General features: G+C 49.1%; 9 protein-coding genes and 2 pseudogenes across 25 annotated transcripts; 3 read left to right on the top strand and 8 right to left on the bottom strand.

The window, feature by feature from the left end:
- Positions 1 to 16,902: 16,902 nt before the first annotated feature.
- Positions 16,903 to 27,003, bottom strand: RFLNB (refilin B). Its single transcript, XM_033185239.1, has 3 exons — positions 26,637 to 27,003; positions 22,724 to 22,827; positions 16,903 to 20,392 (listed from the first exon to the last, which is right to left on the bottom strand). Exons 1-3 carry the CDS (start codon positions 26,850 to 26,852, stop codon positions 20,062 to 20,064), a joined length of 651 nt encoding a protein of 216 aa, XP_033041130.1. The 5' UTR covers positions 26,853 to 27,003; the 3' UTR covers positions 16,903 to 20,061.
- An 18,764-nt stretch (positions 27,004 to 45,767) lies between these two features.
- Positions 45,768 to 50,189, bottom strand: LOC117067974 (annotated as a pseudogene). Its single transcript, XR_004430911.1, has 4 exons — positions 48,152 to 50,189; positions 46,863 to 47,130; positions 46,750 to 46,794; positions 45,768 to 46,493 (listed from the first exon to the last, which is right to left on the bottom strand). The product of XR_004430911.1 is annotated as an uncharacterized LOC117067974 (transcript).
- A 2,323-nt stretch (positions 50,190 to 52,512) lies between these two features.
- On the bottom strand, positions 52,513 to 217,024 carry VPS53 (VPS53 subunit of GARP complex). 7 transcript variants are annotated; one of them, XM_033185231.1, is made up of 22 exons: positions 216,773 to 217,024; positions 214,151 to 214,231; positions 203,547 to 203,596; positions 201,627 to 201,693; positions 165,954 to 166,040; positions 160,457 to 160,572; positions 157,951 to 158,070; positions 147,131 to 147,209; positions 143,185 to 143,328; positions 141,974 to 142,116; positions 138,342 to 138,483; positions 121,478 to 121,579; positions 113,351 to 113,445; positions 97,144 to 97,386; positions 94,521 to 94,668; positions 87,539 to 87,621; positions 86,353 to 86,431; positions 72,418 to 72,566; positions 68,277 to 68,346; positions 56,819 to 56,956; positions 55,002 to 55,106; positions 52,513 to 54,446 (listed from the first exon to the last, which is right to left on the bottom strand). In XM_033185231.1, the coding sequence occupies exons 1-22, from the start codon at positions 216,857 to 216,859 to the stop codon at positions 54,276 to 54,278; spliced, it is 2,499 nt and encodes an 832-aa protein (XP_033041122.1). In that variant the 5' UTR covers positions 216,860 to 217,024; the 3' UTR covers positions 52,513 to 54,275. The 7 variants fall into 7 exon arrangements, with proteins under 7 accessions (XP_033041122.1, XP_033041123.1, XP_033041128.1 ...); XM_033185232.1 differs by lacking the exon at positions 165,954 to 166,040 and having other exon boundaries at positions 54,276 to 54,446; XM_033185234.1 differs by lacking the exons at positions 52,513 to 54,446; positions 55,002 to 55,106 and adding an exon at positions 55,113 to 55,485.
- On the bottom strand, positions 161,365 to 162,709 carry LOC117066568 (annotated as a pseudogene).
- A 6,771-nt stretch (positions 217,025 to 223,795) lies between the features above and the next one.
- On the bottom strand, positions 223,796 to 236,158 carry LOC117067971 (translation initiation factor IF-2-like). Of its 3 annotated transcripts, XM_033185227.1 has the most exons (3): positions 235,702 to 236,158; positions 224,369 to 224,513; positions 223,796 to 224,123 (listed from the first exon to the last, which is right to left on the bottom strand). In XM_033185227.1, the coding sequence occupies exons 1-3, from the start codon at positions 236,126 to 236,128 to the stop codon at positions 224,117 to 224,119; spliced, it is 579 nt and encodes a 192-aa protein (XP_033041118.1). In that variant the 5' UTR covers positions 236,129 to 236,158; the 3' UTR covers positions 223,796 to 224,116. The 3 variants fall into 3 exon arrangements, with proteins under 3 accessions (XP_033041118.1, XP_033041117.1, XP_033041120.1); XM_033185226.1 differs by having other exon boundaries at positions 223,796 to 224,513; XM_033185229.1 differs by lacking the exons at positions 223,796 to 224,123; positions 224,369 to 224,513 and adding an exon at positions 233,478 to 233,872.
- On the top strand, positions 236,079 to 246,683 carry TLCD3A (TLC domain containing 3A). Of its 2 annotated transcripts, XM_033185224.1 has the most exons (5): positions 236,079 to 236,295; positions 236,627 to 236,710; positions 241,530 to 241,731; positions 244,489 to 244,584; positions 245,089 to 246,676. In XM_033185224.1, the coding sequence occupies exons 1-5, from the start codon at positions 236,174 to 236,176 to the stop codon at positions 245,356 to 245,358; spliced, it is 774 nt and encodes a 257-aa protein (XP_033041115.1). In that variant the 5' UTR covers positions 236,079 to 236,173; the 3' UTR covers positions 245,359 to 246,676. The 2 variants fall into 2 exon arrangements, with proteins under 2 accessions (XP_033041115.1, XP_033041116.1); XM_033185225.1 differs by lacking the exon at positions 241,530 to 241,731 and having other exon boundaries at positions 245,089 to 246,683.
- A 2,003-nt stretch (positions 246,684 to 248,686) lies between these two features.
- Positions 248,687 to 255,815, bottom strand: GEMIN4 (gem nuclear organelle associated protein 4). Its single transcript, XM_033185223.1, has 2 exons — positions 255,671 to 255,815; positions 248,687 to 252,103 (listed from the first exon to the last, which is right to left on the bottom strand). Exons 1-2 carry the CDS (start codon positions 255,678 to 255,680, stop codon positions 248,937 to 248,939), a joined length of 3,177 nt encoding a protein of 1,058 aa, XP_033041114.1. The 5' UTR covers positions 255,681 to 255,815; the 3' UTR covers positions 248,687 to 248,936.
- A 5-nt stretch (positions 255,816 to 255,820) lies between these two features.
- Positions 255,821 to 258,486, top strand: LOC117067972 (diazepam-binding inhibitor-like 5). The gene is made up of 2 exons (XM_033185230.1): positions 255,821 to 255,907; positions 256,449 to 258,486. Exon 2 carries the CDS (start codon positions 256,487 to 256,489, stop codon positions 256,922 to 256,924), a length of 438 nt encoding a protein of 145 aa, XP_033041121.1. The 5' UTR covers positions 255,821 to 255,907; positions 256,449 to 256,486; the 3' UTR covers positions 256,925 to 258,486.
- A 4,443-nt stretch (positions 258,487 to 262,929) lies between these two features.
- GLOD4 (glyoxalase domain containing 4) lies at positions 262,930 to 284,779 on the bottom strand. Of its 4 annotated transcripts, none has more exons than XM_033185221.1 (9): positions 284,611 to 284,735; positions 280,833 to 280,958; positions 279,010 to 279,130; positions 277,906 to 278,050; positions 273,155 to 273,291; positions 271,631 to 271,717; positions 271,253 to 271,366; positions 271,078 to 271,164; positions 262,930 to 263,934 (listed from the first exon to the last, which is right to left on the bottom strand). In XM_033185221.1, exons 2-9 carry the CDS (start codon positions 280,910 to 280,912, stop codon positions 263,869 to 263,871), a joined length of 837 nt encoding a protein of 278 aa, XP_033041112.1. In that variant the 5' UTR covers positions 280,913 to 280,958; positions 284,611 to 284,735; the 3' UTR covers positions 262,930 to 263,868. The 4 variants fall into 4 exon arrangements, with proteins under 4 accessions (XP_033041112.1, XP_033041113.1, XP_033041109.1 ...); XM_033185218.1 differs by having other exon boundaries at positions 263,011 to 263,934; positions 280,909 to 280,958; positions 284,611 to 284,779; XM_033185220.1 differs by lacking the exon at positions 262,930 to 263,934 and adding an exon at positions 268,228 to 268,369 and having other exon boundaries at positions 280,909 to 280,958; positions 284,611 to 284,779.
- MRM3 (mitochondrial rRNA methyltransferase 3) lies at positions 284,615 to 294,734 on the top strand. Of its 2 annotated transcripts, XM_033185216.1 has the most exons (4): positions 284,615 to 285,136; positions 285,524 to 285,768; positions 290,463 to 290,630; positions 293,751 to 294,734. In XM_033185216.1, exons 1-4 carry the CDS (start codon positions 284,823 to 284,825, stop codon positions 294,311 to 294,313), a joined length of 1,290 nt encoding a protein of 429 aa, XP_033041107.1. In that variant the 5' UTR covers positions 284,615 to 284,822; the 3' UTR covers positions 294,314 to 294,734. The 2 variants fall into 2 exon arrangements, with proteins under 2 accessions (XP_033041107.1, XP_033041108.1); XM_033185217.1 differs by lacking the exons at positions 284,615 to 285,136; positions 285,524 to 285,768 and adding an exon at positions 289,195 to 289,390.
- A 6,794-nt stretch (positions 294,735 to 301,528) lies between these two features.
- NXN (nucleoredoxin) lies at positions 301,529 to 481,981 on the bottom strand. 3 transcript variants are annotated; one of them, XM_033185212.1, is made up of 8 exons: positions 481,501 to 481,978; positions 325,784 to 325,901; positions 323,834 to 323,967; positions 322,547 to 322,647; positions 319,886 to 319,992; positions 307,382 to 307,561; positions 305,957 to 306,081; positions 301,529 to 303,435 (listed from the first exon to the last, which is right to left on the bottom strand). In XM_033185212.1, the coding sequence occupies exons 1-8, from the start codon at positions 481,858 to 481,860 to the stop codon at positions 303,253 to 303,255; spliced, it is 1,308 nt and encodes a 435-aa protein (XP_033041103.1). In that variant the 5' UTR covers positions 481,861 to 481,978; the 3' UTR covers positions 301,529 to 303,252. The 3 variants fall into 3 exon arrangements, with proteins under 3 accessions (XP_033041103.1, XP_033041105.1, XP_033041104.1); XM_033185214.1 differs by lacking the exon at positions 481,501 to 481,978 and adding an exon at positions 350,313 to 350,366; XM_033185213.1 differs by lacking the exon at positions 307,382 to 307,561 and having other exon boundaries at positions 481,501 to 481,981.
- Between the last annotated feature and the right edge of the window lie 16,614 nt (positions 481,982 to 498,595).

Below are 498,595 nucleotides of genomic sequence, written 5' to 3'. Positions count from 1 at the left end.
GAGGCAGGGGTGGGGGCCATAGTCATCTCCCAACCATGAGGTAACATTCTAGGGAAGTAGCTAAGATGGTGAGCTTTGACATCAGAGCTGAATTAATCTCTTTCCCAGCACATGCAGCGTTGTGTCCCCTGGCAGACTCTTCACCGCTCTGAGCCTTAGTGTCCTCATCTGAAGACCAGACTGCAAATTCCTACCTTAGTGCTGTGAGAATCAAGTGCACTGAAGCATCGAGATGATGCCTGGCACCCGGGAAACCAACTCCTGTAAGAGTTTTAATCAGTGGTATTTCAGGGTGGTGTGGCCACGGGTCTGCTAGACAGACTCCCGAGTGACGGTGTAGACCTTACCTCCTGGAAGGGTGAGCTTCACAAAAGAAACCTGGCTTCAGTGGCTGGCCAAGAGACAGAATTCACACACCGCAGAACAAATGACGGGGCCAGAGCAGGAGCGAGTGGAGCAGGAAGGAAACCAGGGCCCGGAAGACTGGAGCTTCACGTAGAATGATAGAAAGCAGGTGGGGTGAAGGCTTCTGAAGCACACGAGTGGCTTCAGCTCAGAACACCTTGGGTTTGAAGTTTTAATATCTTTCCCATGCCCAGGCTGTAGCAGTGAGGACTCCTTCAGGGCAAGAAACAAACCGCAGTGAAAACCGCCTTACAGACCAAGGGGAAAGGTTGGCCTTTTTTTTTTTTTTTTTTTTTTTTTTTTTTTTTGAGACAGAGTTTCCCTCTTGTCGCCCAGGCTGGAGTGCAGTAGCACCATCTCGGCTCACCACAACCTCTGCCTTCCGGGTTCAAGGGATTCTCCTGCCTCAGCCTCCCGAGTAGCTGGGACTACAGGCGCCCACTACTACACCCAGCTAATTTTTGTATTTTTAGTAGAGACGGGGTTTCACCACGTTGGCCAGGCTGGTCTCGAACTCCTGACCTCAGGTGATCCACCCGCCTTGGCTTCCCAAAGTGCTGGGATTACAGGCATGAGCCACCGTGCCCGGCAAGAATGGTCGACTTTTAAAGGCAACAGTCCAGGGTTGCCTGTGGCTTCAGTCATGGCCAGATCCAGGACGTCACACTGTGTCACCAACACGTCCTTCTCTCTCCATATTTCACCTCTGCCTCCTCCAAATCAGCTTATGTTCAGGCAGGTTCTCATCACAGGATGGCAAAGCCACTGACATCCTTACAGTTTTGTAAGGAAAAGAGAGTTACTCCACTGTCCCTATCCAGTGTCCGCATCAATCCCAAGAAGGTCTCTGGCCTGGCAGGGGTCATACGTTCATCACTGGACTCATCCCAGCAGCCAGGTGAATGCAGTGTTTGATGGCTACAGAGACCTAGGGCAGGGCAGCCCAGCAGGACGCATGAGCTAAACAGATTGTTACAGAATCTATCCAGAATCTGGCCGGGCGCAGTGACTCACACCTGTAATCCCAGCACTTTGGGAGGCTGAGGCAGGAGGATCACTTAAGGTCAGGAGTTCGAAACCAGCCTGGCCAACGTGGTGAAACCCCGTCTCTACTGAAGAAACAAAAATTAACCAGTGTGGTAGCACTCACCTGTAGTCCCAGCTATTTGGGAGGCTAAGGTGGGAGAATTGCTTGAACCCGGGAGGCGGAGGCTGCAGTGAGCTGAGATCATGCCATTGCACTCCAGCCTGGGCAGCTAAGCGAGATTCTATTTCAAAAAAAAAAAAAAGAAAATAAAAAAGAAAAAATGTATCCAGATTGTCTCTGTCTCTCTCTCTCTCCTCTGTTGGAGACAGGGTCGCTGCAGTGCAGTGGCATGATCTAGGCTTACTGCAACCTCCACCTCCTAAGCTCAAGCGCTCCTCCCGGCTCACCCTCCTGAGTAGCTGGGACTACAGGCGCACACCACTATGCCTGGCTAATTTTTGTATTTTTTGGTAGAGATGGGATTTTCCCATGTTTCCCAGGCTAGTCTCAAACTCCTGAGTTCAAGTGATCAGCCCACCTCAGCCTTCCAAAGTGCTGGGATTACAGGCGTGAGCCACTGTGCCCGGCCAATCCAGAGTCTGCACAGAATTGAGTGATTCCCTGAAGAGACAAGTAGAACAGATTCGTCCATTGCCTTCCAAATGAAGAATGATTCTAATTTTCACTTTTTAAATTTTTTATAACCCACCCAATGACCTATCAAGAATGATTCATTTTTATTTATTTTTGTTTTTTCATACCCCATCCAGTGACCTAGCAAGCATGATTCATTTTTGGTGAGGTGGGGGGGCTCATGCCTGTAATCCCAGCACTTTGGGAGGCCGAGGCAGGTGGATTGCTCAAGTCCAGGAGGTAAGAGACCAGCCTGGGTAACACAGCAAAGCCTCATCTCTACAAAATATACAAAAATTAGCAGGGCATGGTGGTACACACCTGCAGTCCCAGCCACTTGGAAGCCTGAGGTAGAAGGATCACTTGAGCCTGGGAGGCAGAGGCTGCAGGGAGCCGAGATCATGCCATACAATGAGCCTGGGTGACAGAGTAAGACCCTGTCTCAAAAAATATATATATATTTAAAAGCCTCTGGCCAGGCCGGGCGCGGTGGCTCAAGCCTGTAATCCCAGCACTTTGGGAGGCCGAGATGGGCGGATCACGAGGTCAGGAGATCAAGACCATCCTGGCTAACACAGTGAAACTCTGTCTCTATTAAAAATACAAAAAAAACCCCGTCTCTACTAAAAAAATACAAAAAACTAGCCGGGCGAGGTGGCGGGCTCCTGTAGTCCCAGCTACTCGGAAGGCTAAAGCAGGAGAATGGTGTAAACCCGGGAGGCGGAGCTTGCAGTGAGCTGAGATCCGGCCACTGCACTCCAGCCTGGGCAACAGAGCAAGACTCCGTCACAAAAAAAAAAAAAAAAAAAAAAAAAGCCTCTGACCACGGGTCATGGGAGTGGCCTGCATGGCATGAGTCCATCTCAATCGACCTGGATGAACTACATGCTTATCTCCAACACTACGGACCCTTGGCCATTGCTATGGAATCTTACAAAGACGAACAGCGCTCTGTAATCATGGGTCTGTGAGTTGGTTTGGAGTACAGTGTGCCAGCCCATCAGCCCTGTTCAGTGATAACATTTGGGGTGATGATTTGCACCTGGTTTTGGTGGCGCCTGAGTTTCCATCTTTCAAGCTAGTCACGTGGCTAGAATGTGCCCACACGACCAGCTCAGAATAGGAGAGCCCCAGCACGAGAGACTCTGGGTTTCCTGGCACCGAGATGCTTCGTACACACACAGGCGGTGGTGTGAGATTCAGGAACAAGGCGCTCCTGTGTAAGCCTCGTGGACATCCACCGTGGACCACACAGGAAGACATGCTCAGGGATGTGGCCGCCTTTGTGCAGCTGGCGTGGTCAGTGGCCCCCAAGGGTCTCTGTCTCCTGGTATTCATGCTGGTCTCTTGAATGTGGGTTGAACCTATCGGCTCTCTCTAGTGAACAGAATATGGCAAAAGTGATAGAATATCACTTTCCAAGAGGAAGTTACAAAAAGAGATTGTGTTCAGGAGGAAGACGAGGAGCAATGGGTAGGTGGACCCCGGGACTTTTAGGGCAACGAGACTATTCCATATGATGCCGAGATGGGAGTTACATGTTGTTACACCGTTGTCCAGACCCTTAAAATGTACACCAAAAGTGAACCCTCGTGTAAACTACAGACTTGAGTTCATCATAAGGTACCAAGGCCACGTGTGGTCGCTCACACCTGTAATCCCAACACTTCAGGAGGCTGAGGCAGGAGAACCACCTGAGTCCAGGAGTTCAAGACCAGCCTGGGCAACACAGTGAGACCCTGTCTCTACAAAAAAATTTTTTAAAAATTAGCTGTGCATGCCAGCATGTGCCTGGAATCCCAATTACTTGGGAGGCTGAGGTGGGGGACCATGAGCCTGTAGGTTGAGGCTGCAGTGAGCTGTGATCCCACCACTGCACTCCAGCATGGGCGATAGAGTGAAACTCTGTCTCAAAAATACAAAAATAAAGTCTATTTATTAGCAAGAGACAGAAAGAGAAAGAGAGAAAGAGGGAATGGGGGAGGCTCTGGTTTCCATGTGACACACTTTTTACTTTTTTTCTTTTTTGGGACATGGTCTCGCCCTGTTGCCCAGACTGGAGCTCAGTGGCGTGGCCACAGCTCACTGTAGCCTCAGCCACCCCAGGCTCAGGTGATCCTCCCACCTCAGCCCGCTGAATAGCCGGAAGCACAGACACACCCCAGCACACCTGGCTAAGTTTTGTATTTCTTGTAGAGACACGGTCTCACCACGCTGCCCAAGCTGGTCTCAAACTCCTGGGCTCAGGTGATCCTCCTGCCTCAGCCTCCCAAAGTGCTGGGATGACAGGCGTGAGCCACCGTGCCTGGCCTGACACACTCTACATGTTTCCTTCTCTCCGTGAACTTGCTCTGGGGAAAGCCAGCTGCAATGTCATGGGCTGCCCTGAGGAAAGAGGCCCCCCTGGAAAGAAATGATGTCTCCGTCCACCAGCATGGTGGGCCTGAGGCCTGCTACCAGCCACGTGAGTGCACTTGGAAGCAGGTGGAGCCCAGTCGAGCCTCGAGGTGCCTCCCTCTGTGAGAGACCCCACCTTTAATTGTAGCTATAGTATGTTATGGCATTTTATAGTTTATAGCTTCTTCTATCTCATTCTCTCCCTCTGCAGTAGAAATTATTTCCATTTTATGACTTAGGCTTAAAGAGGAGGTGATTGCTGGAATTACACAATCCCTAAGAGAATTGCTGAGGTCTCCAATTGTCTTTTAGGAAATATGTATCAAGCAACTGCTAAATAGGCAGTTCTCTGCGTGTTGCTGCCAGAATGATACTAACAGTCCCTTTGTATGTGGTACCTCCTCTGCCCAGGCACGGTGTTGGTCATCGAACTGCACGACTTTATTTCAGCTCCACGACAATGTGTGAGGTGCAAGATGCTATAATTCCCATCCACCAAGGAAATGGACACAGACTGGGAAAGTGACTTGCCCAGGGTCACACCAGGAGTTAGAGGAGAAGCTGGGATGTCACACCCGGGCTGGCGGGTTCCAAAGATCCTGCTCTTAATTACTGCCCTGCAGTATCTAAGACCTCAGCAGGTGGGAGCCAAGCCTCACCCCCACAGGGGTCAACAGCAATGGGAGGAGATAGATCAAGGCAGCAATGGGAGGAAGTAGTCCAGTGGGGCTTGTCAGTGGGGTCAGTGGAATGGAAGAAGTGGTGGTGCTGGAAGAAAGAAGGGTTCCTGGGAATTGTGGCCAGAAGGGGAAGAGGGGTCTGGGGAGGTAGAAACCTCCACCAACCCAGGCTCCCGAGGGCCCCCATTGTCTCAGACCTCCTGGCCACACTATGTGGTTTTCCATGGTCTAAGCTGGCCTCTGACACCACTGACATCCCCTCTGACCGTCACTGGACAGGCTTGTACGTCATTCCACCATCCCACAGCCGTACTTCCAGGCTGTGCTCGGCAGCCTCTGCCTGCAGCTCCTGCCCACGCCTTACCGCTGAGGACTGCACTGCACAAAATGTGGTCCTGGGACCAGAAGAACCAACAGGACGGGGGCTTGTTAGAAACTCTCTCGTTAGTGGGGCACGGCGGCTCATGCCTGTAGTCCCAGCACATTGGAAGGCTGAAGTGGGAGGATAACTTGAGGCCGTGAGTTAGAGAACAGCATGGGCAACATAGCCAGAACCCACCTCTACAAAAAGAAAAAAAAAAAAAAAAAATTAGTTGGCTCTCCCAGCTCCTCGGGAGGCTGAGGCAGGAGGATCAACTGGGCCCAGGAGCTCAAGGTTACAGTGAGCTATGGTTACACCACTGCACTCCAGCCCGGGTGACAGAGCAAGACCCTGTTTCTAAAAATTCATAAACTTTTTTTTGTTTTTTGTTTTTTGTTTTGAGACGAACTTCTCTCTGTCACCCAGGCTGGAGTGCAGTGGTGCGATCTCGGCTCACTGCAACCTCCACCTCCTGGGTTCGAGTGATTCTCCTGCCTCAGCCTCCCAAATAGCTGGGATTACAGGTGCACGCCGCCACACCCTGCTAATTTTTGTATTTTCAGTAGAGACGGGGTTTCACCATGTTGGCCAGGCTGGTCTTGAACTCCTGACCTCAGGTGATCCACCCACCTCGACCTCCCAAAGGGCCGGGATGACAGGCGTGAGCCATCATGCCTGGACAATAAATATTTTTTTAAAAGCAGCCGGGCGCGGTGGCTCACACCTGTAATCCCGGCACATTGGGCAGCCGAAGTGGGAGGATCCCTTGAGTCCAGGGGCTCAAGACCAGCCTGGGCATCATGGTGAGATCCTGCCTCTCAAATAAAGAAAATTAACCAGGTGCGGTGGCGCTTGCCTATTGGCTTAGCTACGTGGGAGGCTGAAGTGGGAGGAGAGCTTGAACCTGGGAAGTTGAGGCTACAGTGAGCCAAGATCATGCCACTGCACTCCCGCCTGGGCAACAGAGCAAGGCTCTCTCAAGAAAATAAGTAAAATTAACAAAATGTTTTCAAAAGAAACTCCCTTGTTAGTGGATTCTCAAGTCCCCGCTGCAAACCAGACCTACTGTATCAGAACCCGTAGTTTAACCAAGTCCCCAGATGAGTCTAGGCTAACCCACTGTGACAGGCTGTGGTTGTTGGGACACAATTCCCCATACGGAATTCTCACTGTGCTTACATCTCTCCACGTCCCCACTGACTACCTTTGATTCAGACCCTCTTTCATAGGATGAATAGCCTTGGAAGATAGAGATCGTGTCTCCCTCCAGAGCAAAGGGCCCATTAGTTTCAATGATTACAGAAGATCCTGGTTCCCGGGCTCAGAGCTCCTCTGCTGTGACCTAAACCCTTCTGTTCTCACGTCACCCAGAGACTCTTCCTGTCACCCTGTAGGAAATGATTCTGAGGAAACCAGCAAAACTGCAAACACTCTGGCTAGTGCTGTTGCTGCGACTAATAAACATCCTTTGTCTCTGGCCCCAGAGTCTCCTGTCTTTAGCTAACATCCACGAAATTGTGGCGGGCGGCCAGGTACGGTGACTCACACCTATAATCCTAGCACTTTGAGGCCAAGGTGGGGGGATCAAGAGGTCAGGAGTTCCAGACCAGCCTGACCAATATGGTGAAACCCCATTTCTACTAAAAATACAAAAACTATCCTGGCATGGTGGTGGGTGCCCGTAATCCCAGCTACTCAGGAGGGTGAGGCAGGACAATCGCTTGAACCCAGGAGACAGAGGCTGCAGTGAGCCGAGATCGCACCATGGCACTCCAGCCTGCGCAACAGAGCAAGAGTCCATCTCAAAAAAAAAAAAAGAAAAGAAAAGAAAAGAAATTGTAGCAGGCTAACTTGTTAGCTTGCTAAAAGCATAAAATCTCATTCTTCCCAGTTCCTGACCCTGGTCTAAGTGACAGACACACTAACCATTTAATTATCTGGTTTTATCACCAGAAACAATGTGATATTCACTCAGATCTTACTTTTGAAGAAATGCATAGGGAGTGAGGCAAACTAGAAAATACAGAGAAGCAAAAAAAAAAAAAAAAGTTTTAGGAGGCCAGGCATGATGGCACATGCCTGTAATCTCAGCACTTTGGGAGGCCAAGGCGGGCGGATCGCTCGAGGTCAGGAGTTCGAGACCAGCCTGGCCGACATGGTGAAGCCCCATCTCTACGAAAAATACAAAAATTAGCAGGGCGTAGTGGCACATGAGAATCACTTGAACCCAGGAGGTGGAGATTGCAGTGAGCTGAGATCGTGCCACCGCACTCCAGCCTGGGTGACAGAGTGAGACTTTGTCTCAAAAAAAAGTTTTAAAAACACCGACTAGTCCCACCATCAGGAGAGAGATAGCCTCATCTGTTTGGATTCATCCTTCCAGCCTTTTTCTATTAATATATCTAAGTATAGGAAAACAAAATTGCCAGGTGTGTTGGCTCAGGTCCATAACCCCAGCACTTTGGGAGGCTGCTGTGGGAGGATCACTTGAGGCCAGGAGTTCAAGTTTGCAGCAAGCTATAGCTGCACCACTGCACCACTGCACTCCAGCGTGGATAACAGAACAAGACCCTAGCTCTAAAAAATAAAATAAAATAAATAAATATGGCCAGGCGTGGTGGCTCAATCCCTGCCCTTGGAGGATGACTTGAGGCCAGGAGTTCAAGACCAGCCTGGACAACAAAAACGAGACCCTGTCTCTACAAAACATTTGAAAAATTAACGCCGGACACGGTGGCTCACACCTGTAATCCCGGCACTTTGGGAGGTCAAGGCAGGTGGATCACCTGAGGTCGGGAGTTCGAGACCAGCCTGACCAACATAGAGAAACCCTGTCTCTACTGAAAATACAAAATTACCCAGGCGTGGTGGCGGGCGCCTGTAATCCCAGCTACTTGGGAGGCTGAGGCAGCCGAATCGCTTGAACCCGGGAGGCAGAGATTGCAGTGAGCGAAGATCGCACCACCGCACTCCAGCCTGGGCAACAAGAGCAAAACTCCATCTCAAAAAAAAAAAAAAAGAAAGAAAAAGAAAATTAATGGGATAACAATATATAAATTGTTTTAAAATAATTTTCTTAAAAATATGACTTGGTGTCCAGGCATGGGGGCTCACACCTGCAATCCCAGCACTTCAGGAGGTTGAGATGGGCAGATCACTTGAGGTCAGGAGTTCGAGATCAGCCTGGCCAACATGGTAAAAACCTGTCTCTACTAAAAATACAAAAAAATTAGCCACTTGTGGTGGTGCACGGCTGTAGTCCCAGCTACAGCCCAGCTGAGGCAGGATAATTGCTTGAACCCGGGAGGCAGAGGCTGCAGCAAGCTGAGATTATGGCACTGCACCCCAGCCTGGGCAACACAGTGCGACTCCATCTCAGAGGAAAAAAAAAAAACTATATATATATATATATATGAGCTCTGCCTCCCGGGTTCACACCATTCTCCTGCCTCAGCCTCCGGAGCAGCTGGGATTACAGGTGCCCGCCACCTCTCTGGGCTAATTTTTTTTGTATTTTTAGTAGAAATGGGGTTTCACCATGTTAGCCAGGATGGTCTCGATCTCCCGACCTCGTGATCCGCCCGTCTTGGCCTCCCAAAGTGCTGGGATTACAGGCTTGAGCCACCGCGCCATATATATATATATATAATATATATATATATATATGGCATGGATATCTTTCTAAATCACTAAACTGACATCCACATCATAATTTGTGATGTTTGCCTAGTACTCCATTGTAGGAACTGTTTATTCAGTTTCCTATCTGCAGAAATCTAGTTTCCTTTTTTTTTCTTTTCTTCTCTTTTTTGAGATGGAGTCTTGCTCTGTTGCCCAGGCTGGAGTGCAGTGGTGCAATCTCGGCTCACTGCAACCTCTGCCTCCCAGGTCCAAGTGATTCTCCTGCCTCAGCCTCCCGAGTAGCTGGGATTACAGGCACGTGCCACTGCGCCCAGCTAATTTTTGTATTTTTCATAGAGATGGGGTTTCGCCATGTTGGTCAGGCTGGTCTCGAACTCCTGACCTTATGATCCACCTGCCTTGGCCTCCCAAAGTGCTGGGACTACAGGCATGAGCCACTGTGCCCGGCCCTTTTTTTTTTTTTTTTTTTAACTATTCTAAACAACTTTGCAATGAAAATCCTTATAGGCACATTTAGTGTAATTTTCTAGTGTTTTGAGTATGTTTTTGGAGTGAAATTATAAACCAAAATATAATTAAAACAATAAACACTCATATAGCTTTTAACTCACACCAGGTACTGTTCTAAGCACTTTGTGTATATCAGCTCATTTAATCCTCACCACATCTCTAGGAGAAAAGTGCTCTTGCCATCCCTCTTCTATAGGGAGTTTAAGGGGCTTGCCCAAAGTCACACAGCTAATAAGTGGTGAAGCCGGGATTTGAACCCAGGCATTCTGGCTCAAAGTCTGTGTGCACTCATTCTGCTATGGGTTACTCCCAGTTTTAAATGCCCTATTTTGGCCGGGCGCGGTGGCTCACGCCTGTCATCCCAGCACTTTGGGAGGCCGAGACGGGCGGGTCACAAGGTCAGGAGATCGAGACCATCCTGGCTAATACGGTGAAACCCCGTCTCTACTAAAAATACAAAAAACTAGCCGGGCGAGGTGGCGGGCGCCTGTAGTCCCAGCTACTCGGGAGGCTGAGGCAGGAGAATGGCATGAACCCGGGAGGTGGAGCTTGCAGTGAGCTGAGATCCGGCCACAGCACTCCAGCCTGGGCGACAGAGCGAGACTCCGTCTCAAAAAAGAAAAAGAAAAAAAGAAATGGCATTGGGTCAATGTGAGGATCTTCGACTTTGTGTGCCCTGTGTAGGTACAGGTGGTAGTAACGTCCCCTTCGAGTTTAGTCCCGAGAAAAATCCTGTCTTTTAGGTGCTCAATTCCTTATACTAGGGTAAAAAAATTTACAGGAGGCCATTGTTTTGGACTAAGCTCCTGCACTAGGCCCAACAGGCCAGAGCGAGCAAAACGAAGTCACTCATGGCAGGTGCCCGGTGATCACCCTGAATTCTAAAATGGGTCAGTTTTACCAAAAACCAGGAGGTTCACAGCAACCAACAGGCAGGGTTTTAGTGCCTCTGTCAGGTCGTCTTGTAGCTGCCCCCATCTCCTTTTGAAAGTGACTGGATACGATTAACACCTGAATCAAATGAAGCACTTCACTCAAGCTTTTTGGACCCTGGATGCAGCTGGAAACCATCATTCTTAGCAAACTATCACAAGAAGAGAAAACCAAACACCGCATGTTCTCACTCATAGGTGGGAACTGAACAATGAGATCACTTGGACTTGGGAAGGGGAACATCACACACTGGGGCCTATCATGGGGAGGGGGCAGGGGGGAGGGATTGCATTGGGAGTTATACATGATATAAAGGATGAATTGATGGGTGCTGATGAGTTGATGGGTGCAGCACACCAACATGGCACAAGTATACATATGTAACAAACCTGCACGTTATGCACATGTACCCTACAACTTAAAGTATAAAAAAAAAAAAAAAAAGAATTCTTGGGGTCGGGAAGGTGGTGTGCCGGCATTGGGAACATCCTGTTAATTGTACTTCCCAGCTTAATTACCTAAACAAAGCCCAAAGCCTTCTAGAGAAAAGGAGTAATTTGTAATTACCAGCAACTGGTTTGACATGCCCAAGGCCCCTGTTCTCATTCTGAAAAGGAAGCAGCAAACACAAAGAACAACAACAACAAGAAGCCCCTTCACGCTCCGTCTTGGTTCAACGACTGCACCATTATGAGCCTGAGAATAGTACTTAGTCTAACAGCAACATATTCCCTTAGACTGTTCCATTCTGACCACCACGAAAAGCTGCAGTTCTCCAAATATTTAGCAACGGTTGGGGAGAATGTGAATGATTTTTATTTTTAATAATATGAATTTTTTTGCTTTTTAGAATGAGCACTTTAAGAACGGGCGCGGTGGCTCACGCCTGTAATCCCAATACTTTGGGCTGCCGAGGCAGGTGAATCACCTAAGCCCAAGAGTTCGAGAGCCGCCTGGGCAACATGGTGAAACTCCGCCTCTACAAAAAATACAGAAATTACCCAGGTGTGGTGGCAAGCGCTGTAGGCCCAGCTACTCAGGAGGCAGAGGTTGCAGTGAGCTGAGATCGTGCCACTGTGCTCTAGCCTGGGACACAGCACAAGACCCTGTCTCAAAAACAAACAAACAATGAAACAAAGATGGTAACAACTCCTACCCCAAACAGACCCCCTCCTGGCGTGGGGACCACACTGCCTTTGTGAAACTAACAAATTAGCTGCAGATTGTAAATTATGACTCAGAACCAGGTGTAGTGACTCACGCCTGTCATCCCAGCACTTTGGGAGGCTGAGGCAGGTGGATTACCTGAGGTCAGGAGTTAGAGACCAGCCTGGACAACCCATCTCTACTAAAAATAACAAAAATTAACCAGACATGGTGGTGGGTGACTGTAATCCCAGCTACTCAGGAGACTGAGGCAGGAGAATCATTTGAACCTGGGAGGCAGAGGTTGCAGTGAGCCGAGATTGCACCATTACACTCCAGCCTGGGCAACACAGCGAGACTCTGTCTAAAAACAAACAAACAAACAAAACTCTAGCCTCTGAATTTTCAGAGGTGGATTTGAGTAATAATAAACTCCTGTTCTTCTGCTTAGCTGGCTCTGTTTATTAAACTACTTCCCTATTGGAATACTGCTATCTTGGTAAATTGGCTCTATCTGTGCAGCGGACAAGATAAACCCTTTGGATGACTCTCCATGTTCTTTGAGACAAAAATTACATCAAAATGCACAAATCTTTTTTTTTTTTTTGAGACAGGGTCTTGCCCTGTTGCCAAGGCTGGAGTGCAGTGGTGTGATCTCGGCTCACTGCAACCCCCACCTTCCAGGTTCAATTGATCCCCCCACCTCAGCCTCCCAAGTAGCTACGACTACAGGTGCACGCCACTGCGTTCAACTAATTTTTGTATTTTTTGTAGAAACAAGGTTTTTTTCATCTTGACCAGGCTGGTCTCAAACTCCTGGGCTCAAGCAATCCACCTCCCTCAGCCTCCCAGAGTGCTGGGAGTACAGGCATGCACTACAGCACATCGCCCACAGATCTCAGCTGGACAATTCTGACAAAGTATATACTTTGAGAAGAAAGGATTTTTTGTCTGTTTGTTGTTTGTTTTTGAGATGGAGTCTCACTCTGTTGCCCAGGCTGGAGCGTAGTGCTGTGATCTCGGCTCACTGCAGCCTCCGCCTCCCTGGTTCAAGTGATTCTCCTGCTTTAGCCTCTGGAGTTGCTGGGATTACAGGTGCTCGCCACCATGCCCAGTTAATTTTTGTATTTTTTAGTAGAGATGGGGTTTCACCATATTGGCCAGGCTGGTCTTGAACTCCTGGCCTCCAGTGATCCATCCACTTCGGCCTCCCAAAGTGCTGGGATTGCAGGTGTGAGCCAGTGCACCAGGCTGTTTTTTTTTTTTTTTTTTTTGATTCTTAATTATTTTTTGATTCTTAATTCCTGTTTTTATTATACCAGTAACACTAACTCATTGCAGAAGAACAGATGAGCCAAAAGATCAATTATTAAAGTCTGTATACATATTACCAGGGGAGACTTTCTACAAAGTCAACGAAACGACAGATGTTGGCGAGGACGTAGAGAAGAGGGAAGGCCTGCACTCTACTGGTGGGAAGGTAAATCAGCACAACCCTCAAGAAAAACGGCATGGAGAGTTCTCAGAGAACCAAAAGGAGAACTACCTTTCTACCCCGCAATCCCACCATGGGTGTCCACCCAAAGGAAAAGAAATTGTTCTATCCAAAAGACACCCACATTCGCAATTCTATCCAAAAGACACCCACACTCGCAATTCTATCCAAAAGACACCCACACTCGTAAGTCCAACGCAGCATAACTCACAATAGCAAAGACACGGATTCAATCCAAGCGCTCACCCACAGGCAACTGAATAAAGAAAATATGGCAAATGTATACCATGGGATACCCCTCAGCCATCAAAAAAAAAAAAAAAAAAGAATAAAACCATGTCTTTTGCAGCAACATGTTGGAGCTGGAGGCCATCACCACAAGTGGAACAACTCAGAAACAAAGTCAAACACCACATGTTCTCATGTAAAAGTCAGAGCTAAACCCTGTGTACACAGGGTCGTGGAGTAAGAGAGACTGGAGACTTGGAAAGGTGGGGAGGTGGGAGGAGGGCGAGAGATGAGAAATTACCTTTTGGGTACAATGTACACTATTTGAGGGATAGGTACACCAAAAGCCCAGACTTGGCCACTATATAATATATCCATGTAACAAACCTGCATCCATACCCCCATATCTATAAAAATAAATACTTTTCTAAAAGAACTTTTAAAGACACCTGCTTTAAGCAAGTACAATTTAGTTAACTATGGAGCTTCAGCATACTCCTAATTATTACAATTCATACTAATAGCAAAAATATACCTGATACATAGAGTGAACCTGCATCCCTCCCTCTAAATGTTAGGTCATGATACCATTTCCTTCAAAAGGAAAAATTTGGGCCAGGAGCAGCGGCTCACGCCGGCAATCCCAGCACTTTGGGAGGCCGAGGTGGGCGGATCACTTGAGGTCAGGAGTTTGAGACCAGCCTGGCCAACATGGTGAAACCCCGTCTCTACTAAAAATACAAAAATTAGCTGGGCGTGGCGGCAGGTGCCTGTAGTCCCAGCTACTCAGGAGGCTGAGGCACAAGAAACACCTGAACCCAAGAGGCGGAGCTTGCAGTGAGCCAAGATCACACCACCATACGGGCGACACAGCGAGACTCAGTCTCAAAAAAAAAAAAAAAAAAAAAAGAAAGAAAGAACAAAAATTTCTCATATGCTTTAGTCTAAATTCCATATTTTTCTATCAGCCCCTTTGCTTTAGAAATATAGGCACTCATCGCATTTTCTGTCAAAACCAAAAGGGGTTTGTTTGGGAAAGGGGTTGTGTATTAGTCTGTTTTCACACTGCTGTGAAGAACTGCCTGCGACTGGGTAATTGAGAAAGGAAAGAGGTTTAATTGACTCACAGTTCAGCATGGCTGGGGAGGCCGCAGGAAACTTACAATCGTGGCAGAATGTGGAGGGACAGCAAGGCACCTTCCTCACACGGCAGCCGGAAGGAGAAATGCTGAGCCCACGGGGAAGAGCCCCTTAAGAAACCATCGGATCTCGTGAGAACTCACTCACTGTCACGAGAGCAGCATGGGGGGAGCTGCCCCACAACCCAACCACCTCTACCAGGTCTCTCCCTTGACTTGTGGGGCTTATGGGGATGACAACTCAAGATGAGATTTGGGTGGGGACACAGAGCCAAACCGTATCAGATTGTTATCATCTTTGCTTCAAAATTAAACTATGAACTAAATTCCTCCTGTATTTAGCTTAACAGATTCCCATGTACCCTCCCCCATCAGGATCCGAAACATCTCATTTCCATCGAAAGCATCCTCATGTTCCTTCCCAGTAAGTCACCAACCACCACACACACAGCCAGGCAGCCATTAGTCTACTTCTTTCCAACCAACAATCCTTTTGCCTGTTTTAGAATCTCGTAAGTGGAATCATCATACTATATGCATCCTTTGGTGCCTGTCAGCATTGTGTCTGTGAGAGTCACCCCCAATATTACATGTATCGGCAATTTATTCCTTTGTCTTGTTAAATAGTATTCTATTTTGTATATATGTGTGCATATATATATATATATATTTTTTTTTTTTTTTTGAGACAGTTTCCCTCTTGTTGCCCAGGCTGGAGTGCAATGGCACAATCTCGGCTCACTGCAACCTCCACCTCCTGGGTTCAAGTGATTCTCCTGCCTCAGCCTCCTGAGTAGCTGGGATTACAGGTGCCCGCCACCACGCCCAGCTAATTCTTGTATTTTTACTAGAGATGGGGTTTCACCATGTTGGTCGGGCTGGTCTCAAACTCCTGACCTCAGGTGATCCACCCACCTGGGCCTCCCAAAGTGCTGGAATTCCAGGCGTGAGCCACTGTGCCTGGTCTGAACAGTATTCTGTTATATATATTAATATACACTATAGCGTTATCAGTTATTCTGTTGATGGATGGACATTTTGGTTCCTTCAGCATATGGCTATCAACGGAATGACCGGTCACTTCATTGTGTGCAAGCATTTTGGTGGACCTACGTTTTCCTTTCTCATAGATAAGTATCAAATTATATTTAACCATAGCTTTAATCTGCATTTCCCTGATATCTAATGGTTTTGAATACCTTTTCATGGGCTTATTTTCCATCCATATATCTTCCATTTTTAATAGGGTTGTTCTCACGGCTGTAACCAGGACTCTGAGAGGCTGAGGTGGGAGGATCATTTGAACCCAGGAGTTCAAGACCAGCCTGGGCAACACAGAGAAACTCCATCTCTACAAAAATACGACAGAATTAGCCAGGCATGGTGGCACGTGCCTGTAGTCCCAGCTACTCAGGAGGCTGAGGATGGCGTGGGGCCAGGAAGTTGAAGTTGATCCATAATTGCACCACTGTCTGGGTGACAGACGAGACCTTGTCTCAAAAAAAGAAAAAATGTTGGCCAGGCGCGGTGGCTCACGCCTGTAATACCCACACTTCGGGAGGCCGAGGCAGGCGGATCACGAGGTCAGGAGATCGAGACCACCCTGGCTAACACGGTGAAACCCCGTCTCTACTAAAAATACAAAAAATTAGCCAGGCGCGGTGGCAGCGCCTGCAGTCCCAGCTACTCGGGAGGCTGAGGCAGGAGAATGGCGTGAACCCGGGAGGTGGAGGTTGCAGTGAGCGGAGATTGCGCCACTGCACTCCAGCCTGGGGGGCAGAGCAAGACTCCAAATCAAAAAAAAAGAAAAAGAAAAAAAAATGTTGATTTCAAGGGCTCGCTACACATTCTGGATACAAGTCCTTTGTCAGATGTGAGTATTTTCTCCCACTCTCTGACTTAGGTTTTCTTAACGGAGTCTTTAAAGAACAGAGGTTTTTAAGAAAGAAACATCTAATAAAGCCTCAGGAGCAGCAGCCAGGAGGTCCCAGGCAGCAGCGAGGGGAGATGGTGGATCCCTGTGCTGTTACCTCTAGACCCAGGACTCATCCACCACAGGGAAGGACTGTGTGGGACGCCTGCAGGGAAAGGCAGGAATGCTATGTGAATCTGCCTCAGGGCAGGGTCTGTGCTGAGTACATGTTCCTATATAAGGAACGGTAGCTAAAATAGAGGCATTCGCTGAACTGGGGTGAATCTGAAGTCAACAGGGCAGATCAGCATTCAAGACCGAGCTGCATCCCTGGGACATAATTACTTCCCAGTCATCACTACTTTAAAAACAGAAGCATCTCTCTAAGTTTTGCTTTTTCAGATAATTTATTGTTAAATGAAGATGTCACAAAGCGAAATGGAGAGGGGGCAGGTGTCAAAGGTAAACTGAAAATGTCTTGTCTGCCAGATGCTATTCTGCTTTCCTAAGGTTAGAAACAGTAAAAGTGTCAAATGAAAAGGTACTCGCTCAAATTAAGTTTTTTTAAAAAGGTCTGTAATTTGCAAGGAAAATAACTTTTCACTAAAAATATCCTTATTACATGAAAGCCATAATTTAAGAGACGGAGAAAAAAGCTTTTTCATTAACAAATAAACAGCATCTCTCAGATACACTGAGGAATGTTTGTTTTTAATCAGTGGTCTTAAAAACCACTGCTTCCACCCTGCAAACGAACATGAATCCACCATTTCCTCTGACCCACCTGAAACGCTCCCTTTCTCTCCACACACTTCCTTTTCTGCAACTTTCAGCAAAGCAGGTTTGGAGAGAAAGAGGATTAGAAAGAACTACAGTTGGTTCCCTGTTGAATAACTTAAACCAATAAAACCTGGCTTCCCATTTGCATTACACATTCACAATCGCTCACTCCTACTTACTTTACTGACGTATTTCAGACTCTCTCCACACCTAGCATGATTTGCCTGAACTTAACACAGTTCCCATAAGACCCAAAAAAATCTCCTAAGGACGTCTCTGAGAACACAGCGGTGTTCAAAGGCCACGTCCTCCCACGCAACGCCCACACCTGCCACGCAGCCAGTACTGTTTCCGAGCTCATCCAAGCAAGTGTTTCCACGGGGCAGAGCAAGGCCTTGAGGATCCTGCTAACATAACTTAAAAGTTATTGGGAGGCCGAGGCGGGTGGATCACAAGGTCAGGCATTCGAGACCAGCCTGACCAACATGGTGAAACCCCGTCTCTACTAAAAACACAAAACTTACCCAGGTGTGGTGGTGGGCACCTGTAGTCCCACCAACTCAGGAGGCTGAGGCGGGAGAATCCCTTGAACCCGGGAGGCAGAGGTTGCAGTGCGCCGAGATCGTGCCACTGCACTCCAGCCTGGGCAAGAGGGTAAGACTCCGTCTCAAAAAAAAAAAAAAAAAAAAAAGACATTGACCACTTAAATGACCACAGCATGAAATCAGACAGAAAAATCCATTTTTATCAATAAATGCTGCGTCACTTGCTCTTCCAAACACAGGAAGCATTTTTGGCTCTGCATGTGACTGAGGATACTACGGGTGCCAGGGTGGCCCCTCACTGGGTCCCAGCCGAGCTTCAGTCCGGCAAGCTCAGACCACGGGTGGACCGCAGGCTGTGTCCACAGGGTGCTTGCATTGGTTAGGGGCACCGCGAACTGACGCTGTTGTCTGCACAGGACGTGGCTCTCCAGGCCTCCAGCGACTGCACACGACAGCAATTATCACCGCACCTGCTGCTGTGGCCCCGGGGCACCACGGAGCTCTCAGTTCTGCTTTCGGGACAGATGGAAGCCGTCCACAGAAACCGGAGCCGCAGCGGAGCTCACGGTGCTCGGTGACCCTCGGGCACTTGACATCATTTGGATGTATTCAAAGGAAATATCTAGTTTGTTCTTTCCAATACTGGAAGAAAAAAGTAAAACCATCTGCCACTTTCTTTACTCACACACCACAGGGATTGGCAGGAGGTCCCAAGAAGAAGGGGCGGGGGGAGGATGGGGTGGTGGGAGGCAGAGCGGAAGCCACCAGGCCCTGGTCCACCCCCACTGCCGGGCCGGGTCAGCCGAATTCTCACGGTCCTCGGGAACATGGCAGTCGAATGCCACTTGCACCCGTGCGGTGGGTAAGAGGAATGCGCCAGCACAGCGGCCAGGTTTTGACATCGCTCCCTACTGTGAATGCACCTTGTCTGCTGTTGGCCGGTGGGGGACACAGATTTCCTCGCCTTTTTTTCTGCCATATTTTTTAGAATGGAGGCTCACTATGTTGCCAGACTGGTCTCGAATTCTTGGGCTCAAGAGATTCTCCTGCCTCAGTTTCCAAGTAGCTGGGACTACAGGCTCCAGCCACCGTGCCCAGCCTTCCTGGCTTTTCGAATTATGCTTAAGGCACTGGCAAAATCCCTCTGCAATTCTGACGCCATCGAAATCCTAAGAATGAGTCAACCCCGGCCCCTCTCATGATGAACCAGGTCATCATCGGCGTCTGCCTCCTCCGGGCGGCCGCAGGTCTTAGCCAGGGCCACCGGTTCATGTCCTGAGTGTCCACTCCCCTTGCGGACTCCCAAAAAGTGTTTTCCAGGCATACACTTAGAAAGCCGTTTCTCTCAGAAAAGGCCCTCCGGCTCCGTTTTGCCTTATGAAAATATGGGAAAGAAAGTATTCTGAAAATATTCCAAAAGCCCAAAACACCTGTCGGAGACTCACGGAAGCCTGCGGAGACGGTCACCACATGCCAAGGGTTCGAGGCGTTTTCTCAGAGCCTGTGCTTGGAACTGACGGTGAGGAAGCAACCGGAGCCAAAGCCACACCCGGCGGCCCATGGGCCTGGCCTTCCCAGAGCAGGAGGCAACACAGAGAACCTTTTTTTTTTTAAGGCATCTTACATTGTGGTTTAGGAATTTTTTTTTTTTTTTTGATATCATGAAAAAAGATTTAGAGAACTACAAGAGTTTAGGTTAACAGGAAACACAAACGGAGATGGAAATTTAAAAACAAAGGAACGGAACTCAACCCTTGAACCCACGCAGGTGTCACCGTGTACTGAATTAGCACCACTTTTGCGTGGTGAAGACACCCGTGGCTGAAATTTCTAAAATCTCACTTTTTCCACCCTCTTCTTCGGACAAACTGGCCGTGGAGGAAGAGCTCTCCTCCTCCCTCCCGACCCCAGATTGCTGCTGCTTTCCTGTGGTTCTGGTGGTCTTTTTGTTGCCTCACCTGATTGAGACTTTGGGGAACCAACACAGCAGCAAACCAGGACATATACTCCCTCTAAAAACAGCTTAAACATTACAACACAAAGATCTCAATAATTATGAGAGGCAGTGAATTTTTTTTTTCTTTCTCTTCCCCTGGCCGGGCTTGGAGGTGTCTCTAGGTTAGACTCCTCTGGGGCTGGAATGACATGAAGGGTAAGGTCGCCCGGCTTGGCCAGGGCAGTAGGGGGCAGGACAGCGGAGCAGCCGGTCCGACCCCAGCCCAGCCGAGTCAGCGTTCGTCGGAGAGGTCGTCGCCGCCCAGCAGCTCCGTGGCTTCGAGCTCCACGCTGGACAGAAACCTCCGCATCGTCTTGCGACAGTTGTAGTCCAGGGTGGTGGTGTAGACGGTCTTGGGGTACTTGGGGTAGACGATGGTGGTGCTGAGGAAGCGCGTGGGCCTGTGGCGTGGCTCGAAGCGCACCTCGGCCTTGTAGCTGCGCCAGGTGCCGTTGGGGATGCAGGTGACCGTCTGGCTGCAGGAGGCCACGGCCAGGCCCAGGGGCAGCTGCACGTCGTCGATGAAGTGCCGCTCGGACTCGTACTTGACAGAGGAGGTGTACCTGCGCGGGAGACACAAGGCCACGTGAAGCCGCTCCTCTGAGCCAGGGGCTTGGGGTCCCCACCGTGACTGAGTCATCTGTGGGGTGCACATGTAGAAACACGGTTGCTCCCATGAGAAGCTACACATAGGGTCACAGAGTCTACAGAGGACTCACTATGTGCCAGGTACCCTTCTAAGTACTTTACTTACAGGATCCAATTTAATCTCCCCAACAACCCTGAGAGGACCCCGAGGTGCAGAGGTGAAGGTCACAGTGCCACTGAATAGGAGAGCTGGGATTTAAACACAGGGTGCAGGATTCCCAAGCTTATCCCGCATCACTGTTAGCCACTGCAGGCAGCAGCCCCTGGATCCCGCTCCCACTCGCCTAAGCTTAAGACCTTAGCCAAGTTACTTCGCTCTTCCGAGCCTCCATTTCCTCTTTTTTTTTTTTTTTTTTTTTGAGACGGAGTGTCTCTCTGTCACCCAGGCTGGAGTGCAGTGGTGCAATCTCGGCTCACTGCAGCCTCCGCCTCCTGGGTTCAAGCGATTCTCCTGCCTCAGCCTCCCGAGTAGCTGGGACTACAGGCACCCGCCACCACGCCCTGATAATGTTTGTATTTTTAGTAGAGACGGGGGTTTCACCATGTAGACCAGGCTGGTCTCGAACTCCCAACCTCAGGTGATCTGCCTGCCTCAGCCTCCCAAAACCCTGGGATTATAGACATGAACCACTGCACCCGGCCTCTTTTTTTTTTTTTTTTTTTTAACATATCTTTTATTCTTTGTAGAGATGAGGACTTCTTGTGTTGCCCAGGCTGGTCCTAACCTCCTGGGCTCGAGCAATCCTCCTGCCTTGGCCTCCCAGAGTGCTGGGATTACAGGCATGAGCCACCGCGCCCACCCTGTCAGCTAGTTAATGAGAGGATAAAGGAACCCAGAAACCTTGAATGCTGGTTCTGAAAGTTTGGCTCTACCAAATATTAACACTCTGTTCACCCTGGCATTTGGTTTGGGGCCCTCCCCAAACCCAGGTATCTGACCTTACCAATGAAAGCCAATTATCATCTTGATTACCATAAGATAAATTAGCATCTATGTTCCTCAGGCACTTAATTTTTTCAAGTCTTTCTTTTAATTTTGGAAGTGATTTTCTTCTCTTTTCTTTTTCTTTTTTTTTTTTTTGGAGGTGGAGTCTCGCTTTTTCGCTCCGTCTGGAGTGGTGCAGGGGTGTGATCTCAGCTCACTGCAGCCTCCACCTCCCAGGTCCAAGCGATCCTCCCACCTCAGCCTCCTGAGTCGCTGGGACCACAGGCATGCACCACCATTCCCAGGTAAGTTTTGTATTTTTTGTAGAGACGGGGTTTCGCTGTTGTTTCCTGGGCTGGTCTCGAACTCCTGGGCTCCAGCCCATCCTCCTGCTTCAGTCCCCCAGAATGCCGGATTCTAGGCGTGAGCCACTGTGCCTGGCCCAGAAGTTAGTTTTCTTATAGAAGCAAAAGCTTTAATGCATTTACTGAATTCTTATAGCTTTGTAGATACTGAAAAGTGTATGAGCGTCTCATACAGACACATCTAACAGCACTGCCTCCAACCAGCCCTACCCACTGGTCAGGTGAGTAAGAATCAGTATTCTTCTCTGCCAGTGGAATGGAAATCTCCTCTCTCCTCCTTAGGCAAGCAGTTAAGAGGCTGGTGGGAGTCATGGCCCCATTTTGCTCAAAATACAAGCTCCACAGGAACAAAAGGCTGAACTGCTCACCTCCCAACTGATGAACTCGCCTTTGTTCCATGTCAAAGGGGCCTTTGTGTTGATGCAGCGGAAACTCCAGCTATCAAACCACCAGGTACCAAAAGTAAAACTCCTTTCTCTAAAAAGACCTATCTTTACCTGAGTCTGTCAGTGCATCTTTGCCCCCAGATAATGCTGGATGAGATAGTCCCCAGAGGAAGCCCAGTGCTTGCCTAGTGAAATTACACTATGAGACAAGGTGAAAAGACCTCAGAGAGGGGTTGGCAGGTAAGGGAGTAGGGGACAGCAGCTGCTGGAAAGAAGAATTTATATCTGACAAAACTGTAACCCTCTGACGGTCATGATTCATGAAGTGCAAAAAGAAAAGGCAGAACTTTATACAAAACACGATCTCATTTTCATTTTAACGTTAAAAGCATGCCTATATATTTAATGGGTTAGAATGCAGAAACAGAAAGAGGACTCACCAAACTATTAATCATCTTTGTCACATTTTTGCAATTAACTAATTTTTTATAACAACAAGCATTCATATCTGGAATAAAAAATAAAAATTGTTAAAAACAAAAGAATAAAATTGGGGCCTGCTGCATTTACCTTACTTCCTTTGGTGGTAAGGGGTCAAATTCCACTCCTTCGCCAAAGGACAGGGGACACAGCCTCAGCACACAGCCGGGAGTCAGGGGCAGAGACGCTGGACTCTTCAAGGACAGAGAACAATGCCGTCAGAGCTCTTACGGGCCATTTCTTTTTTTTTTTTTTTTTTTTTTGAGACGGAGTCTCGCTCTGTCGCCCAGGCTGGAGTGCAGTGGCACCATCTCAGCTCAATGCAACCTCTGCCTCCCAGGGTCAAGCAATTCTCCTGCCTCAGCCTCCTGAGTAGCTGGAATTACAGCTATGTGCCACCATGCTTGGCCAACTGTTTTGTATTTTTAATAGAGACGGGGTTTCATCATGTTGGCCAGGCTGGTCTTGAACTCCTGAGCTCAGATGATCCGCCCGCCTCAGCCTCCCAAAATGCTGGGATGACAGGAAGGAGCCACCACGCCCGGCCCCCACAGGACATTTCTAAGCATCACCCACAGAAGGCCGTGGCTCGGCCCAAATGGGATCTGTGTCCCCGGTGCTGGGCACCCCAGAGAAACGCTGGGCAGGGAGCCGAGAGGTCTGGGTTCAAATCCCAGGTTGACCACGACTGTGCCGTGTGCCCTCAGAGGAGTCACATCACATGCCCTGTGACCTTATCAGCACAGCAAGGTGGACACCCCCTTTCACTGCTAAGGTTGTGTGAACAGTTGCAAAGAGGAAACAAACGTGAGCCAGACCGCTACCCCTTGCCTTGCGGTGAGAAACCTTGGTGAGCGGAGGCTCACCTCACCCAAATCCTCCATTCTGTAGCACTCCCTCTGTCACTGTCTCAGCAAGACTCTAGGAAAGGTAAAAGATATATATATATATAATATATATATATATATATATACTGCCAGGAAATTTTCTGTTTTTTAACTAAAGATTCAATCTGGCCAAGCACCGTGGCTCACACCTGTAATCCCAGCATTTTGGGAGGTGGAGGTAGGAGGATCCCTTGAGCCCAGGAGTTTGAGACCAGCCTTGACAACATGGCAAGACCTCATCTCCACAAAAAATACGACAATTAGTTGGGCGTGGTGGTACACGCCTATAGTCTCAGCTACTCAGGAGGCTTAGGTGGGAGGATGGTTTGAGCCCAGAAGGTCAAGGCTGCAGTGAGCTGAGATCACCACTACACTCCAGTTTGGACAACAGAGCGGGCAGAGCAGGAGACTCTGTCTTTAAATAAAAAACTTTCATTGGTAAGATGGACACCAGGCCGGACACAGTGGCTCACACCTGTAATCCCAGCACTTTGGGGGGCCATGGCAGGTGGATCACCCAAGGTCAGGAGTTCGACACCAGCCTGGCCCAATGTGGTGAAACCCCATCTCTACTAAAAATACAAAAATGAGCCAGGCGTGGTGCTGTGTGCCTGAAGTCCCAGCTACTGGGGAGACCGAGGCAAGGGAATCGCTTGAACCCAGGAGACAGAGGTTGCAGTGAGCCGAGATCGTGCCACTGCACTCCAGCCTGGGAGACAGAGTAGGACTCCATGTGAAAAAAAAAAAAAAAAGAGACAGGTGGACATCAGATGTTCTCCGTCACCCTCCGCTATCCAGAGTACTCAGTGAACCAGAGCACAGCAGTTCTTCCAGCCCCGCCAATGCATGGGATGTTCTGATTAACCAAGAAGGCTCACTAGAAGGCAGTTGCATACTAGACACGGTGCTAGTTTTCATCCAGTTTGCAGGATCAGGGCTTCCGTGTTAAGCGTGCAAAGATAAACACAGTGTGGAGTCTGAACACAGAAGCCCTTTATGTTCCCTGGTTTACTTGGGATCTATCATTTTCTCTGCCTAATTTGAGAGAAGGATGTACATTTGCGCCAGGGCGTGGAGTTAGCGGCCCCACCCCACATCTCCCAGGACCGAGAAGGAGGCAAACGTTTCTACAAGGTTGGCTCTAAGACCTTTATCATGAGACCAGGACAAGGTGTGTCAAGTGGGGGCATGGGTGGAAATGCAAAAGCCAAAGGGGACCAGGACAGAGACACAGAGGGCCCTGAGGGTCCAGGTCCTGGACCTGGGTGGAGGTTTAGCAAGGCCAGGCTAGAGGAGCAGGGGTGGATGGGAGCCAAGGTCAGTGAACTGTGTGTGTGTGTGTGTGTGTGTTGGTGGAGGGCAGGGGGGGTAGGGTACATAAGGTGTGGGCACTGACTTCTGCAAACAGCCCCCAAATAGTGACAGTGGGCCCAGCTCTGCCCCCAGTTCTCTGGCTGCCAGACCCTGCCCAACAGAAGGGGGCACCTCCCAGGTGTCCCCATGAGAAGGCTGGTGATCTCTGAACCCCCCACTGCCTTCTTCCAGGCACTCGGTTCTGTGCCTTCTCTGCTCTTCCATCCCCGCCCACCCGACAGACCCTCCCTGAGCACGGCCCTTGCTCCAGGCTGAGGCTGGGGTGATGTGGGGCAGCAGAGGTTATAACAGACACATGAATGAAGGGCCGCTGGAATGGGGATGTAGCTGTGGGCTCTGGCCCCTGGGAAGCATCAAGAAGGCCTCCCAGAGGAGGTGACCTGAGCTGGGCGTTGAGGGGCCAGCAGGACACCTCCTGGGAGAGGTAAGAGGCCCTGGGCATGCGGGTGGAGGGTGGCAGCAGAAACGCTGGTGTGGTGTGTGTGTCCGGCCTGCGGCCAGGGCAGGTGGACGACAAGGCCAGATGGGGCCAGAGGGGAGGACACTGAAGGCCAAGTTGAAGCCAGCCCAGCCTTGGGATGGCAGTGAGGAAACTGCCCTGATGCCCACCGGGAGACAAGGTGGGAGGGGCGAGACCACCCTAGGGACAGCAGCGGCCGCCGCCGACTTCACCCGGGGGAGGGGCTGGATGTCTCCATCCCCGGGGGGCAGGGCCGGGTTGCAGCCCCACTTCCAGCTTTTCTTTTTTTTTTTTTTTTTTTTTTTTTGAGGCGGAGTCTCGCTCTGTCTCCCGGACTGGAGTGCAGTGGCCGGATCTCAGCTCACTGCAAGCTCCGCCTCCCGGGTTCACGCCATTCTCCTGCCTCAGCCTCCCAAGTAGCTGGGACTACAGGCGCCCGCCACCTCGCCTGGCTAGTTTTTTGTATTTTTTAGTAGAGACGGGGTTTCACCGTGTTAGCCAGGATGGTCTCGATCTCCTGACCTCGTGATCCACCCGTCTCGGCCTCCCAAAGTGCTGGGACCAGCTTTTCTGAGACTGCGGGCAGGATGTGGCTTCCGCAGACTTCTAAGTAAAGGCAGCAAACACCAACATCTGAACGACTCCCAAGGCAAAAGATTAGGTGGAGTTTTTTTTCTTTAAATGAACATTTTAAAGTAAAGTAAACGGATTACTCTGTAAAAGTTTCCACCCACCTAAAGGCCTCCCACCCGTTATGTGCCCGACCCGGGTTCTCGGTGTTCGGGCCAAGAGGCGGCCGCGGGAGGCCGCAGGCTGGGCAGGGACCTTCCCTAAAGGTCGGGAAGGCTCTGGCCCCTTTGCTCTGGGATGCGGAGCGCGGGGCACACCCGCTCCCGGCCCGGCTGGGAGGAGGCGAGCAGCCCCGTGGGAACCCAAAGCCGCGGTGTGTCGGGCCGGAGTCCCGGGGGGCCGGGGTTCCCTCCAGGCGCCCCCCGCCCGGCGAAGGCAGGAATGTGGCCGAGCCGCAGCCTGGCAGCCCCGGGGACCGCCACCCCGAAGGGAGGAGACGGCGGCTCGCCGCTCCCGGGGCTCCCGCGCCTCCCAGGCGATGACAATTTTCCAGCCACCGGCTCCAGCTGGCCAGGCTCGCGGCGCTCCCGCCCCAGGCTCCCGGCGATGGCCGCCCCGTCCAGACACCGCGCGCCCGGGGGCCGGAGCCGCTGGGGGTCCCGGGCGGGAATCGCTGCGCTCGGAGGGAAGGAGCCCGCGCGGGGCCACTCACCTGAGCCGCGGGGGTCGCCGCCGCGTCCGGCTCCAGCGCCCCCGGTGCCGGGGCGCGCTCCCCGCCGCCTCCGCCGCCCCCGGCCGCCGCGAGCCCCCAGTGGCTGGGGCTGGGGCTGGGGGGCAGCCCCGAGTCCGGGCTGTCCAGGGCGCCGTCGCCCTTCTTCTTCGCGTCCACGAGCTCGGGCACATCCTGCAGGCTCAGCCGGCCCACCATGGCGGCACGCAAGGGGGGCCCCAGGCACCAGCGCCGGGGTCGCGGGACAGCGAGGGGCGCAGACGCGGGCCGGGGCCGCTGCCCTCCCGGCCGCCCTCCCTGCCCCGCCGCCCGCGCGCCTCCGGGATCTCGCGGCTGCCGGCCCCGGCCTAGGCCCCGCCCCGCCTCCGGCCCCGCCCCCTTCCCCGCCCCCGCCCGGCAGGCCCCGCCCCTCCCGCCCCCGCCAGACAGGCCCCGCCCCCTGGCTCCCGGCCCCGCCCCCAGAGGCCGATCCCCGCGCGCTGGGGATGCCGAGCACGAAACGCCCCAGCCCGGTCTAGCCCCGGGCGCGCTACAGGTGGACGCGGGGACCCGCTCGCGCCGGGGCTCTGGGGGCGCGTTGACCCCTCGCCCTGTCCCAGCGGGACCCGGGAGGCGCTAACAGCTTCCGACCTGGCGGTCGGGGGAGCCAGACGGAGCAGGATCCCATCCCGCAGAGGCCTGGGGAACCGGGCGAAGCCAGCGAGCAAACAACTGGAAATTATGAATAGTTAATGCGCTTCGTAAGGCCGCAGCCGCCTGTTGGCCCAGGAAGGCGGGCTCTGGCGCTCCTGCCGGTCCCAGAGGAAAGGCTTGTCCTCAGGGGCTCCGCAGGCGCGGGTCGCCCCGGTGCTCGGCTGCACAGGCTGTGGCCACACAGGACACGCAGCGCAGAGACCTGCGGCTGGCGCAGACTCGTGGACAAGCGCAGCAGGGTGACCGCGAGCTGCCTCCAGGGCCGCCGGCCGCCCAGGGGGGACCAGAGCTTTTCCCTCACGGGGGCTAACCGCGCTGCCCGCCCCACCCCCGGGAGAATCCCTTCTGAAAAACAGACGGCACTTCTCCCCAGCCCTTCGGTTTGACAACGAAGCCTTATCCTGAGCGGGAACCCGTCTCCGTAGCTGCGGGGTGTAGGACTGGGCTGTTCCCAAATCCAGTACCTTTTCTCACGGGCCTCCGAGGTCAGCAGAAAGTGCGGGGAGTCCCCGCTCCACCAGCAGCCCTCCCCTGGGGGTTCTGATGGGTGGGTGTTCAGCCGAGGGCCTGGAGCTGGAACCTCACCCAGACCTACAGGACAGCTCAGAAGAGGAGTCACACCCTGCACGTCCCTGGCCGAGACAGTGGCAGCCCAGTCCACATCCCTGCAAAGATGAAGGGTATTTGTCCTGCTTGGGACAGACCTGTTAAACTCAGAAACTCAGAGCAGGTAGATCTTAGAGACCCACTGGCCAAGTTCCCGCCACTTACGTCCCTTCCCTGTCACTTTCATGTAAGGAAACAGAGAGGGATTTCACTTGCCCTAAGTCACACAGCTGATCCCAGACAGCTTGCAGCGAACAGAAAGCCAGCATCATCCCTCCACAGAAGGTAAATCCTGGCACACACCTGTGTGCTGGGAGGTGGTTCATTCATTCAGTGTCTGTGGGAATAAATTACAAAATCCACAGTGCACAGTCCTGGCCAAATGGGCAGTGCGAGTGTTACCAGGAAGGGGTCGTGATCCAGACCCCCAGAGAACATTCTTGGATCCCCCCAAGAAAGAATTCAGGGCCGGGCGCGGTGGCTCGAGCTTGTAATCCCAGCACTTTGGGAGGCCGAGGCGGGTGGATCACGAGGTCAGGAGATCGAAACCATCCTGGCTAACCCGGTGAAACCCCGTCTCTACTAAAAAATATGAAAAACTAGCCGGGCGTGGTGGCGGGCGCCTGTAGTCCCAGCTACTCGGGAGGCTGAGGCAGGAGAATGGCGTGAACCCGGGAGGCGGAGCTTGCAGTGAGCTGAGATAGCGCCACTGGTCTCCAGCCTGGGCGACAGAGGGAGACTCTGTCTCAAAAAAAAAAAAAAAGAAAGAAAAGAAAGAATTCAGGGCGAGTCCATACAGTGAAAGCAAGTTTATTAGGAAAGTAAAGGAACAAAAGAATGGCTACTCCTTAGAGTAACCCCGAGGGCTACTGGTTGCTCATTTTTATGGTTATTTCTTGAGGATATGCTAAATAAGGGGTGGGCTATTCATGCCTCCCGTTTTTAGACCATATAGGGTAACTTCCTGATGTTGCCATGGCATTTGTAAACTCTGGTGGAGCTGGTAGGAGTGTAGCAGTGAGGACGACCAGACTCCACTCTCGTGGCCATCTTGGTTTTGGTGGGTTTCGGCCGGTTTCTTCACTGCGGACTGTTTTATCAGCAAGGTCTTTATGATCTGTATCTTGTGCCGACCTCCTGTCTCAACCTGTGACTTAGAATGCCTGAACCGTCTGGTAGGCAGCCCAGTAGGTCTCAGCCTCATTTTACCCAGCTCCTTTTCAAGATGGAGTCACTCCGGTTCACAGGCCTCTGACGCAAGGACGCACCTGTACCTCCTACCCCTTTGGATCCCACCATCTGCACAGCCACGTGGCATCGGAGGAGGAATCTCAGTGCTTTCTGGGGTTGTAGAAAGACGGTTTGTTGGTAGTGGGAAGCCTGGACTCATTGGAGGGAATTTGCTGGCCAAGCATGAAAAGCTGGTAAGATTGGGAAACGTGTCCGGGAAGACGGCGGTCCTGAGGTTGTCCTCTGGGTTCAGGAAGCCAGATCTACTAAAAGGACTTGCCAAGGTGCCATCCTGGCACTGAGGAGAGGTTCCTGTCACCCAGCGTGGCCTCCTTTTTTTTTTTTGAGACGTACTCTTGCTCTGTCGCCCAGGCTGGAGTGCAGTGGCACGATCTCAGCTCACTGCAAGCCCCGCCTCCCGGGTTCACACCATTCTCCTGCCTCAGCCTCCCGAGTAGCTGGGACTACAGGCGCCCGCCACCTCGCCCGGCTAAGTTTTTTTTTTTTTTTTTTTTTGTATTTTTAGTAGAGACGGGGTTTCACTGTCTTAGCCAGGATAGTCTTGATCTCCTGACCTCGTGATCCACCCGCCGCCTCGGCCTCCCAAAGTGCTGGGATTACAAGTGTGAGCCACTGCACCCGGACTTTTTTTTTTTTTTTTTAAGACACAGTCACACTCTGTCACCCAGACTGGAGTGCAGTGGTGCAATCTCGGCTCACTGCAACCTCCGCCTCCTTAAATCTGGGTTGAACTCCTGGGTTCAAGCGATTTTTCTGCCTCAACCTCCCCAGTAGCTGGGACTACAGGCGTGTACCACCACACCTGGCTATTTTGTATTTTTTGTAGAGACGAGGTTTTGCCATGTTTGTCAGGCTGGTCTCGAACTCCTGACCTCAAGCGATCTACCCCTCTCCCCCCTTGGCCTCCCAAAGTGTTGGGATTACAGGAGTGAGCCACCGCACCCAGCCTTCCTTCTTTACAGATATGCTCAGCACTGACACACACAAGAAATCAGAGGGCCTTGGAGAGAATCCAGCCCCAGGACTGACACTGATGGAGAAGCTGAGGTGGAGACCGGGGTCCCATATGCAGATTCTCCCAAACCGTTCAGCCGCCACCCCACCAATAAGCTGCACCAAACACTGACACCCCCCATGGCTCCCAGAGTTCTGTTCAACCAATCAAAATACGCTAAGGAGGGGACCGGGCCCGGTGGCTCACGCCTGTCATCTCAGCACTTTGGGAGGCTGAGGCAGGCGTATCACCTGAGGTCCAGAGTTCGAGACCAGCCTGGCCAACATGATGAAACCCTGTCTGTACTAAAAATACAAAAATTAGCTGGGCATGGTGGTGGGCACTTGTAATCCCAGCTACTCAGGAGGATGAGGCAGGAGAGTTGCTTGAACCTGGGAGGTGGAGGTTGCAGTGAGCCAAGGTCGTGCCCCTGTCTTTAAAGAACTCGAAGAGAAGCCTAAGCCAACTAGAAGTGACATGAGGGGAACCCAGAGAGCACCTGTGGCCTGGCCGAGGCATCTTCTTGAACTCTTCGTATTCCAACCTGCCTGAGAGTCCTTCCGGGTGGGAGAGAAGGCGATTTTCTTTGTCCTTACATAAGGGCCATGTGGCTCAGCACCTGGAAGTAAGGCATGTTTCCATAGTCCTGAGCAGTGAGTCCACACCGCTAATCTGCTTTGGATTTTCGGAAGGGCCTCACTACTGGGCCCATCATCATCCTGCGTCTTATCTAGATGTTTTCCAAAGGACACTGCTTAAAGAAACTCAAATCAAATCCTAGGAAAGGCAGCGCATTCTACCTTTACCAGCTCTGAAGACAGGCCTGCTTTTGAATAACAGCTGGGCTATACCTAGAAATCAGACGCAAGTCAGACAAAACGAACAGGCCCCAGGAGACCAGGGGCTTGCGCAAGACAGGTCTCTTCTCAAAGCTGTCCCTCCAGAGCGGGGCCCTCAGCCCTCCGCCTGGGTCACGGAGATGCAGTGTCCTCAGAGGACTTGGCTTCTGGCCCGAGGCCTCTCCCGGCAGGGTCTGAGAAACAAAAGCTGCCTCACCATGAATGCCAGTCCTGCACTAAATTAAGCCACTGCCCGAATGGGAGTTAAGTCAAACAGGAAGAGGGCAGAACCCCCACACCGCTGCTGTGTACTGTTTTGGAACAGCTTGTCGTCAGTAAGCCCCGCCAGACAGTGAATTAAACACACCCTGGGCCCTGTATGCTGGCTGCTGCCCTCTGCCCGACACCTTCCCGCTCCCAGTCCCCAGGTCTTGGGTTGTTCTGTGGCTCATGATGTGTGGATTTGCCTGCTGTTGAACCAGGTCTTCTCTGTCCTTCATATGCACCCGTCAACACAAATGCTTTTTGAACAATAGCACTTTACGGCCGGGCATGGTGGCTTAGACCTGTCATCTCAGCACTTTGGGAAGTCAAGGGGCGGAGATTGTTTCATCCCAGGAGTTTGAGACCAGCCTGGGCAACACAGTGAGTCCCCATCTCTACAATTTTTTTTTTTTAATAGAGACAGGGTCTCTCTGTGTCACACAGGCTGGAGTGCAGTGGCACAATCATAGCTCATTGCAGCCTTGAACGCCTGGGCTCAAGCAAGCCTCGGACTTCTGCCTCCTGAGTTGCTGGGACCACTGCAGTTCACCCCCCACCCACCCAGCTGTAAAGCTCTACTTTTATAATTTATGTTTATATTTTATTGCTCTATTTTCATAATTTATAATTTTTTTTTTTTTTGAGGCGGAGTCTTGCTCTATCGCCCAGGCTGGAGTGCAGTGGCCAGATCTCGGCTCACTGCAAGCTCCGCCTCCCAGGTTTTACGCCATTCTCCTGCCTCAGCCTCCCAAGTAGCTGGGACTACAGGCGCCCGCCACCTCGCCCGGCTAGTTTTTTGTATTTTTTAGTAGAGACGGGGTTTCACTGTGTTAGCCAGGATGGTCTCGATCTCCTGACCTCGTGATCCGCCCGTCTCGGCCTCCCAAAGTGCTGGGATTACAGGCTTGAGCCACCGCGCCCGGCCAATTTATAATTTTTTTAACATTTATTTCTATCTTTGTAGAGACAAGGTCTTACCATCTTGCCCAGGCTGGTCTTGAACTCCTGGGCTCAAGGCATCCTCCCGCCTCGGCCTCCCAAAGTGCCAGGATTACAGGTGTGAGCCCCGCGTCCGGCCATCTACAAAATTTTTGTTAAAATTAGCCTGGCATGGTGGCATGTATCTGTAGAGGCTCAGATTCTCAGGAGGGTGAGCTCAGATTCTCAGGCAGGTGAGGTGGTAGGGGAATCACTTGAGCCCAGGTCAAGGCTGCAATGAGCTATGATCACGCCATTGCACTTCTGGGTGGTGGAGCAAGACCCTGTCCCAAAAATGTTTTTAACAAAAAGTTATTTTGCTCCTTATTTTAGATTAAGGTGATAGTTTTCAAAGAACATTGAAAGGGGTCTGTCATATTCAGTAAAGAAGCAAATTGAATTAAAAACACAAACCTGACACAACACAGCCCATATGAGTGTACGCACACATGTTGATGAGGTCGATTAATAACCCTGAGCCCCTGGGACTTGCAAAGATGGCCTGAACCAGATAGAGGCAAAGGGCTACCAAACTTTTCGCTTTCAGGACTATCAGGTCTGAAGGAACAGGCTGGCTTGTTTTGTTTTTTGTTTGTTTGGGGGTTTTGTTGTTGTTGTTGAGACAGCGTTTTGCTCTTGTTGCTTAGGCTGCAGTGCAGTGGTGCGATCTTGGCTCACTGCAACATCCACCTCCTGGGTTCAAGTGATTCTCCTGCCTCAACCTCCTGAGTAGCTGGGATTACAGGAGCGTGCCACCATGCCCGGTTAATTTTTGTATTTTTAGTAGAGACAGGGTTTCACCATGTTGAGATCAGCCAGGCTGGTCTTGAACTCCTGACCTCAGGTGAGCTAGCTGCCTTGGCCTCCTAAAGTGCTGGGATTATAGGTGTGAGCCACCGTGACTGGTTGGCTTTTTTTTTTTCTAATCTCTCAGTTGGGAGACCATCAGTTTGGTTGGAGACGTGGGGTCTGGCCAGGCCCAAATGATGACACAAACCCAGACAGCAAGTGCAGCTGGCATCTGTCAGTCCAGTGTGCCCAGTGTGAGGAGTCCCCTGATGCCCGTCAAACACGGCTCCACTCTGGAGGCCTCTTTGTAAGCTAAGAGTTGATTCTCCCTAATGCTCCCTAGTTACACAGAAAAGGACCTTCCTTGTCTTCTGCAAAATAAATCCAGATGGGATTTTGCAAAGAGCTGGGGCACATGGCCTCCTTGGAGCTGCATCAATACACTTGCACTTCTGGCTCTGTTCTGCATATTCGCACTGGACGAGGACTTGCAGGCCAGAAAAATAGCCCTTGGTTGAGCAATTGAAGACCCTTGGCTCTTGGGCTGAATTGCTAGAAGGGTGTGCTGTCATTATCTCTGGGGATCAAATGTCTGGTCTGTGTGGCCACACGCCAAAGGCAGGCTCAAAGGTCTCCACAGTACTCTAGGACCCCTTGAGGATTTGAGTATGCGGGGGCTGCTGGGAAGGGACGGAGAGCGAGGGCCCTTGGAGGCAGCCTGTTTGCTCCACACAATGACAGGTGACCAGCTGTGTCATTCCCAGGAGCTGCAGTGGCTTCATGCATCCCTCTCCTACCCCAGTTCAGAGCAGAATACGTGCAGGCTGGAGGCAGCTGTGGTTCGCAGCATGATACTTGCTGGAGACATTTACATGCTTTGAAGAAATGTGTTTCAGTTTCACGTCTTTACTGAGAATGAGCCAGAGGGGGAGGAACTTGGGGTGAGGGAGGGTCTTATCTCTTCCCAGGCCACATCTGCCTGGCGCCAACTGGGGCTGTGTGGTTGCCCCTCTCCCCCCTCCCTTGTAGGACTTCCACCCCCATCTCCAACCACTGACAAGTACGTCTGGGAATCCCCGAAGGCATCTTTCATAAGAATCCCCAAAGGTGTCTTTCATAAGCTCATAAATAAACCTGGTCACACACATGGAATGCCTGCTATTAATTTTCTTTTTCTAGCCCTCACTGTCCTGGCCTCTGATTCTTCTAAGGTGTGTGACAGTGAACCACCACGGTCCTCCGATAGGGTGCCCCTGCTGCGAGCACCATCAGGCCCTGCAGCCGCCTGAGAGAGGTGGCAGCAGTGGCACACGGGTACGGTCCCCTTGCCCTTTGCTCCTTGCCCCTTGCCAGGAACCGCCCAAAGCCCTGGGCACTGCTGCCAATGCTGGTGGTAGCAAAGGGCCCCTGTAGCTCGCAGGCACTAGGCTGTGGTTGTTCTGCTGCAAAGTGCCTCTCAGTCTTCCTGGTTACGTGGGTAGGGTGGTCCTGATGCCCCGTGGCTTCCTTTATGTCTGCCTTCCCATAGGGTTCAAACTTGAACCCTAGGACCAGGCGCAGTGGCTCACACCTGTAATCCCAGCGCTTTGGGAGGCTGAGACGGGCAGATCACGAGGTCAGGAGATTGAGACCATCCTGGCTAACAGGTGAAACCCCGTCTCTACTAAAAAAAAATACAAAAAACTAGCCGGGCGAGGTGGTGGGTGCCTGTAGTCCCAGCTACTCGGGAGGCTGAGGCAGGAGAATGGCATGAACCCGGGAGGCGGAGCCTGCAGTGAGCCGAGATCACACCACTGCACACCAGCCTGGGTGACTGAGCAAGACTCCGTCTCAAAAAAAAAACAAAAACAAAAACAAAACTTGAATCCTGCAGGGCTAGACCAAGACACAAACATCAAGTTTTAAAAACACCCCTTTGGGGGTCGGGTGTGGTGGCTCACGCCTGTAATCGCAGCGCTTTGGGAGGCCGAGGCAGATGGGTCACTTGAAGTCAGGAGTTCAAGACCAGCCTAGCCAAAATGGTGAAACACCGTCTCTACTAAAAATACAAAACTTAGCTGGGCATGGTGGTGCATGCCTGTAATCCCAGCTACTCAGGAGGCTGAGGCAGGAGGACTGCTTGAGCTCAGGAGAGATCAGTCTGCACAACACGGTGAAATGCCATCTCTACAAAAAATACAAAAACTAGCCCAGTGTGGTGGTGTGTGCCTGTAGTCCCAGCTGCTTGGGAGGCTGAGGTGGGAGAATGGCTAGAGACTGGGAGGCAGAGGCTGCAGTGAGCCAATATCGCACCACTGCACTCCAGCCTGGGTGACAGAGTGAGACTCTGTTGAAAGAAAGAGAGAGAGAGAGAGAGAGAGGAAGGAAGGAAGGGAAGAAGGGAGGAATGGAGGGAGGGAAAGGGAGAGGAGAGGAGAGCAGAGGAGAGGAGAGGAGAGGCAAGGCAAGGCAGAGAAGGGAGGGGTGCTTGGCCAAGGTGGTGGCACCTGGGAGGCTTATCTGGCATCCTGACAGCAAGGCTGGGACGCTGGTGGTGAGCACCTGGCCCGTGCTCATCTTCCCACCTCCCTGGCCTCTACTGATGTGTAACTTGTTCTGCTCGGCCATTGAGTGCCACTCTCTGTTTTTTTCTTTAAGACAGAGTATCTGTGGCCCAGGCTGCAGTGCAGAGGTGCGATCTCAGCTCACTGCAACCTCCGCCTCCCAGGTCCAAGTGATTCTACTACCTCAGCCTCCAGAGTAGCTGGGACCACAGGCACCTGCCACCACACCCATCTAATTTTTGTATTTTTAGCAGAGACGTGGTTTCACCATGTTGACCAGGCTGGTCTCCAACTGCTGACCTCAAGTGATCCACTCACCTCAGCCTCCCAAAGTTCTGGGATTACAGCCATGAGCCACCTTGCCCGGCCATTATCAGTAATCTAATTTAATTTAATTTAATTTTGAGTCTTGCTCTCTCACCCAGGCTGGAGTGCAGTGGTGCGATCTCAGCTCACTGTAATCTCTGCCTCCCAGGTTCAAGTGATTCTCCTGCCTCAACCTCCCAAGTACTGGGACTACAGGTGTGCACCACCACACCCAGCTAATTTTTGTATTTTTAGTAGAGATGGGGTTTGGCCAGGCTGCCTGGGCTGGTCTTGAACTCCTGACCTCAGGTGATCTGCCCACCTCAGCCTCCCACAGTGCTGGGATTACAGGTGAGAGCCACCACACCCAGTGCTACTCTCTGCTTTGGTGTCCATGAGCTGCCTGTTTTGCATTCTGTTTGTCCCAAATCCAGGTCTCAGCCAATGTGCTGGTCCTTTCACTACTGGGAGCTTGGGAGCGCTTAGCAGCCATTACCTGCCCATGATGGGGTAGGAGGGACTCTGCGGTACACAGAGGCCTCCCCCTTAGGCCTCTCTGGCTGAACAGCACCCTCAGGTCCTCACTCTGTCTCCTGGCGCTTTATTGAACATAGAACTTCTTTATGGGGGCTTCAGCCTCGCAGGGGAATTGCTGGAACCCAGGCAGTGGCTTCTAGATTAGGATCCTCTCAAGCTGATGGGGGTTTCTCTCCTACTAGGGTCGGCCCAGAGTGCTGGGGCTCCGGCTTTCTTCTCAGGGACCTACAAGCCTTTAAGCCTCTCTGGCTTTTCTTGTCTCACCTGCTGGGCAAAATCCACTTTCTGTCTTTTTAGGTGGAAACAAATGTTTATGTCCAGATGTCCTGTCCTTGTGGTGACAGTGTGGACTGGTGCAAAATCCTTCAGAATTTGGTGCTTAACATTTAAAGGCAGACTTTTAGAATAAGAAAACAAACCAAAACAGCATTCCAACATTCTTACACTGATGGCATGGATTCCAAGATTTTTGTCTCTACTGAAGAATTACAAAAGTCTACACAAGAATTCAAGCAATTATCTCGATACCGTCTGCACCTGAGTGCGCTGCATAGAAGACGTCCCACCTGCTGCTGCAGAAAGGGGCAAAGAATAGAAAAACCACTTAACAGCAAAATGTGACCTCACTACCTATACAAAGGATGATCATTGATCTCCTGAGCGAACCAAGAAATCACGCACTGGAGGACCCCTGACTGGGAGGAAAGGCACAAACCATGCACTGGAGGACCCCTGACCAGGAGGAAAGGCACGGGTGTTTACTCAATAGACCTTGAATAAGAACACTCTCTTGTAAGACACAGTTGGGTCACAGCTGGTCTTGTGCAATGAAAACCAAAGGGGAACTTGTGCTTACTGGGTTTCTACAGATAGAGATGAAACTACATCCTCTATCTCAATAAGCAGGAAAAACCACCCAGGGTGAGTGAGGATGTGCGGTGGGTGACCACACACCCACCATGGGGGTGTGCAGCAAAACAAACTGCAGCAGGTGTTTTGGCAAGAGCTGGCGACATTTTAAATGCACACGTCCTTTAATCTGATTTTTTTTCCTTTTTGAAACAGGGTCTGTCACCCTGGCTGGAGTGCAGCGGTACAAGCACAGCTCACTGCAGCCTTGACATCCGGGGGTTCAAGTGATCCTCCCGCCTCAGCCTCCCGAGTAGCTGGGACTGCAGGAGTGCACCACCACACCCCAATAATTTTTTGTAGAGATGGGGTTTCACAGGGTTGCCCAGGTCACTCTCAAACTCCTGGGCTCAAGTCATCTGCCTGCCTTGGTCTTCCAAAGTGCTGGGATTATAGGTGTGAGCCACCATGCCCGGCCTTAATCATTTTAAGTGGAAATGTAACCATTTTAGGATAATGTCCTACAAAAATGTGAGTACACGCAAGCAAAGACACTTGCAGAAAGATTTTCAGAGATGATGCTATCCTAATACCAAAAAACTAAACACAGCCTGTTGGCTATGTTGCTAGAAGACTGGCTGTCTCAGTCTGTTCACGCTGCTATAATAAAGTGCCACAGACTAATTGATAAATAGTAGATCCTTGTTCCTTACAGCTCTGGAGGCCGGGACGTCCAAGATCAGGTGCTGACGGACTCCGTGCCCAGTGAGGGCTGCTCCGCTTCCAAGATGGTGCCATGTTGCTTGTTACGTGTCAGAGGGCAGAAAGTCACAGGGCATCACACAGGTCCCCTGCACCTCTTTGTAAGGTCATAATCCTGTTCTTGAGGTCCCTCCTTCATGATTTAACCATTTCCTAAGGGCCCTGCGTCTTAATACTATCACGTCGAGGATTCAGTCTCAACATAAGAATTTTGGAGGGACCTATACATTCAAACCATTGCACTGGTGACATAAATGATGGAGCTGGGCGCGGTGGCTCACGCCTGTCATCCCAACACTGGGAGGCCAAGATGGGCAGACCACCTGAGGTCGGGAGTTTGAGACCAGCCTGGCTGGCGTGGTGAAACCCCGTCTCTACTAAAAAATACAAAAATTAGCCAGGTATGGTGGCGGGCACATGTAATACTGGCTACTCAAGAGGCTGAGGCAGGAGAATCCCTTGAACCTGGGAGGCAGAGGTTGCAGTGAGCCGAAATTGCACCACTGAGATCATTCCACTGCACTCCAGCAGCCTGGGCGACAGAGCGAGGCTCCTTCAAAAAAAAGAAAAAAACAAGGAAGGAAGGAAGGAAGGAAGGAAGGAAGGGAGGGAGGGAGGGAGGGAGGGAGGGAAGGAGGAAAAAAAATGATGGCATAGCTGAGCTATAAAACACCACACAGCCATTAAAAAGAATGAGTAGATTTATACACAGCAAGGGAAAAGTCCAAGGTGTACAGCCTTCTGCATCCACCAGTTCTGCAGCTACAGATTCAACCAACTCTGGAATAAAAATACAGAATTCTCAGGATGCTGAGAAGTCAAGACCCAAATTTTGGTATCCACGGGTTCCACAGGGCTGACTTGGGGCCTGGGACCTGAGCATCCAGGATTTTGTTATCTGGCAGGTGGGGGGCCCTGGAACCAATGCCCCATGGATACTGAGGGGCAACTGTATTGTTAAGCTGCAGAAACATATGCTTCATATTATTATTATTATTACTATTATTATTTTAGCAAAGTGTCCCCTTCTTTTTTCCCACATAAAGACACAGAGAAGTCTTCAAAGGAGAGTAGGACTTCTGATATATTTCCATGTAGATTTATTTATTTATTTATTTAGAGACAGAGTCTCATTCTGTCGTCCAGGCTGTGCACAGGCTGAGTGCAGTGGCACGATCTCAGCTCACTGAAACCTCCACCTCCTGGGTTCAAGTGATTCTTCTGCCTCAGCCTCCCGAGTAGCTGGGATTACAGGCACCTGCCACCACAACTGGCTAATTTTTTTTTTTTCCTGAGATGGAGTCTCACCCTATTGCCCAGGCTGGAGTGCAATGACGCGATCTCGGCTCACTGCAATCTCCCCCTCCCGGGCTCAAACAATTCTCCTGCCTCAGCCTCCCAAGCAGCTGGGATTACAGGTGTGTACCACAATGCTTGGCTAATTTTTTGTTATCTTTAGGAGAGATGGGCGTTCACCATGTTGGCCAGGCTGGTTTCGAACTCCCGACCTCGTGATTCTCCCACCTCGGCCTCCCAAAGTGCTGGGATTAGAGGTGTGAGCCACCACGCCCGGCCCATTGTACTCTAAAAATGAGTGTTGCTATTGCAATATTATAGGGTAAATAGTGGCACAGACCACTGAGCCATCAGTGTCATCGGTTTTGAGAAGTCACCCACTGGAGCCAGGCTCCTTAGCACCTTCTGAGAAACCTAAGGAAAGAGGCGTGCAGCAGGCCCAGCCCAGAGCCCAGGGAGAGTGGCTTCCGCACACCGAGACCCGCCTGTGTGGGCTTCCTGGGACTTCCATTCTTGATTCGTTGGGGCAAGATTTTCTTTTGATTTCTGTGACTGTTGTCTGTGTAATCATTAAGAAAAAAAGTTTATGATAAACTAACCATATTGGCTGACAATGAGAGTTGTTAGGGGTGACTAAGGTGTTGAGACTGAGGCCCTAGGAAAGGAAGGTGGAGCCATTTAGAAATGGGGAATTCAGCCGGGGGCAGTGGGAGGCTGAGGTGGGAGGATCACTTGAGCCCAAGAGTTCAAGACAAGACTGGGCAACAGAATAAGACTCTGTCTCAAAAACAAGAGAAAGAAAAGAAAAGAAAAGAAAAGAAAAGAAAGAGAAAAATGGGGGATTCAGGAATTGGGCGGAACTTACCTCGAGATGGTGCATATAAGCTAATGATGGGAGTGGGCTAGAGGACAGGAACTGAAAATCGCGGGGAGCTGAGGTGTAGCTGGTGTTTGCACCTGGGATGGCAGGTAAGTCCTCAGGAGCCTGGCATGAAAACAGGGGGCCTAAGACCTCAAGGCCTGGCCGCTGTCAAGGCTCAGAAGGAGAGGAGAGCTGGGGAACAAGACTAACAAGTCCCGGAGCCAGTAAAGCAACAAAGTGTCAAAGGAGTTCAGGGATGATTCCGGGGAGAGGGGGACTCACGCAGTTAAGGGAGAATCCTGGGGGGAGGGGGATTCACCCGGTTAAGGGAGGATTCCGGGGAGAGGGGGACTCACCCAGTTAAGGGAGGATTCCGGGGAGAGGGGGACTCACCCAGTTAGGGAGGATTCCGGGGAGAGGGGGACTCACGCAGTAAGGGAGGATTCCGGGGAGAGGGGGACTCATACAGTTAAGAGAGAATTCCAGGGACAAGGGGACTCACACAGTTAAGGGAGAATCCTGGGGGAAGGGGGACTCACACACAGATGCCCCTCCACTGATGAATGTTACATCCCAATAAACCCACTGTAAGTTAGACATGTTAAGTCAAAAATGCATTTAATACACCTAACCTGCCCAATGTCATAGCTTAGCCTATCTTACACATGCTCAGAACAGTCACAGTATCCCGCAGTTCGGCAACATCCTGTAACACGAGGCCTATTTTATAATAGTGTTGACTGTCTCATGTGATTCATCTTATGCATCTGTTTCCACTGAAGGTGAAAACAGTGGCTGTACAGGTGCTCTGGGTAGGGTTTGTACTGGTCACAAATCACTTTCGCACCATCGTAAAGTCGAAAACTCGTTAAGCAGGGCCATCGTAAGTCGGGAACCATCTGCAGGTGAAGAATGTGAGCCGGGCTGGAAGAGCACCGGTGACCTTCAATATGAGGGTCAGGACAGAGGTTGAGATGGAAGCTGACTTTCTAGAAGGGCACCAGTGACCTTCGAGAGCAGGGTCAGGACAGGTGAGCGGAGCTGGAAGACCACCGGCGACCTTCAACATAAGGGTCAGGACGGATGTGAGCCGGGCTAGAATGGCACCAGTGACCTTTGAAAGAGGGGTCAGGACAGAGGTTGAGATGGAAGCTGGCTTGCTCGGCGGGAATGCATGTGTGGATGGGGGCTGTGGACTCCCTTGACGCACTAAGAAAACCGACGGGCTGTGGGGGGAGTGGGATCAGGAAAAGCAGGGGGACCCGTGCTCACTTCTGCAAGCAGAGGGTGAAAGGGGACAGTCTCTGAGGAACTGGGTGGGGCAAAGGACACACCCCAGGACCGGACAGCTAGGAGAGCGGGGTGGTATGGAGAGCGGCTTGTACACCAGTGGTTTAGTTTTTGCCACTTCTCTTTTTTTTTTTTTTTCTGAGACGGAGTCTCGCTCTGTCGCCCAGGCTGGAGTGCAGTGGCCGGATCTCAGCTCACTGCAAGCTCCGCCTCCCGGGTTTACGCCATTCTCCTGCCTCAGCCTCCCGAGTAGCTGGGACTACAGGCGCCCGCCACCTCGCCCAGCTAGTTTTTGTATTTTTAGTAGAGACGGGGTTTCACCGTGTTAGCCAGGATGGTCTCGATCTCCTGACCTCGTGATCCGCCCGTCTCGGCCTCCCAAAGTGCTGGGATTACAGGCTTGAGCCACCGCGCCCGGCCTTTGCCACTTCTCTTCTATGGCGGGGAGTGAGCCAGTGATCGAAACTCTTGCGATCTCAGCATCCCATGTACAAACGGAGGGACTCTGACAGAGTTCCCGACACGGAACCAAACACGCCCCCCAACCCGGACGCTCTAATTCCAACCTTCATGCCCCAATTCCGAGTTTCCCAACCGGAGAGTTGGGGCCACTGCAAAGGTATCCAGCAAATGACCAGATACTCATCCCCTTAGCCTTGGGGCTGTGGACGGAGGGAGGTGTCCCCAGGCCCGTCACTTCCCGCCCCAGCAGCCTCTTCTGTTGAGGCAACAGGAGTTACTCCTGTCGTCACTTCTGGCTGCAAAGGTCGGGAAGCGTTGCAAACGCGGTCATGCCATGTCTCTAGCACAAGATTTGGGGCTTCTGGAAGGATCAGGTTCTTCTGATCGCCCACCTCACTCTGACCAAGCCCCTTCTCCATCCCGGTGACACCGCTTTGTTCTTAGAGCGTGTCTGCCTTGCACCAGGGGTTACTCAGAGGGTTCTCAGGTGTTATTTCCAAAGGCCACAACGCCTCAGCTCAACTGTGCCCCCCCCAGCCTTAGGGGTCGAGCGTCCGAAATTCAAAATGCTCCAAAATCCGAAACACTTCGCGTGCCGACACGACACCCAGAGGAAGTGCTCATCGAAGCCATCTGGGTTGGGGATTTTCCGATTAGGGATGCCGAACTGGTGCGTCTATAACACACACATTCCCAAATCCAAAAACAGCTGAACTCCAAGACACTCCCGGGCCGAGCATCTCGGGTTAGGGATGCTCAACCTGAATTTGCACAGAATCTGGAAGAGAGTTTGGGTGCTATTGTTGAATGGGCGGCTACCTCAAGTCAAACCGTGCCCTTTCCCGTGCTAGTGACGGTGCCAAGCCTCCCCTCCCATCTCATCCAGAAAAACAAGAGTGACATGTGTCAAGGAGGGCAGCAGCTTCCAAACCCACACCTGGGGAAACCTGGAAATCTTCAGTGATGTTTTGGTGGCGTGAGAACCTCTACAGAGGTTTTATTCTAACTTCCCTTTTTGTTTGTTTGTTTTTTGAGACGGAGTCTCGCTCTGTCGCCCAGGCTGGAGTGCAGTGGCCGGATCTCAGCTCACTGCAAGCTCCGCCTCCCGGGTTTACGCCATTCTCCTGCCTCCGCCTCCCGAGTAGCTGGGACTACAGGCGCCCGCCACCTCGCCCGGCTAGTTTTTGTATTTTTAGTAGAGACGGGGTTTCACTGTGTTAGCCAGGATGGTCTCGATCTCCTGACCCACCTGTCTCGGCCTCCCAAAGCGCTGGGATTACAGGCGTGAGCCACCGCGCCCGGCCCTAACTTCACTTTTAAAATGCATTTAGTTTTAGTTCTAAAAACTAAACATTAAAAATGGTAATAACGCGGCCGGGCGCGGTGGCTCAAGCCTGTAATCCCAGCACTTTGGGAGGCCGAGACGGGCGGATCACGAGGTCAGGAGATCGAGACCGTCCTGGCTAACACGGTGAAACCCCGTCTCTACTAAAAAAAAAAAAAAGAAAAAAAACTAGCCGGGCGAGGTGGCGGCGCCTGTAGTCCCAGCTACTCAGGGGGCTGAGGCAGGAGAATGGCGGGAACCCGGGAAATGGAGCTTGCAGTGAGCCGAGATCCGGCCACTGCACTCCAGCCTGGGCGACAGAGCGAGACTCCGTCTCAAAAAAAAAAAAAAAAAAAAAAAAATGGTAATAACGCAACACATCCTCAAATGTCTTCTGGGGGCAAATGTAAGATGTCGGAGGCCCTTGCTTGTGTTAACCTCTTACTCCAAGGGCCGCTCACCGCCATGAAGACTCAGGAGACAAAGAGTCTCTTGCCACTTCTGTTTAACTGAAGAGCCTCTACCACTCGAAGAAGAGCTGTTTAAAACAAAACAAAATGGATACTATTTGCAAATTCTTAGCTGGATTAAATCAAGATTTCTCCATTCTGTGCAACCAAAGCAAAACCCAGAAGTAAACTGGGTTGATACATACACATTTTCATCCATAACCTTGGTTTAAAATGCTTCCTATTTACTGCAATAATTTTAATGCTTTTACTGATTTCCTGTGAAAAATATTTAAACTCATATATTCATAGAATACTTTCATCTGTTTTGTATAGTGGCAATCCACTGTAAAATTTTGTCCGATAAATTTGAAAACTGCTGGTGTAGTACAAAGGGCACGGATGTTGGAATGAAGACTTGAACCAAATCCTGGCTCATCGCTCACTAGTCACATATCAAATCCTGGCTCACCCCTCACTAGTCACATATCAAATCCTGGCTCACTCCTCACTAGTCACATATCAAATCCTGGCTCACTCCTCACTAGTCACATATCAAATCCTGGCTCACCCCTCACTAGTCACACATCCAATCCTGGCTCATCCTTCACTAGTCACACATCAAATCCTGGCTCATCCTTCACTAGTCACACATCAAATCCTGGCTCATCCCTCACTAGTCACACATCAAATCCTGGCTCATCCCTCGCTAGTCACATATCAAATCCTGGCTCATCCCTCGCTACTCACATATCAAATCCTGGCTCATCCCTCGCTACTCACATATCGAATCCCAGCTCGCTCCTCACTAGCCACATATCAAATCCTGGCCTACCCCTCACTAGTCACATATCAAATCCTGGCTCACCCCTCACACATCAAATCGTGGCTCACCCCCTTACTAGTCACATATCAAACCCTGGCTCACCCCTCACTAGCCACATATCAAATCCTGGCTCACCCCTCACTAGTCACATATCAAATCCTGGCTCACCCCTCACTAGCCACATATCAAATCCTGGCTCACCCCTCACTAGCCACATATCAAATCCTGGCTCACCCCTCACTAGCCACATATCAAATCCTGGCTCATCCCTCACTAGCCACATATCAAATCCTGGCTCACCCCTCACTAGTCACACATCAAATCGTGGCTCACCCCTCACTAGCCACATATCAAATCCTGGCTCACCCCTCACTAGTCACACATCAAACCCTGGCTCACCCCTCACTAGTCACATATCAAATCCTGGCTCACCCGTCACTAGTCACATATCAAATCCTGGCTCATCCCTCACTAGCCACACATCAAATCCTGGCTCACCCTCACTAGTCACACATCAAATCCTGGCTCACCCCTCACTAGTCACACATCAAATCCTGGCTCACCCCTCACTAGTCACACATCAAATCCTGGCTCACCCCTCACTAGCCACACATCAAATCCTGGCTCACCCCTCACTAGCCACACATCGAATCCTGGCTCACCCCTCACTAGCCACACATCGAATCCTGGCTCACCCCTCACTAGCCACACATCGAATCCTGGCTCACCCCTCACTAGTCACACATCAAACCCTGGCTCACCCCTCACTAGCCACACATCAAATCCTGGCTCACCCCTCACTAGCCACACATCAAATCCTGGCTCACCCCGACAGTCACGTATCAATCCTGGCTCACCCTCACTAGTCACACATCATCCTGGCTCACCCTCACTAGTCACACATCAACCCTGGCTCACCCCTCACTAGTCACATATCAAATCCTGGCTCACCCGTCACTAGTCACACATCAAATCCTGGCTCATCCCTCACTCCACCATCAAATCCTGGCTCACCCCTCACTAGTCACACATCAAATCCTGGCTCACCCTCACTAGTCCACATCAAATCCTGGCTCACCCCTCACTAGTCACACATAATCCTGGCTCACCCCTCACTAGTCCACATCGAATCCTGGCTCACCCCTCACTAGTCCACACATCGAATCCTGGCTCACCCTCACTAGTCACACATCACCCTGGCCACCCTCACAGCACACATCAAATCCTGGCTCACCCCTCACTAGCCACATATCAAATCCTGGCTCACCCCTCACTAGCCACACATCAAATCCTGGCTCACCCCTCACTAGTCACACATCAAATCCTGGCTCACCCCCGACTAGTCACACATCGAATCCTGGCTCACCCCTCACTAGTCACACATCAAATCCTGGCTCACCCCCGACTAGTCACACATCGAATCCTGGCACGCCCCCTTACTAGCCACATATCCTTGGGCCTGTCACTTACCCTCTCTGAGACTCCAAGTCCCATCCGGTAAACGGAGTTAAACTTAGCAGGAATTTGATCCAATGAGATGTGATAACGCATCCAGAACACAGTAAATACGCAGTTACCTTTTCCTTCCCACCCCACCAACATGTACAGATAGCCCTGAATCACCCAGACCCTCTCATGACCAAAGGTAATACAGGCAGGCCACACGGCAGCTGGACTGTGCAGCCAGGGCCCAGGGCTACCCCAACTGACCTCCACTCCCCTCAGCACCCTCCTCTGACCTCTGAGCTAGCCAGCTGCTGAGCCAATGCTCTGGATCCTTTAGGGCAGTGCAAGCATGTGAGAGGCATGGGTATGAGGCTGTGAGGGGCTGTGTGTGTGTAAACTGATGTTTATATAGTATTTGATGTTGGGTGTGGCTATGAGGCTGTGAGGGGCTGTGTGTGTAAACTGATGTTTATACAGTATTTCATATTGGCTGTGCATATGAGGCTGTGAGGGGCTGTGTGTAAACTGATGTTTATATAGTATTTGATATTGGGTGTGGGTATGAGGCTGTGAGGGGCTGTGTGTAAACTGATGTTTATATAGTATTTGATATTGGCTGCGCATATGAGGCTGTGAGGGGCTGTGTGTGTGTAAACTGATGTTTATACAGTATTTGATGTTGGGTGTGGGTATGAGGCTGTGAGGGGCTGTGTGTGTGTAAACTGATGTTTATACAGTATTTGATGTTGGGTGTGGGTATGAGGCTGTGAGGGGCTGTGTGTGTGTAAACTGATGTTTATACAGTATTTGATATTGGGTGTGGGTATGAGGCTGTGGGGGGCTGTGTGTGTGTAAACTGATGTTTTCTTTATACAGCATTTGATATGTTTTCCATTTGTCTTCTAAAGCCCTCCAATGGCTGCTCCCATCGGTCCGTCACAGTGCTTGATTTTGTGAAGAACCCTGTGGAATGGAGTCTCTTTGGCAGCAGAGAAACACCTTCCTTTTCCATCAGCACAGAGCAAACACATGAAGGGAGCTGGGGTTTCTTGCCACCAGACCTGAGACCCCTGAAAGCTGCAGCCCACTCTGCAAATACTTTTCTTGGCCCTGGAAGTAGAGGGAAGTTTGTTGAGAAGCTGTTCTTAATTTCTCACTTGTTGAAAAATTACCCCAAACAGGAGGAATACAATTGTGCAAATTCCATTTGATGACTGAGCAGAAGCTCCCGGAGCCCTGGGATGAAGTGAGCAGCACTCCCGGGGGCGAGACGTTGGACATTATTTTTATTTTAACATCTCATATCGCCCCAGGTTCTCTGAGCCAACACCCTCAAAGGGGACAGACAGAGCCAGAGAGGAACTTTTGGGCTGATTACAAGGATTAGGCTGGCCTTGGGAAAAGTCTAAACATCTTTGAAACACAATTGGAAACTAATCCAAACTGGGAAGCCTGCAAGCTCAGGGTTCCCAGTTAGAACTGCCTGTCCCAAGTTAATCTTGCTTCGTTTTTTGGGCATCATAGCAAAAAAAAAAAAAAGAAAGAAAGAAAAAAAAATCAAGAATAAGTAAAAGGACAAAAAAGAAAAAGAAACAAAGGCAGGCAAGAATTTTTGTCCCTGTCGGGAGAAGAGTCTGCTCTGTAGTCCCCAGACACCTAAGGAAGATTTTTGGAAGGGAGCCTCTGGCAACCCTTGCAGTTCGCATTCACAGGAGATGTGCCCTATTTTCCACAACAGGCAGCCTCGCCACCAGCCCCAGGAGGGAGGAAGCTCTCTTCTCAGTGTCTGCAGGTTTATTCCTAAATGCTACGGAAGCAGCAGATGCCAGGGGAAGGGGATACTGCTCAGCCTTTTAAAACTCTCGTGTAGGCTGGAAATCACAGCCATGACCTAAAAAGGCAAAGACCAGATATGCTGAGCTCGCCGCGGATGCAGTCTGCACGTGGCCGCAGGATTTGTCACCACTCAGCCATGTTTTAAAAAACCAGTCCAGGCAAGACAGCCACAGGCTCCTGCCCGCAGGTGATCACGAACACACTTCACACTGCCTTATGGCTTTTGCAGAGCAAGTGCATATAGCCCGGTCTTGTGTGACCTTCACAGCCAACATTCATTATAATCCCCTCTCACCAATATTGAAAACAGATGCTCAGGGGATCGGTGACTTGCCCAGTGTCAAAGTGCCAGGTCCAGATCAAGGCCCTGCAGATCAGGTCTTCTGTGGACGCTTTCAATCCCAGGCTCCTTTCATTTCAAGTGGACACGTCCTTCATGTCCCACGGATTGCCACCTCTTCCCTCCTGTTCACGCAGGTGAGAAGGAAGGAGCTGGCAGGCAATGCCCTTCCAGGTGGGCTACAGGGAAGGTTCTTTTCTCATTAGGTTGATCCCTTGGCTTCCCTAGTAAAATGGGGAGCTGTTGAAAAGGAAGAATGGAAACGAGGTAATGATCCTGGAGCCTAATGGAAGGGCCGCAGCCAGCTTTCCACTGTTGAAAGGACACAGGACTTCCCAAATAGTTTTCATGGCAAAACGTCCATCCAGCTACTAAGGAAACAGGATGGACTCACGCGTGCAGGAGAGAAATCACTTGGCAGTCACTGGAAGAGCAGGCTGTGAGGGGAACGGCAAGGACAGAGAAGGGAATGTTCACAGGATAGAAATTCACAGGGCAAGAAGGGTTCCAAGTCAGAAGCGAAACACTTTACACAGGACAGAGACTCTACTGCAACTGGACATGCCAGGACTGGGCTCGGGCGGCCACATTCTGCTCCCACACGTCGCTTCCTTAGACTGTCAGGGAAGGGAGGGCAGCCACTGGGAGGGGCCAAGGTCACGTGCCTGCTAACTCTTTCCTAGAGTCTGTTCTGTTTTCTGTTAGCAGTAAGGAAATACATTCTAGCAAATGACATCCAGTAATGCTCTAATTAATGGCAGTATTTTGTGCTCCGACATGCAGGGAGAAATCACTTCCAGATGGAGAAAATGAAAGCTATTTACACACACACACAAAATCCCTTTATTTTAAGGAAATTTGTATCTTCCAAAGGTGTAGAACTTCGAGGGTCCAAGAGGCTATTCTGATGAATCCTAAACTGGGAATTTTTATTTAATATATAAAATGTAATCGAACCCGTCATGTAGGCCACCATTTCACGAGTCCATGTTTCTAAGGCTTTTGCTTCAATGGCCCAGTGCAGCTCTATTTTATTTTTAGGGATCTGACTTGGAGTTGGCAAAAAGTGTGAGACACTTGCTGTCACCCTCAAGCAGGCAGGTTGTGGCAGGTTGTTCCGAGTGCTCTTCCTGGGGAAGGAATCCCATTTCCAGCTGTGCACTTGCGGCATTTCTCCTGGCATTGTCAACAGGGAACCGGGTCTCCTTATCCAAAGGCAATTCAGGAAGGGTTGGTACCGTACCCTGCATCAGGCAGCAGCCTCGGACCTGCCCTGCGTGCCCTGTGTTGGTCATGCTGGTCTCGGCTTGTCTGCTCTCAGTCCTGTCTCATCTGCATGGAGGAGCCACCCTAGACATAAGAAATCAGGCACCCCTTCTTGGGGATAGGCAGAGTCCTGGGTACTGGCTCTTTGTTCTTTGAGAGAGGAAGGAGTGGCGGTTAAGTTAAGCTTCAATCCCTGAGCTGGGTTTGGAGATCAGAACATCTTGTCCACTACGCCTCCTGTTTCACTGTTAGAGTCCACACAGGATGTTCTCTGGCCGAGGCACCGCTAAGCCAGCTTTCAGAGAAGTCCCCATAGTAAGAGCAGATTGAACTCTTTATTGATTATACCAATTATCACTATTTATTTTAAACCCAAAGTGACTTCAAAGTTGCTTGTTTTTTGGTTTTTAAAGGGGCTAGAGAAAATGGACTGAAGGGAAGGAATGGGCACAATATCTAGGTTTGGCTGAATCACAGAGCTGTTAGCTGCTGCTTTCATCCATGGGTGCTCCTTTTACTTTATTATTATTTTTTTAGAGAGTCTTGCTCCGCTGCCCAGGCTGGAGTGCAATGGCATGATCTTGGCTCACTGCAGCCTCTGCGTCCTGGGTTCAGGCGATTCTCCTGCCTCAGCCTCCCAAGTAGCTGGGGTTACAGGTGCCCACCACCACGCCTGGCTTATTTTGTGTTTTCAGTAGAGACAGGATTTCACCACGTTGGCCAGGCTGGTCTCGAACTCCTGACCTCACATGATCCACCTGCCTTGGCCTCCCAAAGTGCTGGGATTACAGGCAGGAGCCACCGTGCCCGGCCTATTTTTTTTTAACAGAGATGGGGTCTCACTCTGTTGCCCAGGCTTGTCTTGAAGTCCTGGGCTCAAGCAATCTTCCCACCTCAGCCTCCCAAAGCGTGTGAGCCACCGCACCTGGCCTAGGGTGCTCCTTTGATACGTTATTTTTGAAGTGATGTTAATAAATAAAGCTTCTGCTTGGGGTTTGGTCATCAAAAGAAGAATCCTAATTAGTATGTTCAGAGCCCAATTCCTGGCATGGTCCCCACCAACAAAAGTTGAGTCTCTCTGTCTTCCAGGCTGGGGTGCCGTGGTGGGACCTCGGCTCACTGCAACCTCCACCTCCCGGATTTGAGTGATTCTCCTGCCTCAGCCTCCCAAGTAGCTGGGACTACAGGCGCCCACCACCTTTTTTTAATTTTTATTTTTAGCAGAGACAGGGTTTCACCATGTTGGCCAGGCTGGTCCCGATCTCCTGACCTAAGGTGATCCGCCCACCTCGGCCTCCCAAAGTGCTGGGATTACAGGCGTGAGCCACCGCACCTGGCCCAACCCAAGTTTAAAATGAAAGCTGTTATCGGTAAAGAATCTACCACGCTGGTACCAGCTCAAGTGCAATGTCGGCACACTTTGAGCTTACAGTCAGAAACACAGGCACGCATGAAAACGTGCGGCAGGAGCCCTTTCACAAAGCAAACCTCTCTCTGCTGCAATGGCTCTTAACAAGGTGCAAACATTATAATTACCTACGGGACTTCTAACCTGTATGCCAGGCCCCATCCAAACTGACGGACTCAACATCTCCAGGCATGTTTTTTGTTTTTGTTTTTTTTTTTTGAGATGGAGTCTCGCTCTGCCGCCAGGCTGGAGTGCAGTGTTGCGATCTTGGCTCACTGCAGCCTCCACCTCCCAGGTTCAAGTGATTCTCCTACCTCAGCCTCCCAAGTAGCTGGGATTATAGGCACCCGCCACCACACCCAACTAATTTTTGTATTTTTAGTAGACAGGGTTTCACCATGTTGGCCAGGCTGGTCTGGATCTCCTGAGCTGGTGGTCCGCCCGCCTCGGCCTCCCACAGTGCTGGGATTCCAGACATAGCCCCCGCGCCAGGCTGGCATCTGTAGCTTTTAAAAGGCCCCAGGTGGTTCTGATGCACACCCCCAGAAGAGAAACACAGCACCTTTACATAGTACTCAGTCCCCATCAAGGAGACACTGAACAGAACTCATACTGACATCCACTGGCTCCTTGGGGATTACTGACAATGTAACAAATCAAGGCAGCAACTTCCCTGGCTGTGACCACCAACTGTGGAAAACAGGAGCTTGACAGCTCAATGCTGTGATGGAACCGTCCAGAAAACGACTCCTCACCAACGAACCAAAAAGAGAAGCGGGGATCTGTACACAAAATGCTGGGAGTGACAAGAACCAGGTGCGGGAGTCCACTGGCTTTCCCAGCTCTCCCGGGTCGAGGACAGACGGCTGAACTGGCCGTGCTATTTGGAGATGGGCCCCATCGCCCCTTCTCAACTGTACAGCTCAGGCTGCATAACCACAGAAACCCCGTGGACTGGGGGACCTTCTACAGGGCTTCCCGGGGGCTCTCCCGACCCCCTCCCTGCCCTTGTCTTACTTGGAATCTTTTCCTCACAGACCTCAACTAAAGGCTGCACACCCTTCTCACACCACTTATTTTCCTCCACAGTCTCGAATTTGAGATGCTCGATGCATGAGAGTCATACCGGCTAGCAAGGACATTCTGGAAGCCGATGAAGAAATGAGGCTCAGGATCAGAGCTGGACGGCGTCGGGGAGAAAGGTTGGCAGAGAGGGCAGGGGCACAGAGCAGTGGTTATGCTGGGAAACAAGGTGGGGACGAGGAAATCAGGTTTCCAGGCAGATTTTCAAACCTTATTCCTACTATATGGCTGTTACGAGTTTTACAGATTTTCAGGAAATTTCCTCTGTCCTGAAAACTTTTTGAGACAGGGTCTTGCTCCCTCACCCAGGCTGAAGTGCAGTGGCGTGATCTCTGCTCAGTGCAGCCTCCGCTTCCCGGATTCAAGTGATTCTCCTGCCTCAGCTTCCCCAGTAGCTGGGATTACAGGCGCCGCCACCACACGTGGCTAATTTTTGTATTTTTAGGTGAGACAGGGTTTTGCCATGTTGGCCAGGGTGGTCTCGAATTCCTGACCTCAGGTGATCCACCCACCTCAGCCTCCCAAAGTGCTGTGATTAGAGCAACCACGCCCGGTCAAGTTTTTCTATTTTTGGTTTCACCAGGTTGCCCAAGCTGGTCTCAAACTACTGAGCTCAAGCAATCTGCCCACCTCAGCCTCCCTAGCAGCTGGGACCACAGGTGCACGCCACTACACCTTGCAAATTTTTATTTTTGTAGAGGTCTCTATGTTGCCCGGGCTGGTCTCGAACTCCTGGGCTCAAACGATCCTCCTGCCTTGGCCTCCCAAAGTGTTGGGACTACAGGCATGAGCCACTGTGCCTGTCAAGATATCATTCTTGAGCAAAAGCAGGCAGCAACAACACAACAACAGTGGTTGGCTGTAGCTGTGGTCACGGTTAACTGAGGCTTGGTTTCAAGGGAACGGAGTCAATCAGGGTAACGGCTCGATATGCTGCCTGTTCTCTGGATGCAGGATGATGCGAGAGGCCGGGAGCAGTCTCTTTGGCAAGCCCTGCTGCAGAGAGCCCGGGGTGGACAGGAAGGGCAGGCGGGGCAGGCTGCGTGCCAGGCCAGGCTCTCAGCCTGGTGTTTAAGGTCCATATTCTGTTCCTGAGGCATCCAGAACCCCAGGCTCCTTGTCATGACACAGGAACATACAAATGGGACACTGCACATCACCTTTGCTATTTCAGATGACACTGGCAAGTGCTGTGGACCTGAAGATGAGTGGGCAGAAAGGGATTCGAGGGGATGGACATCCTGAGTGTTCCCATGGCTTCATCGGATGAGAAAGCCTAGGAAACGTTTTCCAAGTGAACTTCCTGGTTTCCCTTCCCCAGAAGCCAGGAGCAGAGTGGGAGTAAAGAAATGGAGGAAGGGGCCGGGCGCGGTGGCTCACGCCTGTAATCTCAGATACTCAGGAGGCTGAGGCAGGAGAACTGCTTGAACCCAGGAGGCAGAGGTTGCAGTGAGCCTAGATCATGCCACTGCACTCCGGCCTGGGTGACAGAGAGAGACCCCGTCTCTAAAAGAAAAAATAAAGGAGGAAAGAATCTGCTCACACAGCCCAGTGAGTGTGCCAGGCAGAGCCACTGTCAGATCTGGGTCTGCCCTTACCCAAGTCAGGAGCCCCAGGGCAGACAGGACACCTGCTTGAAGGCCTGGCACATACGCCCTTGCTGGGTGACAGACACAGAGGACATCTCTCCTTTGGAGACAACTCAGAAACAGCAGGAACACAGGGATAACTGGTCATGTAAGGTCATGACAAGTATCAGAAACAAAATATGGGCCAGGAAACTGGGATTTCCATGGGAATACGCCTGGTTCCACTACCTCCATGAAGAACCTGTAATCTGCCACTTCATTAACTCAGGCCCTAGGGCCAAACCCAGAGATGTGAGAGGAAACTCAGCTCTTGCAGAAGGTGAAACCTCAGTCAGCCACAGAGGGAGGGAGGGGGGAGGGAGGAGGAGTGAGATCCAGGCATCCTTGTTCAAGTTGCCTGGACGGGTGGGAGCACAGTGGGGCCTGTGTGTCAGAGGGTGCGACTGCCATGGGGAGGCTACATGAGTCAAGGGCAGCTTAGGGCCCTTCCCCCGACTGCTGCCTCTGCTTCGGGAACCAGAGATCATCGAAATCGCCCTCTCAGAGCCCAGCCCTTGCTCAGCATCTCCGATTAGGGCAGGAAGTGAGACAGGGCCTGGGAGAGACTCTAACAACCCACATGTCCCCGAAAGCTTGAAGACCAACGATGTGAGAGTGCTGGGGAGCACAGGAGGGGTCGGGGGCTTCTGAGGAACGGGGGTCGCCGGCCAGGAGCAAGGGTCCCTGGCTGCTGCTATAGTCTCTTTTTAATGAGCTTCTCCAGCTTGCGGATGCGGGACGACTCTTGCTCTGGTGTTGGTGCCGTCAGGGACAGCGAGCCAGAGCTTTCTGCCCCTGAGGGCGGTGCGGGGAGCCGCTGGCGCAGGAGTTCCAGCATGCTGCTCTGCTCACTCCTCTTCAGCCCCTGAGGTTGAGAGAGGAGAACCGTCAGGAAGTCTGGGCCAGAATGGCCCACAGGGGAGAGCGCAGTACCTGGGTACGGGGTCAGCAGAGGCTCTGCAGACAGCATAGTTACTCCAGGCTGAGGGCGAACCCTTTCCTCAGGGGACTCACCAGGCCTGGGTAGTAGTGTGGGAGAAAAAAGAGAGGGGAAGAAAAGGTAAAGGAAGAGAAAGAAGGGGCTGAGAGAGGAGAAGGGGCAGGTCAAGAAGGGGCTGAGAGAGGAGAAGGGGCAGGTCCAGACGGTAGGAAGGACAACACTCCTGTGCTCATCCCCCTGCCCCTTCCTCCCTGTGCAGGGGGTCTCAGCAGGGCATGCAGGGCCTGTCGGAATCCCGAGGTGCAGAGGCCTGGGGCTATCCCTCCTCCAGAGGCTTCTCGGAATCTGGTTTGCTGTGTGGAATCAGGCACATGCATTTTGAGAAAGCACCCCAGGAAGCTATATCCCAACCCCCCAGTGAAGAACCGCTGAGTGTGAGGTGGATGAGCAAGTGTGGACGAAACAGGATCCTGCACTGACCTTCATGTCCAGTATCTTCTGGAAGGTTTCTGTGTTGCAGTCTGTGAGGAGTTTGATGTAGTTGTCAACAAACACCACCAACGGTTCATGAGGGGCCATCACTACCTACGGCGGAGGAGACAGGAGCAGGCCCCTCAGGAAACTCACTCCTCACTTGCCAGTCGAGCGCAAAATGGATTCTGCGAGGTTTCCTTAAGCAGCAGAAACCCAACCTACAAACGCCCCAATGGCCCATCTCATCTTCACACGCCACTACAGCAATGTCCTAAATTTGCTGAATCCTAAATACACCTGCGCTGCTTTGTGAAGTACAGGTTCCTGGACCCCTCCTCTAAAGACTGTAATTCAGTAGGCCTGGGTGGGGTCCCTGGTGATTTTTAAACTATCAGAACCATTTGGGAAACTCTGCGTGAGAGAGTCTCCTGCTGGAGGCATTTCATGAGTATATGGTACTTGATTCTTCTGCCTTGATGTACTGTGATTCCTGAGAAATGGGTGGCAAAAAGAGGTGGTATAAGTAAGTGGATTTCTGCAAAAACAAAAATGCCAAAGCTGCCTCACCTTTTTGAAGATTTAAAATCTGGAACTTCACGTAACAACTCAGTTAAACTGTCAATTAACACGCAAACAAAGGAACTGCACTGCACCCCTCGTTCATTTCCATTTGGTTCTGGAATGCAGTATCTGATTTTCTTTCCCCAGCAGACTGATTTGTTTTGAATTGCTGAGGCTGAACCAAAGAGTGGCGAGGAGGAGTTCACTCAGGCATCCTCTGCAGATAATTCCCAGACCGCATGCTCTCCTCCCCAGCAATAAGCAGCAGGGGAAGAACATGAGGAGGCAGCTTCATCCTCACCCACACGAGCTGCTCCGTCCTCACCACACGAGCTGCTCCGTCCTCACCCACACGAGCTGCTCCGTCCTCACCCACACGAGCTGCTCCGTCCTCACCCACACGAGCTGCTCCGTCCTCACCCACACGAGCTGCTCCACCCTCACCCACACGGGCTGCTCCATCCTCACCCACACGGGCTGCTCCATCCTCACCCACACGGGCTGCTCCATCCTCACCCACACGGGCTGCTCCATCCTCACCCACATGGGCTGCTCCATCCTCACCCACATCCCACCGGTGTCTGATGCCTTGCTGCCACATCCTACTCCTGCTGTCCCTGAGTCATCTGGTTTAGGAAGTGTCCTGAAGAGCCTACAGGTCCTGGGCTTTTAAGACCACATCGCCACAGGACCATCTGTTCTCCAGGCCTCATCCCCGCTCTTCCAAATAGCTGGAAACTAGAGGCAGATGCTCAGGGCTTCAGACGTTCCTCACCCAAAGTACAGTCTTTTGTTAAATGGAGCTTTTAAAAATCCATTTGACGATTAGATTCAGTTACTACAACATCTGTTCAGAGTTCATTTAAAGTGGCAGAGTACAGAAAGCCAGAAAGGCTGATGTGGAAGGGAGGAACTGAGGGCTGTGCCTGACATTCCTGCTGAGAAGCAGAGCCCTGACATACACTGATTCACAGTGGCGACCACCTACACTCCAAGCTTGACTGCATCTGATTACAAGAGAATCCCACAACAACAAGAAATTCATTTGTCAGAAGGAATTCCTGAGCCCCAGTAACTATCCACAGACTTTCAACAATATCTGATGAGGCCAAAATCTAGTCCAGCCCAAGAAGGTGGACCGTGCTTTGAGGCCGGTGAGGACGGGACCTACCCTGTGCTTTCAAAACCAAAGCTTCTCGGAAAAACAGATTGAATAACCAGCCCCTTTTAACAGAATCCCTGGGAAAGACACAAGGCATCACCTTGAGGATCATCTCAGCCCGCGTCATGCCTTTGACAACAATCTTGGTGTAGCTGGCGGGTGCCTTCCTCACCACCTGCGAGCCAATGGAGGGGAGATCGAGCAGGACCATCTTCAGCGAGTGGGTGTCCAGCAGCAGCTGTGGAGCAAAGCAGAGCATTACCGGCCCCTTCCAGTGACCCAGTGCCGAGTGGACCCAGGCCAATGAGTCATGTTTTTCTCATTACTCACGTAACACATTCTCGTTGCAAAAAATTTGGGAAATAAACAGAAATATACAAGAAAAAAATTATGTATAATTCCCATTACCTAGGAAAAACGACATCAAGGAGCCGGCCTACGTGTACGTCTATAAAAAACTACATCGGGGGCCAGGAGTCGTGGCTCCCACCTGTAATCCCGGCACTTCAGGAGGCCCAGGCAGCAGGATCACTGGAGCTCAGGAGTTGGAGACCAAGCCTGGACAAGACAGCAAAACCCCGCCTCCACAAAAAATGCAAAAATTAGCCAGGCGTGGTAGTGTACACCTATACTGGGGAAGGCTGAGGTGGGTAGATCGCTTAAGCCTGGGAGGTTGAGGCTGCAGGGAGTCAAGATTGAGCCACTGTAACTCTCCCAGCCTGGGTGACAGAGGGAGACCCTGTCTCAAAAACAAATCACAACCCCTCCATAAAACTAAATCAGAATTATACTGTATGTATATACTATTTTATAACCTGTTTTTCTCACTTAATATATACAATTTTTATATTCTATTTTCCCATCTTTGTAGTCTTTAAAAAACAAATCATGGTTTTTAACTGCACTCTAGCCTGGGCCACACAGCAAGACCCTATCTCTAAAGAAGAATCGTGATTTTTAATGGTTCTGCAGTACTCTGTGATGTGTGCGGCTGTGTAAACTTTATGATCTTTCCAATGGAATGGACCCATTTACACCTCTGCCAGCAGTGTAGACTGCACCCTTATCAGCACTGAAAACTCATCAAATCCTGATTATTCATTAGGCAAAAAAGAGTAACTCATTATCATTGTACTTTGAATTTCTCTGGATGTTATTGAAGATGTAGGAGATTTACCCAAATGTAAACAATGTATCCTGGCAACAATCTACCTTTTCCTCTGTTTGTTCTGGTTCTCTGGGATGCCAATTATCTAGAAGGACACCCATAGTCCTGAAGGCCTACTGACTGCTGGGAATGACATGAGGAACATTTTGTCACATTTAATCTGCGTAAGGCCTTACCCACCCTGGAGGTTACTTATCGCTCCCATTTTACAGATGAGAAGAAGTTCCAGAGGATTAACAACTCGCCAGACTCATCTCATGAGACAGACAGGGATAGACAAAAGGTGGACGGGAAGCTGGAATTCCATTTCCTGTTGCCAGGTAAATGTCTCTGGGTGGTTTTGGCGTCGAGCTCACACTGACTCCTGCTGACTGCCCTGCTCTGCTGCCACCATTGCTTTTGGCAAACAGGGAGCAGAGAAATGGCTGAAGCCAGAAGGTTGTACTCTGGCCTGTTGAGATGGCTTAGGAGAATGGAACCACATGGTCACCAAGCAGACAACGGCAGCAGTGGGGTAACAGCTCCCAATGCCACCACTAAACTCCAGTGATAATGGCCAAACTTATGTTCAGGGCAAGGCCTGTACTCTGCCACTGCCTGCTTCTTTGGGAAAGCCTTCTGTCATCCTATCAGGCAGGTGAGAAATGGGACTCTTCAGGCCCCGCGACACTTTGGATCCTCCAATTTTCCATTTACTTTGCTTTGGACAGAAGAACGAATGACTAAAGAGAAACTAAGTAATGAGAGATACTGTGAACTTAAGGGTTAAGGCAATTATAATTTTGACAGTGGTAGAAACGTGGGGAAGGCGTCAGTGTTTCATGTGGAATAATTTAGATGTGGTAAGGAATTACACCAAGGTCAGAGCAATTTCATGTGGTTCTGCGGCTAGTCAAAGGCCTGCACCACACAGGTCATTCAACTGCAGCCAGCAAAGTGCAGGGCATTTTGGACCTTTCTGGATTTCCAGAGATGGAAATTCTTACTATCCCAGTGTCTGCTTTGTTGAAAAGGCCAAGGGCTCAGAGAAAATGGTATGTAAACCTCCAGGAGGGGGAACGGCACAGATTGCCCAAGCCCACATGAAGAGCCTGGCGTGAGCACACTTTCCAGAACTACAGTGGAAATGACTGCTGCTCTTCCTCCGAGGAGCCCAGTACAAGCCTCTAAAGCATTCCAGGTGGATTAAATTCTTAGATATACAAAGAAAAACTTTAAGAAGAAAATACAGGGCGCGGTGGCTCACACCTGTAATCCCAGCACTTTAGGAGGCTGAGGCAGGTGGATCACCTGAGGTCAGGAGTTTGAGACCACCCTGGCCAACATGGAGAAACCTCGTCTCTACTAAAAATACAAAAATTAGCCGAGTGTGGTGGTGCATGCCTGTAATCCCAGCTACTGAGGAAGCTGAGGCAGGAGAATCGCTTGAACCTGGGAGGTTTGCACTACAGCCTGGGTGACAGAGCAAGACACTGTCTCAAAAAAAAAAAAAAAAGAAGAAGAAGAAGAAGAAAAACATACAGAGATTATTTTCCTTGCTTATGGGTGGCGAAGAATGTCAAACACGAGAAAAAATGAACCACCTACCCTAAAATGAAAGGAGTATCAGAAGAAACAAAGTAAAAGACAAGACACAAATCAGGAGAAGATACGTGCAACATTGACAAGGGAACGGGGTTCAGAACATGAAGATTCCTACACATCAACAGGAGAAGGACAAACTATCCCAACAGTAACACAACAGGCAAACAAATACCAACACTGGATTCACAAAAGAGGAAACTCAAATGCCCAAAAGGCATATGAACTGACACGCCACCTGATCAGTAATTGGGAAACGCAAATTAAAGCCACAGATGTCCACAATACACCCGTCAGAGTCAGAGGGAAACAGGTGATAAATCTAGCATGGGCACGGCCACACTGAAATGCAGACTCATGGTGAGAACAGAAGTTAGTTCAAGCACATTAGGGGAAATTTAGCAACATTTCCTTAGTTGGAGATGTATATAACCCGTAACACAGCATTTATACTTATATCCATCAGAGAAATTCTTGCCCACGTAAAAACGTTCCCTGCATCTGCTATTTATAAAAGTAAAAGTTGGCCGGGCGCGGTGGCTCAAGCCTGTAATCCCAGCACTTTGGGAGGCCCAGATGGGCGGATCACAAGGTCAGAAGATCGAGACCATCCTGGCTAACACGGTGAAACCCCGTCTCTACTAAAAATACAAAAAACTAGCCGGGCGAGGTGGCGGGCGCCTGTAGTCCCAGCTACTCGGGAGGCTGAGGCAGGAGAATGGCGTAAACCCGGGAGGCGGAGCTTGCAGTGAGCTGAGATCCGGCCACTGCACTCCAGCCCGGGCGACAGAGCGAGACTCCGTCTCAAAAAAAAAAAAAAAAAGTAAAAGTTTGGAAACAACCTACACGTCCATCAACAGTGGAATGAATGAACAAATGACAGCGCATTTGTCCAATGGAATATGATGCTGAGGTTAAAATGAATGGATGCACACAGCATGCATCAACATGCATAAATCTCAGAAAATAGTAAGTTGGGCAAAAAAAGCAAGTGGGGAAATTATATGTCTAATGCCATTTATATAGTTTTAAAACATGCAAAACAAAATCATATATCATTTGTGAATATATACACATATAACATATCAAAACACATATGAGAATAAAATCAAAATCTGGACAGTGTTTACTTTGGGGCATGGAGGAGGGGATGGGCAGGGTGGGGTTCATGAGGGCGGTCTTCAGCAATAACTGTAACGATTTACTTTACATAAAAATGATCTAAAGTAGGCTGGGTGTGGCGGCTCATGCCTATAATCCCAGCATTTTGGGAAGCTGAGGCAGAGGGATCGCCTGAGGCCAGGAATTCAAGATTACCCTGGGCAACACAGTGAAACCTTGTCTACAAAAACAAAAATAAAAAAATTAGCCAGGTGCAGTGACACACACTTGTAGTCTCAGCTACTCAGGAAACTGAGGTGGGAAGATGGCGTAAGCCCAGGAATTCCAGGTTGCAGTGAGCTATGATGGCACCACTGCACTCAAGCCTGGGAGACAGAGTGGGACCCTGTCTCTTAAGAAAAGAAAGAAAAAAAAAAAAGGGCCAGGCGCAGTGTCTCACGCCTGTAATCCCAGAACTTAGGGAGGCTGAGGTGGGCGGATCACTTAAGGTCAGGAGTTTGAGACCAGCCTGGCCAACATGGTGAGACCCCATCTCTACTAAAAATACAAAAATTAGCTGGACATGGTGGTGCACACCTGTAATCCCAGCTACTCGGGAGGCTGAGGCAGAAGAATTGCTTGAATTCGGGAGATGAAGGTTGCAGTGAGCTGAGATCCTGCCACTGCACTCCAGACTGGGTAACACAGTGAGACACTGTCTCAAAAAAAAAAACAAAAAAAAAAAGATGGAAAGCAAATGTGGAAACATGTTACACATTTTGCTGAGCCAGGTGGTTAGCTACTATTTTTTACATTATTTTCTGTACATTAATTAACTGGAATTTTTGTTTAAAGAATACCATTCAGGACTCAACTCTGTCTTCCATGTAGCAAATTCTGAGAGCCTTGTCAAAATCAAAGCCATGTCTTAGCATTCATTTGTTGGTAGGAAAAAAAACCAGTCATTATATTTTAAAGCATATGGAGATATTTCCTACTTTTTCTACTTCCCAGAGATATATTATATGCATAAATAATTGTATAGTCTTAAGTGACAAGAAGGGTTTGAATGCACCAGAGATAATTCTCTAGTGTCCCTCATATACAGGGAGATATGACACTTTCATTCCCTGGCCAGTCACCATAAAATTCTGTCTTTACCAGACAGCTGAGAGGTGAAAACCCTGGTCTCAGGTTTTATGTAAAGCAAGGCAGTCAGAAAAGGCGGGAATGAGCCTGACAGATTTGGCGGCTCTCCGTGGGAAGTAAAGACAGAAAGGTCCCATTTATCATGAAAATCTGCTAGTTTTCATCTTTGAAATAGTTGATAATTCATCTTTTTAGGCATGAGACACTGGGTAAGAGGTGGCTATTGCCAAATTCGTTTCTGCCTCAGCGATAATTTCTGGGGTGGTGGGGCTGGCTAATGTTGCTGACAGGCTGCCGGGCTGCGAGGGTGGCCAGTATGCCATGCCCATGAACGCCGATCACACAGCAATGGAAATCTTTGAGAGGCGCTCTTTGCTTCTTAAGGAGCCTCCTACAATTCTTGGGGACATGGTGACTATCAACAGTGATGAAAATTTGAGTAAATAAGAAACAGGCCCACACTCCTAGAAGACAAAGAACCATGTGAACAAAACCACATATGTGAACCATATTGGTCCCACCAGAGAAAGTTCTTCAGGGAGGTGGCACAGGGGAGAGAGCTCAGGCTATCAGGAGGGATGGACCAAGGTGGACACATGTTCTACTTCTTTTTCTTTTTTAAAAAATTAGGTATAGTTTTCACAGAGTACACAAACACCACGTATGCCGTTCGATCAACATTCAGACGCATGCACACCCTGCTGCCTAACAGAAGACAGAGCATACTTCTGGCATCTCTGAAGCCTCCCTCATGCTCTCGTCCAGTCAATGCTGTCCTTTCCCTCCCAACAAACTCTCCTGCCCTCTATCACTGTAGCTTATTTCCTGCTCATGAACCTGCTGTGAACATTCGTGCACATGTATTTGGTGGTCATAAAGTCCTCATTTCTCTAGGGTGGAAGCTACTCAAGAGTGGAACTGCTGGATCACTGGGTAGGCATATGTTTGGCTAATGCCTAGGAGCTTTCCAACGTGGCCATGCTCACTTCCATTTCTACCAGCACGTAGGAAAGTTCTAGCTGCTCCACATCCTTCCCAACACTTGGTATCATCAATCTTTTAAATTATTATTATTATAGACAGGGTCTTTCTCTGTCACCTGGGCTGGAGTGCAGTGGTGCAATCACAGCTCACTGCAACCTCAAACTCGTTGGCTCAACTGATCCTCCTGTCTCAGCTTCCCGAGTAGCTAGGACTACAGGCACGTGCCACCACACGTGGCTAATTTTTAAATTGTTTTGTAGAGATGGGGTCTTGCTGTGTTGCCCAGGCTGATGTCAAACTGTTCAGCTCAAGCAATCTTCCTGCCACAGCCTCCCAAAGTGTTGGGATTATAGGCAAAAGCCACCACACCTGGCCAAGGCCTTAAGTACTCAAAATAACCAATCCTTTCTTTTACGGTTAGTGCTTTTAATGTTTTGTTTAAGGGATCTTTGCCTAACCCAAGGTCATAAAGATATTCTCTTACATTGTATCTTCCAGAAGCTTAATTGCCTTATTTTTTACAGCCATAATCCATCTGGAATTAATTTTCTAAAAATGGAGATATAATTCAAAAACCACAAAATGTACCTTTTGGAAGTGTACAATTCAGTGGTTTTTAAGGTCTATTCACGAGGTTGTGCAGTTGTCAGCATGAGCTGGTTTCAGAACACGTTATCACCCCAGAAAGAAACCCTTACCCATTAGCAGCCATTCTCATCTCCCCCTCCCTCAGCCTTTGCCAACCATTCATCTACTTTCTGTTTCACGGATGTGCCTGTTCTGGACATTCCATAAAAGCAGACTCACACAATAGGTGGCTTTTCCTGTCTGGCTTCTTTTGCTTAACATGGTTTCAAGACTCTTCATGCTGTAGCATGAATGGGTACTTTATTCCTTTTAATGGCTGAGTAATATTCCCTTGTATGGATAGACCACATTTTGTTTATCATCAGCTGATGGATATTTGAGTTATTTCTACTTTTTGGCTATTATAAATGGTGCTGCTATGAATATTTATGTACAAGTTTTTGTGTGAACACTTTTTTTTTTTTTTTGAGACGGAGTCTCGCTCTGTCGCCCGGGCTGGAGTGCAGTGGCCGGATCTCAGCTCACTGCAAGCTCCGCCTCCCGGGTTTATGCCATTCTCCTGCCTCAGCCTCCCAAGCAGCTGGGACTACAGGTGCCCGCCACCTCGCCCAGCTAGTTTTTTGTATTTTTTAGTAGAGACGGGGTTTCACCATGTTAGCTAGGATGGTCTCGATCTCCTGACCTGGTGATCCGCCCGTCTTGGCCTCCCAAAGTGCTGGGATTACAGGCTTGAGCCACCGTGCCCGGCCGAACATATTTTTTTCAATTCTTTTTTTTTGAGACAGTCTCACTCTGTCACCCAGCCTGGAGGTACAGTGGCACAATCTCGGCTCACTGCCACCTCTGCCTCCCAGGTTCAAGCTATTCTCCTGCCTCAGCCTCCCGAGTAGCTGGGTTTACAAGTGGAAGCCACCGTGTCCGGCTAATTTTTATATTTTTAGTAGAGACGGGGTTTCACCATGTTGGCCAAGTTGGTCTCGAACTCCTGACCTCAGTTGATCTGCCTGCCTCGGCCTCCCAAAGTGCTGAGATTACAGGTGTTGAGCCACCATGCCCTGCCTTTTTCAATTCGTTTGGGTATATATCTAGGAGTATAATTGCTGGGCCCTGTGGTAACTCTATGTAAATGCCAAACTGTTTTCCAAAATGGCTGTACCGTTTTGCATTCCCACCAGTAATGTATGAATGTTCTAATTTCCCCAAATCCTCTTTGGATTGATTTTTTATATATGGTATGTGGCAAAGGTCAAGATAAATTTTTCCAATATGGATATCCAATTACCCAGCACTATTTCCTGAAAAGACTCTCTTTCCTAAACTGAATGATGCCACTTTGGTCATAAATCAAGTGTCTACATATGTGTGGGTCTATTCCGCAGCTCAGATCTGCTCTGTTGGCCTATTTGTCCCTGGGGCCAGTGCCACACTATTCTAATTACAATACTATTACAATAAGTCTGGATACCCTGAGCTTTAACTCCTCTAATTCTGTTCTAAGATTATTTTAGCTGTTGTCTTCTGTATTTTCATCTAACTTTTAAAATCATCGTATCAATTCATACACACACACACACACACACACACCCCTCTGCTGGCATTCTACTGTATCTATAGGTAAACTGATACAGTAATTAGGATTGAATTGTATCTACAGATTAATTTTGGAATAATCTACCGCTTCTTAAATTGTTATTTATTTTTTATTGGGCAGCCTCCTCAGCCACAGCAGGCTCAGAAAGACTCCACATTTCTCTCTTTCTGAGTCTTTCTTATCAATGAACATCAGCTATCCTGTCATTTTAAAGGTCTTTGTGGATTCTGTGTCTTAATATTATACAGTTTTCTGTGTAGAAGACTTGTATATTTTTGATAGATTTACCCCTAGGTATTTAACGTTTCCTGATGTTATTGTAAATGATTTCATTTAAGGCTGGGAGCCATGCCTCAGGCCTGGAATCACAGCACTTCGGGAGGCTGAGGAGGGTGGAGTTTGAGACCAGCCTGGGCGACACAGGGAGGCAGACTCTGTATCTACCAAAAAAAAAAAGAAAAGAGCCAGGCGTGGTAGCACATTTCCTGTAGTCCCAGCTACTTGAGAAGTTGAGGCAGGAGGACGGCTTGAGTCCAGGATTTGAGACTGCAGTGAGCTATGATTGTGCCACTGTACTCACTCCAGCCTGGGCAACAGAACAAAAAAAGAAAAAAGTATTTCACTAAAAAATTTTCATTTTTACATTGTTTGCTGCTGGTATATAGAAATATATTTTAAAACATTTTCCTTACAGCCAGCAACATTGCTAAATTTATATTCTTTTTTTTTTTTGAGATGGAGTCTCTGTCACCCAGGCTGGAGTGCAGTGGCGCAATTTCAGCTCATTGCAACCGCCCAGGTTCAAGCAATTCTCCTGCCTCAGCCTCTCAAGTAGCTGGGATTACAGGCACGCGACACCTCACCTGGCTAATTTTTGTATTTTTAGTTGAGACGGGGTTTCACTGTGTTGGTCAGGCTGGTCTTGAACTCCTGAACTCGTGATCCACCTGCGTCGGCCTCCCAAAGTGTTGGGATTAAGGGTGTGAGTCACTGTGCCCGGCCTGCTAAATTTATATTCTAACAGTTTATCTGTAGATCCTTTTAGATTTATCACTCATAATCACATATTCCATGAAAAATGACAGCTTAGTCTCCTCCTTTCTAATCTGTATATATTTTGTTTCTTTTAAAAATACTTTATTTTTTGCCTTGTTGTCCTAGCCAGGACTTCAACGACAACATGGGACAGAAATGGTGACGGCGGACATTCTTGTCTTATCCTTAATCTCAAGGGAGCAAAAAGCTTTCATAGGTGAACACAGCCATAAGACTAACTAATGACCCTGCAAATCAGGGATGAGCCCGCAAATCAGGATGCTCTGAAGATCACAAACTAGCAAGAAGCATGATCCACATTGGTGTGGGTCAGTTCCACGTGCCCTTGCAACCGCTCGAGGACTCTGGGGCCTCCAGATAAGTAACTCACTTCATACAGTACTCAGAGAACAGAGGGCAGGAAAATGTCTCCCGTCCCAGTTTCAGCATAAGTATTAAAGCAAAACCTCCATTCAGGATCTGGCATCCTTGTGGCAAGGCAGACACAGCTGAGGTGGGGCTAAATCTTAGCTTCCAACGCCACAGCTTTTGTTGAAGTTTGGATGGTAGCTGCTCCATGACCGGAGGCAGCGTCTCTCAGTCTGTGAACACGGCTGAGCTGACTTGATTCTGATGGTCCTGCTGCCTGAGTCAACATGCCTACAGCTACATGGCTGCTTGCATTTCAAGACCCAGACATCAGGGCAAATACAGGCCCAGCTAAACCTCAACTCAGGTGAGAATCCTTCAGGGGCCACGTTGCCCTGTAGTTCCCACCCACACCCTCCCCAGTCAGGGCCTGTCAAGACCCACACTCCCTACCGCCCATCTGCACTGGCCCGCGGTCTGAGGAAGTAAAACTCCAGTTCCAGCAGGTGGTTTTCTCATCCACACCTCAAAACGGAAGTAAACAGAGGATGTTGATTGTGGGTTTGTTAAAAAAATAACAATGGACATAAGCACTGGATGAACTGGCATTTTTCTGAAGATATTGGCTTTGGGTCTGAACTTACGATAATTATTAAAATACCTTTTTTTTTTTTTTTTTTTTTGCAGGGAAAATGGCGTCTTACTCTGTTGTCCAGGCTTCAGTGCAGTGGCACGATCACAGCTCACTTCGGCCTGGGTTCAAAGAATCCTCCCACTTCAGCCTCCTGAGCAGCTGGGACTGTAGGTGTGGACCATTGTGCCTAGCTAATATTTTATTTTTTTGAGAGATGGGGTTGCACTATGTTGCCCAGGCTGGTCTTGAACTCCTGGCCTCAAGTGATCCTCCCATCTCAGCCTCCTGTCACTGTCACTGGGTTTTTATTCTTTTTTTTTTTTTTTGAGATGGAATCTTACTCTGTTGCCCAGGCTGGAGTAAAATGGTGTGATCTCGGCTCACCGCAAGCTCCACCTCCACCTTCAAGTGATTCTCCTGTCTCAGCCTCCCGAATAGCTGGGATTACAGGTATGCATCACCACACCTGGCTAATTTTTTTTTTTTTTGAGATGTTTGTTCTTGTTGCCCAGACTAGAGTGCAGTGGTGTGATCTCGGCTCACTGCAACCTCCGCCTCCCGGGTTGAAGCGATTCTCCTGCCTCAGCCTCCCGAGTAGCTGGGATTACAGGCACCCACCACCACGCCCAGCTAATTTTTTGTATTATTAGTAGAGATAGTGTTCACCATGTTGGCTAGGCTGGTCTCAAACTCCTGACCTCAGATGATCTGCCCGCCTCGGCCTCCCAAAGTGCTGGGATGACAGGCGTGACCCACCACGCCCGGCCGGTATCCCAAGTTTTTCGTTAGTTTTTTTTTTTTTTTTTGAGATGGAGTCTCACTTTGTCACCCAGGCTGTAGTGCAGTGGTGTGATATCGGCTCACTGCAACCTCCGCCTCCCAGGTTCAAGTGATTCTCCTGCCTCAGCCACCCGAGTAGCTGAGATTACAGGTGCCCGCCACCATGCCCAGCTAATTTTTGTATTTTTAGTAGAGATGGGGTTTCACCATGTTGGCCAGGTTTGTCTCAAACTCCTGACCCCAGGTGATCCGCCCGCCCAGGCCTCCTGAAGTGCTGGGGTTACAGCATGAGCCGCCATGCCCAGCTACCTCTTCTTATTGGAGTGTGAGCACTAGGAGCAGGCCCTTTCTGTGGTGCTTGCTGTGGTATACCCCGCACCCAGAACGTAGTAGGCATTCAAACAAAATTTTTAAAAATAAATGGAAGAATGAATTAAGAAACCTTCCGGGTAAGTCATCGTACTGTCCCCAAACAGGGGACATCATCAATTTTATTCCTGCCACGTAGATCTGGACTATAAGAATATGTGCTTGATCTACAACAAAAGCTGCCAACGCCTGAGTTTGAGTCCACTCACCTGCTCTGCCCCCACCATGCTGATGGGCTTGCACTTGAAGAGGTGGGTGATGAATTTGGGAATGAAGGAGCTGTGGATAAAAAAGAAGTGACAAATTAGGCTTATTCTTTCTTGAGGAAAGAAATGCAAAAACTTTTTTTAAGGTTCCACGTATCTCCATGAAAAAACCTTTTTTAATGAAGAATGGAAGGAGCCTCCACTGTCGCCCACCAGCACCCATGACCTTATTTTTCTTCTGAGCGAAGCCCTGGTTTTTGAGTTTGTTTCGTGACATGAGGCCCTGGCAGGCCTGGGGAAACCGGATCCATCCCAGACCCCCAGTGAACTCTAACTATTCTCAGCCGGTCAGAGCACAGCATTCCTTTGGTGACTATTGTGTGTCCTGAGAGGGGATATGATCGAAGCTGGCCCAATCAGACTGGATGAAAGGACTATGGGCACCGCACCTGGCTAATTTTTAATTCTTTTGTAGAGACAGCATTTCGTTACGTTGCCAGGCTGGGCTCAAACTCCTGGCTTCAAGTAGTCCTCCTCCCTCGGGCTCCAGAAGTGCTGGGATTACAGGCGTGAGTCACTGAGCCTGGCCAGGCTTCCTTGTTCTTCATTCTCCAGCCTCATCCTGCTAAGCCCTGACCTCCCTAAGCTTCAACCCAACCGAGCTGCTTGTAGATCCCAGGATTCTGGGGGCTATTTAATGCCTACACTGCTCCCTCGCCTGGACTGCCTTTCCTAGAAGGGGCTTGTGGGTCAGTGCACACGCACCTCTCATATCCTGTTCAACGGCGTCTCTAGAAAGCCTTTCTTCCATTGCCTTCGCCGTACTCCCCATGGAGTCCGCAGGCCTCTACCCCCACATCTAACCTACTTCATTATGCTCATTTGCTTACGGGTCCATTCTGCCTCACCTGACTGTTAAGGCAAATGAAGACGGGGACCATGTTTATTAGGCCAAAGCATTTAACGCTGGGTCTGAGGCATAGGAGACGCTCAAGTCAACGCACATTGAATAAATCATACATTTTTTTTTTTTTGGAGACAGAGTCTTGCTCTGTCACCCAGGCTGGAGTGCCGGTGGCTCAATCTTGGCTCACTGCAAGCTCCGCCTCCTGGGTTCAAGCTGTTCTCGTGCCTCAGCCTCCTGAGTCGCTGGAATTACAGGCACCCACCACACCTGGCTAATTTTTGTATTTTTAGTAGAGAAGGGGTTTCACCATGTTGGCCAGGCTGGTCTCGAACTTCTGGCCTCAAGTGATCCGCTCGCCTCGGCCCCGCAAAGCGCTGGGATGACAGGCGTGAGCCGCCGCACCCGGCCACCTACCACGTTCTGAATGTCAGCTTGGTATCAGCACTTTACTGGGAAGTTACTATGTGGTTTCTCATTTTACCCTCCTAACCACTATTGTGAGATTTGTCTCATCATCTCCTTGATGAATGGAGGAGGATCAGCTCCGTGGATGAGGGAAGCTGCTTGTGGTTCAACTGCAGTTTCCACCAGGCTGTGGATTCTGATGTCTCAGTAGGAAAGGCTGCTATTGCTTAGACAGCAAACAGAGGTAAAAGGAAACATCTATGGTTGTGCATGGGTGGGGCAGAAAGGAAGCTAAGGGAGAGGAAACTGGAGTCTGGAGATCGGATCTGGAGGTGACTTGTGATCAGGAAGGAGAATAAACAAGGGGCTATTTGGAAGGAATTCCTCAGTGTTGGAAACCAGAGCCAGACAAGTAATGTGAGACTGAACTCATGACCAATGGCAACTGTGCACACAATGGTTTGTAACCTAAATTGCTTCACATTAGAACATGCTCTGGGCTGGGTACAGCAGCTCATGCCTATAATCCCAGCACTCTGAGAGGCCGAGGCAGGCGGACTGCTTGAGCCCAGGAGTTTGAGACCAGCCTGGGCAACATGGCAAAATCTCATCTCTACAAAAAATAGAAAAATTAGCTAGGTGGGGTGGCAAGCACCTGTAATCCCAGCTATTCAGGAGGCTGACGTGGGAGAATCACCTAAGCCCAGGAGATGGGGGCTGCAGTGAGCTGTGATCACGCCACTGCACTCCAACCTGGGTAACAGAGTGAGACCCTGTATTGAAAAGAAAAAAAAAAAGCTTTGACTGTGCCCCTGAACTGGCTGTCTGTACTACTCTACAGGTGGGGTGGGGGGAATATGAGGACCTGACACACGTCCTGTGGGAAGAAGACCAAGCAGTGTGCTGGGTAACTGCCAAGGGCTTCTCTGGCCCATCAGGGCGGTGGTGGCTGCTGCCCTTGGCCAGGGAAGGGTCTCCTCACAAGCCCACCTCTGTTAAGCGGGATTTTACCAAGATGAGAAGGCACCATGGATGAAAACAGAAAACCACTTCCTAGATCCCAGGCTGAACGATTCCAGATGTGAGGATGGGCATCCAATTCCCCGTGCACTCAACCTGGGCTTAGCAATGAAACTCAAGGGCTCTGAGAGAATGTGAGGCTGGTGCTGGGAGACGCTGAGACTGGCTAAGTCAACAGGCTCCTCCTTCACTTAACGTATCAGCTCAATGATATGACTGAGATGGGAGACGCTGGGACTGGCTAAGTCAACTGACTCCTCCTTCACTTAACAGAAACTCAATCAGACCCCGGAGCAGCCACCCTGGAGATTTTCAGTCACAGTAAATTTTTACAGAGTTGCTGCTTCCTCCAGCAGTTGTGGGGAGTGTCACAATGTGATTTATCAGCAGTGCTTCTTACACACTAATGGGCACCCAGGGAGTGAGGGAATTCCACCTCCTGGTCCATCTGCCATCTGCAAACAGTAATGCCTCCCTGGAGAGTCCACTCTATACTTTCTTGACAAACTAGAAAGTAAAGCTGACACCACAAGCTGCTCCATAATTGTTAGTCCTGAGGGGTTCATTTGTGAGGCAGAGGGAAACCAGGAGAGATTTGGGGAAGACAGAAACTTGGAGTCCTGAATCGCTAGCTGGGGCCTGGATGGGAACAACCCAGATACAGTAGCTTGGCCTGGGCTGACCCTCCCGAAGCCCTTCCCTGAGAAGTCTGCCAAAATGCTTGCTTGATAACTGGTCGGAGGAGACACTGACCCTCAACACTGCCTGGTAGCACGGGAAAGGGTGCTAAGCCAGATGGTGACTGGCAAAGGACCAAACTATTTCCTCGCTTCAAAACTCAGGGCAGAAATGGCCACACCCGAGGACACGGCAGGAAGACGCCGGCTCAGGGCGCACTCACCTGCCTCGGCCATGGAGCTCCCTGACTTGTGCATCCCAATTTCTAGTGCCTGCCTCAGAACAAGAGTGTGTCCAAGTATTAACGGATAAATTCTAGCAGCCATGGTAAAAAATACCAGGGGGAGGGAGGGGAAGAAGGCTCAAAAGAAACAGAACTGATGGCTCCTACCCTTAAGAGGCATTTATAAGCCACTCAGAGAAACAGAATGCATACAGGGAATCCCTGAAAAAGAATTTTAATCATCCAATCCTAGGCAAGGGGTGCACATGCCTGCACAGTTCAAAACAACAGTAGGCCCCATTCATTTCTGTTTGCCTTGACGTGGCTGGGGGCTGTACTGCTGTTACTGTTGCCTATGACTTTAAGTAGTAGATTTAGTTTTATTAGTAAGCTGCTTTTGTGTACAAATTAAAATTAGTACTACAGGCACCAGAACGAACCCCAGCTGGATAGTGGGGACACCCAAACTGTGAGGATGCTGGTGGGAAGTATGGTATTAAAATTAGTACTGCTGGCACCAGAAAGAACCCCAGCTGGATGGTGCAGACACTCAAATTGTGAGGATGCTGGTGGGAAGTATGGTTTTAAAAACAACCCAGTTGAGTGTGACACTGAAATGGCGGCCACACGTCACTGTCCATTTGTCCAGACCCAGGGAAGGTCCAGCGCGACGTCACGGAGTCCGGGTGACAATGCCGTGTCGATGCAGGTTCACCTACTGTAACGAATGTGCCACTCTGTGTGTGGGGTGTCGGTGACAGGAAGACTGTGCATGTGTGGGGGTCACGTACACGGGAAAGCTCTGAACTTTCTGCTCAATTTGGCTGTGAACCTAAAACTGTTCTAAAACATACAGTCTATTAAAAAAAAAAAAAAAAAAGCGCCCAGAGATGAGAATGCCCAGGACTCACTTTGCAAATTTAATGCAGAACTGAGTGAAGTACTTGCGTGTGGAGGCCAGGTTGTCACGGATGATGGGGACGTTCTGCTTGATGTGCAGGATGACAGAGGTGACGTAGGGGCTCTGGTCCCCAACGTGCTCCACGTTCTGCCACTGCATCTGCAAGGGAGAAAGGACGAGGTGCTGAATCCCTCGCGGGAGAACGGTGTCGCCTGTTGCTGGGGAAGGGAGGGGCTGGAGTGGAAATCAGGTCACAGCTTTGGTATCACAGGAATCAGGAGCTTTTGTCCTGGGGAATTTCTTATTTGTTCGTAGGGACTGACACTCAGGACAAAAACAAGTGTGTCCAGTGGACCCGACAGTGAGGTGGACCCAGGCCCTTTCCTTTTCCTGCCTTGTCCCCGCCATGCCTGAAACAGCCTTCCCTTCCCAGCTAAGCTACCCACTCGTAAAGGGTCCTGTTCTCCTGCCGAGTGCCCCACGGTAGGGGACTGCAGCAGGACAGGGAGGAACACCCACTCCCAAGCTGACTGGCAGCCTGGGAGATGAGAGCGGCGGCTGGGCTAAATGACACGGAACCTGGAGGGGATTCACAGACCCCTTTCTCTCCAGTCAGCTGGGAGGAGTTTGGGATTCTTTAACACAGAAAACTAGAAATGACGTGACGTGTGGGGATGAAGTTACTGGGAAGAGGTGCAGATGAGATAAGATCGTGAAACTGAGTGGCAGGTACATGAGGCTGACCACATTGTTTCCTCTACTTTTGAATATATTCCAAAATTTCCATAATAAAACACTTGAAGAGGTATGCGTGTAGAATCTTACACTCCTAAAACCTCTGGGATCATGTCAGGATTTCAGTAATGGGAAGGGAAAAAGAATCTCTGGCAAACACTCGGGTGGACCAGAGGGTAAGATAGAGACATGGGGAACAGGGCAGGAGTCAGGCGCAGGGGGAGAACACTGCTGAGAGCACCAAGGTGGTCCCTGAACAGGCTGTGAACAAAAGTGACAGACCTGCTTCAACCTGAGCCCTAACGACAGGCTCTGGAAGACACCTACAGCAAACTGGCTGGATTCCTGGACTACGTGGCACTTGGCAGCACTGAGACCTGGGAACAGAAGGAGGCAGTGCTGCAGTGTGCCATCCCCCGAGGCGGCGTGAAGGAGACGGGCGCAGCACCAGCTCCCAGTCTGTCCCAGGCTGGCAGGGAAGGGCATGCTAATCCCGAAGAGTGGGAATGGACTGCAGGGTTCTGCTGAGTCAGCCTCTCACAGTGGAGCTGGACGGTCTGTTAAAGAGATCCTAAGCCAAACACAAACCATATAATATGTTCATAGAAGGAGGTCAGTAGTTCTGAGGCCCCAGTGTCTCTGGCAAGAAAACACTATTTTAATAGAGCTCCTAGGGAAAGGAAAAATTCAATACTGAGAGAGCTTGTTTAAAAGAATCACAACGCACGTGGATGAGTCCCCAGCCGTGGGAAGCTCAAATGACTCTTAATGCTTTTTCAAATCAGTGGATATTTGTATTCTAAAAGCTTTAGGGATGTGTACACACAGAATCACAGGAAAGCAGGAAGGGACCTCCACCTTCATTTCACAGATAAGAAAACCAAGGCCAGGAGACATGAAGAGTCCTATGCAAGGCTTCATAACCAGGCTCCACACAGGAAAAAGAACTCTAATTTATTACTGGGAAAAAACAGAAACCAACAATGAAGAAACAGTAGAAAGGTCTAATATGAACCGACTTAATATTCTAATGTTTTGGTTACGTGAAATGTTTTCCTCATTATCTTTTATCTTACGCAAGAGGCTTCTTTTTCCATTTGATTCTAAAGATTTGACCCATCCAAACAACGAGCATCCTAGGTGATTTTAAATGAGCTCATAGGGTGAGGCCAAAATCCAGGTGCTGTCAGCGTTTCCTGGGCTCTGCAGCAGGACTCGGAGCAGAATGCTCTGGGGAGACACAGCGACCTGGGAGGGTTTGACGCCCCAAAGCCCATTGACGCAACGCTCTTCCACAGAAATGACTATTACTTTCCAGGCTGGCAGCTTTGTGTATTTCAAAATCTCAAAACAGTTTATCAGCGATGATCGAAACATGACAGTCCTCCATGAAAGGAGGTGGTGACGTGCTCTGTCACCAGTTACAAAGTGACTCTGAAGCAAGACAGAGCAGGGGCCGGGATTTCTTCAACTTCCACGGGTTATTCCGCACGCTCCTCACCTAGCTCCTCGATAATCACTGGCCAGGTCGGTGTGTGCCCACATTTGGAAACACGTGGAAAGAGCTGATTTGCTTTAATACTCTGGCCAGTCACGACTCCATCGGTCAAGTTAAAAGAAGTATTAGCAAAGGCCAAATGGATTCATGATTTTAAACTTAAGTCAGCTCAGCGAAGTAAGAAAGGGATTTAAAGTACTAGAAAACAATAAAAGGTGACCTTATTTTTAAAATATGTGGCACACGCCTACAGTCTCAGCTACCAGGGAGGCTGAGGCCAGAGGGTCACTGGAGCCCAGAAGGTTGAGGCTACAGGGAGCTGCGATTCTACCGCTGCACTCCAGCCTCAGATGGCTGATGCTCGCCGTCATCCACCATGGATAACTGAAGGTTTGGGTCACAACCTGAACTGTCTGAGACGGCTACATTGAGACCGAACTTTGCAGGCCACTGTGCCCGGCCCTAAACATACAACATCTCATTTACTATTCATACATGATCTCACTTCGTTCTCACAGCAACCTTGTAGAGGAAGAAATTAAAAAGGCTCAAAGAGATTTGGTATCTTGCACAAAATTTTACAGCGGGGACAACCAGGTCTATCCAAAGCCCAAACCCCACACCAAGGTGCTTGCTAGACAACTTCCCCCCGGACCCACCCCCACCCCCCGCCCCACCACCTTTGCCTGCAAAAAAGAATAAAAGCACTTAACTAGGCCTTCGTTCAAGGTAAGGCCTGTTTCTCAAGGAGAAGCTAATGAAACACAGTGATCCAGCAAAGGACTCTTTCTTTCTTTCTTTCTTTATTTTGAGACAGAGTCTCTGTTGCCCAGGCTGGACTGCAGTGGTACAATCATAGTTCATGGCAGCCTTGACTTCCTGGGCTCCAGCAATCCTCCCAGCTCTGCCTCCCAAGTAGCTGGGACCACAGGTGTACACTACCATGCCCAGCTAATTACAAAAAACCTTTTTTTTTTTTACTTTCTGTAGAGACGGGGGTCTCACCGTGTTGCCCAGATTTGTCTTGAACTCCCTGGTTCAAGCAATCCTCCTGCCTCAGCCTCCCAAAGTCTTAGGATTACAGGCGTGAGCTACCACGCCCGGCCTAAAGAACTCTTTCAAAAAAGGAAACAAACCGTGCCTTGCGTTGGAAGAACAAACATCATGAAAAGCCATCAATAGAAATAAGACCTCAACTTTTCCAGGTAAACTTTTCATTGGACATTTATAAGTCACCCCTCTACACTTAAAATTGTTTCTTGTTGTGCTTTTTGTTTAGGGGGCTTGGGTAGAACTGAATACAAATAGCATTCAACTGCTACTATCTAAACAAGACAGTATGAAGACATAAAAATGATGAGCGCCTCCGGGACTCAGTCTCACCACCACAGGAAGAGACTGCGGGGCCCAGAGTGTCCCCAGAGCCCGGCTTCCGCTGCCTGGGCAGGAAGTGTGTGCTCTGTGGGACACTCCACGACGGGGCTGGGGGGCCAGCACTCTTTCTAGAGAGAGCCTACTGTAGCAGGAACTTTGATCAGAGAACAGCACTCCACAACTAGCTTCAATGGATCTCATTTTTTCCTATTGCCATACGAAGCTTGGAAAGAGGTTTCTTGAAAATCTGAATACTTAAATTCCTACTTCTTCACTGGATTAGAGAGACACAGAGCATAGACTCAGTCAGTTGGGCTCTGGGAGCATTTCAGGCAACTGAAGTCTCATATTATAATTGAGGCTGCAGGGGTGCTGGCCTCAAGCAGTAGACTTTACTCAGGCACACACCTACACGCTCACTCTCACTCTGACGCCTGGTGGGCTCCTTTCACTCCTGCAGCATCAGATATATTTATAGGTACCTCTGGCAAGCACAGCACGGCACCGAGCACTGGGTGGGGACCAAAGAGGTGAAGGAACCTTTATCAAGCACCTATTACGCACGGGGCACTGAAGGAACATTTATCCAGCACCTACTACGCACCGGGCGCTGAGGGAACGTTTATCAAGCACCTACTATGCACCCGGCGCTGAGGGAACGTTTATCAAGCACCTACTACGCACCGGGCACTTAAGGAATGTTTATCGAGCATCTACTACGCACCAGGCGCTGAAGGAACGTTTATCAAGCAGCTACTATGCACCAGGCACTGAGCGAACGTTTATCAAGCACCTACTATACACCGGGCACTGAGGGAACATTTATCAAGCATCTACCACGCACCCAGCACCGAGGGAATGTTTATCAAGCACCTACTACGCACCGGGCGCTTAAGGAACGTCAATCAAGCACCTAATACACACCCGGCATTGAAGGAACGTTTATCAAGCATCTACTACGCACTCAGCACTGAAGAAACGTTAATCAAGCACCTACTACGTACCGAGTGCTTAAGGAATGTTTATCAAGCACCTACCACACACCGGGCACTGAAGGAACCTTTATCAAGCACCTATTACGCACCAGGCACTGAAGGAACGTTTATCAAGCACCTACTATGCACCCGGCGCTGAAGGAACGTTTATCAAGCATCTACTACGTACCAGGCGCTGTGCCTGACATTTCCACATGAACTTGCTGCCTGATGAATGAATGATGTAGTGAAGAGGTATTATTACTCCTCTTTGTGAGTAATAATAAATGAGGATGAGACAGGCTTGAGGACAGCGAGTGATCTGCCTAAGGAAGCACAACTGCTAAGTTAGCAGGAAAGGTCATTAAGATGGTACTCAACATGCTGAAATTGAGTCAGCCAGTCTGAGTTCTGACACTGTGCAACCTTCTAAAGGGGTGACCCGGACAAGTCACCTAATTTCTCTGAGCCTCAGTTTTCTCATCTGTAAAACTGGGATGATGGTAACATCTATAATCTATTATTGAAAGATAATGCACGGAATGCTCTTAACACTGTGTCTCACAACACGTATTAATTCCACAGTAAATTTTAGCTACTCTTATAATTTTAAGAATAAATACTTGCACTATCACTAAAAATCACTAAATTTAGATAACCGATAATTATCAATTAATTCAGAAATGTACCAGTTAACTGAAATTATGGGGATTTAAATTTTATTCTTTTTTTCAAAAAAATCTGGCCGGACATGATGGCAACATGCCTGTAATCCCAACAGTTTGGGAGGCCGAGGCGGGCAGATCATTTGAGGCCAGGAATTCGAGATCAGCCTGGCCAACACCATGAAACCCGTCTCTACCAAAAATACAAAAATTAGCCGCATGTGGTGGCAGGTGCCTGTAATCCCAGCTACTCGGGAGGCTGAGGCAGGAGAATTGCTTGAACCCATGAGGGAGAGGTTGCCATGAGCACAAATCGCGCCACTGCACTCCAGCCTGGGGGACAGAGCGAGACTGTCAAACAAACAAAAAAACTGCATTTTTCTAAAATGGAAGTGATTTAGTTTTATCATAATGGGAAAAATCTTTTTTATGAAAAAGAAAGTTGTATCTTGATTCTAGGTAGAACTTGAGGGTTTCTTAGCTGTGGCTTTCTACGGGTCTTCTGAAGCAGATGTGCATTTTAATGACTGAGGAAAATGGAAATGAGAACAGACTTGTCTTGATTCTACGTACCAGTGAACTTGAGGATTTCTTAGCCATGGCTTTCCCTGGGACTTCTGAACAGATCTGCATTGTAATGACTGAGGAAAATGAGAACAGACTTGAGAACTCTTCTAACTGTTTCAAAATGTCTTTGGGGGATCGTAATGCAGCCTCCTAAATGGATACATGTTCACAATCCAGAAACCTAATATAAATTATGTGCCAGACTGTAAGAAAATTTAATTTATTCAGTTTCTGTTTTTTCCTAAAACTACCATTAATGGGCAAAACACTAAGTGTGTTTGCTTCTGAACAGAGACTTGGATTACTTAACTGAGTGATGTGAGCAGCCCTAGGAAACGGCCTGGAGAGAGGAGGGGACCGTGGGACCAGCAGCCCCTGCTCGAAGCCCACAGCTCTCTATCCTACGTACAGGGGCATAACCAGACATACTCATTTCTAAGGATTTGTAGGATTTAAATCTAAAAGAATCCTTCTTATTTCCACCAGAACACTCCAAATAACTACTTTTTCCAGAATCAGGAGAACTAGTTTTACTTGTAGCTTCACTGTTATAAGCTATATGGCTTTGGGCATAATGGGAAGGGAAGGGAGGGGAGGGGAGGGGAGGGGGAAGGGATGGAGGGAGGGGAAGGGAGGGGAGGGGGAAGGAGGGAGGGAGGGGAGGGGAGGGGGGAATGAGGGAGGGGAAGGGAGGGAGGGAGGGAGGGGAGGGGGGAATGAGGGAGGGAGGGGAGGGGGGAATGAGGGAGGGAGGGGAGGGGGGAATGAGGGGGGGAATGAGGGAGGGAGGGGAGGGGGGAATGAGGGAGGGAGGGGAGGGGGAGGAGGGAGGGAGGGAGGGGAGGGGGGATAAGGAGGGGGGAGTGAAGGGAGGAAGGAAAGAAGATACCAGAAGGAAAGTTCATTAGTTTTCAGGGAAAAATATTCACCGCAGATTGGAATATGTGGGGCGGCTGCTCAACACATTTTCTCCTCTGTAGAAAAGTCCTGGTGTCAGATCAAGAAAAGCTGGAGACCGATGTACACCATGATGATGGTGAATGCTTGAAGAACTCATACGCATATCAGCACGAACACTCATGTGCACCCACCAGGACTGGGCACACACTGACAGAAATGTATCAACTAATTGAAATTATGGTGATTTAAATTTTATTCTTTTTTTCAAAAATATCAGGCCGGGTGCAACGGCAACATGCCTGTAATCACAGCAGTTTGGGAGGCCGAGGCTCTTCCACGTTTAGGCAGGTTACTTAAGCTGATTTTGCCTCAGTTGCCACATTTGCCAAAAAGACTTACTCTCTCTCTGTGTATGGCGTGACACAATCCTACATAGAGAGACAGTGTGGTGGCGTGATCACGGCTCACTGCAACCTCTGCCTCTCTGGCTCAAGTGATCCTCCCACCGTAGCCTCCCGAGTAGCTAAAAGATCTGGAGCAGGTGATTTAATGTCTCTGTGTTTCAGCTTCTTTATCTGTGAAAAGCAGAAATACCATAGCCATCTTATGAATTTATTGTTAGAATGAAATTAATTGGGTTCTAATTCCTGGTAAGTGCTCAGCAAATAGTAACTTATTATCAACTCATAGAGGTTATCTAAGAAAATACGCAATAAGGCCAGGCACAGTGGCTCATGCCCTGTAATCCCAGCATTTTGGGAGGCCGAGGTGGGAAGATCAATAGAGCTCAGGAGTTTGAGACTGGCCTGGGCAACACAGCAAGACCTCATCTTTACTAAAAATCAAGAAAATTAGTCCTTCATTCCGACATCTCTTCAATTGGCTCCAGGATGCCACCTGCTGAAGTCAGAAGCCCTTCTGCTATTAGGTGCCATCGAGGAGCACCACTCCATCCTCAACAGCACTAGCTATGGACCTGAAGGTTTCCAGGATTCCATGACCCCACCGTCTCCCACAAAGATGTCCAAGTTTCCCACTCTACATCTACCAGCTCCACCTGGCTACGTCTGCTCAGCAGAGTTCTATTTATGTCTTACTTGTTTACCCATCTTTGGTCAAAAGGGTGTTTGTGGTCCTTCAGTTCCTTCTCTTCCGTCCCCCACCCCACCGCCTCTTTACCTTCAAAGTCATTCAGGGAATACCACAGTTAAGCAAGTACCGTGCTATGCCACGGGTTTCCAAAATGAATAAGACACAGCCCTCAAGTTGCTCAAAGTTTAACAGGGAAGACAAAGACATAAAAATGATCATATAACAAAGCAGAAAGGTAGTCTAGGTACTGTGGTGTCTTGAAGCAGAAAGAGGAAAGCTTTGGCTGAGGCAAGAAATGCTGACATCGTAAGGGACCTTGAAGAGCCAAAACAGTGTTGACAAAGAACAAAGTTGGAAGACTCATACTTCTTGATTTCAAAGATTACTACAAAGCTATTATAGCCGAACAGTGTGGTACTGGCCTGAAGATGGACATACAGATGCTGAGGACAGACATACAGATGGATGGAATAGAACTGAGACCCCAGAAATAATCCCACACATCTATGGTTAACTGATTTTTTATGAGGGTGTCAAGACCATCCAACGTGAAAAGAATAGTCTTTTCAACAAATGGTGCTGGGAAAGCTGAGTATCTTTCAGCAAAAGAATGCTGCTGAATCTTTGCCTTACACCATATACAAACATTAACTCAAAATGGATTGAAGATCTGCATTTTTTTCTTTTGTTTTCTTTTTTCTTTTTTGTGAAGACCTAAATTTAAGAACTAAAACTAAAATTCTTAGAAGAAACCACAGAGTAAATCTTTATGATTTTGGATCAGGCAATGGTATCTTAAGATATCTCTCTCACACACACACACACACACACACACACAGACATACCAGACTTCAGAAAATCAAAGCCATTATCAAGAAAGTGAAAAGACAACCCAGCCACAGAATGCGAGAGAATATTTACAACTTTCATATCTGATAAAGAGTCTAGTATCCAGATATAAAAATAACTTTTACAATTCAACAACAGAAAGACAACCCAATTTTAAAATAGGCAAAACATTTAATTGTCATTTGTTCGAAGAGAACTTACAAATCACCAGTAAGCACCTGAGAAGGTGACCAGCATGTTAGTCATGGGAGAAATGCAAACTGAAATCACAATGAGATACCACTTCACACCCACGAAAATGGCTATAATAAAAAAGGAAAACAAGTGTGGGGGAAGATGGGGAGAAACTGAGTCCCTTACACTTTGCTGGTGGAAATATACAATGGCACAGTCACTTTAGAAAAGAGTTTGGCAGTTTCTCAAAACGTTAAACATAAATTGACCACGCGGCTCTTTCGGTTCCATTCCTTAGGTACTTTATTTATTTATTTATTTATTTATTTATTTTTTTGAGACAGAGTCTCCCTCTGTCACTCAGGCTGGAGTGCAGTGGTGAGATCTTGGCTCACTGCAACCTCTGCCTCCCAGGTTCAAACCATTCTCCTGTCTCAGCCTCCCGAGTAGCTGGGGTTACAGGTGCGCGCTACCACACCCGGATAATTTTTGTATTTTTCGTAGAGACAGGGTTTCCCCGTGTTGGCCAGGCTGCTCTTGAACTCCTGACCTCGGATGATCCGGCCGTCTCGGCCTCCCAACGTGCTGGGATTACAGGCTTGAGTCACCACGCCCGGCCTTTGGGTACATATTGAAGAGAACTGAAAACATGTTTATACGAAAACCTGTACATGAATGTTCACAGCAATATTCAAAATTAGAAAGCAGAAATAACTCAAACATCCAACAGATGAATGAATAAACACAATGTGGTCTATCCACACAATGGAATATCACTCAGCCACAAAAAGGAATGGAGTGCTGACACATGCCCCACCATGAACGTGCCCTGAAAACACGACGCTAAGTGAAGAGAGCCAGGCGCAAGATGTGCCACACGCCATGTGATTCTATGTATGCGAAATGTCAGGAGGGGCAAATCCACAGAGACAGAAAGTAGGCTAATGGTTGTCAGCGGAATGGAGAATGACTGCTGAGAGGTACGGGGTTTCTTTTGGGGGTGATGAAGATGTTCTGGAATTAGATGGTGGTAGTGGTTTCATGACACTGTGAATATACTAAAAACAACTAAATTGTACACTTTATTTATTTATTTGTAAGATAGAGTCTCGCTCTGTTGCCCAGGCTGGAGAGCAGTGGTGCAATCTGAGCTCACTGCAACCTCCACCTGCCAGGTTCAAGTGATTCTCCTACCTCAGCCTCCTGAGTAGCTGGGACTATAGGTGTGAATCATCACATTCAGCAAGTTTTTTGTATTTTTAGTAGAGACGGGGTCTCACCATGCTGGCCAGGCTGGTCTCCAACTCCTGACCTCAAATGATTTGCCCTCCTCAGCCTCCCAAGATGCTGGGATTACAGGCATGAGCTACTGCACCTGGCCAACTGTACACTTTAAAAGGGTGAATTCTATGGTATGTGAATTATACCTCAGGTTTTTAAACGAGGACAGACATTCGAACTCGATCTTAAAGGATGTGCTCCTTGGGCAGACGACAGCAGGAAGAAAATTCTGGGCAGAAAGAATAAAATGAGAAAAGGCATGGAAGCCACACAAGAGCAATGTGCATTCTGGGAAGTAAACATGGCTATGGCTGGAGAACAGGGCACCTGGTCTGGAGGGAGCGGCAGAAACCGATCTAGCAGTGGAGTGAAGACACAGATAATGAAAGCTCTATATGACAACCACGGAGGAGGCCACGAGGTGCCTTCCATGAGAATGAAGTCTCCCAGGAGAATGACTTAACCAAGTTGCCTGGCTCAATCCATCTTGTCAAGGAAAGCTCCTTCCGTCAACTCAGAATCATCCAGCGACTACACTCCATTTTGGCAAGTCAACAGTCCTTCTGACATTTTTAAGATACATTTATTTACAGTACTGGTTCTTCTCAGTTTTCTTCCCAGCGGGGTACAGACTCCTTGAGGGCAGTCTCGTTTCTAATCTTAACTCTGTCAGTCCAAGTACGGGAGTAGCCTGAGGAGACCCTGGGATGCTGAATGAGAGTGGCAGTTTTAACCAAACTCTTCAGCTTCCTCACCTCACAAAACTTTATATACGTTTTCACCCTGTTTGAACTGCCCTCCTAATCACAAATTCATTCAGACCTTCACCCTGATCTGTTTCAAACACCACTTCCTTACGAGGGCCTTCCTTGCCTCCCCACCTGGATATGAACTCCTCCCTCTTTAAAGAGGCTGTATTTTGTACTTTTCTTCTGGCACTGATTTCCTCATCTCTTTTATTAAAGTTACTGGGTGTTGCTGTCATCTTACACATCTCTTGCCCTCAGCTCCTGGAACCTAAACACCTTAACCAAAGGTTTACACCTTTCTGAGCCTCGCAGCTCCCAGCACTGTGCTGGGCAGGGTCTGAACTGAACTGTCCAACCAGCGGCAAAAATGATAGAATCAGAGACAGAAACAACCATTATCACAGAAGTTTTTTAAAATCCTAGAAGAAACTACACAACACAGGATGCAGGCATAAAGAGCACAGAATGTGTGTTGAATCAATTTGTGACCACTTGGCTTGTTTACTTCTATCACATGGATTTTATTTTGCTACAACTCCAGAAGACTCAGACAAAAAGTAATGGCCTTCCAGCTGCTGCATTCCCAAGTCTGTGGTTTTCCTATGATATAAACAAAGGACTCTGGAGGCACGGTCTCTGTGAATATTTGCTGGTGTGGGCACGGGGAGAAGTAGAGGGTAGGACGGGGCAGGGTTTGAGGGAAATCCGCAGAACCAACCGACAGTTGGTATAAGCAACACCTGCAGTGTTAAACCCCTTCCAACTGTGATTTTATTGAAAAAAAAAAAAAAATCCACTCTTCCTTTGGTAGATGTGAAAATGCTTTCACCAGCTGCATTCCGACCTAAAGTGTGTGCAGTTCAGGAGAGACGGCAGCTGGGACAGATCACACTCAGGACGTGGGGAACGCTCACCAGCAGGAGGGGATAAGCAGAGCCTGCAAAACGAACTCCTCTAAGCCTCCGGACCGGCCCCCGTCCGCCTGCCCCGAGCGTCCCCCGGACCGGCCCCCGTCCGCCTGCCCAGAGCGTCCTCCTGTGAACGCCCAGGATGCCGAACGTGCCTGTTAGCACCGGACTCGTGAAAAAGATGCGCTTTCTGAATAAAACTGTGACGTCAGCTATTCTAGGACTTGCCACTTCAGTTCATAAAACCCCAAAGCCTACATTTTGGTTTTAATCTTATTTTTGTTAAATATTTACAATCTGCTGCAAAACCAATTCAGACCAAATGTCTGCTTACACAACCTTGTGACATGGTCACTCCTCCTGACAAGAGGGAGAGGGAACTCACATTTCATGAGTATTTACTATGTGCCCAGCACTAGACCCATGTGTTCCGTGTTTCATCCTCACAGCAATGCTGGGATTCAGAGATCCACAGTTCCCTTGGGGTAGGTGGGCCCAGATGACGTCACGTTGGCCCAGACAGGTGAATCCTCTGCTCAAGTCTGCTCAAGACCCCCAAAGGAAACCCTGGAGGAGTTAGGCCTGTCTGACTCCAAAGTTAGTGCTCCTCTCACTGCCCTCTGGTACTGGCCAGTATAACCCAGAGAAATCACTTCTCCAGAATTTGCTACAAGAGCCTAGGACTCTAGAGCAGACACTGACAAACTTTTTCTATAAAGGGTCAGAGAGTAAATATTAAATTTTTTTAGCTTTGTGGGCTAGTCTCTGTTGCAATGACTCAATTCTACCACCATATTGCAAAAAGGCAGCTATAGAGGACACGTAAATAAAGGAACGTGGCTGTGTTCCAATAAAACTTTATTTTCAAAAACAAGCAGTGGGCCAGATTTGGTTCCCAAGCTCTAGTTTACCAATCCCTGCTCAGCAAAGTTCTAGAGTTGCAGCTTCCTGTTCCTTGGTTTAGCATAACAAAGGCCCATTTCCAACTTAATTAACACAAATGAATCTCCCATATTCAAGGCTACATAAGAGACAAAAGAGGGGTGAAAGACATGGTCTGTGCACTTACGGAACTGACTTCATTTGGGAAAAAAGGCATAGGCACATAAAAGCCAAAAATAGGAACATGAGGTAGTGCTCGGTAAGTGCCAAAGGAGGGACTTGAGGGCCAAGGGCTGACTGATGGGCCACCACGATATGAGAAAACCAGAGTTCACAGCCTCATCAAGGACTCTTGCATTGGCACCAGAGCTCAGAACGAGTCGGAAAAACCGCTCAGTGGGCAAGAATGAAGAGTGAGTCAGAAGTTACTGCTTCAAGCACGAACGAGAACACCCGTTCTGGTGAGACCACACCAAGGTTTTTAGCATGTGTCAGATACTAATCAAAGACAATACGTAAATAAAGGAACATGGCTGATTCAGTTTTAATTAACAAAAATGAATCTCCCATATTCAAGACTACATGAGAGATAAAAGAGGGGTGAAAGACATGGTCTGTGCACTTACGGAACCGACATTCATTTGGGGAAAAAAAGGCATAGGCACATAAAAGCCAAAAATAGGAACATGAGGGAGCGCTCGGTAATTAAAAATGATCCATCTCAGCTGGGCGCAATAGCTAATGCCTATAATCCCAGCACTTTGGGAGGCCTCAGTGGGAAGACTGCTTGACGCAAGGAGTTCAAGACCAGTCTGGGCAACACAGCAAGACTCTTAGCTTTACAAAACATTTAAAAAGTAGTTGGATGCAGTGGCAAGCGCCTGTGGTCTCAGCTACTTGGGAGGCTGAGGCAGGAGGACAGATGAGCCCAGAGGGTCGAGGCTGCAGGGAGCCATGATGGCACCACTGCACTCCAGCCTGAGTGACAGAGAGAGACTTTCTCTCTAAAAAATATAAACCACAGACAACATCTCCTTTAGACTCATCAAACACATTTACTTCGTCTTTTTTTTTTTTTTTGCCATCCTTCCAATACTGTGTGATGCTCTCTCTCTAAAAGGACAAGCAACTGACCCGACCCGGGTGCAACACACACTGAGTGCTCTCACAAACTCCGGGGCCGTTCTCCTCTCCGCTGGTCCTTTAAGCTCCAATGAGCCTGGAGAAGCCACAGACAGTCGACGCCACCTGGGGCTGCTCTCGCTAGTTTGTAAGACACCATTTCCCACGACCTTACCTTGCTCATGGCCGTCAGGGCAGGATCACAGGCGGCATCCAGATCTTGAACCAGCAGCTGAATACTGCTGGAGATGACGCTGCAAATCAAAGAAATCACTGTGGTCACTCCTTCAAACAACGGCCTTCTGAATGACTGACACTCAGGCCTCTGTGTCAAACTCAGATTCATCATTTCATCGGCGAAGTTTGAGCTTCAATCAATGACAGCGGAAGAGCAGCTTGGCTCTTTCTTCACGTCCTGGTTTTACCCGGCTATATCCTCACCCAGTCAGGACACAGAACCCCACGGCCCATCTCCCTAATCACCACCCCAGTATCCCTGTTCCCATCTTCCTACAAAAGAACCTGCTTCCCAAAAATGTTTAAGTCAGAACTGAAGAAAATAAAGTTAAGAGAAGTGGAAGAAATAAACTAAGAAGAGAATTTCGATTTTTCCTCAATAAGCGGCTGACGTGAAAGCTGCGGTCTGGCCATGCCTGTCTCATTTAATGGCAGTGGAGCAGAAATGGACCAAAACTAAAGTGCCACAAGGTCCTAACAGGGAAAGAAGGTGGACCTCCCCTGCCACCCCACACTCTTATTCCCTCAGTGGCTAAATTCAAGCCATTTATACTTTACACTTTAAAACACTGAAGGTAGGCCTGGCCTTCTGTGGGTTTAGGTGGGGGCGGATCAGAGATGGCCAAGGGAGAATGTCTTCTCTGTGGTTATTCTTCACAGTGAGACAATAAAGACCCCATAAGCTAAAAGAGCAACTGCATTTGAGGAGGTAAAATGGCAGCCCAGTTCTGAAGCTGCTTCTTAGTGGCCAGTAGGGACTCATTCTGACCCAACAGAAACCTTAGGTTCTGCAGTGACTAAAGCCAACAGCCTGAGGCACGCTGCTGTGTAACAGAGAAAGGACAGGCAGCAAGCAAGTGTGTGCGAGGTACATACGTGCTAAACGCTGCTGTGTAACAGAGAGAGGACAGGCAGTGAGCAAGTGTGCGAGGTATATACGTGCTGAACGCTGCTGTGTAACAGAGAGAGGACAGGCAGTGAGCAAGTGTGCGAGGTATATACATGCTGAACGCTGCTGTGTAACAGAGAGAGGACAGGCAGCAAGCATGTGCGAGGTATATATATGCTGAACGCTGCTGTGTAACAGAGAGAGGACAGGCAGCAAGCATGTGCGAGGTACGTACGTGCTGAATGTGTCCATCTCTCCAGTCAGATTGATTCGTTCAATCAGACTTACATCCACTTTTTCTTTCAGTTTTTCTTCTAGCTGTTGCAAAATAGGGGAAACAGATGCGTGGTCAATGATTATCCAAAGAAGTAGCATCATCATAATAGTTAACATTTACTGAGTTTGATGATTCAGGCATAATTCCAGACGCTCTTGTTTTTCTTTTGAGACGGAGTCTCACTCTTGTGGAGCCAGGCTGGAGTGCAGTGGTGTGACCTTGACTCCCCGCAGCCTCCGCCTCCCGGGTTCAAGCGATTCTCCTGCCTCAGCCTCCTGAGTAGCTGGGAGTACAGGCGAGCGCCACCACGCCCGGCTAATTTTGTATTTTTAGTAGACACGGATTTCTCCATGTTGGTCAGGATGGTCTCAAACTCCCAACCTCAGGTGATCCGCCCGTCTTGGCCTCCCAAAGTACTGGGATTACAGGTGTGAGCCACCGCGCCTGGCCAATCTTATAACCTTATGAGGAAGATTCTACTGTTATCATCCTCATTTTACAGATCAGAAAAATAGCGTGGGGGCCCACCCAAGATAGAAGTGGTGGGGCCAGGAATCAAACTCCCTCCAGAGCCTGTGCCCTTTAGCACTGTGCTGTGCTTCTTTCTTATGACACATCGACAATTCCCATCAATTCATTCTGAAAAGAACCTGATTTTAAGATACTCCCTGCCCCATGAACTTGCCCACCCAGACTGGAAACCTTTGGTGGTGAGTAGCAGTAAAACCAGCTAAAATAGGCAGTGAATGCTACGATGGGCCAATCGCCTCATTAAGGCATTGGGGATACAGCGGTAAACAAAAGAAATGCGGTCCCTGCTGTCATCAGCCAACAGCCAGGAACAGAAACAATCAACATGTTCCTGGAGCTCAAAGAAAAATAACGGGACCAGGACTTGTAAATACTTGGAAATATCCCTGGGAGGTGGTTAATCTAGCACTGTAAACCTATTATGCAAACTCTAAGAATAGCTAATGTTTTAGCCTTCTTTTTTTTTTGAGACATAGTTTCACTCTTGTTGCCCAGGCTGGAGTACAATGGCGCGATCTCAGGTCACTGCAACCTCCGCCTCCAGCGTTCAAGCGATTCTCTTGCCTCAGCCTCCTGAGTAGCTGTGACTACAGGTGTGTGTCACCAAACCCAGCTAATTTTGTATTTTTAGTAGAGATGGGGTTTCACCATATCAGCCAGGCTGGTCTTGAACTCCTGACCTCAGGTGATCCACCCATCTCCGAGTCCCAAGGTGCTCAGTAGCTGGGACTACAGCTGGGATTACAGGCGTGAGCCACCGCGCCCAGCCAGAATAACCAATGTTTTGTCTTAAATTTGAAAATGCTATTGGGGTGCATAAATTAGTATAACCTTTTTGGAAGGCAATTTATTCAAAAAGCAAAAATTTAAATACACATATTGCCTAAACCAGCAATTTCACAGCTAGAAATGCATTTCAATGAAATAAGGAGAATAACGGATAAAGATACACAAGTATTTTTTGCAGCATTCATTAATTCAACCAATATTTACTGAAAGCCTTCTTTGTTCAGGCTGTGTAACAGAATAAGAGAGTTATTCAGTGAACAAAACAGATCAATACTGTCCTCATAAAGCTGGAAACAATCTACATGTGCATTTACAAGGGATAAAACAAATTATGGCACAGGCTTATCATGCTTAAACTCTTCAGCAGGCTCTTCCTATGACACTGAAAATAAAATCCAAATTCCTAACCATGAACTGGGTCCTGCCCAGCTTTCTGGCCCTGTCTTGATCCTTTCCACCTTGCCTGCTAGGCTTCAGTTACACTGGCCTTTTGCATTTCTGGGAGACACCAGGGTCCTTCGCCCTCAGGACCTTCATACTTCACACTTCCTTCTTCCTCTCCCTGAACGTGCCCTGCTCAGCCCTGCTGACCCATTCCCTTGCTTTGCTGCACCCCCACCTTCTAAGCTCTCCATGCTCCTCACTTTTTGGCCACATGTTGGCCATGCTGGTCTTGAACTTCTGACCTCATGATCCACCTGCCTCTGGCCTCCCAAAGTGCTGGGATTATAGGCATGAGTCACCGCACCCAGCCCTAAGTTTTGTATTTTTAGTAGAGATGGGGTTTCACTATGTTGGCCAGCCTGGTCTCGAACTCCTGACCTCAGGTGATCTGCTCACCTCAGCCTCCCAGAGTGCTGGGATTACAGGCCTGAGCCCCCGCGCCCAGCCAGAGCATCATTCTTTCTACCTCCCAATGGAGTAAAGAATCTGGGCTTTGAGCATCAGTGGCTGCTGACATCACACAAAGAGCACCCAAGCACTGTGTATCTTGACGGCAGACACACAAAACATCACTATGACGTAGTTTTCTGTAAAAAAGAACCTGAATCAGTTCAGGCTTCTACATCTAACTACCAATTTATGGGAAATACAAGAGACAAAGTAAAATGGTCATTAATACTTGTGGGTGCAATCAGCCAAATCCAAACCTTGGAAAAATCGACAGGGCAAACAACCCAGTTTCTCAAAGAGGAGATTGCAGGAGGCAAAGAGAAAGGGAAGAAGAAACCAGACTCAATAATCTGAGCAGGCCGGGCCCAGTGGTACAGCCGGTAATCCCAACACTGTGGGGGCTGAGGCAGGAGGATCACTTGAGCCCAGGAGTTCAAGACCAGACTGAGCAACATAGTGAGATCCTATCTCCACAAAAATAAAAACTATTGGCCGGCATGATGGCAGGTGCCTGAAGTCCCCATGTAGCCCCAGCCACTTGGGAGGCTGAGGGGAGGATCGCTTTCATTCCAGGCTGCCGTGAGCTGTGATCACACCACCGCACTCCAGCCTGGGCAACAGATTGAGGCCCCATATTAAACAAAAAGAACCTGAGCAACAAGGAATTGGAAAATAAAATTTAAAAGCAATGCCAAAAATATATCATTATTGATTCATTAATTGTAACAAATTTTTCATATTAATGTTAATAATATGGGAAACTGGGTAAGTGGTATATGGGAACCATGCAAATGATCTCTGCAATTTTTCTATAAATCTAAAAATATCCTGAAAAGTGTAGTTTAAAAAAAAAAAAAACTTATTTACAATAGCAATTTATAACATCGTTCTATGGTTTGTGTTCTCCAACGTGTATGTGTTAGAAACTTAACCCCCAATGCCACAATGTTGAGAGGTATTAGGTCATGAGGGCTCCGGTCTCATCGTGGATTAATGCCATTATCTCAGGAGTGGGTTATTTCTTCCTCCAAGAGATCTTCATTAAGCACTTATTACGTACCAGGCATGGTATTTGGTGCTAATGAACAGAGTAGACTCTTTCTGGCACGGAACTTAAAACTAATGGGGGAGCCAGATAATAAGGAAGTAAGCCAGCCAAGATGTAACTTCAGTTTTGTGGTGTTAGGAAAGAAACAAATTGGGCAATGCTGGAATAAGGGAGTTGCCTGCTGAAGAGGGGTGGTCAAGGAGGGGCTCTCTGAGGAGGCGATACTGAAGTGGGGACTTGAGGTTGGGGAAGGAGACTGCCAAGTGAGGCGCCACCACACCCGGCTAATCGTTGTATTCTTTTAGCAGAGACGGGGTTTTGCCATGTTGGCCAGGCTGGTCCTAAACTCCTGACCTCAAGTGATCCACCCTCCTCGGCCTCCCAAAGTGCTGGGATTATAGGTGTGAGCCGCTGCGCCCCCCTCTTCTGGAGGCTCTGAGAAGAAACTGCTCCCATCCCTCTTCTAGCTTTGGTGGTTTGATGACAATCCTTGATGCTCCTTGGCTTGTAGAGTCTGACTCCAGCCTCTGCCTCCTTCCCACGGCCTTCTTCCCTGTATCCCTGTGTGTTCAATCTCCCTCTCTCCTTTCTAAGGACAAGTCATTAGGTAAGGGCCCCCCCAACCCTAAATCCAGGACCAGCTCATCTTGAGATACCTAATTACATTTACCACGATAAGGTCACATTTCCTGGTTCCAAGGCCTAGGACTTGGACATGTTCTGGGGTTGGGGGGACACTTCAACCCACTATATCTCCCTGGGTTCTCTTGAGATGACACAAATAGTCTTTGATTTTTTCTTGCTTTTTGTATAACATGATGTTCTAGGTTCATCTTGTACATTTCGTGCCCTTGACCTGGAATTTTTCTCCAGGAATCCCTGGTTTCTTTTAGTGAAAAACTGTATTTAGAGATCACAATAAAGGTGCTACGAATATATTACTTTTATAATCAATAAAAACAATTTTCACTAAATAAAAAATAATTGGCTACTTGTATCATCAGTCATCAAAATGGTCTTCAACTTATTTCTAGAACTTCTAAGAGTCTGTTCTAGAAAACTAATGCAAAATATTTAAGATGCTATATTCAGAAAAACATTCTTTGTAAGGATTATCGCGTTTTGTTTTTTGACAGGGTCTCACTCTGTCACCCAGGCTGGAGTGCAGGGGTGTGATCATGGCTCACTGCAGCTTTGACCTCACAGGCTCAAGCAATCCTCCCGCCTCAGCTTCCCAAGTAGCTGAGACCACAGGCATGTGCCACCACACTCAACTAATTTTTAAATTTTTTGTGAAGACCAGGTCTCACTGTGTTGCCCAGGCTGGTCTTGGACTCTTGGCCTCAAGCGATCCTTCCGCCTTGGCCTCCCAAAACGCTAGGATTACAGGCGTGAGCCACTATATATACCCTGCCAGGATTATCTATAAAAGCAAAATTTTGGCCAGGCATGGTGGGTGGCTCACACCTGTAATCACAGCACTTTGGAAGGCCGAGGCGGGTGGATCACGAGGTCAGGAGATGGAGACCATCCTGGCTAACATGATGAAACCCCATCTCTACTAAAAATACAAAAAATTAGCTGGGCGTGGTAGTGGGCGCCTGTGTCCCAGCTACTCGCGGTGGCTCACGCCTGTAATCCCAGCACTTTGGGAGGCCGAGGTGGGTGGATCACAAGGTCAGGAGATCGAGACCAACCTGGCTAACATTGTGAAACCCCCGACTCTACTAAAAATACAAAAAAACTAGCCCGACGTGGTGACGGGCACCTGTAGTCCCAGCTACTCATGAGAATGGCGTGAACCCAGGAGGCGGAGCTTGCAGTGAGCCAAGATCGCGCCACCGCACTCCAGCCTCGGCAACAGAGAAAGACTCCGTCTCAAAAAAGAAAAAAAAAAAAAAGGCAAATTCGCAGCAGCATAAACAATGATCATGAATACTGCTAAATAATTTATGGTATAAGGCCAGGCGCAGTGGCTAACGCCTATAATCCCAGAACTTTGGGAGGCCGAGGCGGGTGGATCACAAGGTCAGGAGTTCGAGACCAGCCTGGACAAGATGGTAAAACCCACCTCTACTTAAAAAAATAAAAAAAAAAACACAAAAATTAGCCAGGGGTGGCGGCGGGCGCCTGTAATCCCAGCTACTCAGGAGGCTGAGGCAGAAGAATTGTTTGAACCTGGGAGGCAGAGGTTGCAGTGAGCCAAGATCGCAGCCACTGCACTCCAGCCTGGGCAACAGAGCAAGACTCCGTCTCAAAAAATAAATAAATAATTTATGGTATAGTCCCTTAAAGAGAAATATTATGTGGCCATAAACAATGATAGTAATAATGACACTGTAATGATAGTTATAATGATTATTACTATCATTATAATGACAGGAAAAATGCTAATGCTACATATGACACTAACAATAAAAGGATGTAACAGTGAATTAAGATTAAAACATACAAAACTATGTCTATAAATAACAACTGAAAAAATACCCCAAATTGCTAATATGATTATTTGAGGATGATGGGATTAAGAGGGATCATTTTTGTTCTTTTATACTATAGTTATTCTACCTTTAAAATAGCATATTTACACGTATGTATTTCTTTCTGCACACACAAAATAGTTCAACAGTGCTTCTTCCCAAAAGAACTCTGGAACCCCTGCCTTGGAGGTCCTTACAGATAGTGCCATCTCACCCTGGGAGTGGCCTGGGGCTAAACGGACTGCTCTGTGGCTCCAAGGCCAAACCCTGGCAGGTCATGACCTTCGCAACTCAACACGCCCAGGTCCCCAGGCAGAGTGTGCTGCTGCCTGTGCCTCTGGCTGGCTTACGTGCCACTGAGGGGCCTTTGTGGACACACTTCCTGTTTGACCTGCTGTATTGCTGCCCTGGCTCACAGGAGCTCCAAGCTCTGCTGTCTGAAAAATCACTTATGACTGTCTTCCTGTGGTCTAGGCATCTGTAAATTATAAATACAAAGTGGGTAGAAGAGCAGAACCTTTCCAAATTAGGTTCTTTCTCTTGGCCTCAGGGAATCCCAGCCCCAGTGCGAAAAGGAATTTCTAACCCCATGTTTACGGCTGAGTCAGAGGTTATTTTGGGTCTTCCTTCTGCCCCATCAGCTGCTGAACTACGGCCATTTGGGGGCCTCCAGCAGAGACATCACCCTTTCCTGCCCCCCAGTTCCTGAACGTCAGCATCCCAAACAATGGCTGTTTGTTTAGGCAGATTGAAAATGCCATGTAAATTTCAGAAGACATAAAAGCCCAGAGCATTCTGCCTAACTTTGTAACTCTTCTGAGCGTGGAGTAACTGGCTGTGACTCGCCATCACCAAAGGCTGGGTCCTAGTACAGACAAGTCTGTTCCTGCTTTTCTCATAGGGCAGGAGTGCTACTGACCTACTTTTACCGGGTCATGCCCTTTGAGGAGCTTACACAACGCCAGGGAGGTGACCAGTCCTACTTTCTTGCCCAGTCTCCTTTTAACAAGGCCTTCCTGTAAGACAGCTGCCTGGGCAGCCTTATGGCTGGACAGTGAGCTTTCCTCTGTGGCAGGCCAACTGCTCTGACTCAGGGTTGTCTGTGGCCGTGTTAGGACGTATATTCTTACTCGCTGAGCGACGCAGCCCAGAGAGCTCAGGAAAAGGAGGTGGTGAGTGGGCAGCCAGGACAGCTCACCTGCTGGGTGGTGGCCAGGCAGTACTCTGCTGTGCTCAGGATGCTGCAGATGAGGCAGAGCTCCTCCAGAGTGAACTTGGCTACTTCTGAGCCCTCCTTTTCCTTAAGGAGGCTGCTGATGGTCAGCCCTCCACTGCTGGTTGTGGTTCTGAGGAAAAGGAACAGGAACGAGTCAGCCTGGAATTTCTAATTTGCTTCCTGAACTGGAAACTGCATATTTTAAGAAAAGAAAGGGGGGAAGTAAATCAGTGGCCCAAATCAGTCCACATACAATGAGTACTCTTCCTACTGACCTTACCTTGACTGTCGTCTGTTTAGATTCTCTCACCATCAGAAATAGAAAGAGATGATTCCCATTTTAGTTAACCTGAATCGTCAGCCAGTCATTAGCCACATTAACTAGGACGGTCTAATATCCAAAGGGAAGGCTGTTGAGCTGCCCTCTCTTTAGCTTGGAACCTCCTGATACGCAGAACTCATTGGGGACCATCTGGAGCACGAAAGGTGGTTACCTGCCCTGTTTCTTTCACTTAAGAAAAGTCTGCACTTGCACTTCTGTGTGCTTGTGGAGGAGGACATACGCGAATGTGAAGACACGCTTCCTGCCCAAGGCCCTAAGTGTCCCAAGAGGCCAAAACCCATCTCACATCCTCCTGCGACTACAGGTTTTGGGGTAGCTCCAGCTCCTGAGTGAGTTCTACGGTAGTAACCGCTCCCCACTCGTATCTGGAGGCTTCGGAATCCTCTGTTGGCTCCTTTCACCTTGCCCCCACTTCTGTGAACTGTCTCTTTACTGACAAAACCCCAGCTGAATGTGCCATTTTTTTCCTGTTGAGACGCTGACTAATACACGTGGGAAAATGCTCCCAGGATGAAGTTAAACGGTGGCTGCAGGGAATAAAAGCTATCAGCAGTACAGCCCCAATTCTGCAACACAAACAAACAAAAGCACGCAGATCACACACATTATGTATCTATCAAGAACGGAAAAATATATACCAAAAAGTTAAGTTTTCTTTGGGTAGTGAGATTATACATAATTTTTTTTTTAAGGCGGAGTCTCCCCACAATGCCCAGACTGGAGTGCAGTGGCGTAATCTCGGCTCACTGCAACCTCCGCCTCCCGGGTTCAAGTGATTCTCCTGCCTCAGCCTCCCGAGTAGCTGGGATTACAGGCACCTGCCACCATGCCTGGATAATTTTTGTATTTTTAGTAGAGATGGGGTTTCACCATATTGGCCAGGCTGGTCTCAAACTCCTGACCTCAAGTGATCCGCCCGCCTCAGCCTCCCAAGGTGCTGGGATTACAGGCGTAAGCCACTGCATTTGGCCAATTTTTGTTTTTTTCTTTATGTGTTCCTATGTTTTCTAAGCTATGATGAACCTGTGCTATCTTGATAATCAGAACAAAAGTTATTAAAATTTTAAGACCGGGCGCGGTGGCTCATGCCTGTAATCCCAGCACTTTGGGAGGCGGAGGCAAGCAGATCACCTGAGGTCAGGAGTTCAAGACCAGCCTGACCAACATGGAGAAACCTCGTCTCTACTAAAAATACAAAATTAGCCTGGTGTGGTGGCGGGTGCCTGTAATCCCAGCTACTCGGGAGGCTGAGGCAGGAGAATTGCTTGAACCCGGGAGGCAGAGGTTGCAGTGAGCCAAAATCACACCATTGCACTCCAGCCTGGGCAACAAGAGTGTAACTCCGTCTCAAAAAAAAATAAATAAAATAAAAAATTTCAGTAATTTTTATCATGGTCAAAGAAGTTCTCATTAGTGAAATACCCATCACTTCTATCTCCTGTGAGCACAGGATTTTATTCTCTTTCTTCCAAATAACGTGAAACTCCCATATGTGATACATTTTAGTGATAATGACAGAAACAAATTCCGGAATTCTTTTAGCCATGGGGGTGATTTGAAAATACTAAATTCACAAGCATTACTTTGGGTCATATTCTATTACAATCAAACCTATCATATAATCAAAACATCTCTAAAATCCTAGTTGAATGATCCACCTATTTGAATAGTAAGCAATATAACAATCTTCTAATACCTCAGGATAATACAATAGTCACCATAATTGGGGGTTACGCAGTAGCTGCCCCCAGTCCTACCGCATCTTCAAACATTAGGCTCTGTCCGGCATGGCGGGAAGTGCGCACCACAAGAGGGACTTGGAACCTACTCAGAATGAGGAAAAAGCAGATTCATTCCTCCCACCCATCACTCCGGGGCATAATCTCACCGAATGAGGCTTGGATGAAACTGCTTAAGCTATTTATCAGTTATTTCCACCACAACCTCACTTTTTGTGTGTGTGCCAAGTATCTATCGTTGAATCCATGGATATTAAATAGGTATACAATGGGACAGGTTCCCTTGAGTCCACTGTGGTAAGATTTGCCATGTGGGCAGCCAGTGTGGACATTTCCTTTGATGGTCTTGATCAGCTGTGGAATGTCAGAGAGGAAATAGCTTCAGGCCCTCAGGAACTCAGGAAGCCTGCTTTCTTCCTTGATACTCTTGGTGGTTCAGTAAACAACTTCAGAGTGGATTTCCTTAAGATTCCCATATTTAGGTCTATTTGCCACCACTCAGACTATGAAGAACAGGACTCACTTGGGCAGGTTGCCAGAGAGGATTTTCCAGGCGTATTCTCGGAGGTACTTCTGGAAAATGGTGGTCAGGGCGATCATGGGCTCCCCCGTACTGAGCTGAGAACACTGCACCATGCACTTCTTGTAGTAGACGAAGAGGTCGGCGCAGCTGGGGAGCACGGCACCCCCTTCATCAGTGTTGGGCTTAGGTGGCCCCTGGGCTTTGAAATCAGCCACAAACCGATCTATCAGCTCTCCAAGGTTCCTAGGAGGAAAAAAAAACCCAAAAATGTTATTTTACTTCAAGAAAAGTAAAGCAAATGTGCTTGTTTGCAATGTACATAAACTACTGCCACAAGTAATCATTCCTACTGCATTTAAAACTTAAAATCGGATCAATTTCAATCAATATCACCATTCGCTACCACCACCACTCCTATAACAACAGCAGTAATAAAATTTAACGTATGAGATTCTAATCTCTAAATCGATTGATACTTGCGCTTTATACTTTTCAAGGCATTTCATTATCACACTGGACTCCAAACCCCTGTAAGCAAGATAGGGTATTATTGGTCCCACTAAAAGATGAGAAAATTAAGTCCTAGAAAGTTTATCACACAAGTTCATGGCAGAGCTGAGCCTAGACTCCAATACTAAAGTAAGAAACTGATCCTTCTATCATATTAGTACTGTTTACCCCTCCACCAAGGAAAACCCTAAATAATGATAGTGATCATTTTCTGAACACTTAGGATGCACCAGGTATCATGTCCATGCTTTACACGCATCATCTCATTGAACTTCATTTCCTTTTTTTTTTTTTTGAGATAGAGTCTTGCTCTGTTGACCCAGGCTGGAGTGCAGTGGCACGATCTTGGACCACTGCAACCTCTGCCTTCAGGGTTCAAGTAATTCTCCTGCCTCAGCCTCCCATGTAGCTAGGACTACAGGTGCACGCCACTATGCCCAGCTAACTTTTATTTTCAGTAGAGACAGGGTTTCACCATGTTGCCCAGGCTGGTCTCGAACTCCTGACCTCAGGTGATCCACTCACCTTGGCCTCCCAAAGTGCTGGAATTACAGGCGTGAGCCACCGTGCCCAGTTCATTTACTTTTTACAATAAACTTACATAGTACATAGTATGTATTATCACTATCCTCATTTTCAAAGAGTTAAGTACAGAAAAGCTGAGTACTTTGTCCGGAGTAATACAACAAGAAAACAGGAGAGCCAGGATTAAAAACTAAGCAGCCTGGCTCTAAGCTTCAAGCCTGAAAGCACGCTACTTCCTAAAAACAAAAAGGTTATGATGTCAGCAAATATTGAGACATCGCGAACCTAAATGTGTCCAAGAGATAGATGCCTAAACAAAGAGAAACTGGGAAATGTAATGGTTTCTTTCTCCTTCAAATGTAGTTTTTTCTTAAAATTTCCAGAATCAAAGGTGTAAAAAAATCTTAGGAAAAGAGAGGGTATGGGCAGAGCATGGTGGCTCATGCCTGTAACACCAGCACTTTGGGAGACCGAGGCGGGTGGATCACTTGAGGCCAGGAGTTCGACACCAGCCTGGCCAACATGGCAAAACGCTGTCTCTACTAACAATACAAAAATTAGCCAGGTGTGGGCCGGGCATGGTGGCTCATGCCTGTAATACCAACTACTTTGGGAGGCCTAGGTGAACGGATCACGAGGTCAGGAGATCAAGAACATCCTGGCTAATGCGGTAAAACCCTGTCACTACTAAAAATACAAAAAAAAAAAAAAAAAATAGCCAGGCGTGGTTGTGGGCGCCTATAGTCTCACCTACTTGGGAGGCAGAGGCAGAAGAATGGTGTGAACCCAGGAGGCGGCGCTTGCAGAGAGCCAAGATTGCACCACTGCCCTCCAGCCTGGGCGACAGAACAAGATTCCGTCCCAAAAAATAAAAAAATAAAAAAAAAATTAGCCGGGTGTGATGGCGCATGCCTGTAATCCCAGCTACTTGGAAGGCTGAAGCAGAGAATCACTTGAACTTGAGAGGCAGAGGTTGCAGTGAGCCGAGATCACACCACTGCATTCCAGCCTGGGCGACAGAGCAGACTTGATGACTGAAAAAAAAATCAAAAACAGGGTATGAGCAGCTCCAGACTTGCCTCAGGCCACAGTGGGGATGACAGTTGCAATTTTTGTCCCATTTCCCATTCAAACATCCCTGTAATTGTTCCACTGAACTGCGTCATCACCTGTGAGGATCCAGCAGCACTGCAGTAACTGCTTCTGCACAGCTGTGCTGGGTGAAGAATGGGAAGGGTTCCTACCACTCCTGACACGTTGCATCTTTTTAGGTTGCTGTTTAAGGCTATAGGAATCCAGCTGTGTTTTAAAAATGTATTTATATAATGGTAAGGAAGAAAAAGACAAGAACCACACATACCATCAGTTAGCAGGAATGGGAGAAAACTGACGTTTTACTCAAGGGCTTTTGTTATTGAAAGTCTATTACAGGCCAGGTGCCAGGGCTCACACCTGTAATCCCAGCACCTTGGGAAGCCGGGGTGGGCGAATCACCTGAGGTCAAGAGTTCGAGACCAGCCTGACCAACATGGAGAAACCCTGTCTTCACTAAAAATAAAAAAATTAGCCGGGCATGGTGGCGGGCGCCTATAATCCCAGCTACTCGGGAGGCTGAGGAAGGAGAATCGCTTGAACCTGGGAGGCGGAGGTTGTGGTAAGCCAAGATTGCGCCACTGCACTCCAGCCTGGGCAACAAGAGCAAAACTCCGTCTCAAAAAAAAAGAAAAAGTAAAAGAAAGAAAGTCTATTATACACAACCACTCTGCCCTCAAAGAACTTCGGGCCTAGGCTAGGTCTCCATCTGTGGTGATAGTGAGAAAGCAGGGAAGGATCTCATTAGCTGACCTTGTAAAGCTTCATGGCCACCACCCTCGCTCCTCATAACCTCTCTTGCCTCACTTTTCCAATGAATCTCCCACCTCTCCTCCACAGCTGACCCAACACTCCAGCCAGAGGTTCCTCATCATGGCTCCCCTGCTCACACACTTCCGGTCACAGGGCCTGTGCCTATGTGATGTCCTGGCCAACACGCTCTCCCGCCACCTGTCCACTCCCCTTTCAAGTTCATCCAGGTCTCACCCGCACCAGCTGCAACTTCTATCATCTGTCACACTTTACTAGACAGTGTGAGGATGCCATATATTCAGGAAATAACCTATTTTCTCCCATCCTGGGCCACGGCAGGCAACGCTAATCAACAAGGAGCCCCTTTTTTCACTGATCTCTCTTGTGATTCCAGAATCCTTCTTGAGACAGCACTCCAGCCAGTCACCTCTATAAACTGAAGCTGGTACAAAAGGCGAAGGAGATGGACTCATCCGTTTCGTGCATGTTAACACAAGTTCCCTGAGAGGAGGGATGACGTTTATGCTGGTTCTGCTGCCCCCAGCCCAGCCGTCATGCTAATAAGTGGAGCAAAGCTTCATGCTAGTGCTCAATACATACTTAGCTGATCAGCCTCCACACTCTGTTCCTAGGGGACGGGAATGGAGGGTGGGAAGGTGGAAATGGGATGGAGGCCAGTGCAGTGGAGATCATGGAACAGAAGGCAAAAGATTCCCCTGGGGTCTTCTTATGAGATTCTAACCTCTAAATCAATAGTGCAACCAAATCAAGGACCAGATCTCTGACATGCGTGGTTTTTTGTTTTGTTTTGTTTTGTTTTGTTTTTGGAGATGGATCCTCACTCTGTTGTCCAGGCTGGAGTGCAGTGGCATGATCTCAGCTCACTGCAACCTCCGCCTCCCGGGTTCAAGTGATTCTACTGCCTCAGCTTCCTGAGTAGCTGGGACTACAGGCACACGCCATCACAACCAGCTAATTTTTGTATTTTTTTAAGTAGAGATGGGGTTTCACCATCTTGGCCAGGCTGGTCTTGAACTTCTGACCTCGTGATCTGCCCATCTCAGCCTCCCAAAATGCTGGGATTACAGGCGTGAGCCACTGCACCCGGCTGACTCTGATGTGCTTCTACTTTCATCACTCACCTATTCCCCTAGAAAATGGATATTTACTTACTTGCTTCCTATTTCATAGCCAACCCAATGAGTAAGATTATAAATTAATTATGATCATACAGCATAAAGAAAATTTTCATTTCAAAAAACTCTACAGATCTATACTTTGTAGAATGTCTACAGGATGTCTACTCAGTTACTTTTGACATTGTTCTTTGGAGTGAATGCGAAATAAACCAGTTGGGGAAACCTTCCCCTCCCTTCCATCTTTCACTCTGCATCAGCATGCTTTGATGCCACATGAGACATTAGAAAATCAGTAGCTGGTATTTCACAGATCAGAATAATATAAGTCACCCCAATGGGAATGCGTAAGGCTCATTAGCTTTGAATACATGATCCAATCTGATCACATTTCTTTTTTTGTTTGTTTGTTTTGAGACAGAGTATTGCTTTGTCACCCAGGACAAAGTGCAGTGGCATGATCATGGCTCACTGCAGGCTCAACCCCCCAGGCTCAAGCAATTCTCTTGCCTCAGCCTCCCAAGCAGCTGGGACTACAGGCGTGCATCACCATGCATGGCTAGGAGGAGGCCAGGAGTTTGAGAATAGTATAGGCAGCAAAGTTAGATCTCTATCTCTAAAAAAATAAACAAATTAGCTAGGCATGGTGGTGTGTGCTTGTAGTCCCAGCTACTTGGGAGGCTGAGGGAGGAGGATCACTGGAGCCCAGGAGTTTGAGGTTACAGTGAGCTATAATGCCACCACTGCACTCCAGCCTGGACAACAGAGCAAGACACTGTTGGAAGGAACTCCAGCCTGGACAACACAGCAAGACACTGTTGAAGGGGAGGGGAGGGGAGGGGAGGGGAGGGGAGGGGAGAAGGAAGGAAATACCTCTCTCTCCTAATACTGCTGGGAGTTCCACTGATAAATTACGTGCCCTAGGAATGAAGAATGTTGCAGAATGGTATCAACAGAGGGAAAAACTAAAGTGAGGAGAAAAAATACGCCATTGCAGACTGGGTTTATCCATGGATGGCAAAGGCCGTTTTTCTGGTGGGCCTGTAGTCAGCATTCACAGAAACAATATTCTAATTGGAATGTTAAGCAGTGAGGCACAGGGAAAAAAAGACAGTAGCCAGAAAATGGCAAGGCAGGTGAGCAAGGTCAAGGGAGCTGAAGATCCCCAGAAAGTTAGATAACTTTTTTTTGTTTGTTTTTTTGAGATAGGGTCACCCAGGCTGGAGTGCAGTGGCATGACCGCAGCTTACTGCAACTTCTGCCTCCCAGGCTCCAGTGATCCTCCCGCCCCAGCCACCTGAGTAGTTGGGACTACAGGTGCGCACCACCACACCTGGCTAATTTTTGTGGGTTTTTTTTTTTTTTCTTTTGTAGAGACAGGGTTTTGTTGTGTCACCCAGGCTGGTCTCCAACTCCTGAGCTCAAGTCATCCACCTGCCTCAGCCTCCCAGAGTGCTGGGATTACAGGAATGAGCAACCACACTCAGCCCTGGAACTTCTTAATTCAAGGGTACTCACACTAATTTGCACCCCTTCCTCTTCCCTTTTTCTGGGGCTGAGGATATTGCTCTGGTGTGGCCAGTGGGGCTGGGGAGCCAAGGTGTGGCTTGAGCACAGCCGGCAGATGGGTTACATACAGGCAAATTGAGCAAATAAGTAAACACACTGAGCATGCTAGGACCCAGATTTCTCACTGTCGTAGAAGGCAGTTGCCAATGTTGAAAGGGAGAGGCAAAAATAAACCCTGTGGGTTGAGATTAGAATTGGAGGCATCAGCATAAAATGCAGTTTCTAAAATAGAAGCAGGTGCACACACAGCTATAGATGCATATATGTAGAAGCAGGTGCACGCACAGCCATAGGTGCATATATGTAGAAGCAGGTGCACACAGAGTCATAGATGCATATATGTAGAAGCAGGTGCACACACAGCCATAGGTGCATATATGTAGAAGCAGGTGCACACAGAGTCATAGATGCATATATGTAGAAGCAGGTGCACACACAGCCATAGGTGCATATATGTAGAAGCAGGTGCACACAGAGTCATAGATGCATACACACATATGTTTACACACATACATTTCTTAGCTCTCTCAGCCAAGGCAATCTGGAAGCAATGACACCGAACAGCAAGGAGCACACTTGGTTTCTAAATGTCATTCTCCACCAAAGGAACAAGAAATGCCTGGGGAAATGGATGACTCCAGGGCTGGGATAAGCCTCTGGTATATTTCGCTGTGCCAGAGAGGAAGGAGGTGCTCAAAAAATGATCGTGGCATGTAAAGAGGATGAAGAGCCAGCTTAAAGAGGCTCCCACTGGCCAAGTTAGGGACAATTTGAGAACTAAAACAACAACAACGAATCCTGGAAGGAAAAACAGACGAATGGAAAAACTGGTGCAGTTGAAACACAGTGTGCAGGTTATTAAACAGCATCGCGCCAATGTTGACTTGCCAGTTTTCACAGCTCTGCTGAGGTTATATAAGATGTCAACATCAAGGGAAGGTGGATGAAGGGGAACATAAGAAATCTGTACTATTCGTCAAATTTTCCTGTAGGTATACATTTATTCCAAAATAAAGTAAAAATAAAAGAGATAGTGATGCCTACAACCTACTAAATGAAATATAAAAATCTGTGAGTCCATGCTGACATGGATGGACGGGGGAGAAGTGAAAGCTTTTCTTAAAGTAGAATGCCAACTGATAAACGCAGAAGAAATGATGTAGCTAGAAAAATCACCATTTGATCGGGCGCGGTGGCTCACGCCTGTAATCTCAGCATCTAGGGAGGCCGAGGTGGGCAGATGACTTGAGGTCAGGAGTTCCAAAACAGCCTGGCCAACATGGTGAAACCCCATCTCTACTAAAAATACAAAAAAATTAGCTGGGCGTGGTGGCACGCACCTGTAATCCCAGCTACTTGGGAGGCTGAGGCAGGAGAATCACTTGAACCCAGGAGGCGAAGGTTGCAGTGAGCCGAGATTGTGTCACTGCACTCCAGCCTGGGCAACAGAGGAAGACTCTGTCTCAAAAAAAAGAAAGAAAGAAAGAAAAATCATCATTTGTCAGTCCTCTTACTAATAAACGACTCGATAAGTGAAAGACGAGGAAAAGGATATTGATAAAGTTTCAAGGTTTCTCCCAACACTTATTCATAAACAGAGATACCTGGTAGAGACGACATCTACACCAAGTAATAAAAGCAAACATCATAGGCTGGGCGCGGTGGCTCACGCCTGTCATCCCAGCACTTTGGGAAGCCAAGGTTGGCAGATCACCTGAGGTCAGGAGTTCGAGACCATCCTGACCAACATGGTGAAACCCTGTCTCTGCTTAAAAAAAAAAAAAAAAAAAAATTAGCCGGGCACAGTGGTGGGTACCTGTAATCCCAGCTACTCAGGAGGCTGAGGCAGGAGAATTCTTGAGCCCAGGAGGCAGAAGCTGCAGTGAGTGGAGATCACACCAGTGTACTCCAGCCTGGGGAATAGAGTGAGACTCTGTCTCAAAAAAAAAAAAAAAAAAGCATCACAAGTTTTGGGATAAACTGGCATTCTGTGCCTCCTGATATGAATTCCTGGGAACACAGGACCACTTCTGTATGAATCATAAATCATGAAGAAACCTCAGACAAACCCAAACTGAGGGAAATTCCAGAATGTAATTGGCCAATACTCTTCAAAAATGTCAAGGTCGGCCGGGCACGGTGGCTCACGCCTGTAATCCCAACACTTTGGGAGGCCGAGGCGGGCGGATCACAAGGTCAGGAGATCGAGACCATCCTGGCTAACACGGTGAAGCCCCGTCTCTACTAAAAATACAAAAAATTAGCCGGGCGAGGTGGCGGACGCCTGTAGTCCCAGCTACTCAGGAGGCTGAGGCAGGAGAATGGTGTGAACCCGGGAGGTGGAGGTTGCAGTGAGCCAAGATCGCGCCACCGCACTCCAGCCTGGGCAACAGAGTGAGACTCCGTCTCAAAAAAAAAAAAAAGTCAAGGTCATGAAAGACTCAATTAGTCTTCTGGGTTGAAGGAGACCAAAGAGACATGACAACTAAATGCAACCGGTGATCCTAGAGCTATTCAAACAGTCAAACAAACAAACGAGCAAGACTGGGACAACTGCTGAAATGTGAGGAGGAGACCATGGATGAAGCAGTAACGTTGTGTCAACGTGAATGCCCTGATGTGGATAGTTGTACTGTGGTTATGTAGAAACCTTGTTTCTAAGAAATATATATTGAAGTATTAAGGAGTAGTGGGGCATCTTGTCTGCAACTTGAGAATTCAAAGGTTCAGGAAAAAAGCACAGGTTGGGCACAGTGGTTCACGTCTCTAATCCCAACACTTTGGGAGCCTGAGGCCGGCAGATGGCTTGAGCCCAGGAGTCTGAGACCAGCCCGAGCACCATGGTAAGACCCTGTCTCTACAAAAAAAAAAAAAAAAAAAAAAAAAAAAACCCACAAAATTTAGCCTGATGTGGTGGTGTGTGCCTGTAGTCTCAGTTACTCCACAGGCTGAAGTAGGAGGATCACCTGAGCCCAGGAGGTGGAGGCTGCAGTGAGCTGAGCTCATGCCATCGTACTCCACCCTAGGTGACACAGTGAGACCCTGTCTCAAAGAAGAGAGAAGGTGAAGGGAAGGGAGGGGAGGGGAGCGGGAAGGGAGGGGAGGGGAGGGGAGGGGAGGGGGAAGAGAAAGGTAAAGAGAAAAAGAAAAAAAGAAAGAGAGAGAGAGAGAAAGAAAAAGAGAAAAAAGAAAAGGAAAAAGCATGCAGTGTCTGTGCATTATGTTGGGGGAGGAGATAACTATTAATGAGGAATCTGGATGAAGGCTATACAAGGGCTCTATGTATAATTCTCATAATTCTTCTGTAAGCTTGAAATGAGTTCAAAATAAACAACAATGGTAACTAGTTTACAGACAGATGCTAGGCTCTAGAAAAGCACGGGTTCTATTCTAACAAAAGTTATTAGAGGGAGCTCAGGAGAATGGGCAGATACGGAGTCATCAGTAACTTCTCTGAAGGAGAGTGCCACAGAATGGGGTGAAGAAAGTGCCTATGTAGAAACCTCTTTTGCAAGAGTCAGCCAGAGGAAATCACTATATCCCAAGAGTAGAAGACAGACGAACCTCCTCTTTGAAGATAAATCAAAATTGAGAAAACCATTTACAGCATGTAGGGACGGCTTAGCCCAACCTGCTAGTGGCCACTCTACTTCCTGCCTCCTCCCCGAGTACTGGCTCTACAGTCCTCCTACTGCTACTTGGCTTTTGGCTGGGGCAGGTGCTGCCGGAACTTTCCCTGGGCAGGTGGGAGGCTGGGGAGATGAGAGGGTGGACCCCATGCCAGGCTTAAGAGAAATCTGGTCACACTGACAAGGCCACCCATCCACATGGGAGTCCTGAAAAAGATGAGAGGGATGGCAGGGCAGGCACAGTTCCTGAGCACCATTTACTGTGTGCATGCTGAAGGTGAAAATGCCACCTCTTCTCCTCCTCACCACAAAGTCCGTGAGGTCAGCCTTACGACCCTCATGGTGTCGAGGGGCTAGGAGCATGCTCAAGGTCCCAGTCTAACAAGCGCAAAGCCTCACATCCAGGTCTGTCTGGGATCAGGCCCACGCTCTTTCCACCACACTGTGCTGCATCTCTGTCACCTGGGAAGTTATGAATGGTCTCGGACTTTCTGAGTCAGAGCTACAGCAAAAGTAGTCATGTGCACAAAACCAGTCCCTGCCTGAGTTCCTTCCCCAGCCTCAGGGTTCTTTGACTGAAGGGAAGAAGCAGTTCCTAGAACTCCTTGAAATTACACTCAACATAGTGTGTGCATGAAACGGATTTTTTTGACAAGAGGGTCTATGGTTTCCATTGGGTTCTTAAAAGGATCTATGACTTTAAAATGGTTAATAACGAGTGTGTTAGGCATTCTTTTGTCTGATTATCTCTTCTGACAGATGAGGAAATCGAGTTCTTTAAACTCTGTTTTCTACTTCGAGTTACGGTGTTTATTCTGGAGCAACAGCAGCACAGCCTGCGCGGTTTCCGCTCCTTCCTTAGGGCTGCGGAAACTTCCTAGTGAGGCCAAACAGCAGGGTAAGTGGCCAGCACCTCATTTTTCATAGGAAAATGGAGAGTCCCCGAGGAAGGCAGGCCTGGTTCCTTGCCCAAAGTATCATGAACAATGAGTATACTTTGCATAAATCAAGGCCATGTGAAAACAGTGGATGCCAGAATTACAGTAACTCAGAAAAATGACCCTTTAGACCAGGTGGGTTTTGGGAAAGGATGTGGCTACCTCAGACATGTGCTTTAAACCCTGGGCCTTGGCTGGGCGCGGTGGCTTGTGCCTGGAATCCCAGCACTTTGGGAGGTAGAAGTGGCAGATCTCTTAAGCCCAGGAGTTCGAGACCAGCCTGGGCAACATGGCAAAACTACATCTCTATAAAAGATACAAAAATTAGCCAGGTGTGGTGGTGTGTGCCTGTAGTCTCAGCTACTTGAGAGGCTGAGGAGGAAGGATTGCTGAAACCCAGGAGGCTGAGGCTACAGTGAGTCCTGATCATGCCTCTGTATTCCATCCTAGGTGACAGTGAGACCCCATCTCAAAAATAAATAAATAAAAATAAAACCTGGACCCAGTAACTTTTAAGCCTTTTAAAACTAAAAATGTAGGTTAAGAGAAGATGGGGCTTTGGCTGAAAACAGTCATCCAGGGGGTTGCTCAAAGACCTGTGACTCTAATAGGCAAATAACCAATCCTTTTTCCCACCCCTCAGGGGTATCTTAGTAACTTCTTGGAGGCAAATTGAATGCAGAAGACAGGGTGCTCTCAGGGACAAAGTGGCGGAATTCCCCCACTGTCCCTCTGTGTGCCTGCTGGACACGAGCCCACTGGGCGGAGAGCAAGGGCACCACTGGGCCTTTGCAAGGCAAATGACGGCAAGGCAACTTTTTTGTGGGGGGCTGGTGGGGAGACTTCCATTTGATGATGGAGAAGCTATTGGGTAAGTTCACTTTCTGAGATTTTAACATGAAGTACTGTGTAATCAGGCATGAAAAGTATAGAAGCAGTCCATAAAATCAAGTAGGTGAATAATATTGTTCCATGTGGCATTTCTAATTGAAACATTCTCTTCATCTTACGGTTTAAAATGTTTGAAACTAAGAACATGCTCACCCATGATAGAAGCATTAAAAGGGGGGGAAGGAGGGGTGGACTGCAATCAGACCAAAATGCGTAAATGCAATCCCAAAAGCCCTCCCTAAAAACCTATACATTCCCAGAGAACTTCCCCCAGAACCTCAATGTGTTCCCACAGAACGTCCCTCAGAACCTAACACGTTGCCAGAGAACCTCCCTCAGAACCTAATGCGTTCCCAGAGAACTTCCCTCAGAATGTAATGTGTTCCCAGAGAACTTCCCTCAGAATCTAATGTGTTCCAAGGACCCTCCCTCAGAACCTCAATGCGTTCCCAGAGAACCTCCCTCAGAACCAAATTCCTTCCCAGAGATCCTCCCTCAGAACCTCAGTGCATTACCACAGAATCTCCCTCAGGACCTAATGCGTTCCCAGAGAACTTCCCTCAGAAACTAATGCATTCCCAGAGAACCTCCCTCAGAACATAATGCATTCGTAGAACCTCTCTCAGGACCTAATGCGTTCCCAGAGATCCTGCCTTAGAACCTAAGCATTCCCAGAGAACCTCCCTCAGAACCTCAGTGCATTTCCCGAGAACCTCCCTCAGAATCTCAGTGCATTCCCAGAGAACTTCCCTCAGGACCTCAATGCGTTCCCAGAGATCCTCCCTCAGGACCTAATGCGTTCCCAGAGAACCTCCCTCAGAATGGAATGTGTTCCCAAAGAACCTCCCTCAGAACCTAATATATTCCCAGAGATCCTCCCTCAGAATTTAATGCATTCCCAGAGAAATTCCCTCAGAACCTAATGTGTTAACAGAGAACTTCCCTTAGGACCTCACTGCGTTCCCAGAGAACCTCCCTCAGAACCTAAGTGTGTTCCCAGAGAACCTCCCTCAGAACCTAATGCATTCGCAGAGAACCCCCTCAGAACCTCAATGCGTTCGCAGAGATTTTCAAGACCTCAACGCATTCCCAGAGAAACTCCCTCAGGACCTAATGAGTACCCAGAGAACCTCCCACAGAACCTAATGTGTTCCCAGAGAAATTCCCTCAGAACCTAATGCATTACCAGAAAACTTCCCTTAGGACCTCAATGTGTTAACAGAGAACTTCCCTTAAGACCTCAATGCATTCCCAGAGAACGTCCCTCAGAACCTAATGCGTTCCCAGAGAAATTCTCTCAGAACCTAATGCTTTACCAGAGAATTTCCCTTAGGACCTCAATGCGTTCCCAGAGAACCTCCCTCAGGACCTAATGCGTTCCCAGAGAACTTCCCTCAGAACCTCAACATGTTCCCAGAGAACCTCCCTCAGAACCCAATGTGTTCCCAGAGAACCTCTCTCAGAACCCAATGCATTCCCAGAGAACCTCTCTCAGAACCCAACGCATTCCGAGATTACCTCCCTCAGAATCTCAATGCGTTCTCAGAGAACTTCCCTCAGAACCTAATGAGTTCCCAGAGAACTTCTTTCAGGACCTAATGCATTCCCAGAGAACTTCCCTCCCTTAGAACCTAGTGCGTTCCCAGAGAAACTCCCTTAGGACCTAATGCGTTCCCACAGAACCTCCCTCAGAACCTCAATACATTCCCAGAGAACCTCCTTCAGAACCTAATGCATTCTGAGATAACCCCCCTCAGAATCTCAATGCATTCCCAGAGAACTTCCCTCAGAACCTAATGTATTCCCAGAGAACCTCCCTCAGAATCTCAATGCATTCCCAGAGAACTTCTCTCAGGACCTAATGTGTTCCCAGAGAACCTGCCTCAGGACCTAATGTGTTGCCACAGAACGTCCCTCAGAACCTAATGCGTTCCTAGAGAACTTCCCTCACAACCTAATGCGTTCCCAGAGAAATTCCCTCAGAATCTAATGCGTTCCCAGAGAAATTCCCTCACAACCTAATGCGTTCCCAGTGAACTTCCCTCAGGACCTCAATGCATTCCCAGAGAACCTCCCTCAGAACCTAATGTGTTCCCAGAGAACCTCCCTCAGAACCTCAACGTGTTCCCAGAGAACCTCCCTCAGAACCTAATGTGTTCCCAGAGAACCTCCCTCAGAACCTCAGTGCATTCCCAGAGAATCTCCTTCAGAACCTCAGTGTGTTCCCAGATAACCTCCTTCAGAACCTCAATGCGTACCCAAAGAACTTCACTTAGAACCTCAATGCGTTCCCAAAGGACTTCCCTCAGAACCTAATGCATTACCAGAGACCTTCCCTCAAGACCTAATGCGTTCCCAGAGAACTTCCCTCAGAATCTAATGTGTTCCCAGAGAACTTCCCCCAGGACCTAATGAGTTCCCAGAGAACCTCCCTCAGAACTTCAATGTGTTCCCAGAGAACCTTCCTCACAACCTAATATGTTCCAAGAGAACCTCCCTCAGAACTTCAATGCATTCCCAGAGAACTTTCCTCTGAACCTAATATGTTCCCAGAGAACCTCCCTCAGAACTTGAATGTGTTCCCAGAGAACTTCCCTCTGAACCTAATGTGTTCCCAGAGAACCTCCCTCAGAACCTAATGCGTTGCCAGAGAACTTCCCTCAGGACCTCAGTGCGTTCCCCAAGAACCTCCTTCAGAACCTCAGTGCATTCCCAGAGAACCTCCCTCAGAACCTAATGCGTTCCCAGAGAACTTCCCTAAGAACCTCAACGCGTTCCCAGAGACCCTCTGTCAGGACCTAATGCGTTCCCAGAGAACTTCCCTCAGTACCTAATGCGTTCCCAGGGAACCTCCCTCAGGACCTAATGCGTTCCCAGATAACTTCCTTCAGTACCTAATGCATTGCCAGAGAACCTCCCTCAGAACCCAATGTGTTTCCAGAGAACTTCCCTCAGAACCTCAATGTGTTCCTGAAGAACCTCCCTCAGGACTTTCCCACAGCCGCTGTTGCTCTCCCCATGGGAGCCACCTTCTGGTCCCTTCCAAGTGCGTTCTTTAGATTATGAGGCTTCCTCTGGGAGCCCAGGCCAGTCTGTCTCCAGTCATCTTGTCACAAGTCATCTTGACCTTTCCAAAACCTGCCTTCCAACGTGGAAGGGCTTTCTACAGTTACTTTGGCTGTGGACAAGGACTCAGGGGTTAGGAGTCTTCCTCCTTTTCTAATGCCCCCTCACGCACACAACAGACACTGGAGCACGAACAGTCTTCGGCAGTTAGTTTGGAAGTCTTTGGGATTTTTTTTAAAACAGGTTGGGAGGGAAGGAACCTGGCCGCAGTGAGATGCTTTATAAAAATCTTTGGAGGCTACAAGTTTGTGAAAAGCATATACTATATTTTGTTTGCTTTTTTTTTTTTTTTTTTTGAGACAAAGTCTCTGTCATCCAGCTGGGTGGCATAGTAACGGCTCATTGCAGCCTCCACCTCCTGGGCTCCAGTGATTTTCCCACCTCAGCCGTTCAAGTAGCTGGGACTACAGGTGTGCACCACCACACCTGACTAATTGAAAAAAAATTATTTATAAAGATGAGGTTTCACCATGTTGTCCAGGCTGGTCTCAAATCCTGGGCTCAAGAACTCCTCCTACCTTGGCCTCCCAAAGTGCTGGGATTACAGGTGCAACCCACTGTACCTGGCCATATGAAAAGCATACACTCTATTATATAGATGATCCATAAAATAAAATCAGAGTCCATGAGTTCATACTGATATATAAACAAATGGGGGAGAGGAAAAATTCTTCCATATAGTAGAACTCCAATTAGTAACTGTAGAAGAAATGATGAAAATAGACAATCAACATTAGGCAAATGCCACAGAAACAATGCTTCAGTCAGGAATCAATCATGAAGGGATGCAAAAATGAGTGGGCAAAAGTTTGATGAGAGCACGATGTTTACACAGTATCATCCCATGAGATTCTTATTAATTACCAGGAGAAAAATAGTAACTTCACAGTGAAGACAGTTGGCAGGTACCACCTAAAGCAAGTAATCAAAGTATCAGCAATAATGGGACAAATCAATGTGATGTGCCTCTTGACACAATGCACTGGGGATACAATGCCACTTTTATGGTATTCTTGCCCAAAATGGATTTAATCAAGAAAAAAAAAAACAAAAACTGAGGACATTGTACAAAATACCTGGCCAGTACGCATTGAGGCTGTGAAAGACAAAGAAAACATGAGGAATAGCTGGGCGAGGTGGCTCATGCCTGTAATCTCAGCACTTTGGGAGGCTGAAGTGGGTGGATCATTTGAGCCCAGGAGTTCGAGACCAGCCTGGGCAACACAGGGAGACCGCATCTCTACCAAAAATAGAAAAATTAACCAGGCGGAGTGGCGTGCACCTGTGGTCCCAGCTACTTGGGAGACTGAGGTGGGAGGATTGCTTGAGCCCAGGAGATGGAGGATGCAGTAAGTCATAATCTTACCACTGTACTCCAGTCTGGGGGACAGCACGAGACCCTGTCTCAAAAAAGGAGAGGAGGGGAGGGGAGGGAAAAAGATGAGGAACTACTCAAGATTAAAGGAGACCAAGACCAAAGAGATCTGACAACGAAATGCACGATTATTGGGTCCTGGACCAGAAAAAGGGAAATTAATGGGACAGTATTACCTTCTTGATTTTGTTAACTGTGGTTGTTATGTAAGATGTTAACACTCTCTGAGGAGGGCATGTGAGAAGTTTTTGTCCTATTTTTGTAACTTTTTTGTAGTCTAAATTATTTCAAAATGAAAGGTTGAATTATACTTGAAAACATACACATTAGAGATTAGGCTTTCTTCCAATACCCAGTGCCTGACACTGTAAAGCTTTGTGGGCTGACATATGTCAGGGCTCAATACACCCACACGGGAAGGGATCCCAATGTAGGGATCCACTGGGGACCTTATTAGGGGCAAACTCAGGCCCTGAGATTTATAGACACAATTAATGATAACATTCAAAAGATGTAAAAATATCCCTGATGGGTTTCTAGGGAGGGTCACAGGCATGCCACATCCATCTTTCAGCCCCGGAAGGAGCTGCGTGCTTCTGAGACCCAGTCATGACCAGAAGGGCAAGAAATGCAGGCAGAAAACAGCGAACGTTCCTCACTCACTTGTCTTGGGATTCGATATACACATAGAGATGAGGCTCAAAACACTTGGAAACGATGCCATGAAATGGATTGTCTGGGGCTTTAGGCTTCTTTGGCTGTAAAAACAAAGAAAAATAAATCCTATACCTGAGTGATCTTTGCAAATGTTCAAGAACTTTTTTAAAAACATAACTTCAAAGTTCACTCCTAAGTCACAGATAAGAGAGTACTCAATGTAACCCAATAGGACAGCTTCACGATTCACTCTGGCAGGTGAACAAAACACCAGCTTTGTTAGCATCACTCACTTGCTCTGGCCAGTGAAAGACATACTGTTACCTGGATAACATATGTATGTTGAACCTGGAAGCTAGTCATCATCTATCTGACTCGTGTTTTCCAGAATTTAAATCCTGGCTAATAACAGCACCTTGTATTTGTACAATGCTTCAGAATTTAAAAAGTGCTTTCACACAATCCGATTTTTGATAGCACTTTGATACCTATGAATATGTCACCTGCTCCTCACAATAATCCTTCATGTAGGTATCATTACTACTATTTCATACCTCAAGAAACGAGGCCTCAGAGGTTCTCTAACCCGCCCCAAGACATATGTACAAGTCTGCTTTTCTTAAACCAGAACTCTATTATACCATTATTTTCCTGCAATGGTTCCCAGAATTCTTTTAATTCCATCAGTAAGAAAATGTAAGAAAAAGAAGGATGGAAAACCAGTAGAGGGTTGCTAACTTTATTTTGCTACTTTCTATTCTTACCACAAGTTCCTAAAAACATAAATAAATAAAGGGGTTTTTTTGGTTTGTTTGCTTTTTAAGACAGAGTCTCCCTCTGTCAACCAGGCTAAAGTGCAGTGGCGCCCTCTCAGCTCACTGCAATCTGCGCCTCCTGGACGCCAGGGATTCTTGTGCCTCAGCCTCCTAAGTAGCTGGGACTACAGGCACGCGCCACCACGCCAAGATCATTCTTGTATTTTAAGCAGAGGTGGGGTTTGGCCAGGCTGGTCACGAACTCCTGGCCTCAAGTGATCCACCCACCTCCACCTCCCAAAGTGCTGGGCTTATAGGCATGAGGCACAGCGCCCAGCCAGAAAATCGTATTTTATACCCTCAAATTTTATAAGAATAAAATGGCAGCATATAGGCAGGTGCGTTCTAAGAAAGGGCACTTGGTAACCTTACATCAGATAGACAGACACACACACAGGCAGGCAGAGAGACTATACTGTCTTTATTTTGTTTGCTTTAGGCCACTGCAACACTATACCAGCACTGGTTTCCAGGCTGTTACTCGGAAGCCACTGATAAAGAAGTCATATGACAGGCAAGTATTTTAAAACTACAATTGCTACTTAATTCCTTTCCAAATATCTAAAAAAAAAAAAAAAAAAAAAAAGCCAAATACACCTTGCTGGGGTTGATACTAGAATATAATTTGTATGTAAATTGGCACCCACAACATACTTGTTAAATTGAACTACTCATATGTTATTTTTTTTAAAACTCACTTATTGAGGTATGATTGACATTTTAAAAGCCCTACATATTTAATGTATACATCTTGATGCATTTGAGGTAAAGTATACACCCATGAAGCCCTCACCACCATCAAGGCAGTAAGCGTATCCACCACCTCCCCAAGCTTCCTCCCACCCCTGTTGTTATTATCACTTGTGATAATAACACTTGCCGGGCGTGGGGGCTCATGCCTGTAATCCCAGCACTTTGGGAGGCTAAGGCAGGCAAATCACAAGGTCAGGAGTTCAAGACCAGCATGGCCAATATGGTGAAACCCAGTCTCTACTAAAAAAAATACAAAAATTAGCTGGGCGTGGTGGCGGGTGCCTATAGTACCAGCTACTTGGGAGGCTGAGGCAAAGGAATCGCTTGAACCTGGGAGGCAGAGGTGGCAGTGAGTCGAGATTGCACCACTGCACTCCAGCCTGGCAACAGAGTGAGCCTCCATCTCAAAAAAAAAAAAAAAAAGAATACTTAACATAAGATCTACCCTCTTGAACTGCTTATATATTTTAATAAATACTGGAAGAGATAAGCCCCAATGACAGGCAGAAATGATAACTACTTATTTCTGGTCTTTTTTATTATTTTTTTTAAATAACACATTGCAATGGTTAAAAACATCTGTAAAAACTGATTTGTAAAAAATGATCACCAAAAATTAAATGTCAACTTTAGATAGACCCACTCAATCTTGTACTTAACCCTCTTCCCTTTTTACCTTCCAGGAGTTCCATATCTTTCATTTTTTGGCAAGGTTTCTAGAAACTCTGGTCCTTCCTAAGAATAAATACAATCTGCACTGTTTACTCTCATCATCTGGAAACCACTGCCATAGCCAGGCCTTGGACTGAGCCCACAGTAGGGCCTCGGGGACCACACAAGCCTGGCTGAGTGAGCTTGAATCTGCCGGATCTAGAATTCCACTTGAGTGCACAGATGTCCTGGGAGTTTTTCTGCACTTCCATTAGTTCAAGATGAAGGATCTACGATGGAGGGTGAGGATTGTGAGGGGTGTCCTCACTCGCCCTGTTTTTTCCAAGTCAGTATCTATCTTTTATTACTGATTCAATAAGATGATTTAAGTGAACAGAAAAATGTGATTTAATTTGTCTAACTCTATAGGACTAGATACCATGGATTTAGATTTGGAAAACATGGCTTCTACAAACAGATATCTTTTTATTAATTAAATAATAATGATAAGCATTACAGCTGTTCTTTTCATTGAATTTTTTTCTTCTTTTGAAGAAAATATTCACATTCTGCAGGATGACTTCTGGTAATTATATATGTGAATTTACATAATACAGAATGTTACCATTTAAAAAAATCAACATGTATATTTTGCTTTTTTATTTTGAACATGTATATTTTGTATTCAGCTTTACTGACTTGCTAATTTATGTGTACTTTCCCAACTGCTGACAATATTTTATCGCTTTAAAATGGCTACATTATGAAATTCTTAAAAAGCCTATAGATTATATAATATTACTGTATTGATGTTAAATTTTCCAATTTTGATCTACGGTAATATAAGTGAATGTCTTTCTTCTGAAGAAATACCTACTAAAGTTCCTGTCCTTTGTAGGGACATGGATGCAGCTGGAAACCATCATTCTCAGCAAACTATTGCAAGAACAGAAAACCAAATACCGCATGTTCTCACTCATAGGTGGGAACTGAACAATAAGATCACCTGGACAGAGGAAGGGGATCATCACACACCGGGTCCTATTGTGGGGAGTGGGGGGAGGGATAGCATTACGAGATATACCTAATGTAAATGATGAGTTAATGGAGGCAGCACACCAACATGGCACATGTATACATATGTAACAAACTTGCATGTTGTGCACATACACCCTAGAACTTAAAGTATAATAATAAAATAATTTTTTAAAATACCTACTAAAATATTTAGGGGTAAAGTACATTATGTCTACAACTTACAAATTGTTCTAAAGGTCAGGGGAGAGCGGGGGAAAAATGATAAAGTTATATAGGAAAATGTTAACAATTGCTGAATCCAGAAGAAAGATATTTAGGAGCTCCTTGTAACTTTTCTCTTAGTTTGACGTTATTTAAAAAAGAAAAAAGTAAAGGATAACAATAAAAAACTTGGAAAATGGGTACCAACGGCCTGATGGAAAATTCCAGAGACCGCAATGGAGCCATCTTAAGAATGGCACATCGTCAACACCGCACGGGCTGGGGGGCAACACTGTGTGGGAGACAAACGCACTCCTGCCTTGGCAAAAAAGGGGTTTGGATCAATCTCCTGGTTTGATGATGCACTCTGGTGTCCCCCTGAAGGAAGATGAGAGATGGGAAGGGATCTGGATCAATTTCCTGGCTTCATGATGCACTCTAGCGCCCCCCTGCCAGAGGAAGCTGGAAGATGGGAAGGGGTGTGGATCAATTTTCTGGTTTCATGATGCACTCTGTGCCCCCCGGAGGAAGCTGGAAGATGGGAAGGGATGTGGATCAATTTTCTGGTTTCATGATGCACTCTGTGCCCCCTTACCAGAGGAAGCTGGGAGATGGGAAGGGATCTGGATCAATTTCCTGGCTTCATGATGTACTATAGCGCCCCCCTGCCAGAGGAAGCTGGAAGATGGGAAGGGGTGTGGATCAATTTTCTGGTTTCATGATGCACTCTAGTGCCCCCCAGAGGAAGCTGGGAGATGGGAAGGGATCTGGATCAATTTCCTGGTTTGATGATGGACTCTAGTATGTTAGTTATGCCCTGGAGGAAGCTGGGAGATCAGTACACTGTACCTCACTGGACTAGGTTTATAATTTATGAGCCCATAATTATTTCAAAATATAAAGTTTTTTAAAAAGTGGTTCAGAAGATGTGGGCCTGCATGTGAAGAAGTTTTAGAAATATCTTAATCAATTTATTTTGCTTATAGTTTCCTTTTTATGTATACACAAAAGTGATATATAATTGGAGATAAACTATGTTGGAATAAGTTTGAAGAACTCATCTGGTAAGTATAAAATACAGATTCTAACTGGGAAAAGAAACTGGCTATATAATTCCAACAAACTCATCTTGATCAGTCTGCCATAGGCCCTGCCCTTGATGAGGCCCCACAGGACACTCAGAAAGCTGCACGACCAGGCAGCGCCAGGGTTCCACCTCTATCAGTAGATGACGCTGCTCTGCTTGCCCTCCCCACCAACAGCACTCTTCGGCAGTGAGGAGGGACCCCTGACCTTGCCACCACAGCACCTAGGTCGTCCTCTTGCAGCATTTCTAGAGTGAGCTGAAGCAAGAGAGGAGTAACAGGAAAGAATGCCTACAGTTTCCTTTTTTCTTACTTTTTTCTTGCAGGGCTGCCTCCTGCCTATGGCTGTGTGATGAACGTGCTCAGTTTAGATAATAGGTGCTGGAATTTTGGCTATCTGGCGTCTCCCTTTGCACCACGCAGCTCCCTAGAGGATTGATTCTCAGCTTAAACACTACACAAAGTCATTTAGCAGCAGCGTTTGGGCCAGGTTCTGAGTGTGTGAATTCTGCCCAAAAGCTGCACATGTTTAAGCTATTTCCTCCTGGAGTTTGGTGGAATAATAAAAGGTTACTGTTGCCACAGTGAGGAGGTCTGCAGCTGGTCCCATTTCCTTTTATTACTACGCAATGTAAACAGATTAAATCAAACTGCTTGGGTCACCAGAAGGGGCATTCCTTATTTCTTCTCCTTTCTGTTATACCTTCAGTGTCCCTCAGGCCCCTTTCAGATGTCAATCTTTATCATTGGGAATATCTTGGCAACTGATGGCTCGGGCCCTCTTGTAAACTAAGTACCTTTTTTCATGTTCCCTCTCTCTTCTCAGCAGCCAGGCGTAAACTGCAGTAGTGAGCAGGGTGTGACCCTTACCTTGAGAGCCACATGGCTACTGACTGCAGCCATGGAATAAGTTAGGTCACCCACGGAGCCAGCAGGGACCTTCCCTCCAACCACCTCGGGCTGATTTCACCACTAACACCTGGTGGGGTCCTTCCCCGACCCCAAGGGCTCTGCTCTTGTTGTGTACCCCACTCTGGGAAGAGGGAGACCCTGGGTCACCCACCTAATCAGCCACCAGCAAGGCCAGGGCCGGTGAGGCAGCAGGAGGTCAGGGATGGCATAGGTGGAGGCATTAGTCACTGGCACTGGCATGTAAGTTTTATGACTAATGAGTACTAGCCCCTGAAATGGCAGGTAGATCAGCTAGATCAGAGGGTTTAGTTGTTTGAGATGGAGTCTCGCTCTGTCGCCCAGGCTGGAGTGTAGTGGTGTGATCTCGGCTCACTGCAACCTCCGCCTCCCGGGTTCAAACGATTCTCCTGCCTCAGCCTCCCGAGTAGCTGGGATGACAGGCGCCCGCCACCTCGCCCGGCTAACTTTGTATTTTTAGTAGAGACGGGGTTTCACCATGTTGGTCAGGCTGGTCTTGAACTCTTGGCCTCAGGTGACTGGCCTGCCTAGGCCTCCCAAAGTTCTGGGATTACAGGTGTGAGCCACCATGCCCGGCCATTTTTTTTTTTTTTTAAATGACATAAAATCCCTGGTTCAAAAAAATGGTTTATCTGAAAGCCCACGATACAAAATGACTCGCAATAAAACTGCTCTGATCGCAGGATCTAGGTCCCTGGCCGCCTCCTAACTTCCACAGTGACATCTGACGGGGCACCAGGGAACACAGTTTGAAAACCATTAGCTCTCACTGAAGACAAACTGGGGAAGTCTAAAGAGAGAGAATAACCTACCTAAGGTCACATGGTCGGTCAGCTAATGGCTGACAAGAGTCCGACATTTTCCCAGCACATGACTCTGCTTTACCCCACGAATTAGTCAGGAGTCAATGTTCTGTGTTCTTAGAATGAGCAGCTCTTGCTCCTTACAACAGTCACTTCAAGCTTCCATATGAGGAAAAAGTTCCAAGAAAAAGGAAAATTATATTTTACCTGGCAAAACTGATTGTGTAGGAAATGAGGCCTCTCTATCTTAATCCAATTTAATGACATCCAGAGACGACTAGCGAAAGGAATAACTTTTCCTGGCAACACTAGAAGCATCGGAGAGTTTAACTGCACAATTTTGGACATGACCATGGCAGCCACTAGCACTGGTGAGGCAACAGGGCTCTGCAAACGGCTCTCCCGCACAAAGCATGCTCACAGGGCACAAGTGGCCCTGTGCGGATGGAGGACACACCAGAAGAACGGACTCTACACCCAGAGCCTTCTTTCCACCCTAGTCCCTGCTCCCAAAATGCAATTGAGAACTGCATCTAATTAGTTACAAGAAACTGTTTGTTTTCTCCCATGCCAGTCAATACTATGATGGCTTTAAATCAACTGCATCTAATCCTATATATACATCTCCGGGATGGAGCCTCCTCAAGATGTCCCATCAGTTTTGTTCATTTACTTCTATTCCTGAGATCAGTTCTATGTCCTCTACTCCAACGAGACATGAGTCTATCAACTAAATGGCACTGGGAAAAAGGAATTCTAGTTTCTGACATTGAGACCTGGCTTCCAGTTTAAGCTCCTCCACTTCCACGCTATGCAACCCTGGGCCAACCACTTAACCTCTCTGAGCTGCAGTTTCGTCATCTATAAAGCGAGAGGCAGGAATTGTGAAGATGACATAAAGCATGTGAAAGAATTTAAAAGTGCAAAGGACTATAAAAGTGTGAGTATCCATTCTATTACATCATTTAATCAAGGGACCAGACACATTTGATTGTGTCATTTCAGAACTGCTCCTGGGAGCTCTGCTCTCTGGGCTCCCGCCCTCACGGTGCTGGGAATGAATGAAAGCAGGGCTAGCTGCAAAGTGCATGGCTGCAGGTTTCCCAGAGCTGGTCCTCCCAGCCAGCCTCTTTTTTGGTGGTGTCTGGAGCAAAACAATACCATACAATAATCCTCCAGCAGTCAAGTGTAGAAAATTAAAAAGAGGGATCACTAATCTAGAAGGGAAAAGTTCTGATTTATTGCTCTAACCTCCCTTGTCATAACATGGCAGTTAACCAAAAACACCATTCTGTAGGATGAAAGGAGAGGAAATTTAGACTTGGACAGAAAAATCCAAAGGAAATTAAAGTGTTAGTGTGCTCTGAAAAGCAATTCTCCAAATATGCCACTGGCCACCATGATATTTCCAGGCCTCCCCAGTGGCTTGCAGACCTAAAGTGATCAGCTCACTGCGTGGAGGCCTCTCCTAGCCGAGGGTGCTGTGGGCTTCCCGGGGCTTGTTCAGCCTCTCACATCATCACTGTGCCAGACGACAGTCAAACCGAAAACTGAGCTGACAAGTTCAGGAGATGCTGAATGAGACAGAGGAGAACTCTTCTGGCCCCACCAGTGGCTAATGAAGCCTGTGTGTGTCCTGGCGGCGGGGCTCTGCAGGAGTAGAGATGTGGGGCAGGGAAGTCTGCCCTTTCGTGGAATTTTCTAAATGCACTTTCAGATGAAGGCCTTCTGTAAAGACCACAACAGCTGTCAACTCTGAATGTGGCCAATACTCAAAGGATCGTACCTGGAGCAAGCGGACCCATTTTCAGAAACGCACATTAGGTGGTTACCTGTGGTGACGCAAACCAGACTTACTTGATCTAAATCTCCTTTCTCCATTGCCAGTTCCTCCATCTCTGCTGTTGGCTCATCTTCCAGGAAGGGATTGGTAGATGGGGGTGGAGACTCAAGCTTTTTCTGTTAGGTAGATACGAGAAAGAGAGGTGTTTTCTGAGCATGTTCAATAGCTTTCCCCATTGATCTGCTTTTTCCAGGTGTCTCCAACAGCTAAGTCATGCACTCTGATCTAATAAAGAGCTGAGGTAACCCAGACCACATTCTTACCTCCAGGCTTTCACACTGCTTTCCCGTCTTCCTGGAACCTCCCTGACCACCCTGCCCCAACTCGAATCTGGCTAAAACGCTCACACATCCTCAGTCCTCACACTGGAACGCCATTCTGCTGGGAAGTCTTTCCCATCTGTCAGGTTTGGGTCAGGTGTCCCTGACACGTGTTCCCAAACCATGCTACATGTCCCCTACCCAGGCATTTATTAAAATACGGCAATTGCTCATTATTTGTCTTTTCCCTTCTGGCCTCCATGATGCCAGAGATTATATCTGTCTTGTTCCCCATCCTATCTCAGTGCCTGGCACGTAGCAGGTCCTCAGTAAATAGAAATGAATCAAAGTGCCAGATGGATTTCAATGCAAGAACAAACTACAAAGCTAATCTCATGTGTTCCACATTAACAGACGTCTCTTCCCAAATAAGCCCCATTACAACAACCACAACAGAAATCTCCTTGAGAAAATCGACTTCTCAGCTTCCAAATATGACCACTATTTCAAAATACATCACTGAGTAGGAACCATGGGCCAGCGGGAAGGCTGCAGGCAGGAGGCATGGTAGCTTAGCTCCAACCGTGCGGCACTAGCCCTATCACCCAGCTTCCCTGAGCCTCAGTAACTTCGTCTGCAGAATGAGGGTGCAACCACAGGACTATCTGGAGGATCAAATGGGAAACCCAGAAGCGGTACAGGGTACATACAAGGGTCGCTGACGACGTTAATTCCTGTACAACGACAGAATAAAGGCAGCTCTCTGGAATTCCTTTACAGTTTTCACCTTGAGATGTTGTTTATGCCTGGGAGTTGAAGGCTTTAGCAGAAAGGAGGCCAAATGGACAAACAGAAAAGAGGGACTGCTTGGTGCTGGGGATGAGGGAATGGGGCAAGGCATGGCTCTCTGGAGACGAGAAGTTAATGGAGAGGGAGTTTCGAAATGTACTTGATATTTTAGCCAACACCAGTGGGTCGACCTGAATTAATCCCTAAGCCAAAAGGGACAGCAGATGAACTAGAGCGTGAATAACTTTGCCAAGTGCCATGACACCATCTGAAGATATTACAAACAAAAAGTAAAACCAAAACTTACACAAAGGCTGGGCGCGATGGCTCATGCCGGTAATCCCAGCACTTTGGGAGGCCGAGGCGGGCGGATCACTTGAGGTCAGGAGATCGAGACTAGCCTGGCCAACACGGTGAAAGCCTGTCTCTACTAAAAATACCAAAATTAGCAGTGTGGTGGCGGGTGCCTTAATCCCAACTACTCAGGAGGCTGAGGCACAAGAATCGCTTGAACCCAGGCCAAGTGGAGGTTGCAGTGAGCTGAGATGGCACCATTGCACTCCAGCCTGGGTGACAGAGCAAGACTCTGTCTCAAAAATAAATAAATAAAATAAAATAAAATAAATACCTTGCACAAAAACACTGCACCTGCATCTGGTTTTCGGTTGAAGACAACTCTGCTTACAGCCATTTAAACTGCTTATTTGTTGGCCAAAACACTTGGATGCAATTGAGGTGGACAGATACAGCCTCGGTGCATGACAAAGCCTTGTGGTGACGGCATTAGCTCGAGGTAATCAGTAGTAAGATGATGATTTTTGTGGTATCTTGGTGAGAAACAATATGGTCTAACACCCAAGCAAGTATTTCACATCTGCACACTCCAAACTTTGGCTTCTTTACCTAACATGAGAGAAAAAAAATCCTTACAAACTTACAGCTCTTTTTAGAATGCAATATTTTCAAGCTTAAATTGTCTTCTTAAGGGCTGCTGATATTTTAGAGACAGACAGGAATAGTAAGAAAGGGAATCTACCAAGCTTAATCTTCAACAACCGTAAAAAAATTAAATTAGGTAACAGCATTAGATTCCTGATTCCACTGGCTTAACAGTGGGCTCCAGCCCGGGCGCGGTGGCTCAAGCCTGTAATCCCAGCACTTTGGGAGGCCGAAACGGGTGGAACACGAGGTCAGGAGATCGAGACCATCCTGGCTAACATGGTGAAACCCTGTCTCTACTAAAAAAATACAAAAAACTAGCCAGGCGTGGTGGCGGGCGCCTGTAGTCCCAGCTACTCGGGAGGCTGAGGCAGGAGAATGGCGTGAACCCGGGAGGCGGAGCTTGCAGTGAGCTGAGATCCGGCCACTGCACTCCAGCCTGGGCGACAGACAGAGCCAGACTCCATCTCAAAAAAAAAAAAAAAAAAACAACAGTGGGCTCTGGGATGATGCTGTTGAGCTGAGTCACTATGATTCCAAGTCTTTTGGTCCTTTGTAGATGTGAAAAGCTAGTCAGCTAACTGAAGTTAAAAGTTTTGCTCAAAATCATTCAGTGACAGACACAGAATCTGAGTTTTTTAACTAAATGCCCCTCATCTATTGCTAAGTCTATTGGGTTGATAACAGCACCTCACAATTACATAAAGGTGGGCCTTATTTTTAAAATGTAAGGCGTGACTGGAAATCATGGCAAACAGCAGATGTCAGTGAGGTGGACGGAGGATGTTCCTGGGCTCTACTCTCGCTGGCATAAAGCATCAAGAAAAGGTAGGAAGAAGTCACGGGCAGCACTGAAGAAGCAGGCACCATCTGAGGCAGGGTGAGCACGCGCCACTCGCTCAGTGTCACCATCTGGGGTAGGGTGAGTGTGGGCCAACCTCAGCCTCCCAAATAGCTGGGACTACAGGTGCGCATCACCACACCCAACTAATTTTTGTATTTTTTGTAGAGATGGGGTTTTGCCCTGTCGCCCAGGCTGGTCTCAAACTCCTGACCTGAAGCAATCCATCTGTCTCAGCCTCCCAAAGTGCTGGAATTACAGACGTGAGCCACCGTGCCTGGCTTCTATTAACATTCTGATGAAATGAGGGGAGTTGTGGACACCAAGGAGCTCCTAGCTCACTCATATGTGGCACATACATTCCACATGTGGACCACGTTAGTACAGGAAAAGTGATTCATTCCTCCCCTCATCCACTCAACAAAGGGATATGCTGGGCCCTAGGAGTAGAGCAGTGAGAAAGACAGGCCAGCCTCAGCCCTCACGGAGATTAGAGTCTGCTGGGGGAGACAGCCTTCAATCCAACAGTCACACAAACAGTGAGAAGGGCCATGAAGGAAAAGCGGTCATCATGGAAACGTGCAACAGAGGGCCACAGGAGACTTCCCTAAAGAAAGGATGTCTGAGCCAGAGCTGAAGGATGCCTCAGAGTTAAATATGTGAGGGGTGGAGGGCGGAGGGAACAGCATGTGTCTGCCACTCACTCAACAGCGATGTACTGGGCATCTGCTCTGCTCCAGGCACTCTCGGGCGCACCAGGGATGCAAGTGAGGAAGACAGATTAGAGAGGTGGCGCTGCAGTGGTGAGAAGAAAACTCAGGGAGTGGGATGAGCTGGGGATGAGGGTGGGAAAGTGCTTCTACACAGGGTTGTCAGAAAAGGTCTCTGAGGAGATGATGGCTGAGCTGAGTAAGAAGGAACTGCTCAGGCAAAACCCAAGGAAGGGTGTTCTCAGCAGGGAGACCTGGTGGAGATGCTGGAAAGCACTTGGTGAGTCTGAGGGACAGTAAGGAAGATGGGGGCCTGGGGTAAGAGGGGTGGCAGGAGCCCTGTCACGCAGCCTTTTGTGGGCCATGGTAAGGGTCGGTTTTCTTCTCACTGCAATTGGGCAGTCGCTGGTGGTTTTCAAGAGGGAAGTGATGTGATCTAATTTGGATTTTAAAAATAGTCCACTGCTGTGGGGGAATGGATTATAATGACAGCAGGAAACCCAATTTAAGAGGCTGCTACAGTGTTCCGGGAAGGGCTGATGGGGAACCGGACTAAGGTGGTGATGGAGGAGAGAAAAAAGCGTCCGTCGGATTTGGGGCATAGTTAGGAGGCAGAGCCAGGAAGCTTTGCTGAGAGTGAGAATGAGGGTGAAGGAACGGAAGGAGTGAAGGGACACCCACTTTCTGGTCTGAACAACTGCACAGCTGATAGTGCCTTAACTGAGATGGGGCACCCTCGTGTAGTGGCAAGGCACAGGTTCCACCACCATGGGGTATGCTATTTAACTTCTAGCCTCAGTTCTCCTACCTGCAATGTGAAGGGACAGGAATACCCACCTCGTATGGCTGCCATGAGGATGGGATGAGGCATGCGCGGCAGGAGTGAGCGCCACAGTCACGTGCCACACCATCATGTTTCCACCCATGACGGGCCACGGTACGACGTCGGTTCCACTAGATTATACTGGAGTCAGATGATGGGGTAGGCCGGGGTCCGCAAACCCTGGGCCACCAGTCCATGGCCCATAAGGAAACCGAGCCACACATCACGAGGTGAGCAGTAGTGAGCGAGCATGACCGCCTGAGCTCCGCCTCCTGTCAGGTCTCAGGCAAACCCTGTTCTGAGCCGCTCATTTGAGGGGTCTAGGTTGTGCACTCCTTATGAGAATCCAATGCCTGATGATCTGAGGTAGAACAGTTTCATCTAGAAACCATCCCCCGACCCCCCTCCCCTGAACGCCCACCCCCAGCCCCACCTGTGGAAAAACTGTCTTCCACAAAACCAGTGCCTGGTGCCAAAAAGGTTGCGGGCAGCTGGAGTAGGTTAGAGCAGGCACACTCTATGAGGTTTGCACAGTGATGAAACTAACGATGCATTTCTCAGAACATATTCCTGCCGTTAAGCAATGCGTGACTGAATATACATGGCAGCTTAACGTGCTGTTGGCACGCAGGGCGAGGCTCAGCAAGGGGGAGCTTTCAGCAGTGGTTAACAGGGTGAGCTAGGACATGAGGCACAACCGTTGTGCTTCTGTCAATACAGCAGCTCACAGAAGGGACAGACGAGGGCATGCAGGGTTAAAAGTCTTGTCAAAAGAATTTCTATTAACTGTAAGTAGAACCTTGTCCCAACTATTTTGTCCCTTTGGGATCTCTCTAAGAAATGAAAGCAAAGGGCCCATCAACTTGGCACTTTCTAAGTGCAAAGGCACACTGAGCTGCTCCTTTCTTCCCCCGTCTACAACCACGCACGTACCGCCCACCTCCCTGTTGATGAAAGCCCCAAAACCCTAAGGTGTGGACATGCATTCCCGCGGTTCCAGGGCCACATGACTGCTCGGATTAACTTGCTAAGAGGAAAGACAAGTCCTTGCAGGGAGCGATCACTGCGTAACGCAGCCGTCTGTGCTGAGAGCCATACAGATCACGCTTCTCAGGCTCGCTCTGCAGCGGTCACAGGCCACAGAGAATTACAACTTGGGGTTTCGATTGTCAGTAACTCAATGACATATTTCACGAACTCTGAGGCTGCTAAATAAAGCCAAAAATTTTCCAAGACGTGAATGACTTCCCAATTTTGAAAGAATTCATTCTTTTTGCTATGATGACAGTTGATTTCAAGCCGATACAGGAAAGCAAAATTCTTCATATAGCAAGTTAATTCCTACTGATTAAATCACAGGGGATTCCCAGCACCTTCAAAACAGTTCAGGCCACAGGACAGTCAGGCCATCTAATTCACTGTCAGGAAGGGAAAGTCTGGCTTCAGTCAGCTGTACACCCGTATCTCATCTGCCTACACAAATCCCTGTGTGAGGCCCTAGCTGGACACGTCAAATTATCAAACAAGGAACTCTGAAATTTAAGACTCTCTTCCTTTCCCTAGAGCAGAAAGCTTTCACTTGTGAGATGAAAGTTCCTCAGTTTCTGCATTTCTCATTCCATAAATGCTTTACTCCAGCCCAATTCCTAATTTGTCCTTAAAGAGACAACTGGCGGGCTTCAGTTGACAGTCAAGATTGCAAGCCCAGGGGTACACACACCTGGTGTCCACCATTTCTGGGGCCACGCTCTTGCTACTGCCATGTTCACTTCTTACACGGTGACAGTTATGTGCAGATTTCTTTCTCCTACTAGATCCTAAGTGCTTTCCCGATTCAATTTCTCATCTTTTCCAAAGCCCTGTACAAAGAGGGAGCTTGAAAAATATCTGTGGGCAAACGCTGATAAGATGAAAGGCCCTCAGCCGGGGGCAGTGGCTCACGCCTGTAATCCCAGCACTTTGGGAGGCCGAGGTGGGTGGATCACCTGAGGTCGGGAGTTCGAGACCAGCCTGACCAACATGGAGAAACCCCATCTCTACTAAAAATACAAAATCAGCCGGGCGTGGTGGCACATGCCTATAATCCCAGCTATTACGGAGGCTGAGGCAGGAGAATTGTTTGAACCTGGGAGGCAGAGGTTGCGGTGAGCCGAGATCATGCCATTCACTCCAGCCTGGGCAACAAGAGTGAAACTCCGTCTCAAAAAAAAAAAAAAGATGAAAGGCCCTCAATACAATCCTCTTCAGATCTTCAGAAACATGGGCAACACTTTCTATTTTCTGTAAACAAAACAAAAAGCCTGTGTATATGTGTGCAAGCATGCTTGCAGAAGAGTCAAAAATACACCCCAAAGTATTAAACAGTGTGGATACCTCTAGAGGGAGGGAAATACAGTAGTTAAGAAGATATGTTTATTTAAAATATTTTTTTCTATTTGAGTTTTTAATAGGCATGTATAGCTCCTTTTTCTTTTTCTTTTTTTGAGACACAGCCTCACTCTTCCACCCAGGATGAAGTGCAGTGGTGCAGTCACAGTTCACTGCAGTCTGGAACTCCTGGACTGAGGTGACTCTTGCACCTCAGCCTCCCGATAGCTGACAATGCAGGTGCACACCACCATGCCCTGCTCATTAAAAAATTTTTTTGTAGAGACAGGGTCTTCGTGGCCCAGGCTGGTCTCAAACTCCTGGCCGTAAGAGATCCGCCCGCCTCAGCCTCCCAAAGCGCTGGGATTTTAGGCATGAACCGTTAGGCCTGGCCCACTGCTCAATTTTTTTTTTTTTTGTAGACAGAATATTTATCTGAAGAGAAAAGATGATTTATAACTAAACTCATACACTATTTTCCAAAGCCCTTACTTCTAAATTGTGATAAAATTCAACATTTTAAAGTGATTTACTATTCAGTGGTTTTTCGACATTCAAGAGGTTGTTGCAACCATCACCACCAATTCCAGAACATTTTTCACCCCCAAAAGCAGCCCCTACCTGTTCCTGGGAAGCTGTTACTTCCCAGCCTTCCCTTCCCAGCCCCACCTGCCTCTATGGATTTGCCTCTTTGGATATTTCATGTGGATGGAATCATATAATGTGTGACGTCTGTGTCTGGTTTCTTTCACTCAGCACGGTATGTTCAAGGTTCACCCAGCTTAGGGCACACATCAGCACTTCATTCCTTTTATGACTGAATAATATTCCACTGTACGGAGAGACCACGTTTTGGTGATTCCTTGTCTGTTGATGTTTCTATCTTTTGGCTATTGGGAATAGTGCTGCTATGAACATTTGTGTAGGACGTACGAACATATGTTTTTAATTCCCTTGGGCATATACTTAGAAGCAGAAATATGTAATTAAAAATAAAAGAATTCGGATTGCTTTGCTTTTTCTATTTGGCAGAGCTACCCCTTCATATTAGGCATGGCACATTAACACTGTGAGATGCACTGAAACAAGGAAGGACTACTGCTTCTCGATCTTAATTACATTTGGAAGAACAGAAAGGAAGATGAACAGAAAGAAGTTTATTTTATTTTTTATTTTTTGAGACGGAGTCTCGCTGTGTCGCCCAGGCTGGAGTGCAGGGGCCGGATCTCAGCTCACTGCAAGCTCCGCCTCCCGGGTTTACACCATTCTCCTGCCTCAGCCTCCCGAGTAGCTGGGACTACAGGCGCCCGCCACCTCGCCCGGCTAGTTTTTTTGTATTTTTTAGTAGAGACGGGGTTTCACCGTGTTAGCCAGGATGGTCTCGATCTCCTGACCTCGTGATCCGCCCGTCTCAGCCTCCCAAAGTGCTGGGATTACAGGCGTGAGCCACTGCGCCCGGCCCAGAAAGAAGTTTAAAGCAGAGACTGAAACTTGAAAATGCTCACAACTTGACCGGACAATTCCACTAGTGTCGTAAGAAAATAATCTCACTCCTTTTGGTAAGAGACAGCGAAGAGGAGAGAAGAGAGAAGAGAAAAGATGAAAAAAAAATCTCAAAAGTATATAAAATTAGTAGACAAAAATATTCATATAGCCCTATTTGTAAAAGTAAGAAAAAACGAAGGGTCCTTTGAGAAAAGAATAATTAGGGGAAATCACTGAGTATCTACAGAATACACTCTTTCTGTAGTTGAGAAAGAACTTAAGCTGTGACATATGAAGCATATTTTCATATGTATGTGTGAATTAACACAGAAATTAACTCAAAATAGATCAAAGACATAACTCAAAATGGATGGAAGATATAAATGTAGCAGCTGAAACTATAAAACTCTTAGGAGGAAACCTAGGTAAGTCTTTGTAGTCTTGGATTACGTAATAGTTTCTTGGATATGACACTAAAACACAAGCAAGAACAAAAAGATAATTAGCCTTCATCAAAACTGAAATCCTGTGAAATGACTATCTGGAGAGTGAAAACAACCCACAGATGGGAGAAAGCATTTGTAAATCATATGTCTGATATATGACAGAATATATAAAGAAGTTAGAAAGGCAGGGTACGGTGGTTCACGCCTGTAATCCCAGCACTATGGAAGCGGTATTCACACAGTGAAAACCTGCGCAGATACTCACAGCGGTATTTACGCAGTGAAAAGGCGGAAACCACCCGAATGTCCACCGGCTGATGAAGAGACAACATTATGTGCATCACCAACACAATGGTGCACTATTCGGCCATCAAAATGCAGCGCTGACACATGCCACAACATGGGTAAGGCTTGCAGACACAAAAACCAGGCATTGTAGCATGACTGCTAGCATTGCAGCATTTACGCGAAGTGTCCAGAACAGGCATCCATAAAGACAAAAGTCGATTCATAATTGCCCAGGGCTGGGGAAAGAGAACTTGAAGGTCCTGCCTGCTAAGGAGGGATTTCCTCTGGGGTAACAGAAATGTTCTGGACTTGCACAGCTGGGATCGTGGCATCATCTTGTGAATATATGAAAACCAACTGAACTGTATACTTTAAACGATAAATTTCATGTGACATTTTGTGACATGAGTTATATCTCAATTTTAAAAACAAAATAAGCAGAGAAAAATGTATTTAAAGAATACAATTTCAACTGTGTAAAATGCATAGAAAGAATATACCCAAATCCTCATCTCTGATTTGGATGACTTTTTTTTCCTGCTTCTCTATTCTCGTCTATACTTTCCAAATTTTCTATCCTGACCCTGTATTATTCTCTTCTCAGAAACAAAAGTTAATCGTCCCTCAGGATATTATTCAAATGGAAGAATACATTTCTTTAGCACCAGCAAAGTATCCATAAAATATTTTCCAACGCTGAAGGGAGTGCATCAGGTGGGGGAAGCTGCCGCTGTCAGAGACAGACATCCTCAAGCTGTGGCAGAGCTGGGAAACCTGCCCCCTTCCTTATACAGTCTCCCTCATGCAGGTATTAAGCTGCCAGAAGACCAAGGTGTAGAGTGAGACATGCCAGGTGGGCTTTCATGAGTCATGAGCCTTTTACATATGCTCTTATGCTCAAATTGTATGGCTGACAATTATACCCATCTAGCTTCTGTCTTTACAATGTAGGTATACATGTATATTAAAATGACCCCTATAAGCCAAAGGACAAGTCTATTTCTTTTCTTTTTTTTTTTTTTTTTTTGAGAGACAGAGTCTTGCTCTGTCACCCAGGCTGGAGTGCTGTGGCCGGATCTCAGCTCACTGCAAGCTCCGCCTCCCAGGTTCACACCATTCTTCTGCCTCAGCCTCCCGAGTAGCTGGGACTACAGGCGCCGCCACCTCGCCCGGCTAGTTTTTTGTAGTTTTTAGTAGAGATGGGGTTTCACCGTGTTAGCCAGGATGGTCTCGATCTCCTGACCTCGTGATCCGCCCGTCTCGGCCTCCCAAAGTGCTGGGATTACAGGCTTGAGCCACCGCGCCCGGCCAGGACAAGTCTATTTCAAAAGGCAACGTATGCAATGGTCAAGAGGAAGGGAAATCCAGCTGCATAAAATGGGAAAATTTTTATTTTATTAAAAAAAAAAAAAAAACCTCCAGTGAAGCAGTTATAAAAACCTAATCCAATCTACTCTGCTTTCAGCAGAAGGCTGAATGTAATTTGTTCACCTTGAATCTAATCATCAAGTCACTAATAATGCATATGGATACAGTTACATCATAGCCAGACATTCTCTTTTAATTTCAAGGCATTTTAATTTACAGACTATCTTGAATTCCTCCTAAAGGGTCAGAAGTTGAGGCAACTGGGAAAAGCATAGGCAGCTCACCTCCTCAAGTCATAGTTACAGCACAGGACATCGTAAAACTGGTTAAGTATGGTAAAAGCAACAAACCCTGTCCCCGAGGCTCTTTCAGTCTAAAGTTCTATCAGATGTTGAAGTCACAGCTCTTGAAAAAGAGCAAAGGATGATGCATCCCAAGGATGGGTCAGGAGGAGCTGAGCTGTGGTGGGTCTTCCTGGCAAGCTGGCCACACCCTCAAGCTCATCCTCACAGTTTCACTGTCGCCAAGGACTGGAGAGGTCCTGAATGATACAGTGAGGGTGGCAGTGGGGGCAGCAAGGGGATGAGGTATGGCCTAGGGAGGGGCAGCAAGGGAGAGTCTCTGGACGTTTTGGCTCCTTAGCTGACATCACCTGTTTCGTGGCACCTTTCTGAGGAATTCAGCAACTTTCTATAAAATCTGGCATATATCAAAAAGTATCAAGATATACCTTGGTTCATTTCATAATTTATTCTGGTATTTTGAAACAAAATGGTAGCCAAAAAGGAGTTTCCAAAGAGTGTATCCTGAAAGCGAGGTAGCATGGGGAAGGGATCAGGGGCCAGGGAGCAGCAAATCTCCAGGCAGGGCACCCAGCAGCTAGACCGGGGGTCAGGACAGCTGGAACTCCCGGTCTTGCCCAGGCAGCCCCTTCCTGCTGCTTTGTGTTGGGAGCATGGTCGGTAGCCACGACTAATTCACCAGGGTCCCTGCCACTGAGGGTCGCAGAATTAAAGGTGAAGAAGGTTGTGCAAGGCCCACAATGAGATGATGGTGGGGACCAGGCCCAGTGTGAACATCACCTAGAGCGACAGCCTTCACGTCTCCTCACAGCAGAGCTGCAGTGAACCGATTCCTCAAGGCCCGGCCCACCTGGTTGAAGTGGCCACAGGGCTTCTGTTGCCTCCTAGAAACTTATCTTTAAGGGAAAATCCTTGAAGGATATCAGACAGCCCTTGTCAGGATTTGGAATGCAGAGTAACCGCCACGTCATGATACCTAGCACAAAGAATAGGGTCTGGAGGACGAGGTTGAATTAAAGAGGTTGAAGGGTTTAGAGGAGTCTGTGGCGAGGAGAGCTGAGAGCTGACTCAATAGAGAGGGAAAGAAAGAACTCATGGTACTCCTCAGGCTTTCCCGGCTACGGATTTATAACCTGACACTCTGCAAACTTGAAAGGAGATGAGAGCAACTGAACAATGAAGAGGGGATGACTTACAGACCAGTTCTGCCAAAACATTTCAAATATGAACACCAAAAAGGAAGGAGCTGGGGAAAAAGGCTCAAGTGTTCCTAGCTGACCCCTGACTACCAACCCAGAGCACCGCCTCGGCCAGGAGACACCGACCGGGCTCCAGTCCAGGAGCTTGGCTCTGGCTAAGTGAGTTCAGGCCTAAGCCACCAGTACCCCCAGCCCTGTCCTCCCAGGACAGAAGGTGGCTGACAGTTGGCCAACTGCCGCTCTGACAGGCTTGTACCTGTGTTTTTCAATAAAGCATTGTCTCTGCAAACTTGAGTAAGCTCCTTCAGTTTTTCATGGTCTCTACGTGGTTACCGTGTTCAGCAGCCTCAGCCTGTCCAGGAGAGCCTTCCCCGCCCTCGTTCCCTGCCCTCGTTCCCTTAGCAGTTTTGGCCTTTAGGGGATTTTTCCTCAGACAGGTCCTGGGACAGACCCAAGTTCACAGGCTACCCTGGTCCTCAGATGCAACAGGGCCATTTGTTCCTCTGTGGTCCTATAGCTCCCTAAATGTAAAAGAAAAATCACCAGGACGTAGGGTCCAGCCAGAGAGGGTGAAGAATGGCTCAAAACAAGGGCTTGACAAGAATGTCATTCAAGCATCCTTCACTGGGACCTGTTTCCCATCCGGTTATCTGGATTACCAGCTCACAGAGCCTGTCCTGATGCTCTCCGGACCCTGCCCAGCCAGAGGCCACGGGAGCTCAGGGGGCTACTCCCAGGTGGGGCCTGTGCTCAATGCTGAAACCTCATGCTTGTCCCCTGGCAGACCTCTGTAAGGCTGAATCTGTGCCGCACATATCTGTGCTTGAAACCAGGCAGAAGCATGGCTTGGGAAGGTCCGAGAGGAGAGCCAGCAAGAGGAAATCAGGAGGTTGCTAAAGCCAACCTCATACTTCTCAGGAGAAACACACGATTCCTTCAATGGGATCTCTGTTCCCTACTTCCTTTTCTTTTTCTTTTTTTTTTGAGATGGTCTCACTTTGTCACCCAGGTTGGAGTGCAGTAGTGCAATCTCAATTCATTGCAACCTCTGCCTCCTGGGCTAAAGCGATCCTCCTGGGCTAAAGCGATCCTCCTGTCTCAGCCTTTCGGGTAGCTGGGACTACAGAGGTACACCATCATGCCCTGCTAAAATTTCCCAGGCAGCTGGGACTACAGGTGTGCACCACCACACCCCGCTAGTATTTCCTGGGTAGCTGGGACTACGGGCATGCACCACCATGCCCTGCTAATACTTCCTTTTCTGACCTGCGCTTTCTTTAAGTCTATTTTCATCTGGTTTCTGACCGTTTTTCCCCTTGTTACTAAAAAGAAATCAATATTGAACATTAGTCAGCAAGCAGAGAAGTATACATATTTTTGATGTGCCAACTAGGAAGAGTGTTTTGTGGTTTCAGTTGCATTTTATTTTTATTTTTATTTTATTTATTTATTTATTTATTTTGAGACAGGGTCGCTCTGTGGCCCAGGCTGGAGTGCAGTGGCCGGATCTCAGCTCACTGCAAGCTCCGCCTCCCGGGTTCACACCATTCTCTTGCCTCAGCCTCCTGAGTAGCTGGGACTACAGGCGCCCGCCACCTCTCCCGGCTAGTTTTTTGTATTTTTTTAGTAGAGACGGGGTTTCACCGTGTTAGCCAGGATGGTCTCGATCTCCTGACCTCGTGATCCGCCCATCTCGGCCTCCCAAAGTGCTGGGATTACAGGCTTAAGCCACCGCACCCGGCCCAGTTGCATTGCATTTGATTTCAACAGTCATGAGTGAGCCCACGCAGGCAGGACCTTGTGGTCTGGCCTCAAAATTGGGTTGCTGCCACCACCACTCTGCAACAGTCCATTGCCTGAAAGACCAGCCCGATTCACCTGCTCCACCTACTCTGAGGCTGGGCTCGTGGGACAAAGAGAGAATCCCACTGAAGTCTCAGGGTTTTAGGACCAGAAGGGTAGGAGCTAGAGAAGGTGGCACAGGTGAAGGGTGAACAAGTGAGTGGGACTCCAGGTCCAAGTCCCAGCCTGGCCCCTGCTTCAATCACAGTAGCTCAGTTTCATGTTTTTACACATTAGCTCCGTGGCCTAGGGTAAGTTTCAAACGAGTATAGCACCTACTTCCTCTGGCTGATGAAACAGAGCGACTGACTGTAGGTAAACACACCTAGCATAGTGTGGGTCACCAAGCGGATGTTCAAAGCACGGTAGCTATTGTGTTCAGATTCTCCATTCAATTTTTTTTTTTTTTTGAGATGGAGTCTTGCCCCGTCGCCCAGGCTGGAATGCAGTGGTGCAATCTTGGCAGGCACCCACCACCAAGCCTGGCTAATTTTTTGTAGTTTTAGTCGTGATAGCCACGCTGCTCTCAAACTCCTGACCATAAGTGATCTTACCACCTCAGCCTCTCAAAGTGCTGGGATTATAGGCATGAGCTACCGCACCCGGCCTCTACATTAGATTTTGTTACAAGAAAGGATTTGGAAATCACTGATTTGGCCCATCTCTCTCATTTTAAAACAACTGAAAAATAACGTTGTTAAAGTACACATAAAGTATGTAAATGCATTTGTATAAGAAAATTTCCAAAAAAACTATACCAGAGTAAATGGAAAAAAATATTTCCTTGCTTCTCTACCTACTCTCACTCCAACTTCCTTCCTGAGAGACATCCACTGTTACCATTTCCAGACCTCTTTCTTACACATTTACGCACATAAACATGCTTTTTACTTTTTCCGTAAAACACATCGTACCTCCTAAAGTGCTGGGATGACAGGCGTGAGCTGCCACATCCGGCCCCCATTCCATCACTTTTAAACTGTGTGTAGCATCTCACGGTATGGATGCACCGTAATTTATTTAACCATTCTTCAATAATAAACATTATAGACATATCCAAGTCTTTTGCTTTTAAGGCTGAGTTCACCTCTTTCTTTGTGCATCTTCCTCTACATGTACGGATTTTTTTAGACTTCTGGTTTAGATGTAACATTGTTGCTTGATAGGACACGCATATTTACATTTCTGAAAGTTCTGATAATGACAATTTATGCACCAAAAAGGTATCAAGCTGCATACTAGCACTAAAATTCTGTACTGTTAGTCTTGTAATTTTTTCTTTTTGTAAACCTGATGTAGGAAAAATACCCTGTTTTCTTTTTTTTCATGTTTATTAGTCAACTGAATTTCTTCAGTGAATCGTCTGTTTGACTCTGTATTCATTTTTCAAATGGGTTACTTGTCTTTTCCTTACTGATTTTCAGGAGTTCTTTATATGTGCTAGATATTAACCGTTTGTGTCATACAAGCTTAAGCTGTTTTTAATCCCTTGATTATGTTTCTGGTCTTTTTCCAAAAGAATTTTGTTCTCTTTATGTTGTCAACCTTTCAGTACTTTTCTTCATGGCTTTCGGGTTTTATGTAGTCTCCCTAATATTCTGTTATTAAATGACAGGCGGGCATGGTAGCTCACGCCTGGAATCCCAGCACTTTGGGAGGCCAAGGTGGTGGGCAGATCACCCGAGGTCAGGAGTTTGAGACCAGCCTGACCAACATGGTGAAACCCCGTCTCTACTGAAAATACAAAAATTAGCCGGGCCTGGTGGCGGCACCTGTAATCCCAGCTACCCGGGAGGCTGAGGCAGGAGAATCGCTTGAACCCGGGAAGCGGGGAATGCAGTGAGCCGAGATCACCCCACTGCACTCCAGCCTGGGTGACAGAGCGAGACTCTGTCTAAAAAACAAAATGAAAAATAAATAAATAAATAAAGGATAGTCTTTTCTTCTCATTTAACAGGGAAGGCAGTTCACTGCATTACAGTGGAATTGGGATTAGGCCATGTGTCTTCTCTCTCGACTGCAGGTCCAAGGACTTTTCTACTAAATCACATTGCTTCTCTATTGTTGCCAGCAGTTAAAAACAACCCAAAATCTAACTTTAAAGAAAATTCAAAAGTATGATTCTCTCAACGTGGATTTCTTCTTCCTTCCCTCCTTTCTTCTTTCCCTTTCCATTCCTGCCTGCATGGGTTCTGTGTATACTCTGCACAACTGGAGGAGACAGATGAGCCAGCTACAATTCCTGCATTCAAGGAGCTCAATGTCTACGCATATGTAATGATGCAAACAGAAATGACCATAGAACATAGTCACTTGGTTTCCCAGTGGATAGGAAATCTGAAGAAAGCATATTGATGTGTTAGCAGGGAGTCTGGACCTCCAAAAAGAAGAGGTTTACTCCTTTCTCTCTCTTTTTTTTAGAGATAGGGTGTCACTCTGTCACCCACCGTAGCTCACTACAGCCTCAACTCCTGGGCTGAAGTGATCCTCCCACCTCAGCCTCCCAAGTCACTGGGACTAAGGGGTGCACCCGACTAATTATTTTTTTTTTAATTTTTTGTAGGGATGAGGTCTCGCTATGTTGCCCAGGCTGGTCTCGAACTCCTGGTCTCAAGCAATTCCGCCTCGGCCTGCCAAAGTGCTGGGATTACAGGTGTGAGCCACTGCATCGAGCCAAAAAGAAGAGGTTCCCAGAGGGAAAATTTGGACTTCGTCTTTGACTACACAGAGACAAACGTTTAACCAGCAGTACTATATTCTACCTTTCCAATGGAGGCATGTAGTCCCCAGGCCTGTATACCTGGCTTTGGGGTTTACAGAGACTCATTGACCTAGTTTGCTCACCAGAGATGTTAAAAGGTAAACCCTAAAGTAAAAACATATCCTAATTGTAACCAAATCTGACAGCTGATAAAGTAATAAGGTATTTGTGACCAAGTAAGGCCTCTGACTCACAAAATTACTAGTCGGTAAAACGGCATCAATACTTAGGAAAAATGATGACAGGGCATTCTAGAAACATGACATACTGCATCACAGACAAATGATAAATCCACACGGAGTGTTCTCTATCATCACTTTTCCCAGCAGCTCAGTGAAATCACTGCAGTGAGAGAGTAAGCACTGAAGCCAATGGACAGAGTCACCACACAGTGAACACTGAATCCCAACCACCCAACCCACTGATTTCACGTGGCAGCTCCCTAGGGAAGGTCTTACCAGGGTCCCATCGGTCAGGGTGCAGCCAGAGAAGCGTTTTGCGAGAAACCCCTCAAAGTTAGTCGTTCTTTGAATAGCAAAAAGAAGCAATTTCACTTCAATTTCCTTCGCTCTGGTACGCATAATCTTGGCAAGTTCTGTCCTTCAAAACAAAGAGATAAGAATACTATCAAACAAACTGCTCATTCATTCAAGAGAAGACAAAGTAAATGGCCTTAACTTATATTCAGGAAAAAAAAAATGTATGTAGTCATTTCAAACCCTGAGGTCTGTTACCAGCTAAGTCTAAAATCTGGGGAGCAGAAATACATGTTCTAAACAAGAATTTTAAGGTGAAACTATCCACCAGGCAAAAAAAAATCAGGGGTTATGGATTTTATATACATATATATATATTTTTTGTTTGTTTGTTTGTTTTTGAGATGGAGTCTCCCTCTAGTCGCCCAGGCTGGAGTGCAGAGGCGCGATCACTGCAACCTCCACCTCCTGGGTTCAAATGATTCTTTTTTTTTGTATTTTTAGTAGAGATGGGGTTTCACCATGTTGGCCAGGCTGGTCTCAAACTTCTGACCTCAGGTGATCCACCCGCCTCGGCCTCCCAAAGTGCTGGGATGACAGGCGGGAGCCACCAGTAGTTTGTTTTCACGGTTACTACATTGCCTGTATCTTTGAACTGTTGAAGAATTGGATAATAATACATATGGAGCACCTAGTTTTTTATTAGTATATATATCCTATATAATTTCACAAGTCATTAATTACTGAATTATAAAGCCTTGCCTCTTCCTAAGGGCCCAGTAATCATCTCTTCAACTGGATGGCGTAACTCCTGGAAACAGGCCAGGGCCAGGATCGCCGTGGGAAAAGTGACAAGCATGCTTAGCTGGCCCCTGCCCAAGAAGCGCCAGTGCAGCTCACTCAGACGCTCCATCTCAGACGCCCAGGTGCTGGTGAACAGGGACGTGCGAGTTCTTAGTAAGGACTAAGCAAGCTATCATCTTCCCACACAAATCAATGATGAAATCAAACAAAGAGTCTCTGAGTTTATTTAAGAATGATGTATCTGTAGGATTTTAGCCAAAATTCTAACAACAGAAGCTTGGCAGCAACACTGCCATGAGCCAAGACAACAATGGCAGGTACTGGCACTCACAGAGACGTGCTGGCTCTAGCACACATCCCGTCTCTCCCAGGCTCCATTTCTCACTGAGCCGGTGTGCAAGTCTGCTGAACTGTAGGCTAAAAAGAATGAGCTAACAGTTTCTCAAGGAACTCACTCTTTATTTTGTTAACTGGGATTTAGAAGGTGACAATCTCAACTGATCTTAAACCAAGGCTAAAAGGTTCTCCAAATCTATAGGAGTCAATGTATTTCTTTTTCTTTCTTTCTTTTCTTTCCCTTTTTCCCTTCCACTCTCCCTCCCTCCCTTCCTTCCTCACTTCCTTCTTTCTCTCTCTCTCTCTCTTTTTTTTGAGACAGGGTCTCCCTCTGTCACCCAGGGCTGGAGTGCAATGGCACGATCATGGCCTACTGCAGCCTCGACCTCCTGGACTCAAGCAATCCTCCCACCTCAGCCTCTTCAGTAGCTGGGATTACAGGTGCTTGCCACCATGACCAGCTAATTTTTGCATTTTTTGTAGAGATGGGGTTTTGCCATGTTGCCCAGGCTTGTCTCAAACTCCTAGGGTCACACGATCCATCTGCCTTGGCTTCCCGAAGTGCTAGGATTATAGCCATAAACTACTAAGCTTGGCCCAATGTGTTTCTTAGAACAACAGCCACATAGAATGGAGCTGAGTACACCTGCAGTTGCAGCTACTTGGGTGGCTGAAGCAGGAGGGCTGCCTGGGCCCAGGAGTTCAAGGCTGGGGTGTGCTATTCCCATGCCTGTGAATAGCCACTGTACTCCAGCCTGGGCGATACCACAAGACCCCCATCTCTTAAAACAACAGTAACAAAAAAGTCACACAGAACGAACACCAAGCGTGAACACTCCCATGAACTATGGACTATCACCCTGGGTGACGATGATGTGTCCGTGTAGCCTCATCAGCTGTGACAAATATACCCCTCTGGTGGAAGGTGCTGACCATGGGGAGACTATGCACGCGGGGCAGGGAGCACCTGGGAACTCTCTGTATCTTCCGCTCAATTCTGCTGGGAACCTCAAAGTGCTCTAAAAAATGAAATCTATTGTAATAAAAGCCAATATCCCTTAAAACACTTTTCCCCCACGATGTGTTTAAAACACGCAATTTGACTATACCTTCCATGATTTTAACAAAAAGACCACCATGAATTCTGGGAAGGTGGCTGAGTTACGCTTAGATGTGGGCCTTTTTTTCTCTTTTTCACCTGGCATTAGCTATAACTGTGTACCACTGGGGGGAAATATATAACTAATACGAACCAGTTACCAACACTGCTGTAGTGTGGCTGCAAATGAAGAGTTAAAAGGAGTTCAAGACCAGCCTGACCAACAGAGCAAAACTTCATCTCTACAAAAATACACACACACAAATTAGCCGGTGTGGTGGCACACACCTGCAGTCTCAGCTACTCGGGAGGCTGAGATGGGAGAATCACTTGAGCCGGGGAGGTCAAGGCTGCTGTGAGCTGTGATCACACCACTACACTCCAGTCTGGGTGACAGGGTGAGACCCTGTCTCAAAAAAAAAAAAAAAAGTCCAACTCTGGCTTTAGCTTTGTCATAGATATACTGATTTAACCTTCCTGGGCTTTAGTTTTTTAATATAAAGAGACAATCTGTCCTTGGGCTACACTCACGGATACTGTAGAGAGGATGAATGGAAGGTCTTTAAAATGCTTGGAAAGCTCAGATACAGGCCTGGTGCAGTGGCTCAGGCCTGTAATTCCAGCACTTTGGGAGATCGAGATGGGCGGTCAGATCACCTGAAGTCAGGACTTCAAGACCAGCCTGGCCAACATAGTGAAACCCCATCTCTACTAAAAATACAAGAATTAGCCAGGTGTGGTTACACATACCTGTAATCCTTGCTACCTGGGAGACTGAGGCATGAGAATCACTTGAACCCAGTAAACGGAGGTTGCAGTGAGCTGGGATTGTACCACTGCAGCACTCCAGCCTAGGTGACAGAGTGAGACTCTGTCTCAAAATAAAAGCTCTAACTATCCAGAGGCTATACACACTGTACTGGGAGTGGGAAATTCACTCAACACAAGTTTCCTCAGTGTCTGCTATATCATTAAAGTAGATACTACCCTGTCTCTATGGAACTATCTATCTAGCAAGTCAGAAAATAAAAATGATGATGGGATACACACACATCACGCTGACATACGCAATATCAATTGGGGAAAACATGGGGTAGAGGAATCGCCGTAAGTCAAGCTGGTTGACAAGCCTTGAGGTGGTGGAGAAGGGAAAGACTGCCTGAGGCAAGAACTACACCAAGGAAAGTCCCAGAACAAAGACGGGGGCAGAGGGAGCAGCCGGTGGGGCCACTGTTAGGTATAAGGATGGCACCAATCATCTGGTGAGGTCTGGAGGTGGCACCAAAACCACAGGACAACATGGAACCGCTAGAGACTGGGGAACTGATGGTGAAACTTCGATGAACAACAAAACCAATAGAGAACTGGCATCTACCTTGTCACGTGGCAAAATTCCACCGCAATCCTCTCAGCCATGCACCACTCACGTGGAAACATGCGGCCATATTTCTCCTCATAGTCCACAAGCTGGCGTTTTATCCAGGCGTAGCGTCTGTCGATTTTGTCCAGCCAGGCAACCTGGTGAAGGTGAAGATCAAAAACCACCCAGTGGTTAGAAGTAGAACTGGCAGTTTAAGGAAACAAGCAAAAACACAGAGCCAAGCAAAAGGGAACCAACCTCTGTATTTCTCATGGTTTTAAAGAATCTAGGCTACCTTTTTTACTTGATTTTTTACTTAAAAATCCAGAGGTTTGGCCGGGCGTGGTGGCTCACGTCTGTAATCCCAGCACTTTGGGAGGCTGAGGTGGGCGGATCACGAGGTCAGGAGATCGAGACCATCCTGGCTAACACGGTGAAACCCCAGCTCTACTAAAAATACCAAAAATTAGCCGGGCATGGTGGTGCGCACCTGTAGTCCCAGCTACTCGGGAGGCTGAGGCAGGAGAATGGTGTGAACCCGGGAGGCGGAGCTGGCAGTGAGCCGAGATGCACCACTGCACTCCAGCCTGGGAGACACAGCGAGACTCCGTCTCAAAAAAAAAAAAATCCAGAAGTTTTTGGCCAGGCGCAGTGACGCAGGCCTATAATCCCAGCATTTCGGGAGGCAGGTGGATCACCCGAGGTCGGGAGTTCGAGACCAGCCTGACCAACATGGAGAAACCCCGTCCCTACTAAAAAATACAGAAATTAGCCAGGTGTGACGGGTGCCTCTAATCCCAGCTACTTGGGAGAGGGAGGCAGGAGAATCGCTTGAACCCAGGAGGTGGAGGTTGCAGTGAGCTGAGATCGCACCACTGCATTCCAGCCTGGGCAACAAGAGCGAAACTTTGTCTCACAAGAAAAAAAAAAAAAAAAAAATCCAGAGGTTTTTAACCTGGGGTCTATGATTGGCCTTCAGGGGTCTATACATTTCCAGAAACTATAAGCAGAATTTTATGCACAGGTGCATGTTCCTGAATTTCTCCAAAGGGTCAGTGACCTCAAAAGACTTAAGAACTATAAAGTCAGCCCCTAGGACTCACAGCTCAACAATCAACACTGGAAGACAGTCATACTAAAAGGAAGTCTGAATTAGCAGGCTTGACAGCGTTCATTTTTCAATAAAATTCAAAGGTTACATCTGATCTTATTTGGTCAATACTTACATCTTGGTTTTCTTGAAAAAGTACTAGATACTCTGACAGATGCTGTTTAATGAACTTTTTGATGATTTCCTGTTTGATCCTGGGGTCTAGAATATTAGCAACCAGACATGCATCTCGTAGAACATTGCTGGGTCCTCCGGGTCTCTAGTAAAACAAACATGTACCAGATTAAAAGCCAGAAACCACCTTTAAACCTCATGGATTCTCACAGCCGCTGCTTCTTGTCTCTACACGTGGTAAGTCTTACTCCTGCTCCTTTACATTCATTCTTTCCACTGTGGATGGATCCATCAGTTACCTGTTGTTCCTCAAGGACGCAATCCTTATACTCATTTCACAGCAGGAGACACGAAAAGTACCTTGTGAATCTGCAATGAGATCTTTTGGGAAACAGGCAGAAATGATCATGGGAAATTTGACTTTCTGCAAACCATAACTAAAAGAGACCTAAAAGTTCCAATGCCACTGGTCTCTGACGTCGGAAGACACTGCTGAAGAGGCCGAAGAGTCGGAATGCCACCAGCCTCTCTCCCAAGAGTCGGAATGCCACCAGCCTCTCTCCCAAGAGTCGGAATGCCACCAGCCTCTCTCCCAAGAGTGGGAATGCCACCAGCCTCTCTCCCAAGAGTGGGAATGCCACCAGCCTCTCTCCCAAGAGTGAGAATGCCACCAGCCTCTCTCTCAAGAGTGGGAATGTCACCGGCCTCTCTCCCAAGAGTGAGAATGCCACCAGCCTCTCTCTCAAGAGTGGGAATGCCACCGGCCTCTCTCCTAAGAGTGGGAATGTCACCAGCCTCACTCCACATGTGCCACTCTTCCCTGACTCCAATCTCTGGGATTCCTGTTCTTAAAGTGCTATGTTTTTGCCAAATAGTGTGGTCGCCTTTAACACATAAAACCAGGTTCCAGGCTGGATGCAGTGGCTCACGCCTGTAATCCCAGCACTTTGGGAGGCTGAGGTGGGCGGATCACGAGGTCAGGAGATCGAGACCATCCTGGCTAACACGGCGAAACCCCATCTCTACTAAAAATGCAAAAAATTAGCCGGGCATGGTGGCAGGCGCCTGTAGTCCCAGCTACTCGGGAGGCTGAGGCAGGAGAATGGCGTGAACCTGGGAGGTGGAGCTTGCAGTGAGCCGAGATTGCGCCACTGCACTCCAGCCTGGGCAACAAAGCAAGACTCCGTCTCAAAAAAAAAAAAAAAAAAACCAGGTTCCAAGCCACGACGCGTGCTCCACGACAGTGAACCACCCAGACAGGCAGCTGAAGAGAAAACCCTGTGATAGTGGCCTCCTGACCTGGATGAATGCTGGGAAGGTAACGGGGCTGGACTGACACGTCACGATGGGAAGTTCTTTGTGACCAAAGTTTTGCTGAGACTTTCTTTACAGTATGTCACTGAGTGAACGTGTCTGCTAAGTAGACTACAGTGAAAAGAACACTTGGAATCTACTCCTGGCTTGGCTAAAAAGCTGTGCATGCAGCTTTGACGCACTTACTCGGCCTCACCTGAAAAACAATCAACTCTAGGTGATGAGTAAGGTTCTTTTCTAAATCTTTATTTTATTTTTTGTCAACTCTTTCCAATTCCATCCATCTCAACTGAAGTTCCACTGCTTCTAAAGTGTGATATAAGCTGCCTGAGACCTAAATTGTTAAAATGTTGACTTACTCCATGCTGAGTGGCTTTTATGTCATGTGCTGAACACCCTGACTTCTCAATTCTCGCTTCAGAATGAAAAGAAGCAAGAAGTCACAAAGGCCAAAACCTATGGGTTCACATGTTCAGATTTTTTCGTTTACAAAGACTTTACTAGGTTGTGTTGGAAAAATTTTTTTAAATCTTGATTCCCATTTATTTTTTAAAATCTTCATTCCCACTTATTTTTGAAGATCTTAATTCCCATTTGTGAAATAGAAATAGTAACACAAGGCCTTTAAATAAAGCTCATAGTTTTTAAAAAGGAAGAAAGAAAACTAGGTTGGGTGCGGTGGCTCACGCCTGTAATCCCAGCACTTTGGGAGGCCGAGGTGGGCGGATCACGAGGTCAGGAGATCGAGACCCATCCTGGCTAACACGGTAAAACCCTGTCTCTACTAAAAAGAAATACAAAAATTAGCCGGGCACGGTGGCGGGCGCCTGTAATCCCAGCTACTCAGGAGTCTGAGGCAAGTAATGGCGTGAACCTGGGAGGCGGAGCTTGCAGTGAGCCGAGATCGCACCACTGCACTCCAGCCTGGGCGACAGAGAGAGACTCCGAGACTCTATCTCAAAAAGAAAAAAAAAGAAAACGAAAACAAAACCACACACACAAACAAGAAGTCACTATGCAAGAGAAAAGGGAGGCATGCTGTTAGAACCATTTTAATTTCATCTGCCCAGTGGTATCTGGGAAAAAAGATATAAAGTAGGTCTCTTCTAAATAATAAAGATGGGCTTCATCCACATCTTCCTGAAATTTCTAGAAACTGAAATGGGTTGGCCGGGCACGGTGGCTCACGCCTGTAATCCCAGCACTCTGGGAGGCCGAGGCAGGCGGATTACCTGAGGTTGGGAGTTCAAGACCAGCCTAGCCAACACGGAGAAACCCCGTCTCTACTAAAAATACAAAAATTAGCCAGGCATGGTGGCAGATGCCTGTAATCCCAGCTACTTGGGAGGCTGAGTCAGGAGAACTGCTTGAACCCAGGGGACGGAGGCTGCAGTGGGCTGAGATGCCACCATTGCACTCCAGCCTGAGCCAAAGAGTGAAACTCCGTATTAAAAAAAAACAAAAAAAAAAACCTGAAATGGGCAGCTGAGTACACGTGAAGCTAACCTTGTCCTAAGAAGCGCCCAGAGCTTCTCATGAGCGAATATCCCTACAATCCTTTTCTACTTCTTTGATCTTCATTTTCCTCATGTAATAAATAGGACTAATGGCTTTCTAATATCTACTCCCTCCCTGCAGTTATATCAGATGACTAAGGAATATGAGGTTCTCCAAGAAAAGTACTTTACAAATAAGCATCTGATTACTAGCAGACAGCCACAAAATGTGAAGACATTAAAATCAGGAGTGGAATTCCTACAGAAAGTGATGGGCAAAAGCTGGGGCCACTACGCCCAATTACTTCCTACGTTTATTTTATGGAACACAAAGAAAAAATAATTAAGATATTTCCAGTTACTGAATTACAGAGCAGACGCTGGAAATGTTCCTTGGATCAGTAAATGAATGTATGTCCCCATCTCCAACCACCGAGTAGGGTCAGGCTCCTTGCCCCTGAATGCTTCAGTATATTTCTGCCTTGAACAATTCTTTCTCTTGAAATAGCTCAAATAATAGAGAAAAGGGCTTGTATGGGTTCTTTCCTGTCCGACACATGCTGGGTATAAAGATGGCATCCGCTACAGTTGGAAGGGTGACCGCCGAGCGGGAGAAAGCTGGTTACATGAGAAGTGCAACCAGCAGCTCCCACGTGAAATGCTGTGGGCTTTGCAGACACAACACAAGCAGCTCTGCTACCAGGGAGCTCAAGGGCGTTAATTCCGAGGAGCAGGCTTACGGCGGGTGGCAGTGAGGCCCGCACTGTGTCACTCCGGGAGTTACATACGCCGGTGTAGGTCATGGAGCAACCCTAAAAACACTGCGGCATGAGGGTGTTTAACAAATAGCCATGAGAAAAAAGGAACTGACAGGGCAGACAAGATAGAAGGTTTGACCCACATTAAATGAAGCCCAAACAAATCCTCCCTTTCTGAGGCTGGAAGGAAACAGGAGGAACTGCCACCACCTGGGGACATTTAAAATCCAGGATGGTCTCGTTACCCTGAGCCTGCAGCAGACGGATCTGCAGCTGCCAGCGGGCACGACGGGAATGACAACTGCGTGGCGACCGGGGTGGGCATGAGCTCGGCAAGGATGCCGGTCATCTCTAAAGACGGGGAAATGCAGAGCAGTACCTTGGTGCCCTGGGAAGGAAACGCTTCTTCAAAATCGGCCAGGATTTGCTGTCCTAACTCAGTCTGCGCAGCCTTCACTCTGTGAGGAAGAGAGAACATATCATCACCTGGCATAATATCCTTATGTCACTACACACCGATCCACAGGGTCGGAGGGGCTGGAGTCTTTCCAGAAAGGCCAGGAAGGGTCCAGAGACGTCCACGAGGTGAGAGGTCACACACTAGTTAAGTGGCAGGTTGATGAGCAGGACCCAGGCACCCAAGGTATTCTCAGGGTGAATCTTCTATATCCCCAAAATTCTTCTAGGCCAACCCTTTCCCTGAGGTCGCATGTGTTCATCTTTACACAGTTCCACTGGGGGTAGTCGTGCTGTGGGAAAGTGTTACAGAATCACATCCACATCAAATATAAATCTAGTCAGGCACAGTGGCTCACGTCTGGAATCCCAGCATGTGGGAGGCTGACGTGAGACAGTCGCTTGAGGCCAGGATTTCAAGACCAGCCTGGGCAACATTAGAGAGATCCAGTCTCTACAAAAAAAAACTAAAATAAAAATTACCCAGGTGTGGTGGCACACACCTGTACTCAGGAGGCTGTGGCGCGAGGATCTCTTGAGCCCAGGACTTTGAGGATACACAGAGCTATGATCACACCACAGCACTCCAGCCTGGGTGACAGAGCGAGACCTTGGCTCTCAAACAAAACACTAACAAAACAACAACAAATAAATCCATTTTGGATTACTGGTATAACTGCTGTCCTACTCCCTGGAGTACAGAATGGGAAGAGGGCTCCATAGTGTTTTAGGGTGTTTTGTAAAAAATTATTATGGGTATATAACCATTATATATATTTTTATAGAGTACCTGTGAAGTTTTGATACAGGCATATGATGTATAATGATCAAATCAGGGTAACTGGGGTATCCACCACCCCAAGTTGTTACTTCTCTGTGTCAGGAACATTCCAATTCCAATCTTTTAGTTATTTTTAAATACACAATAAATTATTAACTGTAGTCGCCCTACTGTTCTACCAAATACTAGATCTTATCATTCTAACTGTATTTTTGAACCGATTAGCCGTCCCACTTTCTCCCCACCTCCCTGCTACACTTCCTAGCCTCTGGGACCCATCGTTCTACTCTCTATCTCCATGAGTTCAGTTCTGAAAATGTTCAGCTCCCACATATGAGTGAGGACATGAGGAATTTGTCTTCCTGGGTCTGGCTGATTTCATCTCACATCACATCCATTTCCATCCATGTAGTTGTAGTGTTTTGGATTTCTTGTTAATCCAGAAACCAACAAGCTCATAAGTTTTTAAACAAATGAATGAAGAGAATGTCTTCCATAGTAAAAACAAAAAGATACAAGTGACAAAATGAACTGCTAAAGGAAAGTGAGGGCCACTGAATGATGATTTAAGTTCAGAAGTTTGTGAATATGTAAATGGAACAGCAAGGAAAACCAGTTAGAAAGGGGAGGCCGGTACTCAACAGTGGATGCAAGTGTACTAGGAGCTCAAGAACCACGTGTGGACTTGAATGCAAGGGCAGAAAGGAGAAGCGGATAGGATGGAAAGCAGCTGTGGATCACGCCCCGTGATCAATCACGCCCCCGCCATAGATCACGCCCCCGCCATCGATCACGCCCCGCCATCGATCACACCCCCACAATCACGCCCCCACAATCGATCATGCCCCCGGCATCGATCACGCACACCAATCGATCACGCCCCCGCCATCGATCACGCCCCAATCGATCACGCCCCCACAATCAATTGTGCCCCTGCCATCGATCACACCCCCGCCATCGATCACGAAATCGATCACGCCCCCACCATCGACCATGCCCCACAATCAATCACACCCCACAATCGATCACGCCCTGCATTCGATCACGCCCCCATAATCGATCGCACTCTCTGCATCCCCCATCAGCTGCCTGATGTTGGTGGCCACCTTGCACCAGCCAGCCTAGCAGAGCTAGAGTGGAGCAAGACTCTCGGGCCCTGCTGGACTTCCTGAGCCTGAGGCAAATACTGTCTGGTTGCCAAAAATGCCTTAAAAGAGCACACTTCCATTCTTGGTCTCCGCCCTGCTCCTTCAGAATCAACTTTATGAAGTTTCTAGAAATAGCCAACAGCTCAAAACCACAATTTCTTTGGCTGCTAAGGAGTGTCTGGCAACCTGCTGAGATCTTCTTTTCAAATGAGGGGATAGGCATGACCCAAAAGTCTGTTTTTTCTGTGGCATGGTTATAATTACACCTTATTCCAAATACCTTCCAAGGTTTTTCCAGTATCTTCAAAACTTTGAAAATCACTCTTACAGGTGGCTTTGTAGCCTTTTGAGTCAGTTTTCAAGGGGGCCAGAAATGATCCAGATGAGGCTATTACTGGAACAGCCCCCACCTCCAGATCAGAGTTAGGGCCATACATCTAGAGCTGTCCAATAGACAATGGGAGACATTCCTTGCGTGTGAACTCTGACATGAGAGAAAAGAGTAAAATTGTACTTCGGAGCTTCTCGTGATTCTCACGTCATGAGGCAGCACACAGCCTCCTGTGGTGCCAGGTCACAAGACAGCTTCCAGAGGCGCAGGCCCCGTGTTCCCACCTCCTTCTTGGAAGCACACAGACAGCACCAGTTCCCTCCTAAGCCACAGGGAACTTACAGCAGGCACTTTTCATGGTTAGAAGAGGAAGGAGTTCTCTTCACAGGGGAAGTGCCACCACTGGCCAGAGCACCCACAGTCACATTCTCAGGACCACTGACCATCTCAGTGACACTGGTGGGCCCGGCTCTACCTCTGGCCCAAACTATTCGCTACTCCATATTCTTGGTGACTCTGAAACTGAGGTGGCAGAAAGGAGAACCACAGCCTATGATGGCACTTGGTATCACCAGAGACAAAAAAGAGGAAAAATGACCAGCCTCTGATTTGTAGACCTCCTTGCCATGTTCTTCATTTTCAAAGTCACCTCCTGAGATGGGCTAGACCTGGCTATGTGACTAGTGAGCCGCGTAATCATGTCACTTCCTCTCCGTGGGTTACAACTTCGAATAGCTGTGAAATAAGAGGGTGGGGTGAGCGGCCTGTACTAGATGATTCTACGTCCTCTCCAGTGCCGATTATTCCACAACACCCATCTTACGGTGCTGACTGGCTTCACAGGTGGCTACAGGTTAGATGTGTGCTTAATCCTGGAGCAGAAGGATATGCTTCTGCATATAAATGTCAATGTTTCCAAAAGCAGGTTTCTTTCTTTTCTCTCTCTCTCATTTTTTTTTTTTTTTTTGAGACGAAGTCTTGCTCTTGTCCCCCAGGCTGGAGTGCAATGGCGTAATCTCGGCTTACTGCAACCTCCACCTCCCGGGTTCAAGTGATTCTCCTGCCTCAGCCTCCCGAGTAGCTGGGATTACAGGTGTCTGCCACCACGCCTGGCTGGTTTTTTGTATTTTTAGTAGAGACGAGGTTTCACTATGTTGGCCAGGCTGGTCTTGAACTCCTGACCTCAGGTGATCTGCCAGCCTCGACCTCCCAAAGTGCTGGGATTACAGGCACAAGCCACTGTGCCCGGCCTCTACCAACAGCAGTTTTTGAAGTGGCTATCAAAGATTCAGATGAAAGAGCACCCATTCCCTCACAGACATCACTGATGGTATCCACAGACCCAGACCTCAATCCCATGCACTTTCAGGGTGAGATGTAAATTGCAGTCTTCATAATCAACTGCTTAAATAGGATTCTAGAAAGAAGTCAACAGGCTTGAAAGAATGTACCTTTGACCTCATTCCTTTAAACTCCTTCCTCTTCCAACCATGAAAAGTTCCTACTATAAAGAGGTAGCTCTACTGATAACCGTCAGCAAAGCAGATATATGTGCTGAACTATCAAGATTTCCTAGTCATTCCTTTCTCTTCAGACTGGAGTACAGTGGTGCATTCGTGGCTCACTGCAGCCTCAACCTCCTGGGGTCAAGTGATCCTTCTCTCAGCCTCCTGAGTAGCTGGGACTACAGGTGTGCACCTCCATGCACAGCTAATTCTTGTATTTCTTGTAGAGATGGAGTTTTGCCATGTTGCCCAGGCTGGTCTCAAACTCCTGGGCTCAAGCGATCTGCCCACTTCAGCCTCCCAAAGTGCTAGGATTACAGGCGTGAGCCACCACGCCAACTAATTTCCTAGTCATTCAGAAACCATGAGCTGGGCAGCCCTGTCCGTTTCCAGGTTGAGTTCTTTTTTTACTCCACCATGAGACCTGCTAAGCCTTTCTCACAGTTACAAGAAGTTAGAAATGGCTGTGAAAAATATATTTTAGTTCAAGAGTTTCATGGTTTTCAAGAGAATGTAAGAATCTTCCATTCTTTGTTGGGAAATACTGACTGACGACTAGAAACATTCACTTTCATGGGCATGCTTAGGCCAGGAGGATCTGAAATGTAAAGACACTAAAGAAAAAACTCTTTCCTTCAACACTACAGCAAGCATGGAAGCATTTGCCAGAAGGGTAGTTGGAAGAATCAGCTATGCTTGAATCAAGGCTCATGAACTTCCATTTCAAATATGCAGGCAAAGATTTCAGAACACAACTTTTCACATGACTTCCACAATTTACAGACAGCAAGACAGTAAATTCGAGACACGGAAGCAATGCAGAGGGTAGTAACCTGCCTGCCATCTCCCGCCCCTCACAACCAACAGCTATTTCTATCATTTCCAGATGGTTCTACCACCACCACGTAAACATAAGGGAAGAAAATTCACCAGAAAGGAAGCTAAAAATAAGAAGTCTGGACTTTTCTCAAACTTTTAGTACCTCCTTAAAAAACATCTAGTCAAGCACTGAAAATAAGAAGCTGTCTCCTCTTGGCTCTTTTTAGTGTTACTTTTTTTTTTTTTTTTCTGAGACGAGTCTGCTCTCTTGCCCAGGCTGGAGTGCAGTGGCACAGTCTCAGCTCACTGCAGCCTCCACTTCCGGAGATTAAGTGATTCTCCCACTGCAGCCTCCCGAGTAACTGGAACCACAGGCACACAACACCACACTGGCTCACTTTTTGTATTTTTGGTAGAAACAGGGTTTCACCATGTTGCCTAGGCTGGTCTCGAACTCCAGAGCTCAAGCGATCTACCTGTCTCAGCCTCCCAAAGTGCTGGGATTACAGGTGTTAGCCACCAGGTCCAGCCTTTTTAGTGTTACTTAATAGCACATATTCTGTATTAACCTACACAAAATTATTGCAAACAGAGACTGTGAAATGAACTAAAAGTAAATCCTCCTGGGTTTGCAGCAACCCTATGTGATAATGAACGTTTGGAGCACTGAAATATATTCATAGAATGTTGGATTTTCTATTTTTAAGGGAATGTGATTATAACAGTCATTACAAAGTTCCTTCAAATTTTTAAAGCTATCTCTTTGGAAAAATGTTGAAAAGCAAAGAGCCCACCAAAAGCACAGGCAACAAAAGCAAAAAGAAACAAGTGTGACTCCATCAAACTAAAAAGCCCATCAGAGAAATGCAAGTCAAAACCACGATGCAGTATCACCTCACAACCCAGTGGGGCGCCTTTTCATGCTTATTGGCCATTTACATATCTTCTTTGGAGAAACGCTTATTCAAACCCTTTGCTTGCTTTTTAATCGAGTTGTTCGGCTTTTTGTTGCTGGTTTTTAGGAATTCTTTGTATATTCTAGATACTAATCCATTATCAGATAAATGATTTGGAAATATTCTTCCCATTCTGTGTGTTGCCATTTTACCCTGCTGATAGTGTCTTTTCATGCACAAGTCTTAAAATTTTTCATAAAGTCCAATTGATCTGTTTTTCTTTTGCTGCCTAGGACTTTGGTGTCATATCCAAGAAGCTGCTGCCAAGTTCAGTGCTGTGAAGATCTGCTCTTTGTTTTCTTCTCGGAGTTTTAGAATTAGGTTTTACATCTAGCTATAGATCCGTTTTGAGTTATTAATGAATCCCTACACTCGTTTCTGCCAAATAAAAGTTAGTTCTCTCATGTTCCTGCCATGCACAACCCCCTCCTTTACACCGACTGGAGATCAGCTCCCAAACACATCTCCATGAGTGCGTGGCCACTGCCTGATAAGGGTCTTATCTTCTCTAATCCAGAACATACTCCTACTATCCAGACTCCTGGACCTCTGTAATCCACTAGACTTTTACAAAATACAAGTGAGATCATGCCCCCCACGCTGAAAATCTTTCACTGTCCACAAAATAAAAAATAAAGTATTTAGCCAGGCATATAAAATCTGGCCCCATCTACCTACACAGCCTTATCTCTCTCTGCTGCCTCCAAACTCCTTGAGACTCCCTCTTCCTTCTCGCCCCGCTTACTGTCACGTTGGTAAGATGCCACCCATTCTTTTAAGATTCCGATTTTTTTTTTTTTTTTTTTTGAGACGGAGTCTCGCTCTGTCGCCCGGGCTGGAGTGCAGTGGCCGGATCTCAGCTCACTGCAAGCTCCACCCCCGGGGTTTATGCCATTCTCCTGCCTCAGCCTCCCGAGTAGCTGGGACTACAGGCGCCCGCCACCTCACCCGGCTAGTTTTTTGTATTCTTTAGTAGAGACGGGGTTTCACCGTGTTAGCCAGGATGGTCTCAATCTCCTGACCTCGTGATCCGCCCGTCTCGGCCTCCCAAAGTGCTGGGATTACAGGCTTGAGCCACCACGCCCGGCCTAAGATTCCAATTAAAATGGAATTTGTCTATGCCCCCCGCCCTCAGCCCCTGCTTCATCCTATCAGTTCCTCTTCTGAGATCCTGCTATGCCTTGTGCAGCATATACCATGGTTTTGTTACATCTGTTACGCTGGAATCTTCTATTAATGTCTTTCTTCTCCATACAAAAATGGCGAACTCTTTGAAGGCAGAGAGTGTGTATTTCTTATTTTTGTGCCTTCAGTCCCCTAGCACAGGGCCTAGGATGTAGAAAATGCAGGGTAAATATCTGTCACATAAATGAAGAAAAGAACAAATGAATGTGAAAGAGATCAACTCTGAATCATCCTCAGAGCAGGAGTAGGAGGGACTGCCTTCCTCCTCCTCCCTCATCTGCTGACAGCAAATCTGCCTGCTTCATCCAAGCTCCTTCCTTCTCGCAGCTCATAAAGTCCTGTTCGCCTGCTTTCTTGGCTGCCTCACAGTCCAGTCTGATAAGGCGATCAGCCGGCTCTAGGTGTGAGGGGTAGGAAGGAGGAGGGAAAAGGTTGCGGTTTTCCTAGTGTTCTGCCAAGCTCTGCTCCAACATTCCCTAATAGTTCTTTGGCATTTCAATGACAAGATGCACACTGATGCCCCGAAGCCTTAGAAATAAGAAAAAGATTTTCATAAAAATCCAAATCTAGGCAAGAAAAGTGGTAGACTAGAAGCCTGAGGACTTCCTGGTAGGAAGGATGACAGAAAATCACTGCCCAAAAATGCTTCTCGAAAATGAAAGACATGAAGGTGGTGATACTAGAAGCAGGATGGGGCCCTGGGTCTGCTGCCAGCAGGGCATGCTGTGCCCCGTAATAGGAGGAATCAGCCGCTGTCCACGTCTGTACCCACACCGTGAAGGCTCACGCCAGGTGGCAGGGGTGGGCCTCCGGGTCTGAGAACTTTAGCAGTAGCCAGAGGGGCTGCCAACACCCAGGAAGACCAGGGAGCCTCCAAGCCTAGGAGATCAGCCGCTGGGACACCCACCTGACAGGTTTCTCCAGGTCTGGCCCCCTCACTTTGGAAGAGCTGTCTGTGATAACACTTGGCCAAGCAGCAATTCCCACTTCTCGCCCACGAGCAGGTAGCAGCTAAAGAGCATTCTTGATCAGACTAACAGAGAATGTCAAAAATAAAAACGAGGCCGGGCGCGGTGGCTCACGCCTGTCATCCCAGAACTTTGGGAGACTGAGGCGGGTGGATCACCTGAGGTGTCAGGAGTTTGAAACCAGCCTGGCCAACATGGCGAAACCCCGTTTCTACTAAAAATATAAAAATTAGCTGTGCATGGGTGGTGGGCACCTGTAGTTCCAGCTACTCGGGAGGCTGAGGCAGGAAAATTTCTTGAACCCAGGAGGCGGAGATTGCAGTGAGCTGAGATTGTGCCACTGCACACTACAGTCTGGGTGATGGAGTGAGACTTAGTTTCAAAAAATCAATGAATACAATAAAAATGAGCTTTCAGCTAAGAATCACCAAACATTTGAGAAATGTTACAGAGAGAGAACTGCCACGCTGAACAAACTGAAGATCTTACACTAGGGGACAGAGAAATGGAAGAGGCAGCTCAGCACTTTAACATACAGATAATTTCTATTCCGTGGGAGATATATGAGAATATTATGCCCATGAGAAAAGAATCAGCTAGATATGCTGAAAATTAAAAAGCTGGATTGTTAAAATAAAAATTCAACAGCTGGGCCAAATAGCAGACTAGATGCAAGTGAAGAATAAATTAAAACAGGAAGACTGGGTTGAGGAACTCTTTCAGAAAGCAGTTCAGAAGGACAGAGAGACGGAAAGCATGAAAGGGAAATTAAGAGACATGGCAGCAGATCTAGAAGCTCCAATGTTCACGTAGCAAGAATTCCACAAGGAGAGAATGCAGAGACCAAGTTGTAGAGACTACCCAAAGAAAGGAATAAAGGAGAATAATTTCTTAAGAGTATGAGAAACTCAGGAGTCTTCAGACGAAGAATACAACTGGGGCTAGGTACAGTGGCTCACGCCTGCAATCCCAGCACTTTGGGAGGATGAGGAAGGAGGATCACTTGAGCTCAGGAGTTCAAGACCAGCCTGGGCAACACAGGAAGATCCCACCTCTACAGAAAAATGTTAAAAATCAGCCAGGCATGGTGGTATTTGCCTGCACTCCGGGCTACTCAGGAGGTGGAGGCAGGAGGATGTCTTCAGCCCAGGAGTTCCAGGTCGCAGCGAGCTATGACCACGCCACTGCACTCCAGCCTGGGCAACAGAGCAAGACTCTGTCTCAAAAAAACAAAGCAAGACACTCATCTTACTAGCTACAAGGGAAATGAAAATTAAAGGAACTGGATACCGTTTTCAACCACCAGAGAGAGGAAAATGAAGAACAACAACATCACATGTGGCTGAGGGTGCGGGGAAAGGTGCTCTCAGCTGAGGGTGCAGGGAAAGGCGCTCTCACAATTCACAGACTGCACTACAAGTATACAAAGCTCGCTGCAGGGCAAATGGGCAGTAGTTACTAAAATTTTAAATGTATGTAAACCTATAACCCAGAATCTGTCCTAGAGAAATACTTGCATATGTGCAAATGGGGGCATATTTTAAGATTTAGAAACAAACGATCTAATGCCATACCTGTGGCGTGTTATACTACGGGAGTCTGTGCATCAATTCCAGAGAATGAAGCAGGTCTATACACACTGACGTGAAAAAAAAATCTAAAAAATTCCAGAGAATGAAGCAGGTCTATACATACTGATGTGAAAAACAAATATCTAAAATACACGTGGTTGAAAACAAAAAGCAGTTTTTAGAATAAAGCGTAAGGTATGAAACCATTTAGTTAAAACAAAGCAAAACCAAAACCATTAACTGAAACTATAGATTTATGTAAATACACACATAAAAATCCAGAGCGATATCCATTAAACTGATAACAGTTACCACCTCTGGAGAGAACAGTGGGATTCTGAGGTCTAGGCAAAGGGAACTCAGGCTTCATCTGTATATATATTTGACGCCTCCCAGGTTCAAGTGACTCTTCTGCCTCAGCTTTCCAAGTAGCTGCGATTACAGGCAACCACCACCATGTCCAGATAATTTTTGCATTTTTACTAGAGACGGGGTTTCAAAATGTTGGTCAGGCTGGTCTCGAACTCCTGACCTCAGGTGATCCACCCGCCTCGGCCTCCCAAAGTGCTGGGATTCCAGGTGTGAGCCACAGGGCCTGGCCGTGGCTCATTGTATTTTCTAAAGACCATCACAGCAATCTATCCCATCCCACGTGCTTTTTGTAACGATGTGACTTTGACATTCCTCCCGTTAGCGTTAGTGGGTGGGAGAAGACTATGTTCCTTCCTCTTGAATCTTAGCAGCCTTGTGACTATGGCAGAAGTGATGCTATGAAATTTCCAAGGCTTGTTTCTCTTGGGACGCTCATTCTTGGAACCAGCCACCTTAACATGAGGAAGTTCAAGAAGCCCATGGAAGACAACACAGAATCCCAGCCCAGGCCTGGCTGAGCTCCCAGCTGAGAGCAAGTACCAAGGTGCCAGCCATAAGAGGGAGCCAATGCATCCTCCAGTCCCTCTTGAGCTGCCTCGGCTAATGCTGCACGGAGCAGGGATGAGCCGGTCCCCCTGAGCCAGGCCAAATTATACATGCAAAACAATTATTGTTTTAAGCTACTAAGTTTTGTGCTGGTTTGTTACAAAGAAATAGATACCTAGAACAGTTTCCCTCACAAATGGGGACAGCTGAGAGTTGTCCATATACACAACTGCAAACTATCTACCATAGGCAGCTTTAGAAGACACGGTAAGGAGTATCATGGGGGATGCCTGCACCAGACAGAGTCAGATCATGTACCATCTGAGGTTTCTTCACACAATAAGATTCTGCAGTGAACATGCTGAGTTAAGTGCTTAAGCACCTCCTAGTGCCAGGTCCTTTTCTGAAAGCAAGATCACTTCCTCCGGGGATGGTTTACCTTTCAGAAAGCTGCCAGATCTGTGGAATCCCCATAGACTTTTCCTCTGGGGACAGTTTACCTTTCAGAAAGCTGCCGGATCTGTGGAATCCCCATAGACTTTTCCTCTGGTGACAGTTTACCTTTCGGAAAGCTGCCGGATCTGTGGAATCCCCATATACTTGTGGAAGTGTTCCAGGACATTCATCACACCCTGAAGGAGATTAGCAACTTCTCCGTACTGTCTTCGCCTGGTCATGGCTCTGCAAGGAAAGAGCAAGTTTAAAAGTCTAGAAAAACACTAAGGACACAAGATACAGACACAGAACAACCTACTCCAGCTCTCAAACAGACATCAACTCAGCTGAATCGACGTTCACTGAGTGCTGAGTATATAAGCTGCTGTGCGCTGTGGGAGGCAAAAAACAGGATCTGGTCCAAATCCTCAAGGTGACATCATATAGTAAGGCAGAGAGTCAAGTACACATCTAACTAGTATAAAATAGGATGAACTAGGTTCTAAACAGAAGTGCACGTTACGTGCTATGGTGGGAAGAATGTGTGAGTGATTAATTCTCATTCGGTGTGGGGACGGGAATCTGGGAAGACGATGGATTTAGAATTTGGGTTGGATATTTTGGGATTAGCAAGCTTGGGACAGAGAACAGGGGTAGGGATGTTACTATCTGAGGATTACAGCCTATGAGCAAACCAAACACATCTTTCCAGGACAAAACAAAGGGCATGGCCAGGCGCGGGGGCTCACGCCTCTAATCCCAGCACTTTGGGAGGAAGAGGCGGGCAGATCACGAAGTCAGGAGATGGAGACCATCCTGGCCAACATAGTGAAACCCCATTTCTACTAAAAATACAAAAAATTAGCTGGGCGTGGTAGCAGGTGCCTGTAATCCCAGCTACTCGGGAGGCTGAGGCAAGAGACTCGCTTGAACCGGGGAAGTGGAGGTTTCAGTGAGCCCAGATCGTGCCACTGCACTCCAGCCAGGAAGACAGTGTGAGACTCCCATCTCAAAACCAAAAACAAAAATACAGAAAGGGCACGGCTTTAAATATTAACTGAAATCTGCAGGTTCTGAGGCATCTGTGTCAGAGACCTCTACTTTCCCTACTGCTAAGGTTAATGTCGCTTCAATAAAAGGATGCTGATAAAATCAAGTTACATACAGGGAGGAAATATAAACTATTAGATCTAAATTTTTCATTAGGGTTGGGCTATTTCATTACATTTATAATTTATGATTTGCCATAAGAGGCATAGAAAAAGACAGGATCAAGTTCAAGTCAAGGTGTTACACTGCTACCAACATTGCTATCACTGCCTGTTCTCACCACCGCCTGTTCCCACCAGCGCCTGTTCTCACCACCGCCTGTTCCCACCAGCACCTGTTCTCACCACTGACTGTTCCCACCAGCACCTATTCTCACCACCACCTGGTCTTAACCACTGCCTGGTCTCACCAGCACCTGGTCTCACCACCGCCTGTTGTTCTCACCACTGCCTGGTCTCACCAGCACCTGTTCTCACCACTGCCTGTTCTCACCACTGCCTGGTCTCACTAACGCCTGATCTTAACCACCGCCTGGTCTCACCAGTGCCTGTTCTCACCACTGCCTGGTCTCACCAGTGCCTGTTCTCACCAGCACCTGTTCTCACCAGTGCCTGGTCTCACCACCGCCTGGTCTTAACCACCGCCTGGTCACACCAGCACCTGGTCTCACCAGCACCTGGTCTCACCACTGCCTGATCTGATGGTTTGTTGGACACCCACCACCCAAGAAGGAACAAATGTGACTGCCCTCTGGTCTCCCTCTGGCCCCTGCTCTCATTGCTCACAGGGGAGTGGACCAGGGGTCCCTGGAGCTCATCCAATACCTAGAGAGGTCAGGAAGGGGCCCCGCCCCTCCTCCTCTTTCCCTCAAGGCACTCTCCCACTTCCCCTACCCAGGACTTCGAATGCTGTATCTCAGTTTCTGTGAAGATGAGCTTTCCCTGTCCACACACAGAATCACACTGAGGCTGGAGCAGGGGGAGTCCCCAGTCTGAGATGGGCCACAGAGGTGAGCTGGAGTGTCAGAATCTTGCTAGTAAAGGAGGCTTTAGACTGCTTCTTGGTAGTAAATAACCAGCTCTTCCTTCTAATACTATTTCTAATGTTCTGATGTATCATTCCCTCTACAAACCAAATGGAAAGCTAATAAAAAGTAGATTGAAAAAAAGTGGTTTGAATGATTGAGTTCTGTCTCCTATATAGGGTCTCTTTGATGACAGCACAACTCAGCCCAACGCAAGTAGGAAACTCGCCGAGGCAGAAGCAGCCAGGAGTGAATGTGGGCCCGTGCCCCTCTGTCTGCCGTGACGGTACAGAGCTGCAGCCTGAAGACGGGTCATATTCTCGGAGTCATTCTGAGAGGCTTCCTGGGTCCCCTTCTGACCGGCTGCCAGTGTTCGTCAGGTTTTGAACACCAGAGGGCACAAAGCAAAAATGGTGACTGGACACTTGAAGCCAATTTGCAGAAGGTGGGACGGGATGGTGAGACTTTCCCGGCTGAGAAGTAAACAGGCTGACAACACCATTTTCTCTATGTGACACATCTCCTGTGGCCCCAGAAGAAAAAGTTGCCATTGCTTACTCGAGGGAGTCGACACCTCCTGCCAGCATGTGTAGGTGGTTCAGTGTGGTGATTGAGGTGGTCAGGTGGCGTTTGGCGTGATCTAATTGCTTAATATCACGGGTGATTTCTTTCACCTAAACATTGAAAAACCAAAGAGAGAAAGGAAGACGGTTAAGAAGGATGTAAAACGCTGCTGCAAGTAGCTCCCTAAGAAACGAATGCAGATGAAGCAGGGAAAAATCTCAGGTTAGCAAACATTCTCACAATACAAAATCACAATAATTTCCAGCATTTAAATTTAATGTGGCATCTCTTTGGACTTTACTTGGGGTTATAAAACCTTCAGCTGCGAGCATGAAAGGAACTTTATTTTTTACCCCAAATGAAATGATCCAAATGGCAATTCAGTATTGAGCATACAGGACAGAGCAGGCACGCACGGCACCGTTCCTCCTGAACAAGGTGAGGAAAGTGTGCCTTCTGGTGCTGACGCCGCTGGGCCGTACAAAATGCCTCAGTCAGCACATGGTACTCAGACGGTCTTTCCTAACGGAACGAGGGCCTGAGCTTTCAGCAAAGACTTTCAAATCTCAAGAAGGCTGAAATAGAAGCCGTGTAACACACGCTTAACATGTAAGTTACCAGGAGGGCAGGAGCAGTCTTCGGGGAGTGAGAAGGCAGTTGGGGGAGTAAGAGCCTGACAGTGTTGTTTCAGCAGGTCCAAGGGAAGAGACGCTGTCTCTGGGAATGCAAGTATATTTCAGTCACCAGAAAAGCATATTCAATAGAGAAGCTGGAAAAACTCCCCAACTTTACCAACACCCAGGTGAAATCATCCACTGTGTTTCTTCATCCACGCTAAGAAACTTTCTGTGTGTGTGTGTGTGTTTTATCACGCCACATTATTTTTAATTACGTACAAAGATCTAACACGTCACGCACGGACCATTCCACCCGCTGCTCTGCTTGGCTGCCAGTCTCGTCTCTCTCTTCCGCAATGGTGAGGCGGGTACCCTTTCCTCGGGGAAGAGAAATCCATGGTCTGTTGCCAATAGTGAAAATGTTGGAAAGCCGAGAGGCAAAGCTGTTGCCACTGGCGTCTTTCACATGAACCACGTCAAAAGATCCAGGGTGCCTCTCTCTGTTGGGGTCACACCAATTCTTCCCAGGTTGGCACCTCCAGTCACCATACACAGCTTACCAGTGTCGAACTTGATGAAATCAATAATCTTGCCAGTCTCCACATCAATCTGAATGGTGTCATTCACCTTGATGAGGGGTCAGGGTAGCGGACGGTGCAAGCATCATGGTCACCAGATGAGGGACTCCTTTTGTGTCCACAAAGATTTTTCTCACTTTGCACAACTTGTACTTGGCCTCCTCAGGTGTAATACGATGTACAGCAAAGCGACCTTTGGTGTCACAGATGAAATGGAAATTCTCGCCTGTCTTGTCAATGCTGATGACATCCATGAACCCAGCAGGGCAGGTTACATCAGTTTGGACCTTGCCATCGATCTTAATGAACCGCTGCATGCAAGTCTTCTTTCCTTAAGTCTGTTCCTTAGGAAAATGATGAGGGGGAGACACTCTCAACGTGGGGGACCGTGGACGGACGAGGAGCCAACACAGCAGTCCACTTATCCAGCACCCAATGCTTTGGAGCTGCCATGCGCTTCAGACGCTCCTTGGCACCAGGAGCCATGGCTGCGTTAGGCAAGGAACGGGGCCTCCGTCTTCCGGTGCACGCAGCGAAACTTTCTCAACAGCAATTTGGTTGCCCAGGTTCTGTGATACCTGGAAGGAAGGGACTGCCCTGGATACCAAGCACAAACACTGCAGTCACGGGATAGATGCATCCCACTAAAGGGAGAAACTCGGCAGTGAGTTCGTGTGCCCCGTGAACTCACAAAGGTTACGACCTGCCCAGCTCGAGTCCACACCCACAATCCTGCAAGCCTCACCTGGATCTCAGCTGGAAGAAGCCTCTTTCATGGGGACTTCCCAATCTAGCCTGCCTTCCTTCTACAACCCCCAAATAACCTCTGTTTCCACTGAATTTAAAAAAAAAAAGTTTAGGACCCACCACTACTTTACCAAACACTTGAATTTGGGGCAAAAAAAAAAAAACAAACCAACCCTGGAGTGGTGTCACAAGCTAGATATAGAAGGCTAAAAACTGGCCCTGTAATCTGATCACCCACTTGCTGCTCTGAAATCAGCATCCTTTTTCCTACAAGAAAATCTCTGTATCTCCTCCAGGGTTTTTAGCTTCGGTCTAACATAGGGAGTCTTTATTTTTTATTTTTATTTATTTATTTATTTAATTTATTTATTTATTGAGACGGAGTCTCGCTCTGTCGCCCAGGCTGGAGTGCAGTGGTGCGATCTCGGCTCACTGCAGCCTCCACCTCCCAGGCAAGCGATTCTCTGCCTCAGCCTCTAGAGCACCTGGGATCATAGGTGTGCACCATGACGCCTGGTTAATTTTTGTATTTTTAGTAGAGACACAGTTTTGCCGTGTTGGCCAGGCTGGTCCTGAACTCCTGGCCCAAGTGATCGGCCCTCCTTGGCCTCCCCAAGTGCTGGGATTACAGGCGTGAGCCACGGTGCCCGGCCGCATCAGGGGTCTTTAACCACTGTGTTCAAAGTCACAGTCATCTACGACTCTTCCTGGTCCCTGCATCATTAAGTCATTAAGTCCTAAATATTATTCCTCTGCTTCATCTCAAGAATCTATCCCTTCTCTCTATTCCTTGTTCAGGCCCTCAATGCTCTGCACTGGAGCTGACTAGTCTCTTTATTCCCAGGATCTCCCATCACTCCCCATCCCACAGCCTGTGTTTCTCTAGATAAACTGAACCACAAATTTTTCCCTAAACAAAGCCTTCAATGGCAGGGCATGCCAGGGGTACTCAGATAAAACCTACATGAGACCTCCCGCGAGACAGAATGCCCATGGTTGATTCGCCTCAACAGTTGCCCATGGGCAGCGAAAACGGGCAGAGCTGAAGTGGGAGGTTTTAGAGTCAGACAGATCGAGGGCTGAACCCCAGCTCTACCACTCACCAACACTGCATCCTAGAACACGTTTCTCAGCCTTGCGGAGTCTCAGTTTTCTCATCCATAAGATGGGTAATCACAAAGATAATAATGATCCTAAAACCTAGTTCAGAAGGACGTTGTGAGGGCTACATTAGAGTGCTGGCACAGAGCAGCCAGCACAGTGCTGACACTGAAAGAGCTCAAGAAAGATCACTTCTCCGATGCAGGGAGGCCCCTGAAACTACTGCCACGGAATGAAAGATGAAATGCTCCTGATTACTGTAAATACAAATCGCATGCAGGACTGTATAAAGACAATGCCAGGATGGGCTGCCAGAATGAGCCAACAGCACATGATGTGCTTCCCCTGCAGAGAGCCTATGAACAGACATGCAGTCAGGGAGGTTTCACATCACCAGGATTCCTATCCCAGAAAAGCAGATGTTCATAGCTCTGGGAATGGAATGCGACCCTCGTGGAGAGCCTATAAACGGATGCATGGGGGGCGCCTGTCCACATGGATAAGATAGGGCTATAAACACCCTCATCTTGCCATGGCTCTTCTAGGCCTCTTTACGGTTAAGGCGTACCACCTTCTGAGAATTTCTGGTCTAACCGGTTGTCTAGCTTCACGTCCTGTTTCTCTGGATTGTTTGTAACCAGCTTTTGCTGCAACTGTCCCTGCTGATTAATATCTTGCTAATCATAGGTTATGGAAAGACTGTGTTCCTCCTGTTTTAAGGCTCTGTTAGAAATTACTGATGCACACACTATATTGTAAATTCTTATCTCTGTATACTGTACTTCTGCATACAGATGTTATGTTAAAGAATTACTTCATCCCCATGTGACCATCTCACCTCATAATCAAATGACCCTAAATCCTTCACTAACCTACCCCCGGCCTCACTAAACTTAATAATAAATGCTGGCATATCCAGTGCATTGTTGGCACCGTGGGACCAGAAGGCAGTGACCCCCCTGGACCCAGCTTTCACTATCTTGTGTGTGTCTATTATTTCTCGACTTGCCAATCCGCCCGGCAACAAAGAGAGAGCCCAGCTGCATTGCGGGCTGCTGGCCAGATCCCGCAATAACCCCCTCACTCCCACCACTTCCTCCCTTCAGCACAGCAGCACTGTGCAGGAAAGCAAACTGCTTTAAAATAAGACATCTCATAACTTGGGAGCAAACTGTCAGTGCAAACCCCCTCGGTTGGAAGAGGAAGCATACTCCAGAACTCGGATTAGCATCATAAGGATATCAATAAATGCAATCAGCTCCAGCAAAAGCAGCGTGGGACGCTCTCACTGATCACCATGCTTTGAGACTCCTGGGTGCTGCTGGGTGTGGTGCCTCCTTGGGGAAGGACCACAGAAAATCCAGGTCCCTAGAATATGCTCAGTGCTCTTCATATGTTTAATTTTCACAACAACCCTGTGAGGCAAATGCCATTATTCTTATTTTACGGTTGAAGAAACTGGAATCCTGAGACAATTGAGAGACAGGACATTACTGAGTCCGAATCTGAACCCAGGATCCAGCACTTCCCAGCGCGTCCCACGGGGGAGGAAAGGGTGAATGAATGCTGGGTTCTCGGTCTTCAGAGCAAGCTTCTGAGCACATCACTGGGGGACATAGATTTGTCAAGGGGGAACTCAACCAAAACCACACACGTGGATCATGGGTAGGGGATATCCCCCCTCCCTGCATCCCTCCCTCCTCCCAGCTCCAGGACCATTCTCAGTGTGCACCAAGCTACACACCACACATCTCGATGGAGAAATGCATGCTACCAATACCAAGAGATGTTAGAGAAAGGAACATCCAAAATGACTAGGAAACTATTTTCAGAAAGGAGAAAAAAAATTGCAGCTGGGCACGAGGGCGCACACCTGTAATCCCAGCACTTTGACTGTGTAAAGGCCGGGCGCGGTGGCTCACGCCTGTCATCCCAGCACTTTGGGAGGCCGAGGCAAGCGGATCATGAGGTCAGGAGATTAAGACCATCCTGGCCAACGTGGTGAAACCTCCTCTCTACTAAAAATACAAAAATTAGCCGGGTGTGGTAGCAGGTGCCTGTAATCCCAGCTGCTCAGGCGGCTCAGGCAGAGGAATCACTTGAACCTGGGAGGCGGAGGTTGTGGTGAGCCGAGATCACACCAATGCGCTCCAGCCTGACAACAGGGTAAGACTCCGTCAAAAAAGACAAAAAAAACCCAAAAAACAAAAAAGCTGCCTATTTAAACCCAGGGCTGCAAACGCAGTGCAGCAGAGATGGTGAGTCACTGCTGACCAGCAGCTCCCCCTGAATTGATCTGAACGCTTTCCTAGGGGCTTGCTTTAAGATGCAGATGACCGTGATTGGCAGGAGGTGACATTATTAGAAAAAGCTCCTTATTAGAATGCCTAGATGAGAGGCTCACTTCCTCTTTTGGTGCAAAAAAGTTAGGAAGAAATCAGAACTCACCATTTGCTCTGATTTTTCAGCTTTGTCTTTGATGTCTTTGATTTTGCCAAAGAGCTGCTGGATAGCTTTCTGAGCCTCTTCAAGTGCCTAGAGTAAGAGAAACACATGAAAAACAAGAGGCAGCTCGAGACAGCACCAGTCACTACGCTGTAATCCATGCTAGGCACAAAAGACATTTCCATAAAGCTTTCCTGACTCGTTGTGCTTATGCCAACGATTTTTCTGTACCAAAATAGTAGAGACCTATAGCGTCCGGTATCTGCGTACAGGCAAACACTCGGGACTCTTACCAACGTGCCTCACAAAGTTTTAACTTAAAACTAAATGATTCCCCCCATCTCAGTGATTACTGTACACGTTACTGATAACAGCAAATAGGACAAGTATATCTCTGTGTGTGGGTGTATGCAAGCAACCATGCAGAGTGACCTTCAAAGCCTCCTACAGAGGGACGGGGTAGCTCTAAATTGGGGCGAGGGAAAGCTCTGGACTTGGAAGTTCCAGACTGTGCCTTCAAAAAAGTCTGAACCGTGAATGGGGACTCCAGAACTGCAACAAATCTTAAAGACTTTCATAGTAAGTCGTTTGAAAACCAATGAAATGCACTTAGAAAGGAAGGCTGGACGGGGCACAGTGGCTCATGCCTGTAATCTGAGCACTTTGGGAGGCCGAGGCAGGCGGATCACGAGGTCAGGAGGTCGAGACCATCCTGGCTAACACAGTGAAACCCGTCTCTACTAAAAATACAAAAAATTAGCCGGGCGTGGTGGCGGTGCCTGTAGTCCCAGTTACTCGGGAGGCCGAGGCAGGACAACGGCGTCAACCCGGGAGGCGGAGCTTGCAGTGAGCCGAGATCGTGCCACTGCACTCCAGCCTGGCAGACAGACAGAGCGAGAATCCATCTCAAAAAAAAAAAAGGGGGGGGGGCACTGAATGCTAACGGTGGCTCACACCTGTAATCCCAGCACTTCAGAGGCTGAGGCAGGAGGACTGCTTGAGCCCAGGAGTTCAAGACTAGCCTGGGGAACATGGCGAGACTCAGTCTCTGAGAAAAAAAAAAAAAGTTAGCTAGCCAGACATGGTGGCACACGCCTGTAGTCTCAACTACCTGGGAGGCTGAGGTGGGAAGATTACTTGAGCCTGGGAGGTCAAGGCTGCAGTGAACTGTGATCATGCCACTGCACTCCAGCCTGGTGACTGAGCAAGACCTTGTCTCAAAAAGCAAGCAAAAAGCTAATGGTGAGCCCAGTATTTCCACTGACATAAAAACCTGCAAAGACTGATGCTATACAATAAAAGTATCACAACACGGCTGCAGCTTCTGCCGGGAGGGGAAGCAACATGAGAGCAGCTGTGAGACGTGGAGCCCAGAAAGTGTCTGTGAGCGCCAGCAGCCTGTGGACGGGCACAGACCGTACGCACTGTAATCAAGACGATGAATTCCTGCGGCAGTTATAGCACTAGGCACGAGTCAGCATCTCCTTAACTCACTCCTTCAGTCATTCAATGAGTATTTACTGAATGCCTCCCATACACCAGGCTTGATTCTGAGCATGGGGAATCCAATGGGAAACAAGACAGTATGGTCCCTCTCTCTGTCCTCAAGGAACAAACTTACTTTGAGAAGTAAGTAAGGGGGAGGAGATCCTGGAAAAACAACAAAATAAAGAAACAAGTGTGTCTTTATTTTGGACACACAGGTGTTCCTAAGTGTGACAGGTGTGGTGAAGTTATGCGGAGTGATGAGAATAAGGCAGATGGTGGTCACGGAAGGTCTCCTGAGAAAGAGCACGCGAATCAGGGCTGCGGGAGGAGGAGGTGTCAGAATTTGTAGATTTGGAGTAACAGGATTTTTTTTTTTTTTTTTTTTTGACATGGAGTCTCGCTCTGTCGCCCAGGCTGGAGTGCTGTGGCGCCATCTCAGCTCACTGCAACCTCCGCCTCCCAGGTTCAAGCAATTCTCCTGCCTCAGCCTCCTAAGTAGCTGGGACTACAGGCGCTCACCACCACACCCAGCTGATTTTTTGTATTTTTAGTAGAGACAGGGTTTCACCATGTTAGCCAGGATGGTCTTGATCTCCTGACCTCGTGATCCACCTGCCTAGGCCTCCCAAAGTGCTGGCATTACAGACATAAGCCACCGCACCCGGCCTGGAGTAAGAGGATTTTAAGCAGAGAGAACAGCAAATGCCAAGACCCTGACAGAGAAAAGACCTCAATGTTTTAGAGGTCCAAAAAGAAAGACAGTAGGTGGTAGTGTAATATCGCAGTGGGAAGTGTCTAGAAATAATCTGGAGGGGTAGGCAGGAGCCAGGGCATGGAGGGGCTCAAAGCATGAGCATTCTGGTCTAAGTGAAAATGAGAAGCCACTGAAGGGTTTTAAACGAGGGAGAGATGTACAGTTTACTTGTATAAAAGACTGTCCTGGCTGTTATGTGGCAAGAGAGTTGTGCAGGGGCAGGAGGGAAAGCAGGAGTGAAAGGCCTGTGAAAAGTTGCTACAGCTGTCTACACGAGACGGTGGAGGTCTAGACAAGGCAGCCGGTGCTGACGGGAAGACGCGGAGTGATTCAGGGTTTCTAGGAAGCTCTAATGCATAGGACTCACTGACGGACTCTGTGTGGGGAATGAGGGTGAGGGAAGAACCAAGGATGACTCCCGGGTTTTGGTTCACTGACTGAACTAGGGAATGCAGGAGGAGGACGGGTTCGACAGGCAGGTGTGTTGTGGTGGCTGGGAGGGAAGAGTCCCATCTGCAATACGTTAAGGGCACCTGAGCTGTGGCGGAATGTGTCCCCAAAGTCATGTGTTGGAAACATAATCCCCAGTGCAACGGTATTGACACGCAGGGCCTTTTTTACGAGGTGACCAGGTCATGAGGGGTTTACCCTCATGAATGAACGAATGGCATCATCCCGAGAGTGGGTTCTTGATAAAGGATCTGTTCAGCCACTTTCTCAGGCATGTGCATACTTTCTTGCCTTCCACCTCTGCCATGGGACGACGGGGTGAGAAGCCTTCTCCATAAGAAGCCCTTGCCAGATGTGGGCCCGTTGGCCTTGAACTTCCCAGCCTCCAGAATTGCAAGAAAGAAATCTCTTTTCTTTATAAATGATTGTCTATACTATTCTGTTACAGTAACATAAAACAGACTAAGAAAACTGGTATCAAGAAGTGGGCTATTGCTATAGTAAACACCTGAAAACATGGCTTTGGAACTGGGTAATGGACAGATGTGGAACAGTTTTGAAGTGAATGCTGGAAAAAGCCTGTATTGCTGTGAACAGAGTGCTAACGGGGATTCGGCTAATGGGGATTCGGCTGAGGGGATTCGGCTGAGGGGGATTTGGCTAAGGGGGATTCAGCTATGGGCTCAGAAGAAAAACAGAAATGCAGAGAAAGTCTAGAACTTCTTAGAAATGACTTAGTGGTTGTGACAGAGTGTTGGCAGAAATACAGACAGGAACCTGGGCACGGTGGCTCACGCCTGTCATCCCAGTACTTTGGGAGGCCAAGGCGGGCGGATCACCTGAAGTCTGGAGTTCAAGACCAGCCTGACCAACATGGTGAAACCCCATCTCTACTCAAAATACAAAAATTAGCTGGTGTGGTGGCGGGCACCTGTAATCCCAGCTACTCGGGAGGCTGAGGCAGAAGAATCACTTAAACCCAGGAGGCTGCAGTGAGCTGAGATAGCACCATTGCATTCCAACCTGGGTGACAAGAGCAAGACTCTGTCTCCACCAAAAAAAAGATAGCTTACTTGAGATCAAGTAGAGACATTAAGGTGGACATAAGATTCTGGAGCTGGAAAGAGAGGTGATAGGCTGGGATTTAAATTCAGAAGTCATTACTTTAGAGATGATATTTAAGTCTGTAAGATTAGAAGAAGTCACCTAGGAAGAGAGAATAGACAAAGAAGAGAAGACGGCACAGGGCTGACCCTTTGGTATGCCAGTATTCCAACGTCTAACATAAAAAAAGCAGAGATGCAGAGAAAAACCACCAGTGACATGAGAAAAAATCAGGGACAATGGGTGTTACAGAAGCCAAACAAAAGTGTCTGAAGGAGGAGGAAAGAGTGATTGTGCCTTCTGTTGTTAAAAGCTCACGTAAGATGCCAGGTGCGGTGGTTCATGCCTGTTACCCCAGCACTTTGGGAGGCCAAGGTGGGTGGATCACCTGAGGACAGGAGTACAAGACCAGCCTGACCAATATGATGAAACCCTATCTCTACTCAAAATACGAAAATTAGCCGGGCGTGGTGGCGGGCGCCTGTAGTCCCAGCTACTCAGGAGGCTCAGACAGGAGAATTGCTTGAACCCGGGAGGCAGAGGTTGCAGTGAGCCAAGATCATGCCATTGCACTCCAGCCTGGGTGACAAGAGCAAAACTCCGTCAAAAAAAAAAAAAAAAAAAAACTTCATGTGGATCACGAAGTCAAGAGTTCGAGACCAGCCTGACCAACATGGTGAAACCCCATCTCTACTAAAAATACAAAAATTAGCCAGGCATGGTGGCACGTGCCTGTAATCCCAGCTACTCAGGAGGCTGAGGCACGAGAATCGCTTGAACCCAGGAAACAGAAGCTACAGTGAGCCAAGATCATGCCATTGCACTCTAGCCTGGGCGACAGAGCGAGACTCCATTTCAAAAAAAAAATGAAGACACCTGCTACTGATTTTGACAACAGGGAAGTTGTTGGTGACCTCGACAAGAGCAGTCTCAGTGCAGTTAAGGGAATGGACAGCGATGAAAGGATGAAGCAGAGGCTGTGGTCACAGAGCAGGCCAGCAAAGGATGGCTGTGGGCTGAAGCCAGTCTGCCACATCCTCCACCTATTTTTGTAAACAATGTGTTTTTGGAACACAACCAAACCCATTTGTTTAAGCATTGTTTATAGGGATTTTGCCACAATGGCAGAGATAAAGAGTTACAACAGAGACCATATGGTCAGTAAAGGCTAAAATATTTACTATCTAGCCCTTAACAGAAAGTTTGCTGACCCTGGTATAGACTTTTCTTTTTCCCCAAGAAGTTTTTGCTATGAGAAGGGAAGAAAAATCGGGCAATAGATGGGGTAAAAGGAGTAATTTTTAAAGATGAGAAATGCTTGCATACGTCTGCTTGGGAATAGTTTAGCAGGAGAGAAATTTATTTGGGAGGGTAACGGGTTAATTACAGAAAAGGACTTTTTGAAACATAATGTTCTTGAATTGTTTAGTGCAGGGGACCCCAAGCCCTGGGCCGTGGGCCAGTACCAGTCCGTGGCCTCATAGGAACTGGGTTGCACAGCAGGAGGCGAGCGGCGGGCAAGTGAACAACCATGACCTTCTGAGCTCCCCGTCCTCAGATCAGCGGAGGCATTAGATTCTCAGAGGAGCGTGAACCACAGCAGGAGGTGAGTGGCAGGCAAGTGAGCGAGCACGACCCCCTGAGCTCCCCGTCCTCCGATCAGCGGGGCATTAGATTCTCAGAGGCGCGCGAATCCTATTGTGAACAGTGCACGCGAGGGATCTAGGTTGTGTGCTTCTTAACGGAATCAATCTAATGCGTGGTTATCCGAGGTAGAACAGTTCCATCCTGAAACCATGTCCCCCTCCCCGGTCCATGGGAAAACTGTCTTCCAAAAAACTGCTCCCTGGTGCCAAAAAGGCTGGGGACCACTGGTTTAGTGTATGAGTATTAGCCCTCTAGCAGGATTGTAAGTATCCTTTAGAACGGGGACCAAGGATATGAACAGTATTCCTGTAAAGCCTAGAGCTAAGCCAATCATCCATCTACTTTACCAGGGACACGCTGAGTTTATGACTCAGTATTAGTAGCTCCCTTTCCTTCTCAAAGTGACTCTGGTGATAAATCACACGGTCACCTCACCTACAGCATCTAACCAAGGCTACAGCACAGCGGGACCTTGGCAAATATCACCCGCTGATTAAAAGCACCACGGTGCACCTGTCAGAGTGCCGGTGCTGAGGCTGCTGCTCTGAGTAAGTGTGCTCGTAACCATTCCTCTAACTTCAGGCACCACCATGAGCGGTGGCTCAAAATCACAGCTTCAGGCTTTCTGTAAGTGTTCTCTATTTGGCTTATACAGAGTCTAATGTCCAAGAGGCTACATGGGATCAGTAAATACTAAACCCATTGAAACCTTCTAAAAAAGGCTGGATCGTGGAGTTAAAAGTACAACAGAGGCCCCTGTAGGCAACTGACCACCAGAAAGGACTGATCTTCTTGGACACAGCTCGCATGGAATTCTGTGACACTGCACGTCATGTCATGTTACGGGGACATGCCAATGGGATCACAGCCACTGTATTCTAGCCAAACACCCCAAAACATGACATTCAGCTAAGAAAGGCAAAAAAGGGGCTAAGTTATACGCTGAGGTCTCACATCTGAAGATGTCTGCACGATCCCATCTCAGAGAAAGGGTTTCTATTCCTTTCTCTCGTATGTTAAAACTGGCATCCTACCAGAACTGTCTCTGCTGAAGGTATCGCCTTTTTCTTCCAGCAAACACAATCTTACATGTCACAGTCTCCAAGACAGATAAACTATCTGCCAGACTTTTTTCTGGACGGAATGCTTTTGCTTGTTATAATAATGTACTGAAGTTGGGGAAATTTAATATAATTCATTTTGCAGAGTTTAAAAAGCTCGTCTGAAGTAGTCATGCTATCAAGCAAGTCCATTCTCAACACATACCCTAATACTTGACATCTAACCTCTGATCATCAGTCATAGAGAAAGAACATTGTTTTGCAACTGGAAGAATCATATGACCTACAAGCAGTTAAGGGTTTTTAAGAAATACCAAAATACCTTTACTACCAGGCTAATCAGAAAAGGTGCTGAAAGAATGATTCTGGCACTGTCCCTAGACACTTTTTAAAATAAAAATGTGGTTGGCCAGGCTGGGGGGCAGCGGCTCACGCCTATAATCCCAGCACGCTGGGAGGCTGAGGGTGGATTACTTGAGGCCAGGAGTTCGAGACCAGTCTGACTAACATGGCGAAATCCCATCTCTACTAAAAATACCAAAAAAATTAGCTGAGTGCGCTAGTGCACGCCTATAGTTCCAGCTACTCAGGAGGCTGAGGCACGAGAATCACTTAAGCCCAGGAGGCAGAGTGAGCTTAAGTGAGCCAAGATCGTGCCACTGCACTCCAGCCTGAGTGACAGAAAAAGACTCTGTTTCAAAAAAAAAAAAAAAAGTAGGCCGGGCACAATGGCACACACCTGTAATCCCAGCACTTTGGGAGGCTGAGGCAGGTGGATCATGAGGTCAACAGATCAAGACCATCCTGACCAACATGGTGAAACCCCATCTCTACTAAAAATACAAAAATTAGCCAGGCGTGGTGGCACGTAATCCCAGCTACTTGGGAGGTTGAGGCAGAGGAATCGCTTGAACCAGGGAGTCAGAAGTTGCAGTACGCTGAGATTGCGCCATTGCATTCCAGCCTCGTGACAGAGTGAGACTTCCTCTAAAAAAAGAAAAAAAAAAGTAATAATAAAATTAAAAGGTGGCTACTTTCCATTGCAAGCTGTATGTGGATTAAAAACAGAACTAATCACTCCAAAAAATGTCTGCATTTAATCTACCCCACTAGAGTTTCTGAACAGAACATAGGAGCTACAGCCTATATCTAAAGGTGTTCTAAAGCGGCGACTGTCGTGGCCCTCTTTAGGACTCAAATTCTAAACACACAGCCTGCATCCGAAAGCGTCATAAAGCAGCAACTGCGTTTAATCTGCCCCTACTGGAGTTTCTAAACTGAGCACCGGAGTCACAGCCTGTATCTGACAGTGTTTATAAAGCGGCCCTCTTTTAAGACTCAAATTTTGTAAACAGGAGATCAAAAGCAACCCACTGAATGAGCCCAGAAGGTTCAGCAAAGCCTGTTTCAGTATCTCTCTGTTTCTGTGCACCCTAGCTGTAGTCGCTACTCTGAATCTTCCTTGCCTCCTGGGGGAGACACTGAGCAGGCTCTTAAAGCCACAGGAGGTGGTGTGTGCAGAAGATAAGGAGTGCGGAACCTGGCACCGACTCTACTGCTTTCTTCTTTCTCTTTTTTCTTTTTGCAGAACTGTTGTTTGCCACCTTCGTAGATAGAGGGGCTCTGATTCACTGGAAATGCGTTAAGAAATAAGCGTCCTCTCTGGCTCTGAGGTGCATCTAATTTTGCAGTTTGCGCTATCAGAGAATTATGTTACCTTTATCCTGTGAGTCCACAGGCAGACTTTCAGAGATTTTAAGCTGATTTAAAGCCTTTTGTTGGCTTTAGACTGTTCTGTGAAAAATATAAGGTGCTATTATTCAAGGTTACTGGGAAGAAAATTAGATTTTTCCACTATTTTGCTACCATTTCTGTTTTCCAACTTAACACCTATCTGCTGGTTCCCTTTTCTTTTCTATTATATGGAAAAGCAACATGCTGGGCCAGGTGCAGTGGCTCATGCCTGTAATCCCAGCACTTTGGGAGGCCAAGGTGGGCAAATCACCCAAGGTCAGGAGTTCGAGACCAACCTGGCCAACACAGTGAAACCTCGTCTTTTCTAAAAATACAGAAAGTAGCCAGCCATCATGGTACACACCTGTAATCCCAGCTACTGGGGAGGCTGAGGCAGGATAATCGCTTAAACCTAGGAGATGGAGGATGCAGTGAGCCAAGATTGTGCCACTGCACTCCAGTCTGGGCAACAGAGTGAGACTCTGAGAAGAAAAGAAAAAGAAAAAGAGAAGGAAAAAGGAAAGAAAAGAAAAAAGGAGAGAGAGAGAGAAAGGGAAGGGAAGGGAAGGGGAGGGGGAAGGAAGGAAAACAGAGAGAGAGAAAAAAGGAAAGGAAGGAGAAAGAAAGAAAGAAAGAAAGAAAGAAAGAAAGAAAGAAAGAAAGAAAGAAAGAAAGAGAGAGAGAAAGAGAGAGAAAGAAAGAGAAAGAAAGGCAGAGAGAGAAAAGAGAAAAGAAAAGGAAAAGGAGAGGAGGAAGGAGGAAAGAAAGAGAAAAAGAAAGGAGGGAAGGAGGGAAAAGAAAGAAGAGGAAGGGAGGAAAGGAGGAACGGAGGCGGGGGAGGGAGCAAGCAACATGCTGTATGAGTTAAAAGCAAGGGATTTTGAACTAGCAGACTGGGATTCAAATCTTGGCTCTGCCAATTACTGTGTGATTTCTGTCAAGCCTCTTATCCTCAAGCAGTTTCATAATTTCCAGAATGAAAATTCTATCAGCTACCTGAAAGGTAGTAAGGAATATGAGAGTAGCAAATATCTTTGGAATCGTTTACCCAACACTCTTCCCCTCCGCATGCGAAATCTTCCTTTCACCGTGTTTCTACAGTCTGCTGTCCAAGAGCTGATCGGGCCCTCATTGGACCAGTTTTCCCACGATTTTTTTTTTTTTTAGGCGGAGTCACACTCCGTCGTGGCACAATCTTGGCTCGCTGCAACTTCCGCCTCCTGGGTTCAAGTAATTCTCTTGCCTTAGCCTCCCGAGCAGCTGGGATGACAGGCATCCACCACCACACTCAGCTAATTTTTGTATTTTCAGTAGAGACAGGGTTTCACCGTGTTGGCCAGGCTGGTCTCAAACACCTGACCTCAGGTGATCGACCTGCCTCAGCCTCCCACAGTGCTGGGATCCCAGGCGTGAGCCCCCAGAATTAGAATTGGGAAAAAGCATTTGTCTCTCGCGAGTGGTAGGAGTCCCAAGATGTGAAACTGAGTTAGAGAGCAGCGAAGTTCCCCAGGAAGGGGAGGAGGCCGGACTACAGGTAGAGATGATGAAGCCGACACACACACACACACACACAGACACACACACACACACACACAGAGACACTGAGCGTTACTCCAGTCTTTGGCTTCAGGTGTTTGACAAGCCCAGCGGAGACGCTGTTCTTCTGATGGTCAGACTTGTTCAACTTCTTCCAACGAGACGTAACAGGATCCTTCCTAATAATCCCCCTTTTTGCCTAAACCTGTTTGAATTGGGATTTTTGTCATCTGCAACCAAGACAGTCTTGAATGACTTTATAAAGCACTCGGCTCACAGAAAGTCCTCACTTAATGGCAACTATGAGTATTCCCACCTCTCTCAGATGGAGTAGGGTATTTCAGATGAGACTACCCTCTAAGAATCAAAGGTTGTTACTCACCTTTCAGAGCTTTGTAAATAAGATAGCTAAGTTCAGTATTTGCAGGCAGACTCAGAAGAACGGCTCATGGATTAAGAGGATGGAATTTTCGAACCATGCTGAAAATGAGGCATTCTCCAGAAAAAACTGGTCTTTTGTTCATTCATTCAATTAAAGAGTGAGTGCCTATTACATGTACTGTGCTAGATACTGAGAGAAAAAGATCACTGGACAGGGGATGTGTCTTTAAAGGGACTGTAAGGAATACACGTCTGAATTATAAACAGCTGTCAGATGACAGTGCTACAAAGAGCCATGAATAAAGAATGGAAGCTGCTGGACGCAGTGGCTCACGCCTATAATCCCAGCACTTTGGGAGGCTGAGGTGGGCGGATCACAAGGTCAGGAGAAAAGGTCAGGAGATCGAGACCATCCTCACTAACACAGTGAAACCCCCGTCTCTGCTAAAAATACAAACAATTAGCCGGACATAGTGGCGGGTGCCTGTAGTCCCAGCTACTCGGGAGGCTGAGTCAGGAGAACGGCGTGAACCCGGAAGGCGGAGCTTGCAGTGAGCCGAGATCGTGCCATTGCACTCCAGTCTGGGCGACAGAGTGAGACTCTGCCTTAAAAAAAAAAAAAAAAAAAAAAGAGGCAGCATCATTTGGAAAGCCAGGCGGTCCTCCAGAGAGCAGACACACAGATGAGTGCTACCACCTCTGATAAGCCCTTACCACATCCACTGAGGGTGGACACCGAGGGTTAAGTAGCCTCTATTTAGAGAAAGTCTCTTGTTTTGTTACTGCTGACCATCCTGGCACCACTGAGAGCTGTTGCTATGGAAACAAGGCATCCCCAGCTGAAACAGAGGTGCTTCAGCCAGCCTCAGCAATGGTAACAATGCAGCCGACTCCCCACGATGGTGCTCAACAGCAGCAGAGGCTGCAGGATTCTCACAGCCACAGATGGCTGCACATCTACAACTCTGTGCGTCCTTACGCGTCAAGAACTCAACCAGGACCATCCTGGTCAAATGCCAGATGGCGCCCATCAGATGAGAATCATTGATGTTCACACAAATTCCTCCACAGTCCATGCAGGAACCTTGAGTATAAAAAGGCTTTATTTAAAGCACAGATTTCTTTCCAAGTTTGTGAACCAAAAACCAAAGGCCTGTAAAGAGCAAAGGGAGTCATTCTCACCTTATTTGTTAAAATGTTCTCTTCCCTGTAAGTTACTTTTATTTACGATTTCTGCAAACCAGATCCACTGAAAATGTGAACCAAAGAGCTCATTTTTATTGTTTTTAGGAGACAAGCCAGAAATTAAAATCACAAGATGAGGCTAGGAAACAAGTTCAGCAGTGCCCAAATAAGACTAAGTATTTACGTTCTAAAGTTCTGCCTATGTCTGTTGTCACCCCTAACTTACAACAAGTTAGCCCCGAAATAGCTAAGAGTGATGGATACGTTCCTGCAGCTTCCTCTGATGAAAGGTAACCCCTGAGGATGAGAGCATGTCAAGCAACACCTCCAAGTGGCAAAAGAGAAGGAAATGTTTAAGCAAAAGTTTCTGCTGCTTTTGCTGAATGAAAGGTAAAGAAATTCAATATTTTTGGAAATGGGGCACACTAAAAGGAACAACTTGTCCAAGTTCAACAAACTACGACGCTTTCCAAACAGCCAGGACTCTTACAAAGGACGACGTTTCCCAAATAGCCAGGACTTCCAGTTGCCAAGTTCGAGGCTACCAACTTCATTCTAATTCCCCATATCTTACTATTACTTCTCATTTTAGTCACTTAATAACTTTGACCTATATTGTAAGTCTTAATTCAGGAGAAAACATCCTTTTGCAGTGACAACTGGATGTTCCCTCAGCTGACTTTTTGAGATACTTTCTGTACCAAATGCCCTTCAGGCTGTGAGGATTCATCTACGTGCTTTTTCTCTCTTCCTGGTTCACTTACTCTCTTTAGGGCCTCACTGGTGCCTGTATTTTCAGCAGCACAGGTGTGCAGAATACAGAGTTCTCTTTTCAACCTGGGTTCTTCTCTCAGTCCGGTTTCTTCATTGTACTGAGAGGGACAAACCTGGCTAATGAGGCCATGGTCATCACCATTATTTGGACAGTTAGCCTTCCAGGCTCCACAGCAAAACAAGTGGCTTTATTTATTTATTTATTTATTTATTTATTTTTGAGACGGAGTCTCGCTCTGCCGCCCAGGCTGGAGTGCAGTGGCCGGATCTCAGCTCACTGCAAGCTCCGCCTCCTGGGTTTACGCCATTCTCCTGCCTCAGCCTCCCGAGTAGCTGGGACTACAGGCACCCGCCACCTCGCCCGGCTAGTTTTTTGTATTTTTTAGTAGAGACGGGGTTTCACCGTGTTAGCCAGAATGGTCTCGATCTCCTGACCTCGTGATCCGCCCGTCTCGGCCTCCCAAAGTGCTGGGATTACAGGCTTGAGCTACCGCGCCCGGCCCCAAATCTGCTTTTAAATGTTTGTCACCGTTTAAAGAGAATTTAGTATGGAAAAGTATGCAGCATACTGGGAATGAGAAAATCTGCATCTGTGATTAACTCACATAGTGTGATTTTGGGGACGTCACAGAACCGATGCGGGCCCATCTCTTCATCTATAAAATGGGGAGAAGAGCATCTACATGGCCTAATTCACACATCTTTGTAAAGATGTGAATCGAATAAATCAAGTAAAATAATATATGCAACAAGGTAAACATTTATAGTGTAATAAAACATTAGCATTACAGATCAAGACAAATGACTCAAAATGTTATGTTCTGCAAAAGCGACTCAAAATGTGTCTTTGCTTAGAGTGAATGAATCAAGGACAGACCAGCCTTGCAACAGTACACCCTTAATTACAGAGATCTGGAAAATTCCAGGGCGGACAAACCATCTTAGAACCTGCCCATAAGACACCAGTGACCAGAAATCTCTAAAGACTAGAATCTCTACGTCTTCAAAGAAAAAAAAGTTTATTTCTGACTTATCAGGAGTAGCACTTTGCCTAGCCTATAATTCTACTGTTATCACAGGAGTAGGAGTGGGCTGTGTGTGTCTCGACCATTCCCTTGTAACTAGGAACAAGAAAAGCTCAAGTACAACAAGGAGATGGAAGTTAAGAATTCGGTCTGAGATGGGGTAAAGACCCCTCAAAAACACCTTTTCTCCTGCTTTAAAGACAGTATTTCAATCATCAAACTTACTTGGGACCAGGCACAGTGGTTCACACCTGTAATCACAACACTTTGGGAGGCAGAGGCAGGCGGATGGCAGGCGGATCACCTCAGGTTGGGTGTTTGAGACCAGCCTGGCCAACCTGGTGAAACCCCATCTCTACCAAAAATACAAAAATTAGCCAGGTGTGGTGGTGGGCACCTGTAATCCCAGCTACGCAGGAGTCTGAGGCAGGAGAATCATTTGAACCCAGGAGGCAGAGGTTGCAGTGAGCTGAGATCACTCCTCCATCCTGGGCGACAGAGTGAGACTCCATCTCAAAAAAAAAAAAAAATCTGCTTGGTAGTAAGTATATCTCCAGAAGAAATGCCCCCCTCCAAATTGGGGGTCATTATGAAAGTGGTGCTAATAGATTTTTGCCTAACATCCATATTCCTTGTATCACATACAATACCTAGAAATTACCACAGCATCCGTTCTGTCTACAATACAATACGGAAACAGAAATTAGAAACCCTGGCATGGGATCCAATAATATATGGAGGATGACAAGTTTCTGATGTATTTTAGAGCTTTAATCTAGACGACTACAAAACACCAGGCCGAAACAGATGTATTATCTTTGGTTTTGCAGAACTAATCTCCTTCCAGAGGAGACTTTGGAGTCCAAATTGGAGCAAAGGAAATGTTATAGTTATAGACTCTTGAAAATGGAGATTGACAGATGGAGATGCTGACGGCACCACCACAACACCGAACTTGGGCTCTTCCCAATACTGTTTCTGCGGATGAAAGAGGGAAAAGGAAAAAGGAGGCCAAGTTCTTCCATGAAGACAGAATTCCAAATTCCCATCCATTGTACAAACGTATCTCAGTGACTTCTTGTATCAAGGACCTGAAAGCCAGAAGGCTTTGCTCTGTTGGCAGTAACACTGCAATGTTTCTAACGCACAACCTCAAACCGAGAATGGAATTTTCCTCACACAATTTCTAACTACTGGCAATCAAAAGCGAGAGTGACCTGAGTACCAGCCAAAGCAGTTACAGTAGTGATGAATGGCATTTTCCTCTTGAGATGCACAGTCTAGTTTGAACTTGTGACTGCCTCTAACACGGAAATAAGCAGATGGCGAGTCATGCTTGACCTTCTTTCTTGGCTCCTGAAGACTGCCAGTTTATATGGAGATGGCTCAGAAGAACAATAAACTTCAGTATTCCTTCTTGGCACATTATTTTCCTAAAACTATTTTCAATAATCGTGTTGCAGAAAAGTGGGACTTGAAGTTTCTAAGGTCAGGAAGGAAACAGTCCAACTGTTGGACTAGTTAACTAAATAAAAGAAAAACTCGGGTGGTTTTATTTTTGCGGGAGAGAACATCTCCATGATGAGGCACTGCATACAAAAGCTTCAGATTCTTGCTAATCAGAAACATGTTGTCTATATTAATTAAATGAAGACAAAACAGACACTTGTGTTAATGCCCCTGAGTCTGTGGAGAGAGTGAATCTGTGAAAGTTCACAACAACATGGAACAATGTTTCTAAAGAGATGAAATATTGCAATGATTAAAAATGACCATGTGACCCAGCAATTCCACTCCAAGGTACACAGCAAAAGGAAACGAAGCAGAAACTCCAACAGGTATTTGTAGGCCAATACTCACAGCAGCACTGTTCACAAAAGCCAAACGGTGGAAACAATCCAAGTGTCCACAGACAGACAAATGGATACACACCACGTGGTCGGCCTATACCACGGAATACTATTCAGCCATCGGCCTACACCACGGAATATTATTCAGCCGTAAAAAAGAAAGTGCTGATACAGGCTAATCATGGATGAATCCTGAAGACAACAGAAGTGAAATACACCAGATACAAAGGGTTGAATATTGTAGAATTCCATTCATATTAATATAAAGTACCCAGAATAGGCAAATTCATAGAGACAGAAAGTAAAATTGAGGTCGCAAGAGGTTGAGGAAAGTGGGCAGGGGAAGGAATGACTTAATTAGTGGTTTTAATGGTTACAGAGTTTCTATTTGGGGTGATGAATAAATTTCAGAAATAGTGGTAGTGGTGGTTGTACATTATGAATGTAATTAATACCACTAATTATACACTTAAAATGTTAAAATGATAAATTATGTATATATATATATTTTTTTACACGGTTTAAAAAATGTAATATTAAAAACCACTGAACGGTATACTTCAAATAGATGAATTATATGTGAATTATAACTCACAAATGCTGTTAAAATATAGCTATATAAAAAATCAAAAAAGGTGATATTTACTAAAATGAAATTTAATAAAATTTTTTAAAGCATCACCAATTACACCAAGTGACATGCCAAGAAAAAAAACCAGGCCAGGTGTGGTGGCTCACACCTGCAATCCCAACATTTAAAAGGCTGAGGCAGGAGGGTCGCTTGAACCCAGGAGTTCAAGACCAGTCTGGGCAACACAGCAAAACCTCGTTTCTACAAGAAATACAAAAAAAATTAGCCAGGCATGGTGGCATGTGCCTGTAGTACCAACAACTCAGGAGGCAGAGGTGGGAGGATTACTTGAGCCTGGGAGGTCGAGGCTGCAGTGAGTCGTGATTTTACCACTGCACTGAAGCCTGGGTGACAAGAGCGAGACCTTGTCTCAAGAGAGGAAAAAAGCCAGGCCCGGCGGCTCAACGCCTGCAATCCCAGCACTTGGAGAGGTCGAATGAGGCAGGTGGATTGCCTGAAGTCAGAAGTTTCAGACTAGCCTGGCCAACAGAGCAAAACCCCATCTCTACTAAAAATACAAAAATTAGCTGGGTGTGGTGGTGCGTGCCTGTAGTCCCAGCTACTTGGGAGGCTGAGGCAGAAGAATCCCTTGAACCTGGGAGGCGGAGGTTGCAGTAACCCGAGATCACGCCACTGCACTCCAGCCTGGGTGACAGAGTGAGACTGTCTCAAAAAAACAAAAACAAAAAAAACCATAAAAATAAAAACAAAAATTCTTTTTGTTTTTGATACAGAGTCTCGCTCTGTCACCCAGGCTGGAGTGCAGGGGCGCAATCTTGGTTCACTGCAACCTCTGCCTCCCAGGCTCAAGTGATTCTCCTGTCTCAGCTTCTTGGGTAGCTGGGATTACAGGCATGTGCCACGATGCCCGGCTAAATTTTTTTTTTTTTTTTTTTTTTGAGACAGAGTCTCACTCTGTCGCCCAGGCTGGAATGCAATGGTGCAATCTCGGCTCACTGCAAGCTCAACCTCCCAGATTCATGCCATTCTCCTGCCTCAGCCTCCCAAGTAGCTGGGACTACAAGCACCTGCCACCACGCCCGGCAAATTTTTTTGTATTTTTAGTAGAGACGGGGTTTCATCGTGTTAGCCAGGATGGTCTCCATCTCCTGACCTGGTGATCTGCCTGCCTCGGCCTCCCAAAGTGCTGGGATTACAGGCGTGAGCCACTGCACCCCGCCATTAAAAATTCATTTTTTTTTTTTTTTGAGACGGAGTTTCGCTGTGTCGCCCAGGCTGGAGTGCAGTGGCGTGATCTCGGCTCACTGCAAGCTCCGCCTCCCGGGTTCCCGCCATTCTCCAGCCTCAGCCTCCAAGTAGCTGGGACTACAGGCGCCCGCCACCTCGCCCGGCTAGTTTTTTGTATTTTTAGTAGAGACGGGGTTTCACCGGGTTAGCCAGGAGGGTCTCGATCTCCTGACCTCATGATCCACCCGCCTTGGCCTCCCAAAGTGCTGGGATTACAGGCTTGAGCCACCGCGCCCGGCTAAAAATTCATTTTTAAAACTCAGGACATGCGGCCAAAGTGGCATTCAGGGAAAAGCCATACTTTTAAGTGCTCTTCTTACACAACAAGAAGGAAAAGGAACATAAAGACAACAGAGATGAAAGTAGTAAAATATAAACGTACAGAGTAATGAACTGAAACAGGAAAAGAGTAGAACTGGCAAATCTAAGTGCAAGTCCTCTGAGAAGGCCTAAAGAAATTCTGGCTGGTTTAATCCGGGATTGGGGGTGGGGCAAAGAGAAAACACAACATTAAGAATGGAAAGAGAGGCTGGGTGGGCGCGGTGGCTCACGCCTGTAATCCCAGCACTTTGGGAGGCTGAGGTGGGAGGATCAAAAAGTCAAGAGATTGAGACCATCTGGCCAACATAGTGAAACCTTGTCTCTACTAAAAATACAAAAATCAGCCAGGTATGGTGGCGCATGCCTGTAGTTCCAGCTACTCAGGAGGCTGAGGCAGGAGAATCGCTTGAACCCAGGAGGCGGAGCTTGCAGTAAACCGAGATTGCGCCATTGCACTCCAGCCTGGGCGACAAGAGCGAGACTACGTCTCCAAAAACCAAAACAAAACAAAAAGAATGGAAAGAGAATATAAACAGAGAACTGGAAAGGATGAATAAACTTAAACATCTGAGTAAAATTATTTTCAAGAACAAGGACTTACCAAATCAACTCAAGAAGAAGTAGAAGACATACACATAACCACAGAAATCACAGAAAAGGCTGCAAAGGAACCAATCTCCCAAAAGGCACTTGACCTTGCTAAAGGGCCAATCAAGGTATACTATTTATACTCTGATGTCTCTGAAACAATTTACTATTTAAAGGGTCTCTGTGGGTTGCAAAAAATGGGAAGCATCCCAGTTTGTTTTACAAAGCTGACAAAGGCCAAGCATGGTGGATCACGCCTATAATCCCAGCACTTTGGGAGGCCAAGGTGGGTGGATCATTTGAGGTCAGGAGTTCGAGACCAGCCTGGCCAACATGGTGAAACCCTGTCTCTACTAAAAGTACAAAAATTAGCTGGGCGTGGTGGCGGGTGCCTGTAGTCCCAGCTACTCGGGAGGCTGAGGCAGGAGGATCGCTTGAACCCGGGAGGCAGAGGTTGCAGTGAGCTGAGATTGCACCACTGCACTCCAGCCTGGGAGACAGAGTGAGATTCCGTCTCAAAATAACGACAACAAAAACTGACATAAACCTGATACAAAATCTAACAATGATAACCAAAAAGAAGAAAATTTCAAACTAATTTCATTTTTTAACATGAATCAAAATCCCAGATAAAAATACTAAAATTCTGGCCGGGCGCGGTGGCTCAAGCCTGTAATCCCAGTACTTTGGGAGGCTGAGACGGGCGGATCACGAGGTCAGGAGATCGAGACCATCCTGGCGAACACGGTGAAACCCCGTCTCTACTAAAAAATACAAAAAACTAGCCGGGCGAGGTGGCGGCGCCTGTAGTCCCAGCTACTCGGGAGGCTGAGGCAGGAGAATGGCGGGAACCCGGGAGGCGGAGCTTGCAGTGAGCCGAGATTGAGCCACTGCACTCCAGTCCCGGCGACAGAGCGAGACTCCGCCTCAAAAAAAAAAAAAATAAATAAATAAATAAAAATACTAAAATTCAACAATATATTAAAAAGACAATACACGATAGCCCAGTAGGCATTTAAGAAAGGTTAACTATTTTAAAAAGAAGGAAAACAAAAACTTAAGCCAATCAACAAAATGAAAAAGCCCTGTGACTATATTCAGTAGATGCTGAGAGGACATATGATACAATCCAATGTTTATTTTCTGGCAAAAGTGCTTAGTGACCAAGATCGTGATGATCGCTCCTTAACAGTCAAAGAATTGGAAAATAAGACAACATTACACTTGGTGTCAGCTCCAGGAGAGAAGGGTCTTTTGCTCTGTTCACTGTGTTATTCCCAATGATTAAAATAGTGCCAACCACAAAGAAGGTGCTCACTAAGTATGTACTGAGTGAGCAAATGAACAAATGCACTGCGCCAAGTGCCTGTCATTAAAATCAAGAACGAATGGCCTGCCATCCCCACTCCTACCTGAGACTAAAGAGCACATCTAAAACCTCTTCATCTCAGAAACTCTTTATACCCTTGGAAATTTATTGAAAGGGTTTATGTAGGTTATATCTACTGACATATACCAATGTTGGAGATTAAAACTGAGAAGTTTAAATAAAAAATATGTATCTATTAACCCATTTAAACATAACAATGATAAATACATGTTAGCATAAATAACATTTTTTTGAAAAATAACTATATTTCCCCCAGACAAAACAAATTTGATTTTTTGTTTGAGAGGGAATATTGCTGTGTCGCCCAGGCTGGAGTGCAGTGGCATAATTTCAGCTCACTGCAACCTCCGCCTCCCGGGTTCAAGCGATTCTCCTGCCTCGGCCTCCCAAGTAGCTGGGACTACAGGCGTGCGCCACTACACTCGGCTAATTTTTGTATTTGTAGTAGAGACACGGTTTCACCATATTGGCCAGGCTGGTCTCGAACTCCTGACCTCATGATCTGCCTGCCTCGGCCTCCCAAAGTGCTAGGATTCCAGGCGTGAGCCACTGTGCCCAGTCTACAAAACAAAGTTCTTGAGAAGAGTGGCACTGCTGGTGTGTCTCTGCAAAAATCTTTAGTGTCTGCTCTGACAAACACCAGCTAGGCTCCCATGCATGCTTCTGTATTGAATCTGTTGTGACATGTTGTTTTGGTTGAAAATATGAAGAAAATCTGGCTTCACATAGATATCTGGAGTTAGAAAAGGAAGAAATACTTTGATACCCATCTCTTTGTCTATTTAGGCTGCTGTTAATATAACCAAATACTTTGAACTGGGTAATTTCTAAACAGAAATTGTTAACAGTTCTGGAAGCTGGAAAGTCCAAGATGCAGGCACCAGGAGATCTGGTGCCTGGTGAGGGCCCTGTCCTCATAGATGGAATCTTCTGTGTGTCCTCACATGAGGGAAGGGGCAAACTGCCATCCTTCAAAAGTCTTTTATGAGGATACTGATCTCACAGATGAGGGCAGACCCCCTGTGACTCAATCACCTCCCAAAGGCCCTGTTTCTAAATCCTGTCACAATAGGGATTAAGTTCCAACACAGGAATTGTGGGGGGACACCAACATTCCTGTGTTGTGATATGTTGTTTGTTTTGGTTGAAAATATGAAGAAAATCTGGCTTCACATAGATATATGTAATTAGAAAAGGAAGAAATATCTTAATACCCATTTCTTAGTCTACTCAGGCTGCTATGAATAGAACAAAACACTTTAAACACAATAGCCCTTTTCAGGCACTTGCTGATAATCCTTTTTTAAACTACACTAAAACTCAAAAAGTGGTAGATTCTTGAGGATTAGTTACAAGGTGGAATTTGAAGTTTCATTGATGAACTTGCCATACTATGCTGCATTAAAAGCCACTGATCAGCGGTGCGTCTGCCTAGGATGCAGAACGCCAGAAAGAGTGTTGCTCTTACACTAACAATGAGGAAAAAGGAAACTAAAAACCACACGTTTTCTTGAACCTGCAGAGAGCTAAAGGCAACCAAGTATCCTGAAATCCAAGAAGGAAGGCGTTCCCCAAGGAAAGACCAGACAGGAGACCGTCTCCCATGTAGCAGGGCATCTGAGGAAGACAGGGGTGTGCCACACAAGCAGACGAGAGGGCCGAACTAAAAGTTTTAACAAGTTACTGAAGGCCAAGTGTGGGCTGGCGCAATGGTCGGGAGGCCTGGAAACTGGGAGCACAGGTGGGTTTGCAGCCACTCTCAGGCTCTTTTCCAAGACCTTCACTGGATGTTCACGAGGAAAAATGGGGGCACTCTCTCCTCCTCTACACAAAATGCCTGGCATTCAATACAAAATGTGAAGACACATATATGCCAAAAAGGAAAAAAAAGAAGAAAGGGAAGAAAGGAAAAGCAACCCATTGTTAAGAGACAAAGCAACCTACAGAAGCTATCTCAAAGAAGAGCCATCTGCTATAACTATTAGATACATCACAGAGCAGGGGGTTTTTACATGACAGTGAATAATGTGAAAGAATCTGGTAGAAAAGGTGTTTTACATGAATGAGCAGATGAGGAATTGCAGCAGAGAGCAGGAAATTGTAAGAAACAGTCAAAGGGAAAGGCTAGAAAAAAGGACACAGTGTCAGAGCTGAAGAATTCCTTCAAGAGCCTCATCACACCCGACACAGCAAAAAAAGATCAGTGAACTTTAAGGTGGCTCAATAGAAAGTACTCAAACTGAAAAATAAAGAGGAAAAAAGAAAAGAAAAGTCAACACATGCAGGACAGTATTAAATGTTCTAAAAGATACGTAAGCTGAATTCCAGGAGGAAGAGAGGACAGAACAGAAACATTTGAAGAGATAACGGCGGATAATTTTTTTTTAAGCGAAAGGCGTTAAACCACTGATCAAAGTGCTGAGATCCCAAGCAGAACAAGGCTTGACTTCTCAGCAACAATGAAAGCTAGAAGACGAAGACTGACATTTTTAAAGTACTAAAAAAAAAACAACAAAACTGCCAACCTACAGTCCTAAACCAAGCAAAACTCTTTAAAAAAAAAAAAGCAAAATTAAAACTTTTCAAGCAAAGAAAAGCTGAGAGCATTTATGCCAGCAGACTGTGTTATAAGAAATACTAAAGGAAGTTCATGAGGCAGAGGAAATATGGTACAGAAAAAACTTAGATGTAAGGACATAAAAATGAGAATTCCGTGAGGTGACAAGTATGTTAATTTGCTTCTCTCTAGGCTATTTTACTGTCTATATGTATCCTATGTTATACACCTTAAATATATACAATTTGCTTCTTAAAACATAAAATAAAATAGCTGGGTGTGGTGGCACACGCTAACAGCCTCCGGCTACTCAGGAGGCTGAGGCAGGAAGATCGCTTGAGCCAAAGAGTTTGAGGCCAGCTTCGGCAACATGGCAAGACCCCATCTCTTAAAAATATAAAATAGTGAAACCCCGTCTCTACTAAAAAATACAAAAACTAGCTGGCGAGGTGGCGGGCGCCTGTAGTCCTGCTACTCGGGAGGCTGAGGCAGGGGAATGGCGTAAACCCGGGAGGCGGAGCTTGCAGTGAGCTGAGATCCGGCCACTGCGCTCCAGTCGGGCGACAGAGCAAGACTCCGCCTCAAAAAAAAACAAAAAAAAAAAAAAAAAAAATATATAAAATAAATGTAGAAACTTGAAAACTGAACAACAATAAAAATATTTTAAAATTTATTTTTAATTACTCTAAAAAGCAAAAATAGCCACAGAGATGGCGTTCATAATATACAAAAACAAGACGCGGGACACAGTGGAATGCAGAGAAGATGTGAGGAAGGAGTCGGAAGTCTACTGTTATAAGATTCTCACACTACATGGGAAGTGATGCAATGTCATCATTGTGGTATCAGTGACAATATTACTGTGATAAAGACACATATTGTGAGCCTAGGACTAGGAAGTACAAGAACAAACAGAAAACAAGCAAGATGTAGATTTAAATCCAACTATACCATGGGAACAAAGCAAAATACTCACTTTCACCAATTTTATTCCATATCACACTGTAGGTCCTACCAGAGTAATAAGGCAAAAAGTAAAATTGCCTTTATTCATAGGTAAGATGATTATCTACTTTTTAAAAATCCCAAAAGCCTACCAAAAAAAATTCCTGAAACTAATAGATAAGTTCAGCAAAGCTGCACAGTATAAGGTCAATAAATAAAAATCAATTACATTTCCACAACTAGCAAGAGACAACTGGAAATTTAAATTTTTAAGAGATACTATTTATAACAAAAACCATAAAATATTTAGTGTAAATCTAGCAAAATATGAGCAAGATCTATATACTAAAAACTAAAACACACTGTTGAGAGAAACTAAAGACCTAAATATATGACGAAATATTCCATGTTCATACATTGGAAGATTTAATTTTGTAAAGATGTCAATTCTCCCTCAATTGATCTACAGATTCAATGCAATCCCAATCAAAGTCCCAGAGATTTCTTTTCTTTCTTTTTTTAAATCAACAAGTTGGCCAGATGCAATGGCTCACACCTGTAATCCCAGCATTTTGGAAGGCCGAGGCGAGTGGATCACCTGAGGTTGGGAGTTTGAAACCAGCCTGGCCAACATGGAGAAACCCCTTCTCTACTAAAAATAAAAAAAAGCCGGGCGTGGTGGCAGGCGCCTGTAATCCCAGCTACTCAGGAGGCTGAGGCAGGAGAATCACTTGAACCCAGGAGGCGGAGTCTGCAGCGAGCCGACTGCACTCCAGCCTGCGCAACAAGAACGAAACTCCGTCTCAAAAAAAAAAGAATATGGAATCCCAAAATACTTTTCTTTTAAAATAATATACCAACGGCCCCCAACTTGGTATGGTTCAACACAGGATTTTCTTATTATACGATGGTGCAAAGGCGAGAAGCGTTCTAGAGAAACCGTACTTCGGGTATCCACACAACCATTCTGCTTTTCACTGTCTGTTTTCCACAGATCACACGAGCTATGCAACACTGTAGTATAAAATAGGCTCGGTGTCAGACAATTTGCCTCACTGTAGTCTAATGTAAGTGTTCTGAGCACGTCAATTTAAGGCACGGTAGGCTAAGCTACACTATTCAGTAAATCACACGTATTAATACATTTTCAACTTAGGATGTTTTCAACTTACAATGGGTTTATCAGAATAAGAACTTATTCTTAATTGTAAGTTAAGAAGCATGTGTATGATTGAGAAAATTTGGAAACAGGTGTGGTGGCTTGCACCTGTAATTCTAGCCACTCAGGAAGCTGAGGCAGGAGGATCACTTGAGGCAAGGAGTCCAAGACCAGCTGGAGCAATAAAGGAACACCCCATCACTACAAAAAAATTTTTTTTAATTAAAAAATTAACCAGACATGGTGACATGCACTTTAGTCCTAGCTACTTGGAAGTCTGAGGTGGGAGAATTGCTTGAGGCCAGGAGTTTGAGACACTGAGCTATGCACTCCACACTCCAGCCTGGATGACGCTGGAGTGAAACCTTGTCTCCAAAAAAAAGAAAAAAAAAAAAAAAAGAGAGACAGAGAGAGAGAAGAGAAAAAAAGAGAATTGCAGTGGCTCATGCCTGTAATTCCAGCACTCCGGGATACGGAGGTGGGAGGATCACTTGAGGCCAGGAGTTCCAAACCAGCCTGGACAACATAGTGAGATTCCATCGCCACAAAAAGTGTTTTAAACCAGCCAGGCATAGTGGTGTGCACCTGCAGTCCTAGCTACTTGGGAGGCTGAGGTGGAAGGATCACATGAGCCCAGGAGTTCAAGGCTAGAGTGAGCTAGCCTGGATGACAGAGTGAGACCCCATCTCTAAGAAGAAACAAAGGAATTTGGAAGTTATAAAAACTGGAAATGAAAAAATATGTATCCGCAGTCTCAAATTTCAAAAACAATACAACAATAAATTCTGCTGTCAAGTGGAATGTTTATTTTAACTATAGGGTGATATTGCACGTCACGCCAGGCAAACCTCTAATGGAGGTCTAAAGGACAGGACAAAAGAAATGAAGCTTTGGCCACCACTGTTGCCACGGCAGATGTTCTGGACTGTAGGTAAGCTGTGCTGCCATTTTTATTCACAGAGAACAGCACACTGAAGGCAGTAAGGGGTCTGGGATAATTCAGAGCCAGTAAACCTGGAGTTGCTTTAGAGCAGAGCAGTGGGGATGCAAAGGAGCTGATGGAGCTGATGGAAAAGCCACAGGAACTTGACAAATACCTAGATGCCCAGAACTAGGAACACTGAAATTCCAGTGGATCCTGTATCAGCAGCACTGGTGTTCCTGCCATTTACTAAACATGAGTGAGCCCAATATTGTGCAAGGTGTCTTAAAATACATTTATTCTAGGCCAGGTGCGGGGGCTCACGCCTGTCATCCCAGCACTTTGGGAGACTGAGGCGGGCGGATCACCCGAGGTCAGGAGTTCAAGACCAACCTGGCCAACATGGTGAAACCCCATCTCTACTAAAAATATAAAAATTAGCCGGGCATGGTAGTGGGCGCCTATAAACTCAGCTACTCGGGAGGATGAGGCAGGAAGAATCACTTGAACCCAGGAGATGGAGCTTGCAGTGAGCTGAGATCGTAACACTGCACTCCAGCCCGGATGACAGAGCGAGACTCCATCTCAAAAAAAAAAAAAAAAAAGGCCAGGTGCAGTGGCTCACGCCTGTAATCCCAGCACTTTGGGAGGCCGAGGCAGGTGGATCACGAGGTCAGGAGATCGAGACCATCCTGGCCAACATGGTGAAACGCCATCTCTACTAAAATACAAAAAATTAGCCTGGTATGTTGGCGCACGCCTATAGTCCCAGCTACTTGGGAGGCTGAGGCAGGGGAATCACTTGAACCTGGGAGGCAGAGGTTGCAGCGAGCCGAGATCGCACCATTGCACTCCAGCTTAGAGAGAGAGCAAACTCCGTCTCAAAAAAAAAAAAAAAAAAAAAAAAAAGATGAGCATGGTGGCAAGTGCCTGTGGTTCCAGCTACTCGGGAGACTGAAGTGAGAGGATCACTTGAGCCCAGGAGGTTGAGGCTGCAGCGAGCTGTGATTGCACCACTGCACTCTAGCCTGGGCAACAAAATTAAGACCCTGTCTCAAAAATAAATACATAAAGAAATAATTAAGTAAGTAGAAAAATAAAATAAAGTATATTAATTCTAATCCCCCCTAACCCTGAGGCAGGTATTATTATCTCCATGTCACAGATGAAAAGTTCAGTGTCTTGTCCAAGGTCACACAGACAACAGCAGACACAAAATTTAAATTCAAAGCTCAAACTTTTTTCACTTTACCAGGATGCCATCCAATGTTACATGACTGAAAATATCTAATTACTCCAATCCTTAAAGAATTCAAATAAAATGCCCAATCCTCCATTGTACATAGAGGAGAGGAAATATAGCTATTTGAATTCCTTACAGCTTTTCTAAAAATGAGGGATTTTAGAGGACACATGACAAAATGTTCCAAATATGCCGCAGACATGTCTCCCTGCCAAAACAGCACTATCAGGGTGACACGGTTTGGCTGTGTCCCCACCCAAATCCCATCTTGAACTATAGTTCCCCAAAGCCCTCCACGTCGTAGGAGGGACCTGGTGGGAAGTCACTGAATCATAGGGTGGTTTCTCCCATTCCATTCACGTGACAGCAACTTCTCACAAGATCTGATGGTTTTATAAGAGGCTTCCCCCTTCGCTCAGCTCTCATTCTTCCTCTCCCCTGCCACCTTGTGAGGAAGGATGGGTTTGCTTCCCTTTCCACCATGATTGTAAGTTGCCTGAGGCATCCCCAGTCAAGCAGAACTGTGAGCCAACTAAACCTTTTTCCTTTATAAATTACCCCGTCTAAGGTACTTCTTCATAGCAGTGTGAGAACAGACTAATACACAAGGCTCGTGTGCAATAAACAGGATGAAGAATGGTAGTGAGACCAAACCCAGTTGCACTACATTGTTAAACAATTAATGGACATTTTATGAGTCCCCGCCTCAACTACAATCAACAGCACTCTAGAAGCAGGCAAAATGAACAGTCGCTGGCCTCACCTCAACTATAATCAACAGCACTCTACAAGCAGGCAAAATGAACAGTCGCCGGCCCCGCCCCAACTACAATCAGCAGCACTCTGGAAGAAGGCGAAATGAACAGTCGCCGGCCCCGCCCCAACTACAACCAGCAGCACTCTGGAAGAAGGCGAAATGAACAGTCGCCGGCCCCGCCTCAACTACAACCAGCAGCACTCTGGAAGAAGGCGAAATGAACAGTCGCCGGCCCCGCCTCAACTACAATAAGCAGCACTCTGGAAGCAGGCGAAATGAACAGTCGCCGGCCCCGCCTCAACTACAATCAGCAGCACTCTGGAAGCAGGCGAAATGAACAGTCGCCGGCCCCGCCTCAACTACAATCAGCAGCACTCTGGAAGCAGGTGAAATGAACAGTCGCCGGCCCCGCCTCAACTACAATCAGCAGCACTCTGGAAGCAGGTGAAATGAACAGTCGCCGGCCCCGCCTCAACTACAATCAGCAGCACTCTGGAAGCAGGTGAAATGAACAGTCGCCGGCCCCGCCTCAACTACAATCAGCAGCACTCTGGAAGCAGGTGAAATGAACAGTCGCCGGCCCCGCCTCAACTACAGTCAGCAGCACTCTGGAAGCAGGCGAAATGAACAGTCGCCGGCCCTGCCTCAACTACAATCAGCAGCACTCTGGAAGCAGGCGAAATGAACAGTCACCGGATTCAACTTGACAAAGGCAAGCCAACCTTGACCTCTGCACTAGAAGTAAGAAATCCTGGTTGGGAAGTGACTGAGCCCGAATCAAAACTCGACCCCTACAAAAGGCTTTTCTAACAACCCGACTCCAGGGCTGCCACGCAGATCATGATGTTGATGGCACTCCCAGGTCATGCCCAAACCACAGCAATTCCTGAAGTTTAGTGTTATTTGAAGACACGCTGAAAAGTACAACGCAAAAAACAGTAACTGAAAAGAAACAAAAACCGTTCAGCCATTCTTGGCCACTAGCGGGAAACTTTGAGGCCACGCTTTAAAAGCTCAGTCGTTTCAGCTGTGGCATGTTCTAGCCGGAGGAAGCAAGGAGCAACTGCCATTTTTTTCCAAACTCTTTGTGGTCCCTTTAATACTAATGGCATTCATTTTCTTCCATTTCTGTCCATCGATGGGCTTCGTTTTCCTCCCGAGAGAATGAGAGAAAGGACCGATTGAAAGTGATGGAGGATAAGAACATAAAGTCTCCTTCTAGTGAGCTGACAATGACAAATTCAAAATCCCACATAATGAAGATCAATGCCATGCTGGGAAGTCCGTCCTGGAGAGCAGTTATTTCTGTTCTTTGCACTTGAGGCAGGGTCCCCAGGCTGCAGTGCAGTGGAGCCACCACAGACTGCTGTAGCCTCAAGCCCCTGGGCTCACACAATCCCCCACCTCAAACTCCTGAGTAGCCAGGACTCAAGTTTGTGTCACCATGCTGGACCTTTTTTTTTTTTTGAGATGGAGTCTCACTCTGTCACCCAGGCTGCATTGCAGCGGCGCCATCTCAGCTCACTGCAACCTCCACCTCCCGGGTTCAAGTGATTCTCCAGCCTCAGCCTCCTGAGTAGCTGGGACTAAGGGCACGCACCACTGCATCCGGCTAATTTTTGTATTTTGAGTAAAGCCTAAGTTTCACCATGTTGGCCAGGCTGGTCTTGAACTCCTGATCCCAGGTGATTCGTCCACCTCCACCTCCCAAAGTGTTGGGATTACAGGTGTAAGCTACCAAGCTCAGCCCATTTTTGTTCTAATGCTTGAATTGCATAATATGTTAATTTTGAGGAAGAAAAGCAAGGAACACTTTCTCCTTGGAAGGCAATGTACTTTGCTGCTTTAGTTCATAAATCTTTATGATATCTCTATGTAACAGTGAAGAAGGCAAGTATTAATAGCCTCCTTTTTTGGTGAAAATCAAAACATGGAAAGATGAAGAAACACAGCCCCGGACGACATGCATGGACAGGCAGAAATCCTGTGTTGTGGGTCTGGCACTTTGAGCTGAAGTGAGGAGGAAGAAAAGAACAGGAAGCCTCCGACCGCACGTCACATGGCTCCGAATCCACCCCATTCTGCCTTTGCATCTATAGCTTGAATGAAGACACAGCAGGCATGTCTGGCAAATCTGCTAATGATGAAGTGGGAGGTCATCAAGGTTCCCAAAGGTCTTGACGGGATAAACAATCAAGCAGAACTAGTGGGATGAACGAAAGCTGAGACACACACACCACAGACAATTTCAAAGAACCTCTTGCACAAACAGAGGTGGAGAAAGTTTAGATGAAAGTCACATGAAGAAAGGCTGGGACAGCAGTGCCCACAGGTGTGTTCTGTTTGGCCTTCGCAGTGTTTGTGTTTGTGGAAAACACTAAGCCAATGGTTAAAAACTGTGAGAGTCACATGAAAATCCGGATTTCCGGCTTCTCTTAAAAAACTGACAGATCTGGCAATTCCAGGTCTGCATTCAGACGTGACAACAGCTGGTTAGAATTCACCTGTGACCATCCCCTCAGGACAAGGCATTCACTCCCCTGCATGTATCTGGACACACACTAGCCTGCTTACACCATTTAGGTTACTTTCCTAGCTCTGTGGACATCTGTTTGCAACCCTTGACCTGGGGGTTTCAGGTAACTGCCAACTCAGTAGAAGCCAACCATGTAATACGGCTGCCAAAAATCTCAGCAAATCCTAGGTAATGGAAGAACACTGTCTAAAATCAAAAATCTCACCAAATCCAAGGTAATGGAAGAACAGTGTCTACAACTGGTGGCCCTTAAGTTTTGAAGAGTCATAGACTCCTTAGGAAATCTAGAAAAATCAGTAAGTTTTCCTCCCATAAATATGTCTAGACGTACAAAAATTTACAGTTAATTTCAGGGAGTTGACAGACACTCTGAACCCCCAGTCCCTAAGTTAATGAGCTCAGCCCAGAACAAGGAGGTCAACTGTCTCACTGTATGTTGACACAGCATGTTCACTCCTGGGAGTCACATTTTATGAGGGATGCTGACAAACAGCTATCAAGAGCAAGGATGATAAAGGGTCTGGAAATTACATTATAAAGAAACTAAGAATGGTTAGCCTAGAAAAGGGAACACGTAGGAACATAATATCCATTTTCAATTTCAGAAGCTGTAATAAGGAAAAGGGATTAGGCTTATACCCTTCCAGCTGGCAGAACTAAGACCAACAAGCAGTTACAGTGAAGTCTATTTTCACTATTTCATTTCAGTCTAAGAAAGGAGTTTCTCACAACTAAAGCTGGAAGACTGAATTAGTCTGTCCTGTGGACCCACAAAGTAGCAACCTCCCCATCATTGAAAGTATCCAAGCTTCTGCAGGGTAAGGAAATGTCAGAGATGTAACACAAAGGACTCCTGACCTGGGTGGAAGATTGTACTATAATTACCTAATCCTTCTTCCAAAGCGAAGGAGTGAGCAATACAGCACCCCCTCCTTATCAGCAGTTCACTTTCTGAGGTTTTAGCTACCTGTAGTTGACTATGGTCCAAAAATATTAAATGGAAAACTCCAGATACAGACAATTAGTAAATTTTTAATTATATGCCATTCTGAGTAACGTGATAAAATCTTGCACAACCCAATTCTGTCCTGACCAGGTCACAAATCATTCCTCCGCCCAGAATATCCACGCTGAATACAGAACCTGTCTATTAGTCACTCAGCAGCTATCTCGGCTATTACATACAGCTCCAAATCACAAGAGGACTGATGCTGGAATACTGTCATAATTGTGCTATTTTATTTTTAGTTATTGTGGTTAATCTCTTACTGTGCCTAATTTGCATACTAAAATTTATCACAGGTGTGTATACATAGGAAAAAATACGGTATATATAGAGTTTGCTACTCTCTGGGTTTCAGGCATCCACTAGGGGTCTTGGAATGTATCCCCCACAGATAAGTGGGGACGACTTGTAATAATTCTCTTCTCCTCCCAAACCTTACTCTTGTTCTGATGAAAGAAACAGCTACATTGCAGCCAGGCTCCACTGAAGAGACAGAAACTCAGTGGCTGACCCTCTCCTGTGAGTCTGAGAGCTTACTGACAACTGGTCAACGTTTGGCCACTCTTGAAACTTCCCACTGCCGGCTTTTTTCTCCTCTAACCCGCCCCTCTATTCACCGCTCTTTCACCCACATTCAGGCCATCCATTTTAATTCTTGGGAAGCTGCCTAAATTTCATACCATATCACATCACGTACTTGTTGAACTGACTCATCCACAAAGTTTCAAACATGTGGGCATTTAATTAAAGCTTTTGACTGATGATTTCAACAGATAAAAATGGGGAAGATTCAGTGCCACATAAACCTTGTAAGAGCATCATCATCCGGTTAGAAGAGGTTACAGACTAGACCAGTTCCAGCCAGCCCACATAGGAGGCGGTCAAAAACCAAAGACTCTTCAAATGTTTAGCAGAATTTATACAAGCGGCTGGTATTTCAGAAACTTCAAGCAGCTCAAGAAATGACCTAATTATGTCTTCAATATTTAAATCATTCCTTACCCCCAAATAATTTCTGAGTCAAAAACATTGCTTTTCAAAAAGAACTTTTCTGCTAAAAATGTCATTTAAGACACCATGAACGTGAAGTAAACACTTTCCCCTTATTACAGATTAAGAAGCACATCTAGGCCGGGCGCGGTGGCTCAAGCCTGTAATCCCAGCACTTTGGGAGGCCGAGACGGGCGGATCACGAGGTCAGGAGATCGAGACCATCCTGGCTAACACGGTGAAACCCCGTCTCTACTAAAAATACAAAAAACTAGCCGGGCGAGGTGGCGGGCGCCTGTAGTCCCAGCTACTCTGGAGGCTGAGGCAGGAGAATGGCGTGAACCTGGGAGGCGGAGTTTGCAGTGAGCTGAGATCCGGCCACTGCACTCCAGCCTGGGCGACAGAGCAAGACTCCGTCTCAAAAAAAAAAAAAAAAAAGAAGCACATCTAGCTGGGTGCGGTGGCTCACGCCTGTACCCAGCACTTTGGGAGGCTGAGGCAGGTGGACCATGAAGTCAGGAGTTTGAGACCAGCCTGACCAATATGGCGAAACCCTGTCTCTACTAAAAATGCAAAAATTAGCCGGGCATGGTGGCGTGCACCTGTAATCCCAGCACTTTGGGAGGTCAAGGTGGGCAGACCATGAGGTCAGGAGTTTGAGACCAGCCTGACCAACATGGTGAAACCCAGACTCTACTAAAAATACAAAAATGAGCCAGGTGTGGTGGTGGTCGCCTGTAATCCCAGCTACTCAGGAGGGTGAGGCAGGAGAATCGCTTGAACCTGGGAGGCGGAGGTTGCAGTAAGCTGAGATCACACCACTGCACTATAGCTTGGGTGGCAGAGCAAGACTCTGTCTCAAAAATAAGTAAATAAATAAAGAAGCAGAAAGCACATCTAGGCTGAGCACAGTGGCTCATGCCTATAATCTCAGCATTTTGGGAGGCTGAGGCAGGAGGATCACTTTAGGCCAGGAGTTCAAGACCAGCCTGGGCAACAAAGCAAGAACCCATCTCTACCAAAACTAAAAAATAAAAAATAGCTGTGTGTTGTGGCGCATGCCTGTAGTCCCAGCTACTCCGGAGGCTGAGGTGGGAGAATCACTTGGGCCCAGGAGTTCAAGGTTACCGTGAACAATGATTGCACTCCAGCCTGAGCAACAGGGCAGGACCCTGCCCCTAAAATAATAATAATAAATATAAATTAAAAAGCAGCACATCAGTTCTGGTTAAACACAATCAAGATTAAATTTATAAAAGGAAAACCTCCTTTTGTCCATGTTGCCACTCCCTTCTGAGTGTTCTTCAGAAGATTAGGAAGCAAATGCTGAAAGCAAACTTCTCTTTTGTTCCAGGGAAGAGGGGAACGCGGGGCCTCTTGACCTATAAAACTCAGTATGTTGGAACATCCATAATTCCACCAAGTCTGCGCCAGTCAAACAGACTCCTTTTAGCAAACCAGCCAGCCAGGGCTGGAGAGCAAGGCTTTCATCCCTAGGAGTTGACAAGGACAGGACCCAAGAGCTCCTTGGAAAAAAAAAAAGCTTCTACTTCAGTATGCATTACAAACTGCTGGAAAAGACAGATGGGGGCATGACAGGAAAAGCAATTATTTCTTCTGGGCTTCCTTTCTGTCTGGATTCTAAGGAGACGAATACAAAATTCCATCACAGATTGAAATGCTATCTAAACATTCTTGGAAATGTGGTCCTGTTCTCTGAAATACGACCTGCTCTGCTGCGGCAGCCTGCAACCTATCAACACGGGACGGGGGAGAAGGCGACATTCCGCCGACTGTCTAATTCGGGTCTGACTCTGCAATACTGCTAGCCTGCAAGAGTCCAGAAACACAGGATGAAATGTAAATAACTCAACTAGCCAGGCGAGGTGGCGGCGCCTGTAGTCCCAGCTACTCTGGAGGCTGAGGCAGGAGAATGGCGTAAACCCGGGGGCGGAGCTTGCAGTGAGCTGAGATCCGGCCACTGGACTCCAGCCTGGATGACAGAGCGAGACTCCGTCTCAAAAAAAAAAAAAAAAAAAAAAAAAAGAAATGTAAATAACTAAAAGATATACATCTATTATACACAGCATGACCCAACAAAAAATGCTGATGAATCACTCACTATTTTCACATTCTTGAAATTTTAAACATCTATGACTCCCATATTTTAAGACTTCTAGTGAGCCATTCTAAATGTAAGCTGAACCACACTGAACAAGTAGTGTGACTATTCCCAACAGTAGCAAGTGGGGACTCTTTACGCACAAAGCCAGTTTTAAATCACTTTTAAAGAACACCCACTTGCTCATCAAAATGATGTTTTTATGATAAAACGGTTTCGTTTATTTATAATTAATAAACAATCTAAGACAAAATATTCAATACGCTTGCATAAAATGTTGGGGGGGGGGTTGCTGTTGCTTTTGGAGATGGGGTCTCACTCTGCCACCCGGGCTGGAGTGCAGCAGCACCATTACAGCTCACTGAAGCTTGTACCACCATATCCAGCTAATTCTTTTACCTTTCTGTAGAGATGAGTATTGCTATGTTGCCCAGGCTGGTCTCAAACTCCTGGCCTCAAGTCATCCTCCTGCCTAGACATCCTGAAGTATTGGGATTACAAGCAAGAGCCACTGTGCCCAGCTCAGCTGAATAAAATGCTATTGCATGTGGCCTATGTGTAATGAAATACAAAGATGACAAAGACACAGTTCTTACCTTCCAGGAGCTCATAGACATCAAAGGGATGAGACTTGTTCTCTAGTAAGTCAAGGGAGACCCCAAAAGCCAAATGAAAAGTACAAGAATAGGGCTGTGGGATTTATGGAGAAAGGATATCAAGTGATACTAGAATCCATTTTCTCCTCTGTAAAATGAGGGGAATGGCCCAGATGAGTTTTAAATCCTTTCTTTTTTTTTTTGAGACGGAGTCTCGCTCTGTCGCCCAGGCTGGAGTGCAGTGGCCGGATCTCAGCTCACTGCAAGCTCCGCCCCCCGGGTTTACGCCATTCTCCTGCCTCAGCCTCCAGAGTAGCTGGGACTACAGGCACCTGCCACCTCGCCCGGCTACTTTTTTTTTTTTTTTTTTTGTATTTTTTAGTAGAGATGGGGTTTCACCGTATTAGCCAGGATGGTCTCGATCTCCTGACCTCGTGATCCGCCCGTCTCGGCCTCCCAAAGTGCTGGGATGACAGGCTTGAGCCACCGCACCCAGCTTAAATCCTTTCTAATTCAAAATTCTGATTCCTTGATGTATTCAGATGAAGTCGACAGAAAACATCGTCAAGAAACTAGTATCTGAGCTGGCCCTTGGATGGGTAAGACTGGGAAATGCAGCTGCTGAAAGAAATAGGAGGAAAAGCATTTCAAGCACAAAAGAGTCTATAAGCACAGGCCTAGAAAGCACAGGCATGCTCGTGGAGCACAAAGTCTTCGGTGTAGACAGAATACAACAGGAGGCAAAACTGGAAATAGAGACCAGAATTTTGAAAGCCAAGCAAAGGAATTTGGATTTCTTTCTTTCTTTTTTATTATTATTATTTTTTTAAACAGGGTCTCACTCTGTTTCCCAGGCTGGAGTGCCGTGGTGCGATCATGGCTCATTGCAGCCTCGAACTCCCTGGCTCAGCTGATCTTCCTGTCTCGGCCTCCTCAGTAGCTGGCTACAGGCACAGGCCACCAGGCTGGAGTGCAGTGGTGTGATCTCGGCTCACTGCAACCTCTGGCTCCCGGGTTCAAGTGACTCATGCCTCAGCCTCCTGAGTAGCCCGGATTAGAGCAGTGCACCACCACACCCAGCTAATTTTTGTATTTTTAGTAGAGACAGGTTTCGCCATGTTGGCCAGGCTGATCTCAAATTCCTGGCCTCAAGCGATCCACCCACCTCAGCCTCCCAAAGTGCTGGGATTACAGGAGTGAGCCACTGTGCCCAGCCAACTTGTAAAATTTTTAAATGAATCTTGAGTTACCTGCCTGCTGGCAAAGTGAGGTACGAGGAAATCATAACTATGTCAGGTTACTATCTTTTGCAGCCACAAAAGTAATATCAAAACCCCAACAACTTAGCTGACCAATGCAGCAACCTCCTTTAGTCACAGCCCACAAAATAAAAGAGGGCACAAGAGATACCCAACACTAAGGAGAAAGACAAGGAAGCTCCCGTGTTCTCGTCTGGCCTCGAGTGAGCGGTGCCACAGTACACAGTCCTGGTCCCAGGGACACTGAGTGACAGCACGTGGCTGCTCTGGGCGCCTGCCCTGCCCTGTCCTGTCCTGCCACGTATGAAACGGCTCGATCAGAAAGTGCTCTGCAAGAAGGCACATCGATGTTTTGGTCATCTGGCTGTCGGGAGAAACTACGGGAGCATAGGTAACATGAAGGAATAAGTTACTTACTTGCCGTCCATCCTGCCCCACGTTCGTCTGACCTCTTACAACAGTTCGAATATTGTCATCCAGTCTCCTAGCAAAACAGTTCAAGGATACAGTCATTCAAATACTCTTTATTCTAGGTTGACCAAAGAAAAAAATAAAAGAGTAATTTATCCATCAACTTCTGCAGACTGCACCTAAATGTCCAGAAAACCAAACATGTGTGAGTGACATCAGGAAGGAGGAGGGCAGCCACAGCCGTGTGGGAGGCCAAGCCCAGCGCAGACTGACGCATCACCTTGTTGTTAAAAATGGCTATTTTCACTTCATAGTCAGAGCTGTCTGAAAAGACTAATAAAACTTGCAGGATTTTTCATGGCGTAAATCAGGAATGACAAAGTTCCTAAACCTTTATGTGAACACGCCAGAGAACTCAAATTACCTCACACACAATCCCTTTCTCAGTCCCCTTATGAGGCAGAAAGAGCCAGGGCGATAGACAGAATCAGTGCTTCCCACTCCAGGCCCTGATCATGCAATCTATGTCTGAGGCAGATGGACGGCTTCCAGCTCCTCTGGCCCCACAGTTCACAATGTTTAATCACGGGTCACCACCGAACCCACCAGCAGATCTGTTAGCTGTTATGTGACCAAGGGATACACATGTAAACCCATCTTCATGTCTAAGCCTTGGGAATACAAAAACAGGTAAATCCATAAACACAGGGAAATAAAGCCATTAAAAAGCCAGTAGAAGGACAGACAGAATGGCTTACACCTGTAATTCCAGCACTTTGGGAGGTGGAGGCGGATGGATCACTTGAGGCCAGGTGTTCAAGACCAGCCTGGCCAACACAGTGAAACACTGTCTCTACCACAAATACAAAAACTAGCTGGGGCATAATGGTGCATGCCTGTAATTCCAGCTACTTGGGTGGCTGAGGCTTACGAATTGCTTGAACCTGGGAGGCAGAGATTACAGTGAGCTGAAATCACACCACTGCACTCTAGCCTGGGTGACACAGCCAGACTCCATCTCAAAAAAAAAAAAATCTAGTAGATGTGGGAGACAGAGGCAGGCAGATCGCTTGAGCTCAGGAGTTCGAGAACAGCCTAGCCAGCAAGGCGAAACCCCATCTCTACAAAAAATACAAAAAATAGTGAAGTATGGTGGTGTGCACCTGTAGTCCCAGCTACTTGGGAGGCTGAGGTGGGAGGATCACTTGAGCCCAGGAGTTCAAGGCTGCAGTGAGCTGTAACTGCACCACTACACTCCAGCCTACGGCACAGAGTAAGACCTTGTTTCAAAAAAAAAAAAAAAAAACTGAAAAAAAAGAAAAAAAAGTCTATCAGAAAAGCTTTTGCCTCCTTCTAAAATTACAAAAGCTGTTTTGAATAGACTCTGTCACAGCTTCCTTCCTTTTGTATGAATAATCGAAGACTGGCCAAAGAATTGAGTTCCTTGCCACAAAGTTCATACGGATAAAATAATTATATGACCAGGTGCGGTGGCTCCAGCCTGTAATCCCAGCACTTTGGGAGGCCAAGGCCAGTGGATCACTTGAGGTCAGGAGTTCAAGACCAGCCTGACCAACATGGTTAAACCTCGTGTCTACTAAAAATACAAAATTTGCCAGGCGTGGTGGCTCACACCTGTAATCCCAGCTACTTGGGAGGCTGAGGTAGAACAATGACTTGAATCCGGGAGGTGGAAGTTGCAGTGAGCCAAGATCGCACCACTGCACTCCAGCCTGGGCAATGAGCGAAAATCCATCTCAAAAATAAATAAACAAATAAATAAATGAAAATAAAAAAAGGAACTATATTACCATCTATGGCAAACTTGAGATTCCAGTGCTCTCACAGAAAAATGTGATCCAGAATGTGATTAACTAAATTAACATACTTTTCATTAACGATGAACAATCACACAATGTTACTTACCTTATTTTCAGCCTAATTTTGTTCACGACTTCGTCTATGTTCGCCAGAGACTACAATAAAGAAGAAAGAGTGCCCAGCTGTTAGTCCACTTCCTGGAATTCCTCTTTCCCAGGGAAATGATGTGCTCTAACAGCTACTTACGAAAGCTCAAAAACTTTAATCACGTGGTACGAGCTTTGCTTTAAAAAAGTAAAGCAGTAGTTGGAAGGTACTGGCAAATCTAGCCCAGCCCGTTTTTTGTCAATAAAGTTTTATTGGAACACAGCCATGCCCATTCACTTGCGTCCTGCCTCCGGCTGCTCTTGAGCGACAGTGGCGTTAGGCAGTCGTGAAAGACACTGTAGAGCCACAAAGCCTAGAATATTCACTACCTGGACCTTTGTAAAAAAGTTTGCTGACCGTGGTATATGTGATTGTGACAAATTCATGTAACAAAATACAGCAACGAAAATGAATGAACACACACCACCATGGACACAAAAAAAGCCGGACACAAGAGGACATAGGATACGATTTCACTAACACGATTCTCCTGTGTTAGAAGCGAGGACTGTGGTTGTCTCTGGGGGAAGGTAGTGACAGTGAAGAGGCAAGGAAAGGCCTTCTGAAGTTTTTTTAAATGGTTTATTTCTTGATCTGGGTGGCGGTGACATGGCTAAGTTTATTTTGCGAAAATTCATCAAGTTGTACCCTTAAGATTTGTGTACTCTTCTGTATTATGTTATACTTCAATAAATACACAAATTTATTTTTTAGTATATAGATTCATTAGAAAAAAGTCTGGAAAGATAAATAGGAGTAGTTGTAATCTATTAGTAGTTACAGCATTAGTAGCTATAATCTATCAACTACATATTACAATACGAAAAGAAGGGATTTCAAATTTTGCTTCTTGGGCCGGGTGCAGTGGCTCATGCCTGTAATCCCAGCACTTTGAGAGGGCAGGTGGGCGGATCACCTGAGGTCAGGAGTTTGAAACCAGCCTGACCGTCATTGGCGAAACCCCATCTCTACTGAAAATACAAAAAAAGGCCGGGCGCGGTGGCTCACACCTGTAATCCCAGCACTTTGGGAGGCCGAGATGGGCGGATCACAAGGTCAGTAGATCGAGACCACAGTGAAACCCCATCTCTACTAAAAAAAAAAACAAAAAAAAACTAGCCGGGCGAGGTGGCAGGCGCCTGTAGTCCCAGCTACTCGGGAGGCTGAGGCAGGAGAATGGCGTGAACCCGGGAGGCGGAGCTTGCAGTGAGCTGAGATCCGGCCACTGCACTCCAGCCTGGGCGACAGAGCGAGACTCTGTCTCAAAAAAAAAAAAAAAGAAATACAAAACATATATATATATATATTAGCCGGGCGTGGTGGAGGGCGCCTGTTTTCCCAACTACTCAAGACGCTGAAGCAGGAGAATCGCTTGAACCCAAGAGGCGGAGGTTGCAATGAGCTGAGATCAGGCCGTTGCACTCCCGCCTGGGCAACAAGAGCAAAACTCCTTCTCAAAAAAAAAAAAAAAAAGTCTTTTTGTCTGTGTTTTATAATTATTGACTATGCACTAGTACTGTGACTATAATAAAGCTTCTAATAATGACAAAACAAAGGGATCACGTCTGACCTGAGATGAGAAAATGGGAGGAAATGGTGCCCCCTAATGGACGAGATGAGGTACAATGTACTATTTTAATTCTAGTTTTCAAAATACAATTTAATAAATCCTCTTTCTCTCTCAACAAATATTTTATCTCAGAAGGAATTAGGGATATTGCAGGAAATATGCTTATAAATTGCTCCTGGCTACCTCTGAGGGGAGGAGGAGGCCAGGTGCCTTCCAGGAGCAGGTCTGGTAAGAGAAACGGGCCCTGAGTGTTTGAGATGTCAGACTGGGTCGTCATAGCTCATCTTACTGTGCTGACTAAGCCAAGTTACTCAGAATTTTCAGAAATCCAGCCCAGACAGACCCCATCTCTCCAAAAAATAAAAAAGTTAGCCAGGCGTAGTGGCGGGTGCCTGTAGTCCCAGGTACTCAGGAGGCTGAGGTGGGAGGATCACTTGAGCCCAGGTCGAGGCTGCAGTGAGCCATGTTTGCACCACTGCACTCCAGCCTGGGTTAAACAGCCCTGTCTCAAAAAACAAAAAAAAAGAATCTTAAACAAGAGAAATTAATTTATATATAATTCATATATACCTATATTTTTGTGTGTGATGGAGACTAGCTCTGTCACAAGGCTGGAGTGCAATGGCACGATCTCAGCTCACTGCCAGACTCCCTGGTTCAAGTGATTCTCCTGCCTCAGCCTCCCGAGTAGCTGGGATTACAAGCACGTGCCACCAGGCCCAGTTAATTTTTGTATTTTTAGTAGAGATGGGGTTTCACCATGTTAGCCAGGATGGTCTCGATCTGCTGACCTTGTGATCTGCCCGCCTTGGCCTCCCAAAGTGCTGGGATTACAGGCATCAGCCACTGTGCCTGGCCAAGAGGAAAATATTTCTAATATCATTTTATGATGGCAAGTATTTTTATAATATCAAATAAGCTACCTTTAAGATGGCAGCTCCCTCTGTCACCTAGGCTGGAGTGCAGTGGTGCTTACTGTAACCTCAAACTCCTGAGCTCAAGCAATCCTCCCACCCCAGCCTCCTGAGTGGCTGGGAACACAGGTATGTGCACGAAGCCTGGCTAATTTTCCTATTTTGTTATAGACACAGGGTCTTGCTGTGTTGCCCAAGCTGATCTTGAATTCCTGGCTTCAAGCAACGCTCCTGCTTTGGCCTCCCATCGCACTGGGATTACAGGCATGAGGCAGCACACCTGGCCCTATAATATCATTTTTATCATATAATGAATGTAGCTATTAAAAAGAACAGAGGCGGGTGTGGAGGCTTATGTCTGTCCTTTGGGAGGCTGAGGTGGGTGGACTGCTTGAGCCCAAGAGTTAGAGACCAAACTGGACAACGCGGTGAAACTCCGTCTCCACAAAAAAATAGAAAAATTAGCTGGTGTGGTGGCTCACGCCTGTAGTACAAGCTACTTATGAGGCTGAGGAGAGAAGACTGATTGAGCCTGGGAGTTGCAGGGCACAGTGAGCTGTGATGGAGTCACTGCACTGTAGCCTGGAAGATGAGTGAGAATCTCAAAAAGAAAAAATAAATAAAAATAAAAATAGGCTGGGCACGGTGGCTCGCACCTGTAATCCCAGCACTTTGCAAGGCCGAAATGGGCAGATCACAAGGTCAGGAGTTCGAGACCAGCCAGGTCAATATGGTGAAACACCGTCTCTACTAAAAATACAAAAAAAAATTAGCCAGCCGTGGTGGCAGTTGCCTGTAATCCCAGCTACTCGGGAGGTTGAGGCAGGAGAATTGCTTGAACCTGGGAGGCGGAGGTTGCAGTGAGCCGAGATCACGCCACTACACTCCAGCCTGGGCAAGAGTGAGACTCCGTCTCAATAAATAAATAAATAAATAAATAAGAAGAGAAAGAAATATCCTAAAATTATAATATTTGATTATTAGGTGGCCCTTGGGTGACTGTTTTTCCTTCATTACCAGGCTTTCTGTTGCGGGGGCAAAAGGGAAAGGCTGCTAGCATTTAGTGTGGGTCTCTTAGGCAACAATTGTAGGCACTTCCCAGGAATGATCTCCCTCGACCCCCCTCTGCCATGCCAGGCACACTCTTCTCCTCTTCAATGTTAAGACTGGGAAATACCAAGGCCGGCGTGGTGGCTCACGCCTGTAATCCCAACACTTTGGGAGGCCGAGGTGGGTGGGTTGCCTGAGCTCAGGAGTTCAAGACCAGCCTGGACAACCTGGCAAAACCCTGTCTCTACCAACAATACAAAAAATTACCTGGGCGTGCTGGTGCACACCTGTGGTCCCAGCTACTCAGGAGGCTGAGGTGGGAGGATGGCTTGAGCCCGGGAGGCAGAGGTTGTAGTGAGCCGAGATCACACCACTACATTCCAACCTGGGTAACAGAGGGGGAATCCGCCTCAAATAAAAAAACACATCAGAAATGTGCTCTGAAAGGACAGTTGCTTTGCCTGAAGCTGCAGAGATCCTCTTTCTTACTCTATGATCTACCTCTAACGCAATGGTTCTTGACCTAATTTTCCTGCGCCCCAAGACACCTGACAGCTATGACATACTCACTCCCATCAGTTCAGTGTCTGGCTATGACAGTGATCCTCACCAGGGCTGAGGGCCTCTCCTGGAGTTGGGGAAAAGCCCTGTGGGAACGCACACTGGCTGGGCAGAGGGGTTTATCCTAGCTTTGAGAATCACACATCTCGTTTAGTTACAATGTGGCTGTACAGTTTTAATTAATTTTTTAATGTTTTAGTTATTGAAAAATATTTCCTGATTCTAAAGGTAATTCTTGACAATTAGAGAAAATAAGTCATCTGCACACCCAGGACAGTATGACCACAATCAGAATTTTTGCATATTGCCTTCTACTATGAAACTATCTAGCTATACAATAATAAACTGGGATAAGCAATTTGGCATCTTTTTTATTATTTTCATTTTTTTAAAGGCATGATCTCATTCTGTTGCCCAGGTTGGAGTGCAATGGCACGATCTCAGCTGACTGCAACTTCCACCTCCCAGGCTCAAGCGATCTTCCTGCCTCAGCGATCCACCCGCCTTGGCCACCCAAAGTGCTGGGATTGGAGAATAGAGCCGTGAGCCGGACCTTGGGTTTTTTCTCTTAACAACACAGATCCAGAGCATTTCTGGGGTCACCAAAAACTCTTTAGAAACCTCCCCGTTTCACTCTTTTCTCAAACTTCCTAAGTATGTTAGCTTTATATTAGTTTTCCATAAATTTCATTTAGTTTCCTCTAATCAAACTTTCAAATGATGATTTTCAGTTGAATTAATTAATCAGGAAATTTAAAAGGTTTTCTCGACCACTGTCACCAAACTTGGCTACTATTTAAAGCCCAACAGGCACTCTGCTGCATGGAAAATCCAGGCTCCTCTCAGACCTGGCCCAGTAAAACAGAAAGAGGCATCCATTCCAGGCCACCCGACAGGCTCCAGACAGCCAGACACACAAGTACGTCCACTCCTCGACAGGCTCCAGACAGCCACAGGCACACAAGTACGTCCACTCAACAGCAATGTATTCTCACCCTCCTCCTCACAGTAACACTAATAAATTCACTCTTGATACACTGAACTCTACTTTAAACCATGTACACTCATAATTTACAAGTGTTTACTGTAGGTCCATGAGGTATACACATGGTTTTTGCCTTGCAAGATCTAACAATAGTTAAAGTATAAGCTATTCCACTACTTTCTACTACCTTTTCATTAAGATCCACGGGAATCTGGCTTGGTAGATGACCTGCTAAGTGAAACTCTTGAGACTACAGAAGTAAAGACAACCCTATTTCACAAATTTTCTGAGTTACTCTAAGAAACGTGACTATACATTATCATATACATGGGGCACACATAGACAAGACAGAGAACTGATATCTGTGGAACGACAAATATCTTGAGTTTTCAGTAGTTTTAAAAAAATATAGCACATACACAAACACCACAAGAGGTGAGAACCTGGTGGTTTCCTACATAATTTTCAAATCTAACACATCTTTTTGTTTTGGTGAATCAGCAACTACTATCTTTATCGTAGCTATTCCCAAATGTCTATCTCCAGCTAATTCCTAAAATTCCCCTTTCATACAAAATGATGAGCTATAAAGGCTTTCTGTGAAATCTCAAAAAAGACAATCACACAGTATATCATCTTTTAAACTTTGTTTTAAAAATCAGTATGTCCATTAAAAAAAGTTTGCAAGGATCTGCCAAGATAGTCACAATAACGGGGATCATGAGCTCCACAAGCAAATACCCAACTACTTATTTCCACCTGGATGACCTGAGTATGCTCAAACTCGGGCTCACCCTTACACCCCACTCCAGCCCTACTTGCCACTGAAACCTGCTTTTTCTCCTCACACTCAGAAACTGGGTAAAGCGTAAAGCTGCCAACGCCCACCCAGTCAGCCAAATCTGGCTACCTAGAAACCAAAGTTCAAAATCCTTAACTTACGGTCACGCACAGTGGCTCAAATCTATAATCCTAGCACTCTGAGAGGCTGAGGCAGGAGGGTGGCTTGAGGCCAGGAGTTCAAGACCAGTCTGGGCAACACAGCAAAGCCCAGTCCATAAAAAAAAAATTAAAAATCAGCTGGGGCTGGGCGTGGTGGCTCACGCCTGTAATCCCAACACTTTGGGAGGCCGGGGTGGATGGATCATGAGGTCAGGAGATCAAGACCATCCTGGCCAACATGGTGAAACCCCATCTCTATTAAAAATACAGAAATTAGCTGGGTGTGGTGGTGCGTGCCCGTAATCCTAGTTACTCAGGAGGCTGAGGCAGGGGAATTGCTTGAACCAGGGTGTCGGAGGTTGTGGTGAGCCGAGATGGTGCCACCCCACCCCAACCTAGTGACAGAGCAAGACTCAGTCTCAAAATAATAATAATGATCAGCTGGGTGTGGTGGCACACACCTGTAGTGCCAGCTACTGAGGAGGCTGAAGTGCGAGGATTGCCTGAGACCAGGAATTTGAGGTTGCAGTGAGCTATGACTGTACCACTGCACTCCAGCCTGGGCAAGAGGGCGAAACCCCATGTCAAAAAAAAAAAAAAAAAATCACTAACTTGGCCTGTAGTACTCAGCGAAAACACCATTTCCTCAAGGGAGTAAGCCTTTCCAATCCATCACGACCAAGTAAGGCCCTGGGTTCTGCTGTCACTGTATTTGGCATGCTTCCTTCATGGCAATGCTATCACATTGAAGTTGAGCATTCTTTATCTTTCTGTGCCTCATTATTCTCACTGTTAAATAAGAAGGATAACAAAGTGGAGAGTTCATTATTGTTTAGTGCCTAGAATGGTGTTGGGTACACAGGAAATATCCAGTAAAGATTACTATTACAGTTGCAGTAAAGGTTATGTAAGAGCAAGTAACAAATAATATTTAAAAATTACACAAGCAAGTCAGGCCGGGTGCGGTGGCTCACACCTGTAATCCCAGCGCTTTGGGAGGCTGAAGTGGGCAGATCCCAACGTCAAGAGATCGAGACCATCCTGGCCAACACGGTGAAACCCCGTCTCTACTAAAACTACAAAAATTAGCCAGGTGTGGTGGCGGGTGCCTGCAATCCCAGCTGCTCAGGAGGCTGAGGCAAGAGAATCACTTGAACCCGGGAGGCAGAGGTTGCAGTGAGCCAAGATCATGCCACTGCATTCCAGCCTGGGGGACAATAACGAGACTTTGTCTCAAAAAAAAAAAAAAAAGAAAAAGAAAATCAATTGTGTGAAAAATATTTGGGCCAGGTGCAGTGGCTCATGCCTGTAATCCCAGCATTTTGGGAGGCCGAGGTAGGAGGATCACATTAGCTCAGGAGTTCAAGACCAGCCTGGGCTTCGTAGTGAGATCTTGTTTCTACTAAACAATTTTAAAAATCAGCTGTGTGTGGTGGCATGCGCCTGTAGTACCAGCTACTCAGAAGGCCAATGTGTGGGGAGCGCTAGAGCTTGGGAGTTCAAGGCTGCTATGATTGTGCCACTGCGCTCCGGCCTGGGCAACAGAGTAACACTCTGTTTCAAAAAAAAAGGAAGAAAGAAAAAAAGCATTTCACTGAGAGGCATGTGGTCTCCAAAAAACTGGCGACCATAAGCCCAGAGGACACAGATCTTCCAGGATCCTCGCTCTCCCTCCTCAGCCTCATCTCCTGCGAGTCTCTGTTCACGGTGCACATCTTGTGTCTCCTGTTTCTGCGCCTTGGTCCTATGTTTAGAAGGGCCTTGCCTTGGTCCTATGTTTAGAAGGGCCTTCTGTAGCATCCAGCCCTACAGGGTCTTGTGGGTTTTCTCTTTGTGTGCGGAGATGAGAGACTGTAGAAAGAAAGACACAGAACTAAGAAGTAGCAGGAAAGACAGCTGGGCCCAGGGGACCACCACCACCAGTGCGCGGAGTCCAACAGTGGCCTCGAATGCCTGGACGCACTGCTACGGATTGCATACAATGCAAAGGGGCAGGGAAAGGAGTGTGAGTCATCTCAAATGATGGTTAAGGTCAAGCAAGTCACATGTCCACGTGACAGGGGGCCCTTCCCTTTGTGGTAGCTGAAGCAGAGAGAGAGGACAGCATACGTCAGCATTTTTTCTACCCACTTATCAGAAAGATCAAAGACTTTAATGCTTTCACTAATTCTGCTCCTGCTATCTTCTCAGAACTTGAAAGGAGGAGCCAGGTGTACAGACGGGACAGGAAAGTGGACCAGGAGCATGATCATTGAAGCACAGCACCACAGGGGGGCATTTAAGCTCTGGATGACTGCGGGCAGGCCTGGCTAACGTCAGGCCTCCCACAAGAGCGGGTGGAGCAGACTGTTCTCTAACTCCCCCAGGGAAAGGGAGACTCCCCTTCACAGTCCGCTGAGTAACGGGTGCCTTCCCAGGCACTGGCGTTACCGCTCGACCAAAGTGCCTTCAAGTGGCCCCTACCCAGGCATGACAGAGGGCTCTCACTCTTGTCTTCTGGTCACTTCTCACAATGTTCCTTCAGCTCCTAACTCTGTATGGCCTGGTTTTTCCTTGGTTATAATAATTAACCAAAGATTAATACTAAAGACTAACGATTGATAATATCCATATATAATCATCTCTATATCCTATTTCTACTATAACTTTTTTTATTCTTACTATTTTCTTTATCATACTGGGACAGGTTGTACCTTCAGTCTCTTCCCTCAGCACCTGTGTTGCTTTCCGCCCATACCTTCCTTCCCTCATCATCCTGGAAGAGACACCTGGCTGCTGGCTCTGTCTAGAATACTGTCCTGCCAGACTGCTGCAAGCTTGACTCCTCTCTGTCCCTCAGGTCTCAGTGTAGAAGGAACCACTTCACAGAGAGCTTCCCATTAAGCTCCTTTATCTAAACGACCTCCCGCCCATGCATCATGCTCTGTCACTGAACCTGCTTGGTATCACAGCCACCATGTCCAATCATCTATAGTGTATCTGTTGATTTATTTCTTGTCTTCCTCCCTACACTAGACTCCATGAGACCAAGACCAGATCTGTCATGTTTACATTTCTCCCTCGTTTCTAAAAATAGTACCTGACACTTAGTAGACATTTAATAAACGGCGGCTACGTTTTACTAAATACATGAATGAATCTCTTAAGCTCGGCAGACAGGCTACCTCCTCTCTGAAGTTGTCATCTTCCTTGGAAGAACCGGTCTTTGTTTCCTTACCGCACTGTCCCATCGTCACTTACGGCATTCACCAGGGTCTCCCACCACTTGACCCTGCACACCTCAAGGGCATGGACTGGATCTTATTCATCTCTGTACCCCCAGCACCTGGCACAGTGACTGACAACACATGACAGGCACCTACTGAACAAATGCTGACTGAAGAAATGAAAACTAAGCGGAACTCTCACTGCTCTTCTCCCAACTCTGCTGCTTCCAATTCTGGTCTACTCCTCACCCAAACACCCAAAAACCAATTTGGAAAGAAAATCCATCTCTATAGGCAAATCACCGGACAAAAAAATAATAAAACATAAAGCCTAAAAATTTGTCTCTTGAGGCTGGGCACAGTGGCTCACACCTGTAATCCCAGCACTTTGGGAGGCTGAGGCGGGCAGATCACAAGGTCAGGAGTCTGAGACAAGCCTGGCCAACATGGTGAAACCCCGTCTCTACTAAAAACACAAAAATTAGCCAGGCGTGGTGGTGAGTGCCTATAGTCCCAGCTACTCAGGAGGCTGAGGCATAAGGATCGCTTGAACCTGGGAGGCAGAGACTGCAGTGAACCGAGACCTTGCCATTGCACTCCAGCCTGAGTGACAAGAGCAAAACTCCATCTCAAAAAAACTAATAAATAAAAATAAAAATTTACATCTTGAAATAGAGGTGAAGCCAGGCGCGGTTGCTCAAGCCTGTAATCCCAGCACTTTGGGAGGCCGAGACAGGCGGATCACGAGGTCAGAAGATCGAGACCATCCTGGCTAACACGGTGAAACCCCGTCTCTACTAAAAAATACAAAAAACTAGCCGGGCGAGGTGGCGGGTGCCTGTAGTCTCACCTACTCGGGAGGCTGAGGCAGGAGAATGGCGTAAACCCGGGAGGCGGAGCTTGCAGTGAGCTGAGATCCAGCCACTGCACTCCAGCCTGGGTGACAGAGCGAGACTCCGTCTCAAAAAAAAAAAAAAAAAAGAAAGAAATAGAGGTGAAAGTGGCTTCATGATTCTGGGCTTCTCCTGCCTGCCTCACCCCCACCTTTCTCCACTACATTATAAAAATCCCTTCCACTTTCCATTACAACAGAAAATTTGGGAGGACTCTCACAACCTAAGGGTACAATTATTATTAATATGTTCACTACACAATGAATTCCATTCCAACACAGTGTAGCTCACTGCCCCAGGTGGTGACGATGGCGTTTGATTTGAATTTGACTCTCCCTTGTTTATCAAGGGCCCGTAGATGATCTAGTGTAGCACGCGAAGCATGACACCCAGGATGTGCCAGAAGCCGCTGAAAGGAGGGAAACCTGAAACTCTACTTACTTGCTCTGTTGGGAACAGGGTATTGATATACTCGACAGCATTGAAATCTGCTCGATCTAGAGGGTCTTGGCTTGGAAACACCTATATAGAAAGAGAGAATTATACATAAAAACAGGTAGTATATCGTAAATATATATATATAATTTTAATTTGTCAATTAAAAGGAAAATAAAGGGCCGGGCATGGTAACTCAAACCCGTAATCACAGCACTTTGGGAGGCCAGGGCGGGTGGATCACCTGAGGTCAGTCTCTACTAAAAATACAGAAATTAGCTGGGTGTCGTGGTGCACACCTGTAATCCCAGCTACTCAGGAGGCTGAGGCAGGAGAATCACTTGAACCCAGGAGGTGGGGGTTGCGTGAGCCAAGATCACACCACTATACTCCAGTCTGGGCGACAGAGCAAGACTCTGTCTCAAAATAAAATAAAATAAAATAAATAAATAAATAAATAAAAGGCTGGGTGGATCGCTTGAGCTCAGGAGTTGGAGACTGGCCCAGGCAACATGGCGAAACCACATCTCTACAAAAAAAAATTAGCTGGGCACCATGGCACATGCCTGTCGTAGTCCCAGCTACCTGGGAGGCTGGGGTGGGAGGATCACCGGAGCCCAGAAGGTAAAGTTGCAGTGAGCCGAGACTGTACCACTGAACTTTAACCTGGGTGACAGGGTGAGATCCTGTCTCAAAAACAGTCCACCTCTGAGAAATATAGCTAACTCCCTAACAACCTGAAGAACATGCAACAAGGAGGATGATACAAGCGGCCAAATTATCTGCTGGACACTGGGTCTCACCAGCTTGATAGAGTTATAACTGTGGGAAGCCACTTCATCTCTGAAGAAGTCTTCCAAAGACATACAGAGCCAAAGAATCAAAATGTCTTCTAAGACAACTGTTAGAAAAGTTGAAGCCTTCTACCATATCAAGGGGAGGTGGATGAGAAGCAAGACCCTGTCTCACACACACACACGTACACACATACACACCTCTATAAATGGGACAATACATTACTTAGTACAGTGGCAGGCCCACGGTAAGTATTCAGAGTCAACATATGTCAACTACTGGTATAGTGGAAGTCATGTTTAACTTAAGACACGAACCCGGGAGGCAGAGCTTGCAGGGAGGCGAGACTGCGCCACTGCACTCCAGCCTGGGCGACAGAGCGAGACTCCGTCTCAAAAAAAAAAAAAAAAAGAAAAGAAAAGGGCTTCTCAGGGTTCATTAAATAAGACATAATGGAATTGTCCATTTCCTCAATCATAAATCCCTTTCTTAAATCATATAACTTCATGACAATTCCTTTAAGGGAGATTTTCTCCCTTTATCAGGAGCAATACCCTACAGTATTAGAAATCACTATTTCTGACGGGGTGCAGTGGCTCACACCTGTAATCCCAGCACTTTGGGAGGCCGAGGCGGGCAGATCGCCTGAGATCAGGAGTCCGTGACCAGCCTGGCCAACATGGTGAAATCCCGTCTCTACTAAAAATACAAACATTAGCCAGGCGCGATGGCAGGTGCCTGTAGTCCCAGCTACTCGGGAGGCTGAGGCAGGAGAATCGCTTGAACCTGGTAGGCGGAGCTTGCAGTGAGCCGAGATGGTACCCCCGCACTCCAGCCTGGGCGACAGAGCGAGACTCCGTCTCAAAAAAATAAAATAAAATAAAATAAAAAATCCCTAGTTCTAATATCATTAGCCTTAAAAATTCAATAAACTTGCAAAGGGAAGAGTTCCTGCAGGCAGGGCGGCGCGTGGTGGCTCACGTCTATAATCCCAGTACTTTGGGAGGCCGAGGCGGGCAGGTCACTTGAGCTCAGGAGTTAGAGACCATCCTGGCCAACGCGGTGAAACTCCCCTCTTTACCAAAAATACAAAACTTAGCCAGGCGTGGTGGCGGGCGCCTGTCATCACAGCTACGCAGGAGGCTGAGACAGGAGAATCGCTTGAACCCGGGAGGCGGAGGCTGCAGTGAGCCGAGATCGCGCCACTGCACTGCAGCCTGGGCGACACAGCGAGACTCCATCTCAAAAAAAAAAAAAAAGGTCCTGCAGGGAAAAGAGACCCTTGGGAGTATTCTCCAACCTCAGCTAAACTATTCAACGGTAGGAATTCTCAACCTTTTAAGAATGGTCAATATGTCATTTTTCAACTTTCTCTCTGCTGTGCCATCTGCTTCAGAAATTAAAGTCATACCCTTCCCCCAGTTCCAAGCCGCTCACGAGGGGCCAGCTTGCGAAACCGCGGCGCTGGCACGAGCCTGGTACATGCATGAAGCCCCCTGGTACATGCATGAAGCCGCGGCGTTGGCACGAGCCTGGTACAGTCCCCAGAATCTGAAGATGCCACCCAAGGCCTGCATTCTCCTAGCGTCGTCCCCTCTCAGCGCACAATTCCTTTTCCCCAAAACCACCAGGACCCCCAGCCCCCGCCAAAGACAGTCGAAGCCTAGAAAGGGTTCCCCTTCCTTTCCTTCTGATTCAGACACCCCTTCTCACCCGGGCCACCTCCCCACTTCACTCTCCCTGCGGCCCCGGGCCCCCGGCCCTCCGTCCCCCCGCCGCGGCCTCCCCAGCGCCCGCACTCGCGTCTCCCCTCCTGAGGGGCGGAACGCTCACCTGCTCGATGGCCAGCTGCACCTCGGGCGTGAGCTGCAGCACGGCTTCCAGCTCCTCCACGAACTCCAGTTCCTCCTCCTCCATCATTCCGCCTCCCGGCCCCCTGCCAACCCCCGCCGCGAGCCCCACTCAGGCCTCCAGCCGCCACCCAGGCCCCAGCACAGCAACCCTCTCGCCGTAGCGACCTGGCGAGCCCGGCTCCGTCAGCCGCTCTGTCAGCCGCTCCGGCACTTCCGGGAGGCCAGGGCACTTCCGGGACCGGGGAACTGTGGGATCGCGGCGGACTGCGAGGGGCTGCGTTCCTGTCAGGTCCTGGGTCTCCCCGGCAACGCTTTACCCCGGCGGCCGCGCGTGCCCTCAGCGCGTCCTCAGGAAGGCGCGGCCTCTTCGCTCCCCAAGGCGCGCCCCCCACTGAGGACCGCGAGGTTGGGGCCGGGCGGGGACCCCAGCAGGACGCCCGGATGAAAGTCGGCCCGGCGGCGTCGCGACCCACAGTCCACAGCCTCCGCGGGCAGCGCAGCGGCGACCCCTCAGCTCCCGGGGCCCCTCGGTCAGTGGCAGCGGGTGTCCCGGCCCTGGGGACGACGTGATCCCAGCTGACACGTGGCGGTGTCGCCAAGGACCTTCGCAGGACGGGACAGCGTCCACTCGATAGAGAGGAATTCCCCGTGTGCCGGGCTCTGCGCAGTATGGGGAGAAACGTTTTTTTTTTTTTTTTTTTTGTCGTTGTTGTTTTTCTTTCTTTCTTTTTTTTTTTTGAGACGGAGTCTCACTGTCGCCCAGGCTGGAGTGCAGTGGCGCGATCTCGGCTCACTACAAGCTCCGCCTCCCGGGTTCAAGCGATTCTCCTGCCCCAGCCTCCTGAATAGCTGGGACTACAGGCGCCCACCACCACGCCCGGATCATTTATGTATTTTTAGTAGAGAGGAGGTTTCACCATGTTGGCCAGGCTGGTCTCGAACTCCTGACCTCGTGATCCGCCCGCCTCGGCCTCCCAAAGTCTGGGATGACAGGCGTGAGCCACCGTGCCCGGCCAGAAACGTCTTTTTTAAAGCCAGATGATGCAGCCTCCTGGAGCTGGGGAGACGTTTACTGAGGTTGAATTATCAGGGGTCTAAGTCCCGAATATTCCACCACTGATAAGCTGTGTGATCTAGAACAAATTACTACCCGGCATGGATGTGGAGAGGATTAAATATTAACAGCGCGATACAAATTCAAGCTGGTAATACAAGAAATAGTGAGGTGTCCAGCCCTTACCCCCACAAAGGAACAAAGAAGCCAGATCACCCATCGCCCTGTGGAACCACCTTTCCTGCAGACGCTGAAAACAACGAGGGAATTGCAGCTCAAGAAGACTCGCTCCACCAGGTGAACCGGAAAACTCCAGGAGGGAAACGCGTTGGCGCCACTGAACTTTTTTTGTTGTTGTTATCAGAGTTGCTCAAAGTAAAAAATTGGAGCAGTATGATTTTTTCTTTTATTTTTAATTGACAATAATTATATAAACAATGTAATTTCTAACACCAAAGGAATGCTAAAAAACATACATTGAAAAAAAAGAAAAAAAAGACAAAATATAAATTGAACCTGGCGCGGTGGCACAGGCCTGCAGCCCCAGCTGCTCCGGAGGCTGAGGCAGGGAATTACTGACTCTGAGACTGAAGATCAGGGGTATAGATCTCTTCCCACCACTGAGGATTGTATGAGCCCAGAGTTCGAGGCTGCAGTGAGCTATGCTTGCTTTGCATCACTGCACTTCAGCCTGGGCCACAGAGTGAGATTCTGTCTCTTAAGTAAACATAAAATATTACTGATTCATAAAATCATGATTTTGAAAATTAATGACATGAAAAATGTGCACAATATATTTCAGAAAGCAAAATGTATAATTTCATTTAAAACATGCACAGCATGGTCCCAGCTTTGTGTGTATTCTGTACCAATAAAACTGACAGCAAGGAAATATTACTTTTCTGCACGTGGTGAATGTACATCCTTTGTACACCTTCCCAAATGTCTACAATGAGCCTGTAGTTCTTTCATGCTCAGAAAATATGAATGCCTTTTTCTAAAAGGAAAAGGTAATTGTAGCTACTTATTTTGGACTTTTTTTTCCTTTAAAAAATTAAGATATTTACATACAGTAAAATTTGCTCTTGCAATTTATGATGCGATGAGTTTTGATAAATGTATATAAATGACTGGGTGTGGTGGTTCACGCCTATAATCCTAGCACTTGGGGAGGCCGAGGCTGCCAGATCACTTGAGGTCAGGGATTTGAGACCAGCCTGGCCAACACAGTAAAACCCGTCTCTATCTACTAAACATACAAAAATTAGCCTGCCATGCTGGTGCACAGAATCACTTGAACCCGAGAGGCGGAGGTTGCAGTGAGCCAAGATTGCACCATTGCACTCCAGCCTGGGTGACAGAGCAAGATTCCATCTCAAAAAACAAACAAAATAAATAAATAAATAAATGCATATAACCATGTAACTACTACCACAATCTAGTTATAGGACAATTTCATTATTCTCCCAAATTCCCTTTTGCCTCACCCCGTCCACTGGAAACCACTGACTTGATTTCTGTCCCTATAGTTTTTTGTTTGTTTTTTGTTTTGTTTTTTTTTTGTTTTTTGAGATGGAGTCTTGCTCTATCACCCAGGCTGGAGGGCAGTGGTGCAATCTCAGCTCATTGCAACCTCCGCCTTCAAGTGATTCTCCTGCCTCAGCCTCCTGAGTAGCTGGGATTACAGGCGCCTGCCACCACGTCTGGCTACTTTTTGTATTTTTAGTAGAGATGGGGTTTCGCCATGTTGGCCAGTCTGGTCTCAAACTCCTGAGCTCAGGTGATCCGCCTGCCTCAGGCTCCCAAAGTGCTGGGGGTACAGGCATGAGCCACCGCGACCGGCCTGTCCCTATCGTTTTGATATTTCCAGAATATCATCTAGATGGAATCATCCAGTATGACACCTTTTTAGTCTGGCTCCTTTCATTTGTCATAAAGTATTTAAAACTCATCCGTGTTGTTGCATGGATCTGTAGCTCACGTCTTCTTGCTGAGTGGTATTCCACTGTATGAATGCACCACAATTTGTTTATCTAGTCCCCTGGTTGAAGGACATATGGGTTTTTCTAGTTTTTGGCAATTATGAATAAAGCTGCTATAAACATTCATGTACAGATTTTTGTGTGAACATAAGTTTTCATGTCACTCGGGTAAATATGCAGACGTGAGACTGCCATGTTATATGATATGTCTGTGTTTAACTTTCTAAGAAACTGGTAAACTGTTTTCCAAACTGGCTGTATCACTTTCACATTGCTACCAGCAATGTACGAGAGTTCCATTTGCGCAGAGAGCTGATTTTTAATGATGATAAGAAGAAGGAACATTTCCTAGCCCTCATCATGTGACAGGCACCATGCGAAGCATGCTACATGCATTGTCTCTTTTAATTCACACAGCAATTCTGAGGTTGTTAGTTTTTCTTAGTATCCCCATCTAACAGATAGGAGATGAAAATCTAGTTAAAATAAACAAACAACAAAATAAAAACTCGCCCAAGGCCTTATACCTAAATCTTCCTGCCATTCATTAACCTATTCAATACATTTATTGCACACCTGTTCCTGTTGGTGACAGGTACTCAAGCTAGGTGCTGGGAATTCAGCAGTGAACAAAATAGACCACATGCCGGCCTCTACAGAGCTATTTCTATGTATGAAAAGGGGATTTGTACAAATAAACGTATAATTGTGATAGATCCGATAAAAGAGAAGTAAAGCACATATTGAGAGACTATATGGATAGAGTTCTGATTGGATTAGGGGTCAGGAAAGCCTTTTCTTTTTTTTTTTTTTTTTTTGGAGACGGAGTTTCACTCTTGTCACTCTTGTCACCCAGGCTGGAGTGCAGTGGTGTGATTTTGGCTCAGCTAACCGCAACTCCGCCTCCAGGTTCAAGCGATTCTCCTGCCTCAGCCTCCTGAGTAGCTGGGATTACAGGCGTGCACAACCACACCCAGCTAATTTTTGTATTTTTAGTAGAAACGGGGTTTCTCCATGTTGGCCAGGGTGGTCTTGAGCTCCTGACCTCAGGTGATCCACCCACCTTAACCTCCCAAAGTGCTGAGATTAGGCATGAGCCACTGCGCCCGGCCAGGAAAGGCTTTTCTGAGGAAGTGATTTTTAAGCTGAAGCAAAGGGTGGAAAGTGAGGATAACACATGGCTAAAAGGAACAGAATGTGCAAAAGCCATGAGTATGAGAACAGTCGGCCAGAGTGATGGAAGTTTGAAAGCCAAGGGGAGAGTGATACACAAGGAAGCTGAAGAAATGGGCATTGCCAGATGGTGAAGGATCTGAAAGGTCTTCTTGAAGAAACAGGAAGCCTCTGGAGGACTGCAAGCAGAGGAGTGGCATGACCAGGTTTACCATGCCTGCCATCAGCCCTGGTCTCTCTGTTTTTTTTTTCCCTTTGCCTCTGAGCTTCCACATTGTTGTGGAGAGGCATGAAACCACATGACCATGTTCAGCACAAATTCCTGTTGTCTTATTTCCACTGATTCTGATTGTCCTTCTCAGCATCCATTGTCAATTCTCAAGGGCATTCCCCCATGACCAAAACCTTTCCCTCCTCTGGAGCTCCCAACTCCATGATACCCCTTCTCCCTCTTTGCAGATAAGCTACTAATAGTATAAGTTTGAGTTTAAGAGAGTTACGCTGTACAAAAAAGTATAGGAAGTTAAAAGAGCAGAGAGATAGGTTGACACACTGGGTTTTAAAAAACTTTGTTAAGTAATAATAGACTAGATTTATTCATTTATGTTAAACAAAAGAAGAAAATACCTTTGACAGGAAGAGGAAATCTAGAAAGAGACTGTATGCTTCTGAGAGAAATAAAATGTGGAAGTTTATGGATATGAGAAATTTGGGTATGAAAATAAGGAGCATGTGATATTTTCACAAATAAGCTGGGCTTAAATAAACAACTTCCAGGCCGGGTGCAGTGGCTCACTTCTGTAATCCCAGTACTTTGGGAGGCTGAGGCAGGCGAATCACCTAATGTCAGGAGTTCAAGAGCAGCCTGACCAACATGGACAAAGCCTGTCTCTACTAAAAATACAAAATTAGTCTGGCATGGTGGCTCACACCTGTAATCCCAGCTACTTGGGAGGCTGAGGCAGGAGAATCACTTGAACCCGGGAGGCAGAGGTTGCAGTGAGTCAAGATTGTGTCACTGCACTACAGCCTGGGCAACAAAGCAAGACTCCATCTCAATAAACAAATAAATAAATACAAAAAATTAGCTGGGCATGGTGGCTTGTAATCCCAGCTACTCAGGAGGGAGACGGGACAATCTCTTGAACCCAGGAGGCGGAGGTATGGGAGAAGATGGATTGGAAGAGACTATACAGTAGGCTGTGAGGGAGACAGGGAAGGATGGATTGGAAGGGAGTATACAGTAGGCTGTGAGGGAGCTGGGGGAGGATGGATTGGAAGGGAGTATACAGTAGGCTGTGAGGGAGCTGGGGGAGGATGGATTGGAAGGGAGTATACAGTAGGCTTGAGGGAGTTGAGGGAGGATGGATTGGAAGGGAGTATACAGTAGGCTGTGAGGGAGCTGGGGGAGGATAGATTGGAAGGGAGTATACAGTAGGCTGTGAGGGACATGGGGGAGGATGGATTGGGAGTATACAGTAGGCTTGAGGGAGATGGGGGAGGATGGATTGGAAGGGAGTATACAGTAGGCTGTGAGGGAGATGGGGGAGGATGGATTGGGAGTATACAGTAGGCTGTGAGGGACATGGGGGAGGATGGATTGGAAGGGAGTATACAGTAGGCTTGAGGGAGTTGAGGGAGGATGGATTGGAAGGGAGTATACAGTAGGCTGTGAGGGAGCTGGGGGAGGATAGATTGGAAGGGAGTATACAGTAGGCTGTGAGGGACATGGGGGAGGATGGATTGGGAGTATACAGTAGGCTTGAGGGAGATGGAGGAGGATGGATTGGAGGGAGTATACAGTAGGCTGTGAGGGAGATGGGGGAGGATGGATTGGGAGTATACAGTAGGCTGTGAGGGAGATGGGGGAGGATGGATTGGAAGGGAGTATACAGTAGGCTGTGAGGGACATGGGGGAGGATGGATTGGAAGGGAGTATACAGTAGGCTGTGAGGGAAATGGGGGAGGATGGATTGGAAGGGAGTATACAGTAGGTTGTGTAGGAGATCGGGGAGGATGGATTGGAAGGGAGTATACAATAGGCTGTGAGGGAGACGGGGAGGACAGATTGGAAGGGAGTATCCAGTAGGCTGTGAGGGAGTTGGGGGAGGACGGACTGGAAGGGAGTATACAGTAGGCTGAGAGAGATGGAGGATGGACTGGAAGGGAGTATCCAGTAGGCCGTGAGGCAGCTGTGTGGTACCCCCTTAGGAAACGTCAGAGTAAGATGGAAACATAACATAACCTCACATGAGGAGTTTTCATAACGCGTCTCACCTTGCCCAAAGTGCTTTATGTATACCGTCTGGAAATAGTGAGGAATTTTAAAACAGCCTTTGTGAATGACATTCAGGGAGATCTCTAAATTTCATGTGTCTGCCAATGTAGTGTTAATAACTCTGTTAAAAGGAATCTCAAATATCCTGTTAGATTTGCAACCAGTTTTGTTGTCAGAGTGCAGAGGGAGCTGCACTGTCATTTGTTGAGTAGACATTGTGCAAAGTATGTTCTTTCACGAGATCAAGACAGTGTCCTTCCACAGAAGCTTCCCCCTGTGCAAGGACCTTCCCCAAAATAGCTGAGCCTTTTGTGAAACTGCTTGTGAAAAAAGAATTGCAGGATGTCTGAATCACCTGGCCCATGCCCACTAAATGCCAGTCACGTAGCAGCTTTCCTCAACGTCGACAGAAGCAACAATACCTCCCACATTTCCAAAATGCCCCCTAGGCTTCCCAAGCAATCACCTTTAGATCCTATCATCACTCTGGGTGGTACAAAGCCCCAGAACAATTCGTAGTGGAGGAATAGGGTTTAATTTCCACTTGAAATCGGCTCAAAATGTTCTCTTGGTGCTGCTTTATAGATTGTTCTAGTACATGGCTTTTCATGATGACTGGTTCTTTTGCTGTCCTTTATTCCTGGATTTTCTGAATCTTCTGGAGCCTGGCATTTGTTCTTGATTGATATTCAGATGGTTCTGAACCCTCCCTGTATCCTGGACACCAGTTTTGTTTGGGTTGGTACTCTGGTTCTCTGCATGCCCATTCTTGCTAAGCCGGTCATGATTTCCAGCTAGTTTCAGCAGCTCCCCGGTTCCCACGGGCATTTACATATGCTATCTCCTAAAAGCTTTTAAAATGAACACCTTTTCCATTGGCTACGTTGGGTTCATATTAAAGTAATCCTTTCCCTTACTCAAGGAAGTAATAATTATATAGGCCAAATTAATAAACCCTCTTATGCAAGTTTTATATATGCCAACAACTATAAAAACACTTTTTACAAAACTGACATTAACTACTACAATCATTATAATGTAGCTAACATTAATTTATCGTATCTAAAACCCTTAAGCATCTTCCATAACCTGTTTTTTTGACTCCACTTCTTCCTGCATTCCCAGAGCTGGATCTTCAGCTGCCATGCTCCTTCCTCATGTACAACAGCAGTTCTTAATCTGTTTTGAGTCTGGACCCCTGGGAGGAGCTGAAGGACTCTACACAGATCTTTCCCTGGAAAAATACAAATTCACTTAGCATTTTGCATGCAGTTTTAATGAACAGTGTTTCATGGAATACACACACACACACATATATATATATATATATTTTTTTTTGAGACGGAGTCTCGCTCTGTCACCCAGGCTGGAGTGCAGTGGCACCATCTCGGCTCACTGCAAGCTCTGCCTCCCGGGTTCACGACATTCTCCTGCCTCAGCCACCTGCGTAGCTGGGACTACAGGCACCTGCCACCACGCCCGGCTAAATTTTTGAATTCTTTTTTTTTAATTTTTGAATTTTTAGTAGAGATGGGGTTTCACGGTGTTAGCCAGGATGGTCTCGTGATCTGCCTGCCTCTGCCTCCCAAAGTGCTGGGATTATAGGTGTGAGCCACTGTGCCTGGCCGTTTCATATTTTTTTTTTTTTTTTTTTTTTTTTTTTTTTTTTTGAGGCGGAGTCTCGCTCTGTCACCCAGGCTGGAGTGCAGTGGCACCATCTCGGCTCACTGCAAGCTCTGCCTCCCGGGTTCACGACATTCTCCTGCCTCAGCCACCTGCGTAGCTGGGACTACAGGCACCTGCCACCACGCCCGGCTAAATTTTTGAATTTTTAGTAGAGATGGGGTTTCACGGTGTTAGCCAGGATGGTCTCGATCTCCTGACCTCGTGATCCGCCCGTCTGGGCCTCCCAAAGTGCTGGGATTATAGGTGTGAGCCACTGTGCCTGGCCGTTTCATATTTTTTATCCTTTTTTTTTTTTAGCCCATGCTTCTCTCTGCTAAACCTAAGAATGTTGTGAACAAACCTCCCACACGCAGTATTTTGACAAGAGGTCAAAATCTTCATCACTGTAATTTGATAATCACTGATATGTAAATTAAATTCTCCCTTCACCAGCCCAGAATATTTTGCTCAGCTAACATTATTTTAGCTTTCCTTCAGGAAATCAGTAGAAAGTTTATATTTCCTGGGGCCGGGCGCAGTGGCTTACACCTCTAATCCCAACACTTTGGAAGGCTGAGGCAGGCAGATCATGAGGTCAGGAGTTCGAGGCCATCCTGGCCAACATGGTGAAACTCTGTCTCTACTAAAAAAAAAAAAAAAGAAAGAAAGAAAGAAAAATACAAAAATTAGCCAGGAGTGGTGCCGGGCGCTTGTAGTCCCAGCTACCCGGGAGGCTGAGGCAGGACAATCGCTTGAACCTGGAAGGCGGAGGTTGTGGTGAGTCGAGATCGCGCCACTGCACTCCAGCCTAGGCAACAAGAGCGAAACTGAGTCTCAAAAAAAAAAAAGAAGTAAGTTTGCATTTCCTAAACATAATGTTGTTCAAGGCCAGATGTGATGGCTTATTGGGAGGCCGAGGTGAGAGGAGCACTTGAACCCAGAAGTTTGAGACTAGCCTGGGAAACAGAGGGAAACCTCCTCTCTACCAAAACAAACAAACAAACAAACACACACACACACCCAGATGTGGTGGACATATCTGTAGTCCTAGCTGCTTGGGAAGCTGAGATGAGGATCCCTTGAGCCCAGGAATTCGAGGCTGCAGTGGCCCATGATCATGTCAGTGCACTCCAGCCTGGGTGACAAAGCAAGATCTTGTCTCTAAAATATATTTAAGCTTCCGGTTGGACACAGTGGCTCATGCCTGTCATCCCAGCACTTTGGGAGGCCGAGGCAGGTGGATCACCTGAGGTCAGGAGTTCGAGACCATCCTGGCCAACACAGTGAAACCCCATCTCTACTAAAACTACGAAAAAATCAGCCGGCCATGGTGGTGGGCGCCTGTAATCCCAGCACCTTGGGAGGCTGAGGCAGTTGGATCACCTGAGGTCAGGAGTTTGAGACCAGCCTGACCAATCTGGTGAAACTCCGTCTCCTAAAACTACAAAAAAGTAGCTGGGTGTGGTGGCACATGCTACTCAGGAGGCTTTTCCATATGTTGGTTTGTTTCTCCTCTTTTTTTTTTTTTTAATACAGGGTCTCACTTAGTCATCAAGACTGGAGTGCAGTGGTACAATCATAGTTCACTGCAGCCTTGACCCCTTGGGCTCCTAAGTAGCTGGGACTACAGGTGCACACCACCATGTCCGGCTATATTTCTCCTTTTAATGGCTACAGAGTGTTCCATAGTTGGAATATACTGTAAATTACTTATTCTATTCCTTTTTTTAAATTTCTATTTTTTGGGACAGAGTCTCACTCTGTCACCCAGACTGGAGTGCAATGGCGCCATCTCAGCTCACCGCAACCTCCACCTCCCAGGTTCAAGCAATTCTCCTGCCTCAGCCTCCTGAGTAGCTGGGATTACAGGCATGCACCATCACACCTGGCTAATTTTTGTATTTTTAGTAGAGTTGCAGTTTCGCCATGTTGGCCAGGCTGGTCTCGAACTCCTGACCTCAGGTGATCCGCCCGCCTCGGCCTCCCAAAGTGCTGGGATTACAGGTGTGAGCCACCGCACCTGGCCTTATTTATTCTATTCCTAAATATTTGGGCTGTTTCTAATTTTTTGCTATTATAAACAATACTATGTATATATACACATATAATACTATGTATATATATATGTATATACACATATAATACTATGTGTATATATATGTATATACACATATAATACTATGTGTATATATATGTGTATATATATATAAATAATATATATTTTATATATATTAGTTTTTTTGAGACAGAGTCTCGTTCTGTTGCCCAGTCTCGAGTGCAGTGGCACAGTCTCAGCTCACTGTAACCTCCACCTCTGATTTCAAGCGATTCTCCTGCCTCAGCCTCCCAAGTAGCTGGGATTACAAGCACCCATCACCACGCTGCTAATTTTTGTATCCCAAAGTGCTAGGATTACAGGCGTGAGCCACTGCGCCTGGCCTAATACTATATTATTTTAATTCTACCAGCACTGTAAAAAAGTGCTTATGTCCTTGTATACTTAGGCACACTGGACATTTTCAGTCTTTTCAGTATTCACTTATAAAGTTGTGTGCGTGTGTTATTTTGAGAAACAGTGTGTGTGTTACTTTGAGAGACAGGGTCTCGCTCTGTCACCCAGGCTGGACTGCAGGGGCAGGGTCATGGCTCACTGAAGTTTCAGACTCCTGGGCTCAAGGGATCCTCCCACCTCTGCTTCCCATGTAACTGGGATGCCGGCACACGCTACCACACCTGGGTAATTTTTAAATGTTTTTGTAGAGGGTCTTGTTATGCTGCCCAGGCTGGTCTCGAATTCCTGGTCTCAAGTGATCCTCGTACCTCACCTCCCAAAGCACTGGGATTACAGGCACTGTGCCCAGCCTACTGATGAAGTTTTCAATTGGCCTTTTTATATTTCTTCTGTGTGTTTCTAGTTTGTATCATTTAAAAAATTTAAAAATCCTTTTGGATCATTTATTTTTCTTAATAATTTGTAGGATCTCTGACTATTCTGGATACTAACCCTTACTCTGCTATATGCTACAAACACGTTCTGTTACTTGTCTTCAACGTTTTCGTTGTGGTACTGTCACCCAGACTAGAGTGCAGCGGAGCCTCACTGCAGCCTTGAGCTCCTGGGCTCCAGCAATCCGCCCAAGTAGCTGTGCCTACAGGCATGCCGCCATGCCCGGCTTGTCTTTTAGTAGTGCTTTTTGATGTATAATCTTGTTTTGTTTGAGACCAGGTCTCACTCTGTGGGATGATCATGGCTCATTGCAACCTCCACCTCCCGGCTCAAGTGATCCTTCCACCTCAGCCTCCCAAGTAGCTGGGACCACAAGCATGGGCCACCATGCTCGGTTTTTTTTTTTTTTTTTTTTTTTGCAGAGATGGGGTTTTGCCGTGTTGCCCAGGTTGGTTTCGAACCCTTGGGCTCAAGCGATCCACCCACCTCGGCCTCTCAAAGTGCTGGAAATACAGGCATGAGACACTGTGCCTGGCCAATAGTGGTTTCTGATGTACTGGTGTGTGTGTGTGTATGTGTGTGTGTGTGTGTGTGTGTATGTGTGTTTTAATGTTTACAAATCAGTCAGTCCTTCTCTATATGACATCTGCGTTTTATGCCTTGTTTGGGAAAACTTTCTCTAGCCTATGATTTATAAAATATTTTTCAAAATTTTCTTTAAGTACGTTTGTAGTGGTTAGCCCTTGATATACCTGAATTTACTTTTGTGTATCGGTTTCCCAGGGCCGTCTTAACAAGTGGCCACAGGCTGGGTTGCTTATGACAACAGACTTTTCCTCAGGGTTCTGTAGGCAGAGGTCTGAAATCAACAAGCTCAAGGACCGGTTTCTCATCGGAGGCTCTGAGGGAAAAACCCTCCTATGCCTGTGTCTCAGCTTGGGGGGCTGACAGCAGTCCTTGGCACTCCTTGGCTTGTGGACTCACTGTTCCAGTCTCTCACTCCACCCTCAAGTCACTTTCTGCTCTGTGTCTCTGTACGTCTCCTTCTGTCTAATTGGATTTAGGGGCCACTCTAATCCAACATGGTCCCATCGCAATCCTTACCTTAATCATATCTTCAAAGAGCCCTTTTCCAAATAAGGTCACATTCTGAGGTTCTAGGTAGGCATGCATTGTGGGGAACGCGACTTCACTTCTAACTTTATTTTTTACAGATAGAAAGCTAATCGTTTCTGTGGTTTTCCTCGTCCTTCTTTTCCTCACAGGTATGACATGCCTGCCACAGACAAAATTTCGTAGGTCTGAAGCCCAGCGTGGTAGCTCATGCCTGCAATCTCAGCACTTGAGGAGGCAAGGTGGGAGGATCACTTGAGGCCAGGAGTTTGAGACCAGCCTGGGCCACAGAGTGAGGCACACACCCCCGCCTTTGTGTTTTGAGAGTGTCTCAGTCAGCTGCTCAGGCTGGAGTGCACTGGCACAGTCACAGCTCACTGCAGGCTCAACCTGAGGTGATTTCCCACCTCAGCCTCCCAAGTGCCTGGGGCTACCAGCACGAACCATCACACCCAGTTCTCTCTCTTTTTTTTTTTTTTTGTAGAGATGGGATTTCACCATTTTGCCCAGGCTGGTCTGGAACTCCTGGCCTCAAGCAATCTGCCCACCTTGGCCTCCCAAGGCGCTGGATTTACAGGAGTGAGCCACTGTGCCAGGCCCTTAAATAGTTTTTAAACCTGAGTTTAGAAATGTTTGCTTTTAGATAGGTGTGACTATCTGCAAACAAGCCATATTTTGCATTTTATAGCAAAAGAAACGTGTATGTGAAAGTAGTTTGAAAAATACAAAGCAATAGATAAAAGCAGCACTCCATCATCAGTTCCTTGTGTAAATTATAGTTTTTACTGACAGGAATCAGAGCAGTTTCTCCTGTAGCATGCAGCTGCAGTCGCTGTTTGTAGAAACCACATGTCTGGGGTGCGGCTGTGCTTCTTGGCCTCATAGTTTGCTCTTGCAAAGAATCTAAGATAAAACCAAGGAAGGTGCTGTCTGGAGTCTGGCTAAGGCCAGCCTAGGGAATCTGTAATCCAGTAGGTGCTTGTTGAGAAGTTTAACAGCAGGGAGCTATGCCTTGGGGATGCAGTACAAAGAACAAGAATCCCTTGCCTGTGCCGAGCACACAGTGTAACATTTTGAAAATGTGATCTCATTTAATTCTCGCAGCCATCCTGGAGGGTAGGGGGAGGAACCCCCATTTTACTGGGGAAGGAGGCAAAGTGTCTTACCCGGGTCCCACAGCTTCTGGGTGGTGGAGCGTGGACTGGAACTCAGGTTCTCTGATCCCAACTCCAGCGCACAATGCCATGGCTGCCTCCCAGGCAGACAGCCCCTACCATCGGGGGCATGTGGTCTGCTAGAGAAACGCACACACACACATATCAGTGCGGGGCTAAACTGATCAGGCAAACAAAGTGAAGGAGAAATTAAGAGCAGGGTGATTGACTTCTTTCCGGCCACACTCCAAGTCCTAAGAGCAAGTCACCTCATTCTTTGTACCGTATTTCTTCAGATGCGTGTGGCTTTTGTTGCCGCGTTTGTGGCTACAGGGAATGAAGTCCCGCAGAAGGCTGCTGCTCTCCTCTTCGGACGGCTCCTTCCTTCCTTCCTTTCCACGTCTGATCTTTTCCTCGTGTTCCGTTGTTGTGCCAATCTTTGGATCTTCATCTCTATGTCTATCTTCCTGTATCGAAGAGTATACACTGGCGTTGTGTGTGTGTGTGGTGAGACAGGATCTCACTCTGTGGCCCAGGCTGGAGTATAGTGCTATGATTATGGCTCACTGCAGCCTCAACCTCCCGAGCTCAAGCAGTCTTCCCACTTCAGCCTCCCGAGTAGCTGGGACTACAGCCATGCGCCACCACACCTGGCTAATCTGTGTATTTTTTTGTTTTGCCACGTTGCCCATGCTGGTGTTTAACTCCTGGGCTCAAGTGATCCTCCTGCCTCAGCCTCCTAAAGTGCTGGAATCACCGCGCCCACCCCGTGTGCTGTATCTTTCTATGTCTCTTCCTATTTCTTCATTTCTCCTTCTGTCCCTCCTGCTCTGTCTCTGCTTCAATGGTCCCTAATGCAGAAATGAAGTATGGTTCTAAACAAAATAACTTTTATTTCAGAAGAGATGTCCATTTTCTCTGTGAGGGTATTTATTTATTATTTATTTATTTGAGACAGGTTCTTGTTCTGTCGCCCAGACTGCAGTGCAGTGGCACAATCTGGGATCACGAAAACCTCTGCCCCCCAGGCTCAAGCAATCCTCCCATCTCGGCCTCCTGCGTAACTGGGACTACAGTTACTGGTTACTGGGGTGGGTTCCACCCCATCCGGCTTTTTTTTTTTTTTTTTTTTGGAGAGACAGGGTTTTGCCATGTTGTCCAGGCTGGTCTCCAACTCCTGAGCTCAAGTGCTCCTCCCGCCTTGGACGGATCCCAGGGTGCTGGGATTACCGCTGTGAACCACTGTGCCCAGCCTGTGTTCGGATTTTTGAAGTGGATGAGTGGACAGAGACCCCTAAGTTCCCTTTGGGTTCTGGTACTATGTGGAGGTATTTCACATGTGATTTCTCTTCTTTTTCATGTCCATGATTTTCCGAGATAGGAGGAAAAGGTCCTTGATCAAGGGTAGTTGCCCATACATCATATATCTTAATGGCATTCACTTCAGAACTCGCAAAGTATTTTACAAGTAAATAAGGTATTTTCCAAGTAAATACGGTATTTTCCATTTAAGGCGGAAGAAACCAAGAAGCAGATACGGAGAGAGTCCCTGTGTCCTATTCCCTAATGATAGTGACTGGAGGCCGGGCGCGGTGGCTCAAGCCTGTAATCCCAGCACTTTGGGAGGCCGAGACGGGTGGATCACGAGGTCAGGAGATCGAGACCATCCTGGCTAACACAGTGAAACCCCGTCTCTACTAAAAAATACAAAAAACTAGCCGGGTGAGGTGGCGGGCGCCTGTAATCCCAGCTCCTCGGGAGGCTGAGGCAGGAGAATGGCGTAAACCCGGGAGGCGGAGCTTGCAGTGAGCTGAGATCCGGCCACTGCACTCCAGCCTGGGCGACAGAGCGAGACTCCGTCTCAAAAAAAAAAAAAAAAAAATGATAGTGAGTGGAGTCCAGAGGAATGGGGGAGAGGAGACGGAAAGGCAGGCCCACATGCTTTCGAGACGGAAAAAATCCCCCTGTAGCTCTTCAGAATGGGGAGCTTTATCAATTCTCTGTTCAAGAGGGTGACAGTCTAAATTTGGTAAGTGAGTTTTATGTTGCCATTAAGTAGCCCAAACTTCACTCTGGAAACCCACACAAGCAGCGGAATGAGAAACGTGTAAAACCCCAGGGCCACAGCATGGAGCAGTGGAAACCACCCTGGAACACGAATCCAGCCCCAGGTTCCAACCTGAATCTTGTCACTTCACAGGTTGGTGAGTCAGCGGTCCATCCTGCACGTCGCTTTCTTCACGGGTAACATGAAAATCAGTTTGGCCAGCCTCACTGGGTTATTTTGAGACCCGGGTGAGATAATACACGTGAAAGTGCTTTGAACATTTGTAAAGTTACATAGAAACATAGAACAGTGTTCATGGCCGCATCAGAGCCCAAAATTCACCATACACATTTATATCTATGAGTAAATAATTAGGAACCGTATTCATCAGAAACTACATTGTGAGAAATTATTATTCCCCCCTCGCTTATCAGGTTCGAAGGCAGTATAGTCATTCGGCACATGGAACTAAAGGCAGAAACTACCAAGTTCAAATCCCAGCTCGCCACCAGCAGTGTGACCTGGGGCAATTTTTAAATTGCTCTGGTCTGAGTCTCATTTTGCTGATACACACACACACACACACACACACACACACACACGCACACTGAATAACATTTGTTGTGAGGATTTAATGAGACAAGGTATACAGAACGTCTGATACAGGACCTAGAAACAGTAAGTACTCAACAGGCATGAGGTTCGCAAAGTACAAAACACCTACTGCACCCTCAGAATGTGACAGCCTCACTGGGGGTACAAAATGGCAAGACAGTCCTTTTTTCTAGGACCTGACAGTCTGGTGGAGAAACATCCCAATGAGGAAACCACAGGCCCGGGACCCAAAGGCAAAGGCAGACCTGGAAACCTCCTGAGAGAAGGAAACAGCTGATTCCAGACTTTTGAAGGATGAGCAGAAGTTTGTGTAAAAACCAGACTTGTGGTTTGCATTTGGCTTTATCATTTGCCCGCAGGGGTCTGATCGCTGGAAAAGCTAAGGTTCACGTTGACGCTTGTTAGCTTTATGGTGATTCAGCGTAAACATTCTGGTGACTTCACTGAGCATAGTGTTGAAACTGATTTTACTTGCCATTTTCTTTTTTTTTTTTTTTTTGGAGATGGAGTCTCGCTCTGTCACCCAGGCTGGAGTGCAGTGGCACGGTCTCGGATCACTGCCACCTTTGCCTCCCGGGTTCAGTGATTCTCCTGCCTCAGCCTCCCGTGTAGCTGGGATTACAGGTGCCTGCCACCACACCCGGCTAATTTTCTGTATTTTAGTAGAGATGGGGTTTCACTGTGTTAGCCAGGATGGTCTCGATCTCCTGACCTCGTGATCCGACTGCCTTGGCCTCCCAAAGTGCTGGATTACAGGCATCAGCCACCGCGCCCAGCCTTTACTTGCTATTTTCTATACACGAAACACATGTTGTTTTGTTTTCAATTCATAAAGATGCCTTACAAGCTGTACAAACAACTTCTTGTGTAGGGGGAGACTGGTTCCCACCACTTCAAAGTGTGAGCATACTCAATGCCAAGTAGCTGCTCCCTTTAAGGAGGGAAGGCAGAGAGGACTTGCAACCACCTGTCACTCTCTGGAAACGCTGGCGCTGGAGGTCACTGTGATAAATGCTTACGAAAGAGACAGTGGACTTCATAGGGTCGTTTTCCTGGAGAGAATGGAGTTCACAGGTAGCTGGTTTTGTCCACAAGCAAATGTGAAAATATGGAGAGCGTTGCATTTGTCAGATACCTTGGGACCAAACTGAAGTGGCTTTTCTCCTTTCTCTGAGTATGTTAGCAGTGAATCTGGGAGTCAGAGATGCTGTCCTAAGTGGATGAAGTTTGAGGCTTTTCTTGAGGCTGTCTGCCACCTTCCTGTTGGCTAAATCCCTTTTCTTAACCACATATAGGAAGATATTAGAGGCTACATTCATTCCAAAAGGTCACAACCTAATAACCGATACTACCACTAAAGGAAAACTGTCTTTTAAAACTGGGAAACATGGGTCCGGCGCGGTGGCTCAAGCCTGTAATCCCAGCACTTTGGGAGGCCGAGGCGGGCGGATCACAAGATCAGGAGATCGAGACCATCCTGGCTAACACGGTGAAACCCCGTCTCTACTAAAAACACAAAAAATTAGCCAGGCGTGGTGGCGGGCGCCTGTAGTCCCAGCTACTCGGAGGCTGAGGAGGGAGAATGGCATGAACCCGGGAGGCGGAGCTTGCAGTGAGCCGAGATCGCGCCACTGCACTCCAGCCTGGGCGACACAGTGAGACTCTGTCTCAAAAAAAAAAAAAAAAAAAAAAAAAAAAAAATCTGGGAAACATCTTCAGATTCCATAACGAATGAACCCAAATCGAAAAAAGCAAGTGCGCACTCTACACCAGTTCCTGCATCACTAACTGCTATGTTAAGAGTAATTTAACTGGCATCTAACAGAAATCATCTGCCACTTTGTAAAAGTCCTAGACTCGTAAGAATTTAGAGCTCTAAAGAGCTAGTAATCCAGCCTCCCTGTCATTTCACAGACCAGCAAATCGTGGCCCAGAGAGCCGAGCCCAGCTGTTCCGAAGTCCTCGTATGGGATTTTGGTCAGCATTTTGCATGACGGTGATCTGAGGAGACCCGTCACACCTTTTCATTTGTAGTAACATAAATGAACTGTATTTCCCACCCCCTACATTTGTTAGCTGAGGAAGATACAGACCAAAGCAAAATAAAGCTGGAAGTTCCTAAAGGAGAGAAGCCAATGATACTGAAATGACTGTCCTCATCCATGTGATTGGTGCTTGGCACGAATGAAAGATATCACAATTCATTCAAGTTTAGACGCCTGTCCCGATAACTTATTTTTATTTTTTTGAGACAGAGTCCTGCTCTGTCGCCCAGGCTGGAGTGCAGTGGCCTGATCTCGACTCACTGCAAGCTCCGCCTCCCGGGTTGAAGCGATTCTCCTGCCTCGGCCTCCTGCATAGCTGGGACTACAGACGCCCGCCACCTCGCCCGGCTAATTTTATACTTTTAGTAGAGACGGGGTTTCACCTGGTTGGTCAGGCTGGTCTCGAACTCCTGACGTCAAGTTATCCGCCCGCCTCGGCCTCTTCAAGTGCTGGGGTTACAGGCGTGAGCCACCGCGCCCGGCCCCGATCCTTTTAAATAATGATACGTTGAGAACAACAGCACAGCCACTGAGTCTCTGGACGGTGACTCCGGATAGATCCACAGCCGAGAGGCAGTAGAAACCGGCAGCCTCCACAGGCCGCCTCCTGGTGCAGATGGAGAGGGGGCTGCAGGAGGCCCTGGGCCTCAGGCTTTCTGAGACCCCCCGGAGCAGCTGCGGCCGCTGCAGGGCCCGGGAAAGGAATCGTGGCGGGACGGGAAGAGGCCACATCCTGAAGACTCCCACCGAGAAGCACCAGGGCTTGGCGGACGAGGCCGCCTGCCTCCCTCCCTCCTTTCCCGCAGGGCTCGCCCCACCCCGGCGGGGGCTCCTACCTGGCTTCCTCGGCCGCGCGCCCACCCCGCCCCTCCGCCCGGGGCCGGCGAGAAGAGCAGATCGGGGAGGGGCGCGTCGGATGACGGAACAGAAGCCGAGGAGCCGCGGCCCTTCCCGCCTCCGCCTCGGCCCCGCGGCCGCTCGGGAGGGAGCGGAGGACTCGGAACTCGCGCGCGCCGCGGCCCGGGCCGGAGCCACAGCCTCGGTCCCGCCCCCGCCCCCGCCTCCGCCTCCGCCCGCCGGGGACGCCGGGGAACCCTCGGGGCCCAGGGACAGCGAGAGACCCCGCCCCGCCCTATCGCGGCCGCCAGGCCTGGTCACGCGCAGAGCCGCGCCGCGGGATCGGGGCCAGCGCCGGGCGGAGGCGGGACGGGGACGGGGCGGAGGGTAGAAACCGCGCGGCCGGGCCGGGGCGCGCCGAGCCATACCCAGCCACGCGGCGCCAGCGAGGCGGCCGGACCCGCAGCCCCGATGCTGCTGACGCTGGCCTCGGGCGCGCTCTTCTTCCCGGGGCTCTTCGCGCTCTGCACCTGGGCGCTGCGCCGCTCCCGGCCCGGATGGAGCCGCACCGACTGCGTGATGATCAGCACCAGGTACCGGCGCCGCCGAGACGCCCCCCAGGCCCGGGCCGCTGCCCACCCCGCCCCACCCGGCTGCGGGGCCCAGGGAGGAAAAGGGGGGCGGCAGGAAGCCGGGGGGCTGCTCCCTCCGGGGCGCGGTGGCCCCAGCATTCCGAAGCCCCTCCGCGTCCCCCGCTGGCGGGAGCGGGGCCGGGGCGGGCGGGAGTGGCCGGTGAGTCTCCGGAGCCCGCTCCCCACGTCTGCCGGCGGCGGGGGAGAGTCAGGCCGAAGGGCTGGGCTGGGCTCTCTGCGGTCCTCGGACGGGACTGAGCGCGCGCGCTGTTTTCCTCTCCGCCCGCGCTAGGCTGGTTTCCTCGGTGCACGCCGTGCTGGCCACCGGCTCGGGGATCGTCATCGTTCGCTCCTGCGACGACGTGATCACCGGCAGGTAAGAGCCGGGACAGGGGCTTGTTGCAGATGTCAGCTTTCCGTGGCTCTTGCTCACACACGCGCTGGGATAGCTGACCAAAGGGAAAAGCGGGCTGCACAATGGGCTCCTTCTTCCTCTCCGGAGCCTTCGAGCACCCCCAGCTTAGGAGAAAGTCCACGGAAATGAGAGAGGACGACAGAGGCGGAGACCGATTTCAGGTGGTGTGAGCGGACAGTGTGGGCCAGGGATCCAGGTGTTTCACGAAAGAGAGAAGCGTGGAAGCATTTACGACTTGGGAGTATAGCTTCTGATTCTTGTAGCTGGTTTCACTGGGTTCCCACTCTGAAGCATCATTGGCTAATACACCTCCAGTGTGGTTAGCAGAGCCCCCCCATGGAAGGGAACAAACCCACCTCCCCTTTCCACCCAAACGCCGCTCTTGTTTGTCCTGCAGATTTGCTAAAGGGTATGGAGAGGTTCCCAGCGCTTAGAACACGGGTATGTCTGTTAGAGCTCAGTCCACAGGCAGGTCAGGAAATGTGCACCTATTTGCAGTTCCAGTGAAACAAATCATAAATTAAGACCAGAATAGTCTGCTTTGTACAATATTTAGACCTGGGCAATGGTGGTGCTTTTATTTTTTTATGTTAATTCTTTTTTCCCCGACCGGTCTTGCTAGAATCACACTCACTTTCTCCCAAAGTTAAAGGACCACAGTCGGACGTGCAGGAAAGTTGAACGGCCTTTCCAGGCCCTGCTCTCCTGTGGGCTTTGCCAAGTCCTGCTTCTCATCTGCTGAGACTGGACTGCGACGGGCCTGGGCAGGCCGTCTGTCCCATTCTAGCCTGCAGTCTTACTTGGGATCAATCCTGCTGTCATGATTTTTGTGCTTTTCTTCTGCCTTTTTCTTTTTTTTTTTTTTTTTTTTTTGAGACGGAGTCTTACTCTTGTCGCCCACGCTGGAGTGCAGTGGTGCAATCTGGGCTCACTGCAAGCTCTGCCTCCCAGGTTCACCCCATTCTCCTGCCTCAGCCTCCCCAGTAGCTGGGACTACAGGCACCTGCCACCACACCTGGCTAATTTTTTTGTATTTTTAGTACAGACGGGGTTTCACCGTGTTAGCCAGGATGGTCTCGATCTCCTGACCTCGTGATCCACCCGTCTCGGCCTCCCAAAGTGCTGGGATTACAGGCTTGAGCCACCGCGCCCGGCCTCTTCTGCCTTTTTAAAAACAAAACTGGCTATTGGTGATGAATAGTAGATGCTAAGAGAAGATAGACCAAGTGAGGTTGATTGTAGACACCAGAGGTTAATATTTGAGTGGCTGGGTTCAACTTTTTTTTTTTTTTTAAAGACAGCGTCTCACTATGTTGCCCAGGCTGGTCTTGAACTCCTGGGCTCAAGTCATTTTTCTGCCTCACCCTCACAAACTGCTGGGATTACAGGTGTGAGCCACCACACCCAGCACATTTTTACTTTATTTTTTTCCCCGTGGAGACAGGGTGTCTGTCGCCCAGGCTGAGGTGCAGTGGCATGATCATAGCTGACTGTAGTCTTGAACTCCTGGGTTCAAGCCACCCTTCTTCCTTAGCCTCCCAAGCTTGGACTACGGGTACACACTACTATGCCTGGCTTTTTTTTTTTTTGGTAGAGACAGGGGTCTCCCTATGTTGCCCAGGCTGGTCTTGAACTCCTGGCCTCCAACGATCCTCCTGCCTTGGCCTCCCAAAGTGTTGGGATTACAGGCGTGAGCCCACTGCGCCCGGCCAGAAAAGGCTTTTCAGGGTTCATATACTATACACTAAGTATTTTTCTATTATGTGCCTTCTGATTTTATGTCTTCATATAGAATGTGATTAGATAGGAGTTATCATCTATAAATTCCCCCAAATTATAGGCAGAATGTGGTATGGGGCCAAGGATTTGGTCAGATTCTTAAAGGGGTTCAGACCCCCTAAAATGGCTAGGTCACAGCTCCAGGCTGTGTTCTCAATTTAAGTACTTAATTCAGATAGTACTTTGTTGTTTTTAGATGGGGTCTCGCTGTGTCACCCAGGCTGGTCTGGAACTCCTAGGCTCAAGCCCTTCTCCCACTTAGGCCTCCCAAAGTGCAGGAATCATAGGTGTGAGCCACCATGCCCAGCCTGTATAGTACCTTTTAACATTTAAAAGGACTCCCCTTCTCCCGCTTTTTTTTTTTTTAATCGAGATGGAGTCTCTGTCACTCAGGCTGGAGTGCAGGGGCACGACCTTGGCTCACTGCAAACTCCACCTCCCGGGTTCAAGCGATTCTCCTGCCTCAGCCTCCTGAGTAGCTAGGATTACAGGCATGTGCCACCATGTCTGGTTAATTTTTGTATATTTAGTAAAGCCATGTTGGCCAGGCTGGTCTCGAACTCCTGATCTCAGATGATCCGCCCGCCTCGGCCTCCCAAAATGCTGGGATTACTGGCATAAGCCACGGTGCCTGGCCGACTTTCCCACCTGTAATCATGTAATCTTCACTGCAACTTTGACAGGTAAGTAAGACAAGGATTATCATCTTCATTTTACAAAGAAAGTTAAATCACAGGCTGGTGGTGGTGAAGATTATAATCCAGATCTCTTGCTCATAAATCTTCAGAGGAGTCTACCCATGAGTCACAATTCTAGATCTCGTATCTGAATTGGTGAAAATATGAAAACCTTAGGTTCCCTTCAAGGGGAGAGGCCAGTTATATTTCAGCTAAAATTTTAGTAGCTGTTTGTAGGTATTTTACTTGAAACAGCTTCAAGAAAGCACCTGAGACCCCAGATGGGCACTGGAATAAGTACTGCATCTTTTTAGTCACATGGAACCTGGCTAGGTCAGGTGTGGTGGTTCATGCCTGTAATCCCAACAATTTGGGAGGCTGAGGTGGGTGGATCACTTGAGGTCAGGAGCTTGAGACCAGCCCAGCCAACATGGTGAAACCCCCATCTCTACTTAAAAATAAAAAAAAAAAGAAAACAGCCGGACGTGGTGGCAGGTGCCTGTAATCCCAACTACTCGTTTGAACCCGCAAGTCGGAGGTTGCAGTGAGCTGAGATTGCGCCACTACATCCAGCCTGGGCGACAGAGCGAGATTTTGTCTCAAAAAAACAAACAAAAAGGAGGCTGGCTAATGAATTCACCTACAAGTGTGTTATACTTGCCATTACTTGCTTGCCTGATTTGTTTATGTATTATTTACGCCGTGGTAAGTGCGGAGTTGCTAGAGCAGAAATTCAGATGGCGCCTCTGTGGACTGTATTTCCAGTGTTGCAGTTCAGTGGACAGGCTCCGTCCGAAATCAGAGACAAAGTTAATAAAGATTTGAGGGCCCTCGGCTTACAATTTAGTAGCTTGAGAACCATACAACTAAATGATCTTCTACCTAACCCGTGGATATGCATCAAACATTTGCTGACCAAGTGAATGGAATCCTTGGATAGCAGGTGATTTCGTTTAGATGTTTCTTCACAGAAAACATCTGTGGAATGCTTCTTTATCATTGGGAACCACATGGTATGAATTGCTAAGACTTCCCTTCTAATCTGCTCTAGGACAGTGATCAACTATTATTTCCATTCAGCAAATATTGATTCAGCCCCTTTGGACAAGTAAATGGGAAAACTGTCTTTTGACCTAGCCTCTCTCCTGGTACCTAACTGCCGTAATGTGGCCCTTGAGCTCCAGGCTCACTTCCAGACCTGCTTTGTTTTGTTTTGTTTTGTTTTTTGAGACAGCGTCTCACTGTTACCCAGGCTGGAGTGCAGTGGTGCGATCTCAGCTCACTGCAACCTCTGCCTCCCAGGTTCAAGCGATTTTCCTGCATCAGCCTCCTGAGTAGCTGGGATTACAGGTGTGTGTCACCACACCCAGCTAATTTTTGTATTTTTAGTAGAGACAGGGTTTCACCAGGTTGGTCAGGTGAGTCTTGAACTGCTGACCTCGTGATCCACCCGCCTCAGCCTCCCAAAGTGCTGGGATTACAGGTGTGAGCCACCGCGCCCGGCCAGCTCTAGAATTGTAAAGAAAATGGCCAGGGTTGCCTCCCAGAAACTCTGTAGAGTGGGGTTGCATGCGGACGCAAAACTCACAGGTTCCAGGATTTAAGTCAGTAAACCCCCAACTGTTGAGCAACTGAGGAATTAAACCAGAAATATTGGATTTGTGATTTGGGACACTTTCCAAACCAGCTTCTTGCGGGGGCTGTTGAATTATCTGTATATCTATCTATATCAAAATCAGTGGGTTTTTTTGTTTTTTTTTTTTTTGAGACGGAGTCTCGCTTTGTCGCCCAGGCTGGAGTGCAGTGGCCGGGTCTTGGCTCACTGCAAGCTCCGCCTCCCGGGTTTACGCCATTCTCCTGCCTCAGCCTCCCGAGTAGCTGGGACTACAGGCGTCCGCCACCTCGCCCGGCTAGTTTTTTTGCATTTTTTAGTAGAGTGGGGTTTCACCGTGTTAGCCAGGATGGTCTCGATCTCCTGACCTCGTGATCCGCCCGTCTCGACCTCCCAAAGTGCTGGGATTACAGGCTTGAGCCACCGCGCCCGGCCCAAAATCAGTTTTATCACAAAATGCCAGAATATGTATAAGTAGTGACAGCAAGCTGCTTAAACAGGCGGGCTGAGTGAATGCCTTTTTGCCTTTGACACTCATGAATCAGCCCTGAAATGGAGAGAAAGTGGTCTGCTCTCCGTACTTATCAGTTTCAACATCTTCATTGTAAAGTATTTGGAGTAATAACAGCTGATGAAGCACCAAGCTTGGCTGTGAGCCTTGGTAATGGATATCCACAATGATTTCACGGGCCATTCATATGCTTTCTTTCAGGCACTGGCTTGCCCGGGAGTATGTGTGGTTTCTGATTCCATACATGATCTATGACTCATACGCCATGTACCTCTGTGATTGGTGCCGAACCAGAGACCAGAACCGTGGGCCCTCCCTCACGCTTCGAAGCTTCCTAAGTCGAAACCGCCTCATGATCACACATCATGCGGTCATTCTCTTTGTCCTTGTGCCAATCGCACAGGTATGGCCTTCCAGGACAGCAGACCAGCAGCTGGGTTGAGCTGGATGTCTTTATTTATTTATTTTTGAGACGGAGTCTCACTCTGTTGCCCAGGCTGGAGTGCAGTGGCACTATCTCGGCTCATTGCAACCTCCACTTCCCAGGTTCAAGTGATTCTCCTGCCTCAGCCTCCCGAGTAGCTGGGATTACAGGTGCCCACCACCATGCCCGGCTTTTTGTATTTTTAGTAGAGATGGGGTTTTGCCATATTGGCCAGGCTGGTTTCAAAGTCCTAACTTCAAATGATCCACTCTCCTCAGCCTCCCAAAGTTCTGGTATTACAGGCATGAGCCACCACGCCCGGCCTGAGGTGGACGTCTTGACCATTACTTATGAGTCGGGATTGCCCCTCTTTTCTTTCCCACTCGTAGGCACCCATTCTCCTTGTGCCTGCTGCTTCAGCAGCCACCTCCCCCAGGTGAACAGTGGAGGAACACCACTACGTGTGAAACGCTCGTGATCCTCCTCACCAATAGTATCAACATCAACATCCTTTTTGTTTTTCTTTTTTGAGACAGGGTTTCACTCTGTCACCCAGGGTGGGGTGCAGTTGTGCGATCACAGCTCACTATAGCCTCAAACTACTGGCCTCAAGTGATCCTCCTACCTCTGCTTCCCAGGTAGCTGGGAACACAGGCACACGCCACCACGTCCAGCTAATTCCTGTAATTTCTGTAGGGGTTTCTCCATGTTGCCCAGGCTGGTCTCACACTCTTGGACTCAACTGATCCTCCTGCCTCGGCCTCCCAAAGTGCTGGGATTACAGGCGTGAGCCACTGCGCCCGGCCCCAGCATTCTTTTTAACAAACCCCCAGCCCTCTGTGATGCCCTCGTGTTTGTCAAAAGTTCTATCCTTAGTTCAATACAAGATAAAAATGACATAAAATACAAAGATAATACAAAGCAACACAACAGTGCCAGAGAGCACTGTGTGGATTATTCTGATGTCACAAAACACAGATTCTCAAAGCAAATATGCTACTAATTTCTCCCCAGATCCATTTCCCCACAGAAGCCCACCCAACAAGGAAAAGCAATGGGAAAGCTGAGGGGAAAGGCATGCGTTTTATTTATTTTTATTATGTATTCATTTATTTATCTATTCATTTTTTGAGATGGCATTTTGCTCTTGTTGCCCAGGCTGGAGTGCAATGGCGCAATCTTGGCTCACTGAAACCTCTGCCTCCCGGGTTCAAGTGATTCTCCCGCCTCAGCCTTACAATTAGCTGGGTTTACAGGTGCACGCCACCATGCTGGCTAATTTTTTTATTTTTAGTAGAGACGGTTTCACCATGTTGGTCAGGCTGGTCTCGAACTCCTGACCTCAAGTGATCCACCCGCCTCAGCCTCCCAAAGTGGCTGGGATTACAGGTGTGAGCAACTACTCCTGGCCGGCATGTTTTATTTATTTATTATTTTTTAAATAAAGAGATGGGGTCGCCTTATGATGCCCGGGCTGATCTGGAACTCCTGGGCTCAAGGGATCCTCCCATCTCGGTCTCCCAAAGTGCTGGGATCATAGGCATGAGCCACTGCGCCCTGCCAGGCATGTGATTTAAAAGTTCTTAGCTTGCTAAATATTACAAACTATTAGAAACTATTAGCTGTATATGAAGAAACGGGGGTTCTAAGAGCATTCTTACATCACTCAGTGGTACTAAGTGGCAGAGCTGATATTTTACTATGTTTATTGCTTTCTTTTTTTTTTTTTTGTTCTTTTTTTTTTGAGACGGAGTCTCGCTCTGTCGCCCAGGCTGGAGTGCAGTGGCCGGATCTCAGCTCACTGCAAGCTCCATCTCCCGGGTTTACGCCATTCTCCTGCCTCAGCCTCCCGAGTAGCTGGGACTACAGGCGCCCGCCACGTCGCCCGGCTAGTTTTTTGTATTTTTTAGTAGAGACGGGGTTTCACCAGGTTAGCCGGGATGGTCTCGATCTCCTGACCTCGTGATCCGCCCGTCTCGGCCTCCCAAAGTGCTGGGATTACAGGCTTGAGCCACCGCGCCCGGCCTATTGCTTTCTTGAAAAAGGAGGCTGGACGAGGTGGCTTACGCCTGTAACCCCAGTCAGAAGTTCGAGACCAGCCTGACCAACATGGTGAAGCCCCATCTCTACTAAAAATCCAAAAATTAGCCAGGCATGATGATGTGCATCTGTAGTTCCAAGTACTCAGGAGGCTGAGGTGGGAGAATCATTTGAACCCAGGAGGCAGAGGTTGCAGTGAGCTGAGATCATACCATTGCACTCCAGCCTGGGCAACAAGAGCAAAACTCTGTCTCTAAATAAATAAATAAATAAATAGAAAGAGGTAACGTGCACTAAATTCTTCAAGAAGTCTCTGGGACCTACCATCTAGGAACCAGAACATCTAGGGTGCTTTCAGACCCTAACATCTAGCCCAGGACCTGGCACATTTTGTTGAACCGAACAGGCTATGTCTTGGCATGACTCAGTTCAATACACAAAAGTAGGCTGCAGCGTTCCTTCCGGCTGTCATCAAAATTCAGAGCTTGGTGGGTGATGCCATCATCCTGTCTTGAATTTGCCTCTGGATCCTAGGGCTTGGACCATCAAAGTGCTGTTGCCACGGAAGCAGCGGGACAGTAACTGGGTCTGCCCTTGCCCTTCACAGTTACCCTTTTCAATAGCCCCCGCTGGAATTTTCCTTCTGGTGGTTTCTTAACCTCCACTTACTTCCCCTTTTCGTTTTGTCATCTGCAGAGCCTTCGGGGAGACCTCGGGGATTTCTTCGTCGGCTGCATCTTCATGGCAGAACTGAGCACTCCATTTGTGTCACTGGGCAGGGTTCTGATTCAGGCATGTATGAATGAAATGGCAGGAGTGTGGGAGGGAGTGGATTCTGCTTTTCCTTCAGAGATGGTGGGTGTGGAGAAATCCCTAATGCCAGTAAGAGTGGGATGGGAGATCCTTCAACAGCCTTACAGGTCGGCTGGTCATCTCAGCCAATGGGGATGAAATTGTAGGTTTGATCTAAGTTTGATACAGTTCATTCTATCTTTTTCCTGGTCACATACTTCAATCCATGGTTTCTATACTCCTGGAATATAGCTGGGTGGCCTGGGTCAAATTCAACATCACTATTGGAGAAAATGAGGTTATCTGTACATATCAATATGATAGTGTTCAAGAATATCTTCTCCAAGTGTCAGAAAACCAGACAAACGTCTGGGCGCCAGGGAATGACGGCCGAGGTCTTGATGAGCACCTGCATGGCTTTCACTGTGGTGGGACTTGGGCCAGTCGCTCCCTGATGCCCAGCTTCTTAGCGACCTTACCTTTTTCCTTCCTCTCCTTTTGCAGCTAAAGCAGCAGCACACCCTTCTGTACAAGGTGAATGGAATCCTCACACTGGCCACCTTCTTTTGCTGTCGGATCCTTCTCTTCCCCTTCATGTACTGGTCCTATGGCCGCCAGCAGGGACTAAGCCTGCTCCAAGTACCCTTCAGCATCCCCTTCTACTGCAACATAGCCAATGCCTTCCTCGTAGCTCCTCAGCTCTACTGGTTCTGTCTGCTGTGCAGGAAGGCAGTCCGGCTCTTTGACACTCCCCAAGCCAAAAAGGATGGCTAAATACTTCTGGGAGTCAGGCGCAGCCTCACACCAGCTGCCTCCTCCACTCAGCATTCCATGGACTGAATTGTGCCCTGGATGGCCTCAGACTTTTGGGTATTGATAAGCAGATGGATTTGAGTTTTTCTAAAGAATATTCGTATTACCTCCTTCTTCTAACTTGCCCTATTTGAAAAAGCACTTTTATAGTAACAACTATTGGGTCCTGTCAGACCTCCACGGACAGCAAAGTGGTTTTAATGCAAGCCCTAGGATCCTTTGGGTCTTATCTCAAGAGTTCTGGGAGGTAGAAGCATGGGGTGTGATCGGTGGACCAGGGTGATAAGTGTCTGCGCATCTGCCTGTCCCTATATCGGCAGCTACCTACCTTTCCAACCACTCAGGGCAGTACCCACGGCACTGGGCCCGCAGAAGCAAGGGATGACTTGGTTCTTGGAAGTAATGTCTTCTTGTGATATTGGCCTGGGACAATCACTGTGGGTAGGTAGTTTTTGATCATTTACTAGATAACCCATTGCTTCTTTGCGTCATCCTGTCATCCATTGGTCAGAGTTGAATTCTTATGTCTACCGACTTCCAATCAGAAGTCTCACTGGTGGGGCTGGGGGTGGGGGCAGGCAGGAGGCAAGAATGGGAACCTGAGTAGGTAGTGTGGCCAAGAGGCCAGCACAACCTTTGCAGGCTGACTTGGTAAGTCTGACAGTGTCAAACCTGTGAGCTTACTGCTGTCAGTCACAGATACTATTCTTTTTAACACACCCCTTCATGCCCAGTTTTCCCCATATCCACATGCAGAGTACGTGCTCATAAAAACTACAGTGACAACATGAAATGAAGGCTTTGGTAGATGTTTACTGGGTAACCCCACTCTATGACACTGTCCTTTTCATGTGATGTGGAAACCAACTTCTGTACTCCAAACCACAAAATGTGTCATCCAGACTGCAGAGTACTGGAGTACTCAGCCTCCTGATACGCCAGAGCTTGTGGTCCAAGGCCCATTCCTGTGTGAGTGTTCTGCCATTTAGCCACAGAAGGCTGCAGAGCGAGGGGGCAGCCAGCCTGGCCAGAGGCTGTCCTGTGGACTGACACCTGCGCCCCCTTCTGCAAGCAGGATTTTCTGGTGCCAACATTCATCATTCCCTATCAACTAGGATGTGTTTAAGACTGTGCTACCATGTGTTCTCAAGTGGTAGTTTAAAAAGTGGATTTTTAAAGTGCCTTTTAATTAATTGTGAACGTCTAAAGGACTGAATGATCTGTCTCATTCTGACTGTTTAGTCTTTAATGGGTGCCATTTAAACAACAAAATGCTTAATTTTTAATTGTCTTTTTCTGTTTTTTAAACTATCAGTATATCTTTAAAAGTCACCCTTATGGTGATTAAATTGCACTAACATTCCCAACTTATTCTCATTTGTGAAATACATCGATATCAGTTTCCTGTAAGAATCATCCTGTGACCCAACCTGACCGGCTGCTGTGTGCTGTAGCTCCACGTCTATGTCCATGTAACTAGCAGAGGGGTGTGTTGTGAATGCTGTCAGCCTCCAGAAAGGTCTAGCTCACACCTTACTCAAACCTATTTGTGTGGTTCATGGTCCCAATAATACACTGAAGGTTCCCAGAGTTCAAGCGTATAGTGGTCACATTTAACTTGAGACCCTTTCTTCCTAAGTGAATCTTACTAGGAATTGGGAGAGTGGAAGCCCGATTATTGGTCAAGGATCCAAGCCTACTTTACCTGAGGAGAGAACCTGAGTAATGCCCCACTGGGAAGGAGGGTGTGGATGTGGAGGTAGTGATGGGACATACTCTTTTCCCCCTATTCATCTCACACAATAAACATGTCCCCAGCCAATTCTGTTTCCTCATACCTCAAACACCTTAAACTCATTTTTTTTTTTTGAGACAGAGTCTCGCTCTGTAGCCCAGGCTGGAGTGCAGTGGCCGGATCTCAGCTCACTGCAAGCTCCGCCTCCCGGGTTTAGGCCATTCTCCTGCCTCAGCCTCCCGAGTAGCTGGGACTACAGGCGTCCGCCATCTCGCCTGGCTAGTTTTTTTGGTATTTTTTTAGTAGAGACGGGGTTTCACCGTGTTAGCCAGGATGGTCTCGGTCTCCTGACCTCGTGATCCGCCCGCCTCGGCCTCCCAAAGTGCTGGGATTACAGGCTTGAGCCACCGCGCCCGGCCTTTTTTTTTCTTTTTGTAGAGACAGGTTATCTCGGTTGCCCAGGCTGGTCTCAAGCTCCTGGCCTCAAGTGATTCTCCTGCCTCAGCCTCCCAAAGCACTGGGATTATTATAGGTGTGAGCGACCATGTCTAGCTCACTCTCAATTTTTTTTTTTTTTTTGAGACAGGGTCTCACTCTGTCACCAAGGCTGGCATGCAGTGGTGTGATCTCAGCTTACTGCAGCCTCTACCTCCCAGGATCAAGTGATCCTCCTGCTTTAGCCTCCTGAGTAGCTGGGACTACAGTTGTGTGTCACCATACCCAGCTAATTTTTTATTTTTTATTTTTTGAAGAGACAGGGCCTTCATATGTTGGCTGGTCTCAAGTGATCCTCCCACCTCAGCCTCCCAAAGTGTTGGGATTACAGGTGTGAGCCACCGCACCCGGCCCAAACTCATTTTTTACATTCCTGCACACATCATTCCCTTATCCAAACCATTCATTCATCCAAACCTCGACAGCCCCTCCTAAGGCAGAAGTTAATGTGGCCCATCCATTCAGCACATCGGTCTCGTCTTCACAGTAGTCCCTTTGTGGGTGACTGAATAGATGGAGTTAAGACTATATGGGAGGTAAGTGGGAGTGCTTATTGTCCCAGCTACTCAGGAGGCTGAGGTGGGAGATCTCTTGAGTCCAAGGGTTCAAAGCCAGCCTGAGCAACAGACTGTACACATTCAATTCAGAGGGGACCCATTTTCTTGAGGTCATTAACCTAGCCCCTCACTGCAGAGTTTATCTTGGTCCTCCAATCCTCTCACTTTAGAATTGTGCAGGCCTCTCGGGCACAGCAATCTCATGGCCAGAGGCAGAACCAGGGCTGGACTGGATTATTTTCCAAGCTGCTGTCCTTTCCAAGATACCTCAAGAAAAAACATTAAAAGATGAAATAACTCTTGAAGGGGGTTATACGTACCCTGCAGTGCTTTTTCCACTCACATGGTTTCAACTTTGGGCTTATTTGCCAAAATCTAGGATGGAAAAGTCCAGTTATGAACATGTTCCTCCTGGCTGCATTTGATCTTGAAGACACTAAACCCAATTTCAGAGCATACTTAATCCTGGGCTATTGCTGAGGCCGACTTAGAAGAGACAAAGTGAGATGCAAAAGAGGAGAATTTTTATGATAGTTTGTACGTTACAAACACCCAACAAACTATTTTCTGTGCACCATTATTGCCATGACTTTGTGGGGACAGTTTCATGTAACTGTCAAGTCCAGGCTGCTCGGGTCTGGCCCCTGCAGACCCGCCATGCTGAGGCCCAGCTTTTCTGCTCCCCCTGTGCAGGTGAGAAGCTATTGATCTTCTGCAGACCCGCCATGTTGGGGCCCAGCTCCCCGCGCAGGTCAGAAGCTGTTCATCTTCTGCAACAGGGTTTGGCGCCGTTCTTCGGGGCTGATGCCCTCAGCAATGGACTTTAAGAAGCGCTGCTCGTGCGCCCTCTGGAGCAAGGAGCTGACAGAAGGGTTGGTCTTGCTCAGAGTCTCATAGCAGGTGAGGGTTTCCAAGGCTAAAACGTAGAGTGGCTCACAGACCTCCGGGTGGAGCATGGCCATGATGTGCAGAGCATGGCAGAACACCTGGGTGTAGACGAACAGGGCTTCCTGGGTCAGGTCCTGCTCTGGTCCTTGGGCCCAAGGGCCAGCTGACTGTATCAGCCTGACTGAGTCCAGCAGGCGGGTCAGACTGCCACAGAGGAGTTTGACCACGTGGTTCCAGCCCTCCAGAGGAAGCCAATTATGACAGCTCTGGCTGCAGAGAAACTGGAAAGTCCTCAGGAAGAGTACGGAGAGTTGCAGCTCCTGGGCAAACGGCTTCAGGTTGAGCAGGGGAACAAACTGAATATATTCCAGGCTATACGGGACATGGAGAAGCTGCTTCTCCAGCAGTCTCCTGGTCAGCTGGTGAAGGCGCTGCCACTCCTGAGGGCTGCACCAAGGCATGACTTGTACCAGGGCCACCAGAAAGCCTTTGCTGAACAGCCTGACCTCCTCAGGATTGCCCACGTCCACCACCAAGAGAGATAGCATCCTCTCTGAGATGCCACTGGAGACACAGCAGCACTCCATCCAGGCCAGGAGCCCCGTGCCGGCTCCGTAGCCTGGGTGGGCCTGGGAGGTCCACTCATCTTCCGAAAGCTTACAGATCTCAAAAAGTGTGGCTGGCACTTCACACTTGAAGTGCCCCTCAAAGTAGTTCTTCAGCCTCAGGCCCACAGTCCAGTCCAGCTGTTCTAACTTGCGGTGGAGCCAGGACAGGGACTTGACCCAGGCGTCCGGGGAGAAGGTCTCGGCATTGGCTGATACGATGTCACACAGGAGCTCCAGGATATGGATCGCCAGATCCTTCCTATCCAAAGAGAGGCACCGCTTCTCCTTGGGGAGCTGCCAGTATTTGCTGAAGCCGTCCAAGAGCTGGCACAAGCTGAAGAGGAGTGGAAACGGGGAGCAGGTCTGGAGCCAGTGCTCCTCTCGGCACGTGTCTGCTTCTAGAGTCTGGATGAAGATCTTCAGACTGAGGTCTACCTCTTCAACATCTAACCTCAAGAAAGGCAGGACAAACTCCCTCAGCACCTCCTCTGGCTCAAGAAGAGCAGCCACTGGAATCCCCTGGGGCTTCATGGGATGCATCAGGCAGTTCAGGAGCTCTAAAAATTGCTTTTCTTCCTTGGGTGTAGAGAACTTCGTCCAGACGGTTTCTTTGAGGCATGACACCATGAACATGGCAGATGAATTGGGACTCTGCTCTTCCACGAACCGAAGGGCAGGGAAGGCAGTGAGAATCTGGGCCAGGAACTTGTGGGCACCGAGATTGACCACAGCCAGGCTGCACATTTTCTTCACGGTGACTTCCGGGTTCACTATGATCAGGCGGGCCACGGAGGCCACAGCTTTCGCCAAGCCCTGTTCAGAGGCACTCTGAGTGAGCTGGTTAAAAGTCGTATTGAGGTCTTCCTGAAAACCCTCCACATAAGCCAGCAACTTTTCAGAGAGGCCCTTTCGCCCCCAGGAATGCAGGATACCTGCAAGGACTTTATTTTTATCTGGCAGGGAGAGGTCTGCGTAACATTCCAGGACCAGGTGGATCACCTGCCGGATCTGAGACTCAGGGACGGCCCTGTCAGTTGTGCTGACGTCTATCACTGTTTCCAGCAGCCTCAACACCAAGTCTGGCTCTCGGAAGAGGGCCCTGTTACTCCCCAGGCAGGCTACCCACTCCTCCGAGAAGGCCCACTTCTTCTCAGAAGCAAAAATGTAGCACACTTCCATATGGCGGTCCATCTTCTGCTGGATGACGGCCATGGCAATGGAAGCTGTGATGTCCTCCAAGGCCCTGTTCTTCAGCACCGTGCTCGTTTTCCTCAGGAAGTCCCTGACACACTCCGCCAGCTCAGAGACCATCTGCCTCTCCTCTTTGGACAGGCTGGTGCGGTTCAGGTAGAGCGTTGCGTTCTGGCTGAAGGAAGTCAGACTGTCGCATAGCCGGTAGCTGTCATAACTTGTCCCCTGGCTGCTGAGGAGCACGGCCTGCAGCTCCTCCCCCCACTCCCGCAGCAGGCGGTGCAGGAACTCGCAGCCCACGAAAATGGTCTCACTGGGGAGTTTGGCCAGTGAGGTCAGGCTGACATCCCGTTCTGCCTCCTTCACCTTCTCTGCCAGCGCCTGCTGATGGTAGGGGTTCTGGGTGTCCGAGTTCCACACGGAGATCACGGTGGCCAGTTTGTCCAGATACATGGTTGCAGACACCTCCTGGGGGTCGTCCTCCATCAGTGCAAACACGGTCAGCATGTCGGCCAGGTTGGCCAGCGCACAGCACCTCCTCCCCGGGCCCAGGATCTGACTTTGGATCTGCGTCAGCCCGCGGAGCAGCATGGCCAACAGGGGCATGGTGGGGCACACGTCTGGGTCTGACCTAAGCCTCTTTGGGGGATGGGGGAACTCATCTAAGGCAGCCAGGTACTTATGGGCCATGGCACTGAACTGGGAGAGCAGGGGGTCCTGCGGGTGACCCTTGTGCTTCATCATCTCCCACCAGACGTCCAGGAAGAAGGCCACGTCTTCAGAAGAAGTGTCAACGGTCACGTGCTCCAGGAAGCGCTCTAGTTCTGCATGGCGGATGGTGGTGGGCAGGGCCATCAGGAGCTGGATAAAGAGTCCAGAAGCTTCCAGGGATTTGAGCAGCTCAAAGAGGACAGTGTGGTTGATGGTGGGGATCATGTTGCCCACCGAGAAGAACAGGTCTTCCTGCCACCGCGTCTCTGTGTCGGACGGGGTCACGGGGTGTGGCTGCAGAACCTTGGCCCAGATGATAATCAGGGCTTTCTTCTTCCAGGCAAAGGGCTGGGAGTGTGCTGCGGCTGAGGAGATCTCCCTTAAGGCCTCCACGATGGGGCATCCAACACGTTCCCAGTCAGACTTTGTCAATTCTGCCAGTTCCTTGGGGCGGAACAGCTGCTCGGCCAGCAAGAAGCCTCCGTGCAGAATAGTCATTTCTTCACAGATGTTCAAGGGCCCTGCACGTAGACAAGCCAAATAAGACAGTATAGTGAAAATGTTTCCAGATGGCCACTGCTGTTAGTAGGCGATCATGGTTAGAGATGACAAGGGTTTTCAATGACATCAGCGGAAGGGGAGAAGGGATGGCTACAAGAGCCACTGCAGAGCTGGAGTCAGAAGGACCTGGCCGAGGAATCCAGAATGGCTTCCGAGCTCTCCAGCCTGGGAACCGGGTGGCGTCACATATAGGGAATGGTGGAGAATCAGAATAGGTGGGAGGACAGATGAGTTCAGCTTTGGTTATCGAGGTACAGACGTCCTCCAGCAATGGAAACGCCGGGTGGAAGTTCAGGAAGGAAGTCAGCTGGGAAATGTGATTCTGAGAGTTATCTGCCCAGAGGGATCACCGGAACCATGACAGTGAATGAGATCCTTCAGGAAAAGTGTGTGAAAAGAAAAAGCTGGGCTGCTGAGGCCAGACCCTCCAGCAAAGGGTGGGCCTGCAAAGGATGTGGGGAGAGCGGTTTAGAAATAGCAGGAAGGCAAACTACAGTGGCCACTGAGAATGTACCACAGGACATGACAGCTGAGCTTCTCATGACAGGTGAAGGGTGCATAGCCACAGGGTAACGGGCACAGAAGCAATCACACAGCCACAGGGTAATGGGCACAGAGCAATCACACAGCCACAGGGTAATGGGCACAGAGCAATCACACAGCCACAGGGTAATGGGCACAGAGCAATCACACAGCCACAGGGTAATGGGCACAGAGCAATCACACAGCCACAGGTAATGGGCACAGAGCAATCACACAGCCACAGGGTAATGGGCACAGAGCAATCACACAGCCACAGGGTAATGGGCACAGAGCAATCACACAGCCACAGGGTAATGGGCACAGAGCAATCACACAGCCACAGGGTAATGGGCACAGAGCAATCACACAGCCACAGGGTAATGGGCACAGAGCAATCACACAGCCACAGGGTAATGGGCACAGAGCAATCACACAGCCACAGGGTAATGGGCACAGGGGAAATCACACAGCCACAGGGTAATGGGCACAGAGCAATCACACAGCCACAGGGTAATGGGCACAGAGCAATCACACAGCCACAGGGTAATGGGCACACAGCAATCACACAGCCACAGGGTAATGGGCACAGAGTAATCACACAGCCACAGGGTAATGGGCACAGAGCAATCACACAGCCATGGAGTAACGGGCACAGAAGGAATCAGACAAGCCCTGCCTTCACCCTTTACAACCTGCCTTGGGAACAGGCCTCAAACATTCTTCTACCTTTCAGGGAAACAGTCTACCCACAGCTCCTTCCGGTCAAAAACAAGCTACTCATGGCCCTGCTCTGTGGGAGAAACCAGGGAGCAGATACAGAAAATACTGTGCTAAATTAAGCCTTCCTTCAGGGAACTAACGATTGACACAGACTTACCATGGAAAGCATCTTGGGATGTTTAATCAGACATGGGTTTAAATCCTACCTCAGCCATTTAAAAATAATGTGATTCTGGTCAGGTGCAGTGGCTAGCACTTGTAATCCCAGCTACTTGGGGGGTCTGAGGCAGGTGGATCCCTGAGGCCAGGAGTTCAAGACTAGCTGGGGTAACATAATGAGACCCCCCCAATCTCAAAAAAAAAAAAAAAAGGATGTGATCTTGGTCAAGTTGCTTCTCCAAGCCTCCCTTCTGCATATGTGGGGATAATACAGACTTCATGTTATAACTTTGAGGATCATGTGATATATACCAGTCAAGCCCTTTCTAGTGGGTTGGTATTGCTATCTCCTGACCCCATCTCCCCGGGACGCTATGATAGATAAATACAGCTACAATAAGAATCAGGTTACAGAGTCTAGTTAGGTGATCAGTAAATGTTGGTTTCCCCAAACCTTTTCATAGTTGGCAGGTCCAGAATCTTGTCACTATTCTTTGCCTCCCCCAGCTCAGAAACATCAAAGGATGTAGGCCTTTATCAGCCATGTTTCCTTTGGCCTAGAAACTAAAACGAGGGTACAAATACTGCTTCCTATTCCTCATTCCTGAGTCCTCTCCCCTTTCCTAGGATTGAGAGATGCTACTCCTTCCTCAGTCTCTCATGCCCACGAGAGCTCATATTCCCCATTTTCACAGGCCAGACACCAGCAGAGAAAACATTGACTGCAGGAAACTAAGGACCATCTTACCCTTCCCACCATTTATGAGAGCAGCAACAGGACAAGGGTTCAGCACTACGTAACCCACTTGTGGAGGCAATCCATCTCAGCTCACAGCGGCTGAGGCTGACTCCCAGGGAGGGTTAGGCTGCAGAGGGGACCTCTCTGGGGGTTACGGCCCTTCTTTCTGGCTCAGGAGGCTCTCCCAGGGTCCCAAAATATGGTCCCTCCTGACGCTGTAAATTTAATTTTATTGCATTACTGGATTAGTTGAGCAGATGTCTGGCCCTCAACACCTGCCTTCCACGCGCAGTAAGTACCCACAGTTTGAAGTAGTAAGTCCCAGGGCAGTTACTAGCTGGAAGATACTCCGGGTGCTTCATCACGGATGGTTAACTAGTGCTTGCTAGCCCACTTCTTAGGTTTATTATGCGCCTACTCCATGCCAGGCACGGTGCTAGGTGGTGCACATGTAAGATCTCTTCGATTCACAACCACCTTTTGAGGACTATTATTCCCGTTTTAGAGAAGAGGACACTGAGGCGCAGAAACGATTTGCCGAGGGTGCCCCCGCCTGTGTGGTGGGGCTGGGAAGCAATTATGGCTGAGGGGCTCCAAGTCCTAAGAGCTCTAACATTCCGCTCCTGAAGAGCTCTCTGGGGGGGGGCGGGGAGGGGGGAAACAGACCATTTCCCCCCAGCCTACTACTGCTGACACATCGCGGGGTGCCTCACCCCCAGCTCTCCCAGAACAGCCTCCTGGTCTTAGCAGCCTGTGTCGAGGCTTAGCAGGGAGCTTCTAGTTCCAGGGTTCCCCTCTCCCAGACCTTGCAAGATTCTGAATCAGGACGCACGCAGGTTCAGAAAGTGACGCCTCAGGAACGCAGCCGCCCCAACCGCGGTGTGACCCGCGCAGCCCCGCACCGGACACTGTACCTCGGCGACCTCCATGAAAAGTCGCCCAACACTCAGTGGGGGAGACACACTGCCATTCTCCCAGCTCTGTCGATGAGGAAACCTGATGCGCGTAAGACACTTGGAGCGTAAGACGCTTGCTCAAGAACGCAGTTGCCATTCAGGAAACGAGGCCGCCGGGGGACCCGGGGGTGCTCGGAGAGAGCCCGTTTCTCAAAGCACGTGCGCGAGCCCCGGGCGCTTCCAGGGGCTCTCACTTCACGTCTGCTCGGTGTTTTCCCGCGGAGGGGGCCGGAGGCGGCAAGACACGGCCCAACGCACGGCCGGACCCCGACCACCCCCGTCAAGGCCACCCGGGGACCCCCAGACCCGCCCCGACGCGGGGAACGCTTCAGGCCCGCGCGAGCGTGCGCGGCAGGAGGCGCGACCGGGCAGCACCGCCCCGGCGGCGCATCGCGGGACGCAACCCGGGGCTGAAGAGACGCGGCACCCACCTAGGTCCATGGTGGCGACGCCGGCGGCTGCGCGGAGCTAACGCCCCCTCCACTCCGAGAACGCGAATGCGGCGCGGGACGCACAGCACAATGGACGGCGCAGGCGCCACGGCGGCCGCGCTCAGGCCCCGCCCACAACCCCGCCCACAGTCTCCACTGCGCACGCGCAGTTCTCACGAACGCGCGCGCCAAGCGCACAGCACCGCCTTCCGGCAGAGGCCTCCCAGCCCCGCTCAGGTACCGGGCGTCGCTCCCCAGAACCCTCCGCACCGTCCCCTGCCCGGCCCCACTTCCGGGGTCTCAGCGGGTCCGGCTCACGAGTCCCCGGCCCCGCATTCACCCTCACCCGGTAACCCCGGGCGTGCCCCGCACACAGCTCACCCCCACGGAGCGCCTCCCGCGGGCCGCCCACTACCCAGCGCAGCAGCACCACGAGAAGCTTCCACTCCCACGCGTCCATCCCGCCCCACACACAGTCGCACAACGCGCTCCTGCCGCGTCGCGCCGCGCCCTTCAGACAGCAGCGGCTCGGATCCTACACGCTTTTTTTTTTTTCCTTTGAAAGACAGGTCCTTGTCTTCTGGAAGAGGTGCTGTGGCACCTACACGCTTTTGACGGCTGGTCCTCCCCAGAAAATGCACCGTGTGAGCCCAAACATGGTGGGGTGGCTCCAGTACGCTGGACCCCGAGCTTGCAGCCTGTGCTTGAGAAAACACAAACATCGTGTGCCTGTCTCCTCCCCTGAGATTGAGTAGTAACCGCCATTCCAACTCTCCAGCTCCAGCTTCTAGCACCAGGGACCGCCTCCACCCCTTCATGTGCCAAGTGGAGTTCGAGCTGGCGCGCGCGGCCCTCAAGCAGCTGAAGGGTCCTGTGAGCGATCCGGAGAAGCTGCTCATCTACGGCTTCTACAAACAGGCCACCCAGGGCGACTGCGACATCCCCGCCCCTCCTGCCTCAGACGTGAAAGCCAGGGCCAAGTGGGAGGCCTGGAGCGCGAACAAAGGGGTGTCCAAGATGGACGCCATGAGGAGCTACGCGGCCAAGGTGGAGGAGCTGAAGAAGGAAGTGGGGGGCATGGAACGCGAACAAAGGGGTGTCCAAGATGGACGCCGTGAGGGGCTACGTGGCCAGAGTGAGGAGCTGAAGAAGGAAGTGGGGGGCATGGAACGCGAACAAAGGGGTGTCCAAGATGGACGCCATGAGGGGCTGCGCGGCCAGAGTGAGGAGCTGAAGGAGGAGGAGGCTGGCTGAGGGCTCCTCGGGAATGGAAAGGGCTTCTTAGACCTTGATGGCTGAAACGTCCTGAAACTGTCGCAAGCTTAGCCCAGACATCAATAAATCACTTAAACTGCGTGAGAGTGACCGACTGCTGTTGGAACAGAGGAACTGGAGGAACTCGGTGACTGAGTGCTGGGGAGGCGTCCAAATACACAGACTGGCTTTTTGTATGGTTTTGGGTGGAGTTCCCAGCCCTCCTATTACAAGAGCATATGTAGGTATTTGGCAGGAGATGGGGGACAGTGTGCTGTGGAAATGCCCAAGATCTGAGGGTAGGAGACCATTCTCCAGTGACGGCCTCTTGGGAGGCTGAGGCCCCAGCCCCTTCTCTTTTCAAGGCTGATTCATTAATACCCCAACACCACAGAGGGGAGCGGGACTCTGTCCTAAACACTAAAGTCCAAAAGCCCCCACTGGAACACAGGGCCTACCAAGTTCATGTTTTGAGGGAGACCAAGCTTTCCGTGATGATAATGCGGTGAAACAATTGATGGGTCAGAACACAGCAGCTGAGTAACAATGGAGCAGATGGTGTCAAAATCGCAGCCCCAAAAAGGCTCACCTAAGGCCGGGCAACCCAAATGTTCTCGGGACTGTTGTGTACTTAACACTGGTTTCTGCTTAGGGGATGTTGGTGGGACAATATGCATATGGATGTCTATGTGGGATATGCTGCAAGAGCACAACACAACCCTTGACCTATGCAAGTGCCAGAGTGTCTGAACCCAGCTTCTACTTCTGTTAATGATTACAGGGGCCTCAATGCACAACCATTGTGCATAGCAGCTGGAGTATGGAATAGTAAATGGTATCCAGAGAGGCAGGTCTACAGTGGCATATGGGATTTCCTGGTACTTCTTCCTTAATAGAAACTATTTTCACAGATCATGACATCAGGTCAGCTCCAGTTCTCATTGGGACCAATAAAACAATAGAAGCAACAACCATAAAGACTTAAGAGGACAAAGGAAACAGACCTCACTGTGTGTCTTCAAGATCTGTTCACATAGTTGCAGGAAGTTGCTATAGACAAACTACATTAATAAAAAATGAAGCCCATCCAGGACATCACAGCGACAAAAGAACTATTTCTGGTAACTGGACCAGGCGAGAGCCACACTGGAGAAGAGCAGTGCTGCCCTCTCTTCTTTGGTGAATGTTATGAAGACATTCTGATGCACTTAGGATTATGATTCATGTTAAATGTAAATAGTAAAAATAATACATCTTGTTCTAAAATGTGACAATTTAGAAGCTGTCTATATAGCCAGAACACTCCATAAATCACAGAACCTAGAAAGTAAAAATGTGCCATAATTAGGACAGCAGAAAGTAACAGTAAGATAAAGTTTTTAAAAAGAGAGAAAATTAGGATTTATCTAGTTGTATTTGCTTACGAAGGGGTTACCTATAGGATGCAGGGGAAATGGGATTGATGGGCATGGGGTATACTGTGAAAGGAAAATAAAATCTTGGGACCAAGTTCACTTAGCCAAAGGGAAAAGTTAAGCTTGGAAATTGAGTCATGGAACATGCGAAATACTTTTCTTTTTGTTCCTAAACAGATAAGCTATAAGACAGAAGGCCACATACCTCCCCAGGTGGTCTCCCTCACCCGACAATATAAATTAACAGCTTATCTTCATAGGTAAGGGACAAAGACAACACCAGAAACCATCCCTCACCAGCCCTGAGACAAAACGTAGATGTACTGAGCTGAATGCCTAACTGTTCGTCTGCCGCTGCTTTCACTGTAACATGTAGATTTGGTGAGTGCTAAATATAGATTTACTGAGCTGAATGCATAACTGACTGTTCCTCTGCCTGCTCCTTTCACTGTAACACACAGATTTGGTGAGCACTAAATGTAGATTCACTGAGCTGAATGCATAAATGACTGTTCCTCTGCCCGCTCCTTTCACTGTAACACAGATTTCGTGAGTGCTAAATGTAGATTCACTGAGCTGAAGGCATAAATGACTGTTCCTCTGCCCGCTCCTTTCACTGTAACACATAGATTTGGTGAGCACTAAATGTAGATTTACTGAGCTGAATGCATAACTGTTCCTCTGCCTGCTCCTTTCACTGTAACATGTAGATTTGGTGAGTGCTAAATGTAGATTCACTGAGCTGAATGCATAACTGTTCCTCTGCCCACTCCTTTCACTGTAACATGTAGATTTAGTGAGTGCTAAATGTAGATTCACTGAGCTGAATGCATAACTGTTCCTCTACCCCCTCCTTTCACTATGACATGTAGATTTGGTGAGCGCTAATCAAAGCCTCACAAGAATGTAACCACTTATCTCCCTACCTACCCTCCTTTATTTTTCCTTTCCCTCTTCCCTCCCTTCCTGCTCTTTCCCTTTTAAATACTTGTTAGGAATAATGCTTAAAATCCTAAGGAAATTGAACACTCAAAGGATTCTTAGCAAAGCAATTTTACTTCTGCACAGAGGGGTGCCTCGTTGGCCCCTCGCCATGAGAGCACACCTGAACCAAGGGGCACGAGAGCCTTTATTCCTGACACAAGTCCTGCCCCTGTACCTTTTTCCATTGGCCGGGGTCGGGTCGTACAATCTAAACTAATCCCACTTGGCTAAACACTTGATTTTTTTAGATAGAGTGGGCACGTAAAAGAAAGTGGAGAGGAAGGGGAAGGGGTATCTGTAATGAGCTAGAAAGTTAGTCCTCTTTCCAAATAAGGAAAGGAATGTGAGCTGGCACTGATAACACTTGGTACTGTGGCGTGCCTGGGCATCTAACAAAGGAATAAAGGATAAAAAAGGGGGGGTACTAAGAATTAAAGAATAAAATATTGATCAGATTATTTGAAGAAAAACCTCATCATATCCCACAAAGTAAAGCCCTAAAAATCTTCTTTGGAAAGACTGAGGGCCACAGATCTGTGGCTGTGTCTCCTTCTCAGGCACATCCTCAACCTTGGCAAAATAAACCTCTAAATGGGCAAGACTTGTCTCAGACACTTATCTGGACATATTTCATATTGTTTTGATTTTTGAACCATATGACTCTATTGCTTTATATAAAGAGGATGAAGCAAGGGCACTTCTTTATTGATCATTAAAGTCAGAGTACATTTACTATTGATTTCGCCTAAGATAAGGGTAAGAACGCTTAAGAACAAACGGAAACTTCTCAACTCTTACCCTGAATTTCAACAGACACATTGGAGGTCTCCGGAAAACTCTGGCTGCTAAATCACAGCAGCACTGAGTGGCAGGTGAGATAGCCAGACAGTCACATGAAGGAGCACTGAACGTCCCTAGGTTTGTTAATTCCGGTAATATGTCAGACGGACATGGACTTCAGACACTCCTGCAGGCTAACTAGGAGAGCTCTGGCAACACGGCCATTCTAAATCTTTCTGGAGATTTAACTCAAGGCACACGTATTTACATGTAGGCTCCATAACCCCTCAATTCAAAAAAACAACTCTGGAGAAGCTGGAGAACTTTCCAGCTTCATCTGTTTAAAACACCAGCTTGCAGCCTGAGCAACACAGTGAGAGTGTCTCCACAAAAAATCAAACAGTTAGCTGGGTGTGGTGGCACGTGGCTGTGGACCCAGCTATTCAGGAGGCTGAGGTGGGAGGATCTCTTGAGCCTGAGAGGTCAAGGCTGCAGACAGCCATGATGAAGCCACTGCACTCCACCCTGGGTGACAGAGCAATGTCTCAAAACCAAAAACAAAACACCAGCTTGGGCAAAGCTATCTTTTTTTTTTTTTTTTTTTTTTGAGACGGAGTCTCGCTCTGTCGCCCAGGCTGGAGTGCAGTGGCCGGATCTCAGCTCACTGCAAGCTCCGCCTCCTGGGTTTACGCCATTCTCCTGCCTCAGCCTCCCGAGTAGCTGGGACTACATTAGCTGGGACTACAGGCGCCTGCACCTTGCCAGGCTAGTTTTTTGTATTTTTTTTAGTAGAGACGGGGTTTCACCATGTTAGCCAGGATGGTCTTGATCACCTGACCTCGTGATCCGCCCGTCTCGGCCTCCCAAAGTGCTGGGATTACAGGCTTGAGCCACCGCGCCCAGCCAAAGCTATCTTTCTTATATCCTCATTTTCTAATTGATCATATCCCCCAGATGTGGGAAAGTAATAACTTTAGTTTAAAATTAGTTTTTGCACATCTAATGAATATCTAAATAATATACATATATTTTTGAAACGGAGTCTTGCTCTTGTTCCCCAGGCTGGAGTGCAATGGTGTGATCTCGGCTCACCACAACCTCCGCCTCCCGGGTTCAAGGGATTCTCCTGCCTTGGCCTCCTGAGTAGCTGGGATTACAGGCCTGCACCACCACACCTAATTTTGTATTTTTAGTAGAGATGGGGTTTCTCCACATTGGTCAGGCTGGTCTCGAGCTCCCATCTAATTTTGTACTTTTAGTAGAGATGGGGTTTCTCCACGTTGGTGAGGCTGGTCTTCAGCTCCCAACCTCAGGTGATCCACCTGCCTCAGCCTCCCAAAGTGCTGGGATTACAGGCATGAGCCATTGCACCCGGCCTAAATAATAATTTTTTTAAATTACTGTTTTTTGGTTTAGAATTACTTAGCTGAACTGTGCAGAAGCAAGCTTCTGGATTCCCTGATAAAAAGCCAAAGTTGTACACTCGAGGGCTTTAGGATGAATAAAATGTTTAAAAAAAACACAACAGGATGAGGCAGGCTGATCACCTGAGGTCAGAAGTTCAAGACCAGCCTGACCAACATGGAGAAACCCCGTCTCTACTAAAAATACAAAAATTAGCCGGGCGTGGTGGCACGTGCCTGTAATCCCAGCTACTCGGGAGGCTGAGACAGGAGAATCGCTTGAACCCGGGAGGCGGAGGTTGCAGTGAGCCGAGGTTGTGCCATTGCACTCCAGCCTGAGTGACGAGTGAAACTGTCTCAAAAATAAAAACAAAAAATGCAACAACGCAAAAGACATGACAAGCAATGAAATAAATAAAAGGAGGTAGATCTCCTAAAGCGAAAGCGTCCCGTGCAGACACACGGCGTTATCTTGCACCCTGCATGGTGCCCACTAGCATGCACAGTTGTATATTTAGGAGAAAAACGTTTTGGTACGCAAAATACAAGATAAGCAGATAAAAGGGAAACCAGTGTATGTTATTCAGTCATTCAGTACTTATATAAACCACTTATTTTACTATAACAAACTTCGAGGGCCACATTATAGCGGTCCCAATACACTGGGAAAAGGCGTTTCTTTTCACGAGGACAATATTACTAGAGATGAACATTAAAAATTACTTAATCTAATAGGAAATAGGAAAATTAACATACATTCTAAAGAGAAGCAGAAGTTTATCTGGTTATTCAAAGTTCATATAATAATTTCCACATGTATTAAAAAAAAGCTGGGCACGGTGGCTCACGCCTGTAATCCCAGCACTTTAGGGGAGGCTGAGGTGGGTGGATCACCTGAGGTCGGGAGTTCGAGACCAGCCTAACCAACGTGGAGAAACCCCATCTCTACTAAAAATACAAAATTAACCAAACGTGGTGGCGCATGCCTGTAGTCCCAGCTACTTGGGAGGCTGAGGCAGGAGAATCGCTTGAACTCGGGAGGCGGAGGTTGCAGTGAGCCAAGATCGCACCATTGCACTGCAGCCTGGGCAACAAGAATGAAACTCTGTCTCAAAAAAAAAAAGAACCAATTACCTAGAGGAGGGCCATATATAACTTGGTTTGCTTTGAAACTCAAGATTGCTTCCCCAGGATACAGAATTTAAGCTGAATGAAAAGCTGTAGAGCTGGATGATAATTTCTTTCTCTCAGTGAAGGTATAATAATAGTATCACACCTATAAGAAGATAAGCTGAAATGCAAACAAAATTTCCATGCCCCGCACCCTGGCAGTAAGGGAGGACAGCAGAGGTTATGATTTACAAGTAATTCTATGTATGTTCTTTTGGAACCAGGATCTTCTGAGTCAATTCTTTCCAATCTCCTAAGTTTATTTTTAAAAATCCCAACCTGGCCACCACTTTAAATGATGAGACTTAGAGACTGGTGTAACAGCTTGATTTTGGAAGCTTACTTTAGAAAAAAAAAATTCATTATTCAATGAATACACAATATAATGCCATTTCGAGTGATTAAAACCTATTTGTTATATAGAACCAAACAAAACTACAAGAAAACATTTTTAAAACCTTTTCTTCAGGCTGAAGAAATTGTTTAATCCATTTTAAAGAAATCTCACATGATGTTCTGTCGGGATTAAAAATATACACAGAAAAAAATAAAACAAAATATATATACAGAAAGAAACGTGCACAGAGCCAGGTGTGCAGCAACGTCACACACTCATTCCTTTCTGTTTCCTCTGGATGCTCAAAATGTAAAAGCAAGTAAGATGGGGATGGTTAACCAAACCTTTTGGTCCAAGGAATAAAATTTCTTTAAAAAATTTAAAATGTCAAAACCTGCCAGAAGATAGCAGAACAGCCTATCATTATCAGGTGCTGGGAATGGCACCATGACAAGCCATTAATTTGGACTGACTTGAACAGCTGCTGTCATAAAATCTGCATGATTCAAAGTTAACCCTAACCATCTGCAATCCCAACCAAAGTCATGTTTCATGCCGCTGTCCTAGTCTGGACAATCATCTGTCACTAAATCGAACACAGTTATATACAGAATGTGCAGTCCCAGCAACACTGTAGATTATAGCAGGCGTTCTCTACCTGCACTCATGGTTGGATTTCATTTCTAAAATACATCAGAGCTTTCAAAGATTGAAATACACAGATCTGCACTACCCAAGCCGCCTTCTTGCCTGTAGGGGAAACAAATCAGAAGAACATTTATCAGGAACTGATACGTCACGCCTCACAGGTGCTGGGCAGGAATCACAGAAGCTTGCTCTGCACCACGTCTTCCATTAACCTGAAGCTTTGGGTTTATTGTGTTTAGCAAACCACTCGTCACTTTTATCTGCTGCCATTGCCTGTAAAATAGAAAGAGAATAAACATTTACTCCAAGTCTGAAAAACAAAAGATATAGCCCACTTCATACCTCACTGTACTGACCACAATAAAAAAATTAACATTAAAAAAAAAAGACCCAACTCCCCGCTCCAAAAAAAAAGAGAAATAAAATTTTTTGTTAACATTTAAAGAGTATTAATCCAGTACAGAGTATTATGTTCAATGAGGCAAGAGATACTGGTGAGTAATGAGCCACTATGGACCCTCACTCTGCAAAGTCAAGGGCAAACAAAGCCTGTAGCCAGGAAGTGTGGCTGGCAGACCAGCTAGACCAGGGACCCGCATGCCAGGCAGCAGGTAAAAGAGAAAGTCCTGCCACTCCACTCACAGCATCTGGGCAGACACTCAAGAATCTTTAGTATCACGAAACTCAGTCTGATAATGAGGTCAAATATGAAACTCTATGTGATGTTTTAGTAATGAAGCCTGGAGTGATTCCTTTTTCATAAGTCTCCTCCCAGCCTACTCTTCTGATGTTGGTTCTGTTTAGTTTGGGCATCTTAATTAAAAAGGAAGCCTTGAGCCGTGCCCAGTGGTCACACCTATAGTCATAGCCACTTGGAGGATGAAGCCAGAGGATCACTTGAGTTCAGGAATTCGAGTTCAGCCTGGGTAACAGAGTGAGACCCTGTCTCATATATATACATAAAGACACAAATAAAAATACATAAATAAGTAGAAAGCCTTAACAATAATGTTTTGGTTCCATAAACATCCCTTTAGTTGTTTAGCAAGAACAAACATTCATTTACTTAGTCAAAAAGAGCTAGGTACCATGCTGGGTTCAGGGGTGTCAGCAGAGACAGCTGGAAGCTTTGAGGAGTGTACAGAACAGCTGAGAACTCAGATATGGAAACAAGTATTTTGCATGACAGAGTGTGTGCGCGCATGTGTGTGTCTTGAAGCATTTGCTATAATATCTACCTCAGCAGGAAGTCACAAGATGAGTGGGCAATTGAAAATGAAGAAACAAATATATTTATTATTTAGAAACAGTGAAGGTGAAAGTGGCTGTCCTAGGAAGTGTAACTCAGAGATGGACCGTTTCATTTCTAAAATATCTTAGTACTATCTGATTTATTATCTTGATGAAAGTAAGTATTTAAAAATCAAAGATACGCTTTAAAAAACCACAGCTCACAAATATGCACGTTTCTGTCTTTTAGGAGCCATAAAAAGTAGGAGGAAAGAACAACTAAATGATTTGGAGAACCTAAGAAAGCTTTTTTTTTTTTTTTGAGACGGAGTTTCGGTCTTATCACCTAGGCTGGAGTGCAATGGTGCAATCTTGGCTCACTGCAACCTCCGCCTTCTGGGTTCAAGCGATTCTCCTGCCTCAGCCTCCCAAGTAGCTGGGATTACAGGCATACGCCACCATGCCCGGCTAATTTTTTGTATTTAGTAGAGACAGGATTTTACCATGTTGGTCAGGCTGGTCTGGGACCCCTGACCTCAGGTGAGCCACCCACCTTGGTCCCCCAAAGTGCTGGGATTGCAGGCGTGAGTCACCACACCTGGCCAAACCTAAGAAAGCTTTTAAATGTTGAAGGACAATTAAAAGAGGAGGGGAGGGCCGGGCGCGGTGGCTCAAGCCTGTAATCCCCGCACTTTGGGAGGCCGAGACGGGCGGATCACGAGGTCAGGAGATCGAGACCATCCTGGCTAACACGGTGAAACCCCGTCTCTACTTAAAAATACAAAAAACTAGCCGGGCAACGAGGCGGGCGCCTGTAGTCCCAGCTACTCGGGAGGCTGAGGCAGGAGAATGGCGTAAACCCGGGAGGCGGAGCTTGCAGTGAGCTGAGATCCGGCCACTGCACTCCAGCCTGGGTGGCAGAGCGAGACTCCGTCTCAAAAAAAAAAAAAAGAGGAGGGGAAAAAAACCCGTTGGGTTGGATGCAAGAAGATGTATCTTAGCTAATGTAACAGTTCAGTGGGACTGGAATGGGGATGGGTTAGGGGACTTAGGGAGGGAGGCAGGACAGAAGGTCAGAGGGTAGAGAATGTCCAAATATGTCATATGCTCTGTCAGAGAGTTTGAAATTTATCTCAGAGGCAAGAGAGAGCTATCAGATTAAACAGTTTTAAAAATGACTGGATGTTTGCTTTGGGACAGACCGTAAGGTGACAATGAGGCTTTTCAAAGGGAAAGCTGAAAGGCAGAAGAAATTTCAGAGGTAGAACTCACAGCTCTTGGTGACTAATAGCTAAAATAATTTAAGGATGAGGAGAAATAATGTTCAAAAGTGACTGTCTGTAAATCTAAAACGTCTATTAAATATTAAAAAACAAAACACAACAAAATAACACCAAAACCGGCTCTGAGGATTCCAGTGGGAACAACCAGGATCACAGATACGCTGTCCTGTCCAGGGAGGGAGCAGGGCACAGAGGAAGAAAAAGGACTGACGGTAAAGCCTGAAAGGCATCCGTCCAGGCCCTGCCTGCTCCTACTCAGTGTGTGGTCCTCAGGGGTGAGGGGGAAGGACTTCATCACCATCCAAGCCCTTACCTGCCACTTAGTGTATGGTATTCAAGGGTGAGGGCCAATGACTTAATCATCCTTAGTCTCGGCTTCCTCATTTGCAAAGGCTGATGCTATCAACCTACAGGTTATGGTAAGAATCAGAGAATGTATATAAAGCACTTAAGGCTGGGTGTAATCCCAGCACTTTGGGAGGCCAAGGCGGGCAGATCACCTGAGGTCAAGAGTTCGAGACCAGCCTGGCCAACATGGTGAAACGCTCTCTCTACTAAAAATACAAAAACTAGCTGGACATGGTGGTGCACGCCTGTAATCCCAGCTACTTGGGAATCCCAGCTACTCTCCTGAGGCAGGAGAATCACTTGAACCTGGGAGGCGGAGGCTGCAGTGAGCTGAGATCATGCCACTGCACTCTAGCCTGGGCAACAGAGCGAGACTCTGTCTCAAAAAAATAAATAAATAAAAATAAGGCACTTAAGAATGTATTGACATAGTAGCATTTATTTCTTTTTATTTTTATTTATTTACATATTTTTAGTATAAATAGAGAGTTTATCTGGGCCAACCTTGAAGACGGCAACCCAGGAACATAGATTGAGGTTTCCAGAATCTACACTCCCAAGTAGCCTTTATTTAATATTACTGGAAGAGGAATGGATTTGAGGTAAGATAGGTCATAGACACGCTGAGTTTGATACATGGTGGGTTTCCTAAGTGAAGAGGTTCTCGGGATATAACGTTGGTCTGGACAGAAAAAGTACTACACATAAGATAAAAGGTTCATAAGCTGGACTTCACCAAAATAAAAAATTCCTGGTCTTCAAAAACTCAATTAATGGCTGGGAAAAATACTTGCATTTGCAAGTGATGAAGGAACGATGAGAAACTATGGTACAGAGTGGAGGTAAGAGTCACATAAGGGTCGGTCATACTCTCTTCGGTTGTGCATATTTGGAATTTTTCAGAGGAATGACTCTTCTTCATCGAGGTAAGAGTCACATAAGGATCTGTTGTACTCTCTTCGGTTCCGCATATTTGGAACTTTTCATCGTGAAATATTAAAAGTTATTAAAAAATGGACAAAAGACTTGAACATAAAATTCACAAAAAGACGTCAATGCCTAATAAGCACATGAAAAGCTGCTCAACATCATTGAAATATCCCTGCAGTCATCAGGGAAATAAAAATTAAACCTTTGTGGGGCTGAGCTGGAAGGATCACTGGAGTCCAGCCTGGGCAACACAGTAAGACTCTGTCTCTACAAACATAAAAAAGATTAGCTGGGCATAGTGGTGCACCTGTAGCCCTAGCTACATGGGTGGCTGAGGCGGAAGGATCACTTGATTGCACCAATTAAACCATTTCACATGTGCTAGAACAGGTAAAAAAAAAACCCACAAAAAGCAAAATAAGTGTTGGCGAGAATGAAGAACAACTGGACCTATCATAGACAAACGATGGTCCTATTACTTTCAATGACTGTCTGACACTTTCTTATAAGGTAAAAGCAATTCTACTCCCAGATATTTACTCAAGAGAAATGAAACATTTATCTATCTACAACAAGATTTACACAAGAATGTTCACGGCAGTCTTCCTTAGATAAAAAATCTAGAAATAAATCAAATGTCCACCACTGGGAAGAATGAATTAGCAAATTGTTATATTCATAAAATTGAGTATCCGTCAGCAATAAAAAAAAACCCCATCAAGCTGTGATATGCAGTTACACAGCGGCAGAATCTCAAAACCACGTTGAGCAAAAGAAGCCAGGCACAAGAGAATACCGAATGATCCCATTTGTATGACGTCCAAGAATGAGCTCACCTACAGTGACAGAAGTCAGAATAGCGGCTGATCTGGGAGATGAGGGAGCCAACTCATTGGAAGTGGGCATGAGGGAACTTCCTGGGAAAATGGTGTGTATTTTCAGTAACGGTTGTATGAGTAAACACAACTGTCAAAACACATTTAAATTCTACCTAAATTATGCCTCATCGACAACAACCACTTGTCTGAGCTAAGGAAGGAGTTAAAAACTAGAAGTGAGGAAGCTGGAGCAAGGATGATGGAAGTTCAGAGCAGGGGTAAGCAGAGTCACAGGTAAGCTCTCACCAGAGTAGAGGAAGAATGCAGAATGGGAAAAACGGCAAAGCAGGGCTATGGGTAAAAAACACTTTGGGATGAGACACAGAAAGAGGTGCCCGTGTCTGAGGAGAAACTGTCAGGGAGATGAAAACGGCAGGATGGCTGGGCGCAGTGGCTCACGCCTGTAATCTCAGCCCTTTGGGAGGCAGAGGCAGGCGGATCACCTGAGGTCAGGAGTTCAAGACCAGCCTGACCAACATTGTGAAACCCCATCTCTACTAAAAATACAAAAATTAGCCAGGCGTGGTGGTGCGTGCCTGTAATCCCAGCTACCAGTTACTCAGGAGGCTGAGGCAGGAGAATTGCTTGAATCTGGGAGGCAGAGGTTGCAGTGAGCTGAGATTGCGTCACTGCACTCCACCCTGGGCGACAGAGCAAGACTCCGTCTCAAAAAAAAAAAAAGAAAAAGAAAATGTCAGGATCGCCAGGGAGCAGGAGTTCATCAGTGCTGTGGAAGAGTGAGCACAGGCTGGGTGTGCTGGCTCACATCTATAATCCCAGCACTTTGGGAGGCCAAGATGGATCAATCAATTGAGCCCAAGAAGTTCGAAACTAGCCTGGGCAACATGGTGAAACCCCATCTCTACAAAAAATACAAAAATTAGCCAGGCGTGGTGGCACACGCCTGTGGTTCCAGCTACTCGGGAGGCTGAGGTGGGAGGATCACTTCAGTGTAGGAGGCGTAGGCTGCAGTGAGCTGAGATCGTGCCACTGCACTACAGCCTGGCTGACAGAGACCCCATCTTAAAAAAATAAAATGGGCCCAGGTGCGGTGGCTCACGCCTGTAATCCCAGCACTTTGGGAGGCCAAGGCAGGCGGATCACCTGAGGTTAGGAGTTCGAGACCATCCTGGCCAACACGTTGAAGCGCCGTCTCTACTAAAAATACAAAAATTAGCCAGGTATGGTGGCATGTGCCTGTAATCCCAGCTACTCAGGAGGCTGAGACAGGAGAATCGCTTGAGCCCAGGAGGTGGAGGTTGCAGTGAGCCAAGATTGCACCACTGCACTCCAGCCTAGGTGACAGAGCAAGAATCCATCTCAAAAAATAAAATAAAATGGGCCAGGCGCAGTGGCTCACACCTGTAATCCCAGCACTTTAGGAGGCTGAGGTGGGTGGATCACTTGAGGCTACAAGTTTGAGACCAGCCTGGCCAACCTGGCAAAACCCCGTCTCTACCAATACAAAAATTAGCCAGCATGGTGGCAGGTGCCTATAGTTCCAGCTCCTCGGGAGGCCGAGGCAGGACAATCGCTTGACCCTGGGAGGTGGAGGTTGCAGTGAGCTGAGACTGCACCACTGCATTCCAGCCTGGGTGACAGAGCTAGACTCCATCTCAAAAAATTTAATTAATTAATTAAATAAATAAAGAGCGAGGAGAAAGAGTCTGGCAAATTTGTCAGCTGAGAGGATGACTGAGATTCTATCTTCCTTCAGAATAAAATGTATAAAGACTGTATTTTCTATACATTTCCTGCTTTAACGTTAATTGTGCATCTACTATTATGCAATTTGCCAAGCTCTATAAACTATAACAAGCTGATGAAATAGACACTCTTCTTTTCTGAAATTTTTGGATAAGGAGACTAAAGTTCAAAGAATTTAAGTAAACTGTTTAAGGTCAGTCACATAGTTATGTGACCGAACCAAGAAAGACAGATCTGTTCCTTTAATCACTCAACAAAGTATTCGCAGAACGTCTAGTACACGCCAGGTACATGCTAGGAGCCAGGATCCAAAAACTACTTTGAATGCTTCTGAATTACTGAGTTTGACGAGAATCTAAAAGTAGTTGCTATATTTGGCAAGAAACAAAAGCACTTCACTGAGCAACGAGAGCCAGTGCACAACAGACCGAAGTGAAAACAGGAGGCGAGAAAGAGAAACAGTGCACACTCAGAGTTTCAGAAGAAGAAATCTGGAGAGGACGTAAGAAAGAGAAACAGTGCGCACTCAGGGTTTCAGAAGAAGAAATCTGGAGAGGACGTAAGAAAGGGAAACAGTGCGCACTCAGATTTTCAGAAGAAGAATCTGGAGAGGAGATATTGGGTCAGTAAAAGGTTTTTAAAGGATGGGAGCTTTCAGCACCTGTTTGCATGCTGGCGAGAATAACTCACTAGAAAAAAGAGACTGATGCTGCAGAATGGAGAAGAGATGATCAAAGGAGCTGCAGAGCTGAGGGGGATGGGACGGAGGCATCTCCATGCAGAGAGCAGAATAAGGACGGATCCAGCAGCAGTGCTTCCAGGGCAGCCTGAGGTTGTGGCAAGGCACAAATGCTGAGTCTAGACAAGCGGTCTACACAGATGGCAGTGAAGACATCGGTCCTTGGCTCTGGTCAACCCAACAGCGAAAGGACGTGGTTCTGATAGTAAGAACCTGGACCCTGTTGTGTGGGCCCTCCCACATACACTTAATGCCACCCCCCTCAGGCCCATGGTGACACAAATGTAGAAATGACACTCACATCATCCAACAATTTGCTTCCCTCTGGATCCACCTTAGAAAGTTCTCGAAATGCTTCATCCCCAACAAAGCAAATTTCATGTCCGTCCTACACCAATAAAGAGAAAAGACACCTGCCAAAGACATCCTTGAAGAAACCCCTGGTCCAGCCTGCCCCCTGCCTGAGGAGTACTTACAGGGTCGGCCAGAATGACCACCTGCACTGTTGCTTTCCCTGGGGTGTCCAGGCTCACCAGGGGAGTCAGAATCTTCTGGTTCTCCCTTTTCATCAAGTCTTCTAAGTCTGGCAACTTGAGGAAAACAAAGGGGCAACGTGAGCCAGGGGTCACACACGACTCAGGACACGGCCCTCGTCGGCCCTAGAGGAGTATCAGACACCAGAAAGAACCCAGGCACCGTGTGTTTGAATTTACTATCTCAACTGCTCTTCAAACAACTGCTGACCTTGATACTGAAGCCACAGTCAAAAGGACCTAGAGAAGGGAAGGGCAAGGTTCTTAGATGGCTTGAACGAGCCAGTCACAGAGCTCAAACACTCTGGTATCAAGCATTACCTCTTTCTGGGGGCAAGAGAAAGCAATTCTTCCAAAAGCTGCTGCGTGGTCCACTGCACCCTTGACACCCTGGAGCTCCAGCTTACACTGAAATAGGAAAGGGGGTTATTTTTTGGAACAGGTTCTACATTACATGTACGTGGTAGAAAAATTCAAACAGTATATACAAAAGGAATAAAGTAAAAACTAAGGCTCGGCCGGGCGCGGTGGCTCAAGCCTGTAATCCCAGCACTTTGGGAGGCCGAGACGGGCGGATCACGAGGTCAGGAGATCGAGACCATCCTGGCTAACACGGTGAAACCCCGTCTCTACTAAAAAATACAAAAAACTAGCCAGGCGAGGTGGCGGCGCCAGTAGTCCCAGCTACTCGGGAGGCTGAGGCAGGAGAATGGCGTAAACCCGGGAGGCGGAGCTTGCAGTGAGCTGAGATCCGGCCACAGCACTCCAGCCTGGGTGACAGAGCGAGACTCCGTCTCAAAAAAAAAAAAAAAAAAAAACTAAGGCTCTAGCCTACTCTCACCCCGGAGACTAGTAAGCAGTTTCCTGTGTATCCTTCTAGAAGCACTGCACGTGCACGCATCTATGTTTTTTTGACACAAATGGTAGCATAATTTACAAATTATTCTGTTCCTTGTTTTTCTCCACTTAATGTCACCATATCAATACATAAAAATTTGCCTCAATCTTTTTGCTAGCTACGTAGTAATCCATTCCATGAATGAACCGTAAATTACTGAAGTATGTCTCTAATCTATAGGACACTGAAATTCTTACATGTTGTGATTACAAACAATGCTGCAACAGACAACCTTGCACACACTTCTGTGTGCCTCTGTGTGCTGAGCACATCTGTAAATAATTCCTAGGAGTAGAATTGCAGGGTCAAAGGGCAAGGACTTCATCGTGCTCAAATGATGGGTTATTAGCAAAAGAAGACGAAAAAGATCTTGCATTAAATCCATTCAAGGCGCTGGGCGCAGTGGCTCACACCTGTAATCCCAGCACTTTGGGAGGCTGAGGAGGGCGGATCACGAGGTCAGGAGATCGAGAACATCCTGGCTAACACGGTGAAACCCTGTCTCTACCAAAAATACAAAAAATTAGCAGGGCGTGGTGGCAGGCGCCTGTAGTCCCAGCTACTCGGGAGGCTGAGGCAGGAGAATGGCGTGAACCTAGGAGGCAGAGCTTGCAGTGAGCCGAGATCGCGCCACTGCACTCCAGCCTGGGCGACAGAGCAAGACTCCATCTCAAAAAAAAAAAAAAATCCATTCAATCTCTTTGATTAAGCAATTCCACTTCTGAAGAGATATATCCGCAAATATAAACAAGGTAATATCTGGGTGGTGAGGTTATCACTTATTTTCATTTTCTGTTTATCTATATAAATATTGAATCACTGTGAAGAAACTATGGGAACAACCTTCATGTTAACCTCATTCATATAGGTTATAAGCCATTTAAAAGCTTCATTTATAAGCCAAATTCAAAGTAACAGGTTAGTTATTCTTCTCCAAGATTGCTCACCTGGTTATCGGCATAGCCCAGCAAAGCCCTTTGCTTTTCTTCATCTTTTTCATAAATTTTCATTCCCAGTAGATCACACCAGTAGTTCAAGGACTTGTGAAGATCAGACACTGCAAGAGTTACTTTTAATACAGGATCTGTTGGGTGATAAAGCAGGAACAGACAGATCAATTTAATGGAATAAAACAGAAAGACCGAAACATGCTCATGAATACTTACAGATTCAGTTTATGTTAAGAAAGGGATTTTAAGCCAGTATGAAGTCAGGTGCAGTGGCCCATGCCTGTAATCCCAGCACTTTGGAAGACTGAGGCAGGAGGACTGCATGAGCCTAGGAATTCAAGACCAGCCCAGGCAACACAGTGAGACCTTACTTGTACAAAAAATTTTTAAAAATTGGCTGGGTGCAGTGGCTCAGCTCACGCCTGTAATCCCAGCACTTTGGGAGGCCAAGGCAGGCGGATCACCTGAGGTCAGGAGTTCGAGACCAGCCTGGCCAACATGGCGAAACCCTGTCTCTACTGAAAATACAAAAAAAAATTAGCTGGGTGTGGTGGCGGGTACCTGTAATCCCACCTACTTGGGAGGCTGAGACAGGAGAATCACTCAAACCTGGGAGGCAGAGGTTGCAGTGAGCTGAGATGGCGCCACTGCACTCTAGTCTGGGAGACAAGAGCAAAATTCCGTCTCAAAAAAAAAGAAAAAAAATTAGGCTTGTTGGCTCATGTCTGTATTCCCAGCCCACTTGAGAGGCTGAAGCAGGAGGATCACTTGAGCCCAGGAGGTCAAGGCTGCAGTGAGCCAAGAATGCACTACTGCACTCCAGCCTGGGCGATAGAGTGAGATCCTGTTCCCCCCCCCGCCCCAAAAAAAAAGACAGTATGAAAAGCCTAATTATTCAGTGGATGGCACTAAGAAGACTGGCTAATCATTTGGTAAGAAAAACATCTTTGAAATAAATGACAAAATACATTCCTGATGGGTTAAAAAAAAAAGTTTAAAAAACGAAATCATGAAAATACTAGATCTAGATGATTATTTATAAAATTTTGAGTAGAGGAAGATTTTTCTTTAAACCTGACACCAAAGACAGAAAAACTATGAAGAAAAAAATTCTGCTACGCAAATTACACAAAATGGAAAACTAGACAACAAACAGAAAAAGGAATTACAATCAAAACCAGAGGATACAACACAGTCGGGGGAAAAACTGCAATCTATTGGACAAAAAGTCCTTAATATGTAAATCACCTGTAAATATTAACAGGAAAAGAATGAACATGCTAGAAAAATAGGCAAAAGGCACAAAGCAATAATCCACAGAAGAAGGAATTAGAATGGTCAATTAACATATGAAAAAATATTCAACCTGACCCCCCCCTAAAAAACAAAGAAATTAGAATTCACATAAAATCTTTTGTTACCTAATGTGCAAATAATGTTAAAAGTTGGCAGTGTTAACTCTATTAGTGTAGAGGGGAAAATCACAATCTAACACTACTACTAAAGTGTAAATTAGTACATTTCTGGGCAATAATTTGAGAGACTGTACCAAAAGCTTTAAAAAATGTTCATTGCTTTTGAAAGAACAAGTCAATTTTCAGCCACTCAAAAGGTGATTGTGGATGTATGACGGGCTTTTACCACAAAGACATTCATCAGTGTTGCTTAGAACGACAAAACACTAGGAATGACATAAATATCCAACAACAGAGAATTGTTTATCTTCCTACAATGTGATAATACAATGGAATTCCTATAAAAGGATACGAAGAAATGTATATACTTAATTATATATATGTATTTTTGACAAAAGATTGGAAAGATATACTCGAAAACGTCAGCAGTGGTTCTCTCTGGATATATGGGTGTGTGCGTTTTGTTCGGCTTATCTGCTTGTCGAAGGAAAAAACTTGATTATTTTGTAAAAAGAATAAAAGTCATATTGAAACACCTACTGTTGTTGGAAACTTTTCACATTTAAAGTGACTTTCTAAAGAGCTGTTCCACGTCTCCATCTGACTACGATACATTCATTACATTTTTCTTTCGTTTTTCACTTCCTTAGTCCTGTGTGTTAGAACAGCAATACTGTGACTAAGACGCTGTTTCTCACAAGAGCCTCCGCCTGGCAGGCTCCATTTCTGTCCTTTCCATTTACTTCAAAATCAACAGATCCCAGTTGACTTGGAGCCTGAAGGGACGCAGGACAGGAAGTTAACAAGTGGAAGAAGCTGCACAGAAGTAATTCAAAGGAAAGATGAATGCCAGCCGGACAGAAGGTCTGACCACACTCAACCAGAAACGCCCAGAGGGATTTCCATTCCAAAGGACAAAAGCATCTCAGCACCGTGGAGCTCTCTCTTATTTTAAGTACTGAACTGTCACTAAGGCTGGAGGAAAAAATGGATGGTGGAGCTAGTTGCAAGAGTTAAGTTTTAAAGTTAGCAAAGGATCAATCACCTATCAACAAAAAAACACCATCAACACCCTTTAAATCACCAGTGAAGTAGAGAAACACCATCTCTCCACGAGTCCCACACAGCCAAGTCTAGCCTCCCACACTGGGACGCACTGATCTTTCTCTTGCTGAGCACCAGATGATAAACAAGGAGCCTTCAACATCCTACGCAGACTCAGCACGGGGGCCCTGGGGACAGGAGGCCGACCCGTGGAAGCAGCATTTCCAGGACTCCTTTCTAAGGCCCACTTGCGGTCATACGTTCACCAAGTGAGACAGTGGGCACAAGTGCCTTTGCCATGCGCCAGCATTTTCCCTGTTTTTGCTTTTGTTTTGGCAGGGCAGGTAGGTGAATTTGCAGGCATTAAATACAAAATGAAACACTGATGAGGCTGTGTCTGCAGCCCACAAAACAAACCCTGCCACGTTTCCTTCTTGTTCTGTGTGGCAGCCAGCGAGGGGGCCCCTCACTTCCACGCCATCCCTCACTGAGTACCGACCCTACAGTTTGGGACCTCGGCTCCAGAGGCTAAATGGTTTGTGGATGATCCTATTTCTCTTGCCAGTGATTGGTTTCGGAGCAGGCACAGTATATCAGATCTGACCAGGAAGTTTGCTGGAAGATTCTAGGAAGGTTTTTCTTCTGCTCTTAAAAAGAAAGCAGGCCAGGCACGGTGGCTCACGCCTGTCATCCCAGCACTTTGGGAGGCCGAGATGGGCGGATCACGAGGTCAGGAGATCAAGACCATCCTGGCTAACACGGTGAAACCCTGTCTCTACTAAAAAATACAAAAAAACTAGCCGGGCGAGGTGGCGGGCGCCTGTAGTCCCAGCTACTCGGGAGGCTGAGGCAGGAGAATGGCGTGAACCCGGGAGGCGGAGCTTGCAGTGAGCAGAGATCCGGCCACTGCACTCCAGCCTGGGCGGCAGAGCAAGACTCCGTCTCAAAAAAAAAAAAAAAAAAAAAAAAAGAAAGCAAGCCAGGCACGGTGGCTCACGCCTGTCATCCCAGCACTTTGGGAGGCCGAGGCGGGTGGATCACAAGGTCAGGAGATTGAGAGCATCCTGGCCAACACGGTGAAACCCTGTCTCTACTAAAAATACAAAAAATTAGCCGGGCATGGTGGCGGCCGCCTGTAGTCCCAGCTACTCGGGAGGCTGAGGCAGGAGAATCATTTGAACCTGGGAGGCCGAGGTTGCAGTGAGCCGAGATTGCGCCACTGCACTCCAGCCCGGGCGACAGAGCAAGACTCCATCTCAAAAAAAAAAAAAAAAAAAAGAAAGCAAAAAGGGCCAGGCATGGTGGCTCACGCCTGTCACCCCAACACTTTGGGAAGCCAAGGCGGACAGATCAAGTGAGGTCAGAAGTTCAAGACCAGCCTGGTCAACATGGTGAAACCTTGTCTCTACTAAAAATACAAGTTAGCTGGGCATGGTGGCGTTTGCCTGTAATCTCAGCTACTGGAAAGGCTGAGGCAGGAGAATCGCTTGAATCTGGGAGGTGGAGGTTGCAGTGAGCCGAGATTGTGCCACTGCACCCTCGCCTGGGCGCTGGGCGACAGAGCAAGATTCTGTCTCAAAAAATAAATAATTCTTAAAAAGTAATAAAAATACAAAAGAAAAAAAAATAAAAGCTGGGCATAGTGGCAGGCACCTGTAATCCCAGCTACTTGGGAGGCTGAGGAAGGAGAATTGCTTGAACCCAGAGGGCAGAGGTTGCAGTGAACAGAGATCATGCCACTGCACTCCCGCCAGAGCGACAGAGTCTCAAAAAAAACAAAAGCAAACAGAAGTCAGCATTGTCTCTCCTACCAGATGGGCATGTGGGAGCATGTGGCCCTGCCTGCTCCTGGCAGCCCTCCTGCAAGCTTGAGGGGACTAGCTCTAGGAGAGGCACCTGCAGAGAACAACACAACGTAAAAAGAGAAAAAAGTGGCGAGCTGGCGAATCATCTAACCTTGAAATCTTCCCCACCTATAGAACACCTGCTCTGTGAGCTAAAACATTCCGTAACTGTTCAATGTAGCTGGGTTTTCTGTTATTTACAGATGAAAGACTCACAAATCAATAAATTACCAGTAGAACAGAACCAGTCTAGATCCCCTATTGCTATGTATTAAAGTTCTGATATGAGAATATAATTTCTCCGATAACAGGTAAAAGCACTGGCTGGGGAAGACACGTCACGGGAACACAGAAAGACTCGACAGAAGAAAGACAGGCGGCCCTCACTCTCCTTTCCTCAAACATGCCTTTACACAGAGGCTTGTACTGGTTCTGGTATAATTACCTGACTGAGGCAGACTGCAATTCTGCAAATAGAACTTATATCCTCCTGGGGCCTCGGTTTCAAAAACACCTTCTGCGACTTCCGTCAGGGGCCACTCCAGCTTCCTGGCGTTGCTGACAGCCTGGCTAGAAGCGAGCGTGATTCCCTAAAACAAACCACAGTGCGTCCAAGTACATGGTCACAACCGATATTTTACAGAACAAGACAATGAGCCCAACCCCTACTGCCTACTGCCTTTAGGTAAAATCACCTAAGATTAACTGGCATCCCACATTTTCTTCTAGTGATTTAAAAACAGGTTTTCCATGTTTTATCCCACAAACATTCAGATCTTCATGAATAATAGAACAGAAATTGAAATGCCAGTGAAGTCTGATTCATTTAATACCAAAGATAACCTCTTCTAATTCTGAAGATCTAGCCAGAGAAATCTTGATGCTACCTAGGTCTGCCAGCTAGCTACCTATTTAAGGTGAACTGTTCTTGCTTTTTTAACAAACAAACAAACAAAACAAAAATAAGCAAACTATCAAGGTTTCCTTACATTTAATCCAAGTGTCCAGAAATGTACACCTATGCTTTCTGATAAGACCAGCCTTGTTTCTAGCTTGGATTATTATAATGGCCTCTCTGCCTCCAGTCTTGTAAATCCATTATCCACTCCGCAGCCAAAGTAAACTTTCCAAAACGCATCCTACACTCCACCCCCAGACAGCAGCCAGCCTTGTTTTCCCTTTGCTCAAAGTCCTCCAATGGCTCATTTCTCTCGGATGACTTATGGTCTAGGAGGCCCCCTGCAGTCTTACCCCATGGCACTGCTGACCCCATCTCTTACCACGTTCCCCTCTCGTTCTCTATTCCAGCCACACTGGCTTCCTTACACCTCCTTGAACACTCCAGATGTTACCTGAGGGCTCTTGCACAGGCTATTCTCTGCCTGGAATGCTCGTCCCCCAGATACCCACATGGCTAACTCCTTCACCTCTTTTGAGCCTCTGCTCAAGTGTTATCTCTTCACTCACACACACCCTCAACACCCTACTCAAATTTACAACCAGCCACCTACCCCCAGCCAAAAATCCACTAGAAAAAAACAGTATTTACCATAAAGTCATTGCCAAGCTTGTAGTCTCCGATGCCGTAATTGTAAGTCAGTTCTGCAACAAAATGATCATCCTCAGGCCCAAATCCCACCATTGTTTTACTCCATTTGCCATCATAAGGCCTAGAAAATAAAAGTAAATGAACTCAGTGACCACAGACAAATCGGCCTCAGGCCACCCCCAGAGAACTACTGGGCACAGAGAAATGAGCAGTCCTGTCTGGTCCTAAAAGTTCTCTTAAGGATGAGATGACTTCAGATGGTGCAGAAAGCAGCTGTGGGCAGTGCTCATGGGACCCTACGACAAGCTCCTAAGACTATCTATTCAGCATCTACGTGAAGGAAAGATTTGTTCACCTTTTCTGTAAAGCAAGGAACAGAATCCTAAAGACAGTTCTCCATCTGACCTGTTATTTCCTTGACTATCAATCAATAAGCATGGACTTGGACTGTTCCAACTTGTCATGGTACTAAGCTTAAGAGATGGCCGGGCACGGTGGCTCAGGCCTGTAATCCCAGCACTTTGGGAGGCCGAGGTGGGAGGATCACCTGAGGTCAGGAGTTCAAGACCAGCCTGGCCAACATGGTGAAACCCCATCTCTACTAAAAATACAAAAATTAGCCAGGCATAGTGGCACATGCCTGCAGTCCCACGTACTAGGGAGGCTGAGGGAGGAGAACTGCTTGAACCCGGGAGACAGAGGTTGCAGTGAGCCAGCATAATGACCATGTACTCTCAGCTGGGTGACAGAGTGAGACTCTCTCTGGATACTGGACAAACAAAGATACTGGAAGCCGCTGTTTCATCCAGAGCATGTATTTATTTGCATTTGTGGCATAGTATGAAACATATCTGGTCACTGTCCCGGGTTCCTCTGGAATTTCCTGATGGGGACATCTTTTGCTATTATTTATTTGCATTTGTGGCATAACATGAAACATATCTGGTCACTGTCCCCAGTTCCTCTGGAATTTCCTGACGGGAACATATTTCGTTATTATTTATTTGCATTTGTGGCATAATATGCAACATATCTGGTCACTGTCCCCGGTTCCTCTGGAATTTCCTGATGGGAACGTCTGTTGTTATTCACAATGAGCCCCTTTCAGTCACACCTGAGTTTATGCTAATGAGGAGACTTAGAGTGGGGCCTCTATATAGACTCAGGATGGGGCTGGTCACCAGAAAGACAAATGATTAGAGGACTGGAACTTTCAGTCCCACCCACCAACCTCTGGGAAGGAAAGGGGTGGAGACTGTGCTCTATTAGGCTTGAACAACGAGACCTGATGAGCTTCTGGGATGTTGAACGCACGCAGGTGCTGGATTGGAGCCTGTCCCGGAACAGCATGGAAGTTCTACTGCCCTGCCCATGCCCTGCCCTATGTATCTCATCTGTGCAGCCGTTTCTAACTCGTATCCTTTATAATAAGCCAGTAAATGCAAGTAAGTGTTTCCAGCGTTTCCCTTCGTTCCATGAGCCACTGTGCTAGATTATCAAACCTGAGGAAGCAGGAGCGGAAAGCCCTGACGTGTAGCTGGTCATCAGAAACCCTGGAGGTCCAGACTGTGACCAGCACTTGACATGGTGGAAATCTTCCGGGACTGAGCCCTTAACTTGTGGGATCTGACATGAACTCCAGGTAGAGTCCGAATCGGATTCAATAACAGGACAGCCGGCTGGTATTAGAGAGCTGGAGAATTGCTTCGTGTGCCACAAGTGTTGTATGAGAGTGCAGAGAAAAGAGTATGTGTTCCCCATGTTCCTGAAGTTGCCTCCACAATTTACCGCCTCCTGAATTACTTCCACTGCTTTATACTCACTTTGAGAAACTGTCTATCTCTGTTATCCGGGTGTAGTCAGAGCCTAAAGGAGATTTTAAGAAACGAGGTAGCATACCCATTACAGGCGGCTTTGCAGCCTTCTTCAAATTCCTCGTGCCGCAGAACCTGGTGTGAGATTCAGAATAAATTGTCAAGTGTTACTAGTACTGTTCACAGCATCTTTAGCACAAACTAAAATGTCAAAACACAGATATTACCATTTGTCAGCTTTACTTGTAAAAGAACAAAAGCAAATGAGCTTTATACTTCCGCCAGGATAGAAGTAGTAGAAGCAAGAACAGTTTGACACCAAGGGTCGCGCTACCCAATCAGCTGTGAAATCTATTGAGATTGGTAAGCAGTGCTATGCAGTGGGAAAAAGTGCAGCCTTCAGCATTAAAGAAGTCTGATTTGGACCGGGCACGGTGGCTCACGTCTGTAATACCAGCACTTTGGGAGATCAAGGCAGGTGGATTGCCTGAAGTCAGGAGCTCAAGATCAACCTGGCAAACATGGTGAAACCCCATCTCAACTGAAAATACAAAAATGAGCCAGGCGAGGTGGCACGTGCCTGTGATCCCAGGTATTCAGGAGGCTGAGGCAGGAGAATCACTTGGACCCATGAGATGGAGGTTGCAGTGAGCAGAGATCACGCCACTGCACTCCAGCCTGGGTCATGAGCAAAACTCCATTTCAAAATGAATTTAAAAAAGGACGGGCACTGTGGCTCATGCCTGTCATCCCAGCACTTTGGGAGGCTGAGGTGGGCGGATCACCTGAGGTCGGGAGTTCGAGACCAGCCTGGCCAACACAGTGAAACCCCGTCTCTATTAAAAATACAAAATTAGCCAGGCGCGGTCGTGGGCGCTTGTAATCCCACCTACTCAGGAGGCTCAGGCAGAAGAATTGTTTGAACACGAGAGGCAGAGGTTGCAGTGAGCTGAGATTGCACCATTACACTCCAGCCTGGGTGACAAGAGCAAACCTCAATCTCAAAAAAAAAAAAAAAGCAAAAAGTCTGAGTTGGAATTCCATCATTTAGTAGTTGTGTAACTCTGAGCAAGTTAGAATCTGAGTCTCAGTCTCCTAACATGTGATGGGAATGGAAGTTATTAAAGCATTTCACAGAACCCTGTACACAGCAGGCTCTCCATGTGTTAGCTTTAGTCTTCCTTTTTGATTCCCACAGCTCCTGCCAGTTCAAGTTCCCAATGCTCTGCTAAGACTATTAAAAATCATCCTTATTGATATCCTTCCTTAATACCACCATAAAAGTACATGCCTAAAGCACACAGCTCTGACCCCATCACTGCCCTGTTTAAGAACGTTTAAGTGAGTTCCCTTCTTACTGCAGCATAAAATCCAAATTCTTGACAGGCGTGGTGGCTCAAGCCTGTAATCCCAGCACTTTGGGAGGCCGAGACGGGCGGATCACGAGGTCAGAAGATCGAGACCATCCTGGCTAACACAGTGAAACCCCGTCTCTACTAAAAAAAAAAATACAAAAAAACTAGCCAGGCGCGGTGGTGGGCGCCTGTAGTCCCAGCTACTCGGGAGGCTGAGACAGGAGAATGGCATAAACCCGGGAGGCAGAGCTTGCAGTGAGCTGAGATCCAGCCACTGCACTGCAGCCTGGGCGGCAGAGCGAGACTCCGTCTCAAAATCCAAATTCTTTAGCATAGCATTCAAGATACTATTAGAAGCAATGCCGACCTGTCCGTCCTGATATCCCATCTCCTCAACTTCAACTAAGCAACCTCAACTAAAGGCACATAAAACCAGTGGCTTCACAAACATATGCCATCACTGCACTGGCTCTTCAGTGTTACTATGTAGCTCCTCCTCTATCTGTGGATATCCCAACTTTAGAAGTCAACTCGAATCCTGGCTAACAAGGTGAAACCCTGTCTCTACTAAAAATACAAAAAAAAAAAAAAAAATGAGCCAGGAGTGGTGGCGGCCGCCTGTGGTCCCACCTACTGGGGAGGCTGAGGCAGGAGAATGGCGTGAACTTGGGAGGCGGAGACCGCGCCACTACACTCCAGCCTGGGCGGCAGAGCGAGACTCTGTCTCAAAAAAAAAAAAGTCAACTGAAATACAAGGTCTACATGAATTATTTCCTCATCACCCAGGTTGCAAAAACCTCTCCTTTTGTATTTTCATAATAGTTGCTAATACTTATATAATGTACTCTCATCTATATGTTAAATACTATACATATAATAAGGTGTTTAATCTTTTTTTTTGAGACAGAGTTTTGCTTTTGTCGCCCAGGCTGGAATACAATGGCGCGATCTCAGCTCACTGCAACCTCTGCCTCCCAGGTACAAGCAATTCTCCTGCCTCAGCCTCCTGAGTAGCTGGGATTACAGGTGTGCGCCACCACGCCCGGGGAATTTTTGTATTTTTAGTAGAGACGAGGTTTCACCATGTTGGCCAGGCTGGTGTCCAACTCCTGACCTCCAGTGATCCGCGCCTGGGCCTCCCAAAGTGCTGGGATTACAGGTGTGAGGCCCCGCGCCCTGCACATGTTTAGTCTTTATAGCAACCTTTTGATCAACGAAGAAATACTAACAAGGGACAGCTCTGTGGTTTCTGCTATCGAAAGTTTTGTGGTTTTTCACTATCAAATTCTGACTTCCATTACCATCACCTACGTACAAATTCAGTTCCATCTCCCACCCCAACCCAGGCCATGACCTCTAATGGAGGATATCCATCAGGGTCATTTGAACCTTTGTTCCTTTGTTGCCAAAACTCAATGTAGTACCCTAAAAATAGCAGACTTTTTTTTTTTTTTTTTTGAGACGGAGTCTCGCTCTGTCGCCCAGGCTGGAGTGCAGTGGCGCGATCTCGGCTCACTGCAAGCTCCGTTTCCCGGGTTCACGCCATTCTCCTGCCTCAGCCTCCCGAGTAGCTGGGACTACAGGCGCCCACCACCGCGCCTGGCTAATGTTTTGTATTTTTAGTAGAGACGTGGTTTCACTGTGTTAACCAGGATGGTCTCAATCCCCTGACCTCGTGATCCACCCGCCTCAGCCTCCCAAAGTGCTGGGATTACAGGCGCGAGCCACTGCGCCCGGCAAAATAGCAGATATTTTAAAAATGATCTGACGAATTCAGACTCCCGTCTACCGCACCTTCTCTACACTAAACCGCGCTCTTGCACCTTTCAAGTCTTCCTTACTGGTGTGCTCCCAACTCCCCGGCTTATCGAAGGAGGTCCCCCAAACCCAGTTCCCCAACCGAGTCCTGCAGTAACAGTTTCTCCGGACCGGAGAGAGACTGCTTCTGGGTGCTGCCGAAAAGCAGACGGGTTGAGAGTTGGAGCACATATTCAGAGACTGAGTACCCGAGCGGAGCCATTCCGACCAGCCCTGACAGAAGCAGAACTCTGAATATGCTGGTTTTACCTACATCAAAGGCTCCAAACCGGAAAAGACAAATATTAACTGGAAAGCATTATATAACATTTTGTTTATTTACCGTCTTTTCCAGTAGACAGTAAGCTCCACCAGGGCGGAGCTCAATAAACATCTACGAGTGACTTAAACGAAAGGACGTGCTGGGCACACCTAACACGATTAGTCCCCTCTCCAAGGCCTATGATCCCCACAGGCAACTCGCCGCTCCTGAAGCTGAACTCCGCGCAGGGCCTAAGGTCGGGCACCCTCAGGCTGAGGTTGACGACACAGCCATCTTCCCCCCTCTCCGCCAGGGCCGGCTCGGGCGCCCGTTCTCGCCTCGCGCGCCACCCCCGGTCGAACCCGGCCTGCACCTTCATCCCCAGGACGTCCCGATAGAAACGCGCCGTCTGGAAGCGGTTTCCCACTTTGAATACAAAGTGCAGAGCCCTGCGAGCAGCCATGACTCCCGCGCACGCAGCCGTCACGCGCACTGTACGGCCCAGGCCACGACGGGCGCCCCGGGCCGTGACGTCACTGGCCGCCGACGGCGCGCTTTCGTGACGCAGCCCGGGTCTCAGGGAAGATGGCGGCGCTGGTGAGAACCGCGAGGATTGTCGTGCGGCCGTTGCTGCAGGTGGTGCAGCCTTGGGACCTTGACTCGAGGCGCTGGGTCCGGGCGCTGCGGCGGAGCCCAGTGAAAGTGGTGTTTCCTTCCGGAGAGGTGGTGGAACGGAAACGCGCTCCCGGGAAGCAGCCCCGCAAGGCAGCCTCTGAGGCCAGTGCCCGGGAGCAACGAGAGAAACCACCGCTTGAGGAGTCCCCACCCCACGCTCCCAGCACCTGGGAAGAGTCTGGGCTTCGCTACGATAAAGCTTATCCCGGGGACAGGAGGCTGAGGTGATGTGGGTCTTGAGACCTGTCGAATGTTCTCGTTTCCCTTCCCGCCTCACAGCGGAACCTTAACCTCCTTCTCCCGATGGAGGACTTCTTCCAGTACAGCCCGCTGGTTTTTGTATTATGCACAGAGGGCCGAATACGTGTCTTTGGAATTAGCTTCTGTTTCCCCTCAGCTCTTTGTTGTTTTTGTTTCACCATGTTGGTCAGCCTGGTCTCGAACTCCTGACCTCAGGTGATCCGCCCGCCTCGGCCTCCCAAAGTGCTGGGATGACAGGCGGGAGCCGCCGCGCCCGGCCCCCTCCTTAGCTCTTTATTTGTGTTACAACTAAGCGTGTCTCAGTAACAAGGATGTTGATAGTTACCTGTTTTTTTTATTTCCATCTACAGCAGTGTAATGACAATAGTAAAGTCCAGGCCGTTTCGGGAAAAACAAGGGAAGATCCTGCTGGAAGGTCGCAGGCTCATTACAGACGCTCTCAAGGCTGGAGCTGTGCCAAAAATGTTCTTCTTTAGCCGTCTAGAATACCTAAAGGAGCTGCCAGTCGATAAGCTAAAAGGTGTCAGCCTCATTAAGGTGAAATTTGAGGATATCAAGGATTGGTCCGACCTCGTTACGCCACAAGGAATCGTGGGTCAGTGATTATTACACAGTGTATCTTTTTTTTGTTGTTTTTTTTGTCTTGCTCTGTCGCCCAGGCTGGAGTGCAATGGCGCCATCTCAGCCCACTGCAACCTCCGCCTCTCAGGTTCAAGGGATTCTCCTGCCTCAGCCTCCAGAGTAGCTGAGACTACGGGCATGCACCACCAAGCCTGGCTAATTTTTGTATTTTTAGTAGAGATGGGGCTTCATCATGTTGGCCAGGCTGGTGTTGAACTCCTGACCCCAGGTGATCCTCCCGCCTCAGCCTCCTAAAGTGCTGGCATTACAGGCATGAGCCACTGTGCCCAGCCTTATGCAGTGTATCTTAAGGTGTGGAGACCTAGGATTAATTTCTCATACTTGTCTTAGGACAGCAGATTTCATTGAAATGAAATTCAAAATGTTACAATTAGAAAAATATAATTCTCAAACCTGTGTATCTTAGAATATTTTCAATGGAAATTGAAACTCGTTTTTCACTATCATTCGTGTTGTGGCTCTTTATGATCTCTAGGAAGAACCACTATTCCTCAAACCTTGTATTTTTTAGATTACGTCTTCAACTTTTTATGTCAGATTAAAACTTAAGAAAATGTTTACTAAAAGAGTTAGCCCTTCATTTCTGCAAAAACTCTGCTGATGTGACAACTGTTAATAAACTCCTTATTCTAGAAGAAGATCTAAGAAGTGAGGGATAAGCCGTAATGTACTGCCCTGTTTAGCCCAATAAACAGAGAACCTTGTCTTCCAGTCTGTTTCTTCATTTGGCTGAATCTAACTTAACCTTATTTTTTTTTTTTTTTGAGGCGGAGTCTCGCTCTGTCGCTGGGACTGGAGTGCAGTGGCTGGATCTCAGCTCACTGCAAGCTCCACCTCCCGGGTTTATGCCATTCTCCTGCCTCAGCCTCCCGAGTAGCTGGGACTACAGGCGCCCGCCACCTCGCCCGGCTAGTTTTTTTTTTTGTATTTTTTTTTTTTTTTTTTTGAGACGGAGTCTTGCTCTGTCGCCCGGGCTGGAGTGCAGTGGCCGGATCTCAGCTCACTGCAAGCTCCGCCTCCCGGGTTCACGCCATTCTCCTGCCTCAGCCTCCCGAGTAGCTGGGACTACAGACGCCCGCCACCTCGCCCGGCTAGTTTTTTTGTATTTTTTAGTAGAGACGGGGTTTCACAGTGTTCGCCAGGATGGTCTCGATCTTCTGACCTCGTGATCCGCCCGTCTCGGCCTCCCAAAGTGCTGGGATTACAGGCTTGAGCCACCGCGCCCGGCCTTTTTTTTGTATTTTTAGTAGAGACGGGGTTTCACCGTATTAGCCAGGATGGTCTCGATCTCCTGACCTCGTGATCCGCCTGTCTCGGCCTCCCAAAGTGCTGGGATTACAGGCTTGAGCCACTGCGCCCGGCCCTAACTTAACCTTATTTAACTCTGATGTTGATTAGCAATTACAAAGTCTTTGGTCTAAATATGAGAAGTTTTTCATACATTTTTGACATTGGAGTTTTATTTAAGATATGAAAACTGAACCCTTGAACTGTTGGGAGAGGAGATTCTGGGGGGCCGTCTCTTGTTTCTGTAATCCAGTGAGTCACAGGGATCTGTGCCTCTACAATCAGAACTCTTAGATCCTAGGATGGGGACTTGGATTACTAAAGTACCTGGAATTACTCGTGCTAAGTAACCATATTCTCACTAGATACTGCCCTCTAATCCACACTCGATGCTTCAGTGAATGTGTCATTCATTTTTACTGAGCTTGTCACTTTGGGCACGTGTGCTAACAGTGGCCATCCCATCTTGAACTTCATCATTATACCTGCTTTCATCATTTCCTGGCTTTATAATTTTTCTATTATTTAGCTTATCCTTATGTTACTATATTTTAGATTTAAGGGCAAGGAATAAGGGAGAAATGGATAGGAACTGGCAGCACCTGTCAGGCTTTAGACAGACACTCCCCAGAATCCAGTGACGTACGTAGGGTCTCTGTGGGGTGGGTTCTTATTACCACAGACATTCAAGTAGAAGTAAAGGACTTCTAAGATCCCCTGCCCTACTGAATGGCTTGTGGCCATCTGTGACTCGGAAGTGGAGGCTCTCTCACAGCACACAGACGCCTAATACCCTTCCATTGCCTTCAGTGGTGGGTAGGCTTTTTACCTGCACAGTCTTTAGAAAGAATCCTAAATCTTTGATTGTATCATGTTTCAGTACAAGTACTACTTCATTCATCTCCTGACTTCAGTCAGTAGCCCATTTATTGGAGCAATTAGATATGACAAAATACTAGTAAGATTCAAAAAAACTGTACAGTCCCTTCGGAGCAGACTACAGAGGGTTTGAATATTTGATAATCATCCATAAAGAGTTTAAGGTAGTGCTTGGCCTAAAAAAAAATGTTTACTAAAAGATTTATCTTTTACTAAATGTTTACTAAAAGGTTATCATTATCACCTCTACCAGGAAACATGGTGATTCAAAAAGAAACTTGTAGATATATGATACCTCCATGTGAATAACTTCGTCTGTACCACAGAAATTTCATGTGCTCTAAAGCCATTTTTAATATTGTTATTAGCCTTTTTCCAGTTTTTCTCTTTTCCCATAAATTATTTCCATAAAACTTTAGAGATTATTATAATGTAGAGATTATTATAATGCAGATTAGATAATGTAGATCATTATATAATGTATATATAATTTTATAATGTAGAGATTATTAAATAGGGAGAGAATGTTCCACTAAGAAGGCCACTTGGGGTTTTCATTTTCCCAGATAGTCCCAGACTCCATTTTACTCTTTTGTATCAGACTGAGGACAGAGAGGTCACGGGTAAGTGGCTGTACCCATTCTAAAGCTCCCAGGCTTCTGCACCTCCAGTGTGAGGCCTTAGAAGTGACTCAAGCGTTCAATGCACCCACAGCCCCTTTGTTTTGCAGAGTATGTACCTAAGACAGTGCTTCCAAGCCAGTGTATTTGAAAAAGGGGTCGTTACTTTGATGTGTTCAAGTTTTGAAATTCAGATTCTTTTTCCTAGGAATGTACTTTTAATTTTAAAATGTGTGATAAAGGTCAGATAAATCAGAGTATAGCAGGCTAATAATTGTTTTTTAAATATTTAAGTTAAACCTACACACTGTTTCTTAAAAGCCTACCTGGTAGGAAGATGGGCACAGGTTATAGAAACAAGACAGTTAAGGGAGCACAGGAACTCACTGAAGAAGGTCGCAATCGGTCAGTAAGGTGTTTAGCTTCTCTAGTAATCAGGGAAAAGGCAAGTTAAAATAATGGCATGCCATTTTTTCTGTCACACTGGGAAAAATGGAAACAAATGATAGACCCTCTGTTGAGAAGGGTTTGAGCTGGAAAACAGGTTTGGTTTTGTTTTTTGTTTTTGTATTTTTATTAGAGACGGGGTTTCACCATGTTGTTCAGGCTGGTCTCAAACTCCTGACCTTGTGATCCGCCCACCTCAGCTTCCCAAAGTGCTGGGATTTTAAGCGTGAGCCACCGTGCCTGGCCAAAAGCAGATATGTACGAGTTCCTGATGTGAATAAATGGAAAGAGCCCGTGTGAACGTTCAGAGTGCACACTCATCATTTGTCCATTTCACTCAAGGTATTTATGCTAGAGAAATATTTAGACACATGGACAGACATTACTGCGGGGATACCCATTGCAGCATTATTTGTAACAGAGAAAAATTCAAATAATTTAACAGTCCATAGGGGAAGAGCAAAACGAACTGAGGTACATTCATACTACACAACAAGCCGGGCGCGGTGGCTCACCCTGTCATCCCAGCAGTTCGGGAGGCTGAGGCGGGCAGATCACCTGAGGTCAGGAGTTTGAGACCAGCTTGGCCAACATGGCGAAACCCCGTCTCTATTAAAAATACAAGAAATCAGCCGGGTGTGGTTGCGGGTCCCTGTAATCCAGCTACTTGGGAGGCTGAGAGGCAGGAGAATTGCTTAAACCCGGGAGGCACAGGTTGCAGTGAGCCAACATTACACCATTGTACTCCAGCCGGGGCGACAGAGTGAGAGAATGAGACTGTCTCAAAAAAAAAAAAAATAGCCTACAGCAGTTAAAGGCAAAAAGTAGCATCAAACATACTGACATGGTAAGTTCAAGATACGTTGTTATGTAAAATAAGTAGATTACAGAATAATACAGAGTATGACACCTAATGTAAAAGAAATACATTTATATATGGACAGGTGTGTGTATATATAGGTAGATGCATAGAACAAGTTCTAAAAGGATACAGTCCAGAACAGTTGAGGGGAGGAGAGTGGTAATGGTAGAATTTTATGTTGTTTGAATTTTGCCAATCAGAATGTATCGGTGTTTTTTTTTTCTTTTAGAGGGAGTCTCACTGTGTTGCCCTCAGCCTCCCAAGTAGCTGGGACTAGAGGCACGCGCCACCATGCTCGGCTAATCTTCGTATTTTTATCAGAGATGAGGTTTTGCCATGTTGGCCAGGCTGGTCTCGAACTCCTGACCTCAGGTGATCCACCTGCCTTGGCCTTCCAAAGTGTTGGGATTACAGGCGTGAGCCACTGCACCTGGCCCGTATTCATGTATTTTTATGTAACTAAGACCATATAAAGATTGATAAGTAAATGAAAAGTCAGACTATTCCCCATGCCCACACCAGGCAAGTAAACCATCTATTTTGTCTCCTCAGGGATTTTTGCCAAGCCGGACCATGTTAAGATGGCATATCCAAAGACTCAGCTTCAGCATTCACTGCCTTTATTACTGATTTGTGACAATCTCCGTGACCCTGGGAACCTGGGAACAATTCTGAGATCTGCAGCTGGGGCAGGCTGCAGCAAAGTGTTACTCACCAAAGGTAAGAGCATCCAAGGCCAGGCATGGTGGCTCACACCTGTAATCCAACCCTTTGGGAGGCCGAGGCAGGAGGGTCACTTGAGCCCAGGAGTTCAGGACCATCCTGGGCAACATAGTGAGACCTCGTCTCTACAAAAAAAATTAAAATCGGCTGGGTGTGGTGGGGTGTGCCTGTAGTCCCAGCAACTTGGGAGGCTGAGGTGGGAGGATTGCTTGAGCCTGGGATGTTGAGGCTGCAGCGAGCTCACCACTGCACTCCAGCCTGGACGACACAGTGAGACTCCCTCTCAAAAAAAAAAAAAAAAGGCCGGGCGCGGTGGCTCAAGCCTGTAATCCCAGCACTTTGGGAGGCCGAGACGGGCGGATCACGAGGTCAGGAGATGGAGACCATCCTGGCTAACACGGTGAAACCCCGTCTCTACTAAAAAATACAAAAAACTAGCCGGGCGACATGGCGGGCACCTGTAGTCCCAGCTACTCGGGAGGCTGAGGCAGGAGAATGGCGTAAACCCAGGAGGCGGAGCTTGCAGTGAGCTGAGATCCGGCCACTGCACTCCAGCCTGGGCGGCAGAGCGAGACTCCGTCTCAAAAAAAAAAAAAAAAAAAAACCAGGTGGATTAGTAGGTCTTTTTTTTAAAAAAATAGGGTCTCACTATGTTGCCTAGACTGGTGTTGAACTGGCTCTTGCTCAAGCAGTCCTCCTGCCTCAGTCTCCCAAAGCACTGGAATTACAGGCATGAGCAACCACGCCCAGCCAGGTGCGGCCATTGTTAGGTGAGCTAGGGCTCTGGGCAGGCAGACACAGGTTGGATCTTGGTCTGCCTTCACTAGCTCTGGTCCCTGAGCAGTAGTCCCTGAAGTGTCAGCTTCCTTGTTGGTGAAGTGGGAGGAATAACAATCTCCCTGGTCATTGTGAGGATTAAGTGAGATGATGCACATAAGGTACTTCACATCTTACCTGGCACACAAGTAATTCAGTAAATGCTGATTCTCTTTTTAAAAAATTATGTTTTTTTGTAGAGACAGGGTCTTGTTGTGTTGCCCAGGCTGATCTCAAACTCCTAAGCTCAAGGGATCCTCCTGCCTCAGCCTCGCAAAGTGCTGAGATTATAGGCGTGAGCCGCCATACCCAGCTGATGTTTATTATCTTTTAAAATTATCATGAAACCTGCTAGGAATGACGTCCGTCAGAAGCTCTGAATCCTAATGTCATCGTGATCTGTTTCCCTTAGTTTCCCTTAGCCTCAGCGTGGGTCACATGCCCTGCACGCACATCCGCCTCATTACATTTCTGTCTCTCATTGTCAGAAATGGGGGCTAATCGGCTTGGCTCTAAACAGACTTGTCTAACAGCTGGGGCATGCCCAAAATGTCCATTACACCTTGGGGGCGAGGGGACAGAGAGTTCCATTCATCAGCAACACGCCAGCCACCATTAAAAGTCAACTAATAGTGGCACCCGTTGTTGAGACTTGCCTGAATTGCTGCTTGCACCTCTTTCTCATCACGCCTTGCTAGAGTACGTTTCTGTGCCATGTGAGAGCTGCGTGCTGGGGTTCCGCGATCAGTACCCCGCTTACTCGCCCCGTTATTTAGTGCTCTGATAGCTATTATGGGCATTGGAAATAAATCTAAATAATCCAAGCAGTGTGGTTTTCACATTGACACTGATGGCTGGTGTGTAAGAAATGGGGAAAGAAAGGAAATACTTGGTGTGGTGCCCAGTATCCAGGACATGAGGATGACGGGAGGAGTCTCGCCTTTCTCCCCTCCAGGTAGAGGGGTCAGCCTGGGCCGGTCCTCTCACACATCTGGGCCCATCTCTGGTTTCCTGCAGGGAGAGGGAAAGGAAAGCCCGTGGTGGGGGTGCAGGCGCTGTTACATCCTCTGTGTCTTATTCTCCTTTTAAAATCTGGTTTGCCTGGTTCGTCTATCCTGAGGTTTGACAAATTAACTTTTAAAAGAACTCGTCAGGAGAAGACTTGCGCTAACAAATTGTGCGGGGGAGGGTGGGAGGTGACACAGTCCCTGTGGGGCCCCACCCTGGGCCGCTCTCCAGCCCGCCTGTGGTGAGGAGCAGGCCCTGGCAAAGGCCAGGCTGAGGCTGCTGCTGGGGTGGCCTCTTGCCTCATTTCCTCTCTAGCGCCTTCCCTGCTCCAGTGCAGACTGAATGTTGAAGCCCAGTGGGTCTTGATGAAACACAGATCTGATTCTGTCATTGCTTTGCTTAAGATACCTCAATGGCATGATACTGTCTTCAGATAAAATGCCAAACTCCTCAGCTTCCCATAGGCGGCCTCCTCCGTGTTGGCCAGCCCACCTCCCACCTCCTGTGCTGCCACAGCCCCACCGCTGATTGGCCGGCTCACTTCCTGTGCCGCCACACCCCCACCCGCTGATTGGCGGGTTCACCTCCTGGGCTGCCACAGCCCCACCGCTGATTGGCCGGCTCACCTCCTGTGCCACCACACCCCTACCCGCTGATTGGCCAGCTCACCTGTGACACCATACCCCGACCCATTCATTGGCCAGCTCACCACCTGTGCTGCCACAGCCCCAGCGCTGATTGGCCGGCTCACCTCCTGTACCGCCAAAGCCCCACCGCTGATTGGCAGACTCACCTCGCTTTGCGCCACTCGCCCACTTCTTCTAGCCCTGTCCTCTGCCTGGGCCTTTCTCTCGGTGTCCTAGTCTTTTGGATGGTTTTTCTCATTGCCCTGCTTTGCCCATGGGTTTTCTATGACTGTGTTGGTGCTTCTTTTACATCAGTTACTGATACTGTAGTCATCTATTTAAATACCCAGGGCCACCACCCACTACACTGTGCGTTCCTTGGGGTTGGGGACTTTAATTCTCTCTGCATCTTCTGTGCAGTGTCTGGCACGTGTGTATGGGAGATGTTGAAAGGATGGATAAAATATTGTCAGCACTAGCAGGAATGACTCCTGCTTTGCTGGATGCTGTCACAGTCAGAGGCAGAAGTTCCCAGCTCTCAAGAAAGCTATCATAGAATAACTTCTGCTTTATCTCCTGATCCAAAATTAATCTGACTTACTCCACAGTCCCCTGGTCTGGGAAGATTTGTAACATCTTGATTGTATCCTGTCTGTTTATTTTCTAGGCTGTGTGGATCCCTGGGAGCCCAAAGTGCTCCGGGCGGGTATGGGCGCACATTTCCAGGTGCCCATTATCAATAATCTGGAGTGGGAAGCCGTGCCCAATTACCTGCCCCCTGACACCCGGGTCTATGTGGCTGACAACTGTGGTCTTTATGCCCAGGCTCAGATGTCTAATAAAGCTAGTGACCATGGCTGGCTGTCTAATCAACGGTTGCTGAAGTTTCACAAGTATGAAGAAGAGGAAGATGTAGAAACCGGAGCCAGTCAAGATTGGCTGCCTGATGTTGAGGTTCAGAGTTACGACTCAGACTGGACGGAGGCTCCGGCAGCTGTGGTGATTGGCGGGGAGACCTACGGCGTGAGCCTGGAGTCCCTGCAGCTGGCCGAGAGCACTGGTGGCAAGAGGCTGCTGATCCCCGTGGTGCCCGGTGTGGACAGCCTCAACTCGGCCATGGCGGCAAGCATCCTGCTTTTCGAAGGGAAAAGACAGCTGCGGGGGAGGGCGGAGCACTTGAGCAGGGACAGGAGTTACACTGAGAAGGATGCAGAAGTGACTTGTGCTTGACGACGCCTCCAGCTCCTCCTACACCAGCACACGAGTTGAAGGCTGGCAGCGTCAGTGACTACGGCCCCCATCTTCAGGGGGCAGGTGTGATGCGTCACACGGTTACAGGAAAAATACGAACTTCCTCTGAAAGAACAGGTCCAAATTCTTCCCAAGGCCTCCCATCGTGTCACTGATTTCAAGGTTCTATCTTTTTTCTCTTGGTGACCCACGTGGCTCCATGTGTTTTTAAAAATTGTCCACCAGGAAGCACTTTGTGCCCAGAAAGTTCCTGAAGCATCAACCTGGGCAGGGAGGCGTCCACTCCACCAGCTGGTGGGTGCTTGTAATCGTCAAGCACCAGTTACAGGTCACAGCCACGTCACTCACAGATGATTGTTGGTCGGTGGAAAATAAACGATGAGCAGTGGATTACGTTAAACAGTTGTTTTGTGTGGTTGGTATGTCACAGTACCTGTCACCTTTGGCCTGGTAACAAGGACGTGGCTAAGGGAATACCAGGAAGCTGAGGGCTAAACTCTTGGCATCCAGTAGCTCTGCTCTGGGCTCAGATGACCTGTCTTTGAGATTGTTCATGCCTTCACTGAGCCACTCTTTATGTATCCGTAGAAATGGCTTAATTTAACAGGCCGTGTCAGACCTTGGCACCTCTGCAGATATCTTTTTGAGGATTTTTGCAGAGACGGAAGTCTATGCAGAAAACTGAATTTCAAAATCTGCAGCCTTACCCTGCATTTGTCAGGAAAGTGTCACTGTTTCCTGGTTCCCTGTGTTAGCCGTACTTAAGTCTCACCCCCGATGTTTAGAGGCCAAGGTTCTGAGGATGAACGCCCACAACACTGCAGCAGGACCCTTCTGTTCTCTCCGCCCCTCCAGGGCCCAGGGCAAGCTGCCTCTTTACCTACCAGCGACCAAACCAGGATGAAGTCAGGGCAGGTGCTTCAGGGCAAGTGCTGATGCTGATCACTGTATCTATACGGAACTGTGGGGACGGGCTGGGTGGGGGGAGTATGGGACTCACTTTAAGCACTGCTTTTGCGGCCACACACAACATGGTTGGAGTTGAGGACGACACCAGACGTGCTTCCCCACACCCTTCTGCTCAGCGGCTCCCGTAATGGTTTGGATTCTTTGGGAGCCCCTCAGCTGCTCACTTCAGGGAGGTCAAGTGTGTCGCTGGTGTGCCCAGGAAAAACCATGCCCCCCACCCCTTCTTTCTCTTCTACTCCCCCAACTTCCTAGTAAAACTTCCTCTTGGGAGAACCCAATGACTAAGCATAATTCACGTGCCAAGGGGGCAGGTTTGGATGCTCTGGCATGTTCCAGGGGAGGCTGTTTGTAGGGACGGCGTCCTCCCAGGCTGACATTTGAATATTTGAGCATCTGCTCCGGGGCCCTGCTGTGGTCTGAGCCTGCCCAGAGCTGCACATGCAAGTGGCCGCCCGCAACACTGCTCACAAAGGCTAGAGCAGAGGACAGGCGGACAGGCGACCTGAAGAACGCAAATTCATCCCGTTCCAGTCTCCCCAGACACTTCAGGAAAGTGCTCAAGAAGCAGGAGTCAGGAAAAGGAAGCTCACATCTTTCCAGCCTAAAACCAATCTCCCGGGATTTGTTCCCTGGGTTATACTCCGGCTGACTCTTGTTACAAAATAACAGTGAAAGAATAAACCATGTATTTACCTTGTCCTTGTTTAGAAAAAGCAAAGTAAACACTGGAAAGTAATTTTTTTTTTTTTTTTTTTTTTTGAGACGGAGTCTCGCTCTGTCGCCCAGGCTGGAGTGCAGTGGCGCGATCTCGGCTCACTGCAAGCTCCGCCCCTGGGGTTCACGCCATTCTCCTGCCTCAGCCTCCCGAGTAGCTGGGACTACAGGCACCCGCCAGCATGCCCGGCTAATTTTTTGTATTTTTAGTAGCGAAAGCGTTTCACCATGTTGGTCAGGATGGTCTCAATCTCCTGACCTCGTGATCCGCCCACCTCAGCCTTCCAAAGTGCTGGGATTACACGCGTTAGCCACCGCACCCGGCCTACACTGACAAGTAATTCTAAGCCCATTTTATCCTGGGTGTAAGAGGGAAAGAAATTTACATGCCATTGCTTTCGAGTCTGTGGCTTATATGCAGTGCCTTAAGTTCACTTCATATACTCAAGGGTATAATTTAGTAGGGACGAGGGAGGGTGCGGGAGGGAGGCAAATGGTCCTTTCTTCAGTGAATCCAAGGGAGCAGATGGTTGTTATTTGCTGAGTGATTTTGGAAAATCACTACCTTGAATCCTCAGTTTTGAGGCCGACATTTGTTCTGTCACCATTTCCCCAGTAAACAGGAATAAAAAACGAGCAACATTTGACAAGAAAAACACTGCTTGGCCGAGAGACAAACATCGTCAGGATGTTGGCCGCGCTCCCGCGCCATTGTGTGGCCGCGAAGCTGCCACAGTGGCGTCTGCCAGGAGGTGGCAGGCAACGCCTCCAAAACCACCCCAGTGCTGACGGGCGGGACTGCGATTTTTTCCTGGATTTCAGTGGTTGAAAAGGGAGGAGAAGAGGATGGAGTGAAGTCTCCCCCCACCAGAGAGCATTTGGCTGTGCGTGCTCCAGGGTGTTAAAGGTGGAGACCCATCCGGATTGTCCCACATGATCTCAGAAGCAAGAACCTGGAGTACAGGAAGACATGGAACGAAAACGGAGGCCAAAGAGGACCAACGGGAAACAGCAGGAAAAACCAGCACAACTTTTCTCTGACTGGAGCCTCTGAGAAAGCAACTCTGGGCAAAGCGCAGATGTCCAGATGTGCCTGGCGCTCACGCTGGGCGCCCCCCGGCCGGCCCTGCAGTTCCTGCTTCGGGGCAGGGGGGTGCTGAAATCACTCCCCTCGCCCCAGCCGCTGGCTCCTGGCTGGGAGCCTGGTCATTAAGGTCCAGAGGAGAAACAGACCTCGGGGGACCCGCCGTTCACCTGGGACCTCCCACCGCTTGCCCCGGGGTTGGCAGCAACCCCAGATGTCCGCAGCAGCCACGCCGGGCTGTACTTAGCCCCACTTTTGCCATTCTGCCGCACACAGCCCAGACACACACCCCATCCAAGGTTCCAGAGCTTTGCCTGAAAATCACCAGCTGCACTGCAGGGCCTGGGGCCGCCCTCTTGACCAAGCCACCTCTCCCTCAGGAGCAGACCTGACAGGCTCACCTGCTTTTAAGAAAACACGTTACCACCTTAAAAATTCCATGATTGTACTTCCTCTCTTTTCTTTCTTTCCTTTTTTTTTTTTTTAGATGGGGTTTTGCCATGTTGCCTAGGCTAGTCTTGAACTCCCGGCCTCAAGCTGTCTTTCTGCTTCAGCCTCCAAAGTGCTGGGAGGACAGGCGTGAGCCACTGCCATGCTTCCTGTTTTCATCAGTGCAGTGAGTGCACACACGTACTAAGCTAGGGGCCAAGTTAACGGATGAGCTGGTTTATTGCTCAGGATGACTGAACTCTCTGAACGACCGAACCACGTTACATTCGAGCAGCTGAGACAGAAGCTGAAGCCAAGTCCTCCCGAAGCTCAGGAAGCCTGGCTGATGCTCTGCGGCTAAGAGTGACGGAGAATCCGGAATAGCTGATGGATGGGTCAGTTCTGTTCTCACCACACTCCCAGCATCTGGCTTCCTGGACTGCTGTGTAGGGAAGAGCCACTTCTTTCAGTTGAAGCCTGAGTTGTTATGGGCCATGACCAAGGCTGCTGCTTCCTCAAAATGCAAGGAGGAGGCCGGGCGCGGTGGCTCAAGCCTATAATCCCAGCACTTTGGGAGACCAAGGCGGCGGATCACGAGGTCAGGAGTTCGAGACCATCCTGGCTAACAGGGTGAAACCCCGTCTCTACTAAAAATACAAAAAAATTAGCCGGGCATGGTGGCGGGCACCTGTAGTCCCAGCTACTCAGGAGGCTGAGGCAGGAGAATCGCTTGAACACGGGAGGCAGAGGTTGCAGAGAGCCAGATCACACCACTGCACTCCAGCCTGGGTGACAAGAGTGAAACTCTTGTCTCAAAAAAAAAAAAAAAAATTGCAGGAAGGGAACAGGGAACACGGTTGGGGAGGGAGGAGCTGATGGCTGCAGCAAGCTCTGGCCTCAGCCTCCCTTCCCTGCTCCTCTGAGATGCCGAGGGCGGGGTGTGCTGACTGCAAGCTGAGTGGCTCTTCCCTGACCGGGACAGGATTTCCACGTCCTCTGACATTCAAGAGAGATTGATTTTTTTGGCCCCGAGATCGCATCTCCTACTGTATCCTAGTTCTAGCACACGTGTGAGGCCTGAGCACCCAGGAATCCAGACTGCAGGCTGTCTCAGCCTCTGGATTGCACACTGGCCTACAGACAGAGGCTTTCACGAGTTGTGTGTTATTTAACAGAAACCCAACAGTTCCACCCAAACCTCCAAACACATTCTCAGGCTTGGGAAGTATCTCAAAGCACCAAGGGGGTGAGACACACACCTTGAAAAATGACAGTAAGCACACTTACCTGTCTTCATGCGCTCACATGCAAGGTGCACCCAGAATACCCTTGTTATGTGCCCAGCACTAATGAAGCTAATGATCAACAGCTATTTGTTCCCAAAGAATTTTCCCTTGAGCAGTCGCAGCCTGGAGGAAGCAGGGTGCGTGCTCTCATCCGTCGGCGGCAGCAGTGAGGGGTGAAGCTAAGTGCCCACCTCTCTCATTCAGCTGCTTCGGGGCAAACTGGAACGATCATTTGGGCTCATGGCCTTCTGCTCAGTCCTTGGCTCCCAAAGCTGCCCCCAGAGAGAAGCTGCAGGAGGCACTCCTGAACCTACGGGCCTGTGTGCCCAGCCACCCACAGCGTGTACAACAGCGGCCTTCTAGTCCTGGCGGGCACCATACATGGGCCTGCCCGGGGCAAGGGCACCGTGAACAGTGTGTGCCCTCAGGGCTCTCCCGGCACCACGCTTCCCGGCGTGCAAGGTTCCTACACGTGTGCCCTCAAGGTCCTCCCAGCACCACGCTTCCCGGTGTGCAGGGTTCCGACGCGTGTGCCCTCTCACACATTGCGTTTTCTCCCTAAGCTGCACCGTGCAGCACCGTGTTAGGTCCCGCAGATCTGCTCCTGGGCCACATCTGGCTCCGTCTGTATTGTTGCTGAATTCAGTTTGCTGTCCTAGAACAAGGCAGCAGGAGGGGAGAACAGCTTTTCAGTGTCTTTAATTAGGCAATAGGAAAAAACAAAGTCTGGCTGAAAATTACTATTTGAAGCTTGGCCGACGCCAACACAGTACTGGCTCCCTGCGTTCTGATAAGTGATGGCCAATGATTTCAAGGACGTGCCAAGGGGTGAAAAGCAAGAGCGGGAAGTCACCTCTCTCTGGAAAAGACGCTGGTTTTCATCTGCTGTGCCTGCCCGTCCCAAATATGCCCTTTTCCCTTTTTTAAATTTTGTTTTTCCCAATCAAGAATTCAATGTGGAAAACATACCCTTCTTCTTAAACAGATCTTTAATGCTGGGAGACAGGTTAAAAAAACCAGGCCACGTGCAGTGGCTCACGCCTGTAATCCCAGCACTTTGGGAGGCCGAGGCGGGCGGATCACGCGGGCAGGAGATCGAGACCATCCTGGCTAATACGGTGAAACCCCATCTCTACTAAAAATACAAAAAATTAGCCAGGCACGGTGGCGGGCGCCTGTAGTCCCAGCTACTCGGGAGACTGAGGCAGGAGAATGGCGTGAACCCGGGAGGCGGAGCTTGCACTGAGCAGAGATCCGGCCACTGCACTCCAGCGTCGGCGACAGAGCGAGACGCCGTCTCAATTAAAAAAAAACAACACCCCTCATCTCTGTTGTGAGAACCGGCAGATGGGATCTGGAAGTCACTGTGGTAAACACACACTCGGGAACCCCAGGGTGGCGATTTCACAGCCCCCGGCTCCACCTGCAGGGCCTGGTTTTCCTGGCTGCTGGAGGAAGCCCTTGAATACGCCACAGCTGGTGCTGAACCTGCTTCCAATTAGCAAGAGTCTGGAGGGATTGTGGAGCCGCTTGGTGGGGAGTATCATGCCCCGCTTCGCCGGGATCAGTGACCTTTACGATCTCTCCCTGTTGACCCCTGACACTCAGAAGCGATTCTTCCCGAATGTTTCCTGCAGAGTCGTCACTGTATAAACCTGAACCTTTGGAGTAAAACTTCCTCGTGGATCTTAAGGAAGCTACAAATCCATTCTAAAAGGAGAATGGCCGGGCGCGGTGGCTCAAGCCTGTCATCCCAGCACTTTGGGAGGCCGAGACGGGCGGATCACGAGGTCAGGAGATCGAGACCATCCTGGCTAATACGGTGAAACCCCGTCTCTACTAAAAAATACAAAAAACTAGCCGGGCGACGAGGCGGGCGCCTGTAGTCCCAGCTACTCGGGAGGCTGAGACAGGAGAATGGCGTGAACCCGGGAGGCGGAGCTTGCAGTGAGCTGAGAGCCGGCCACTGCACTCCAGCCTGGGTGGCAGAGCAAGACTCCGTCTCAAAAAATAAATAAATAAAAATAAAAATAAAATAAAAGGAGAATTCTGGTGTCGAGAATCCAGTTGCAATGACTAAGGGCAACCCCCCTCGCTGGACTTTGTTCCTTCTGCCCTAAAGGTAGAAGGAACTAAGAGAACCCACCTTTCCTCCGAGGCCATCACGATACAGGGCATGGACAGAAATCCTGCCATCTCCCACATTCAGGTCAGCCACATTCATCCCACCCACCCCGACCTCTAAGGGAGACACCGGCAGGGTTCCCAGAGAAGCCCTGAGCCCTGGGACGAGCTGGGGTTAAGGGGCTCCCACACTGGCCCCATTCTTCACAAGGAGACCCCCGCGCGATTCCTCCTGTTTTCCCAACCAGCTTTCTCAGACTTCAGAGGACTCGGCTCCCCTGGAGGGAGGAAATGGGCAAAAATGTCCACAACAAGGTACGTGATCTGAGGATTCGCCCTCCGTCCAGGGCCGTCGAACCAGGAGAGACAGTGACCAGGGCTCCAGGAGGGACCTGCCTCTGCCACTGTCACCCAGATGAGCTTCCTGGCTGCTGGAAACCAGGAAGATGCGACGGATGCTACATCCTGGGGGTCTCAGAACTCCTGGGACACAGCTCCCAGCTACCAGGTGTCCTCCGCTGCCCACCCCGATAGACCACAGCACAAAAGACTTTTGTTATTAAGGACAGCAAAGGCCCAGCGGTGGGTAAGGTCCAGAGATACCTGCTTTATTTCCTACTGGGTGATCGCATTTCAGGCGGTAACGTCACATGACGTCTAATCGCCAACTCGCGGTACGCCTCTGAACTAGAAATCGACAATCCAATTCAGCAAGGAACAACAGTGTCAACAGCTCATGACGGGGTGGGGACTGGGTTTTCCACGTCAGTGGTCTTGGTTGGCAGAGTGCTGAGTGGGGCCAAGGGTAAGGCCCAGGGTGGTTTAAAGTCCCTGACACCTGAGTGAGCGAGGCTGAAAGGCTCGGCCGAAGCCGTCCGTCCCCAGTCCTGAGAACAGAGTTGTTTGTTTCTCTTCCGGTGGTCAAGTCAGCCCAAGTAAGAGGCCAACAACCTACCTGGGCCTAGCAAAGGCGATACAAGGTCCACTCGTGGCTGACACGCCCTCCACCCTTGGGCACAGCTCCTTCTGCTGGTGCTTAGGAAAAGGCAAGGCTTCTGGTAATTTCTCATCTTTGTAGTTCTGCTTTGAAAAGGGGCCCGGGTGCGGTGGCTCACACCTGTAATCCCAGCACGTTGGGAGGCCGAGGCGGGTGGATCACCTGAGGTCAGGAGTTCGAGACCAGCCTGGCCAACATGGTGAAACCCTGTCTCTACTAAAAATACAAAAATTAGCCAGGTCCCGTGGTGCTCGCCTGTGAACCCAGGTACTCCAGAGGCTGAGGCAGGAGAATCACTTGAACCTTGGGGGCGAAGGCTGCAGTGAGCCGAGATCCTGCCACTGCACTCCAGCCTGGGCAAGAGAGCAAGACTCCATCTCCAAAAAAAAAAAAGAAAAAAGGCAATGGCAGGGGTGATCAAATATGGGCGTGGGCACCTCAGCAGAGATCGGGGCCTCAGGCACAGAGCTGGGTGGAGTCAGAGGTCTCTGCTGGTTCAGAGGTGCTCCTCCTAGGACTCAGGGCTAAGTTTCTTGGGAAGATGCCCAAAGAGAAGGATTCGTTATCAGAATTTCAAGATGGTGGGAGCTCTTTGTATGAGCAGGCAGAGACTTCAAGGTCAAGGAAGAAAAGAATGAGGAGCTCTCATCAGGAGGCGGGCACTCCATAAAAACCAGCCGTTACTATACGAACCATTACCTTAGCTACATTTTTTTTCTCACCCAAAAAACCTCCACAAGCTTCCTTTTGCATTTGGAGATCCCCTGCCCGAGAATACACAAGTCGGCTGCTTTTCTCTCAGACTGAGAAAGACTGTGTCGCTTAGAAAAGGATGTTCTCACCGCAGCTCTAAGCTGAGGCCCACTGAGGCTCAGGCCCTTTCTCAGCTCTGCCTCCACACAGGTGTCCCCCGGCGGTTCCCCTCTGGCCGTCCGGGGCTCTGTGTGTGCCGATGCCCGAGTCCCAGCCCAAGCGGGAGCCACTGGCCCTCCACGCGCACTCTGCCCTGGAACATCCTGGCAAATCCTTCACCAAAAGCAAGTGACTTTGCAAGAGTGATGCAGCCCCTACTCTGGCCGGGCCATGCCCCCAGCCATCCCACGCCCCCAAACACGGTGGATTCTGCCGCTGCTGGATTCCGCACCCCAGGGTGCTGGCTGAGGAGTTTAATGCAGAAACAAGGCACCACAGAGAGTTTGGACACTTGGGTGGTGTGGTTCGGGGCACGCTGGGTAAGTCCGAGGGCGGAGGGAAGGAGGGGGAGGAGGAGGAGAAGGCTGAGTTTTAAATAACGTCTCAGGAGGCCGGAGCCACGCTAGATGGGCTCCGGTTTGAGCTTCTCTGCTAGGAAGTCATTCACAAAGGCCTCCACGATGGCGGGGGTGATCTCCTCCACGTCCATCACGTACTTGGCCCGGGCTGACATGTCCAGGATGGTGAGCAAAGGGGCCGCCTCAGGCAGGTTGGTGTAATCTCGCAGGGAGTCAGTCATGTCATCCTGAAGTCGTCAGGAGGGAGAGAAAACCAAGACGGTTTAAAGAAAGGAGCGGGAGAGTCCCCTGGGCCCAGTCTCCCCAGGTGTGGTAGCTCCGGGGGCTCCCAGCACGGGAATGGGAAGCAGGGAACCCTGCCCTGCCTTCAGGAGGAACGGGCTTCTTTGTAAAATTCTCTCTTGGCACTCGCCCCCCGAAACCACTAGGTAAGTAATCTATATTTAATCATTTATGTATTTATTAGCATAAACACCATTTTCACACGTCCTCAGCATTTTAGAAATGTCACGTCCTTTTTGTGTTTTCAAGATGAAGTCTTCCTCTGTCACCCAGGCTGGAGTGCAATGGCACGATCTCAGCTCACTGCAACCTCCGCTTCCTGGGTTTAAGCGATTCTCCTGTCTCGGCCTCCTGAGTAGCGGGGACTACAGGTGCCCATCACCACACCCAGCTAATTTTTTACATTTTTAGTAGAGACGGGGTTTCACCATGTTGGCCGGGCTGGTCTCGAACTCCTAACCTCAGGTGATCCGCCCACCTCGGCCTCCCAAAGTGCTGGGATTACAGGCGTGAGCCACCGCGCCCGGCCTGGAAATGTCATAGCCTCCAACTGTTTATTCTTGTAACCAACTGTCAATGATTTGCGGCCCCATTGTGGGTTATCTGAGGCCAATCTGGACTTCAGCTCTGGAATGTTTTTAAACAGAGACAGCTCACTCTGCTCCCACCGCCTGCCCCCGCCCCGTGGTTTCAGGCAGGACAGGATGCACAGCCAGCCAGTTCAGAAGACAGGGCTACTTAAGCCCTGTGGCAGCTGACACTGCCTTACTACTTATCTGAGAAGGAAGCTGGTACTTGATCCTACATTCCCAGCAGCTGTCCTGGTGAAGTTCCCTAATAGCAGATACAGCCTCACGCAGATACCAAGGGAAACACAGAAAACCAAAGACAAGGAGGAACGATTTGTAAGGGAGCTACTTTTTTTTTGGGGTGGGGGAGAGCTAGAGTCTCTTTCTGTCGCCCCAGCTGGAGTGCAGTGAGGCAATCATAGCTTACTGCAGCCTCCATCTCCTGGGCTCAAGCGATCCTCCCTCCTCAGCCTCCTGAGTAGCTGGGACTCCAAGCAGGCAGCGCCATGCCGGGCTAATTTGTATATATTTTTGGAGACACAAAGCCCAGCCCAGCCAGGCGGGAGCCAACAAACAGCCTCGGAGGAACCCCTGGTCCACTCGGAACCTCGCCTCCCTCCCCTGGGACGGCGACTGTGTCCCAGCCAGAGAGCCAGGAGCCAAGGTGACAGCCCAGGTGAAATACGCGGCCCCAGGCCTGGTGTACAGAAAACCTGCAGATGCTCCTTCCTGGCCTGACACCTCTCAAGGCCGCCCCCGCCGCTGCCCGGCCCTGGCAGTGCTGCAGCCATCTTTTCTCAGAGTCATTCTGCAGGGCTCAGAGCTCCCGCGTGTGGTGCAGCCTCCGGGGCTGGGCTTGGTGTGCAGTGGCTGCGGCCGCCGCGAGGCAGGGCCTACGAGCCTCTTTGTTCCCCTCCACCCCCGGGGCTGAGCAGGTGACTGGAGCTGCCTGGGAGGGACCCAGGGACTGGGCAGGGCCAGCTGCTGAGGAGGTGATGAATGGGTGGTGCAGGGTGTCTGGCTGCCGCTGCCTCCTCCGTGCCTCTCCTGGGATCCGAACACAGCGTGGAATCAGCACAGGGCTCTGACCAACCGGAGGTACAGATGGGTGGGCAGAGGGCAGGGGGTGAGGGCGGCCTCCAAAAGTGTCTGTCGGTCGGTGGGTGCGGTGGGGAGGGGAGGGGTGGGGTGGGGTGGGGAGGGGAGGGGTGGGGAGGGGGGAGGCAGCAGCGCAGGCGTGGAAGAGACTCCCGGCTGGAGGAACTCAAGACCGAGAGCCTGCACCTGCGCTGAGTCGCGGAGACGCCCCTGTCTGCAGCGTGCAGGGCACAGGGTCCCACGCCCCGGATAACGGGGCACCTGCGGGAGGGTGCTCTGCTAAGAGCCCCACTTTCTCCCACCCTGTGAAGTCTCCTGCTTGGTCCAGCCCTGCTGGAGACCTCGAAGGGACAGTCTGGGTGAAACAGACGGGGAGCGGCAGCAATTTCCAACCTCAGCCCTCACCGGGCCGGCTGGGTGACCGCGGGTACACGTGGTAGCCCCAGCCAGGATCCCGCGGGTGAGATCGGCCCACTGCAGCCAGCGCGGAGGCACGAACCCAGCGTTTTGTAAAGCGTCAAGGGCCTGGTCGTGGTCCAGCCCCGAGGGAGTAGGTGTGGATCGCTCCCCGGCAGCTCGGGTGGGAAGCGGCCCCGGCTCTTCCCCTGCGGACCTGAGGCTGCCGAGCGGGGACGGCCAGAGGAAGCAGCAGGGGAGGAAATGGTTTCCCACGGCGAATGGCCACCTCTTCTTGCCACGTTTGTCTCCGGGGCACAGGCGGCCCTGGGGCCAGGACCCCTCAGGTGCCCGAAGTCCCCGCTGATCCAGGCCTGGGGGCCCAGCCTCTCCCCGTACTCACCTCCCCCGCTACGAAGAACAGAAGCGGCGCCTCCTCCTCTTTGGCTTTGTACTTGGCAATGATTTTCTCAGCTATCGGCTGAATCAGCTGCTTGGCTGCCTCGGACTCTCCGTCATCCTCAGAATCTGTGATTGGCATCGGGGGGAGAAACACTGGCTTGTCACACAGAGCGGCACCCGCGGAGGGGGCCTGAGCTGCAGAAACGCCCGCCTGAGCAGCCCCTGAATGGACGCGAACTTCCTTCCTGCACACACGGGTGTGAAGCTCCCAGAGCTCGCCTGCACCAGGCTCGCCAGGAGGAACCCACCTCACTGAGCAGCTCTGGGGCCCCAGGTAGAGAGTCTCTCCACTGCATTCCTCACAAACCCGCCCGCCAGGCTGAGCGTCCCCTAAGCCAGGACCTGAGGCACCTGCTAGTTTCTCTCAGCCACAGAATGAGAAGCCACAACCTCCGACCTCCGACTTTTAGTGAAACTGGTGGTGACAGGGAGGGGTGAGGACTGTGGTCTGGTCAGTGGCTTTATTTTTTGTTTTTTTGAGACAGAGTCTCGCTCTGTTGCCCAGGCTGGAGTGCAGCGGTGCCATATGGGCTCACTGCAACCTCCGCCTCCCGGGTTCAAGTGATTCTCCTGCCTCAGCCTCCCAAGTAGCTGGGATGACAGACATGCGCCACTGCACCTGGCTAATTGTTTTGTATTTTTAGTAGAGACAGCGTTTCACTATTTTGGTCAGCCTGGTCTCAAACTCCTGACCCCAGGTGATCCACCCGCCTTGACCTCCCAAAATGCTGGGATTACAGACATGAGCCACCGCGCCCAGCCTCGCACAGTAATTCTGAGTTGTTGGAGGGGAGCCGTTAAGTCCAAGGCAGAGGGCCAGGTTTTGCAAAAGGAACCAGGGTCACCCCACCAAACTGCAGGGAGCCTGGCGTGGATGTGCCTGTGTCCTCCTGGCCCAGCTGGGCAGTCACCCTTGGAGCACAGAGTGGGTGAGACGGGAGACGGGGAGGTGCAGGTGAGGGCTAAGGAGCCAGGGCAGCCACGGGGCGGAAGCAGCTCATCCGAGCACAGAGGACCTGCAGAAGCAGCCTTAGTGAGCCTTGGCCAGAGGCGCCCAGCCCCTGGCAGCTGCTGTGTGTGCAACCCGCCCCTTTCCAACAGTGGGTCTGCGCATGGGGTCCCGAGGGCATCCTCGGCCTGACCTGTTCTGCCCAGCTGGCAGCTGGGGAGCAGCTAGGAGGGAAAATGCAGCTGCAGCTCCCACAGGGCCATGAATAAATCATCAGGGTCAAAAGCAAGGCTCCAGGGAGAGACAAAGGCCCAGGCTTGTACTGCTAGTGACAGAGAGAAGCTGCAGGGACAGGCTCCTCCCAAGTGAGGCCTCTCCTGTCCCGCCCCCACCCGGGCCCCCCGGTGAGCTTCATACCTACAAAAAGGACGAGGCAGGGGCCCTCGTTGAGCTGCGTGGCGTTGGAGTCGGAGAGCTCCAGCACAGGTTTGGGGTGCCAGGGGAACTCCCGGCAGTCCTCGTCGCTCAGCACCTCCACCCGCCCCTGCCGCGTGATCACCTCGCCCTGCGGGTCCAGCACGATGAGCGTGGGGATGCCTGAGGGGAAGAGGGGGTGCTTGTGGGGGTGCCCGAGGGGAAGAGGAGGTGCTTGGCCACTGGCCTGGGAGATGCAGGGCCTGCCTGGCAGGAGGCTTGCAGAGTCCAGCCGGGGTCCCACTCGCCACGGAGGAGCCCACCGAGGACTTGGTCCAGGCTCACAATGAGGAGTCCAGGTCTGAAGTCACAAAACCTGGGGAGAATCCAGGCCTGGCCAGGGGGAGCCATGGAACCCGCTCCGGTGGGCCTGTAACCTGTCACCTTCACATTTCAGGGCCTCAGCGTCCTCAGCTGCAACCTGATGAGGGTGGTGTTTTTCCTACCTTATTCTGCTATGGAAAGATCAATGAGTTCACGCGGTTAAAGAACTTACACAGTTTGGGAGGCTGAGGTGGACGGATCACTTGAGGTCAGGGGTTCGAGACCAGCCTGGCCAACATGGTGAAACCCTGTCTCTACTAAAAATACAAAAACTAGCTGGGCGTGGTGGTACACGCCTGTAATCCCAGCCACTCGGGGAATGAGGCAGGAGAATTGCTTGAACTTGGGAGGCAGAGGTTGCAGTGAGCCAAGATTGCAACACTGCCCTCCAGCCTGGGTGACAGAGCAAGACTCCGTCTCTAAATAAATAAATAAATAAATAAGAACTTAGCACAGGGTCTTGGCACATCGGAGTCATCGCTCACTGCTGGCCTCCTAAAGAGATCCGAAAGACACAGAAATCCCTCCCCAGCTGCAGGGGGTCAAACACGGAACAGGCAGTGCAGTAACCACACGGTGGACGTGCTGTGGCCACCGATGCGAGAGGAGGGGCCCTCGCCCAGCCACAGTAAGCGCAGGGCCAGTGCGGGAAGGAACCTGAGGCTGGCTGCACAGAGAGGAGGACAGCTGACTGCAGCCTCCGCTGTCTGCACCCCAGCCCCCCTCCCTCCCCAGGGCTGGGGAAGAAAAGTAACAGAAAGCTTTCCTGCAAACCACAGGCAACCCCAACCAAAAAGCCTTCAGTGAAAACTCAGAGAAATCCCCACGGTGGTCACAGCTGCACGCGGGTTTTCCGCGTCTCTGTTCTTCTAGCCCACGCCCCGCAGCCTGTCCTCCAGCCAGGGCTACGCACCCCTACCCACGGCCCACAGAGTCGGCCTGGGCCCCACCCTTCGGGGACCTTTGTCTCTCCATTGGCAGCCGCTCCCCCCACACACCCTGCACGTTCCAGACGCCTCCCCTCCTGGGCTGTCCAGAGCCTGAATTTTATGTGAAAGCCAGAACAATTTAATATTTATAGATTCCCAAGTATTCGGTCAGTAATTTGCTCCGCTGACATTTTCCTTCCCTGTCGGGGGGATGCCGAGGAACCATACACACGGCCCTCGTGTTTTGTACCCTGCTGCGGCCACCGGCACAGTGGGCGTGCCTGCCTCCGAAAAGAATCAATGAGTCCATTATGTTCACACCTGTGAGACGAAGTGGCTGTTTCAGGGAGCAGGTCCACAGAGAACGGGCTCTCGAGGACGGCCACTCCGACATCTCACACACACACAAGCACAAGCACACAGATGCACACACACACACGCACACACACACACGGACGCGCACCCACACGCGCACACACACACGCACACGCACACACACACACACGCAGTCGGCTCTCGCTGGGGCTCCTCAGACGTGCTCAGCGTGGACAGCGCCCCTGAGGAGCTGCGTGTGCTGCCACACAAGAGACCCGGGCACTTCCAGCCACGTCCTCACAGCTGCATTTTATCCCCCGAGGCTGGGGTCCACGCCAGGTGTGTCCATCCACGAGGCTCGGGGGCTGGTCTTGAGACAGCAGCCCAAAGGAAACTGGGTCCGGGGGCCGCCACAGGGATAGCTGGCCGCACAGGAGCCCCTCCCGTCACCACACGCCCTTCTCAAAATCCCCCTGGCAAGGTCCTTCCCCAGAGTTGGTGTGTTTCTGAGATCGGGCAGTGATGAGCACGGGGATAAACCAGAGCCTCTGCTGCGTGTGCCCCGGCGTGGGACCCCTGCTGCCGCGATAACCCCGCAGCCGGCCCGCGTGTGCCCCAGCGTGGGACCCCTGCTGCCGCGGTAAGCCCCGCGGCCAGCCTGCGTGTGCCTCAGCGTGGGATGTTGAGTGGGTCTGTGGAAGAGAAGCAGGCATGGGGGACGGAGAGGGAGGAGAAGCCAGTCTGAAGGCAAAGCTGCGCACTTCCCGCCTCAGCGCCTGGGGCTCTCCGAAGGCCTCCTCCAAGGGGCGTTCTTTGTGACCCTGGCTGCAGCCTTTTCTGAGTCCACGCCTGTGGGGCCCAGGACAGCAGGGCGAGGACACGGAGCCCCCACCTGGCTGCTGAGGAGCACTCAGCGGCTTCCCCCGAGGAACAGTTCCACCGGGATCACGCCTAAGAGCCTAAGACGAAGTGTGCAGGGATGGGCCGTGTTGGCCCATGTGACTGTCTGTATAAACAGAAACCAGCTTGGGCCCCAGGAAGCCACTCGTTCTTGGCACCTGCACGGGGGAACCATCCGTGTCTGCTGTGCCAGGCCGCCTCCCCCTCGACTGGTCCTGATGAGCTTGGCCTACAGCTTCGACGAGTATGTACCCTCCAAAGATGAACTGGGGCGGGAAACGGAACTGGCTTCTGCGGCGCGTCTGCCCGGTGCTGGCACGGCACAGATAGCTAACCCTCATCACAGGCAGGGCGGGCAGTACCGGGATCCCCCTTACAGATGGTCAAGTGCCCCCCAAGGTCACCGAGCCAGGCAGTGGTTACACTGGGGACAGGAACTCCGATCTACCTGTTGCAGAAGCTGCTGCTCTTTCTGTCAGGCCATGGACACTGCTGGGGTTCTCACAGCACCTGGGATGGGGACTGTCTTAACCAGGGCAGGGGAAGTCCTGTACCTGCAGCTTTCTGCACCACCCACCTCCCTCTGCTCCTGGGGGAGAAGGCTGAGACCACAGTCACCTCTTCCCTTTCTCCCCCTTCAAACACTCCCGGTTCCACCAGCCCTTGAAGCAGGTTCTCCGAAATACAGGTTTTTTGTTTGTTTGTTTGTTTGTTTGTTAGACGGAGTCTCGCTCTGTTGCCCAGGCTGGAGTGCAGTGGTGCAATCTCAGCTCACTGCAACCTCCGCCTCCCGCGTTCAAGCAATTCTCCTGCCTCAGCCTCCCAAGTAGCTGGGACTACAGGCGCCCGCCACCAAGTCCGGCTAATTTTTTCTATTTTTAGTAGAGATGGGGTTTCACTATATTGTCCAAGCTGGTCTCAAACTCCTGACCTCAGGTGATCCGCCCGCCTCAGCCTAACTGCTGGGATAACAGGCATGAAACACCGTGTCCAGCCACTGTAAAATACTTTTTAGCAGAGTACCTGGTGTACTGATATTGTAAGTATTCCATAAGTATTGGCTATCAGTTTTTTTTTATTTTTTTTTTTATTTTTGAGACAGAGTCTCACTCTGTCACCAGACTGGAGTGCAATGGTGTGATCTCGGCTCACTGCAAGCTCCACCTCTCGGGTTCAAGAGATTATCTTGCTTCAGCCTCCCCAGTCGCTGGGATTACAGGTACCACCACCACACCTGGCTAATTTTTTTATTTTTTGGTAGAGACAGGGTTTCGCCATGTTGGCCAGGCTAGTCTCAAACTCCTGACCTCACGTGATCCGCCCGCCTTGGCCTCCCAAAGTGCTGGGATTACAGGTGTGAGACACCACGCCCGGCCATTATATTCTTTTAATCATCCCTAAACTGATTATTTGGCTCGTGAGAAGGCAGAGGTATGGAAAACTGGGAGCTTGCTCTAGTGAGATCAGCAGAGTCCTCTGTGCTGGGCTGGAAGAAGTTAGCTAAAGCGGCAGAAAGCTGAGACGCCATCAAGACCGCAGCGAGGGCTGCGGCAACAGTGTGGTGTCTGCCAAGGGTGGGGCTGGCGCACTTTTGCATCTCCCACCCCAAGCTACACTCCTGGGCTTGGAACACGGACTCTAAGTTCCTAGAGAGGGCTCGGCCCCGAGTCCCCAGCTCTGCGACATGAGCAGAGCCCACAGGCCCCTTTCACCATCTCCCCCAAACACACAGAAGAGCCAACTGCAGACTCTCCTCTCCGAGGAGGAGCCGACGTGCAAGGATTTAAAACTATCTCAAAGCCAGGTGCACTGAGATTGTTCCATGTTTTAGCCTGGTGCCTTTTCCACTGCCAACGAGACAGGGAGTTTGGAAGGAGGTGGGGGCTGGGGCAAGGAAGCTGAAGGGGTCCAGGTCCCTGGGAGGTAGAGAGGAGCGGGCAGGGCTGTGACACAGCCTTGTCTGCATCTGGATGGCAACGTGACCTGAGGCAGCCAGGACGAATTCCCCAAAGATTGCCAGGAGCTGGGAGGAGCAATGGAAGGAAAAGCAGGTCCTAGAACAGAAAGAGCTGGTGAGGACGCACCAGCAGGCAAACTATGACGTGATCATGCAAACAGTCCTTATGAAGACCGCAGTGACGTGGCAAATGTTTGCGCCACACTGTTTAGTAAAAACTGCGGAGTGCACAGCGCCGTGTGTACCTTACGAGTCTGTGAGTGCATACGCAGGTGGGCAGGAACCAAAGTGGACTCAGAAAAGTGAGAACGGTTGTGCTGCTGAGGCAGGAATACAGGTGGGATGACAGCGAGATATCTATGTCTAATTAGGTTTTCTTTAACAGCATCCTATTTAGTGCATTAATATCAAATGAAAATCAGAACTGAAGGGCCGTGGGGGTGAGACAGGATGACAAATACCAACCAATGCCTGGGATCTATTGCTCGGACCCTTCCGTTCCTCCCTCCTCCCAGCTCCCCAAAAACATTCCCCTGCTTAGAGAGTTAAGGAAAGGAGCCGGGTGCGGTGGCTCCCCCCTGTAATCCCAGCACTTTGGGAGGCCGAGGCAGGAGGATCACCTGAGGTCAGGAGTTCGAGACCAGCCTGACCAACATGGTGAAACCCCATCTCTACTAAAAATACAAAAATTAGCTGGGCGTGGTGGTGTGCTCCTGTAATCCCAGCTACTTGGCAGGCGGAGACAGGGGAATTGCTTGAACCTGGGAGGCAGAGGTTGCAGTGAGCCGAGATCGCGCCATTGCACTCCAGCCTGGGCGACACAGCGAGACTCTGTCTCAAAAAAAAACAAAAAAAATTAAACAAAACACATAAGAAAGAACAGCAAAGCCACTCCGCAGGTCACGAGGTAGCCCCTGCTCTGGTTGAAACATACAATCTCCAAATGTTTCATTTTTATACAAACAGATTCTGCCTCAAATCCATTTTTTTGAAAGGGACAAAGGAAGAGAGTCAAGAAGGGAACGGGACGAAGAAGGAGGGAAGCAGAAGAGGAAGAAAGCTAAGGACGGGGAGAAGTCAGAACGGGAGGAGGAGGCACAGGAGGAAGGAGGAAAACAGAGAAGAGGATTCGAGGCTGGAGGAGAAAAGGGCCCTCACCCCGCCGCCCAGCACCAGGCTGATGCTGCCCACCAGCCACCTCTGGCTGCTCCTGTGTCTGCTCTAGGCCCTGCACAGCCCTCAGGCCGTCTGCCCTCCCCGAAGGTCGGGGCAAGGGAGCCAACCAGCCAGGGCCCCTGACCTAAGAGAGAAGGGCTGCAAGTCTCCCTACAAAGAGTGCCGTGCTCTCTGGCGGCCAAGGATTCCTCAGACAACTGCTAACAGGGTCTGTCTTTTGCCAGGTGTGTCGACAACAGTCTCCTTAGAAAAGGAATTTTCAGCAGCGCCCACGGCTGCACATTCCCCAGGCCACATAAAGCTCTGGGAGGGGAGGGGCCCAGCACTCTGGAAGTCAGTTATTCCCACGAGACCAGGAGGTAGGGGACGCCGAATGCCAGGTCCTTGGTGAGCTCGGTGGTCCTGTGGAGAGGGTCACACAGCCCGGCTCAGCCCGGGGCACCAAAGGCAGCCAGCGGCCAGCCTGTCGGCAGCAGGGGGACTTTTGGCCAGGCCGGCCTGGGGGGCAAACTCATCATCAAGGCTATGGCAGAGGCTGCCACCCTGTCAGACGGGCAGCTCAAGGGCATACAGCCTCGAGGCCCCAATTCCCCCACCCGTACCGCCCCCCAGATGCCTCAAAACACTGGCAGCATTTGGCAGGCCTCCTTCACTCAGCAGGTGATTCTTAAAACCCCAAGATGCTTGCAGGACCTCGGGTTGCTGGGTTACCCATTTCTGCTTTTTTTATTTTGGAGACAGAGTCTCGCTCTGTCGCCTAGGCGATCTCGGCTCACTGCAAGCTCCGCCTCCCGGGTTCAAGCGTTTCTCCTGCCTCAGCCTCTCGAGTAGCTGGAATTACAGGTGCCTGCCACTGTGCCCGGCTAATATTTTATTTTTAGTAGAGATGGGGTCTTCACCATGTTTGCCAGACTGGTCTTGAACTCCTGACTTCGTGATCCACCCGCCTTGGCCTCTCGAAGTGCTGGGATTACAGGCGTGAACCACCACGCGTGGCCTCGGTTACCCATTTTCACCCGAGCCTGTCAGGAGAACACTCTGCCCTTATGTGACTCAATCCACAAAATGACCAGCAGCTCAAGCCACTGCCCCAGTGTGAGTCCAAAGACGGGCCAGATGGAGGCAGCGCCCTTGGTGATGGCAGGGGAGGTACCTGGCACTGGTCTGTGGAAGAACCTTCATCCAAACTCTTCAGCGGGAGAGAAACAAGTGAGATAGGACTCAGACCCCAGGGCACACAGTCAAAGAGGGGGCAGGACATCCCCAGAGATGGCTCCACAGGACGTGCAGACCAGACACTCCAACAGCCAGGACCCTGCAGAGCGAGTGTGAGTGTGTGTGAGTCTGTGTCTGCGAGCGTGTGTGAGGGTGCAAGTGTGCATGTGTGTGAGCGTGGGGGAGTGTGTGAGTGTAGGTGTGTGTGTAGGTGTGTGTGTGCGAGTGTAGGTGTGCGTGTGTGTAGGTGTGTGAGTGCGAGTGTAGGTGTGCGTGTGTGTGTAGGTGTGAGTGTAGGTGTGTGTGCGAGTGTAGGTGTGTGGGTGAGTGTAGATGTGTGTGAGTGTAGGTGTGTGTGTAGGTGTGTGTGAGTGTAGGTATCTGTGCGTGTAGGTGTGCGTGCAGGTGTGTGTAGGTGTGTGTGTATGTGTGAGTGTAGGTGCGTGTGCAAGTGTAGGTGTGCGTGTGAGTAGGTGTGTGTGTAGGTGTGCGTATGTAGGTGTGTGCGAGTGTGGGTGTGCGTGTGTGTAGGTGTGTGTAGGTGTGCGAGGGTAGGTGTGTGTGCGTGTAGGTGTGCATGTGTAGGTGTGTGAGTGTAGGTGTGTGTAGGTGTGCGAGTGTAGGTGTGCGTGTGTAGGTGAGTGTAGGTGTGTGTGAGTGTAGGTGTGTGTGTAGGTGTGCGTGTGTGTAGGTGTGTGTAGGTGTGCGATGGTAGGTGTGTGTGCGTGTAGGTGTGCATGTGTAGGTGAGTGTAGGTGTGTGTAGGTGTGCGAGTGTAGGTGTGTGCGAGTGTAGGTGTGCGTGTGTAGGTGAGTGTAGGTGTGAGTGTAGGTGTGTGTGTAGGTGTGCGAGTATAGGTGTGCGTGTGTAGGGGTGTGAGTGTAGGTGTGCGAGTGTAGGTGTGTGTGCAAGTGTAGGTGTGTGTGCAAGTGTAGGTGTGCGTGTACGTGTAGGTGTGTGAGTGTAGGTGTATGAGTGTAGATGTGTGAGTAGGTGTGCGTGTGTGTGTAGGTGTGGGTGTAGGTGTGTGTAGGTGTGCAAGTGTAGGTGTGCGTGTGTGGGTGTAGGTGTGCGTGTGTATGTGTGAGTGTAGGTGTGTGTGTGAGTGTAGGTGTGTGTAGGTGTGCGAGTGCAGGTGTGTGTGTGTAGGTGTGTGTGCGAGTGTAGGTGTGCGTGTGTGTAGGTGTGAGTGTAGGGGTGTGTGTGGTGTGTGTGTGTAGGTGTCTGTGAATGTAGGGGTGTGTGTAGGTGTGTGTGTGAGTGTAGGTGTGAGTGTAGGTGTGCATGTGTGTGTGTAGGTGTGTGAGTGTAGGTGTGTGTGAGTGTAGGTGTGCGTGTGTGTGTAGGTGTGAGTGTAGGTGTGCGTGTGTGTGTAGGTGTGCGTGTGTGTAGGTGTGTGTAGGTGTGCGATGGTAGGTGTGTGTGCGTGTAGGTGTGCATGTGTAGGTGAGTGTAGGTGTGTGTAGGTGTGCGAGTGTAGGTGTGTGCGAGTGTAGGTGTGCGTGTGTAGGTGAGTGTAGGTGTGAGTGTAGGTGTGTGTAGGTGTGCGAGTGTAGGTGTGCGTGTGTAGGGGTGTGAGTGTAGGTGTGCGAGTGTAGGTGTGTGTGCAAGTGTAGGTGTGTGTGCAAGTGTAGGTGTGCGTGTACGTGTAGGTGTGTGAGTGTAGGTGTATGAGTGTAGATGTGTGAGTAGGTGTGCGTGTGTGTGTAGGTGTGGGTGTAGGTGTGTGTAGGTGTGCAAGTGTAGGTGTGCGTGTGTGGGTGTAGGTGTGCGTGTGTATGTGTGAGTGTAGGTGTGTGTGTGAGTGTAGGTGTGTGTAGGTGTGCGAGTGTAGGTGTGTGTGTGTAGGTGTGTGTGCGAGTGTAGGTGTGCGTGTGTGTAGGTGTGAGTGTAGGGGGGTGTGTGCTGTGTGTGTGTAGGTGTCTGTGAATGTAGGGGTGTGTGTAGGTGTGTGTGTGAGTGTAGGTGTGAGTGTAGGTGTGCATGTGTGTGTGTAGGTGTGTGAGTGTAGGTGTGTGTGAGTGTAGGTGTGCGTGTGTGTGTAGGTGTGAGTGTAGGTGTGCGTGTGTGTGTAGGTGTGTGTGTAGGTGTGCGTGTGTGCCCGTGAGTGTAGGTATGTGTGTGAGAGTATGTGTGTGAATGAGCATGTGTGTGTGCATGTTCGTGTGTTCACATACCTAGAACACGTCCGTTGAATGAGACTGGAAGCTGTAACCACGGAATCATATAAAAGCTTAGAAGTACTCAAAATTCAATAAAAAATACTGGTCAGAGTTTTGTGATGCTACAAAGCTTATGAACGAACGCACAGTTCCTTCAAGTTCAAAGGTGTTTTGGCCCAGCCTGGCCACATTTAAATATCCTCAGAGACAAAGAAAGGCAAACTCCCATTGAGGGATGGTGCGGTTTTGGGAGGGCTGCCGGCTGCTGAGACCAGAGAGAAGCCAGAACTGATTTACCAGTGAAACCAGGGCTGAGCGAGAGGCTCTGAAGGAGAAACAGCCCCTGGCTTGGAGGGCAAGGACACAGGGCACCACAAACAGGCCATTGACGCAGACTGAATGCCGGACGTGGGGCTCAGCCTAACCTCGAGGCACTGAGAAGACGCTTCCAAAATGATATCCCTGGAATGATACAATGATTTCCTTCATACGTGAGCATCTTTCAAACCTAGGAAGATCTGGAATTAAGTTTAGAAATATGAATCAAACTCGTGCCACTGACGTTTTGTGTGTCAATAAGTGCAATTTGAATAAAAACAAATTCAGTATTTGTTTTTGTTTAAGAGACTATGGCCGGCCGGGCGCGGTGGCTCATGCCTGTAATCCCAGCACTTTGGGAGGCTGTGGTGGGCAGATCACCTGAGGTCAGGAGTTTGAGACCAGCCTGCCCAACATGGTGAAACCCCGTCTCTACTAAAAATACAAAAATTAGCCAGGTGTGGTGGCAGGTGCCTGTAATCCCAGCTACTCGGGAAGCTGAGGCAGGAGGATCGCTTGAACCCGGAAGGCAGAGGTTACAGTGAGCAGAGATTGTGCCAATGTACTCCAGCCTCCAGGTGACAGAGCAAGACTATCTCAAAAAAAAAAAAAAAAAAAAAAAGAGCTGAGCACAGTGGCTCACGCCTGTAATCGCAGCACTTTGGGAGGCTGGGAGGCTCAGATGGGTGGATCACCTGAGGTCAGGAGTTCGAGACCAGCCTGGACAACATGGTGAAACCCCATCTCTACTAAAAATACAAAAATCAGCCCGACGTGGTAGCGTGCACCTGTAATCCCAGCTACTCAGGAGGCTGCGGCAGGAGAATCGCTAAAACCTGGGAGGCAGAGGTTGCAGTGAGCCGAGATCGTGCCACTGCACTCCAGCCTGGGCAACAGAGCAAGACTCCGTCTCAAAAAAAAAAGGACAGAACCTTAGAAATTAGAAAGTAGAGATCTTGGGGCCAGGCGCTGTGGCTCATACCTGTAATCCCACCACTTTGGGAGGCCGAGGCAGGCGGATCACGAGGTCAGGAGATCAAGACCATCCTGGCTAACTCAGTGAAACCCCGTCTCTACTAAAAATACACACACAAAAAACTAGCCAGGCGTGGTGGCGGCGCCTGTAGTCCCAGCTACTCGGGAGGCTGAGGCAGGAGAATGGCGTGAACCCGGGAGGCGGAGCTTGCAGTGAGCCAAGATCGTGCCACTGCACTCCAGCCTGGGCGACAGAGCGAGACTCCATCTCAAAAACAAAAAAAGAAAAAGAAAGTAGGGATCTTGGAAGGCCAAGGCAGGAGGACGGCTTAGGCCAGGAGTGCGAGATCAGCCTATGTAACACAGTGAGACCCTGTCACTACAAAGTCTTTAAAAATCAGCTGGAGTGGTAGAAGGCTGAGGTGGGAGGATGGCTTGAGCCCAGGAGTTGGAGGCCGCAGTAAGCTGTGATTGCGCATTGCACTCCATCCTGGGTGACGACTGAGACCAAAAGGGAAAAAATGTAGGGATGATACTGCTAACAAGGACTTCCTGAGTCATGGAACCCAAGGATGAAAGAGGGATGCTTCAGGGCAGAAGAGCGGCACTGAGGGAATTCGGGGCAGCCGTCGTGTTCCCTCTAACGCAGGCCTGCTGAGGAGAGAGGCTGGAAGAGGAGCAGGGAAAAAGGATGAGAAGCCAATAGTGAGGGGTGTGATGGTCATGGGACCTCTGCCAGCCCCACCACCACATCCCCCACCAGCTCTGCCCCCTGGGGGGCCACAAAGGCCTATTCTTAGCGATTCTGCCCCCAGAACAGGCTGTGGATTTTCTTCTATTTTGGTGGTTGGAGGCAGTGGGATGCAGTGACTCTGCCTGAACTTGTACTTGTGAGAACAGTGCTGCTGACCGGTGAGATCAACATGAAATGCTGCCCAGGAAGTAACACCACCAGAAACCAGACTCCTCCGGCACGCGGGCTGCACACTCCCCGCCACCCCAAAATGACAGTGAGCAGGAGACAGTCAGGGACAGGGACAGTGCGGGGGTGGGAGGGGGCAGAAGCTGCCCAGACCACGTCCTCTCCCCACAGGCAGGGCCATCTGAGACCTGACATCGGGCAGGGCAGCCCCAAGCCCGTCTGCGGCCCTGACACCGCGTGTGCTCAATGTGTACATCAGAAGTATCAGTGAACAGGCTGAGCGCGGCGGCTCATGCCTGTAATCCCAGCACTTTGGGAGGCTGAGGCGGGAGGATCACCTGAGGTCAGGAGTTCAAGACCAGCCTGACCAATTTGGTGAAACTTCATCTCTACTAAAAATACAAAAATTAGCCAGGTGTGGTGGCGGATGCCTGTAATCCCAGTTACTGGGGAGGTCGAGGCAGGGAATCACTTGAACCTGGGAAGGCGGAGGCTGCAGTGAGCTGAGATCACGCCATTGCACTGCAGCCTGGGCAACAGAGCAAGACTCTGTCTCAAAAAAAAAAAAAAATTTAAAGAAGTATCAGTGAATGACCTGCCTCTGGGATTTCTCTTCCAGTCTAGCTTACCTGTCACAACCGCATTGATCTCCCCTTAATCAAATGCCCACGTCATTTGGGAGGCTGTGCTCCATGTCCCAGTCATATCAGAATCCACACGCTGGGCAGTGAGAAGCAGCTGTCTTACTAAGACAATATTTAGTATGATTATTATTTTTTGAGACAGAGTCTCCCTCTGTCACTCAGGCAGGAGTGCAATGGTGTGATCTCGGCTCACTGGAACCTCCGCCTCCTGGGTTCAAGCGATTCTCCTGCCTCAGCCTCCTGAGTAGCTGGGACTACAGGTGCCCGCCACCACGCCCGGCTAATTTTTGTATTTTTAGTAGAGACGGGGTTTCTCCATGTTGTCCAGACTGGTCTCGAATTCCTGACCTCAGGTGATCCGCCTGCCTCAGCCTCCCAAAGTCTTGGGATTACAGGTGTGAGCTGCCGCACCCAGACTGACAATACTTATTTTTAAAAAATGGATTAGAATTCACACCAGGAAAATTCTACACTGCGGAGAAACATGAGAGGAACATGAACATTCATGGAAATAATGATGCCTTTCTTCTTAGAGGAAAGCCAAAGACACGGTGGGCCCAGGCGAGCAGGTTCTCAGGAGCTGCACGGAGCCGGGGCCTGGAGCACCTACCTTGGATTCCGTACAGCCGGTTGAGGCGTGACCGCCGGGCCTCGTCAGTGTAGGGGACGGCGAGCCAGGGCATCTCACTGAAGTACTGTTTGAAGGACTCCTCCGACCTGCAGAGAGACACACGCAGTGAGCACGGCTCAGCGTCCCCACTGCACCACCGCCAAATCCGCCCGCCTTTACCGAGTTCTGCCCAGGGAGTCGGCGGAAGCTGCGGTTTCCAGGACTGTGCTTCTCAGGCCGCCGGCTGTGGGAGTGTGTTATTCTACCCAGGCTGGGGTCCACGAAGAAGTAAACGCCTCCACACAGCAGGCAGGTCCCAGCTCAGACGCCAGCCCACTACAGCTGCTCCCATCCAAGCAACATAACTCAAGTCCAGCTTTCCACTTCTCAGCACAGACAGGTCTTTCCTGCTTCAGGAGCTTAGATGTGCACAGTCACTGCATACCCGCGGGAGTTCTGATTTGTGCATGGAACAGTGACTTATATGGGGCCACAAATTTAAACCAACCATAGACCTTTGATTCCACATGTAAAAAACCCTAGGAAAGGCACATCTACTCAAGCGGCAGAAGCGGATCAGGGGTTTCCTGGGGCTGGGTTTATGGGAGGAGACGGACCCAAGGAACCTACAGTGTGATGAAAATGTTCCGGGTCTTGTCTGTGGTGATGGTGGTTACATGGTACGTACATTGGTCAGCTGAACTGTGTACCTTAAATGCATGCATTTTATCATGTATACATGATGATTCAATAAAGTTGATGCTTAAAAATTTAAAAAAGTAATTGTGGCCAGGCACAGTGGCTCGCACCTGCAATCCCAGCACTTTGGGAGGCCGAGGCAGGCGGATCACGAGGTCAGGAGATCGAGACCATCCTGACTGACATGGTGAAACCCCGTCTGTACTAAAAATATAAAAAAATTAGCCGGGCATGGTGGCGGGCGCCTATAGTCCCAGCTGCTCGGGAGGCTGAGGCAGGAGAATGGTGTGAACCCAGGAGGCAGAGGCTGCAGTGAGCTGAGATCCGGCCACTGCACTCCAGCCTGGGCGACAGAGCGAGACTCCATCTCAAAAGAAAAAAAGTGACTGTGGCCAGGCACAGTGGCTCACATCTGTAATCCCAGCACTTTGGGAGGCCGAGGCAGGCGGATTACTTAAGCCCTAGAGTTCATGACCAGCCTGGGCAACATGGCAAAAGCCCATCTCTACTAAAAATACAAAAAGTAGCCAGGTGTGGTGGCGGGTGCCTGTAATCCCAGCTGCTCGGGGGTTGAGGTGGGAGGATCACTTGAACCCAGGAGACGGACCTTGCAGTGAGCTGAGATCGCACCACTACACTCCAGCCTGGGAGACAGAGCGAGACTCCGTCTCAAAAAAAACCAAAAAAACCCTGGTTGCTGCCCCTGGAACGGCTTCATGCTGAGACGGGGAACTGTGACATGGCAGATACAACAATGTGCAAAGCGCCCTCCGTGTGCCGGCATCTCGGATCCTTTTGCGGACACGAACGTAAGCAGTAGAGGCCCCTGGTGACTCAGTCTAAACTGGGGCGGGAGTTTTGAGGTGAAGGAGGTTCACTGATAAGTGAGGTCTTAGAGAGGGCAAGAAGCAGAGGAATCTGAGGCTCAGAGGAGCTGACTGACTCCGGGAAGAATGTCTGTTTTGTGTTTCCTTATCCATGTGTATCTGTGTGCATTCAAATAGCACCAGACACAGCACATGGCCAGAGCTGAGAAAACAGCCATCCGGCCCGGCGCGGTGGCTCACGCCTGTAATCCCAGCGCTTTGGGAGGCCGAGGCAGGTGGATCACAAGGTCAGGAGATCAAGACCATCCTGGCTAACATGGTGAAACCCTGTCTCTACTAAAAAAAAAAAATACAAAAAATTAGCCAGGCATCATGGCACGTACCTGTAGTCCCAGCTACTCGGAAGGCTGAGGCCGGAGAATGGCGTGAACCCAGGAGGCGGAGCTTGCAGTAAGCTGAGATTGCACCACTGCACCCCACCCTGGGTGACAGAGCAAGACTCCGTCTCAAAAAAAAAGCCAAAAAACAAAAAACGGCCATCATGTCAAGACAGGTGTCTGATTACATTTGTCTCTGGCTCATTTCCATCCTCCTCCCCCTTCCCTCTCTCTTCACCACAATCTGAAAAGCTGAGCAAATCAGAAAATACGTCCTAATCTCAAACAATCCTGACTTGGGACATCCCCCAGTATTTACAGCAAGAAGAGGTTTTCTTCAGCTCCCCTTCAGACAAAGGAGTAAACGTGGCTGGGTGTGGTGGCTCACGCCTGTCATCCCAGCACTTTGGGAGGCCGAGGTGAGCAGATCATGAGGTCAAGAGTTTGAGACCATCCTGGCCAACATGGTGAAATCCCATCTCCACTAAAAATACAAAAATTAGCCGGGCGTGGTGGCGGGCGCCTATAGTCCCAGCTACTTGAAAGGCTGAGGCCGGAGAACCACTCAATTCTACTTGGGAGGATGAGGCAGGAGAATCGCTTGAACCCAGGAGGTGGAGGTTGCAGGAAGTCGAGATCCAGCCACTGCACTCCGGCCTGGGTGGCAGAGTGAGACTCCATCTCCGAAAAAAAAAAAAAAAAAAAAGGATGTCAGCTACCTACAGAAAAGGGGCCCAGCACTTCACGGCACGACTGACCTGTCTGCACTAACGAAGATGATCTCGAAGCTCTGGCCGGCCTCCTTGATCTTCCGGTAGGACTCCACCAGGACCCGGGTGAGGCTCCGGCAGGGCGGACACTGAAAGACAGGACAGCAAGAGCTGCTGGGTGACGCTGCTTCTCCACTTCCCAGTCACTCACCCTCCGAGGCCGGGTTAGCAGGACTCAAGCAGGATTGGGACAGCAAAATCCCGTTCATGAAAGGGGTGGAAATGAGATGGGTGTGGTGGCTATCGGGGAGGCTGAGGCCAGAAGATCGCATGAGCCCAGGAATTTGAGGCCAGCCTGGGCAACACAGCAAGACCTAGTCCACTGAACGAATGAGGCAAAAATAAACTTGCCTTTCTTAAGGGTGGGCATCCGGCACAAGCACCCGCATTGTCCCTACGCAGTGCGCGAGCAGGTAGCATGAACTCATCCGCGTGGATTGAGAGAAATATCCAGGCCGGGCGCTGTGGCTCACGCCTGTAACCCCAGCACTTTGGGAGGCCAAGGTGGGCAGATCACCTGAGGTTAGGAGTTCGAGACCAGCCTGATCAACATGGAGAAACTCCGTCTCTACTAAAAAAAAAAAATTAGCCGGGCGTGGTGGCCTGTAATCCCAGCTACTTGAAAGGCCGAGGCCGGAGAATCACTTAAACCCGAGAGGTGGAGGGTGCAGTGAGCTGAGATCACACCACTGCACTCCAGCCTGGGCGACAGAGCAAGACACTGTCTCCAAAAAAAAAAAACAAAAAAAAAAACAGAGGGCAGAGGGCCAGGCACGATGGTTCATGCCTGTAATCCCAGCACTTTGGGAGGCCGAGGTGGGAAGATCACCTGAGGTCAGCAGTTCGAGACCAGCCTGACCAACATGGCAAAACCCTGTCTCTATTAAAAATACAAAAATTAGCCAGGTGTGGTGGCGGGCACCTGTAATCCCAGTGACTTGGGAGGCTGAGGCAGGAGAATCGTTTGAACCCAGGAGGCAGGAGGTTGCAGTGAACCAAGATTGCGCCACTGCACTCCAGCCTGGGCAACAGAGCAAAACTCTGTCTCAGAATTAAAAAAAGAGGACTATCGTTATAGATCAAAGAAGTCATTTCTTGCTGCTTTTTCCATTCATAATCACAAGCACTATTCAAGCAGGACTTGGGCACAGGAAAAGATCACAGGGCCGGGAAATTCCTGCCTGTGCATCTCACCCCCAGACGCCAACCACAGCTGGGCTTGCTGGGCACATCCCTGCTTCCTTCGGTCTGAGCCACAGGCGGCCAAACACTCACCCAGTGTGCGGAGAAGTAGACGCCCACGTGAGACCCCTCCAGGCTGCTGCTCTCCAGGGACTGCCCATTATTTCGAAGCAAGGGCCCTGCGATGACTTCCCGGAAGGGTTTAGGCCCCCAGGGGAACTCCAGACCTGAAAGAGAAAACAGATGGTCAAAGAGGGTTAAGACTCTTCTTGATGGCCTGGGACCCAGGAGGCCTCAGAGCGGCAGGCGTGACACCTTCATCATCAAACAGTGCTTGTGAACACACCCACAGCATCTGCAGCTAACACAGGAATCAAGTACAGCCAGTACCTGCCCTCCAGGCAGTGGTTCCCAAACCTGGATGGTCACAAGGTCTGTCTTCCGGAGGCTTTTGAAAAGTACCAATGCCCAGGCCACATCCTGAGGCTGGAGACCGAGGAGCAACGCAAGGATGTACATGCAAAACGAAAGAGGTTCCCCAGGCAACTGACGAGGGGCTCATTGCCTCAGGGCCTCAGGAATCAATACCCAGGGTTGTGGATTATCCTGGGAATGATACCCAGGATTGTGGATTCAATCCCAGCCGCCACATCCCAGTGGCTGTCAGGTCTGATTGTATTTGGAATCAGCTCGGGAACTTAAAAATATCATGCTCCTGGGCCCCACGCCCAGAGATTCTGATTCGATTGCTCTTGATGGGCTCAGGGAACCAAGTGAGAATTTAAGTCTAATAAAAGAGTAAAACCCACCCAGCCCAGATGTTCCACGTTCTGAAAACACCTAAGCTCCAGGTAGGGGGAGTTGATAATATGCTTCCTGCTCAACTCAAGTGTTTTCTCACAGGGCGGTCCATGGACCCGCTGCCTCAAAGTCACCTGGCGGCCAGGGGCTGGGAAGGAGGAGCACAGGCTGGTTGAAAACGCAGGTGGTCGGGCCTCCCCAGAAACAAGAGGGATCTACAATGCTCTGGAGGTCGGGCTCAGGAATCTGCACGGGGACCAGGCTCCGCAGCTCAGCCCCGCGATCCCTGCACTTTGGGAGGCTGAGGTGAGCAGACTGCTTGAGCTCAAAAGTTTGAGACCAGCCTGGGCTGCCTCTACAAATAATAGAACATTAGCTGGGTGTGCGGGTGCATGCCCGCAGTCCCAGCTACGTGGGAGGGTGAGTTGAACTCAGGAGGTCGAGGCTGCAGTGAACCAGGATCATGCCACAGCACTCGGCCTGGGCGAGACAACAAGATACTGTCTCAAAAAAAAACAAGAAAAAAAAAAGGAAAAGCTTCGCACTTGGTTCCACCATGCCCTGGTTTTTTACTGAGGGCGATTCTTTGAGGGAGGTGGCATGTTCACTGGGAAAACGTGTGAGCGGGGCTGAAGCGTCTCACTGGATGGATGAAGTGAGGGGAGGAGATCTCACAGCCTGTTCTCACTGCCAGAGGGAAGGAGGCCATGACGACGGCCCTGAGAGGGGGCCTGGAGGAGCACGGCCCACACGTGGCCGGCGAGACCAAGGCCTGCAGGGCGCGGCAGCTCTAAGCAACTAGGTGCACTCGCCGCCAAGGCCAGGAGAGTGACGCGGGGCGTTGGCACTTCGCTATGTCATATTTTAAGAGAAAACTCAGCCTGCCTCTAACTGTGAAGCGGCAGCTGCCACGGACGCAGCACTAGAAGCCGGGGTCTGAGCTCTCCCTGCTTTCCCGCAGCCTCCGCGGCCCTCCGAGCAGGGCTTCTTTTGGCAGACTCCACCTCTTCTGGCCCATGAATGAAAGCTCCTAGGAGGGACATTCAGATCCCTGTAAAAATCTTAAAACCATGTCCTAGGAAATACTATGATTTCACCGAGACGACCTTCTCTAGCCACGTAAACCCACATATATCTATTTCACGAGTACTCTGTCTACCGGTGGGGCGGCGATGAGGGGAGGGGCATGGAGGAGGAGCGGCTGGGTAATAAGAGGACCACACGCACGTGCTGAGGTTTTACCTTCTGGGTCATCTCGGATCACCAGCAGCCCGTTCCTGCACACAACCTTCCCGGTGGTGGCGTCAAGGAATATTAGCGATGGAATGTTGGAAATTCGGTATTTGTTCCAAAGTTTGAGCTGTATGAAGAAAAGTAAAAGAAGGTGGTGAAGTCCAGACCAGATTCATTGCAGAGTTCTTCTTGCAGAGTTCTTTTGAGCCCCTGAGACCTGGAGGCTGGATGAACGGGCAAGCATTCAAGACACAGAAAAGAATAATGGATTCCAAGCAGGGCTGCTGGGCAAAGGGGCACGTTAACTACAATCCCACTGGCCCTTGGGGTCTGCACAGTTGCAGGGGACTCTGAGGTGGAGGCTGATGGAGGACCACACTCATCCTGGAGAGTACTACCCTTTTACGTCTCTAAAAGTCACGAAGATGAAGACGGATTTCGCATCTTCACAACACGATCAGACCACCAGGTGGTTAAGGAAGGAAGGGAAGCTTTTCATGAGAGCCTCGCCACCTTGGCAGCAGGCAACAGCAGCCGCTCTCCAGGGCCCCTTCCCACCAAGGGAGAAGACACGGGTTTTCCAATAGAAGGCCACGTAGTTAAAATCTGCGCCCTCAGCCCTTCACCAGGTCCCTGCACTTGAAATATCACAGTTGTCGTTATGTTCAGCCTGCAAAGCACGAGGCAAGCAATGCCAGGGCCAACCCCAGCCAGCCCTCGGCTCTCGGAGCCGCATAAAACCTGCTTCAGTCTACGGCAGATTCTTGAGGTTGGCTGTGCACACGGTCGGACATCCAGGGTCTAGGACGAATGAAGCTGAGAACATGGGATGCAACGCGCAGGACTGGAAGCCGAGCATGGGCGGCCTCCTCTGTTCGCTCACTGCCGTCGGGGTGAACGTCATATGGGCAGGGGACTGGGTGCTCTAGACCTTCCCCGCCAAGCCCAAAAACCCACATAATTAAATGCGATGTTGGGGCCGGGCGCGGTGGCTCACACCTTTAATCCCAGCACTTTGGGAGGCCAAGGCAGGAGGATCACCTGAGGTCAGGAGTTCAAGACCAGCCTGGGCAATATGGTGAAACCCTGTCTCTACTTAAAATACAAAAATTAGCTGGGCGTGGTGGTGGGCGCCTGTCATCCCAGCTACTCAGGAAGATGAGGCGGGAGAATCGTTTGAACCTCGGAGGTGGAGGTTGCAGTGAGTTGAGATCATGCCACTGCACTCCAGCCTGGCTGACAGAGCGAGACTCGTCTCAAAAATAAATAAATAAATGCATTGTTGGGCTAGCAATGTACCTCCAGAAAAGACAGAAACAGGGAAGCTGCAGGGTGCCCCACCGTTGAGGCCACTCAGCCGTGAGCTTCCCTGCTTAGGGCCTTGAGGGTCTCTGGAGGAAGGCTGGGCCTTCGGGCAGAACAGGGCAAGCATGTGACGCAGGAAAGCAGGCGTGCGAAGGCGGCAGCAGAGAGAAGAACAGAGAGAAGAGGGCAGTGCGTGTTGAGACAAGGATTGTCCGGAGTCCCATCCCAGGCAGTGAGGGGGAGGGCAGGGGATCTGCCACGCAATGCTGAGCTTCCCTGTCTGTGGAGACCTGTATCTTGGCAGGAAGGGCTGCGGGACCCCACCCACCTCAAACTGCCCTCAGTCTGCGTGTTTTTCCCAGCCCCACCTTTCTGGGGGGCTCACAGAACCAGCCCGGGACCTCACAACAGGAACAATTCTGCACGTTTTTTTTTTTTTTTAAATGGAGTCTCGCTCTGTCGCCCAGGCTGGAGTGCAGTGGTTCTATCTCGGCTCACTGTAACCTCCGCCTCCCGGGTTCAAGCGATTCTCCTGCCTCAGCCTCCCGAGTAGCTCAGATTACAGGCATCCACCACCACGTCTGACTACTTTTTGTATTTTTAGTAGAGACGGGTTTCGCCACGTTGGCCAGGCTGGTCTGGAACTCCTGACCTCAGGTGATCCTCCCGCCTCGGCCTCCCAAAGTGCTGGGATTACAGGTGTGAGCCACCGTGCCCAGACCCAGTTTTTAATGACCACGATTGCATCATTCCAGAGAAACTTGGTACAGAATTCAGATTAAACATCCTTAAGAGGTTCAACAACAGAACAAGACCATCCTGCCGCCGGGATCTGCTTCATAAGTTTGCTGTGCAAGGATTGAGCCAGGTTAATTTTTTTAAAAAGGAAGATTAAAATGATGAGTTTTTCTGGTTTAAAAAGTAATTCTTGGAGGAAAAAAATCATTGGAAAAAAGTTGAGAAACATAGCAAACCGCAAAAATTGAGATTAAAAATTACCCATGACTCACTACTCAGGAAAGCTTAGACCGTTTTATATTTCCACCAGTGGCAAATGAAAGAGCCCGTGTCCTAGTGCCTTCACCAACATTATCACTGTCGTCACTTTTTCCAGTGTGCCAGGGGGAAAAATTATGCCTCATTTTTGTTGCTTATCCGTTTTTTTCTTTTTGTGGCGGCGGGGGCGGGGGGCAGACAGAGTCTCACTCTGTGGCCCAGGCTAGAGTGCAGTGGTGAGATCTCAGCTCACTGTAACCTCCGCCTCCTGGGTTCAACCAATTCTCTGCCTCAGCCTCCCGAGTAGCTGGGATTACAGGCACCCGCCACCAGCCTGGCTAACTTTTCTGTTTTTAGTAGAGACGGGGTTTCACCACATTGGCCAGGCTGGTCTTGAATTCCTCACCTCAGGTGATCCACCTGCCTCGGCCTCCCAAAGTGCTGGGATTACAGGCATGAGCCACGACACTCAAGACTTTTTTTTTTTTAAGTTCTGGGATACATGTGCAGAATGTGCAGGTTTGTTACATAGGAAAACATGTGCCATGGCGGTTTTCTGCACCCATCAACCTGTCATCTACATTAGGTATTTTTCCTAATGCTCTCCCTCCCCTTGCCCCCCACCTGCCAACAGGCCCCAGTGTGTGATGTTCCCCTCCCGGTGTCCATGTGTTCTCATTGTTCAACTCCCACTTATGAGTGAGAACACCCACTGTTTGATTTTCTGTTACTGTGTTAGTTTGCTGAGGATGATGGTTTCCAGCTTCATCCATGTCCCTTCAAAGGACATGAACTCATTCTTTCTTATGGCTGCATAACATTCCACGGTGTCTATATTCTTTCTTATGATTGCATAGTATTCCATGCTGTCTATATTCTTTTTTATGGCTGCGTAGTATTCCATGGTGTATATGTGCCACATTTTCTTTATCCAGTCTATCATTAATGGGCATTTGGGTTGGTTCCAAGTCTTTGCTATTGTATATTTACCGCAATAAACATACGTGTGCACGTGTCTTTACAGAAGAGTGATTTATGAACCTTTGGGTATACACCCAGTAATGGAATTGTTGGCTCCAATGGCAGTTCTGGTTCTAGATCCCTGGGGAATCACCACACCGTGTTCCGCAATGGTTGAACTAATTTACACTCCCATCGACAGTGTAAATGTTGCTTATCTTTGACTTACTGATGTGCAGGAGATATGCTGTTGTCAGCACGCTGTGTTTTACCCCGCTATGTTTTATAACTGGTAAGAGCTGAAAGTCATTCAACAGAAAACAGCTGAGTACCTACTGTGTGCCAGGCTTGTTCTAAGCACAAGAGATTCAGGAAAGAGATGAGGCTGCCGCCCTGGTGGACTTCCTCCTCCAGTGGGAGAGACAGACAGTAAACGAGAATATAAACAGGAACCTAATTTCAGACACTGACAAGTAACAGAAAGACAACGGGGCGGGTAAGATCACGGCTGCGACTGGGAAGCTGGGACGGCGGCGTGGATTCTAGAGACGGGCGTCTGGGAGGAATGACATTTGGGCACAGACCTCAGCAAGGAAACGGAACGAGCCATGGGCACGCTGCGGGAGGCCACCTGAGGCCCAGGAACCCGTGTGGAGGCCAGGGGCTGACTGCGAAGGCCGGAGTAGAAGGAGCCAGAGAGAACCAGGGGCAGCGGCTGTGATGAGGTCAGAGATCATCTTAAGATGTGTGAACCAGATCATCAAGGCCCCATGGACAATGGCAAAAATAACAGGTCACAGGGAGTGAGGTGACCTGATTTATAGTTTAAAAGGCCATTTGGGGCTGGGTGCCGTGGCTCACGCCAGTAATCCCAGCACTTTGGGAGGCTGAGGTGGGCAGGTCATTTGAGGTCAGGAGTTCGAGACCAGCCTGGTCAACATGGTGAAACCCTGTCTTTACTAAAAATATAAAATTAGCCAGGCGTGGTGGCAGGCACCTGTAATCCCAGCTACTCAGGAGCTGAGGCAGGAGAATCACTTGATCCCCGGAGGCAGAGGTTGCTGTGAGCCAAGATCGCACCATTGCACTCCAGCCTGGCCGACAAGAGCAAAACTCCGTCTCAAAAAAAAAAAAAGATGCTCTAACCTATGCTGATTGGGTTAATCCAGAAAAGAAACCTGAGAGAGAAACAGGAAAAAGGGTGAGACCTAGATCACAAACGGAAAAGGGCTGGGTTATAAAAACGGCCGACTTTTCAATGTAGTTGCCCCTTGGCTGGGCACAGTGGGTCACACCTGTAATCCCAGCACTTAGGGAGGCAGATGGGGGTGGATCACCTGAGCCGAGGACTTCAAGACCAGCCTGGGCAACACAGTGAGACCCAGTTCTCCATTAAAAATAACTCCACAAGTCTACAGTATGCACGAGGATGTACATAGGTGATATGCAAAAACTATGCCATTTTACATCAGGGACTTGAGTATCAGTGTTAGGGGGAGGGTCCTGGAACCAGTCCTCCGCAGACACTGAGGGACGACTTATTAATTATTATTATTATTGAGATGGAGTCTCGCTGTGTCACACAGGTTGGAGCGCACTGGCACGATCTCGGCTCACTGCAACCTCCGCCTTCCAGGTTCAAGCGATTCTCATGCTTCAGCCTCCTGAGTAGCTGGGATTACAGGCATGTGCCACCATGTCTGGCTAATTTTTGTATTTTTATTAGATAACAGGTTTCACCCTGTTGGCCAGGCTGGTCTCGACTCCTGACCTCAGGTGATTCACCCACCTCGGCCTCCCAAACTGCTGACCCACTGCGCCTGGCCTTCTATAATTTTTTGACCAAGATTTTATCAGGAATGGATGGCTACTGATTATTCTTTGAACCTGTTACTTTTCATGAGTGTCTAGTCTAAGATTAAACTATGCTTGCCTTCTTAGAAGAAATCGTCCTTACATGTATTATTAAGGGATCAGTAGGATCTTATGTTCCGTGGGGCTTGGGGCTCCCACAAGCAAATGCCACCTTGTAGCAGGAATCTCTCTGTGGGTAGCTGGACTGCTGCCTGAAGTAAATTTCAGCCTGTGACCCTCAAATGTAAAGCTAGCAGATGAAACATGATTAGAAGACTGTTTTGCATTTAGGCACCTCTGTTACCCTTCAAATATAAGCATGTGCTTTGCTCTTAGCCAGGAATTTTTTTTTTGAGACGGAGTCTCGCTCTGTTGCCCAGGCTGGAGTGCAGTGGTGCAATCTCGACTCACTGCAAGCTCCACCTCCAGGGTTCACACCATTCTCCTGCCTCAGGCTCCCAAGTAGCTGGGACTATGGGCGCCCACCACCGCACCCAGCTACTTTTTTGTATTTTTTGTATTTTTTTTTTTTTAGTAGAGACGGGGTTTCTCCGTGTTAACCAAGATGACCACAATCTCCTGACCTCGTGATCCGCCCACCTCGGCCTCCCAAAGTGCTGGGATTACAGGCGTGAGCCACCGCGCCTGGCCTCAGCCAGGAATTTTTAAGGAAATGGTGGTGGGGTTTTGGCACCTGAACAGCCTTGACCCTCTAAATGCTCAGTGGAAATGATGCCATCTCCCAAACCCTGCCAGCTAAGGAAGAACCAGTTTCTTCTGAAACCCTTACATGAGCTGAAGAGTTGTAACACCTCTTCCCGCCGCCCCGGTCTCCACAGACGTCTTTTCTCTCGGAATTCTCTCTGGATGGTAAGAAACCGTAACCCGTATCTTCCCCACCTCCCTAAGGATCCCCGTTCCTTTCTCACTGCAGCTCAGGAGCACAGGGGTCTCGGCTCGTGTTGGATCCTCTCATTGTTGGATCTTTGTTTCCACGGAAAGACCCACACTGGGTTAGTGGGAAAAAAAATTTTTTTTTCTAGACTCACATCTGACACCAAAAAGTTATTTCTTTTCCTGTTTTTTTTTTTTTTTTTTTTGAGACGGAGTCTCGCTCTGTGGCCCAGGCTGGAGTGCACTGGCACGATCTCGGCTCACTGCAAGCTCCGCCTCCCGGGTTCACGCCATTCTCCTGCCTCAGGCTCCTGAGTAGCTGGGACTACAGGCGCCCGCCACTTCGCCCGGCTAGTTTTTTGTATTTTTAGTAGTGATGGGATTTCACCATGTTCGCTAGGATGGTCTCAATCTCCTGACCTTGTGATCCAGCTGCCTCGGCCTCCCAAAGTGCTGGGATTACAGGCATGAGTCACTGCGCCCGGCCGAAAAGTTATTTCTTTTACAGACTAAGCCATCATGGTCTAATTCTGTGGTGGTGATTTATTTAGGAACCCATGTCATTCATCAGTGAACTGCATCTGTGGACGCTTCAGGCCACCGAAAGCACGAAGGTTACTCGGCTCTGAAATAGTGCGGTCAGCACGGGAGTCATCGTTCCGAAAACACGCGGATCAGAACGCGACCCTTCTGTCAGAGGCGTCGTCTAGGAGTGATTTATGGATTCTCTGACACGGCCCAGAAACCAAAAAAAGCTTCAGCTGAAAGAAATGATCACCAAGATGCAGCTCTGCACCCTTTCAAGTGTGAGGCTCGGCTCAAGGCCACCAAAGGTTTTCAAACAGGCCTCTGAAAACACTGGTTTCATAGTCATTTCTGGGTCACAGGTAGTTTTGAGGACAAAAGCTACAGATCTTTCAGCAGAGAAAAATACACATCCACCAAAAAGTCAGTGCGTAATTTCAGGCTCCACGAATCCCCCGAAGCCTGTGAGTGGAACCTGCCTGATCACAGGAGGTCTACAGACCCCAATAGAGACTTCCCTGTCTTAAGAGTTCATGTCAGCGCACGTCTTGACCTTGATTCAACTGAGAGAGATATAATCCTGCTCCATCCGTATCCTGCTGCAAACATTTCCTCCAATGCAGTCAGCATCTGCCGAAAACCTAAGATGACGTAACAGTGAAGAGTGGGTGATTAAAAACAAAAAAAATCTCACTCTCCCACTGCCACTGTGTTCCTAAACTCAGGCAGAGCTCACGCCTTCAGGATAGTGAACATCAGAGCCACCCAGGACTGAGAGAGTGCACTGTCCTTTCTAAAAAAGCATTTCCCAGGGCCGGGCGCAGTGGCTCACGCCTAGAATCCCAGCACTTTGGCAGGCCGAGGTGGGCGGATCCCCTGAGATCAGGAGCTCGAGACCAGCCTGGCCAACATGGTGAAACCCCGTCTCTACGAAAAATACAAAAAATTAGCCAGGCGTGGTAGCGGGCGCCTGTAGTCCCAGATACTCGGGAGGCTGAGGCAGGAGAATGGCGTGAACCCGGGAAGCGGAGCTTGCAGTGAGCCGAGATCGCACCACTGCACTCCAGCCTGGGCAACAGAGTGAGACTCCGTCTCAAAAAAAAAAAAAAAAACAACAATTAGCTGGGCGTGGTGGCAGGCGTCGTAATCCCATCTACTCCGGAGGCTAAGGCAGGAGAATCACTTGAATCCAGGAGGTGGAGGTTGCAGTGAGCCGACAGCCTGGGCGACAGAGTGAGACTCTGTCTCAAAATATAAAAATAAAAAAATACAAAAGCATTTCCCAGGGCCGGGAGTGGTAGCAGACGCCTGTAATCCCAGCACTTTGGGAGGCCAAGGCAGGTGGATCACTTGAGGTCAGGAATTCAAGACCAGCCTGACCAACACGGTAAAACCCCTGTCTCTACTAAAAATACAAAACTTAGCCAGGCGTGGTGGTGGCAGGCGCCTGTAATCCCAGCTACTCTACTTGGGAGTCTGAGGCAGGAGAATTGCTTGAACCCGGGAGGTTCCAGTGAGTCGAGATAATGCCACTGCACTCCAGCCTGGGCGACAGACTCTGTCTCAACTAAAAAAAAAAAAAAAAGAAGCAGGCTTCTAGCAGCTAGGCTTCCATCCTTGGCCCTGACGCCTGCTTAGATGTCAGTGGGTGACAGTCTCAGACTCTGGGCGGTTCATGCCCCTTCTCCAAGCCCAGTAACGCTCATCTCATAGGATGACTCCAAGGCTCACATGAGGTGGAGTCTGTGGGGGGCTCTAACCTCTAAAGCGCTGCACGCATGGACGCATGGAATATTTAGGTTCAATCTATTCTTATTTTTCCCCCTGTGTCTCCTGAGTATCCACTTTGAAAATCACTTTCCTGGCCAGGCACGGTGGCTCAAGCCTGTAATTCCAGCCCTTTGGGAGGTCAAGGCAGGCGGATCATGAAGTCAGGAGATGGAGACCATCCTGGCCAACATGGTGAAACTCCATCTCTACTTAAAAAACAAAACAAAACAACAAAACAAAAAAAAGGTAGCTGGGTGCCTGTAGTCCCAGCTACTCGGGAGGCTGAGGCAGGAGAATGGCATGAACCTGGGAGGTGGAGCTTGCAGGGAGCCGAGATCACGCCGCTGTGCTCCAGCCTGGGCGACAGAGTGAGACTCCGTCTTAAAAAAAAAGAAAAAGAGAGGCCGGGCGCGGTGGCTCAAGCCTGTAATCCCAGCACTTTGGGAGGCCGAGACGGGCGGATCACGAGGTCAGGAGATCGAGACCATCCTGGCTAACACGGTGAAACCCCGTCTCTACTAAAAATACAAAAACTAGCCGGGCGAGGTGGCTGGCGCCTGTAGTCCCAGCTACTCAGGAGGCTGAGGCAGGAGAATGGCGTAAACCTGGGAGACGGAGCTTGCAGTGAGCTGAGATCCGGCCACTGCACTCCAGTCCGGGCGACAGAGCGAGACTCCGCCTCAAAAAAAAAAAAAAAAAAAAAGAAAAAGAGAAAAGAAAATCATTTTCCTGTCAACTTCATTTTAAAGTTAATCAATCAGCTGTATATTTAGTTAGCAGGCTGTGTCGGAAACTACTTGGAGAAAGGAGGTTTTCCTTTCCATGGCACGTGGTGTTCTTGCCATAAGCACCTGCTGCAAAACAGACAAGTTTTCTGGCCTGTTTCTATGTGATCTGTTTGCCTCCTCACCTCTGTTTTCCCAGATTTTAAAGGGGCCTCTGAATTTTTTTTAACAGACTCTGTGGATTTTGCTTTTGGTCTCTAAGACAATTCTGACACCACATCTGATTCCGAAAGGAATTTCTACTTCCTTTCACCTCCGGGCTTGGAAGGCTGAAGTGTGAAATACAGCAGAGCCTAGTATGAAAGACTGTGGAAGGGAAAAGGGGCTGAGTCGGGCAGGTCCCAGCAGCCTTTGAATCAGGAGGCAGGAGTGAAGGCAAGAGCTCACATTCCACTGGACATGGGAGAAAAAAAGGCCAGTGGGGACTTATGCCCTTCAAAAAGGGTTGTGCTGGGTCGGGCGCAGTGGCTCACGCCTGTAATCCCAGCACTTTGGGGGGCCGAGGCGTGTAGATCGCTTGAGCCCAGGAGTTCAAGGCCAGTCTGGGCAACACAGCGAAACCCTGTCACTCCACAAAAAAATACAAAAATTAGCTGGGCGTGGTGGCCACTCCTGTAGCTCCAGCTACTTGACAGGCTGAGGTAAGAGGATGCCTTGAGCACAGGAGGTTGAGGCTACTGTGAGCTGTGATCATGTCACTGCTCCCCAGGATGAGTGATGGGGCGAGACCCTGTCTCAAAAGGGCTGCGCCGTCCAGCATTGCAGCAGCTGGGAAAGAACAGATGACTTTACACCCAGTGTTTGTTCTGTCTAGAGATCATCCTGGCAACATATCCACCCAGGGTGCATTTTGTTAGTCCTGTTCTGTCGCCCAGGCTGGAGTGCAGTGCTGCGATCTCGGCTCACGGCAACCTCCACCTCCCGGGTTCAAACGATTCTCCTGCCTCAGCCTCCTGAGTAGCTGGGATTACAGGCACCCACCACCATGTCCGGCTAATTTTTGTATTTTTTAGTAGAGACTCGAACCTCCTGACCTTGTGATCCACCCGCCTCGGCCTCCCAAAGTGCTGGGATTACAGGCGTTACAGGTGCCCGCCACTGCACAGGGCCTAATTTTGTATTTTTAGTAGAGATGGGGTTTCACCATGTTGGCCAGGCTGGTCTTGAACTCCTGACCTCAGCCTCCCAAAGATCTGGGATGACAGGCGTGAGCACCACACCCGGCCCCGGGGTGCATTCTGATGGCCCCTGCTGAATGGTCTTCTACCACAGCCACCCAAAGGCCACGCAGCGCCAGTAGAAAACATCACAACAGGCCGGGCGCGGTGGCTCACGCCTGTAATCCCAGCACTTTGGGAGGCCGAGGCTGGCAGATCACGAGGTCAGGAGATCGAGACCATCCTGGCTAACACGGTGAAACCCCGTCTCTACTAAAAAATACAAAAAACTAGCCGGGCGTGGTGGCAGGTGCCTGTAGTCCCAGCTACTTGGGAGGCTGAGGCAGGAGAATGGTGTAAACCCAGGAGGCGGAGCTTGCAGGGAGCTGAGATCACACCACTGCACTCCAGCCTGGGAGACAGAGCCAGACTCCGTCTCAAAAAAAAAAAAAAGAAAACGTCACAACAAACCCCCAACGCCTACGACTCTACTGTTTATGATGAGTTCATCAAATTCAGAAGCCAGGCCACAGAGAACAAAGAAAAAAAAGAAAGAGGAGACAACATTAGCTCAACTTGGCAAAAATGGAAACGGATGACAAAGTGGGTTATCCAGTTACTTGAAAGTTCCCGCTGCTCCGCCTGGCAGTGGGTTCTGATGAAAACCTCCAAGGCTGTGGTTGGAACTATCCCAGGAATGCAGAGGCCAGCAACGCTTTTACAGTGACCCACAGAGCGACGAAGCACATATCAAAAGGGAATCGGGAAACGGTAAAAATGCCAACGAGAAAGCCCAGCAAGTCTGAAACACCCGTGGGATTCGTCAGCACCCACAGAGGCCGCAGGGAAGGGCAGCCTCGTGATTTCCGAGAAGTCCTGGTTCCTGAGAGCAGCGCGGAATCTGCCCCCGCGTGCTAAGGACTGGGTCTTGCTCTTGACCGGCGTCTCAGCTTTTCTTTCCAACAGCTGCTGCAAATCTGTGGGATCGAGGCAAAGGCAACGCAGATGTAGGCTCCATCAGCAAACTCCTTGGCCAGGTCAGCCAAGCCTTCTCGGCAGACGTCACCCCTGCCCTCCAGCCAAATGCCGACCAAAATCAAAACCACCCTTTCTGTGGAGCTGCATTTGAAAACAGAGTCTGGGCCGGGCGCGGTGGCTCAAGCCTGTAATCCCAGCACTTTGGGAGGCCGAGACGGGCAGATCACGAGGTCAGGAGATCGAGACCATCCCGGCTAACACGGTGAAACCCCGTCTCTACTAAAAAATACAAAAAAATTAGCCGGGCGAGGTGGCAGGCGCTTGTAGTCCCAGCCACTTGGGAGGCTGAGGCAGGAGAATGGCATGAACCCGGGAGGCGGAGCTTGCAGTGAGCTGAGATCTGGCCACAGCACTCCAGCCTGGGTGGCAGAGCGAGACTCCGTCTCAAAAAAAAAAAAAAAAAAAAAAAAAAAAGAAAACAGAGTGTGAGGTGTGCTCCCACCCTTTCTAACCCCAAACGACCAAAGACCGGGATATATGCTGAGAGCAGGAATCCCCCTTATCCCAGCCTCTGATGTCACACCAGGACAAACACTAGCGGTTACTTAGCACAGGCTCTGGCTCCAGAGCCCGGGTCTTCCGTCTGTTCCAGCCACTCATCAGTGGGTGACCCTGGTCAGGAATCTCACCTTCTCTTGGTTTCCTCAGTTGCAAAATGCAGATAACAGAACCTACCCCTCACTGAACTGTTGTGAAGATGAGTTACAGAGAGTGCTTAGCCTGGCCAAGGTTAGGTATGAAATAAATGTTCATTGTTTTCTGCGAAGGAACTGACACAGAGAATGGGTCTCATTCTGGTGCCCAGGCTGGAGTGCAGTGGCGCAATCATGGCTCACTACGGCCTCCACCTCCTGGGCTCAAGCGATCCTCCCACCTCAGCCTCCCAGACTATTGGGATTACAAGCGTGAGCCACTACACCGAGCTTAGCTGCTATTATTATTTTCTTGAGACAGAGTCTTGCTCTGTCGCCCAGGCTGGAGTGAGGCGGCACAATCATGGCTCACTGCAGCCTCCACCTCCCGAGCTCACGTGATCCTCCCACCTCAGCCTCCGAGTAGCTGGGACTACGGTCGCACACCACTGTGCCTCACTAATTTTTTGATGTTTTGTTGCAACAGGGTCTCGCTATGTGTCCCAGGCTGGTCTCAAACTCCTGAGCTCAAGCATTCCTCCCGTCTCAGCCTCCCAAAGTGCTGGGGTTACAGGTGGAAGCCGCCTCACTCAGCCCCCACGCCATCTTCTAAATGCTCCAGCAGGACCTTGTCCTCATCCCCAGAGTTAAGGCCCAATCTTGGATCCTCTTGCTCCTGAGGCATGATTCCCAGTGTGTGATCTGGCCCATGACTGCAATTCTCGGAGCCGAGTATACCTGCTGGCCAAGAGCAGTGCTTGGGCACATTACGTGTCCAATAAATGACAGAGGAACAACAAACCAACAGAAGGAAGGAAGAGAGGAACCACCGTCCTACGGCAGCCAGACCAGATGCCCTCTAAGCAGTCAGACTCAGCTACTTAAATGGCTTTTTCATGACCAAGGCTCCCCCTCATTCCTGGGAGGCCCAGAATGCTCCTGAAATGGCAGAGAAATGATTCAAATCCAGGGCTGGTGGGATGAGAGCTTCTCTCGCTTTGCCCGATGGTGCCTTAGATCCTGCACCCTCCCCACCTCCTCATCCCACCGTCGCCTGGAGCTGAGGCAGAGAACAGACCAGCCCGTGCCACTGAGGGAAAGGGGCGGGGGGGTCCAGGCCAGGCTGATCCGAACCGTCACCAACCTATGAGAATTCCAAACCCTCCTGGTGGATCTGCCATTTTGATGCTACATGTGTTCAGCTGGTTCGCAGAGAGGACCCACATATACCCCATGGGTTGCAAGAGCGTGAGGTTCACAAAATAACGTATCCAGTCTGCTTCCTGCAGACAAAGCCACCAAGCACGGTATTTGCCGCACACCTTCTTTCTGGACCTTCTCTGCCAAGCCAGGCTGTATTAAAATAAAAAGACTGGGTAGAAGGGGATTTAAAATTTATTCATTTCTCTGAATCTCAGAACAGTGAATTTTCTTTTTTTTTTTTTTTTTTTGAGATGGATTCTCGCTCTATCACCCAGGCTGGAGTGCAATGGCGCCATCTCAGCTCACTGCAACCTCCGCCTCTCGGGTTCAAGTGATTCTCCTGCCTCAGTTTCCCGAGCAGCTGGGATTACAGGCACCCGCCACCACACCCAACTAATTTTTGTATTTTCAGTACAGATGGGGTTTCACCATGTTGGCCAGGTTGGTCTCGAACTCCTGATCTCAGGTGATCCACCCAACTCGGCCTCCCCAAGTGCTGGGATTACAGGCGTGAGCCACCGCGCCCGGCCGTATCAGTGAGTTTTCTAACCAATTTGCAGACGACCTAGCTGGGTTTTGCAACCCAACAGAGCTGAATCAGCCGCGACTTACAACCCTCTAATCGAAGTGCCGCAGGGAAATGAAGGTGGTGAGACGCCGAGCGTGCTTCCGAAAACCTTACAGTTTAGAAGTGGAAAACGGTGAAAATGGTAAACACTGTGTGACGTATATTTGGTCACAATATAAAAATAAGAACCTACAACTACACATGGCAGATCAGGCCAACTGCCAGGAGAAATGAGCAAAAAAAGGCCCAGGAGGAAGACTGGCTGCATGCGAGTTTACTAGAGCTGCCGGGAGGACCCTGGCCGCTCCAAGAACTGACCGTTCAGCGTTGAGTTTGGTCCTCACTGGTCAGTGAAATCTTCAGTCCATACCTGTGTTTGCTGGAGGCCGCATGGGATAGAACAAATGGTGGAGAATGTGGTTCTGCAGCCAGACTGCCTGGGTTCAAATCCCCGCTCTGCTGTGACCCACGGGGGAACTCTGGCATGCCACACCACCTCTCAGAGTGCCAGTCTCCTGCTGAGTGAAACGAGGACATTAACAACACTGCTTCGTCCTGGTGCCGTGAGAACTAACTGGATTAAATCACGTGCAGCGCAGACAACACTGCTTGGTTCATAGTGAGTGTCGGGCCGGGCGCGGGGGCTCACGCCTGGAATCTCAGAACTTTGGGAGGCCGAGGAGGGTGGATCACCTAAGGTCAGGAGTTCAAGACCAGCCTGGCCAACATGGTGAAACCCCATTTCTACTAATAATACAAAAATTAGCCGGGCGTGGTGGCGGGCACCTGTAATCCCAGCTGCTTGGGGGCTGAGGCAGGAGAATTGCTTGAACCAGGGAAGCAGAGGTTGCAATGAGCCGAGATCATGCCACTGCACCCGAGACTGGGCAACAAGAGTGAAACTCTGTCTCAAAAACTAAAAACAAAATAAAACACAGGAAGTGTTCAAATACATGCTAAAAATAATGAGGAGGAGGTGTCTGAAAAGAATACTGCCAGCTGTACACAGTGGCTTACGCCTGTAACTTCCGCAGTTTGGGAGGCCAAGGTGGGTGGGTCACTTAAGCTCAGGAGTTCGAGACCCCTGGGCAACACAGTGAAACCCCATCTCTAAAAAATATTAGCCTGGCATGGTGGCACACGTCTGTAGTCCCAGCTACTCGGGAGGCTGAGGGAGGAGGATCACCTGAACCTGGTGTGGTTGAGGCTGCAGTGAACCATGATGGTGGCACCACACTCCAGCCTGGCGACAGAGAGACCTTGTTTTTTTAATTTAAAAAAAAAAAAGGCCGAGCATGGTGGCTCACGCCTATAATCCCAGCACTTTGGGAAGCCAAGGCTGGCAGATCACCTGAGGTCAGGAGTTTGAGACCAGCCCGGCCAACATGGTGAAACCCTGTCTCTACTAAAAATACAACAATTAGCTAGGCAAGGAGGCCGGTGCCTGGAATCCCAGCTACTTGGGAGGCTGAGGCAGGAGAATCACTTGAACCCAGGAGGCAGAGGTTGCAGTGAGCTGAGATCACGCCATTGGACTCCAGCCTGGGTTATAGAGCGAGACTCCGTCTCAAAATAAAAAGAAAAAAGAGACAGAGAGAATACTACCATTTCTACTGGACCATAAATGGAAAAGTATGATGTCCCCTGTAACCGCCATTTAGCATCCATGCCAGCAGCAGGCTCCCATTCTGGTGGAGGGAGAATGGGGAAGTGACTTATTGGGCCTCCTATCAATTTGGGATCCCTCCAGATAGAGGGACCAGGGCACAACCGTTCACAGGAAACGCCAGTTACTCTCTGCCTGGTGTGTAGACTTCTCAAGTCTTAAAAGCCTCACTTCCCATCCTGGCTAACACTGTGAAACCCCGTCTCTACTAAAAAATAGAAAAAAATAGCCGGGCGAGGTGGCGGGCGCCTGTAGTCCCAGCTACTCGGGAGGTTGAGGCAGGAGAATGGCGTAAACCCGGGAGGCGGAGCTTGCAGTGAGCTGAGATCCGGCCACTGCACTCCAGGCCGGGCGACAGAGCGAGACTCCGTCTCAAAAAAAAAAAAAAAAAAAAAAAAAAAGCCTCACTTCACCGGCAAGATATTCTTTTATGACAGAAATCATTTGCTGCCAGTGTGACAGGCAGAGGATCCCATCACCTGCGTCCTCCTTTTCTCTTTATCTAAGAGATGTGTATCCATGGCAAGCCTGCTTCCATCTTAACCTGTTGCTCCAAAGTCCTGTCAAATACACAGACGACTCCCAGGATAAATGACGGCACACTAGGCTTCTCTTAGGGTGAATACAAAACAGCCACTGCCCCCCAACAAGGCTTTCTCCAAGGGGACTGCTGTGTTCTGGCGGCCCCTACTCCTCCATGGCACGGCGGCGAGAGGCACAGTGTGGGGTGAGACCACGGGCACAGGAGCAGATGGCTTGGGTTTGAATCCCGGCTCTGCCACTTTGGGCAAATGACTTAGTCTCCCCACAGCTCACTCTCTTCAGCTGCAAAATGGTCTGGGGGGCGCCTCCCTGCTAGTTACTGTGTGGATAGATGGTATGTGCGAAGGGTGTGGAAACATCCCTGGCTCACAGCGCTCACACGTGAATGCTTCTCACATGTGCCCTTCCAGATGCCATTTCAGAAAGTCCATGCCAGGGCAACGGGCCCCACGCGCACCCCTCACACTGCAGGAGCATCAAAGAGGCAGCACTGGACTAGACGGTGATGATATCACCCTGGCGCCGCCAACCCTGCCAGGGCCGGGACCCAGAGCAGCCCAAGTACACACAGCACATCTCACACGGGCGAGCAGGTCCACCCTGACACAGGAAAGGAAAAGCCCACGAGTGTCCACGTCCCAGCAGTGGCTCTGAGGGGGCAAAGACAAACTGGATAAAAGCAGCAATCCTTCTGATTAAATCTGTTCTACGTCCTTCCAATTACACCTGCTCTAGGCCACGCACAGCGGCTCACGTCTGTAATCCCAGCACTCCGGGGGCCCGAGGTGGGCGGATCACCTGAGGTAGGGAGTTTGAGGCCAGCCTGGCCAATGTGGTGAAACCCCGTCTCTACCAAAAAGGCGAAAATGAGCCAGGCATGACGGCACACACCTGCAATCCCAGCTACTCAGGAGGCTGCGACAGGAGAACGGCTTAAACCTGGGAGGCACAGGTTGCGGTGAGCCGAGACCCGCCATTGCACTCCAGCCTGGGCAACAGAGTGAGGCTCCCTCTCAAATACAAAACAAAAAACCTGCTCGACATCCTTCCAGTTAAACCCACCACTTCATCAAGGAGAGAAAGACATTTTCCAGGCTAGCACTGGTCTTTTTCAAAATGGGAGATGGCAGAATTTTATACAGAAACAGTCCCTAGTTCCAACCAGAAAGCCCAGAGACACAGGGGAGCCGCTGGTGTCCATGCAGGTGGAGCATGAGAGGCTAAGAAATGGAAACACAGTGCTGCGCGTGGCCGGGAACCAGGTCCGGCTGTGGGCTGCAGTTCCGTGGTCCGTGGGGGGGCAGGGGGTGGCGGGGGAAGGTCATGTGGGTTACTGGGGAGGATGAAGGATGAACACAGGAAACAAGCCGCGTTTCACATGCAACCCACCTTCGAAGACGCCAACCAGAGGCACCTACGGCACATCCCAAGTCGCAGGGGTGGGGAAGGGGACCCATCTCCTCCTCCTTTCCAGGAGTCACTACTCCTCAGACAACTTGGCTACTAAACTTCCATTCAGAAAGCTGCACTTTCAGGCAGGGTGCACTGGCTCATGCCGGTAATCCAGCACTTTGGGAGGCCAAGGAGGGTGGATCATTTGAGGTCAGGAGTTCGAGACCAGCCTAACACAGAGAAACCCCGTCTCTACTAAAAATACAAAAATTAGCCAAGCTTGGTTACGCGCACCTGTAATCCCAGATATCTGGGAGGCTGGGGAAGGAAAACTGCTTGAACCTGGGAGGCGGAGGTTGCAGTGAGCCGAGATCGCGCCATTGCACTCCAGCCTGGTCAACAAGAGCAAAACTCCGTCTCAAAAAAAAAAAAGGAGAAAGAAAGCTGCACCTTCAGACTGAATTCAATGAACAACAACAAATGAGTGAGGTAAAAATAACAGCCACAAACGCAGAGACAAACACAGCGATGTTTACTTCCCACCCTTTCAAACGTGCCCAACGCAAAATATTTAATTACGGGAGTCGGCTGCCGGCATGGGGAGTCCAGCTCCCCGACACAGGGAATGCGATCTCATTTGTAACACCAATTAAGGAGGTTCATTTACTGTGCCCTTCGACTTCCTGCCCTCGTGGCTCCGCGAGCCAGGAGATGAGCAGTTAGCTGGGAGCACAAACGGCATATGGCTGCCAGGCTTTCTGGCGGCACCACCGACGAGGGAAGGCTGTTTCCCCACGCTGCAGCTCCCGCAAGCCGACAGAAGGGATTTCCTGAAGCCCCATCTGGTATAAAAGCCTCCACTGGGCAGAGTGGTTTGGAACAGCAAGCGGGTGGCTGGTAATAGCAGGCGAGGGCCATATGCTCTCAGGAGAGGAGATCTTAGGAAGCGGCTGGGAGTTTGCACAGGAGGGGGACGAGAAGCCAGCATGAGTATGGAGTCAGGGTGACCCCTGTCCCAGCGGCAGTCACTTCTAGTGGGGGATAGCGTTTCTTGGGCCTCTGCTGACATTACCAGGAAAGAGCTCAGATGTGCCACGCTCACTCTGAGTGGCGCCTTTCGACGCGAATGTCGGGACCCTGACCTGCAGCCGTGTCCTTGGGAGATGCACCAACACACGGGTGTCAACCCAGAATGTTAAGTTCATTCACAAAGAGAAACAAATCTGAACGTTTTCACTCCAGATCTTTCCAGAACCCGTGAGGAATGCGGACTCTGTGGAGGGAAAAGTGTCATTCCTCTCGCTTTGGGAATCCGCTGCAAAACACCCCTGTCCAGGCCGTTGTGCGTCCCGTCCTGCCCCTCCTTAGCTGGAAGGTGGGAGACGTCACCAGTTCACCCCAACCCCAGCCCATCCACTCCTGTGGCTCAGTACAAGCTATGAGGCGATCGTGTGTGAAGGCCAATGAAAGGACTTTGCAATAAATACAAAAATATGGTAGGTTTCTACATACAAGGCTTCTTTTTTCTTTTTCTTTTCTTTTTTTCTTTTTCTTTTTCTTTTTTTGAGATGGAGTCGTCTTCTGTCACCCAGGCTGGAGTGCAGTGGTGCGATCTTGGCTCACTGCAACCTCCGACTCCCGGGTTCAAGCGATTCTCCTGCCTCAGCCTCCTGAGAAGCTGGGATTACAGGCACCTGCCACCACGCACGGCTAATTTTGGTATTTTTAGTAGAGATGAGGTTTCACCATGTTGCCCAGGCTGGTGTCAAACTCTTGACATTGTGATCCGCCTGCCTCGGGCTCCGAAAGTGCTGGGATTACAGGCGTGAGCCACCGTGCCCGGCCTGGTTTTTCTAATTAAAAAATCCATGCCAAGATGCCGTCTTTTAAATTAAAACAAAAATCCATGCCAAGACGCCTGAAAACAGACCTACCCCCAGGAGACAGGGTCAGTGCAGGTGCCCGAGGGTAGGACACCGGGGCTCACCCCAGGACCCTAGAGCTCCAGGCTCTGATTTTCTAGTAATTTCCAACATAGCACTTGACTGACATGTCCAGGATGGACTCACTGCACGTGAGAGAACTCCTAGGACCAGCTGCTACAGTGAGAAGCTCCAGTGAGAAAGGTCGATTCCATAAACTGTGGGAATACGGGAGGTGATCCACCAAATTGAGAGAGAGAGAGAATTCCACCGTTCTAGAATCCTACCATCATCACCCTTACAGACTCAACATCTGAGAGAGAATTCCCCCCTTCCAGAATCCCACCGTCATCATCCTTAGGGACTCGGCATCCAAACACCATCTCACCTCTCCCTCATCAGACGAGGCCCTGCAGGGCCTCCATCTTAGGCCATGTTGTACCTTCAGGGCCTCACACGCGGCAGATACTCAGTAACTGGGGATGCTGATGACACTTAGCACTCAGGCCCATCAGCTGGATGCCAACATGTGCTACCAGCTCCTCACATGTGACCTGGAGACGCAGCATGAGCCACAGGCAGGCCGATATTCCATTTTCACACATTCGTCATGGCTCCTCAGCAGAAAAGAAACCAGGAAAATAGGCTGGGTTTGGTGTCTCACACCTGTCATCCCAGCACTTTGGGAGGCCGAGGAGGGCGGATCACCTGAGGTCAGGAGTTCGAGACCAGCCTGGTCAACACGGCAAAACCCCATCTCTACTAAAAACACAAAAGTTAGCCGGTTGTGGTGGCGCCTGCCAGTCGTCCCAGCCACTTGGGAGGCTGAAGCAAGAGAATGGCTTGGAGGAGGGAGAATCGCTTGAACCCGGGGGCGGAGCTTGCAGTGAGCCGAGACCATAGCACTGCACTCCAGCCTGGGCGACAGAGCGAGACTCCGTCTCAAAAATAAATAAATGTAGTTTTAAAAATTAGGTGTTAGGAATAATGTTCAAAATTTCAAGGAAATTGCCGGGCACAGTGGCTTATGCCTGCAATCCCAGCACTTTGGGAGGCCGAGGCAGATGGATCACAAGGTCAGGAGCTCAAGACCAGCCTGGCCAAGACAGTGAAACTTCGTCTCTACTAAAATTACTAAAATTAGCCGGGTGTGGTGGCAGGCACCTATAATCCCAGCTACTTGGGAGGCTGAGGTAGGGAACTGCTGAACCCGGGACGCAGAGGTTGCAGTGAGCCAAGATCGCACCTTTGCCTGGCGACGGAGACTCTGTCTCAAAACAATAAAAATAAAAAATAAGGAAATTGAACACACGAACAAAGGATTTTTAGCAAAGCAATTGTATTTCTGCACAGAGGGGTGCCTCCCTGGCCAGTCACCGCGAGAGTGCACCTGAACACCTGAACAAAGGGGCACGAGAGCCTTTATTGTTGACGCAAGTCCTGCCTCTGTGCCCTGGTTTTACTGGCCAGCGTCGGGTCGTATAATATAAACTAATCCCAGTTGGCTAAACATGTGACTCTTTTTAGATAGGGTGGGCACATAAAAGAAAGTGGAGGGAAAGGGGAAGGGTGTCTGTAATGAGCCAGAAAGTTAGTCTTTTTTTAACATAAGGAAAGGAATGTGAGCTGGTATTAACAGCGCCTGGTACTGTGGCGTGCCTGGGTGTTTAATAAAGGTGAGAAGGGAAAAGGAGAAAAATGGGGGAGGGGGAGGAGGTACTGTGAATTAAAGAATAAAAGATTGATCCGATTATGTGAAGAGAAACCTCATCATATCCCACATAGGCAAATCGTCTCGAAACTTTCCGTGGCTTCTGGTAGACGAGGAATGTGACTGCGCAGCGCCTACCACCCAAAATGCGGTCATAAATTACAAGTCAGCAGGGTGAGCTTTTCCACGTCCGCTCTGCACAATGAACAGAAGAGCAGGAAGTGTGGTTGGTGAGAACCATGGAGATGTTAATCATTTCGGCAGCGTCCGTACCTGTCCCCCCCGCGGAGCCATTAGCACTCGGCACAGCTCCCTTCTCGATTTCCTGTTTGATTGTTATTTCACCACGGCTTTCTTTTCCCCTTCTCGGCTACATGGAAACCTCTGTTTCTTGGCAGAACTTTCTGAGTGCCCAGTTACAAACCCCTTGTTGACCACGTTCCTGCTTCGGGAAATCCCCACTGAGCCCTGGCCAAATGACAAGGAGAGGAAACATTTACAATGATGTGAACAACTCCCAGCCTGGAAACAGAGATCAAAGGGAGCAGTCAGAAGGGACGGTTCTGCAGGAGCCTAGCGCGGGGAGGCTCCCTCTAAATTAGCCTGGACTGGTCCACAGCCGTCACATCACCTCACCGGGAATCCAGCAAGCCAGGCACGTCCGCAGCTCGGCAAACAGCCTCAGCCCCACTGCCGCAGACCAGCCGCGTCCACAGCAAAAGGAATCGTGTCCGACACTAAGAAACTGTGACCACCGGATACCAAGATGCCTTTACATAGAAACAGACTGTGGCTCGCATTCATTCCCTCCACCAGCTCCTGAAATGAAAGGGTTCCGTCGCACAGGGAAATAAGTAACAGCAGGGAGAGAGGGGGGGGAGGCAAATTGTTTGGAAAGTAGAAGACAGGGTGGAAAAGATGAAATTCAAGACAGATGTGTGAGACCCACAGACATATGTCTTTGAATTTATGCATCCAAGTGATTCATGTAGAATAAGAAAAAACAGCTACAAGCCCAATACAGAAATAGGAGTAAATACAGAACAAAGTATCACCTTCCCGTCCTCTTCCAGATCACTGTCAATTCCCATCTCTCTTTCTGCTACATAAAGTTGTTACAAAACCAGCGAGTGAAGGATCGAAGATGAAACACTATTAATTAAGCAGAGTTTCTCTGTGGTCCCTGTCACCCTCAGGAGGACTTCAACCCCTGATAATTCATTTCCAGTTACTGAACGTTGATTTCCTTTTTTTTTTTTTTGAGATGGAATCCTGCCGTGTCGCCCAGGCTGGATTGCAACGGCACGATCTCCGCTCACTGCAACCTCTGCCTCCCTGCTTCACGCAGTTCTCCTGCCTCAGCCTCCTAAGTATCTGGGATCATAGGCACCCATCACCACGCCCGGCTAATTTTTTTTGTACTTTTAGTAGAGACGGGGTTTCACCATGTTGGCCAGGCTGGTCTCGAACTCCTGACCTCAGGTGATCCGCCCACCTCAGCCTCCCAAAGTGTTGGGATTACGGGCGTGAGCCACCGCGCCTGGCTGATTTCTTGCCAATAAAAGTTATTGCTGTGGCTCAACACGAGCAGGATTTAAAAAACAGTAGCATTTGCCAGGTTAATGCCTGGCCATTCAGAAAAAATAAACCAGGAAATTTAGATGGGTGTTTCCATCAAAACACAAAAGTCCAAGGCTCTGGCCGGAAAGCCATTTTTACAATGCAGTATTCGTGCGTGTTGTTTTACTTCCAAACAGCGAACTCAAAGGAGCCACGACAGGACTGGTTCCAAATGCCTCCTACTGAGAAAAACACAGGCGGCTCGGCTCCCTGGTTACTTTCTCTGTTTGAGGCTTCAGAAGCTAATAAGAAAGTGGAGAACGGCAAGAATGGCCCTAGATGCTAGACGCGGCAGACAGGGAGGCTGAAGCATGGTCTGAGGACGATGGCCGGGGATGGTGGAGATGACGGAGGTTTTCTGGAAAGGCCAAGTGCCCGGTTTCAGCAGGAGGTCGGCTCTATACCACTCATGTGCCTGGTCATTTTTCATCAGTAAACATTTATCGAGCATCTCAAACCTACCAGGTATTTGTGCCAGACAGTATGGGGTCAGATCAAGACAAAGGTCTTCGCCTTTGAGAAAGGAAAGGAGCCTGTCTGGGTATGTAACAGGCTCCAGCTTCCTCTCTAGACCCTCCCCTGGGATGGCAGTCCCCGGCCCGCCCACACCCTTTGTTCCACGGGCTTCTGCCTTGGGCCACAGGTAATCGGGGTGGGTGTACACCCTTGATCTAACACCAATCACGCTCTCTCCTGGGAATTCAGAAACTGGACACAAAGATGGATTTACTGAGATCGGAGCTTCCCAGCTGGGTGCAGTGGCTCACACCTGTAATCCCAGCACTTTGGGAGGCTGAGACAGGTGGGTCACCTGAGGTCAGGAGTTCGAGACCAGCCTGGCCAACATGGTGAAATCCAATCTCTACTAAAAACACACAATTAGCTGGGCGTGGTGGCACATGCCTGTAATCCCAGCTACTCAGAAGGCTGAGGCAGGAGAATCCCTTGAACCTGGGAGGCAGAGGATGCAGTGAGCTGGGATCACACCACTGCACTCCAGCCTGGGGGACAGAGTGAGACTCCGTCTCAAAAAAAAAAAAAAAGGAGATGTGAGCTTCCCAACCAGTGTGCTACGAGCAGGCTCCAGGAGGGCACCGCACTGACCCTCTCAGCCTCAGGGGCCGCTGGACTCCCTCCTCCCTCCCTCCACATCCTTGTCCTCTGGCAGACAGCTGCCTCATCCCTTTATCTCCACAGACAAGCAATCCTCATTTCCTAAACGTGGCAGAATGCAGAGAAGGTAGAGGAGTGTTGAAGAGTTGACAGTGGAGGTGAGAACCATAAACTCACATAAAAGGCAGGCAGGGGTCGCCTTGCTGGGCCAGGGACAGCAGACAGAAATGGAGCTGAGGCCGGGCACGGTGGCTCAAGCCTGTAATCCCAGCAATTTGGGAGGCCGAGACGGGCGGATCACGAGGTCAGGAGATCGAGACCATCCTGGCTAACATGGTGAAACCCCGTCTCTACTAAAAATACAAAAAACTAGCCGGGCGAGGTGGCGGTCGCCTGTAGTCCCAGCTACTCGGGAGGCTGAGGCAGGAGAATGGCGTGAACCCGGGAGGCGGAGTTTGCAGTGAGCTGAGATCCGGCCACAGCACTCCAGCCTGGGCGGCAGAGCGAGACTCCGTCTCAAAAAAAAAAAAAAAGAAATGGAGCTGATACACAGGAGGACAGACGAGGGGCAGGAAAGACACCAGAGTCAGAGAGGAGGGAATGAGAGAAGCTGCAGAGCCCCCAAGGAGCCCAAAAACGACTGCTCCTGAACCCAGGCTGGACCCCCACATCCCAACTGGGTGCCGTTCCTGCATCCGGACACCCCTGCAATGAACGACCGTGTTTGGAGAGTCTTACCCAAACGACGTAAGGCAGCTGGAGTCCATTTCTGCTCCTCGTAAACAACAACTAAGACAGGTACATAGGTCTGTGTGTGTGGAGAGTCTGAGCACATCACTAAATCCTCACTGCTTAGAATGCCAGAAAAAGAAAAGCAGAATCACCTGACAGAGGCTCTCAGCCCTTTCAAATCCCTTTCTCATGGCTCATTCTTCTATCCTCCCCCAGGAGCCCCGGGGCCCGGGGAGGAGACACCTGCTCCTGCTCCCACGAGATACGCAGAGGAAGGAGCAAGACGACCGCTTCAGACAAGGGAGCAAATGAGTTTCCCGGATCTCTTGCTCCATGCAGCCAGCAGCCCATTTCTGAAGTGGGAGCCTAAGATACACAAAGGTGTCACATGTGTGCGGACACCAGGAAAGTCAGTCCACTGCTCTGACCTGTGGGTCCAAGGAAAGTGGCCATGAGCAAACTCACAAACTTGCCAAGAAATGCCATTCTGTGAGTTCCCAAAGTAGGGCTCTTCCTCCAGGAAGGTTGTGCGAGCTGGCTGTCTCCAGTGGGCTCTGGAGAGGGGGACCCGGGAGCTGAGTCAGGAGGAACGAAGGCGGGAGGTTTCCTCTGCAGACAAGATGAACGGCCACACGTCCCTTAGAGCACACTTCCGACACAGAATCACACACATGATATTCATAAGCAGGCACAGTACGTCCCCCAACTTTAGTTTTCAAAGGCAGTTCAGTGAGGGCCGTCGGCGGGCACTCCCCGGCCAGGTGTGTGGGCACCTTCCCGTGAGCTGGTTGCAGACACCGCTGGTGCCACAGAACCAAGATGGGCAGAGGGTGGAGTTCCTGAGGCTGCAACGAGACTTGACTTTCTCCTCCAGAACAGAAACATCCCAGTGAGTCAGACCCGGATGATGCCATGAAAATCACTTGCTTAGGAAACTTAAAACTGCTGAGGCCTTCGGAACAGAAACCACACACAAACGGCTTCTCCATCAGGAGCACGGCTTCCTGGGACAGGCTGACCGATTTATAGAGCACAATAATCCTGTCAACTTTCAGCAGAACCGAACTGCTAAACATCAACAAGTTCCAACCTGGTCTCCAGACCACCCAGAGAAAGGTCTGTGTCCAAACGCCGGGGGATGCGGTGGGAGGCCCGGGTCCAGCAAGCCTGAGCTCCACTTTTCACTTGGCTACGGCTCCACCCAAAGTTCCCCGGTTGAAATGAAGGCGCCAGGACAAAGAGCAGCACAAGCCTGCCTGCTCCTGGGGCAGCCCTGGGCTGCCGAAGGGAGAGAAGATGCTTAGATAGCATGGGGGTGGGGGGGATGCGGAGGGGCTGAGGGGCTACAGAATGGATCTGAGGTCACCCTGTACCCCGGTCACACGAAAGGGCAGGTGGAAAGAGCAGGGTGGCAAAGTCAGCCAGGCTGGGAATGTCCCTTCACCTCTCCGAGAAGCTACTTCCGCTGTACACTGGGAGAAATCCTTGTGCTTGCCTCATGGGCTTGCTATGAAGATGAAGCCAGATGTGAAACCCAGATGGCTGCTCCCAGCACCCAGTTTCCAAGCTCCAGCATCCACATGTATCATTTACAACGTGTGCTCTCCTCACTCAGACGCTTATTCACTTATTTTGCTTTGAGTAGACTCCTTTAAAAAAGAATCTATTTTGAAAGGAAACTTTATATTGCTATTGTAAGTGGAGAACCAGTACCACTCACCATAAATAGAGGCTAAGTGTCATAAATGAAAAGAACAAAGAACAAGCCATCATTACACGTGATCTGACTCATGCTGCCTGCGGAAAGCTGAGGTCGGCTTTCTCTACTGGAGGGAGATTAGCAGGTTTGCCAGTGGTTTAAAGATGGCGCCACAGCCAGACTTTCTCCTGATCTAACCAGAGACTTGAAATGGAGAGTGGAAAAAGTTGGAAAACGCTGTAGCTCAATTAGGGGCGCCAGTCTCAGGAACGGCCCTGCCACCCTAAGCCCTTAGGTCCTATGCCAATGGAGGCAGCGACGAGAAAAGGGATCAGGAATCCTGTGGCCCTGGCTTATCCCTGCATGCTGGCCAAGGCCCCGCAGCCTCTAGAAGGCTCTTGGCCAAGCAGCAATGCCTGCTGGCTTAGTCCCAGCTCTTCTGCCATCCGGAGGCATCCCGATGACACCTCCTCACAAGTCCCATCAACGAGAACCTGCCTTAGCCACAGCCTCAGTCTCAGCCACAGTCAGGGGCGTCTCCAGCAGGGAACTTCATCAAACCCCCCATTGACCGGGACGTGGGCCACAGACTCCCTGGGACCCCTCGTGCCCACAGCTGGCGTCTTGCTCCCCAAACTCAACCCTGTTTTCTCTCTCCTTTCTACCGCCAGAAAAAGTCAGGACAGATTATGTAGACAGACTTGCCTCTGAATGTCCATACTGACGTCTAGAAAATTTCAGGGGAGGGGAAAAAAGAAACCCCAACACTTCCTTTCCTTTCCAGCTCCCAGAGCTCCGAGTTGTTGTGGGATTTGGATACGGGGCTCCTGGAAGCAGATGTCAAGCAGAAAGTAGGCTTGGGTGGGTGGAGGAGGGAGGCAGGACCCCTGTCTGCTCTCTGAGTGGGTCCACGTCTCCCTGCACGGTTGGGGTTATGCGTATGCCAAGTCTAACCGTTCCTGTCCTTACAAAGGAGGCCTGGAATTCCTTCCAGCACACGCTGCAAACTGGGAGGAAAGAGCTTCACCAGAAGTGTTGAATGCAGCATTTCCCCAGGACGCCCGTTTCCCCAGGACGCCCGTTTCCCCAGGACGCCCGTTTCCCCAGGACACCCATTTCCCCAGGACGCCCGTTTCCCCAGGATGCCCGTTTCCCCAGGACACCCGTTTGCCCAGGACGCCCGTTTCCCCAGGACACCCGTTTCCCCAGGATGCCTCAGAGTCTCAGGGAGTCATGCAGATTTCCAGGCCCCACCTCTGACCCACTGGATCTGACTCCCAGGGGGTAAGACCTAAAGTGGAAATTTTTTCTTTTTTTTTTTTTTGAGACGGACTTTCGCTCTGTCACCCAGGCTGGGGTGCAGTGACGCCATCTCGGCTCACTGCAAGCTCCGCCTCCCGGGTACAAGCGATTCTCCTGCCTCAGCCTCCTGAGTAGCTGGGACTATAGAAGACCGCCACCTCGCCGGGCTAAAAATGTAAATGTTAAGAAAGTTCCCAGCCAGGCGCGGTGGCTCACACCTGTAATCCCAGCACTTTCGGAGTCCGTGGATCATCTGAGGTCAGGAGTTTGAGACCAGCCTGGCCAACATGGCAAAACTCCATCTCTACTAACAATACACAAATTAGCCGGGTGTAGTGGTGCACACCTGTAATCCCAGCTACTCAGGACGCTGAGGCAGGACAATCGCTTGAACCCGGGGGGCGGAGGTTGCAGTGAGCCGCGATCACGCCACTGCCCTACAGCCTGGGTGACGGAGCGAGACTCTGTCTAAAAAAAAAAAGAAAAGGGAAAAAGAGAAAGCTCCAGGTAACTCAGGCCCACTGAAGTCTCCTTCCCACGTGGTGTCCCTCTGTCTTTACTGTCCCTCGCCCTGAAGATATCAGCTCAAACACCAGCTCTTCGGGAGCCTTCTCTGCCCACTACCTCCCTCCCAAGTTCAGACCAGGTGCTCTGTTACATGTCCAAGCCCTAGTACTTTCTCTTCCTTTACAGTACTTCTCACTATTTCTATTACATATTTTTAAATTTTTTTTTTTTCAAGACGGAGTCTTGCTCTCTCACCAGGCTGGAGTGCAGTGGCACGATCTCGGCTCACTGCAACCTCCGCCTCCCGGGTTCAAGCAATTCTCCTGCCTCAGCCTCCCGAGTAGCTGGGATTACAGGCGTGCACCACCACACCCGGCTAATTTGTGTATTTTTAGCAGACACGGGGTTTCACAGTGTTGGCCAGGATGGTCTCGAACTCCTGACTTCGTGATCCGCCCACCTCAGCCTCCCAAAATGCTGGAATGACAGGCGTGGGCCCCAGCGCCCGGCCCATTTCCGTTCTATATTTGTGTGACTTGTTGAATCAGATGTGCCCCCCCACTGGACTCCAGAGCTTCATGAGGCCAGGGAGATACTTAGCTCACTCTGCTTCTGGCATCATGCATGGCACAAAGTAGGCTTGCAGTAAAAATATCTGTGGATTAAATGAATGAATCTGGAATAGCTGTTTCTGATTCTCCCTTCCCACTGTACTCGCTCTTCTCAAGTTTTTTGGACACTTGAAAGCAGGTACTTCGGAGGAAAGATCCTACCGCTAGAATATTTTTTAGTTAGATGGATTTAAAATGATCCCACCTGCTCACTTGAGTGGAGTTTTAACAGTTTAAAATTTAGGCCGGGTGCGGCAGCTCACGCCTATAATCCCAGCACTTTGGGAGGCCGAGGCGGGTGGATCACGAGGTCAGGAGATCACAGACCACCCTGGCTAACACGGGGAAACCCCGTCTCTACTAAAAGATACAAAAAAAATTAGCCAAGCATGGCGGCGGGTGCATGTAGTCCCTGCTACTTGGGAGATCGCACCATCGCACTCCAGCCTGGGCGACAGAGCGAGACTCGTCCCCAAAAAAAATCTGCGGCCAGGCGCGGTGGCTCACGCCTGTAATCCCACCACTTTGGGAGGCCAAGGAGGACGGATTACCTGAGGTCAGGAGTTCGACACTATTCTGGTCAACATGGTGAAACCCCATCTCTACTAAAAATACAAAAATTAGCCAGGTGTGGTGGCTCATGCCTGTAATCCCAGCTACTTGGGAGGCTCACGCAGGAGAATTGCTTGAACCCAGGAGGCGGAGGTTGCAGTGAGCCAAGATTGTACCTCCAGCCTGGGTGACAGAGCGAGACTCCATCTCAGAAAGAGTTTAAAATTTTGCATATGGAAGCTGAGTGCAGAGGCTCACACCTATCACACCTATGATCACACCTATCACACCTATAACCACAAGTGCTTTGGGAGGCCAAGGTGGGAGGGTCAACTGAGCACAAGAGTTTGAGACCAGCCTGGGCAATATAGCAAGACCCCATCTCTACAAAAAGGAAAACATTCGCTTGGTGTGGTGGAGCAAACCGGTGGTCCCAGATAACTGAGAGGCTGAGATGGGAGGATCACCTGAGCCCAGGAGTTTTTGAGGCTGCAGTGAGCTCTGATCATGCCACTGCATTCCAGCTTGAGTAACAGAGCAAGACATGATCTCAAATACATAAATAATTTTCATAGACTAACAAAGAAGAAGAAGCAAGGTGGCCTTTGAACCCCCCGGGTCTGAGAGAGCCCTAAGGGGTTCCAGGACAGCTTTGCTCAGGGTTACAATCAGAGGGAAGTAAACGGTTTCCACCCAATCCAAGATATCTTCTTTGCGGCTGGGAAAAACTTGACTGCTCCCCAGGATCCAGATGTGGGTAAAACTTCCCCCAGATTTATCTCTTACATTCTATTCATGAATAGGTTTGTTGAAAAGTTTTGTTTGAAATTAGTAGAACTCTCTCTGAAAACACGCCCCAGAAGGAAGCAGTCCTCCCATTCTCCAGCAAGGACAGGCAAGGCCCCATCTGATCCCCCAGTTCTGGCAGCCAAATACCCACACGTGTTTAGCTGTGCCATGGGATATGTAGAATAAATTAAGTTTAGGGGAAAAAATCATAAAACAAGCCTCTGAGTCTAAAGACTCTGTGTACCTTGGCAAGAGGAATGTGTGCGTTACAACAAGCCCTATCCAGCGTGCCAGAGAACTCAATCAAAACCAGCAGAAAATGATTCCTGTCGTATGAGATGGGCAAGTCCACAGCCGGCCCCTCTGGGAGATGAAGATAAGAGGGTCCAATCTAGGCCGGGCGCAGTGGCTCACACCTGTAATCCCAGCACTTTGGGAGGCCTAGGCAGGCAGACCACGAGGTCAAGAGATCAAGACCATCCTGGCCAACATGGTGAAACCCCGTCTCTACTAAAAATACAAAAATTAGCAGGGCGTGATGACGGCTCCTGTAATCCCAGCTACTCGGGAGGCTGAGGCAGGAGAATCGCTGGAACCCGGGAGGTGGAGGTTACAGTGAGCTGAGGTCGTGCCATTGCACTCCGGCCTGGCAACAAAGTGAGACTCTGTCTCAAAAAAGAAAGGGTCCAATCTCTCCTTGCATTTGCCAAAATTCTTTTGCATCATGGCTGAGGACTAAAACCCTAAGTAAGAGGAGACGGACATTCTAAAGTCAAAGCCTCTGCAAACACAAAACAAACTCCACGGGAAAACCTGCCTACTGAAGTCTTTACCTCTGGGACTCCGGCTGGATGTCTTCTGCTAGGAGATGAGTCTTAAGTCACCGCAGGGCATGCTTTAGAACGGGAGTCTGTGGATAAAGTAGGGCTCCACTGGTCTTGCTAAGTACTTGTCTTTTTTTCTTTTTTTTTTTCTTGAGACAAGAGTCTCCCTCTGTCACCCAGGCTGGAGTGAGTGCAGTGGCACGATCTCGGCTCACTGCAACCTCCGCCTCCCGGGTTCAAGTGAGTCTCCTGCCTCCGTCTCCTGAGTAGCTGGGATTACAGGTGCGCGCCACCCCGCCCAGCTAATTTCCTATTTTTAGTAGAGACGGGGTTTCTCCATGTTGGCCAGGCTGGTCTCGAACTCCTGACCTCAGGTGATCCTCCCGCCACAGCCTCTCAAAGTGCTGGGATTACAGGCATGAGCCACCACGTCTAGCCTAAATCTGAATTTTTAAAATGAGTATATCTAAAGAAAAATGTAAGTGAATGGTAGTATAGCTGGTATTCTGACATGAAAGAACCACAGAGGTGATACTGAATGGCTGAGTTAGAGAAAACAGCCCTATGGTGAAAACCTCAGGCTTCTCTTTCTATCCCATAGCTAGCCAAGGGCAGGCAGGGGCCAACTTTCTGGGTTTCTTGACTCTACTTTGAAGGCTCTCTGGCCGGATAAAAATGGCTTCCATCCACCAAGGAGGAACTGACGGAATGGTTTACTATTGGAAGGATCTGGTTCAAAGGCCATGGCACCTCCAGTGTCTGGGAGAGTATCTTTACCAAAAAAAAACTTGCCACTCAAGAAACAGAGCAAGTTATTCCAGGAAATACTTTCAGATCCAGTTTCCCGTCCAGCTATGGTTTGAAAACGAGGCCTCCTCAGTTGGGGCCCACAACCGCGTTTCACAGGCCCCGGAGATGTGTTTATCCACGCTGACCAAGAGTTCAAAGCGCTCGTTTGGAAGTGGAATGAAGAGTCACTCTAAATTCACCAAAGGAGTTACGACCAGAAACGCTGGAGAGGTTCCGACGGAGGTCATCCAGAGTTTAGGGAAATTTTTGGTTTGGGTTTTCTCCTAGTTTTCATTGCTTATAAAAGCTCCTTAATGTCAAGTAAAGAACAACAACAACAAATGTGAAAAGTTAACTTCCCCAAGATGTTTACTCAAAAGAAAAAAAAAATGGTTTCCAGCAACCCTTATGCAGGAGGAAGGGGATTAAGACTAGATGATCTTGTATGAAAAGGAAAGGGAAATGCAAACTACTCAAATACAAAACAGCAGCTGCACGGACGGGCGGGCCTGCCAGAGAACCAACTCCTCTGCTCCATTACGTCCCTTTCACGGATCCCAGGTCTGCGCCGGGGACACCACTGTCAGCTCCACTCCCCTCAAACGCCATTCAATGGCCCATCCAAACCTAACTCAGGCTGCTTCCTCCTCTCTGAAAGGCCTGGCCCTCAGGTTGTTCCAGACACCCCTTCCCTTTCCTCCTCTCTGAAAGGCCTGGCCCTCAGGTCGTTCCAGACACCCCTTCCCTTTCCTCCACAGGGTACTTTGCCTTTTCACAGATGACTAAACAACACACAAAACTGAGCAAATTAACAGAGTGAAGGACAAGCAGGACTTCAATCTGTTCTAACATGTTTCCTCTGGTCACAGCTGATCCTGAGAACCAAAACCTCAGACCCTTCCTGTGTAAGCATCAAGAGAAGGGCCCAAGACAGAAAGGTGTGGATCACTTTTGCAGTAAGGAAGTTAGAAAGGGTGAGTCAGAAACCAAGGAAAACACTAACTTCTGGCAATGAAAGTGAGCCTTCTCTTTGTATATTATTTTACGTGGTTTTAAGTTTTTAAAAAATTTTATTATTATGATTCTTTAAGACAGAGTCTTGCTCTGTTGCCTAAGCTGGAGGGCAGTGGCTTGATCTCAGCTCACTGCAACCTCCGCCTCCCAGGTTCAAGCAATTCTCCTGCCTCAGCCTCCTGAGCAGCTGGGATTACAGGCGTGTGCCACCACGCCCGGCTAATTTTTGTATTTTTCATAGAGACAGGGTTTCGCCATCTTGGCCAGGCTGGTCTCAAACTCCCGACCTCAGGTGATCCGCCCACCTTGGCCTCCCAAAGTGCTGGGAACACAGGCATGAGCCACTGCACCGGGCCTATATATTTTTGACTTTTGAACCTCGTAAACATTTACTTACTAAAAGAATAAAATCAAGTAAAAAGTAGGGGCAAACAGCAAATCCTCAAGTTTAATAGGAATGGAAACATGTGACCCTAACTTTAATAATAATTACTAGTTACCTAGAGAAAAAGGCAAATAATTCAAGTGGCCTTTGGATCTAGCTCTCTGACTACTCCTCCTTACTTACTTGGATGTGGTCTAAGGACAAAAAGAACTGAAAAGAAAGTTTGAGCCTGACTTGCTGGGATGACTGCTGGCCATGATTATGGAGGCTGCAAATCTGTAAGCCAATCACAATGTGACAAAAGGAACACAGACACAGACTGGGGAAGTAAGGAAGGGCCCTGGGCGGCTGCCTCTGAGTGCAACATATCAGTATCAACTCAAGATTTTAAAACATATTTAAATTTCTCAGTTTTTTGTTTTGTTTTGTTTTTGTTTTTGTTTTTGAGGCACAGTTTCACTCTGTCGCCTAGGCTGGAATGCAGTGGCACCATCTCGGCGCACTGCAACTTCCACAGCCTGGGTTCAAGTGATTTGTGTGGCTTGGCCTCCTGAGTAGCTGGGGTTACAAACAAGTGTTACTATGCTCAGCTAATTTTTGTATTTTTAGTAGAGACGGGGTTTCACCATGTTGGCCAGGCTGGTCTTGAACTCCTGTACTCAGGTGATCTGCCCACCTCAGCCTCCCAAATTGCTGGGATTGCAGGCGTGAGCCTCCGTGCCTGACTGTTCTTTGCCCTTTAGCAGTGAGAGGCCCAGCAAGGAACGTACTTCATGCCCGGTTGTTGGTGTCTAAGGACCATCCCTCCACCAAAGGGAAGGAGGGTTTCTCAGAGGAAGAGCTGATTCCAAGACTAGGGGAGGGAGAGGCCAAGCGAAGCCTGAACATCTCACTGAGTGCCAGAAAAGCAAGCAAATGCTTACAGGATGCTGGGAACATGCTGAAAGACTCAAGAACCATCTTGGAAAAACTCCCATTCACCAAATTTGGGATACAGTAAAAAATAGTGAAATTAATAAGCTACAGTTATAGAATGTTTTTTTTTTTAAATCCATGAGTCTAAAATAATACTAAAAAATAGAGTGGGAGAACATGAGAGTCTCTTTTCCATTTGTTTGTTTTAAATTGAGATGGAGTCTTGCTCTGTTGCCCAGGCTGGAGTGCAGTGGCACAATCTCAGCTCACTGCAACCTCTGCCTCTTGGGCTCAAGCAGTTCTCTCACCTCAGCCTCCCGAGTAGCTGGGATTACAGGTGTGAACCACCACGCTTGGCTAGTTTTTTGTATTTTTGGTGGAGACGGGGTTTCACCATGTTTCCCAGGCTGGTCTCGAACTCCTGAGCTCAAGCGATCCACCAGCCTCCCAAAGTGCTGGAATTACAGGTGTGAGCCACGGTGCTCATGCAATGAGGGGCTCTTCATAAAGGAATGTGAGGTAATAAATGTAGAAGAAGTGACAATTTAAAGCCCAGGATTCTGCAATAATCAATGTAAAAACAGATTCAGGAGGCCAGGCACGGTGGCTCACACTTGTAATCCTACTGCTTTGGGAGGCCGGGGTGGGAGTCTCCCTTGAGACCAGGAATTCAGGATCAGCTTCAGCAATATAGTAAGACTCTATCTCAAAAACACAAAAATAAAAATAAAACTTAGCTGGGTGTGGTGGCACATGCCTGTAGTCCCAGCTACTCAGGAGGCTGAAGAAGGAGGATCGCTTGAATCCAGGAGTTAAAGGCTACAGTGAGCTATGATTGTGCCACTACAACCCAGTTGGGGTGATGGGGTGAGACCCTGTCTCTTAAAACAAATAAAACAGCCGGGAGCGGTGGCTCACACCTGTAATCCCAGCACTTTGGGAGGCCGAGACGGGTGGATCAACATGGAGAAACCCCGTCTCTACTAAAAATACAAAATTAGTCGAGCGTGGTGTCGGGCGCCTGTAATCCCAGCTACTCGGCAGGCTGAGGCAGGGGAATCACTTGAACCCAGGAGGTGGAGGTCGCAGTGAGCCAAGACCGTACCACTGTACTCAAGCCTGGGCAACAGAGAAAAACTCCATCTCAAAAAATAAAATAAAATAAAATAAACCGATTCATGAAAGAATCATCAACTATCAGTGGACATAAAGCCACTGGGTGACAAGTTACTGGGAAAAGAACATTCCTATGGTCCTAAAGTCTCACGCACTTACTGCTCGTTAGTTACAAAGGAGAAAAATACCTGTACAAAGTTGAGTGATCTGGCAGACATCAGCTCCACCTAATGCTTAACCTCAGCATCATCAACAACAGGACGGAACTATTATGTGGCTCCTGCTGAGATGCAATAGGAGCTCTGCAGCACTCCTGCCAGAAAAGTTTGGCCTGGATCTAATCACGAGGGAACCATTTGACAAATTCAGACTCTGGAAAATTCTGCAAGACAACGGACCTATGCTCCTCACGTATCAATGCTGCATTTCTTGGGTATGATAAGGGTATTGCTGCTATGAAGGGAACACCCTTGTTTTTAGGAGATAATGAAGGTTTAGGAATGAAATATCATGATAAATACAATTTATTTTCAAATACAGTTACCCCATGTATACTCGGGGGATTGGTTCCGGGACCCACACGTATTCCAAAATCTGCACGTACTGAAGTCCCACAGTCAGCCCTGCAGAACCTGAGTGTAGGAAAAACCAGCCTCTGCATACATAGGTTTCACATCCTACAAATACTGTTGTTTTGCTTTGTTTTTCTTGAGACAGAGTCTCGCTCTGTCGCCCAGGCTGGAGTGCAGTGGTGGAATCTCGGCTCACTGCAAGCTCCGCCTCCCAGGTTCAAGCGATTCTCCTGCCTCAGCCTCCGGAGTAGCTGGGACTACAGGCACCTGCTGCCACGCCCAGACAATTTTTTGTATTTTTAGTAGAGATGGGGTTTCACCCTATGAGCCAGGGTGGTCTCCATCTCCTGACTTCGTGATCCGCCCGCCTCAGCCTCCCAAAGTGCTGGGATTCCAGCACTGTGCTCGGCCATGTTTTGTTTTGAGACAGGGTCTGGCTCTGTCCCCCCGGCTGGAGAGCAGTGGTACAATCACATCTCACTGCCGCCTCGACCTCCCTGGCTCCAGCGATCCTCCCGACTCAGCCTCCCGAGTAGCTGGGACCACAGGTGCATGCCTCCATGTCCAGCTAATTTTTAGTATTATTTGTAGAGATGGGGGTCTCTGTATGTTGCCCACACAGGTCTTAAACTCCGGGGCTGACGCAATTCTGCCTCAGCCTCCCAAAGTGCTGGGATTACAGGCGTGAACCTCTGCACCTGGCTGACACTGTAGTTTTCATTCACATTTGCTTGAAAAACGCCCATATACAAGCGGACCCGTGCAGTTCACACCCATGTCAAGCAAGGGTCAACGGTCCTTCAGGGAAAAACGACACCTGCTGTTTACACAGGTTACGTCAGGCTCGTACCGTGTGTTCCCCAGTCAGCCGCGGCAATGCCTGGGAACCGAGGGAGGCGGCGTGGTTACCGTCGCTCGGTTCCGGGTAAGGGACGCGTCCACCGTTGCTTGGTTCCGGTTACCGTCGCTCGGTTCCGGTGAAGGGACGCGTCCACTGTTGCTTGGTTCCGGTTACCGTCGCTCGGTTCCGGTGAAGGGACGCGGTTATCGTCGCTGGGTTCCTGAGAACAGACATGTTTACTGTCGCTCGGTTCCGGTTGCTCGGTTCCGGTGAACGGACATGTTTACCGTCGCTCGGTTCCGGTTCCGGTTGCTCGGTTCCGGTGAAGGGCACAGGATGGCGGTTCACGATGCTTGTCCTCCACTTTTCTGTAGGTCTGAACTTCCCCACGGTAAAAAGCGGGAGTGGGGAGAGTAAGTCTGAATCTAGCTCCTTCTCAGGGAGTCAAAACCACGGCGCTTCCAAGTGTTGACTCTTAGATTTGCCAACGCGCGGGGAGCGCCAGCTTAGATCCGTCTGTGTTCCCGAGGCCCGTGTCCCACGGGACAAGACATCGGCCCTAATGGTATCAGGCCAGGAGGGCGGACTGTATGGAAAGAAACAGAATCCAGGAACAAAGTGGGCTCTGCCCATGACTGGCTGTTTCTCCCCATCAACGTCGGTGAGACCAACATGAGTGTGAGGCTTTGCAGGAACTTGCCCTGCATTCCTTCCCTCTCCAGATAATTCTCTGGTCTAACATCCCAGAAGGCTTTTGACCAGACTTCCACCCTGAGATCCTTTCCAACCTGATTATAACAGAAACCATCATGACCCCTTCGCGCACGCTGAGGCTCCTCTAATTAACAGACCTCTAAGGCATGTGTTCGGCATTAAAGGGGCAGAGGATGGTCAAGTTAAGGAAGCTGCTTCAGATCTGAAAACAGAGGCGATCCAGGCGGTGTTCCGTCAGTCTGCTGCCCAGGGAAGGGCCAGATGCCCCGAACCCTTCTCTCTCATTCAACATGGATGAAAAGAGAAAGAATCCAGAAACTAAAGGGTGCATTCTGGAATTGACCGCCTCCTGAAGCTGTCCTGGAGGTTGGGCTCCTAGATCTCGAAACTAGAACCACGCCTGGTTTTATCTAAAATTAGGAGATGGGACTAAACAGATCATCTCCACACTGATTGAATAGAGGAGAAAAGCACAGCTCCCGGAAGTCATCTTTCTTGCTGGACACCGTCCCTCTCCCTGTACTCCCTCAGGGGAAATGCACTGGCTGATATCCTCTTTATTAGGCAGCAGTGTTTTCTGGGCAAGGGAAACTATTGGTATTTCAGGCTGTCTGTCAAAAGCTGGAGTTACACTTTTTCCTTTTTTTTTTTTTTTTTTTTTTTTTTTGAGACAGAGTCTCCCTCTGTCACCCAGGCTGGAGTGCAATGGCATGATCCTGGCTCACTGCAACCTCCGCCTTCAGGCGATTCAAGCGATTCTCCTGCCTCAAGCCTCCTGAGTAGCTGGGATTACAGGCATGTACCACCACTCCCAGCTAATTTTGTCTTTTTAGTAGAGATGGAATTTCTCCATGTTGGTCAGGCTGCTCTCAAACTCCTCACCTCAGGTGATCTGCCCGCCTCAGCCTCCCAAAAGTGCTGGGATTACAGGCATGAGTCACCACGCCCAGCTGAGTTACACATTTTCTATAAAGCAATGACGCTGTCTTCCCTACAAGAAGGACCTTGGCAATGTCTACAGAAGTTAATAATGTCTGTTATTCTTTGGCTTAGCAATTCCAATTCACAGATATGCATGTGTGAAGTGTGCAAAGACAGATGTGCAGCAATGTTGCTGGGCACGGTGGCTCACACCTGTAATCCCAACACTTAGGGAGGCCAAGGTGGGCAGATCACGAGGTCGCGAGTTCGAGACCAGCCTGACTAACATGGAGAAACCCCATCTCTACTAATACTATGAAATTGGCCAGACGTGGTGGCACACGCCTGTAATCCCAGCTACTCGGGAGGCTGAGGCAGGAGAATCGCTTGAACCCGTGAGGCGGAGCTTGCAGTGAGCCAAGATCGTGCCACTGTACTCCAGCCTGGGCGACAGAGCAAGACTCTAGCTCAAAAAAAAAGATGTATGTGCAACAATGTTTATCGTAGTATTATTATTTGCAACAGCAAAAGGAGAAGGAAGGAGTGAAATATCCATTTATCAGGCAGTGGGCAAGTAAATTACCCTCTATATATTCAGTAGAATACAATGCTGTTACTGCAACAATTAAAGCAGGTCGGCCTATGCCGATAGGAAAAGACTGGCAAGATATTAGATTTTTTTTTTTAAATCAAAGGTTTCTTTTGTAAATAGGACAGACAATACCCGTCACATACTTGTATAAATGCATAGAGGATATTTCAGAGGGATGTATATAAGAAACTTAAAGCTGGGCACAGTGGCTCACGCCTATAATCCCAGTACTTTGAGAGGCCAAGGCAGGAGGATCACCTACACTTAGGAGTTCAAGATCAGCCTGGGCAACATGGTGAAACGCCATCTCTACAAAAAATACAAAAGTTGGTGGTGGGCGCCTGTAGTCCCAGCTACTCGGGAGGCTGAGGCAGGAGAACCCTTGTACCCAGGAGACAGAGTATGCAGTGGGTGACAGAGACCCTGTCTCAATAGATAAATGAAACTTAAGACAGATTACAGCTGAGTTGTCCCTCAGTCATATCCTTCAGTACCACATAACTTTTTTAAGTCCTTGCGCGGAATTCTGCTTTTATAATGAAAGAAAAAGTCCTGGCAGCCTCTGACATTGTTCAATTTTAGCCCAGACCCTATCAAGCAAAGACTTTTTAACTGAATCAGCAATTAAACTGCTAGATGTGAACTAATCTGGTTTGCGATCTGAAAATACATATTCTTAGTGAAACAAATGATTTGAGTATGGGTCAGGGCAAGGCCAATATTCAAATACTGCAAACCCTCTGCTGGTGCCAGCCTCAGACTGGAGTCAGAATGTGTGAGTGGAAACAGTTCCCAGGAAAGAAAACCGATGCCAGCGTGGTCAGCAAGTTCTCAGGGTTCTCCAGGGAATTCTTGCCAGTCCCTTAAGGTTATGCTCTGAGTAGGGCTTCCCCAGCTACCAAAATATGCTTGCCTGTTGTTGAAGAAGTTCAGCAAAACTGTCTAGCTAAATGACACGAAAAGATTTTTCTCAAAGCCTGGGAGAACAGCAGTTTGGCCCTCTGAAGAATCCCAAACTTGTGGTTAATAAAATAGTTTAACACGTGGAGGATTGAAAAGTCTAAACAGGCCGGGCCCGGTGGCTCACACCTGTAATCCCAGCACTTTTGGGGTCCAAGGTAGGTGGACACCTGAGGTCAGGAGTTTAAGACCAGCCTGGCCAACATGGCAAGACCCCATCTCTACTAAAAGATACAAAAATTAGCCAGGTGTGCTGGCAGGAGCCTGTAATCGCAGCTACTCGGGAGGCTGAGGCACAAGAATTGCTTGAAGCCAGGAGGTGGAGGCTGCAGTGAGCCCACAGAGTGAGACTCCGTCTCAAAAAAATAAAGTCTAAACAAATGTCTTAGCAGGCAGTTACCTCGCAAAGTACGCACAAGCTGTTCAGATGTAAGTGGGGGTCCTGTGTGTTGATTTGCCTTTTTTTTTTTTTTTTTTTTTTTGAGACGGAGTCTCGCTCTGTCGCCCAGGCTGGAGTGCAGTGGCCGGATCTCAGCTCACTGCAAGCTCCGCCTCCCAGGTTCACGCCATTCTCCTGCCTCAGCCTCCCGAGTAGCTGGGACTACAGGCGCCCGCCACTTCGCCCGGCTAATTTTTTGTATTTTTTAGTAGAGACGGGGTTTCACCATGTTAGCCAGGATGGTCTCGATCTCCTGACCTCGTGATCCGCCCGTCTCGGCCTCCCAAAGTGCTGGGATTACAGGCTTGAGCCACCGCGCCCGGCCGATTTGCCTTGTTATTAATGACCTTCAGAGTGACAGGAGTACAACCTGTTCTGGGGACACAGTGGGGATGTGTGTTGTGCTCTGGCAGAGCTTGTGCGGCATCCCATGCGTCATCTCCTGGCTGGACACCGGCAAGAGCTCCAGAGTCATCTCCCTCCCTCCATTCTTGAGGCCGCTTCCCTGGGAACCACTCCCCGGAATTTACCTCTCCTCCGGCCTTCACACGTGGGATTCCCTCTATCCGATCCGTCCTTCCCAGCAATGTTTATCTGACGCCAGCTCCTTGATGAGACTTGATGAGAATCACTGGGAAACTCCCTGACCGTATCTCCCTCAAACTCTCATCCAGCCAGCAGGGTGAGGGAGCTCCTCCTCAGCTCTCACCCGCGGACGTAACGCCTTGCCAGGCGTAGAAACTACCTTCTCTACATCATGATCACCCCAGTGCCAGCACTGACCCCGGGCTGGGCCCGCCATCCCGCCTGTGTCTGTACGACGAGGAAATGAGCAAAGAAAGGAAAATGTCCAGATGCACAAAAAGGAAACGTCGGAAGTCACTGCAGCCAGAGAAAGGTAGGAAAACACGGAGGCCGAGTGCTGGAGCTTCCCAGGGCCCCGGGGTGGAAGGTCTCCCAGGATTTCTATCACTGCAGACGCCAGGCAGTGGCTGGGGAGGATTCCGCCCGAGCCTCCTGCCTTTATTAAGTCCCACCCTCCACACTGACGAATCTCTCTAGACCTGGGTGAACCCCATCGACCAGACAGTTCCTTCTCTCTCATCTCATATCCTGCCTCCTGTTTGTTACTTCCCAGCACAGATCTGTTTCTCTGTAACGGGCAGGCAGCCTTACACACCCTAGGTTACATCAAAGGCCAGAACGGCTTAAGAGGGCCATCCAGAACAGGCTGCTGACACCGACCCGAGAGTGATCCAGCTTCTGACTCACCAGGCCCCAGCTCATGCTCTCTGATCCAGGCGCTCGGGCAAGCGACTTTAGGTCCCAGGAGCTGCCTGACACATCGCTGCTCCGACCAACAGGGGCAGGAACCTACACAGATTCCGAGGTGGAAGAAGGAAGGTCTCTAAGTTTCCTGAGCTGCAAACGGGACCATTTTGGCAAAAGCTCCTGCGTCCCTGTTTACATCCACATACTTTAAACTCTAAGTATTATTTCTGCAGCATTTAGACTTAATACTTGAGAAAGACACTGTAAGACTCGTTGGCATGTGTAGCTTTCGATGAAATCACTCAGGGAGCCCTCCCCACCAAAGAAAGACTTCTCATTACAGAGCCCAGCTCAGTGAGTTCCCTGGAGAAGTGAGTGAAGAGGGGAGGGGGATGTGGTCAGTCGTAAAATCCTGACGCTCTTTTTCACGTCCTCTACTCTTCCATGTTCCATGGACAGTTAATGGCTACGTCCTGCCAATTCTCCTCCAGGCCTCTCTGGGAATCAGTTCTTCGCCTCTGATCTCGGTTAAGAACCGCCGACCTGGCTGGGCGCGGTGGCTCACGCCTGTAATCCCAGCACTTTGGGAGGCCGAGGCAGGCGGATCACAAGGTCAGGAGATCGAGACCATCCTGGCGAACATGGTGAAACCCTGTCTCTACTAAAAATACAAAAAAATTAGCCGGGCATGGTGGCAGGTGCCTGTAGTCCCAGCTACTCGGGAGGCTGAGGCAGGAGAATGGCGTGAATCCGGGAGGCGGAGCTTGCAGTGAGCGGAGATCGCACCACTGCACTCCAGCCTGGGTGACGGAGCGAGACTCCGTCTCAAAAAAAGAAAGAACAGCCGACCTGCTGCCCAGAGTGAAAGGTGGCCTGTGGGAGCTCTCCTGTTTAGGAAGGAAGGGACGGTGCCGGGGGCTTGCTTTTGCCTTAAGCCAGTAGTTTTCAACTAGGGAGTGGTTGTGCTTCCCAGGGGCCATTTAGCAATGCCTGGGGATGCCCTTGGCTGTCACACTGGGGAGTGGAGTGTTACGGAAGCCAGGATGCTGTTCACATTCTACCATGCACAGGATAGCTCCTCCTGCAGCAAAGAATTACCTGGCTCAGAATGTCAACAGGGCCAAGAAAGCCCACACTAAGCCGCTCCTGGAATTATTCCAGTCTCCATTTGGCCCCCAGTCACTTTCTGACTCCAGTTCTCCAATCGAGGAATGGAGGTAGTGGATTAGAGAAGCAAAGGAAAAGTTAATCCAGCAAGATTCTGATTCTGTGTGTGTTACTAATGGGGAAAGCACCTTGAATGTACCGTGTGACGTGGAAGATTCATGAGCCTGAATCGTCTCACCATTATTACGTGATCAGAGTGAGGAGGCCTAAGGAACATCACAGGATGGGAAGGGCCAGGTTGAATGAAAAATCCTGGCTGAGTTCAGTAGCTCAGGCCTGTAATCCTAGCACAGCCAAGGAGGGAGGATTGCTTGAGTCCAGGAGTTCAAGACCAGCCTGGACAATGTATCGAGACCCTGTCTTTACAAAACAAAAACAAAAACAAACAAAAAAAAACAAATAATTAGCCAGGTGTGGGGACACGTGCCTGTAGTCCCAGCTACGTGAGACGCTAAGGTGGGAGGACTGCTTGAGCCTGGAAGGCAGAGGTTCCAGTGAGCCCAGATTGTGCTACTGCATTCAAGCCTGGGCAACACAGTGAGACTCTGTCTGGGAAAAAAAAAAAAAAAATCTTATCCACCCCACCCAGTCCTTCTTTCCGAGCAAATGGTTTGGAATCTCTCACACTTCTGGTGCTATATGCTTTTATTTATTAATTATTATTATTATTATTTTTTGAGACAGAGTCTCGCTCTGTTGCCCAGGCTGGAGTGCAATGGCGCAATCTCAGCTCACTGCAAGCTCCGCCTCCCCGGTTCACACCATTCTCCTGCCTCAGCCTCGAGAGTAGATGGGACTATAGGCGCCCGCCATCACGCCCAGCTGATTTTTGTATTTTTAGTAGAGATGGGGTTTCACCATGTTCGCCAGGATGGTCTCAATCTCCTGACTTCATAATCTGCCCACCTCGGCCTCCCAAAGTGCTGGGGCTATAGGCGTGAGCCACCACACCCGGCTTATTTATTTATTTATTTATTTATTTATTTATTTTTGAGCCGGCGTCTCGCTCTGTCGCCCAGGCTGGAGTGCAGTGGCCGGATCTCAGCTCACTGCAAACTCCGCCTCCCGGGTTCACGCCATTCTCCTGCCTCAGCCTCCCGAGTAGCTGGGACTACAGGCGCCCGCCACCTCGCCCGGCTAGTTTTTTGTATTTTTTAGTAGAGGCGGGGTTTCACCGTGTTCGCCAGGATGGTCTCAATCTCCTGACCTCGTGATCCGCCCGTCTCGGCCTCCCAAAGTGCTGGGATTACAGGCTTGAGCCACTGCGCCCGGCCTAATTTTTGTATTTTTAGTAGAGACGGGGTTTCACCATGTTGGCCAGGCTGGTCTCGAACTCCTGACCTCGTGATACGCCTGCCTTGGCCTCCCAAAGTGCTGGGTACAGGCGTGAGCCACCGCACCCGACTGCATTTGCTTTTGATAAGTTTCTCTGAATGGAAAATGTTGATGTCACACTAGCTAATTGGGAATGACATGTTTTATCCAGCCCTGATCCAGCTATGCTGTTATGATGAACACTTACTAGTGGCTCCCAAGCTTGTAAAATGCTTTTATGAACCACATATCACAAAGCATCTGTGGCACTATTTGCTTTATTTCCTGGGAAGCTTGGGGGTGAGGGACTGGGGGAGGAATTATCAACATTTGGACAAGCCCAGAGAAGTATGTTATGCGTGGAATTTCAGACACCATGTGTGCTGTGGCAAAAATAAAAATAAAAAATGAAAAAGTTGAGGACTCTGGTTCCGAAACAGGATGAGGAAGAAGGACCTGAAGCCATAAATGGAAGAACCAGGGATGACAGAGAGTTCCCGCACTGAATCCCAGCCTTTCTGCCAAGCTGCCAAATGCTCAGTGGCCAGGATGCTGAACACATGAATCAAAGAGTGGGGGAGGGAGGGGGTGGGGGGAGAAAGAGAGAGACATCAAAGACAAGGGGGGGAGAGAGAGGGAGAGAGAGACACAGACATCAAAGACAATGGGGGGAGAGAGAGAGAGAGAGAGAGAGACAGACATCAAAGACAAGGGGGGGAGAGAGAGAGAGAGAGAGAGAGACAGACATCAAAGACAAGGGGGGGAGAGAGAGAGGAGAGAGAGACACAGACATCAAAGACAATGGGGGAGAGAGAGAGAGAGAGAGAGAGGACAGACATCAAAGACAATGGGGGAGAGGAGAGAGAGAGAGAGAGAGAGACAGACATCAAAGACAAGGGGGGAAGAGAGAGAGAGAGAGAGAGAGAGAGACAGACATCAAAGACAATGGGGGAGAGAGAGAGAGAGGAGAGAGAGAGAGACAGACATCAAAGACAAGGGGGGGAGAGAGAGAGGAGAGAGAGAGAGAGAGAGGGAGAGAGAGACACAGACATCAAAGACAATGGGGGAGAGAGAGAGAGAGAGAGAGGACAGACATCAAAGACAATGGGGGAGAGAGAGAGAGAGAGAGAGAGAGAGAGAGAGAGAGAGGAGAGAGACAGACATCAAAGACAAGGGGGGGAGAGAGAGAGAGAGACATCAAAGACACAGAGAGACAGAGAGAACACATCAAAGACAGAGAGAGGGAGGGAGGAACATGTCCATCAAAGACAAGGAGCGGGAGAAGAAGAGGAAGAGGGAGAAGAAGAGGGAGAGGGAGAGAGAAAGAGAGAGAAAGAAACATCATTCAAAGAGGAGAGAGAGTATGTTTGAGGGAACACCAGCCTGTGATGCTTAATCTTCCGTGCCAACATGAGGGAGCTAGAGGGTACCTTGATATTTGATTAAACATGATCCTGAGTGTGTGTGTGACTATGTTTCTGGGTGAAATCAATTTTTTTTTTTTTTTTTTGAGATGGGAGTTTCACTCTTGTTGCCCAGACTGGAGTGCCGTGGTGCAATCTCAGCTCACCGCAACCTCCACCTCCTGGGCTCAAGAGATTCTCCTGCCTCAGCCTCCTGAGTAGCTGGGACTACAGGCACCCACCACCATGCCTGGCTAATTTTTGTATTTTTAGTAGAGACAGGTTTTTACCATGTTGGCCAGCCTGGTCTTGAACTCCTGACCTCAGGGGATGCAGCTGCCTTGGCCTCCCAGTGTTGGGATGACAGGCGTGGGTTACCACACCCAACCAAGATCAACATTTGTATCAGTAGACTTGGATTATAAAGCAGACTGCTCTCCCCAGTGTGGGCGGGCCTCATCCAACCCACTGAAGTCTAAATAGAAAAACCTGCTGATACGGGAGAATTCTCTCTGACTGTCTTCCAGCTGGGACACCCGTTGTCCTCTGCCTTCAGACGTGGCAGGAACTTACACCTTCAGTTCTCCTGGGTCTCCAGCTTTGCCAACTGCAGCTCTTGGGGCTTCTTGGCTTCTATAACCAAGTGTGCCAATCCTTTATAAGAAGTCTCTTTCGGCCGGGCGCGGTTGCTCACGCCTGGAATCCCAGCACTTTGGGAGGCCGAGGAGGGTGGATCACATGAAGTCAGGAGTTCGAGACCAGCCTGGCCAACATGATGAAACCCCATCTCTACTAAAAATACAAAAATTAGCCGGGTGTGGAGGGGGGTGCCTGTAATCCCAGCTACCTGGTAGGCTGAGACAGGAAAATTGCTTGAACCCAGGAGGTGGAGATTGCAGTGAGCCAAGACCGCACCACTGCACCCCAGCCTGGGCAACAGAGAGACACTCCGTCTCAAAAAAAAAAAGGCCGGGCGCGGTGGCTCATGCCTGTAATCCTAGCACTCGGGGAGGCTGAGGCGGGTGGATCTCGAGGTCAGGAGATCGAGACCATCCTGGCGAACACGGTGAAACCCCGTCTCTACTAAAAAATACAAAAAACTAGCCGGGCGAGGTGGCGGGCGCCTGTAGTCCCAGCTACTCAGGAGGCTGAGGCAGGAGAATGGCGTGAACCCAGGAGGTGGAGGTTGCAGTGGGCCAAGATCACACCACTGCGCTCCAGCCTGGGCGACAGAGCGAGACTCCGTCTCAAAATAAAAAAGTCTCTTTCTGTACTTACATTTTGCTAGTCACAGACAGACTATTACCTTTGAGAATATACAACATGAATATCAGCCTCTTACTGGAAGCTTCTTTTAGCATCTGCTGACTTGAGACCTCCTTAGCTACAAAGTCTGGGGAAATGAAGTTGTAAAAGCTTTGTGCATATAAATAATGATAATATCAATGGGTTGGTAGGAAACGGCCTTCTCAGACCCATGAAAAAATACATCCTCCCACAGTTTATTAAGGAAAAATGTTTACGCCTTAATTTAAACCATTTCCCTGGGGAGAAGGAGGAACAGTGCATTAACTACGTAGGACAGTGAGTGAGGGAGTGGGGGAAACACAGGATCTACTGAGGATGTACGTGTCTCAACTTCCTCCACTTCTCCAACACCCCCCGCTCAATACAGAGTCATGTTCTTTTCCCAGCATCTGAGCCGTCCACTCCAGATATGGTTTGGCTCTGTCCCCACCCAAATCTCATCTTGAATTCTAGTCCCCATAATCCCACGTGTAGTGGGAGGGACCTGGTGGGTGGTCATGGAATCATGGGAGCAGGAACCCTCGTGCTGTTCTCATGATAGTGAGTTCTCACAAGGCCTGATGGTTTTATAAGGGGCTTGTCCCCCTTCTGCTCATCCTTCTCCTCCCTGCCACCATGCGAAGAAGGACATGTTTGCTTCCCATTCCCCCATGATTGTAAGTTTCCTGAGGCCTCCCCAGCCATGTGGAACTGTGAGTCAGTTAAACCTCTTTCCTTTATAAATTACCCAGTCTCGGCCGGGTGCGGTAGCTCACGCCCGTAATCCCAGTACTTTGGGAAGCCAAAGTGGGTGGATCATGAGGTCAGCAGTTCAAGACCAGCTTGGCCAACATGGTGAAACCCCATCTCTACTAAAAATAAAAAAATTAGCCAGGTGTGGTGGCAGGGACCTGTAATCCCAGCTACTTGGGAGGCTGAGGCAGGAGAATCACTTGAATCTGGGAGGCGGAGGTTGCAGTGGGCCAAGATCACACCACTGCACTCCAGTCTGGGTGACAGAGCAAGACTCCGTCTCAAATAAATAAATACCCAGTCTCGTTATGTCCTTACAAACAGTGGGAGAATAGACTAATGCAGCTCCCAGGCACAAGCCTGGATCACAAAGGCAGCCAGTCACTACTGCACGATCCTCCACAAGAGAACCAGAATCTGTTACAGGTGAGTAAATAAATTACTGGAACAAAAGACAAAAATGACTATAGAAAAGAACATCTTCAAAGAAAAGTACCAACAGAGCAATTAATATAACGCCATTTATCATTGGTGGAGCCCTTTGTGTCAAGCACCATAAAAAACTGCTTTATGTATACTACTTTTTTTTTTTTTTTTTTTGAGATGACTCTCGCTCTGTCGCCCAGGCTGTAGTGCAGTGGCACGGTCTCAGCTCACAGCAACCTCCGCTTCCCGGGTTCACGTGATTCTTCTGCCTCAGCTTCTGGGGTAGCTGGGATTACAGGCGCCCGCCACCATGCCTGGCTAATTTTTGTATGTTTAGTAGAGGCAGGGTTTCTCCATGTTGGCCAGGCGGGTCTCGAACTCCTGACTTCAGGTGATCCTCTCGCCTCAGGCTCCCAACGTACTGGGATTACAGGTGTGAGCCACTGTGCTGGGGCGTTATGCTACCTCTTTTAATTCTCACAACAGAATCTTCTATTATTATCAACCCCATTTAGCAGATCAGCAGACTCATAGAGATAAGTCACTCACTGAAGGTTGCCTGGTTAAACTGAGTCATAAATGGTAGAGTGAGTATTCAAACCTGGGTCTCTTATCTCAAAAGTCTTAATTTGCCTCACTACACACTTAAGAGCTGAAGAACTAATCAGACTAGTATGAAATGAAATAGGGTTTTTTGGTTGTTTTGGGTTTTTTTTTGTTGTTTTTCTTTTAAGATAAGATTTTTGCTCTGTTGCCCAGGCTGGAGTGCAGTGGTGCGATCATAGCTCACTGCAGCCTCCAATTCCCTGGGATCACGTGATCCTCCCACCTTAGCCTCCCAAATAGCTGGGATTACAGGCACATGTGACCACACCTGGCTACTATTTAAAAAAATTTGTAGAGACCAGTCTCATTTTGTTGCTCAGGGAGTCTCAAACTCCTGGCTTCAAGCTATCCTCCTGCCTTGGCCTCCCAAAGTGCTGGGATTACAGGTGTTGGCTACTTTTAAAAACTTTTTAGGCTGGGCGAGGTGGCTCACGCTTGTGATCCCAGCACTTTGGTAGGCCGAGGTGGGTAGATCACGAGGTCAGGAGATCAAGACCATCCTAGCTATCAGGCTGAAACCCCATCTCTACTGAAAATACAAAATTAGCCACGCGTGGCGGCATGCACCTGTAATCCCACCTACCTGGGAGGCTGAGGCTGGAGAATCGCCTAAACCTGGGGGCGGAGGTTGTAGTGAGCCAAGATTGCGCCACTGCACTCCAGCCCGGGCAACAAAGTGAGAATCCATCTCAAAAAAAAGGGAGGGAGGAAGGGAGGGAGGGAGGGAGGAAGGAAGGAAGGGAAGGAAGGAAGGAAGGAGGGGAAGGAAATACAGGTGCCCAGAAAGAAAGGCAGGCTCCCAAAGTGAATACTAAGACACTCCATATCACACGTTGTCAAAAAAGCTACTGAAATTTCAGGTGACAGAGGGACTTAAGAACAACGGTGCTCGAGGAAGTCAACACAGGCCACAACGCCCAGGACTCCCGGTTTGGCTCAGGATCACATCCCTATCAGCGTCATTTAGAACACGCCAGGCGTCCTTTGCTCTAAGCATGTTTCATGTACGTCTCCCCATCAACGAAGAAAGCACTGGGAGAGTAGGAAGTAAGAGTTATGGACTCTGAAATTCTCTCTTAAGCCCAGGAATCAATCTCAGTGGGCTGGGAACTCAGTAGCACCGACTGTTAGTATCATTTGCTGATAACTACTTTCACACCACAATAGCATCTTCATTCCTCATTTATACGGAAAACTCCTTGTGGTTCCCTTTGTGGCACCAGCTCCCAGCACATTCTATGTCATCCAAATTAATTCTTGGCCAGGTATATTATCTCACGCCTGTAATCCCAACACGTTGGGAGGCCAAGTTGGGTGGATCACCTGAGGTTAGGAGTTCCAAACCAGCCTGGCCAACATGTTGAAACCCCATCTCTATCAAAAATACAAAAAATTAGCCAGGCGTGGTGGCGGGCACCTGTAGTTCCAGCTACTTGGGAGGCTGAGGCAGGAGAACTGCTTGAACCTGGGAGAAGGAGGTTGCAGTGAGCTGAGATTGCGCCACTGCCCTCCAGCCTGGGTGACACAGTGAAACTCCATCTCGAAAACAAACAAAAAAGTAATTCTTTTTTTTTTTTTTTTTTTTTGAGGCGGAGTCTCGCTCTGTCGCCCGGACTGGAGTGCAGTGGCCAGATCTCAGCTCACTGCAAGCTCCGCCTCCCGGGTTTACGCCATTCTCCTGCCTCAGCCTCCCGAGTAGCTGGGACTACAGGCGCCCGCCACCTCGCCCGGCTAGTTTTTGTATTTTTTTAGTAGAGACGGGGTTTCACCGTGTTAGCCAGGATGGTCTCGATCTCCTGACCTCGTGATCTGCCCGTCTCGGCCTCCCAAAGTGCTGGGATTACAGGCTTGAGCCACCGCGCCCGGCCTCAAAAAAGTAATTCTTAATATATTAAACAAACATGTACTAAACAACTATGTGAACAGTGACTGTGTTTTTCAAACAGCTGCATTTACCAGCCATTACTGGATTCCTTCTGTGTGTGAAGCCCTGTGCTAAAATCTAGGAACAGAAAGACAATTGATACATGAGCCTTTCTTTCCTTTAAGGAAGCCCCAGTCCCATACGGAAGACAGACACGTACATAAACTATTAGGATGCAGGAAAATACAAGTGCGATAATACTGGCACATACAGGAAATTGGCAAAGATGCTTAGAACAACGTCTGGGGCACACACTGAGTGCTTTATAATAGAAGAAATCGGTGAAGATGTTAGAACAATGTCTGGGGCACACACTCAGTGCTTTATAACAGAGGAAATCGGTGAAGATGCTTAGAACAATGTCTGGGGCACACACTCAGTGCTTTATAACAGAGGAAATCGGTGAAGATGCTTAGAACAATGTCTGGGGCACACACTCAGTGCTTTATAACAGAGGAAATCGGTGAAGATGCTTAGAACAATGTCTGGGGCACACACTCAGTGCTTTATAACAGAGGAAATCGGTGAAGATGCTTAGAACAATGTCTGGGGCACACATCAGTGCTTTATAACAGAAGAAATCGTGAAGATGTTAGAACAATGTCTGGGGCACACACTCAGTGCTTTATAACAGAGGAAATCGGTGAAGATGTTAGAACAATGTCTGGGGCACACACTCAGTGCTTTATAACAGAGGAAATCGGTGAAGATGCTTAGAACAATGTCTGGGGCACACACTCAGTGCTTTATAACAGAGGAAATCGGTGAAGATGCTTAGAACAATGTCTGGGGCACACACTCCGTGCTTTATAACCTTGCGAGTTAGAGCGACTGAAGAGGAAGGAAGCCACAGCATCTGAGCTGCCCTGTGAAGAATGAACTGGATTTCACCAGGCAGGCCAGGAGTGGGATGGGGGGAGGCATCCAAGAAAACAGCAAGAGGCAAGCAGAGCCCAGTACAAGTTTTTCCACACTGTCAACTATAAAAGCTGTGAGGGCTGCTAGGGAGAGCACGGGAGTTGTGGGAGAGGGTGAGGCTGGAGCCCTGTGGGCTAATAGGGCTCTAATTCCTGACATTGTGGCAACAAACTATTAGAAATGAGGCCAAACCTGGAAGCCCTGGGAACACACTCTGGAAGGGGAGACAGACAAGAGATAACCAGAATACAGGCAATGGCACCAAACAGAGATCTGCAGTGACCACCGCACAGTGCGGGGGAAGGCTTCTTAGAGGAGGTAACATTTTGAAAAGACAACGTGTACAGCTTACATTAGTACACAACCTCATCGGAGAGAGAAGAAGGGAAGGGAATCCCAGGAGCAGGAGCCATCATGCTCAAATGTTCCAAGGTTTGGCGATGGGCGATGTCTTTGGGGACCCTGGGAGTCGAGCAGGGTGGCTAAGCAGAGCCTGCAAAGGTGAGGGTGCTAGAAGGTCAGGTGGGGCTTGGGCGGGGCACGGGGCGGGGTTTGGGGGCGGGGCTGGGGCGGGGTTTGGGGGCGGGGTGGCCTTGAAGTCCACCCCAGGGAGTTTGGGTCAGATCCACCGGTAATGACGGCTGGCTCACACGGCAGTGACGTGAACAACTGGTACCGTGGACAGGTTGTTCTGGGAGCCGTGGAGACAGGGCGAGCCTGGAAGTTGGTGGACTCATTAAGGGGCTAGTGAAATAACAATGCCCCGACCTGACTAAATCCAGTGAATGGGGGAATGAGAAGGCCAAGGCTGTAGCTTGAATAGATGCATCAGTGAGACCCTATTCACAACCAGAGCCTAAAACAACATGTAGAGCCAGTTAAAAGCTCTCATATGTAGGCCGGGCGCGGTGGCTCAAGCCTGTAATCCTAGCACTTTGGGAGGCCGAGACGGGTGGATCACGAGGTCAGGAGATCGAGACCATCCTGGCTAACATGGTGAAACCCCGTCTCTACTAAAAAAAAAAAAAAAAAAAATACAAAAAACTAGCCGGGCGAGGTGGCGGGCGCCTGTAGTCCCAGCTACTCTGGGAGGCTGAGGCAGGAGAATGGCGTGAACCCAGGAGGCGGAGCTTGCAGTGAGCAGAGATCCGGCCACTGCACTCCAGCCTGGGCGACAGAGCGAGACTCTGTCTCAAAAAAAAAAAAAAAAAAAAAAAAAAAAAAAGCTCTCATATGTGTTTAAAGAACAAATTAATGAAAGAATGGGTAGACAGGTGGGGTGCGGTGGCTCACGCCCGTAATCCCAGTACTTTGGGAGGCCGAGGTGGGTGGATCATGAGGTCAGGAGTTCGAGATCAGCTTGGCCCACATGATGAAACCCCATTTCAACTAAAAATAACAAAATTAGCTGGGCGTGGTGGCGGGGTGCCTGTGATTCCAGCTACTGGGGAGGCTGAGGCAGGAGAATCACTTGAACCTGGGAGGTGGAGGTTGCAGTGAGCCAAGATCACGCCATTGCACTCCAGCCTGGGCAACAAGAGAGAAACTCTGTCTCAAAAGAAAGAAAAAGAAAAGAAAAAAGTAGACAGAAAGAGAAAGAGAAGGAGAGAATAAAGAGGAAGAAAAACTGGTGAAGAGTAGGGAAAGGAATCTGGGTTTTTTTGTTTTGGTTTGGGTTTTTTTTTTTTTTTTTTTTTGGGACAGAGTCTCACTCTGTCACCCAGCCTGGTGTGCAGTGGTACGATCTAGGCTCACTGCAGCCTCCGTCTCCCAGGTTCAAGTGATTCTCCTGCCTCAGTCTCCCAAGTAGCTCAGATTATAGGTGTCCAGCACACCAGGCTAATTTTTGAATTTTTAGTAAAGACAGGGTCTCACCATGTTGGCCAGGCTGGTCTTGAACTCCTGACCTCAAATGATCCACTCACCTCAGCCTCCCAAAGTGCTGGGATTACAGGCGTGAGCCACTGCATCCGGCCAGAGTCTGGTTTTAAACCCGTGGAGCTACAGTTCTCTGGCAAGCAGGGAAAGGACACAACTCATGGACTGATGAGTAGGAGGGTCTAACACGAAGGCCTCTTGGGGACCCGCTAGGGGTAGGCGGGCGTCACCGTTCTGCATCCTGGGAGGAGAGCTGGTGGGAGGAGCTTTTTGGCAGGTGTGTCTTTCTAGCCTCCGGCAGGGGGCAGCAACAAAAGACGGTTCAGAAGAGAGAACGTGGCTAAGTACGTGCGTTTCAAGCCAAAGGATTCTAGAAACTTCTGTCACAGGTATGGAATCCAACCACAGGGCCCACAGGTACGGAATCCAACCACAATGCCCATGTGGTGAAGCCACTGTGCTGGTCCAAGCAGAAAGAGACGAACAAAATGACATTGAGCCCAGTTCATCCTAAAAGCAGAACCTCTGAGCTATGTGGTTAAGAATGGAAATTTCAATTTTAGTCCAAGCAAACTTTTGATGTATCAAGTTCGAGGGTGAGGTTTCATTAAAGGAATTTAAAATAAAAAAGTGAGATCACAGCAAATTTTTTTAAATGATTGTTTCAGTGAAGGGAAAAAAAGGTCTTTATTCTTATTCAGGGCGTAATTCCTGATCCTGGTCCCTGGAGACAACACCCACCCTTGGGCAAATCATTCCTGGGGATGGAGGAGGGAGGGAGGCGTCTCTTTATTTCCTTGTATATAAAATGCAAGAACTAAATAACTTGGATTAACAACCAGGGCTGGGGTTTATGATAAGACTGTGATTAGGACCACATAAAAGGAGAAAATGTCTTAATAAGAACTGCTCTGTGGCCGGTTTGAGCCTTCCTTAGTAAACTAATAAGTTACAATTTTCCTGGAGAGAAAATCTTGGAAATGACCCATTTCCCCAACAGGACATCATTTCCTGTCATTCACATGTGGTCAAGTTAAAAAAGATCGTTTGAACCTAGCTTAGCCAGACCAGGGAGAACATTAAAAATAAGTGTTTATTTTTCTGATTAAAGCCAAACAATGAGACTCAAAATAGGCCACAGAAAACCCACAGAATCTTCCAAGTTCCCCTGAGGTGACACATTGAAGGCCATCTACACACAGGGGAAAGAAGCAGAGGTACCGGCCTTCTCCTACGGGGCAGGGCTGGAGATCTGTCAGTCAAATTCCTTGTCCATATTTAGGAGCAGAGCTTCCTTTCGACCAAAAGAGTAAGTTGACTGTGAAGGACATAGTTCCAGGCAGACACTAAGTACAGCAGTTGGTGTGATAACAGGACAGATGAAAATGGAAGGTCTCCTCCAAGAATCCCACAGCCTGGGCCAGGGCTCCAAGGGGCTGACTGGCTCCTGTGGTTCAAATCTCTGCAAACGTCTTCTTTCCTCCTACCCCATCTACGGCAGGTAGCTGAGCCCCGGCCAGGGCCCTGGGAGCGTACACTCTCAACAAGCAGATATGAACAGACACTTCCAGAAAGTAGACAGGTGGACAGCCAGTAAGAATATGCAAAGGTGTCATCAAGGAAATGCAAATCAAAACTATTTCACAATGACTAGAATAGCAAAAGTGAAAAAACACCCACAATATCAAATGCTGGTGAGGACATGGAGCAAGGCTGACTCTCACACACCACTGCTGGTGACGTAAATGGTGCAAAACTTTGTTGTTCTTATTGTTTGAGACAGGATCTCAATGTTACCCAGACTGGAATGCAGTGGTGCCATCTCAGCTTGCTGCAGCCTCAACACCCCAGGCTCGAGCGATCCTCCAGCTTCCGGGGCAGCTGGGATTACAGACACGCACCACCACACTCTAAAATTTTCTGTTGAGACAGGGTTTTGCCTTGTTGCTCAGGCTAGTCTCAAACTCCTGGGCTCAAGCAATCTGCCTGCCTTGGCCTCCCAAAGTGCTGGGATTACAGGCGTGAGCCACCGTGCCTGGTCAGTATAACCACTTTGAGGAACTGTTTGGTCCGTCTTATGAAGGTGAACGTACATTTACCTGATAATCTCATCAGTATTCTACTGCCCAGTATTCCTACTTATCAGTATTTACTCAAGATAATTTTTTTAAGTCCATAAAAATGTTTGTTTATAACAGCCTTCCCCCACCCCAAACTGACAACAACTCACATCCATCGTTGGAAGAATGGATACACTGTGACAAGATGCTCATCCAAGAGAACACTTCTCAGCAATAAGAAGGAACAAACTGATCTACACAGAAACAAGGATAAGCCTCACAATGATGCTGAGTAAATGAAGCCAGACACCGAATAACACTGACGGTGTGATTCCATTTCCATGACGTTCTACAGGCCACACTAAATTACAGCCACAGAAAACCAAGGCGACGGGTGGGAGGGGGAGTCCCCGGAGAGGCCCAGCAGGGAGACTGCAGGGAGACGGAAACGTTCTTGGTCTTGTTTGGATAATTGCTCATATCGGTATAACAGTTGTTCAAACACATTGAGCTGGGTACTTAAGAGCCATGAATTTTATTGTATTAAATTAAACCTTAAAAAAAAAACCTCATATCAAAAAGAGAGAGAAAAAACATAATTTGTCTTCATCTCTTCTAGAGCCAGGTAACCGAGAATTCCAGCGTGAGCACAGGGTGCTGCCTCCTGAGCATGGCCACCTTCCCACAGGTGACCACCTCCCCTCCCTCCCTCCCTGCGTTTCTCTGCCATGGTTCCCTGTCACCATGAATGGAACCAACTGCCCTCTACCCAGTGTCCCAAAACCAGAAACCTGGCAGTCCTTCCACATGCTTCTCTCTTCCGCTCGTCTGCTCAGTTCCTAGACAGTTCCTGAATGAGGCGGAGCCGTTCCCAGTCTCCACCCCAACTGCCTCCATTGCAGGGGTTTCTTTTGTTTGTTTTGGTTTGGTTTTGAGACAGAGTCACGCTCTGTTGCCCAGGCTGGAGTGCAGTGGCGCCATCTCGGCTCACTGCAACCTCTGTCTCCCAGGTTCAAGTGATTCTCCTGCTTGAGCCATCTGAGTAGCTGGGATTACAGGCGTGAGCCACCATGCCCGGCTAATTTTTGTATTTTTAGTAGACACAGGGTTTCACCATGTTGGCCAGGCTGGTCTGGAACTCCTGACCTCAGGTGATCTGTTCACCTCGGCCTCCCAAAGTGCTGGGATTACAGGCGTGAGCCCCTATCTCTACTAAAAGATAAAAATAAAACTTGGGGCCGGGCGCGGTGGCTCACACCTGTAATCCCAGCACTTTAGGACGCCAAGGCAGGTGGATCACGAGGTCAGGAGTTCAAGACCAGATGGCCAACATGGTGAACCCTTGTCTCTACTAAAAATACAAAAATTAGCTGGGCATGGTGGCGGGTGCCTGTAATTCCAGCTATTCAGGAGGCTGAGACAGGAGAATTTCTTGAAGCTGGGAGGCGGAGGTTGCAGTGAGCCAAGATCCCGCCACTGCACTCCAGCCTGGGTGACAGAGCCAAGACTCCATCTAAATAAATAAATAAATAAATAAATAAAAATAAAACTTGGCTGTGTAGGCCGGGCACAGTGGCTCACACCTGTATTCCCAGCACTTTGGGAGGCCGAGGCGGGCGGATCACGAGGTCAGGAGATTGAGACCATCCTGGCTAACACGGTGAAACCCCGTCTCTACTAAAAATACAAAAAACTAGCCGGGCGAGGTGGCGGCGCCTGTGGTCCCAGCTACTCGGGAGGCTGAGGCAGGAGAATGGCGTGAACCCAGGAGGCAGAGCTTGCAGTGAGATGAGATCCGGCCACTGCACTCCAGCCTGGGCGACAGAGCGAGACTCCGTCTCAAAAAAAAAAAAAACTTGGCTGTGTGTAGTGGCGTGCACCTGGAGTCCTAGCTACTTGGGAGGCTACACCTGGCCAACTTCCTATTTTTGACTGGTAAGGAAAAAAAAAAAACACACCAGGGCCTTGTTTCCTCTCTCTCCTGTCCATTCCTTCTCTCTCCACAACTCACTTAGGCAGCAACAGGGTCAATCAGGCCAGGAAGGGAACGGCTGGGGGAAGACGATGCTGACTCTCTCTTACTGAATCTTAGTTTCTGAGACATGGAAACCCCTCTTACAGAGGCCTCTCTTTTCTCCCCCCACCCCGCCCCCGCCGAGAACCCCCAGCAGAAGCTGCTCACTGGCTGTTGTCAAAGTAGCCCTTTGTTCTTGGAGTTGAACCAGCACAGGCCTCAAATTTCCATCCACAGCTCCAAACTCCTCCTACATCACCTCCAGGACCTCAGGCTAAGGAAAGAAAGAAGCTGGCCAAAAACATCCCAGGCGAAGAAGACAAAGCTCCTCTCAAGAGAGGTGACCCCGGAGGGGACCCTCTGGTCTCCTCTCCAAGGAGCTAGGCTGGTGCTGGGAGGGCAGAAATGCCCGGAAAGAAGAGCACCGAGGAAGGCTCACAGGACAAGGACTTCAGGGGTCACAGTCCCGTATTGTACAGAAGCGGGGGGGCAGCAAAGACCCAAGATCTAAAGACAGACTTGCAGGCCCAGGCATGGTGCTCACGCCTGTAATCCCAATCAGTGTGGGAGGCCCAGGCGCGCGGATGACCTGAGGTCAGGAGTTTGAGGCCAGCCTGAGCAACATACACAGCCCGGTTTCTACTAAAAGATAAAAATAAAACGTCGCTGTGTGTAGCGGGCCGTGTGCAGCGGGCTCTGTGGACCGTGTGCAGCGGGCCCTGTGTAGCGGGCGGTGTGTAGCGGGCCCCGTGCAGGGGGCCGTGTGTAGGGGGCCCCGTGCAGGGGGCGGTGTGTAGCGGGCCCCGTGCAGGGGGCCGTGTGTAGCGGGCCCCGTGCAGGGGGCCGTGTGTAGGGGGCGGTGTGTAGCGGGCCCTGTGCAGGGGGCCGTGTGTAGGGGACGGTGTGTAGCGGGCGGTGTGTAGCGGGCCCTGTGCAGGGGGCTGTGTGTAGCGGGTCCTGTGCAGCCGGCCCTGTCTAGCGGGCCCTGTGTAGTGGACCGTGTGTAGTGGGCTGTGTGTAGTGGCATGCACCTGGAGTCCTAGCTATTTGGGGGGCTGAGGTGGGAGGATCCCTTGAACACAGAAATTTGAGGTGACAGTGAGCTATGACTGCACCACTGGACTCCAGCCTGGGCAACACAGCGAGACCCTGTCTCTAAAAAACAATAATAATGTCAAAAAACAGAGAGATTCGGGGAACTGCAGATGATGGTGGCAGGGCATCGCCAGAGCGAGTCAGGGAAGTGTGTCTGGCACTGTCCAGGGGAAGGACAACACTCTGGACACACAGATGTGATGGCCACAGGAGAAGGGCAGCTGGGCTGGGGACAGGCTGGGATGGATCCTCCTCCATTCTTTTCCCATCCACCTGACTTTCTAGAACACCTTCTGGGCCCTCGTTTGCTTCTCTAGCCACCCAGCAGGGAAGTGCAGTGTTTTGAATGGGGAACCCAAATGTTCAGAAACTAGAACAGGGACGGATGGTCCCTTGGGAATTAATAAGCAAACCGGAGCTGAAGACTGATCCCAAGTGTCTCAACAGCTTTGGATGTCCTGATAAAACATGTTTCTAGAATGTGAACAGTTTTGAAGTATCTGTATTCCAATCACCAATCCAGAACCTCGGGGGCCAAAGAAAGTGTGGGTTTTCCCCCAAACAAAGATTTAGCTGAGGACACAGGAGAATGACCCAGGTGTGAACGAAAGAAGAGCCCGGCCTGAGGCATCCTGTGGCCCTACCGTCTCTCTTAGGGGTAAGAGGGACATCTAAGGCCAAGCGGAGCTGAGTCAGGCCTCCTGGGTGGGATGAGATGGTATGAGAGAGAGGTCCAGGAAAGGGTCTTGTTCAGACTGCCATGTCCCATCATCGGTCAAGGTTTGGATGGAGACTAACAAAACTTAAGATGCGTGGCCGGGCACGGTGGCTCACACCTGTCATCCTGGCACTTTGGGAGGCCGAGGCAGGCAGATCACAAGGTCAGAAGTTCGAGACCAGCCTGGCCAACACGGTGAAACCCATCTCTACCAAAAATATAAAAATTAGCCGGGCGTGGTGCAGGCGCCTGTCATCCCAGCTACTCGGGAAGCTGAGGCAGGAGAATCACTTGAATCCAGGAGGCAGAGTTTGCAATGAGCTGAGATTGCAGCGCTGCACTCCAGCTTGGGCAACAAGAGTGAGACTCTGTCTCAAAAAAAAAAAAAGAAAAAAGAAAAAAAGAATCAGAAGAGTTCAGGATTTCATAGTCCGTCTCCTACGTCTAGTCTTTCATTTCTCACAATCGTTTCTTAGCCAGGAATCACTTCTTCAAGTAAATGGCTGCTTCCTTTTCTTTGTGCACATGCCCCCCCTCCGAAGAAAGGCTCCATGCACACCTGGGGCTGTGCTACTCACTTTTAATGCTCCTTAGAAAATTCTCTACAAAGGCTCCAAACACAGCTCAAAATCCTGGCATGGAACCACAAGAAAGGCACAGAGAGGCAGGGGTGAGGTGGAGCCCATCAGAAACCGAAGGCTGTGTGTTAGGATCCACCCCATTCTGACCACGGTGCCGGGTCCCTCCACCAAAGCAGCTCTCAGGTCCCAAGTGTTAGGCAGCGTGGATTTTAGTCAGGAAAACTACGCAAGGGTATGTTCTTAGACAGAATCTCTCCAACATTATTCTTGGCTCTGCTGACATAGCTTTGGCTTTAAAAAATCAATAAATTAAGCAAGCAGAAGGTTCTCTTAACATCCGGGCTGGACTAAAGGGTTTTGCTCTTACTGAGCCAAAGGGAATACTTAGTCCAAGAGACGTAAGACAGATTCTGCTGGATACCTGACACTCGCTCGTGATTCTTCCCTGCGAGGCCAGCAGCGCACAGCGAGGCTTCAGTCCATCAGAACCAACACTGTCAGCTGGCGCGGGGGCTCATGCCTGTAATCCCAGCACTTTGGGAGGCTGAGCAGGTGGATCACCTGAGGTCAGGAGTTTGAGACCAGCCTGGCCAACATGGTGAAACCCTGTCTCCACTAAAAATACAAAAATTAGCCGGGCGTGGTGGTGCACACCTATAATCTCAGCTACTTGGGAGGCTTAGGCAGAAGAATCCCTTGAACCTGGGAGGCAGAGGTTGCAGTGAGCCAAGATCATGCCACTGCAGCCTGGGCGACAGAGCGAGACTCTGTCTCTAAAAATATATATATAATAACAATAATACCTCTCACTACACTGGATGGTTTGAATTCCAACCTAACGCAAAAAGAGGAAGGCTTTGATCTCATTCTATTGTTTATCCTAACATTTTTGCCTGACAATCTGGATAAATCAAACTTTTATTTTATTTTTTATTTATTTATTTTTTCAGACCCAGGCTGGAGTGTGGCGGTGCGATCATGGCTGTAGCCTCAACCTCCCGGGCTCAAGCGATCCACCCACCTCTGCCTCCCAAGTAGCTGGGACTACAAGGCATGCACCACCACACTTGGCTAATTTTTGTATTTTTTTTTTTTTTCTGTAGAGATGGGGTCTCACCATGTTGCCCAGGCTGGTCTCAAACTCCTGGCCTCAACCTTCCAAAGTGCTGGGATTACAGGTGTGAGCCGCCATGCCCGGCCTCCGTCTTTTATCTAGTGGGAGCTCCGTAAATCCGTGCTAGCTGACCAGCCAGTCCTCTTCCAGGCAAGTGGCCACAGTGACGAAGGTTTGGTGAAGGTGCAGGGGGAGGATGTGTGGACAACGTACAGTCACGAGGCAGTGTCCGATTCCGTGAGCGTGACTGGGGAAGCTGCCGTTCAAAAGCTCTTGTCACCAAAGTCAAGAATACCTTCTTCTGCACCACGTTCTCGGAGACTTTCCAAATCCCGGTCACTTTCAGGCCTTCGCTCCCTCCTCTAAAACCCCACAGCTTACTCCACCCAAGTGAAGAGGCCAAGAAAAGAATCCATTTTATTTGTCAGAACTAGCCATAAGGTAAACAAATACAAAGAAAGCGTGTACTCGCCAATTAAACAGGAATGCAGGCTTCTGGCGGCAGCATGACCCCGTTTTTCCATTCACTCCATGTCAGTGAACCACCACCACTGAGCTGGCCCCCACGGCTTGAGGGGGAAAAAAGAGAAAGGCTTTCCACGTGTTTCTACACGCCTTTTCCACTTCCTTTTTCCTAAGAAAAAAGCAGAATTCCATTTCACCCAATTCCCATTCGATGGAAAAGAAGTACAGAGCAGCGAGGACGTGGGCTTCGGTGTCACAGAGGCCTGGGTTTCAACCCTCGGTTCCATGACAAGCCATTAGCTGTGACGTTCAGCAAGTCCACCGGACCTCTCCAAGCCTCAGCTCCCTCATGTGTAAAACAGAGAGGTCTGGAACTGCCACACAGGTCACAGATGAGAAGCGTGCCTGGTACAGCACACACTCAGGAGTGTTCCTGTTCCTCAGCTTCGGTTCATTCAACACGGATGGGGTGCAGGTACCGTACAGGGTACAGAGAGGGACAGAAGCCAGGGTTTGAGGCACTTCTAATGCAATAAAAAGGAAAATCTGTATCTTACAGCAGGACTAAGTTCCACAAGATTAGTTTTAATTTATAATCCTTATTTCTTTGAGACAGGGTCTGGCTGTTACTTAGGCTGGAGTGCAGTGGTGCAAGCACAGCTCACTGCAGCCTTGACTTACTAGGTTCAAGTGATCCTCCCACCTCAGCCTCCTGAGTAGCTGGGACCACAGGCGTGCACCACCACTCCTGGCTAATTTTTAAAATTATTCTGTAGAGATGGGGTCTCACTGTGTTGCCCAGTCTGGCAAATAAATCCTGGGCTCAAAGGATCTGGCCACCTTGGCCTCCCAAAGTCCTGGGATGACAGACATGAGCCACCACACCTGGTCTCAGCAAGGTTTTTTGACATCAAGAAAATGAGGGTGCTCTTAGGTCTTCAGACAACTGCTATTATCAATCACAGCAAAAAATAAAAAATAAAAATAAATACAGCTGGGATGTGAGAGGACTTTCTAGATGCATCAGAACTTACATAAAGATTGACAGAGGACAGACGCAGTGGCTCGCACCTGTAATCCCAGCACTTTGGGAGGCCAGGGTAGGTGGATCACCTGAGGTCAGAAGTTCGAGACCAGCCTGGCCAACATGGAGAAACCCCGAATCTACTAAAAATACAAAAATTAACTGGACTTGGTGGCGGGCACCTGTAGTCCCAGCTACCCAGGAGGCTGAGGCAGGAGAATCACTTGAACCCGGGAGGTGGAGGTTGCTGTGAGCTGAAATCGCATGACTGCATGCCAGCCTGGGTGACAAGAGCAAAACTCTGTCTCAAAAAAAAAAAAAAAAAAGATTGACGGAGCCACTTGAAACATCTGACTCAGAAGAAACAAGAACCAGAACGCTGGGGGTTCTAAGCCTTAGTGCACAAAGAGAGACTAAGGTTTGTGGTTAACAGATGGACTGTGGTTAGGCAACAGGATCAAATCTCAGCTCCACCACCTGCCAGCTATGTGACACTTGGCTTCTCAGGAGGATGAAGTGAGAAGATAGAGCAGGAAGCCCAGCGCCTGCAGGTGCCACGTGCTTAGTAAGTGACGAAGTTACTGTTGTTGCAACATACTGAAAAGCTCTAAGCCCTGATACCTGTAGGGATTCTGCATTGGAGGCAAAAAGACCATAGGAAGGCAGAAATGAATGAGAAATGCAGAGAGACTGGCCGGGTGCGGTGGCTCACGCCTTTCATCCTAGTACTTTGGGAAGCCAAGGCAGGTGGATTGCCTGAGGTCAGAAGTTCAAGACCAGGCTGGCCAACATGGCAAAACCCTGTCTCCACTAAAATATAAACATCAGCCAGGAGTGGTGGCGTGTGCCTGTAATCCCAGCTACTCGAGAGGCTGAGGCAGGAGAATCGCTTGAACCCACGAGGTAGAAGTTGCAGTGAGCCGAGATTGTGCCACTGCACTCCAGCCTGAGCAACAGAGCGAGACTGTTGAAAGAAAGAAAGAGAGAAAGAGAGGGGAGGGGAGGGGAGGGGAGGGGAGGGGAGGGAAAAGGAAGGGAAAAGGAAGGAAGGAAAGGAAAGAAAGGAAAGGAAGAAAAGAAAGGAAAGAAAGGAAGAAAGAGAAATGCAGACAGATTAATTCTTGGCTGTTGCAGAATGCAAAATGAGGATAGACGCCCGGGTTTCAAGTTTAAGGCTCTGGGTATTTCGGAGCCTGGTGAAAAGCAAAGCACTGCCACGTTTTCCCTTCGCTCCCCTGACCTGCCATAGATGATCACGTACCCCTACTCACAAAGAGCACACACCCAGTGCCCCATCCCTCTCACTGGGATGAAGAAAGACGCCCAAATCCCAAGATCCAAACTTCTGAAAAAACTGAATTCAACACAACAAAAGTCAACACCTCATGGGTAAAGGATCTTAATTAAACAGTGTCAAGCATGCCAACGTGAACTCTGTGTTTGGACCTACTCATTATGAAATAAACTTAAGAACAAACCCCATCTAAGCACAGGAAAAAACCCAGCAACTCTCATGCACATCAAATGCTGTTCTCAATGATCCTTTTCCCGCTAAACGTCACATAGTACCAGCAGGTGGGAGATAATTCAAGTTTGAATAAAATTTGTTTTACATGCCTCAGTTTGAACACTTTTGCTCCGCAAAGCTTTTCCCGCTCCAGCCCAAACATGCACCCACAAAGGAAGAGTTTTTTCTTTTTTTTCTTTTCTTTTTTTTCCTTTTTAGACGGCGTCTTGCTCTGCCGCCCAGGTTGGAGTGCAGTGGCACGATCTCGGCTCACTACAACCTCTGCCTCCTGGGTTCACGCCATTCTCCTGCCTCAGCCTCCCAAGTAGCTGGGACTACAGGCGCCCACCACCATGCCTGGCTAATTTTTTGTACTTTTAGTAGAGATGGGGTTTCACCGTGTTGGCCAGGATGGTCTCGATCTCCTGACCTCATGATCTGCCCGCCTCGGCCTCCCAAAGTGCTGGGATTACAGGCGTGAGCCACCGCGCCTAGACAAGAGTTTTTTCAAAATAGTATTTTTTCTGGATTTTTCTGGTTACATCTGGGGTTTTATGACTTCAGACAGATAGAGTGAAGGAGGTAATTTATGAAAAGAAACATCGCTCTTGATCCATGTTTACATTCCATAAGGGAGTGAATTTGGCTTTTGGATTCTCCCCCCAGGCCTATCGGGGAATAGAATCCTTGCTCCTATTTGATGAGATTTACAGGGCAATGAGGTCTGTGGGGCTGATGCTGCGCCACCTGCTTCACAAATACGGCCCCTCCATTTGCAAAGTGCTGACTTGGAACATTTGTATTTTTCCCTTACAAATCTATCTATCTATCTATCTATCTATCTATCTATCTATCTATCTATCCGTCCATCCATCCATCTCACTCTGTTGCCCAGGCTGTTATGCAGTGACATGATCACAGCTCACTGCAACCTTGACTTCCTGAGCTCAGGCGATCCTCCTCAGCCTCCCGAATGGCTGGGACCACAGCTGTGTGCCACCATGCCCAGCTAATTTTTTGTAGAAATGAGGTCTCATTATATTGTTGAGGCTGGTCTCAAACTCCTGAGTCAAGCGATCCTCCCACCTCGGCCTCCCAAAGTGCTCGGATTACAGGCATGAGCCACTGCGCCCAGCCTAAATCTCTCATCTTTATAAGGAGTCATCTTAGGGCTTTCCATCCCATTCACGCACACTTAGCATCTATATCTGCCTTTAATAAAAGGTCATAATACAGCCCTAGCATCACAAAAGCTAACCAGAGAACCCTGAGGATATCAGCTCATGAAGATGCTCTGTCTACAACGAGACTAGGACAGTTGTCTTCAGAAAAGGAAACTGAGGCAGTGAGCGGCTACAATGCTTCGACACAGGGGACCTCAACCCAAGACTTGCGCTTTTAGTTCCATCACAGGTACATCAGAGACCGCACTTAGTTGGGGAGTAACCTAAGCTAACTCCACCATGCACAGCCCAACGAGGAACCTAAGCTAATCCTACCATGCACAACCCAACGACAAACCTAAATTAACCCCACCATGCACAACCCAACAATGAACCTAAGCTAACCCCACCATGCACAGCCCCACAAGGAACCTAAGCTAACCCCACCATGCACAACCCAACAAGGAACCTAAGCTAACACCACCATGCACAACCCAACAACAACCTAAGCTAACCCCACCATGCACAGCCCAACGAGGAATCTAAGCTAACCCCACCATGCACAGCCCAACGAGGAATCTAAGCTAACCCCACCATGCACAACCCAACAACGAACCTAAGCTAACCCCACCATGCACGGCCCAACAAGGAGACTAAGCTAACCCCACCATGCACAACCCAACAACGAACCTAAGCTAACCCCACCATGCACAGCCCAACAACGAACCTAAGCTAACCCCACCATGCACAGCCGAACAATTAGAATTTAGGGCATTTTAATTGGACTCAGACCTCAGGGTTTGAATTTAAGAAGGTGAGAGTTACAGGAATGTGTGTAGGGATTATGGCTGGAATGCTGCCTCTCACTCACAGTTGACCGTCTTCTCAGGACTCTCCAAATCCACCTGGTATCTCTCTTCTGCTCCTGCACTGCCAGGCCACCCCTCATCCAAACACCAGGTTTCCAGCACTGGAGACTCACAAGCTCCATCCCCACCCACAACACACTCACAAATGCAGCTGGCAAGTCAGTGTCTGTACAGCAGGTCTCACGGTCTCACCACTGCTGACACTTTGCTGGGAAGGGGCGGGTCGTGGGGGGGGGCTATTTTGCGCATTATAGAATGTTCATCGGTGTCCCAGGAAATGCTAGTAATGCCCGCTTAGTGACGATTGAAAACGGTGCCAGAAGCCCAGGAGACTTTGCGAGCAGTGAAACGATTCTGTCTGATCCCATTCTGATGGGTGCCTGCCATTCATTATGCACTAACCAAAACAGTGTCCAACACGTGGATGCATGTCATTCCTGATGCGTTCATCAAAACAAACAGTGTCCAACACAAACAATAAACTCTAAGATAAGCTATGGACTTCAGTTAGTAACAATGTATCCGTATCAGCCCCGCAGTGGTAACGAATGTAGTGCACGAACGCAACATGGTAACAACAGCAGGAATACCTGGGGGGGGGGGGGGGGACAGAGGGGTATCTGTGAACTCTGTACTTTCTACTCAGTTTTGCTGAAACCTAAAACTGTTCTAGGAAACAAAGTCTATCAATTAAAAATTAAAAGTCTCCAGACATTTGCCTAAGTCCCTAAAGGACAAAGCTGTTGGCTTGGCTGCTGCAGAGGGGAGGAACACACCGATGCAGGCCAAGTCCCCAGCAGGGCAACGCTCTGGTTACTTTCAGGAGTCAATCAGTGCAGTTGTATCAGGCCACGTTCCTGGAGGGAGGCTGGAAAAGGTGAGCTTTCTGAGCCTGTGTGCGTGGGTTGTGGAGACTCCTCTGGGGGATAATCTTATTAGGGGAGAAAGCATGGAACCCAGTCTCAGGAAACCCCAGGCAGAGGCTAGAGAGAGGGGCCTAATCCTCCCGTCCCAGCTTCAAAGACAGCACCTTGGTCGCTATATTCAGTCTGGTAAGAATGCCCTCGTTGGTTTTTCCTTTTTCAAAAATTATCTCCATCGCTCAGTAGCCTGAGATAGAAACGGAGAGAAGGCTTGGCCTTCAAAGAAGCCAGAGGAAGCATCTCAACGCCTGGAACCTGGGGGTCCTGCCGGGAGCAGCCTCTGAAGCTCTGCCACTGGTGTCTGCAGGGACGGGCAGAGACATGATGGAGGTGCCCCGGTCCCGAGCTTTGCTAAGCCGGCTGCTAAAATACCCCCTTCCTTCTGAATGCATAATTGAAATGTGACTGCATCAAGTTTAAGTCCACCTGGCTTTAGCCATTTGCACGGCTGAAACGTGGGTACACCCAGGTCCCCGCTGGCCGCCATCGCGATTTCCCTGGAATCCTGGCTCTCCCTGACTGCCTTTCTCTCTCATCCCTTCCTTTCACCCCTTCCTTTTTTTTTTTTTTTTTTTTGAGACTGAGTCTTGCTCTGTCACCCAGGCTGGAGTGCAGTGGCGCAATCTTGGCTCACTGCAATCTCCACCTCCCAAGGTCAAGTGATTCTCCTGCCTCAGCCTCCTGAGTAGCTGGGATTACAGGCACCTGCTACCATGCCCGGTTAATTTTCGTATTTTTAGTAGAGACAGGGTTTCGCCATGTTGGTCAGGCTGGTCTCGAACTCCTGACCTCAAGTGATCTGCCTGCCTCAGCCTCCCAACATGCTGCGATTACAGGCATGAGCCACTGAACCCCACCCATCCCTTCTCTTTACAATTCATCTTCTCTAATGGAGACAGGAAGAAAAGAGGGAACCCAAAGAAGCAAGAAAATGAGAGAGGATCACACATAAACGACCATGGGGCCTGCTGCCATGGTAAAGCTAGGTACGGGGACAAACAGAATTCAGTAACCTTATAAACCTTTCCAGGTGAAAAAGACCTAATCTTTCCCAACATCGTAAATTCTTCTCAACAGTGTAATATCTTCCAAGGTGAATCTTTTAATAAAATGGGCTTTACAAAGCGTTGATGGGCTGGGGGCAGTGGCTCACACCTGTAATCCCAATGCTTTGGGAGGCTGACGTGGGGAGGACCATTTGAGGCCAAGAGTTCAAGACCAGCCTGGGCAACATAGCAAGACTCTATCTCTACAAAAAAAATTATATAGGCTGGGCACGGTGGCTCATGCCTATAATCCCAGCACTTTGGGAGGCTGAGGCAGGCGGATCACCTGAGGTTGGGAGTTACAGACCAGCCTGACCAACATGGAGAAACCCTGTCCCTACTAAAAATACAAAAAATTAGCCGGGCGTGGGGGCGCGTGCCTGTAATTCCAGCTACAAGGGAGGCTGAGGCAGGAGAATCACTGGAACCCAGGAGGCGGAGGTTGCGGTGAGCCGAGATTGTGCCGTTGCACTCCAGCCTGGGCAACAAGAGCGAAATTCGGTCTCTAAATAAATAAATAAATAAATAAATCAGCGAGGCATGGTGGTGTGTGCCTGTCATCCTAACTACTTGGGAGGCAGAGGTGGATTATTTTGAGCGCAGGAGTTTGAGGTGACAATGAGCTATGATCATGCCACGGCACATCAGCCTGGGCAATACAGCAAGACCCTGTGTCTAAAAAACAAGAATAATAATTTTTTTAAAAAGCAGAACTGTTCCCATACCTCTCCGTGTTCGTGGGAGGATTAAGCTGGCTCATGTATATACAGCACTTAACATGTTGCCTCACATACCGTACAAACTTACCAGATGTTTTTAACTATTGTATTTGTGTTTCCACTTCACTTTAAACTAAAATATAAACATTGATTAAACTATCCAGCTCTCCCACTTCTCATCTGGCTAACCCCAGCCCAGGGAAGTTTTTGTGGAATTGACAGATGACATCTGTTTTCCCAGAGAGTTGTTTCTGGTAATAGAACCTTCTCCTCGAGTTCAAAGCTTCCCTAAATTCTCTACCAAGAGACACTTGAGCCTCTGTAGATCTCAAAGATGCTAAAATGGGCCATGTGGTCCTGACCACCCACCTGTGGCCACTCAACAAACTCACCCTATTTCTCAGTTCCTGCCTATCACACACAATATTCTTTTTCTTCTTTTTTCCCAAGCCAGTGCCCTCCTAGGTCTGTTTCAATGACACCTCTCCTAGGAAAGCCCCTGCGGCAGATACACGGGCTCTGTAATGGAAACTCCGGCGTGCCTAACAATAGTGCCACCGTCACACACAGGTGAGCTTTCATGACAGCCAGGGACTGGCAACCCACGGCTGCCATGCCCAGGAAAAGTAATTCCTGGGGGAGAAAGAAAACTACATTCAGCTCTGGCAGGTCCCAGGCAAGTCCGAGCCAGGCTCACGGGGACGGAGAATGCTCTGTCCTGGGAAAGGGAGGCAGAGGTAAGGGCTGTTCCCACCCTCCAGTGACCCAGATGGGAAAGGCCGTTGGGTGAGAATCAACATGACAGCAGAGACGCGAGGCTTTTTCCCAGCGTCACGGAAACAAAGCCGCTGTAGCTGCCCCACACTGCTTACGGGACAATCAATTAGCAAGATGGATCTCATGATTAACAGAAAACTCAATTTCTTCTTGAAAGCACGTTCTAGGGTGGGGCGCATCCTTATCACATCAGTCAGATGTCAAACGGCAATCACGTAAATGGAACAAGGGAAGGAAAATGCCAGACGGCCTCATTGACGTCTGGCATCTTCCGCTATTATTGAAAGGAAATTGAGAAATTACAGACGGTACCACCTATTAGCTCCAATGCCCCGTCCCAGGGCGATCCGCAAAGATTTCCTCGCTGTGCTGTCAACTCTGGGTTAATCGAATTTTCGGTCCAGCAGTTTTTATTTCTTTTCTTTTCTTTTTGAGATGGAATCTCGCTCTGCTGCCCAGGCTGGAGTGCACTGGCGTGATCTTGGCTCACTGCAACCTCTGCCTCCGGGGTTCAAGCGATTCTCCGCAACGTCTCACACCTATAATCCCAGCACCCTGCCTGGAACACCTTTGATCCCATCTTCACCTACTAACTCCTACTCTGCTGTCAGGAGCTCATCCGGATGCCATCTCCTCGGAGAAACTACTCTGAGGCCAGGCACAATGTCTCACACTTGTAATCCCAGCACTTTAGGAGGCCAAGGTGGGAGGATCACTTGAGGCCAGGAGTTCAAGACCAGGCTAGGTAACATGGAGAAATCTCATCTTTACAAAAAACACAAAAATTAAGACAGGCCGGTACTACACGCCTGTAGTTCCAAGCTGAGGTGGGAGGATTGCTTGAACCCGGGAGGTCGAGGCTGCAGTGAGCCATGATGGTGTCCAGCCTGGTGACACAACAGACCCTGTCTCAAAAACAAAAACAAAACAAAAAAACTACCCCAGAGTCATTTCCTCCTACTCCCTGCCCCCAAAAAAAGGACAGGGCTGGGATTCTGCCTCTGGGCATGTTTTTCTTTTCCTTTTTTTTTTTTTTTTTTGAGAGAGAGTCTCGTTCTGTTGCCTAGGCTGGAGTGCAGTGGTGCGATCTCAGTTCACTGCAAGCTCCACCTCCCGGGTTCAAGCGATTCTCCCGCCTCAGCCTCCCAAGTAGCTGGAACTACAGGCACCTGCCACCACGCCCGGATAATTTTTGTATTTTCAGTAGAGACGGGGTTTCACCATGTTGCTCACGCTGGTCTCAAACTCCTGACCTCAGGTGATCCAGCCGCCTCGGCCTCCCAAAATGCTGGGATGACAGGCCTCAGTGAGCCACGGCGCCCGGCCTGTGCATGCTTTTCTTACAGCACCTTCTATGTTAACAGTATTGTAACTGTCTCCTTACTTCGCTTAATACTCCATCTATCTATCCATCCATTAATTCAACAAATATTGACGTGCTGGGTACAAAAAATAAGACCCTGAGAGAGACACCTGGATGCCTGCTCTCCTGGGCTCATATTCTCGTGAGGGTGGACGATCAATAAGCAACAATCAACAAAAGACGGCAGATATCAGTGAGAGTTGCGAAGAAGACACAGCTTGCTTCTCTCTCCCGCAGCAAAGAGACTTAGCTCCTTGAGGGCAAAGCCTGATTCACTCATGATTGTATCTTCAGGAACTAGCACTGAGCCTTAAAAAACAAAACCAAGGATTCCACACTTTCCTCCTTCATCTCCTCTCTGTTATGGAGATGTAGGTACAGGCTTTCTTTCCTGGGAGACAATAAAATAAGCTTCCTGAAGGCAGATCTTGCCCAGCTGATAAATTTTACAAGCCGGGGGCAGTGGTGCACACATGTAGTCCCAGCTACTAGGGAGGACGAGGCAGGAGGATCACTTGAGCCCAGGAGTTCGAGGCTGCAGCGAGCCATGATCATGTCATTGCAACCCAGTCTGAGTAACACAGAGAGACTCTGTCTCTAAATTAATTATTTTTACAAAGGAAGTCAAAGGGCTTTTGTTAAAGTAAATGATATCCTCAAGCTATAGAGTGTAACACTAAAACTTTTCTGAGGGCCAGACGGGCCTGTAGTCCCAGCACTGTGGGAGGCTGAGGCGGGCAGATCACCTGAGGTCAGGAGTTCGAGACCAGCCTGACCAACATGAAGAAATCCCGTCTCTACTAAAAATACAAAAATTAGCTGGGCGTGGTGGCGGGTGCCTGTAATCCCAGCTACTCAGGAGGCTGAGGCAGGAGAATTGCTTGAACCCGGAGGCAGAGGTAGCAGTGAGCCAAGATTGTGCCACTGCACTCCAGCCTGGGCAACAGAGCAAAACTCCGTCTCAAAACAAAAAAAGACAAACAAAACAAAAAAACCCCACAAACTTTTCTGAAGACAGAGCCAAAAAGCTTGTGAAGAGAGAGAGCATTTTATAAATGGAGAAATGGAGGCCTGGAAATGGTGACGTGCGTGCCCAAGGCCACAATGCCAGGAACCTGGAGCTGACCATCTGGCTTCAGAGCCCACTCTCTTCCCCACCAGATTCCCAGCTCTCGCAGGAACAGAGGGGCACAAGGCAGGTACAAATGTCAGAGGAAATCTCTTTCCTCCCAGGAGGCTGGTGGCAAACCATGGCTGGCATCAGGACCCTCCCTGGGTGGGAAAGGAAGGTGGTGAGTTTATTTACAAGCAAAATGAATCTGCTGGTTCAAGGAGAAGAAACATGAATGATACTAGTTTTTCAAATTCTTACCACTGGGACCGGCCCTAAACTTTAGCACTTTATTGGAAAGCCAAAAACCACTCAAAAGCTAATGCCTACAGAGAAGACGGCCAAAAAAATGTACCTTTTTTTCTCTCTTCATGGAAAGAAAGTTTTCTAATATTTAAAAGCTCAGGATTATTCTGCAGAGATGTTAAAAATGACCCAGTCTGCAGGGCTGGAAGCATCTTCTGGGAGGCAGGGGAGTTTTGAGAGAAAAGTGTGGACTTTATGAAAAGAGAGATCTGCATTCTTTTTTTTTTTTTTTTTTATGGAGTTTAGCTCTTGTTGCCCAGGCTGGAGTGCAGTGGCGTGATCTCAGCTCATTGCAACTTCCGCCTCCCGGATTCAAGCGATTCTCCTGCCTCAGCCTCCTGAGTACCTGGGATTACAGGTGCACACCACCACGCCTGGCTAATTTTTGTATATTTAGCAGAGACGGGGGTTTCACTATGTTGGCCAGGCTGGTCTCGAACTCCTGACCTCAGGTGATCCATCCACCTCGGCCTCCCAAAGTGCTGGGATGACAGGCGTGATTTTTGTATTTTTAGTAGTGATGGGGTTTCACTATGTTGCCAGGCTGGTCTCGAACTCCTGGCCTTGTGATCTGCCCACCTCGTCCTTCCAAAGTGCTGGGATTACAGGCGTGAGTCATGGTGCCTGGCCTGACATTTCTGCATTCTCATTTGTATCCGGTAAACCCCTCTGAGCCTGGACGCCACCCTCTGCAACATGTAGGGATCTGTGGGGGGAGACGATCTCTACATGACATGGAGTAACAGTATCTGGCACAAAGGCGGACACTGAATCAATGCCAGCTCCTTTCCTCTCCGCAGTTTATTCCAGGGAAGAACCTTGGCCTGGGAAACAGCAGACCTGGTCCAACTCCCGGCTCTGCCCAGACCCCAAGTGACTCACATGCTTCAGCTGCCCTGACCTCTGCTTCGTCGTTAGTCAAATGAAAAGCATGGGAGTCATGGAATTCAAGGACGCCTCCCACGCGAAAACCAGGGCAGTGAATTCAAACAAAGCACATTAACTCAATCGAAATCTAAATTGGTAGCATTCTGTCCCAAAAACACAGCGTGAAAGTCTCCCCTCAGCTTGCTGTTTTGGTTGTTTTTGTTTGTTTGTTTGTTTTGGAGACAGGGTCTTGCTCTGTCATCCAAGCTGGAGTGCAGTGGCGCGATCTCGGCTCACTGCCACCTCCGCCTACAGGGTTCAAGCAATTCTCCTGCCTCAGCCTCCCGAGTAGCAGGGATTACAGGCGCCCGCCACCAAGCCCAGATAATTTTTGTATTTTTAGTAGAGACAGGGTATACCATGGTGGTCAGACTGGTCTCCAACTCCTGACCCCAGGTGATCCACCTGCCTCGGCCTCCCGAAGTGCTGGGATTGCAGGTGTGAGCCACCGCGCCCGGCCTCAGCTTGCTGTTTAAACATGGTCTCATGCAGAGCCATCTGCCTATGAGCTGGACAACGACACGGTCCAGGGTTCCAGCCCTCCAGGGTCATCTCCCAAAAATACCCTCGGGTGTTTGTCCCAGCTGGTGAGTCAGGACTGAACCTGATACCAGGGAACAGTGTTGCTACCATCTGGGCATCTCTCACCAGTTCCATTATTCACTGCTCCCATTCGCACCCGGGACCCACATCCACAGTCCACTCCAGACATAAGCCAACACTCACTCTGGCATTCCTAGAAACCGTTCAGGTAACAGAAAAAAACTTTTTAACTTCCAGTGTCAACCTCTGAGATCGGTGAGGTTGATACTTTAAGCAGAAGGCACGAGAATGTCTTTCTGAATCTGAGAATCATGGTGAAGGTCCTCGGGATATCTACATCGAGGCAGAAACAGATTTATTAGGGAGAATGCAGTGGAGAAAAAAATACGGCACAAGAAAAGATGCTGCCTCACTGGGTCGTCTTGCCCTGTCCTTCCCCCAAACACAAGAAAAGATGCTGCCTCACTGGGCTGTCCTGCCCTGTCCCCTCCTACAAAGGGCGAGCAGAGAAAGCTATTTAAAGGCAACTGTCACTCAGTGGCAATGCCACTGGCTTTTCCAGGACTTGTTTTCTTCCCTCCAAACCTGTTTACAAAGGAGACGTGAGGAAGAGGGAAGAGTCACACGGAGCAAGCACCACGACAGCCCCTCCCGTCATCAGCCCTTCCCATCACTCTACCCACCACCCTGGCACCCACAAAATTTTATCACGATGGCCCCTCCCATCACTCTACCCACCACCCTGGCACCCACAAAATTTTATCACAATGGCCCCCTCCCATCACTCTACCCACCACCCTGGTACCCACACTATTTTAACACAACGGCCCCTCCCATCATTCTTTTTTTTTTTTTTTTTTTTTAAAGACTGACTTTCACTCTTGTCACCCAGGCTGGAGGGCAATGGCACGATCTCGGCTCACTGCAACCTCTGCCTCGCGGGTTCAAGTGATTCTCCTGCCTCAGCTTCCCGAGTAGCTGGGATACACCAGCACGCCTAGCTAATTTTTTATATTTTTAGTAGAGACAGGATTTCTCCATGTTGAGGCTGGTCTCGAACTCCCAACCTCAGGTGATCTGCCCGCCTCGGCCTCCCAAAGTGCTGGGATTACAGGCGTGAGCCACCGCACCTGGCCTCCCCTCCCATCATTTCATCGAAAACCCTGGTACCCACAGTATTTGAACACAATGTATAACTGTAATAACAACAATAATAAAAGCAGTGAACAGGGATGAGGTGCTTACCTCTTCAGCTCTGCTACAAGCTTTTTTGTTTTTGTTTTTGTTTTTGTGACAGAGTCTCGCTCTGTCACCCAGGCTGGAGTGCAGTGGTGCAGTCTTGGCTCACTGCAACCTCCGCCTCCCGGGTTCAAGGGATTCTCCTGCCTCAGCCTCCTGAGTAGCTGGACTACAGGCGCCTGCCACCATGCCCAGTCTTTGTTTTTTGATCTATGCTTTCGTTTTTCTTTTTTTGAGACAGGGTCTCGCTCTGTCACCCAGGCTGGAGTGCGGTGGTGTGATCACAGTTCACTGCAAGCTCTGCTTCCCAGGCTCAAGCAGATCCTCCCACCTCAGCCTCCTGAGTAGCTGGGACTACAGGCGTGTGCCACTACGCCCAGCTAATTTTAAAATTTTTTGTAAAGACAGTGTTTTGCCTTGTTGCACAGGCTGGCCTCAAACTCCTGGGCTCAAGTGATCCTCATGCCTCAGCCTCCCAAAGTGCTGGGATTACAGGCGTGAACCAGCCCACCCAGCCTCTGTTAAAAGTTCTATACACATTGGCTCACTTAGTACCCACGAGAACTCTTTGGGTTATTATTATCCCCATTATCCAGATAGAACACTGAGGTTCAGAGAGGCTAAGGAGCCTGCCGGAAGTCCTACAACCTACCACAGCCAAAGGGCCTGGCGTCTGCCTTCATTCAGGGTAGACCGAGTCCCCGCAGGATGACCCCCTCCGAAGCCAGCCTCACCCCCCACGGACAGATTCCTAAGAAAATTCAGGCTCCTTTGTCTGTGGCAACAAGTCACTAGCCTGTGGACAAGGAGGAGTTAAGGCTACATTTGCAGACTTAGAACCAAGTTTTCTCAGTTTTGTGGGCTGAAGTCAGACTTGTAGCATTAACTTTACTGTAAGTTTTTTTGGAGGTGATTTATGTAGAATTCCTGCCGAGAATTTTAATAATTAGACTGAATTAGGCCAAACTCTGTCTGTACACGCCTCACAGCATCGACTGCACTGAGTTACCCTGCAGTCCCAGCAGAGTCGCGGGAAGGGCTGGCCCCGCCGGACTTCCAAACCTCTCAGGTTGTAAGCGGGGCTGGTTGTGAAGAGCGGGACCTGCGGGCTGCCCGGGACGTCGGCTTCCATCCGACTGACTGGCCCCAGTTTTATGGTACCCCGTGGCCACTAAGGACAAAAGGAAGAGACGCACACATTGGAAAAAGCTTATAAAAGAAGAGCTTTTCCCAGAGGTCTCCTTTCCAAGGGCTGTAAAGTCTCTCTCTGATGGGGTGATTTTCAGTCTTTCCCCCGCTACCCCTGCTCTGACCCAACACATTCCCATCTGTAACAGGAACTCACCCACATGGCAGTAATTTTTCGTTTATTTGTTTGTTTTTGAGACAGAGCCTCCCTTCATCTCCCAGGCTGGAGTGCAATGGAGCAATCTTGGCTCACTGCAACCTCTCCCTCCCGGGTTCAAGCAATTCTCCTTCCTCAGCCTCCTCAGTAGCTGGGATTACAGGTGCACGCAACCACATCCAGCTAATTTTTGTATTTTTAGTAGAGATGGGGGTTTCACCATGTTGGCCAGGCTGGTCTCGAACTCCTGACCTCAGGTGATCCGCCCACCTTGGCCTCCCAAAGAGCTGGGATCACAGGCGTGAGCCACCGTGCCCGGCCCGTGGAGTATTTTTTATGGGTAAGAGAAGAACACACATCTTTACTCCTCACCCTTAGAGAAGCAGAACCTGTGTGGCGGGGGGAAATGCAGGGTTTGGCAAAGCCTCCTGGAAGGTGCGTTTCCCGTCTTCCTCTCCTCTTCACACACGAGTGTGCATGCCACATTCACACTCCACACCCACAACCACGGATCTAACACACAGTCCCCAAACATACACTCTGCCAGTGAATCAAGACTTCCCTGGAAGGCTATGTCATTAAAATCACAGGAATTATATTAAAATTCTAAAATCGGCCAGGTGTGGTGGCTCACACCTGTAATCCCAGCATTTTAGAAGGCTGAAGCAGGAAGACTGCTTGAGCCCAAGCAGTTCGAGACCAGCTGGGCAACACAGCAAGACCCTGTCTCTAAACATGTGTGTGTGTGTGTGTGTGTGTATATATATATATATATGCCGGGCATGGTAATACACACACATAGTTCCAGCTACTCAGGAGGTGGGAAGATCCCTCGAGCCCAGGAGTTAAGACACTGCAGTGAGCTACGAATGCACCACCGCACTGCAGTCCAGGTGACAGAACGAGACCCTGTCGGTTAAAAATTAAAAAAGTGAAATAAAGAATGTATAAGTTTCTTAAAGCAGTCTTCAAAATAGAAAGGGAAGTTTAAGGCAACTCGCTCCCCCAAAATGGAGGGGTGCCCTCACAGGCTAGAACGTAGTAAAATATGAGACATGTCACTGATACAAGACAGAAATCATGCTATTGCAAACCACAGAAAATAGTTCTAGGCCAGTGCTGTTCACAGAAATACAATGTGAGCCGCATGTATCATCTTCAATTTCTTCACAGTAAAAGTGAAGAAGAGCTGAGCGTGGTGGCTCACACTTGTCAGCCCAGCACTTTGAGAGGCTGAGGCGGGAGGACTGCTCGAGCCCAGGAGTTTGAGACCAGCCTGGGCAACAAAGCGAGACCCCATCTCCACAAAAAAAATTTAAAAATTAGCTGGGTATGGTGGCATGTGCCTGTGGTCCCAGCTACTCAGGAGGCTGAGGTGGGAGGATCATGGGAGCCCAGGAGGCAGAGGTTGCAGTGAGCCACGATTGTGCCATTGTACTCCAGCTTGGGTTACAGAGTGAGACCTTGTCTCAAAAAAAAAAAGGTAAAAAGGTACAGGTGGAGTTAATGTATTTTAACCCAATACATCTGAAATAGGATCATTTTGACATATGATCAATATAAACGAATAATCGGACATATTACATTCCTTTCATCGTATCTTGGTCTCGGGGGCCTGGTGCGCTTTATACCTTCAGCACCTGTCCGTGTAGACTTGCCTCGTTCTCAGGTACCTGCTTCGAAGCCGTGAGAAGCTAGAGGCAGCTCCTGGGCCACACAGCTCTGGGAAGTGATACCGTACAGTTAAGAAGGGTCCAGAGTTCTACTTACTTCTAAACTGTGTATTTTGGAATGACTGGCCTGGAATTAATAAATAAATACTATGTTTTTTAAAGTTTTTTTTTAAAGAAAAATGTTTTCAGTTCCCACCTGCCTGTTTCCTACTTAAACAGCTCTGGGCAAGTCACTTAACCTTCTTGAGCTTGAGCGTCATAAAAGTCATAAAACTCAAACGCAGGTGAAAAACCTCCAACACAACTTCCCACAGGGCCATATCGAGGCTCATATATTATAATGCAGATGGAGTGTTTTGCGGTTTTTTAGTTTTTGTTGTTTTTTTCGAGATAAAGTCTCGCTCTGTCATCCAGGCTGGAGTGCAGTGGCGCGATCTTGGCTCACTGCAAGCTCCACCTCCCAGGTTCGAGCAATTCTCCTGCCTCAGCCTTCCGAGTAGCTGGGACTACAGGTGTCTGCCACCACCCCCGGTCAACTTTTTTTTTTTTTTTTTTTTTAGTGGAAATGGGGTTTCATTATGTTGGCCAGGCTGGTCTCGAATTCCTGACCTCAGGTGATCTGCCCACCTCAGTCTCCCAAAGTGCTGGGATTACAGGTGTGAGCCACCACGCCTGGCCAGCAAGTATTCTGTATAGTCCTATGCAAATGCCAATTATTGCTATTCCAGTTACTTTAAGAGACTAGATCATCCTCAAACACCAGTAGTATTCTTTTCTTTGGTCTATAAACATTTTGCACACACCTGTCCTTCCTTCCCAGAGGCACAAAAACGTTAGAAACACACATCAACAATCCCCTAGTGCAGGTACCATATCGGAAGCTGTAAACCCACTTTACAAGAAAAGTCTCATCCCAATTTCCACGTGATTTTTTTTTTGGAGGCTTATCTCCAAGAGAATTAATTAGACTAGTAAACGAAGATGGAGAAAAACATCTGTCCTCACCCGACCCAACTATCTTGTTCCCTTTCCTGTAGCCTCTGTGAATTTAAGTGACTGCTTCCTGCAATATTTTAGGATTGTGAAGAGAAGTGATGTCTCAATACTACTTTTTTTTTTTTTTTTAACAGAGTCTCACTCGGTCACTCAAGCTGGAGTGCACCAGAGTGATCTTGGCTCATTGCAACCCCCGCCTCCCGGGTTCAAGTGATTCTACTGCCTCAGCCTCTGGAGTAACTGGGATTACAGGTGCGCGCCACTGTGCCAGGCTAATTTTTGTATTTTTAATAGAGACGGGGTTTCACTATGTTGGCCAGGCTGGTCTTGAACTCCTGACCTGAGGTGATTCTCCCGCCTTGGCCTCCCAAAGTGCTGACATTATAGGCGTGAAACCACTGTGCCCGGCCTGGAATACGGTCGTATTTGGTGGGCCCGGCCTGGAATATGGTAATGTTTAGCGGGCGAGTTATCCACCGACTGGTCCTTTTTTCAGATGTCAGATCTGCAGGATTCTCAAGTGGACATGGGCATCTCTTCAGACACTGCAACTTTCATAAATGGCCACAAAATATAACGGATGGCAGAAAACGAGGGAGGTGGGTTCTGTCCTCTCAAAACCAGTTGTATCTATCTTTGTTGGCCTCATGCATGAACTGCCAAACTGGACACTCGGTGGCCCAGGCTCGTGGCCAAATCATGTAACGGGCTCAGCAGTGCTGTCCCCGAACCTGGGAGCTCTAAGTCCGACCTCCCAGAGTACCCCCAAGTCTCCCTCTCTAGAGACACCTGTGGTCCTGTTCAAAGGCATTCCCGCTTTTGGACCAAAAGGTTCCAAGAAAGAAAAAGAGTCCCAACGTTCTGAAACCGAACAGAACAGAACCATAATAACCTTTCCTGTCTTAACGGAGTGTTCCCCAGAGACGGCGCGCCGGAGGAGCGTGCTCTAAAGGAACAACAATTCCCTCACTTCTGACCTGATTTTTCTCCTCTAGTCTCTAACTGGGTTACTTCAAAAACCCATGTTCTGGTCGAGTACAATGACTCACGCCTGTAATCCCAGCACTTCGGGAGGCCAAGGCGGGCGGATCACAAGGTCAGGAGTTCAAGACCAGCCTGGCCAACATGGTGAAACCCTGTCTCTATTAAAAATACAAAAATTAGCCAGGCGTGGTGGCGGGCGCCTGAAATCCCAGCTACTCGGGAGGCTGAGGCAGGAGAATGGCGGGAACCCAGGAGGCAGAGCTTGCAGTGAGCTGAGATCGCGCCACTGCACACCAGCCTGGGCGACAGAGCGAGACTCCGTCTCAAAGGAAACAAAACAAAAAACCCATGTTTTACTTTTTTGGACTGAAGCCACTATGGTTAAATCAAAGAGTCCACGGCAGTGGTTCCCAAACATGTACCAAAGGCCCCTGAAGAGCGCTTCAGGGTTTTCTCAAAGGTCCTTCCATCCAATTTTAGCACCAACAACTGTCCTCAGACCAAAACTTCAAAACTACAGGAGCCACTAGGTATAGGATCCGTGAAACCTTTGCCTCATGTTGTAAACACCGAAAACCACAACCAGCACCTTTAATAATACACTCCCTGCCAGCAATCTGTCCTAGTCAAACGAGAAGAACACATCTTAAAATCTTCTTTTAAGTGACAGAATAATGAAGATTAAACGAGAAACATCTTTGGTTTTGTTTTTCACTTTTAACCTCCTAAGGCGTTGCAAAATCTGAAATTATAAACGCTTATAAATTTAAACATTACACAACCACTGCTCAGCATGAAAAAGAGAGATTTTATATTTATTCTTCAGTGGTACCCAATAGAGGAATAGCATACCCTTAGAATACAGTCTCAGTGTAACATTTGGACAGACCCGCACTGATTAGAAAAACAAGCCACCAAAAACCTGGTCTGACGTGAGACTGTTCACAAAAGACAGCACTTCTTTACTTCTGCTGGGGTTTTGCAAGGGATGAAAAATAGAGCTTTGGTAAGTTTGTGTTCCAAAGGAAACGAATCTTTTTTTTTTTTTTTTTTTGAGACGGAGTCTCGCTCTGTCGCCCAGTATGGATTGAGTGGCGCAATCTCAGCTCACTGCAAGTTCCGCCTCCCGGGTTCACGCCATTCTCCTGCCTCAGCCTCCGGAGTAACTGGGACTACAGGCGCCACCACCACGCCCGGGTAATTTTTTGTATTTTTAGTAGAGACGGGGTTTCACCGTGTTAGCCAGGATGGTCTCGATCTCCCGACCTCGTGATGCTCCCGCCTCGGCCTTGGTCCCAAAGTGCTGGGATGACAGGCGTGAGCCATCGCGCCCGGCCAGGAAATGAATCTTAAGCAACTACTGTGAGTGATGCCTCCAAAGTGGACTAATGGGAAACGGCATGCAATAGAGGACACACGTCTTAAAAACTGTTGGCGAGCGATACCCCCTTTCGTATCTACATCTATCCACTATGGATCTTACGAAAGAATCACGAAATACTTCTAACATAAAGGCAGTTTATTTGCCAAGAGAACAATCTGAAATCTCCTAAAAGCTCCATCCGGTTCTAGGTGGAAACAACATGCTACACCTTCTAAATCCAATAATGTATGACTCAAATTCTAATCTGGGCCGAGGCCCGGCAGCTCATGCCTGTCATCCCAGCACTTTGGGAGGCTGAGGCAGGCAGATCACCTGAGGCCAGGGGTTGGAGACCAGCCTGGCCAACATGGCGAAACGCCGTCTCTACTAAAAATAGAAAAATCAGCCAGGTGTGGTGGTGGGTGCTTATAATCCCAGCTACTTAGGAGGCTGAGGCAGAAGAATCGCTTGAACCCAGGAGGCGGAGGTTGCAATGAGCCGAGATCGCGCCACTGCACTCCAGCCTGGGGGACAAGAGCAAAACTCTGTCTCAAAAAAATAAATAAATAAATAAATAAATAAATAAATAAATAAATTCTAATCTTTATAAGTGGCATAGACAGATAAAATGTTTTCCAAATGCTGTAGGATATATATTTTCTAAAGCTCTCAAGATTGTCTGGAGCGTTTTTTTTTATTTGTTTTTTAAAAGAATTTATCATCCGTTCCAAGTTAGAGTTCACTTGCGCTGAGAACTGATGATGTTTTTTAAAAAAGCAACATACTTTCTACACACAGCATTATTGCTCCAATGAGTTAATGCCAACAAATGTGCTCAGGATCGTTTCCAGATTCTTCAAGTAACTGTACTCCCCGGAATGGTCAACCCAGTCCCATCTGTCCTTGATTACTGAATTTGCAGTCACTGGCGAGTTCAAAATGACTTTTCCACAGCGAAGATGGAAGAACACCTGGGCGGCGGAACGCGGGATGTGGGCTCAGCTCACAGACCTTCTCACGCAGGGATCCGACAGGCAGCAGAAGAAAGGAAGTCCCTCCCCGCGAGAAGGCTTGGGAAGGACAGTCTCCATGTTCTGGGAGACTCTGGACTTTAAGGAAGATTCCTTCCTGCTCTGGCTTATCTGTTTTTAGCTTTTTTTTTTTTTTTTAAGTATCTTTTGCTGATTAACTCCACTCTGCCTATTCTCTCAAAGGACTCCAAGTTCCCACAGTACATATGTATCCAATTTTATTGCTTTGCACTTGATATATGGCTTTGTAACTACTCAAGGCATATTTTTGTGAACATTATGTTTCTGTCTCCCATACTCTAAGCTTCTTAGCAATAAAAATCATGTCCTGCCCTCCTTGGGATTTTTAACTATGACTGCATTAAATCTATACATTAATTTTTAAAAAATGACATCTTTACAATATTTCATATTTCTAGCCAGGAACAGTCTGTTTCTCCATTAATGCAGGTCTTTTTGTGAGAGGGAGTCACGCTCTGTCACCCAGGCTGGAGGGCAGTGGCGCGATCTCGGTTCACTGCAAGCTCCACCTCCAGGGTTCAAGCGATTCTCCTGCCTCAGCCTCCCGAGTAGCTGAGACTACAGACACCTGACCAAGCCCCACTAATTTTTTTTGTAGTTTTAGTAGAGATGGGATTTCACCGTGTTAGCCAGGATCTCCTGACCTTGTGATCCACCTGCCTCGGCCTCCCAAAGTGCTGGGATTACAGGCACCCGCCACCACGCCCGGCTAATTTAATATTTTTAGTAGAGATGAGGTTTCACCATGTTAGCCAGGATGGTCTTGATCTCCTGACCTCGTGATCCGCCTGCCTCAGCCCCCCAAAGTGCTGGGGTTACAGGTGTGACTCACTGGGCCCGACCTTTTTTAAATGTCTAACCAAAGTTTCATAGTTTTCTCCAACTATAAAAACAAAATATGCACATGATAACAAATTTCACACGAGTCTTCCTCCCCGGATCCCAGTCTGGCTCTCAGGTAATCCCCTCAGTTAAGTAACTTCCAGATGAGATTCATGCATATACTTTTTTTGCTTGTTTGTTTCGCTCTGTTGCCCAGGCTAGAGTGCAGTGGCATGATCTCGGCTTACTGCAACCTCCGCCTACTGGGTCAGGCTGGTCTCAGACCTCAAGTGATCCGCCTGCCTCGGCGTCCCAAAGTGCTGGGATTACAGGCGTGAGCCACCAGCTCCGGCCCAAATACGTATTTATATAAACATGAATATCATCCTCCCCCATGCCCCGTTTTTAAAAAGCTGGGCAGGTTATTAATTTATTGCCTCTCAGCTGGCAAAGGAAAAACAGTTAAGGGATGCAGGTTCATTTTCACAGATCAGGTAACAAAGGCTGAATATGAAATCAAGAGACAAACTGATAACCAGCACAGAAGCTAAATAAAAGCACCACACACACAGCACAAACTAGAAATCTCTGAAATGGCTGCACAGGATTCCATGGTATGGATATACCGTAATTTACCCACCCTTCTTCTACTCAGACACTTTCACATGGTAACTGCAAACATTGCTACAATGCACATCTCCGTACAGACATCTTGGTTCAAACAGTCATCCCTCAGTGTCGGCCTGGGCTTGGCGTTCGTTCCAGGAACTCCCTTGCAGATTCAAGTCCCACCGTTAGCCCTGAGGAACCCAGTATATGAAACATCAGTCCTCGGTCAGGCGCGGTGGCTCACGCCTGTGATCCCAGCACTTTGGAGGCTGAGGCAGGAGGACAGCTTGAGCCCAGGACTTTGAGACCAGCCGAGGCAATAATGTAGTGACAGCTCATCTCTACAAAAACTAAAAAAATTAGCCAGGCCTGGTGGTGTGCACCTGTAGTCCCAGCTACCTGGGAGGCTGAGGCAAGAAGATCACTTAAGCTCAGGAGATGGAGGCTGCAGTGAGCCGAGAACACGCCACTGAACTCCAGCTGGGGCAACAGAGTGAGACCCTACCTCAAAAAAAAAAAAAAAAAGGAAAAAAAAAAGTCAACCCTCTGTATAGTGTTCCACATTCTGCAAATACTGGCTTTTGTTTTTTGTGTGTTTCTGAGACAGAATCTCGCTTTGTCGCCCAGGCTGGAGTGCAGTGGCCGGATCTCAGCTCACTGCAAGCTCCGCCTCCTGGGTTTACACCATTCTCCTGCCTCAGCCTCCCGAGTAGCTGAGACTACAGGCACCCGCCACCTCGCCCGGCTAGTTTTTTTATTTTTAGCAGAGATGCGGTTTTGCCGTGTTGGCCAGGCTGGTCTCGAACTCCTAACATCAGGTGATCCACCCGCCTCTGCCTCCCAAAGTGCTGGGATTATAAGTGTGAGCCACCGTGCCCGACCCAATACTCTAATTTTTATCCACATTTGGTTGAAAAAAATCTGTGTATAAATGGACTGGTGTAGTTCAAGCCCATGTTGTTCGAGGGTCAACTGTATTTGTAAGATCTGTTGAGAAATTCCTAGAAATTGGACTGACAGGTCAAAGAGTACACACATTTTTAACTCTGAGTGGCATTGCTGAAGACACCACATCAGTTTACACTCCCCCTAACCAGGCGGGAGAGCCCCCGTCCACACCCTTGCCAACACTGTACGTTATCAAATGTTCCTTTTGCCCGTCTAATAATCACATATTTCATCAGCTGTACTTCTTTAATTGCAAGTGGAATCAGGCATCTTTACATGTTTATATTTCTTTCTCTGTTCAAATTCTTTACCCAAATTGATTTTAAAAGCTCTTTACGCATTAAGAAAAAAAACAGGCCAGTGAGCAGCGGCTCACACCTGTAATCCCAGCATTAAGATTACACTTGGGAGGCTGAGGCGGGTGGATCACCTGAGGTCAGGAGTTCAAGACCAGCCTGGCCAACATGGTGAAACACCACCTCTACTAAAAATACAAAAATTAGTCGGGTGTGGTGGTGAACGCCTGTAATCCCAGCTACTCAGGAGACTGAGGCAGGAGAATCGCTTGAACCCAGGAGGCGAAGGCGGCAGTGAGCCGAGATGGGGCCACTGCACTCCAGCCTGGGTGACAGAGGGAGAAAAGGAAAGGACAGAAAAAAGAAAGAAAGAAAAGAAAAATAGCTCTTTTCTCTGTCATATATGTTGGAAATATCTTTTCTCAGCCTAGAATTTTGGACCATATAGAAGTTTTATATTACAGTCATCTCTTTTATTTTTTTTTATTTATTTATTTATTTTTTTTTTGAGACGGAGTCTTGCTCTGTCGCCCGGGCTGGAGTGCTGTGGCCGGATCTCAGCTCACTGCAAGCTCCGCCTCCCGGGTTTACGCCATTCTCCTGCCTCAGCCTCCCGAGTAGCTGGGACTACAGGCGCCCGCCACCTCGCCCGGCTAGTTTTTGTATTTTTAGTAGAGATGGGGTTTCACCGTGTTAGCCAGGATGGTCTCGATCTCCTGACCTCGTGATCCACCCGTCTCGGCCTCCCAAAGTGCTGGGATTACAGGCTTGAGCCACCGCGCCCGGCCAGTCATCTCTTTTATAGTCACCAATAAAATCTAGATTAATTCTCTGAACACAAATAGAAGCTAATTTCCCATGAGGAAAAGTAAAATTGATCAGAAAAATTCATGAGTCACAAAAAATCTTTCCTGATTTTGTAAAATCTGGAAAAGCGAACAGCTGATCACCAAACCACTGCCAACTCCCAAAAGACGGAACTCATCCACAGGGCACCCACACAGCCCGGGATGGCCCATTTTCTCCTTGAGTCTGAAAAGTCCATTTGCTGGTCAGTTTTCCAGAGTCTGGTAACCCTCTTTGCCTCTAGCAAGAGATGTGCTGGCTTCTGGCTTAGCTGTTTCAACACAGAAGCGATCACAGATGAAGATGCCGGCCCTGCCCACAGCAGAGATTCCTCAACACAACAGCCAGTGCGACAGGCTGAGAAAGGAGAGTCGGTCAGTTTCCCAGAGACATCACCACGCAACAGAGACCAAAAGAGGATAAGGAAGCAGGTTCTCCACCTACCCTCCACGTCCCCAGGCAATGCAGAGACCAGGAGTGTTCTCAGATGACTTTTCTCTCCTGGCACCTGTTCTTTCTTATCCTTGCAGTAAAAGAGCAGACAAAAATGAAGCAGAAAAAAAAAAAATGTTTAAACAATTGCCCTTTCCACCTACACTGGCAGAAAGTCACTTACTTCAGTGCAAGGACATTCATTGTAAGGCCGTGTCCTCCCAAACTCGGGGAAGATTTTTATTTTATTTTTTATTTTTATTTTTATTTTTGAGACAGAGTCTTGCCCTGTGGTCTAGGCTGGAGTGCGGTGGCACAACCTCAGTTCACTGCAAGCTCCGCCTCCTGGGTTCAAGTGATTCTCCAGCCTCAGCCTCCCAAGTAGCTGGGACTACAGTCGCCCGCCACCACGCCCGGCTAATTTCTGTATTTTTAATAGAGACAGTATTTTACCATGTTGGCCAGACTGTTCTCAAACTCCTGACCTCAGATAATCCACCTGCCTCACCCTCTCAAAGTGCTAGGATTACAGGCGCCTGTCACCACGCCTGGCTACTTTTTGTATTTTTAATAGAGATGGGGTTACGCCACGTTGGCCAGGCTGGTCTTGAACTCCTGACCTCAGGTGATCCGCCTGCCTCAGCCTCCCAAAGTGCTGGGATTACAGGTGCCCGCCACCACGCCCAGCTAATTTTTGTATTTTTAATAGAAACAGGGTTTTACCATGTTGGCTAAGCTGGTCTCAAACTCCTGATCTCAGGTGATCCACCTGCCTCAGCCTCCCAAAGGGCTGGGATTACAGGCACGAGCTACCACGCCAGGCCAGAAGGAAGATTTTTTTTAAGGCGAAAAGTATGCAATGAGACAGTAGAGGCAAGGTCAAAGGCAAACACCAAGGTTTGTCATTGGTAGTGCAAGCGAGGTTCCTAGAGGAGACAGGAATATACACAATTCAACCAACATGTACAAAATGCCACCTTGTGCTAAGCATCGAACCAGGTGGAGACAAAGATGAGTAGCAGAGACTTGCTTCTGACCTTCAAGGAGCCCACAGTCCACTGAGTGAGCTAATTAACTCAGCAAGCGATTTAATAGAGAGAGAACCATGATGTGGGAAGCAAGACTGACTGTTCAGTGTCGGGGAGGTAAAGCCAGAGTTGCGGAACCAGGGCTTCCTGGAGGATCTGATGAGTGCATGGAATCCACAGCAGAGGCAGAAAAAAAGAAAGCAAGCAAGCTGAGTTTTCCTAAAATATTAAAGGGAGTGAAATTGCAGAAAGAACCTTGTACTGGAAAAATTTCAGAGTTGTTTTTTTTTTTTTTTTAGACAAAATCTCACTCAGCCACCAGGCTGGAGTGCAGTGGTGCGATCTCGGTCACTGCAACCTCCGCCTCTCGATTCAAGAGATTCTCCTGCGTCAGCCTCCCAAGTAGCTGGGAATACAGGTGCCTGCCACTACAACCAGCTAATTTTTTGTATTTTTAGTAGAGACGGGGTTTCACCCTGTTGGCCAGGCTGGCCTCAAACTTCTGACCTCATGATTTGCCCGCCTCGGCCTCCCAAAGTGCTGGGATTACAGGCGTGAGCCACCACACCCGGCCAGTTGAGAATAAGTGGGATTATGATTAGGACGGCCTCTAGGAACTCTTTCTCTCTTTCTTTCTGAGACAGAGTCTCACTCTGTTGCCCCAGCTGGAGTCATCTTGGCTCACTGCACCCTCTACCTCCTGGGCTCAGACAGTCCTCCTGCCTCAGCCTCCCAAGTAGCTGGGACTACAGGAGTGTGCCATCACACCCAGCTAATTTTTGTATTTTTTTTGTAAAGACTAGGTTTTGCCATGTTGCCCAGACTGGTCTCAAACTCTTGGGTTCAGGCAATCAACCTGCCTCAGCCTCCCAAAGTGCTGGGATGACAGGCGTGAGCCACCACACCTGGCCTCTAGGAAATTATTTCTAAGAAAGGAATAAAAGTGAGAATGAATGGGTACATAGTGTAAGGCTTCCTAGCTCTGGTGCAGGAGGAGAGAAAGTAAATAACAAGGATACCCTAGGGCTGGAAACTTGGCATGGCAATAAACCAACAAGGCAGAGACCAGTTAGTGCACAACCACTTATGGGGTCAGAGCTGGAGCTTCCAGGTGAAGCGTCCCCTAAAACGGGCAGCCACTTACAGGGTCAGAGCAGGAACTTGCAGCTGCTCCCCCTCTCCCAGTTCTTTGTCCTTGTCCCTAGAGTTTTGGTCTCCCAGCCATCGGGTCTGTGTCATTCGTATGCTCAATTTTAAACCACATTTGGAAAAGGCACTTCTTGAAAGGCAAAGATAGAGAGAAAAACACTGGAGCTCTTAAGAGCGCCTGTCTGGCTGCCAAGCCATTGTTCTAGTCAAATGTCGACTGAAAAGGGAGAAGCAGAAGGATGACTGTATTTGAACTGCTTCCAAGGAAAAGCAACCTCCAGCAAAACTCTAGGCCACTTTGCTAGAAATCCTGGCACGTCGGCAACAGAAATGGAAGCAGAAAACTGCATCTTTCAGAAAGCAGAGCATCAAGCAGGAAAAGCCACAAGGAGTGAGGGGCTGTGAGGTTCCATTTTATCCTTTCTACTTCTTCCTGCGGTGCAGGATCCATTTTATCCTTTCTACTTCTTCCTGCGGAAAACAAAATGATTTAAAACACCATTTTCCCTTGCAGGGGGCCTTCTAGAAAAGAGTCAAAGTCAAACTCCTTGTTGTTGTTTTTTTTTTCTTCTCTTTTCTTTATTAAACTTTAAGTTCTAGGGTACATATGCACAACGTGCAGGTTTGTTACACATGTATCCATGTGCCATGTTGGTGTGCTGCACCCATTAACTCGTCATTTACATGAGGTGTATCTCCTAATGCTATCCCTCCCCCCTCAAACCCCTTGTTTTACGTAAAATTAATATATGACATTTCAAAGTTACTGAACTAAAAAAAGGAAAATAAATATAAATACATTCCAAAACTTTAAAATTAAGGAGATTTCACACAGTCCCTCCTGGTAAAATGTGAAATTGCACCCCAGGTGCAGTAGCTACTGTAAATATCCGAGGAACCAAAGTTTTAAGTATTTCGGGATCCCAGGGATCCCTGCAAAGTACTCAGGATTTTAACATTAAGCTCACAAATTACAGCAGCTGGCTGGGCACGGGGGCTCACGCCTGTAATCCAAGCACTTTGGGAGGCCAAGGTGGATGGATCACCTGAGGTTTCTACTAAAAATACAAAAAACTAGCCAGGTGTGGTGGTGTGCACCTGTAATCCCAGCTAGTTGGGAGGATGAGGCAGGGGAATCGCTTGAACCCGGGAGGTGGACGTTGCAGTGAGCCGAGGTCAAGCCATTGCACTCCAGCCTGGGCAACAAAGAGAAACTTCATCTCGAAAAAAAATTACAGCAGCCAACAGGCCTCTAGGTCGGTCACCGCCCTAAGCTTTTCCTTGTACATTTTCAAACCACATTGAAGGTGGGCATTTTTGGTCTTTATCTTCATTCATTAATCACATTATCAGACACTCCCTGCATGTCCTGTTCTGTTATACATGTTGGAGCTACAAATCAAACGTCGGCTTTGCCTGCGACAAGATTCCCTGCTCCTACGTGAACCAAGGAATGAGGTGTTCCACCCCTGGGCTCACATCTTTTTTTTTCTTTTTTTCTTTTTTTTTTTGAGATGGCGTCTCGCTCTGTCGCACAGGCTGGAGTGCAGTGGCGCGATCTCGGCTCCCTGCAAGCTCCGCCTCCCGGGTTCAAGCAATTCTCCTGCCTCAGCCTCCCGAGTAGCCGGGACTACAGGCGTGCACCACCACACCCGGCTAATTTTTTGTATTTTTAGTAGAGAGGGGGTTTCACCATGTTGGCCAGGCTGGTCTTGATCTCTTGACCTCGTGATCCACCCACCTCGGCCTCTGAAAGTGCTGGGATTACAGGCGTGAGCCGCCGCTCCCATCTTCACTCATGAACCTAAACTCACACCACAGTGCCACGCTGTCGTCTGTGGCAACCGCGCCAGCTCCTCCTGTTCCTTCTGGACCTGTTGTCCCCACCCTTTGATCACGCCATCGTCTCATTCCTGACCTGTCTTCACTTCCCATGTTTTATCTCCACCCACTCTTTGAACTTAGCACTAGTGTCTACGGGCTGGACTCCTAGCTCTCCCACAAGGACGTGGCTCAGACACACGTCACCATCTCTACCCAATTTAGGCCACCCATTGCAGGCGAGCTTCCCCACCCAATCCCAGCTCATAGACGGACACCTCAGGTTCCAGCCCGACGAGGCACGCGTACAATCTCATCACTGGCACAACAGGCCGGTGTGGCTCCTGCTCCCCAGGAAGGCCTCGCAGAGGAGGGGACAACAAGGGCATCTCGGAGGATAAGCAGACGGGAGAAGGGGGAACTCCCGTTCCAAACAAAGGGGACGGCCGTGCTGGTGAAGAATGTGGTCTGTATTCAGTTTTGTTGACAAGAACCCCTAATGGATAATAATAAAATGTTTACTGAGCTCCTGCTTTATGGAAGACACATGGCCCAGGGCTGGGCCTGGCATATAACAAAGCCTCAGTCCGTATTTGCAGCATAAACGAAATCTCAGTTTCAATTTTTTTTTTTTTTTTGAGACGGAGTCTTGCTCTTTCGCCTGGGCTGGAGTGCAGTGGCCGGATCTCAGCTCGCTGCAAGCTCCGCCTCCCGGGTTTTACGCCATTCTCCTGCCTCAGCCTCCCGAGTAGCTGGGACTACAGGCGCCCACCACCTCGCCCGGCTAGTTTTTTTTTTTTTGTATTTTTAATAGAGACGGGGTTTCACCGTGTTAGCCAGGATGGTCTCGATCTCCTGACCTCGTGATCCGCCCGTCTCGGCCTCCCAAAGTGCTGGGATTACAGGCTTGAGCCACCGCGCCCGGCCTCTCCGTTTCATTTTTAAAAGTTGTGTGTCTAAGTCAGAAAATAACTCGTAACACGATCCTACTAGGAAGATGGGCTAAAAACAAACAAACCAAAGAAACCCCACAACACTCAGTATCGCCTCTCCCAAAACAAGAGCTTTTTCCTCCTGCAACCGAACAATCACAAGGAAGGCTGTGCCGGGCCTGGCCACTGTGCCAGAAACCGCCTCAGAACCCTGGGCCCAAAGGGGTCTGGTCTTGATTAAGGTTATTTTCCTTTGTAACGTTCGGTTTGGAGGGAAAAGGACGGAGGGTCAGAAGGAAACGGGAGGAGCGCACAATCCATCAGCGAGTTTCATCTCCTTCGTGAAGTGGACTCAGGGAGCCCGTGACTCCCATTTCCACTCAGCTCCTGAGCCAATAACTCACTCTTCCATTCCAGCTACTTTTTGTCTTAATTTCTTGACTTAAAAAGGGTTTGGTTGAGGCCGGGCGCGGTGGCTCATGCCTGTAATCCCAGAAACTGAGGCCAAGGCAGGCAGTCACCTGAGGTCAAGAGTTCAGGGCCAGCCTGGCCAACATGGTGAAACCCTGTCTCTACTAAAAATACAAAAATTAGCCAGGCATGGTGATGGGCGCCTGTAGTCCCAGCTACTCGGGAGGCTGAGGCAGGAGAATCACTTGAACCCGGGAGGCAGAGGCTGCAGTGAGCTGAGATTGCACCACTGTACTCCAGCCTGGGAGACAGAGACTCAGTCTCCAAAAAAAAAAAAAAAAAAAAAAGCAGGGGGAGGATTGTTGAATCCTTGGTGAATTTAAGGACTTAGAAAACAAAATAAGTTAAACTACGTTTCCACAGCCTCTTTCCTCATTAAAAATGTTTCTGCAGCCAGGCAAGGTGGCGTGAGCCTGTAATCCCAGCTACTTGGGAGGCTGAGGCAGGAGGATCACTTGAGGCCAGGAGTTTGAGACTGCAGTGAGCTATGACTGCACCACTGCACTCCAGCCTGGGCAACACAGTAAGACCCTATTGCTTAAAAAAAAATGTTTCAGCCAGGCGCGGTGGTTCACGCCTATAATCCCAGCACTTTGGGAGGCCAAGGCAGGTGGATCACGAGGTCAAAAGATCAAGAGCATCCTGGCCAACACAGTGAAACCCCACCTCTACTAAAAATACAAAAATCAGCTGGGCGTGGGTGGCAGACGCCTGTAGTCCCAGCTATTCGGGAAGCCGAGGCAGAAGAATTGCTTGAACTAGGGAGGCAGAGGTTGAAGTGAGCTGAGATCGTGCCACTGCACTCCAGCCCTGGTGACAGAGTGAGACTCTGTCTCAAAAAAAAAAAAAAAAAAGGGCTGGGTGTGGTGGCTCACGCCTGTAATCCCAGCACTTTGGGAGGCTGGGGCGGGTGGATCACCTGAGCTCAGAAGTTCGAGACCAGCCTGGCCAACATGGTGAAACCCCATCTCTACTAAAAATACAAAAATTAGCCAGGCGTGATGGAGGGCGCCTGTAATCCCAGCTACTCGGTAGGCTGAGACAGAAGAACTGCTTGAACCTGGGAGGCGGAGGTTGCAGTGAGCTGAGATCACACCCCTGCACTCCAGCCTGGATGACAGACAGAGCAAGAATCCATCTCAAAAAAAAAAAAAAAAAAAGTTTCTGGAACAATTATTCCAATTAAACAGCTTTTATCACAAGGCTCTGTCAATGCAGGGTGATCCTTCCTTAATTTAAGATGCTAGTAAACATGCTATTGTGACATGATGAAAAAGCCCTATAATCTCAGCACAACCAGAAATTAAAGTGGCAATATTGTGAGGACGCAGTCAAATCGCTTCCTACAGCGCCGACTCGTATCGTGGGTTACGGAATCTACGTCACCCTGGAATCCCTGCATTCATCCCATTTAGCCCTCAGACGCTGGCTCTGGTTCGAGGTGGGAGAGAGGGATGACATCAGTCAACACTTACCAGGCAGTCCGTGGCTTCGGAGCAAAAACTGGAAAGAAATAGTGGAACGCAATCCAGAAAAGACAACTGGGGCAGAGCAGTCCGGGCACAAAACACCTGGAAACGCCGTCCCTTAGATCACTCAATCTTGGCCGACCATGCTGGTACGCGACCTCCTCTGGCTACACCTCCCTCTCGTCACCTTACAGACTGGTACTCACTAACTCCCAGGCCATGGCAGAAAATATACCTTCCATCTCTCTCTGCCTCAGCCCCCACCAGCACCCTCGGTGCCTTCATCACCCTTCAGAGCAACGACCCAGTTCCCCGGCCTCCTCCACGTGAGGACCTCCACCTCCTCAACTCTCTTCGAGCCACCACACCTCGCAAACGTTTGTATTTTTGGTAGAGATAAGGATTTGCCATGTTGCCCAGGCTGGTCTTGAACTCCCAGGCTCAAGCAATCAGCCCGTCTCGGCCACCCAAAGTGCTGGGATGACAAGCAGGAGCCATCACACCCGGCCAACGTTCTGAATCTTTAACACCCAAACACCCCCAAATCCAACATTACAAACTTATCAATGCTGCCTCCTGTCATCTCCCCCCGCTCCCAGTTCCGCTTTGACCGGGAGGAATCCGGCAACGTCAACATCATGTGGTTGTTCAAATTCACCCAAGGGGACCGACGACGTGCCCATGTGGCTGTCCTCCCAGCCCAGAGCACCTGGGGATACCTAGGCCCTCCTGTCACCCCACAAGGCCACACTGGCCTTGGGGATGGCGAGTCTGCCTGGAACGTATCCTACGCGTTGATCCCAATTACTCTAGCGCTCCTCTCCCAGGGTTCCACTCCCTCCCTGAATGACCAGCCCTCACCAGCTCACTCCAGCTCTGCAGCGCTCTCCCGGGCTCTTGACCCTCACCCAGGTTCATTCATCATCCATATGCCCTAGCCCAGGGTCGGGCTCATCAACTGTACCCTCGCTGGCAGCACCCAGGATATTCTCAGTGAGGTCTTGATTTATACTGCCTTGCCAATCGCCCTCAAAAGCACCTGGAAGATTCCACCGTTCAGAAAGCCTTTTTTTTTTTTTTTTTTTTTTTTAAACTTCGAGACAGAGTCTCGCTCTGTCACCCAGGCTGGAGCACAATGGTGGGATCTCGGCTCACCGCAACCTCCACCTCCTGGGTTCAAGCGATTCTCTTGCCTCAGCCTCCCGAGTAGCTGGGACTACAGGCACCCGCCACCGCTCCCGGCTAATTTTTATAATTTTAGTAGAGACGGGGGTTTTGCCACGTTAGCTAGGCTGGTCTCGAACTCCTGACCTCAAGTGATCCTCCCACCTTGGCCCCCAAAAGTGCTGGGATTCCAGGTGTGAGCCACCGCACTCGGCCTCTATGTGACCTTTACACGTTTCTTAAACTCTTTTTGACCCAGTTTTCTCATTTGTAAAATAAAGATGAGAGCATCTATACCACAGATTTGTAGTGAGAGTCAGACGGGACGGCATTTGGAGCAGCGGCTGCCATACACAGAGGAGTCCTTTCCTTTGCTCACTCCTTCCTCTTCCTCCACCTCCAGGGTCAAATCTTTACCACTCAAAAGATAACTGTTTATCCCCAGGCAACCACTGTGTTCCTCTGGCTCAGCCCCAAGCTCCCTGACTCCCCACAGCCACCTCCTGCCCTGGCTCACTCTCCACACTCACAAGCCGGCTCTCAGCAGGGCCACCAACGACACCCAGGGGAACCCGCCGTCTTGTTCCAGTCCACACCACCCCTGACAATGCCGCTTTCCATCTCTTCCTCGAAACGCTTCCCGCACCTCTCCTGTGCCCTCGGCATCTGTGGCTTGTCCTCGGTCCCCTACGCCAGCCCCTCTGCCTGCCCCTAAGTGCTGGGGGTGCCGGTTCCACTCTTGGCTTTCTCCTCCTCTCCCCAAGATAAGCTCATCTGCTCCGGCACGCGGGACAACACCTGGGAGGCCAGGTTCTCTCCTTCGCTGCCCACCGGCCGCTCTTCTGGGCTGTATCTGCCCGCGGTCTCACCTGTATCCCAAGGGAACCTCAAACTCATCATTTCTAAAACTGAGGTTACTGCCTTCCTCTGACCTGCTTCTCCCTCTGTATGTCTTATATAGCCTGAAGACATCGCTGTCGACCCAGCTCCCCACATCAACTCTTTGGTGCTAGACTGGATAAGGGACATCATTCTAAGGAACCCTTTTCAGTGGATATCTGTGACTCTGTCAGTCAACAGAAATGGGTTAGCCCTGTATTTAGGGACATGGCTTAAAAGTGCAAGAATCGGCCGGGCGCGGTGGCTCAAGCCTGTAATCCCAGCACTTTGGGAGGCCGAGACGGGCGGATCACAAGGTCAGGAGATCGAGACCATCCTGGCTAACACGGTGAAACCCCGTCTCTACTAAAAATACAAAAAAAACTAGCCAGGCGAGATGGCGGGCGCCTGTAGTCCCAGCTACTCGGGAGGCTGAGGCAGGAGAATGGCGTAAACCCGGAAGGCGGAGCTTGCAGTGAGCTGAGATCTGGCCACTGCACTCCAGTCCCGGCGACAGAGCGAGACTCCGCCTCAAAAAAAAAAAAAAAAAAAGTGCAAGAATCAGCCAGGCGCCGTGGCTCACGTCTGTAATCCCAACACTCTGGGAGGCTGAGGCAGGAGGATCACTTGAGGTCAGGAGTTTGAGACCTCAGCCTGACCAACATGGTAAAACCCTGTCTCTAAAAATACAAAAATTAGCCGGGCATGGTGGCAGGCACCTGTAGTCCCAGCTACTTGGGAGGCTGAGGCAGGAGGATTGCTTGAACCTGGGAGGCAGAGGGTGCAGTGAGCCGAGATTGCGCCACTGCACCAGCCGGGGTGACAAGAACAAACCTCCATCTCAAAAAAAGAAAAAAAAAAGTGTAAGAACCATTAGTTGGAAATAGGGTGGGGACACAAATTAAATCTAAGGGTACATTCCAAAATCAAGAGCTTAACAAAAGACCCAGTTAGCTTGAGATATAGAACCAGGAGGTGCTCAAATCTGGGGCTGAGAGCCAGAGAGACATCAGAAAGCGAGAAGGGCCCAGCCAGGACTCCACTCTGTGTTCTCACAAGGTGCTGTGTGTGGCTCCCAGTGCCTGAGCTGGGAGCCCGAAGAGTCTTCATCTCCTCCCTACTTCTCACTTCAACTCGACTTACTCACCTCCCAAGTTCTCCCAGACTCTGTCTCCTGTCTCACCTTCCTTGACAGCATTATCCTTGAGTTCAGGACTTCTCTCTGCCTTAGGAACCACAACGCGGCCGGGGGGTGGCTCTCACCTGGAATCCCAAGACTTTGGGAGGCCGAGGCAGGAGGATGGCTTGAGCCCAGGAGTTTGAGACCAGTCTGGGCAACATGACAAGACCCCCACTCTACAAAGAAAAAATCAGCCAGGCGCGGTGGCGCATGCCTGTGGTCCCAGCTACTCAGGAGGCTGAGCGGGGAGGATCACCTGAGCCGGGAGATGGAGGCTGCAGTGAGCCAAGATGGTACCAGTGCACTCCAGCCTAGGTGACAGAGTGAGACCCTGTCACAAAAACAGAAACAAAAAACCCCACAGGAACCACAACCCTGAGTCTCTCATCATTAATCTTTCTAAACCACACCTGCAACCATTTATCTGCTCTAGACCTTCCGATGGCTCCTGGCTACTATCAGGAACCAGTTTAAGCTCTTCTGGCTTCAACATCTAGCCCCCGCCTACCTTTCCAGCTTCTGTCTGACATCACTCGGCCACAGCAGACAGCATCATTCGGCCATGACAGATGACATCACTTGGCCACCGCAGATGACATCACTCGGCTACAGCAGAGGGCATCACTCAGCCACGATAGATGACATCCCCCGGCCACCGGAGATGACGTCACTCGGCCACAGCACATGACATCACTCGGCCGCAACAGATGGCATCACTCGGCCACAACAAATCACCAGGACTCTGCCCACCTGCCACGCTCTGGCCCTCACCCACCACACAGGCTATGTCTTCTGTCCGGACCCTTCTTGCTTGCCTGGCCAACCCTGGAGCCAACTGTGACCACCCCTCGCCTTACGATGCAGGTGAACGTCTCATCAGCGGTGGGGCTTCCTCCTCAAGAGAGGACTGTTCCTTTCTCCAGGCATTCGTCTTCACTACAACACCTCCGGGCAGGGCCCTTGTCTTATCCATCCTGTTTATATCCGCCTGGGTGCCACTCCAGTGTTTAGCACAGGAAAATAACCACATGGTGAGTGCTCATCCCTCCCAGGCACCATCTCATTTAACCACAAGAACTCCCAGACAGGTGCCAATGATCTCCCCCTGACCGCTGGCTGAGTCTGGTCTGTCGCTCAAAACGTATTTCTATTTTTGTTGTTTGACAGAGTCTCGCTCTGTCGCCCAGGCTGGAGTGCAGTGGCTCAATGTCGGCTCCCAGAACCTCTGCCTCCCAGATCCAAGCAATTCTGATGCCTCAGCTTCCCAAGTAGCTGGGATTACAGGTGCATACCATAACGCCCAGCTGATTTTTTTATTTTTAGTAGAGAAAGCGTTTCACCATGTTGGCCAGGCTGGTCTTGCACTCCTGAGCTCAGATGATCCGCCCGCCTCGACCTCCCAAAGTGCTGGGATAACAGGCATGAGCCACCGCGCCAGGCCTCAATATATATTTCTGAATACACTGGCTTTCCTTTGTGAATGGTTGTAGCTCTTCAGCCTTGCAGGAGACTCTCGAAAAGGCCAGGGCTGTTAAAGAGACAAGAGAGCCTGGTCGTTCCCAAACATAAACCCTTGAAATACCTCAGAAACTCCTCCCAAGAGGTTCTCGGGTCTCTGTATGGAGAAGCTTAATACATCCCAAGCCTCTGCTGCCACCACCCAGAAGGCAGGTTTCTTCATTACTGGTGCCTACAATGCGAATGAATCCTTCATAGTCTGGTTAAGGCAGAGAACTCTGCTCACAAAATCCTCAGAATTCCATCAATTAAAAGCTCATTTGGGGCCGGGCACGGAGGCTCCTACCTGTAATCTCAGCACTTTGGGAGGCTGATGCGGGTGAATCACTTGAGGTCAGGAGTTTGAGCCCAGCCTGGCCATGGTGAAACCCCATCTCCACAAAAACACAAAAATTAGCCATGCATGGTGGCAGGCATCTGTAATCCCAGCTACTCAGGAGGCTGAGGCAGGAGAATCACTTGAACCCAGGAGGCAGAGGTTGCAGTGAGCTGAGATCGCGCCACTGCACTCCAGCCTGGGTGACAGAGTGAGACTCCGTCTCAAGAACAAAAAGGATTAAAAAAAAAATGGCAAAAACCACAATTACTTGGGCACCAACTTAAAGCAAGACCCCACTCTACACAAAAAAATTTTAGATTAGTCAGGTGTGTTGGCACATTCCTGTGGTCCTGGCTACTGTGGAGGCTGAGACGGGAGGACTGCTTAAGCACGTCTAGGCTGCAGTGAGCCGTGATCACAGCACTGCACTCCAGCCTGGGCAACATAGCGAGACTGTGTCTCAAAAACAAAATATTTTTTTGAATTGATTGTTAAAATAAAGGCCATCCCATCTAAGCAAAAATCAGAAAACGTAATGTTCAACAACATATCCATGTATTCACTGTCTGCAGACCTGCCACGTGCTGGACACCGCTTCCAGCGTCAGGACAGGTCCTCACAGTGTTTACACTCTTGTAAGAAAAGAGACATCAAGCCGGGCGCAGTGGCTCAAGTCTCCTGTAATCCCAGCACTTTGGGAGGCCAAGACGGGCGGATCACGAGGTCAGGAGATCGAGACCATCCTGGCTAACCCGGTGAAACCCCATCTCTACTAAAAAATACAAAAAACTAGCCGGGCGAGGTGGCCGGCGCCTATAGTCCCAGCTACTCGGGAGGCTGAGGCAGGAGAATGGCGGGAACCCGAAAGGCGGAGCTTGCAGTGAGCTGAGATCCGGCCACTGCACTCCAGTTTGGGCGACAGAGCAAGACTCCGTCTAAAAAAAGAAAAGAAAAGAAAAGAAAAGAGACATCAAATATCCCCAAAACATATATAATGAGAAACTTTGAGAAGCAGCATAAAAGAAATAGATAGGATACAATGACAATGCGTTTGATACCAGAAGGACGACGACCTCATATGGGGTCAGGAGTGATGAAACATCAAGCAATAGCGAAAATGAAACACTCGGTGATATTTGATGAGGGAAGAGAATATTCGTGAGACAGTTACAATCGGTATAGCTAAACCTTACTTTTGTAATTTTTTAAGTATATTTTACAGAAAAAAGACAGGAAAGATATACAAATAAAGTGCAAAATGTTAGCAACGGGGAGATTTCTGATTCCTATATTCTTGTTCTTTTCTGTATTTTTCAAATTCTCAAAAAAAAATTTTTTTTTTTTTTTTGAGACAGGGTTCTCACTCTGTTGTCCAGGCTGCCGTGCAATGGCGTGATTCTGGGCTCAAGGGATCTTCCCACCTCCGTCTCCTGAGTAGCTGGGAACACAGGTGTGTATCACCAAACCCAACTAACTTTTTATTTTATTTATTTGGGACAACTGTTTATTTATTTAAGACAGAGTCTCACTCTGTCACCCAGGATGGAGTGCAGTGGTGCAATCTCCACTCACTGCAACCTCTACCTCCCAGGTTCAAGCGATTCTCCTGCCTCAGCCTCCCAAGTAGCTGGGATTACAGACACATACCACCATACCCAGCTAATTTCTATATTTTTCGTAGACACGGGGTTTCACCGTGTTAGCCAGGTTGGTCTCAAACTCCTGACCTCAGGTGATTCAGCCGCCTCGGCCTCCCAAAGTGCTGGGATTACAGACGTGAGCCACCCGCTTGGCCTTATTTTTGCTTTTTGGTAGAGACAAGTTCTCACTTTGTTACCCAGGCTGGTCTCCGACTCCTAGGCTCAAGTGTTCCTCTGGCCTCAAACTCCCAAAATGCTGGGATTCCAGGGGTGAGCCACTGAGCTACACCCATGTAAAACATCTGATGTTACTTGTGTAATATTCTTTGCGTTGGTGAAAGCCTCACTTGATTTTTAATTTTTTTTTCTTTTTTTTTTTTGAGATGGAGTTTCACTCTTATTGCCCAGGCTGGAGTGCAGTGGTGCGATCTCAGCTCACTGCAACCTCCGCCTCCTGGGTTCAAGTGATTCTCCTGCCTCAGCCTCCCAAGTAGCTGGGGTGACAGGTGTGAGCCACCACGCCAGGCTAATTTTGTATTTTTAGTAGAGACAGGGTTTCACCATGTTGGCCAGGCTGGCCTTGGACTCCCAACCTCAGGTGATCCGCCTGCCTCGGCCTCCCAAAGTGCTGGGATTACAGGCATGAGCCACTGCGCCCGGCTGATTTTCAAATTTTTATTGTGATAGAACATACATAACAGAAAATGTACATTTCAAGTGGGCTCCGGTGGACCGTCCTGCGGCATTAGACGCACCCACACTGTTCTGCAACCATCGCCACCATCTGTCTCCAGAACTTTTCATCTTCCCAAACTGAAATCCCATCCTCATTAAAGTTACTCCATTCCGTTCCTTTGCTCCCCACCCCCAGCCCTTGGCAGCACCAAGCCTCATGTGATTTTAAAATGCAAACATTCAAAGACCAAGCCTCATTCGCACCTTTGGTGTAAATTACTTTCATCTGCGAAACTCCCATGGCTCAGAAAGGAATGCCCAGGTACAGGCAGGAAGTACAGGTAGACCGACCTGGAGACGGGCCTGGGTGGCAATTTGGGATGGGGGTTGGGGAGAAGAGATTTTACAAGCCAGATGGGAAGGCAAAGTAACTATTTGCTTTGAGGTTTGGCCAGGGCCTTGGGAGCAGCCAGTGGACTCAGGTGAAAGAACGAGCCACCAAAAGCCTCTGCGTCTCTCTCGGTTCAAGGCTGATCGTCTCAGGCTGCTCAGAGGCACCAAAGGAGGGGGCAGGGAGGAAGAAGGAAGGGTGGTAAGAAGGAGATACAGAGATTTAAGTCAAGAATGAGGCCTCCCGGAAAGCAAACCTAGGAATACTCTCGACAGCTGGTCACACTGCACCTGCCTGAACAAGTCCAATGACGGGTACAAGGAAGCCGTGACATTCCAGAGAAGCACATCCAGGCAGCTTCAGAAACCCCCAACCCAGGAACACAGAGGAGGCTGGAGAGGCTTTTTCCTGACTGATTGACTGATTGACTGAGACAAGAGTTTTGCTCTTATCGCCCGGGCTGGAGTGCAATAGTATGATCTTGGCTCACTGTGACCTCCACCTCCTGGGTTCAAGCGATTCTCCTGCCTCAGCCTCCCGAGTAGTTGGGATTACAGGCACACGCCACCACACCCGGCTAATTTTGTACTTTTAGTAGAGATGGGGTTTCGCTATGTTGGCCAAGCTGCTCTCAAACTCCTGACCTCAGGTGATCTGCCCACCTCAGTCTCCCAAAGTGCTGGGATGACAGTGTAAGCCACTGTGCCCAGCTCCGCTTTTTGTTGTTGTTGTTGTTAATGTTTCTACAACCCCCCATTCAACTTTCTCTAAAACCGTCTCACTCATACAAACGTTGCCCTGGCTCAAGCAACTGCTAAGACGCTCGTGAACGTCCCGGTTCCCCAAGAAGCACATGGTGGGCTTACTCCCAGCACAGCAGAAAGTCATCATTCTAGTCTTTTGTTTATCCAAAACTCCCTTTCTCTGGCTAAGAGCTATCACTTCTTTAGATAATCTTTGCTTTTTCTTCCCTGATATCATGAATAGTAGCAGCTGACTCTCTTTGCAAAAGAGCCATTTTTCACAAAGAAAGTTTTAATGACTTCAGAGTTGCAACTGGGCTGCAATTCAAATCCATGTCTTAGCAAAATTATGACCTGTCAGGAACGTTTGGGGTGGATGAAAGCTCTCAAGACGCAAGACGATGTTAGATCTGCACATTCTCAGCATCTACTGTCTCTGTCTCGATTTTTCTCCTCCTTCCCTCTTTTAAGAGATGGGTCTCACTCTGTCACCCAGGCGGTAATGCAATGACCATCAATGGCTCACTACAGCCTCAACCTCCTGGGCTCAAGCAATCCTCCCACTCTAGCCCTCCAAGTAGCCAGGACTACAGGCATGCACCCCTACACCCGGCTAATTTTTTTTATTTTTTGTAAAGACAGGGTCTTGTCATGTTGCCCAGGCTGGTCTCGAACTCCTGGGCTCAAGCGATCCTCCCGCCTCAGCCTCCCAATGCTAAGATTACAGGCATGAGCCACTGTGCCCAGCTCTCCTTCCGTCGTTATTAACAGGAGTATCCTACATAGTCTTTTTTCTTTCTTCTTTTTTTTTTTTTTTTTTTGAGACAAGGTCTGGTTCTGTCGCCCAGGCTGGAGTGCAGTGGTGCAATCTCGACTCACCGCAGCCTCGGCTTCCCGGGCTAAAACCATCCTCCCAGTTCAGCCTTCCGAGTAGCTGAGACCACAGGCGTGCATCACCACGTCGGCTCATTTTTGTGTGTTTTGTAGACATGGGGTTTCGTCATGTTGCCCAGGCTGCTCCAACTCCTGAGCTCAAGCGATCTGCCCACCTTGGCCTCCCAAACAGCTGGGATTCCAGGCATGAGCCAATGTGTCTGGCCATCCCACACATTCTTGGGATTGGTAGAACAAGGTTCTGGGTAATGAAAGAGTCTGGGGATAAACATTTTTACCCATCTCCCATCCAATGCAGCCAAGAAAACTGTTTATAACAACCCTGGGAGGTGAGTCGGTGATCCGATGGGAGGCTGGAAGGAGGATAGAAAAGGGAGGTAAAAGAAGCAAAAGCATGGCCGGGCGCGGTGCTCACGCCTGGAATCCCAGCACTTTGGGAGGCCGAGGCGGGCAGATCACAAGGTCAGGAGATCGAGACCATCCTGGCTAACATGGTGAAACCCCGTCTCTACTAAAAATACAAAACATTAGCCAGGTGTGGTGGCGGCACCTGTGGTCCCAGCTACTCGGGAGCTGAGGCAGGAGAATCACTTGAACCCGGGAGGCGGAGCTTGCAGTGAGCCAAGATTGCACCACTGCACTCCAGCCTGGGCAACACAGCAAGACTCCGTCTCAAAAAAAAAAAGAAAAGAAAAGGGAGGTAAAAGAAGCAAAATTAGGATCCGGCGCGGTGGCTCACACCTAGAATCCCAGCACTTTGGGAGGTCGAGGCGGGCGGATCACGAGGTCAGGAGATGGAGACCATCCTGGCTAACATGGTGAAACCCGGTCTGTACTAAAAATACAAAAAATTAGCTGGGTGTGGTGGCACATGGCTATAATTCCAGCCTCCAACTCGGGAGGCTGAGGCAGGAGAATCACTTGAACCTGGGAGGCCGAGGTTGCAGTGAGCCAAGATGGCGCCACTGCACTGCAGCCTGGGCAAGAGAGCGAGACTCCGTCTCAAAAAAAAAAAAAAAAGAAAGAAAGAAAGAAAAGGAGGTAAAAGAAGCAAAATTAGGCCAGGGTGCAGTGGCTCACACCTGGAATCCCAGCACTTTGGGAGGCCGAGGCGGGCGGATCACTTGAGCTCAGGAGTTCCAGACCAGCCTGGGTAACAAGGCGAAACCCCATCTCCACAAAAAATAAAACAGCCAGGCGTGGTGGTGCACACCTGTGGTCCCAGCAACTCAGGAGGCAGAGGCAGGGGGTTCCAGTGAGCCGAGATGGCACCACTGCACTCCATCCTGAGTGACGGAAGTAAAACCTTGTCTCAAAAAAAGAAAAGGAAGCAAAAGTAGCCAGGATGGTTTGAGGGAGGAGCAGAAGGAGGCGGGCTCCCTGGGAGACAGCGTAACCAGTCAGGCAGCACTGGCTCTCAGAGGCAGAGAACAAAAGGGACAGGCTTAGAGGGAGAAGTGAAGCCCATTTCAAAAGAACTCCTAGAGACAGCCATGCCCACTCGCCCCCTCACCAGCTTTTCTTTAATTACCAAGTCTGCACATCATGTTCCTCATGCCACCTGGACTCTCACTAACCCCAGCTGCTTGTGTTAACAAAGTCAGCGTCTCTGAGAATCTGGGCTGGTGGTCATTAGCAAAGAGAGGAGAGGATAAACATCCTAGATAAAGGGAAACCACAGATTGTAAACTTGAAGAGGACTCTGGCCAAGAATCTGGAGGAGTTACTTCATTCACAGGGTTGTGGTCAGGGACTAATGAGAATGCAGATGAAGGTGTTTTGCAAAGAAAGTGAGTCATTAGGAAAGCTGATGGATAAGCAGAGTCTGCAAAGCAGGGGTCTCCAGAGCACAGAGTCCAGGCAGTGGGGGTCTCAGCCACAGCACCGCCTCTTTAAAAGCGACATCTAGCTAACTTCACGTCTCATTCCAAAGGGTGGCAGTTTGGGAAACGTGCTCTGCCAAGAACATCTGACTTCATCACAAAAGTATTCAATCAGATTCCTATGAAGTCCTTGTGGACAAGACAGAGATCCACAGGCTGGATAAAGTGAACTGGTAACTGGCCCCGACCACACCCCTGAAGCTTGGATTACCGGATACTACGAACCTAGAGGGAAGTTTCTCGCTGTGTTCTAAAAGGATCCGTTCCAGCTATGTTCATTCAACATTATCCTTAATTCTCTTGAAAAAGTACTGGAAGGCCAGGCGCGGCGGCTCACGCCTGTCATCCCAGCACTTTGGGAAGTCAAGGCAGGCGGACCACCTGAGGTCAGGAGTTTGAGACCAGCCTGGAGAACATGGTGAAACCCCATCTCTACTAAAAAGACAAAAATTAGCTGGGGGTGGTGGCCGGCGCCTGTAAACCCAGCTACTCGGAAGGCTGAGGCAGGAGAAATGCTTGAACCCCAGAGGCGGAGGTTGCAGTGAGCTGAGACTGCACCACTGCGCTCCAGCCTGGGTGACAGAGTAAGACTCTGTCTCAAAAAATAATTAAGTAAATAAAAGATATTGAAGAATATCGCTCACATGTGCAGATATCAAGAAGACTAGGAGATGAGCAAATGGCCTGAATGCTAACATCAGCTGTATAAATGCAATACTCATCATAACTTTTAGGAACTGTTTGCAATTCACACTTAATTCCCAGAGTAAAGCAGAGGCCTTAAATTGGTGAACGGCTTATGTGCTTTGGCTTCCCCGATGTTAAGAAAAATTTTAACTGGCTAACAGCATGTAAAACTTAACTGGCTTCACATAAAAACCCAGATTGTTAGCTTGAAAAGTCAGAAAAGCTGGCAACGTTGGCCCTCATTACGGCAACAAGCAGCTGGAGGTGAGTGCTGGCTTACCCCAAGGGCTGGCTGCAGCCCTCCACTCTGTCCCCCACCGCCACCTGGCCCGGGCCACTCACATCACCTGCCTGGCCCTCTATTGGCATTTGAGTTGGTGACTCCTGCAGGAAAATCCTGGTTCACGTTATTAAATGTGTCCAATTAGTTACACATTTTATTTGACTGTGCACAAAACTCCAGCTCAGTCTTCACTTACAGCTTTTGCAAGTTTAGCTCCTGTAGCAAGATCCAACATCGGATCACAGCTTCGCAATGACAATCTGTCTATAAAGAACATTCCAGTTTTCCAGTGTGCCCTCCTACCTTCTGGTTTATTCCATCTTCACAATAGTCCAGGAAGGCTGGGCTTATTGTACATAACAGAAGGGAGATCAACCAGCTAGCAGGAACCAGAACCAGGATTTCAACCCAGGACTTGGGTTCAGTCTGAGTCTAGCATTTCCCACCATACATACCATGCATCCCCCAATCCCTGGAGGTGGCTCTGATTCCAGACTGACCCAACGGGAGGAGGTTCAAATTCAGATTGCAAAGCAGCTGGGCTGCTCTGGAAAGAGCGTTTGGAATCCTTGCTTCACTTCCGTTTTTAATCTTCTAAAAGAAACTGTGGAGTAGGGCCAGGCGCGGTAGCTCAAGCCTGTAATCCCAGCACTTTGGGAGGCCGAGATGGGCGGATCACGAGGTCAGCAGATCGAGACCATCCTGGCTAACATGGTGAAACCCCGTCTCTACTAAAAAATACAAAAAAACTAGCCAGGTGAGGTGGCGGTCGCCTGTAGTCCCAGCTACTCGGGAGGCTGAGGCAGGAGAATGGCGTAAACCCGGGAGGCGGAGCTTGCAGTGAGCTGAGATCCGGCCACTGCACTCCAGCCTGGGCAACAGAGTGCGACTCCGTCTCAAAAAAAAAAAAAAAAACTGGACTAGCGTTTAATCCAAAGACAGCTGATTCCCATTTACACGTAACCTGTGTTGAACTGACATACTAAATTTTAAAGCTCTGTTCTCAAAAATGCAGTTTGCCCTTTAAGATCTCCTTGATAACATGTCTAACTGGTATCTAAGCTATAGGAAAAAAAAAAAAAAATTTGGAACCAATCAATGATCGGGGTTAGAATAGAATCCAACTCAGGAAAGTACCGAAGGAAAGTGCCAGAATGACAGCTGGGTACCCAACCCAGAGAACCATCTGTCTGGAATGGAGGAGGACCGGTAAATCCCAGGAAAGGGGACTCTCCAAGTTAAAAAGAGGACTCAGGCTGGGTGCAGTGGCTCACACCTGTAATCCCAGCACTCTGGGAGACTGAGGCAGGCAGATCACTGTGAGGTCAAGAGTTTGAAACCAGCCTGGTCAACATGGTGAAAGCCCATTTTACTAACAATACTAAAATTAGCCGGTGTGATGGCGGGTCCCTGTAATCCCAGCTAGGGCAGGAGAATCACTTGAACCCGGGAGGCGAGGTTGCAGTGAGTTGAGATCGCGCCTTTACACTCCAGCCTGGGTAACAGAGCAAAAAAAAACTTTCCATCTCAAAAAAAAAAAAAAAAAAGAGGGAGGGACTCAATAAACTACCCGACTGGATTGAGACTTCTGGGGACTGAGATAGCACAAGGAGGAAAAAGGGAGTTAGAAACGTCAGGAATAAATGAAAAGCTGTGAAAAAATGTCATCATAATACACCACACGAACTCGCTGCAAACAGTATTTCCAGACACAACAATGCCCCTATTGATCTTCAACCACACACAAAGCATGAATTGCGGTGACACAACACGATGTAAATACGAACAACCTTGACAAAGCAAAAGGTACAAAAAATAGGAAGGGAGTGCAGGCGACGTGATGGGCAGGATAGAGAGACACCAACATTCCCCAAGTCTTACTGAAGGACAAGGATTAAAGGCATAAACATGTTATTAAATGCTAAAAATGCAACCAGGAAAACTGTAAATGGTGATATATCAAGAGGACAAAAAAAAACTGAGTTTGCTTTTTTTTTTTGAGATGGAGTCTCGCTCTGTCGCCCAGGTTGGAGTGCAGGGGCACAATCTCGGCTCACTGCAACCTCTGCCTCCCAGGTTCACACCATTCTCCTGTCTTAGCCTCCCCAGTAGCTGGGATTACAGGTGCATGCCACCACGCCCAGTAATTTTGTATTTTTAGTAGAGATGGGGTTTCACCATGTTGGTCAGGCTGGTCTCAAACTCCTGACCTCAGGTGATCCGCCCACCTAGGCCTCCCAAAGTGCTGGGATTACAGGTGTGAGCCACTGCGACTGGCTGGTGAGTTTGCTTTTAAGGGAGCTAAATCGATCTCTGCCTAGCAGAAAAGCAACACATAATGTTGAAGTTTGCTGGGTGTGGTGTTGTGCACCTGTAGTCCCAATGACACAGGAGGCTGAGGTGGGAGAATTGCTTGAGCCTAGGAAATCGAGGCTGCAATGAGCTGAGATGACGCCACTGCACTCCAGCCTGGGCAACAGAGGGAGACTCCATTTCAAAAAAACAAAAAAAAAATTAGCCAGGTATGGTGGTGGATGCCTGTAATTCCAGCTACTGGAGAGGCTGAGGCAGAAGAATTGCTTAAACTCGGGAGACGGAGGTTGTAGTGAGCCAAGATTGCACCATTGCACTCCAGCTTGGTGACACAGCGAGGCCCTCTCTCCAAAAAAAAGAAAAAAGAAAGATAACCTGATATAATAAGCCTATGTATACTACTTTTGTTTTAGCCATAAGCATATGTTATTTACTTAAAAAAATATTTTCGGCCGGGCACGGTGGGTCACGCCTGTAATCCCAGGACTTTGGGGGGCCGAGGCGGGCGGATCACTTGAGGCCAGGAGATCAAGACCATCCTGGCTAACATGATGAAAGCCTGTCTCTACTAAAAATACAAAAATTAGCCAGGTATGGTGGTGGGTGCCTGTAATCCCAGCTACTGGGGAGGCTCAGGCAGGAGAATCGCTTGAACCTGGGAGACGGAGGTTGTAATGAGCTGAGATTGCACCACTGCACTCCAGCCTGGGTGACAGAGTGAGAACCTGTCTCAAAAACAAAATAAAATGAACAATTTTTAAAAGGTTTAATTATTTGGAAGCCTAGAAAAAAAGTTAAGGCAAAGCTGATCTGAAAAGTCTGTCTACCTGCCCAGCTACCCCGAACCGGTCTTGTTTTGGTCCTAGGCAGCGGTTCATCAGCTCTGATCCCTGGACATACGGTTTCGGGGTCACCTGGGAACGTTGCTGGAACTGCAATCTACTGGGCCCCAGCCTGGACCTACCAAGTCAAAAGTTCTGGGATGGGGCCCAGGAACCTGCATTTAACAAGCCATCCAGGTTATTCTCCAGTTTGGAAACCACAGGTCTTCAGCAAAACAAAACTCTGAGGCAGTTTTTGGTGCTGTCGTCCTCTCCTCAGCTAGAACATTAAGGCAGCTTCAGGTGAAGGCCTGAGCCCCTCCTAAGAAAACACGGACATTTTAAAGGATCTCAGTGTCCTCAGGTTCTGGGCCCCCAGCCTGTGTGAGCTCTAGTAGGGTGAGCAGCAAGAACCCATCACAGAAAGAGGCTTCTGAGAGGCACCGACTTGCCATCAGTGGGCAGCGAGTGGGCCGTGTGGTCTCTGGACAAGCAGCTGAGTGGGTGGGGAGTGTCTTGTGGCGGCCGGCTTTGCATAAGTCATCTGTGTCCGCCACCACGCCCGGCTAATTTTTGTATTTTTAGTAGAGATGAGGTTTCTCCATGTTGGCCAGGCTGGTCTCAAATTCCTGACCTCAGGTGATCCGCCCGCCTCGGCCTCCCACAGTGCTGGGATTCCAGGCGTGAGCCCCTGCGTCCAGCCCAGCCCATCCTCTTGAACCTGCTCCGTTTCAGTCTTCATGATCACTTGTAATATCCCTTCCCACTAACATCAAAGGCTGCGGCCTGAAGCTCCCAAGTGGGCGGAAAAAGTCCCGAAAGGTTCCAGAATGCAAGATCGTCCTGGTGCCACGAGGACCAAGAAACGATACAACCAACTACAGAATGGAAAACTCTTGTTTTTCTGATGTGATTCTGTACTCCAGATTTGCAGTTACCACTTACAGACGCCAACGTCTGCCTCTGAAACACAGAACCATCTAACTGGTGCCAGGCAGCTGAAGATGAAGGTGAGGACTTTGGGAGAAGAGTGTGGCCAAAGGAGAAAATCTGATTAGTAGAAAGATATGCAGCCAAGAAGTCAATTAAATGAAGGTTCACAGAGAAAGCACTCGAGACAGGAGCAGGAGAGACTCCGGGTGCACATTGCGACAGGGACAGAAAAGCTCTCAGATGCGGATGGGGGAAGGCGAATAACTGGTTTTCTAATATTAGACTCACCACATGTTCACTTCCCAAATTCCAGCCAAAACCAGGGCCCCTTGACTCTGTTGAGTCCAGGCCGCCTTCTGCTTGGATAGACTTTCCGCACCAGGACTCTGCGAGGCAAATCCCACCCCTCTCAACTCCCCACTGCAACACCAAAGGACTCCCACGGCTTATCTTGAAACTACCCCTTTCATCTTGGCCTCCCACTAACTTAAAACAAGGCATGAAAAACACCCTCAAGACCCCTCTGGTAAATCCATACCCGTATTATTCACGAAGCACTAACTAGAAAGCTGTTTATCCTGAAATCCACGTGGTCAGCTTTAGAAAATGTGCCTTCGGTGAAGCTGGTTTTTATAAAATAAATAAAAAGCCTCCACAAATACCAGAACACTTATCAATGTGGACTGAATTCACAGATTCCAATACAAGCAGCCAAGGTCCTCAAGCCTCAAGCACAAACATCCCTTGCCTTTTATTAATTGAAAAATAAACAGGAGGGGAAACGGGTGGCATGCCTTGCGACGTGGTTTAAAACAAATGACGCGATGTTCTCCAACTTCAGTTAATTTTTAAAAAGGCATTTTATTTTTTACTTTATGATTATAAAAGTCATACATTCAGACTATGGGGAAATTCAGAAAGAACAATAAGAAGAAAACTTACTTCTGGAAGAAAAGTATAGAAAGGCACTTCTGGAAAAGATGCTGAATTGGTGACTTAACAGTCAAGAAAATACCAAGTCTGGCCAAATTCCAAACCAAATTCTCGGCCAGACGCGGTGGCTCACGCCTGTCATACCAGCACTTTGGGAGGCCGAGGCGGGCGGATCACCTGAGGTCAGGAGTTCGAGACCAGCCTGGCCAACATAGTGAAACGCCATCTCTACTAAAAATACAAAAATTAGCCGGGCATGGTGATGCAAGCCTGTAATCCCAGCACTTTGCAGGGCCAAGGTGGGAGGATCACCTGAGGTCAGGAGTTTGAGACCAGCCTGCTCAACACGGCAAAACCCCATCTCTACAAAAAATACAAAAATTAGCTGGGCGTGGTGGTGGGTGCCTGTAATCCCAGCTACTCAGGAGGCTGAGGCAGGAGAATTACTTGAACCTGGGAGGCAGAGGCTGCAGTGAGCCGAGATTGAGCCATTTCACTCCAGTCTGGGCGACAGAACAAGATGCCATCTCAAAAAAAAAAAAAAAGAAAGAAAGAAAGAACATTCTTTTAGCCCAATCCCAAGTGGACTGTCTGGACAGAGTCTTCACTTGCTGCCACCCATCACTGCATCATTTTGTTCTTTATTTATTTTATTTACTGTTTTTTGAGGTGGGGTCTCACCCTGTCTCCCAGGCTGGAGTGCAATGGCGCAATCTTCGCTCACTGCAGCCTCCACCTCCCAGGTTCAAGTGATTCTCCTGCCTCAGCCTCCTGAGTAGCCGGAATCACAGGTGCATACGACCACATCTGGCTAACTTTTTGTAATTTTAGTAAAGATGGGTTTTCACCATGTTGGTCAGGCTGGCCTCAAACTCCTAGCCTCAGGTGATCCACTCGCCTCAGCCTCCCGAAATGCTGGGATGACAGGCGTGAGCCCCCGCACCCGGTCTTGCTGTGCTCTTTAAGCAGCCACAGGACTCTGCTCCAATTCCTTTGTATCCGGGAATCCTCTGGCACAAAACCCCCACCTCCCATATCAGGTGGTCTGTGAGAGCCAGAAATCCCCCCTGCTGAAGAACACTGGGCAGTGGGAGGCTCCACTGGGCCACGGCCCGCGGGTCAAGGAGATGCTGAAAGGTCTGGCTTACACTTCAGGATCCAGCTTTAGAATGTGTTGACGGCTGCAACAAACAAGCGCTCTGATCGATGAGCTCTGAGCTCACTCATCCCACATGTTTACCGAGCGCCTACTGTGCCTGAGACCCTGAGCTCTGCAGAACACGCCTAGGAATAACAGAATGAGTTGCTCTGAGAACTGGGAGAGCCTGCTATTCACGCGGGTATTGACTGTTGCCGTCCTGCAAAACAAAGCCACCTTTCATAACACGCCACTAGATACCGTGCCAGCCACATTCTTGCCTGGAACAAAACCTGCAGCCTAGGCTGGGCGCGGTGGCTCACGCCTGTAATCTCAGCACTTTGGGAGGCCGAGGTGGGTGGATCGCCTGAGGTCGGGAATTCAAGACCAGCCTGACCAACATGCTGAAATCCCATCTCTACTGAAAATACCAAATTAGCCGGGCGTGGTGGCGGGTGCCTGTAATCCCAGCTAACTCAGGAGGCTGAGGCAGGAGAATCGCTTGAAACCGGGAGGCAGAGGTTGCAGTGAGCCGAGATCACGCCACTGCACTCCAGCCTGGATGACAGAGTGAGGCTCCATCTCAAAAACAAACAAACAAACAAAAAAACACCTGCAGCTCTTGCTGGTGCTTCCATCGATTGTCCTCCAAAGGATGGCTGGAGTGTGTCCCTCTCACCAACAGGCCACTCGATTCAAGCTACGGACTCAAGACACGCCATCGGGCTCTGCATGTACAGCCTGGAGGAAACAACCTGCTGTCATCAGACCAGAAATGTCCCCTGTGACAAAGCCTTCGGTTTTGCTTTGTGTTCTTCTCCCACAGTGGAAGGGCTGCCCTCCCTGTGGGGCACTGCAGCGACGGGTGCCCTGGTGAGTGAGCAGGGTGAGGTGGTGAGTGTGCACGATGCACAACCCGGCCAACATCTGCCCAGGTCAAGCCCCTCCTGTGAGTGCACAGGCCGCGTGCTGCCACCGCCCGGCTCGACGATGCCCTCCTTCCACACCTTCCAGTCCCCAGAAGTGACCTGAAAGCAGGGTTCTGCTGCAGAAAAACTGGATGTGGAGGAAGCACAGGAGAGAAGGGCGAGGTGTGTCGGCCTGCCTCAGGTCTGGGGTGCCCAATTCTGGCTGTGCAAACAGTGAAGATAAAAAGGATGCTACAGGCCAGGAGCAGTGGCTCACGCCTGTCATCCCAGCACTCTGGGAGGCCGAGACGGGCGGATCACGAGGTCGGGAGATCAAGATCATCCTGGCTAACACAGTGAAACCCCGTCTCTACTAAAAATACAAAAAACTAGCCGGGCGAGGTGGCGGCGCCTGTAGTCCCAGCTGCTCGGGAGGCTGAGGCAGGAGAATGGCGGGAACCCGGGAGGCGGAGCTTGCAGTGAGCTGAGGTCCGGCCACTGCACTCCAGCCCGGGCGACAGAGCGAGACTCCGTCTCAAAAGACGTCTGGCTAAAATGGGGCATCAGAGCTGTCGGCCGCACCAGTTTTCAGAATCTGTGGATTTTAACGCATTTCTTTCTAACTGGCAGATACATACGAGAGACTTTCCAAAGGCATTACGGTAAAGTTGTGTTTCCCCACAGAAACTCACTCTTACTGAAAAAGTTAAAATGACATAAAACTGGGAGTGTCCCAGAAAAGGCAGGGCTGTGTTCACCATCACACCTACTGATAGAAAAGAGACAGAAAGGCCAGGTACAGTGGCTCATGCCTACAACCCCAGCACTTTGGGAGGCTGAGGTGGGAGGATCAGCTTGAACCCAGGAGGCGGAAGTTGCAGTGGGCCGAGATTGCACAACTGCCTTCCAGCCTGGATGACACAGAGAGACTCTGCAGCCTTTGCTGCAGTCTTTGCCTCCCGGGCTCAAGCGATCCTCCCACCTCAGTGTCCTGAGTAGCTGGGATTACAGGCACCCACAACAACACCCGGCTGATTTTTTGTATTTTTAGTAGAGACAGGGTTTCATCATGTTGGCCAGGCTGGTCTCAAACTCCTGACCTCAGGTGATCCACCCGCCTCAGCCTCCCAAAGTGCTGGATGCATTTCTTCTTAAGGAAGAAAAAGGAGGGTTGGGGGCAAAGTGCAGGGCAAAAAAGAAGAGCCCAGGTGTCCAAGAGGGAAGCAGCCAGAGGAAATGGAAGGAATCAGCTTCCAACAGGGACCCACAGGCCTGCTTGAGAACTCAGGACGCAAGGAACATGCTGGGGAACTCAGGACGCAAGGAACACGCTGGGGAACTCAGGACGCAAGGAACACAGTTGGAGAACTCACGACGCAAGGAACACGCTGGGGAACTCAGGACGCAAGGAACACGCTGGGGAACTCAGGACGCAAGCAACACGCTGGGGAACTCAGGACGCAAGGAAAACAGTTGGAGAACTCACGACGCAAGGAACACGCTGGGGAACTCAGGACGCAAGGAACACGCTGGGGAACTCAGGACGCAAGGAACACGCTGGGGAACTCAGGACGCAAGGAACACGCTGGGGAACTCAGGACGCAAGGAACACAGTTGGAGAACTCACGACGCAAGGAACACGCTGGGGACTCAGGACGCAAGGAACACGCTGGGGAACTCAGGACGCAAGCAACACGCTGGGGAACTCAGGACGCGAGGAAAACAGTTGGAGAACTCACGACGCAAGGAACACGCTGGGGAACTCAGGACGCAAGGAACACGCTGGGGAACTCAGGACGCAAGGAACACGCTGGGGAACTCAGGACGCGAGGAACACGCTAGGGAACTCAGGACGCAAGGAACATGTTGGAGAACTCAGGACATGAGGAATACACCTGGAAATACGGCTCTGCGGTGATCCCTACACAGTGAGAACCAAAGGGGCAGCTTCAGGGAAAACAGGTGGGGAGGGCGAAAAGGGTGGAAAAGCCGAAACTATCCATTGTGGAGAGGAACGCACACTTCTCCAGGACTACTGCCGGTTCAAGCTCATTTCCTTCAGAACACACCCCCAAAGTTCCTGGGGTCCCCCCACCGCCCTCCCTAACACACACACACTCCAATTTCACTCTTCTCTGAGCAGATTCCAGGGAGTATCCTGGAGACGGACATCAAAGGCATTTGAGCTGGCAGCTCACAACAGGTCACGCTGTCTGGGGAACGCTGGGAACCACATGAAAAGCGGAGAATTCACGGGGCGTTCGATTATTACTCTTTTTAAGGAGCTCAGAAATGTCCTTCGTTTCAGTTTTACTTTAAGGACAGCTACGTCTGGGGGAATGGCTTTGAAGTCACGTAGCCCAGAGCAGCGCTCAGCGGCCACGAGGGAAGAAAAACGCTGCACCCAGCGGAAAGGCCACCGGAGCCACGGGACACAGGGGCCGTCACTGAAGAAGAACCCAGAAGGTTTCTGATGGTACAAAGACGGGAAGGGAAAAGGTAGCTGCAGCTGGGACCACATGTGAAAAGCCACCAAGGCCAGCCTTGCAATGGCCTCCTGCCCAGCAGCGGCAAACACAGGGAGGTTAAGGGGCAGAGGCCCCGAGAGAACCCCTATGGGGAGGGGCCAGGGTCAGAGGACAAAAGACGCCGGAGAGGAATAAGCCTTTCATTTGGGCTGTTTTACTGCTCCAGAAAGCAGTTTTTGAAAAGCACGGGATGATGGGAAGGCCCAGGGCCACGGTTAGATCTAGAGCAGGTGGCAAGAGCTTGCCCCGGGGGGATGTGCCGGTGAGCTGGCCACAAACACAGCTCACAGCTACTGCGAAGGCCGAGCCAAAGAAAAGGTCCCGGGCCTGGCTGGGCACGGTGGCTCACGCCTGTAATCCCAACACTTTGGGAGGCTGAGGTGGGCGGATCACGAGGTCAGGAGTTCGAGACCAGCCTAGCCAACATGGCGAAACCCCATCTCTACTAATTACATACAAAAATTAGCTGGGCGTGGTGGCGGGTGTCTGTAATCCCAGCTACTTGGGAGGCTGAGGCAGGACAATCACTTGAACCCGTGAGATGGAGGCTGCAGTGAGCTGAGATTGCACCACAGCACTCCAGCCCAAGGTGACAGAGCGAGATGCTGTTTCAAAAAACAAAACAAAACAAAAAACAAAAACAAAAAGAAAAGAAAGAAAACAAAATTAAAAGAAAAGAAAAACGATTAAAAAGAAGGTAAAATTAAGAATAGAACAGGCCAAGCCAGGCATGGTGGCTCATGCCTGTAATCCCAGCACTTTGAAGGCCGAGGCGGATGGATCAGTTGAGGTCAGGGGTTCAAGACCAGCCATGGCCAACATGGCGAAACCCCGTCTCTACTAAAAATTAGCTGGGTGTGGTGGCGGGCGCTTGTAATCCCAGCTCCACAGGAGGCTGAGGCAGGAGAATTCCTTGAGCCTGGGAGGCAGAGGCTGCAGTGAGCCAAGATCTCACCACTGCACTCCAGCCTAGGCAACAAGGGCGAGACTCCATCTCAAAAAATAAGAAAGAAAGAAAAGAACAAATGAAAGGAAAATAAGAGCTAAAAATATAACAGAATATTTGACCTAGCAATTCTTCTTCTAGGAATTTACCCTAAGAGAACACCAAAGATGGGCAGAGACATGAATATAAAAACAAGTTTATAACAGCACTGGTTACTCCAGCAAAATTTGTAAATACGATTTCCCGTCATAGGAAACTTTTTTTTTTTTTTTTTTTTGAGACAGAGTCTCGCTCTGTCACCCAAGTTGGAGTGCAGTGGCCAGATCTCAGCTCACTGCAAGCTCCGCCTCCCGGGTTCACGCCATTCTCCTGCCTCAGCCTCCCGAGTAGCTGGGACTACAGGCGCCCGCCACCTCGCCCGGCTAGTTTTTTGTATTTTTTAGTAGAGACGGGGTTTCACCGTGTTAGCCAGGATGGTCTCGATCTCCTGACCTTGTGATCCGCCCGCCTCGGCCTCCCAAAGTGCTGGGATTACAGGCTTGAGCCACCGCGCCCGGCCGGAAACTGTTAAATTAAGTATGGTACATATATACATAGAGACAGACAGACACACAGATAGATATAGATACAGCAAAATACCACATAGCTATTAGAAATCAGCTTTTTTGTTTTGTTTTGTTTCAGACGGAGTTTCACTCTGTCACCCAGGCTGGAGTGCAGTGGCACAATCTTGGCTCACTGCAATCTCTGCCTCCCAGGTTCAAGTGATTCTCCTGCCTCAGCCTCCTGAGTAGCTGGGATTACAGGCGTGCACCACCACACCTGGCTAATTTTTGTATTTTTAGTAGAGATGGGGTTTCACCATATCACCCAGGCTGGTCTCAAACTCCTGACCTCAGGTGATCTACCCGCCTCAGCCTCCCAAAGTGCTCAGATGACAGGTGTGAGCCACCATGCCTGGCCAGAGATCATCTTTTTAAAGAATACGTTCTTACACGAGAATACATTCAAAATACATCCTAATTGTGTAAGATACACATGTACGTGACTATACAGAAAAAGATAAGGCTGCCTTGTGATGTCAGAAACCGATGCTTCTAGCTAGGGGGTCTGCAGGAGACTGATCCCCCACATGCTTTTTTTGTATTCAATGATCCAATATTATTTTTTAAAAAATACAATTTGTAGGCATGAGTACCACGTCACGGGTCCTGCAGTGGGGGACGCAGAGTGCATTCAACTCCCGCTTCCAGTATTACCTTTCTTTTCCTTACTTTTTTTGCTGTCGTCCAGGCTGGAGTGCAGTGGCGTGATCATAGCTCACTGCGGCCTCAAACTCCTGGGATAGAGTGATCCTCCCACCTCAGCCTCCTGAGTAGCCAGGACCACAGGCACAGGCCACCACGCCCAGCTAATGTTTGTATTTTTTTGGTAGATGGTGGGGGGAGGCTCACTATGTTCCCAAGGCTGGTCTCAAACTCCTGGCCTCAAGTGATCCTCTCACCTCTGCCTCCAAAGTGCTGGGATTACAGGCATGAGCTACTGTGCCCGGCTTCAATATTACTTTTTTTTTTTTTTTTTTTTGTCTCTTTTTCCCCCTTTTTGTGGATTATAGGGTCTCACTATGTTGCCTAGGCAGGTCTCAAACTCCTGGGCTCAAGCTATCTTCCCATCTCTGTCTCCTTAAGTGCTGGGATTATGGGCATGAGCCATTGCACCTGGCCTCAATATTACTTTTAAAAGAGGAAACTATCCCAATAGATGTTTTGGTAAAAAGAAGGAAAAAGTGCCTTGGGCAACTTTAAAACGCAATGTCTCTGTTAAAAGTCAATTCCACTGAGGTCAGAAGCCCCTAAGGAAGACGTGATCACCCAGACCCTTTCACCACTCAGGAGCAGGTACCCACGGCTTGCCTCATTTCACAACAGCCCAGCGGGCTCTGCAGGATCCTTAAAAACAAGATTCCAGGGCACAGCCATGAATTTGTGGCACACCTCCCTGGATTTACAGTGGGGTGACCAGGCACTAGACCTTCCTCCCTTCCCTGCACCAACATACTTCATCGTTTTAAAACAACTGTCAGTTTCGTAAGGTAAATATTAAGGTTAGCTCCTGGGCAGGCATCATCATTCTCTCTCTGGACTAAGATGTTTGTGAACTTTAAATCTGTCAACTGAGGTGCTTGTCCTGCATGAAGTTACCCAGTGAACAACCGACTCCCAGCTCTGTATGAACTACCCAAGTTCGAGGGCCTCCAGAGAAAGGTCACCAACAGGGAAAGGAGGCTCCACGGAGATCGACTGGCCAGAGGGTTCTAAGATCACAGAGGGAAGCCGCAAAGGATGCCCAGAGAGGCCCTGAGTGATGACCTCAAGCACGTCCTTTCCTCACATGCTGTAACTTTCTAAGTTACTCTGCCCAGCCTTGAGATACTGAAAATAAGTAACACTTGGTCATTAAATCACATCTTTCTTCAAAAGAATATTACTGGGCCGGGCACAGTGGCTCAGGCCTGTAGTCACGGCACTTCGGGAGGCCGAGGCGGATGGAACACTTGAGGCCAGGAGTTCAAGACCAGCCTGGCCAACATGGTGAAACCCCGTCTCTACTAAAACTATAAAAGTTAGCCAGGCGTGGTGGTGCACGCCTGTAATCCCAGCTGCCACTCGGGAGGCTGAGACAGGAGAATTGCTTGAACCCAGGAGGTGGAGGCTGCAGTGAGCCGAGGTCATGCCACTGAACTCCAGCCTGAGTAACACAGCACGACTCCGTCTCTAAAAAATAAAAATAAAAAAATGGTTAAGAGAGTAAATTATGTTATGTATATTCTGCCACAACTTTTTAAATAAAGTTTTTTACAAGTTGTTTAACTCAACAATCCTTCTCCTAAAAAAAAAAATAGTAGGCCGGGCGCGGTGGCTCAAGCCTGTAATCCCAGCACTTTGGGAGGCCGAGACGGGCGGATCACGAGGTCAGGAGATCGAGACCATCCTGGCTAACACGGTGAAACCCCGTCTCTACAAAAAAAAATACAAAAAATTAGCCGGGCGAGATGGCGGGCGCCTGTAGTCCCAGCTACTCAGGAGGCTGAGGCGAGAGAATGGCGTAAACCCGGGAGGCGGAGCTTGCAGTGAGCTGAGATCCGGCCACTGCACTCCAGCCTGGGCGACAGAGCGAGACTCCGTCTCAACAAAAAAAAAAAAAAAAAAAAAAAAATAGTAATAATAATTGGCCGGGCACGGTGGCTCACACCTGTAATCCCAGCACTTTGGGTGGTGGAGGCCGAGGCGGGTGGATCACGAGGTCAGGAGTTCAAGACCAGCTTGGCCAACATGATGAAACCCCGTCTCTACTAAAAACACAAAAAATTAGCTGGGTGTGGTGGTGGGTGCCTGTAATCCCAGCTACTCGGGAGACTGAGACAGGAGAATTGTTTGAATCCAGGAGGCAGAGGTTGCAGTGAGCTGAGATCACACCATTGCACTGCAGCCTGGGCAATAAGAGTGAAACTCTGTCTTGGAAAAAAAACAGAAAAAAGAAATTGCCAGCTATGTAGCCTGTTTATTAAGCTTTCATAATGAAAGCTTCCAATCCAGGTGACTCGGGTTCCTCTCTCATCCATATTGGCCCCCAACTCTAAGATCAAAAACACTTCTCTGACTTCAGAGCTGCAGGTTTCTGCAGGTCTGCACCCCTGTCCTAGGACTGCCTCCAGCTGGAGCCGTTTTCCCAGTCGGCTGCAGAGGCCTCGCGCTGTGTTCGCCAAGCATGAGGCTCCCTCTCACCTGCTCACTTTCGGGTTCAGAGCCACGGGAGAGCTCTCTCAGCGGAGCAGATGGCAAAGGGGCAAATGTACGGTAGATTCTGTTTGTTTATTTGTGGCAAATAGCTCCAAAGGACCAGCCCTTTTTTTCCTCTCACCTCTGGCAAATCATTCAGTTCTGAAAAAGTTCCTCAGCCAGCAAGCCAGCCGGTAGGAGGAAGGCCGGGAGAGAACCAGAAAGGGAAGGAAACCCCTTCCTCATCTCCACCTCAGAAACACCGAGCTTTGTTTTGGGATTCCAGTGAGTTTGAATCCCTCACTCTTGGAAATTAAACCGGTAGAAAAATCCAGAAAAACTTGGTCATAGGTCAAAAATGGTTAAACTGTGGCCAATGGGGTCAGTGTTTTCTTTCCAGCAAGGAAATTTAAAATTTAAAAACCAACAGTAACAAACCCCCTACCAACGGTGAAACACACTGAGAGGAGAAAATTGAGTACGTCGTGGAAACGGATTTTTCTAAAATGGGGTCAAGATGCCCAAAGGGCTCCACAGGGGACAGTTCTCACAGGGCTGCCTCGGTCAACACCACCACGCCAGGCAAATGCATGGAGGATGGTGGAAAGCAAGTATTTCTCTTTTCGTATTTTTTATTTTTGAGACAGAGTCTCGCTCTGTCACCCAGGCTGGAGTGCAGTGGCGCGATCTTGGCTCACTGCAACCTCCGCCTCCCGGCTTCAAGCAATTCTCCTGCCTCAGCCTCCGAGTAGCTGGGATGACAGGCACATGCCACCACACCCAGCTTATTTTTGTATTTTTAGTAGAGACGAGGTTTCACCATGTTGGCCAGGCTGGTCTCGAACTCTAGACCTCAAGTGCCCTGCCTCGACCTCTCAAAGTGCTGGGATTACAGGCATGAGCCACCGTGCCCGGCCCATTTAGCTGACTTTGCACAGTTATGGACGACGGGGCTCTGGGCCCACAGGTTCTACATCTGTGGGTCTAACTAACTGCACGTCCACTGAGTTCACACCGGGAACCTCCCCAAAATGCTCCTTCTCTCCTCCGCTTCGGGGCCCGAGGCAAGTCCTCCCTACCCCTTGCAGACCTTCTCCGGCTACCCAGGGAGTCCGCGGTTCACCTCGAGACATCTTCCATGCCCACCCGCACAGCCAAAACATCCACACAACCAAACACATCTCTTTCCTCTTCTTCATTGCTTCCCTGACCCAAGTAGGGCCTTTTCTCTGTAAGCTGGACTATAGACTCCCAGAAAACCACAGGCTCCACACTCCCCAGTGCTCCTGGTGCCTCCCTATGCAAAACCTCCATAGCTGCCCCACAGACCACCAGGTACAAACAGAGCACAGTGTTGGAAGATGCTGCCCTAGTGGTAGCCGTTAAAGCCAAAATCACCAGCCGGGTGCAGTGGCTCACACCTGTAACCCCAGCTCTGTGGGAGGCCGAGGCGGGCAGATCAACTGAGGTCGGGAGTTCAAGACCAGCCTGGCCAACATGGTGAAACCCCGTCTCTACAAAAATTAGTCTGGCATGACGGCGGGCACCTGTAATCCCAGCTACTCAGAGGCTGAGGTGGGAGAATGGCGTGAATCCGGGAGGCAGAGGCTGCAGTGAGCCGAGATCGTGCCATTGCGCTCCAGCCTGGGTGACAGAGCGAGACTCCATCTCAAAAAAAAAAAAAAAAAAAGCTAAAATCACCAAGATGGCTAAGGGACAAATGCAGGGTAGATTTTGTCTTTGGTCTAACAGCCCAAAGGCCAAAGTGGGTTCTTCAACGGTCATTTGGCTCACGCAATGTTTCCATCCTGATGAGCCGACAACACTTAGAAAAGAGATTTCACATCTTGTAAAACTTTGGACGGTTTCGACCCACGGGGTATGTGGGTGTGCACCCCAGCCTGGCTGCTCCCTTGAGAGGAAGGACCCCTCGCCGGTTTGCCCCAGGCCCACCACTCCCCACGACCTCCAGAACCACACCCACACCAGAGGATGGCCCCCAAGTGGGTCTTAAAAACAACGCTGGGGAACAGATAAGAGCTTCCCAGATGACAGAGTTAGATGTTAAACATCGCAAAGTCAAAGTCAGTGGATATTAAATGTATGATTGTTTTCATATCTTTAGCCCCAAAATAATACATGTTCCATGGAGAGGCCTAAAGACAGGCCCAATGCCTGGGCAGCTTCCACTGCTTCTCTCTCTCCTGAATCCAGAGTATTCTGCCCTTCACAGAAATACGGATTGTTCAGAGATAACCAGCCAACCAGGCGTGCCTTTAGGTTAGGCCCCAGCAAACCATAGGCTGCCAGCAAACCACAGGCTGGAAACTGGGAATGTCCTCAGGGTCCTGGGACCTTGGCTGTTTTCCCCCTGTTGGCCACACAAAGGCTCTTTCTTGGCTGCCAGAGACCCTCCCTGGGGTAGAGAGGGAGAGGGAAGAAAGGAGAGAGGGGGAGAGAGAGAGAGAGAGAGAGAGAGAGGGGGGGGGGGGGAGAGAGAGAGGAGAGAGAGAGAGAGTTGGGGGAGCTGGGTAACTAAAGGAGAAGGAGTTGATGTATTCTAGGCACTTGAAAGTTCAAAAGGCTATCTCTGCTCTTTTTTTTTTTTTTTTTTTGAGATGGAGTCTTGCTCAGTCGCCCAGGCTGCTGTGCAGTGGCGTGATCTCAGCTCACTGCAAGCTCCACCTCCCGGGTTCAGGCGATTCTCCTGCCTCAGCCTCCCAAGTAGCTGGGATTACAGGTACCCGCCACCACGCCTGGCTAATTTTTTGTATTTTTAGTAGAGACAGGGTTTCACTGTGTTAGCCAGGATGGTCTCGATCTCCTGACCTCGTGATCCACCCACCTCAGCCTCCCAAAGTTCTGGGATTACAGGCATGAGCCACCACGCCCGCCCGAAGGCTGTCTCTTCTAATTACTGAGGTTTTAGAACTATTTTCCTAAACTCTCCCTCTTGCAAGAGCCTGTAGTCAAGTGTGAAGACCTGAGTTCAAGTTATCATCTCCACTAACGCCCTGGCTGAGAAGTTCCCACCAAAAGACAGCGGCGACATCTGCTTCCCAAACGTCCCAACAACACGCTCCCTGTCAGCCTCAGCACCTTGCAGGGAAAAAGAATTGGCTCTGGAGGGACGACCCCCACGGCGGGCTTGACCAGCACATCTCCGCATCGCTGGGCCTCAGCGTCCTCACCTGGAAAATGGGGGTGATCACGCCAACGTCACAGGGTCCTTGGGAGAATGAAATGAGGCAACGCCTAGAAGGTGTCCCCACTGCAGTCCCCGGCACGGGGAGGTCGCAGCCTTCTGTGGCAGCCTTGGCTGGTTATCAGGCAGTTCAGCACAGCTCCAGGGCCAGAGCGCAGATCCTGGTTCAGCCACGTATCAGCAGCACAACCGGGACAGCCAGTCGGCCCCACGGTGCGTCCTCCAGGGGCCGCGTGAGGAGAGATGGTACACACCAGGTACACACCAGCACTCGGGGCCCAGCACGGGCCCCCCACTCAGTGATAACCATCCTCTCGCTCTCAGGCTTGTCATAATCATGCACTGGCAGCGTCCCCCTCGGTGACGAACCCCATTCTAGATGACAAAGTACCAGTGACCCACGGGCAGCCGTGGCTGAAAAACAGTCACAGGAATCACCATCAGGCCCCTCGAGGTCACAGGCTGACAGGGACATGCAGACGCTGATGTGAGATGGGCTCCGTGTGAATGAGGCTAGGAGACTGTACCAGTTCACTTTCCTTCGAGGTCACAAGCGTGACGGGGACACGGAGACGCTGATGTGAGATGGGCTCCATGTGAATGAGGCTAGGAGACTGTACCAGCTCACTTTCCTTCGAGGTCTCAAGCATGACGGGGACACGCAAACACTGATGTGAGATGGGCTCCGTGTGAATGAGGCTAAGACACTCACTTTCCTAAACATCATGGGCAGACATAATGGGGCTACACAAGCACTGAGCTGATTTTACAGTTATGGACAACGGGCCCTCTGTACCCACAGGTTCTACATCCATGGATTCGACCAACCCCAAATCAAAACTATTCAGGGCTGGGCGTGGTGAGTCACACCTGTAATCCCGGCAATGTAGGAGGCCAAGGCGGGTGGATCACTTGAGGCCAGGAGTTCAAGACCAGACTGGCCACCAAGGTGAAACCCCATCTCAACTAAACATACAAAAATTAGCCAGGTGTGCTGGCGTGTGCCTGTAATCCAAGCCACTCAGGAGGCTGAGGCAGGGAAATCACTTGAACCCAGGAGGCAGAGCTTGCAGTGAGCCAAGATGCTGCCACTGCACTCCAGCCGGGGCAACAGAGTGAGGTTCCCTCTCAAAAAAAAAAAAAAAAAAGGGCCGGGCAGGGCGGCTGACACCTGTAACCTAGCACTTTGGGAGGCCAAGGCCAGCAGACTGCCTGAGCTCAGGAGTTCAACACCAGTCTGGGCAACACAGTGAAACTCCCTCGCTACTGAAATACAAGAGAAAGAAAAAAAATAGCCAGATGTGGCAGCATGCGCCTATAGTCTCAGCTACTCGAGAGGCTGAGACAGGAGAATTGCTTGAACCCAGGAGGCGGAGGTTGCAGTGAGCAGAGATGGTGCCACCACTGCACTCCAGCCTGGGCGACAGAGAAAAAAAAAAACAGTAAAAATAATTAAATAAGGCGGAGCTTGCAGTGAGCTGAGAACTGGCCACAGCACTCCAGCCTGGGCGACAGAGCGAGACTCCGTCTCAAAAAAAAAAAAAAAAAAAAAAAAAAAAAAAAAAAATAATTAAAATAATTTTTAGAAAAAATTTAAAAATACAAATAAAAAATCAAATACAATACAGCATAACAACTATTTACACAGCAATGTATTCGGTGTATTAGGTATTACCTGTAATACATTGTATTAGGAATTCTAAGTAATCTAGAGGTAATTGACAGTATACGGGATTACCCCATTTACCCTGCTCTGATGATTACACATTGTATGCTGGTATCAAAATATCTCATGTCCCCCATAAATATATATACCATACAAATTAAACATTAAAAATAAAGTAAAAAAGAAAACAAAGGAAAAGAACAGAAAAAAAGAAGAAAATAATAAAGTAAATGGGAGATGTTCACGGGTTCTGTGTTAAACGCTATTTTAGATCAGGGACTTCAGCATCACGGGATTTGGGCTGGCCCTGTGCTCTAGGCCGGGGACCTAACGGTGAACAAGCAGCCGGGAAGAGGAATTTTTAAAAGCTCCCGGCGCCTGAAGATCAGCCGGGGTTGAAAACCGCCACTTGGTGTTTCGCTTGGAACAAACTCGAGGCAAAACCTGAGAGAGCTGGGTCCCCACGCTGGGCCCTGACCTCGGCCCGGCGCTCGGAGGCTGCCAGCGGCATTTCCTAGACGATATTAATCCACGTCCCAGGGCACGAGGAAACAGCAGGGCCAGGGCGTGGCCTAACTCTCCCCGCAGCCTCCCCTCCCCGCGGCCTCCTCTCCCCGCGGCCTCCTCCTCTCCCCGCGGCCTCCTCCTCTCCCCGCAGCCTCCTCTCCCCGCGGCCTCCTCTCCCCGCAGCCTCCTCCTCTCCCCACGGCCTCCTCTCCCCGCGGCCTCCTCTCCCGGCGGCCTCCTCCTCTCCCCGCGGCCTCCTCTCCCCACGGCCTCCTCTCTCCCGGCGGCCTCCTCCTCTCCCTGCAGCCTCCTCTCCCTGCGGCCTCCTCTCCCCGCAGCCTCCTCCTCTCCCCACGGCCTCCTCTCTCCGCGGCCTCCTCTCCGGCGGCCTCCTCCTCTCCCCGCGGCCTCCTCTCTCCCCGCGGCCTCCTCTCCCCACGGCCTCCTCCTCTCCCGGCGGCCGCCTCCTCTCCCCGCGGCCTCCTCTCCCCGCAGCCTCCTCTCCCCGCGGCCTCCTCTCCCGGCGGCCGCCTCCTCTCCCCGCGGCCTCCTCTCCCCGCAGCCTCCTCCTCGCCCCACGGCCTCCTCTCCCCGCGGCCTCCTCTCCCCGCAGCCTTCTCCTCTCCCCACGGCCTCCTCTCTCCGCGGCCTCCTCTCCAGCGGCCTCCTCCTCTCCGGCGGCCGCCTCCTCTCCCCGCGGCCTCCTCCTCTCCCCGCGGCCTCCTCTCCCGGCGGCCGCCTCCTCTCCCCGCGGCCTCCTCTCCCCGCAGCCTCCTCCTCTCCCCACGGCCTCCTCTTCCCTCGGCCTCCTCCTCTCCCCGTGGCCTCCTCTCACCGCGGCCTCCTCCTCTCCCCGCGGCCTTCTCCTCTCCCCGTGGCCTCCTCTCCCTGCGGCCTCCTCCTCTCCCCGCAGGCGCCTCTGTTAGGACCCACCTCCCTGCCCCAGTCTGGAAAGGGGCAGAGACATGAGGACCTCCGAGACCCTGGAGAGCCACTGGGCTCAGCTTGGAGCAGCTGGGGTTGAGGAGGGCAGATGCCACACATCGTTCAGCCCCAGCATCTGCCTGGGCACCGTCTGGTAACAGCCATTTGGCCAGCAGCTTCTGGGGGGCTAACAACGGTCAATGCCAGAAGCAATTAGCCCCAGGTACTGGTCGTCCCGGAGCCAAAACAATTAGTAGACAGAAGACAGCCTGATGCTTCAGAAATCACAGACTCGGCGTCCCGCTCCATCCCCTCACAGACTCCGCCCCCTTCTCCATCCACTCAGAGACTCGGCGCCCTGCTCCATCCCATCACAGACTCCGCCCCCTGCTCCATCCCCTCACAGACCCCGCCCCCTGCTCCATCCTCACAGACTCCGCCCCCTGCTCCATCCCCTCACAGACCCCGCCCCCTGCTCCATCCCCTCAGACTCCGCCCCCTGCTCCATCCCCTCACAGACCCCGCCCCCTGCTCCATCCCCTCACAGACTCCGCCCCCTGCTCCATCCCCTCACAGACCCCACCCCCTGCTCCATCCCCTCAGACTCCGTGCCCCGCTGCATCCCCTCACAGACTCCGCCCCTGCTCCATCCCCTCAGAGACTCCGCGCCCCGCTGCATCCCCTCACAGACTCTGCCCCCTGCTCCAACCCCTCACAGACTCCGCCCCCTGCTCCATCCCCTCAGACTCCGCCCCCGCTCCATCCCCTCAGAGACTCCGCCCCCTGCTCCATCCCCTCAGAGACTCCACCCCCTGCTCCATCCCCTCACAGACTCCGCGCCCTGCTCCATCCCTCACAGACTCGGCGCCCTGCTACATCCCCTCACAGACTCCGCCCCCTGCTCCATCCCCTCACAGACTCCGCCCCTGCTCCATCCCTCACAGACTCCGCCCCCTGCTCCATCCCTCACAGACTCGGCGCCCTGCTCCATCCCCTCAGAGACTCGGCGCCCTGCTCCATCCCCTCAGAGACTCCGCCCCCTGCTCCATCGCCTCACAGACTCGGCGCCCTGCTCCATCCCCTCACAGACTCGGCGCCCTGCTCCATCCCCTCACAGACTCGGCGCCCTGCTCCATCCCCTCACAGACTCGGCGCCCTGCTCCATCCCCTCACAGACTCGGCGCCCTGCTCCATCCCCTCACAGACTCCGCCCCCTGCTCCATCCCCTCACAGACTCCGCCCCCTGCTCCATCCCCTCACAGACTCGGCGCCCTGCTCCATCCCCTCACAGACTCGGCGCCCTGCTCCATCCCCTCAGAGACTCCGCCCCCTGCTCCATCGCCTCACAGACTCCGCCCCCTGCTCCATCCCTCACAGACTCGGCGCCCTGCTCCATCCCTCACAGACTCGGCGCCTGCTCCATCCCCTCACAGACTCCGCCCCTGCTCCATCCCCTCAGACTCGGCGCCCTGCTCCATCCCCTCACAGACTCGGCGCCCTGCTCCATCCCCTCACAGACTCGGCGCCCTGCTCCATCCCCTCACAGACTCGGCGCCCTGCTCCATCCCCTCACAGACTCGGCGCCTGCTCCATCCCCTCACAGACTCCGCCCCCGCTCCATCCCCTCACAGACTCCGCCCCCTGCCATCCCCTCACAGACTCGGCGCCATGCTCCATCCCCTCAGAGACTCCGCCCCTGCTCCATCCCTCACAGACTCGGCGCCCTGCTCCATCCCCTCCAGACTCGGCGCCCTGCTCCATCCCCTCACAGACTCCGCCCCTGCTCCATCCCTCACAGACTCGCGCCCTGCTCATCCCCTCACAGACTCCGCCCCCTGCTCCATCCCCTCACAGACTCGGCGCCCTGCTCCATCCCCTCAGAGACTCCGCCCCCTGCTCCATCCCCTCACAGACTCCGCCCCCTGCTCCATCCCATCAGACTCGGCGCCCTGCTCCATCCCCTCAGAGACTCCGCCCCCTGCTCCATCCCCTCACAGACTCGGCGCCCTGCTCCATCCCCTCACAGACTCGGCGCCTTGCTCCATCCCCTCAGAGACTGTGAATCCACACCCATGGGTCACAGCAGGGAATCTTTTAACCAGCACAAGAGCAAGAGAAGGAATTCAGAGCAGTAAAGCTGGTGCCTGTTCACCCTTTCCCCTCCAGGCAATCAAGGAAGAATTTCAGAATCTTTTTCTACAAGAAAGGGATTCTGTGGAAGGGAGTGGGACAGAGATGAAGAAGTTTAGGGTTTGCAATTTTAAGCTCATAATAAATCCTGATGAGAAAGGACCTGAAGGCTTGGTTTTATTTTTAAGATCTTATCCAAGGCAAGGAACTATATCTGGTGTTCAGGGGTGGGTGGGGTCTAAACGGCCAGGCTAACAGTCATTTCATTCCCCCTCCGTTCCCCAAAAGCAAAGCCAGAGCTCGGCATGTGCTTCTAGAACTTTCTATATCTGGCATTCAGGGGTGGGTGGGGTGCAAATGGCCAGACTAGCAAAGTCATTTCCTCCCCTGTCCGTTCCCCAAAAGCAAAGCCAGAGCTCAGCATGTGCTTCTAGAATTTTACAATCTTGAATTACGGCTTCAAAAGAACTCAGATTCCACTATAAGGAGGCTCAGAGGACACCACTGAGTGCACGGATGTGAGCAGGACCACAAAGACAACCCAGGGGACACACGACACTGTTCCCAAGATGTTAGCAGGGGAAAGAGTCGGACAAAATGGCGAAGCGTTTGGCACAAGAAGACCAACAAACGACACACTAAACCAGCAAAGACAGCTCCCTAAGACAGACACCTTCCTTCCCAAATCTACTTTAGGACCTATTGCTGTCAACTCTGGTGACTTTCTGGAAGTCTAACTGGTACGAGGTCCAATCCTCACTCGCTTACGAAACAAAATCAGACAAAACCGGGTAGAACCCTGTACTGTGCATAATAAAAAGCACTTCCTTGAGACAGCCAAAGAAGTCCCTTAAAAAAACGTTATCTGGGCCGGGCGTGGTGGCTCATGCCTGTAATCCCAGCACTTTGGGAGGCAGAGGTGGATGGATCAGGAGATCGAGACCATCCTGGCTAACATGGTGAAACCCTGTGTCTACTAAAAATTCAAAAAATTAGCCGGGCATGGTGGCGGGCGTCTGTAGTCCCAGCTACTCAGGAGACTGAGGCAGGAGAATGGCGTGAACCCAGGAGGCGGAGCTTGCAGTGAGCTGAGATTGCACCACTGCACTCCAGCCTGAGCGACAGAGCGAGATTCTATCTGAAGAAAAAAAAAAAAGCACCTCCTCTCCTTCAAGAAGCCTCTTTACCTATTTTAAGATTTACTTGGCCGGGCGCAGTGGCTCACACCTGTAATCTCAGCACTTTGGGAAACCGAGGTGGGAGGATGATCTAAGGTTCAGAGTTGGAGACCAGCCTGACCAACATGGTGAAACCCCATCTCTATTAAAAAAAAAAAAAAAAATTGGCCGGGCGCGGTGGCTCAAGCCTGTAATCCCAGCACTTTGGGAGGCCGAGAAGGGCGGATCACGAGGTCAGGAGATCGAGACCATCCTGGCTAACATGGTGAAACCCTGTGTCTACTAAAAATTCAAAAAATTAGCCGGGCATGGTGGCGGGCGTCTGTAGTCCCAGCTACTCGGGAGGCTGAGGCAGGAGAATGGCGGGAACCGGGAGGCGGAGCTTGCAGTGAGCTGAGATCCGGCCACTGCACTCCAGCCTGGGTGACAGAGCAAGACTCCGTCTCAAAAATAAATAAATAAGTAAATAAATAAATAAAAATAAAAATATAAAAATATTAAAAAAATAAAAAAAATTAGCTGGGTGTGGTAGCAGGCGCCTGTAGTCCCAGCTACTCGAGAGGCCGAGGCACAAGAATTGCTTGAACCCGGGAGGGGGACGTTGCAGTGAGCCAAGATTACACCATTGCACTCCAGCCTGGATGACAGACCCAGACTCTGTCTCAAAAAAAAAAAAAAAACTGAACAGCTTATCTTTAGAACTTTCTAACACACCCACAGCTGGAGGCCAGTGTTGTAACCATCTCAGGAGGCACTAGATGGCAATTCTGCTGCCTGTTCTCTCTGTTGAGATGCTCACGCTCTTTTTGCAGACACGAGGTGGTTAAAGCCAGGGTCTTTTTCGATCAATACATTTTAAAAATGTGAACCGGGGGTGGGGGCGGAGGGCGGGAGGGTCTGTCAGCTGTGGGGAGACAAACCTCCTGCTCCAGGCGCTCTCTGGCAGAGGCTGGCAAGCCCCACTTCCATGTATGGAAGTGAATGAAAGCAGTAAAACCTCAGGCATGAGTCTGGGCAGGGCTGGGGGTGGGGGCCGGCATTCCTCCCAGCAGGGCCAGCCCCAGAGGGGCGGGCGGCAGAAACCTTCGCCTGGGGTCCCATGGGTATTTCCCTGGGAGAGCCACAGGGGCAGAGAGGGCGGGAGGCAGGAAAGCAATGGGCACGGCACACTCAGTAGACGGAAGGCATCCGGGAAGCAGAGCTCAGCCTCCCCAAAAATGCACCAGAGCCTGAGTCTTGGAAACCAGGGACACGCAGCCCCGGCCTGCCCTGACCTCAGTCCCCTGGAATGCAGAATTCTCCACGGTCCACCATCCATCACCACTGCTCCCTCATGGCCAGTGCTGAAAGAAGGGGCGTTTCCATTTTTGGGGGGGTGGTGGTTGTGGTTTTTGTGGTCTGAGAAACTCATGAGTTACCCACCTCCTGCCACGGCAAGGCCAGGGGTTGCAAACAATTTAGGTCACACTGTGAGGGCTGGAGTCAGACAGACCAAGGTTGGAACCCGGCAGGTACCACAGACGACAGGTCCCTGCTGCCCTTGTGGCTCTCCCACCGAAATACCCATAGAACCCCAGGCGAAGGTTCCTGCTGCCTGTCCCTTTGGGAGGAATGCGGCCAGCAGAGCCAGGACCTACTTCTCCTTCATGGAAGATGCAATGAGATAAGACATGAAAAATGCCTAACAAGGTGGTCCTAGATGGGTCCTAGGCCACCCCATTTTACAGATGTGAATACTGAGGCCAGAGCCATGAAGACCACTTCAAGGTGGTCCCTGGAATCCAGTGAGGGGCTCAGCCCACAGAAGTCGTGACTGATGATCATTATCATGGAACCCTCCAACTCAGAGAATGTCTGAGTAGCTCCCTGAAGTCCAAACGGAAGACCGTGACCCTTGGGAGGCCGAGGCAGGTGGATCACCTGAGGTCAGCAGTTCGAGACCATCCTGGCTAACACGGCAAAAGCCCGTCTCTACTAAAACTACAAACATTAGCCGGGCGTGGTGGCGGGTGCCTGTAGTCCCAGCTACTCAGGAGGCTGAGGCAGGAAAATCGCTTGAACCCGGGAGGTGGAGTTTGCAGTGAGCTGAGATTGCGCCACTGCACTCCAGCCTGGGTGACAGAGCGAGACTCCGTCTCCAAAACAAAAGAAATGCTTCCCACTCCTAAGTTTCAGAATACCTAAATTATCTCTCAAGTCAGGTGGCAGGTCTGACGCAGCAGCCTCCCTTCCAAATTCTCCGGGCTTAGGCCAAGCACGTGTCCGGGGATGTCTTGCACCAACTTTTTGTTTTTCTTCTACTCCAGCATATTTGACCTCCCTGCTCAGGTTCCAGCGACTTCCTCAAAGCAATAGGCCCGATTCCCATGACCCCAGGCCCCAGGGCTGAGTGCCACGGGCTCAGGTCACAGCTGTCCCTCAACACCACTCGGGAAGGGGGCTAACTGCCTGGACAGGCCCCAGGATAACGAGCCTCCTCTCCTTCCCTGTGATGGCCCAACAGGAAAAAATACTGTGGCTGCCAAGTCATCCGAATGGAATTCCTCTTTACCAGTTAGGGACTGCAGCAGCCTAGACTCCCAGATTGAAGCACCTGGCCCTTTGTAAATTCCTTTCTTTACATTGCACATATTTCAGCGCTGGTAATCCCCCTCTTAAGAGCTCTGAGCTGTTGTCCAGTGAGGTAACATGTTTGTTTTTTCAGCCCTGAGTTACAGCCACTTGAGGTTTTCCACATAGGAGGTCTGTCCCGCGTCCCAGGCCTGACTCCAGCCCTTCCACAGGGAAATGGCTCTGCTGTCAGGAACGAGCTCCCAGGATGCCGAGAATGTTTTTTTCTAGAGGCTGGGATACGTAAACTTACACAGGAAAGACGGGCCTGTGGTATTTCCCTCTTTTCAGCATGCTCATCTCTTTTCTTCTTTTTTTTTTCTTTTTTCCTGAGACAGAGTCTCGCTCTGTCACCCAGGCTGGAATGCAGTGCCGCGATCTCAGCTCACTACAAGCTCCACCTCCCGGGTTCAAGCCATTCTTCTGCCTCAGCCTCCTGAGCAGCTGGGAATACAGGTGCCCACCACCATACCTGGCTAATTATTTTTTATTTTTTAGTAGAGGCAGGGTTTTACTGTGTTGGCCAGGTTGGTCTTGAACTCCTGACCTCAGGTGATCCGCCCATCTCGGCCTCCCAAAGTGCTAGGATTACAGGCGTGAGCCACTGCGCCTGGCCTCATCTCTTTTCTAAGAGCAAAACTTGGCAATGTCTGACAGGCACTGGTTGAACTTCTTTTAAAGGCCACCAGGAAAACTGCCAGGAAATATGACTGGCCCAGCCGAGCATGGTGGCTCACGCCTGTAATCCCAGCAACTTTGGGAGGCCGAGGGAGGGGAATCACAAGGTCAGGAGATTGAGACCATCCTGGCTAACATGGTGAAACCCTGTCTCTACTAAAAAATACAAAACAGTTAGCCGGGCATGGTGGCGGGCACCTGTAGTCCCAGCTACTCGGAAGGCTGAGGCAGGAGAACAGCGTGAACCCAGGAGGCGGAGATTGCAGTGAGTGGAGATCGCGCCACTGCACTCCAGCATGGGTGACAGAGCGAGACTCTGTCTCAAAAAGAAAAAAAAAAAAGGCCGGGCGCGGTGGCTCAAGCCTGTAATCCCAGCACTTTGGGAGGCCGAGGTGGGCGGATCACAAGGTCAGGAGATCGAGACCATCCTGACTAACACGGTGAAACCCCGTCTCTACTAAAAAGTATAAAAAACTAGCCGGGCGAGGTGGCGGGCGCCTGTAGTCCCAGCTACTCGGGAGGCTGAGGCAGGAGAATGGCGTGAACCCGGGAGGCGGAGCTTGCAGTGAGCTGAGATCCGGCCACTGCACTCCAGCTTGGGCGACAGAGCGAGACTTCGTCTCAAAAAAAAAAAAAAAAAAAAAAAAAAAAGACTGGCCCAGCCATACGGAGGCTGAGAATCTGGAGGCTGGTCTGCCATCTGACCACCCCCTCCCTGGGCCTCAGTTTCCCCATCTGTCAAAGAAGACGGTGGCCACATAATCCACCCCCAACCCCGTCCTTTCCAGGGTATCATTCAGTGACCGCGTTGCTCAATATTTTGTAATAAGGGCATTTAACTATGATAACAGCACCAACAAACACTGAGACTCACCTTTCTGCTTTGGAGTTCCAAACCTCTTCCCGCCGGAATCCCGCCAAGCCTTCAACTCTCCGTCCAAACCATTCATTCCTTCTGTCAGTAAACACGGTGCCAAGTGTGTACCGATAAGAGGTGCCAAATGTGTTAAGTATGAAGCACACAGGAGGAAAGACAGCTTCTCTGCTCCCAGGAAACCGTCGGGTCTCATGGAAAAGAACGGTGGTCACCATCTTCTGGCCTTTTCCTCCGTGCCCAGTACTATCTTAAGGGCTTTTTGTTTTTATTTATTTATTTTGAGATGGAATTTCACTCTTGTCGCCCAGGCTGGAGGGCAACGGCATGACCTCGGCTCACCACAACCTCCACCTCCCAGGTTCCAGCCATTCTCCTGCCTCAGCCTCCAGAGTAGCTGGGATTACAGGCGCCCACCACCACGCCCGGCTAATTTTTGTATTTTTAGTAGAGACGGGGTTTCACCATGTTGGCCAGGCTGGTCTCGAACTCCTGACCTCCAGGATCCACCCACCTCAGGCTCCCAAAGTGTTGAGATGACAGGCGTGAGCCACCACACCCGGCCAAGGGCTTTTTATATCAGTCATCGTCTTAAACCTCCACTGCCACCCGACAAGGTGGGCACTGCTATCGTTCCCACCTTACAGATGAGGAAGCGGAGGTTAAAGTAACTTGCCTAAGGTCTCAAAGCTGGAGAGTGGGGAAGATGGATGTTCCGATGAACCAGGTCATCCAGGAAAGACACTGGCCCCTCCATTCTCAGAGCTCCCAGGGGCAACTCCAGTCCTTTCAGAACCAACCCCATGATCATCACCCAGAAAAAACTCTAAATTTATATGTATATATATTTCATGCCTTATCGCCCCAGCTAAATTATAAATGCCTTTGAGAGAAGGGACTCAGTCATTTATTTATCTGCCTCCTATCACTGCCCAAGGCCAGTGAGATGCTCAGAAAACATGTGACTGGCAGAGGCCTGGCCGAGCCGAGACAAGGCAATGAACGTGCAAAGGAGATTCGTGTAATAGGAGTACAGACTACGTAAAAAATCCAGCTTGAGAGCATCCTCATCCCTGTCACCACTCCCCTCCCCCAACACTACACCATGTGGAAAATGCCTAGAGGAATTTCCTTTCCTCTAGTTAACAAACAGAAACCAGGAACCCCCGGGATCTTCTTTGCGCTCTAAGGAAGCCTACAGAAATACAGAAAATGCATTTCTGGGCCTGGGGCAGTGGCTCACACCTGTCATCCCAGCACTTTGGGAGGCCGAAGCAGGTAGATCACGAGGTCAGGAGTACAAGACCAGCCTGGCCAAGATGGTGAAACATCGTCTCTACTAAAAATACAAAAGTTACCTGGGCGTGGTGGCACACACCTGTAATCCCAGCTACTCAGGAGGCTGAGGCTGGAGAATTTCTTGAACACGGGAGGTGGAGGTTGCAGTGAGCCAAGAACAAGCCATTCCCCTCCATCCTGGGCGACAGAGCAAGACTCCATCTCAAAAAACAAACAAACAAAAAAAAGCATTTCTGGCCGGGCGCGGTGGCTCAAGCCTGTAATCCCAGCACTTTGGGAGGCCGAGACGGGCGGATCACGAGGTCAGGAGATCGAGACCATCCTGGCTAACACGGTGAAACCCCGTCTCTACTAAAATATACAAAAAATTAGCCGGGCGAGATGGCGGGCGCCTGTAGTCCCAGCTACTCGGGAGGCTGAGGCGAGAGAATGGCGTAACCCGGGAGGCGGAGCTTGCAGTGAGCTGAGATCCGGCCACAGCACTCCAGCCTGGGCGACAGAGCGAGACTCCGTCTCAAAAAAAAAAAAAAAAAAAAAAGCATTTCTGCAACGTGGCCCAGCCGAAGCTTCTTTGGTTTGAGAGTGTCCTCCTTGGTCAAAAGAACCTGTTTCCTATCCTGTCAAGGTCAAACCTCCTTGGTACACCTGTTTCCTGTCCTGTGGCATGTCTGGAACCCAGACTCTCTTTCTCATGCCAAGCCCAGACCCAAGAGAGGCAACTCTCACCTTGCAAACAGCTCACTGCAGGCAGCGTCTCAGTCTTCACACAGAAATCGCACCTCCACGTCAGTATCGCCTAGAATGTATGTTCCTGAGGATCTGCCCAGGGAACCTCTGTTTTCCTCACAGAATGTGAAAATGTTTCCATGGACCACGGGGCAGCCTCCCTCACTCGTCCGTTTCCAAACATGCATCTTCTCGTTCCATCCTATACTTAGACGCCTTGGCAGGATCAGATGAGCCCTCCCCGTCTCAACTTTCCCCTTCCTTCCCACACAATCCCCCAGGTTATTTATATCTGGAGGATCTCTCTTTCTTAGTCCACTGGACTACCCTCCCCCTCATTTGAAAAGGTCACTTGCACGTTCTTCTTTCCAGAAGGCTTTTCTTGCAGGAGGTGGCTGCCTTTCCCCAGGTACCTCTGCTCAACAAGACACGAGGGTGAGCAAGGTGACTCGTCCTCTGAAAATGCAAACGTGCTGACGGGGGCAGACCCTACACTAAAGCACGGCCTTCAAAAACTCACTGCAGCCAGGCGTGGGGGCTCATGCCTGTCATCCCAGTGCTTGGGGAGGCTGAAACAGGAGGATGGCTTGAGGCCGGGCGTTCGAAACCAGCCTGGGCAACATAGCAAGACTCCATCTCTACAAAAATTATTCTTAAAAATTAGCTGGGGAGTGCCGGGCATGGTGGCTCACGAACATGGTGAAACTCCATCTCTACTAAAAATACAAAAATTAGCCAGGTGTGGTGGCGCGTGCCTGCCACTCGGGAGGCTGAGGCGGGAGAATCGCTTGAGCCCGGAAGGCGGAGGTTGCAGTGAGCTGAGATCATGCCATTGCACTCCAGCCTGGGCGACAGAGTGAGACTCTGTCTCAAGAAGAAAAGAAAGGAAAGAAAGAAAGAAAAGAAAGAGAAAGAGAGAAAGAGAGAGAGAGAGAGAAAGAAAGCTATTCAACAAGATAGCAAGTATTGTAATTTACTTAACCCTTCCATGATTGGTAACAGGGGATTTCCAGGGTCTCACTAGGATATGCAGCTGTAAGGAATCCCTTCAGGAGAGCAAGGTAAAATGAGGTAAGCATCTTAACAGTTCTGTCCTCACCTACAGGATGTACATTTAATCTGCATTTATGACTAATTCAGATCATATTCTCACTTCTAAACTGACATTAATTTCCTTTCCCTTCTTAAATCAAGTCCTCTCTTAAGGCTCACTGAATCTTTGAAAGTTTACCTTTCATAATTTGTACTATTTATCTAATTAATTAACATTCCCATAGCAACCCTTTGACTTTTCTTTTTTTTTTTTTTTGAGACAGAGTCTCGCTCTGTCGCCCAGGCTGGAGCGCAGTGGCCGGATCTCAGCTCACTGCAAGCTCCGCCTCCCGGGTTCCCGCCATTCTCCTGCCTCAGCCTCCCAAGTAGCTGGGACTATAGGCGCCGCCACATTGCCGGCTAGTTTTTTGTAGTTTTTAGTAGAGACGGGGTTTCACCGTGTTAGCCAGGATGGTCTCGATCTCCTGACCTTGTGATCCGCCCGTCTCGGCCTCCCAAAGTGCTGGGATTACAGGCTTGAGCCACCGCGCCCGGCCCTGACTTTTCTTAAGCCACTTGCTTACATGAACCTGCAACCCAGTGAATTATAAATTTTCTCAGTGGCCTCATAAAGAAGAAAATAAGGAACATCAGCCAGGCGTGGTGGCTCACGCCTGTCATCCCAGCACTTTGAGAGGCCGAGGCAGGCAGATCACCTGAGGTCAGGAGTTCAAGACCTTCCTGACCAATGTGGTGAAACCCCATCTCTACCAAAAATACAAAAATTAGCCGGGCGTGGTGGCACGTGCCTGTAATCCCAGATACTCGCGAGGCTGAGGCAGGAGAATTTCTTGAACCCAGGAGGCAGAGGCTGCAGTGAGCCGAGATCATGTCACCGCACTCCAGCCTGGGCAACGAAGCAAGACTCTGTCCCAAAAAAAAAAAAAAAAAAAAAAGAAGAAAAGAAGGAACATTCAGGAAAAGGGGGGAAAGTTGTGTGTAATACTAGGTGAGAAGACTTTTGACATCATATTTATACATCTTTCTCAAAGTAATAAATGCATTCCTGAGACACCACAGGTGAGTTTTCCAAAGCAGAGGCAATCACAGGTTGAACGCCCCTTAGGAGCTCACAATCTAAAACAACTAGGCATATCGCCTAATAAAATGAAGATCCTTCTGCAATAAAAAGAATATTCCCAGCCGGGCACGGTGACTCATACCTGTAATCCCAAGACTTTGGGAGGTAGAAGCAGGTGGATCACTTGAGCCCAGGAGTTCAAGACCAGGCTGGACAACAGGGTAAAACCCTGTCTCTACCAAAAATACAAAAATTAGCCAGTCTCATAACCCCGTCTCAAAATAAATAAATAAATATTAGATTTTAAAAATTTTAATTAGGCCGGGCGCGGTGGCTCATGCCTGTAATCCCAGCACTTTGGGAGGCCAAGGCGGGTGGATCACGAGGTCAGGAGATCGAGATCATCCTGGCTAACACGGTGAAACCCCGTCTCTACTAAAAAAAAAAAAAATACAAAAAATTCATCACCCGGGCATGGTGGCAGGTGCCTGTAGTCCCAGCTACTCGGGAGACTGAGGCAGGAGAATGGCGTGAACCCGGAAGGCGGAGCTTGCAGTGAGCAGAGATTGCACCACTGCACTCCAGCCTGGGCAACAGAGCAAGACTCCATCTCAAAAAAAAAAAAAAAAGTTTTTAATTGTCCCTGAATCTACCTATTTCATAACTTTGGATTTAAGGTGTGGTGGGTTTTCTAAAAATACAGTAAGTAAAATACTGAAGTAAGTAAAAAAATCTATATTAAATATGAGTTGCCTAATACTAGTCCCCCACAAAAGCCACAGCATAATACAAGTGCCTGGTATAGAGGCTTTTGTCCCCATATACATCTGAATACGCTTGGAAGCGAAGACTGACAGCCTCAGAGAATGAGCCTCTCAGTTTATCCGAACGGCCAAACGGTAGAGCCCAGCGGGGGGAGTCTCATAGACACCGTCTTCTCACTGCTTTCCATCAGTCCTCGAGGGGCCCCTCTCTAAGGACGGGGAAGTGGCTTTCAAAGGCCTCCTTCGCCTGCTGTATTTAGGGGGCACATCAGCCTGAGACATTTTCCTTCTAAGGAGAGCGGTGGTTTGAGGGATTCCGTTCCTTGTCTCTAACTGTGTTGGGTTCATTATCGAGGCAGACATCATACAAGTTTACCAGACAGGCATACACGGACACTTTCAGCCTCTACTCACCTGACACAGAAAAGCAGCACCTGTCAGGTTAGCCAAGGACATAAGCAAGGCCCATTTATATTTGAATTTTTTTTTTTTTTTTAACGTACGGCCCTTCTAGAAAATAACTGTAAATTTAAAATGATAAATCTGGGCTGGGCACAGTGGCTCACATATGTAATCCCAGCACTTTGGGAGGCTGAGGCAGGTGGATCACTTGAGGACAGGAGTTTGAGACCAGCTTGGGCAAAATAGTGAAACCTCCCCTCTACAAAAAATAAAAACATTAGCCAGGTGTCGGGGGACACACCCGGAGTTCCCGCGGCTCGCTACTCGGGAGGCTGAGGTGGGAAGGTCGCTTGAAACCAGGAGGCGGAGGCTGCAGTGAGCCAAGATCGCTCCACTGCACTCCAGCCTGGGTAACAGAACAAGACTCTGTCTCGGGGAAAAAAGAACAAAAAGGAAAAAATAAAAATAAAAATAAAATGCTAAATCGATGTGTGCAAAAAACCGTTTAAGCGTATGTCTTTTCGAATGCAGTATACGCCTATTCTTTTTCTGGAAAAACATACAAGATGCCACTAACAGTGATGTTATCTTTGGAAAGAGAATTACTGCTACAGTTAAAAAACAAAATGCTGGGCCAGGTGCAGTGGCTCACGCCTGTCATCCCAGCACTTCCGGAGGCCGAGACAGGCGGATCACGAGGTCAGGAGATCGAGACCATCCTGGCTAACACGAAGAAACTCCGTCTCTACTAAAAAATACAAAAAATTAGCCCAGCGAGGTGGCGGCGCCTGTAGTACCAGCTACTCGGGAGGCTGAGGCAGGAGAATGGCGGGAACCCCGGACGCAGAGCTTGCAGTGAGCTGAGATCCAGCCACTGCACTCCAGCCTGGGCGACAGAGCGAGACTCCGTCTCAAACAAAAACAACAAAAACAAAAACTGCTGGCTCTCTCTTGCAGATGGAAAACAGTGAATGCGGAGAAACACAGGGTATGAAGCCATGCTGAGCAGAGGAATATAAATGGCTTTTTAATGTAAACAGTCAGCAGGAAAGCCATAATTTGTGCTGTACATACAGAGACAGATAAATCCCCGTCTCCTCATGAACACATACTGTGTTTTGTTCTAGGGATCTCTGTTTGCCTGGTAACTATTGGCTCAGCGGCAGAACAGATTCAGACGATCTCAGAAAAAAATGTCACTAATTTATTCATGGGAAAGAAGGGCTTCAAAAAGCGCTAATGGAAATGACGAGTGAATGGGGGCAGCACAACAACATGGCACATGTATACGTATCTAACAAACCTGCACGTTGTGCACATGTCCCCTAGAACATAAAGTATAATAATAATAATTAAAAAAAGAAAAAAAAAAGCATTTCAGAACTAGAGTGTTCCACCCCGGTCTCTGCAAATTAATACTTTCTGCAAATCCACACGAGAGAGAATATGTCCACGTGGTATTAAGTCGCATTTTATTCTTAAGAACATTTGTAAAAAGCTGAAAAAGACGCATCCAAGGGTTGAAGCCACGGACTTTCTGCAAAGTTAGGAAATTGATTCCCCCCAGGAAAATGTTGGAAGGCATTTAATTCCAATTCACCCTCACACCTACATTTGAAATGTCAGAATCCTTAGGTGCCAAACTGCAATGTATATAACAGATTTGTGTGTAACTTTAGGTGGCCAGATACACGCGTGTAAGAAAACAAATCTATTTCCAAGTAAGGTAAAATTTGCAAAATAAATGGACTGATTCACCCTAAAATACTAAGAAAAACAAATCTATCTGCACAAGGACACTGGGCTGCTTTGCAGCTAGTGGCTGTCTATGGATAATTTTGAAACAAAATGCCACACTTAATTAGCCAGCGGCATTCGCATCCTGTGTGTGATGGAGAGAATGGCATTAAGAAAAAGACTCCCTCAAGCTCCATTAGCGCCCTGATGAGACGATGGGGGGAGAGGGGTGGTGGGAAGAAGGCAGGGTACTCAGGATTACCCCACGGCCTTCAGCAAGTGCAAGCTCTGGGCCATCTGGACAAATGGGGGACTCAGAACTGCACACAGACTACTGGGGGTATCTAGTCAGCTATTCCCACAGGGTCCTTCCTCTGCAGTAAACAATTGCACGCACACTCCACACACACCCAGCGGACAGAGCAGTTCTCAGGTTACATCCCAGAGGGAGAACGTGTCCGTGATTTCGTGACCAGCAACCCACCGATGGAGGGAGTCTCGATTTTCCAAAGGACAAAAGCGGGAGATTCTGCAGACGGCAGAGAGCTGAACTCAACATCTGCCCTTCCACAGACCTTCCGACTTCCTTTAGTTATCATGCACACACTTAGGAAAAGGAGGGATCTGTTAGAAGCAAGCATGCATTCAGCAAACACGCGTCATTTCAGACTATCTTTCCTCGAAAACTATCGATCGGAACGATCTAAATGGTAACAAGCTGTCTGTGAAGACCTCCTACCACAAACACACCACACAGAGGAGTGTGGGCAGAATCAACATCCTATTAGGGCAAGTTTGGAATCGGCTGGATTGGAAAACGGTTGAACCACTGACTAACAGACTCCTACCAGTCTGGAGAAGGTGTCTACTGGCGTAGCCCCCGACTCTATCCCCAGACTCAGGCTAATCAACTTTTTTTTTTTTTTTTTTTTTTGAGATGGAGTCTCGCTGTCGCCCAGGCTGAAGTGAGTGGCGCAATCTTGGCTCGTAGCAAGCTCTGACTCCCGGGTTCATGCCATTCTCCTGCCTCAGCCTCCGGAGTAGCTGGGACTACAGGTGCCCGCCACCAAGCCCGGCTACTTTTTTGTATTTTTAGTAGAGATGGGTTTTCACCGTGTTAGCCAGGATGGTCTCCATCTCATGATCACGTGATCCGTCCGCCTTGGCCTCCCAAAGTGCTGGGATTACAGGCGTGAGCCCCCACGCCCGGCCCTAATCAACATTTTTATCAACTGCTTGTATAAATAAGGGTTTAGCAGGGATCACATAACACAAAGCTAGGAAGGGGCTCTGATTACTGTGGGTGACCACATTAGCATAAAAAAGACTTCAACAGACTATAAAAACTGATCAAATCCAAAAAAACTGATTCTTAAAAATGATGGATAAAAGACTGTGGACTCTGTTCTTGTCCATTCAGGGACACAATGGTTTAAAAAAAAAAAAAAAAGACCTTGGCGTTCTGGTTGACAAAAAAGTCAGTGAGTCAACACAGTGAGCTGTGCTTGTCAGAAAAGCAAATGCAGGCTGGGCGCGGTGGCTCACAGCTGTAATCCCAGCACTTCCGGAGGCTGAGGCGGGTGGATTACCTAAGATCAGGAGTTCGAGGCCAGTCTGACCAACAAGGGAAACCCCGTCTCTACTAAAAATACAAAAATTAGCAGGGCGTGGTGGCACACACCTGCAATCCCAGCTACTCAGGAGGCTGAGGCAGGAGAATCACTTGAACCTGGGAGGCAGAGGTTGCAGTGAGCCGAGCCTGCGCCACTGCACTCCAGCCTGGGCGACGAGAGCAAAACTCCATCTCAAAAAACAAAGAGGCCGGGTGCGGTGGCTCACGCCTGTAATCCCAGCACTTTGAGAGGCCGAGGCGGGCAGATCACAAGGTCAGGAGATTGAGACCATCCTGGCTAACACAGTGATACCCCGTCTCTACTAAAAATACAAAAAATTAGCCAGGCGTCATGGCGGGCGCCTGTAGTCTCAGCTACTTGGGAGGCTGAGGCCGGTGAATGGCTCCCGGAGGCGGAGCTTGCAGAAAGCCGAGATCGCGCCACTGCACTCCAGCCTGGGCAACAGAGCAAGACTCCATCTCAAAACAAAAAAAAAAGGAAAGCGAATGCGACGAGATCTCGCGGCGTGGTAACAGAGGTCTAGAAAAGACCCAGACAAGCCTGTCCCGCCCGCAGCATGCGGGACGCACGTGGCCCAGGACAGCTCTGAATGGGACCCAAAACAAATTTGCAAACTTTCTTAAACGTTATGAGATTTTTTTGCTATTTGTTTGTTTAGCTCATCAGCAAACATCAGTGTTAGCATTTCTTTTTTTTTTTTTCTTTTGAGACAGAGTTTTGCTCTTGTCGCCCAGGCTGGAGTGCAGTGATGCAATCTCGGCTCACTGCAACCTCCGCCTCCCGGGTTCAGGTGATTCTCCTGCCTCAGGCTCTCGAGTAGCTGGGATTACAGGCATGCACCACCATGCCCAGCTCATTTTGTATTTTTAGTAGAGATGGGGCTTCTCCATGTTGGCCAGGCTGGTCTTGAACTCCTGACCTCAGGTGATCCATCCACCCCGGCCTCCCAAAGTGCTGGGATTACAGGTGTGAGCCACCGCACCTGGCCGGTGTTCGCATATTTTATGTGTGGCCCAAGACAATTCTTCTTCTTCCAACGTGACCCAGGGAAGCCAAAAGATTGGGCAACAAAGGAGGTGGGGCAACCAGCTGGAGTCTGCGTTCAGGTAGAGGGATGACTGTTGAGGGCAGTGGGGGACAGACAAACTTGGAGGGTGCTTGGATATGAACGGCCTGGGTGGGGGGGGAATGTGAACCCACGTCGCAGGAGAAATGCTCCAAGGACCAGGGGATTCTAGCTGGGGAGACTGAACAGTTGTCTGCAGTTCTTCAGGGCCCAGCGGTCCCCTGGGAGAGGACGGCTGACGTCAGAATGGACTTCCTCAGGAGACGGGTGTGTTAGGGTCACTGGAAACACCCCACAGAGAGGGTGACCGGGGGCGGCCCCACAGAGAGGTGACCGTGGGAACCACACTCGCTCGGTAACACACTCTGATTTTTCTTGATGAGCCCCCCACAGTCCCCGGACCTGAGGCTCAGTCCACCTGGCTTGGGACTCCAGCCTCCAGCTACCCAAGTGTGGACACAAGTCAGGATGGCCCTTTAGTATTTACACATCCCGGCCATAGTGACCAGTTACGGGATCAAGGGCGTCCATGCCAGACTCCTGCTGCTGGGAGTCTAGGAGGACAGGAAGCCGATTCAGAACTGCAGATGGCCCTCAGGCCACTAGAGGATAAGGAGCAGCCTGCCAGAGGCCAGGGCCCAGAGACAATCGGGGGTGGGAGAGGGGGAGGGCCCAGAGGCAAGTGGGGTGGGGAGAGGAGTCCCAAGACGGCGTCTGTGCCACCCGGGCCTAAAGCTGACTTATATCTGGGCCTCTCACCCACAGGAAACTGGACCCTTCTGAACCCAGGGGTCGATATTCTACACACCTAGATAAGGCAGAAAACAGGGCTCAGAAAAGTTTCGGAATGTGGCAAGGAGGCAGATTCAGGGACAGAAGAAATTTAAATGGATAAGAACAACAAATAAATTACAAGGAAAAGCAGGGAAGGGAAACTATACGTTAAAAGAGGCTTAAGGGATACAGCTACCAAACGTAATGGGCAGACTTCTTTTGGATTCAAACAAACGAACTGTCATCCCAGCACTTTGGGAGGCCGAGGCGGGTGGATCACGAGGTCAGGAGATCGAGACCACCCTGGCTAACACGGTGAAACCCCGTCTCTACCAAAAATAAAAAAAGAAATCAGCCAGGCGCAGTGGCGGGCGCCTGTAGTCCCAGCTATTCTAGAGGCTGAGGCAGGAGAATGGCGCAAACCCAGGAGGGGGAGCTTGTAGTGAGCTGAGATCGCGCCCCTGCACTCCAGCCTGGGCGACAGAGTAAGACTCCGTCTCAAAAAAAAAAAATTAGGAGACAATCAGGAAAATGTGAATACTAACCAGATATTTGCTGAAACTAAAGAACTGCTGGATTTCTTAGGTGTGATATGGGGTTTTTTGTTTTTTTTTTTTTTGAGACAGAGTCTCGCTCTGTTGCCCAGGCTGGAGTGCAGTGGCCGGATCTCAGCTCACTGCAAGCTCCGCCTCCTGGGTTCACACCATTCTCCTGCCTCAGCCTCCCGAGTAGCTGGGACTACAGGCGCCTGCCACCTCGCCCGGCTAGTTTTTTGTATTTTTTAGTAGACACGGGGTTTCACTGGGTTAGCCAGGATGGTCTCCATCTCCTGATCTTGTGATCCGCCTGTCTCGGCCTCCCAAAGTGCTGGGATTACAGGCTTGAGCCACCGCGCCCGGCCTATGGTTATGTTTTTTAAGGATTACTTAGTGAAATGATTATGAAGGAAATGAGATGACGGCTGGGACTGTCTTCAGGATCATTGAGGGAGTTGGGGGGCAGCAGGTGTCCATGCATTGACGACTGTTGAATGGGGGAGGATATGTGGGGATTCACTGTACTGCTTTCTCTACCTGTGTGATACTTAAAGTTTTCCAAAATAAATAATAGCAGGAGACATATGCACAGACCAGTATCTCCCTCTGGCCTCTACCAGCTCAAAAGAGTACGGGATCCATTCGGTAAAACTGAACACCTGATCAAAGAGATGGTCTAGAATTACACCCATATGCAAAGACATGCAAATGCAGCCAGGCGTGATGGTGCACACCTGCAGTCCCAGCTATGCAGGAGGCTGAGGTAGGAGGATTGCCTGGGCCCAGAAGGTCAAGGCTGCAGCAAGTTCTGACTGTGCCACTGCACTCCAGCCTGGGCAACAGAGCAAGACCGCTCTCACACAAACAAGCAAACAATCAAAGACATAGATGTCACCAAATCAACAACTGACAGATAATTATTGTCCTAGTAGGAAAACGAAGAGAGGCCAGGCACGGTGGCTCACGCCTGTAATCCCAGCACTCTGAGAGGCTGAGGCAGGCGGATCACTTGAGGTCAGGAGTTCAAAACCAGCCTGGTCAAGATGGTGAAACCCTGTCTTTATTACAAATACAAAATTAGCCAGGCGTGGTGGTGGGCACCTGTAATCCCAGCTACTCAGGAGGCTGAGGCAGGAGAATCACTTGAACCTAAGAGGCAGAGGTCGCAGTGAGCTGAGATCGTGCCTCTGCACTCCAGCCTGGGCCGCAGAGGGAGACACGGTTTCAAAAAAAAAAGGAAAAAAGAAAAGAGAAGAAAGAAAAGAAACAAAATATGAAGAGAAACCAGGTTCTGCTATAGTCTCAAGATACAAATAAATAACTAGGTGCTTTGGAATGGGGGAGGGGTACAAAGAGGTAACAAGGCTGAATTCCTCTCTCCTATAATCCAAATAACCATAAATGTGGTATGAATCCCAAAGCGCCTGGGGTAAAACATTTAAATGGCATGGCTATGCACCAGGCACTATCCTGAGTACTTGCCAATATTACCTCATTCAGTACTTAACAACCACCCTAAGAGGCTGGTAGCATTATCTCCATTTTACTCACCAGGAAACCAGAGACACAGAAATTCCGTAACTGGCCCGAAAGTCACACTCCCAGAAAGAGCCAAGTTGCAAACCCAGGAAACCTGGATCTGGATTTCCAGTCTCTATTCTCCATCTACCATACAACAGACCTTTAATACTCACCTATCATAATGGAGTATTTGTGAAGGATCATGGCTATAAACAATTTTTACGATTGCAATCAAGAACATGCCCAGAGCTAGAAAACACTGCACTCACAGCCACAGTCACGCCTGTTCGGGACACAGTGCAATTTTTCCCTATCGCACGAGGTCCCACCTGATCTTCAGATTTCACATCAAAACCGGAAAAATGAGTAACAGATGAGGCAGCTGTGCCGTGAGCCACCATGATCAAAGGAAAACCGTCTTGACCTGATCACGTTTAACGGGAGAAAAAGCAATGCCTTCTGATTTTAAACAGACTAAATCCATTCAGATTTTTATCTGATTTTAAACAGACTAAATCCATTCAGATATTGACCAAAAAAAGACATAGAAAAAAAACTGTAGAGCTGATGCATCTGCATGAAATTCTCCCAGGAAAACAAAGAGAAAACTCTATCCCTAGGACAGCAGAACTCACCACACCCTGTGTGGTGACTATTCAATAAGGATCTGAGATAAAACCGTCCTTAACTGTAAAACAGTATCTGAATTTACCTGTAATTGGTGCCTGTACTCAAAGACCCTGGGGAGCAGGGGGAGAGGCCGACGGTTTGACAGAAGGGAGCGACGAAATGAAGCTTACATTGTTTTTTTTTTTTAAAGGATTTTCTGATGTCGTTCATACAAAAACACATTGTGTATCTGGTCCGAGAGTTATGACCGGCAAGCCGCAGAAAATTTACGTTTGCTTTTAATCACGGAGGCCCCAGAACAAAAGTTTCCATGACGGGTTTCACTCCCGAGTAACGGCACTGGGGCTTCTGCCTGGTCGTGGAGCAGAAAGCACATGTTTGAGATTTCACTGGAAGTTGGAACAGCAGTTTCTGCAAACCTCATAAAAGAGAGGACTGATTTAGTCCTAGGATCTCGGCAGGATACCTGAAGCTCAATTTTGTCTCTGAACAAAACGCACTAGACCAGCCCGCAGGCTTTGCATGGGATGAAGGGGGAGTTGGGGGGACTTCCCTGGCGGAACTAAAAAAAAAAAACCAAATCGTTAAAAAGGCCCTTAGAAAAAAAACACCACCATGGAAAAACGCAGCACAAGAGAAAAGGTTCTCGCTCTCCTGACTTCCAAGCAACCAGCGAATGTTTCAAGCCGTTCAACTACCTCTATCTTATTTCAGAGCGGTCCCTGCACACCTAGAGGAAGAAAAAGCCATCTGAAGAGAGCTTGCAGCTCCTCCTCCTCCATGCAGAACGTTTGATGTCAATATTTTTTTTTTTTTTTTTTTTTTTTTTGAGGCGGAGTCTCGCTCTGTCGCCCGGACTGGAGTGCAGTGGCCAGATCTCAGCTCACTGCAAGCTCCGCCTCCCGGGTTTACGCCATTCTCCTGCCTCAGCCTCCCGAGTAGCTGGGACTACAGGCGCCCGCCACCTCGCCCGGCTAGTTTTTGTATTTTTAGTAGAGACGGGGTTTCACCGTGTTAGCCAGGATGGTCTTGATCTCCTGACCTCGTGATCCGCCCATCTCGGCCTCCCAAAGTGCTGGGATTACAGGCTTGAGCCACCGCGCCCGCCGATGTCAATATTTTTTAAGGTACAATTTCATGAACAGAAAGGACCAAGTTGAATTTAAGGGAGTTCAGCCAAGCTCTTTCATCCAACACTGTGACCCTGATCTAATAATCGGTTCTCTTTGCTTCAATTCTCCAACTCTCACATACTTTGAAAAGTCAAAACAGTGAATATCTACTGATTCCTAGTTGCTGGAAGATGTAATATGCATGCATTCTGAGTTCTTTGGAAGAACGATGCTAGAGAAATGCAAAGATGAAATATTAAAGCGTGGCATGATAGGTCTGCAGATAAGAGACGCTTTTTTTTTTTTTTTTTGAGATGGAGTTTCGCTCTTGTTTCCCAGACTGGAGTGCAGTGGTGTGATCTCAGCTCAACACAACCTCCGCTTGCCGGGTTCAAGTGATTCTCCTGCCTCAGTCTCCTGAGTAGCTGGGATTACAGGCATGCACCACCACACCCGGCTACTTTTGTATTTTCAGTAGAGACAGGGTTTCTCCATGTTGGTCAGGCTGTTCTCGAACTCCCAACCTCAGGTGATCCGCCCACCTCGGCTTCCCACAGTGCTGGGATTACAGGCGTGAGCCACTGCACCAGGCCGAGCCTCTTTTAATGGGCTCAGATATTTGACATTTCCAAAATGGAGAGTCAAGGTTCTTCCTATTTTTGAGCATAGCATCACAGGACAAACCAGTTGCACAAGAGGCTGCTGGGATTCGCCCAGCTGGGACATCCATTTGCTCATTTAAGTCTTCTTTAAAACACTCATTAAGAAACAAAAACAGGCCGGGCGCGGTGGCTCACGCCTGTAATCCCAGCACTTTGGGAGGCCGAGACGGGCGGATCACGAGGTCAGGAGATCGAGACCATCCTGGCGAACACGGTGAAACCCCGTCTCTACTAAAAAATACAAAAAACTAGCCGGGCGAGGTGGCGGGCGTCTGTAGTCCCAGCTACTCGGGAGGCTGAGGCAGGAGAATGGCGTGAACCCGGGAGGCGGAGCTTGCAGTGAGCTGAGATCCGGCCACTGCACTCCAGCCCGGGCGACAGAGCAAGACTCCGTCTCAAAAAAAAAAAAAAAGAAACAAAAACAGACCGGGCACGTTGGCTCACATCTGTAATCCCAGCACTTTGGAGGCCGAGGCGGGCGGGTCAGCTGAGGTCAGGACTTCAACACCAGCCTGGCCAACATGGTGAAACCCTGTCTCTAATAAAAATACAAAAATTGGCCAGGCACGGTGGCTCACGCCTGTAATTCCAGCACTGTGGGAGGCCAAGGCAGGCGGATCACCTGGAAGCGGGAGTTGGAGACCAGCATGACCAACACAGAGAAACCCTGTCTCTACTAAAAACACAAAGTTAGCCAGGCATGGAGGTGGGCACCTGTATTCCCAGCTAGTCAGGAGGCTGAGGCAGGAGAATCACTTGAACCCAGGAGGTGGAGGTTGCAGTGAGCTAAGATGGTGCCATTGTACTCCAGCCTGAGCAACAAGAGCAAAAAAAAATAAACAAATAAAAATTAGCCGGGCGTGGTGGCGGGCACCTGTAATCCCAGCTACTCGGGAGGCTGAGGCAGGAGAATCACTTGAACCTGGGAGGCGGAGTTTGCGGTGAGCTGAGACTGCATCACTGCACTCCAGCCTGGCAGAGCGAGACTCCGTCTGAAAAAAAAAAAGAAAAAAAGAAAAGAAAACACATCCTATGCCAAGCCTGTGCTCTCCTGGCCAAAATGAAATCAGGCAGGAAGGATCCCACCTAGTTTAGGATGGCAGGAGCTGGAGCCCTGGAACCCTGATCCCCGTCAGGAAAAAGGAAGGAAGATCCCCAAGGAGCTTGTTCAGCCCCGACCCCAGCTGTGCACAAAGCCTGCTTTCTCCAACGTGTGCACACATGACGACAAGCCTTCCCAACAAAAGGTAGGAGTTGTTTAAAAAGTAGGATAAAATCAGTGACCCTAACTTCCAGGGCTTGCCTCTGTGCTCTGGCTCACATTCCAACCTGGATCAGAAGACAAATCGATTAGCAAGACCTGTGGACGGCTACTCAGAGGCAGGCCTGAGCTGCTCACCGGGAGATGAGTAGTAAACCTGCAATGCCTACATGTCTGAGCAAACCTATCTTGCAGCATTCCAGAGCTGGGACGGGAGGCAGGCCCATGCTAGAGGTGGGGTTTCTGTGGCTCCAGAGACGGGTACCCTCCGTTTCCCACGCGAAACAGCAGTCTTTGAACCTCTACGCGGCCCAGAGTGAAGCACACAGGGTCAGCGGAAGACACACCTAACAGCTTTGGGAAACCACAAAACGATTGCTTTGTACATAATTTCTCTCAAGAAGAGTGCCTGATCATCTTGAAGTTACAAGGGTAACTTAATAGTAACTTAAATCTTTCCCAGGGCCAGGCGCGGTAGCTCACGCCTGTAATCCCAGCACTTTGGGAGGCCGAGGTGGGCGGATCACCTGAGGTCAGGAGATCGAGACCATCCTGGCTAACACGGTGAAACCCCGTCTCTACTAAAAATACAAAAAATTAGCCGGGCGTGGTGGCGGGCACCTGCAGTCCCAGCTACTCGGGAGATTGAGGCAGGAGAACGGCGTGAACCCGGGAGGCGGAGCTTGCAGTGAGCCGAGATCACACCACTGCACTCCAGCCTGGGGGACTCCGTCTCAAAAAAAAAAAAAAAAAAATCTTTCCCAGGCTGCATCACTCAGTGGCCTAGAACATCACTGGCCGATATAAATACAGAGTTCAGTAAGTGTCAGTAACTTCCCAGGACTTACTATTCCATATAATTTGCTTTTGTTGTTTCAATCTTCTAGGTCTTTCTTCCCAGTTATAATCTCTTGCGGGGCAATGTTTTTGATTTAATTTTTTTTTTTTCCAAGACGTAGTCTCGCCTTGTCACCCAGGCTGGAGTGCAGTGGCGCCACCTCAGCTCACTGCAAACTCCACCTCCCAGGTTCAAGCGATTCTCCTGCCTCAGCCTCCAGAGTAGCTGGGACAACCCAGGCACCCGCCACCACGCCCAGCTAATTTTTTGTATTTTTAGTAGCAATGGGGTTACACCGTGTTGGCCAGGCTGGTCTTGAACTCCTGACCTCAAGTGACCCACCCACCTCGGCCTTCCGAAGTGCTGGGATGACAGGTGTGAGCCACGGTGCCCGGCCGTTGTAGGACAATTTTTTTTGACTCCTTCATCAAATCCCCCTGTATGCTTGTAAAAGTCATTGGTTTGAAAAGTTTAAAAATATACCTCTTAACAGTTTAGCAGTTCTGTAATGTGCTAGATTCCAAAGGCTCAAGCTATGAAATGAATGACTAAACTTAACGATCATTTATCTAAAAACAACAATAGTTAGCATGTATTGAGCACTTACTCTACGCCAGGCACATGTGTATCATCTCACACAGCCTTTGCAACAATAAGGCAGGTGCTGTTATCCTGTCCCTTTTACAAATGGAAAAGGAACCTGGGGCACAGAGATGTACAGCACCTTGCATAAGGACACACAGCTAATAAACGGCAGAGCCAGGACATGAATTCAAGCAGAAGAACAAAATAATCTATATTTTTAGCCATATATTAGACTGCCTTATTATACAGAAAAAAAAGAGATTAAAAAAAATATTACAAATAATGGAACAAGAAAAAGCCTCTCAAGGAACATTGCTCTTATTACTTTATTTTTATTTATTTGTTTAAAACAGGGTCTTGCTCTGTTGTCCAGGCTGGAGTGTAGTGACACAAACATGGCTCACTGCAGCCTCAGCCTCCTGCATTTAAGCAATCCTCCTGCCTCAGTCTCCTGAGTAGCTGGGACCACAGGTACACACCACCATGACCAGCTGATTGTTATTTTTTGTAGAGACAATGTTTCACCATGTTGCCCAAGCTGGTCTCAAACTCCTAGGCTCAAATGATCCCCCCACCTTGGCCTCCCACAGTGCTGGATTACAGGTGCGAGCCATCACACCTGGCCTGCTCCTTAATTGGACTCTTGTCCTTTATTACTAATACATAGGCCCAAGTCCTAGAAACACAGTCACCCGTGGGAGCCTGTCCTGTCTGGTCCAGGCTTCTTATGAAGAAGGCAGAAAATCCCCATTTTCAAAACTGTACCTTTTTGCCATCTTTTCCCACCTTGAAAGTAAATACAAAGAGAAGATACAGTGTGTCATAGAAACTATTCTCTTCCTGGCTGCAGTGTTTGGATTCAAGGAAGAGTGGCAGAATTGGAGTTCTAAGACTGTTGAGGTTGCTAGCAAATCCTGGCCCACCCATAGGGTCAAAGGGATTCAAGTCAGTTCTCAGCCAAGCTTCTCATTTAGTCTGACTGAAAGACGCAGAGCAGCCAGAGACTCCACTTCTCCTGGCTGGAGCAGGCTGACCAGGGATACTGGACCAGGGTCCCCTTACTCTGCAGACTTTCTCTTCCCCTTCGCCATGCAGGAAGTCCTGGGGCCACACCAGAGCCTCACAAAACTGTCCAGAGGAAGCCAGTGGTCTGCACCCTTGGATGTCAGTGCACCCACTGACCGTATGTTTTTGATCAGGCATCCAGCCCAGACAAAGTTGAGCTCTGTGGCTTTAAATCCAAAACCAGTGCTCACTTCTATGAGGCCGGAGTCGGTTCCGGAGACGGACCTCTCCAGTCTTGACGAGTGAGGAACGTACTAATCCAAAGGGACAGACCAAATCCCCCAAGTCCAAATCTCACCGCCTCCTGACTATCGATCACATTCTTTCTCCCTAGAAATCTGAAAACCATCTACCAATCTTCTTATTAAAACGAGTCCAACTGCCTTAACTTCAGGATTATAGATTTGCTGATAAAATTGTTCTTATAAATGCAAAGTTCTATTACCATCTAATTACAATTTCTGCACAGATATATAATACTGTATGTTTTGGAAGCAAAATAGTATGTGTTTTGGAAGCCAAAAAAATTAAGCTTCAGGCCAGGTGCAGTGGCTCACGCCTGTAATCCCAGCACTTTGGGAGGCCGAGGCAGGCAGACCACGAGGTCAGGAGACCGAGACCATCCTGGCTAACACAGTGAAACCGCGTCTCTACTAAAAATACAAAAAAAATTAGCCAGGCATGGTGGCGGGCACCTGTAGTCCCAGCTACTCAGGAGGCTGACGCAGGAGAATGGTGTGAACCCGGGAGGCGGAGCTTGCAGCAAGCAGAGATTGAGCCACTGCACTCCAGCCTGGGCGACAGAGCGAGACTCTGTCTCAAAATAAATAATAAATAAATAAATAAGCTTCAATTACTTTTGTGCCTACCACAATAACAGGCAGAAACAGGAAAATACTGTATAAGGAATTTTTTTTTAATTTTTTCCTTTTTTTTTTTTTTTTTTTTGGTGTTTTCTCACAGTTCCAGTCAAGGTGAGAGGAACCAGGCAAAATGCAGGCTTAACATATATGGTCATCCCCTGGCTTTTTTACTATATAAAGGAGAAATTAATAAAAGAAAAAAAGAAATACCACACAGCATTTTCTTTCCCCACCACAATGTTTCAATTTTCTTTAGAGAAATGCCAGCCAATAACTAATCAGAACCATACCCTTCGTTATCCCAACGGAAAGAAGTATACGCATGGGTTTAAAGAACAAACGTTAATGAGAACTTTAAAAAAAATTAGCAATTTGGAACTTCGGTTTCCCTTCAGTGTAAAACAAAATTCCCTTCTCTAGGTCTATTTTTATAGTTGGTGAAACGACGTGGACAGGGTCCATCAAGAAGACGTGTTCACCCATCCAGTACCCTCAGCTGGCAGAACCCTGGCTCTTCACTTGTTCTGATGGTGAAATTAGCATCATTAGCTCACAGGCTTCTGAGCACCATAACTTCAAACGAGACAAAAACTCAGTTACAGAAAAGGCATTTGTTCCACATCTCTTTGGTTTCAAGAGGAAAAATAATTCCTTTTTTTTATTTTTTTTTTTTGCTCAGGCTGGGGTGCAATGGCACGAACTCGGCTCACTACAACCTCCACCTCCCAGGTTCAAGCAATTCTCCTGCCTCAGCCTCCCTAGTAGCTGGGATTCCAGGCAGGAGCCACCACGCCCGGCTAATTTTGTATTTTTAGTAGAGACGGGGTTTCTCCATGTTGGTCAGGCTGGTCTCAAACTCTCGACCTCAGGTGATCTGCCAGCCTGGGTCTCCCAAAGTGCTGGGATAACAGGCGTGAGCCACCAGGCCCGGCAATAATTCCTTTTAAAGTCAGTACATAGCTTTTGTAATTTCCACGAGTATGTTTTCCATAAGAAGGACAGCTGGAGTCTTTTTACCTGGTATACATCCCTGAGAATAAGAACGTTTCTGGGGTCAGTTCTTGAGTGGTTTGTTCACGACCAAGGGCAGAAACTACCTCCTTGAAAACTGGACTGGTTTTAGAGAATGAAGTATAGGATGTAAGTCAGAAACACTCTGGGCAAAAAAATAAATGTTTAAGATGCTAACGCACCAGGGTTTGGGCATGTCCAGCACTCTGAACTGTATTTTCAAATGAGAGTCTGCCCTGTGTCATCCAGGTTCGGAGGAATCAGCAGGCCCAGGCTAGGGCCGCAGAACACTTTTTGTCACTCAAAGAGCCTGTCCGGGGTATAGAGAGCCACCCATGGCCCGTATCCTATCCAATATTCTCCTTTCTCAGAAAAAGCTCCAAGCATTTGCAAAACATCTGTTTGTCCCATATTTTTACTATCCAAAAAATGTATTTCCTCTTCAGTCAAAAACACAACAATAGGCTGTTAAGCCGGTAACATTTTACCATAATTCTATGTTTTCAAAAGCTAGAAATCATTTGTATTGCCGGATAAGGACATTATTACAACAGAAACTTGCCATAACAATGAACATCTTTTTTGGTAAATCACTTTCTGAACATTATTTCTCCAAGAACGTATCACAAAAACCACCACCAAGGAAAACAAAGGATTCTTGTACTTTCCATCAAAAAGTACTGGCCATGCATATTCATACTATATCAAGCATGTCAATCAAAATGGGCAAAATAACCTAAAAAGCGGTAAAAATGACAACTCTTGCCTCTGAGTGGTTAGTGAACCTATGTTTTCCGAATGTTAAATTTACAAACTGCATCGCATCAACTGTATTTCATACTTTAAATCCCAAATCTCAACCTCACAGTGCTTTGGGATGGATGATTTACTCAAGACATTTGGGGTCACAGTATAAGCCTTTTGCTCCCACTGAACCTAAATCATGCTTCTCAACAACATTCTGTACATATAAAAGGAACACGTGGCACGCCTCGCCATGCTCCCCAGAGGAAACTAAAGCCCCCAGAATAGCCCTTCTGTCCACTCCAGAAGCAGGCTTTCCTCAAAAAGGGAAGGGGGCTGGATTCACACGTTGCATCAGATCCACTCACGAAGCAACAGCGCTCCAAAACTTTTTCTGATTCCATTCATTAGAAAATGTCCTGGATGTGCTCTATTGTAACAGAGACAGACATCTTCACCCAAGGGACACACTCAGAAACCCAAACTCATCTCAGCAGCAAACGGGGAGGCACGAGAAGTTGACAGCAAAGTATCCATTTCCCCAAATCCTCCTTCCAGTCAATGTGCATCGACGGGGTCAGCTCAGTCCTTAATTCGAAGATCGCCGGGACCACAGGGGCCACCACGCCGCTGAGCTCTGCACGGCCCGGGCTGTTCCCGCGCCCGGGAGGCGTCTGGGGAGGAGGCTGGACCACCAGACAATGCAGAGCTCCCCGGTGGCCGCGAACTCGGCCTGGGGCGGGGGAGACGGAGCCGTGAGCGCCCTTCTCGGCCACAGCCACGGCCACGGTCACCGGCCGCGTCTCCTGACCTCGGCCTCGGCACCCAGGGGAAGGCAGGTTTCTCCCGGAAAGAAAGGAAACGTGCTGGTTTGGGCACCACAGGCGGGGGGCGCGCGCCCTCTCCTCCCCTCCCCTCCCCTCCCCACTGTGGGAATCCACGGGGGTCGCCGGCGGAAGCAGGAAGGGGCCCCTCCCGGCGCCTCCGCTCGGGGGTGAAAGGGTCGCAGAACGGGGATCCCAGAGCGCAGCCGCCCCCACCCGAGGCTCCCAGCGCGTAAGGACGGAGGAGCTCGAGCTGGGGTCCCAGGGGCCGAGGCGGGTCCAACTTTCCAGGCCGGGCGCAGCGTAGCACCCGAGCCAGAGAGGGGTCCTGGGATGGGGGCGCGGGCTCAGCGCGGAGTGGGAGGGGCAGAGGAGGGGACGGCGGGGTGGGGAGGAAGGGGGTAGTGGGGTGGGGGGCGGGGGGCAGGAGTCAGGGAGGTGGGGGGCGGGCAGGGGGACAACGGGTTTGGGGGCGGGCAGGGGTAAGGGGGTGGGGGGCGGGCAGGGGTAAGGGGGTGGGGGGCGGGCTGGGGCGGGCGAGGCCCGCGCCGCTCACCTTCCTGTGCTTCTCCTTGTAGGGCAGCGCCAGCCACGGCATGTCCCGCACGAAGTCCTGCCACTGCCGCTGGTCCTGGTCCGAGGACACGAAGACGATCTCCAGGCGCCGCCGCGGCTCGAGCTCCGCCGCCGCCCCGGCCCCCGCCCCCGGCCCCGGCCCGGCCGCCGCGTCCCCCCGCAGGCGCCCGTAGAAGGCGGCCAAGCTGGCGCTGAGCTGCGCGCAGGGGGCGCTGAGGCTACAGCCGAAGTAGAGCCCCAGCAGCGAGATGCCGCGGGCGCCCAGCGAGTGCACGTCCACCTCCTCACCGCCGCCCGTCACCAGCTTCTCGCCGAGCAGCTCCTCCAGGAAGCCCGACATCCTGGCCCACCGCAGGGCGGTCGGGCGGCTGCGACCCCGCTCCACGGTCAGCGCGGAGGCAGCAGGCGGCGGCGGCGGCGGGCGCTGGGGAGAGCGGAGCCCAGCCCACCAAGGCCGCCCACGCCACGCCCCCTCCGCCCGCCCGCGCCACGCCCCCTCCGCCCGCCCGCGCCACGCCCCCTCCGTCCTTGCCACGCCCCCTTTGCGGCCGGCCTGGGCCCGAGCTCTCCGCCCAGGCGGGGTCGGCAGCTGCCGGCCGCGGTGCGCGGGGTGATCGCTTGGGCGAGAAGCCGGACCCGAAACGCTGCACTCTCCCTGGAAAGCCCGGAGCCGAAGTGAAGAAAGGAGAAGGACCCGCTGAGTCGGCGCTTTCCCGGGCTGCAGCCCGGCCCGCATTTTCTCTCTACTCCCGGATTCTAAATTCCCTCCAGACCTTCTCCAGGGATCCCGCCCCCTCCCCGCGGAGCTCCTCACCCCCTTCCTCTTCCTCTCGCGCCTTTTCCCGCTCCTCTCCCTGCACGAAGCCTGACCCTCAGGCCGCTCCAGGCCCCACTGACCCTCAGATGCTTCTAGGACCCGCCGTCCTCACTGCATCAGGCCGGGCCTGGCTGGACACTGACTCCTCTGTACGTTTCAAGCTGTTCTAAGGGGGCCGAGGACGCCCTCGCAGCTTCTGGTGGGGTCCGGTTAGGATGCCAGGTCGCAGTGTGGGATTTCCGTCCAGGGGTCGCCGGGGCCACTGCCCCCAGCGAATCTGTCTTCCAGCCCCACAAATGGATGCAGAGGACGCCGCGGGGCCTCCAGACGAACGCTGACCGCGCTCCTGAATCCCCTCCATCCTTATGGCAAGTCTATGCATAGTTGAGAACATTTCGAGAGTTTTTTTTTTTTTCCCTGCCAGCTGGCAGGATACTCCCCGATGCTTAGGGAGAAACTGGATTAAACAGGTGGTCTGGGCCGGGCGCGGTGTAATCCCAGCACTTTGGGAGGCCAAGGTGGGTGGATCACAAGGTCAGGAGTTCGAGACTAGCCTGGCCAATATGGTGAAACCCCCGCCTCTACTAAAAGTACAAAAAATAGCCGGGCGTGGTGGCGCACACCTGTAATCCCAGCTACTCGGGAGGCTGAGGCAGGAGAATCGCTTGAACCCGGGAGGCGGAGGCCGCAGTGAGCTGAGATCGCGCCACTGCACTCCAGCCTGGACAACAGATCGAGACTCCATCTCAAAACAAAGCAAACCAAAACAAACAAACAAACAAAAAACAGGTGGTCTGTGGCGAGTCCTCGGGCCACCCAGCGCCTCCCCCCAACCCAATCCACAGGCGCACGAAGCAGGTGCAGATCCGAGTCCAGCCACAATAACAGGCCGCCAGGGTGGATCAGCTACTAACGACTCAGCAAAAGCAAAAAAATAAAAACTGAAAACGCGCCCCTTTCAGAGCTCCCACCGCGCTTTGGAGAGTATTTCCTGGGTATCCATCGCCACCTAATGGAAAGTGAAAAATGAGGCCGACCAAACTCCATCTGTGAAAAGACACTGCCGGGACACCAAGCACAATGCTTTTATTTTACAGCAGCTTTCCACATACCCAAATGACGGGACGCTTTGCGGGAGCTAATTTAAACCTCAGAATATAACTTCAAGCTTTTGGCACAAAACATACGCGTTCACATCGAAAGCTCTCCGTTTTTCTAGGGTAGAAGAAGGGATGGTGCAGTGTTTCCCCTATAAAACAGGTGGGAGAGGTGCAGATGAGAGCAGAAAGTGGATGGTGTCTCTATCAGTTATATCCACTTCCTTAGTCACCTGATAGTATTGCTCATGACACAGGTAAGATCTTAGATGAAGGACCGCCTTCCAGCACGCTAGAATCCTACTGTAAAGTCGAATTCCACCTTAATTCTTAGGAGACTGTCATGCTGAAAGTCTGTGCCACTGTAGGGACATATTATTCTAAAACACACACAAAAAGCATCACTTTTTTGGGGAACCTTTTTTTTTTTTTTTTTTTTTTTGAGACAGAGTCTTACTCTGCTGCCCAGGCTGGAGTGCAGTGGCGCGATCTCAGCTCACTGCAACCTCCACCTACCGAATTCAAGTGATTCTCCTGCCTCAGCCTCCCAAGTAGCTGTGATTACTGGCATGCACCGACTAATTTTTTGTATTTTTAATAGAGACAGGGTTTTCTTTTTTTTTTTTTTTTTGAGACGGAGTCTCGCTTTGTCACCCAGGCTGGAGTACAGTGGCACAATCTCGGCTCACTGCAAGCTCCGCCTCCCGGGTTCACGCCATTCTCCTGCCTCAGCCTCCCAAGTAGCTGGGACTACAGACGCCCGCCACCTCGCCCAGCTAGTTTTTTGTATTTTTTAGTAGAGACGGGGTTTCGCCGTGTTAGCCAGGATGGTCTCGATCTCCTGACCTCGTGATCCCTCTGTCTCGGCCTCCCAAAGTGCTGGGATTACAGGCTTGAGCCACCGCGCCTGGCCAAGACGGGGTTTTCACTATATTGGCCAGGCTGGTCTCAAACTCCTGGCCTCAAGTGATCCGCCCACCTCAGCCTCCCAAAGTTCTGGGATTACAGGCATAAGCCACCGCTCGGCCTTGGTGAAAACATTTAAAGCTGGCCGGGCGCGGTGGCTCAAGCCTGTAATCCCAGCACTTTGGGAGGCCGAGACGGGCGGATCACGAGGTCAGGAGATCGAGACCATCCTGGCTAACACGGTGAAACCCCGTCTCTACTAAAAATACAAAAACTAGCCGGGCGAGGTGGCCGGCGCCTGTAGTCCCAGCTACTCGGGAGGCTGAGGCAGGAGAATGGCGTAAACCCGGGAGGCGGAGCTTGCAGTGAGCTGAGATCTGGCCACTGCACTCCAGTCCGGGCGACAGAGCGAGACTCCGCCTCAGAAAAAAAAAAAAAAAAAAAAAAAAGAAAACATTTAAAGCTACTCATATCATATATATTAAGTTACTAGGCCGGGCACAGTGGCTCACGCCTGTAATCCCAGCACTTTGGGAGGCCGAGGCGGGCAGATCACGAAGTCAGGAGATTGAGATCATCCTGGCTAACACGGTGAAACCTTGTCTCTACTAAAAATACAAAAAATTAGCTGGGCATGGTAGGGGGCGCCTGTAGTCCCAGCTACTCGGGAGGCTGAGGCAGGAGAATGGCGTGAACCCAGGAGGTGGAGTTTGCAGTGAGCCGAAATCATGCCACTGCACTCCAGCTGGGAAACAGCGAGACTCCATCTCAAAAAATATATATATATATATATTTTTTTTATATATAGATTTGTATATATTTATATATTTTTATATTTTTATATATTTTTTATGTATTCATATATTTATATATAAAACTACAGTTACTAGATATCATTTAAAATCCTGTAAATGGTTACAATGTTTTATCATCTCATCCAAATCCTATCTGAAAAGCCTATGCATTGGGTACATGGGTTAGGCACTACTGAAAGAGTGTTAGATAAAGTCCTACACTCCGACACTTTCAAAATTATGAAAACTAAAGAAATGGCCGGGCGCGGTGGCTCAAGCCTGTAATCCCAGCACTTCGGGAGGCCGAGACGGGCGGATCACGAGGTCAGGAGATCGAGACCATCCTGGCTAACACGGTGAAACCCCGTCTCTACTAAAAAAAATACAAAAAAAAATTAGCCGGGCGAGGTGGCGGGTGCCTGTAGTCCCAGCTACTCGGGAGGCTGAGGCAGGAGAATGGCGTGAACCCGGGAGGCGGAGCTTGCAGTGAGCTGAGATCCGACCACAGCACTCCAGCCTGGGCGGCAGAGCGAGACTCCGTGTCAAAAAAAAAAGAAAACTAAAGAAATGTAAAAGGCTTATCAGCATTTGCATGCCATGGCAGCCCAAAGGGCAAGGTATCTGGTACGGAAGCGGGTGAAGAGGGAATTTGGAGGACTGCAAATATTGCAAATATTAGAGTATTAACTTTGGTATACTTGGTACAAGTCTGATATAAAGAGGAGTTTTGTTCCGTTTTTTACTTTTCTTATTTTATAGGAAAGCACTTTCCACTGGACTGTGTCCAAACCAGCATCTGGCACCTGGAGAAGGGAGGGTTCAAACACACTGCACATGAAATATAAATAAAATTTAGAGAATTGTGGATGCGGCAGGCCTTGGTTAGAAGCCAAATATCACAGCTGCCTTTTAAAGGGGTGTGGAAAGAGGGGATTTGCAATGGAAACGGTCCCAGAATCATAACTGTAGTGGGTGTTACAAGAAGCCCAAGGAGAGTGATTTGGCATCCTATGAAGAATTAGCCAGTGTACTCTGGTTACAGAACTCTCTCTCTCTGTGTATGTGGTTCACTTAAGGAGAATGTCCCCACTGGTGTCTAGCTAGGATGTTACATGAATTGACTTGGCTATTCTGAAAATTACTGTTTTAAAATATGTATAAATGAGCCTCAACATGTATCGCACTCTGCAGAACATAGTACAGAGTTTTCTCTTCAGAAATTGCATTAGAAGGCACAGGAAGTCACACAAAATACACACAGCACAAATATATACTTGCCACTTTTAAGATGCATAAATCACAGTCCTTGGTCTTTAGAAATAGTAGGCACACGTGATGTAGGCCGGGCGCGGTGGCTCACACCTGTAATCCCAGCACTTTGGGAGGCCGAGGTGGATCACCTGAGGTCGGGAGTTCGAGACCAGCCTGAGCAACATGGCGAAACCCCATCTCTACTAAAAATAAAAAAATTAGCCAGGTATGGTTGCACGCACCCATGGTCCCAGCTACTCAGGAGGCTGAGGTGGGAGGATCACCTGAGCCCGGGAGGTCAAGGCTTTCAGTGAGCCGTGATTGTGCCACTGTACTCCAGCTTGGGTGACAGAGTAAGACCCTGTCTCAAAAAAAAAAAAAAATTAGCTGGCATGGTGGCGTATGCCTGTAGTCCTAGCTACTCAGGAGGCTGAGGTGGGAGGATCGATTGAGCCCAGGAGGTCGAGGCTGCAGTGAGATGTGATTGTGCCGTTTCACTCCAGCTTGGGCGACAGAATCAGACCCTGTTTAAAAAAAAAATACTACTAATAATAATAATAATTGACCAGGTGTGGTGGCTCACGCCTGGAATCCCAGGACTTTGGGAGGCTGAGGCGAGTGGATCACAAGGTCAGGAGATGGAGACCATCCTGGCTAGCACGGTGAAACCCCGTCTCTACTAAAAATACAAAAACTTAGCCGGGCGTCATGGCGGGCACCTGTAGTCCCAGCTACTCGGGAGGCTGAGGCAGGAGAATGGCGTGAACCCGGGAGGCAGAGCTTGCAGTGAGCTGAGATCCAGCCACTGTACTCCAGCCTGGGCGACAGAGCGAGACTCCGTCTCAAAAAAAAAAAAAAAAAAAAAGCATTCTTGACTCATGGGACAAGATCAAAATATCAGCATTAACAGGAGTTTGGAAGAAGTTGCTTCCAAACATCACACACGTCTTCCATGAAGGAAGAAAGTGCGGAAGTGGTAGAAACAATGAGAACCAGAATGAGAGGTGGAGCCTGAAGATGTGGCTGAGATGGCTGCAATCTCACGACCAGACCGGAGCAGGCGAGAAATCACTTCTTGTAGACGGGCAAAGATGGTGCCTTCTTGAGGTGGGTTCTATTCCTGGGGAAGACGCTGTGAGCATTGTTGAAATGACAACAAAGGACTTAGAGTCAACTTAGTTGATAAAGCGCTGGTAAGGTCTGAGAGGACTGACTCTACCGTGGATAAAATGCGACCCAACAGCGTCACATGCCACAAAGAAAGCTTTCATGACAGGGAGAGACGGTGGATACGGCAAACTTCACTGCGGTTTGATTTTAAGCGCTTTTACCACGGCCACCTGGCCTTCAGCAGCCACCACCCTGATCAGTCACCACCGGCCATCAACAGTGAGGCAAGACTCTCCACCAGCAAAATGATTGCAGCTTGCTAATGGCTGAAATGATCCTTAGCATCTTTCAGCAACCAAGTCTTTTAATGGAGGTCTATGCCTTTTTTCTGGACATAAAGCTATTGCACACTTCATAGATTATAGTGCTGTGTAAACATAATAAAGTCTCACTCTGTCGTCCAGGGTAGAGTGCAGTGTTGCGATCTCAGCTCACTGCAACCTCCACCTCCTGGGTTCAAGGGATTCTCCTGCCTCAGCCTCCCAAGTAGCTGGGACTACAGTTGCCCACGACCATGCCCAGCTAATTTTTGTATTTTTAGTAGAGACAGGGTTTCACCATGTTGGCCAGGTTGGTCTCGAACTTCTGATCTCAAGTGATCCACCTGCCTCAGCCTCTCACCTCAAAGCACTGGATTACAGACAAAAGTCACTTCTCCCAACATAAACATAACTTTTATATGCACTGGGAAACCAAAAAATGTGTGTCACTCACTTTATTGTGATATTAGGGGTTTTTTTTGTTTTGTTTTGTTTTTTGTCTTTTGTTTTTGTTTTTGTTTTGAGACTGAGTCTTGCTCTGTTTCCCAGGCTGGAGTGCAGTGGCGCGATCTCGGCTCACTGCAAGCTCCGCTTCCCGGGTTCACGCCATTCTCCTGCCTCAGCCTCCTGAGTAGCTGTGATTACAGGCACCCGCCACCGCACCCGGCTAATTGTTTGTATTTTTTTTTTTTTTTTTTTTTTTTTTAGACGGAGTCTCGCTCTGTCGCCCAGGCTGGAGTGCAGTGGCCGGATCTCAGCTCACTGCAAGCTCCGCCTCCTGGGTTCCCGCCATTCTCCTGCCTCAGCCTCCCGAGTAGCTGGGGCTACAGGCGCCCGCCACCTCGCCCAGCTAGTTTTTTTTTTTTGTATTTTTTAGTAGAGACGGGGTTTCACCGTATTAGCCAGGATGGTCTCGATCTCCTGACCTCGTGATCCACCCGTCTCGGCCTCCCAAAGTGCTGGGATTACAGGCTTGAGCCACCGCGCCCGGCCAATTTTTTGTATTTTTAGTAGAGACGGGGTTTCACCGTGTTAGCCAGGATGGTATCGATCTCCAGACCTTGTGATCCGCCCGCCTCGGCCTCCCAAAGTGCTGGGATTACAGGTGTGACCCACTGTGCCCGGCTGTTTTTTGTTTGTTTTATTTTTTTAGACGAAGTTTTACTTGTTATCCAGGCTGGAGTGCAGTGGTATGATCTCAGCTCACTGCAACCTCTGCCTCCCCGGTTCAAGCTATTCTCCTGCCTCAGCCTCATGAGTAGCTGGGACTACAGGCGCCCGCCTCCACGCCCAGCTAATTTTTTGTATTTTTAGTAGAGATGGGGTTTCACCATGTTGGCCAGGCTGGTCTCAAACTCCTGACCTCAGGTGATCCACTTGCCTCAGCCTCCCAAAGTGCTGGGATTACAGGTGTGAGCCACCACGCCTGACCTGCAATACTAGTTTTATTGCAGTAGTCTGGAACCGAACCTGCAATGTCTTGAGGTATGCCTGTATATAAACACACAGAAACGTATTCATAACCAGGAAATATTCATGAACATTCTAGCCCATGTTTTTGTAACTGGCCATGTGTTGTGGCTGGTATTTAAAAATGACCTTTCAGTATCCATTCTGTATTCCCTTTGCTTTCAGAAAGCACCTCAGCTGGCTGTGGGTCTCTTCCTGGTGGGTGACCCAAACCTTCACTCCCGAAAGGTCTGGGCCCTCGGTAGCCCTGCCTGGATTGAACCACTGTGGTTTTTCCATTACCCTAAATCATAGACCATGGTCTACTAGGACACCCTGATGGGCCTCCTCTATTCCAGACATATTCTTGCTCCCCTCAATTGTGGACTTGTGGTCCAATCTAGGATCAGTCACCCCAGCCAGCATAGTAACTCTCGTACTGCCTGCTGATTCAGAGGCTGTGGGAGGCCAAACAGGCCCAGCAGAAGTCCTCAGTTCGAGTTCAATGGCACCATTGTTGGGTCTCCTGGGGGAAACATTCCTCCATTTGGAAATACGACTCCTGGGCCAGCAGAGCATGAGGTCATGGGAACAGGAAACAAACATCTTGCTGCGGAGCCACTAGGGGTACTAGGGACTGGTGCCTCTCTCATCGCCACCCCTTGATTCCTGGACCCATGAATCCTGGCTATGGGAGAAACAGGACCCTACACTCAGCTCTGACTCAGAGCATGTACTGCCTCCTGCAGAACTCTGGCCCAGCCCTGCAAGGCGCTGCCACCCAGCTGGTGCTGTACTGGAGTCTTCACAGGGCCATTCCACCATCCTACCAAACCAGCTGCTGCAAGATGGTCGGCAACATGGTCGTACCGGTGAATTCCACGAGCACGGGCTCGTGACCATACTCTCTTTGCCGTGAAGTGAGTTCCTCGGTCAGAAGCAGTGTGGTGTGGCAAAGCGCGACAGTGGGTACGGCATTCTGTGAGTCCACGGATGCTGGTTTTGGCAGGAGCGTGAAGTGCAGGGAAGGCTAATCCCGATCTAGAGTAAGTGTCTATTCCAGTGAGGACAAAATGCTGCCCCTTCCGTGATGGAAGTGATGCAGTGTCATCAACCTGTCACCGGGTTGCTGGCTGATCACCCCAGGGAGTGGGGTCACCGGGTCAGTGGCTGATCACCCCAGGGAATGGGGTCACCGGGTCAGTGGCTGATCACCCCCAGGAATGGGGTCACCAGGTCGGTGGCTGATCACCCCCGGGAATGGGGTCACCAGGTCGGTGGCTGATCACCGGGAATGGGGTCACCAGGTCGGTGGCTGATCACCCCAGGGAATCGGGTCACCGGGTTGCTGCCTGATTTCACCCCAGGGATCAATGGCCCCATGTCAGGGGCTCAGGGTTGGTCTCTGGTGCTGGCAGATGGGGCATTCAGCAGTGGCTGTAGCCAGGATGGCCATAGTGAGTCAAAGTCTGTGCTGTGAGCCACGAATAACTTTTATCCCTGCCCTCAGGGCCACTTGGTTCATGAGCCCACTGGGCACCAACCGTGGTGTCAGGGGCGAGAGGCGGAGCAGCACCCGGAGCACGGGTCATCCTGTCGCTTGATGATTCAGACCCTTCCCTGGTGAGGCCACCCTTTGACGAGCATTTACGCGGGACACAAGTACCTTCATGGTTTGTGCCCACATACCTCTTCTCTCGGTTCCCTGGGTTTCCTTGTCACCAAATTTCCAGTCATGTTCCTTCCAAGTCCCTGACTCTCCAGGCAAATCATTGGCTACAGTCCGTGAATCGGTGTATGCTCTCACGTCCGGCCATTTCTCCTTCCAAGCACAACCAACAGCCAGGTGCACTGCGCCAACATCTGCCCACCAGGAGGATATGCCTCCGCCACTGCCCTTCAGGGATGTCCAAGGAAGAGGCTGAAGGGCAGCTGCTCAGTTTCAGGCGGAGCCTGCACGTGACACAGAACCATCTGCAAACTGGGACGTGAGTCTTCGCTTTCTCTGTCAGCTCATCGTGGGGGACTCTCCATGACGCTAGAGGTGTGGGCTGCGAGAGGGGAGGCAGGGTGGAGTCACAGCGGGCTGCGAGAGGGGAGGCAGGGTGGAGTCACAGCGGGCTGGGAGGGGAGGCAGGGTGGAGTCGCCGCGGGCTGGGAGGGGGAGGCAGGGTGGAGTCGCCGCGGGCTGGGAGGGGAGGCAGGGTGGAGTCGCCGCCGGCTGGGAGGGGAGGCAGGGTGGAGTCGCCGCGGGCTGGGAGGGGAGGCAGGGTGGAGTCGCGCCGGCTGGGAGGGGAGGCAGGGTGGAGTCACGGCGGGCTGGGAGGGGAGGCAGGGTGGAGTCGCCGCCGGCTGGGAGGGGAGGCAGGGTGGAGTCGCCGCGGGCTGGGAGGGGAGGCAGGGTGGAGTCGCGGCGGGCTGGGAGGGGAGGCAGGGTGGAGTCACGGCGGGCTGGGAGGGGAGGCAGGGTGGAGTCGCGGCGGGCTGGGAGGGGAGGCAGGGTGGAGTCGCGGCGGGCTGGGAGGGGAGGCAGGGTGGAGTCACCACCGGCTGGGAGAGGGGAGGCAGGGTGGAGTTGCAGGAGTGGGAACCAAAGGCCTTTGAAGCTGCTTCTTCATCTAACTTCCCGGTGCCTTCAGGGCCTGCGTGGGCCGGGTCAGTGTACACCGTTTCCATTAGACGGTGAAGCACCGTGCTGCTGCTGCCGCGCACACCCACCCTTAGGGTTTGATGGGTCAGAGAACCTCCAGTTCATGACAGGCAGCTCAGGCCACATGGTAACTCCGTGGCCCGTGGCTAAGCATCAGTCTACCAGAAGGCCCAGGAGCAGACCAGAAGCTGTGTCTCAAAAGGAGAGCACTGTCCACAGGATGGCAGAGCTTGGCTCCAAAATCCTATAGGCTTGCTCTGATTCACCTGTAGGCCGGCCAAAGGCTGCAGACAGCATCCCTGTCTGCCACAGTCTTGTCAAGCACCACTGGACCGGCCGGATCACGTGGCCCACGTGGAGAGCAGCTTGCATCTCAGTCAGAGCCCCTTGCAACGCCGTCTCTCGCTCTGGTCCCTCTCAAAGCTAGCAGATTTTCAGGTCACTGTATAACTAGGTTAGGCTAACACACCCAAATGAGGATTGTGTTGTCTTTAAATATCTGGACACTCAATGGCACAGTCAAGTTGACACATACAGTTACCCATCACACACACTGACATGGGGTATCTTTAAGATGTAGCACAAGAGAAAGAAAGGTGCAGAAGAGGTAGGAAATACTAAACTATGACTTGCCTTTTTTTTTTTTTTTTTTTTTTTTTAAGAAACAGGGTCTTGGCCAGGCGCAGTGGCTCACGCCTATAATCCCAGCACTTTGGGAGGCCAAGGTGGGGGGATCACGAGGTCAAGAGATCAAGACCATCCTGGCCAACATGGTGAAACCCTATCTCTATTAAAAATACAAAAATTGGCCAGGCGCGGTGGCTCAAGCCTGTAATCCCAGCACTTTGGGAGGCCGAGACGGGCGGATCACGAGGTCAGCAGATCGAGACCATCCTGGCTAACACAGTGAAACCCCGTCTCTACTAAAAAATACAAAAAACTAGCCGGGTGAGGTGGCGGGTGCCTGTAGTCCCAGCTACTCGGGAGGCTGAGGCAGGAGAATGGCGTAAACCCGGGAGGCGGAGCTTGCAGTGAGCTGAGATCCGGCCACTGCACTCCAGCCTGGGCGACAGAGCGATTCCGTCTCAAAAAAAAAAATACAAAAATTAGCCGGGTGTGGTGGTGGATGCCTGTAATTCCAGCTACTCAGGAGACTGAGGCAGGAGAATCGCTTGAAGCCGGGAGGCGGATGTTGCAGTGAGCCAAGATCTCACCACTGCACTCCAGCCTGGCGACACAGCGAGACTTCATATAAATTAAAAAAAGGGGGGGAAAAAAGAAATGGGGCTTGCTCTATCTCCCAGGCTGGGGTATAGTGATATGATCATGGCTCACTGCAGCCTCCAACTCCTGGGCTCAAGTGATCCTCTCACCTCAGCCTCCCAGGTAGCTGGAACTACAGGTGCACTTCACCATGCCTGGCTAATTTTTGTTTTTTTGTTTTTTTGTTTTTTTAGAGACAGAGGTCTCACTATGCTGCCCAGGCTGGTCTTGAACTCCTGGCTTCAAGTGATCCTCCCAGCTTGGCCTTCTGAACTGCAGGGATCACAGGCATGAGCCACTGCACCCGGCCCCATTTGTAATTCTTTTAAGTGGTGAAAAACGTGTACACACACACACACACACACACACACACACACACACAAAAATATAATGCTTACATATGCATGAAATAGATCTGGAAAGACATTTAAGGAATAGTAGCAGGTTGCTTGGGGAAGGGAATTGGAAGACTAGAAATAGATGCGAGAAAAATATGGAAGGTATGATTTTAGTCCAAAAATAGTTTTTGAATTTTTGAATAAGAACTTATTCAAAGGATAAGCTACTGTAAGTGCAGAACGAAATATTTAAAATACAGCAGGACAACTCTGAATGAAAGAGAAAAATTATCTCACACAGGAAAAATCACATTCCATCATAACAAAGCTATTAGTAGAAAACGAACATTTAGGCCGGGCGCGGTGGCTCAAGCCTGTAATCCCAGCACTTTGGGAGGCCGAGACGGGCGGATCACGAGCTCAGGAGATCGAGACCATCCTGGCTAACACGGTGAAACCCCGTCTCTACTAAAAAATACAAAAAATTAGCCCAGCGAGGTGGCGGCGCCTGTAGTCCCAGCTACTCGGGAGGCTGAGGCAGGAGAATGGCGTGAACCCGGGAGGCGGAGCTTGCAGTTAGCTGAGATCTGGCCACTGCACTCCAGCCTGGGAGACAGAGCGAGACTCCGTCTCAAAAAAAGAAAAAAAAAGAAAATGAACATTTGGATGATAGAAGTTTTCTCAGTCCAGTTTATTCAGGAAATAATTGATTCCACAAAATCTGAATCAAAATGGATGCAAACGAAAAATTTATCCCATTTAATTGGGAGTTGCCTGTAAAAGATTTTACTTGTAGATTAATGCTGTATTAACAATTTTTTTCTTTTTTCTTTTTTTTTTTTTTTTTTGAGATGGAGTCTCACTCTGTCACCCAGGCTGGAGTGCAGTGGCACGATCTCGGCTCACTACAACCTCTGCCTCCTGCATTCAAGCAATTCTCCTGCCTTTCTAGTAGCTGGGATTACAGGTGTGTACCGCCACACCCGACTAATTGTTGCATTTTTAGTAGAGACGGGGTTTCACCATGTTGGCCAGGCTGGTCTTGAACTCCTGACCTCAGGTGATCCGCCTACCTCGGCCTCCCAAAGTGCTGGAATTACAGGCGTGAGCCACTGCGCCCGGCCTGTATTACAAGTTTTAATGTCTGTTTTATATTTTTCTTTTTAAAAAGTTGTATTGGCGGGGCGCGGTGGCTCAAGCCTGTAATCCCAGCACTTTGGGAGGCCGAGACGGGCGGATCACGAGGTCAGGAGATCGGGACCATCCTGGCTAACACGGTGAAACCCCGTCTCTACTAAAAAATACAAAAAAACTAGCCGAGCGAGATGGCGGGCGCCTGTAGTCCCAGCTACTGGGGAGGCTGAGGCGGGAGAATGGCGTGAACCCGGGAGGCGGAGCTTGCAGTGAGCTGAGATCCGGCCACTGCACTCCAGCCTGGGCGACAGAGCGAGACTCCATCTCAAAAAAAAAAAAAAAGTTGGTATTTTGCGGCAGATCCACTAATAAAGGAAATTACTTGATAGAGAAGTACATAAAGCAGAATATGGAGGTGAGATCTGACAAGGATCAAGATGAAGAAAGAGCTATGGCAGACGTGTGGTGCAGATCTTTCTGGCACCAACTTGACGTGTCACTGTGGGAAGCCACCATTATTTATTATTCTTTCTATTATTCCTTTTATCCCTTAGCAAAGCAGGACAAGTCTGGTCTCTGGGTTTTTTTTCTTTTTTGAGATGGTTCTCACTCTGTCACCCAGGCTGGAGTGCAATGGTATGATGATGGCTCACTGAAGCCTTGACCTCCCGGGCTCAAGCAATCCTCCCACCTCAGCCTCCCAAGTAGCTGGGACTACAGGCACATGTCACCATGCCCAGCTAATTTTTTTTTTTTTTTTTTTTTTTTTGAGATGGAGTCTCGCTCTGTCACCCAGGCTGAAGTGCAGTGGCGTGATCTTGGCTCACTGCAAGCTCCGCCTGCCGGGTTCACACCATTCTCCTGCCTCAGCCTCTCAAGTAGCTGGGACTACAGGCGCCCGCCACCTTGCCTGGCTAATTTTTTGTATTTTTTAGTAAAGACGGGGTTTCACGGTGTTAGCCAGGATGGTCTCGATCTTCTGACCTCGTGATCTGCCCGTCTGCCACCAGGTAGGAGCCGCCATGCCTGGCCATCAGTCTCTACTTCCTGAACAAGTTTTCTAACTCTTTTCTGACTTCCTTGTAGAAGCATAAAGTGCTGGAGAAAACATTATGCATTTTTCTATCTGCTTCCAACACTTTTCAGATCAGATCTGAGGATTATAACTCGTTCCCCTACACTGGGCACAGTGGCTCACGCCAGTAATCCCAGCACTTTGGGAGGCCGAGGTGGGCAGATTACTTGAGGCCAGGAGTTCAAGACCATCCTGGCCAACATGGTGAAACCCTGTCTCTACTAAAAATACAAAAAATTAGCCAAGCCTCCTGGCACATGCCTGTAATCCCAGCTACTTGGGAGGCTGAGGCAGGAGAATTTCTTGAACCCGGGAGGCAGAGTTTGCAGTGAGCCGAGATCTCACCATTGCACTCCAGCTTGGGTGAAGAATGAAGAAGCAAGACTCTGTCTCAAAAAAAAAAAAAAAAAAAAAACTAAACGTGGACAGAAGCACCTGTGTCTTCCTGGGCACAAGTTGAAAAAGCAGCATGTTGAGTTCAGATTTTCTCCTGGCATGAAGTATAATTCAAAGCAGGGAGCACGATCACAGTCCTGTATGGGAAGATCACTCTGAATCGTCTGGAGAAGGTAGGAGTCCCAAAACCAGTTAAGAGCCTATTAATTAAGAGGCCGGGTGCGGTGGCTCATGCCTGTAATCCCAGCACTTTGGGAGGCTGAGGTGGCAGGATTGCTTGAGCCCAGGAGTTTAAGACCAGTCTGGGCAATAGAGTGAGAACTAGTTTCTATAAAAAAGGGTTTTAAAAATTAGCCCGGCATGGTGGCACATGCCCATGGTTCCAGCTACTTGAGGGGGCTGAGGTAGGAGGATTCCTTGAGCCCAGGAGGTCGAGGCTGCATCGAGCCATGATGGTGCCACTACACTCCAGTTTGGGCCATAAAGAAAGACCCTGTCTCAGAAAAAAAGACATTACTTCCAATTAGATTAATCAGAAAAGGTAAGTTTTGAAGGGCAGGAATCTTTTAAAGACAGAACTGAGGGGCATGGGTAGAGTGTTGTGAGAAGAAAAAAGAATTACTAGCAAAAGTTCACAAGGGTCCGAGCGCAGTGGGTCACGCCTGTAATCCCAGCACTTTGGGAGGCTGAGGCGGGCGGATCACCTGAGGTCAGGAGTTCAAAAGCAGCCTGGCCAACAGGGTGAAACTCTGTCTCTACTAAAAATATAAAACATTAGCTGGGTGTGGTGGCTCACACCTGTAGCTGGGGTTGGGAGCCTGAGGCAGGAGAATCACTTAAAGCTGGGAGGCGGAGGTTGCAGTGAGCTGAGATCGCACCATTGCACTCCAGCCTGGGCAACAGAGCGAGAGTCCATCTCAGAAAAAAGAAAAAAAAAAAAAATGTGGTCCCCAACCAGCAGTAGCATCACCTGGGAAATCCAAAATTTACACACCCACCTCAGACCTTAGTCAGAAACTGACTCTGCACTCAGCAGCTTAACCACCTGGTTCTCAGTGATGGTTTGGGGCAGTGTCATGGACCTGCAGTAAGCTCAGCCCTCGCCAGGCCAGTACTCTATCTATGAAGATGAACAGATGATGCTGTTACATGACCTTCACTGTGGAGACAGAAGGGAGGGACCGACGGTGCTCAGGGCTGGGCCTGGGGGACCCCATCCGGAGCCTGGGGTGCTGTTTATCGCCGGCTGCCCATGGGACCCCACGACTCGTGGCTGGAGGCCCCACGCCCCCTGCCTTGTTTCCATCTGCTGCAGCCAGCAGCGTCAAGCCTTATCCCATCTGTCACACCAGCCCAGACAATAAATGTCCTCTTGTGGGGAAAGTGACTTCAGAGAGAAAAGCTAAGAGCCCCACCCCTCACATGAGCCTGTGCAGCTGTCTGGTCTCCATTTCTGCCGGGTGGGGCATTCCATCCTGATCTGGGGCAACGTGTCCCAAAAGTATGGCTTCCAGTAAGGCTCATTAGGTCCCACCCATTTCTTCTCTAGGTACCCAAAGACCCCCCACACTTTTTTTTTGAGACAGAGTCTCGCTCTGTCTCCAGGCTGGAGTGCAGTGGCGCCATCTCGGCTCACTGCAGCCTCCGCCTCGTGGGTTCAAGCAGTTCTCCTCCCTCAGCCTCCCCAGTAGCTGGGACTACAGGTGTACGGCCACCATGGCCAGCTAATTTTTGTATTTTTAGTAGAGACGGGGTTTCACCATGTTGGCCAGGCTGGTCTCAATCTCTTGACCTTGTGATCCGCCCGCTTCAGCCTCCCAAAGTGCTGGAATGACAGGCGGGAGCCCCTGCGCCCGGCCAATGTCTTTAAGAGGACACTTCACTTCCTCTTACAACTCACACACGTCTGTGAGGCTCCTGGGCTACGGAAGACCCCAGTCCTTTCGCAGCTCTTGATGGAAATTGTGTTTCAGCCTTCTGAATAAAACAACCACTGTTTACTCAGAGGAATCTTTTTTTTTTCTTTTTGACAGGGTGTGGTTCCATTACCATGCTGGAGTGCAGTGGCACGATCATGACCCACTGCAGTCTCAACCTTTCGGACTCAAAGCAATTTTCCTGCCTCAGCCTCCTGAAGTGCTGGGATTACAGGTGTGAGCCACCATGCCCAGCAGAGGAACCTTTTTTTTTTTTTTGAGACGGAGTCTCGCTCTGTCACCCAGGCTGGAGTGCAGTGGCCGGATCTCAGCTCACTGCAAGCTCCGCCTCCCGGGTTTACGCCATTCTCCCGCCTCAGCCTCCCGAATAGCTGGGACTACAGGCGCCCGCCGCCACGCCCGGTTAGCTTTTTGTATTTTTTGAGTAGAGACGAGGTTTCACAGTGTAAGCCAGGATGGTCTCGATTTCCTGGCCTCGTGATCCGCCCGTCTCGGCCTCCCAAAGTGCTGGGATTACAGGCTTGAGCCACCGCGCCCA

This window comes from Trachypithecus francoisi, unplaced genomic scaffold (assembly GCF_009764315.1).
Source record: "Trachypithecus francoisi isolate TF-2019V2 unplaced genomic scaffold, Tfra_2.0 Lachesis_group20, whole genome shotgun sequence".
Lineage (NCBI taxonomy): Eukaryota > Metazoa > Chordata > Mammalia > Primates > Cercopithecidae > Trachypithecus > Trachypithecus francoisi.
The sequence above is the reverse complement of the archived record's forward strand: the minus strand, read 5'-3'. Positions and strand labels throughout refer to the sequence as shown.

Bases quoted from the DNA above. Each gene is read 5' to 3' on its own strand.
- GLOD4 (XM_033185218.1), bottom strand. From the start codon at position 284,700: ATGGCTGCTCGCAGGGCTCTGCACTTTGTATTCAAAGTGGGAAACCGC. The intron at 280,959-284,610 runs GTGCAGGCCGGG...ATCTCACACCAG, and splicing joins GGGACGTCCTGGGGATGAAG to GTTCTGCGGCACGAGGAATT. The intron at 278,051-279,009 runs GTAAATACTGTT...GGTTTGTTTTAG, and splicing joins AGCTTGGCAATGACTTTATG to GGAATCACGCTCGCTTCTAG.
- NXN (XM_033185212.1), bottom strand. From the start codon at position 481,860: ATGTCGGGCTTCCTGGAGGAGCTGCTCGGCGAGAAGCTGGTGACGGGC. The intron at 325,902-481,500 runs GTGAGCGGCGCG...TTCTTCATACAG, and splicing joins ACAAGGAGAAGCACAGGAAG to CTCAAACTTTGGAACAAATA. The intron at 306,082-307,381 runs GTATGAAGCTCA...TGCCAATCACAG, and splicing joins CTGCCTCGTCCTTTTTGTAG to ATTCTGAGGATGACGGAGAG.
- LOC117067971 (XM_033185226.1), bottom strand. From the start codon at position 236,128: ATGGCTCGGCGCGCCCCGGCCCGGCCGCGCGGTTTCTACCCTCCGCCC. The intron at 224,514-235,701 runs GTAGGAGCCCCC...GTATTTTTCCAG, and splicing joins CGCGCGGCCGAGGAAGCCAG to GGAAAGATCTGTGTAGAGTC.
- TLCD3A (XM_033185224.1), top strand. From the start codon at position 236,174: ATGCTGCTGACGCTGGCCTCGGGCGCGCTCTTCTTCCCGGGGCTCTTC. The intron at 236,711-241,529 runs GTAAGAGCCGGG...GCTTTCTTTCAG, and splicing joins GACGACGTGATCACCGGCAG to GCACTGGCTTGCCCGGGAGT. The intron at 244,585-245,088 runs GCATGTATGAAT...CTCCTTTTGCAG, and splicing joins TGGGCAGGGTTCTGATTCAG to CTAAAGCAGCAGCACACCCT.
- RFLNB (XM_033185239.1), bottom strand. From the start codon at position 26,852: ATGGTGGGCCGGCTGAGCCTGCAGGATGTGCCCGAGCTCGTGGACGCG. The intron at 22,828-26,636 runs GTGAGTGGCCCC...CTGTCCTTGAAG, and splicing joins CGGCGACCCCCGCGGCTCAG to AGTCCAGCGTCTCTGCCCCT. The intron at 20,393-22,723 runs GTAAATGCAGCA...TCTCCCGCGCAG, and splicing joins TTACCACCAAAGGAAGTAAG to GTACACCTCCTCTGTCAAGT.
- MRM3 (XM_033185216.1), top strand. From the start codon at position 284,823: ATGGCGGCGCTGGTGAGAACCGCGAGGATTGTCGTGCGGCCGTTGCTG. The intron at 285,769-290,462 runs GTCAGTGATTAT...TTGTCTCCTCAG, and splicing joins TACGCCACAAGGAATCGTGG to GGATTTTTGCCAAGCCGGAC. The intron at 290,631-293,750 runs GTAAGAGCATCC...TTTATTTTCTAG, and splicing joins CAAAGTGTTACTCACCAAAG to GCTGTGTGGATCCCTGGGAG.
- LOC117067972 (XM_033185230.1), top strand. From the start codon at position 256,487: ATGTGCCAAGTGGAGTTCGAGCTGGCGCGCGCGGCCCTCAAGCAGCTG.
- VPS53 (XM_033185231.1), bottom strand. From the start codon at position 216,859: ATGATGGAGGAGGAGGAACTGGAGTTCGTGGAGGAGCTGGAAGCCGTG. The intron at 68,347-72,417 runs GTGAGTCCTGGG...TTTTATCCACAG, and splicing joins TTCTGCATTAAATTTGCAAA to CTCCTTCATTCCCAAATTCA. The intron at 54,447-55,001 runs GTCAGTGCAGGA...TCTCAACCTCAG, and splicing joins AGAAGATACTGGACATGAAG to GGGCTGAAGAGGAGTGAGCA.